The sequence below is a fragment of the Labrus bergylta genome, chromosome 23 (genome assembly GCF_963930695.1).
Source record: "Labrus bergylta chromosome 23, fLabBer1.1, whole genome shotgun sequence".
Lineage (NCBI taxonomy): Eukaryota > Metazoa > Chordata > Actinopteri > Labriformes > Labridae > Labrus > Labrus bergylta.
Genome location: NC_089217.1, coordinates 6,394,038 through 6,952,742, shown reverse-complemented (window position 1 = coordinate 6,952,742; position 558,705 = coordinate 6,394,038). Strand labels below are relative to the sequence as shown.

Here is a 558,705-nt window from a genome sequence, read left to right as displayed (position 1 = left end):
CAAACACAAATATTCATTAAATAGGGGGGGTCATTTTATAGTTCTAATGAATATCCACCAGAGGTCGCTGTAGTCTCACAGTCTTTGCAGACACCTTGTCAAAGCTCTTCTGAGGCCCGTGCTGAGGTCTGATTAAAAGCTGTTTCATCTTAACATGTTGTGACACTTGTACAGAACCGGCTTCCTCTCATAGTCAGACACAAGCTCCCTTATTCACAAACTCCTAAGTGTGTGTAGTGTGTGTAGTGTGTGTAGTGTGTGTAGTGTGTGTGTGTGCATGCAGTTCAGCTGAAGTGATTGGAGGACTGCAATCATGTTCCCTGCCCTCGAGTTTCACACAAATGTTATGAATCCGCTGCTCCTGTTACCATGGCAACTGTCCTTGGATGTAGCCTACTGTGTGTGTGTGTGTGTGTGTGTGTGTGTGTGTGTGTGTGTGTGTGTGTGTGTGTGTGTGTGTGTGTGTGTGTGTGTGTGTGTGTGTGTGTGTGTGTGTGTGTGTGTGTGTGTGTGTGTGTGTGTGTGTGTGTGTGTGTGTGCCTGAGTCTTGAAGTACACATTTTCAGCTGTTGAACGTGCTAGTCTTGGCCATTGTGTTGGAGGGTTTTTTATTGCTGTGTGCTTTGCTTCAGGGAGCTTCTTCGCTGTCTCGAGTCCCTTTTTTTTGTTGTACTGTGCTCTCTCATATCTGCTACTCAAAGCCTCATTTCTGCTGGGCACAACGTTTCAGTTTTACTGCAGAACCTTTTCAGCAAAAGCCTCCAACATGAGCTACTTCAGCATACATGTAGAGACGTTTACATTTTGTTAAGGAATAACAAAGGTCTAACTTTCAGGGCCATGTGACTTTTCATGGTGTAGATCAAGTGTACATTTTCCAAAATCCATCTATTTTTACTAGTACCTTTTGCTCTACTCCATTATAATGAAACTAAGTTAAATTCACTTTGTGTTCTTAGTGAGTAATCATTTCTTTCATCAAGTGAACTATAATTAACCTTGATTTCAAAAAGTCTACATTTCTGGATTAAAAATGCTGCAAACTTAAAAATATTCTTGCAATGAAAAAATTCTCACAAGATTGATATTCAAATTGATTCACATGTGTTCCCTAAAAAACGGCATACAGCTTCTGATTGGTTGAGTAATCATAGCATACTGAGCAGAGGACATGAGTTAACTATTTATATCTCAATGTTAGCAGCATCTCCCACTGTGATGGTGTAAAATATAGGACACTGGAGAGAAACTGAGATTAAACATATCTGTGCTGCCTCCAGCTGTACACACATGATATGACAGCATGTGTGTTGTGCGTCTGACTGTGTCACGTATGTGTGTGTGTTTACATATTCAGAGCTCCTCACGACTCTTGAAAGTCGGCTGAATGCAGAAACTCTGACTCATTGCTTCTTGCCCAGGAGGTAGCCCAAAGGATTGTGGGAAATAAAATCAGTGGGCAAGGAGAGAGGAGGAGATTTAGGTCACTGGCAGGACGACACACACCAGCACGCTGCTGCTGCTGAACTCACTCCCCCCCCCCCCCCCCCCCCCCCTCCACCCGCCCTCCCTTTACCACTGCACGGTTCATAAAATATACAGATTTTATCATTAATTGCTGAATCTCTCTCTTCTTATCTCTTTATCATCACTTTCCTCTCTTCTCACTTCCTTGTTTGCTTAGAGTAAACCTTCCCTCTTTCAACACCCAGCTGTAGCCTTTGTAAGTGAGCTTCACTGTATCATCAAGTGATCAGATAATTGTGAACTCTGCAGGTGAGTGGCAGCTGCCACGGATACCATGGCAACATGGGACGGGACCTGGAGCTCTCCTGGATGATGGGTGACATTTTCCATCAAGACTGAACCCTGACTGAGCTCTCCAAGTGAAACTTTCCTTGTTGACCTACTCATTGATTGCATTCACTGAATTACAAGGGAGTGTGAAAGCACGAGATATGAATGTTTACCTAGTCTGTAAAACAAGAATTTAATGGTGTGATTGCAATTTCTTTTTTCACACATGCGCACAAATTTATCATGAGGTGTTTTTCTAACTGTATGGCCTTGTAACTCATTGTTTGGAAAGGAACTACTTACTTCACAAGAGAACTGTCTGCATCGTCCAATCAAACGGCGATATTCTGACACCATTTTTTTCAACATGTTATATTTTAATGTGCGTCATGAAAAGCACAACTTCATCTGCAGACTTAGTGCCCCTTCAGAGCCACACACTGACATTCAACAGATGGAATAAGGGAGCGTATGAAAATCTGTTTGGATGACGGGATGTCAGAAAAGGGGAGGAGCTAAGTTAAGGAGGGGTGATGAACACAATTTAAAAATTAAATCGATCAAAAGAATTGTCAAATAATGTATCCTAATTGCCAATATTCCTTGTTGCCACTCTCTCATTTAAGAAATTGCTGCTTAAGTTAATCTTAAAGGACCAGTGTGTCAATCAAAGAGGCATGTTATACTCACAGTTGTTTTCAGTATTATTTATTTGTGTGTGTCATGTGGTTGTCGGCCAGTGTAGATTCTCTTACCGGCTTTAAAGGGGAGGGCGAGGGGGCAGCCTTCAGTCGGTTGCAATCTGCAATCTCACCACTAGATGTCATTAAATCCTCCACACTGGCCCTTCAGGTTATTTCATATTTTTATATCTCTAAACATTTGATGAGAACATATTGGGATGTTTGAAGTGGTGATGGACAGTTTAATCTATTAAATCAAATTTTACAGACCAAATGTTTTACGGCTTAATTAAAAACAAATGCATGGCTGATTAATCAGTAATGAAAATAATTATTAATCAAAGCCCTTTATGTAACACTGTGGAGAGCTACACATCACCCCAAATTCATATTTCTTTGCAGTCCTTGAATATAAAACAGCATTTATTTCCCAACCACAAGCATGGCAGTATTATAGATTTCATTTCAACAAATGCGTATTTGGACTAAAACAAAAGCTACACATCCATGTTTACCTTCCATATTTAATATTTATGACAGAATTAACTGCTGGCTTCTGTAAATAATGATTCCTCTATGACTCACTGTATATACAGTGTCCTCTGGGAGTGCTGTTTCTCCGCCTGTTATCAAGAAGCCATGATGATTTATGTCGGTGATCCCGCCTCTTCAACACAGAGCTACAAGGATGGAAGTCATAAATGCAGACGCCTCACAGACCCTGTCACGTGTGTGTGTGTGTGTGTGTGTGTGTGTGTGTGTGTGTGTGTAGACAGACAGAGTGTCTCACAGCCGTTTGACCTCATACTCTCTCCATTCACTGATTGCTTGGGATTGATGAGGTGATCAATGACCTATTCCTGTCCGTCTCTGGAGAGAATACTGATTCTCTCTGAGCTACAGGGTTACGTTCAAGGACTGCCAAAGCTTTCATGGTCCAGCTCCAAACATTACTTTTAGCCACATAACGAGCCAAGAAAAGAGATTTAATTAAAGCTGAAGCTAGTTTTGGATTGTTTCCCTGAAGCATAAAAAGACAGTTGGCTTTGGAGTATTTATATAACCCCCTTGTTAGCTCAGATTGTTTGTGCATGTGTATGTAGGTGTGCACATTAAAACTTGCCTTCTGTATGACTCATCTGTGTTAAGTCGACCTAAACTCGGGGGACAAAACCCCTTGTTACAAAGTGACGCCGTCCCTGCCGATGACGCACTGCCTTGACAACAGGTATGTGTTGCTTAATGATTGGCATTTAGCCCACATTACTTTGACATTATATCTGGATTGTATTCTGAATATAAAGACCTCTTTTCAGTCATCTCCAGCTATTGATGAATCAGCTCATTACATGCTGGAGCAGCTTTAGTGAAGATGTCAGCTGCTGATGTCAATTCAAAGAAAAAAGAAAGTGGAATGTGAGTGGGAGATGAAGAGGCAGCACAATGCTCTTGAAGGTTTTTCTTAAATGTCAGATTTCTGAACAGAAAATTACATGCAGTTAGATTTGTAGCTCATGCATCATGATGCAACTAAAGCACACAACCTTTAACAAAAATGCAACAGCTTCTTCCTTTTATTTAGAAATGAATATTTAAATCAGACATTCTCAATGTAAATCACATTTTTTTAAGCCTTAACATTGCTTGGTTGCTGTTCAATTGCTTCATCCAAGACTGAAATATAAAAATTATATTTTTTGGCAGTGCCATGGGTTAGCGACGTTGCATCAGACCAAGGAGGTTCCTGGTTTGATCCCAGGTCAGGCAGGAACCTTTATTGTGGAATTTACATCCTTCAGTTCTTCCTCTACATGCATGGGTTTCCAGCGACTCCAGTCTCCTCCCACAATTCAAAGACATGCTCTTGAGTTAATTGGTGACTAAATAGCCCGTAGGAGTGACCGTGAATGTGACTGCTTGTCTGTCTCTATATGTTAGCTCTGTGATTGAAGGGGGACTAAAAGCGGCTCGAGCCTCTAGCGACCTGCGAGAAGTGGTATCAAATTGGGGGAATACTTCAAAAAGGAGAATGGAAAACATGCCCCAAAATACTTTTGTGTCTGTAAAGGGTTTGTTTACATGAAGAAAGATAAACGGCCAGTGTCTTAAGCCAACAAGAAGAACAATTAGACTGTCTCTCGGTATCTTTAATTCACTGGATTTCTGTGCATTAAAAAAAAAAACTAACCTTTATTGAACAGTAGACAAAAGAAAAGTCAATCAATTACAGCTCTGTTTGATCCCCACTGTTGGACTAAAAGGTGTTTGTCTTTTTTAAAGATTTATTTTTGGGCTTTTTGTGCCTTTTAATGGAGAGATAGGACAGTGGATAGAGTCGGAAATCAGGGGAAGAGGGAGTGGGGAATGACGTGCGGGAAAGAAGCCACAGGACTAAAAGGTGTTTTTTATTCATTAGCTTTGTTATGCTAAGCCAGCTGCCCCTGCCCCATTTTCAAGTTTTTGTGCTAAGCTAAAGTCTGAAAGGAAAACACACATGACGTTGATCTTATCCAACAAACAACATATTTCCTAAAATATTGATGTATTCATACAATTCAATAATCTGTGTCCATTCAATGCGGCATTTTGCTGTTTTACAGAAGGTGAGTCTTTCTCCATAAATGTCCTCTAGCCACGGTGTGTGTTTTCCTTTCTGGCAGCTGCTTGTGCTGAGTGCATTGTGGAAAACCTTGCCAATTAGCAGGAGCAGCCTCCATTGAACACAAAGGAAAACAGTGGTATCCTCGCAGGAATTGAAACTTCAGAGGAACAAGACATCAGAGCGCTGTCACACTGTCTGAGAAGTGCTGAGAGGAAAAGTACCAACCGAGAAAAGTGGGAATAACTCAAATGAGGTGGCTTTTTTTGGATGTAGAATAATGATTTGTTGTATTTGTTCACCAATAGATCAGTATTGTTTTTATGTACTGTTAGACCTTTTGTTGGCTGGGAGGTCATGCTGCTGTTACATCAACCAGGCACTGTACATGTGGCTTTAGAGATCGGCTTCCAAACACTGACCGGTAAATCCTATTAAGTCATGTTACCTGTAAGAGCCTCCTTCCCACGCACTTCACCTATGCACCAGAACAACCTCCTTCAAGTAAGTCCTACAGTGATTTCAGATCTGTTTCACTGTGCAAAAATGATCACCTTTATACCCATGAAAGATCTAACTTCAGGCCTTCACAGGAGTCATTTAGACCCTTTGTGACTCGTTTTAAATACACACGAGGACAAGTGACCTGTAATCCTCCAAAAGAAACAGATGACATAATGCTTGATTTAGCTATTAGCACATGTTGGCTAATTTTGCAGCCTTAAAGGACCAGTATGTAAGACATCTCCTGAATTAAATCATAAAATGACCTTACTATATCGTCAGACTCTCTCATATTTTGAATATGGACTGCAGTACCCATTTTAAACACTATGTGTCAGAGTTACATATTGCTCCTTTAATCAACAAATGTCAGAAAAGTCTGAGCTTTCTGACTCCCACAAGCACGTCTCCCTGACTCTGCTTCTTCCTCACTTTGTATTTTCTGCTGTGTCTTCGTAAGAAACAAAAAGCGACTTGTATAACTCCGGCATTGTGTCAAGCCTCTGAATCAGACGCCTTTTGTGAGTCCTCGGGGAGCGAGGAGCATTACTCACACTTGGAGAAGGAAGCTGTGAGAAAGAAATCCAGCATGTTTTTCCACACTGCGGAGAATTCATATATGTTTTCTGTGACATTTTTCAGGCTTATCCAATTGTGTTGTTTGTGTTTGCTGCTTTTAACAGATGGGTGGTGATATGTGTCTTCTCTATGCAGCTTTGGTGACGAGTCTGAGGGTAAAACGCAGTTTGGCAAAGCATGAATAATTGATTTTGGAGACTTTTCCTGCTTGTTTGTTGAATCCTTTTTATTTGATTTCCAGACTTCACTGTGCAGTATTGCAGAGAGAGTTACGGCAGGACGTCATGCTCTGTTTGTAAAGAAAACAGCTTACAGTGTAGAGCAGTGTGTGATTGGCCTATCTGTCAGAAGAAAAGAGGATTAGAGGGACCTCCTATGTTTATGTGTGTGTCCCTGTCTGTGACAAACACACCTACCTGAGTTCACCCCGGCATGCAAATAGACACTAGATATTAAGATTGAGTGAGGAAAGAAAGCCGTGACTTCAAAGGTATTTTTAGTCCTGAGAGTCTCGCTGGTCAGGAAATTGCGGTTGGGGAGGGAATTAGACGCGTGCCAGGTTGCTAATAGGGATGAGACGAGCTCAGTCCTAATGGAAATTAAACTTCACTTGCAACTACAGCCTCACGTGGAAGCTCCCTCGCAAGGATACAGATGATACACATTCCTACCCATAACAACAAAAAAACAACTCCAATAAAGGTATGTAACTCTTTTTTCTTCTTCTTGTCTTTTAGAGTAGTCACCACCTCATTTCTACAAAGTAGATGGGATTATGGGTTAAAGCTCTCCTTCACGACGTGGGATAAAACAGCACATAAATGTCTCAGACGTATATTATGTCTTTGATGAATTGACTTTTTTTGAGTAATTGTGTAAACCTGCAACCCTTTATGTTAAGTAAGGTAATGTTAGTACTTAAAGAGATGAGTTTTTAAGTTCAACAGTTATTTCTCTCTGCAGCAAAATAAATGCCTTTTGTTAAGTGTCCTTGCCCTTTACCCTGCTGAGTATTCAAATTTAATGAACACAGAGCAGTGTGTGTTATCTGGTTACCAGACTCGAGTTACATTGGACGAGCTCCACGGCACAAAAGCCTCTCACACAAACTAAATGTACACGAGAGAAGCTAACCAACATATAGACTCAGTGATGGACAAAAACTAAGTATTACTTAACGCCAGTTTAAATGTGTTTTTCTAGAGTATTCCTCTTTACACTACGTTATACTTCTATATCATATTGTAATTTCTAATCCCACGACCTTTGACTGATCGCTGCTTAGAACTAGTGTTTCTAAATCGGGCTCCTCTTAATCTTTATATTTTGATCCATACCGGATTCTTCCCGTCTTACATTTCAGTTGTTTCATTTAAATAAATGTTCCAAACCAACATGATATCTCCTACCAGTTTTATCATCTCTGCCTTTTTAGTGTCTGAGTACTTTTTCTAGAATAAATTACTTTAATAGGTTACAAAAATCAGGTACTATAAGTCTATAACAGGAAAATGCTTGAAGCGCCCTGACAGCATTCTACTAGTGAAAGTGTTTTGGGTACATTGTAAGCAGGTGTGTGTGTGTGTGTGTGTGTGTGTGTGTGTGTGTGTGTGTGTGGGTATAAACTGCTCAGTTGGCACTTGCCTCAGAGAAAGCTTGTCCTCAGGCCTGTGTGTGATGTGTGTTTACACCCATCTCTGTGACTGTCTGTCTGTCTGTCTTGGTGTATGTGTTTGCATTGCATGACTGGATGTTGCAGTCAGTGTGTTAATGTGACTGTGTGGGTGAGATACAGAGAAAGAGAGAGAGAGAGAGAGAGAGCATGCATGTACGGCTGCTTCCGCTTCACAGCGTAGAGACAATCAGGCCATGCTTCAGCGCTCAGTGCGAAGAAGAGGAGGAGCAGAGCAATGGCTACACTACCCTCGTTTATCACTGTAGACAGAGACCAAAAGTCACCTCTTCTTACACGAACACGTACACTGAGGTGAAGGGAAGGAAGTGGAGGAGAGAGATCCTTGGGCTGAAAAGAAGGTCATACTGTACAACTCTTAAAAAAAAAAGGCAAATCTGTACTGTACATAAAAAAGGAGATAGGTAGGGATGAAAAAGATGGATTTTTAAACGAGCAGAGAAATAAAACTAATGTAGTTATGAAGCTAATACTAAGCTAACAGGCCGCTATGTTTAGATTAACTTACAGAGAGGAAGTAGGGAAAACCGCAAACCTGACTCGGCCAAGCACCCATTAGGTTAACCATTTAACCGAACATTTTATATTTTGATGGTTTAACTTTTCATGGTGTCTTTTTATGTTGTTTAGCTGCTGTCCTCTCTCTCCCTGCCCCATCCTCCCTAGAGTCGATGCTCAAGCAGGAACCTTGAAAACTTTCTGCGTTCTAACCTTTCAATTTTTTTTTAAAGCAAGCAAGTTCACCACGTTTCTGATTGTGCAGGTGGTTAGAAAAATGCAGAGGCTTTTTAGGCCTGGTAGAATCAGTTATGTCTGAAACAGTATGTTTGCTGCAGCACCTGTTGGTTTACTGTTTGTCTGGCAAACTGAGGGGCGTCTGAGTCAGCCGTGTGCATGGGATGTCTTAAAACTAAAAACAGACCATTCCAGACCGGAAATCGAACTTAGAAGGAGGACATACTGGCTGCTTCATTGTTGTCAGAGAAGCCAGTATTTCAACATAGCATGTTTCCTTAACGTCTGATCATATAGTAAGGTGACTTTATCATTTAATTGGTTAGATTTCCTAGACATTGGACCTATTATTTTCAGCATCTTGTTTACCATGTAGGCATAGAGTGGTACCAGATTATCTGATGTAACTCTTGGCAAGAAATGGATCATCTCCCTAAATGTCAGATCTTTTCTCTAAAAGATTACATTTACTTGTTGTGCATTCCATTATTTATTCATTGAAACCGTGCAATTTAGACTCACAAACACACATCAGCGAGGCACACAGGAAGCAGATTGGTATCTAACAGTCCCCTTGCAGGAGCTGTCATCACATATAATTGGGTTTAAATGATGACCTGTAGTGTCACGTGGTGCCTAATGCTTTTATTCAGAAGCTTTCATATGCAGTAAGGAATAAGAATGGGCTGTGTACTCCTTGATACAAATCCCCCAGTCCGCCTCTCCAGCCATACCAGTACTGAGAGAGCTGTGAACTGGGTGCATATAGGACACATCTGCCCCAAAGCTCCAAAGACAACACAGCAAATGAGCACACGCTGTCATATTGCAATACATCTGCTTGACATACAGCCGAGCAGACGTGTTTTAATATCCTACTCTCTTGGTCTGGTGACTGGTTGTGCATATGCAGAGTACAGTTTGTTTTGCATTTTCAGCATGTGGGCTGATGCAATGCAGCTTTAATGTTTCATTTTGTATTCAGGTTCATGTATTGGTGTGTGTGATGTTGTTTTGTTTAGAACATGCAGCATACTGCAGCCTCTGTCTTTTCATTATTGAGCTTTTATATTACTCTCATTTCATCCTGTGCAGTCAGTGTTAACAACGCACATCGATTCTTCACAAGAGGAGGGCAGATAAAGAATTCATTGTGATTTATCTGGCTGCAGCCAACCTGATTCTCCCGCGTATTCCGCCAACCCTCAGATTCACATTATTTTAGGATGATAAAGATGAAGTTTAGATATGAAATGGAACATCCAACAACTGCCAGAGAAAAGAAACAACGCATTTGAGATATTATTCATGTCATGAGTCATCATGACAATCCTTGCAGATGCTTATCTGTGTTTCTTCACATTCTATAGTTGCAATCTCCCCTAAAGTTAAATCAGTGGCAAGCTGATGTATATGTGTTGCTGTGTGAATTGAATGGTAAATCCTGGATTAATAAAGATGCAAAAAAAAGTTACCTTTAGTGGGCTACTTGGAAGATGAACATGATTTCTCTGATCCTGGATATCAAAGTACTGAGCAACTTTGTATGTAGGCTAGAGACAGAGAGGTGTGTTCATACAGTATAAATGAACTTCCAACAAGCCTAGCTGGAGCCCCAGATACTTGACCCACAAAAACAATATTTACAACTCTCTCCTTTGAATCACTCTTTTTTTTTAAATACCCCAAATAAAACTGTAAGCTAATAAAGGACTTTCAAGAAAGCAGCATCAAAACCCCTTCACCTGACACCGTTGTTCACCATCGACTCTTTAAACAATCGTTTCAAAGAAACATAGAGCTGAGTTAGTCCCCTTTAAAAACATATTTTCCTCTGCTGATGTCTTCTGATCACCTGTCAGAGACTGGGCATGCGCAGTGAGTAGGAGCACAGAGAGGCTGCTGGTGAATCTCCGTCAATTTCACAGAGTTTTACGCAGAAAACGGAAGTAATGCAAGTCTGGTTGAAAAAGGACGCCTGGACAATGTGATACTCTAGGCCTGTGTGATATTTCGCCCAGTTTTGTTCTGTTTTAGTTAAGCCTTTAACAATTATTTCCACTCGTTTTGTCTTGCAACCCACATGGATTAACCTATCAAATCAATAAATAACCTAGATAGTGTCGCAGGATAAGAGTATAGCAATGTCTGCTGTCTGGATTATATCCAATTTCTGCATCATTTGGGCTAATTACGGTGTATTTCTATGTATAAAAATAGAAACCTTATTATGTGCCAGTGTTTTATTTTTTTGACTGTACCGGAAACAGCCCTCTGTGACTGTGAGTAATAGTAAGACCGAGACCCCCTCACGGAAAACTGTGGTGTACAGCTGCAGAGATGCGCGACACAGAAAAACAAGAGGGACTAGGGAAATGGAGAGACAGCACCGGGAAGGGAAGTAACAACTGAACCTCCACCTTCTGAGATGCTCCGAGACACCGAGGGACACCGTGTTCGCTGCGCACTTCGGACGTAAAGCCGCAGAGGTCTCGGATCGTGCATTGATCCGAATACAAGGGGGGGACGGGGGACGGGAGGGGTCGATCATGGGGAACGAAGCGAGCCTGGAAGGAGGCGAAGGGCCGCCGTCTGGGCTGCCGGGGGGGCTGGCACCGGACGGGAAGGGCGGCTACGTGCGGGTCTCCGACGGGACTCCGGTCAACCTGGATGAACTCAGCGAGGAGCAGAAGAGGCAGCTCGCCGCCGCGATGTCAAGGGCGCAAGGCAGGCAGCCCGGAGGCGCAGCAGCTGCACGAAGGCAGGGCTATTTAACCAGCATTTTTTTTTTTTTTTTTTTAATGTTCTGGTGCACTTAAAATACCCACACTAACCAAGCAGTGATACGTGAGAGAGGACAGGCTGGATGTGTTGTGGTTGTGTGAAGCAGCATTTGGAAATATGCTGTCAGGGAGCTCGTTCACGCCCATTTTAAATCCTGCCAACCGCACCAAGACGCGGTTCCATTCTTAGAGCTCTCTAATGGATTATCATTAATAAAAATCTGATGATCTGCATGACAGAAAAGAGATCGCAATCTTTTTAACGCAGCTCTAATATTAGCTGGGCGCGTTCAATTGATAAGCTGGAGCTTTGGGTCTGGTGTATCTTCAGTTTTTCACTGAAGCCTTATTTAACTGATGATTTTAAAGATGAAAACGAGCTTGATTTAGACGAATTGTTGGCCTCACTGTCCGTGGTTTGTCACAGTGTGTGATCAGAGCGTAAGAGACACACCTCCAGTATTTGTGTGATATTCGAAATGCCTTCTGGGTAAGAAAATCTGTCGAGCCAAATGTTTTTTTTTTCCCCCTCTCTTTGAACGACGCCTTAACATCCAGTTTAATGTATGTGCCACCTTCATCACCTGTTTATCCATCTCTCTCTGTAATAAGGCTAATTCAACTTCAGAAATTCTCTTAAAAGAGGAACAGAGTCGGTGTGGGGAATAGGCTGTGTTATTGAGAGGGACGTAGAAGGCTGCCATTGGAAACAATATCTTACCCATTCAGTAATGCTTTAGTTTTTAAAATGTCATTAATCAAAACGTTCCTCTAAATCTGATAGAACGCATGATGTGCCATGCTGCTAATTGGCACCATTTAGGGCGAATTGTTATTTATATCAGAGCCAGGGGAGGGGGAGGGGTGCATCAATATTAATATGACTAAAAATAGAACAGTGGCGTTAATGTCATCATACATAGACTTCCCTTCCATCTGCTTTCATTTTTTTTTATGTTAAAGTCGGGTTCCATCGTCTGTTGCTGTCATTGTCAGTGTAGTCGCTGTCCGTGGTGCTGAAATCGAGCTGCAGTGAAATGGCATCACACCACTACTACTTATAGTGCTTGCTGGTCTGTTATTACCCAGAATCAAATGTAAAAAATAATCATATGGAGTATTCATCACTGCATATAACTTAATTGCACTGTAATTAAAATGTATCTTAGACCAATATATCTGCTAGCTGCAATAACAAAACATCTTCCAATCAGCCCATTAGTGCATTTCCCTAAGGATCCCTTTGACTTTTTCCTGTATGTGTAGGTTGTGTTTGTAGCCCAAGCTAACAAAGATGTCTCAGCTTACCCCCGCTGAGCCGAGCATTTCCCCCTCTATCTCAATGATCTACACTCCATCGTCATTCAATGGTATTCACTTTCCTGTCAGCTTCACCCGAGGGCTGCTGGCCACACATTTTGTGCTCACTGATGTGTTGAAAAGGGCCTGAGATTACAAAGCCTTAATGCCACGGTCTTTGCTTTTATTATTAGCTCAATGATGCTACAGTAGTGCCAGAGGAGTATGTAAATATCTTGAGCAATAGCCACAAGACTGGAAAATGGCAAATGGATTGTATAATCTGCTGTACATATAAGAAATGCACAGACAACGTCAAATCATACCCACTTAAACATATAGTTTAAATCTAGTCATCTTAAATTGATAAACCCAGTGTTTACCATGATCATATTGGGCACTATCAGTAAAGTGTCTTGTTTATTTTTTAGAAAACATTAGTTTTTTGTTTGACTAGAGTCACCAGATTATGTAAATCTATTTATAAATCTACTTGTGTGTCATGAATATGATTTCTGTTAATTTGATATCATTGCAACCAAAGAAATTACTTTGACAAATTAAGGGATATGGTAGATAAAGAAGCTGACATACAATACATAGATATTTGGTCTTCAGATCTCTTACAGTTATAGTACGTCTGTTGTCTTTATCTTGCTTTTGGTCAGCTGACATTTTCTTGCATTCCAAAGTAAATACAGTTGAAAAATATTGATAACACTGGGGCTAACAAAAAGTGTCTGTTTTCTTCTTTTTTTTCTTTTCCAGACCATCAGAATCTGATGCCCAGCGGAGTCCACAGCCGGTAGGGGCCTCCAGGGGCCCTTCAGGTCTCAGTAAGAGTCGCACTGTAGACGCCTTCAACCAGGGTCCAACCGGCAGGCCCACACCGGGCCGCAGCCCCTCCTCCCTTAGTCTCTTTGAATCCAGATTCCGGCAGGAGCCTAAAGACCAAGAGACCAAGTCCTCCGGCATGTTTGGGTCCAGCTTTCTAAGCGGGGCCAACCCCCTAAGTGCTGTTTCCTCGATGACCTCCTCAGTCTCCTCCTCCATTACCTCAATGGGAGACTCCGTCAACATGCCCAAATTTGGACTGTTTGGGGATGAAGAGGAGGGAGGAGCACCTGCAGCCCCAGAGTCCAAGCAGGGAGGTCCAGGCAAGGGCCCTCAGCAAGGTCCAGGACCAAAGGGACCACAACAAGGACCACCTCAGAAACAGGGTCAGGGACCTCCTGGACAAGGGCCAAAGCCAGGACAAGGGCCTCCTGGGCAGGGACCCAGGCAAGGGCAGGGTCCTCCTGGCCAAGGGCCCCCAGGACAAGGACCCAAGCAAGGTCAGGGTCCTCCTGGCCAAGGGCCCCCAGGACAAGGACCCAAGCAAGGTCAGGGTCCTCCTGGGAAAGGGCCCCCAGGACAAGGACCCAAGCAAGGTCAGGGTCCTCCTGGGCAAAGGCCACCTGGACAGGCACCTCGGCAAGGTCAGGGTCCACCAGGCCAGGGACCGCCTAGTCAAGGGCCTCCTGGGCAGGGACCCAGGCAAGGTCAGGGTCCTCCTGGCCAAGGGCCCCCAGGACAAGGACCCAAGCAAGGTCAGGGACCACCAGGCCAGGGTCCTCCTGGACAGGGGCCCAGGCAAGGTCCGCAGGGACCCCCAGGCCAAGGACCACCAGGTCAAGACAAACAGGGTGGACCTCCCCAGCAAAAAGGTGGACCCCCTCAACAAGGACCTGGACCTAAACAAGGGCCACCAGGGGCTCAACCTGGTGAGCCAGCTAAGAATGGAGGGCCTCCTGGGCCTGGAAAGCCTGGAGGTGGTCTCTGTCCGCTGTGTAAGACCACGCAGCTGAACACTGGGTCCAAGGATCCTCCAAATTACAGTAACTGCACGGAGTGTAAGAACCAGGTCTGCAGCCTGTGCGGGTTCAGCCCCCCAGACTCAGCGGTAAGATGATGATTCATTTTGTTATTTTTCACAAATTTAATCACACTTCATCATTGTTTCTACAAGGTTGTGTAATGAATCACAATCAAGTCAGAACTTTTTATAAAGCTGTCAGTTTTTAAGTAACAAATATCCAATGGTCAAATTGCAGTCCGTTACGGGGTATAGTCTCATTTATCCAATAACACACAAGGCAGTACATCTCCAAGTCAGATGTAACCAGAATGGTGGTTTGCTGAGATTACATTACACTGCAAGAAAGAATCCTTCAAGCACTTCAATTAAAAAAATGGGTTTTATAAAAGATAGATTAATCAAGATCACAACATAACTTTTTGATTCATGTGAATGGAAATGTTTATCTGAATATGAATGAAGATTGAAATGTTTCAATTTGTTTAAAAAAAAGTGATATCAGAAAAAAAATAAGAATAATTTGAGCATGAATTCATCATATCCTGCCAGCAGCATATTGCTGTTCCCTGTAGCTGGCAGAAGGGGTAGATCTCCTAAGATTGGCATATGATTTGAGGAACAGAGGGACCATATGGACCTGGGGAATGTGGTGATCAAGGTGACTCATGTCATGGCCACAGGAAGATACTGTGCCAGCCAGTGAGGACACCATGTCACACATGGACCATAAACGCTGGTGGGCCTCTACAGCACAGCAGAGTGACTGCTTCCTTCTGCTTGAGCTTCTTTTTGGGATTTGTAACTATGCCGATCAAAGTAAAGGGTCAGTTTTCACCAGATTGATACTTTCTAGGACTAAATATCCTTTAATTTTGTATTCATAATTACACCACTTCAACTTAAAAGCTGTTCCTGTATGAGTAACTACTATTCTAATGTTAGTTCTGGTTGAATGAATCAACCTTATCTCATCCAGTCTATGCAATGAGTCCCATTAGACACAAAAATACACTCATTGTTCTGCTCCAGATAGTGATCAAATTGTCAACATTGACCCTTTTAAACACTGTTGTTTGCACACATTGGAAACCAAGGCTATAACCAATACACAGAGACCACTGTTGTGTAGCTACGCATTATGGTAACAGCATTAAACAGCATTAACAGTCATATTATAGCTTTTCTTCTAACTGGCATGTTTAAAATATTCTTTTGGCTCACAGTGTCTGTGTAAATACTGTTATAAATTAAAATGTTATACATTTTTAATGCTAAAAATAACAAAAATGCTGTTGTAATCATCATACAGCTGTCCTGCTGCCTTTTTTGACTAATGAGGATTTTGCCAGATTTTAATTTCTTTAATGTTATAAGAGGCGATTTGGTTTGGTAGAACAGAATTCAGCTCATTTGAAACGCCCATTCATGTAGATGTCTGTAAATTTGTCTGTATTTACGCTAAACAAATAAACTATAGAGCTTATTGTAGGGGTTTGATTGGTTCTGGCTGGCTGTGTTTATACTGTAATTACACATCCCATTGATGTCTGCTCATAACAGTCTGGAAATGTGTCCCAGTCAAACCTAACCCATCTCCTGTTTCATGCACAGGGTAAAGAGTGGCTGTGTCTGAACTGCCAGATGCAGCGAGCGATGGGAGGTATGGATCCCCCCGGCATGACAAAACCCAAACAAGGCTCAGCCCCACCCTCCCCCCAGAGACAAGCACCCGGTAAGCCTGGCAAGCTCCTGATAAAGCAGCAAAGTACCACCGACCAAGGGTTGACACCGCCAACAACACCGAGGCAGAAATCTCCAGGTCCATCTTCTCCTGTACCTTCTTCCCCAGGCTCCTCAATGGGAGGATCCCCAAAGATCGACCCCAAGACCGGTCGCCCCATCCAGCAGAAGTCCACTCCCCAGCAGTCTCCAGCTAAAGCAAAACAGGAATCTAGTTTCTTTGGGGGGTTAGGGGGTATCAGTCTGGGAGGTTTAACAGACGTAGCCAAACCTCCTGCAGCTGCATCCCAAGCTGCCGGAGGGTTCTTTGGCGGATTTGGCGGTTTGATGGAATCGTCAAAACCTCAAGCACCGGCAGCATCAAAGCAGGAGGACTCAGTTGCTGGGAAGTTGTTTGGAGGTTTTGGAGGGTTAACAGAGTCCGCAAAACCTCCCGCTGCAGCTTCTCAAATGTTCAGCTTCGGATCATCGCTCTTGAGTTCAGCCACTAATATTGTCACCGGCGAGGATGACAAGGCAGCAGGGGCTCCTCCTGGGTCGCCCCCAGACTCCCCCGTTGACTCCGGACCAGGTTCCCCTCCGGATTCGCCGTTCTCTCCTCCGGGGTCTCCTCCTGATTCAGACTCTGCTCCTGACACCCCACCAGCCTGGTCCAAGAAACCTCCCAGAACTCTTTCTGTGGAGAAGAAAGACAAGGAACCAGCATCCAAACCTTCACCTGCTCCTGCACCAGCCTCAACCACCAAGGAAAGCTGCCCTCTCTGTAATGTGGATCTGAACGTCGGTTCAGCAGACACACCCAACTTCAGCCTTTGCACCGAGTGCAAGAAGAAGGTCTGCAACCTGTGTGGATTTAACCCAACTCCCCATTTAGGAGAGGTAAGACACTGTTACTGCAGTTATCTTTAGCTTCATAGCTTCCTGTGCTTTGGGTACACTGCACCTCCCAGTAATATATGCATTTCTGTCGCTTATAAATAGAGCCCAAACCTCCTCTAGATGTTTCATTGAAATAGGTCACAGTGAAGTGATACCATCAGCAGTGCCATTTCTTAGCTCTGTTTTCCCCACAAGCATCCAGCAGAGTACCATTAAACGAAGATTAACGTTCTGAGTTGTACTTAGTACATTACTCTGCATTACTCAAATAGACGCTGGAAAGACATCTGCACATGTTTGACCACTGAATGAATGGATGTGGTCAATTTAAGCTGTGTTTTAAAATGCCAGTCTCAGTACTATCAGGCTTTCTCTAGTAGAGAGGGCAGCCAGAAATGTCAAAATGAATAGGGGTTGTTTAAACTGGACGTCTCATCATTGAAGAGCACTTCAAACAATTGACACTTGACTCTGACACTTGATAGTCTGCATGGGGTTTGCTTGTGTGTGTACTTGTTGGGTTTATGTGAAGAATACACACATTTCTTTAGATTAACTATTCTTTTGTTGCATCATTGTATTTTGTGGAATGTGTGTTTGCTTGTGTGTTTGTATCAATGAGAGTTTCTCCATTCACAGTCTTATCTTGCCTACCAAAGGTTGTGGAAATCAAACACCTTTGGCCTGCTTTTCTCTTAAGTTGTGGCGACTAGTTTCTGGCGCTGCTGTGGTATCTCATTTAGTAGAATCCTCAGAGGACTGTGTTCAGATCCACAGAACAGACACTACACTATGGTGTAGAATCAGTATATTTAGGGGAGTGGGCCAAAAAGTTATTCTTAGCATGCAGGCAAATCATGTTGACATATACTTCCTCCACGTAATTTAACGGATCCTAGTTGTTGTTTATGTGCCTCTCTTTGTCAATTCAGTCTTGTAATTTCTTTGAAAATGAAATCCATGCGTGGTTAAATTGAATTGACACTCATAGTTTGATGTTTGATTCTATCCCCTAAGCACTCGGAGCACGTTTATCACCTTGTCGTCTGTATAGGCTTCACGTGTTAGCTACTTTGTTAGCTGCTGGTTTTAGTGTGTCTTAAGTTATTTGCTGTGTATTTCTGGCTCACTAAGGAGCCCTCTCTAACAGCTAGTGGAACTAAGCTGAGATCTATGCACAGGAAATGTAAAAGATCTCATGTGAAAATCCACTGTTATTTTGTAAAGTTTTTGTAGTTGCATTTTTGATAGCCAAAACTAGTTTTCAAGATGGCGGCCGTTTGTTTACAATTTTTTTTTTACAGTAGATTAACACTCAATTTATTTGACCATTTATGTCTCTATGCAGTGTTAATTGAAGAAAAGCATGGAAACAATGAAATTTGCTATAAAAGAAAGAAATTGAGGCCACAAATACCCGAACAGAATAGATGAGTCTCATAAACATCAGTTCGTCTTTACGCCAGAATAGTCAGCTCAGTTTTGACTTAAAGAATGATTCAGCTCAAATTGAGTACAAAAGAGGATGAATCATATTTGACTCATCGTGTACTGAATACAAATAAATGATGGATTTGCTCTTGAACATAAGTTACATCTTGCACATACCTTGTTGAATAAGGCTGTAGAAGAGACACATACACAACACCTCGGCTGAGTCATCTACCCCCCACTTACTGTGCCTCATGTCTGTGTCATTCGCTGTCAGAATGTCGACTGTCAGTGGGGGGTTCACTTGCTGACGTATGAGAGTGGGTCAGAGTGTGTGTACCTGGGGAATGTGTGTGTGAAGGGGCTGAACAGCATGTTTTATTTGCAAGACTACTGAATAAGTAAGACCACTGGTGTAAACTTTTATTCTGAAGGGCTGTTGCTTGTTTCAATAACTATAATGCCTTTGATCATACAGATAGATACAGTATAGATAGATAGATTGATATATTTTGTATTAAGCGTCAGTACTGCTTGTCTTTCCGTTTTAATACATGATGATGAGAGTGTTTGCACACTGTATCACCACGTGTGTGAAAGTAGACGTAATCTCTCCTTCCTAAAAGGATTAAAAGGCCAACAGGAAGCGTGTCATTTCATTCTAGACCTGATCCTGGATTCAGGTGTCTCAGGTGACTCAAATGCATACATTCATGGTTTTCTCTTTCTTTCTCCTGTCTGGCACAGCCCTTCATGTTTTGCCCCTTTTCCAGAATGTCCTCCATATCATTATTACCCCTCTGTTTTATGTCGCCTTCTTCTGTATCCTTTAATCTGTTTCCATCTTCATAAGGCCCAGAGGAGACTCACTTGATGCTGCTGTTTTTTTGGTGCTTATCCTGCTTTTAAACACAGTCTTTTCTCTGTGTCAGACTCTCCCTCAGTGGTGCCATCCCTTTGCTTTTCTCAGTGTCGTTCCCCCTTTGATGTAGGAAAAAGTCTGTAAATGTGTGTCTGTGTTTAGTGCTGCTCAGCGATGTTACTGAAGCTCAGGCTCCATGCCATGTTGGCCTTATCTGTAATGAGTGTGCTCATCGGAGAAGTCTTACGTAAAATGGGCGAAGCACCTCTTTCCTAACAAGCACGACTCACAGAATCCAAGTTAAGAGAGGAAGCTGCAATATACATCCTATACAACTTCTAGTGTCAAAACTAGCTAAATCGCATCTTTCTTTCAAAGACCTCTTTCAAAGAGTCACAGCAGAGGTTTTCATCCAACATGGTAACATTGTATGTCTTGAAATATGGATCAGCATAATATATCTCCTTTAGGTTGAGGTGTATATCCCTTCATAGTCCTTCCACCTGCCAAAGGCATACAGCTGCAAACGGTTATTTGTGCAGCCATGGTATCGTCGGTAGGCCCATGTTCTGCACACTCTCTCGTCTGTGAGCTCGATATGCTTACACATGCTCACTTCATGGTGTTTCCTGTGTCCTCCTCCCTCATTGTTATTCTGTGGTTGTGCCCACAGAATAACAATACCTACCAGCAGTCTGAACCCTCCAGAGTCTGCACTGGCAGATAAAGGCCTCCTCTGTGGTCATTTTTACATTACACACATGTACACATGCATGCAGAATACAGAAACAGCCTCTGGTATAATCTGCCTGGCAAGAGATTTAGCCTTATATTTCAAATATAAGGCTAGTAAATTTGTTAGTCAGATTTGAGTTGTTGTCTTTACATAACTGTTTGCATCTTGCACTCAGTTGTGTTTTTATCGTTGTTTGATGCTTGTTTGTGTATCTCAGGTTAGTCTGTTTTGGGCCCATGCAATCCTGTTGCCTCAAAGCTTCGCCGTCACTCGCCCAGGAGGCTGAAGTGTATAAAAATAGTCACATGCACAAAGAGGAGAGCACAAGCTACTGCAGGGCAGCTCTCACTCCCTCTCTCCCTCTCTCTCCCTCCCTTTCCAGTGCCTTTTGTCTTCTGTCTTTCATATTTCCTGCTTTTTTAAAAAAAGGGTCTTCCTAATGCATTAGGCAACCCACAGAGTCCCCCCCCCACCCCCCCACCCCCCACGGCCACCTTGGAAGGCTTGAAATGGATGCTATTTTTAGACATTTAGGTGTTGTTGAGTGGGTGCTTGGTCCCTCTGTTTGTGTATTGTTGTTGATTTAGCAGGGTAAATGCTTGAACATAAATAGGAACAAAGCGTTCCTTTAATACTCTTTATTTTCTTTGCCTTAGTAATTGTACACACAAGCTGAAGGATTACTATTTTGTTTGTAGGTCCTGGACCTTGCTCAAGCTTTGGCAAGCACTTTATCTTTGTTTAAGAAATTGTTAGGATTGAAATGAGCTGTCCTCAGGCTCTGTCTTGTCTCTTCCTTTTTACACAGCTCGCCCTCCGGCTCCACTCCAGAATGATTTCCAATTATCCCCTTTCTAATTTACTGGTGCTCACATGCTTAGCAAGGGCCACATTTTAGCCACAGAGCCAAGTCAGTGCCCAGAAGGGTTAGAGGGAGAAAGCCAAGAGCATTATGTGTGCCAGCTCTCAGGCCTGGTGAGACAGAGAGGCAAGGACACACAGACACTTGAGAACACACTCATTCTGGCACAGGCCTCATCTAGTTAACACAGGCTGTTGTATTTACATCCAGACTGTCGCTGCTGTCTCTCCTGTTTGAAACACGCTTTACTGCACTGACAGGAGAGTCAATGATGTGAGTTGAAAAAGCAAGTCTGAGTGTCTGACTCCTATTTCCTCTCCAAAAATTGATATCCGATAGGTGAGGCAAACAGTAGAGACAGGATTGGAAATCATTTCACCTCTAAAAATAATTTTTGTGCATTAAGAATCCTTAGAGGAAAGCAGATTGTTTTTTTTTAAGTAGTTCCTTTCATCTTTATGGGGAAATATAGAAAGTGATAAAGGGAGTGCAGCTGGAAGGCAGCTTCTGAAAACATGTAGAAAACATCATAATCACACATACCCCTTTTTATTCATACATTTACACAGAAAAAGGACACATATTTCTGTCCTATGACAATGTAGAAAAACAACTCTAAAGACCTGTGAATTGAGAAACAAACACACACACAGATCCCCTGTGAATGTGGCGTGCAGGAGGACAGGCTCATAACAGAAGAGAGAAAATCCTCTGACAGAAAAAACGGAGTCCAACAAGGGAGTCGAGAGGAGGGAGGGGGGGGGGGGGGGGGGGGTGTCACAAAGGATATGGGTGCCAGCCTGTGCTGCCCTAAGCAGCGCAGACTATGACAACCTGACTGTTGGGGTTTGTCTTAGCACTTGTGACTCACGCCTCTGAGTCACATTAACAGCACCTATAGGCACAGTTTATTTGTCAGGCGGAGACATCGGATGAAGCAACAATTTTAAACACATACACGATTTGGTGAGAGTGCATTTCAACTCAGCATATGGAGCTCTCCACTCCACACGACTGTGTTGGTTTTTGAAGCGTCTTTGAGGCTGAAATGTAACCGCTTATTTCACAGAGTAGTGATGCTCCTTGTTGATGCTAGACGAGTATTTCTCACTTTTCTCACCAAGAGTCTATATTTCACGACACTCAGAGAAACTTAAAGCTCCTGAGAGGAGTTTTTGGCTCGTTATGAAACACACTGAAATGAATACTGATGCTTCTATATAAGCTGCAAAAGCAAACCAGACCATCAGGAATAAGATGGATTATTCCTACTTAGATGTTTTTGATTTATGTTACCACTCATGCTGGGTAGGTGTCATAAACAGCAAGCTCTGAAACAGACCATTTTTTTCAGGCTGATGGTTAAAATAAGGCGTGATGAGTTTTTGGTACAGAGTGTTTCTTACACATAAATAGGACAAAATCAGCAAAGATAAGACGTTACCACTTTGTCCACAGGGGGAGCCAGAATCCTCACAATCTGAGAGTTCCCCACAGATGTTTCAAACTTGACAGTTTACTTTAATTGTCTAGTTATATTTATGATAAAAATCTGACTTAAAGAAGACGGTCAATGTCTGTTTGTTCATATATCAATAAATCACATTTAAGACATTGATCTTGCAGGTTCATGTTAGCGCAGCTGATGAACCAGCCTCAGTAGATTTGAACACAGTCCACCTATTCTCCACCTCTGAAGGCCATGTCTCTAAAACAAGTCTCCAAATATTGATGTAAACCAAAGGCCACAGCTTATTCGATATAACCTTTACACTGAATGGACAATGGGGTGGGAATTCTAACATGCTGGACAGTAGTCTACAAGAGATTTTTATGCTAAAAATAACCCGCGACAAAAGGTCAACTGGATAAAGCCGTAGCGACCTCTCAACATTTAAAGCAGTATTAACTGTTTTTGTTCCACAATCTGTAAAGCTGGTGAGAAAATGATAAACGCCCTCCAGTTGGTTAAGGCAAACAACCTTTAAGGTTTGACTCTCAGTCAGGCAAACCCAAGCTGAAAATGATTTCGTTTGTTTAGCTATGAGGGAATCAGATCCTTTTATTCCAAATATGCTTTAAGGTTATTTACAGAAGACAGACAAGCATCTTTGAATCCTTAAAACCCAACTTCCTCTATGGATGGGACACACAAAGACAGGCAGATTATGTAGTGGGCTTCAGATAAACATGGATGCGGTCAGAAAATGCCCTGAAACAAATGTCTCTCTCTTCCTAATCCTCTGGCTCAGCGCACTTATAGCTGCTGTCTCACACCTCTTCCTGTTGTCACATCCAATATAAAAACAGAGACAGACAGACACACACACACACACACACACCTTTTCTCTTCCCTCTGGCACTTTTTCACTCTATAGCTGAGGAATATCAATCCACAACAGAGCAGCTTGACACTGCTATCAAGGGAAAACATGAACATTTGGCTACACAATTGGATTATTAACTTCTATTTTATCAGGAGATGTGTTTTCCTGAAGCACTCTGATTCACTCATGTTTGGTTACACTCATCGCAGCCTACAATCTGACCAGTTTGACCACAGTCCTGTTGCTACTACCCGGCGGTTAAATGCACTTCTCCTCAGGAGGTTTTTGGAAAGCACATTCATTTTTATTCCACTTTCCAACTCCAATGTTGCTGCTTCTTTTGGGATAAAAGCCAACAATCTCCTGGTGCCGAGCCCAGCCTCTCCAACCTTAAGGCATCCAACACTCGCGTAACATTTAGTTTCATGATTCAAACGTGAATTACATCAACACATGAGCATGGATCACTTGAAAAGGGTGCGTGCAGCGCTTTGAACCCTGAGATGGGAACATCTATAACAGTGGGACATTTATTAGGACAAAGATCTTTTTTGGCTTCCAAACAAGCTGCTGCCGTTATGTTGTGCTTGCAGAATAGTGCATTATAATAAGCTGACCACTCAGCAGTCATCATCAATGTGAAAAGGGGAACGACTTTAAGACTTAACTCTTAGCGAGAGCTTTAGCACAGAAAGGTGACTCGATCAGTACTGCAAAGAACACTAACTCTTCTCATAGTTTTTCTATTAATATTCCTTTAATAATGATTCTAATGCGTTATCTTTGACTTTCTTTGTATCTGATGCAGAAGAGCACTTACTGACTACAGAAACATGCTGATTATAAATATCATTTGTGTCTTACAGGATAAAATGTCCCTTTCAGTCAGCAAGGACTGCCTGAAGTCGTCTCTTTTAAAAAACAAAAATTCTCATAGTCTGAAATAGTGTTGGACTACAATTGCATTGTTAACATTCAAGAACAAATCCATTTAGAAACCAAAGCCTTTTCAAAGCTCTCTGGGATTGTGGGTGTTGCATGGTAACACAATAATATGCCTTCTACCTTGGTTACATGAACGTCAATCAGTGTTTCTTGCCTGTACTGTACAGATGGAGACCTTAGAATAAGGATGGAAAAAATAATCGTGTTTAAAGGAATCGCTTGGTTAGGGTTTGTTTTAGAAAATATTCCTTCTTTTACCTGCTGACAGGTCTCAGTGTGAAATCCATCATTAGCTCCGGATGCTGTTGAAAGCTCAGTTCTGATCACCCTCCCAAGTCTTTGTGGACTTTCACGCAGAAACATGTTGTAAAGTGATGACATTTCATTGTGTATGTTTTTTTTAGGACTGTCAGCATTAACATGTTAATCATGATGAGAATAAGGTCTGAAATGAATGCATGCATTTTTGTAATTGCATTGACCGAATGCTATTTTGTCCCTTTAGTCGCACCGTAGTCAAGCTACATCCATTTCTTTTCTACAGGATACGGTCTTGCTGCTAATAAAAGAATGGCAGTAAACTCCTAATCCATTCGCATAATCATGACAATTTTGGACTGTTTCCTTTATTTTGAGATTGAACCCTCCTTGAGTAAACACCCTATGAGATAAAAGCCAGGTGTAGAAGTAAACCTGGATGTAGTGCTGCTATACAACTAAGATCTAAATTGTGCTGTAACGTCTTTCGGTCATTCTTGGCAGCCAAAAGGAACTGCAGCTTTTCCTGACTTCCTGGCAATTGATTAACAGATTTAAGGGGCGATAAAGTAAAGCTTGTTGGCAGAGGCAGGTGTTGAGTCACCTCCAATGACCAATAAGCTCTTTAACTTCTACTGCTTTACCTTTTCCCACAGTACATCACTCTCTTTTTTTTCCCCTCCTGCCTTTTGTTATGTCCCCTTTTCCCCAGCTTCCTGTTTTCTCTTGTTTCTCACACAACATTATCACTCTTACTCCCCCCCCCCCCCCCCCCCCTCCACCTGTCTCTTCTACATCCTCCCATGTGTTTTCATCCATCTGTCCCATCCTCTAGATCATGTTCTCCTCCCACTCTCGGTGCCAGACTCAAACTAAATTTAGTCAAGTAAACCTCATAGGATCCCATGTCTTAATCAAAGAGCTGAACCGACCTACACAACACTCCAACTCCCAGTTGGAAACAATAACCAACATGGGGTACAGTATCTGGTTGTCTGTGGATTTTTGTTTGTTTTTTTTCTTGGAGATGTTAATATGTCTTTAATCTGTCACGTTGAGTTTATACTTATAGAAATGTGACATGGGAGGAGAGAGCAAGTTGACATCTCGTTTCCGAGGTATTTCATGCCTTTCATCTGAGTGTGTGCATATCATCATCACCGTCAGAATCCAATCTCTGTGGGTGCTGATATGTGTCACCTGTTTGGTTTCCATGCACATGTGCTGGTAGAAGACACCCTTGTAAGATAGTGATGTGAGCGAGTGACTCCCCCCCTGCTTTTATGAATCATCCATGCTCCTGTTCCTAGAATTCATCATTACAGCGGCACATTGCAGTTATCTGAACGCTTGAAGCCGATAGATTGTTGTATAAAAATAGACCTGTCTTGTTAGTGTATGTTACAAGGAAATGTAGCAAGACAAGCGTTTCCCTTGTTAATAAAAGGGCTTTAAATGTTGATTTCCATTATCAATTAATTGGTTCATTATTTTTTAACCATGCTACTAGTGTGGCTTAACAATCTTGGTCTATTGGCAGGTCAATCAATCCCTGTTGTCAGACTGAGATTTCCTCAACATTTGTTTGATAAATTGTTGTGAAATGTAATACACATGTAAACACAACACAGAGCCTCATCAATAGCTGAAACCTTATGATGTGCTTAATATGGTGACATCTTCCAGTTTGTTTGTTGGGAGGAAATGGTTATGGCTTTCTGTTGAAACTTGTTTAATTTCACATTGTAGTCTGATCCAAGAAGCATTTCCTGTTTGTCATGAATGAACTGTCAACATAATTTGGCCCAGATATCAATAGAATGTCCAAACAACAAATCTTTTTGACTGTAAGGCCCACCGGCCCTTTAAGAGCTACAATAACTTAACTTTTATATTTCTACAAACTGTTCCCATCACAATCCCCCCCCCAAATAGATTCTGTTTATTTTTGATGAGGATTAAAGAAATGTTGGATTCAAGTTTTTTGAATACTGCCATCATGCTGATAAAAATAAGTTTGTTCTTTCCATGGTTTTATAATCAACTACTACGACAGCTTTGCTTGTACTGTTTAGGAAATCTTGGCATGCTAACACACAACACTATAAATATTACATGCTAAATATAAACATGCACACATTTGAGCATGTTAGCATACTTATGATAGCTTTTAGCTTAAGGCAATGTCTTGTGAAGAGCAGGAACAGAACTCCAAGCATGGCTGTGGACTCAGAATTGCGTTATTAATGTGTGTTATGTTGCGCAAAAGTCTAAAAATAAAGAGTACTAAATCTGCAGTGACAGAATCGGCAGAATTATTGTTTGATAATCTAAGAGATCACGTGTTTTAGAACCATTTTAAATAAATTCTTAACAACAAGGACAGAGAGAACACGCTTTTAATAACTGGCTGGACATCTTTGGCTCCAGCTTTTTGCTGAGGCATTAAGTGCTCCAGCCTACCTGGGGAGATAAACACACACTCATTGTGTACAGACTTCTGAAATGAGTTTCTGGCTGTTTATGTCGGAGCTGCCAAGCTTTAAATAAAGCCAGTAGGACTCTTAATGCCTTGATTGCCCTTCAGGGAGATTGCTGCAGGACATGTCAGTAGGATATACGTTGGAGATGGCAATTAAGCAAAAGTAGTGAATCAGATCACCATGTCTGCTTATACAAGGGGATTATTGCAAATTACTTAAAAGGGAGAATTTCTGCACCGTAGCTTTAAGAAACACACTGACCAAGTGATTTTGATAAGGTGATAAAAGCTCTAAGTGAGCCTGTTTTGATGTGTTGTTAACATGTCTGTCTCTGAAGCGGCTGAGGTTGACCGACTGTCTGATGGAGCGTGTTTGCAGCTCTTCTTATCGGCTGCCATCTCTCCGGCCCTCAGTGCCTGCTCTTTCTGGTTTAACTGATGGAGCCGTCGAGCCGGTGAAACTCCTATCTCAAGTCCTCTCATCCGTTCCTGCTGGGAGGGGTCATGTAGATAGCGCGTCCTTGTCCACGCACATATACACACACACCCAAAATGCACTGGCATCTGTGCTGTGTCCATCACCAGGTCTGAGGATTAACTGGATTTCTGTCAAGCTGGGAATGTTACTAACGTCAGCAAACCTTCATGATTGAAGGCAACCTGGCATCTTTTGTGGATACTATTTTTTCATCAGTTACCTTCACTCCTTCCAAACTCTAAAACTCCCTGTTTCATCACTATTCCTTTTGTTGTGAATCATGAATTTATAAACACTATAAATATTTATGCTATCAAAACATTTTTTCTGCCTTTTTATGGTTGGGTTCATGCCACTGGGATGTGGGTGCAGGCCTGTCATTCTTTCTAAAGTGAGTCTCCTTCTCTTTTGGCACAGATGGAAGCAGGTTAGCCTCATGCCTTATTTACCCTGACTTTGCTGCTGCGACATTCCCTCAGTCGTCTTTTACCTCCTCCTCCTGTCTCCTCCTTTCTTTTTGTGAAGAGAAGTGGCTTGTCTGCTGCATGGTTTATTATGCAGGCTGAGATCTTCACTGAAACCCGATTTTAGCATAAACCCTCCTGCTAAGCCAGGCGAAGACATGCACAATCGGAGGGGGGGCTGCACAGAGAATTGTGAGAGTGTTTTTTTTTTCTAGTCAGAGTAGAGGGTTCAAAACATGCTGACTCTCACCTCTTCTGACAGTCTCTGTATTTGTGTGTTTGCATGTGGTGTGTGTGGAAGATGAATGTGTGTGCTTTCTATATAAAATGTTCTGGCCTGTTCTCCCCTTGTGGATAGGTGGATGTATTTGTTTATAGTGATTATAGAGTTATTTATTTATCTTTAATTACAGCCTTTTTGTTTATTTTCACTTTTGTTTCCACTTAAAGCATGAAGTGCTGGCCACTTAACTCCAATATTAGCTGCAGCTCTTGAAATATCAACCGCTGCATGGCCTTCAGCCTACAGCATGTTCCTATTGAGCCCTGTGTTAAAATAATAACCTGAAAATATACAACAATAACAAAATAGAATGACAGGACAGATTCATCAGAGCATTTTATAGACAAATTAATGGAACTCAAAGAATAAACGGCCCTGAATTAAAAAAAAAGAAAAGAAAAAGGTCTTTGCTGGCTTTAATGTTTGATTTACGACAGGCTGAATGGTCGTGTTAAAACATGTTTCAGACATGTGTACATTCTACTGTCATGTTGAAAGCATGCATTCACATGTGCACACCAATAATAAAACCACAAATACACATTCAGACACAGTCTCTTGTTAAAGTCTGCTACATGCAATGTCTACAAAGGCCTTTCTGACATGCACTGGTAAACTCCTGTCCCATTACCATGCATTATTCATCATGGGTCTGTCTCTTAAGTCCGGCAAATGTAAAAGCTTCCCAGAAATGGAAGAATCTCAACTGGTGCCTTGTCAGAGTGACATTTTAACTCAGTACAAACATATTGCATCACATAACTGTGTTTGATTGAAGACATATTCTACTTTTTTGTGTGAATTTTCCTGCAGTTTAATCGAACAGTTATTAGATTGACGAGTAACAATTTGTTGTTATCCTTGTCTTACAGAAAGAATGGCTTTGCCTCCATTGTCAGACCCAAAGAGCCATGTCGGGTCAGCTAGGAGACGTGCCATCTCAAGCCATGGAATCCCCGAAGAAGCAACCACCTGCTCCTGTTCCCTCCTCCACCCCTGCCCCTACTGCTGTAGATAGCAAACCTGTAGTAGAAGCAGCAGACCCAACCCCACCTGCTCCTGAGACCAAGGTAGAGAGTGCAAGCACCCCCTCACTGGATAGTGCATCCATTTCACCTGATCATGATGCCCCTCTTTCTGCTAGTGCCCCTCCTCCACCTGATTGCACTCCTCAAGAAATACCACAGTCAGAAGAACCAGAACAGCCGCTTGCAGCTGAAACAGAGTCAGAGCCTGTAATTCTACCTGAACAGCAAATTCCAATTTCAGAGAGTGTAGCTGAGGATATCCCTGCAGCTCAGGCAGTCGAACAGCAGCAGGGCTCCGCTGAGAAAATTGGAGAGGATGGTCCTCAGCTTGAGACAGAGAAATCTGATGCTGATCAACAAACACAAATTGCAGCAGTCAGTGAAATCCCAGCTGCTGAGCAACAGCAGAGTTGCTCTGAGGAAGTAGCAGAGGAACATCCTCTCCCTGAGAAGGAGCCACCCAATGTTGAGCAAGAAGCCCAGAGTGCCCCTGTCACTGAAATCCCAGCAGTTCCAGAACAACAGAGTAGCTCTGAGAATGTAACAGAGGAGATTTCTCCCCCTGTTAATACTGAGGAGCAAGATCTATTGACAAATAAAGGTTCAGATGAGACAACAATCCCTGCTGAGGTAGAAACAGAGCCAGATCCACAGATTTCTCAGAGTGAAGCTGCAGCTTCCCAACCAGATAATGACAAAATAGAGACCATCCCAGAAAAGCTCTCAGATGAGACAACAATCCCTGCTGAGGTAGAAACAGAGCCAGGTCCACAGATTTCTCAGAGTGAATCTGCAGCTTCCCAACCAGATAATGACAAAATAGAGACCATCCCAGAAAAGCTCTCAGAAGTGACAACAAATTCAATTGAGCCAGAGCCTACAATGAGCCCAGAATCATTACCACACGAAGTTCCTGTCACACTTGATAAAATGTCAGATTCTACAGCTGCAAATGTAAAAGAGGAAAAAATAACAGAGGCGGAACGATGTGAGCAAATTGAGCAGCCAAAGATAGATGAAGCACAAGATACTCCACCAATTCAAACTCCATCACATACAGAGGGTACAGCTGTTGATGAGGAGCAAACAGATATCACTGAAAAACTTGAGGCAAACAGTGTAGAACCCAGTGTGAAAAATGAGGTCATTGAAGAATTAAAGGTTGAACCAGAACCAATAGCAGATAAGCCATTGGCAGGAGAAGACACTCCTCTTCCTCCAGTTGAAGCTGCAGAAAAGGTAGCTCCTGTAGCCCCTACTGACAACATTGAGGTCTCTAAACTTGATGAAAACAAGCAAGAATTAAAACCAGACAACAATAAATCGGAACAATTAGACGTTTCAGAAAACAAACCTCTTGTTTCAGCCTCAGAGGAGGACAGTCAGGCTAAAATAGTTGAGGAAAAAGAGAAAGGGCATACTCCTCTTGACTCAGCTGATAAATCACCTCCTGGTGCTCCGGTTGAAGAGGAAACAAAGGCACCTGAGAAAACAAATGAGAACGCTTTAGAGAATAAGGCTTCTGAAGAAGTTATTCTTAAAGGGGAAATGGCTAAGGAGGAAACACCTGAGAGAGTTGAAGACAAAATTTCTGATGAGGTGAAAACAATAAAGGACACTGCAGAAGAAAAAATAGTAGAGGAAGAAACTCTTAAAAAGGAAACAGTTGAGGAAACAGCAGAAATTGAGAATATATCATTGAATGGCAAAGCATTTAAAAAGGATGTAGTGAAGGGAAATGCAGATGCAGAGAGGTCTGTTGAGGTAAAACCTGAAAAGGGGAACGCTTTTGAAGAAGAAGCAACTGAAAAGAAAGCAGCTGAAAAGGCAAATGACCAGAAACCTCTAGAGGAGGAGGTTAATCAAGCAGAATCAGGTCCAGCCCTCTCCTCCACTGAGACAGAGGTTGTTCTCCCTGTAAGAGAGCAAAAACAATCACAAACAGCCAGAGAGCCAACAGCTGCTGAAGAAATCCCCAAAGAAGTGATACAGAAACAAAAAGAAGAAACAGAATCAGTCGCTCAGGAAAGCCTTGTAGAGACGGCATCATTTTCAGAGAAGTCAGAGGAGACAGAAAAGCCTATTGTAGCAGAAAGTGTAGCCAGGGAAGAGGAAAAGCAGACACAAATAGATACAATGTTAAAAGCAGTAAATGAATCTGAGAAAACAGCTACTCCTGATTGTGAAGAAAAAGACAAAGTCAACGCAGAGGAGTCCATGCAGTCTGGTATCATTAGTGAGACACAAGTTAAAGATAAAGCCTGTGATGGAGAGAACATGAAGGATGACACAGAAGCTAGTTCAAAAAAGACAAACAGGATTACTGAATATGAACCTGAAATAGAGAAAGAGACGTCAGGTCTGACAGACAGTGATTTGAAGCTCCATGAGAAAGTCACTGAGAACAAAGAAACTGAAGAACAACTTGAGCAAAAAGAGCTTGAGTCCCAACCTGTTGATGACAAAATCCAAAAACCTAATTTAGAATTAGAGACAAGTACTGTCTGTAACAAAGATGACACTGCACAAATTGATGCAGGAAAGGACCCAATAGAAGCAACTTTTAAAAATGAAGAAGGTGTGTCTGTATCAGTAGCTTCTGCTCCTGTAGAAAAACCTGAAACCCTAGTCTCTGTAGCAGGAGAGCAGGAACATAGCATAAAGGAGAAAACCCATAATGTGGAGGAGAAAGAGGAGGCTAAATCAAAGCCATCGGAAAAGCCCATTGATGATGATGATGCAGTCGCTGAGGTGACCATTGTATATAGTGTAGCACTAGTTGTGTTGGACTTTATGATTTTTTTGTGTTTATGATGTATTTTTATGCTATTTCTTTTGTAATGCACATCGGCATTTCAGGAGAGCAATTAAATGCAAATGGCTGAAAAGCATTGTTCAAACACTTTCAAGTTCAATTATTAGTTTACAGACAGCATTTAACTGTACACTCCAGTGATAGTTAAAATAATTCCTTAAAAGTACTTTATTTGCCTTGTTCCTTGAAATTAAAACAACAAAATGATACCCTCACAACACATTTTAGAAGATTTAACTGAACTCACTAGACTTTTTATGAACTTATTGTGTTTTTTTTTTTTTTTAACCCAACAGGTGAAAGTGGTGGAAACCTTGAAAGACACTGGAAAGAAAGTAATTGCTGGCACGGAGGGCAGCCCCACCAGCCCATCAGACCTAGCCAAGCTGGAAAGCATGGTCCTTCCAATCCTTGAGGCCCAAGCTATCATGAAACCAAAGGATGATGAGGAGAAACTAACAGACACTCTCAAGACCAGACGCAAATTAGAGGTGCTTCCTCTCTCACCTGATTCACCTAGCTCAGAGGATGACAGAGAACTCTCGGTGACCAAAGCTACCCCGAAGAAAAAGCTCCTCGTGCCCATGGAAGTCAGAGCAGATTCACTCGATGAAAGCAGTGAAAGCATTGGAAAAGAGAGCCCTATGTCAGGGGATGATGAGGACTTTATCCGAAAACAAATTATGGAAATGAGTGAGAATGAGGATGCTTCTCCGTCTGATGAGGAAAATCTAATCCGGAGAAAGATTAGAGAGGATGAGAGGAAACATATGGAACAGAAGAAATCAGAGGTTGTAGAAAGGAGCACATCTGGAAAAGCCAGGCGACTTACCAAGAAGAGCACCATAAGTCCAGATGATGAAGAAAATAAGATCCTTAGCAGCTCATTGGAAAAACCTGATGCCAACAAAGAGGAGGAACAAGATACAAAAGTAGAAGAAGAAAGGATTGGTACTGCAGTTCGCAATTTCCAAACTATGGAGCTGAATACTGTCAGCAGCCCAATTCGTATACCTAATAATGATGGAGACCCCGAAATGGAATGCCTTACAGACTCTCCAGATGATCGGTCAAAAGGTGAGGGGTCTTCCAGTCTGCATGCATCAAGCTTCACTCCTGGAACATCCCCAACATCCCTTTCATCACTTGATGAAGACAGTGACAGTAGTAGTCCAAGCCATAACCGTTCTGGTGAGGGTAAACAACATAGGAAAGCCAAACACAGACAGCCTGGTCAAATGCTACCAACTATTGAAGACTCTTCTGAGGAAGATGAGTTACGGGAAGAAGAAGAGCTTCTAAGGGAGCAAGAAAAACAGAAGGGCTCTGGAAAAAAATCAAAGAAAGACAAAGATGAAATTCGAGCCCAAAGAAGGCGAGAGCACTCAAGGACACCTCCAAGCAACTTGTCACCCATTGAAGACGCTTCACCAACTGAGGAACTGAGGCAAGAAGCTGAAATGGAGGAAATCAGACGATCATCCTGCTCTGATTTCTCTCCAAGTATTGAATCAGATCCTGAAGGGTTTGAAATCCATGCTGCAAAGATTGCGGCAGTTCAGAAAACTTATCAACTGCCTACATCAGTATCTCTCTACTCTCCAACAGATGATCAAAACATTGATAATCCACAGACAAAAACTCTTAAATCTGCAGATGAGGCTTATGAGGAAATAATGCTCAGGGCTACTTCTCCAACAGTTGAAAAAGTAGAGCTTCAACCTGGAAAGGAGTCACTTTATGGGGGCATGCTCATTGAAGACTATGCCTATACATCTCTTATTGACAATTCAACAGCTGATCTTGGGGAGCAAGAGAAAATTGTCATTCCTGCTGAACCCAAAAAGCTTAGATCCCCAGATGAAGTTTATGAAGACATGATAAAGAAAAGAAAAGAATTCATGAAGCTTGAGCAGGAATATCAAGATATGCAGCCCAAAAACGAAAACACAAACCCTCAAATAGTGTTGCAACCGTCTGAGAAAACCTTCTCAGATAGCGGTACAGTAACACTGGGGAAAGATGGGAAACCATTGTTGGATGCTGAAACCGCATATGAAGAGCTAATGAAAAGGGTCCTGACTCCTGGAACAAGTCCAACTCAGCAAGGGCCAGAAGTGGATTCAACTGTATCTAGAAAGGCACTCCAACCCATTCCGGACTTAAAGGTGACACAGTGCTCCTCAGGAGAGTTGTCTTCTGATGATGAGAGTATTGTTAGAAAAGAGGAGAGAACTGAATTATCAGACATCACGATGGCTTCAGAAACTGAGCCGGTGACAGTAATTTCTGAGTCTCCTCTGCCAAACACATCAGATCAACCACCTAATACCATAATTGAAGCATCCCAGGCTGAAATTGTAGACTTATCTGGTGAACTTCCAAGGACCAGAGCCCATGTGATTGCCAATGTATCACCCTTACCAACAGTTCCCCAGTACACACCCAGTATTCCCAGTGTAGTGTCAACTGCGCCACCTGTGCCCCCCAAGCCAAGTGTCCTGCGTAGGGCTAATTCTCAGGAAAAATCTGAAGAACCCCCACTGCCTCCTCCAACCCCACCAAAGCCCACTGTTTTTCCAAGGAAACCCCCAGTCCCACTTCCACCACAGGCTTCAGCAACTTCAGTCCGGCCAGAGACAGTGACTATGACTGCAGCCCAAGGACCAACAACAAGACAAGTAGTTTCACCAATGTACAAACCTCACGTTCCCCCACCTGTTCCCCCAAAGCCTACTGTTCCTGCTGGAATTGGGGACAGCCACAGACCAGGACAAGGTGTCAAACCACCAATTGCTCCAAAGCCTGGCTCACAGCCTTCATCGCCAGCCCATGTCTCGCATCCTACAAGGCCCACTGCACTTCCCACTGGCTCTTCCGACATAGCCCTAAATTTGAGCCCTTCTTCTGAGACCAAGCAGTTTCAACCCTCTCCAAAGTCTCCTTCTTCTCCAAGATTTTCCAGAAATCTTCGTGACACATATGTGGTCATCACACTGCCATCTCAGCCCAGCTCTCCAGTAGACACCATCTCAACTCAAGCTCCTTCCAGCCCCGGACCAGCGTCTCCTGCACACCATGCTCAGCCCCAAAGCTATCACCAACAACAGCCTCAAACTCAATCATATCCACAGCAGCATCCACAGCCAACTCCTCCTCAAACAACCAGGGTGCCTCTGGCATACACACGTGTCACAGAATCCATTGAAAGTCAAGAGATTTGTGGTCCAGAAAAACACGTATCCAGTTCTTGTCACATAATTGAAGCTATATCTGCCTCAGCACAGCCACCTGTGGTTATGCCTAACCTTATCTCTCAAGTGGTAACCACAGAAGTTCAAAGGACCACTGTCTCTGTTGTCCATGAAAGGGCAACACCACCAGTACCAGCTCCAAGGGCAACTGGTGTCCCAATCTCAATGGAGAAACCTAAGCCCCAATTGCCAGCACAGATTGGGCAGACCGTCCAACCTTCTGAGGTGGTAGATTTGAGGACTATGAAGGCGGACCCTGAGTCAGATAGGAAAGGTGTTGATCTGTCTGCTGGCGCAGACTCAAGACGTCAGTCCTTGGCTGCTGATGTCAGTCGTCAGAACAGTGCAGTGCAGTCATCTGTGGTCAACCTCAGTACAGAATCATCCACTGTCTCTATAGTGACTGATAGCATTACAATTGTGACCTGTTCCGCCACAATTCAGCAATGTGACAATGTAGACGCCTCTCAAATATCTTCAGTGCCCCTGCAGCTGACAAAAAACAAAGCTTTTGAGCCTGTTTCTCAAATTATCTATCGGCCAATTGATTTTCAGTCCTTATCTCATACTGGTACAGAGATCCCTATTAACCTCTCAGTTGGATCAGGTGGAGGGACTTTCCAGGTCACACCTGTGACTATTGCACCCACCTCCATTTCAAGTTGTGTTGCCAATGGATTAAATACAGGTACAGCTACAGTGGCAGGAGCTGTTGACCTTAGCACAACAAAACCATTCAACACTGTTGTATCAGTGGATGCTGCTTCTTCAGAAGTGGCCACAGCAGTTATCACAGATTATGATGGCAAACCAGTGGATCTAACTGCAGGAAAGAGAACTGTATGCTGTGATGTTGTGTACAAGCTGCCATTTGCAGGAAGCTGCACTACTCAACAACCAACCACACCCCTGCCGGAAGATCGTTTTGGATATCGCGATGATCATTATCAGTATGATCGATCACCATATGGCATGAGGGGTTTTAGTGGAATTAAACCATCAATGTCAGACACTAACCTAGCAGAAGCTGGCCTGTTCTTTTACAAGAGCAAGAACAGCTACAATTTCAGTGGCACCACAGAAGGTGCAGTAGATCTTACCTCTGCAAAGATTTCTGATGCAGGTCAGTGCAGTGACATTGCAGACCTTTCACTTAAATGTCACTTTGAAATGCCTCCACTCATTCATGGCTAACGTGTTGTGTTTTTTTTTTTGGTTGGTTTCGGCTTCTTTTTTTTTTGCATGGACAAATCACAAAAACAAATTGTTTTCTCGTCACAGTATTTTTGCATGTGCCTGCATGCTGTTACTGTATAACTTGTTTATGATTGTTGCACTTTTCAACATTTTCGAATTTTTTCCCTTTTCCACCTTTTTCATAATTTGGATAAGGCATGGCTTCTTCAACTTAAAGTCTGAATTACTTGGACTCAACTGATATTTTTGACTTTTGACAGGTGAAGCTGTTGACTACTCCAAGAAAGGGAATTACGCTGGAATGACAATCCCACCCTATTCCCAAGCCAGAGTCACAAGTACTGTGGGTACACTCTTTGGTACGAGCAGTGTATTGAGATCATCAAATGGGGTAGTCTATTCCTCTGTAGCAGCACCAATACCTTCTACGTATGCCATTACCACCCAACCTGGATCCATCTTTAGTACATCATACAACACACTGTCAGGAATGCATACCAGCGACACCATGCCATCTTTGTCAAATATCCAGAACTTGCCACTTACACGGTCCCACAGTTTCTTGTCCACTATCTCTACTACTGAAACTGAGGAGTTTAGAGATGTCCCACTCAATCTGGAGATATCTAGAGGGGGTACTACTCCTGCTCATCTTATCAACACAGCAGGAACATCTTTATCCCTTGACACTTACACTGATGCATCCCTAGAGGCTATAGCTGCTTCACTGGAGGCTCTGTCCTCTCCCATGGTTCCAGGGGATGGCCAGTATATGGTAGAGCGTGAGAGGCTAGAGATGGAGAAACTCAAACAACAGCGGCTTGCTGAGGAATTGGAATGGGAGCGTCAGGAAATTCAACGTTTCCGTGAGCAAGAACAGCTCTTAGTACAGAAGGAACTCGAGGAACTGCAGGTCATGAAGCAGCAGATTCTGACCCAACAAGAAGAGGAAAGACAGGCTCACCTTATGATGCAGAAAGAAACCTATGCTCAGCAACAGCAGCAGCTAGAGCAGATTCAGAGACTCCAAGAGCAACTTCGCCTGCAACTAGAAGAGCAAAAGCTTCGTCAGATGTTCCCAGGTGGTGACGCTATAGGGCATGGTGTGCAGGAGGCTATTGTATTAGGACCTGATGGCACAGTGTTATCCAGAAAGATCACAGATAGTGGATGCCAGACAGATGAAGAGGATGAAGCAGTCAGCAAAGCTTACACAGCTGGTAGAAAAAAGCGTAGTGCCAAAAAGAGTGTTGACAGTTGTGTGCAGACGGATGATGAGGATCAAGATGAATGGGAGGCTCAGACCAGGAGCCGGCAAAACCGGCCACGCACTGCAAGGGGTGATAGGGGAGGGCAGTCAGATATGTCACTTCAAGCCCGCACTGAAATTTCTATACAAACAGATTCAGAGGGGAACATTATAATGGACTCCAGGATGGAGCTATCTGACTCTGAAAGAACTTCACCAAAGAAACGACCTAACCCTCTAGAAATAGGCCAGTCTCCTAACCTTAAAGTTGATTCCTCCACACTACAAGCCCCTCCTAAGTCTCCCAAAGTGCTTTATTCCCCCATATCCCCCTGTATATCCCCTAGCAAATCCATGGAGTTTGTTTCATATGATAAATCCCTGGGAGATACAAGTCCACAAAAGCTAAGAGGAAGTATGGATCAATCTCATGCCTCTCCATCAAGCCCCAGAGGACCAAAAGCAATGCAAAGATCCATGTCGGATCCAAAGCCCATGAGTCCAACAGGGGAAGAAAGGGCAACATCTGGCACCCAATATGGTGATGTAAGTTCCCATTTTATTACTATCATTTAAATAAACATAGGAGAGAAAACAGACACTGACCAACAAAGGCCAAGAAGTTGTGTTATTTACATAGTTTTTGCCCAAGGAACACCAGCAAACAAGTGCATGTCATGTTATACTCATGCAGCCACAATGACATGTGGACTCATTAATTGGTTTTACCATTTCTTGCATGTGTCAGGAAGCTTTAATTTAATAGTTTATAACATGCATTTGATGCACTGGGGATAACTCTGCTATTTGAACAAAACAGAGCTGGTTTTAGAATTGCAGATTTGAATGTTCATGACAAGGCATACTATGTGTAACAGTTCAATTCTGTTGCATTTAACTTGAATAATTACAATATTAATTTTTGCCATAATATTGTTCTATGGAATATGAAACTGAGTAATTTGCAAATCTATATCTTCAATTTGGTCTGTTGACCTTAAAAGGAAACGTATAATTAAAGAGGAATGAGAAAAAAAAGACTATACAGGCATCCTGTGTGGCTCCTGGCCCTAATGGGGTATCGAATCAGTTATCTGCCCAGGCAACTAGCTTCTGAGAATTCCATAAATGCATTGAAGGATAGATAATAAGCTGATCTTTCAAAATATAATGAACTGTCCGAGATCCAAAAAGGCGCAATGTGAATACATTACATCGGTTTAAAAAATCACATAAGCGTGTGCAGTTTAGTTACTTGTGTCAGGTTTACTTACTCATGTAAACTAGGTGCATATAATTCTACTTATGACCCAAGAGAAATATTATAATTCATGCCCTTTATAATTTGACATTTTAACTGAATCATACAAAGTTTAGCAACTGTCTTATCTATTACTTATCTATTAGATTAGTATCGTACAGGGGAAATCATTTCTCTCAAATGTTCAAGACTAAATAACCAGCTGACTCATATTTTGGGGTTCAAGAAAACTGTTTGAAAATTATACAATCTTAATGGGTTTCAATTATTTTTCCCACAGGGCAAAGGCTCAGGTAGCACTCCAACAGGAACTCAAAAGAAGGTAAAGAGGACTTTACCCAATCCACCATCAGAGGATGAGTCAACAACCAGTGGCCAAACGGCATACACCACTGGCTCCGCCCGCCGAAGAATGTGCCGTAATTCTAACATGGCCCGTGCCAAGATCCTACAGGACATTGACCGCGAGCTAAATCTGGTGGAGCGTGAGTCTTCTAAGCTCCGTAAAAGACAAGCAGAGCTAGATGAGGAGGAGAAAGAGATTGATGCCAAACTTAGGTACTTGGAGATGGGTATAAATCGTAGAAAAGATGCACTACTGATAGAGCGAGAGAAGAGGGAAAGGGCCTACTTACAGAGTGTTGCTGAGGACAGAGACTACATGTCAGACAGTGAGGTTAGCAACATTCGAGAGACTAGAGGTGGGCTTGGAGATGGTGAAGATGAGGACATTGAAGGTCATGGTCTTGAACGTCCCAGGACAGCTCCTCAGTCAGAATTGGATGACTTTGTTCCACCTCAAACCAAGCATGAGTATGGAAAATACTCCCAATACCAATACCCTCAAAGCCAATACCAGCAGTCTCTCTACCAGACTCCCCAATCCTACCAATCTCATTCTCTCTACTCATCTGTCCCCTCGCTCACTACCTCCCAGCAACAGAGTTACCACCAGATGCTCCTGTTGCAGCAGAAGGCTGCCAGGCAGGCAGCCCTCCTCTCAGAACTTGATGCAACCAAATATGAAGTCATTAGCCGCCAGCCTGACCCCACATCATCAGCTTTTCTGGGAGTTAAGTATGACAAATATGGTAACCACCTTGATCTCAGAGCCTTGGACGTTGGAAGTATGGCACGTAGCCCTATGTCAGCTGTTTCTGATTCCTATTACCCAGATGTAGATCATCATACACCTCGGAGCTACATGTTACTGGAAGATGCTGCAGAGCTGGCTAAGGGCTCTACAGGTATGTCATCATCTTATAGTCTGGCTGAGAGGGAGCTGGCAAAGGCAGAGAAGCTGCTGCGCCGGAGTGCAGCAGATTTAGGGTCTACTGACTATCTGGGATCAACCTCAAGACTCCATCCTTATGGAAAGACCCCTGATGAAGAGGATCCAATGGAAGAGCCCTATGAATTGAAACTACTGAAGCAGCAGCTAAAGCAAGAGTTTAGGAGAAGTACAGGTGGGACGGAAAACTTAGAACAACTGGCAGGTCTCTCCCAGCATTATTATACCCCTAGCTCTGGCATTTCTAGTTACTCCCAAAGACAATATCCAAAGACAGACAAGTACAGCATCAGTCGACTTACTTTAGAGAAGCAGGCAGCTAAAAACCTCCCAGCCTCAATGTTGTACCAAAAACACAAGGCTCCATTAGTTGATCCTAAGATCTCCTCAAAGTATTCTACTACAGACAACAGAGGTCTGGAGACAGACTATACAAGCTACATTGGTTCCACAAGTGCATCCCCACGATCCAGTCGGCTCATGCAGGATGAAATTACCTTTGGCCTCCGTAAGAATATTGCAGAGCAGCAAAAATATCTGGGGTCCACCTTGGGTGCCAATTTAGCTGGGTCACTAAATATTGGCCAGAGTTTAGGTTTAGACTCTGCTTATCCTAGTGGTAGTCGCTCAAGACCCTCATCCAGGCCCACATCTTGCTACGGCCTGGACTTGTCTATCAAGAGAGACCCTTCCAGCTCTTCGCTTAGGCTTAAAGGGGATGGTGAAGCATCTGGAGACGGTCCAAGCTATCAAACCCCCTCTGGTCGAACCAAACCCACCAGCCTTCCCATTGTTCAAAGTGGTCGTGGCAGAATACCAATAGTGGCCCAGAACTCAGAAGAAGAGAGTCCATTGAGCCCTGTTGGGCAACCTATGGGCATGGCCCGTGCATCAGCTGGTCCTCTGCCGCCAATCTCGGCTGATTCAAGGGACCAGTTTGGTTCTTGCTTGTCCTTGCAGGACTCCCAGCAACAGCAACATATCAGGGAAGAACCAACCAGGGGTAGGGGTTATGTGCTGATGGATGACCTTCAAGGCACCATGTCAGACAGTGAAGGTAAAAAACAGGCTTGGCACATTGCCTCTCCTTTTCTATTTAATGTTTTATCCTTAAGAGTGTCTGGTTATGGGTTTTCTTGCCTGGATTTAGTACTACTGTCTAATATACTTTGCTATTGTGTCTTTGTTGAAAGTCTGCATGTATCTGTTGGCATGTCGTTCTTTAATTTAACTTCAACTTTCATGAATGTACCTAATTTTGTTTCTTGGTGACAGTACAATCAATTGAAATTTAGTGTGTAGGCATACCTTTGGACATTTTGGTCCTTGCTTACAAAGTGTGCTTCGATGTATCTTTATGCATGCACTCTGTGTCTGTCTGCATCCCAGATATTGTGTAACATTTTCTTTTATTAGCTCCCTGCATGACACCATACTGTCTTAGTCCTGTTACAGCTATAGTGTGTGGGAGGGTTCCCTACACAAATACCAATTTCTTTTTTGTGGCAGTCTGCATTTTATTTAGAGCATAGTTATTAAAGTTTATAGTCTTTCAGATCCTGTTTGTTACAACTTAGGTCACATTTAGAAAAAACAATGTTAACTATTATTATTAAACTCCAAAAGTGCCTCATCCACTTGCAAAATTCATAAAATTGGTCGAGAAATACATATCAGCTGAAGGAGTACTTCAGCTGACTCTTCAAATGACTCTTCAAAATGATAGTATGACAATACTTTTGAGATGCATAGTATTGTTATATTATTAATCATTTTACATTTGGATTCTACAAATTGTTGATGTGTAATGTAAACAATGATTGTTATGACACCAACTAATGGGAAAGTGTTAAATCATGATATAAAGTATAAGAAACACATTTAAAACAGGATACTGTTGTCATGTAGGAAACATTGACTGTATTAAAAAAATGCATGATATTTGGTTACAACAGTCATTTGTGTATAATAAATATAAAACTTCAACTTGCATGTCTTGTCATGAATACTTGCATGTATATATTGTGATGTATCCGTGACTTGGTGACTTGATGTTGCATGGAATAGATGTCTGCCTCTTTATCCTTCAACACGGTGTCTTTTTGCTGAATTTCCTAAAGCTATTTCTTCCCCACTTCAAACACAATGAACACACTCTATTAGCAAGGTCCGTCTTTAAAAGGATAATGCAAGAATATTCCTGAAAATGTGAAAATTTGTTTTGCTCAGTAAAAGCTATTTACCATTTATTCAACTTACAAGCAAATATGGTGAATGCATGTTTTTTTTCTGTCATGGCCAAAGTATATAATCACAGTACTGTATGTGTTTAATGGAACACTTCATTTTATCCACTGACAGAAGACAGCGTTTCATGAAAAGGGATTTTAAAGTGACAGTTTTAGCAGGTTCAGACTTTAATGAGAGGTATTATTGTTTATCTTTCTGGTTCAAACTTGTGAAGATCCCCACATAAATACGTGTTAATAACTTAATATGGAACCAACCATTTTGCAATGTAAAACCATTTGCCTTGATTCCAGCCCTAAGTGATTCCATGATGGCTTTGAACAGAGACGATGCAACCAATGGTAGAGTATTAGTTCAGTTTTACATATAACATATTAACATATTAACCTGCACCACTTGTGGAATAACCCTCACCATAAAATGAAGGCGAAATGTTGGGGAGGTTAAAGATTATCATAAATAGTAGATCATAAATTCCTTGAAATTTTATTTTGAACATGTCTTATGCAAAGACATGTTTTAATTGAATTCATGTTCTATAAGAAAATGTTAAAATCTCCCTATAATTTGACTTATTTACTAATTCAAAATGCATATACCCAACATTTACATTCATAAAAATTCTGGCACTATTGGCTTATATCCTGCTACTATACATATTGTGTTAATACTTATTTTACAATACCTGTAAAGAATATTTTGTGTTGCTCTGCATCCTTTCTGATTCTCACAACCAAGTATAAGAATGAATACTTTTTCTGGCATTTCCATTTCTCATGTTAACTACCAATCAAAATGTACATGGACTTCTCTTGAATATAATCTTTCTTTATTGGCATGCAACATGTGAGCTAACAACACTGCTTTATAGTAAGATAAAAAGTCCAGGTTTGGTATTGGTTCTGAAATAGTGCCTGTTGTATACTTGAAGCTTACCACCTACGACGAGAGGAAACAGATTGGTTTGACAAACCCAGAGATGGACGGTCAGAGAACGGACACGAGAAGAGACAGGTGAAACATGAGGAAACACACACACATACGTACTTTAAGACAGACACCTGTAATGTACGCACATGCACCATTAAGTAATGCAATGCATGCACCCACTCTCAATCACTTGGGACATTTATTTGGTATGTATGCTCATGTGTTAAAGCAATATACAGATGTCCTTGTCGCAAAGAACCCATACTGAACAGTTTTCCCATTTACCTTGAACATACATGACATCTCACCATTGTGCATGGGCCACAGGGAAAAGGCCCATATTACCCCTTCCCTCACCTCAGGGTCAAACTGCAGAGGGACCTCAAAGACCGCAGTGTCTCAGGTAAAGTACCACAGTTTACTACAGTTTTTCCGTTCAATAACCACCACAGCAGCAGCATGCTTTGGGAGAGGGAATGATATACTTTAAGGCACGTATTAGAAGCTAATGTCTTATTGACTGTGAGGCATGCATTAGATTTTAATGACCCCATTGCTTACTGACTGCATCTAATATGCGCTGTTTACAGCATTGACTTCCACAGACGTGCACTCAGCATGTTTTCCTTTTATGGAACGTGATGCATCTTAAAATAGCTTTAGAATTATTTTAAAAGACAAACTAAGTAAAAACGTACACACATATATGAATCAGAATGTGTCATTCGGTTTACAAAGCATGGCGTGTCTGCCTCATGCATGTTATTTACTTTATATTCATGCAAGATCTCAAGAAACTTAGAAGTCACTTCCTGTGCCATTACGTTCCATCACACCATTCCTCCAGGCTCAAAGCAGGCAGACATTTCATTTCCTGGCTCCCCTTTTGATTTGGCTCTTCTCCACGCTCATCACTCATAACCATGCTCGAAATGGCGTATCCCTCACACTCAGGATTATCTTACGTAATTAACAAACAGCCCACAAAGGAAGCGTCATGTTTATGAGGACCCAGTGCTGAACCGAATGCTTTAGGCTTTAGTTATTTTATTCTCAATTTTGAACCCTTGTTACGAGATTTAGACTTCAGAATTAGGGGTTCAGGTTTTTTTTTTTTAGATAAAGGTCTCTTTTATGTGTGACCTATGGAGCTAAAAAATAGATTAATGTGTGTTAAGTGAACTATTGGCTATAGGGTTAGCATTGATAATGTCAAAGCTCTAAAACAGAGACAGCTGTGGCTAAAGAACCAATTGAACGGACAACAAAATCGTTAGAGTTTTGTTGCCCTTTTCTTTATGATGGTTCAGGCAAAGTTCCTACCTAGATGCCATATAACATTCATTAAATGTCTTTGAACACACTTCTTAGAGGAGCTAGAGGAATTTGATATGTGCTAATTACAATTGTCTTTCTGTATTTTAATACTTTACTGAAATCAGTGGGAAACGTAGCCTACCTCTGAAAGTTAGTATTTAAGTAGCTTAAAATCACCAAGTATCAACAGTGAAAAGTTGAGATGACAATATGGCTACTCGGCTACATTAGTTACCTTAAGCAAGAGGTATTTTTCCATTATAAATGGATTTATCTATGACCCCATTGAGATGTAAATAATAGAAAATAAAAAATAACCAACATGCTGGTTCCAAAAGCGATTTTTTTTCTAAATAATAGGTTGAATTTAATGTCATATCTTCAGTAAAACATTTTAGATTTTAGCTACCACTGTTAGCATTTATCTCTCGTTCTTTAGCTTTGTACTGGTCTGTCTCATTTTGACAGCTTGACTGTCCTGCTGCCCTGAAATGAATTCAATGCCAAAATAATTTTGAAGTAAAGTAGATTTCATGTCTTTAGTCTGTTTCCAACATATAACTGAATTTTCCCTTCCATACATTCTCCCTTTTTGTTTTTGATTATACCTCTGTTAGTTAACATTGCAAAATAATAGATTAACAGTATGAGACTAGAGATTAACCACTCACTGGTCTGTATTTGTGGTCCTAAACAGGAAATGGTCTGGGTATCCGTGTAGTTGGAGGGAAAGAAGTCCCTGGTAGCAATGGAGACATCGGAGCATATGTTGCCAAAGTCCTGCCGGGTGGAGCTGCAGAACAAACTGGAAAGATTCTTGAAGGTAAACTCATCGTTAACCCTCGTTTTGTGAGAATAATGTTGTTGACAAGGTTTGTGAGTATGAAAAAACAAATTGACATCCTGAAGAATACTGTTTGTGTCAGAAGGTTTAGGTGGAGGTGTCACAATGTATATTATGGATACAAAAGGTTGAAACTGCCAGTTCTTTCACAACGCCTAGTTACCATTGTTCACCAGCCCACAGATATATGACCTGTGATTTTGCTCTTACACACCATTCACTGACACCTCCTCAGGACAAATTGCTGTGTGGTATATTAAGAGGAACATATTTCACAAGGTTATTGATTTCACATGGGCTAGTCTGTGAACTGTTAACCTTCTCACCCTCCCAGTCCATCTGCCTGCTCCTAGTCCCTGTTTAATCTCCGTGTTGAGCTACTTTGAGGGTGTTGGGCAATTGGTAAAGCTGTGGCCTGAGCTCCTTTGAGGCTGCCACTCTGGTGATGTATGGATAGTGAAATGGGAAGGGAAGAAATGCTGTCTAGTTTGGACCTGTGTAGTGTGCTATCCATCTGTCTGCGCCTTGTGGATGTGTGTAGGGTGAGCGTGGGCATTTCTTTGAGTACTTTCTGTTCTAGTTTGTGTCTCCTTTCTATTTTCCTTTTTTATCCATTGACATTGCTGCCAATTCTGTGATTTTCTCCTCCCACTGCTTGATGAAGCCATTCAGAAAGTGTCCACAATTGTGAACAAAATAAGTCTTCTGGTGACTTACAGAGATGGTTTTCAGATGAATAATCACATTTTCTTTACCAAACAAAAAAGATCTAACAGATTAAAAATATGACTTGACGGAATAATAAATTCATTAATATTGCAACAAGAATAATGTAGCGTTTGTAAAAACAAAACTATGTGCACAGCGGTGCTTTGAGCTAAAAGCTAACAGCAAATACATCAAATATGGAATTTTGGCAGAGAGAAATTGCAATAGTTTTGTACTTTGTGTCTCATACACGTAGCACATCTTGCAGCAATCCAAGCTCATTGGTCATTGCCATATACTGTAGCCAAATTGCTACTTTGTTTTAGAGATTCAAAACAAATATTTTAAGATAATTCAGATACCCTTAAAAGGAATATACAGGGGGACAATTTTGGGTCAGTCCAGTTTTTTTACTACTTCTCTGGATCCCATTTCAATAATCTTACTTTGCCTCAGACATTTCTGTGCAGCTACTTTCTTGCACAGAGGAGAATTCTGTGGTGTCGGCCGAAGCTGTTGATGATTGCTTCGGTCAGAGAGTCAAAATGCATCTGTGCTGTTGTTGGTTAGGCAGACAGCATGACCCATGATAATGCCCATTATCATTGACACTGAGCAGAACGGCTGCGGTGTTCTCAGTGGGAACATGCCGTCTCAGCCTCTGTGGTGCGAATACGTGGAAATGTTGTCAGATTCAACAGGCTTAGCGTCACAGATCGACAGAAAACTGTGTGTTGGTTGCTCACTGAGATGGAAGTGTCTTTGAATGTGTCCGAAATGCAACTAACTCTCAAGTCTTGCAGTGTGAGAAATGTGATGATTAATATCAGGGGGTAACTTCATTAGTTTCCCTGTTGCTCACACATGCAGCTCGAGAACATCGTCGCAAACAAAGGACCCTCCTGATGAGCTGTTTCAAACGTTGTAAGTCCTGCCAAAGTGCAGGGTGTGTTTTAGAGGATGCTGTGGGTTTGCTGTGTTGTGTGGACTTGTATTTTCTTCCCCATTGCTTGGAGATAAAGGCCCCTTTTTCAGATATTTCTCATTGGGTTTTTTATTATTTCAAATCCTTTCAATAATTAACCCTATTTAAATCACCCTAGAAAAACTTGTAGCTAAAATAAAATAATTAAATGTGCAAGTTTATTTCCCTGCCCACTATCAGCACGATCAGCTTTGTCACACAGCTGTTGTTTGGCCTGTCACAAACATTTATCTCTCCAGTTTTGGCTCCCTGTCTGATTCACTTTGAGCGCAAGAATCAAAGCTTGTTTTCTCTCAGAACAAAAGATGGCTGTTAGACCCTGAACCTGTCCCTTGTTCGGGTCATAATGAATTCCCTTTAATCCTTTAAATCAGAGCTCATACCTTCAAAACTTTGATTTGGTTTTGGTTTGATGTGAGAGGTCCGAACTCTAGTTTTGAAAAAAATGAATCAAGAGGGAATGCACTACGATTTGTTGTTGTTTTTTTAACATTCTTGTTCTTGCCTACAACTCACATTTGTAATTTTTTGTACAGGAATGCAAGTCCTGGAGTGGAATGGTATTCTTCTGACGGGTAAAACTTACGAAGAAGTACAAGGACTCGTGGGACAGCTATGTAATGAGGCAGAAGTGTGTGTCCGACTGTGAGTATAGCCTTTGTTAGTTTCTATATATATAATATACTTTTTTTATTTTCTGTCTCTTCATATTCCATATGTCCCCATATTTTAATTTACATGACTTTGAAAAACAAAATATTTCACTGAATCACAGATAAACCTTTAAAGGTCACATATCATACTCCTTTTCAACAAGTTTCAATAAATCTCAGAGCTCACCCAAAACATGACTGTGAAGTTTCTTGCCAAAAATCCTCTCTGATCCTGTATTTGATCATGCCTATAAGCCCCTCTATTTCAGGCCTGCTCAGAACAGGCTGTTTCTGTGTCTGTAGCTTTAAATGCAAATGAGTTGTCTTTGACCACGCCCCTTTCTGGAAGGTGCTTGGGCTTTCTCCATGCCCTATTGTTTACAGTTGAAAGGTCGACTCAGAGGGCAGAACAAACATCCACCTGGGGGAGAAATTACTGCCCTTTGTGATGTCACTAAGGGGAAATCTCCCAACAGCCTGTGTGAGCACACATTTTCTGAAAAGTAAAGCAGGCAAAAGACGGAGAGGATTGATTTTTTTCGTAATTTGTTTTTTTTTGACAGACTAGGAACACATTGTGTTCGATAACCATTGTGAAGTGTTTTTTGAATAATATGTGATCTTTAAAGTAGAACTTTTCCTCCTAAAGGTAATTTTTAAAGATGATTCCTGATTTGTAGCTTCCTGCTCCTGCATGAGTCATTTAGCACAAACGTATTGGTTCTTTCTTTATTTATTTCTTTACTTGAAATTGTTTTTTTTTTCATTCTTACTTATTTTTGTCTTCCGTCTCATTAAGTTTGAATTTCAGAAAACATAAAACAATATCTTCCTGTATTGCAGTGATCTCAACATGCTTTCTGAGTCTGGGGGCACAGAGCATCTGGATTTCCAGGATCACGGCAAAAGTGAGCTGCAGTATTTTTTATGTCTTCAAACCCGAACATTTTTCTCCCATCACCATCGTCTCTTCCTTCACAGTTTCCAAATTAATTCCTGTCTCTTGTAACTTTTTAGTCTTTCTTCCCTTTCATCTATAATTCTCTTTTCTCTCTCGTTCTGCCCGTGCATTACTGTTGGCCTATTTTCTCTTTCTGTCTGAATTACACTGAGAACATTCGATTGTTCTCCAAAGAAGTGCCACCCCTTAGAGTCTTGATAGAAGACCCACAAAAATGCAATCTTCTCTCTCCTCTTTCTCTGTATGTGTTTGTGCATCTTCATGTGTGGATGCTTTTGTGTCATTATGCTCCTCTTTTTAACAGAAATATAGAAATAAACCTACAACCAACAACAACGGAACAAAGCTGAACACAGAGAGTAATAGAGAAAGATTCTCAAAACTAACCCAACAGTTAGACACTTACAACAGCTTTAAGTGGAGTATATAAAACCAACAGTGACCATGCTGTGACTCTTCTGCTGTACTGAAGGTGACAGACCTCCCAGGTCTCCAGGTGTCGACCCCAAGCAGCTGGCGGCTGAGCTGCAGAAAGTGTCCCAGCAGCAGGCTCCCTCGTCCACCTCCTCCTCTGGCCTGCCCACCACCACCTCAGCCACCTCCAGCCCTGGTCAGCCGGGATCGCCCTCCGTCAGCAAAAAACGACACAGCAGTAAGGCAAGTCGAGAGCCATTCTATTTTTAAAATTTATTTTAAGGTTTAGCTTTGAAGTCACTGTCCAAGAATTATGAATTGATGCTGTTGATCCCGCAGCAAAATTGCAATATCAATCTGAGCCCTATCGTAAAAGATCCAGAACATTCCATTCTAAATATATGTTTTATAATTAAGAAAGAAATAAGGCCCTCGATACAGATTTCACTGCAAAAGTTAATATCTGCTTCACTACTTCTGGCTCTTCAGGGTGGAGCTTATGACATGAATGATGGTAACATGAACAGAAGTGAATTGGCCAAATAAGAAGTTGAAAGGGGGATGAAAATAAGACAAAGATAGTGGAATAAGAGAGCCTTGAAAAGAAGTCTCTTCAAACAAATCTATAGTTTATACTTCTGTTTATATTTCTGCACTTCAAATTTGAGGAGCATTTTTCATTTCATCCCAATGTTTTAAATCGATTCACGACTTTGAATTCTCTAAGCTTCATGTCCAAACAGAAGCACTGATGCATCATTTCCGAGAGTTTATATTTTATTTTAGCCCCGAGCTCTATATAAAGCGTGGCTCAGTACAGCTCATACTGTACAGCATGAACACCCACCGGTATCCACCCACAGATTTGTTCTGGCAGTAAGCGTGTTGCTTTTATCTCCTACAGACTGCAGAGGGAACCAAGACCCCGTCCCACCCCATCTCTGGAGAGATACAGGTCTGTGATTCCAAAGAATGACCTCTGTAAGGTTTAAATGTTCATATTTTAGATGTGGGAGTATAAAATGGGCTAACTCTTTTTCCTTTAGAATTTTAAAAATATGAAATTGAATAAATGAAAGAAAATATAAAGTGAATCCTGTAACTTTACCTCAGAAAGCTGTTACATTTTGCAAAATGTTTTTGTTTGAATGCAGAACCATTCTAATTAATTGTGTTTTTTTCTGCAGCTTCAAATCCACTACGACAAGCAGCTTGGCAACTTGATAGTTCACGTCCTGCAGGCCAGAAACCTTGCCCCGCGGGACAACAACGGCTACTCTGACCCGTTTGTTAAGGTGTATCTCCTACCTGGGAGAGGGTGAGTTTAAAGGGTGTGCAAACTGGGAGCACAACGTGCTCGGATTCAGAACCAGTACAGGATCAGTTTTTTTTTTTTTTTAAATAAATCAAAATGTGTTAATTTAGAGAGATTAAAGTGTTTCATATGTACAGCTTCATAGCAGTCTGTATTTTCTGCAAATTCTGGGAAAAAGATTTAGGCATAAACCTGTTAAGTGTTCTCTATAAAACCTTGGCTCCAAAGGCAGCCACTCCTCTAAGCTCAAACCATATTTTTTATTCATTTTGAAAGTGATTTACAATTGATTTTGGCTTGCCATAACATCTTTCAATGTGCAGCACATGGCCTTTCTTTGGTAGGAATTCAGCACCTATATCTACACAGCACATCAGGTTTTATGACATGTCTCAAGGTGCTCTCATCTGCTCATTATTGCTCCTGAATAACTTCAGCATTATGTAAATAATATGAAGTTGCTCATGTGCTTGGTGTGTTGCTGTTGTCCCTGTTGATGGGTGTTTTGCGGTACGTGTGAGTGCAGTCAGAATCAATAGCTCTCATATTTACTCGCAATACGATTCCACACTCCCTCGTAAGTCCAGGGTTCCTTTCTCACTGTGATTGCCCTGTAATGTAATCAACTCTCCCTCCCTTCACCGCTGTATGGCCTCCCGAGAGAGAAAGAGAGAGAGAGAGAGAGAGAGAGAGTTTTTTCCAGGGATGGTTTAAGATAAAAGCAATAATATAAGGCTTTCCAGCAGCCACTCTTTCAGGCCTTCAGTTTGACACATGTAAATGCAAACAGCAGGGCGGGTTTTTACAGAGGGTGAGGTTGGACTGATTGGAAAGAGAGGCACCCACAGGCCCTGTAGCCCCCTGAATGCAAAAAGAGACTCCCATGTGTGAAAATACTCGTGTACATGCTACATGTGTATTAAGGGCACATGCTAACAGCTATCAGAGCAAGGAGTGCACTCCATGCAGAGGCTTTCAGATGCATCACAGATCTCCTGGCAACCACATGGAGTCCCTGCAGTGAAGCAGACGTTTGGATCATATGAAGGGGTTAATGCATAATCAGGCAAGTTTAGGGGCCAGGTGAGCTCATTGTTTGCTGTTTGCCAGGGGGCTAAACTCCCGTCTCATCTCCAACTCTTTTCCTGTTAATAGATTGATTGTAGTAAGGACGAGTCGGCGTTTCCAATATAAAACTTTGGGCTTTGTAACACCTCTTCAGAAATCAACGGGTGATGTCACTGAGACTCAGTGTCTATGTTTCATACAGTCTTATGGCAATTAAGCGGCTCCTCAGTAGTATAATTCCAGCTTGTTCAAATATTCATAAATTGCTTTTAATATTAGTTGAAATTCAGGGTTTTGTTATGTCAGTAAGAGTACTACAACTTGTAGTTTAGGTTGTTTAGTATAACCTGCCAACAAGAAACACTGGTGCTCAGTAAAGTTACGATGCTATGCTCGCTAAAAATGATTTTTTAAATCAGATTTTGTGTATACACTGAAAAGGTTTGGAATCCCAGCATTTATAAATCTGTGTCCACTGAATGGATTTATAAATGTAACCTGGTCACTCACAGCTCCACTACGGTTGCCCACGGATGCGTTACATCACCTGAAAGCCCTCTCAGCACACATACATGCTGTTCATGTGACACTGAAGCACACGTTCAGTCCACTGCTGCAGCAAACCACAGTCCACTTCTCTTGCCCCTTCCCTAAACACACACTTACTCAATCCCCCTCCCCACATACACACTCACAGTCCACAGACTCTCTCATTGTTTCTGTATGTTGTTCTTTATATTTAATGCATGCTGGACCCCCTCAGTCAGGTCATGGTTGTCCAGAACGCCAGGTATGTGACTTGCCCACTTTGGCACTTTGTTTTGGTTGATATTTGGTTGTCAGTTTGGTGACGGTCACAAAAAACGTCTAGGCTGTGTTTTTCTTTTAACTGATTGTTGGCTTATTGTAAAGGTGGTTCCACTAACTCCCTTCTCTCTGGTCCCCATATTCTCATGTTGTTCCACTCACCCTGAGGCGTAGTTCTTGTTGCATTGCATTGTAGAAAAGTCGAACCCCTGACTATTAACATCCTCCATTAACTTCACATATAAAGTCCCCTGTGCTGACAGTTAACGTTCCCCGAGCTAACTGTTGTGTTTCCTTGGTAGATGGTCTGTTTTTCCTTCCAAATCATCCTTATTTGAAATCGTAACATTCAATCCGGCATCCTTTAGTTTGTCCCTGTTTTGTGATTAGAATCCCTCAGTGCTGTGCAATATCGTGCCCTGACATCTTAATGTACCCCTTGATTCCCCCGCCGCGTTCAAAAACACACAACCCATTCTCTGCTCCGATGTCCTTACTCATTCCATTACTTACCAGACTAACTCTTACTACTTTTTGTCCTACAATCTTACATTAATACCAATGCAAAAAAAGTGCATTTAATGTATTCAGTTGAGTCTGCCATGACATTTAACGTTATTCCTTCAAAACAAGTGTCAAAATAATAAGCCAGAACCTACATTATGCAAAGTTTCTACTTCAAATTTGCTTTTTTTTCATCGCTTTGTGACTTAATAACTTAAAGATGATTATGTTATTGGCAGTTTAAAAGACAAGATTTTGATCAGAACAGCATCGCCTTGTCTGTCATTACTGGCTTACATTTTCACTTGTTTTCAGACATCCAAATTTTCAGCTAAACGACTCAACGGCTACAGAAATTGACTTTTTTTCGCAGCACACCCTGACATCGCACTCCTGTTGCCCCATGCACGCAGGCCACTACATTGTTAACGCCAAACAATGTGCATCACTCACATCCTCTTTCCTTCATTGTGTCCTCTTTGCTCCACAATCTTGTGCTCATTGCATTGTGACGGTCCACTCATCAGGAGGGCTGCTGCGTTCCAGTAACCAAGTTTATGTTGTGATGTGTTCCCCGCAGTGCCGAAAACAAGAGGAGGTCCAAACACGCGGGCAAGAGTCTAAACCCGGAGTGGAACCAGACTGTCATCTATAAAAACATCCTCCTGGAGCAGGTATGTGGTGTTACAGTGCACACGTTTTTGTACCTTTTTGTGTGGTCAAAAGCATGAACAGAAGCAGCACTTAACCCAATGCACTATAACCCAGGTCATATATCAGCAAAATATGTTATAGTGCATTAAAATCTTGATCAAATCTCATTGAAATGAGGAACATAACTATAATTAATCCATTTATTTGAGGCAAAAAGAAAAAAAAACTCACATTGTGCCATGTAGAGAGTGGTACAATAAATCAGAATATAAAATATTGCCTCTTCTCTGCCGGCATGCTGAACAGCTTCCATCCGTTGGTCTTAGCAGAGCAGATGGGATAGGCCATGGGGATTTAATTATATCAATTTAGATCCCAATTTAGATTCATTGGCCCCGAATGAATCATAGCAAATTTCTGGACTTCTGTTGTCTGTTTTTTTTTTTTTTTAAAGCTGTCTGCTCCCATTTTAAACCCTTATCATATGTTTTTTCTTCAAGGTTTATATTTAACATTCAGACAAAATAGGGAACACACTGTACCTTAACTCTTTACCTGTGTGTTTGTATCAGCTGAGGAAGAAGACCCTGGAGGTAAGCGTGTGGGACTACGACAAGTGCTCCTCCAATGACTTCTTAGGAGAGGTAAACCTCCTTATGAACTTAAATTTATAAAATGTAAACCTATGTTTTTTTTAATTCGCATGTACATTAAACTGCTGCGTCTGCTCCTTAGGTCCTTATAGACCTGTCCAACACAGCCCAGCTGGACAATATCCCACGGTGGCTCCCGCTGAAGGAGCAGAGCGAGGGCGACCACCACCGACGCTCGCACTCAGGCCAGAGCAGACACAGCACCTCTAAACCCTCCTTGCAGCATTCCTCCCCTAAAACCACTGGCTCCTCCTCAAACGACAATCAGGACTCCCCCAAATCATCTGTCATCAAGAGCCGGAGCCACGGGATCTTTCCTGATCCAGCCAAGGGTAGGACAAGATGAAATAACTCCTCACATGCTTGACATTCATCCCCTAACAACTGTCTGCTGCTTCGGCTTTTCTGTTTCTCTTCTTCTTCTTCTCCTTCTCCTTCTTCTTCTTCTTCTTCTTCTCCTTCTCCTTCTCCTTCTTCTTCTTCTTCTTCTTCTTCTTCTTCTCGTCCTGTTTCTGCTTCTCTCTCCGGTTTCTTCCCTCTTTCTCTGTCTGTCCACCCAGTTCTCTCTCTCCACTGTCTTTTTCTCTAACCCCAGCACCTTCTTATGCCCATTTTTTTGCACAGCAATCACAGCTTAAGCTTCATGCTTTTTTGCTTTCCCATGATCTGTTTCCTTGGTTGCCATGTTGTCACCAAGCACAGAGGCCTAGCCTTAGCTACCCTCTTTCTTCCCCCCCCCCTAACAACAAGGGCAACATGGCCGTGGAAGGCTTTGAATTCTCCCCTACTCTAGAAAAATAACCATCAAATTTAATATGATAGATCTAATTAGGCACTTACCAGTGTGGCTGAGAGAATAAGCCACAGAAGATAACATAACCTTAAGTCAGCTAAATTAGCTTTTTTTTTAGTAATTTGGTGAATCTGGTTGTTTTAGACACGCAGGTCCCCTCTATCGAGAAATCTCACAGTAGTCCCGGCACATCGAAGCCTTCCCCGTCCGAGGGCCAGAGCCAAAGCCACGGACACAGCCAACACTCTCGCGCTTCACGCTCCAGCAAAAGCGCAGCACGGCAACATCACCATCAGGACGGCAGCCCGGGAAGCGGCCGAGGCACTGCATTAGCGGCAGGCGATGCCCCGCAGCAGGCGCAGCAGCCGCAGCCGCCGCAGCCACAGCCGCCGCAACGCCTCCAGCCAAGTAAACCAAGACGCAAATAAAGCCCACGCAGCATGGCCTCCTCACTCTCATCTGTTCTACCTTCTGTTCAGTGATTTTTCTTTTTTTTTTCTTTCACTTCCTTTGGTTTCCTTTTCTATTCTCGGTTCCCCTCGCCTGTTTCAACCCCTTATCCTCTCCCTCAATGTGCTCACTATTTGTCAACCTCTCACCGCTTCTCTTCTGTATGTAGTCAATATATGCGAAAAGCATCTCACCTGTACTGTAGCACACTGTCTGTGACACTCCTCACTTTGACTCTTCGTCAATCAACCCTAAGAGGCATAGTGGTTGCTTTTTAAAGGCCACTTCAAACTACTTAAAAAACCTTAAACATCTTTAAAAACATGCTTTTAATATGAAATGAAAAACAATATTTTAACTTTTAGTTAAGTTGAAGTGAGGTTTTGCTGTTTTCAGTTGTAATTTAAACACATTTACTTTACTTATCATGAATAGAAATATGACAGTATACAAGAAAGGTAGGTCTTCAGTTCTTATTCTGAATTGACAAATACGCACAATCAGCCAATCATTGTTGAAGAACCCTAACTTTTTCAGCTCTCTTGAAAAAAACAAAACTTGGATCTAAAAGTTCGCCTGGGAAAAAAAAGACACTTTTCTGCCTCCAGCTGGCACTTCAATATTTTATATTGTTTGATCCACACACAAAACAGAAGAAAGTTGCAATCCCAACCCCCTCCCTAAAATATCATGAACCTTTTTTTGGTATTTTAATTTGTATTTATCTTAATTTCCTTTTTTGTTGACAAACAACTCCCAGCTTTTCTGAAGCTCCTCCACTAAGATGGCTGTGCATGCAGTCCACTAACCCCCCCACCTTGTTGTCTGAAAAAACTACTGGACCCACAATGCACCTCAGGAGATGCTGCACACGAATGTGCACTGCACTCTGTGGCTGCATGTGATTGACAGTCAAGCTGGTTGCCATGGTGACAATAAACCGCTCTCTGAATCTCCATCTCGCTCCTCCTCCCTCCTCCTTCCATCTGTTTTAAAAACTTCGACTCCCATGACCTTTGTTCCCTGGCGTTGACCACCCCCCACCCACCCCCTCTGACATGTAACCTGCGCCTGCGCCTGAACAAACAAACACACCCACCCTCAGGCCAAAGAGGCCGCCTCTCTCTGAGGCACCAGAGACACAGCGTAGTGGGCGTGCTCACCATTCAGAGAGCGCAGTCTGATTGGCTGCCAGCCCTGCCATCATCGTTGGTCGCGTCGGCCAAAGGGAGCAGAGCAGACGGCAGACACATGACCCTCAGGAAAGCCGTGTCTGAAGAGAGGCCGCAGAGCATCGGAGGTGAGAGCATCTCCTCTCTGTCGTGTGACTGAAGCACAGATGGAGCGAGGAGAGAGAGAGAGAGTGAGAGAAAGAGAGGATGTAATACTACTAACGCACACCTGCAGTAAGAGAAACAAAGAGAGAGCAAGAGAGAGAGCGACAAGCTTACAAGCTTAAATTAATCAACAAATAAAGAGAAAGTTGCACCCACTTCATCAGAGATTCATGCAGCAACACACGCTTCTCTTTGACGGCCCAGCCAACACAGCTCACTAATACCAGGAAATGAATGTATCAGAGTGTCACTGCCACATCCTCTGTGTCACGACTCCCACATAGCTTCATCGGACTGGTGTCAGTGAGCTTTTTGCGATCCGACGGTGTGTTGGGAGGCCTGAAAAGAAAAAAAAAAAAAGAGCGTGGACATGGATTCTGTCTCTGCACCAACATTGCATCTCACATCATTCATGCTCGATCACACGTCCTGGTCAGCTGTTTGGAAATAAAGTGTTGAAATGTAAAACGTTTAAAAAGTGTAATTTAAAAAAAGAAAGAAAAACATCTCAAATGTGCCGCATATAAACCGCTTTTAAAAACATTCATGTAAAAAGTCGCACTCACAAGTAATCTTTTAAAACCGTCCAGACTATGTTCAACTAAATGAATGTTTTAACAAAACTAAAGCCTAGATTAAGATGTGATTTCAATGACTAGGTCATAACTAACGATGTCTTTGTGCCTCTTGTTTAGCTTGCATAAACATTTCAATGTTATATTTCTCTGTCTTTGTTTGTTTGTCTCATGTTAAAGCTCCGTCTGTCAGATATATTTGTCCCGTCTTTGTCTAAGAGAAAGTTTCCAAATGTGTCCACATGCGTCTTCTTGGTCCAGTGTGCTTCTGTTCTGTCTTTTGTGCTCTGAGTAACTTCTCCTTCTTACTGCGACATTATTTATTTTACGGACTAAGTTGATTATGATGGATTAGAGTAGCTGCAGATATTATCTAATGCTTCTTGGCTCGAGTTTTTTATCTTTTTTGGACCGGGCAGAGGTGCAGTGTTTCTTCCTGTCTCTTTGGCGTGATGGGTGTGGTTGTGTCTCTGCGCAGCACGGTCCAGCTACAGATCCAGCGATGCCCCGGTCACTGCGGCCTCGTTGGACAGCGGCTTGAGTGGCAGTGCTTACAGCCTATTGGACGAGGAAGGAGAGACAAACGAGGTGGACAGTGCCATCTTCCAGGTGCCCCGATTGTGAGTCAGCTTGTTTGCTTTTTGAGGTTTTTAAAAGTCTCAGTGTAACAGTTTGGATGTGTCGTGGATGTGAACTTTGATCATTAACAGGATTTTCTTCCCCCTCTTTTTAGCGGAAAGATTCCAAACGGTACAGATGCGATGAAAACATCGATGGGACACGGTGAAATGGAAGGTTAGACAAACAGTACATTTAAAGTTATGTGTTTTATCCCACCAGATATTAAAATGTAAATGTTGTCTGTTTATCCCTTACATGTTTGATTGACTTTTCATATTGCAGGAATTCAAATGTTTATATTCGTCATTCTCATTATAAAAAAACTAACAGGTTATTTTTGATCAGCCTTGCTGACTTTTTCTCCTGCCTTCATGATGCGCTAAGTTATGAGTCAAGGGTTGATGACTCATCCAGGGTGCAAAGATGGTCATAAAAGGCTAGAAGGACCTTCAGTATGTTACCTCACACACTCATGATAACATGTGAGACTGAAGTATAGACACACACGATAGAACAAATCAACACATTTATTCTTATCCACGTCTTTTCTTTCATCTCTTTATGATCTCCCCACTTTTGCCTCAGTCTTTTTGTGTTGTTCTAAGTCTCTCACTATTCACAGACACACACACACACACACACACACACACACACTGTTGTTGACACAGCTTTCAAAACTTTCTGCTTTATTCAGTTGCTATGGAAACCATCGACCAGACTTTTTCTTACTTCCTTCTTCCCTCCTTATTGAACAAATGAATTTGATAACATGCCAGCCCAATTTGAAATGAGTCATCATGGGAGTGAGATGATACTCATAGGGGTGAGCGGGTTGTCCCCTTGAATACAGGGTTCAAAACCCCTCCTCTTCCCATCTCTAGACACTGAACCCCACATGTTTCTCTATGCTCAGGCCACCACCCTGCTTGATAAATTTAGCTGTTACTTTTTTATCTTTGGTGTCCAGCAGAGGGCAGTCATACATTAAAAAAAATACTTGTAGGCAATGACAGAGAAAGCTTCCACTTGTAGTAGCTGTGTAATGAACTAAAAACCAGGATTCTACTATGTTATACTGATTGAATGTGCATGTTTTTGTGTGTTCAGGTAAGTCCCAGGTAATGGGGGAGATAAAGATCGCTCTGAAGAAGGAGATGAAGACAGAGGGTGAGCACCTGGTCCTTGAGATTCTTCAATGTCGCAACATCACCTACAAATTCAAGACTCCAGACCACCTGCCAGGTAACGGATAACAACTCTGTTACATTATATTCAACTTAAATGACACATTTAATTCCTATTGTTTGACAGCTTGGATGAGGCCCACACAGAAACTGGCATCTGACATTCTGCAAAATCCCTTCCAGAAATGTCTAGATGCAGAACCAAAAGATGTCATGATCATTGTTTCATCCAACAATCCATTGGATAGCAGCAGAATTAATGAATATACTTGGTTTCAAATATTTTACAAGTCCAACAAAGATATAAGCCTCCTACAAGAGTTGGCTCACACGCCCCATGTATGGAGGCTATTGTCCTCATTGCAGCGACCGTGGGTTCGAATCCGACCTCTGCCCTTTGCTGCGTGTCATCCCCCTCTCTCTTCCTATCCATTAAAGGCAAAAATGTCCCAATAATATCTTTGTAAGATAGATTATATTTACACCTTACAGTCGTGTCTCCATGTAGACAGCAAAACCCGACTTCTCTTCCCCTCCATAAAACGCAGATTGTCGCCCACCTCACCTCCTTTTCTAACATCCACCCCCCTTATACACAAGCTGCCTGCCACTTGTGTGATTTGCATTCGCCTCCAGATGGGCTCTGCACACAAAGCTTGATTTCTAAGGACGGTATGTAGCTGCTCTCAAGCGTGCATTGTTTAGCAGGTTATCATTGCATTACCACACGATCATTGGCTTTTTGCATCCGGGACTATTTTTTAAGCTGCTTTTGGTGATGTATCTTTGGAGCGTCTCAATATTTAAAGGCCCTGGTTTTTCCAAACACAATATTGCAGTTGCAGCTCGGCTGTCTCCCTCTAGTGGTCAGCTGTAGAAAGACATACTCCACTCATCTCCAATATGGATGCTTGATATTTGTTTATATTTCTTCTCTAAGTGCTTTTTAATTGATCAGTCTCAACAATGCTTCAGTTTTATTCTTGTGTTTTTATTTAACTATTGAAAATGAGTTTAATGACACATTCATAGTGGTTTGATGTCTGCTTACACCTCTAAACGTGTTTGTGTGTGTGTGTTTGTTTTCTTAGATCTCTATGTGAAGCTGTATGTGGTGAACATCGCCACCCAGAAAAGGATCATCAAAAAGAAGACCAGAGTTTGTCGTCATGACCGGGAGCCATCTTTTAACGAAACGTTTCGCTTCTGTATGAACCCCGCCGGACACGCTCTACAGGTACAGCTACCTTTTTTTTCCTCTTTAATCTGTAAAAAGATGTTTAGCTCAGTGCTCAAAGCATGCGTCCCATGTACAGAGGCTACACTGTAGTCCTCGTCGCAGCGGCTGAGGGTTTGATTCCAACCTCAGCTCTTTTCTGTCTCTCTTCCGCTGTCCTAGCCAATGTGGGGAAAAATTGCCCTTAAAGAAAACCACTTTAAAAAATATCTGTACACTAACAGCTACAGTAGTTGTTGTTTTTTCATTATGCTTCTATGCTTTTCTTGAGTTAAAAAGAGATATTAAGCCTAGCTCAACATAAAGACTAGGAAAAGGATAAAACAGCAGGCTGAAAAAGTAAAACTATTCCATTACGCATTGATCAATCATTTGTATACCTGGTTGATTCTTTTAAAAACTCAATCAAATAACGTTCTGCTCCCTGTCCTTCTTACACCAGCTCTTCCTGGTGTCTAATGGTGGCAAATTTATGAAGAAGACGCTGATCGGGGAGGCCTACGTGTGGCTGGACAAAGTCGACTTACGCAAGCGGGTGGTGAGTTGGCACAAGCTGCTCGCCAGCACCGCCCAGATCCACTCGTAGAAGGAGAGACTCGATGTTAAAGGCAAGAAGAGTTCTGTGACACCTGGGACACTTTGGTTCAACATGTGTAACTTAGATCCACTCGCACTGAGTTGGGGAAAGGAGAAATTTGACAAAAAATATCTCATTCTTCAGTCTTTATTTCAGGGCTTGGATAGATTGAGTGTTCGGCGGATGCTTTTATTTTGTAGGGGCATTTCTGATGCTAATTTCTGTCATGCAGGAGTTATGGCGGAAGTAGTTCTGTGTTTACAGAGCCAAAAAAAAACAACACAAGTTTACTGGAAGTACAGTGTACAATAGTGTGGCCAAGGCTGGGGGGGAACACAGGTGCTGAGTTAGGAGGTGGCGCACGGAAACAACCAGGTATTACACACTTTATTCACACGCAAACACACAGACACACACACATGTATCCACACAGAGCAGACATTTAGACTCTACAGGGAATGGACACACTTGGAAGATTCTTATTTATTTTATTTAGATGTTTTATCCATGAACACGTTTGACTCATTGCTTTATTACGACCGCAGAGTTTTTATTCATTTACAAAGCATTTTGGGAAAGAAATAATGAAGACTCCGGTACGGAGACCTCGTATTTATTTTTGTATTAAGAAAAAACATAGAAGTCTATCATTTGTCCTTTCCTTAATTATTGCAGTACTTAAAAAAAACTCAATCCTAAGCGAGCATAGTATATTTTATAACACGCTACTTAGCATTCCAGAAGGAAAAAATCAACGTCAGCATGCATGACTTCATTCACTTTAGACTCCTTGTTTTTCTCCCTAAGTGTAAACTGATGATGAAGATCTATATTGATATATATATTAAATTGGACACTATATATTGTGCGCATGAGTCTACCTATTTGGAATGCGATGCCACATGATCTGTACAATGATTAATCACCTCTAAGGTTCACTTTGTATATAGTGAAGTGTGATAGCTGGATATTAAATATAATATATAGATAAATACATAGATATCTTTATCACTGACAATCCAGTCTCCATGATTGTGACATAGAGGTTTTATTTTACCCACAAAGCCCTTTTGGAATGTTTCCCCATATGAGATTGAAGTATTCCTATGATTTATTGTTGTTGTTTGTCATGAGAAGCATCATCCTGTACGTCCGTGCTATTTTGTCCCGACAACCCTTTTGTGTTATTTTGCACTTTTTCTGCTAAGAATGTAAAACTGGCCTCAACATCTGTTTGAGAAAATAAGCACCACAGAATTTCTTTCTCTTTTCACCCCCTAAGCGGTGGAAAGTGAAAAAGAAAAGGTGACGCTATCAGGAAATATTATAATTGAACAAAAATCACGATGTGTCTGAAGCTATCCATCAGAGTTCAAAGATACAACAGTGCTACTAAGTGAGCATGCTGATGTTTTATCCCAGCTGTTTTCCTTTCTTCATGCCCGTCTTGTCTTAAAAAAACATATACCACCTTGAATTTGAAATTTGTTCGTCTTTGAAAATCTACTGTGTCAGAGAGAGAGAGGTCATTCTGTGGTCGAGAGGCAGGAGAGCAGATTTACTGAAACTACACATAAAATATCGGAGGGATTTCTATGCAACATCTACTGTCTGAAGGTGGTAACTCTATCCTGACCTGCCAGAAGTGTGACCCTGTGTGGAAGAGGAAACATTCAATCTTACATTTGTTTTGCACTGCTGTGTTTTCATGAGATGTTTTTACTTTTATTTCAAGTGTTATTTTGTACCGCTGAATCACTCTTTATTTATTATTGCCTGTGGTACTATTTCATATGTTGTATTATATTTGTTTACAGTACATATCAGTTGTACATAAAAAGATGAGAAATTTTGTTTTTATACACGATGTAGTGCTTGTTTACAACGTTTAGAGGGCCTGAAACTCAGAGAACCAACTTTTTTTGCCCTTGCACGAACACACACAAAAGAAAATGACACGCACACATCCTGAATCTCAACGTTTTCAATGACAAAAAAAAAAAAATCACTTTCATATTCAAGTAATTTCCATCTTTTTATGCACCCCCTTTTTTGATTCAGTGTATGACAAAATGACCAAAATAGACGACATTGTAATCAATGGATGTTACCAGAACTGGTCGTAGTTTTAAGCTCAGTGTGTGTGTTTTTTTTTTTTTATTATTGATCCCATGTGCTTGTGTGTGTTGTATCCTCATACAAATCCCATGCATGTCATTGGCTCTAAAGCATATCTCTTCTTTGAAGTGTTGTCTGTCTAAAGATAACAGGTTTTAAAATCTCTCAAAGAGTAACACACTCACACACACACAAACACACACAAACACTCACACAGCTGACATCTCTACCCTCTATTCCCAACCTTGTACATATATAGCTTTTTATACTGGGGTTTGGGGAGCAATATGTCTTTTAGCAGACAAAAAAAGGTGTGTCATAGAGGTAAAGGGACTTTTTTTCTCTCACGATCAATGTACAGAGGACAGGCTGGGGGAAAGCAGCGAGCGTCTGTCTATAGGGACCCACATTTACCCCGACCCTTTACACCAAACACTAAAGGTTTACCAGAGTCTACCTACACAGAAGTCTATCTTAAAAACTCAAGCAGTTGCAGGAGAATTTAAATGTGCTCACACTGGATGTTGCATGTTTCGTTGGTGGTTCATACTATTTTTGTGTCCAGATATTATTAAAGAAAAAAATATGATCGAGGTAGAGAAAGATATAGAACAAAGTGTTTTAGAGAGAGGACAAAATACAATTATTCAAGATGTATGCTGACTGTACAAAGATTATGCTTGTAAAACCTGTCTGGTTTTTCATTTGTAAGTAAACAGAAAAAAAATCTAATGTCTTGGTTTTGTGATTGTATACAGGAGGTATTGATAAATTATGCAAATTGTGCTGTAAAATTGGCTGTTGCCCCATGTCTAAATATTAAATATCAGTACAAATGAAGTGTTGTTGTGTGTTGATTTACTCCTCAGTGAACACTTGATTACATCACTGGTACATTTGGGGAAAGGTGACTCAATTTGGGCTTTTTCTTTTTTTGTTTCTTCACCTGTCAAAATCAAACTTACTATACTTTTTACTACATGAAACTGATATTTTATTACTTGACCAATTACTGCAATTACGACTTTTTCCCATAATGTGCTAACCAAGATGTAAAGTAACAGTATATAACCACAAGATGGCGCCATGTGCTTTGATTTCAGCCTTTCTGACATCACTGTCAGAGCGTCCACAGCTGTGGAACACCTTTGGCATGTTTTTTTTTCTAAAGTAAAGTACGATTGTTCTGAACAAATGTAGATGGTTTGTTTGTTTGTTTGTTTGTTTGTTTGTTTGTTTGGCTCTGTGAGTTTCCCTGGTCTACTTCCTCCTTCTGCCCGCTGCACACATGAGTGCAATTTAGAAGGGCAGGGATTGTACAGAGGAAGAATGACACACACACACACACTAAAGCATCAGGAGTTTTTATTCTTTCTAATTCTCTCTTTCTCCCCAAGCAGGTTTGTATTTTTTAAGATTGCAGTGTTTCTTTTGTTTTAGTTTGTCGTTTTAATTTTGGCTGGTCAGTTTTCAGTTTCTGTGTGTTTTGTTTCGGGTAGTTTACTGTAAGCTGGTGGTATAAGGTCCATTGTGTGATTACCCAAGCATCTTCATATCTTTTATTTAGGCTATTTTAACCAGATTCATCCGCTTCTTTTTTTCAGTAGTTTACTTGCTTTTTATTGTTGAATAAATCTTGTAGGTAAAATTTCTAAAACTGTGGGTTGTGTTCCCTGTTTTTGGATCTTACAGTGCCCACTTTGTTGTGGTTATTGCAACTGTGCTGGGTAAACCTGGGGTGTGGTGGTGGGGCCCAGCATGGTCACAGCCCTTATTGTCATCCATTTGAATGTTACCTACTTAGAATATTGAAGATAATCAGGTTACAAACAAACAAACAACATTTCCATCTCTATGCACACCTAGAGATGTGTGAAGTTACATACACCAGCAAAGTACAAGTACCCACATTAAATAATCCTGCCTGCAGGGGGAGTAAGAGAGCCAATTTGCAGAGTCAACCAATGATCTCTTTTTGATGATTTTGTTGGACCTAGAATAAAATAATTCACCTTCTGTCAAAAACATGTGAGCAAAGTTCACAAGGAAAAAGGTAGAGTGGCGAAATGTAATTTATTTGTTGATGCAGCTTTATTATCAGAGGCTGATTTAAGAGACTCGCTCCATACACAGGCTGTGTGTAGACAGGTTAGACATGTAAGTGTCCTGCAGGGCGATGACTCACCACCTGATACTGCCTGCTTGGTCACGGTAAAAAGAAATGGCCGAGAAAGATTTCACGGAGACACACCAGCTCACCTACCCACTTAGTTATCGGGTAAAATGAATCTAAAGTGAAACAAATGAATGGAATCCTATTTTGATGACTAACATTGGGTCTCTTCATAACTGCTGATTTAACATAGGTTCTGAAAAAAATGAGAAATTAGAGGGACATAAAGGTCAGCTGGAGTTAAAGTTCATTATTTGACGCTGTTTCGTCCCACAGTACCAAGCTAAGCTCACTATCTGCTGATTTGAGCTCCATTACATATTCAGCAGACAGATGTGACAGATATGATGATAACCGTTTCTGCTAGGAGCTAAATTAAACTAATCGAAACCCCTCCAATGTCTGTGAGCTAATTACCAGCTAGCCTGGCTAAGGGACTTGAAAAAGAGGTACATTGGCGCCTCTCTGCCAGATACAACTGTGTTATCTCCATTACACCCGTTCTCCCTCTTCTCATTTCTATGTGTCCCCTTGTTGTCTTTCATGTCCACCCTCTCCACCACTCTTCAATACACCCGCCTCTCCCCTTCTCTTTCTGATGCATCCCTCAGATCCTTCACTTCTAAAGATGTGTTTGTTCCTCTCTTTTGCCTTTCAAAGATGTGGCCTGCGTCAGACAGGGGCCTGAAATATGCCCTGCGTCTCTGAATCACTGAACAGTGAGGCTGATCAAACCGACAGAAATCTGGCGAGGCCACATCAGGCGACATTGCCGGGCGCGTCAGCTTATCCACGGTCAAACAGAGTTCACACACTGATCAAACATGGCTCTTCTCTGAGGGTACATTTTCAACATTCTGTTTATTGGCTATATTCATTCTCTGAGGCTTTGTTTCTTGTTGGAAGATGATTACACTGCATGAGAAATGTGCCTTTTTTAAATACAATGAAAATTAATGTAAGGTTTCTTTTATTTCCAATAGTTTACAGACATGCCAGCCATTTGGCTAAATATATGGCGCCATTTTTCTGTCTGATGGCTCGTTCACTTTGAAATCTTAGCAGCTTTAAGATGTTTTTGCATGACAGTAATTACCCTACAGATGATTGTGGAAGATGAAGACTACTGACTTTGGTGATCCCTTTACTTTTTCTCTAGAGCCAAAGCCCTGTAAGGCACTACAAGGCAGCACGCTAGTGTTGTGATTATTGTGTTAATAGCAATGCTGCCTAACAGCGCGCCGATTTTGGGTGGGAATCCCAGCTGTGGCCTTTCTGTGTGGAGCTCGAATGTTCTGACTTTCTACCACTGAAGCATGAGTGGACCTTGATTTTGACCTACTGAGACAGTGGATAGAACATAAACTCTTACAGGTAGAAGCAGAAGTCGGCACAATATTGTTGTGGACAGAATTGCATGCTCTCTCCCACTGGAGCGTGAGCTGAGACATTGAACTTCCATGACTTAGTTTCGGTACATTAACTCTAACAGGCAAACCCTAGGGAGATACGTGAGTGTGAGGTTCCGGGTTCGGGAGAGAGCTGAGATAATGCACGGTAGAGGGGGTAGAGATCACAGAAACTATGGCTTTCATACATGGCTGCCATCACATCATCCCAATAACTGGATTAATGCATTTGTTTTTAATTAGAACACAAGATTTACAATAGCTGTTTTCAAGTCAATAGGCTATAAAGCAAATACATGTATGTCTTATTTAGAATAAGTTTTTATCATTTCCCCTAACTCTGCGATCAAGTCACATTTCTGTTGGCTTGATTTTTTTTTTTTTAAATTTATAACCAAATAAATTTTTTTTTCACAGTGATTATGATTACATGCTACAAAATGTCTACAAAATTGATGTTTCTGTCTAATTTATGTTAATTTGTTGCCGCCTGCTGGTTTAATAGCGCAACTGTAGGGTCCCTAGCTGGCCACCGTACACATATCAGAGGAAATCTCTCGTGAGCTGAAGGTGGGTGTGTGTGTGTGTAGTGCTTCAACAAGCATGTTTTAAAACTGTTCCAAAAACTTAAGGTAACACGTATTTTAGAATTCACTGTGAAAGTTTAAAACACCTACGTGTTGATATTTTTCGTAGCCGTAATGCTGACGTTAATGCTCTTCTGTTTTTTGTGAATCCCCCCCCCCCCCCCCCATTTGCTAAAAATGATACTCTTAAGAAAAAGGAAATCTCTCCTGAGCTGAAGATGTAAATCGTTCAGTTGCGTGATTGTGATAACTGTGCTTTTGATTTATACACCAGAATAAAATAAAAGAGAGTGAGAGCAACTCCTGCGCTGTTGTGGCGTCCTTCCTGCACCATAAACAGTAGTGGTAGACGCACACCCTCCATAATCCAGAAGCAAAACACAACTGGTTACACGAACATCAGCAATTACATTCAAGCAGGTGCTTTGCCTGCTGCCAAACACAGCTGTTATACAGTTGGTAATATTAAACTTGTAAAACTGGTAGAAAAATCTCTCTGGTCTTTGAGGGGATGCTGACCTTCAAAACCTGTTGATGTTGATAAACTACATATCCCAAATCATTTGACATCCCAACTGTTACCGAGAGACCTGTTCAACAGTAGGAGAGAAACCATCTGGACTGTGATTTAATGACCACAAGCCTTTTTCCTGTTGGGCTAAATGAGTTCTGCTCCAATGTGGACATCTGGAAAAGTCCAGGCACAGACAGGGATGTGCTGTCTTTGCAGTGAATTATGTTGGCGTCTTGATATTGGATAAGTTCAGAATCTTGAAATATAAATGTGTATTGAGCTTAGGCCTACAGGGCAGCATGGTAAATGTCCGAAGATAAAGCTGTAGATCATGAAGTCTGGGTAGAGTTGACACTTTTGAGTCAGAAAGTACATGCATTTGGTAACATTAAAGGGTAAAACATTCATCAGAGCCATCTGTTGGAATAAACTGCTGCACATGGTGCTTCAGCGAAGGGCGGCCATATTTTGTTTCATGTCACTGTTGACCATATCGTCGGCTATTTTCCTCCATCATTGTCAGGGTGGAGGCTCAAATGCTGTACAAAAAAACACGTAAAAAAAAAACCTGCTAAAGTTACCATTCATCCACTGTCTATGTAACGTAACATACCGGCATCATTCCATAGTTTAATAAAAACCTTTTTTTTTTGTCGCTTTTTGTAAGACACATTTCAGGTACAGGTAACCTTCCTAAATCCTTATACAATCCTATAACAATATCATTAATTTGTTCACAACACAGTCTACTCTCTAAATAGCTTGTCCAACCAAGATGTTCATTAAAAAGTGTCATTTCAGTTGCTCATTGATCTAATCATGACATTAGATCAGCCAATCAGTTAACTATTACTACCTTTTAAGGGCATTTGAGCTGCCCCCCCCCCCATCCCCCCAAGTGTGATGTCAGAGAAAGAATTGCTGCCATGTAAATATGGCTGAACTAAAGTATCTACATAATAAAAACACTGACAATAGAAACATCCTAATTTTCTTAAACGGAAACAAGATTGTGCAAAAGCATTGAACAGTTAAAGCCTTCATTTCCAATCACCTTGGATACCCCTCCGGAAGCCTTCATCCTGTCATTGGATGCCCGTTTCACCCCGAGGCCCCCTTCGCTGGGCTATAACTTCTCCTCCTGACAGAAAAGCTTTCACTAATAGTAATGTGATAAGTCAGTGCACAGAGAGGACTCAGGCTGCCCCTGTCCAGAGTGAGACATCATATCACACACATTCGACATCACTCTCTCACTAAGTCAACGAGGCACGACCACGCCGACTGTCACCAAGGAGGAGACTGTGGCGCAAGAGAACAGATTGGGTTTTATGTGGCGACCTACAAAACTTGTAGGTGTCATTGCTGATGATGATAAGTAAAAGACAAAGGTGACCAAGAGGGACTGAGAATTTAAAAAGGCATGTAGTAAAAACACGTCTTCACATAGTGTGAGAGGTCAACATTTTGTAATGTAAGTTACGTAAGAATGCAGAAACTACTTTTACGTCAGTAGGTTAGCTAACAGGTGCTGAAATTAGCTTAATAAACCAGAAACCAGGGAAATGATTGCCTTAGCTTACAATTTTGTCAAAGTAGCATGCATCATCCTTTTCTTATTTCATTCCAAAGCTAAAGTGTAAAAATTGAGTATTCTGCCATTTAACCAGACTATTATTCTACAATTCACTTAGCAGACGCTTTTATCCAAAGCGACGTACATCAGAGAGTAAGTACAACACAAGCAAGGATCTAGAATAAAGGGAACAATGTCAGTAAGAGCAAACGATCAGCTTTGAGTCTGATTGGACACACAGGTGCTGACAGGAAGTGACCAGAGGCAAAGCACAACATCGACGGCAGTTCTTGAGAGCTCTAATCAGTATAGAAACCATCTTATAAGTCGTCGTTATCAAACAAAAACCATCGTCATCATCAATAATATCGAAACCATCATCATTAAGTTAGTAGGTATTCATGAAAGAGCTGGGTCTTTAGCTTTTTCTTAAAGGTTATTCAATTAAATTGTTCTTTTTAAGGTCGATTAAGAGAACTGGCTGATGACTTTGGTGTTTTTAAAGTAATGTCCCAACCATACCTGTACTACATAAAATGTGAAAAATAACTTTAACATATCAGTTAACATGTTACATTTCCTGTACGGACTGTAGGCTATAAAACATGGACGTAGAGTCAGTGACGTCACTCATTGTTGCTAATTAAACTTAAGATTCTAATTAAACTTAAAACTTGGAAATTGTTTGTTGCCAGGGGTAACAAACTTGCCCAGAGGAATTAAAACGAGTTGTGTTCCAGCAGCCTGTGAGGGCAGGGGAGCGGAATGGAAGATTTCAGGATAATGCAAGATTTTTGCATTCAGGCAGCTTTCAGAGTCTTCTACTTAAGGGCTCACTCTAATATACATTAATGTGTTTGTCTTGCAAGTTAGTGAAAAAATATGAGAGGATGTGACAGTGACATTTAAACTCTGCAGACACGAGACAGATTTGACAGATGCCTCATCATATTGTATCACGTCATGTGGCTCTGGCTGCCCGCCAAATGCTTACAACCTCCGTTTTCCCGTTTTGTCAGCATCAAGAAGAGCGAGCATAAAAATCAAAGATGATCAGAAATGTGGAGTTGGCTGAAAATAAGTAAACCCTCTATGTATTACTTTCTTGACTTTGAAGTCAATTTTGATGTAAAAACCTATGGGTAGTTTTCAAATTCCATTAACGTAGAATGTACAGGCCTTAGCCCTCAAAATTTATTTCAGCAAGCTGCTAAATTTTTTAGAAATTTAAACATATTGTTAGGCTTGTTTTTCAGTAATCTTTTATCTTTAGGAGAGCTAGTTGAAATCATTGGCCGTATATAAAATACCACCCACGACAGGCACTGACATATTGCACATTAGCAGCCAATGTCTGACTTGTAGGAATCTGCTGGTATAGAGCCTGAATAGTGATGTCCTCCTGTTTATTCCACCAACCACATTTAACTCCCCTGATAAAATGTCAAAGATCCCTCAGGTCGGTAGAGGCCACAGCAGAACAGGTTCTTCCGTCATTTTGAAGCGGACACTCAAAGTTATAGAAAGTTTAATGACATAAATCACCATTATAAGAAACCATGACTTAGTCGAGTTGTTTAATGTGCATTTTGATTTTCTACCTTGACTCATCTCCCATCTGTAAGCATTGAGGAGGCGGAGCTTATGACCTATTCTGCAGCCAATCAGTAGGGGGAGCTCCAAATGTTTTGGCTTCACTTTTGTTTGGCTATCATGCCGTCCATCTTTTATATAGTCTATGGCTTAAAGGATAACGTTACATGTAAAGAGGATGATTTCAAGTTTTTTTAAATACTTTTTTTCTCTGTTGGTGCATAATAAAAAGCTAAGACTGAATATATTATATACGTTATAAAATTAGATGTTTTAAATTGAAAATGTTCACTTATAAGCTCCTCTTAACTTGTGTAGAAGCTTTTCAGAGATACTCATTACACTGAGTATTCATCTCTCTTGTTCTGCCCTCTCTGTGCTGCTCCCATTGTGAACACACACTCCTAACATGTTCACTCACTGGTTGGGAAAACAACAGCCTCGCGGCTCGGTCATGAGGAGTCTGTGTGGAGACAGCGAGGGGGTTGCTAGGCGACGGCAGCCGGGCAATTCCCTCGACAGGTGGGTGGGGTCTGGAGCTGGTGATAGAGGCCACACCTGCTGCCTGCCAGGCACACACACACACACACACATTCTTAATTCACTCAGAATCACAACCTTTACTTCAGCCCCCCTGTCTCTCTATATTACACACACACACTTGCACTCCTGATTTTGCCTCTTTTGTTGCTCTTTTCTGGAAACATGACCTGAAGCTAACTCTGCCTTCATGGTCAACAGGTTCAAATTAAAGAGCAGTCATCCACAATATCAACAACCAGACGACCTTTACAAAAGTTGAATTTGACATGCCAAACAAAAACAACTCTTCTGATTTTGTGTCCAACTGTTGCCAAATTTAATTGTCAATTCTCACACTTGCTCAATACGCTGCGCTCCATACGATCAGTAGTCATTTTGATACATTCACAAAAAGTGACATTAAATTGCAAATCCTGCTTATTTTATGTGGTCACTCTTAATCCTGCATTGCATGAGCTTTTTACCACTTCACATTTTGCTCATCAAATACATATATTGGAATTAATAGTTTAAAATAAATTGGCTACATTTCACTTGCGTCCAAGTGGTTAAAAGTACACATATCATCTAAGTTTTAAAAGTGAAGTTAATGAACAAGTGCTTGAAGCCTTAATTATTTATAATGGCCACTAGGGGGAGACTCAAAAAAGATAAGAAGTTTAAAAGCATGAGAAAACGGCCCTTCTTCTAAACTGATTCATCACAGATTAGTCAATATTTTCAAAATAAATGTACAAGCTTAATTGCTAATTAAAGTCCTCCTCAATACAGCTTGGTATTCTGAAATGATGTTCCAGTTTAGTGTCAAAAATGTTTGCGCTTTTAAGCACTAATAAGTCAAGATATCTATTGTGGAAAATGATCAGTGGACTGTGATACATTTCCTTTTTGCACCTCCAGTAAATACAGAGCAACATCAGCATCAACATAACGTTAATTATTCTGCAGCAAGTAAAAGTGTAGGTCTAAATTTTAATCTCCTTTTAGCTCTGATTTATTCTCCACTAACTTCTGATAACTTCTGACACAAAAAAAATTATGCCAAATTATTAGCCACATAAAGCCACACTGGTGAGTAATCCAATCATGTATGAGAAGTGGATATGTTTAGTTAAACAAACTAATCCTTGTTAAAATCCCATAATCCTGTTTAAGAGTGTTTTATTTGCTCGTTGTGTACAAAAAGACTAGCAGCACGAAAGATTTGCGTTGGAGTTTTCTTTTTTCTTTTGCTCCATATTTTTGGACCCTTTTGCATTTTTCAATTTAGCAAATGAATGTCATCGATTTTTTCAGAACAGGTTTCATCTAATCAGCTCTTCCTGCTTCTCTGCAGACACACTCCTCTTCTTCACCTCAGAGCCCTGCCCGACAAGAGGTCCCGGAGGAGCCGCTCGTGTAAGAGTTATAGTGAAACCTGAGTGATGGGAAGCACATTAGCTCTATTTGTGTGATTCATATAGTAGCAGGTGAGCAACACTTTGCCTCGTTGGCCTGCTGTGACCCTCCATGGAGTAAAAGTGAACCCTAAACACATGCACACATCCTTATCCAAACTGCACACAAACAAGGAGACACAAATTTAAGTCAGCAATAATAACTTTAGGGTTCCATAATAAGTGAAGAGCTCAGAGGAAATTAGTCAGAGATTAGTTTAGTATCAGACAAGACTCTTTAGAGATAAAACTCATTAGAAAGTACAGTATATTCTTCTGGTATTTACTCTGATGATTGTCCCAGCAAAGGGAAATGTCACTTTATATTACGTTTGCCTCAGCCCCTTGGAGCAAGAGGAATTTTATTATCACATTTCTGCATAAGCGGATGCACTGACTGCACTGTTGCAAATTAAATGAAGGCTTATAATGATATAAATAAATAAAAACCAGAGAGGCTTTATTAGATGGCAATGTTCCTTGAGTTAAGTCATGTTTGTTTGAATCCGACTAAGAAAGCAGTCAGGATGAGGGCCTGAAAACACTTGCAGAGCTTCACATGTGACCTGACACAGCTATCCTTATTTGCACCCGGCTCACTCACACCTGTGGTTTGAGTTGTAGCCTTGTTATCAAGATTTCCGAGTAAGGTCAACAAAGCCTATCGTTCTTTGAAAATGCAGACTTAATTCATACGTGAAAGTCGACTCCAGGGCCTGTATTCACAAACAGTGTGAGAATAATCTCAGAGAGCTCCACATTTAGTTTGAAAGATTGTCCTGGAGTGACGTCGGTACATAATCAGAGCAACTCCGAGCGAGGAATCGACAGAAACTTTAATATTAATGAGGAAGCACGTTGCTAGGTATGACACATTTTTTCAAAAGCTGCAAGTGGTTGATAAAAAAACAGAGATGAATGCTTTCTCATAGAATCTAGTTAGACATTGTGTATTACTATTTTATGTTATGAATGTCTCGGTTGAATAAATGAAAAAAAAAAGAAAAAAAAAAAGTACTTTAAATTTAAAGTTTATTGCTTACAGAAAGTTTGAGAAAAAGTGCCAACTTATGCAGCAGCCTCGTCTGCATTTAAATATTTTTTGTACGTTCAGCCCAACTGTGATTTAATAAGGACATTTTCAATCCAGACTTTTTCACTTGGAGCAACTCTTTGTACTCTGGAGGCCTTGTGAATACAGCCCCTGGTTTGGAAACTGAGGCCAATGCAATTGCAATTTCCTCTAAAGACCAGCAGGAGGTGATTTCACTTTGATTGTATCCATTGCTCCTTTCATGCTCAAACCTCCCGGGCTTATATGGTCACTTAAAGCATAGTCATCTGTTTGAGTGGTCATATTTACGCTTTACAGTCAGAATGAATAATGTATGGTTGCAGAGTTTTGTAAGCTAAAGATATAGGCCTAACAAAGTTAAACACAACATACTCTGCATTGTATTATCTTTTTGTTTGTCATGTGGGGAAAAAAATCTGGAGGCAGTTAAAGGTAGACCTGTTTGAAAAGATTAGACAGCAGACACAGAGAGGTGGCTGCGTGGTGATGTGAGGCATGGTGTTTGTGTCCAGTGTTTGAAAGGACTCCAACAGGGACAAAGCCATGTTCAATTGTTGCAAGTGGTTGTGGGTAGAGAGGGCGCCCTGAAACCCATTTAAGCGTCCAGAACACAAACAGAAAAACACACTGTAAAAAATGTCTCGCACTAAAGGCATCAAAATTATACCAAATAGTTTCATAGTATTTATTTTTTATTATGTGACAATGGAAAACAGATCAGCGGAGTTAGGCAGTTTTACTTTTTCCCCAAGATTTTCACTACAAATACTTGTTTCAATCTCTGGTAAGATAATACACAATGACAACTTTATTCAACTTTATCCATTGAATGAGCCTCTTCCAATAAAGTAGTTGGAAGTAATGGTTAGAATACGTTACAAAATAAGAGAAATCACACTTAATACCACTTCCTCACAGGGTTTAACCATAACAATCTCGCTGCTTTGTGACCGTTTAGATATTTTTTACAGTGCGCGGAGTGGCACCGCTCTGCCGGCCAGCCTGAAGATCTAAATGCGCCCTCCCCCTTTTCTCCTTTTATTTTTGACACACGCCGTAGATGTGCCCGAATATCCCATCGCAGTTTGAGAGACACACACACAAACACACAAACACACACACACACACACACACACACACAAACACACACACACGCACGACTGAAGTGCAAAGAAAGCACACACTCCTCAACTCCACCGATGGGGGGGACATAGATACCAGATGAGATTTGTTTCCAAACGCGCACCGATGGCGGTGTGAGGCGTTTGGCTGAGAAGTACGCGCGGCTCTGTGGATTAGTGAACCTTTTGTGGTTTTTTTTGACGGTTTTCTTCCTCTGGTCCGGATCCTGTTTTAGGGGACATAAACAAAGCTATGGATTACTCAGTCTTCTTACTTTTACTCTTGGCAACCATTTCATCTGTGTCGACCGGACAATTCCCATCAGAGCAGATGTGAGTACAGCTCCACAACAGCCTGTTGGCTTCTCAAAGTCTTGGATAATGTGCTGTGTAACTGAAATAACAGCGCAGACTCTTTTTGAAGTCAGGGTGTATTTTATGATAGTGTGAGGTGCGATTGAAGTAGGGATGAATGATGTGATTTTAATGTGTGTACATTATCTTCAAAGCAGCAGAAACAGAAAGCCCTCCCTCTGTCTTTCATAGTGATGAGGAGTGCACATTACTTCTCATACAACTTAACCTCGTGTATATTTAAAGCTACTGTCTAATGCTGCTGGCTTGAAGCAGTGTGACATGTGACTGGCTGTCAAATAAATCCTCCCAGGAGGTAGTCAGAGGTCTGCATGTGGAAGCGGAGGATCCCAAACTTTTCCTGTAGCATCTCCAAACACGCACATATAGACCACTGTTTAGATTTCTGTTGGAAGATTCAAATGTAGGAAGACTTTTGTAGAGGAATCCCATTTTATTTAACAGTACAGCACAGTTTATACAGAGATCATTAGAGTAAAATGAGAACAGCTGCTCTGCCGATCAGAACACTTTGGTCAAAGTGAAACAATAATTTCACTGAAGCAAAAGAAAGCCAACATACACTGGTCCCAACTAATGAAATGTAATTGAGAGATTTTAGATTTTAGAGTCTTTATCATTCAAACAAGCAATAAAAAGAGGCTTGTGTGAGACATTTTCACTTATTCCACCTTATTCAATCAAAAAGACGAGTTGATTGATCCAGACAGTGATCAGTATCACAGGTTTAATTGATTACTGATTGAAAAAGCTACTTGTTGCTGTTCTAAACTCAAATGAAAGTGCACCCAGCCTGTTTATAGAAATGCTTCAACCCCCCACCCCCAACATATAGATGCATTAGTAGACATTTGTTGCATGTAGACCAGCAGTACTTCCGCGTTACCATCTGCCAAAGTCTCAGTCTGTCTGCTGAAAGCTGTCTTCATGCCCTGCAGGATGGGATCATGGTCTTGATATAAAGCAGGGCTATCGCTCAGGCTGTCTAAATGTGGCTCCTAACCTCCACACAGCGCCACATAAATAGAAGCAACAGATGATATATCATCAGTCCCAGGAATACAGCTCCTAAATTAAGCAAACATGTAGGTTGATGATGCCGCACCCTCGCACTTCATCAACAGGTTGAAGGTATTCCAGATGGTTGTGCTAACGCAGGCCGGACTTCTGCTTTGGTTTGATATGCAGCCTGAGTGCGGTCCCCCTCTGGAGAGATGGCGAGGCGTGATGGCTCTCAGCCTAATGGCAGCGTACAGTGATGTCAGACTAGCAGAGTGGCCTGCCCACTCCCTATATTTCATGGGCACTAAGTGGATTGATCTGTGGGCTGCGTACATGATATTCACACAGGCTTGGCTGGCTGCAGACCCACTCTGCTTGATACAGTTGACTTAACTGAGTGGAACTGGCAAATTGGGCTGGAAGAAAAACACAACATTAAAATCCAGAACTAGATTGGCAGGAGCTGTTGGTTTCAATTAGGGAAAGTTAATGTAGTAGAACGCCAGAATAAAAACTTTTTGCAGTTCGACTCGTGCTACTTATCCATCAGTGTGAATATTTCTTGTTTTGGAGGGTGCAAAAAAAAAGCTTGCAAACCTCTTCTTATCCACAGGCATTTTTGGTTTCCTCTTGTGGTGATGATGATTTTGAGTGACAAGCTTTGCATTGACTCCTCAAGGTGAAAGTTCTAGAGAGAAGAAGAGAGACTGTGATGGAGAGACACTGATGGAGAGTGTGTGTTTCTCCAGGATAAGTGAGGTCCTCAGTAGCTCAGTGTTTGTATCTAAAACCCAACATTTCCACTCAGGATGTGCACACTGGCATATCCATGTTCTTCTTGTCTTTCATTCAGTCTATCTCTCTCTTTCTCACCTCGCCGTCTTGTGCCTTGAAGTGTGACTGTATCTGTGGGCTTCTTCTCTAACCTCACATGCCAGCATCTGTCTGCTTCAGATCTTCATGTCCCCTCTCTCGTTTCCTTCCCTCTCTTCTCACTCTCCTTTTCATAGCTCCCACTTTCCGCCTCCTTCACTCCCTGTCCATCTTCTTCTTCTTCCGTTCAAGCTCCCTGTGTATCTTTTTCTCTCTCTCTCTCTCTCTTCTCTCCTCTTTTCTTGGTCGCCTGAGGGCCGATGATGAACATCATTGAATCTGAAATGTAAAAAGTCTGATGTCATAGACTTCGCCCCGCCAGCTAGCACATCGAGAGATCATGGGAGATAAAAAAAGAAGAGATGTAGCAGTAGAAAAAAAGAAACAACAAGAAATATTTAGACTGTTTTTGTCCCTCTTGATCCCAAATGTCTATTGTAGATGGACAATCGCATTCACATATATGCATATATTCTGAATAATAACCCTCATAGCCAAGAACACAAGAAATGCCCAGATGTTTGCTCTGAATTAAGACTTCCAGTCCTGATCATATAATTCTTCCTGATTTGTCACCTTAGTCACCAAAAAGACATATTTTGTCTCCGCCCCCCCTCTGTTTCTGCCACACTCTGCCTCATTTCTTCCACTCGCACTTGCTTTATTTTAAAAGGCTAACTAGATTTCATGCTCGACCAGCTAAAGAAACATGCTTCTCTGTTACGCTGCCTTGTCTCTGCAGATCAGCGGGCATAATGTGAGGAGGAATTGCATCTTAATAGAGAGAGAGAGAGAAACATGGGCAGTTGTGAACAAAAAAAGGAGATAGATATAAAAAAAATATGTAATGTTTGTGTCACTTTTAAATAGAGTCTGTAGTGAGGAGGAAGATTGACAACTGCTGAAGTGTAAAAATGTCACTGGGGGGGCCGCCCCCCTAATATAAAATGGTAGGGGAAACACTGGAGTGCTTCTACAATCTATGTAAATTACCAACCAAAAGAAATGCGCCCCACCTTGCATAAGTCGGGGCCTCAGTTGGGCAGCCCCAGTCAAAAGAGTCCTGCTTGAGAAACTAATGAGAGTACACATATTTAATACATCTCATAAGTAAAGTATTTTGTGCCATTCTCTTGAAGTGGTGGGCCTCTACCCAAATACCCCATAAATGGTAGAGGGAAACAAATAAAAACAACAAGATGATTTTAATCCAAAATGCTGCGATAAACACAAATGCTGAAGTCCTGATCTCAAAGTTGGCTTGCAGCACACAAAACTTGTGCGTGCTTTAACATACACACTAGCTTCATCATAATTGTCGTGAAAGAAGATTTGAACCAGAAAATGTGCCTATATCCCCGGAAAATCATGCTGGCTACAGTCACAGTGTTCAACGCAATGGTCTTTCATTGTGTTTAAAAAAAAAAAAATGTTTTACTCTGTTTATTTTTGTCAATGGAAACTGCTCTGGGCTTTGGTCTTGATTGGATCATAACGCTTTTCTTGCTTTGGGAGAAACGGAGAGAATTAAAATGTCTCCCCTAATTCAATTGAGGGATGAAAAAAGTAGCAACAAAATAATTGGAATTATTCAATTTTTTTTCCTCGACCTTTTATTATATTGTCTAATCTCACTTGGAGTTATGACACCGATAATACGTGGAGATTTGAAGAGGATGAATCAGATGTAATGAGCAGATGGAAATGATCCGTCTTAGGTTTCCCTGCAGTGATTTACACCTTTATAGCCATGAGGGAGTTGTTGCTCGCAGGTATATTTCAGGACCTGCTCCTGCTTTGAGTTGAGCAGCTGGTAGCCTATATCTGTTACACACACACACATACAAGGGTGTGAGATCTGTGCCCGTGGATACTGTTTGTTCTGTGGTCTCCCTGTAATTCCATAAACCTTCCCCTAAATGTTTTTTGTTTTGCTCTTTTAGTACACGTTTCCTGTTTTTTCATGCATGTTTTTCTACGTTCTCTTGCTCTTTTTCGGCATCCCATTTCTCTTCGCCCTCCTCTCACCCCGGGCTAAATTTAGGAAAGCTGAGGGAAGGGGCTTTGGTAGCCAGTTTCAGTTCCCAGGGTCACTGGTTCCTGGGTTCCCATGTACTCAGGGTTCCACACTGCAATGTTCAGTGTGGGTCAGATGATAACTTGTTTTGCTTTAATGTCTCGTTTATGTTTCAAATCTCTGTTTCTCCTCATGACAAAAGTAGTCTCCCCCTGCCCGATGTGTGAAAAGAAAACGTGGAACCCAGCACTGTATAACTTAACTTACCCACAATCCTTTGCCACATGGAATTTCTAAAGTATTTTCCATTGCACTGTTCCCCGGGCAATCCCAGGAATCGCTAACAGCTGTTTGGTTTGGAGGCCTGTCCGGTACAGGAAGGAAACATGTGTGTACTGCGTTGTAAAGCAAGAGGAGTATGGTTTTTAAGGCTGTCTTGTAAATCAGCCAAGTGTCCCCGACTCCTTTCATGGTTTATTTATTTATAGGTTTATGTGTCTCAAGAGTCTTTTATTTTTAAATAGATGCTTTCTTGTAGATATTTCGAGGTACATGTGCAAAATACTTAATAAGCCACTTCATCTTAATTGCTCAATGGAGGCTTGGAGTCCTTAAATATCTCCAGTGAGACTCCATGAGCCCATCTGATGTGTCATTTTTTTGAGAAAGACACAGGGAAAAGTGGACCCGTTATGGCCTGTGATGGCTTCTCTCGAGCCTCTTAATGGAGCTGTATTGGCACGTAAGAGCTGTTATTGCTTGACTACACCACACTACAGCACTACACTTCACTGGATAGTGTGTGTAGCAACCAGGGAGACTAATTCCAGCACTAACAGTCGTCTGGCTGTGTAGGCGTCTGAATTGATGTTAATTGGGCATTTTTGGCCAAAGGGGTCTCTTTAATCTCTCTACTTACACACATTGTCTGATACTGTGTTGGTGCGTATTTACAGTCAGCCGTTTAGGGTTTATGTGGATGGGTTGAGAGTCTGCTCAGAAAGCGTGAAGGTGACAGAGACTTGGAGGTTTAGTCATGGAGCAGAGTCGAACATGACATGGAGGAGAGGATAAGACTGCTGGAGGGATGAAGATGAGCAACAGGAAGAACAAATATAATAGGATATGTTTATTACTGTGTGAGAAAATGGGCTGTGTTTATGGGCGTAAAAATGCTTGAAAAGTCAAATTTGCACACCTATTGGAAGTGTGAAATGTTGAAATTGTAGTGGTTTGGTAGAAAAGCAAATGCAATATCCCAAGACTTAAAAAAAATTGCAGGACTTCCAATTTTTTGGTAGAGGTTTGTGAAAATGTGTACATATCCCTATTTCCACCAGTCATAGTTTGATTAAGTAATAATAGGTTATTAAGAAGGGCTTTAAAAAAATAGATATACCCGAGTGTAAGGAAAAGGCATTTTAATATTTGTCATTTTTTTTGAACTGCTTATACAACCTGAATTTATTCTCTGAAATTCAGAAAATCAATCACTGCATTGTAAAACATTTCTTTGAGCAAATAATGCACGTTTTACGCAATTTGACCCATAATTCTTGCACCACACCCTGTTGCGAAATTGTATACTTGCATAATGAAAATATTGCACTAATGAAGTAGATGTTATTGTGTCAAAGTCTAGCTTCGTGCTGGACTCTCTCCAGCAGGTGTGAGTGCTGCAAACACTTGCCGATGTCACAACAGTTCTGTTCCCTGTAATTTTAATGTGTCTGGACACCTGCTGCTAGAGGTGATATAATGGGAGCTGTTAGTTCTGTCACGACGTATATGCCTCCTGACATGGAGGGTGTGGATGAGGCAGACTGGGAAGAGAGGGGACGGCGAGTCAGTCCCGGCTAGTTTTGGACCAGAGTGTGAGGTCAAACGTGGTCAAGGGGAGGAAGACAGTCGGAACCCCCCCCTCTGTGACAGGCTCATTTTGCCAGTGGGCAGACTGTAGAAAGCCACCAAATGGCCTGGTTGATTTGTTAACAGACATTTCTTGACATGGAATTTTAGTGTGACTGACTATGCAAATAAATTGATATTTTGATTTCATGTGATTTATTTATGGATCAACAAAACAAAAAAATAACAATACAAAAAAAAGTCTTAATTATCCTGAGTCTTTTTTATTCTTTTTTTATTGACTTTAAAAGATGGAAATAACTGTATGTCCTGTTAATTCCTAATATAAGGCTCTAGGTGCGTACCTAAAGTTTCTAGCTCCTTAAGGTTAACATACTGTCAAATTTGTTGGACGAACAAACCAGCTTTCCTGTGAAGTTTACTTCAATAAAGCAAGGCAACAGATGATTAAATTGGATCATTGAATATATACTATAGTCCCTAACTATGGTGGTGAACTTATAACGCAAGTATTGATGATTGACTCTCTAACTGCTGTTTTTATGCAGTAAACTGGGCGTATAGCTCTGAATCTGAGCATAAGGAGTCAATCCAAACGTTTGTTTTGGCCAAAAGTCCATCTGTTAAATCAGTCCCATTGGAATCAGCATCGTGTAATCCACACCTGCTCCACCAGTGCGTTATAGCCCATCAGCACCACCCTATCATTAGATAATGATCCCGAAGTCTTGTCAGCTCTTCCACAGCTGAAACACACCCTAAGTGCTTGATAGGGCGCACAAAATACCGTTGTCAAGGCTTCACTTAAACACGGCTCTTCATATCGAGGCAGGGGGGCCGCTGTAAAACGCTTCGACTGACTCGCTGAGAGGAAAAATTGTAGAAGAGAGGCAGAAACATCAAGAACGTCTTATCATCGGCGATAATGAGGCCATGAGACATTTACAAAGCCTGCAATTACAGTGTTATTGACCTCAATAAAAAGGGCCATATCATCACTTGTCTCCTTTTGTGTTGCATGGTTAGAAGGGGAGGATAACGTGGAGACATTTACAGGCTTCATGAGTTCATTTGAAAGGAAAATAGGAAGCATTGGGAAGTACAAAGGAGTTTGGAAGATGAGAGCAAAAGTTTTCAGAAATATAAAGCAAAAGAGACAATAGTCCAGATTCAGAAGAAAAGAAAAGCGGAAATACTGAAGAAATGAAGGCTACAGAAATGGAAAGAAGGACCAAAGCAATGAATGGAAAGATAAAATGTAACATATTGACAAATGAAGGATAAATGGAGTGATAAGAGAAAGAAAGGCGTAGAGAAAAAGACATGAATTTGGTAGAAAGCTCTGACAGGATCATTACTTGTTAGACGCTTTGCTTCCTAGTCAAAGCTCTTATTAGCTATCCCCCAGTGGTTCAATTACATCCACACTCCCATCCTCAAACATCCCTTTCTGTTTTTTTTCTCTACTCCCTGTAATGATATAAGACTTGTCTCTCTCCAATAACACATTGGAAGCCCAAATTACTAAAATCAGAGGAGGATTTCAGCTTTCAGCCTGTCTAGGAGTCAGGAGGAAAATTAAGATATAAAAAAAGCTAAGAGCTGCCGGCTGCTTCTTCCTTGACGGATTTGATAATTTTGACAGATCAAATCTGGATGGGCAGACATGTCTGTGAGTAAAAAACATGGAGATGTTTACAAGACAAGAGGGCACTCGAGTGGAAACTCTGAGATTGGATATTGAGCCTGAAATTGTTGGGGCTGCAGAACCACAAGAGGCCAAGTCATCTGTGATTCAGTCAGAATGATGTAGCGACCAACAGTGCCTGATCAATTTTTTAGACTTTCAATTGGTGGTCACGAGCTGTCAGATTTATCGTATAATCTACATGAGTTCTAAATCTTTAGACAAATATATAAACATTTGCTGCTGAATGAAAAGTAAAGTCATTGTGTGAGAAAAATGGACATGCTTCTTCTTAGTTGCACTCCTGATGATCAAGGATATTTCTTTTAAAGGCATCGTAATATGAGTCTCAGTTGAAATAAGATAAGTATTTTATGAGAAACTTTTCAGATTCTTTGACAGCCCAAAGTGTTCTGTCTACTGGGTATCAAAGTTCCCTTGCTGCTTTCAAACAATGAAAGTAAAGACAGGACTCCACAGAAGGTACTATCTTCCCAATCTTCTCCTGATGAACTCCATCTGGGATCCACCTTTTGAAAGTGGGAACCTCTTATGACAGCCTCACTCTGAGCTTTTCATCCAAACTTTGACTGGAGGTAAAGGTAGAAACAAAGAATTAGTCAAGGACACATTTCGGTCAGAATCTAAAATAAGCAAGTCATTGCAGTTTCAAAACTTTGGTTAAGTAGTGTTGCTGTACTTTCTTATCCAAGGCATTAGTTTAACAAAAAAACATGTCAGACGTTTAATTGGGCAAGACACTAACAGCCAGAGGCGTAGGCAGGTTGTGAACAGGCCAACAGTTGGATAGATATTAACAACACTACTGATTCATTCTTGGCTAGGTTCACAAGCTAGTCCACAACCTTGTCTGTCAGCTGTATGTTGCTAGATATTGTAAGTTGTAAGTTAAACCATTGGGCTAAAAAATGCTCAAATGAAAAGCAGAACAGCGGAGTCGTATTCCTTTTTCAAGAATGGTGACCATATTTCTGTGTTCACCTCTGCTTCTAAATTCTATTAAAGGTGAATGAGCTATAGTTCTAACTTTGTTTGTTAGACATATGTTGCTGTGCAGGTACGTTGTTAGTGGTAAAGAGCAAATAGTGTTAAAGGAGGTTAAAATAAAAGGATGTGCTGAGTCATCTCTGTATTCTAGGATGGCCAGTGACCATTGTCTGTGCTCAGGCCTCCTGCTAAATATGTTAGATAAGAGCTAGATGTTAACATCTGATGTCTGTTTTTGGTTGCTGGGTAGATATCAAAACAATAAGTTGTAGGCCTTGAAACCTAATAAATGGATGCCTAGCAGAACTGTCGAGTCATGTTTGGTTTCCCAGTGCTTTGTCTTGCTTTGGTCCATCTATCTTAATTGGTGTGTTGTATAACACACTTGCACAAATGGGTCACACCCACTTCATTACATTAAAAGCTTCTGCAATGCGCTGCACCTGTCCTTGTGACCTCTGACCCCAGCTACCCCCTACTGCCCTTTGAAAGACCTGCTGCTCTGGTTACATACAGACATAGACACGTAGAAAAAGTAGCCAAACACACATACACATGACAGCTGTTCTAACAGAAGCTGTTCTGTTCCAGTCATTACAGTGATGGCGGTTAATGGCTGTGGGGTATTTTCCAGCCCATAGTCAGCCACACATGGGTAATGCACAAATTAAGACACTTGCTTGTTGGTTGAGGAACTAATTTAGCCGTGAGAAAGCCTCACTTGCCCTCTGACATAGCACATTCTGTCTAGTGTGGCTGCTTTTTTAAGCAGATTTAGTTTGGTAGCACCTCCTCTTCACGCCATTTAGCTATCTGGCACATTTGTGCTTATAACGGAAGATTGAGAGAATTTGATGACATTTTAATGTTATCTTTTTAGCATTTAAGCCTTCATCTTAGACAGTCTCCTACTGTAAACTCCAGGCAAGTGTCTTTCAACTCTCTACGGTCAGCTTACTTTTGATATTTGGTGCTGCATGCATGCTTAGTCGGATTTCAATATCTGAACAAACATCGAATACGCATTTTAAAGCTGTGGATGAAACCCCCTAGTTTAAAACCAGGCCAGCTTAGGTAGAAGATGTTGAGGGAATTGAGTCTATATTTAGCTCAAGACAGAAAAAGACTTGTTTTATTAGATTATTGCTTCCTGTTTTGAAGGCCAGTTGTGTTCCTGTAAATCTGACTCCGTGTGTGCCTAGGGTTGTCTTATAAGAAAGTCCCCGAGAGATGCAAGAATGAATAGGGGATTTGAGGAGGCACCCATGGAAAATGCCTTTTCATGGGCCCAGAGTTTTATTCAAGGTCCCTGTTTGTATCCATTTGATGACTGTGGCTAATGAAATGTTCATTTAATTAAAACAAGATTTATGGTCAAGAACTTCCTTCCCCATCTAACAACTGAAGGCAGAAAGAGCGATTGAGAGTCGGGAAGCAGTTAATCTTTTTTATTGGCTTTTTATGCCTTTCTTATAGAGTACAGTTGAACGAGTAGGAACCTTGGGTGAGGTGGGGAGGGGGGTGACATGTGGCAAAGGTCGGAGTCAACACAGCCCCTGCCCCTTGGGTCAAAATTCCCTTACATGCGTGATATAACCAAGGCTATCCTGCGCCCTAAAAACAATGAATCAATACATCTTGTGCCAACAAAGTGCAATACTTAAGGAACATTTATTCATAACCAAATGGAATATTTATCAAAAGATAGACAAGGGACATCAAGCACTCCAATGAATAAAGACTAAATAATGTGACTTTGATGGTTGACCAGGTGTGCCACTTGGAAGATATTTTTTGTTAATAGATTTTTTTTGTAGCAGAAGTTATAAATGATGATGATGTAAGAACCAGAGATCAATACTTAAACAGTAACATAAAGCCAAAAAGGTGTGTCACTTTCTTCTCTAATGTTTGAGCCAGTCTTGAAATAACAGGATGACAAAGCTCCAACAGTCTCCAGGCTGGTCTAAACTTAATTCTTACAGATTGTCATTCATATCAGAGGACATGCGCCTTTAGACGAGAATAAAAGAGGGAATAAACAACTGGATAGAACGATACAGTTAAGCTATACAAATGGGGGGCTTTTACAATTTGCCTGTCAGAAAAAAACAGTCTGCTTTATAAGTGTGTGATATTAATGACTCACAGACACAAGTTTAAATAAAAAGGCTTGTAGTGCCGGCAGGTCTCACACTTGGCTGAGTTTCACATTCTCTCATTGACGGCCCCGCAGTGTAACTGTTGTGTAGCCGAGTGGCTCTGCATGGCTCACCAGCCATTTTGAAGGATTCCTTCATCTCCAAAACCTCCCTCCTCGATTCCCCTGAGGAGAGGGTGAGAGAGGGGGGGGTAGGAGCTAAGCGTGGAATGACATAATGATGCTATCATCTTTTTTTCCATGTCCTGCTCCAAGTTTCCATCGTTCCTTTTTTTGTCTTTTAATTAAGGAACTGTTCATTTGTTGTCTTCTGGCCTTCAAGACTCAAACAGCAAACTCTTTAATCCCTTGTGAGGAAGCAACACTTCCTGGTGTCATGTAGGGAATACATGTCTAGGATGGTGAGGATTATTTGGGGAATTGGCCAATCAGAACACAGCCTAACTCCCCCCCCCAAGAGATGTTATTAAACCAAGATCAGAGAGATCGTAAAACCTGTGCACAAAATAAGTCAAACAATGTAATAAAACTGTTTTTTGAAGCTGCAGACAAGTGAGGGAACAAAGTCCTTTTGACCCCGACAAGAATAGTTTGGGACTTTCCCTGAATCGTGTTTGACTGGAGCTGTCCTCTCCTCATTAGAGAAGTCTGCAAACACAGGAGTAGCGAGTTCATGACCAGAGCTGTCTCTATCTAGAAATGCAATACTAGCAGCAGCAACTACGCATGGGTATTTTGCAACTCTGAATACCTCACAGTCGATGTGATTTGTCCTCTGTCAGTCACCTTTTTAAATCTCAAGTTGACTTTTATCTCATCATTTTTTACTTCCTCATTATTAAGACTTTTTACCTCACAATGCTGACTCCTTTGCCCAGTAAGTTTGACTCTCAAAATTTTGACATTTGAATCTTACAATTTGTTACTTAAATTTCTAAATCGTGACTTTTCTCATATCTCATATATATATTCTTTTATCTTTAATTAAACAGATTAGTTAATGATGTCATTATTATGACTTTCCATCTCATAATCTTCACATTCTATCTCATATTGTGACTTTTTTCCTGTAAATATGATTTTCTGTTGGAGGTTTTCCTTCTTAAGAGGATCATAACTGTACAGTACAAACACACACACACACACACACACACACACACACACACACTAACAGTTTTCACGCTGGACACCTGTTGTACTGGCCCACCGTTCTGCTTAAAGCCAACTGGGGTTATATGAAAAAGTCACGTGCATTAGAGATCTAATACACACCTGTTGCTATGGTTGGTGGACCTTATCTTGACCCTGGAGTTGGCTCCATGTATCATACAGTCGTCAGCATACATTACAACTCTGACCCAGAGGCATAAATCCACTTTGAAGCCATTTATTTGAGATTATTTCATGTGAAAATGATAGTATGAGTGGTAGAAAGAGCAATGTGCTGACAGCAGGGCCATCCTATATCTGCCCTCAGCTGTCTCTAAGAAGGCTAAATATACCAAGTGGCTGCTATTCTTAACATCTCCAGCGTGAGCCAGCCCAGCTCACATTACACTGTATTTTTTAAATAAGATAACACAGGCAAGGTTCATATGTCAAAGGCCCCTCGGCATTGTGGGAGGTGAAGGGGTTAATTCACACTGTGGAGTAATTTTCTTTATGGATTCTGTCATGTATTTTTTATTGGCTTTGGTAAAGGAGCTGGGGGAGAGTTTGTATGTGTAGTTACAGTGTGGAGCGTTTTCGGTGGTAGGTAAAGCATCACCGAGGGAGGAGGCCTTTTTTCCTGAAAGACATGATTGGCTGATCTATGATTGATTGATGATTTTGATCAGTTAAAAAGTTTGACATTGTTTGAAATAAGCTTTTTTGACTTAACTTGCCGAGAGTGAGATGAGAAGTTTATACCACTCTTCTGTCAGTGGGCTGCGTTGAAGCTAGGCTACTAATAACAGCCTGTTAGCTTGGCCTATAACTAGCATAAAAAAAGTCCAAGTCTTCAGGTGGGACAAATAATGCACAAAAGCGTTGAATAGCACCACATTCAGATATCTTTACCCTTTGGTTTGTGCTCTGCATTTAAAAGACAATGTGCTAATCAGTGAGTTTTTTCAACTGCTGGTACAGTATGGGTATTTGGTTAACGTAAGAAACCAAGGCAGCTAGCTTTTTCTGCCATTTTGTTTGTGCTATATTAAGTAAAGAGGCTCCAGGCTGTAGTTTGATATTTACTGTACAAATATAATCCTTTTAATTCAAGTTTAGGCTAAAGAAAAAAACACATATAATGTTGTTTCAACAATGTGAGAGAGAAAAAAGGATATGTATATCTGGTCAATAAAAACAAGTTGATTACATGCTAATCACAGTAGATGTTGGTACATTCTGGACAGAAACTCATTTTGTGCATGTTGGGGTTTGAAGCCATGTCAGGCCATACATGCCAAGTGAAGAGATTCATTGGTGTTTTGAGAGAGAGGGGGGTATGGTGGCTGGGGTCTCCCATATACCCACACACTCATACACACATAACCTGAACTGTCAGACGGTTCCATATAAGGAACTGGTGTCCTTAAATTCCTTATGGCTAAGTTACAGGGCTTAAAGTTTATTTATAACAGTTTTGACGTTCTGGTAATTACTGTTTGGATATGTTTATGGATACATTACAGACACACAGGGGTCATACTGGTTCGAAGCTACTCGTGAAAAACTTTTGAAATGCAACAACAATGCAATATATATCTACTTAGGAAAAGGCATTTGATAGATATTAGAATCATAATTAAGCACATGCAAGTGAAGTAAAAGTTCAAACTCTGAAATCAAATGTTTTTCTTTTTTCTTTATATTCTGTGGCCTTCTCTTTCCCTTTCTGTCCTCTTTCTCATCAGTAGAATACATTAACCAACATCTGACCCCTGAGCAAGTGACACTCATGCTGACGATCTATGAATAGCTCTCGCTTCAATGCACAGCTCATATTGAGCAGAGAAATGTATTCACTTGGTTAAATATTTCTTATTCCATGCCTTCTCTCTGTTATCTGTTCAGCAATCTCTGTTTTCAAATATTGTGATCAGTAAAGCTCAGTTTAGGTCATATGATCTCCAGGGCTAAAATCGTACCAAAAGATCAAATCGGCGCAACAAATTGAATTAGTCTGATCAGTAGAAAATGAAGATGGGTGAGGTAACTGATTGATTATTTTGTGTTTTCCTAGGATAAAGGAATGGGTGGACCAGATGCAAAAAGAGATGATCACATTAACAGACACAGCCAGTGGAATGGAGGACTTAGTACAGGTAAGCGTTACTTTCTGTAAAGCATGTACAACGCAATTGTTGCTCTAGTTTAAAAATACATTTTTGACCAAGTGGGCTAAAGTTAGTAACCACACAGACATAATGCTACAGAAGATTTTTTTTTATTTTAGAACAAAAATCAAAAAAATATGTGTAAAAAAATGTCCAAGCTTCAGGCCTTGTCATCTCTGTTTTCCATCACAACGGTTGATTGACATTTGAATGTTTATATAACTCACCAGATATAATTATATTTTGGTTGAAAGTTTAGCATGATTAAGGGCACTGCAGATTTGAGTGACGGGTGTATGCCCTGGCTGTCACCTCTGATAATTCAAGTCACTGAACTTAACCTCTCGACCATGGAAGTGGCATTTGTGTCTTTTACATTCAAGTATCAGAACGATGATAGAGCTTACTGTGCTGCTTATTGTTCTAACAGAGCCTCGATAAATTCTGTGCTACTACCTAGCTTGTTAGCTCGTTAACTAGCTACATAGATCGCCTATAAGATAACCCTTTTGAATAGACAACTGTCGGCTTTATCTAGAGTGAACTAGTAACTAACTCCTTGCTAGCCTAGCGTTCACAGATCTCACTAATACTAACTTTTTTTTAAAAAGCCTGTTGTTAAGAATAAATATTTCACACAGAAAGATCAGGCTAGCAAGCTGGGCTTTGTAACCATTCTAACAGGAAGTGAATGAAGCTAATGTTAGCCATCTTATTCATGACCAAATTGTTAAACATATAGTTAAAATGACAGTGGAAAGTAAGTAGCCTAAGTAGAATCAGAGAGTGATATAAAGAAAGAAATGTTCATATAAACATAGTTGGAACTAAGTGTGGCTTATTTATTCTTACATGTCCAAATAATATTTTTTTTCATTTTGTACCACGCAAATTAATATCAATATTGTCAAGACTAATTTATGGGACAGAACCACTGCATTAAAAATAATTAAACTGAAATGTCTTCGGTTTGTTACTGTAACTACAATTAAACCCAAACTGACTTTTACTATTTTCATTGTGCCATTTGTCACCTACTTCCTCCATCATCTTCATCGTCATCATCATCATCGTCATCATCATCATCATCATCATCATCCTCATCATCATCATCATCAACCCTCTTTGAACAACCTTTACTGTCAAAATAAATCACCGCTCTGTAGCATCTTCTCATTAGCCATAACGCCGCATTATTCCTTTCTGCCTTTCCAGTGTATATGCTCAGATAAGATCAGCGTCACGGTTATACTGTGATAGCACACCCACACACAAAGTTACATCTGACAAAGCACGAGAAGCTTTTTAGATCCACATTGATTGACTTAATGCATCCTGCACTCATGATCTTTCTTACCTTGGAGAATAAAATCAGTCGGCTTTGAGGCGTTGTTGGTATAATTACAAAACATGTTGTTGTTTGATGTGAAGACTCGACTTTCCACAAGAATGTAAATGCATTACTACTTACTGAATAAAACTTACTGTACTTACTGTGAATCAGTCGGTTTTTGGGGTTGCCCTTGTTTTAATGTTATCAATACTGATGCAAAAAGAACTGTTTAACATCAATGATGGCAGATACAATTTGAAGACATTCATGTACACGATTAAGTCTTTTTCAACATTGATTGATAATGAGTTTACAATAAAGGAACCTAACATTCGAAGCATTTTGTGTATTTTCAGGTCCAATAAACACATTTAATATGGAATTTCCAAGAAAATCATCCTAGAGCATTTTCAACAACATATTCCAAATCTTGAACTCCTTACTTTTGCAGCAAAGCATAATCCACTGGATCCTGGATGCCCTCAGGTCGAAGACAAACACATGCACGCACCTCCGTTCTTTGCTTTGAATGTCGGACAGTGAAATCCCTCCAGGCTGCTAAATAATTGGCTGTTTGGCATTTGTGTTTCTTACTTCTTTTGCTTGAGCATATTCTTTAGCACAGTAAATGGTCCTGTTACATAAGCTGACACTGCAATTTAATCAGTTGACATGTAGTTTCCTTTGATAAATCACCGGGCTTTAGTCAGCGAGGTTTCGATGAATAATGCAAGACGGTCACTCACACAGATGTCAGATACAGTAAGTCTTTCGGAAGAAAATATCGGAGAATGGGAAATCTATAAGGTGGATCCAGTTGAAAACTGATCACATCTATATAACATGTTTGTATCTTATGACACATAATTCAATTAAATCTTAATGTTGTCTACATTTGAAACTTTATTTTTTCTTGCCAATTTGGTTTTACTTTTTTCTGATTATCAATGTGAACTCATTATTATGAAACTTTATCCTGACCTTATTTATACAATAGGTATTATTTATTTAGTTTTAAGTGGTTAAGTATTTTAAGATGCATTTCTTTTTTTATGAAAGGCGAAATGCAAGAAAAGCTGAAATCGTTCTTTTTGGGAATGTAAATCTGTGAGCATCAGGCATGTTGCCACATCACTGGAGACCTTAAGAGTCTAAATGCCTGCTTCTGAATAAGACCATCTCCTTTCTTTTTCTCCAGATATATCAGGACCACAGACCTGAATTCACCGTGGGATCCAACAATGCGAGGGAACTGGTGGCAACTGCTGCTGGGAATATAGAGAAACTGCTGGCTAACCGCTCCCGAGCTCTAACGGTGAGTTTGATCTAACAAAGTACACCCGTGGTGACTCTGCTTCCTAGAGTTACAGAATGACTCATTTTCTGCTTCCTCTTTGTTATCATCTTCACCAGTGAAAGCTGTTTGTTTTTTTAGATAGGAACATAAAATGCAGATTTTTGTGTGTTTGCGAGATCAGGTCCAGAGTCTCTCCAATCACAATGCCAAGTGCCCACACAGAAACAGTCTGCTTCTCCTCATTTCACATCACTGGAGCACAGCCACCGCTTCAGGCAATCCACTGATCCAACATAAGCAGACATCCTCCAGCTAGATTACTTAATTCAAATTTACTAGTCTGGGTTGATACATGCCAAATAATTCACAAATTTACATTGTGTATGTATGTGTTGAATCACCCTGCTGTTTTGATTTGTTCAGTTTTAACTTTTAGGAATCCTTCCTCTTGTTACCACTAGAACCAAGCCTGCCCTCATAACTAATCCGTAATGGCTGTTGTCATGGGTTATTTATCCCAACCAAACAGTAGGATAATGCTTTGAAGCCGACACAAACTGAATGCTTTCAGTTTGTAGCAGAGTGCTCCTGACAGGGTTAATCACATGTAGCTGAACTCCTTCTTGTTGAATGGCTGACTAGACAATTGAAAGACCTTGGAAGAGCTGTGAGGTTGTGTCAGAGTTGGTTCCTCTGTTTGTGTAAACCACACAGAACACATAGGATAAAATTTCCATGCATCACACAACATTATGTAGCCATGCTAGCTGCAGAGCCCTAGCGATAACCGTTGCGATTATATTGGCCTACCACTTCGGTCCAAACTGAAATATCTCAACAAATGCGACGAAGATTGGAAAGGAACTACGTTAGAATATTCATTTTTAGTTTCAAGTAAAATGCTCCCAATAACAGTGGTGATGGCTGACAAGGAAATTTGGTGAAAACAATCATATCTGCTTCTCCTCACGCCATCATCAGGTCAAAATGTGTCTGTTTTTTATACATTACCTTATTTACCGTACATTGGAGGGTCAGCATTGCTATTGTAAGCATGTTAGCATGCTGATGTTAGGGGCCTACATTGTAAAGCATTCAAATGCCTGCCAATGATGCTTTGGACTCTTATTACGATTGACAACAACATTGGTTGATCTTTACAACCTTTCACTGCTCCTTATTGGAAACACAACAGGACCTGGCCAATTGAATTAGGATCAAGCGCTCCCAGTCTCCATCAATCAATCCCAGAGAGCTCCAAATATCCAATTAAAGGCTGACAAGCCTGTTGCCTTAGTTACAGTATGTTCTCATTGATTACCCCGTCATTCCATCCAAGCCTTTTGTTTTTCTTACTACCCAATAACTGCCAGGAGATGAGGGATGATTCGTTTTAGATGTTGTTATATAACACCTTGGTAGAGAAACACGACTGCAGAATAAAGATGTGAAACTACAGACTATGTTCTTCCATTTGATCAACACCATCTGCTGTGTTTTTTCACCTGTGCCGGTGAGTGACAGTTGTTTCGCTTGTTGCTGAAAGTGTGGAAACAACAAGGTAGTCAGAGGGTGTTGTATATACAGTTTTCTTAGCTCAACACCCCAAGCTGATGCTTTTATTCTTCTCCAAAACCATTCTTTCCCGTCACTGCATTAGCATTGAGAAGAAGGCGACCTGTGGTTGCGTGTTAGCGACTGTAAATGGCTTTCTGTATAATGAGGTGGAGTCGAGCCAGCTTTATGACAATCCATTTATGTAAGGGACCATAAATGGTGGCAGTGTCCACTTAGGCAAGACATAAATTGAAATGAAAGTGGGGAAAGGATGAATGCGGCATTTGTATTCTTGACCTGGCCCACACATGTAATATTTTCATGCTCTTTGTAAATATATGCAGTAATTAATCCATTCAAGATACCTTTTCTTTGTTTACTATTATCATCATATCTTGCTTTTTTGTGTTCATCTGAAATGGCCGATTACACAGAGTGATCATGTAACAGAACGATTGAGTGAGTGAGAGGTTATATCATTCTGTCTGATGGAGAAAGAACGCTTGAATGATATAATGTTTATATTAGAGAGTAATGATGCTGTGCAGAGGGAAAGAGGAAGGAAGTTCATAAGTGCACTAAGCCACACCTCCCATGAGACAGCGTACAAACGAGAAGAAGCCTATTACAGATCTCTCATCCATTAGGACCTTGGCTTTTTGGCACACATTTCAACAAGCACATGCTCTTCTTGTTCACACTGCATTTCTGAATGCGTTTGTTATGAAAAGAATACACCTCTAGATAATGTTCAATTATGAACAACTTTCTCTGTGATAGGTTTCATAAAATCCTGTCGGAATAAGCATTTGTATAGCAGTGAAGCCGATTTGTCATGGAGACCATAGAAACAGGATTTTGCTGTGCTCTTCATACTTTGACAAGTCAAAATATAACTTTTCAAAGGGTGCTGTTTGGGGAAGTGCATGTTTAGACAACTGAACAATTCAACTTTGTCAGCCTCGCTAGACAACACCAGAATAGTCTGGTAAATGAATTATTCATATTTCTCTCAATGTAGGTCTACATTGCCTAATGAATGTTGTGTCTAAGCTGTAATGCAGCCGCCTGCCACTAGCTGGGGCTGTAGCTACACTTAATGGGCCTGCGTTCCCCCTCTAGTGCCTGGATGTGGAACAGCACATTGTTACTGATGACATCTCATATTTAGTCAGGTTAAATTGGCATATCACCACTCAACAAGAGCAATGTGTACCCACATCCAGCACAGGCGTGTGAACATTAACCTTCAAAAGGGAGGATAGAAGGCTGCAAGTGCTAGCTGTGCTCTGCTTACCATTTGGACATTGTCTGACAGTGTAATGCATGTTGCCAAGCATTTTAAATATCGTCATTTTTAAATAGCCTTTTTTTATAGCAATCCAAAAGCTACTCACAATACGGTTTTGGATGGTGTTTAGCGATGTTAAATACAACGTGTTTTCTGAGCATCGCTTAGCTTTATACTCCTTGTTGTTGAAATGTGCTATATAAATAAACTTGTCTTGCCTTGCCTTATACTCGTCGACTAATCTGAATTCACATCAGTCGTTGAATCCGTCGTTCTGAACGTCCCTAGTTCTGTTATATTGCAGTGTTACATAACAGTATCATTCCCTGTTCCTGCACTCGTCATGGTGTCACATTAACCGTCCATCAAAAGAGACACGAAAGTCTCCCGCCCAAAGTCAAATTGTAATTGGTTTAATTCAAATGTATATTGAAGGACATCTTGACCTCGCCCTTTAAACCCCCTGAAATCCTCTGTATTTCCAGCCCCAGAAGATTTACGGTTCAGTCGTTGTTGTGCATGAAATAAGCCGGATAGACATTGCCTCTTGGACTGGTGGCATCTCTCTACACACTGGAGCAACTTGTCTCCCCTGGCGATTGCTTTGCAAGTGTTTATTTGTTTTTGTGCTTGAGTGTGGTTGGCTTTAATTGTCAAAGAACACAATCCCATTAGAATGATGGCTGATGTCATCAACTTAATCAGGGTCCCTCTTGGTTTTGCTGTCCATCAATCTGACATCTGCCCACCCTGTCGCTTTGATTCCACCGCAGCGTTTGACGGCCGTGTTCCCTTGACAAGTAATCTTGGAAAAGTTGGCAGCTGTGGCTACTTGGAGGGAGACAAGTTTTTCATCACAGAACAGACATATTGTGTCTATTATTATACTTGCAGTAGGTCTTACTCTGTCTGTCTATTCAATGCAACATTTGTGGTGACTGTAACTATAGAAAGAACATACCTGCATCTATTCCATAGCCCTGGAAAAGAAACCCAAATCATCTCATATTAGGCAGAGAAATAGAAAAAACTTAGAAATAGCTTTGTCACTACTGATTTCTTTTGTTGAGACTCATGAATTTGAATTTCTATGTTTAGGAATCTACTATTTTCGATGCACTCTCACTCACTCTGACTTTACTGCTACTAACGGGACATCAGCGTTTAATAAAAGAAATATTGAATATACAGCATTATCATATGTACTCATGGACCTGAAGCAACTGTCCAAGAACCCAACAACAACAACTGCACTGTAAATTAGAGGTGGTGAAAAAATTGATCAATGGAAAAAAAACGAGATTCTTGTCTTCTGAGATTTTAAATAGAAAGAAAGAAACAACAGCAGAGTGCAGACAACTGAAAAACTTTTTACCTCAGACATAAACCCTGAAAGTCTTATCTGCGTATCTGATTGTTGTAGTGTTTTCAGAGGGATGTATCAATCAGTGTGTGTGTGTGTGGGGGGGTTTGAGCATCCTCAGAAACTGCTGTTGAAACTTCGGTTCCCTGTTGATACACTACTGGAGATTACAGTTGCTAACGCCCACCTTTTTCTTCTAGCTTCAGCCACATCCCTAAAATCCCTTCTCTCTTTGCTTCCCCATTCTTGTCACATATTGTGTTTTATTTCTCCTGTGTACTTCTCTTTCCTCCAACCCCATCCTTCCATTCTCATTGCTCACAGCTCCCCTCATAACTTCCTCTCCCATAACTTCACCCTGATTCTCTGTCACTCTTCATTACCATTTTCCCATTTTTGCCTTGCCCCCTATTCCTCTTTCCTCCCCCTCTGTCCCCTCATATTTCTTTCCATTTGAATCGATGTGTCTATGTGTGTGTGTGTGTTTGTGTTTGTGTGTGTGGCATGGTTTGAATATAGCTGATAAATCCATTCTGAAAGTAAGGAAACATTACATTTTAAAATGTGATGGTCCCTCTGTTTTTTTCTGTCATCCCCATTTCAAACTTCTTCTTCTTTAGGCCATCCTATTCACTTTATTCCATTCTACCCACAAAGCTTTGGCAAATTTAAAAACACAAACCAGCGTCTAATAATAGCTGTTTGCAAATCTTACCACCCACCATACATGTAAACCAGAAATCTGCTTTATATCATGTACAAGGGATATTATGGCTTATATATCCAAAGCACATCTAGAAATATTAATCTCATGGTAATACCAGGTGTAAAAGAGGATGTACTGATTATATTTTACTGTGAGAAAGGATGACTACGTTATGAGTTGTCTAGAAATGTTCCTGCTTTTTTGATTGAGAGCTCCCACATACATCCCTGTGTTATATTCTACAGCTGCTCTGCCAGAGTCTGTTTTTATATCCAAGATGTCAAATACAGCAGATGGCTATCGGTGGTGATGAGTAAGTCATTAGAGCCAATTCAGACTGCCGCTTCAAGCCGTGATATTTACGCTCCTGTGACTTTTCGCCTTTTCAATTTGAATGTTGTAGAGCCGTAATGCGGGGACAAAGTGATCCCATTGACGATACAGTTGTAACTCCAGTAAATCTTCATATTTTGAAGCTTAGGGCCATAGGTAAGGCTGCCATGTCTGATATGTTGGAAGTGAGAACGTGGTGGCTTCCAGCAATTCCACATGTCCCACTGAGCATGTTAAAATATGGTTTCATCGTACAACAGAAGGACCCAGCTGCCAACAGCTGCCCTGCATGCTTCCCTCCTGTTTGTCAGTTTCTGTCTGTGTGTGTTGATGACTCAGATCCTCTTCCACTGTACTACGCTTCACCGGCATCCATTACTACATCCATCTTGAGTTTACAGTACGTTTGAGTGACAGTGTAACTGACCTACAGTCAAACTCACACTTACACACACATACACACTCAGACACCTTTGCTCTATGTGCTCGTTCCATTCACCCGATCTTCTTTTTTTAACCTGCCTTGACAGTACACTAGATGGCCTCTCTGATATCCAGGCCTCTTGTGACTCCTCTGACTCTGTTCTCATCAATTATTAAATCTTTCCTCTTAACCAATACTCTTTGATGGGGTCTGTGGTTAACGTCCCTGTGTGGAATAGGTCATTTGTCTTCCACAGTGACGCCAGCAGAGGTCTCAAGATGGGTTCATGACTCATAAAAGGAGACGTATTATGTGGAGGTTACACAGCAGTAAGCCGCAAATGTCTGCAAGTGAGAATTCACCAAGCCAAGTTGTTTTGAAATATTTAAATTAGGAAAGCTCACGTAACCTGTTGAAGGATCGTTGCCAATCAACTTAAGTGATTGTACTTGTTTTTAGTACAAACAGGTGTCAGTGTCAGGCAACTCTTTGAACAGGATAGGAAAAATTACGTGTCTTTCATTTCTTTTTATGCCGTTTTTTTGGAAAGGACAGTGGAAATAGAAAGAAACCAGGGAGTGAGAGAGTGAGGAAGCACAAGCAGGAAAGTAATCGCTGGTCGTTCTCAAACCCAGGCTGCCTGCTTGGAGCCTCTGAACATGGGGCGCATATCCGCAACGCCATCGGCACCCAAGGAAATAACATTTCTGATACGATTACTGACTCATTTTGAAACAATTCTGCATTCATTGAATGCCAGTTAAAGTTTTTGTGCTGCTGCCATGCATTTGAGTGTTTAAACATATTTAAATATATATGTATTATTTTTATTTTTAAAAGCTAACTTTAATGTTGTTCAACTTTCAAACCATAGAGGAGGCTGACAGTTTGTCAAAAACGCTTCTACAAAACAGCTCAAACAGGAGCTATTTTTTTCTACAGCGATGCTTGGAGCTGTACTCGAGTGGAGAATTACTCCCACTCTGTGCAGCAGAAAATCAAAATTGTGGATGCAATTATAAGTATAACTGACCTCTTTGGTTAGTTGTAGTGTGAGTTCGGGAGGTACCCTCCAAACAGAAACATCTGTTGTTTGTCTGTTACACACGTGTTTAATCAATTAGCTGCTCAACATCACTTGCTGTTACCAAGGCAACAGTGGGTATCAATTCTGGGGATGTATGCGGTGCTCTAAACAGATTTCCCTGGCAATTCGACTCAATACTTCATGAGTTCCACGATGGCACTTGACATCAATCAGGGTAATTTGAACTGAAGCCGATTGGCCAGATACATGAAGGAAAAGAAGATGTTGTGATAATGTCAGACAGCGATGTAAAGACAGAAAAGGAGGAGGCACGATAACAGGTTAAACTGACACCGAATTACACTGAGTAAATAAATGACTCCTGCAGCTTTTACTTATTCAAGGGCCTTTTAGAGACTGTGATGTTTCATCAAATGGATGGGATGCAATATATACATGACCTGGGACTTGAAATCTGGATTTATTGTAATAGTGGGCCATGTATCTTATGATTAAAGTATCGTATAGTATTAGAGTTACCTTGTGCTTTCCAGCCCTATTAGAAATGTTACTGCAGTTGTTTGAATATAGAATGACTACTGAATTTATTCTAACGCTAAAACGTTTATAAATGCAAAATCCTCTCAGTCTTACTTTGAACATTAATACAAGCCAAAGAGTGTTTCATGTGATGATGATGGCCTAAGACTAAAGGGCAGGACTCTCTTATTGGAACATTAGGGGGAAGGTTATATATATCTCTATGGCTACAAGGACCCTTCCTGATGCTCTGCACCCACCTTAAGGGATCCTTGTTGACAAAAGCAGCCGCTTTAAGGAACATGGCTACCTCCTAAGGGCTCCCCAATACGCACTGTCTGAACAGAAGTAATCTAGAGAGAGGGCGTCGTGATCAGAATCAAAGACAGGAAGAGAATACAAGGAGAAAAAGGAATAAAAGAGAGAGTAGACTGTTGTTTCAAAGACATTCTCTCTAGGGACATAAACGATGTGAAGACCACCAATGAGAAAAAGCAGAGCATAAGAGTAAGAGATACGGGAGGACTACAGATCAGACAGCTCAGGCAATTTGAATATTGATCGCTGAGGGTTATTTTAGGCCTGATACTGAATAAGTGCGTTGGCAGAAGATCCAAAACAAAGTTCTGGCTGCCCACCAGAGTCTGAGCAACAATTGGTGGCCATATTGGACTCAAAATCAACAGTTGCTCTCCAACCTTGGCTTCTTGCGTTCATTTAAATCTCCTCCGCCAACCTGAATCCTCTTAATTGTGAGTGGGCTGTTGGCGTCTGCATAGAAAGACAAGAACGAAGTGCATCTTAATTGCCCAGGGAAAAAGAAGGCTTGCACTCCAAACTAAAAGATAATGAACAAAATGTTTTGGGTCTCTTGTGTTACGGTCACAGGGGAGCACGGATGCTGCAGAATCCTTAGTTTTTCTTTTTCATCTGGGACTCTTAACTCAAGTACCCACATTCAGCGTAATCCCACATATGCATGCATTAAACTCAAAACTCCTGCTCTAGTAGCGATCAAATCATTAAATTGTCGGTCCAAAGACGGTTAAGAGTGAGAACGCCAGCACTTGAAAATAGCTCCTTTAAGTGTTTTGTTATGTAGTGGAGCGTAATTACAGAGGACTCTGTGATCTCAAGTGTCTTGAAGTGCGTTATTAAACTGACACTGGATGACATGCTGTGAGTCATTAGGCAGTGTTGTTAAAGCCCTAATCACAGAGTAGGCACACACACACACACACTCGTGCTCATTATCCGCCTCACTCACACGGTATTTTATGAAGCTGTACAATAAAGTGAAAACGAGTGCAGATGCTTCCAAATATTCCGTTTCAAAAGCCAATTATGTGACCGGTCATTTGCACAATGATGTAGATTCCAAGAATATGTCTTGCTGAGATCCTCATGAAATTTACCATCTCCAAATTGCTGAATAAACAACATAAATGTTCAGCATGTCACATGCCAGGGAGTTATTATTGCCAGGTAATTTATGCTGATGGCCTCCGAGACTGCACGAGGCCTCTCCGAGTTACCGGCCTGCTGCAAATTGGGGATGATTCATAACGAGAGAGAGAGAGAGAGAGAGAGAGAGAGAGAGAGAGAGAGAGAGAGAGAGAGAGAGAGAGAGAGAGAGAGAGAGAGAGGTCTTTTAGAAATATTACCTCCTTCAGTCACAGGCAAATGAAGTGATGGAGAGACTGCAAAGCACTGCAAAGTAGGTTACTATGGGAGCTCATAAACAATCATAGGATGTGAATATATTGAATATGCAGAGAATGATAAAATACTCTGAACATGTTTAAAAAGCCATCAGACTACATGACTGAACACACAAAAGTGCTTCCACGTCACTGTTAATTACCACTCAGTTGTTCCTTAAAGGTTTACTGTGCAGTTTTCTGGAAGGTTTGCAGATCAAAACAGTTGCTCCCTTCAGACGCACCTCCTTCATCCTTCATCCTTCAGCTCCCCTCTTCCCTCCTGTCTCCAAACTTTTTCCCCAGCAGGGTTCTACATGGTTTTAGAAAACTTAAAATATCAGTGTAGGGAATTTATATTGAGACGTGCTTACTTAAATATAGGTCACACACATCTCATCTGCATGCTGCCTATATCACACAGCCATACTTTGAGCCAAAATGGCTGCTTTTCTGCACGTAACATAGTTTTTGACAGAGGGTGCAGTGCATGGAAGCTAAAAAGAGACAGTTGATTTGTTAAGCCATACTAGCTATCTTTAAACGTCTCTTACATAGATTAGATGGATTGCAAGAATGAGGTCTTTTGGAAATATTTTGTTTCGTGAGATGCGATGTTATGCAAACACATCTGTCTGTCTAACCAACAACTGTTGCTAATTGATATCTATATTGTTGCAGAAAGTGTTGAAGCAGTGAGATGGTGTGTCTGATTTTGGCCACCAGTGACTCATTATTCAACGTGTGTGTGTGTGTGTGTGTGTGTGTGTGTGTGTGTGTGTGTGTGTGTGTGTGTGTGTGTGTGTGTGTGTGTGTGTGTGTGTGTGTGTGTGTGTGTGTGTGTGTGTGTGTGTGTGTGTGTGTGTGTGTGTGTGTACTGTATGTGTGTGTAAGTGTTTGTGTTCTGTTTGTGTGTGTTGTCTGGCCCAGCTGTCGCACTCTGTGTGTGTGTGTGTGTGTGTGTGTGAGTGTGTGTGTGTGTGTGTGTGTGTGTGTGTGTGTGTGTCTGCTGCTCCAGTTTTGTGTTTGTCAGTTTTGTTTTGAAACTTCTCAGACCTACAGTATACAGTATAGGCATATAGCAGGGATTGTTCACTCTCTCTCTCTCTCTCTCTCCCTCTCTCTCTCTCTCTCTCTCTCTCTCTCTCTCTCTCGCTCTCTCCCTCTCTCTCTCTCTCTCTCTCTCTGCCTCTCCCTCTCTCTCTCTCTCTCTCTCTCTCTCTCTCTCTCTCTCTCTCTCTCTCTCTCTCTCTCTCTCTCCCTCACTCTGTAGACAGCAGCAGCTGTGCTACAGAATAAATGTGTCATCTTGCAAGTTGTAAAATTATAGTTGACATTGTTTTGTTGGCTGTTATTTTGTCGCTAAAAGTCCCAAATTCCATTTTTTTTTCTTCACAACTTGATATATAAACAACAGCTCAGTGTGAGGAGCACTGAAACTGAAACAAATCATGGCTGTAAAACCAGTGCTGACAATAAATCCAGCTCACTAAACTGTTGCCAAAACACTGCCTCAGCCTTATCACAATTACCAAAGGAGCTAAAGGCGCTGAAAAGCAAAATAAGAGGTGGGAGATATCGTGACATAACTTCTGAATAAGGTGGCACACATTTACTTTGTGTATGTGTAGGTGTCTCCACATTGCATCCGGATGCAGCTGTAATTGGGAGTTGTCTGCAGCCAGCTGGCGCGCACACATCGCGCTCGGCTGGAGGAGTTTGCTGCAGGAGAGATGAGCTGTCAGAGCAGCACAGCAGTGGATACTTTGGCCCATGCCAGTCTCTAACAAGTTTCTCCCCGCCAAGTTGGCATGTTGGCAAGGGCTACTACCTGTCTTGTAAATAGGGTTAACTTGTTAGCTTATGTGCTCTTACTGTACTGTACAGTTGTTTACTTTCTTATGCCAGTGTGTGTCAGTGTGCCTCTTTCGCCTCCTTTTTTTTTTTTTCTACCTCCTGTCTCCCTGCAGGATAGATCTGACTAAAGTGCTGCCAGTCACAACAGCAGATGCTCATGTTTCCTCCGCTCTCCCGTGCCTCCCTGCACATCAGTGAGATTGCGGGTGTGTGTGTGTGTGTGTGTGTGTGTGTGTGTGTGTGTGTGTGTGTGTGTGTGTGTCGTCCGTCCTGGCAGGGCTTGATGATCTACTCAGACTGCCAGGAACATGTGTCAGAAGAGCATCACAGTAATTCTTGGAGTTACAGAGCACCATGTTTTTAATAAAATCTTGCATTAATCAATTATATTTCTGATTGATTTCCTCACTTTCACTTTCTCCATCTCTTCAAATATGTCTGATGTATCTATGAAGACTTGTCTAAATAACACAGGGCTGTTCTTATTATAACTGAGTGAGGAAGAAAGAAGTGACTTTTGACAGGATAAACACCTCGCTGTGGAAGTGTCTAGCCTCGTTTTAAAATGCGTGTTGCAGTGGGAATAAAAGAGTTTCTGTAAGTTTTCTTTTTAGCTCATGGTACTCTGACACGCCTGCCTGAGGGGAGCAGCTGAAGTGAATGGTGAAGAGGATGTGCAGGGTCCTCAATAGATGCAGACGGCTTTCCTTTCTGCTGCTCGCATGTGAAGTTCTGACAGTCGGATTTGGGTGGTGCAGGTGATTTTAGCTGCATGTTTAAGGACACCACTGAGTTTTTTTTATTGCGATGAGAAAGTTGTACCAGGATATGATGTTAAATGTGAGGACTGACTCGATGAGTGACCGGTGTACTGTTGTTAAGATGTCCAGTCTGACATTCTGACTTTTCAGCCTCCTCAGGAGAAACATGCGCTGTTGTGCTTTTTTCATAGATGCAATTCACATGCTGTGTGAAGGAGAGGTGGTGGTCGGATGTCGTATTATACTACATAATATGGTACGGTATGTTATGATACATTAAGGTACCGCAGCAGACTGTATCATTTTTGTATTGTATCATATCACATTGTGAGTAACTCCATTCCCACCCTGATATTAGACAATTCAAATAGGTGTTTTCATGCAGCCGTTGATGCTGACAATAGAAATGTATTAGTCTCCACTTGTTCTTGATTACTTTGTATCATAGATAAAAACACAATGAATCATTCATTGTTCATTTCACATTGAATTTGACTGAAATGCTCCCCAGAATTCAATTCATTTGTGGCTAAATTGTTTGCTAGACTCTTACGCAGTGACATCAGTCGGAGATTTGAGGGATTACGGTGGGCATGATTCATTTTTTCAAACAAAACACGAACACACTCATTCTTATACTGTGCACACAGTGGATTGATGCAGGATGAGCTACAAACAGCCCCTTACTAAAGTGAATGTGAAGTCCTCTAAATATTCAGTTATAGCTCAGTTCTTCCTCAATGACTTTACGACCATAACGAAATCAAACGCCTACAAGTAACTTTAAACGAGTTGATGGCACCAGATTGAAATGCCTCTCCGCTCATTATGTGTTCTGTAACTCAGCAATATTCTCTCATTAGTCTAAAGCAGCTTGCTGATATGGTAGAATTGTTATGCCAGCTCATTAGCAAGTCTTTCTTTTCCTGTGCTTATTTATTCTCTTTAATTACAGCACTAACAGTTCTGAAGTTTGGTATACATCACAAGTTTGTGAATTCGTGCTGCATCCCTGACTTAATGTCAGACATGTGTTGTTGAAGCACGACGCGCTGTAAAAGGTGTGAAACAAAGGAAAGCCGACACCACTTAAAGGTGTGACAGGAGCATGCTGGGAGATAGGGGTTTTCACATAAAAGAGCTGCAGCAGCTGCTGACCTTTGACACTCTGACTTGATCTGAGATTCTCATTAATGTGTGTGTGTGTGTGGGGAAAGCTTTTCTCTGATTATGTGAGTAGTAAAGTATCATTATACTCTTAAATTATTCACCTCTTTCCTTAAAGAGCCCATAGTATGCCCTTTTTGGGGTTTGTATATTTAATCTATGTACCTACTTTTGTACGTTCACAATAGCTAAAGTCTGAAAAAAGTGTCTGTTTTCATGTACTGCTCCTCCTTGCTCCCTCTGCGCTCTGAGTCCGTCAGCTACACTCTGCTGAGCCCACACTGTTAGACCCCACGTGGGCCAAGTCTGCTCTGATTGGTCTGCCGATCCGCTCTGTCGTTATTGGTCAGTTGCTCAGCACGCGTCTTGGAAATTTCAACATGCAGGGCTTGTCACAACGAGCCAATGGGCTTAGATCAGTCATATCACTCTGACAATGACGCCGGACTGACAAATTTTTATCGAGGGGGGGCTAGAACCGAGCGTTACATGCAGCTAATGCTACAGCTAACAGGAGGACGTAGGAGAAGACGCGTTTCCACGGACTTTGAATTTTTGCACATAGATGTGTCTAAACATGCACAGGACACTTGGAAAACACACTAAAGAGCATATAAAACCAGAAAAAGCAGAATATGGAACCTTTAAAACCTTAAAGCCTAGTTACTGAACAAAACACAAAACTAACAGATTAAAAACAACTTATTTCGCCTAATGAACATGCAGTAGCCGCAGTAGTGGGGGGGGTTCTCTTAAATGCTACAGGGCTAACTGTCCAGCCTTCCCGAGGTGTTGTGGGACTAACTTGACGTCACACTGGTAAAGGGAGGGTCCCGCTTTATAAACGTGGTGATGCCCTGGCTCTTGCTGCCCATCGGTCTACAGAGTTAGGTTGGGGAGGGGGCTCTTTTATTGATTGTTGTCCTCTCACGATGCTCTTGAATCGAAGTTTCCAGAGTAAACCACCATCGACAGGTTGGTGACCACAGCATCAGATTAGAAGTTTATTTGATTGATTGAAACACACACCCTAATCTGTTTTTCAGCCAATAATGAGCTGACTGGAAACAGACTGTATATTCCCTAAGGTCAGAGCAGCTATGGAACCATTGGCACCTGGCAACATTAATTGCAAAGGCGTTGTTGGTTTGTGCAATTGCATTATAAGGAGCACGCTATCTCGTGTTGACAGCAATATTCTTCAAAACCCTAGAAATGCTAACATTCAAGCTAACCTTTCTACAAGATAGACATGTTACCAGGATGTAGAGTAGTCCAACTATTTTTTTTTTCCTCTTAAGTGAAATAAACATTCTTGCTGGCGTATCCAAACACATTCAAACATGTTTATTATTCAACTTCAAGTGAAGCCTTTCCCCTCTTTTAAACCACTCAGACACACACAAAGCTCCAATTCACCTTTACTCCTCTGCCCGTCACAAGGTCCCTCCGTCTCTGACAGCTGCTGCTAAATTCTCCGCCCTAATGAGACCCAACTGAGAGGCTGTGAGGTAACTGTGATAGGGACTGCAGGAGTGTCATGCATCATGGGTTGGCATGGTGTAGGGACATAACGAGTGATCTGAAGCCAGACCTGCGGGAGGGGGGGGTTTTCATAATCAAAATGAGGCCTCAGTGCTGATAGAATATGCAGGAAAGGGAACTTTCGTCAAGAAAAAAATAAGAAGAAGGAGCAGCGTCGGAGCACCAGGCCAAAAAAATGTTGGCAAAGTTGCTTTGGAAATGTAGATTCAAAGGCCTTATCATGTTTGAAGGCCTTTTCCTTTTTATATGATCTCTTGACGTCTGTCTCCTTATTGATTTTTTTCTGAAAAAAAAACCAAACATCTTACTCTTTATCTTAATTTACAGCTATAAGGAAATATCCATGTGATTCAAGTACGAAAGTAAGAAAATGCAAAGTTAGTGTCATGTTTAGGCTCTGATTTCTGTTGCCAATTTCCTATCATATGAATGACAATTAGCCTTTGTTCTACTCCTCTGATTCTTTTGAATGTCTTCTTGAATTCCACGGCATGATTAATTCAATAATTCATCGTTTCAAGCCCCCCCGTCTCCTCTCCTCTCATGTCATAAATTAATTTACTCCCTTGCCCCCATCAGTTCCCCGCTGCTCCTGTGTGACTTGAAAACCCTTTGTGCTGTACACATAAGCAGGAAAAGCTGGATGTGACATTTCCCTGGGGAAATTAATAGTACAGTGTGTTTCTGGACCAGGTACAGATTAAAAGTGGGGCCCATTATAAGCCCATTAACCTAGTCATTAGGACCAGATCTGAGAAAAGATGGAATAGCAGAGTGTCTAATTTTAGCATGACATAGTGTCATAGCTAGTGCTCGTTAATATCTGCAGGCGCCGAGAGGAAATGAGGTGTTTTCCCTAGAACGCAGTGTTTCTTCGTCAGCAGCACCTTCTTAAGCTGCCATTAAGTTAAGTGTTAAGACTTGACTTTTAACTTTGACATTTATCTTTTCTTTGAAATGCTTTTATCTAAAATACCGCCCGGTAAAGAGCTTTCTTTTGTTGTCCTGCGTATGGATTATCAAACATTGAAATCATCGAAGCAAAAACAGCGATCCTTGGACAAAATGAGAATCAGGACCAAAGCTTTTATCGTGATGGTTACAGTAATGTTGACTAAGCAGGGAAGATATTAAAATCTGAGCTTTCACAAGAATGTGACATGTGCATGGATAGACCCCTAAGGGGACCTGAGTGTGTGCCTCACCAGTTTATCCCTGGTTTTTCTAGTCTTTTCATTTCATTTGTATTTCAGTAACATTATGATTAACATTTCAGTTATGCATTTTGCAGTGCAATGTGCCTAGTGAAAAAAGCAGAGAAAAAAGGAAAGGGGATAAAGATGTGAGCATATTTGTTGTCCTTTACAAGAATCTACTGGACAGAGAATGTGTTGAAGTCGGGCTTCAAAGTGATTAAAAAAAAAAAATTGCAATTCATTGCTCAATTTCAATTGTTAATAATGATGAATCACATTCATGTTAGGAAATCCATTATTTTGCATTTTTTGTTATGCTTTTATTTAGAATTTGTGTACTGTCTGAAGCTAAAGGTACTTTATTTCCTGTTTGGATGCAAACCCGCTTTTATTTTTATATAAAATAAGGAACTTCTTGTAGCTTGTCAGTTACAACATTAAAATAACTGCGGATAAAGAGACTCATTAGGGATCAAAGATGGAAGGAAAACAGCTAACGGGGACAGGAAAAAGTTAAATGTTTGACATGACAAGGTGGATTTTACTTTTAACCTGTGGGCTGTCCGGAAGTTGTTTTTTTTAAGTTAAGTGAGCCATTCAGAGCCTCAGTTGGGTCGTTCTTTTCCATCAATGTGATCTAACAAATTTAGATTGTGTGTGGTATATTATATCTGTAGGGTGGGTAGGGTGCCCTTTTTTTCACTTGAGCCCCCAGCCACCCAGATGTGTTTACGCCCCTGTTCAAAAAGTAAACATGGCCTAACACCCTGTATTTCTCTCTCTCCTCTCAGCGTCTGGCGTCAGTGGCAGAGAAGCTTCAGACGGAACACGTGTGGAGGGACGACAGCGAGGTGAGTGAGGGGCTGGAGCGTGATCTGATATGTTCATTAACACGGGGCTGCGTTACAAAGGGAACAAGTAGTGTCACGATCTCTACAAGACAAGCGCCGGAGGGAGCGTGTTAGTCATGATCCAATATGATTCTAATAATTGGATGGCAAATCTCATTCCATTGACAACAGTGCTGTAATGACTTTATACCAGATTCCATTATTTTTCATAATAGGCAGAAATACCCAGGTGTGATTTTGAGGAACAGACACACACCACAAATACATTCACACTCTGTTGCTCATAATCACAGTATTAAGAACACATGTAATACTGTGACACACGTGAATTCCCCTAGGGGCCATAAAGGTTGCATCCATTAACTTCAAGAAGGTTTGTATAGCAAAAATGGTAAACAAGTCTTTTAATTACTTTGCCTTATAAAAAGATGCAGTGCCCTGTACAACAACAGCAGCCCCTCGGAGAGTTAAAGCAGCTTTCTCCAGTGCCATGTTGTACCTCACATCCTTTCCATAATATATGAAAAATTGCACATTTCTGCTTCTGTCTTTGAAAGCGAAAAAGCCTCAAGCCTCGAGGTGTTTTACAAATGACAAATGATATTGTGTACTTACTGTAGTGAAGGAACTTCAACTTTGCCATTAAGACTATTAACTTAAAAAACTCTGTAGTGTTGTTTGCCAAACCTTAATGATCCTTTTCCATTAACATTTTCCCTTTATATAACTTCTTGCGCAGAGGAAAAAGGGGAAAGAAATGAGAGTATTTTCATTCGTCAGCTGTATTAATTTATTCCTTTGGCCTGTGATACTTGGCTAGCAAACGTGATTAATTTTTTTTGGTTAATGAAATGGGGATTTCTACAGGACTTTTACCCCACTTTTACACCAATTTAATACCCCACCCCATTGTTAATGGGAATCGTTGGCTGATTTGTGTGAATATGAGACTGAATAATAAAGGCCCAAAGTAGTTTAGCTAACTTGCATGGGTTCTGTTGTTATTCAGTCAATTGACTCAACTCTCCTGTCAATCAAATCTCAACCCAACACACAAACAAACAAGTCAAGTATCTTATTTGACCCAGAACTCAGAGGCAAAAAGTACTGCCTGAAAACAATAACTAAGGGTGGTTTCACACTCGGGACCCGGGCCCAGATCCGAGTATGCTTGACCCACAAAGTCTGGTTCATTTGATCAGTGTGAACACAAACGTACTGTACTCGTATCGTACTTGGGTACTGTGCCCGATTCCACTTGAAGAGGTGGCCTCAGGCGTGATTCATATGTTCTCGAGTCCGCTGTATGACGTAATTGTTAACAGCTCGCGTCGCTTCAAAAACCGTTGTATCTGTGCATCACGGGCCAGTTTCACCCTCTGAGCTGCGCGGTAGCTGTGTGTGTACAGAAAGAGGATCGTTGTAGGCATTTCAGAAATAACAACAGAAACATCCACAGTTAGCAGGGTGGACTCAGCCTGCGGGTGGTTGCCATGGTTGCTTTTTTGAAACAATGGTTCCTAATATGAAAACGCCCTAACTCAATTTGCATAATTCCTTGCTTATGTATTCTATTTTAAAAGAGACTTGCAGATATCTGCTGAAGTGCTACAGAGTGGGGTATTATTATGATATTGACCGAGGATTTGCAGGGTTTGTAGCCTCTACTAATCTCGTTTCTGCATAGCTCTAGCATGGTTATGTCAGAAAGCGAGTGTCCTTGTTTGTGTAACCACAGCTGTAGTGTCAAAATCAAATCACATCAGATCAGAGAAGACTCTTGCCCTCAGCTTAGTCCACACAAACCTGAATGTGTCCTTCTGGGTGCTGTAAATCACTTTTGAGCATGGTGAATAAAAAGACAAGTGCATGATCAGCATGTTTGTGCGCAGTATGTATCATTTTTAAAAACCATGCTCAGTGCCTTAATTGTAATAATAGTAGATTAACTCCAATCAAACATTTTAACCCAGGATGTAAGGATCCTATGTGGGGGTGTGATATTTTATGTACACATACATGTTTTTGCACACCGTAATAGAATGACACCTGTTACAATACAAACCGTGTCTAGTTTCTCTAGACAGATTTACAAAGTTTGAGTGGGTTTGTAGCTAACAACATTTAAAGAAGACATTTCAGGTCATTATATTTGATATTTTTCAGCCTGTATTAACTTTTATTTTCGGAATTCTATTGACTTTCTTGCATTTGATTGTGCAGTGAGTCCAAAGTGAATCTGCTGGGAGCAGATCTTGTTGGAGTTTTTATTGCCCTTAGTTCATATTGACAGAGTCGTTGGCAAATGAAGACAAACTGAAGGCACACCTAGCAAAAACATCTCCTTTTTTCAAACAAAATACACACACAGACTCTTTGATTAAGCAGTACACATAACACCCAGTACAACATGCTATAGAAGCAGTAGTGTGTTTCTCATTTCGTTAGCATTCACTCCCCAACATGCCTTTCTGCACCCTCACACACAAAGTGTTCTTGCAGAGTAGCCTTCCCTGAGAGGTGCGACGGTGTGATCTTAGTGTTATCTTCACCTCTGCAGGTACACATCTGTCTGCAGTAACATGCCCTGACAGAGAGCATCATGGGAGAGTCTCCTCGCATCATCTCATTGTTTGTGTTTGTGTTGCATGTGCTTATTAACATACGTGCTGTACCCCTCCTCTTTGCACACTAACTTGCACGCCTCCTGCTATAACTGATTAACAGTCAAAACAGCACAACAGAGAGCAGATGCTAGCGTTTGGCTCAGCCTTAACACTTATTGTGAGCTAATTACAGGGAAGGTAGCAGAAGCAGTGGCAGGAGGAGTCACAGATTCTTTTTGAGTTTGCCATCATGTTAGTTTGCACCTGCAGAAGTGGTGGGCAGGTGGTGGGAGTCAGCGAACCAGCGCTGTAGCCCTGGGGCGCTCTTATGTCAGCAGCATGGCTAGCTCGTTATAGCCCTGGTAGCCTGTGTATTGACAGCGAACCCAGGAGTGTGAGAGCACAGCAACACCACTTACTTCAGTGATCCTCAGTGTCAAAAAACAAGCCGCTGCCCTGCAGGAAAATAAAGCAAGATTTTAATTCCATCTGCAGTTGAACATGTCTGCACCAGATTTCAATGACCTATGTTGGAGTACTTCTTAGACACCCATGACCTTAACTACAGTGTCACATTTAGACTACAAAACATACTGAAGCGCCTCAATATGTTCATCCTTCTCTGATGTTAAATCCTTTATCTTCAACCTTCAATAAAACTTTTTTTTTTTGTGCAAACTACACTCTCTAAAAGTTGTCTTGAAGTGCATTCATCCAACACATCCACTTGATTTAAATAGTATAATGGGCTTTTCACTAAAGTTATCTTTGTGCAAATGTGGCTTTTAAGGGGACCTGAGACTGTTTGTCTTTTTAATTCTTAAGGTGGGAGATTAAAAAAGATGTAACAAGGTATAGAGAAAACAATAGATATGTTAGATTTGGTCCTTGACACAGGGCACAATTCACTTGAAGACTTGAACACAAATAATAAGTTCTGCGTTTAAAGATCAATGTAACAGCAGTTAGAAATCTTATTACGTATGTGTCAGTTCACTGTGACATCACAGCTTAGAGCCAGGGAGGGACTGACAACACTCTGTGGCAGAAGATTAATTTCAAGCCTTTCTTTTCCTCTTTCTCTTCCATCTCTTTGCAGGCTGACAAATTCGTTTACTACTATGCCAAAGAGAAGGTGAGTACAACTTGAGCCAGGGTTCTGATATTCTCTCTGGGTAATTAGAAATGGAGATTCTTAAATTTAAAACATCTATTCCCTCGGTCATCACAAAGGCGGCATATTTTATTGTAGATTGTCTTGAAACTCTGACATGGCATGCTCAGACCAGGTAGCTTTCAGTGTAGCTACAGGCAGTAAACGTACTCGCTAAAGTCCTGCAGTGGGCGTGGGATTCTAGTTGCGATAAGACCAGGAGGAAGGGCCCAGGGAGAGTAGCAGAGAGAATCACTCCCGTGATTCCCCGCCAGCCTCTGTGTCATCTTTTGTTGTTGTTTTGATTGAGAGCCCCCTGGCAGCGGATTTTACATACTGGGCTTTTTAAGGACTCAGAAAAGTCAGTGTCTGTATCCTGATGTGTGTGTCGCAGTAAAACAAATAGGACATACCCATACTTTGCTTAGGTATGCACTTTTTTTGTACATGAGCACCAGTGTATGTTTTGAGGCAAACATTCAGAAACACATGAGTTCTGCGTGAGACATTAGACACCCCCCCCCCAGTGTTAGATGTCATCTGTCTGCTCTTATAAACAGGGATCAGCTTCTAATTCCCCTCCAATGTCCCAGTGGGAGAAAACGACGCACCCAAAGCACACTAATGTCACTCTGTATTTGACTGACAGACCCTCTCCCCTCTTTCTCTTCTTCTCTCTCGATGCCTGGGTTTATGTTTCATGCATCACATTTTGATTAAATTCCCCTAGCTTTATTGTGACAGCGGTGACATTTATTTAAGTGATCGCCAACATTGACTCCTCGTCATTCAAATATAAGAGAAAATGCATATAGGGGGTATACATACATGCAGAAAAAAACACGGTTTGTAGGATGTTTTTCAAATCCTGGATCAGTTTTTTTTCTCTCCCTTTTTTGCAGCTTTATGAAACAGATGACGTAAAAAGAAGAAAGAATGCATACATCCCAGATGATCTACAGATCGATCCTGACTTCAGACGACTCGTCTCTTACAACACATCGGCCGTTCACATCCCTACGGATATATACGAAGGCTGTAAGTTGAAACACACATGCACTGACTGAAAAAAAAACATATACATATCCCTCTTTATAAATAGTAAAAGAAGGCAACCAGCACCTCCTGCCCTGCTGTTTGTCTCGCTTTATTCCTGTCATCACTATGTCCAGTATCTACAGTAAGTTCCCATGATGAGGAGCTCAGCCTCCCAGCGCTCTCTGCAGTGTACTCTGTTCCACCCCAAGGCCAGGCCATTCCAGTCTAAATATAACACAGATGCCAACAACCCAATGGGCAGCACACTATAGCCCTCTCTTTGCCCTGGTCAGCAGCTGCTCCTTTCCTTCTCGTTCATTGTTAACCTCGCTGAAGTCGATGCCTCTGTCAAGGAGAGCTCTTATTGTACCTTCTAAGAGATGTGAGCATTTCAATGCTCATATTATATTTACATTATATTTTGGGTCTTTGTTTTTGATCATACATACAGTGTTTGTGTGTGTATTTTAATTTTCGATTTTAAGCCATCTTAGTGGCATTGCTATCAGGATTCTAGCCTTTGTCTGTTTTCAGATCCCATTTGGTTAAGACCAATAGATTTAAAAAAAAAAAAAAACACATGGTACCTTCATGATCCCCAGAGAATATTTGTTTATACTGTAAAAACGGCTTTTTTTGTCCGGCAATGTGTATGTGACTTCCGGTGTTCCTGGAGCCAGCCTCCAACGGACACTCGAGGAACTGCAGGATTTTGCACTTCCGGATTTGTTTCATTTTTTCCAGACCGGAGCTTGCCGCTTGGTTTAGCCCTGATTAGAAAGTGCTACAGCAATTCTAACATTCTTAACTTTATCGAGGCACAATGTAAACACCGACTGAACACCAGCATGTGAGCAAAGTTTTTGCATGGATCAAAACCCTTGACCTTTATGATGAATTTTCTTGCCACCTTGACATATTTTTTTTTGTTGTTGAAAAATGATGACTTGAATGAGACTTTTACGGCTTGAAGCCTGGACTAGTTTTTTGTCCCCCAGGGGTTGTACTCCCCTGGGGGAGAAATGGGGTTCAAGTGCACTAGGGCAGAATTTCATAAATTGTTGAGGGCGATATGATCTGCCTGTTATCATGATCATTTCTAGCTAATTACTTGTTTTTTGCTAAACTATACTCCCCTTGTTTGCAGTCTGTGGTATGATAACACTTCTGTCACATCAGGCTAGCCTCAAATTAATCTCACAGAGGACTATGACATGGTTGGGGACCAAATCTGTCCAAATCTTTCCTTTGGATCCTCTCCCAGCATGCACTGGACATGAGGCAGGAGGACACACTGAACAGGCCAACCATCTAGCTAGATTTGGCTAACAGTGATACAATCTGGTATACACTTCTTTTACTATAATACAATCTTACAATTATGCTACTTCTCAGCAGTGTGTGTTTGAGTGTTGAACGTGTTCTTCTCCAGGGCGAGTACAGAGACCCACCCATACATTAGTCATTTATCTTTCCCAGGAAGCGTGTGCTTGTTTAATAAATGGTTGTCTATTCACTGGCAGAAGGACAAATCAATGTGTGTGAAGAAATACTGAGCCAACACACACTAATACATCCAAACCCTTCAGGGGTTATTAGCCTCTTATTCTAGGACGCTAATGAGTTTAATGCAAGGGCAGTTGGACACACACACACACACACACACACACACACACACACACACACACACATGAGGATGCAGACATGTCTTGATACACACAGAAACACTCAATAGAGGTCGTGTTCTTCCGTGAAGAAACACTCATGCTATTAACACAATAAAAAAAACGAGAAAGAAGGTTCAGCAATAACTTAAAGAAATTAGAATCGACATGTAATCTTATAAGAGTGACCTCATCTAGGCTGATGTAAAGCATCAAAATGTCCGCAGAAGGTGAAAGGAACACGGCCACGCTAGACTATCAGCCTCTCACGCCGCTTATCGTGACAATTTATGACTGAAAGGTGACAATATGGCATTTAACACACTACATTTAACAACACACGAATGCAGGCAGTCCACAACACAGTTAAATGATTTCCTTATAGCCACGCATGAGCTAATTGCCTTCCTGGCATTGATTGAGCATTCAATTTCAATTTGGGGTAATGATCGTCACTCGGCGCTTGCTAAATGCTGTGGACTCAGTCATATGACTGTAATGCCCTTACACGGCGAGTCACTCCACATACTATAAATGTGCAGAGTGACACGCCTCTGAGGCCTCTGACTGTGCAGACGTTTTTGTCATTGGCAAATGGACAAATGTACTCGGTTATTTTTGCATGCAGTAGTTATAAGGATGAAGGGGGAAGGGGGGGGTTGTGACTTGCATGATTCATCTGTCTGTCTTTGGCCTCCTTCTGCAGCTATATATGACCTCTGTCTTTTTTTTCCTTTCATTTGTTTATGTTTCCTTATTTTTAGTCCTCTTGTTACATCGGTTTCTTGTTAAATTCTCAACTGGAGGTCGGTCAGAGTTTTCACAATTTATCTACATGTACGTTGTCATCAAATTCTCTTTTCTTTTTCTGCCATACGGTCATCATTCATACCAAGGAACGGCCCATTTTCACTTGTGTGAGGCATACTAGCTAAGATGAAGGCGACAAGATGAGCACACCTCTTCTTTGTAATAAATATTAGCTCGCTGGTACAAAGGCTGGAAAGAGCTAGCGTGTGTCTGTTGGACGGGGCCGACCACACAGGCGGTGGCGGTGAAGGTTGCAATCTTGGCGGAGCACTTGTTAGCCATGTGGCTAACCGAACTATTAGTGTTAGTGCTCCCTCTCTCTTTCCCTCTCTCCGTCTCCAAGGACGGGCTCCCACATCGATGCCACTCCGGCTGGCAAGCAGTGTCAGCGTTGCCATGGCGATGTTACTCAAGTGTTGTGTGTGTGTGTGTGTGTGTGTGTGTGTGTGTGCGTATCGAAGAGGCCACACAAACTTAGACACGCCCTGGTGTTTTATCTTGTTGTGCGGAGGGAGACTTGTAACTTGATTAGGTGACTTTGTCTAGACAATGCTGGCGTCCTTGTGGCTTTTATTGATGCTGAAGGAGATTTGTGTCATCCATCTCTTCTTCTTTGATTGTGCTGGACTTGTCGCTGCCACTCCCATCCCTCTTTTTCTCCCTGCGTCCTTTCCCTACATTTCAGTTACTCTTTAATTCCCTTCTTTCTTCTCGACCTGTTTTCACAGAACTGCTGTCTTGTTCTTACGTTTAACCCTCCTCTCTTCTTCTTTTCCATCTTTTCCTCATCTTTACCCCTTTTACTCCATCTCCCCATCGTCCCTCGCTCCACTTTTATCAAGCATGTTAATAGTGGGGTGTGTGGAGACAAATGTGCCACTGTCTCTCTCCCCCGCATTAGTCCTGCTGATCAGAATCTATTCTCCCTGCTGATCCAGTGTGGGTGGTCAGACTGGGATTCATTATTGTGTTTATGTGTGCACGCTCACTGGAGATGAATCAGAGTTTGTCTGTGTGTGTGTGTGATTGTGTTTGAAAAAAGAGAGGAGGAGGAGATGGGGAGAAACACTTTTGGTGTGAGAGCCAGCATGTGCGTCACATCTCATGCACCTACTGTCCTGTATATGCTTCTCATGGCTGCGTATGCGTGTCTTCTCGCTCATTAGGCAGATTGGCGTGGATGCGATGAGAGGAGAGCGTCGTGGCCGAGGCTCATCTGATGCCCGTTTGCATCAACCCTGTGTGGCACCTGTCAGCCTGAGACACACACACACACTGTGACGCGCTGAGATACTTTGACAACGTGTATGCGACCGTGTTTGTGTCGAAGTCACGGTCCCTGTGGCAAAGCTCACAGCGACATTTTTTACATCTTATACATGAGTCCTGTTTCGTTTAGGAAGCTGGCTGCCAAACTCTGATGCATCTTCACGTCCATCTTTCTGCCCTCCTCCTTATCCGAGCCCTCTGTCCTTACCACAAGTTGGAAGCTTTCCCAGGATGTTCTAATCAGCTGATTTGAATTCACTCTCGGATTCTCCCTCATACAAAATACCCATCTATTAAACCTCCAAGAATAGAACTTAAAATATTTCAGACTGCATTCTTTTTTTTATCAAGATAATAAAGTAATATCACACGGCAGGAATGTCATGTGATGTATAGAGCAAGATCTCAATACCAAGGTTATTCTGGCTTAACGTTTGTACAAGAGGAGGAGATACATACTGGTCGTCCATCTTTATATACTGTCAATTGTTTCATAACTTAATTGAAACTGAACCAAACACTTAATCGCCTTCTACAGTTTTTATTATTTTTTTTTTTTTTACTGGCGACACCTACTTGTGGGCGGCAGTAGCTCAGTCTGTCGGGACTTGGGTTGGGAACCAGAGGGTTGCCGGTTCAAGTCCCGGTGCGGACCAAGTATGGAAGTTGGTCTGGTAGCTGGAGAGGTGCCAGATCACCTCCTGAGCACTGCTGGAAGCCCTTCTGCAAGGCACCAAACCCCCTCCCCACCACCGGCTCAGGAGTGCTCACTGTGGGCCGCTCTGTCACTCTGACATCTCTCCATTAGTGCATGACCATAGGACCCTGTTTGTGTGCATGTGTGTATATACTTCAGCCTATGTGTGTGTTGCATGACTACAGAGTGTGAAAACTGAAATTCTCCCCTTGCGGGGATCAATAAAAGTAAATCTTAATCTTACTTCATATTTATTAAATGTAATGATATCTTTATCTCAAGTAAGGCGCAAAAAAGACCCAGCAGTCCTTAAAGAGGACAGTCATGTTGTGAGTAACTGTTCTTGATCTTGAGGCATGCAGTGTTACCTTCAGGGCTTTTCTCACCTTCTCTCACCTCACCATCTGGAGCAGTAGTAGATAAAGTAATCAGAGACAGGGGCTTGCTTGTGTGAATCCTAAGTGTGAATGACATAAGGTTAAATGTGCTCCTCTCTGACTGTCAATGTTGTGTAATTTCTGCAGGATTTATAATCTAAAGCTGTGCTAAAAACTAATGTCGGTGCTGCTGTGTGAATGCTCACGTCACAATCAGTAGTAAGAGGTAAAGCGTCATCGAGTAGAGGGCTCCGTCTGATCCCATGATTGCAGGTTCTCACCACTCAAGCTTCCCCCGTGTAATTACTTTCCAAAGCACAAGTTCATTTCAGCCACCAGCTAGCTGTTGACAGGGAACACCACAGGGCATCACTCGGCATGGCACCGTGCAGCTTCCCCACCCTCCTCTCCCTCGCTTCCTCCCACCGCCATCACCCTTATCAGTCACTGCCAAAACCCAGTTTGATTTGTTTTTGAAAGCATCTACATGCCTCACAGGGAATATTTAGTAGGCTGTCTTCTTTTACATATTCAGTTCCCATGCTTTCTCGCCTCATGAATCATTCATTTTTGTTTCTTATCTCACATGTCTACACTTGTTAACCATGTGATATTTGGAAAGTGTGATTTATGAGGCTGGCATGAGGCTGGGCATCTCTGCTGAATTATAATCAACTGAAACTCTTATATTTTAGTTCTCATTCTGAGTTATTCTAAATGGTGACCATCCCTTTTTAACACCAATAACAATGGGACAAGCTGAACAGTGTCTTGATTTAGGGACGGACTTTGATCTTTGAGGGTTTACTTATTGTCTCGTTCGCTGTCAAGCTTTCTAACCTGCTTGTAAAGCTCAACCAACGTTAGCAAAGCGTAAAAAAAAAGAGATGAGGGAGGGTTAAAAGTTTGAGTAACAGCAAGGTGCATTGATTCGCTGAGCTAGCTTGTTCGCACCTTGCTAACATGTGCTTGACAATAATAGTGTTCAACAGCTAACCCTACTCGATGCTCCTTTGTATCTTGCTAGCTTACGACTTTGCTAGCTAAACTGACATTAGCAAGTTTGTTAATGTAGAGAGTTATTCCTTGAAATTCTGTTAGACTTTAAAAATGTAAGAGTTTACCATTTTGTGTTAGTTAAGTAAGAAACAAGTAAGTAGATAATAGAGAATTAACGTATTTACACTCCTGAAAACAGGATGTCATGAGAGAGTAAACATTATAGTACAGTGATTTATTCCATTAGCATATTCCAGAAATGCTAGCTTATTGCTGCTAGCTTTAAAGTTACACATTTCCCCTCACAAGCCTTGCCCTTAGTTCCCTTTTATTATATGTAACACATGATCATAGAAAAAACGATTTTACTTGTTGGGCTTTATAGCTCTCCTTCAAAATTTAATTCATGGCAGTTAATTAAATTTTTCCAATCTCAACAAAATTAATAACATGATTTTTATTCTACCTGTCAAAGAGAAGTGCTGGCAGTAGCTTCCTTTGCTCCACTCTTTTCAGTTTCTTCTTTTCAACCCCTTCTTTTTTTCTGTTTACACGTTACAGTCATTTTTGGTTTCTCATTAACATGAAAACCAAATTTCTCTTCAGGAATTTCAGGGACGTTGCTTTTTAATTTAATATTACTTTTTTTTTGTTCAACTGCTGAAGAAAGACCTTCCATGGAAATGCAGATTTTAGTTTAAGCTCTCGTAATAATCAACAATTTGTAGGTATACAGCCATACTGAAACCTGCATCCTGCCCTCCAAAATGCCCCCCAGGCCAAAACGCAGACAGGAGCTGACCAGATCTTGTGTTGCTCCGCTAATACCTCTCATTTCTTTCTCTCATCATTGTGACCTCGAGCAAGTTACAGACCCAGAGATGGATCTGTTTACTCTGAAGCTGCCATTTGTTCCAGTATTTGGTGGAGATTAGAGGACACTGCATTGGATTTAGTTGTTAAGGGCTCATCAGTGGGGCCTGAACTGCCCATCTGGGGGTGTTTGATGTATGTTTACGTCCAAAATTCATGTGGGAGACTATAATGGCTTTCAATGGAAACACAAACACAAGGAAGAAGGATACACATCTTTCCATCTAAGTCATTATTTTGTCCTCCCTCCTCATCATGTTTCAAACCCACAAATCACCCAAACATTGACTTCCTGTTGTGGCAGCTGGTGGGCAGAAGACATAATAAATGGCCTTTCTTGTTAGTTTACAGTGCAGTTATAGCAACATGGGGTTGGAAGGAAAAATGGATACCAATGCTTCCTGTTTGAGGGCTTGTTACCCTGAGACTTCTTGTTACTGATGTCAAGGAAACCAGCAGGACAAATCCATTAATGGCCATCCTCGGGGAGAAGAGAGATCAGGCCTGAACAAATTGTCGCCACTTATCATTGGGACACGCTTTCGTCTCCAATACCAGAGGGAGACATTTGAGAGCTGGCCTAAACTCTCTTTTTATCCAACAATGCATGGAAACAGAGCCTTAGCAAAGAAGGTGGAGGGGAAATGTGAAGGCCACAAGACAGTGAGTGCAGAAAGACTCAGGAAGAAGTGGGAGGTAGAGGGGTAAAAACACAATAAATTCCTGGCCTCTTTCAAGGCATTCAAGAAATGAAAAAGATTTATGGGCTGTTTTCTAACTGTTTTCAAATGCTTTCATAACATAAAACTGTTGTTTTTTTCCCTATTATATATAATATATTGCCATAAATATAAATTTAGCTCCCATTTAAAATAAACCTAGCTTCAACCTTATATAGCTGTAAGATAAATACATCCTTGTTGAGTCCTTTTTTTCCTGAACATAATACTTGCTTAGCAAATAAGCATGTTGTCTTTTAAGCATGCTAACATAAGCACCTGCTCCAAGTCTCTGCTGTAGATTAGCACAACAGGGCTGCAGCCTTTGTTTGTAATTGCATTCTACAAACTAGAACACCTGCACCGATGAATGTTAGCTGGATGTATGGATCATAGTTATGGATCATGAGTCGAGATCTGAGTTGCTCTGACTCTAGCAGTAGCCAGTTCCTGCCTACAGAACAATGAAGTTTCTGTTAGAGGAAAGAGTCTAGAGAAAATACATCATCAAGTGTTGGGTTGAATTTAATTTCTCTCCTCTCACTTTGCCATACTTCTCTTTTTGCCATCTTTTCCTGCTATAATTCTCTTACTGAGTTAAGAGTACAGATGCTTCACACTCTAATCGGTACTAATTCTGTTTAAACACCCAGCTTCTAGTTGTCTGTCAAGTCCCCAGTCTTACCCTTAAATCACCCTTACATGTATTTATTTGTTCCTGTTCTTTGTGGTTTCCTTTATCTATTTGCTTTAACAAAAGACCCACACACACACATGCAAGTATGAGTCATGCTCAGCATCACTTTGACATGCTGCCCACTTTCCCCAGCAGAGCTTTGCTTTTTTTCCCCGGTCAAACTAGATTGTTGGAGCATTAAGCCAGTAAGAGCTCCTGCAGACTAACAGGTAAACAAAACGTTTACTGTATGTCTGCCCCCCCCCCCCCCCCCCCCCCCCCGAGTACCAGGAAGAGGATTTTGTCTTGAACCCGAAATATCAAATTGAATCATTTTGTTTTTGCCTCCCGCTCTCTTCCCCATCTCCCCTCTTTTGCTCACTTGCTACTGCTGCAGATTTCAGTGTGTGTTTTGAGAGCAAAAAAGTAGGGGGAAAAATGGAAATATCGCATGATAGCAGATTGACGTCAGATTCAATATCTGTGAGGAGGCTTCTTCTCAGCCATCAATGTCAGGGGCCTAATACAAGCAAATGTGTGTGTGTGTGGTTGCCTGTTTGTGTGTTTTGTAAGACTTTCAAGTGTAGTCTCTCCTGCCTATCCTTCCTCTGAAAGCCTTGACATTTTGTCATTTTGTGCTCGTGTGCTTTTTATGATTTTGTACTTGACTCATTCCATTTTTTTTTTCTGTCTGTGTGTTCCAGCTAATATTATTTTGAATGAGCTAAATTGGACAGAGGCCTTGGAGGAAGTTTTCCGGAAAAACAAAGAGGAAGATCCGTCGCTTCTCTGGCAGGTGTTCGGCTCTGCGACTGGATTGGCTCGATACTTCCCAGGTGAGCAGTCCAGCAGCCGGTGAGGTTACTGTGGTTAGTAATAAGGATAGAAATGACCACCATAGGGGCAATTCATATTCTTGCAGGTAGATGCATGCTAACACAATTATACCTTTCTTTTTTTAAATCATATAGTGTAGTTCAACATTTTGGCCCAATAGCTTTCTAGACTAAATTAAAATAAAAGATAGATAACGCTCTTACGGTTTAGTGTTCCATGTTAGCACAATGAGCTAATGACTTAGCTTTGTAGAAAGGCTAAAGTAAAAATCTCACCGGCTTAACATCTTGAGTTCCCAGCATTACTTAAAAAGTTTGAAAGAGATGCATTTTAATTTTTGTATTTTTGCTGCAGGCTAGCGGTCTCCTACTGCTTTTAGTCTTTATGCTAGGCTAGGCTAAGTTTATCAGTTGGAAATGTAGACCAAGTACAAACATTTTCAGACAGGGAGAAAATGGTACACCTTTTTGAGGTATAGTATAGGGTATACTGCATATACAGTCATAAAAATGAACTGCACATATAGACAGTAAAATCATTTGGCCTTGGCGTACATGTTTGAGTGTTATAAACCAAAGCTTTCTGTCATATAAAAACAACTTTCCTTACCCAGTTTTTCTTCTTCTTTTGAATCCCAGCATCTCCTTGGGTCAATGCAAACAGTTCAGACGATAAAATCGATCTCTACGATGTGCGCAGGAGACCATGGTGAGTTTGAATTTGTCCTGTTTTCAGTTCACAGTCTATCAAGTCTCATGGCTCTCTTAGCTCTACTGTTTTTCATTACGAATAAATAACTTGTTAAAAATACTAAATGTGCATATTGCATACACCGAGTGATCACTCATAAGAATATCTATCCACACACACACACACACACACACACACACACACACACACACACACACACACACACAAAGTTTAAAACAATCCAATCAGTGGTATGATCAAAGCCAAACCCACTCAAACAAATACATCAGAGCATCAAGCTCCTGCATATCAAAGGCCACCAATACAAAAGCTGTATTACTCTCCTAAACCTGATTGAAATCTGCCTTGTCACCATGACAACCTTTTAAACCACATTATGACATTTCATTATCCACAATGTCCCATTTACTGTTGAATACCCCAAACTCTGTATGAAAACACTCAGAGAAGAGAGTTGATGAGAAGTAAAGGTTTAGTGAGCTTAAGATGCTAATTTAAAAAATAAGAAAAAACGTGAATCCACAAAATATACAGTCTCACTATTGTAAGGGTTTTAGATTTTCATTAGAAATTGGTTTCATGAATTGCTATTCTGCAGGATAGTTGCCTTTTTGTGTTTGTGTTTTTTCAGTTCTGTGCACATATACTTCTGTTTAATGCTCAATAACCACAATGTTTTTTTGTGTCTGTGTGTGTGTGTGTGTGCTTGTGTACGTGTGTGCATTGTTATTACTCACCAGGTACATTCAGGGGGCGGCGTCACCCAAGGACATGCTGATCCTGGTGGATGCGTGAGTGATGACCTTATGATTCATCCATTAGCCTACAGTCGGATTTTCTTTTCTTTTTGCGCGCCTGAAGGCTGTGATGCTAACTCTCTGACTAGCTTCACCCCCCGCTGGGAGCGACTGCGCTGTGCTCACAGCTGCCTCAGCGCTAGTGTGACACTGACAAACAAACAAAAAAAAGAGGAGGCAGTCGGAGTATCGGACGACTTTCTCATTTACAGTCCGGTTGTTTATTCCAGTTTCTTGTGCCCTTAAAGTTGAGGTTTAAAATATGTTCTGAGAGGACTTTTAATGGAGTTGTATCAATCGTGACAGCATGAGTCTTTGATCAGATTCCATAACTTCTGATCATTTACAAGGTAAATAAAAATGTAGGGGTGCCGGTGGCCTAGTGGTTGTTGCGCACACCCTATGTGCAAAGGCTTGGGTCCTATGGAGCGGATGTCCTAAGGTCCTAAGGTGTGTCGTTCCTCACTCCCTTACTCCCTGATTCCTTGTCTTTCTTTTCATGTGATTCTAAATGATGCTTGTGTATCTAACACCTGATTATCTATATAATTCACTGTCATTTATTTAAAGTCAGTCCTCCCCCTCCTCCTTCTTTTTTTCTGCTATGTAATAAATGTAGTTGTAGAAATATTGAACCAATTCTTCCTCCCATCCTGCAGGAGTGGCAGCGTTTCAGGCTTTACCCTCAAGCTCATACGAACGTCGGTCAGCAAGATGCTGGAGACCCTCTCTGACGACGACTATGTGAACGTGGTTTATGTGAGTATTAAAACACAGCAAATACTCAAATTGTAATACCAGTAGAAATAAATACAACGTAAACTTAAACAGACTCTCTGTCACTTTATGTTACATGTATTTCTTTTTATAAAACTCTGCTCTGAAAGTTGGTTTTTGATTCAGAATTTGTTTTATATTATGTTATATGTTCCAGATACACATTTTGCTGAATGTTAATGTGGATGTATTTGAGGCGTGGCTGTTTGAGTAGCTTTACTCTGTACTGTTTGAGTCATTGGTTGAAACATGGCAGTGACCTTTTTCAGTGACTTAATGTGCCGCACATGGATGGATCGTTACTGTGGCTTCATACGTGCATGGATGCGTGCATGCTCATGTGCTCATTCTTTTCACTCATCCCTTATACAGAATATATGTTTGAGTGTGCGTGTGTGTTGATGTAAGGCTGTGTATGAGAGAAATGTCTAAAGAGCATCAGAGCTGAATCCAAGAGGTTGTGCCTTTCTATACAGCGAACAAATTTCACAGCTCGAGCAAACCTTGGGGATGTGACAAGATAAGTTAGACAAAAGATGTTTTTATTTATGAGCCACACTTTTAATGAGGTTCTTAGAAATGAAGCTTAATTGAAATTCTTCAGGAATCTCAATCATCAAGCATTCTGGAGATTGCAGAATATTCATCCATCATTAAGGATAAGCGGGCTTCTTCATTTAAGGCAAATGTAAGAACGATGGCAACATGTGCTTTGATATAAAGATATATTTTCATTTCAGGGTCCTTCTTCCTGCTCTTGGTGGGAATATTGAGTCGGGATAAACCCGATTTGAGAAAATCCCATATGACTTGATTGGCAGGATTGAAATTCAAAATGTACCATCCTGACTTTATTTTGAGCCTTTAGAGGCACTGCTTTAATCAACCTCTTTATACTGTTGAGCCACGACCAACAAACTGCTGCTGCCACTGCCAAGTATGTCATATTGAATGTCTCGAGTTAAAATAAGGGACTAAAAAAGTAACTTCAAGACCTTTTTGTGCACTCCCAGTTGCCTGAAAAACCTCTCGGTTGGGTTACTGTGCTCTCGACAACTTATACTCTACGAGTTGTAGTTAATATAAGCGATGATAGTTTGCTTTTTTTGCTTTTTTTCAGAGTTATTTTGGGCTTTTTGTGCCTTTTAATGGAGAGATATGACAGTGGATAGATATGGAAATCAGGGAGAGAGAGAGAGTAGGAAATGACATGCGGAAAAGGAGCCACAGGTGGGTTTCGAACCATAGCCTCCATACATGGGGCGTGCGCACTAACCACTGCCCCACCGGCGCCCCTGCACTGTCTACTTTTGATAGAAATAAAGCGACATAAGGAAAATCTTACCGTTAAGGAGCTCTAACCAGAAAATGTTACATTAAGTTTATTAGCTGATTATTGCACCTAATAAAAGAAGTTTATTAGCTGATGAGGAAACCAGTTGGCAGTCCCTGAATGGTAAATATTTGTTTTACAGAGATGTTGTCATAATGAATAATGGTCAGAAAGTCTTTGGGGCTTGAACTCTACAGGGAGAGAGTGTGATCGAAGGACGTCTGCCCTGAGCAGCAGCAACATCATCGATCCACCCCGTGGAGTCCGGACGCTGGTGGTGGTGGTGGTGGTGGTGGAGGTTGTGGCTGATGATGTCATTTGAGGCGGAGGAGATGATGAAGATGAGGAAACTAGGATGACTGCAGTGTTGATGGGGTGGTGGTGGAGGGTTGCACGAACGATGACATGAACAAACGGAAGGAGGAGAAAGCCATATTTAAAACGACAGCAGCAACATGACAGACTAACAGTGAGGGAGAGGGGCAGTGCTATTGGATGGATGTGACCAGGTGATGCAAACAGCTGATGAGTATGTGAGAATATGAGTGAGCATGCGTAGTGAGAGAATAAACTACTGAACCAGCACACAGAATAAAGTCTTGCTGACTGAACTTATGCAAGAGCTTAATTTTCCTTGAATCTTTCGCTCCAGTGACTTCCATCTTTCGCACAGAATCTATTATTCACTCAGATTTTGCAGACGCTTTATTTGAATTTCCCTCTAATGCTTATTTGTCTCCTCTTTCTGCTTCTTCTTGATGGTCGGGGACCTTTTTTCGATTTAGTTTCCAAATGAACCATAAATAACATTTTCTTTCAATTCCCTTAATAGAGCAGTGGTTTCTGTTTTTGTTTGGAGCTTTCAAATCAGCAAAGTGAACGGCCTTTTGAAGTTAATCAAATCAGGCAGCAGCGTAATAGGAATATTGATGGCGTCCCACTCCGCTTGTAGAGGTTTGAAAATAAATTTTAAAGCCCTTTTGAAGGCATGATCTAGTACAACCTTTCAAATTCAAACAGTGAAGCAAAAGCGACAAGGTCGTCTTTTAACCCTGTCCGTGTGTGCGTGTTTGTGTGTTTTTAGTACACACATATATGTTTATATAAAGGATCTTTTATGCTTCCGAGCATCAAAAGGGTTTTCTTGTTACACATTTTCCTTTTGGAAATCTTTTTAAAAAAAAAATCTTTTTAACACATATGATTTCTTTAAGATAATGTCAGAGAATTATTCAAACTATGCCTCTGCAATCTTTGAGTCTGAATATGTTTGTGTGTCTATGCTAAAAGGCTAGCGCTAACAGGATAGGACCTCAGAAGTGACTGAGGTACTTTTTGAAAACATCAACTTGAACCATGTATGAAGAAGATGCCTACAAACAGAAAGCTGTGTGTTATACAGAAAGATGTGTGTTATAAGTAAGAAAAACATTCTTGTATACTTAACTTTGTTTCTCTGTGCGAGTGTGCATGTGTTTCTGTGTGTGTGTGTTTGTGTGTGTGTAGGCGTGCGTCTGTTTAGAGGACGAATGTCTTGGCAGTATTTACCCTGAAACTTCCAACAGCATGTTGAACTTTTGGAAACCGTCTTCAGGAGCCACAGCATCCTCCTGCGTTGAAAAGCATCAATCCATGTGATAGAGTACACAGCTTACACTTACTTTGTGTACTCTGGGGGCACTCATGATGTCATTATTTAACCGCTCTGATATCTTTTCTTCCTTTATGACTCAAGTGAATAGTTTTGCTGTTCGTCATTGTAGGATATAGAAGTCACTTAAAGGTGTATGTCGAATTTTACATTCAAATATCTTAATGAATAAAAAATTGACTAAACCTATGTTTTAGTTATTTTTTTGTTGAGTACTTATGTTACCTCAAATATTCCCAACACTTAACAAAGCCAGAGAAATCCTTAACTTTATAGTTTTAACGCACCGCCATGACAGACACGTCATGTTGACCGTTGTTAGGGTGCGTAGCTGCAGAGATTTGGAATCAAGCACAAAACCAATATTTGTGCATGTGATGTGCGTGTGTGCACATGTTTGGTAATGCATATGTAGAAAAAGGTGTGTGTGCGTGTGTGTGTATGCGTGTGTGTGTGTGTGTGTGTGTGTGTGCGTGTGTGTGTGTGTGTGTGGACCATGTTTGCAGTCAAAGCCAGAACAGATGTTGGGTATTAATGAGCCATGTCTCAGCCCTCCATGGATGCTGTGTGTGTTAGTAAAGCCTACTATTTGTGTGTGTCTGTGTGTGTTTGTGTGTTTGCATGAATTGAAAGACATCCATCTGTTCCTCCACATTAACTATTCACCAATACTAATCTAATTTGTCTTTACATGCAGGGCTGTGTACATGTAATTTAACTTGTTACTGTAGTGTTTTTTTTCTCTACAGCATGACCATTCCATAATCAAGCTCTTTGTTTTTGTTTGTTTTTGTTTACCTCCTTATGCCACTGTTTTCGCATCCCTTCCTGCTCTCCTGCTCAATCCTTTCCTTCTGCTCCTTTAGCTCCCTTCGGTCTGTGCAGATTTGATAAAGCCTGATTTCTATTTAAACAAATTTAAGGATAATTGAAGGAGTGTTTTTTTTTAAAAACGTGATCTCTTTTGTAATGTTTGAAGTCCAAACCTGAATGTTTAGGGACACCGCATGCCTCCGTATCAAATGGGAAAACCACATATTTAACAGAAAATATGTGCAAGTGCCTTCCCTCCACTTCCCGTCATCCCTCCTTCCCTCTCCCCCCTCCAGTTCAATGACAAGGCCATGTACGCGTCTTGCTTCGAGAACCTGGTACAGGCCAACACGCGGAACAAGAGGAAGCTCCAAGACGCCGTGCTGAGCATCTCCGCCAAGGGCACCACCAACTACAGAGGCGGCTTCGAGCTGGCCTTCGAGCAGCTCGCACAGGTGAACTGTCCGTGGGGACATTTTAGTGTCCTCTCTGTCCTGTAAGTGTAACAGAGTATGATTTATGTGTTCCATAGTTATTATATCAACAATGTCCCATGAGATATGCACGATCACAGAGGCTCGATGAAGTGTTCTAATCAATCTAATACAACTTATTCAATTTCACATTTTAATTAAAATGTAAAAAAATAACGATTAAACCTACTGGAAGACAAACTGCCAACTCCCTGTCAGTGGTGTTAGACTGAAGAGTGAGTATATGTCGCCCTCCTCTGGTGGATTCATACATTACAGCTTGTTATAAGTGCTCCCTTCAGATGGAGAAAGAGGTGTTAGATCTTAATTCACCTCCTTAGCAGCTCCTGTAACAACACAAATGTGATGTAAATAATTGTTTTTGATAAGGTAGTGGTTGAATGACCTTTGTACCTGACAGATGAATGTGTCCCGAGCAAACTGTAACAAGATCATCATGCTCTTCACTGACGGAGGAGAGGAGAGGGCAGAGGAGATCTTTGAAAAATACAACCCCACGCAATCGGTAGGACTTCAAACTCTAAATGTTCAGATAGTAGTAGAACACAGAAGGCATTTTTTTTAATCCACCATGTTCACCTTTCTTTACTTTTCGTCCTCACAGGTGCGCATCTTTACATTTTCAGTGGGTCAACACAACTACGACAAAGGACCAATCCAGTGGATGGCCTGTAAGAATAAAGGTATGAAGTCACAAAAATAAAATGAAGAAAGTATCTTAAAGGTCCCTCATTTGGTTGAAATAATATTTAATAATATATTTAAATTGCATGAATGCTGAAAAAAGTCCCTTTTCTACATTTTGACAATATTTGTGAGCACATGTTGCCACAGTTTGGCCCTTTAAAAACATTTTTGAAATTTGTTGTAGTCAACCTGAAGTGAGAAATGGATGATTTTTAATTCAACTCTGCTTTTGGTTTTATAGGTTATAGATCTTAAAATAGTTTTTTTTTTTTTCAGCTTGAAAATATCAAAAGACTTTAAGATTGGTGTGGAAATTAGAAAAAGACACAATATGCCCTCCACATATCCCGACATTGAAACTATATTTTATTTATTACTCAGTGTGAAATCTAAAATTGAAGCTTTAAAATAAAAAAGTTTAAATAACGTTTGTTTTTCTATGGATGTAGAATAAAATCTTGTATTTGTCTCAGGCTACTATTACGAGATCCCATCAATAGGAGCCATCAGGATCAACACTCAGGTAAACGCCTCAGTTCACTTCTCTTCACTTCTTTGTGAGTGGCGCCCTCTTGTGGTCAAATGTTGGATGTTCATGTTGCAAATCCAAGCGTCCCCTTTCTCGCCCCTCTTTGCAGGAGTACCTGGATGTTTTGGGCAGACCCATGGTGAAGGCTGACAGGAAGGCCAAACAGGTTCAGTGGACCAACGTGTACCTGGACGCGCTGGTAGGTTGTACGATACAACAAAACACACAGTGCATGATCGCATTGACAAGTGAATGCAAGGAAGAGGGGATACTTTAAGATGGGTGGGAAAACAAAGTTGTGACCGCCGCTTTTGTAGAGCTCTGTGAGAATGAGACCAAATCTGTTTTCTGTCAGATAAAGAACTTCAGATAAGTCTTCTAAAAATGATGCTAAACATTTGCCGTTTGTCGTCTTGGTAAACTCGACCTCAACCCCTGCTCCAGTCGTGTTTGTATAAAGACAGATACATTTTGATGAGAAAAATGCTTCTTTTATCACTTATTTGTGGTGTTTAAGCTTCTGTTTTAGGCGACAGCGTAGATAAGAGAGCAGTCTGGTAAACTCCGCCAAATGGTTTTGGATGTTCACTGATAACAAGCCGTCTATTCTGGGACTTTTATCGACCCTGTCATCACCAGAAATGTCTCTGCCTTTTGTTACAGGAAAACACTCTTTATTTATTTTTTTTAGAAGATTTCGGTTTCAGTTTTCCCGGGGCACGTCTGGTGTTGGTGCAGGACAACTCTTTGAAGGGATATTTAACAGTTATGGCGTTGGACCTTCATTAAGGCGCTGGCGTGGACTCGCAGTGTAATTAGGGGTATCATGTCATGTCTGTTGTCCCTGATTTGCCCTGACTTTGTGTTGTTGAATCCATTTAGGTTGAAATCAGTCAGAATGGAAATGCCGTAATGATGCCAAACAAAATCAATCGATGATTTCTTTAGATGTTTTAAAGCTGAAGTTACTAGCTTGTTTTCAAAACATTAAGCGATCTGTTATTTGTGTTAACTTTGGGGGGGTTAAAGTGAAAAGTTTTCAGAAGGAGTACTCAAGTCCTCCACTTAGATACAGATACCAGAGAGCTCCTGTGAGGAACTATCTGTTTGTGTTGATTTTGGCGCCCCCCTTTGGTCAGTACATCTTATCTTTTTGCAGATCATGCTAATAGAGTTTTCTGAAAGTCTCGTCCAGCTGTCCTCTAACAGTCAAACATGTTACTTTAATACATGTGAAGTGTAAAAGGCGTCTTTGTCTGACAGCAGCGTTTACAAGCATTCAATATTACGACATAGAAATAATCAATCTTTTCACTGACTGTCTTGTTTGCATTTGAAGGTCGTATAGACGCATCAATAATCATTTCAGTCTTTTTCATTAACAGTGAAAACCTCCCGGAAGTAGCTTTGAATAGAAAGTATATGTGCCTCATAGATTCCCACCTCTGTAAAAAAAAAAAAAAAAAAAGTCAATGTTAGCCTACATACAAAGTTTTAATACAATATATGACATGTTTCATGTTTAGGAGCTGGGCCTGGTGATCACTGGAACTCTACCTGTGTTTAACAAGACCAAGATAAAGGTAGGAGAAAAAACACTTTGGTTTCTCATTTTGTCGTCTTTGCATCCTTTGGTTAACAATGACTAGATTTATGGTAAGTGTGACACTTTGACCCCATGAAGGATTTTAAGTCTGCGGTTACGTGACACAACCTAATGTTTACCAGACTAAAATAATAGACATACAACATGATTACTCTCAGTGATCCTCTTCTTCTTTCCTTTTATGCTCCTCTTTCTTGTGGCTCTTCCTTGTGTCCTTTGTTGACGTTCCGGTCCCTTAAAGCTCTCCCACATGCCTCCACAGGAAGATGTCATAGAGCAGATATCAAAAAGCAGATCAAACCTGTGGATCAGAGAGACAAATGATCCGGTAGCTAAGTGCTTCAAGATGAGTTTACATGTCTACCTCGAAGGACTCGAGGTTACCTCCTCTGTGACTACAGACTAAAGGCTGGAAATGCCTTGTCAGTGACTCATGGCGGCATGTAAAGCTGTTGGGAATGAGACTGTCCAGATTTTTGTTGCACCCCATTTACTTGATATCCTTCAGACTGCGCAGAGGGACTTGACTCATCCAGAAAGCACAACAGGAATCAAACTTGTGTCTCCCACTGACTCTTTTCACCCCTAATTTACTCTGTTTTTTTCTCCCTGGTTTGTTTTTCTCTCTCAGAAAACTGAAAACCAGCTCATCTTGGGTGTTATGGCTATTGATGTCTCCCTTGATGATATCAAGAGACTGACGCCTCGGTTTACTGTAAGAGAGCATCTTTTTTTAAACAGCCTTGTTTTCAGTTATATCTCATTTTTAGCATGTTCCAGTGCCTTCTCTGACACAGATATCTTCACCTTGATTTCATTCTTCTCCTAGTTTGGACCCAATGGCTACTACTTTGCCATTGATCCAAATGGATATGTGCTGCTCCATCCTAATCTTCAGCCGCTGGTAGGAGAAATCACTGGACTAATCATTTTCACCTGACATGTTGATCCAAAGATATGGGTAATGTGCCAAAGCCCATTAGTTTGTCATTAACAATGGCCGAACTGGCAAGAGAATCATAACATTCCTGATTGGGAATATAACAAGTGTTCGAGACACCGAGCCTGTTTACACTCGGTAGTTATTTACATGTGTACTCGATGATCCCATCACAAGTGGACAGCTCAAAGTACAGCCATTCAGAAAACGACACTATTCCCATGTGTGATCGGATCTCTCTTTCCTGCTGTTTCATTATGACAACCTTTAAATTATATGTATTTTTAAAACTGTGATGCAGACTTCCAGCAGGGAGAGAGAGCAAGAGACACACAGAGAGAGAGAGAGAGAGAGAGAGAGAGAGAGAAAAAGCTCATGTGGATGAGCGAGGCAGAGGAAGCTGGTGAATATTGACTGATGTGTTAATGTGATATAAAAACTTTCTTTCCCAGACGCCAGATGTTACTCTACAGTTGTGCTGTTTATCAGTGACTTGTATGAGCTAAAAATAAATAATGATGATAATACATTTTATGTATAAAGCATTTTGAGAGTTAAACCGCATTACAGAAGCATGTAAGATGAAACGTGTTTGAAAAGCATGCACAATGTGGTTGAATAATTGGAATGAAATGAAAAACCTTCAAACTCAAATTATTAAATTAGGCAAGCGCTCTGTCACTCAGCACGGTCTTGGCCCTGAATACAGATACTAGACAGCCCTTCAATGGGGCCAAGAACATATTAGCATACACACTCCTGGAAGAATGTGGACATATGCAGCCCAGACCAAGTCCCGATGTGGTCTGAGTGACTCAATGTCAGAGTGATTCAGGTGTGTTTACACCTGTACTCAGAGCTGTCCACTTGTGATCAGACCACTGAGGATGCATGTTGATACCAGGTGTAAAACAGGGCTGTTTAGTATGTAAAGTGTTTTCTCTATTGTAGAAAGATTGTGTATATATTCTGTCCTGTTAGCATTAAACTAGTATTAAACAGTATCTCTGCAGCAGCTACAATGTTTGTCTGAGTTACCGCACTCACTTTCTTTGTGTCGTTTGGCTGGCTTTTGAATTCTTTATGTAAAATGTTCCGATTGGTTCCGAGTGTTGTCTGTTGAAACATGGCAAGATGTTTTTCATTGGCCTTTGAGAATTGCACTCTTCTTGTAAATTATGCGTGCACACATTGGTCACAGATGATTACAACACTCAAACGTCAGCGTTGACAGACAAATTAGACCATAATATGTTCCCTATTGGACGCTGCAAAAAAAAACATGTATGCATCGCGATCTCTTTTGGAAGCACCAGATCAACAACTGATGTTTTATGTTTTCTGCATTGTACTCAAAGCCCCCGAGTCATAAATACAGTATGTACGACGGACTGATTGCTCGCATTTCTCTGCAGACTGCCAAGTTTAATGAACCTGTAACGCTGGACTTCCTGGATGCAGAGCTGGAGAACGAGATCAAAGTGGAGGTTTGGAAAATAGATTACTCCACCTGTATGGCTCCATGAACTCTTGTCAGAATCAATGGTGTTGCGTAGTTTCTAAATGTTCTACGAGGGATTCATCGTTTCCTTTTTTTTATTTTCTGATTAATTTGTTTTTGATTATTTGGTCCACAGATAAGAAGGAGAATGATCGACGGTCTGACGGGGAATTACACCATTTCTACTTTAGTCAAATCACAAGACGAGGTAATTTCATTCAGGGATGTTGGAAGTCCATGACAATTCTAAACACATTTACTTTGCAGTGAAATGTACTGATGTTCCGACCCAACTTTTGCCTTCAAAGCGCTACATTGATTTAGGTCAGAGGACGTACAGCTTTGCACCGGTGAAGGGGACAGATTACAGGTAAATACGAGCGACGTCTCATGAATAATTGAATACGCAGTCCTGAAATAGAGGTAATCCAGATGTTTCTCCACAGACACAGTTTGCAAAATGTTCCTCATAATTGCATAAAAGTATTTTGTTCTCATTTGTACTGGAGCTGGACGGGGGTCTTGAGTTCAGGATGAAGTCCAGGCACGATTTAAAGTGTTGTGGGTGGAGCACTGAGGGGGCCTGCCTGATGCTAAAAAACACTTAGCAGGAGTTACTGAAAGATCTTCTACGGCGCTTCAATTCTCAAAATATGTGTTTTCGCATGTGAATTGGGTCTGTTGAGGAAGATTGTGGGAAAGCATAGTGGATATATTTCTTAAAGAGTTTCAAAAAATGCACAATTTTCCAATTACAATTTAAAAAAAGAAGCTTAGTGTGATAGAAAGGTTACAGCAACACTACACACTGTTCTGCTTTTTTGCAATGAGATGTTGTGTGCATATCCTCTTCAGCCTGGCCCTGGTGCTTCCAGACTACAGTATGCATTACATCCGGACCACTATCAGCGACACAATCACCCAGGCAAAATGTAAGTGCCAATAAATCACCTCAGACATTTGTGCCCTTCTTACTTTTTCCATTCGGTCAAATTTACCTTTTATTTACACCGTTTGGTAAATGTTGGGATATGTCTGCTAACATTCTTTGGTCACATTATTTTTTCTCCATTTAAGGCAGAGACAGCCTGAGTTACTGTAATGGTTCCTATCCATCACCTACAGTGCCCCAAGCACACCTAAACTGCAAGCCCTCGCTTCTTGTATAACTATGGCAACGCACACACTCGGTTGTGGTGATGTTTAAAGATTTTGCTGCCAGACAGCAGGACGAGTGGCTCCAGTGTCGTCTTTCACACTTAGAGTGCTCGTGAACTAATTTACAACTAAATACATCATTTTATGTGCATGTGTGTGTCTTTAAGTGGATGAATGTGTGGTTATGTGTTTTTGTCGGTGGGTCAGAGGTTCCACATGCAGCATTGTCGTCTCATATCTCTTTGGAGCAATGTCTGTTTCCACTAGTAAAACATTGACTCATAGTATTCAAAAGTATTCCTCAGAGGACAGTTTTATAGTTTATATATGTGTGTGTGTGTGTGTGTATGTGTGTGTCTACAGTATGTGTCTGTGTTCACTAAATTTAAAAAACATGAAAAGATAATATTCAATCTGTTACTTTTAGAAGTTGTTGTTTTGCGGCTGAAATCTTATCTCACCTGTGAACAAAAAGAAAAGAATGACTTTATGACAATTTGAAGGAAGCAAAATAGTTCAAGCAAGTCCAAAGTCTGATTGGCATCAATGGATGCTTGTATTAAAAGAATATGTAAAAGTAGAAAAGAATAAAGTCTACATTTGTAATGAATGCTTTTCTGACTGCACACATGGTTACTACATCAGTGCACTCATAAATCTTAATGTGTTTGTTTGGTTAAACCTGAGCCTACACTTAGAATCATTTTGTCATTTCAGAATACACATTACATTGACTTGCATTTAGTCTTTGGAGCTTTATTCTCACTGTAGCCATTGCAAATAACATGCTGAAGCCCAGCTGTTAACCAAAGTAACTAATTGACCTTAACAGGTCATTTAACAAATACTCTAATAAGACAGTTTTTGCTTGTATTAGGAGGAAGTAGAGCAAGTATTTCCTCCCGTGCTTCACCTTACACACTAACACTAACACTTTGCTGCACTCTTACACACACAGGAGCATGTTGTTTTCATTATCTGTTTTTTCTTCCCCTAATAGCTCGTGATTAATAATGACAATTCTGCAACACTGAATCAAGCCGGCGTCTGCACTCACAAGTAGTGCTTTGCATGCAACGCGTGCCCACACAGTGTGCCGCACATGGCGTGTATGTGTGTGTCTGCACGCGCGCGTATGTACTCGACCCCCACCTGTTGCACTAGCCCTCAGATGTGGTTTTGGCACTGTAGTCCAAAGAACAGACAGCAGGATGTTTGTGATAATTTAAGGTGATCCCATAAAGGAGAAAGCTGTGAGTCTGAGCCCAAAACATTGTTTGGCGCTTTTCTTTTTCTTTTTTTGTTTTCTTTACTTTTCTCCTCTTTGACTCACTTTGCCTTTTTACAACCTTGTTTAAATAACTTCTAATGAAAGACAGGAACGCTCTTGACACACATGGCTGCGTCCCTCCAGTGTGTCCTTCTGTGTGCTTTGTCATCAGTTTTGTTGTTTTAGGACACTGCATCAAAAAACCAACACAGAACACGTCAAGCTCTGGATTATCTGAAACTGAAGCCTGCTTTGTGTGTGTTATACTTCTTTTATCCCATGTAACCAATTCCAACATCTATTTGTCATGCATTTGTTAAGTCGAGGCTGCTTTTTGTCTCACATGTTTGAATGTGTGATATTGATTCATGTTGAAATCCACACAGACATGCCTCAGACACCGTATTTATTCAGTTCTAGAACAAAATATTCACAAAACCGGCAGAAATGTCATCATGAGTGTGAAAAGGCAAGCAAAAGTGCATAAAAAATAAGCAGTTGTCACTCCCCAAATCTCCCTGCTATCCATCATTACGAGATACTTTGTTGGATTAGTAAGTGCTGACCGAATATCAAAGAAAAAGCACATGGGTGCAATTATTTCCCAATCATAACCACCGAAACAGGACAAGGAGAAGCCCATGTCGTCATGAGAAATTTAGCAGTATAGAATAATCTACTGTCGACACGACACGCTTTGGAGAACGTCAAAGGGACGTGAAGGTTATAAGCTGTGGTTCATTTTCAGTTTAACGTGCAGTATTGTAGTGCAAATATGCCCATAAAGCTCAGATTAACTGTATCACCAGAAGAATGCTAATACTAATGCTAAAAGCACATCATCAAAAGTTCTGACCACATTATACGCCTCTGGTTGTGTTCTCCATCAGCATCATCTCCATTTCCATCCAAAGGCCTTAAACCTTTTGTTGGGAATGCAATATTTCTATTCAGGGCTTGCTCTGTGAATAAAATATTGTGTCACCTTTGACCCCTGTGGTTTTACCCTGTCCTTTTTTTCCCCTTTCTTTTCCCTCTCGTCTTTTCCTCCCCGGGGGACGAATCTCTCATTCGCTCACTTTCTCTCTGCTGGGATTTTTTTCCACTCCAGGGGAAAATGGCAAGTATTTCTTTACTTTTTTACTTTCATCTCTCTCCTCCTGTTCTGGAACCCTGTCGATCCTTCGCCCGGCATGTCTCGCAAAGTCTATCGTGATACTTCTACTGTGAATATTTGATTTTCTCCGTTTAGTTGAAGATTTTATTCTTTGGAGTTTTTCATTGTTTGTGCAGAGTAAAGTTCACAACTTTTGTTGTGTGTTAAATTGTGCCTCAATTTCCTTATTTTCATTGTGAGTACGAACTCCTACTGTCCTAAATGTATTTCCTTTTTTTTTTTTTTTTTCTAAGGATTTAACTGTTTTTTTCCAGAAGGTGTTTTTATGTTAAGTCTATCAAGAGATCAAATCTCATTGTTGATTTTTTTCTTACCTCTCTTATTAATGCATTGTTCAATATTTATAAAGGGGTTACATTGTGCCCATTAAACCACCAACTCATCTGTGTTCAATGATTACTTCTGTTTAAGTTGAACTGCAAAAGAGGAAAACAAATATTACTTTTTTTACCTTTCAGTTTCTGAAAGCCTGCTGGTGGACAAATTCGATGAATACGGCTATACATATATTGCACCAAGGTAAGACCAAACAGAGTTTATTTGGACTGCAAATTGGCAGCGATGTAAATTTCAACCTTGGGATTCATTTTTATCCTCTTATATTTATTTTCTTTAAACCTCTGTTGTTTCCCACAGGGTGTACTGTAAGGATCTTAAACCACCTGATAAGAACTCAAACAACACAGAGTTCCTCATGGAGTTCAACGATTATATTGACATAAAGACTCCAAACAACCCCATGTGTGAGTATCACAACATGGAGAAATGTTCTCAGAAATACCTCTCCGTATCTTGGTGCCATCAACTATTATATTTTCCTTGAGAATCAAAGCTTTGTTTATTGGCTCCTACTGTACGGTCTGTAGCACACGTTGGCGTCGTTCTCCATACAGACCCTATTTACATCTCAAAGTGCTGCAATGCTTCACAGTGTTTGTGAATGAATCTTAGCCATCTGGCTTGGCATTAAGGTGTGCATTGAACATTTAATGGAAGTGCGCCAATGGAAACCGATTCCCAGAGGTTTCTCTTTCTAGTGAAATGCAGGTCTTGCTGGATGGTTTCGGTGTGCATGACCAGGCAAAGCTTTGTGATGTGGAACCCCTGTGTTCGTGTTACCCATGTGATGCTAACTCTAAAAGTCTGACCATCACACGCCTGGGTGCACATGTGTGAGGCACGGCGGCTTAGATGTGACACACGCGCTCGCACACACACACAGTATTCACCAATAATGTGCCTTCCACACCCCACCTATACCCGCTCGACCTCATCCAATTACTGTGTGTTTGTGAGAAAGAGCAGGACACGTCAAGCCAGGAGCACGAGCGGAGCAATAAAACACAAATCAGGGGCCACTGGACCTTCTCCCAAACATCTGACCAATGCATTAACATCACTGCCATTGGTTCAGACATTCATAGATATGCATTTATACCCACTGAGTAAAACAAGAGCTCCCCAGGTGTTTATAAAAAATCTCCTTTATGTGTAGTTAAACGATTTGAGTTTGGGAACTTAGTTCAAACATCTCAACAAAATCAATCCAATAAAACTTTTCACTCAATTGAATTATTACTAGCTCCATTATTAGCTGCTACTTTAATGTAGTCCACAGGGAGTTTAGAGGGAGAAGGAAAGTAAGGCCCATGTGGACTGTTGGCGGCTTGAGTATCGTTACACGCTTTCCAAGGGTAAGCCACTGCAGTGGCGCAAGAGTTGAAGTACATTAGGAATTCCTGGGCTGCCTTCAATAAAGTATCCTTAATGAAAACCATTGCCCAAAGAGAGAAGGTGGAGTTGGCTGGGAGGGTGGGGGGGGGGGGGGGATAAAGTGTTGCACCAGCTGTTTTCTCTGATGTGTGTGGTGTGTCATAAAGGTAGGGAAGAGGTGGTGGGGGTGTATCGACGAGTCTTGATGTTAATGGTGTGAAGCAGGTTGTTGGAGAGTTCAAAGTGGTGGGCACTGCCAATGATTCGGCCAGCAGCTTTTTTTCTCACTAGTTATATTCGTCAGGTGGTTTTGTCAGATGTTTTGGAAAAAAGGGAAAGTAACACCTTAACCAACCAATTTGGCCAGCTGGTTCAATTTTCAGATGAAACCAGTGTGTTTCTGTCTTACATCCACAAGACCTTCCTCTTGTCTAGAAATCATCAATCAGACCTTTTATCTGCTCGTAAGTTTAGTTATATATCCACTCAAGCTTCTTCACATGTTGCAAACAAATTGAAAATTCATTTTGGAAGCCCCCATGCGATGAACACTCTGTGAAACATGTGTTGTCATTTGCTCACCTTTTCTTCCATCTCTCTTTTCGCGCCGATATTATGCATTCCGTTTTGGCTATTGATGCTCTTCGGGAATTTATCCCACATATTCCAGCTGATTCCTGTTACACAGGCTTTCCAAGCCAAGTCTGAAACAATAAATAGGGTATCCCCATTTTTTTTAAGATGAAAACTTCAAAGCTGATCAAAAACTGAATAGTTAATCATATACTTGACAATGTCTGGTTAATCAACATACACACAAAATTATATTAAAGGATAACATGTTGGGTCTCGTGATGTTTTGTCTCTTTAGGTAATGTGGAACTGGTGAACAGATTGCTCCTGGATGCTGGCATCACATCAGAACTGGTCAAGAATTGGAAAGATAATGAATGGCTGTGAGTGAACCCTACATCTTAAACTCTACCATCAATGGGTTTTTTTTCTTGAGATACAACAAACAAACTGAAATGTTGTATCAGTTATTCTATACTTGGTATTTGGTAATGCATGTCTATGCAGAAGAATTCAATACAGATGGTTCAGGTATTTCAGCATCACCAATAAATGTCTTGCAGACATAAAGCACATTCCAAATTTTTGTAACTGTATGTTTTATAGATTTATCTCCTCTGCTTGTCAGGCATGGTGTCCTTGCCAGATTTGTTGCCACCGATGGAGGGATCACACGGGTCTACCCTAAGAGGTACTTATCAAGTTCATATGGAAGTGTAATGGATTTAAAGCATTGGAACAAGCAAATATGTTCAGGATTATCTGACAAAAGGTAAAAACATGGTCTGCCAAGCAAACTGCAGTTAATCCACTGATGCTTTAAATTCTACAAATAAAAGGATTTTGAACATTCACCCATCCATTCGCTGCCACTTGTCAGAGTTTGACTTATGGTTGTATCGGGCCAACAAAAAGTGGCAATGAGCCATTCTCTTCATAGTCCTTGTCCTAGTGTGTGGGTCTATCATGGAGTATCCTCCTGGTGGAAGGGGGGCATAAAGAAGCCTCCCTGATTTGAACAGTGGTTCGAAACCATTTAAATGTACAAACTTATTCTTAAAGTTGAGCCAACAATCTTAAAGTAAACTTTCAAGTCACCATCCAAACTGCATGACCATAGGTGTTGGTTGAAATATAGGCTGAGCAGTAACCTAAAAGCTTTCTCTTTCCAAGAACAGTCCAGTACAATGACAAGTGGTGTAGCTGTTTTTAGAAAAGGACACCGCAATCTCATCTGAATACGGTTTCCATATGGCATTGTTTCAAACTGGGACAAACTTTATATCCGGAAGGTTTTTTTAAAGTATAGGAGTCATCAACGTTTCGAGGTTTTAGAAGCATTTTTTTCAGATGTAGAAGGCAGAATTCTACAATGTAGACGTATGTGACTTAAGAGCTACCATATGATCTTGTTATTAGAGCGCAGGAATTACAGTAAGATATGGATTATTAGCATACAAGAAGTGCTAAGCTCAGAATGAAACAGAATGAACTTGAGAGCCAGGTATGTAAATCAGTGTATCGTCTGCATAAAATTGTATTCTACCGTATTACAAAGGTTCATTCTATGTGGTAGCCTTTATGTGGGGGAGGGGGAATTTATTAGGGGGCTGGCAGGAGAAAAGTCTGGGTGGAAAATGTGTCTGTTTTCGTTCACACTTGCAGCTCACCAGGAAAAATTCAGATACATTTCTGGAGTTTTCTGTATGCGTGAAAACTGCTTATGTCTTGCTAACAGTATTTTAAAGGCAATTAAAAAAATCAGAAGACTGGTATGACCTCAGTGTAAAGTACCTTAAAAACAAATTGCCAACTCCAGACAGAGCAGGTTTATAATGTATGAAAAAGTTCTGAATTATTAGGTGAAAAAGATTGCTGATGGCGATATTTTTGTCTCTTGTGTGTTTTTGCCAATTGTATTTAACAGTGCTGGGCTGGAATGGACAGAAGAAGCAGAGACATATGAGTCAAGTTTCTATAAGCGAAGTTTGGACAACGACGCTTACATCTTTACACCTTATGCTAGAAAAGACAACAGTGAGTAAATCAGAAACACAGAAAAGGTGTGTTTTGTGTCTCAATGTGTCGGCTCATGTTTATACAGTGTTTCATTTTCTTGCAGCAAGTGAATCCCTTCTGGTGAGCAGAGCAGTAAACCTCAACATTGATGGTGTCATACTCAAACCAGCTGGTGAGGTCAAAAAATAGAGAAGGACCATTTTACACCTTTCTACTTTTTATTTCTTAAGTGGTCTTTCCCAGTCTACCACATACATATAAACAAAGTCACACTTACCGCTATTAGTCTGATTTAGACACCTACATTTGCAACCTTAGAGCCTTAACCCATTTCATTTCTTAATATCTTCAGACTTACACAGGCTATATTTAATAGACTGCTACACTTAATTTGTCTGTTTCTCCTTCTCTCTCTTTGACATATACACACAAACACACGTACACACACACACACATACACACACAAGCCACACATCAAGTTGTCTGCTCTCCTGTGATCCTTGGCCAAGTTTGGATTTTCTAAGTTCAGAGAGTAAAGTTTATGCAGAGGTCCAACATGATCTAGGATGTCTGGCTTTTATGTTTGATCGCAGTGGTTGGTGTGAAGTTGGACATTAGTGCCTGGATGGAGAGCTTCATTAATACCACACAGAAGTTGAATGTAAGTGGATTCTATCTGCTTTATGTCGACATGACACATATATGATACAGACTAAAACTTTTTATTAATTCTGTTCGTCTGTTTTCTTTTTAGTGCAATGATGAGATCTGTGGCTGTCTTCGAAACGATAAGGTAAAAGCTTTGATTGCATGCTTAGTATTTATGGATAAGAGTCAGTAAGACGCAACCCTGGTTATAATCTTGATGTGATTACAGAATGTAGATTGTGTCATTCTGGATGACGGCGGCTTTCTGGTGATGACCAATCAAGAGGACGATATTGATAAGGTGGGTCCGCAATTTACTCACACTTATAAAACTAAAGACGGAGGCAGGTGAACTGTGATTCAGAAAACAGCATGCAAGTTTGAAAGGCTTTAACTAATGGCTTGAATAATTACTTTTATTCACTTTCTTTTGTCAGTCAGGCTGACCGAGTAGGAATTTGGAACAAATGTTTGCAGGGGGTCAGTGGTTTTCTCGCTCACTTTTCTTTTTTTAAGCTTTATTGTACTTCACTTTGACTTGCCCAACTTGTTTGAAAGTTTAATCAGTGTAGCCATGTCCCAAAACCTCAAGTAAGTTAGAGTCTTGAGTTTGCCGTGCTCAAGTCACAGTACGAGTCATCGGAGATTAATCTGAGTCCCAGCTGTTGCTCTTCTCCATGTTTCATTTGCTGTAAGATCTCTCAAAGCGAAACAAAAGATGTGTGGCGCGTCTTTAGGCATCCTAACAGGAACTGTTGCTTTACAACACTGCATGTGAATTTGCATTTTCAAGTCCAAGTCCACGTCCAGTCACAAATCCTGAAAATGGGGACTTGGGTCAGACTGCCTCCAATAAGTCTCAATTTTCATTTTACTGCTCAAACAATTAAAACCGTTTTAAACACAATTTGACCCATCTCTTCCTATCACTGTATCAGATACAAAAACACACTTCAGTTGTGTTTTCCCTGCAGCCCTGAGCTAAGTGCAGGCACCCCTGCCACTGTCTGAGTAAACGTTTTTTCATGCAGCCTCGGCTCCTCGCTAATCAGTGCTGGGTGTGCGTTGGATAAATCAGTCGCCCTCTGAAGTTTGGCAGCAGCACTAAAACCAGGGGGCCCGAGGCTTTGTTTAGAGAAGGCTGTGTGCCCTCAATCATATTTCCTACAGGAGCGAAGTTTCTCTCTCTCTGCGTAAGCTTTTGCTCTCTCTCCCGCTTTATGTCTTCCTCTCTTGAGCTCGTTCCTTTTCTTTCTCCACAACCCTCGGGGAGTCTGCAGCCAACAGGGCTGTGACTGTTAATTCATTATTTGTGTTATTGCACAGGGGAAGGAGAGAAGGCTCGTTTTACCTTATAGATTGGAAGATTTATATATCCTTTGGCTGTTAGACTAAAGAGGAATGGATGTGTGGAGGACGGCTTGTTAACACCCACCTCACAAAGTGGAAGGAAAGGGATAGTTTGCCTTTCCTCCAGCACGTACACATGTCCATCTTTTGGTACACACACACACACACACAGAGAGAGAGATGAATACTGTACATGTGTACATACTCCCTCCTGAATACACAGGCACTTAAACACTCCCATGCACACGGTCGTGTCACACCTCTAAAATGCTGAGACAAACTGCTTCCTCTTAGTGGAAATTGATGGCTGCTTGGTGGACTGTGTTAATCAGATTATACCGAAATCCATCATCCTGGCTTGACCGTGATTTACTGTGTGTGTGTGTGTGTGTGTGTGTGTGTGTGTGTGTGTGTGTGTTTGTGTGTATGAGCACATTTTTTAAATCCAGGCACAGACATAAGGGTTTCTTGACTCATCTTTCGCACATAAACAATAACTTAAACTGCAACCTTTGCATATTTTTCAGATGAATATTACAGTGCTCTTATTTAAGGAATGGAACAACGTTTGTCCAATTGTTGTCTTTTAAAAAGAGTCAAATGAGAAGATGTATACCACTCTTACATCTGTGTAGTTAATGTCACATGCTTTGTTTAGCTCGTACTGTTAAACAGGGAGACACCTAACAAGGCTCTGTCCAAAGGTAGACAACTGGCCTACCAGCACCTTAAACTCTCATTCACCCAAAGTAATTTAAATGGCGCCACTGCTGCTTTTAACTAGTGACCGTAATCATGTTATGCTAAGCTAAGTTAAGCTAACTAGCAGAAAACTCCAGCTGCATATCCAAGATGCAATTCTATGAGCAGTGTTGATCTGCTTTAACTAACTCTGGGCACGAAAACTAAGACAAAAATCAGTTGCTGGATTGCAAATCAGCCACAGTGGACCCCGGACACTTAGCCGTCCCAAACCCCAACATCTCTGTGGTCTTTTTATTGTCACTGTGTTTTGGAGGGGTCGCCTCAAAAGCACATAATGACACAGTATTCATCCAAATCTGTAGACTCTGTTTCTAAATCTAATTCTAAAACCTTCATTCTCATTTGAGGTCATGTACATATGCTCTTGATAACAGATTTTTGTATGACCTTAGAGTTTCTCCTTAAACACAAAATGTTGACATGTATTTATTTGAACATTGTTGTGTTCTTTTAAAAGGTTTCCATTTTCATCTCCTTGTTCTCAGATTGGCAAGTTCTTCGGTGCCATTGACCCGATCCTCATGAGAAACCTCGTTAACTCATCCCTGTTCACCTATAAGAAGACCTTCGATTACCAGTCGCTCTGTGACCCCAAGAAGAAGAGCACGACGGATGCAGGCCTGCGATCCGTCTACGTGGTGAGTTACATAAGCCAGAGACCTTTTACACCCAACTTATAATTCCTAAACACACACACACACACACACACACACACAAAGCCACCCACATGTGCACACCCACACTTACATGTTCACACTTTTTGTTATCCATATAAATAGATGTATTTCCATGCATTAGCTCACAGACAGATGCAAGGACACACGCATGGCTCTGTAGCCAAACCTGCTTGCTTGCACACTTTCAAATGGTCAGACACTTGCACGTACACGCAAACCTGCACACACCAGGGAGCCATAAATCTGGAAGGAGCAGATGAGAAGGGAAGCAGAGGGTATGGTGAAAGCGTTAGAGTGGGAGTTGCAGCTACAGTAACAGGATTAGGTGGTCTAGCTTGCTTGGCTAACACGGCGAGGGATGTAGAAAGAGGCACTGTTTTTCATCACTTACAACACATACAAGTTTGAGTGATAAGAAGCAAACACGGCTGCAGACATTTCACTGATTCTGATGGATTTCTATTAGATGCTAAGATCTCCCTACAGGCAGAGGAAGTTTGAGGTTTGTTTGACCAAGATGTTGTGTTATCTGTAGGTATTTATAAATGCAAAAAAATTCCACTCACTGCTAGAAAATTAGAGCCATACAATTTCCTGACTTGGACTTTGTGTGTTTACAACTCGCCAGTGACCAAGGTGAGATGAAAGGTGCAGATATTGTCTGATCAAAGGCGCTGTCTACAGCCAGTGATGCCTCTAACACGGTTAGTTAAGACTCCTCGATGACTCAACACACCGGCAACTGAAGAGAAAGGATACAACAGTGATTCACCAAAACAAGGCCCTCGCATGCTAACCCTAATCAGAGCAGCATGTCGGGCCTTTGATTCAAACCGTGTGCTGCTTTGTTTTCTCACTGGTTCCCTGTTTACATATTTATGCTTGCGTCTGTTGAGACGGATTGTCTCCTAATTTCCTCTGAAAACGGGAAGAAAATAAAATCTCCTCCTTGGACCTTTCACCTGGCCAAACTGGAGAGTCTGCGGGCCACTGTAAACACAAGCAGGATGTTCAGCGTTGTTTTATTCTAGGGTTAATTTGTATTTTTTGTTTGTCCCTCGCAGCCCACAATCGCAGATATTTTGAGTCTAGGATGGTGGGCGACATCTGCGGCCTGGTGAGTCCCTTTTTTTCCCCAGATCTTTTAGGTTAGCTTTGTGTTCAAATGATTAATAACAAAAATAAATACTATAAAGCTCTGCAATATAAGTCCTTAAACCCAGACTGTAATGGAAAGCAGGCCGGGATTTGTTCCTACAAAATGGACACATAGCATCTGTTTAACAGCTGAATTGTTCCCAGGACAGTACGCATTCCGAAAAATCTTCTCTTGATTTATCGTTGCATTAGCATTTACACAGAATATTTATTGTACATTATGTTCCAATGAATCCAGATTTTTTTTTCATCCTGGGGTGGGGGTGGGTTTTGCTTTCGCTCTTAGGTCAATACTGCAACAGTTACTGGTCAGCATCACATTCCCCAATTTCCTGGACGCAGGTGAGTTCCTGTCAATTTGATACAAAGAACAGAATATTTCTTTTAGGTTTTAATAAAAGGTTTTGCAATGTTGAGCGAGCTCTTGACATCCCACACGGCCTCATTATGGAAGTCAAATGATAAATTTGAACTACTTTGACAAGGTCTTAAAAGATACTGAACACACCGTTTTCAGATTGTGTCTTTATCTTACAATGTGAACACAATACTCCGCACATGCCAAGAATATGTCGTTAGTGAGGATATTTTTCAAATCAACAATTAAACACTCATTTGTCTGTAGAGATCGCATGTCTGCCTGACCCAGATTATACAATTTTGGAGTTGGGTTTGCATGTGTGTTATTAGATTATACAGATAACCAACAGATCCAGAACAAAACAGCACAACAGGACTGTCTCTGATTATAGTTTAACCTTATTCAGATGATACTTGTGAAAGAATCAGCTCATCCAAATCATGAAAAATAACATTTGCTGACTTAAAGGTGCTGGGAACAAGCCACGCAGATTAAATCTTTATTTAATTTGCCAACTCTTTTAAAATTTTTCTCTCTGAAGTGTGTGTTGTTATCTGTGTTTCTGACCCAACAGTCAAAGCATCAGGACTCTTCTCATTCTCAACAGAATGTATCTCTAATGAAAAGCATAGATTCCCGTCCATGTTGTCAGGGTGATGGCACAATCTGAAGGACATGTATCTTTCAACGCTGACAAACACGATCAAAAGAATGTGAATAGTTTAGAGTGAGTGGGAAAATGTTCTTTGTGAACTTGGGTTAACAAGCATGAGACATGACTTGTTTGTTTACCACTTCCCTCATCCACTCGAACTTTGTCTGTTTATGTTGTTTGAGCATTGGGCTTTTTTTGTTTTCATTTGTAAAAAGGGGATTTATGGTATGTGATTTTTAAGAACCAAAGGTCTCAGGAGCCTCCAAAAGAGAAATTCAGTGTGCTCTCTTGCACCTGGCTGTACAGAAAGAGTCCGGCATTTCCATTTACAATTAGATAGCATGGTTTTCTCCTTGCAGATGCTCACACTAAATATTTAGACCCGTTAATCTTAGCCACTTGAGATCCATGGTTTGACCTTGGGAAGATTTTAGCACCCCATGCGGAAAGTAAATCAGAAAAAAAACGATTCCACCCGACCTAAAAAAGCCACGACCAGAAACGGGGAAAAACGAGGTAAAATATTGGAGGTGCTTTGGAAAAATGGAGTGAGGTTAGAATGCAGAAAGCATTCAAGACTGATGTAGAGCTGGCTAAACACTGAAATGGTAAATGGTAAATGGACTCGAGCTTGTATAGCACTTAACTAGTCTTCTGACTACTCAAAGCGCTTTATACACCACAGGTCACACCTACACATTCACACACTGATGGTAGAGGCTGCTATGTAAAGTGACAATCAGTATTAGCTATTACCATTCATACACATTCATACGCTGTCCAGGCAATGCAGCGGGAGCACCTTAGGGTTAAGTGTCTTGCCCAAGGACACATCGGGCATGTGGCGGCAGGAGCTGGGGATCGAACCCCCGACCAACTGAGCCACAGCCGCTGAAGTTTCCAACTTCAGATCAAACACTCTGCAGAGAAATATATAAACATATATATATATATAGAGAGAGAGATGTTCTGTGGTATTATGTGTCTCCTGTAAATAATTGTGGAATGACCTCCCTGGTTAAATGAACGTCTACTCGTGCTGTGGCTTGGTTTTCAGGGAAACATTTTCTGCAAATATTTTTAATTTACAAACACAAATCCCTCCCCATGCCCAAGCCACAGCAACACTGTCACCCTGTGAGAAACAATGATTGATGTAAACTGAGACCTGACGAGTTGACAGAGGAATCAAACAACAAAGGTGGTAACTCCAGTTAAATCCTCCATAAATCTGCTCTAGTCATTGTTTTCAAATAAACAACGGATCAAATGTCTTTAAATGTGAAAACAGTTGATGTAGTGACAATCCCACTGAGAATGATCACACGCCTCCTGCAGTTCCTCTCTGCTTCATTAAGGGCGTCTTGTTGTCTTTCGGCACGTCGTTTTGGCTTTCACACTCCATCACTAAACATTTTTTGTTGACACTTTGTGTATGTCTTTAGCAGAATAAGGAAAATGTTTTCAGCATGAAAAGTTCTGAGAAGCCTTTTTTTTATGCCAACTGCCCTGCTCTTAATAAGGGACAAAGTCAGAAACCAGCTGGAGAAAAAACCGGAGAATATGTTATATGACAGCTTCTTTTAGGCGTTGGTGGAGACCAAAAACAGAGCTAAAATAAAATAATTAAAGAAGATATTGGACGGATACTGATTGGGAGTCTGGAAACACAACTCATCAACACAAAAGAGTACTGAAAAGGCAATGATTTTGTATGGTTGGTTCCATCACCCTCACCTTTATCATGTTCCCTGTTGACTTAAAAACTGCACACACAAATTCCCACTATTTCCACTAACATGTAGGGAGACTAGCTTGCTTAAGAAAATATATTAGGACGCTAAGCTTTTCTTTCTGAATGTAACATTTTAACTTCTGAAGGATGATTGAGAAATATGTGTATTCTGACTCCATTATTATCTTTTAGCATCTTTAAACAATGTTACACCTTAACATTTTGGTCTTTGAGTCCTGTGTAAAATGAGGTACAATGAAGCCTTCTTACTTGGATGTTCTTGTAAATGTTCGTGTGTGTCACTCCACAGCTGAGCTGGAAGACGAACAGTCAGACGCCTTGTCCAAAGAGGTCTGCATCACCGAGCAGATTCAGTACTACTTTGAATCGGCGAGCATATCTTTCAGAGGCGAAATTGACTGTGTGAACTGCAGCAGGTAAGAAGAATTGCCTCCGTCTCAGCTACACACCAGTCGTAGTATGTAGCATGTACAGATGCAGACCCTGCAATGATCCATTCGCATCCATGACACACAAATGAAGTCCCCAGAGGTTGCGCTAAGAGCAGGCTGTAAAAACTCACATGCCATAAAGGTGAAGTCAAGTCACTCGCGGGGACCACCGTCTTGGCATGTTCGTGTGTGTCATGGTGAACTCTTGTGTGTACGCTAGCCCTTTTTTTTTTTTTTTTAAGGCCCCCTCGTGCCGGCTAATGGAGTGCCTGCCTGCATGCCGCGGCGCGTTTCTGCACATTAGTTGCACACACGTTTCTTTTTAACGACCCCCATAAAAAGAAAGCAGAGAAAATCATTTGTGCACCAGCGACATGTGGGTTTCTGTAAAGGTCTTAGAGGTGGGGGTGGCACAGCAGGTTCGTGTCCCCTTAGGAGTAAAAGCAGTTTGGAGGCTTGATTGAGTGATCCATAGTGTGCTTTTCATTGTGTTAAAGATTCCAAGGTTTCTGGAGTTTTGCTTAGTCATGCTTGAGGAGTAATCAAACTCTTCCACAAAGCGGAAGAGAAAAATCCTTTACCTGCTTTCTGGTCAAATACTAATGTCTCCCAATGAAATATTATCTCCCCTTTTTCCTGGACTCAACAAGTTGCCTTGTGTCTCTTGTGTGTCTTCTCTTCTTCAGGATGTACCATGCGGAAAAGCTCCCCAAGACGAACCTGGTTTTTATCATCGCTGATAGAAAACTCACCTGCTTGTCCTGTGACAACAAGCCGTTAATACAGGAGGAGCAGCAGTGTATCCTCTACGCTAGCACAGCTTTTATCTGGCAGAGAAAATGACAATTTGATTTAGTGAACAGATGTTGAAAAATTGTGTATTTTACGGGGTAACTGTGATAATTGCTTGTTTTGACATGCAGCTATTAGCAGATATTTTCACCACTGACTGTAAAAATTGCAAGAAATAACATAATATTTTCTCTTCAAGCTTTTGGTAAAGGGACTGTTTCCATTACCCACAATACTCATAACTCCTTCTTTTTAAGCATTTACATCCTCGTAATTCCGCACTGGTAATAACCAGTCGTTATTTCCGCACTTATTGATATTGCACTGGGTTTCACCGTGTGTCTGGAAAGCAGATGGTAGTGTGGGATAAGTCTGTTGAACAGTTTACAAACAAATCTGTGAGGTTCTCTGAAACACAGGGCTGTGGTCAATTACAGATCTAGCCTCTTGGAAAAACACGATGCTGGAAAGAGACTCATTGAAGTATTGAGCAATGTGCATGAAATCTGAAAAGAGACAAGTTGCTTTAAGACTTAATTGTCCCTTCATTATTGTACTCAAAGTGCTGGATATGGACAGTAATACAAGACATCCTATTGATTTTGTTTCCTTTAATCATGGGGGACATTTTACATTTTTTATGGGTTGATCAATTTTACAAATGTCTACTGAAGAACAACTATTTGTTGCTGCTGTTACTGAGTCCCTCAGAAAGTGTGTCATGTTCCTGAATGTCCTAATCCAGCTGATGGTCCTAATACCTGTGAGCTGGCCCAGAATCCTCGGTACAGGAAAGGGCCTGCGGTCTGTTTTGACAACACTGAACATGTAAGTTGCCTCCTCAGATCTCTGCCACTTTTTCTTGAGAACAGTTGTAACGTTTCACTTTTAAAGGTGCTCTGTTTAGGGCATTGTGTATATATAACACTGCAGTAGTGATGTTGGCATTCAGTTACATCTTAGCCTGCGGAAATCTTAGCTAAGAAATGGCTGAATACTAATGCTTATAGGTTATCAAAAATAATGATTTACTTTGATTGTCTGCTGGGTTTTTCTCTATCCCATATGGTTTTAAGTGATGATCAATAAAGAAGTCTTGAAATAAAGATATTTATCAGATTTTCAATATGTATAAGAATTAAAACATAACTTTAGATTTGAGAAAATGTTGACCTTCCAACTCTGAATGTATGGTCAATGCTGCCTGTTGTTGGGAGTGTGTTTTTCTTTATATTTTTTATTACTTATCCTTCTAAATGTTTTCTCCAGATGACATAATCCGGTCTGTTTAAATTCTTCACCTGGAAATGAAGCGCTAGGAAGCTGAACACAATAGAGACAAGTAAAAAATAAGGAAGGATTGCAGCTCCATTGGCCAGAGCCCAATATCTAGAATCTTTGCTCCCAATATGAAAGACAATATGTCAGTGAGGAAATCCTACCCATGGCACCTTTCCATCACTAATATCTGTACACGGTGCATGTCACTTCTTTTTGTTTTCTTGCAATGCTTCAAACGGTTTATACACACAGATTTCACACGCAAAGGCAAACAGTCGGTCGCTCATCAACTTTGAATAACTAAGCTAAACAAACAGTTTTATGAGCCGCACAGAATCTCTGCGTGTGAAACCTCTGTGCTCGAATGCTCTGTTTGTTTTCACTCTATAGTCTTTTTTCCAGTGTCAGAGTTTGTGGGTCTTATGAATGAAATCTTATGCCTGTTCTGTTTTTCTCACACACACACACACACACACACACACACACACACACACACACACACACACACACACACACACACTTTCTCTGACACCCAAATGAAAATGCATCCATCTTGTACGACTGTTTTCTAATCCACTTTCTCTATTCGCTGCTCGTATTTGCTTTCTTGTTTCTTGCTAACTGTGTGGACATTCTGCTGCATGACTCTCTCTCTCTCTGTTTTCTCTATTTCCTGCTCTGTGATTGGCTGTTGATGGTTAGGATGAGGCCATGTGCCGAAGGAGCTCAGGCTCCCCATTGGCTTCCTCTCTGCTCATGTTACTGCTGCCACTGTTCATGTGCTGTCTCGGGTCAGTCCCATAACGCTTTCAATAGCATTTTATCATTATGTCATACTCCGTTCACTTATTTTCTGTTTGTTTTCTTACTTAATCTTCACCTTATTTTGCGTCTAAGACTGTTTCTGCTTGGTTCCACTTCTTTGTGTCTTTCTCCATTGTTTTACTGCCCTTATTATTCTCACCCGCCACTCTTCATGTTCTCCCACCGTCTGTTTTCACCTCCTCTAAACGAAACTCTCTTTCTGTCTTTCACCAACAGTTCTCCATCTCACCTGACTTTGAACTTTAAGCCATGCACTTTGTATCTATCCCACATCTATCATTATCCATCTCACACCATAGTGTGGCGTCTATCACTGCTGACTTCTGATTATGGAAGTAGAGGCTAGTTAAAACAAAAAACAGCTTTTTATGATTCTCAACTTTTTCTCTCTCTAAAAATCAAACATCACATCACTTTCCATTTATTCCTTCAGATGCTGGACGTAAAAAAAAGGTTTCAATCAGTTTTGGTCCAACAACGGCGCTTTAAGTATCGCAGTCAGGTATAGAAGAAGCGGTTTAAAACTTGTTTCTATTATCAGACCTGTGGTTTGATCAAGAGGATAGATACAAATACAAACTGCTCAACCAATTTTTTACACGTGTAGACCACTGCAAAGACTTACAAGTCTTATATGCTAAGCTATGATTGGAGGCTGGTTTTGATGACAATCAAATGGAGAGTGTTGAATTTGTCTGATTTCATCGGTAATTTCACTTCTTTTTCTCCCTGCTCGGCACCAGGAGGAGGACCCTGACTGTGGAGGGGCGTCCGGACTGAGCCCCTCACTTTGGCTTATGGTGGCCCTCCAGCTGGTTCTGCTTTGGGTTTTGTCTGGCTCCAGACACCAGGCCATCCCATCTTGACCACTGAACATCTCAGTCTCACCATCTCTCTCATTTCCTCCGTTATCTCCAGAATGGCAACCAGCGTGCCAACCAAAATGTTGAATGCCTAATGAGAAGCGCTTGTTGCTAACAATCAAAAACCTGTGAGCCCTACATCCTGCCCGTTCATTCTTTTGATACCTTCTCTCATGGGATTCTCAAAGGGAATTGACCGGATGCAAAGGAAAATTTGGAAAAGAAATGGATATTTGAAGACATCGGTCTGAAAGATAAGAAAGAACTAAACCCTGCCTGTCCTTCATCATCACTGGTACCTGCCAGCTAAGAGTAGAGGAATCAAGAGATTCATTTGGAATGGCGACTTCTGAACTTTTCTGGCTCAATGTCATTGATGAAAGAGATAAGGCTGCCTTATAGAATAAGAGGGGTTTGAATCACATTGGGGGGGGGGGCCTATACTTTTACTGAAGATGCTGAGCAGTTTTTCTTCACCACTGCCAGAACAAGCGCTATCATTTGCAAGGGCACACTTTCGTTTGAGTTGATTTGCCGTGGGTAGATATTAGATATTTATTGTTTTGGTTTTTTTCGGGGTTGAGAATTCCGCTCAGATTGCTGTAACAGATGCTAAATTGTTGCACCACAAGCTCCTGGCCCTTGTGTGCCTCTGTTGGGTGGCTGATGAAATTGTGGGTTTTAGTCTACTATTTAAGAGCACACTACCTAAACCATTTTCACAGCGCCTCAGAGGAGTCTCAAGATGCATCGTCTTTCTTTTCGGCACAGTGTTCTTTCAAGTAGATACAGTATGAAATCATGAAGTCATGCTCATTGCTATTTTAATGCACAGAAACCAACTCTCCAATTGCCACAGAGCGCCTGCTTCGAAGAGTACAGTTCTGAATTTCTTGCTGATCATACAACCATCAGCCATGATCCAGCGACTGGTAAACAATGTGGATTTTTCTGCCTTTGTGTTGGATTGCTCCAATGAAAACTTTGTTGTAATAGTGCGCATCAACCAATCAGGGTGAGCCTGGCTGGTGTCCTATGCATGCTCACTGGACAAAATCTCTAGTGCCATGTGGACTGTGCTACTCAGATGAACCTTTTAGCTATTTAAACTGTCGCTGAGGAGTGGAAAGAAGTTTAGTATTTGTTTTACTACTTATTGGTTATTTAAATGAAACATAAGGATGGTGTGCTACTGTTTTTTGTTGCCACAGTTACAGGAAATGAACATGGGTTGTGAGAATACTGCTGTCACTGTGTTAAATCACTTTTATCTTTACAGTGTAGCTCCTGACTGAAAAACCTTCTATACCTGTCTATTAGTGAGGTTCCCTCTTGCAGTACTGTGGTATAATACCATCTATTAGAAATGACTGCAGTCAGTCTTTGCTTCTCATCCTATCTATCGCAGTACTTAATTTGATCGAATATATATGTTCATCTCCTTTCATTTTGTGTGCCTTCTTTTCCCTAATCTACATATCTAAAACAACCTGACTTGTATGAAAATTTAAAGACTATCTGTAGATGTTTTTATTCAAACTGCGTTATCATGTTTGCCAGAGTGCACAGCAGTGAAATCGTTTTTGGTTCACCTATCAGTCAAAAAATAACCTGGCAAAATTAAAAAAATTAGAAACTATTCCAGGAGAATAAAAAACTTTGAGATGAAATTTTAATCCAAGTACTGAAGATACAATATATAGAGAAAGAAGTGATGTGTTCTTGACGTCTGTAAATATTTACAAAAGTAAGGATTCAAAAATGATCAACTAGTTAGGTCAGCAACTTAACATCAGGCAGAAAACTTGAGTGTTGTGATTGTTATAACTATAGCTGCACTTTCACAGTTTTGTTCAGCACTGCTGTGGAGAGATATCCCACTATTTGATTTGTATTTATGTGTGTCGGTTCTGGGAGAGAATTGACAATAACAGGTTAAAATGATTCATATGTAGGTTATGTGCTGTACCTAATTGGTTCACTGAAAAGGCAAAAACTGCTTTATGATACCAGATATGTAAAGATAAGATCCTTAGTTAAACAGCCAATAACATCATCAGAATCACCAAATTCCCTCTAAATTCACTGATCAACAGTTTCTTATTCAAATGTTTCCATTTCAAAACATCTACAGAGAACGTTAGTTTCTTTAACACGCTAACACTTAAAAAAACAGGGAATGCATATTTTTATGTGTGTATAATGTTTAAACACTAACACATGTTTGCAGGAAACATTCTTTATGCTGTCGGGAAGTGAAAACCACTTAAGAAAAGCATCATAATCTCTGTGCGTCACAATACCACTGCCATTTATTTCTCACAATTTTTAGGTATTTGTTTTTATGTTTTTGTCCCATCATACTGTACTGACAAAAACTTCGATTTTATGATGTCAAGGGGATTTAAGGTGCACTTTGTACTCTCAACGTTTCACACAATTTTACCAATCCAACAAATACAATTTGCTGAAACTAACAATGATGCATATGCTCCACATTTACTAACTCAAGAATATTAAGTGCCATATAGGACTCTCTTATTTTCTTGTGGAGAAACCTATTATTGTAATATTACATTTATGCAATTTATCAAGGCTCTTAAATGGCTTTCTTGTGCTGCATGGAAGTGGCTGACTATCTGATTTGAAAAAAAAAAAAAAAAAACTCTCCCTTTGTGCTCCTGCTTTATTATGTAATATTGGGAAGCATTACATTGTGGGTGTCAGGCATTTTTTCATGATGAGATATGATATGATCAGCTTTTACTGCCTGTCTCTTGGGGGGACAGCATTTGGCTCCAGCCTGGTCTCAGTCAGCAGCAGAAGAGAGGGAATCTGATTTTCGAGTTTACTGTTTGAATTCACTCCTCAATCTGTCTGATTTGTCCAAGCCATGTATGATTCAGTTATTTAAGCGTCATACCAGTGATTTGGCATGTTTTAAGCTACTTAATACAAATCATAAATATTTGACATGACTGCCAGTATTCTGGAAAACCATGCTCCAGTGGTTCATGTTTAAAGCTATACCAGCAATGTGGCTCAAGAAGTCCCATTGTTGGAGGGTCAGTCGGTCAAACACAAAGGTTGGGACCGAAATACCTTTAAACATTTAGGAAGGATAAATGGAAATTGTCTTATGTGCCCTTCAGGATGAATAGTAATATTTTAAGTAATACATTGACCTTTCATTTAGCCTCACTTACTGCTCAATATGTTCCAATAGTTTGGAATTTAACTATGCAAGACGTTACCCCATTAGCCACAAATGTACTTATATATATGGTACAGTAGACTAGCATTGTTTTTCACATTTAGCTCAAAGCAGCAGTGTGTCTTAAACTGTCTTAGTACCAATAGGCACTTATTAAATCTTTTCAGTTGCAGACAGTCTAAGAATAAAATGGCTGTTTCCAGAAGCTTCTCATGTAAGTTTGATTATTAAAGTTGTACAGAAATGAATGGGAATCAATGGATGTCCAAAAAGTAAGAAAACGGAATCTAGCTTATCAGCTAAATCTGGTGCGATGCATCGTTGTTGTACATGGTCCCTAACAAACTAAACAAATATCAAATGTATTCAACAGCTTTGGCCAGGAATTATTTGTTAAGGAGCTAAATTTGCAAAAACACTGGTATGGCCCCTAGGTCACTTTGGACACTGAGATAACAAGCAGACATGATTTGAGGTCAAATACGAACCATCTAAAATGCTGCTACTTGATAATTAATTTACAGATATCATTGGCGAATTAAGGTGAGCTCCATACTTATCACAAGGCTCCATTCTACTCCAAAGTGCTAAACTCAGATGCTGTCACCTCAGGAACAATATACTCTCCATGTGATATGAGGTGTTTTTGATTATGTTGGTGCTCTCTGTATGGATCGTGTGGGTCGGCCTTTTTATTTCTGGAATCTTGAGAATTGCTTAATGTGGTTTTTTTTGTGTGTTTTACCTTGCTGCCACTCTTTGGCAGACATTTGGCGGGTCTGTCAGTCAACCTGGCTCTGCCTTCAAGATTTTAAGGCAAGCTCTTGATGGAGGAGTCCACCTAGTTATCGCTCACCAGACTCCACTTTGGGAGGGTCTTAGTGGGCCTTTCTGTCCGTCTCCTTCGATTGTGCTTTAGTGAATTTGATTCTCCAGAATCAGTCATGTAAAAATTTGTACAAAACTGATGTTGTTCTCAACAGTAAGAAAATAGAATATTTATAATCCTGGAGAGAAATAATCAGTTTATTCATGTGAAAATGAGGTATATTAAGAATAAAAAATGATGATTAATATCTGTTGCATTTCGTTCAGAGTTGTGCCTCTTGCAAAATGTCTCTTTTTTTATTTTTATTCAGTGGATCATATTTCTTTTACTAGGTTCTGTCACACTGCCAACACTCATTTCCCATCCAAATGTGTGTGAGAATGAGAAGGAAGCACCCTGAGTCTGCTCTCCCTGTGTCTAGCCAAGATCAGAAACTGACATCCAGCCAAAGTCAATAATGTCCAGGAAAAGAAAGCGCGCAGGCGTGGGTCCAGCCACATCTCTCTACAACATTGAATTTGGCTCAAGGACGTGTCCATTAACAGCGACCCGTAATGTTCTCTGGTCATAAATTCACAGTAAATCCAGTTTTCCCCATTGCATGTTGATCAAATGGTAAGTGACTTTCTCGTTAGCGTTTCGCTTCACACTTGAACCTGAAACCAGCTGTGCTCAAGCCCAGATTCTTGGAGCAACCATTTCTTACTACCCCCCAAAGACAAACTACAGGCTCATTTTACTCTTTATTATAGATGTTTAAAACATACTCTTGTTCTGTTTGGTATACTGTGTGTTACACCAAGAAAACCTAAAATTCTTTATATGCTTAGGGACGTTTTAAAAGAGACCAATTAAAACATCTTAAGTATTTAGTTTTAATCAAAAATGCACTTTATTGTTGGTAGCTTAGCTGTTGAATGACCATACTGAGACCAATAATGTGCACTCATACTTTTCAGACCAGACCTTTAAACAAGAAACTGCCATTATGGCAAGTATGACTTCATAGGCTCAGTGAGGAAACTGAATAATTACAAATTAAAAATGACCCTCTTTTATTTGTTTAGAGTTTGTTAAAACAAATTGGGGACTTTTATGAACACACATTTACTGGTTTTCCTATCATTTGGGGACTATATCTAATTGTATCACTGTTAGGACCTACAAACACTTTTGTTCTCATCTATCATAACTGGGTCTTGTAGTGATTTGGACTCTTAAAGCCTACTAGATTTTAACTTGTACGCCAATTTGTAGCAATAAGATATGTGTCACTCCTTTATAACTTATCTTAATGCATTTCCTCTCCTGAAATGAATATTGTGTAAGATTTATTAGCATGCTAAAAAACAGTTTTCCTGTGACAGCACCCTGTCTTTTTGGATTTCTATTCTCCAGACACTTCCCTTCCGAAAGTGTTATTCCTTGTCTGCCACGGATGAGTTGCGATGTCAACAGCACTTGGTGGATTTCCTGCCTGGGTCTCTGGATTTTGCGTCTGGCAACAAGCTGACCCAGGCGGTTTACACTGAGGGGTTACTCCTGTTGTGTTTTGGATTGTTATCCTTAGCCTGTGGGCTTGTGTCCCTCTTATCACCGGTCGATATCTAGCCTGAAGTCCAGTAAGTAAACAGCTTCTAGGGGAAATCTGAAAAGTTTATGATGTAAGTAATTACATTTGTATGTATTTACAGTCCTCTCATTACACCACAGCTTTGTTTATCCAGAGGGTCCTTTCCAAAGAGTACAAAGATGGTGTCCAACGTCCTTTGAGCATGGTGCCCATATACTTTACTAGTAGAGGTCACATACCGTAGTTCACCACTTCATTTATATGCATGTACTCAAAACCCTCCCTCTTCTCAGCAAATGCTTACTCTTGCATTCCTGTCTGTGCAAGATGAAGAAGATATGGTTTTCAAATTCTCCTGTCTATTTCATAGAAGCAATGTTATAGCACGACTGGTTTTGGATTACTAAAGTGTACATCGCCCCCACACAAAACCTGTTTCGGCCAACTACTGCTGAGAAAATGTCATCTTTTCACAGATGCGGCCCACAAACAATCCAGTAGCCACATGCTTGTTGGGAAGAAAGGACAACTTTGAGGGACGCGGTCAGCAGAAAAAAATAGCATTCACAACTTCAACAGGCAACAAAGTACAGCAAGGATAAGCCCACCAAGGGATTGTTGTGGTATTTGTTTTTCTCCACATCTCCTGTCTTTGAGCCCTTCTGTATAATTTTAAGCCTGTACTTTGAATTTGTGCTCAGGAACAACATCTGTAACCACCCACATCCCAAAAGAAGTTCATACCCCTTCATTTAAATTTCAAACACCTCATAAAGGCATTTGTTTGGCTCAGGCCCAAAACCCAATCACAGCTGCTATAATGGACATATTGTGATACTTATAAGGCACAGGGGGATATCATTTGAAGGAAGTTGAGATTGATATGTTTAGAATAGAATGTTCTTACTATGGAATGCTTCATTGCGTTGTGCCTCTTTACTGTGTAGACTTTGCATGTTCTACCTATGACTGGATTTTCTGTAGGTGCACCAGGTTCCTGCGGACACTATACATTTCCCAAGGGTGTAAATGTGCATAAATTGTTCTCCATCAGTATCAAAACTTGATTGGCTAGCAACCTGTCCAGCGGGGCTCTGGCACTATGTCAACAGGGATTGGTTTGAACTTCAGAACTTTGTCTTATTCAGAAGTTAACTCAGAGGTTGCCACTACATGTAAATCCTTACATTCTTTTTTCAATACTAGCTTTAAGAATATCGCAGTAAAAGTGGGGCATTCTTTCATCATCCAGACCATTACAGACTTTTAGCAGCTACAGGTAGCATGTAGCTAAAGTATGGGACATGCAAAATGATTCTGCATGTTTGTCCCTGCAATGATGCACTTCTTCTGAAAATTAGCTAAAGTAATCGTTTACATAGTTTGTGTAAGTTGTGCAACATGAAAGCTTGGAAAAACGCTTTAAACAATTGGCTCAGATACGTCAAAAGATTTCTCTATCTTTCCAAAACAGCTTGGATCCAAATTCCCTCACCTGCTGCCCAGTCTCTGCACCACTTTGGATCCCTGTTGGGAGCTCAGTTTCTTTGTGACTCATCTGCTGCTCATTTATGCACTCACTTTGTTGTAATTGCTGCAGTCTGGTAGCTTTGGTTTTTCATGTTCCTCCCATGTTTTTTGGCCGCAGAGAAAGTGCAGCTTAAGTGGAGCCTGTATTGGGGAAACAGAAAAAATATTCAGGGCAGATGTGGGACTCCGTCCCTCATTGGGCTGTGTAGTAACCAGCACCGGAGATTTGATGTGGTTATTTGATCACCAGCGTCATCTACGATTTTGTATCAGCTGTCCTTGACTGGAAATATGATTGGTCCTTATCTCAGGGGAAGGGGGAGCAGAGGAGGAGAGAGAACACAGGAGCTCCAGTAGAGATTTTCAGACAGATCCAATGTGGAAAAGAAACAAGCTGTCCAAACTTTTGTCTTAAATGGTGGTGCCTGAATGGGAAATGGGGGGGGGGGGGGGGGGGGGATAGGGGGATAGGGGGATAGGGTTATTCATGAAACTGATGAAGAGTCTCTGCTCAAGTCATATGAGAGACATTAAATTATTCACTAAAAATGTGTATTTCTAAAGGAATAGTTCAACATTTTGGGTGTATTTTCTTATTGCATACCAACAAATGAAAAGCTTTCTAAAAAAATGTATATAAAGGCATAACAAAGCAATAAAATAGCAACTTTAAGCTTTCTAAAAAAATGTATATAAAGGCATAACAAAGCAATAAAATAGCAACTTTAAATGACCAATAAGGTCTCAATAAAACAAATATCAGCACATGACAAAATATGTCATTTATTGGGGCAAGGGAGACGGGCAACATCAAAACATAATATCTAGCTGGATAACAACATAGGAAAAGTAAGAAAAGATGTCCTTTTGTAATTTATATAATGACTCTGTAAAGGAAATGATTGTACTATTGATAAGAATAATCCTAACAAATCACATATGTAACATAGATCAGTCATTCAACCAGAGTTATATTGTATTGCATTCAATTCATCAGGATGCTGTGACTATATTTCCTCAGATTTTAACTGACCAACTGAGTAATTGTCTGAATGCCTTACTTAACTTCAGAGCATACACACACACTCATCTCCAGAGTCATGACTAACACAGACGGACAAACAGCTAAGATGACTCTCAGGGAGTCTCTTGTTTCACAGGCAGACTCATATCTAAGCGATCAGATACAAGTCAATTACATAACAAAGACATTTACTCACACATCTTTTACTTTGGTTGAGTGTGTGTTGACTTATTTCCCTTGCTGCGAGCTCCAGGTGTTTGATTAACAATGCCAGTCAGCATTTCATCCCTGTGTGATGATAATGTGTGTGATTAAGCGCTCGGGTCTGGCACACACAGAGAACCCACTCTCTTCATAAAGACCCTGTGACACGCAAAGCCCTGTCTACTGTGGCTATATTCCACTAAAGCTGGAACTTACGACTCTAGCTCTTTAAGCAGATGTTCTGAGAAGCCAACGCACTCTCATGTACTCGTACAGCAAAACATGACAGATCAATCCTCACACCTACAACTACATTATATTAATTATATATTTGAAAACTCATACTACATACAATTGTTTCCTGAGCATAAGTGACTCATTTACAAACCTCACCTCTGGCCAAACCAACACAACCACCCACATACACACATCACACAAGCACATATGGTAGGTAGGAGAAATTACAAGCACGCAAACAAGCATCTCTACAACCACAAGAGTAGGTAAGGGGTACTTAGATGGGAAGTGAGCGCAAGTGTGTCTAATTAATTGTGAGTAATTATCGCAGCTGAAGTCGATGAGAGGGTTAAAGGAAGAATGTGCGACTTTTTGATCCAGTAGATGTCGCCCTTGAGCGCCAGCGTTAAACCAAAAACAAATGATGTTTGGCGACACTTCCGCTCCCAAGTTATTTTAGCTCGGCTTAGCCTAATATAAAGAATGAAGAAGAAGAAATTGTTATACATGACTCCGTCAAAGGTCAACAAAACACACTTTACAACATAATCCCCGTCATAAAATTATTTTTTCTAGTTTGTCAAAATTTTTCAGAAAACTTCAGTTTTAAAATTAGCTCTTTCCAAAGTGAATGCTAAGCTAGCATTAGCTTTAGGGGAAAAAGTACCCCATTAGATGTATGCCTAAAGCATACCAATATGGGTTAGTGAGGGTATTTCACTACTGATGATTTATGTTAGTGCTTTGTAGCTGTGGGTGTGTGCATACATCTGTCCCACTTGGTAAGTGTGTGTCGCAGGCGTGTGTCTGGGGTGTGTGTTGAAGGGAGGTCAATCTTCGGTCCGGGTAATTTGCCACAGATGAAACCCGACTCCATTCCAGGGGACCTGTGCTAGCAAACGTTTCAAAGCTGCAGGAAATCTATTAGCACCTGGTGGGGCTCCCCTCACCCCCCTTATTCTGTCCTCTTTCTCCCCCCTCCCATTCTTCAATCCCTCGCTCTACCATCTCACCTCTCCCTGCCCCACCCCAGGTTAATAAAGCCACACAAGACCACCGCACTCCCGCTGTGCCACTAAAGCCAGGGGATTGGCAAGTGTGTGTGTTTGCAAGTGTGTCCGTCTGTGGCGTGTGGCGAGGTGTGCCTTTCCGCCCTGAATGTGTGGACCTCCATAGATTGTGTGTTTGCAATGTACATGGACCCATCCTTTTACACACGTGGAGCCAGTTAGCAGTGAATGAGGTGCCAGACAAGCATGCAGCAGCTGCCACACTAGAAACAATAGCTCATGATCCAGACACAGTAGGCTGCTGAGCGCTGATTCCAGGTCAGAGCCTTTGTATGGCTGTAATTGCTGATGATAAAAGATGATATTGGTGTCAGTGTCATGTGAACTGTAGTCAGTTTTCTGATGTTTGCATGTATACGTTGTAGGGTGTACTCACACCTGAATGTGGGCAGATTTGATCATCTTTCTTTTATGACCTTGCCTCCACTATGTTTGTAAAACAATCAGAGTGCTCATAATGTGTCCTGTGGAGTATGAGTTAAAAGCTATATTAGCCAAGCTCATTATGTCAAACACAACATTTGCAACTGATTCACTTTGATTAACCTGATTCGATTGTTATCCTGCTGTCTTATGTTAAAGTTTTGAAGGACAGTGACGATGAAAAGATGTGAAAAGAAGATTACGTAAACACTCACAGCCCAAAGCATTCAAGTGAAACAATTTATTAGGAAACAAAAATAGTTTATTATCGGATTCTATTCTGGAGAGACCATTGAGGCTGACAGCTGGAGGCCAGATGCAATATACCGCTGGTGATTACTTCACCTGCTTTCCTTCGTAACGTTTAGGTTTTCAAAAAGTGTTTTTGCAAAATTATAATCAATGTCCTCCTTGGATTTAATAAGTAATGGGGTTTTTCTCCATAATTCAGCCTGAGGATATGATGTTTCCATAGCAACAACACTATGTTTTTCAATGTTTCGAAATCCTGAAAATTTAGAACACCAATCAGCCAAATTGCATAGCTAAGCAATGTTCACTAAGCAGAGCTAACAAGTCAGATTTTAATTCCTCTACATGTTGAAGCGTAGTATGGCTTCAACATGCAATATTGCAAATGTAAGCACGCACAGCTAACTAGTTTACAATATATACAATTAACCTAGCATCATTTCCAGAACCATTGATTATGAAGTTACTGATTAAACAAACAAAAAAATGTTTCAGGGCCAATCTCAGCTGTATGCTTCTGTGTATCCATTGAGGGTAATGTTAGCAGCTGTGTTTCTACCCTTTTCTTTATATGGTTTAGGGAAGTGTACATTCCAGCAACTCAAGCCAAAATATGGCAAGATTCAACCTCACCTGTTTGTTGTTGTGAGTTGTACCGCGCAGTCGCCGCAGCAGATAAAATCCACTGTAGTTGCAGGGAGAAACGTGTCTGCTGTTGTTTACTTAAGAAGCATATCCAGCTCTTGTTCACTTACCTTTAAGTCCCTATAGTTGAAAAATAACTTAGTTGAAAATGTGTTGCTTAATTGTGAACCTTTGCAGGTGAAGCATCAGCAACTGGGGAGCAGGGCTTAGCAAAGAAGAAGTCAAGTTTAATCGGGTTAAATCAGCCTACAGGAAGTGTTCAATCTATGGCTGACTGATAATCCTAAATGATGCATGTTATCTGTAAATGACCTATTCACGCTTGCCAGACCACAGAGGAGAAACATTTATGAGCCTGCTTTGTAATTGAAAGGCTTAATGATGGACATAAAGCATTTACTGCTTTCATTACTTGTTGAATATTGATGCTTAAAGACCAATAACCTCAGCCCGTAAAACATTATCCTTATTGGAATCACATAAGCGAGAGATCATCTGGTTTCCGGTCTTTTTCCAAACAAGCTTTAATTATTGTACTACAGGAATAAAAAACTGAATTTAGGAGGGTGACGTTAGTAGAAAGACTGCCAGAGTGAAAATGTCCACGTTGTGTTGCCTCTGTGTTTATTAGCTTGGCACAGAGTTCATGCATTGTTATTTGATCTGAATGATTAGATCCAAATCCCTGGCAACGTTGGGAGAAAGCATTCCTATTGATGATGCAACCTTGGCCTGATGTTTAATCCAAGACTCGAAGTCAGCTTTCAGATGCAATCTGTGGCGTTGTCTCAAGGAACCGTTCACTCCAGTATATTTCAAGCACCTGTGTAAAGAAAACCTGACAGCAAACACTGAGCTGTCAAAGCTGATTACCCACCACAACATCCAACCCAGACAAACCCAAATAGCCAAAACTCTGAATTAGAACATCGGTTTACTCAAGCTTAGAAAGTCTTTAACCATTACTGAGTCTACATCTTCCTCTAGCTGCATAAAGAAATCTGATTATTTAAGTCAACTGTGTCTGTGGAGTGTTTGGGCGGTCGACAGTGCGTTCGTCTGCTCTTAAGCTAGCTCGTGTGCAGGGTCCGGCCTAATTGGATTTATGTGCGGGAATGTTTTCCAAAGCCACACTTGTGAAATACCTCCACATCTGCTGGCCATTAGCACTGGACATAACACACAACAGAGAGAGCAAAGCCCCCCAACGCCTTGATTCATTGGACTGCAGCTCTGCTTTTATTGCAGCGGAGAAAAAAAGGCTTGCTGCAGAGTTTCAGCACAGCAAGAGCTGCCTTATCTCTGTCTGTCTTTTTTCTCTAATGTTCCCTATTCTATTTGTTTTTGCTTTGGTCAGTCAATCCTCCAGTCTGCTTTCTATAGCTTTGATTCTCTGCCCTTTATGTAAAGGTTTTTCAGTTTTTCAATCGGCCTTTTAAGTATCGTTTTTTTGCTCTGCCCCAGCTTTCGCTTGAATTGCTCCTTCCTCTTGAGTCTATCCAATCGGTCTAATTCCCCATCTGCTTCCTACCCGGCTGCTCCGCGCTTTGTGCTCCTGTACCCAATTCTCCGACAGTCATTTATCCACGTCAATGCAACTTCCCTTTCTAAACCTTTTTTTCTTGTCACTCCCCAAGGCAAGGACATCCTCCTGTTTCATCCCTTGGTGAGCACGACGAGAAACTTGCAAGGGGGTCTGACAACCTGCTTGACCCCTCATCTGTCATCTGCGAGGGGACAAGCACCCTCCTAATTGGGGAGGGGGGAGCGTCGAGACGTTTTGTGGCTGGTATTAAGGTTGTTATTCTAATGTTGGGGGTCAGAGGTGAAAAGAAGGAGATCACACCGGTGATTAGCCTTCTTAATGTGCAGGGATGGGGGGAGGCTAGGATAGGGGGTGTTTGACAAGCGACCAGGTTGTAAAGTAATAAAATAGAGAGAGTTCAAATCTTAGATGTTTCAGCGCTGATGATCAGGTAAGCTGTAAACACTTTTGATCACTTAAGATAGCCAGTGCTTTTAATCCTGTAGGATGATCAGAGCAGTTGATCGTGTAAGATACTCAGTGTAGTTGATTTCACAGTTGATTACTCTTTTGATTGTGTAAGATGGTCGGCACATTGATCCTAAGATGGTCATAGCTGTTGATTGTGCAAGATGATCAGCGCAGTCTAATGTGCAGTTGAGTCCGGCATTGATCATATAAATTGTCAGCATGTTCATCCAAAGATGGTCAGTGCTGTTTATTAGATAATACAATCAGCACTGTTGATTGTGTACAATGGTCAGCACCATTGATCGTAAAAGACGGTCGTTACCACAAATCTTGTAAGATGATCGTTGCCATTGGCGGCACAAAATTATCAGCACCATCAACTGTGGAAGAAATGTAGCCCTGTTTCTAATGTTGACCACGTAAAATGATCAGCGCTGGTAAAACTGTAAGCTGCCAGCACTGTTTACCATGTAAGATGGTCAGTGCTGTAGATTGCAAAATATGATCTGCGCTGTTCATTGTGTGATATTGTCAGCACTCTGATCATGTAACATAGCCAGGGCAATGGATAGTGTACGAAACTATCAGCACTGTTGGTCACATAAGATGGTCAGGATTCATTGCATAAGACGGTCAGCGCTGTTGGTCTTGGCATGGACACATGGATTCAAGTTCAGTTCAAATCCAAGACAAGTATCACAATTACACAAATAATAGATTGAGTAATAAGCACTGGGCATTGCAAAAATGTATTGCATGTGTTTGGGCCCATGGAGAAACACATTTTACCAACTGCTCTCAATGTCGGAAAATCCGACCTGAACCTGCCAGCTGGAAAACGGCATCAGCTGTGTGTTAAAGCAGATTTATTTTAGAGGCCCTCATGCTTGGCAAAGTGCTGTAAACAGCCGGTCAGGAAAAAAATCAAATGAGTCTGGATTACATGGATGCTGACAGGTAATGGCCCTGGGAGCTGATGGTGTCAAAAACCTAGCTGCCCTCCTTGATGAGGAACATTACCAGTCTCTGTCCTCCTCCACCTTCTCACTTCTCCTTTCCACACCTCTTTACGTGGCTCAGCAGGCCATGAAATAGGTTTTTGTTTATGTGGGCATGCAGAGAAAGCAGAGGAAGAAGGAGCAAAGACACAGACTGACTTAAAACCATTATGAATCATTGTGAGCTTAATTCTTTACAGTTGGCCAAAGTAGCTTTAATGTGTTGGTATTCAGCAACTTGAACAAAATGGGGCAGAAAATGCCAAAAAGAAGACATAACACAGTTGGATCATGTTTTCAACACATTGTGTTTATTTTCTGTGGTTAAGAAGCCAACTTTTCCAACTTTCTAGTGTTTTAGGGCCAATCATCCCCCTAATCTACAAATGATAAAAGCAGAAGCAACTAAAAGAAATGAGGCAAGGACATGACCATGAAAAGTTTCTTAAAGTCTGACTTAGATGACTTCTGAACTTTGGTAAGGATCACAAATTAAGTGGAAATCATCTGGGAATTGCTTTATCTGATCGAAAGCAGCTTTTGATTGTGCTGTCCAAGAAATGGACAAGAACTTGACACTGTTGTTATTGGCAATTGTAAAAATATGTGTCAGTAATGCTGATTACTTCTTCAGCTAGTTTTTAGTTTTTTTTAAAATGCTCATCAGCCTTTTACATCGTTTTGCTTCCAAACTTCCCATGCTCAAAATAACAGTACCGAAGAATGAGTGACATTTTGGAATCCTTCGCGATATGCCCAAGGCTTTGAGTGAAAAGAATCAATCATGAAAGTTTATACTCCCACTGCTTTGGTCTGTTATGAAAGAACACTCCCACTGCCAACATCTGCCCCCTTGATGCATAATCAGCTGTCAAACTTAACTTATTTACCTGGAGTGTATGAGGCACATGGGACAAGGCAAGCTTAAGGTTCAAAAAGGAACCAATCTGCGGAAATGTGCTCCAATACAGATTTTCCGAGTGTCTGGAATTCCTCTTTGCACTGACACTGATTGACGTTGTGGGTGCGATGTGTGCACGGCGCACAGAGTATACCTCCATGCCTGCAGCCAAAGCCTATAGAGCCGCTTAGTTGCAGCATCCTGAGCTCACTCGCACACACACACCTCTACACCTGCTGGTACTTACACACACAAAGACCAAAGGGAGGAGAAGGGACCAAAGAAGAATGAAATTACCTGCACGCGCCTTAATGAGCGAGGGCCGGGCGTCTGGCATTTACCTCAAACCATTCCTGCTCTCTCTGGAGGGCTTTAAGCCCGCCGCCCGTTAACGGCTGAAGTGTGGATTTCCTGTCAAGTGAGGGTTAGGGCCTAACAAAAGTCCTGTAGGCTGGTACCTAAATAGGATCACTTCCAGCTGCCCCCCTTAACATACCCAGTGCTCATGTTGTCTTTATAGCGTCTTTATAGCACTTCAGACTCCAATAATCAATGTAATTATCCTATAATAAAGATATAGGATATTATAAAGTTGCATGATTAAGTGTAGACCTTCTAATAGTGTCCATACACTGTGTTTCTTTATGGGGGCTGTATGAGGTCAGTCTCTAAAGTGCCATTGGAATAAACTACAAATAGACTCTTGGAACTCTGTTTTCCCCCATACCTCGTCCTCTCTGGGGGGATTATTCAAACAGCAGGACAAATATTCCCTCAGTCCCTGACAGATATTTTTTTATCACTGTCATGCTGTGACTTTCACTAGAACAGCTGACCCTGTGTGCAAATAAAGATGCTGTGTCATGATATGGCATGGAAGTGCATCTCTAAATCAGGTTTATGCAGTTTAGTCCCAGTTTGTCACTTTATTGACGACATAAATCAAAGAAAATGGCAGTTTACAAGTTGTGACAGACTGAGAACATTCCAGAGAAGCATTAACCTTAAAGTCAACATGTTTGATTTAAAAAAAAGAACCGGTCAACTTGACATCAATGGATTCAATTAAACAGAGTTCATGATTAACAGGTTTTCAGTGACGTGCACAGACATGTCAGTGGCTCTTTATTGCTTCTTTTGTTTGTTTTATGCTAATGTTCTTTTTCTGGTTCTGTGTTAGGCATTTTGCAACTGGCTAATCCTTTGAGGATGCAATCACTCCTGTGGGCCAAGTGCTCTTTGGCGCAGCATGTAAAGAATCCCATCTGCCTTTTCAGTTGAGCCAAAGTGAGGCAAGTGAGGAGAGACAGAAAGATCATCCTGTCAAGAAGATCCTGTTTGATGACCTCTTTGAAAATCCGGCTGGTTGGTGAGTGAAGAGAAGTCATTCATAAAGTCATTAAAGATAGGATAGGAAATCTTTTTCAGAAGATGTTTTTTGTCAATTTGGGTGAATTTCTCTTTAAATCCTAACAGTTTTCAATAAAACAAATGCACTCAATAAAGTCATTTAATATAATTGATTAAATGGGCACAGCCACAGTTGCTGGATTTTTCTTATTTCCTCATTAAGCATTAATTAAACCATTTATTGTAACGTATTAACATTTTAAAATGTTTCTTCTTAGAAAATAGTATCGTGTGTGGCCATTTCTATTACATTTGGTTCTTGCAATACCTGATATATACTTTACTTTACTTTATACTTTATTTCAGTCCCATAGGTCCATATCTCACTTGAGTTTCATCAAAGCTGTACAAACGGGGGCCTGTTCCAAACAATCAATATAGTACTCTATCACTCTTGGCTTATTCTGGCAAAGTAGTTTGATCTATCTTAGCCTGTATGCTATTTTGCTCTGTTTGCTCTTTTTCGGTGAAAACCAAGTGGCAGTTGCTCGTGTTGAAAAATGAAGCCATTCTGAAGTGCAACAGAACAGCAGTTCTTGGAGTGTCCACCTGAGGCTTCTTGAGAGCCCGTACTAAAATGCCCAAATATAGTATATAGTATATATTTTTTTATTCTCTTTTATACCTCATTGATAAAAGCTCTATAGAGGTTATTTTAATTTGCATAGTTAGGTTTGGGCTGAGTTGACTGACAAGTGGATGTTGTAGCTGTTTGCTAGGAGTCTAAAGGCTCGCCTCAATGACACTTTTATACATGCTTCAAGGTTGAGAGAAATTAGGTGGAGAAGGCATTTCTAATACTGCTACCCCCATCATTTGTCTAAAAAATGCCTCTTCAGAAACCTATAGGGGAAGTCACTGAGCCTCATGTTTTATAAAGTGGAAACTCAAACTTTTTGCCCTTGGGATATTTTGTGCAATTCTCTTTCTGCAGCCCAGAGAAAGCTGGGCATGATTAATTCACATCTTTTTGTTAATCTGCTGGCATTAGGGAAACTATAAGAACTCACCAGGCTTTGATCTTTTGAGTGTTATAACCTAGTGACTCACGTTTCGTTTTATTTTGTAGGTAATAACCGGAAGCTGCACTATTTAAAGCAGCGTACTTGACGGTGCTGAAGGTGAGACGCTGTTTGAGAGGAGCACAAACTGAAGTTAAGTTAAGTGGGGGGGGTTGAACCGAGGACGTGTGGCTTGCTGGCAAAGTGGCATCTGAGTGAGGAAGTCTTCTGCTGGTCTCCAGACTCTCTGGACTTCATACAAGGACCGAGTCAGTCTCACTTAATCCGGATTCTATCCTGCTTATAACCATGAGGACAAACGTATGGATATACCAAGCTTTGGTGTGTGTAGTGGTCACTATATTGGATACAGGTAAGACATATGCAGGTTTGCTTCTAGATGATGAATATCAGTATGACATGTTTATGTTGTCCTAACTGTGAACTTTGGAGACAATGTTTTTATTTTAACTTTTCTTCTGGAAGAAAAAGTCAGAAATGAAGCAAGTCAGAAAAGCAGGGGAACAATATTTCGACATAGTTTTCTATGTTTTTAACTGGGATTTTGACATCCAGGACTTGTTTTAAATGAAACAGTTTAGAAAAGAGACTTTCTTGTTCATTTAAAGTAGGTTACATGACGCAGATGGGCATTGAATGAACTTGATCACAAGCTTCACCTTGTTCCTTCATTTGGCTCACTCTCTGAGTGAAATACACTAATAACTAAAGATTATGAAAGAACTTCCTTCAGGCTATTTGTTTTTAAAGAAAGTCTGTTAACAAACGAGTAGAAATTACTTAATTTAATTGAGTGTATATTTGGCTCTGATAATCGGCGAGCAGTCAGAACATAATAATTAATCAATTCAAACTGTTTTGTGCTCACATTTAATTAAAAACGTCAACAAGAATAGATTGGCACACCGGTGTGTGCTTCAACATCTGCTTAAAGGTGCAGACCAGTAGCAAAGCGCACGTTTAGTGGTGCATCTGTTAGAACTCCTTTTTCATTACACCTTATTTAGGTCATACTGATAGCAGTCACTCTTACATCTGTCGGTAGCTGGTGCATGTCTGCTTGTAACGTTGCAGAGCATAAACACTTCCATCAGTCATTTAAGCGCATCCAAAACGAGCTGTGCGCGTCTTCTTTAAGCGCAGATTATTTGGTGGTTATAGGGTGTCCCGGTTTACATCCGCTGCCCGCTGCCATGTCACAGAGTAAAGCACTGAATCCATAGTTACCACCTCCAGAGGTGCCGACCCTGACCTTTGGCCCGCCCTGGAGTTGGGGAAAGTAAAATGTGCTTGTGTCCCGGTAGAGAGATATAAAGGGAGTGCGTGTGTGTCTGTGTAAGGGGGACTATGGGGGTAAAAAGGATGGGGTTGGAGGCTAACATCTGGTTGAGCCCAACACCACACTTTGCTCTCTGAAGCAGATGTGATGTCTGCTTAATTCCCAGACAGAGGCACACCTTTAACCTGCTACCTTCCTGTTGTTTGTTTAATTCAACCTTCTCCAAAACACTGCCTCAAAATGTATTAAAAAGTAGTATTATTGCATTTCCACAAGGGAGAGATAGCCTAAAACACTTATCCAGCTGAAACTGAAGTCCTTTGCTCAAGGGCACCCAAGTGGGAGTTTCTGAGTAAGGTGAGAGTCTTGGTCATTCACCTTTCCCCTCTACATTTTCTTAAGCCAAATCAAGGTCTCAAACCTGTTCCTGTTAGCTGATCCTGTCTCTTCCCATTAAATCTCATCTCTCTCAAACCCACCGATTGAGCACATTTTATTATAATCTCCAACTTCAGCAAAATGCTCGGGATCTGGAGATAGCGGGAGTCGGACTTCGAGGAAAGGAAGAGACTTAAGTGAAATCTAATTGAGCAAGCTGGCCAGACATCAGGGCTAGAACAACACCATGATGAGTGCCAGATGTGGTCCAACGGAGTTCAAACATTAATAACATGTTATCCCCGAAAAACCGTTCTCAACCACGAGGACCCTCTTCAAGCTGCATGGTTTACAATATCCTACGTACACACACAACGTCCTGTGTCGGATCTTGGCACAGGAGCATGTAGCTGTAACTCAGAAGCATGAGATTTCCATTTGTGATTTATATCGCATTTGCCGCTAATTCTAAACGGAAAACTATTGTAACTAAACACATATTGCGCCTTAAGATGTTTTTGTAGACCTCCAAACCAACATTTACAGTATGGAGCTCCATTCCGTTAAAGGATGGCCTCTTAACTTTTTCCACAAGGTAAAAATGAATGATTTGTCTGGCAGAGGATTCTGACTTAAAAAGTATGGTTTTGTCTTGCTTTTGAACCCACTCTGAACACATATACATTATGCCATGTCTTTTCAGTGACACGTCTCTTTTGATGTTCTGATACCAAAGAACTGTCTCTCAACATATGCCTCTGAATAGAACAAGAATTTCTTAGAATTCTTCCAACTCTGACACCTATACATGTTTTCTACACATACCGTATGTTTGTGTTGGATGCAATAGCTGAGAAACTGCTCTAAAAGTGCGATCTATTGTTCCCTAAATATATATATCCCCCCATGTTGCTTAGATTAAATGAATAAACTCGCTGTCTCTGCAATGAAACAGAATGCGTTTGAATGAGACTTTCATGACCTTTAAGGCCTCATGGATGCAAAAGTGTCTGTGGGAATAACATGTAAGAACAAAACTATAGCATTACAAATGTAATAAAGTAATAAAATATGTTGATAAAAGCTGTTCACTCTGAATGCAGTGAAATATGAGATATGCTTTCGTGAGCATCAAACCTCCAAAGGAGGCAGTTGAGTGCATTCAGCCTGTTGGATGGACATCTTTCATCTTGGCTGTCTTCACAGCTCAGCATCCACTCTTCATTTGTCAGGCAGCATTTTGGACTAAACTTTTATCCTTGACATCGCTCATACTTGTTTTCTGACACATCAACTCGTCTGCTACTTATGTTCATCTAGCACAGCCAAAGCACAATCGCACAAAAATATTCTCAAATTTCTCCATTTTGACGCAGTGGCCATTAGCCCGCTGACAAGGGGCTCCGAATGGGAAACTCAAACCCTGTCACTGTGTTTCAGGTCAATCATTTAAATGTAGGAAATCTGACCAAATGTAATCATTTCACCACTTCCCAATAGACCAGCAGATGACAAATCGATGCTTAGAGAAAATCTCAAGGAATATTGTGTTGTGTTTGAAGATTAGACAATCTGAGATATCGGATTAGCTCCAGTTTAACAACAGCTAATTTTAAGGTTCAACCACTTCCAAGTTAACTTCTCTGGTATATCTCAATATTACGGGAAAAGCCTGGGATCCTTCCGTCTTTTTTCTCTCCCTCTGCTTACTCAAATAAACCCAAAAGGACAATACAGTCACATGTAAACAGTGATGAGAAAACAATTCCGCCTCTGTATGACTTTAAAATAAATGATCTGCTGTAGTCTGTAAATATACTTTGATATCATTACTATAATTAATATAATCAGGGTTTAAGTCATCCCAGGGCTGTGACTCCACACTTCATCCACATTTGTGTAGGAGGAATTTTCCTATGCCTAATTTTTAAAACTCCTCATGCAGCATCACAACATTATTACAGACTTGTAGCTTCCTACCGACTTCTGTGATATGGAAAACGTCTGCTTTGTGCATATGGTGAATATGTGCATGGTTGATTCAGGGTTAAAGACTTGTCAAATGATGTCTGAGTATGATTCATTATTGCTGATGCGTTAAGGGAAATGTAGTAAAAAAAGATATTATTCGCTGCTGGCCACCCAGGGCAACATATGACAGTGAAAGAACTTAATCTTTGTTCTACTTCAACCATGCCAAGACTCTGAAACCAGTTTAATGCCTCCTGCTGTTCTAATATTCAAACCACCAGGTGAAAACTCTGGGAAACACGCTAATGGGTTTGACAACTTCTTCATCCTCAGCGGCTTGACAGCAGCGGTGAAATGTTTGGCCATGTCTCCTAGAATTTGAGTAGTGTTTGATGCTTTGTGAAAAGGTGGCAAAGAAATCCACATGTTTGTTAGATATTATTATTTCTGCAACTTGACAGCTGACAGTTTAGATACATTCAGGACACGAGAGATTCAGACAAACCAAACCAAGAATTCCCACAGAAAACAGGTTGCGCCCAACCACCTGTCCGCTGGGACAAACCTTAATGTGTAATGTGAGTGTCACTCAAAGAAAAATCAAAACTGTCTCTTAAAACTCAAGCATCAACATCCCTTCCAACAGACAATCGTCAAAGAACTGGCAAAGGATACAGTCCTGTATAAACACTTATGCAGCATTCACATCATACAAGACGGAGGGTTGAGACAGGAGGAAACAAACGTTAAAGCTCTTTCATCACCTAACATCTTAAGACAGTTATATGATTGAAAGTTTGGTCAAGTGAAAGGCTAAAAATACTGAACATTTACAATAATTAGCACTATATCAATTAAAAAAAATGTGGTTATAGTGCTATATATTTGATCATTTGCCTGACATGCTGTTGCCTATTTGTATCATCAAGCACCAAGTCTGATAACTTTCAGGAAAATTGAATCCGAGCTCGTGATTTTCATGCTGTGCCCTCATGTTCTTGCAGGGTTTTGCAGAAGGACTCATCAGTCATTACAGAAGTATGAAAAGACCGAGCATCACATGCTGGTTTGCCTGGATTGTCCTCAGCGGACGATGGTGCGAAACAGTCGATCACAGGAGCACTGCGCCCGCAAGTGCAAGAAGGTCAAGAAAAACTTCAGCTGCAGGTGACTAACATTTTCTTTTTCTGTTTACCCTCCAAAAAAAAAAAAAAAAAAGTTCCCTTCACTCCTCCTCTTCTCCTGGGAAGATGAAATATTTACATATTTTGGGTGTTTATCATTTTGTCATCGCTCAACTACTTCCCGTGTGTTTCCACAGGGCTTTCAACTTTCAACGACACAACAGGAAATGCCACTTGCTTCCCTTTGACCGTTTCACCCATGGTGCACAGAAGCAGGCCAATGTCAATTTTACTTTGTATGAAAAAAAAGGTAAATGTGGCTATTTTTAGGCTCTTGAAGCTGACCTTATGCAACCAGGTGTTTTTTCTAACAAGAATACTCAGGTTCAGCCGGGGTTTTTGTGAGAGCAAACTGTTTTTTGGGGGCATTGCGGGTTATTTCGTCTAGCGCCCGAGTTTTTTAAGGTCCTTGGTTTTTCTGTCGTCACAATATAAAAACCAACCTCCCTCACCCCCTGCTGTTTAATCACCCCAGTGTGGAGAGACGCGTGCATAAACACGGAGCAGACTTAAGTGGAGTGTACACAAAAAAAACTCATTGTTTACAGCCGGAGCGCAACAACTTTTCTCCACTGCAGGCTGTGGAATCTTGCACTTTAGAGTTTACTGCAAAATTTACAGAAACTCCCCCCGGTGACATTTAATGAACTTCAGGGAGTTGTCTGTTTTGGGAATAACACACAAGCTTGGACAAAATAACAGGCGCGCTGTAAAAACCACTTATTGACCATAGATGGGAAACTATATTCCAGGTGGTCAAGGCAGGGGACACAAATCAACTTTTAACTGACCTAATGCTTTATAAACTGTCACACGGGGAGTACACAGGGACAACTTGTATCAAAAAGTGCAAATAAATATTTTCAAATGCTTTTTTTTTATGACTTTGTTTTTACTTAGATTATATAAGGGAGTGCATCATCGGCACCAAGGACAACTACAGAGGCAGGAGGTCATGGACAAAGTCAAACATCACTTGCCAAGCGTGGTCAGATAACATCATTAATGAGCACACGTAAGTCCTTCCTTTTATAACAAAGAGAGTTTTAAAAGAAAGTGGATTTCTGAGACAACAGCGCCTTGCTTGCGTGACACAGGGAGTCAAATGTGTTTTCATTCACTTCCTCTCATCAGATTCCTGTAGATTTGAAGCTGCAGCCTTCAAACGCTATGTTTTTTTTATTTTAAGTCTGCACCACCTTCCTGGATACTCCTTAGCTTCTTTCTCTGGGTCTGATATTGAACAGGCCTCAGCAGTTGATTTATTGATGTTCACATCATCCTGTTGCTCCTCTGGGGTTAAGGGATGGTGGAGGCAGGGAGGTGCGTGAACGTTTAGCCAGAGTTAAGTCAGATTTCTTTCAACACATGCAGGGATGTCCTCTCCATTGGGGTTGGGTTTTTTTTTCACTGCACTGTAGGCCATCAGGTGTATCCCAAAGATTTTTTTTTTTTTCCAGAGGCCCCACGTTAGGAAAGATCAGTGAATTTGTGATTATGGTTCTGTGCCAGGGTCTCATTAGTGGGGATCATTAGTCACAAGATATTTTAACTGCAGCATGGAGGGGGGTTGAGAGAATGAGTTATAAAAGTCAGAGGAAGTGCAGAGTGAAAAGATAGTCACAAGGGAGGTGGCATAAAACAAAGACATTGCAAAAATGTAAAGACTGAAGGCCTTTACTATCTGTTGTCCAGCTGAGCTCAAAGACATTCTGATAAAATAATTCCAGTGATCCGCCACAATTAAATCTCTTCACAGTGCTGGTCTTCATCCTCTCTTCTCCTTTTCTTTCTTCTTCCCTTCTTCCTTCAAGAATCAGCTTCACATTACGAATACTTTGTCATTGTTTATTTGACACACGGTTCTAGTTTCCTTCCCACATGGCAAATGTAGCGTCCATCCACATCGCCCTGGCTTGTCAGCAACTTTTAACTTAAAAAGGGTCAAAGGGAGCTTTACTTAAGGGAGATTTAGTGCCACTGTGAGGTTACCTAACATGGGACTGTCCCGCTGTGTGAGAATTACCACCGTAATGAACCACGCACCGTTTGAGTCTCAGGTAACTATTATTTTCATGCTTGACCGATCACCGTGGGGCAGGGGTGATTTCTCAGGAGGTTCCCTTCCAGGAATGGGACTTCCACCTGTTGTCTATATTTAGTGTTTGAACCGTGGGGAAAGAGCTGTGGACTGATGCCCAGCCAAGCGTGGAGAATGGAATGGAATGGAACATTTCTGTTCATATTAATAATAACAACTGATAACATTGAAGTCATTCATTGATCCCTATGGGACCATCGCTCATGTTTTAACACATGTACACCACAAAGTCAGTTCACACTGCCATAAAAAAAAAAAAAACTCTCTCTGCAGCTTCTTTAGAAAGATTGATACCATTCTCATGCCTGCATGGTAATATGAGGCTTCCCCAACAGCCAGCTAGCTTAGCTTAGCTTAGCTTAGCTTAGCTTAGCAGAATGACAGAAAACAGGTAGAAAAGCTAGCATGGCTTGCATGTTGGTTAGCTGAATGGTTTGTTGTTTTTCGTTACCTTGGGGGGGAAACATGCTGGCTGTTTCTTGTCTTTTCACCGAGCGTAGCTAAGCTAGGCTAACCATTTCCTGACTGTAGCTTCATATTTGGCTATCTCTAAGCGTCCTACATCACCCTTGGCAAGAAAGTAAACAAGTGCATGTCAAAATTCTAAACAATTGTTTTTAATTCAGCATCCTGCTTCCAAAAATTATTAATGTCTTCAGACTCATTAATTCCCTGCGTGCTTGCTTTAATCTGTTAATAATTTTACGTTTGGATGCGCAGCATTGATGCATGATCATGTTTTTTCCATAATCTCCAGCTGCATGTTGCTTGACATTTTACAGCAGTTACTTCAGCTCTAGGTTTCAACTTTAGTTATGTACAAAATAAAGCCAATCTGTTCTCTTGCCGGCCCAGAGAGCGAAGCATGTGTGCACACAGTCTCTGCCTGCGGTCCCGATGGGAACAGACCTTGGCAAGGAGATGAATAACTGGCCAACATCTGTTAGCGCAACATCATTATTGCTAACTTGCTCCCATGCGACGGCCTTTTTTACGGACTCTGACCAGATGCACCCCCTTTTTTTTCTAAGTGAAGAACCTTGTAATTCCATTTATAATTTAAGTATACTCTTCTATGATAGAAGTATTGTATGTTGAGCTGAGAGTTACACAAAGCCGATGCGAAGTTTGGTACTTCACAGGCTGTCTCATTGAAGGGGAACAAGTGTTTTTTCTCTGTTTTGTTATAGTGAAATGTTGCTGTTTGTCTTGACCCAGTCCTATTTTTCCAAAGGTGGGACTATGATCTCTAGCACCCCATTTGTTTGTTCATTTTGGCCTAGTTAGATGCCTGAGATTTTTTCTCCTTTGGAGTGAATGATGTTGTGCATTAGTGAACAAGCCTTGGGTAAGCCCAAGTGCACAGAGGGGAGAGCAGAGCAGACTCCCCCAGGAAAAGAGTCATTGTCTGGGTTAGAGTTTTTAGACAAGCTGTGGAAGGGAGGGTGGGCTCTGGTTCTTTTTGCTATTCCTTTTTTTATCTTTATATAATCAGTACACACTAAGCTATTGCCTTTTTCTCACTCCAGTATGCCAATGTTATCTGAGTTCAAGGGGACCCTTCATTTGTTTCTTTCATCCTTCCATGCCCACAACTTTTTCTTCTGTCTTCTATCTCTGACTCCTTGGGTGGGAGGGGGAATGCGGTCAGCATGGATCATGAGGTGCTGACATGTCAGCTTTTCATCATCCCTTCCTGACAGAAGATGAATTTCACACACTGTCCATTTAGTACGGGGCTCCCATGGCGACTCCCATTGTTACATTCCATATGTTTGGACAAGCTTGGTTCTTTTTCTTACATTCTTACATTCAACCATCTACAGAGAGGTATTTGGTTTAAAAGTGTTTAAAGGCTGCCAGCAAAAGACCTGCTTGGGTTGCTCCAAGTGGCTCGTTGCATTGTTCTGTGCTGTTGGTGATTACTGTGCTGTGACAGAGTCTGGCTGTTTCACACATGAGGGAGCAGGAATATGGTAGGAATCAGTAAGGCGATCATGCAAGAGGTGCAAAGCTAGAGAGCAGAAGTGTATTAATGTCATACTTTACATACGGTTTCTTTGAAAAGTCATTCTGCGATTTAAAATGTTTCCTGGTCACATAACATTTTCTCAGAATGAAGCTTACATCTGAATGTCAATGCCTTTTGAATTTATTTTGCTTGTTACTGAGAGCACTGGCAGGTACTGTATACACCACTGGAGCAGCCAAGTGTGCAAGTACTCCCTAAAATTTATTTATACAGCTTACAGTATCAGTTAACACTTTCAATAATGTGTGTCTACTCCCCTGTAGGTTTTATCCTGATAGGTACCCAACGCAAGACCTGAGGGAGAACTTCTGTCGGAATCCTAACAACGATCCTGGTGGTCCTTGGTGCTACACCACTGACCCAAATGTACGAGCCGAAGAGTGTGGCATACCCAAATGCTCAGAAGGTGAGAGCATACAAAAAAAAAAACATACCTTAGCAATCAAATTAAGCTCATATAAATGAGAAAGGAGTGACTTTTTAAGAAAGGTTCTAGTATTTGTTTTTGAAGTCTCATTTTTTTATCTGTATCATGCAAAACCATAAATCTGGTTTTACTTCTATATGCAGACAACACACACCTCTACCTGCCTGTTGAACTTACTTAAAACCATTCATATCTGCTTGATGTTTATCAGCTGAATGACAGCAAATCCTTGGTCAGTGTCTTTGCCCCTATGTGATAGAGCTTGATGATAGTGACCGCCTTTTAGTCCCTGGTTTTCCAATTTAAAGCCATTTGCGTATCGGTGTAATATTTTACTCTAAATTTATACTACTTCTCAAAGAATGTGCTCCAGGCCGGTTTTAGCCAAGAATGTCCCCCAAATCAAATTATGTACATCATTCACTGGTTTGGAGAAGGTTTTTTAATTGAGTATATCTTATCACTATAGACTTTTGCATTCTTTTTCTTTTGTAACATATTTTTCTTTCCATCTTTTATGCATGTAAAGCAATTTATTACTTTGTTTTTGAAAACTCTGTGGACCTTAACCTGGGATACACAGAGTTTACCCTATAATTGTTATTATTTCTTCACTGGAAGTCATGTTTACATTCATTACTTGAGGAAAGAAAGCTCTAATAGATTTTGTTTTCTTTGTTTGACAGAAACCTGTATGACATGTAATGGGGAAGATTACCGGGGCAAAATGGATCATACAGAGAGTGGCAAAGAGTGCCAGAGATGGGACTCCACAAGACCTCACAAACACCACTTCCAGCCCAAAAAGTAAGCTGCAAAGCTTATAATCACATAGTATCTTTTCTCACGGACAATGCTGAACACACCCATGACAGATGCTTAAAGAAATGACGCTAATACTCAGGAGACATAGACCTCACCAGTTGATATGACTTACAGCCCTCCCTCCTATTTTCTTTCCTCCCTGTATCCCCTCTGCCTTCTCTCTCAGGTATCGAGACAAAGATTTAAAGGACAACTACTGTCGTAACCCAGATAATCGTCTTCGCCCCTGGTGCTTCACCATGGATCCCAAAACTCCGTGGGAGTACTGTAACATCACTGTGTGTGGTAATGGTAAGAGCCCATTTGTTGATGTGCTCCAAATCTGAGGTTGGGTTTTGTGGAGAATCCTCAACAAATCTTTTGATCCAGCCAATCCCTGTTTAGATAGATGAATGACTCAGTTGCTATTTTTTCTCTACATCTACTACCCTTACAAGCCTAAAACATAATGCATCACACAGTTATGAATCCATGCAAAGTTTCAAAAGTGGATTCAGTGTTAAAGATCGGTTGCTTGGTTTTTGAAAAAGACTTTGGTTGGATGCTACCAGCTAGCTAGCGGTTTGAGGGCGCCATGGGCTTTGCTACATACAGGACTTTGGTGGTTTGGGGTTAGTTGGAGTGAGCTGAGTAAAAAAAAAAGCCCCTTTTCTCCCCTGCAGAGTTTCATAAATCTTTTGTTTACCCGGCTGGGTGTTTCATGTGGTGCTCGGCTTCAAATCCTTCTACCTCAACAAGGAAGAATAAATAGGTTGTTTATAAAGGGGAGGGGTTCTGACTGGAGAGCCTGAAGTGTTTAACAGAGACCACTGACAGATGACAAGGGACGGTAAAAAGGAGTGTTACAATAGAGGCTACTATATAGAGATTATGATAGCTATTTCAGTGGTATAAAGAAAATCCTTACACAAACAAGCAATTTAAAGGACAAAAGAGAGGAGAAAACATCATGGACACAGATGCTGCCACACACAGCAGGAAGGGTGACTGAGTGGTTTGATGAGTTGGGAAATAATGTGAATCATATGTTTTTGCCTTTTCAGTCACAAGATCTCAATCAAATTGAAAACCAAAGTCAGGCCTTGAGGACTGACAACATTCCCGACAACCATCATGAAAACAATGGTGTTCGTCGCTTAATTACGGCTCCAGACTTACCAAGAAACTTCATATTGATGTTTCTTTATTATGTCACCAATCTGTTTAGAAGTATTACAAGAAAATTGTCAAAGAATGAATCTACTGTTTAGAGTAATCAGGTTTTTGTTCAGTTTTATTTTACTGCAAAACTGTATTTTAGTGCTGATGGTATCAACCTGCATCTTGCCATAGCTGACCACTTTGTCATAGATTATTACACATAGAGAGATCACACTAATGTAACAGTAACTCAGAGAACCAAGGTTACGTTAGTGACCTATGTATTCCCAATTCTATGTATTTGTTTGAATCATGGACAAACAAAAAAGCAGTGTGAACACCTTGAGCTTGTGAACATCGTCTATTACTTTACAATGTTTTTCTGACTTTTATGGATTAAACTTTTATTGTTTTAAAGATGAAGCAAAGGATTGCCTTATCTTTAAAACAATCTTAAGATGCATCAGTATTTAAATAGTCACTGTGACAGAGACAAAGACAGATGATCTGTGTATTTGTGTTACATTAGAAAGCCAAAAGTTACCTAAACTCCAGCTCTGTCAGACCCAGAGTATTTGTTTGGTATGTTTTTAACATCTTTGAGAGATTTGCAGAATAATTTCACTTGAGTAGTTACACATTTGGCAGGATCTGACAGAGTTGTAGTTTATGTAGCGTTTGGCCTTCTAATGTAAAACAAAAAATAACAACGGGCGCCAAAAAATGGTTACCCCAAAGGTGAATTTGTTCTTTACTTTTCTTTGAAAGCACAATGAAATATTTCCACATGTGCGGCAACAAACACACAGATCATCTTTCTTTGTCTTGGTCAGACACATACACACATGTAGTGACGAGTACATGTTATGATTTACAGCAAGGGCGGAGGATCTGCATTTGTCCAGATGTGTGCATCCCTCAATGCCTGCCCTCAGAAAGATAAAAACCACTGACCTGTACAACACAGTGCACACAGACACTGGCATGCATTACATCAAGCCAAAGAATCCCTCTTTTCTATCCGCCTTCTCATTTCTGCTTTAAAACATTCCCTTTCCTCCTCCATCTTCTCCCATATCATTTGTCAAAGGCTAAAGTAACAGAGACAGAAATCTGGAGGGGAGAAGTCGCTCCCTAAGTATTGCAATTCCTGCACTGTTGAAAAGCAGAATTCCTTCTCAAGATGTTTGGAATAGTTTTCCGGTGGATAAAGTTGCCCCAGCCAGATTGGGTTGGATTTGATATATTTGGTTTAGCTAGAACAAACAAACTTACCAAAAAACATGTCTAAATGTTGAAATGAAGATGTATTCATAAACAGGGTCAGATTCCATTTTTTTTAATTACAACCTGTGGCATTGTGCGGTGTCAGCAAGTTAAATAACTGCATGTTGTTTTGTTGTGGATGTCCCTGCGTGCAGGAATGTGGGGCACCAGTGTTATGAATACACAGAAAGTTTCCTATCACAGTTGAGACATGGAGGGAGTGCTACTGTTTTTGATCATCTGTCTCTAGGTTAAATATGACACATTCTTCTAGGGATTAATATAGCCCTCCTTCTCTCCCTCCCCTCTGCCGGCCTTTGATTTCTACATCTCAGTCTCTTTACATAGCTTTATCTGTGATTTAAATTTCCTGATTATGCTCAGACATACAATTTCTATCTTTTTTTTTTTCTTTGCAAGACTCTGACTCAAGTGAGGAGACATATGTCAACGTAACTACGTCCTGTGTCCAGGGAAAGGGCACCGATTACCGCGGCACAATGAATGTGACTCCAGAGGGTGTGACATGTCAGCGCTGGGACTCCCAGTTTCCCCATAACCACTCGTTTCTTCCTCAGAACTTCAAATGCAAGTGAGTCATCCTTCTTTTGTGGCCCCTGACAGCTTGGATTCGATTCTATCTGCTGTGTCAGGGAGGTGATTTGCTCATTTTGTGCATTTGACTGTTGAAGTGCCAAAAGGCAAGAGATGAAAGTAAAACCCAAGTCATCCTGCTTTTGCTTTAAAAAAAAATGCCTTCTTCAGCACCATCATTTAAATTGTAGTACGTGTATGTGTCACAGGGACCTCAGAGAGAACTACTGCCGCAACCCTGATGGTGCAGATTACCCTTGGTGCTTCACTACAGATCCTAATCAGAGGATAGCCAACTGTACACATGTCCCCAGGTGTGATGCTGACGCCACACAAAAAATAGGTAAAATACTTTATATTTTAAGATTATAGAAACCGTCTTGCCTTTGTTATCAATTTTCTCTCTGACTTTTAGCATGGAAGCAAAAAAGCATTTCTCCCGAAAAGTTAAACTTTAATTTTAACATCCCAAAGCACACAACTAATATTTTGTATATTACTATAGCTTTAAATTTTTTCTCTTTTATAATTTATTTGAAAAGGAGAAACACTTGTGGTCCTAAAGCCATGCCATGTTTTTGGAAAGTGGATTTACACAGACACTTTCTATAATGCTCCCATCAGAGTCATGCTGCCCAATGAATTCCATTTCATGAAAGAACAAAACACCACACAAAACAAATGCTTGCTGTCATTTCCCATGATTCTCTGCTTTACATTTGCTGTAAGACCACACATGTCAAACTGCAGCCAGACCGATGTCTACTATAGCCCCTGTTCAGAGTCTGTTTTAGAACAGACATAGCAAGGTTTCATTTTTCTATTACATTTGAGAACCACCAGTAACACAGAAGCCCTTGACACTAAATTGATCCAAACCACATAGGAAGCAGGAACACTTAATTGTGTTATGTTTGCATCAATGAGAAAAACAGCCACAACCAAATCAGGTACAGTTCTTTTAGTATACCCACTTAATGATGCATTAAGGTATTTTAAAAATGGCTTGGCTCAATATTCCATACAACCTTCTGTCTATTTTACAAGTTAGCCTTAAATGACTTTATCCTGTTCTTCCTCAGACTGTTATGAAGACAATGGAGAGGCATACCGGGGCACTTTATCCATAACCCGATCAGGAATTCCATGTGCAGAATGGTCACATCACATAAACAGGTAAGAAAGAAATTCATTATGCATGTACAGTACATTTGTCCTTTTTCCCTTTTTATTACCACCCAGTCAGGCGTACGCTATGTGAAGAAACACTGAAGGTATTTCCTGCTTCATCCGCCATCTTGGATTTCCACAGTATCTCTTCTTACGTCATGCTCCCTGCAGGGAGGAGCATGACATGACTTCCTTAGGAGTACATGTGTGAAAAGCTACAGAGACTGACATTCTTTTCAGCTCAGTTGATGTTTGTTGACAACCTAGCTCCCATTGCCCTGTGAAAATCCTTTTCAAATGAATGAAGCTAAGAAGTGAAAACAAACAGCAAGAGGAAATCAGGGGTTCCTCAGGGGTCAATACCAGGCCCAATTATTATTCATTTAACTGACGAAAGGAAACCCTGGGGTGCACTCCAAGTGACCCAACCTGACGGAAAGGTTGGGCTGTTGCTCCATGCTTAAGTCAGGCTGTTGGAATAACTTAATTTACAGGAATTTTAAAAGCCAAAATGGCACAGACAGATGGACATGTTCCAGAGCCGACCCCTGACCCCAGGAAGTGCTTTCTGAGGAAAGTAGATCAAAGCCAATCAGCTCCCTTGCGTAGACTGCAGCCAGCGAGTCTGCCCCTGCTCAGGATCAAGGGTCATCCCAGGAAAAACTGCTGAGAGCTACAGCTTGTTTAGCATTCTCCTGGGAAGTGGAATTATCCTCACCCACTGACAAATTGTTGCCAATTGCTTCGCATTACTTTTCAGTGTGTCTGTCCAAACTTCTATATAGTAATTTCTAGACTGTGATATTATGGATATATGAGAAGATTACATTTAAATGTCTCGAAGTCGTTAGGAATGTTACAGAAAGGAACACAATTAGTTGAATTCCCAAATATCTAGAGCAAAGTCAAATCTTTCCGTGGAGGATGTGACTCCTGCTGGTCTGAGCCCTTATAAATGCTTGGAGTGCATACTTTAATACTCCCATGAGCACTCTCCACAAAACTCTGTTTCCTTCTACGGGCTCTGTGGGGCAAAAACAGATGATTCTTTGCACTATAGGAAAGCCAGAGTTAGACTTTCCAGGCATACCGTGGTTCCTTACAGTGTTTATGTACTGTATGTGCAAAGAAGTGGGTGTATGCGCATGCTTGTGTGTTTATGAAACGTGGCCCAGTGTTAGTTCTGAAGCACTGTGGGCCAAATAACAAATGGAATATGAGAATCTGTATTTGTGTGTTTTACAGTGGGGATTCTCACTCTACAGAATCCCACGTAGGGCTGGAGAGCAACTACTGCCGGAACCCAGACCGGGACAAACATGGCCCCTGGTGTTACACCAATCCAAATAATCGTTTGGTCTGGGACTACTGCAAGCTGAAGCACTGTGAGTGGATTATGTTGTATTATCTTGCCTCATCTTTTGTCTATCACTGTTTAACTGTGTTACGTCATCCATAGCTAAACCTAGGTTAACCAAAGTAGTAGAGACATGCTTCTCACACATATAGGCCCGAATCACACACATGCACAAACAGGACCTGTGGACATGCATTAGTGGAGAGAAGTAAGAGTGGTGCTGCTTCAGTACACACTGCTACGCAGGGAGCACAACACAGCGGTTGGGGGTTCTGTGCCTTGCTCAAGGGTACCTCGGTGGTACTCGGGAAGTGCCTTGGCAACTCTCCAGCTACCAGACCAACTTACATATTATGGTCTGCATCAGGACTTGAGCCGACGACCCTTTGGCTCCCTATGGACTGAGCTACTGCTATCCCTAGCTAGCGGCTTGGCAACGTGAGAAGTGTTGGTCTTGATAAAGTGATTATTGTAGACAAGTGAACAAACTACACAAGTTAAATATTGCTTTTACAAGTTGCTAACAGGTACCACATGTTTTCTCCTGAGTATTCCACTGCAACAGTGACAGCTTGATTCACATACACAAGTTTTGCTGTCATGTTTTTTATGAGGCTTTCTTGAAGCATAATGAGGCACCATAATGGCTGCCAAAACGGCTGCAGTTGTTACAAACATGTGTACAGATACAAGCTGCTTTGAAAAGTAGGAGCATGAGGGTAATGGCTATTATCATGTCTGTAGGGCTCTGGCTAAATGCAGCAAAATGCAGGTGTGGATTGATAGTTTTGGAAAATATCAGAAAACTGGCACCATTAAAAAATGTCAAAGCAGCCCTGCATTACTACTACCTTGTGTGCTTCTATGGAGAACAAGCACTGCTTGTGGTTTAAGAATAATAGGCTGTGAAATGGTCAGTGGCAGACTCTGAACCCACAACAACAAACAGCTGAACATTTTGAGAAGAAACCAAGGTGGTTTGTTGGGTCTAATAGCTAATAAACTTTCACGTCGTTGAGTTAAATTTACAATGTGCAAAAGTGCTGGAAGACGATATTTCAGGGTCAAACAGGGACAATTTGGTGGTGATCATTATAGATCAGAGAACCCCTAATGGTTTTGGGTGCAGTAAAATGAAATAATACAAGTGATAAAGTTTGGAAGTCTTGGTTAACTTAAACAAAAAAGCGATGTGTTAGCCATGCTTTTGTCCAATGTTCAAACAGCAAACAGATGCAGGTCTCCGCTGACATCCTTCCATTTGAGAAAACACACACAAGCGGCTGGACCCAACATTTTCTTTGGCTGGTTTCAATCTGGCTGCATTTAAGAGCCGCTCTCAAATGGCCACATAATAATTTTCTAAATATAAAACATGTCTTCCATGAAGTTTTTGAGGTCTACAGCAAATTTATTTCCTGTGGTCGCTGGCTGTTATAGCCTAGAACAATGATTTCAATTGAGAGTCTTTATGAAGTGAGGAAGGGTTTCTTTTTCGATTAGGTTTAATACCTCGTGTGTCAAGGGTTTGAATTATTACATACTGCTGTGGGGTCTCATTTCACTGTTGCACTTTTCTTTACTTCTATCAGGTGAATCAGCTACAGTGGCTCCTCAAGCAAACCAAAGTGAGTATCGGTTTTACTTATCAGGCTTTTATCTCTTATCTATAATCTGGCTCCTTTTCCTTTATGACTAAACACATTTCATTGCTTTTTGAAGTTTACTGAAACTTTTTTCCTCTTGAAATGTAAATTATACATACGTTGAACATGTCCCTAAAAAAAACGTCTCCTTGTTTAGCTCTTACAAGGCCCAAGATATCGTGCTTTGTGCATATAAACACCAGGATTGTTGGAGGACACCAGGTGAGAGGAACAGACGGCAGCTGGGTCGTAAGCATCCAAAGAGAGTAAGTGTCATTTTACAACTGTTTTTAAAGCATGTAAATACTCATGTAATGCTTTTATACATACACTCTGCTTTTGTTGCCGACAGTAGTTGTGATACTGTCTTCTTAAATGTTCCTAGGAAGGTTCATTTGTGTGGTGGCTCGCTGATCAGAGAAAACTGGGTTTTAACGGACCAACAGTGCTTCACCTCCTGGTATGACAGCGACTTTTGATTGTTCTGATACTTTTCCTTTTTATACCCATGAGACAAACTTTCACCAAATCCTTTCTCCCTTTACTCCATCCCCTTGACATTTTGTTGTCCACTTGCTTCCCCTTTTTCTTTAGTACTGTTTGAAATTACGATGCAGGATGTATCCTGTTTACTGACAGGTCCCTTCCCCTGCCTGACCGGAGATATGGAACAGAAAGGTTCGGCCTGCAGATCTGTTGAGCCTCTGCAGGTTTATCTGAGTCAAAGCTAATCATATACACACATATCTCTATATCTGATGTTTTGGCTTCAAAGAAAAAGGCCCTATCTCTGAATGTACTGTATGTATTACATATGGTGTGCATCAGTAGCCATTAGCCTGTTATTTTTAGGCCCATAAAAACAGGGTTTCCTTTGAAACTCTGCTTTTAGTCTTTGTTACATTTGTGTGTCGTCTCCATATGTTGCATATTTGCAAAAAGTATCAATATAGATGATATATAAGTGTCAAATTTAAATTGCTGGCATCATTTATGTGTAGACCTTGCTCAAGGGTGCAGCAGTGAATGTCAAAATGCACCTGGAATTTTATGCTATGTATGTTACAAATGTCATAAATGATTTTACTTTTCTCCTGGCCTTTCCACTGAACACATGCAAAAACATGATATTTTTATCATTTTTGCCAGGCCCCACCCTTTACTTGTGTTCTACTGACTCTCTATGAGCTGGACCGCTGCCTGAGATTCTCCTGCAGGGTGGTTTCTAAAACCTGAATGGTCATAAAAGGTGAACGAGCTTTTGCAGTTCGGGCCCCACAGCTTTAGAACGCCTTGCTGGGAGAAGTCAAGGCGGCAAACTCAGTGTCCCCTTTAAATCTCTTAGAACTCTCTTATCTCATGGGTCGGGGTAGAGCATGCAGCCTAACCGGGCGGGCGTGAGCTTTGCACTGTCTCTGCCATCCCTGCAGACTCTTCTTTTTGTTTTCCCTTTTCTATTTTGTGGTTGGGATTGGGGGTTTCTTCACTTTTTGTCCTTTGATTGGACATGTGTGTTTATTTCAAATACCTGTTTATTTGCCTAATTACTTATCTTAGCAATGACTTAAGTGTAGACCTCTCTTGATCTGAGAAAACTTCTCTTTCTTTTCCACTTTACTTGCACAACTTAGTGACATAGTGTTGCTGTCCCATCAATGTGTGGGACTCAATGAAATGGATTTCATGTTTAAATGTTGCTTGTTGCTCACAGGTACCACATGTTTTTTTCCATTGCAACAGTGACAGCTTGATTCAAATACACGAGTTTTGCTGACATGTTTGTTATGAGGCTTTCTTGAAGCATAATGAGGCACCATTATGGCTTCCAACACGGCTGCAGTTGTTACAAACATGTGTACAGATACAAGCTGCTGTGAAAAGTAGGAGCATGAGGGTATAATGGCTATTATCATGTCTGTAGGGCTCTGGCTAAATGCTGCAAAATGCAGGTGTGGATTGATAGTTTTGGAAAATTCTGAAATCTGGCACCATTAAAAAATGTCAAAGCAGCTCTGCATTACTACTACCTTGTGTGCTTCTATGGAGAACAAGCACTGCTCATGGTTTAAGAATAATAGGCTGTGAAATGGTCAGTGGCAGACTCTGAACAAAAAGAGTCTCATAGAGTCTCTCCTCATAATGTTTCACCATGTTGAGTTAAATTTACAACGTGCAAAAGTGCTGAAAGATGAGATTTCAGGGTCAAATAGGGACGATTTGGTGGTGATCATTACAGAATCTAGAACATCTAGCATCTGGGAGAAAACCCTTCCTGTCCCCTAAATCCCCACTTCTTCCTAATCCAAGTCTCCAGTTTGTAACACAGTCTTTCTTTTAAACAGTTAAATAAGTATCAAGCTGAAGTGAAGATAACCCTACATTATCACTCATCATCATGACTAGTTCAAGATACTGCATGATTACAACTTACATGTTGGTGCTTGTTATTATCAGTGTTCCAGATCTCAGAGATTACAGTGTGCAGGTTGGTCTGCGTCACCTTAATGAATCCTCAAACCACCCGAGGCTGCGGATCTCTCGCCTGATCTGTGGCCCTGAAGGATCCAACCTGGTTATGCTGAAACTAGCAGAGTAAGTCCACAAAGACTCAGTAAGCTTCCAATGACTATCATTTCATATTTTGTATTGTGATAACCATTATAACTCTCATCTGAATGCATAATAATCCTTTAAATTCCCCAAAAAGAGCACATTTTGATTATTTCTACAATTTTTCAAAAGCAGCTTTCAGTTTGAAACCAAATCCCTCTAATTTGCATTGCTTGTGTTTATCTCGTATGTTTATTTTGATAGTCATTTTTTGATTGTTTGTTGCAGTCCTGCCCCTGTGTCTGAAGGTGCCTCCACCATTCACCTCCCAGTCAAAGAGTGTCACATCCCTGAAGGCACCAACTGCACCATGTATGGATGGGGGGAAACCAAAAGTACTGCCTTCTTTCACCCACATTTGTATCAAAATTATTTTCACACCAAACAATGTTGGTAATGTTTTACAATAACGCTGTATATGCCTTTTATTTTCAGATTCTGGACACGATGAGGTGCTAAACTCTGTGACCATGCCTATGGTGGATAATGACATGTGCTCACAAATCAAAGGGGATGCTGGGGAGAGCAGAATATGTGCCGGCGGCAGGAGGGGGGAAGGCATTTGTGACGTAAGGAACCAAAAGATTTCAACACAAGGAACACTTTAAACACTTACACAAATTCTAAATAACAAGGCAACATATCAATTCATTGTTTTCACAAGAGACATCTCATAAGGAATATTCATAGACAATTTGTCCTTGGTTTAGTTTGGTCATTTAGAAAGCAGTATTTGCGTTTGTTAGTGTGCTGTCTCTCTGATTTTTGATTCTACTTTTCTCTTGCAGAAAGACAACGGTGGTCCTTTAGTTTGCCAGGAACATGAGCGCAAAGTCATCGTCGGCGTGAGCATCCAAAGAGCAAAATGCGCCTCATCGCAGCCGGCACTTTTCGTTAACGTTGCCTTCTACTCTGAGTGGATATACAAAGTGTTCAGACTCTACCCCAACTTCGAGAGGAACTGATGCATGGCTTAAGCACAAACTGCAAGAAGGAACTGGCAGCAAATTCCTAGACTATTCCAACATGGGGAGGAAATGAGGAAAATCACCTAATGCGATTTTCTGGCTGTTTTTTCCGAGAGGACAGAGATTAGAGATCGAAGACTGGATAAATGAAATGGAATATCATCCAGTTTTTTACTTTGCAAATGAAGACATCATTTATTAAACCAAAGTCTTTGGCACATGCATACAGTACTAATAGTATTTTGACATGTTCAGAATTTCTGAAGCCACTCAAACAAAGACAATGAAAGAGAAGGACTCTTGTGACTCAGTATTATCTCCTGGAATTTACTTGAATATGGACAGAACCTGGTTCTCTGGGGGTCGCTTCATGGGTTACCCTTTTTGCGACTGGGATTTCTCCTTTCTATGCATTGAGCTGGACTGCAAATAATCTCTTTACCCCCAACACAAAGACACTTATGTGATCATACATCTTTGGTAAACCCTACAAATATGATAAATAGTGTTCTGCTACTCAAGAATCTTTAAAGCCACCTGTATGCAGTACAGACACTATGGAAAAATATAGCATTTAGCTTAAAACCCATAATTGCAGCGACATTTAAAATATGGCTTCCAAATGTCCAGCATTAAAGTGTATGAATTACATTATTGCTGTTTAAAAAGCTAACTGCAAAGCCGTGCCATGCTAATTGTGTGCAGTAGCTGGACTACCTTTTCCCTCAGTTAGCTGTAATTGTTAGTATCCCCGTGAGAGGGTCTAAGTAGGACTGAGTGGACTGCTCCACATCTTATGCTAATATTTGTAGCATGAGAGAGAGAAGAGTCATGCCAAATATAACATGGCTATTTGGCCTCCAGTTTGGAGGGAACTTTGGCCCCTGATGGGCTGTGTGTGGTCAGTAGGAGATTTTATACTTTACTTTTGTTTCATGGAAAGTGACTCCTTATGTACAGAACTGCAGATTTATAGAGTGTGTTTCCTGCAGAGTTGTAAGGTTTTATGGGTCTTATAGATCTGGATTATTGTTGGTTGTCTCATGTCGGATTGGTTTTCTTTGTGTCTTTGATTGTCTTAAATATTTAAAGAGACTAGTCGCATTGTCAGAAGAAGTTAGATATATTTATTTTTGTTAAATGAGCACAATACATCATTCAAAAGGATCCAGATTCTGATGTGATATTTAGCGTTTTTTTTCTTCCTTCTGAGAGTAATTGTGACCCCAGAATAAGTGGTCTGGATGTTTGACTTACAGGTTGACTTACAGGTAACCGCTAACACAAACACGATCTACAATGAAAGCGTACAAAAACCCTCTTCAGTAAGGACTACGTGTTGCTGAGCAATAATATTTATCCAGAGAGTTTAACCTTTACCAGCTGTGCATTTTAAACAAACGCACATAACTGAATGCCAGAAATCAAAGGTTATTCAAACATTTAAAGCAAAATAAGTACAAAAGCACTCATTCAATAGTAATATACCAATCTGATTCAAATGAGATTACAAAACACAACAGAAGTATATATTAAAGCTCTTGATTTGTGTTGATTTTGGCGCCCCATGTGGATAAAGTGGTAAATAAAGATGTGCCCTTTTGATCTCTTCATCCGACACCTACCCCTTCCTAGCAGTAACAGGCATAAGAAATTACTTTATGAAAAACATGAATCTTGTTGTTAATGGTCTCTTATCCTTTTGTAGGTTATAAAAAAGGCTTCAGAATAAATCTCAGTGTGTTTTAACCAGTTAGGAACTCCTCACATGAGCTTTATTTTGTTAGCAAAATAAGATCCTTTAAAGACCATTTGTCTTTGACCCTTGTGCTATTTTGGGTGGAGGTAATTTAGCTAGTTAGCCAGAGAGTTTAAATAGAAAATGCTACTATTTCTTTTCAATTTCCCCTTTTTTGTGTTGCTCCTATCTGAGTGTTAAACCATGCACCCTGCTCTTAGCTCTAAGATGACTGTTCTAAATATCACATGTAAATAGTTCAAAACAATGGAAGCTGAGAGTGGCCGTGCTTACAACGTTTTGAAAATCTGCTCTGAAAGTTGCATATTAAGCCTTTAAGAAAACTGTATTTTAAAAACGATCATAAACCAGGCTTATCTTGGCTGCCATACAATCTTATCATGGAACAAAAACACACCAATGTTAGTCGCTTTCCATCCGTCATTTTCCCTTTGATTCAAGTGTGACCACACGTGAATGAAGTTGCAATTGAACAAAAGAAAAAGCTTAATAAAAGCAGTTTACATAATCAAGTGAAACCAAATATCACATAATGTAAGTGTATTGTAAATGTATCCGTTTCCTTGACGGCTGTTTTACTTGTTATTTAATTTTACTTTTATGTAAATATGCATTCTGTAAATTCCCATCTGTAATTTTTGTAAATATCATACTAAACTATTTTTACCTTATATGTTCGTATACTGTAAACTTTAATTATAACAGCTGCTATTTTGTTTTCTAGTACGTTGTTTCATATCTATGACCTTTTCTGAATTCAGCAGCCTTTGTATCATTCCTATTTTAATAAACAACTTGAAGTGACATTTAGCTTGATCCCGTGCCTCTGCTCCTTTCTTCTGGCTTTTCTTCCACACACTTAGAATCTGTTTACTCTTTTTTTTGGCAGTTTACGCCTCATATCAGTCAGAGCAGCGGATTCTAACGTGTGATAAATAGTGCTAAGTGGCTAAAAGAACAAGAGTCATCCATCCAGCCACTGAGGGAGAGAAATAATAACATGTCTTAGGAAACATTTGCTGACAAATGTGGACACTCTAAGCTTCAGTCAGATCCTATTGAGCTTTTCAGCGGCTCCAAAAGTTTGGGTTGCTCAATATGAGATTAGATATGCTTAATGCTCCAAATGTATGATTGATTTTTCTGTCAAAATATTATAAGGGAAAAAAGAGAGAGAGTTTCTGGAAACCAGTAGCTAAATACAATTAGTACTATACTCATAAAGACTACTTTCAGCAAAATGAGGTCACAAGGTATGAGAAGTACTTCTGAAGAACATTTTGTGAAACAGGTTAAAGTAGAATTCTACTTTTGTAACGGAACAAGTTTCAGCTTTTTTTTGGGGGGGGGGGGGGTATTTTTGCCTTTATTGGACAGCTGAAGAAAGACAGAAAGGAGGAGAGAGTAGGAGATAAGATGCAGCAAAGGGCCGAGGTCGGACTCGAACCCACAGCCGCTGCAACGAGGACTATAGCCTCCAAACGCGCGCCACAACCGCCAGGCCCACAGCGCTCAATTTATTGTTTTTTTTTTATATAGTCTGTAGATTTTTTACTCAGGGTCTAAAGTCTTATCGAAGCATGGCTGAACTTTCTATCCTTGCTTCCTTTCTATCCAGCTCCTGAGTAACTATGTCATTCTCTTTAATGATAAAAAAATGACGTATGAAATTCTTGTATCCATTTGTGTATTTTTTTTGTTCTGTGTGATCGTTCCTGAGGGTCAGGCCCCTCTGACGATACATTCTGTGAGACCCAGGATGATTAATGTGCTCAAAAGAGCTCTGCTACACATATCTGTGTTCATTTTTTTTTATCTGCAATCCCTTTATTCCAAATCTTTGCCTGTGCAGGAAATAGATCATTCCACATTTTAGTTGTGAAACCTTGGGGAGGCTAATGAGGGGCCCCTAAGACATTTCTCACAGGGTCACCATGTAACGAGGAGGTGAGGAGGTGTATGTTATTTTAAAGCTGGTTTTTAGAATGTAAAATGTTAATTTGTAAAGAAACAGCTGTCAAACATGTGTAAAAATGACTATATTTACCTTTAAAATGTGTAGGACTAGAAGTAAAGACTAGTTAAAAATGGGAATAACAGAGTACAAGCACCTGAAAAATTGTATTTTACATGACTTTCCTCTCAAGCTGTTAGCCCCTGTGACTTAATATCGGTTACACTAAAACTGGCCCCAACTTAAAAGGCATTATGTTCCCTTTTCAAGAGCTGAACCAAAGCTATATAAAAAGTTTACACATGATTTATAGTTGCAGCAGAAAGCACAACACAAACGTTTATTCTGTCATGTGGAGATGTCATTTACCTATTTGGCTTTGCAGCATGAAATTCCGTCTGGTCATTTTTTGCCAGTAGGCTGATTCCACGGCTGCTGGCCGAGCTGTTTGCCTTCTGATCCCGACGCCGTCGCCCCCGGTGACCAATTATCGACAAACTCCCGAGCCTTACCGTCTCCTCACTGCAGTAAAGGGACATGGAGGAACTCAATGCCTCTGCCCTGTCGCACTCATAAAAACTGATACCAAGCAGAGCAGATATCAGGTCATGTTTAGACTTTTTGAAGCTATACTTTTATAGATTTTCCCACCGGCCTACCCGTGGAAAGAAATGTTGGAAGAGCGCCCTCAACTACTCTTGCTCTTAGACAAACAGCAATCCTGAGACTATAAAAGAGATAACATCCATATTACCCAGTGGTAACCTTAAATGATCTGTGGAGCTATGATTTATGTCACTATCATACTTTATCACTGACCAGGTACATGGAGAATCCAGAGGAATTTAGGAACACATATCTTTTCCACTCTCTATTAACACCCCTTAAAATCGACACTATTTCAAGCAGAACCTGTATTTATCACACATTGGCTTACTTTACTATCATTCCTGGAAACCCATATCCATAGAACTGATCTAAACCTCTAAAAAAAGTTGTAAACCATGATCACTGTTCAGATTTATATCGCACTTTTTGTCTTGTAAAGATGCACAAACGTTGTCTTCCTTTCGGGTCAGTTTTGTTGCTAGATTTGAGATTCATCAAAAGAGCACTTGAATATATATTTATATCTGTGGTCTTGATTTGTGTTACTCCTTTTTAATTGTTACTCATGGTAGGGGTTTGGGGGAAAGTGATGAGTAAAACTGCACTGCATTTTAGAAAAAAAAAAGATAATGAGCATATGAGAGGAAATTGCAACTCCTGATCTCTGTCGCCCTCTGCTGGTCAAAAAGTGTCACTCCAGTCAGGAGATTGAGTTGCATTCAAAATACAGCCTTTGCTTGTGCTCCAATAAGAAATGCAATTCAATCCTGTACATAAAACATTTTTTTTTTAGAGGGACAGTAAACATAAATTAACAAAAGACATGTTAACATAGCTGAGTTTGCAAGAATGCTACTTTATGTCTTGGACTCTTTGAAGGCAATGTGACGTAAACATTACAGGTGACAATATACAGATAAAAAATCTACAATATTTCTTGTTTTTCTGTTTACTAATGATAGAAATAGGGTGATCATTTACTCCAGATAGGTACGTGGATTAAGGGTCCAGGGCGGCTGGTTGAACTGGTTCCATGTGAAAGAAGCTCCCTTCTGGTTCCAGCACTGCATCACAGGATGTTCTATTCTTATTGTCTCAGTGGGTAAAGGCAGGGATGTCCTTGAAGCTGTGTGATGGTGAACCAATGGGAAATTGTATCTATCACTGTGGAGGTACAATGGAGTCTTTTCTGGCATTGGGGGGACCATCATGTTGTTCGACTGGTGGAGGGACGCAGGTGGGACTGACACTAGATGTTCACACTGTCCTATATCTGTACAAGAGATAGAAAGGAGGAAATAAACAGTTTACGTTTCTAAACTGTGTTGAAGGAAATGTGCAGTCAAGAGACAAATAAGGACTCCTAAGTGTAGGAACAACATGTTGAAGCAACTCTCCTGTGAGCACAACATCAATCACACTTATCTAGCTGATCACAACTATTTAATCATCATCCAAAACCAAAGAATCTCAAAATGTGTCATTCACATGCATGCCTTCCAAGCAGCTGCAGGCGTTTACATTTAATATATATTTTTTACAACATTCAAAACATCTGCGCTAGCAATTACAATGTTAGATCAACGTCAATGTAATACTTTTATATTGTTCACAAGTGCAAAAATAGTCATGAAATAATAAGTTATTGGCTGAAATGAAAGAGAGGCTGACGGGGTAGTTCAATCATCTAAGAAATCCCATATAGTAATAACAGGAATTGTGTTTCATGGAAAGACATATGGAAAGTAATTACTGACCACATCAATGAAAGGCTTTTTTTTCTTGTTGTGTAGGAACGCAGATGCCAAAAAATGTTGTAACTCTAGATCATGTTGAAAAGTTTTAAACAGAATCGCCTACTTTGACTTCTTTAACTAAATGAAAGTAAAGCCAGAAACTATATAGCTTAACTCATATTTACACCTATAACAAGCAGGGAAAAGACAATAGTTAAGCATTTAAGAATTTCGGAAAATCAAACACTACAAAGACAATGAAATGCACTGTTTTTCCAAAAGAGATTTTTGCATAGTCTTACCTGTGTGTGTCTTAAAGGAGAAACTATTCATGCGCCTCCCGGCAGCTGTGTTGTATGAAGAGGAGGCCGCTGAGTTTTCACCGTAGAGTCTCGACACTCCTGTTGCCTTGAAATGATCATTAAAAATCAAACACCATTAAGTATTTTTCTTTTCCTTCTATCGGTAGTGTCAGACTAGGAAATCTACAGCACGCAGTCAAAACGGTTGTCTGTCTGTTGTAAGAAAGAAGGAAGAGATTTTTTTGTCAGAAAAACGACAAAGAGATGTGATGTACAACTTTGTCCACAAGGGGGCACCAAAATCAACATAAACCATAAGTTCCTCATAGGAGCTTTACATACTTGTTTATTACTTATAACATGTCAAAGACCTCCAAAGAAGTTTGCTTACAGTATTATCCCGTGACACGAAATGTGCATGGCAGATCAAACTAAAAAATGAGTCCAAAAAGCATCCGTAGGTGTCATATACTTAGAGTTTTATGGTAGAAAAACGTGCTTGATCTGTCTCCCAAAGATGAGGCGAGGTGAGGCCAATCAGTGCTCCAGCTTTTGTCAGATTTTATTCAAACTGTTGGCTTATTCTGATTAGTATAGGAAATATATACCAGTCTTTAACTAGACAGAAGAGGAAGGGGGGGAGACATGGAGAAATCTCTCATGCTGAACAAGCAAAGTAGTTTTAAAGGAAGAATGTGCAACATTTTACCCATAAATACAACAGAAATTAAGTATGTCCTCTGTACAATGAGTGAGACGGTGAGTTCCCCCAGCTGTACTGTTGTTGGAGTTGTGTTTACATGGGCGGGGTGGCCTTGCGTATAAAGCTGTCTTAGTCAGGTACTAGAGAGAAGGAGAATAACATAGCCTAGAGGGGTACGAGGTGTGTCGCTGGAGCAGAGCGGGGGGGCTTCAGAACAGCCGAGGTGTCGCCAAACATTTGTTTTGCTTTTGTGCTGCAGCTAAAGGACGACATCTACTGGCTCAAAAAGTCGCAGACCCTTCCTTTAAAATTTGGGTGAAAATAGTTTGGCTCTTACATGAACTCATTGAGCCAAGCGAGTAGCCTATAAGAAAGTAATCAAGGTTCTCTCACAAAGAGTTCATTCAAACTGTACCTGTTGAGATGTGACGCTGTGTTGCGTTGATGGAGTCACAGGAGCAAAAACTTTTTGTTTCTGAAGATCTGAAGCTGTTGTGGAGAAATACACTTGATCAGGTAATTGTTAGACGTGAATGCAAATGTGCTGAAAGGCTTCCCATTGCTATTCAGGTGGTTTTTTGTTATTATTTCTATAGGCCTTGACTTTAACATTAAAATGGACACACTTACTCTGCGTGCTGCTCCTGTGTTTGGCCTCCCTCCTCCATTTAGCCCGTCTGTTTGAAAACCAGACCTTCAAGAGACACAAAGGCATCTTGTTAGCAGAACAACTTTTTTCTTCTTAGTCTTTTTGGACATTTTGTTTTTAATGGTTTAACTCGATGATTCTACCTTGATGGTGTCCTCAGGAACTCTGATCTCAACTGATAGTTTCTCTCTCATGTACAGATCTGCATACTGGCTGTGAGAGAATTCTGATTTGGAGGAGAGAAACAAGAGTTTTAAGTCTATGCATAAACAGCATGGCAGCATTGTGTTGCTTTGAGACTTGTATGAGCATATAAAGATTTGAAGTAACCTTGCTCGAGTGCAGTACTCTGCTCAGGGGTAAAGGTGGTGCGGTTGCGATGGTGGACAGATTTAGGGTTTTGGTCATTGCTGCAAATTGTCTGAAACATCTGTATCTCATTCAGTTCTTCCTGGATGAAAGAATCAAAATCTGCAGATACGCACATGATGAACACATCACATGGTAAGTCCAAGGAAATGAAGGGGGATAGACCCAACTAAACTCACCTCTGTTTTTGTTTACTTATCCAAATAAACAATATATTTATTTCTACAATTCTAGCATTCATTTTAAAAATCACGTATAGAAAATCAGAATTAGAAATGTATTCATGAAAAAAAAAACTGATTCATTTATGTTTTTTTGGATCATGCATTTGTCCTTGCACACTTGTGACTGTGTTTCTTATAATGGTCATCATTGTAAGGTTACAGATCGTCCATTCTTTCACATATTACAGGTGACTCACCCTGCCCAGTCCTGTTCTGCGCGTTGATCTCCATGCACATCGGTCCGTGATCCAAGTGGATCTTTCTCAAAATCCGATTAATAGACGACACCTGGGAGAACAGGGTGTGCAAAATGCCTCATTAAATACTGGAAAATGTTTCGCTTCAGACGAGCGAAATTGAAAGTCTCACTCACGCTGGGGACTTTGGAGGCCTTGCATATCCGGGCTTCTGCGAGACGTTTTCGGATCTCCCAAGCGAAAATGGTTGGATTTTCCCTTTTGCACTGGATGATTGTGGAGATGACACCCGGGGTGAGAAGCCGAGGCCTGCTCCCACCGATGGTCTTTGGCTCCAGGAGACCCGTGCGTCTGTACCGGCTCAGGATCTTACTGACGCAGCCATTGGACACCTGTAATACGCAAGATGTTCTACTTTTTAAACTTACTGAGATGTTTTTGTGAATCAAAAGTAACCTGTCTACGAGAAAAACAAACCTTTTAGGCAACTTTTGAAAAAGAAATCTGAGCAAATTGGTTTGATACTTTGCCTAAAAAGTTGTATTTTTGCGTACTCGCAGTATCCTGGAGATCTGACTCGGACGGACTCCCTCTGAGGCCAGTTCAATCATCTTCCTCCTCTTGGATTCTGGGAGAGGTCTGCCGTTGAGAAACATCCCTCCAAGCTGGTTTACAGTTCCACAACCTTTTCGAAACATCGTTTACGCTATTGTAAGATGTACATTCAAAATACGTTTAAATTGCGTATCCAAACATACAACATGTAACATAGTTCCCCTGACGGTGCGTAAAAGATGGTTTAACTACGTTTAAAGATCTAATACAAATGTAAAAGTGCAGTGTAATAAAGTTATACATTTACCTTGATTTGGCAGATCAACGTTTGCTCCACACATAGCTTCTTGCTCCAAGTCTTGATGATGAAAAAAACCCCGAAAATGATGTATCTTGAAAATGCACCTTGTGGTTTTAAAATTGTCCAGGTAACTGCGTATCCGTGGGGAGTGACAATGAAGGGAATCACGCCCCTCAGCACAAATTTATAGATCTGCAGACCTCAACATGACGAGGTGGAGTGTTACCTGTAATGTCAATACTGCTTGGTTCAGAAAAAAAAAAACGCATGGGGGAGTTGCAGATTTAAAATAGGCTTCAGATGGACGGTCAATTCTAAAGAACACGTTAATCTTGTATTGTGATTCGATTTTCCAAAGAGTTGTTTGCAATTAATAAATAAAACATGATAAAGATTATATCAAATGACTCTCTCCAGGAGGTAACTGTAACTTTTATTTATTGGGATATGGATAAATATGACTAGTAATTATTAATCATGCATGCGTAATTCGTATTTAAGTCTATTAGAAGCAGTCTAGACTTTATAAAACACATAACACAATACACGTACTGCCTGAGTTGCACATGCTCGTCATAATCTTTGTAACGTCTTGTTGTAAATATGTATAAAAAAATATATTTAGACGTTGCTTTGCTGCACCAGAAAGCTGAAATGAAGGCATCGAAAAACATTTCTTGAGTATATACCACATGTTCTCTGTGACACAACAAATATTTCCACCTCTAAATTTTCAAAAGTAGTGTTCTCGTTCCAAAAAAATATGCTGTAATCAGCCAGTGCACGTACTCAAGTTGGAGTGTCATACAAGGTTCCCTTTTACGCATTGGCTGCTTTCAGTCTCATTCAGACCCCTCTTATTTCAGTGCAACACAATTTACTCCTTAGTCTTTCAGCTTTGATCCTTAAAAAATAAAAGGTACAACTTCCACCTTTCAGAGAAACTAAAATGATCAACACTGGTATGCTTTCAAACCGTGAGGGGAGACTTGTGTCACGTGACTGGAGCATCCTTTCCTAGGTTAAGTGGCTCAGATTAAAAGGCTCTCTGGCCTCCTTTCATAAAACAAACATTTGGAAATCTGCGCCAATGACGACTGCCATATGGTAAAGTGCTTTTGATCAATCATAAATCCATCACCCAGACTCTCTTTATTACATTTTCTTTCAAAACGTGAACAAATAGACTCGTGCATGGGCGCAAGGAAAGAGCCAATTGGGGGACCTCGTTTATCCAGAAGAGGGAGGCTAAAATAACCCTCACAGATGTTCTTTGGGCAGCCAGCAGATAAAAATGCGCTGTAAACGTTTCAAAGGGAAATATTTGACGAGCAAATATTAGCCTATGTGAAAATCCACACAAGGCTCGTCTTTTCACCTGTTTAATGACTAATTGAATATCATTAGTTGGATCCACAAAGATCGAAGTGGCACCGAAATAAAGGCTGAGATTTTAAAATGCCATATGGCCCAAATTATATATTAACCACGAGTTAGTGGACGATAATCCTCTCTGTGTACAATCAGCCAGGGTGCATAGAGGATAGCCATTTTTGGACACCATTATCTCCTTGCCAACCGAGACACAGGACAAATAAGGCAAGCTTTTTTTTTATTTATTACGGGGGAGCTGATGTGGTCGTTTATTTATGGTACTTTATTACACGTACAGTGTGTGCCAGACGAGGTTAATCAAGGTACTTAGGTTGTTGTGTTAAGATAGTATCACATATTCGCTGTGCGTAAATGTTGATCTGAGCTCGCCAAAGGACGGAGCTGGAGTATAAGTTGGAAAATGGGGCCAAAAAATAAGTACAGAGCTTACTAAAACGTTCCATGAGTTTGTCCTGCGCTTAAAACACATTTATTTGCGCATTATTATGTGTCTAAGTGTTGAGAAATGTGGGGACTTCATCCGCGTAAAAAGGTTTCCAAACCTCTCCAAAACGCATCGAGGTGCATTGTGCGCAACGGAGGTGTCTCCATGGAAACAATCTGGCCCATTTCTACACTATGTTATGAGTTTTTTAATCGTCCTTTTTTTGTATTTTTCTTATACTGAATTAACTTTTCTGTAATTTTGGTTATTGGACAATATTCTTTCACTTGAGACTCGAAGACTCAAACTGGAAGTCATTCAACATTGTATGCATCCTAAAGAACCTGTGGATACAAAACCAAATATTCCACATGTCCAAATCTTCCACCGTCGTGTTTATGTAATTACGCCATGTATGAAAATAAGTTCATCTTTTATACACCTTCCCTTTCTTTATTTAAAAAAAATATCTATCCCATATTATATTCTGATAACCCCTATGCACGTGGTCAAGAAGACTCCTCTTGATTCTGATTCAAACCTACCTTGAATGCGTTTTGTAAAAATATGACTGACATCTATGGATTTAAACTGAAACTCAAAACACAGAAAAACAATGCTAAACAATTTTTTTATTTCATCTTTTCTATTTTTTTACACTTGTGATTCCTCCCATCTGAAATACACGAGTGGCTAAAAACAGTAAAAGAAATAGCTAATGTTGTTTTTCAAATGATAGATAGAAATAACTAATAATTTATCAGCTGGAAAATGACAAATAACAATGGAAGATGTTTTGTTATAGATCTGGAACTGAATTTTGCAGGCTCAGTGCAGTCATATCAATATTTTAAAGTCAGATCAAACATAATGGAAAGCAATATATAAGCAAAATCCCAAATACTATCTTACAAATGTGTCAGAGTTGACATTTACGATGACGTGATGCTTAGGGCGAAGTTTCCACATTTACTTTTATTTTTGTATATATGTTTAACTTGATTTGTTGTATACACACAGATACATGGATAGAAGTGATGTAGTGGTCACATATGGTTATTTGTTCAATAAAACTTATATTTACAGGAAAGATCTAAAGGTAATGACACTTGCACTATCATTAAAAATAACTTCTTTTAAAGCTCCTGTGAGGAACTTTCCATTTGTGTTACATTTGGTGACCCCCTGTGGATGAAGTGATATGTCTTATCTCTTTAAAGTTAAAGATAAAGATAAACTTTATTGATCCCCCATGGGGGACATTTTTTTGTCACAACAGCACAAGACATAAGAATATAATTATCAAAAATAACAAGATGTTAAAAATCAAACATATGTACATCAGTTAAATAAAGGGAGAAAAAATACAATAATAGAATAATACAAGGTAGTCTATGTACACTTCCACTTGTGGAAGGAGTTATTGGCTGATCATATTTGCTGATCATGTCTTGTGTAAGAAGTGTTATAACAAGAAAACTCATCCTACTGTCACTCACCCATCTTTGCACCCTGTACTCTAAAGTAGGCTGGCTCCCTGTCAGCTCGTAGGCTTCTTCACTGGTACACCTTCATTTATAAAGCAATTACTGGACTACTCCCTTCATACCTCTGCACCTACCTCACTTTTAAATCAAATCCATCATACAGTTTGCGCTCTCTGGACTTTCTATCTATGAAAGTCCCCAGAACTCGTACTGAGTTTGGGAAGAGGGCCTTCATGTACTCTGCTCCCTCTGCATGGAACAGTCTTCAAAAAACACTCAAATTGCAGGAACTCATCACTATTAATGATTTTAAAACTCGGCTCACAAGTTTTTTAAAAGCTAATTTTGGAGTGTGTAACTGTTTCACTGCATAGTATTTTATCATCATCACATAATTGTTCTTTTAGTGTGTATTGTGGTGTTTTGTTTTTGTTTAACATGATCTTGTCCTCCTCCTCCTCCTCCTTCTTCTTCACCTTCTGGACTGTATTTGTCTCTTTTTCTCATGTCTGTGCTTTCTTTTTAGATTTGTCTTATATTTCTTTTTTTACTGCTGCCATATTGGCCAGACCTTGCTCAAAAAAGAGGTCATTTGATCTCAAGCAATTCTTGCCTGGTAAAATAAAGGTTAAATAAAAAAAATAAAAAAAATTGCAGTCAAACATATCACTCATTGAAAATGAAAAATGTATCAAAAAAGGGTTGTGTGTGCAGCAAACCAACACATTTTCGGATTCTTGGTATAAACATAAATGTGTAATATTTGTAATATATGTGTAATAAAAGAGTGGAAAGTTGTAATACAGTTCATTACAAATAGGCTACTAAAAATAAGATGTTAATTAAAATGTACAGAATTCAAATATCCTTGAATTTTTTTTTCTGTGAAATAAGGTTTTTATTTCACAGCTGGGGAATTTTTTACTTTTTTTAAATTTGTCATTTTGTTGTGACGTTTCTGTGGTTCCTGAACGAAAATGAAACTTTCCGACCCCCCTTGAGTGCAGCATAAAAGGGTTGTGTGTGTGCAAGCAAACAGCAAACCAACACATTTTCTGATTCTTGGTATAAACATATTGAGTAATAAATGTGTGTGTTCATTAAGAGTGGAAAGTTGTCAATACAGTTCATTACAAATAGGCTACTAAAAAAAAAAAAATAATAATAATAATAATAATTAAAATTTACAGAATTACAACAAATATCCTTGAATTATTAGTAATTTTTTTTCTGTGAAATAAGGTTTTTATTTCACAGCTGGGGAATTTTTTTTTTTTTTTTTTTTTTTTTACAAAATTTGTCATTTTGTTGTGACGTTTCCGTGGCTCCTGAACAAAAAAAAACTTTCCGACCGTCCCTTGAACGCAGCATTAGCTGGGTTAACTCTATGCTGACGTGTCGCAGCTCTTGCTCCGGAAGGCTTTATTTCAACTCGTCTAGGCGGGTCCAGACGCTGCTCCATTCGCTCCCATTCATTCTTGCTCCCACAGCCCCGGAACGGTTTTGACGTGTGTGTGTGTATGCATGGCACAGTGTGTTTCCGGTATAACGTGTGTGTTGATCGGTGTTCAGCCTTTTTCTCTTGGCTCTCAGTAGAACAGTCACTCACTTCAGGGTCCCTGCTCCCTCACCTGGTTACGGCGTTTATCTCTCACCGGTGGACATGGCATCAGTTTCAGCACCCGCACAGTCAGCCACCGCTCCGGCTGCTCCTCTGCAAAGAGGAATCGTGAAAATGGTAGGAAAACTAAAACATGTGAATACGTGAGTGTGTGAATGCGGCTAGTTAGCTGCGTGAACCCCTACGGCTAATAAAGACTGTTCTCCGTTATCATTGCAAAGTGCAGTTGAACGCTTTTGACGACTTTGTAGAATTACCTGCTGTTTGCACGAGTTGGCATAAAGGTGCTGTCACCTGTCACACACATTAAGCTCACCTGGCTGCGACAGCATGTCAGCTAACTTAAGTTGCTAACCTGCTATAAAGCTGACGTTAGCTTTGTTAGCTGTGAAATCAGTGGGCATTTTAAAAGTGTTTTAAATGCATTCGCCTCTGCAGAATACGCTCTTAAGAGGTTTATTATGTTTACGCGAACTGTTATCTGTGTTGGTTTGAAACGAATTTGATTTACATTTAGTGACTTGGGAGGTTTTAATGTTAACAGATGTTTAGTTTCCCCCAGCTAAAGGCTAGTTAGCTCAAGTGGCGTTTTAAGTGTTGACTCTGGGAGCAAAGTTCATGATCTGTTGTGTCGCTAAACATGGGTTGAAAGGAGAACTTTAACTTAGTCATTTAGTGTTTATAGATAAAAGGTTTTACAACTTTGTAAAAAAAAACAAAAAACAACTAACGTCTTTAGTTTCTGCTTGTGTCATTTCATTTTTTTTCTTCCCCCTTTCTTAGAGTTTCTTAGAAATGCTCTTGAGTCATATTGGAGTATATATGATTCAAGACTCTGAAGAGGTCATGCTGGTTAATGTGTTCAGATATTCCCAAGTCAGACAGTCGGGGCATTTCCTCAGTGTGCTGGTTTAAACCGACCACGGGAAACTGACACGTAGCTGAAGCTTTCTTGCCCCGTATAATCTCCCATTCATCTCGTGTGTGTGTGTGTGTGTGTGTGTGTGTGTGTGTGTGTGTGTGTGTGTGTGTGTGTGTGTGTGTGTGTGTGTGTGTGTGTGTGTGTGTGTGTGTGTGTGTGTGTGTGTGTGTGTGTGTGTGTGTGTGTGTGTGTGTGTGTGTGTGTGTGTGTGTGTGTGTGTGTGTGTGTGTGTGTGTGTGTGTGTGTGTGTGTGTGTGTGTGTGTGTGTGTGTGTGTGTGTGTGTGTGTGTGTGTGTGTGTGTGTGTGTGTGTGTGTGTGTGTGTGTGTGTGTGTGTCCACATGCTGTTTCACCTTCTTTTAATTCTTCATTTTGACTCGCACTTTAGAAATTATTTTAGATTTTATTTGTTGTTAGACTGTTTTAGATGTAAGGGGTGAGAGTGTAACTTTTGCTGCTTTGCTAAAGTGCTCATGATGGATAGGCCCGGATCTTTGTAATATAGCAATAAGTAAAGTCTTTTACCTGCTTTTTGTAAAGTGTCTTGAGATAACACTTGTTATGAGTTGACGCTATACAAATAAAATTGAATTGAATTTTTCTTTTTTTTTTAATCAACATATCTTTATTAAAGCAAGTTCAAAACATACAGGGCAATTGGGATGCAGTCAACATTTTTCTTTTTTTTTTCCCCTCAGAAACATTCAAAAAGCCAGTATCACTTCGCCCTATAAACAACCCTCCCAGACCAACAAATAGACCTCTTAGTTTAAAGACAAGAATAAAAGTGCAAGATTGGGAAAACTCACAGAAAAAAATGAAATAAAATACAATCACCAAATAAAAATAAATAAATAAGCGTGAAAAAATAAAAGTACATTTGAGAGTAGTATCCAAAAAAAAAAAAATATTACTTATAATAATAATAATAATAATGCAAATTGATGAGACAAACATAAATAAAAAATGAATAAATAAATGAACAAACAACATTAACAGGAATGAAAGTCGTTATGTGTATACAACATAAGTAAATAGGAAAAACAGTGTAACCTGTAAAAGAGACAAAATCACTCTCACACACTGCTCCCAGCATGCACGCTTCTTGTTCATAGGTTCTTGCTTTAAATTACACATATATTTGTATTTTAATCCCTGCACGGGTTATGTACATTGCTTGTATAAATCTATTTTTAATTGCACAGTTTAAGTTTGATTCATCTCGGGGTATTCTTTAAATCTTTCTTCAGGTTAATATATATGTATGGGAGGAGGAGGGGGGGGGGGGGCGTCTGTTTTGCGGTTTAATTTTTTAACAAATGTTTCATGTCATGTACGTCTTTGTAACCTGCTACTGGATGCTTTGAATTTCCCTCGGGATCAATAAAGTACCTATCTATCTATCTATCTTCTTATGTAGCTACTTTATCAAGAGACCACACTCGACATATAATAACCCTAGTCTCCAGGTGTTTGCAGAAGGTTTGTTTTTAGAAATGTGGTAAACAGGTTAGCATATGTGTCCTCCCTTGAGAAGAAGATATGTGAATACGTAATCCTCTTGTGGGTTTATTATCAAAGGATTTGAGGGTTTTGTGAAGGCTTAATTACAGAATTTCTTAATGTGATTAGTTACATTGATGTAATTTTGTTGGAATGATTTTCAAATGCCTTACCTGTGTTACACTACAATTGAATTTCTTTTGCTGGGGAAAAAAAAAAAAAATCTTTTCCAGTTTGTAAACAGAGATGGTGGTTCAGTGTCTCTTTTTCCCCTGCCTGGTCAGTGTATAAAAATTACAACTTTCTGTCTGGCCTATGCTGTGCGGGACTGAGTCAGAGAGAAGGGAATGGTGGTGATTTGATGAAAGACTTTATCTAGCTCACATCTTAGATCAACAGCCCCTGGTGATGCTCCCAACAGACACTCTGGAGAGTCCACAGATAAAAGGTGTTTACTCAGATTCGTGTAAATGCCATGGTTGTCAAACCCAAGAGTAGGTTATCTATTTTTTTCCCCTGTATTTAGCTACGTTATCAGATGGGTGATCTCACCTTACGTTTGAATGACACGTGTCCCCATGGCAACATGTGGTGTGTACTTGCTTTTAAATGTGTGATAGTTTTTCCAGCTTTTTTGTAATTTGACTATTAATATTTTTAACTTTCAATTATTTATAATTACTGTACTGTCATTCAGGACATTGGCAAGTTATTTACTTCTGAACAACAACCTACACATAAACTTAAATGTGATCTCCTTCCTTGGTGTTTTCCTTAATGTTTTTACAACCGTTTTCAATTAGTCCTGAATGACTCGCCAGTCGTGCTTAGCAGGTTGACAGTTTACCGAGTGTACCAGAGTGCATGTTTTGTCGGAGAAAAGAAACTGAAAGCTACCACTCATTTCTTCCCCATAGGTGTCTGAAGTGTGGTTTAATATTTAGATAATACTGTTTGAAGATCTGTCTGCATAACCAAAGTTGCCAGTACTTGTACTGTTTTGTAATCGTCTTCACCCATTGACAGTCATTATCGTCATGCCTCCAGGTCTTGTCAGGCTGCGCCATCATTGTTCGGGGTCAGCCTCGAGGTGGACCACCCCCGGAGCGTCAGATCAATCTCAGTAATATCCGAGCTGGGGCCATGGCCCGCAGAGCCGCTCAGGCCCAGCCTGACACCAAGGACACCCCCGACGAGGTGAGCGGGTCTATCCCATTGTGTGTGTTTGTTTGTTTGTGTTTATCTGTGTTAGGCAAAGGCAGAACAAGGTCTTACTTAGCAGCCTTTCAGCACACACTGTGATATCCCTATGTGTTGGTGAATGTTGATGTTTGATTTTTTTTTTTATCATTGAAACTAGGTTTTCTTGTGAACTTCTAAAGTTGTAACACAAATTCTGATTTAATTGTTATTTTAGGGCTTTTGTTTGATAACAATATGGAGGGAATGGCCTCAAGAAAACTTTTTGAAATGTCAATTCCAACTAACTATGATCATACTGTCATTTTATCAGATAATAATACACCTAAATAAGGGTTTAGTTTTGGGAAAATGCACCTTGTAAGTTTTCTGATTGGACACCCTATTGAAGTGAACATTTCTGTTTTTGTTTTTTGCAGCCATACGCATTTCAAGCCAGAGAGTTCCTGCGGAAGAAGCTGATTGGCAAAGAAATTTGCTTCACTGTGGAAATCAAGACTGCTTTGGGTAGAGAGTATGGCATGGTCTACCTGGGACGAGGTAAGTGGACTCACTCCTTAATCACAAACTGGATTAAACAATTTCATCATGGATGGGAAGGAATACACATTTAATAAATGTTGCTTTTATTCTTTTTTGCCAGTCTAAGAGTTTAAATTTGAATCATCAGTTGAATTAACCTCAAGTAAACTTGTGTTTTATCAGTGAATTTCTGCAATATCTTGTACACAGAGCAGCAGTTCAGAAGGGTACATCAGGTTGTAGTGTTAAAGTGTTGTTGTTGTTGTTTTGTGACTTGTCCAGAATTAGTTAAATACTCTGTTTACTCTGATGGTTTGGTGGTGGTACACGTCAGAGTTTGTGTCAGGAGGGTTGACCCCACTGCCAGGTTATCTTCTGCTATTTTAACAAAGATTGCACGTAGTCGATCGTAAAATCAACACACCTGCAAAAAACAATTTTGTATGGTTAAATGTTCATCCAATCCAAAGTAGCAGCACTCATTGTTTCCTGTTGTGTAATCAACCTACCTGAACTAACTGCTGTGTGATTGTAATCAACAACAATATAAAAGCCCTATTTTTTTTTTTTTGTCTCCTGTCATTTTAGACACAACAGGCGAGAACATTGCGGAGGCTTTGGTGAACGAAGGCCTTGCCACAGTCCGCAGGGAAGGAATCAGAGGGAACAAGTGAGAAACTTTGCTTCTATTACCTGTAACGTACTGCTGTTAGTTTAGATGAATAGTTTCAATGCAGGGGAACGGCACTGCTCTTGTACAGTTACAAATGCAATACTACCTTTATAGAGATGCACTGATTGTGAAAATCACAGCCGATATTGATGTTTTATTATACAGATCTGTAAAATAAAACACGGCATGCACAGATGTCGTGTGTGACGGTGTTCCTACAGTTGCTCACAATGCTTGAATGTTGTGTTTTCAAGGTTTGAAAAGTGATTGGATTTCAGATAAAATGCCTAAAAGTGATTTTATAAAGGTGAACATTTTATTCATTATATAAATATACACACACGCGGAGTTGCAATATAAATGAAATTTCTATATGAAAACAAATGACATGTCAATGAGGGGATATAGATAATATTTTATCTTAGAAAAAATACTCCTTTATAAGAGCTGATAAAACATAATATATTTTTTTATATGATAAGGAGGTAAGTTTGAGTATATATGTATTTGTTTTTATAAATATTTATTAACCACAGCTCTAAGGTACTGGAAAAGCTTGAAAGTGCTTGCTTTAAGTTGACCTTGGAAAAGCTGAATGAACCCTGAAATGATGCTTTCCCTCCATAACTGTTTGCTCAGGCAGTGTGGTTGAAGTAATCTTTACCCCGTCGGAGTCGGTTTTAGTTTGAAACTGCACTCTTTGTTTCACACAAAGAGGCAGGAATCACTTTTGGCAACATGATGTAATCATCTGCTTGCTTAAGCTTATAGCAGCACATCACTGGTAAATCTGCAGGGAGATATGCATAAGTCCTTAACTGGTTGACTGCAGAGAATTGAGATGGAGCCATAGAGTCCCAGATGGTGGCAGCATTACCCTGCTGCTACAACAATGTCCCTCTGTAGCCCTTTTCTGCCACATTGCCCTCAGGCAGTAATCCCCTAAATACACTTACACACCTTACTCTATAAGACAAAGTGCTGTATATCCCCCCAGTGGCAGTATTTGCACATCACACACATTACAGGCAATTTGACTCATGCTGCTACATTTGTATCTTCCAACATGAACAGAGATGATGATGTGAATATTTTGCCTCTAATGACCCATTTCAAGCATTCTGTGAAACGGCCCAGAACAGGCGCTAATGTAAATGATGCTTTAAGTGTAAGCAGGCATCATTTGGCCAAAGGGGAGGGCCATTACTCAGAGAGGACTTCAGGCCATGGTTTTCCCGCTCGCTACGCTAGCCTCCAATATCATTGCCCCCTCTTCACTACACTAACAATGATATGATCATAATTATGGGGGTTATTATAATGATGATGGCTTTGGACTGTGCAGTTAAATGTGAAGAAGAAGTGCACTGCAGCTCGGGAAAACTCACAGATTTAAGTGTCGGGGCTGTGTTGAGCAGTGCACCAGAGCAGGCTGGGGGGCACAGTTGTTAGGGGCTGGTTTTCATTGGTTTATTAGAGCAAGAATGAACACACAGGCAGTGAGGCACGATTCTTTGTCTCAAACACAACATGACTCATCACAAGTTGGATTTAAGGCTCACTTCTGTCTATTGATGTTTCCAGGCTTTGAATATCTTTAGAAGCAAAATGTTGCCTTCCTTGGTTTGTGTGTATATGTTAATTATCTTTATTGACCAATTTATTTTAGTGTATATATTTTAATCTGCTCACTGTACTTCCCTCCATTCTACAATCAACACTTGAACGACACTCAAACCTGCACCTCTCCTCTGTTACACAACGTGGGTGTCTGATTTAACCCCTGGTTATATTAATAATACAATACTATATTACTTTATTGTCCCCTTGGGGAAATTTGTCTTGGATTCTAAGTGCTACCAAACATTCAGCTGCTTCCAATAGAATCAAAACAATAGAAAAACACATTCACATGTGAACAGAAAGGCACATAACAATGCAAAACAACATAACATATATTGCACATTACTCATATTGCACAAGATCTGCAGAAACACCAAATTAGAGATAAGAAAAACAAGTAACGAAAGTATAATAACATATATGAACACCATGGTTGCGTGGTGTAGTACTATGTTTAATAGTAATGTCAAAGTCATATTTACAGACTTGATATAATGATACTTTATTTTAAGTCAAAAAATTATAAATTAATATTTTGAGTCAAGTCAAACAGGTATCACTTATGTGTGGGAAAAACTGCTGTTTGAGGCTTCATTATGCGACTGACTTTCACTTTAACTTGATCAGGCCTTACCAGTTCTGTCCTTGGTGCTGAGCTGTTCAGTGATTGATACAGACACATTCATCAATCTCTCCTACTCAGTGTTGCATCTCCAACTCCATCACTCAGACTGATTATCTTAACAATGTCTGTCCTGACTGAGATGGCTGGAGTGTACTGGCCAGGTCAGATTTCATGGCATTCAGAATTAAAAACTCCAGGAAGGGGTTTGACTTGATATAATAATATAACTCTCACTCACTGAAGCAGAGGGGAGCTCCATTTACATAGAGTCCAACTTTAGAGCCCCTCACTCCTTCCTAGAGGAGTGCTGGCAAAAGGATGTTAATGTCTAGGGGATGAACTGCGATTATTCTAGCACTCACTAAGAGAAGCCTTCTTGTTCCTATTCCAATTCCTATGGGGTACCAACACCCTCTTCAAACTGTACACCACTGAGCTCTAAAAGGCATGCTAAGGTTCAACATTTTGTGCCTTTTTGAAAGTATTTTTGGTTGCACAAGGGAGCCACATGGAGATGAAAGATGTAGCCTAGAGCTTGTTCAAATATGAGGGAATTGGAAAGTTTTTCTTTCCCTTGGCCCTTTTGTTTCTTGCTCAGTATTGCACTTTCTACCCATCGATATCTGTTTTGATTTAAAGCAATGTGTTGGTTGGAAGGAGTTGCTGACCTAAAAAGAAACTTGTCTATTTGAGGATATGGTTCACTATCATCTTCCTCCACACATGAAGCTGTTTCTGTATCTTTACTACTCGCTGCTTGGGAGTTGCTTTCCATTTATTCCTGTGGCTCTACAGTGTCTGCTCTCCTTGATTGCATTGTTGGTTTCCCCTCACTCTTTATCTTCGAAGCTTTCTCTTCCTGTTTAGCGCTTTAAAATCTAAGTAGCTTAAACACAATTGACTTCTTACAGAAAGTTCCTCTGTTGTTGCTCAGTAAGCAAGAAACTGTTTCGATTCAATCTGAAGTTAGCGACTAAATCAGAGCGGAAAGCAAACTCGACGTCTTTTGGGCGCCGGTCCAAAAGCCCAATTAGGAACACACAGCTCGAGGAAAAGCTACATGTGTGTGTATATATGTGTGTAGCATTTTAATTGAGACCTACTTTGTTGCCTCTCTAGTCACTATCGCCACTTCACTATCAATTGAGCAGCGTTTGCTTCTTGGAGAAACAAAGCCTGTTGGCCATTTGAAGTTATAAATAATTAAACTTGTACAAGGGCCCTCAGAAAGCATTAAGGCTGGGCAATTTAGAGAGGCAGCATGGAATTAATTGTGGCGTTTGTAGCCGACTGCGTGGTTGCTTTTAAAGGAGCTGTCAAACCCAGTCTTTGTCTCTTCACAAAACGCTCTGATACTTTATTTTTTAGGCTGTTATAATCTTGTGGTCAGCTTGTTGCCACTCAAAATGAGAGTGCATTTTGTCAGGAACAGCTCTTAAATAAGCACTTAATATAACCAAGCTGGAGCCCTACCAAAGCCATAGTTGAACGCTCCTGTACTTTTAATAAACGTTTGTTTGAAGCGCCGAAGTTAACAACCTGTGACGGTTTTGCTGAACCGAGAAGCTACAACTGTTGCTTGATGAATTGTGACGAACCTCTCATGATGGGAGTTAAAAGACCTTTCATATCAGCTACATCTTGTTGTTATTCTTGTTCAGCTGATTTCTGCCTGTTGAGAAAAGGCTTTGGGTGGCTCATCTTTTCACACACCCTGGAGAAGAGCAATTAGAACATGTTGAAGCTAACAAGGGTTTACGGTTCTACAATCAAAAGCTTTCCTGCTCGTTAGGTGCACTCGCTGAGCATCTCTCTCTGACTCGTCTAGAATTAATTGCAACTTGTTAACAAGCAGAGCTAACAGTGCTATTATATTTAAACATTCTATCTCTATTAGCTTGTCACTGGAGTTTTAAAGCACTCAAAGAACATCTGATAGTTGTAGATGTATTTGTAACCTAGTTTAACAGGTTCAAAGCAGCTGAGTTTTACAACAATTACATTTTTAGATACCTGAGAAAGTTCAATCGATGCTTCTCTCAGCTGAAGGTTTCATGCTGCTAAACCAATTAATAGAAGTACATTGAATGAAGGTTGCTGTGGAGATTACATTTTTGGTTTCTTATTTTAAGCTTTAAAATTAAATTAGAAATGTCCCCCAAATCGAATGAAATAAAATGAATTGCCCATCTTAAGGTTTTCAGCCGTAACGATGTGGCTGAATTGAAGTTCCTGTTAAGGAGATGGCCGTTACAGGTGCATGAAAGCTGGGGGGTGCCATGTACAAAGATTTTTACATCTGTTACATCTTGTGAAAGACAGGACCAATAAGTTAACAGATGCTAAAAAATAACAAATGAGTCAATATCTGATTCTGAAAACTGTTTTTTTCTTTCATCACTTCAAGTACTGCAAAGTTTATTATCTCCTCTTGTTTTATTGTGTCATAAACTTTGCCTTTTTGTGTGTGTGTGTGTGTTAACAGTCCAGACCAGGCCAGACTCTGTGATTTGGAGGACCAGTCCAAGGCTTCAAAGAAGGGCATGTGGAGCGAGGGCAGCGGCACACACACCATCCGTGACCTCAAGTACACTATAGAGAATCCACGCAACTTTGTTGACTCCTTGCACCAGAAACCTATCAACGGTAATGATAAAGCTTTGCCTAGGATAGATGCATGAGATTGAAAACACACTGTATATTTATGTAAGCCTATATTTATTCATTAAAAACAATACAAGTTGTTTGCTTTATCTATGGTTGAAGATGCTTAGTTCTAAACATCTTCTTCAGGGCATGTAATACCACTCCACTGGCTCATTTCTCTGGCCTCTCATCTCTGACCCTACACGAGGTGTAATGGTGCCACTCAATTCATTTCCAGGCGACTGCTGCCAGCAGTGGCTCAGCTCATTTCACTTCTCTTTAATTGAATGGGAAAATGAAGAGGGGGAGGCTTTTTTTTCCCATTCTTTTATTTCTTGTTCTTACCCTTCACGAGCCGCAGTAACGGTTGTTTTAAAATTGGAGGCAGCAATCCAACTGAAGAGCTTTAAATGTGCATCGGGTTGCTGTAGCTGAAAACCGAAATACCAATTTCTCTGTCCTCGGCTCATGCTGGAACACATTCAACAGCTGTATACATTCACACAGGTTGGCAACAGAAAGAAGGCGTGTAGAGTCTGAGAGAGCACATCAAAATACCTTTTAGGCGTGAAATGCCTCTTGCACAGGAGACTCAAAACTTCAATTTCCTGAAGCACTTGAGAGGCCATGAGCATGAGTATTACTTTGGAGTGAACACTTAATGTTGTAACTTCAAAGCTTTCCAAATAAATTGACCTCCTCTCAGGCCTACGTTATACTGTATGTTTCACAAAGTCACAACTTTTAAGAGATACTCAAATATCTGTCTTTGGAGTATCGAGTACTTGCCTTGAAAGGTGCTTATCAGATTGAGTTTATGCTGTTTGAAATGGTTTGAAACATAAGGGGTGAGACAGATGTCAGTACAGCAATATATCGTAGCTCTAGCTCCAGTCATACAATTATCAAACGGAAGATATTTCCCATGAAATTCAACTCGTAGTGTCACCACTTCATGACTCCTCACTGTGAAGCTTATGGCAGGTAAACGGAAGTTAAACAGCCAAAGAGGTTGACAGCGGGATGAAAGAAGAAGAAGAAGACAGCAATATAAGATAAGATAGTGTTCAGAAGAAGTTAAGAGTTGACAAAAGGTGTTATAAGAGATAAACCTGAACTTAACCTTTTTATAGACAGTTTAAGTTAATCAGAAGTTGTGGTTTATTATTATTTAATTGTCTTGCACTATATTGATTATTGCAGAATCACTGTATTTTGGTATAATCGTGGGCAACACATCATATATCATATTGTATCTTATCGTGTGTTACCATGGGATTTTCCAGCCCTTTTAAACGGGAAGAAGTCTGAAAACATACTCTTAATTTTCTCATTGCACTTCTCCAATGTCCATCCATCGGCTCACTATGTTTGAGAAGTAAATCTTTTGGCAAGATGCTTCAAAGGTTCTTTTTACATTTAGTGTTTAAATGTTATGAAATCTCAAATATCAACCTTCATTTATTTAAGCAGACATGTTCCCCCCCCCAGCCACTTAATAAGCCTTCAGTGTGTTGAATAAATCTTTTGGGTGGAGAATCACTTAAAGTGAATTGCACACTCCATGATTTCCTCCTCTTTGAATGGCACTAGAGAGCAATCCTTAAAGGAGACATTTCAATCCCACAGCTCAGTGAAACACTTTGGTCGTGATTTGGCAGATCATAGTTGTTATTGTTTTGAACTTGCTGGGTGTATTGCAGGTCATTGCTAAAAAGGTACATGTCCCAACTATCCTCCCAGGATGAAGAGAGGTGATTATGATAAAAAACATTCAGATATTCATTGGCTTGCGCTCATGAGAGATTCAGATAATGTGTTTACTAAACACACATCTTTGAGGAAATATAGCACTTGTAAGGTAGATGTACGCTTTTTCTTGCCCCCGAATAATTAAGTCTAATCCGAGAGCTCGATGTTGGTATGAATATAGTTTTCTTTGAACTCTCTGTCCTCTCATGCATTTCTAAATTCTCTTCCTTTTCTCCCCTGCAGCCATCATAGAGCATGTGCGTGACGGCAGTGTTGTTCGTGCCTTGCTGCTCCCAGACTACTACCTGGTCACTGTCATGCTGTCAGGAGTTAAGGTAACTGCCAATCTCTTGTTGCACTACCAGATGTGTGAACATTTTGGACAATCGGTTCTTTTATTTGACAAATTGTCGCTTTAAGTTGGAAGCACAGAAACGCAAAAATAGCCAATAAATGCAGAAACGTCCAACTGTATATCAATAAAAGGGCTTTGTTCTGATAGTTTCTTCTAAACTCCTTGTTGCTCTACACTTTATTTTTATAATAACAAAGTATTCTAATGTTGACAGCCCATTCTTGTGATAACTTTCAGAAAAGAAGACTTGAAACAAGCAACGGCTCATTTTTGTCTCTCCTCGAAGTCTGTGTTTGTTCTACCAGTGTCATTTCCGCTCCGCTAAATTTTCCCATCAATCCCTTTCACCAAGCCCGGCTTTGCCAACGGCCCACTCAAGATAACTAATCTGTTTCATCTCCCACTTGAAGATATTACTTCCATTTCAAGGTGTTCTTTGTCTCGTCGTTCAAAGGCTTGTCGTCTGTGCCTTTGTGTATCCGTCTGGTGTTGCGCTACACTCGAGGGAGAATACAGATAGCAGGAGGCAGAGGTGACATCGGTTAAAAGAGGACAACAGCTGTAAACAAAAACAAAAAAACAGTTTAGGGATATTTAAAAAGAGTGAAGAAAAAGATTATGAAGGTAGACAACTGGGAATCAAAGAAGACAAAATGTGTGTTTTACTTTGAAGTGTGATGTAAAAGTATTTAAATCCGACACATTTGTGTTTTCTTCTCCTCAGTGTCCCACGTTCAAGCGGGAGGCGGATGGCACAGAATCACCAGAGCCCTTCGCAGCAGAGGCCAAGTTCTTTACTGAATCCCGTCTTCTGCAGAGAGATGTTCAGATCATCCTGGAGAGCTGCCCCAACCAGATCATACTGGGCACCATCATGCACCCGGTATGGTTCAGGAGACAGAACCTGCTCTGTTGTGGAATGTCTTCTTAATTCAGCTTTTTTTGTCTCAGTTTTGATCTCATTGTCCCTGTTTCTGTGTGTTTTTTCAGAATGGTAACATTACAGAACTGCTGCTGAAGGAAGGCTTTGCCCGCTGCGTGGACTGGTCCATGGCTGTGTACACACAGGGAGCCGAGAAACTCAGAGCTGCTGAACGGTATGGAACTGTAGTTACACAGAAAACATTTTGTTTCAAGGGAATTCTCTCTATTACTTTGATCCAAGTATCTACTTAACATCAAACTTTTAAAAATACTAAGAATTACATTCAGCAATTTGGGCCAGGCCGATTCTTGATAAACTGATAAAGCATTTAATCTAGATTATTTAAAGTTATACTTGATTCAACTCTGCTAATAGAGAAAAGTTTCACAACGAATTTACAATTCTGTTTCATAAAAGTGTCTGATTTCATACAAGATCTTATTGATAGAGAAAGTGTGTTAAGATTCTTTCAGCATGGAAGATAATAGTGCAAATCAAACGTGTTCTTCTCGTGTTCTTCTTGGTTTTTTTTTACCACCAAATGAATCATTTTTATTCACTCAGTTCAGCTTTTTGTGTCCTAATATCTCTGATTCTGAGCACCACCACTCACGATGATGTGTTTTTTGTCTTGTCCAGATCTGCTAAAGAGCGCAAGGTCCGCATCTGGAAGGACTACGTGGCACCCACCGCCAATTTGGACCAGAAGGACAGGCAATTTGTCGCTAAGGTGAGGCCTTGAAATGGCTTTTATAAGCTGTGAACCAGTGGCAAAGGGGTCTAAAAATGGCACTTTTTCTTTGGGCTCTAACATAATGTCTTTCAATTTGGACCATCTTGCTTCCTTTGAAAGTCCTCGCTTCTCTTTATCCAAAAAAAAGGAGAATGTATAAATCCAGCAGCACGACATGCAGACATTATCCAGCATGAATACAACCCTGGCTTCAGCGCTTAGGGAAGTTGGTCATTTCTTTTTGCGTTCACCACTTCATGTCTTTTCAGAGTTTTCCAATTTGCTCCTTGCACTGCAGCAGAAGCAGAGCCACTTTTAGGTGTCTAACAAATAATATCTTCTTGACACCTTTTTTTTTTTTTTTTTTTTACATTTGCACCTTCCACTTGATAGATATATATATATATATATATATATATATATATATATATATATATATATATATATATATAAAAAAAAAAAAAAAAAAACCCTTCCCCTAAAGTAACTTGGAGGAATGCTTTACGGCAACCGTGAAGGACTCCCCAGTCAAATTAAGACTAAATCGCTGGTGTATGCTGTAGCATCAGCGAAGAACGACCCCCAAAAGCCCAGAACCAGAGATATTAGCTTTAGAGGTTATTTGCTGTGGCCTCAGGGGAAGAGAAGTGTCCTTAAAATCAAGTACAAGGAAGTGCACTCCCTCCTGGTTGTCGACACACATTAGTTTAAATCTAGTGTCTTACAGTCTTACTATGGGATGAAATATTACAGAGCCCATGTTTTTTTTAGCTTTAACGTAGTAAAGCAACTCTAATGTCAACACAACAACTTTAAATCTGGTCATCTATGTGTGCATTTTGTTGTGTTGCACACAAGCCTTCTTTGCCTTTCAGTAGATATATTCTTCTCTGAAGTTAATGTTTTGTGTGCGTTTTGCTTCCTTTGCATGCCAAACTTTAAAGACCTTTTTAAAAAAACAGCCAGCTCAGGGGTTGCATAAAAAGTGTTTGCTTACTGCATGAATTTGATAAACTGCATTTGATAAAGAAGGTGCAAAAAGGAAACTGTGAATGTATACATTTTTTCTTGAGCAAGAGGCTGGAGAAACATAGAACATTTTATTATCACTTTGGGCTACTTTCACATCTCTCTGAAACCCCTTCAATAAAAGAGGGTAGGGTGTGGAAAGAGAGGGAGTGAGGAGACATTTGATGGTGAGCTCAGAATGGCGGTGTCAAAAAAGAGAGGTAGAAATAGGATATGTGACTTTTCCTGGAGACTTTGGGGAATGAGGATGAAAAAACATGAGGAGCAAAAGCCAAAGAAAAACGATATTATCAAGATCCCTCGGACTTTGTGCATCCTCTCTGGTATCCTTGAACTTTTGTAATGCTCCGATGCTGCATTGCTGATGCTTCCAGTTAAACCTCAGTGCAATTTTTGATCTCTATGACTCCTGTCTCCGTCCTCTTTTCATGGAACCGCTAGGTTTAGAAATAGGAATTTCTTTTTCTTACACATGCACTCCTGACAATTTCTAGATAACTCCAAGATGATCAGGCCCTGAGTTTTTCAGGAATTCACACATGCACCTCACGGCAGGATTGTCTTTGTCTGATGCGCTCTAACAACTCAAAATACTCTGATTGATTTAGTTGAGAAGGAGTCTTCTGTAATAGTGGCAATGTCTGTTAATATCGATGACAACTGTGGCCAGCTGTAAAGAATATAAAGCAGCAAAAGTCAGATAAACTTCCATAATGTACATGCCTACTCGCTTGAGGTGAATGTTACAGACTACTGCCTGCCATGTTCACACATCGGCTCACAGCGATTTCTTGCAGACGTTGTAATCAGAGGCTGGCAGGAAAAGTTTGCATAAAGCTGCGGTGTAAAATATGGCAGTTTGCATTCACACATGCAGCTCACCCCAAACTTTTCAGCAGTGTAGTACATGTGTGAATGGGGCTTTAGCTTGAGAAGTCGTTCATAATAACGTCAAAGGTCTCTAAAAACAGCATCAGCACCATGTGACTCAAAAAGGCTTCCATCAGCAGTGGAAATGTCACGCTGACCCTGCCATGGTTTGAACCGTTTCAAAGCTAAGTACATATTGGACAGCCTGAGGTTGCTCAGGGCTGCCATTGCCCCTTCAGTCTTCCCGGTGACATTTCTCAGTCCCCTAATAACTGCAATGCACCGACTCTCCCAGGGACACATCAATCCATCAATCCCATCATCATCATCATGATCATACACTCCTTTTCTCGTCCACTCCACTATTCACTTCTTATTTTCTGAGTGATGGATAAAGTGGAGAGGCAGAGCAGGTCCAATCCCCACAAGTCAATCCCGCTGACGCATCTTCCCTCTTCGAATGTCTCGCCTCTTTCTTCTCACTCCTGCTGGGGCCGTGGAAGTGGATATAGGCCATGTCCCAATAGTCTTCTTCTCCCTGCCTTCTTTTACCCGTCCCCTCCTCTCCCCTGGTCAACCACCGACTTGTGAGGTGATGGATAAAAGGTGTTGTGGTGTACAGTAAGCCCCTTTACAAGCCCCTCACCCCGAGCTGCTCAGAAGCTCTGCCAGTTGTAAAGTACTTGTATGAATGTGTTTTGTTCATCTGTCTGCAGAGTTCTGGTGTCTGGTGCTAAATATTGCTAAAAAAGTGTCTTATACTGCTCTGTAATCATATTTTCCAAATATGGCAAACACGTTTTTTTAGGTGCTTCTTAAAATTAGCCAAGTTCTGTGTTAAAATTGGCCACGTCTGCAGCGATGTATAACCTGGTGTCTGTGTCAGTACTCCAACCGGCTTCTAAATAATGGGGCCATGCAGACCGGCATCTCCTGTGGCTAATTCCCTTACTATTGAATAGTACCTCATACAACACTATTCCAAAGTACAAAATGATTTAAGAGAGGATTTTAAAAAAAGACAGGAGCTTGTGGTGCTGTATTAAAATATATAACTGGCAGTTCATGGCGCTGTGGTGTCTGAAGGGTTAATGATCTGGTGCATAAGGTGTAATGTAAGCTACAGTGAGAATGGTACATTTCAACCCTGTTAAAGAGGAGAAACAAGCCTCTTTTGGTTCTGACTGTGTTCTATGTCCCCGTTGAAATATGTCAGAGTGGTTACAAGGTCAGGCACCTACTTTAAGAAATGAAAAAGTCTCTTTTCTGGTAGATGATGAAGAAAGAGTATAATGGTTCGTACCCCAGTTAAAACAAGCGGAGCAATCAGGTCACAGAAGTCTCTCTAAATTCTTGCTAGCACTCCCAGGATAGTGTCTTACACACTCATCAGCCTGTTTTCAGCAGCACCCTGAGGCGACACGCCAGCTTAATGTGTTTATCATTCATAGCATCTAAAACACCAGTAGTTTAAATGAAACCATGTAATTTGGGTGACAAACTATCTCCACTGGCAGCCTAACCCAAACATTGCCATAGGTGTCTCCTTTGAGGGAGATCATCTGACATGAGTAATGAGCTAAGTCCTGGCTAAGCCCTCGCTCGGCCCCGTGGTTAAAACAAACTTTATGGATTCGACTGACAAATCCAACACGGTCCATGACAGCAGCCAAGATCCCTCCTTTTCTCCATGACTGATCCAGGACACTGCAGATGTCATGTCAGACACAGACAGAGGGTGGCAGTAGATCCCCACCTCTTAGTGTCACATTAGACCAGTGAGTCATGCTACCCACCTATTCGTCTCCTCTGCCTGCTCACTTGACCCCTCATGGCAGCTACTTTGCAAAGACTTTCAGCTTCATTTTTTTCTATCCATTCTCCATCTTCTTTTCTGGTGATATTTGCCCAGAGATTACAGTCTGTCTCCCTGTCTCGTCTGTCTTTGGCGCGTGTTGATCTTTCCTCCTTCGCCTCTGTCGTCTCGCCTCCCCCGGCATATAATTAGCCAGTAAATGCTGAGCCATTCTCTTCTGCTTCCGCCACATTCTCTCCCTTTGCACTTTATTTACTGGGGCAGGGCCTCAAAATGACCTTGTTACTGTGTGCATGCTGGTGCTCTTGCATGTGTGCATGTGTGTCCCCCTCCTCTCTTACCTCTCTCTCCTGCTCTCCCACTCATCTCACTGATTAGTATATGATGTATTTTGGCTGCTGTTGTAGGCAGCCTGTTGAGCATGTGGGCCCGGGCTAATTTCTGCTCTCTGGTGGCGATTACAATGGCTGACTCTTTACAGAATAATGAGCCTAAAACACCTGGATGTGTGCCTGCCATACACTCAAAATGGTTTAACTCGACCATAAGAATTCAAGAGAATGTTTTTTGTTCTTCTACCATCCACACAAACACCTCCTACATGGTCCAAATTGTACTCCAAACATGTACGAGACCTGCATCTCTTACTTTTGAGTTCAGAGTTAAGCCTACATACAAAGAGCAGTTTGAGTGATGATGAGGCCATTTTAATGCACGATTGGGATTCAACATGTTTAGGGCGATTGATTTCTCTGTGTCTTGCAAGCGGCCTACTTAAAGGCTCCGGGCTTGGATGACTCCTCCATCTCAGACCCCAATCTGTCTTCTTATTTAAGAGGGCACATACACAGGCTGGGTTTAGTCCAACCTGAAACCTGCAGAGTTGAAAAATGAAGCCAATGCAACAGTGCAAAACATTTTTTAGTACCTTGAATGTGCACTTGAAGCTGGCTTCAAAAGCCAAAGAAATCCACATAAGCCAATTTTTACAGCAGAAATAAACATCCTAGTACAAATAATGCTCAAGTAGCAGGATAATCTGCAGAAATCTCTACTTTTTTATAACATAGAACTATTTATTTAATTGGAATACCTAAAAGATTCACAAAGTAAACATATTGTGTGACTGATGCACATCAATTGCGCCCACTATCTGCTCCGTCTCGAGGTCCAGTTCACAAAGCATACTGGTTAATGATATGAAAGCACAAACACACCTATTAAGTTGATCTGCTCCGTGCGGTTTGTTCTTGTTTTGCGTCTTATTGTGGAGACATAGCTGCGCTCTCGTCCTGGCAGAGCACAGTTCATTCCACATATAGGGAATGAGTTGCGTGGGGAGGGGACACTTCTTATTTGTTTATTGTGAGTCCAGACTCGAAAAAAGGTGATTTGAGATGCACAGTTTATAACAAAGCCTCATCCCTGATTCAAGCCAGCAAGGATGTCTTGACATACGTAATGGATCCACCATCTTCACACATGAGGAGAGAGTGTGCCTGTTAATATCACATTAAAACCTTGGATAGCCATCAATTGAGCCAACTCCCAATTATAATAACAAAAGTCAATCTCAGGGTAATATTAACAGACTTAATTTACAGATCATGTAATGTTTATGTTATCCACAGGCGAAACTGTTGCCATGATCACTTGAAAGTTTACCACCTAATTCAACCATTGGTATTTTTTTTTCACTCTTGGCTGTTTTTTGTTTTTCTTTGTGAATTAGACGTGTTTTGCAGTGAAGCTTACTGGCAAGGAAAGAGGCCAATCCTGCCCCAAATGCATGATGGCTCATTGGAACAAATGCACACAGCACCGGAGCGCAGGGACACTTTTTGCACTGCAGTGCAGTTTGACTCATTTGCACAGGGTTAGCAGTGTCTATGAACAAGCCTCCAAGGCTCATCTCTGTAGGAACACTTGGGTCTTTATCTGCTTTCAGGGTTCGATGGTTCGTGTTAGTTTTGTTTCTGTGGTGGTTCAAATTCTTGGATTCCTGGATCAAACCGCCTCTTTTTTAGGCATTAGTTTTCTTCTGTTTTTTGTGAAACCATGACTATACCTTGTAGTTCAAACTCCGCAAATGGTTAAGCAGTCAATGGTTCTGTCACTATTATATCTACTGTGGTTGCTATCTTTTGAAAACAGAAAAAACATTCAAATGCCAAACATAAATAAGTCTGAGTCTTTAGTTCCACTTGTAAAGGTCTCCAGAACAAAGTGCTGCCAGCCTGTTGTTTGACAGAGAACTGTGTAATGCTCCAGCAGTCTATCTCTAACAGGATGTTTGTGCCCTCCGTCTCCCTCCTCTCCCCCCTCTGGTGCCAATCCCCCAGGTAGCACAACGTCCTCGCTCTGTCCTCCAAACCTCGCCGGGCCCTGCTGGGACAACCCGGCTCGCTTACTTACTCAGTCACTCAAGGATCACTCTTTCTTAGCCCGCTCTCAGTGCCTCATGCTCGTGACAGCACACGATCTGCACTGTCACTCTCCCCACTACTTTTGAATAGATCTCTTCCTCTCCATTTATCCTTTACCTGCTCCTTCACTGCCCATCGTTCTTTCAGTCTGTCTGAGCACCGAAGTACAATTCCATTCTTTATGCTCTGACACTCCTCCATCCTGCAGGAGTGTTTTATTTTCCTTTTTTTCAGTTTTCCATAAGGATTTACATGTGTTCTGGACCCTTAAATTACTATATCGAGTTTCTTTTTGTTAAACTTTTTGTTTGCCCAGCGATTTCTTTCTCTATCACTCAACTCACCTCCTCTTTTCTTCTTCTGTTCCCCCAGGTGATGCAGGTTGTCAACGCAGATGCCATGGTGGTTAAGCTCAACTCTGGAGAATACAAGACCATCCACCTGTCCAGCATTCGGCCCCCCAGAATCGAGGGAGAGGTACAAACAAACCCGCGTCTGTCTTCCTGAATATGTGTCCGCAGCCTTGCTCAGTGTGAGTGGCTACTTGCGCATGAATAAGTGGATGTATGTGGGGGAGCTTGTGGTCAGCCAATTATTCAGAAGCTCCTCAGAGTTGGCTTCTGTCACTGCTGTCAGTATAGTCGGTTTATATTTATTTAAAGTCAAACACAAGATGCTTTCGTGTCCTTCCACCAACCTCGTTATTTATCCGTCTCTGACGCCCTCTCACATGAGTCTCCTCTCTCTTTAAATAACCACAGGGATACATTTCACCACTTGGTGGCGCCCCTGCAGCTGGGGCACATACAAACACAGCGAGACACTTGCACACACCCACTGCAGAGAGGGAGGCAGATCGATTTTTCTCTCTCTCTCTTTTTTTTTTTGGCTTTCCCCTCCTTTACTCATCCATTCCCCTCAGAGTGGCTTCATGACTGTTAAATACCTAAAACCTTCACATGAACATGCATGCACACACGAGTCAAAATGATGGTAACACATTTTATCCACACAACATGCACTGTTAATGCAGTGACACCAATTCTTTCTCACCAATAACATCAATGCTTTTTTATAAACTCGCACAAGTTTTATTCTAATTTCATTTTTTTACCTTGAGAAAATTAATAATCAATTTGTATTTCTCACTTATCCTTGTTGTCTGGGCCTCACAAATGCCATCATTTTTTATAAATAACAGTCTTTAGATGTCTGAAAATGTCACTCCCAATAATTACAACGTTTTATTTTGACAGCAGAAGTGATGATTTCCTCTTGTCACTGACAACAGACTCCTATTATTCCAATTCAAACCCTTCATTGCCTTCTTTTTTTAACATGTCTGCAGGTGTTTGATAACCATTTCACCAGTCCACGCACTGTTTACAATAAAATGCATTTATGAGAAAGTCATGTCTCACAGTGGCGGCTTCTCTAAGTCTCGGAAACGGTTGTAAAAGTCCTGTCGCAAAATGTCTGCAACAGCCCTTTAAATGTTCCGTTTTGATTGTTTTTGTTTTTATTGACTGCCCCTCTCTGTTTGTTTTTCAGTTTACGGGTTACTTTTTTGCGTCTTTTTTTTCTTTTTATTGTCATCTTGTTTTGATTTGTTCGCCTCTACCGCCATATCTTCTTCTCCCTCTCTCCCCTGGTGTTGTTGGTGTCTCGCATCATTAAGAGACAGCTTTGTCTCCCTCTCTCTTTGCCTCCCTCCTTTTCTTCTGGCCTCTCTGCTCCTCTCCCTAACTTTCGCCTGCCATGCTCCCCCTCCGGGTGTGCACGCTGTGGTCAGATTGCTGACCTGCAACGCTGCCCTGTGTGTGTGTTTATTCTCTGTGGCTCTTTTTGGTTGTTACAAGCTTTTGGGGAAAAACATTTTTCTATATTGCTTTTACTTTTCTCTGTGTCTCCAAATCCTCACCATCCTAATATTTCTCTCTTCTTTTCTGCCTTTTCTCCCTTCTCTCTTTTCTTTATCTCTCTACTTCTAATTTCTTTCTTCTTCTTTTTCCTTCTGCTTTATTTCCGTCTTGTCTCTTTCGGTCTTTTACCGCCTATCTGTCTTCTGTTCCTCGCTCTGACTTTGCCTGCACCAGATGCCTCAACAGTATGTGTTTTGTGCTTCATTACGCTGTCGTATGTTGCAGGGAGCCTGAGAGAGTGGTCCCAGATGTGTGTGTTCTGTTGGTGTTGTATTGGCACAGTGGTGTGTGTCCATTTCCAACACTTCATACATGCGTATTAATCATGAGTGGGTGTGTGCCTGATTTGAATAAATATGCAGGTTATTTACATGAAAAAAACAGTAATCTCAGTACCAGCTCACTGCATTAGTGGAGTGAAAAATAATACCATATCCATCCTGAATGAGGAATTTCACATTTCCTTTTTCAGCCAAATTGACAGCTGGTTTTCTCTCCAATTATGATTCACTGCATTAGTATTGTACATGGGATTGTCGACATGGTGAAAAATAAAAACCTTTCCCAATCAGACATTTTCCAGAAAGAATGGCATGATTAATTACATAAACACCCTCTAAAGGTGACTTTAAATGTATGCACGGTACTGTAGGTGGCGCTATCATTAAAATTCAAACTTGTAACACAAAGTCACTCCAGAGTCGATGCTCTCTGTAGACAAGAGTGGGCCTTTTTGGGACTGTTTGAGGACACTCTTTTGGAGTTGTTGCATAAGATGTGTTGCTTCAGTGTGTGTTTAGTGTTTTTGTCAAGGGTTGTTCATGGTGCCGCTGCTGGTTTTGTTTGTAAGCTAGTTATTTCTGTCTGCGAGCTAAAGAGCTGCCTGCCTTCCTGCCTGTCTGTATCGCCGTTGGCTCAGCTTTGAGTGCTGTCGCTATGGCAGCGATGCAGAGTTGTGATGAGGCTGTGATGAGCTCTCGGACTGTGAGGTAGAATAAAGGCAACTGACAAAGGAGCATTGGTATTCGTTTTTCTGACATCTTAACTAAATGTTCTTTTTTTTTTTTTAATCTGTGGAATTTAGAATTTTTATGTCCAGTTCTTATTTACCCTGAGCAAGTTAGCTGAAACCTCAGGTGAGCTGGGGAACTTAAACCATTTTAAAATGCAATTCATTAAACGCTTTAGCACCTTTTTTAGGTATTAGTGTACACCTGTCTGAGTATTTTTTTTAAAGACGAAACATGTGCTGGACAAGACTAGCAGCTGTGAGAAAGATTTTCTTTCTTTCAAAAAGCACATGCAGTTTTGTCATGCACAAACTGACTTTTCAAAGGTTGTAAGCAGCAGGAGCCATTCCTACCTTAAAGCTTCAGGGGCGAGAGGTCACGGCAGGTATCTCCCTAAGCCGGAAATCAACTCACACCGACATCATGTTGGCTAACACTGTCACAGCTGAGCCGGCTTCTTGCTTACAGTGCATGCAGACAGACAGCGCAGACGCCGTCACGGTTTGCAGCACACACATGCTCAAACACGCATACAGACAGAACCATGCTTGGTTAAGCTGCATTAGCTTATGTCAGGAAACATCTTGGAAATTGGTGTCAGCATGTGCATAAACATGGATGAAACAGACGTGCTGTTCATAAGTATGCAGAAACACTCTAGATGTGTGCGTGCTCGTTCAGCAGCCTGTCTGTGAACCTTCTGAAAAAACCTCAAGAGAAAACAAACCCCGAAATTTTGCATTGTGGCATTTGTGTGGATGTTTGTGTTTGTGAGTGTGAGTGTGTTGTATTCTCTAGAGGTCTGTAGGGATTTTCTCGTGCCAGTTGTCATTATTATCTCTGTCTGTGTAGATGTGCCTGTGTGCTGTTTGACCGTGCATTCTGCAAGCAAGGCCGTTTATGTGTTTGTGTATGAGTGCTTACTTTTTGTGTATGTGTGTGTACAGTTTGGGGGCAGGGGAGGCCAGATGCAATGTACCAGTGCTCTGATCAACAGTGACTGTTCCTGCCAAACCCCTCTCCTCCTCTATGTCCTCCTCCTCCCTTCTCCTCTGTTTCCTTTTAGTACCATAACAACACACAGCCCCCCTCCTCTCTTTTGAACATACTAAATGTGTTCAGATTGACAGATTTGTGAACCAATGGTGTGTTTCTGCAGAAAAACATAGGACACAAATCCTCCCTTTCCTCTTTTTTAGGTTTCTTTTCTCCCCAGAGTTACTGATGTTGCGCATCTTCAGATGTGAGTTATTTTGAGCTTGGGAGTTGGAGTCAGCTTTTTCTCCTCTCCCCTCCCTCTTTTCTTTTTTTTTTTTTTCTTCTGGTCTCTTCTTCATTTTCTCTCGTGTGCGGCAGGACAAGCCCAGCGTAAACACGAGTGCAGAGAGATGTCTATGCTACTCAGTGACTCACTCTTACACCCACATGCTCGCTCACCATGTTCAGTTGTGTTTTGTGTGTGTATCAATGCTTTGACGATGCACATGCGTCGAATCTCGAGTATTTGTGTGTGTGTCCTCATGCATTGTAATGTATCTGTGTGCTTATCTGGTTTAAGTAGGGTTAAGGACACTGCTGATGGAGCACATAGAGAGGTCAACTCACTGTCCTTTATATAAGGCATCACAATGACTGTGGCTCGTCCCTGCGCTGCTCCATGCAGCGTCTAAACTCTCTATGTTCAACCACTGTGTTATCTTTAGTTGATATTTTTTATGTTGCCTAACTAAAGATCAATTCTGCTGCCTCCCATAAACCATCCGTCTACTCCCTCCCCCCCCTCCACCCCTCTCTGTTTTCAAATCCATCATTATTTTTACTTTACATCATTGTGTTTATTTTAATACAAGAACAACACACATTGATTACCATTTCTGTAAATAGGGCAGTGTCAGCACAGGTCAAATTAAGGCAGTGTGATGTAAGTTTTCACATCTTTTATAACTATGTGAATTACATAAAAGAGTGCAGATAGCAGACACGTCTCGGAGGCTTGTAACAAAGATTGTTGTTGTTGCACATCTATTAATTCACATTGTTATTTCCAACAATAACAGTACAATAGGAGGTTTCATTGGGAGTGTTCTGCACACAATAATGAATTCGATTTCGCATCTACAACTGCAGTCAAGGCATCAAGGTCTTAGGAACAGTGGTAAATATGGAAAAAGTGTTGGAAAGATGTTTCTGCTAGTAAGCTCATTATCAGCAAGATGCTCCATGCTCAAACACAATGGGGAAGAAAAAAAAAAAGATGATAGTTCAACTGCTGTCAAACTGAAAAATGTCACCATACTGAGGAGAAAAATACAACAACACTTGGACATGTTGGACAAAAAGACAGACAGACGGGTAAAAAGATGACAGCTAACAAACAAGTAACAAGACACCAAAGTGAAAGACTTTATTTGAAGAAGGATTTGGCTTTGTTTAAATGGAATCTCGCTTCTGAACTTAGCATTATGTTGTGATATTTGCTTGAATTTGCATGACTTTTCAGCAGTCATTTCATTGTGCAAATGTCACTTCTGGAATGTCATTCTTTAAGATTGTATACTCATGCTTGCTTTCCCCCAAAATATAATGTGCTGTAGCCACTATTGCTCAGACGAGCCCATCTGCTCTCTGCTTTCTTGTTGCAACTGTGGCTTTCTCCCCCTTTATTCCTACCCTCTTTGTTTTAGTCCCTTCCTCTCCCCTCCTCCTCCTCCTCCTCCACACTTCCTCCAAATCTTCTGTCTGGCCATGTGTGTGCCCTCAGCATGCCCTCAGCCTGCTATGACACGCTTCGACCTCAAGTTTTGGAGGAGGGTCGCCCACCTCGTGATTCAATCGTGCACTTTTGGCCTGGTGAGGCAGATTGGAAGCCAGTATGTGTCCTCACTACTGGATGAATATATCTGACCCCATTGTACTGTTTGGCTGAGACTTTTAAAAAGCAAGGACAGGCTTTCTTGTATCTGTCTTAGTAAAATGAAGGGCTATTATGTTAGAAGAGAAAAGAGTGACTGTGCTCCTTACAATCCGGCCACGTGTATCTCTCAAGTTACAAAACACACACCAATGGAACCAAACACAAATTGTCATCAAATAGGCCATTTATATAAAAAGGGATTTGTGTTCAGGTGGAGGCAATATGTTCAATATTATTTAGCGTAAGCTGCACAAATTTGCTCTGTGCTTTCAGTAGCTGAATGCATGAATACAAATAAATGTCAGCAATATTGAAGCTTTCCTAGCAGGCAGACTCTAACACTGCATCGTTGTGCCCTGTCTGCAGGGCCAGTCCGACCGTCTGTCTTGTCCCTAAAAATAAATAAATAAATAAAAACAGCTTACGTGCTCTGGCTCAATTCGTTTTCATATGACATACTTATTAATGAGTTCACAATGAGAGCATGAGCTGCAACCTGTCACAGCTGTCCCAGTAAATTTACCTGCGCCAGTCTGCGAGCAGCTAATCATGAATTGAGTGGCTGTTTTGTTGTTATGGCGCTGCAGGTAATTTCATTCTGAAATCCAGGTCGTCTCTGGAGTCTATCAGTTCAAGTCAGATTAGTAATGACTGATTTGTATCCCTGGCAATAATGCTGTGAATGTAATATTATTGTATTAGATAGATTAGATTTTGTATTGTTGTATGATAACCAGTGATGTCCTTCTTGCTCTAGCTTCAGTAGGTGTATGTCTTTCTCTTTCTCTCTTTTTTTGTCTGGCAACCTTCTGCAGCCTGTTTCTGTATGCATTATTTAGTAATGTTTTTATGAATACAATAGTAAATGTTGGTTTGTGAAAGGCTACAAGTTCACTGCCGAATCAGAAAATGAGGTCCACCTATCCACAGCGTTCCAAAACTTTAAGGCACGCAGACAATAAAAACCCCACTCTTCTCAATCTGCTAAACTGCTAAACTACAGTACACTCCCTGCAACACCACGGCCAAACATCCAAAAGCATGACGTGCTCCTGAGTCATGATTTCACCCTTGAAGTTCCAGAAGCTGCTCCCAGCTGTAGCATCCTCACATTTGCAGTCCAGCCCCTGCAGCCCTGCGACACTGTACCATCCAGCTAGCGTCATGCCTCTGCAATAGTCAAAGATGATTCCTGAGCTTTGGTTGGTAATTTGGAACGAAGGGAATTTACCCCAAATAGCACAGAACTCCCCCCAAGCAGAGTGTAGAGCAAGCTGTTGTTATTGGGTCACGAATGAAACATGACTCTCTTATTTCTGTAACCTTCCTGCAACTGCATTAGCTTTAGGATGGGTTACATACTGTGTCTTGTCGGAGGATTTTAATGACGCTAATGGTATCACAGTGTCTAGGGAGTGAAGTTTAAATGAGCTCTGAAGTCCAATGATTAGGCTTGACATGGCCTTCATTTACACATATTCACATTTTAAGGATTTGAAAAGAACAAATACCCCTTTTTTGGAGTTTCAATGCAAAGCAAACCAGGTCGTTGTTTCAATCAGTCGACAACACTTATCCACATGTCTGCATATGTTTTCAGACGTAACATTTCCTTCACCTTGCCCTGTTCCAATCAGTCTTGCTGCGTTCCCCATACACCTTCTAAAAGATAGGGGTACCTTTTGTCCTCCTGGTGTTCTTCTCCACTTCTTCTGCCTAATTGGCATAGAGTGCTGACATTTACATTCTTTGCCCTCAGTGGCACGGCTCTGTTTCCACTGTGAATCAGCTTATTAGTGAGTAATAATTTTTCATTTCTCTTTCCCTCTGCTTATCCAGGGTTCATTCTTGACTTTTCTCTGTTGAATTCATCCTGTTGTTTTTACCTGGGTCTATCAGAAACCTATTGGCCTCCTTAATGTTGTACTACCCCTTGATAGGCGGTGTATGAAAACTCATTCAAGATGGAAACGTCTTGTTTTTTTCTTCAAGTCTTCAACGTGTTGAGATTGTTTTATAAACTAATATGTAACCGAAAGAACACTTAATCACATCATTTTCCCTGCCAACTTTTGGTTCTCTTCTGGTACCATAAAGTTTTAGTTTTAAGGAGGAATCAATGGCATCTACTGTGGTTGAAAAATCAGTTAACCTCTGCCAGTTCAGGAACATTTCAGCTTTCAATTGAATGCAAATGAATCGCCGACCAATTTAGACAATAACATGAGCAACAACTGGATCAGAGAGGTCACGCTGAAAAGGGGGAACAGTCATGAAAGTAGTGGTAATGGTAAAGCTGGAATTGAACTAATATGCTAAATAAAAACATGTCTTATTCTTACTCATGGTAAGTCATATTCCTTCAAGGAACAACCCTATTGAGAACGCTGCATAATACAGCATCTGGGAATCGTCACATTGTATCACTTAACAAGAATATTTTCCAAAGAAAGATGTCATTCAAGCAACATGAGCTTAGTAGAAACTATCCTCACTATCCCCCCCCCCCCCCAAACCGACTTTGTAGGGATGAGAGACCCTGACAATAAGCCCCGGCTGACACAAAATGGAGGACATCGGCTCTCGGCTGAGCGGTGGGGGATTTCCACTGGCCATGTGTGAGATTAACTCACCTCCGAGGTTCCATGCTGTGCTGACTCTGCTGGCAGAAGTGGAGAGAGATGGGAGCGAGGGAGTAAGAAAGGAACGATGGAAAGCTATTAAAATCAAAGGTTATTACATTGCTGCCAAGGTTAAAGGATCTTGGTTGGCTGGTAGATTTGGCAGCTTCAACTGAGCTTCAAATCCAGCAGGCCTTCTGTGCAGTCATGTTGAGGGACTAAAATATTAGCATTATTTTGTAAGGAAAAGTTATTGTTGCTTTGTGTTGGATTTTTCAGTTTCACACCAGCAGAATTTTTTTTTTTTGTAGAGACTAGGAGGGGAACAAAAAGTAGCAGTTAAGTTGTCCTGAGACCTTTTTAGGGGCATTTTATGTTCTTCAGTTAATCAGATATCTTGATGCATCATTGTGAATGTTTCACAATGTATCAATCATCGCAGAATTTCATTGTGATAGAATCATTTTTGTGTCAGTTATCGTATCGTTTCCATTTGTGTCGTTTCAATTTGTTCGTTAGCGTGCAATTCCCACCTCTATTGGAGACCTTAATGGAGCCAGAAGCGCATACTTCCCCACAGAGCGGAATACCAAGGCACCCTTTACCAGCCACGTGTTCTCCTGACATCCATCTGCCCAGCTGTGAGCAACACCTGGCAGCGCCCAACAACTGTAGACACATTAAAAATGAATGAACCATTCAAGAGGAGAGGAAATGAGGAATTAATCTAACCCTGTGTGTTCATTTTGAAGAGTGTAACTTCTGTTTGTATGACAGATAATGACGGCGGTCATAGAAATGTGGGGGGGAGGGGCAGGGGTGGTGCACACGCTGGAATTGTCATTCATGGCCTCATTCCTCCCGTTAGCGCCTGTCGTTTATTTCCCCACTGCGTCATTGTCATTTGCCATATTATTTTTTTTCCCATCCCGCCCCTACAAAAACGGCACCTGTCACTGTGTGTGTGTTTGTGTGTGTGTGTGTGTGTGTGTCTGCATCTATGGGTGTGTATGTGTGTTTGTCTCCTCACACAGGGAGCAACACAAAACCTCAGCCTCCTTTTTGAAAATGCAAATAGGTTCTATTTGTGGCCTGTTCCTGTCAGAGAGTGGGTGAGCGTATTGAAAGAAGTTTTTGTGTGCGACTGTGTGTAGCGTGTGGCTACATCTGCGTGTGTGCACGTAGTGTCAGCTCGCCTTTGTGCATCTGTTTAACACTAAGTGTCTTTGCCTTGGCTGTTTGTATCTGTGTCCTTGGCAACTGTGTACTTTGATTTTTTATTTTTATTTTATTTTGGTGCAATGTGTCAGTTTTGACAGCAAAAGATGTTTGTGTTTATTTGAGGAAGGAGTGTTTGTAAAATGCTTCTGTTCACACTAAAATATTTCACAGGGAGTTCAGACTCCAGATCCTCCACATCGCGGGAGTGAAGCACAGGGGAGAGGGAAACAAACAAACTGACTGTGTGTGAATATGTTTACCGTGTTTGTGTGTGTGTGTATGGGTAAGGTTGGAGGTTGTTTGTGTGTGTGTTTCTTATACCTCTGCAGCAAATATGTTAATCCAAGCAGCTTTGGAAATGCAATGTGAATAATGGTCTTCTTTCTCTCTCTTATTTCCCCCCTTCTCCCTCCCTACATCTTCTTCCTGACCCTTGTCCATGATTCCTCCTCCATCCTGCTTCCGTCTCTTTTCAGGAGAAGAACAAAGACAAAGACAAACGTTTCCGTCCACTGTACGACATCCCCTACATGTTTGAGGCCCGCGAGTTCCTGAGGAAGAAGCTCATCGGCAAAAAGGTGAAGGCCCGCTAAGTTTATTTCACATCTAAAACTACAAAGTACATCTAGAAAATATAAAAGCACCCGTTTGGGTGTTGTGGCAACCTGTCCATTGCATATATGAAACCCACATTAGAATGACATACAAGGTAATAATACACAAATTCACAATCATGGCGCACCGGTTTAGCAGGTGTATGAGGCTGCAGTCTGCACTAGTTGCAGGTTCGACTCTCAATCCCGACACTGTTTGATGCATGTCTCCCTCTTCATATTTACTCTCTCTATATCTGTCCTGTTATGGCCCAAAGCCCCCTGACCCCCAACTCCCACCCCAAATTCAAGCAAGCATTGAAAACAAGTTCAAGTTTCCTAAAAACTTGATAAGCTTTTTTAAAAACTTACCAAATTGAATATGTAATTTATTAAATTCAGCAAGAGAATTTGCAGAAGCAATATTATGACCAATCATTTCTTAAGGTGTAGGTTATTATTTCAAACTAAATGTTTTTGACACAGAGGAGGAACAAATGACTTTTTGAACATGCAGTGACACTTTTCAACAAGCCAATCACTCCTTGGCTCATTGTGTTCCTTTGCAAGTGAGTAAATCAACTTTATTACCTCTAATTAGCTTTTATTGAATTAAACACTTAACTCGGAAAAAAGGGACTCCTCCAGTGACTTTACATATCTTCCAACACGCCCAAGTAACCCAGACTCATATTTCTGAAGCCTAAAGCGAGGTATCTAGAATAACTTTTCTCACCCTCCCTCAGTTTGAATACCAAGTACTCCCCCCAGATGCCCAGAGGCTTGATATTGGCCGGGGCTCACCCTTTAAACAAGCAGTGTTCATTTCCCCACTCTCGTGTCTATTGATCTACTGGGTCTGTGCACCTTAGGGGCTGCTATGATTTACGCACATCTGACCCAGCAGAATCAGACACTGAGCTAGGCTCCCTCGCTCAGTAGGGCACACATTACCGCTTGAACATCTCTCTTTTTGTGCGTTAAATTTGTATAAAACATTACACACTACACAACAACCTTAATAAAACGTTAACAAGTCAGCACTGATATTGTAAGACTTCTACAACTCAGCACTGACTTTCATAAGCTTTCAGCACACACAGTAGGTTGTTTATACACCGGTTGTCTCTCATCTATAGATCAGTATAAACAACGCCTACGTTGTTGTTATTGTGGCAATTTCGCCGCCTCCAGTGGCAGTAATGGCAAAGAGAGAGAAGGCAGCTGTTGCTTACAGGCACGCCCAGGGCTATTGTCCACTGCCTGAGTGGAAGATGGTTGGTGTTTTTCCAAATAGAAAACTCTTAACTCTGTGGGGATGCTTAATAATGGGAAACATGCTGAAAAAGTTTGCAATCTATTTCTTCCTGTTAAACTCTTCATGGAAAGGCTGTAAAAGACCAGATTGCTGGGAAACTCTAACAGAGAAGCGAATAACTGCACCATCACACTAGCAAAAAGACTTCCTGATGCAGAAATCATCTCACAAATTGAATGCTGACTTCCAAATAGCAGATTTGGGAGCTTAGACATCCAAAAATGAATTCTCAGTCAGCTTCTTTTTATTTTTTATTTTTTATAAATCCCTCCCTGTTTTTCTGCTGGGCTGACAATATACCAAACAAATGCACAAGTTTCAGGAGTGCAAACCACAGCAGCAAAACAAAAGACAGAAAAAAAACATTAACATCTAACACTCTGATAAGTAAACAGACAATACAACAACATTTGCTACACAGCTTGATAAACACAAAACATGCACCCACTCAAAGCCAAAAAGCCAAGAGAGTTCCTTTTGGCATTCAGCACCGGAGTGAGATTCATATCCCTGTCCCAGCCTCTTATCACAGTCATTTTAATCATCCTCATTAATGCTTTTTTAATGACAGAAAACACAGCCGTAAGCTGGCTTTTGACGAGTGAAGCGAGTATAATGATTTGGCTGTTTATTTGTGGTGTTTGTGTTTGGGGATAATGACCGTGTGTGAGATGGAAATAGGGCGGCTTCAGCCTTCGTCAAGGTGCAAAAATGCTGTGCACACTGTGCCATTAGCATGAAGAGGAGATGTGAAGCACCAAGCCTCATTTTAAGCCATATAATGGAGGTAGAGACGCAGTTTGGGGCGTGTTGTAGAATATTAACACGTAGAGATGTATGTACAGTATGTGTAGCTGCATCTAGATGAGGTCGTAATGGACATGTATGGACTGTTAGTCAGACACATACACACAACCATCTGCTGTGGCCATTATCTCTTCACTCATGCAGAAGTCTCTTGCAACAGAGGAAAGGTAATATTAATAGTGTAATAAAATAATTCAATGCTCTTCTGCGACACAACTCCTTACCTTCATTTTAATATTCCCAGCATGCACCTCATAACATCCAAACAATCTTGCTTGATTAGACTGTAGACTGTTTCCGAAGTCACACCAATCGTAAAATTGTTTATATGTAGTGTTTACCGTGGAGGAAATAAAGTATGCATGATTTTGTATGTGTCATGAGAAGTTAGTGTCTAAAGCGTGATAAGTGTGCATGTTTTTGCTCGGGTGAATCAGTTGCCCCGTTGACAGTCTGCATTAAAATGTATCCAGCATGATCCATCACTGCTAGACAGCTCTACATGCAGGTGGGAGAGCCCTGTGAGGGGTGTCAAGATCTCTTTTTCCACATGGACTGTATGTGCATGCAAGTTGGAACATTGACCACCTAATCAGGGTTGCAAACTGTGGGAAAAGCTGTGCTTTCTCTGCCTCCATTATTACCAAGTTACTGTCTGTCTTTAGCATTTCTATGAAAGTTTACCTAAATCTGGCCTCAAACGTCCCGTATGTGTATGTATATTGGTGTGCATGTTTTATATCCTTCTGCCTCTCTCTACTTTTGATTAGTATTGAAGTTTTGTCTCCCAGGTGTGTGCGTGTTATGGGCTCGTAAAAATGAGTTACATATAAGTGGAGCGCTCTTGCCCATTTGCCAACAGTACAGCCTCCTTCTTCCTCCTCAGTGTGCAAAATCAATAACGGAAGAGCTCTGGAACGTTGCTTTGCTCCCATCCCTTCATTGTTGCTAAGACACCAGGCTGAAGCTGTGAATGAATCCCTCTGTCGCCATGCATCAAGATTTCTTTTAAATGATTATTAGCCAGGTTTTTGTGATGTAGGAGCATCGTAGCTTCAGCAGCCTTAGCGGCAATAAATACTTAGTTTGGATGAAATCATAACAGACTCTATGTGGTTCAGTAGTTATATGCCAGCACAATACTTAACCTTCATGGGTGTAATGTTAATCTGTGCTACCTTGGCCCACTTCAGCTGTCAAGTTGGATGCAGGTAGGTGCACAGGCGCACAGATGCATGTTGCACTCCCAACAAGGAGTGGAGTTTAGTCGACCCACTTACTGTCATCCTGTCTCCGAACACTAAGCTCTGCAGAGACAGATTTGGAGCAGTAAGCATTAGGAGACTCTAAGACCAACGCTTTTCCTGAAATTCTGTTCCAGAGAGATCCACTTTGATCTTTTCTTTTTCCCTCTCCCTGACACAAACAGAAACAAAAGATATTACCCCGGCAGTAGTGGGGTAATTGGGCCCTGTCCAGGATTTAGAAGGGACTACCTTGTTTGGTCTGGGTCTTCCCTGAAAAGGGGGGGGAAAAAAAGTAAAAGGACTGTCTGCAGATCTTTTGTCATATCAAAGACGGCGTATCTTTACATAATCGAGCTCAAACTGGACTTGACCAAAGCTTATCATCCCCACAAAGTCACAGAGTCTGGGTGTCAGATTGACCTACAGGTATTCCCCTTCACAGCATTCCCTTTTCAAAGCTCAGAGTCTGCCTCGGTGTGCAATACATTACATGAATTGGAAAACAAGCAGATTTTCCCCTGACTAAACCGTCCAGGACGTGACTAAGCATTAACTATGAGCCTGAGCGTGCTGAGCAAAAGCTCAAAGCCCTAATGCCACCGCTCCGCTTTGGGAGAATAAAGCAACATTAAATGCTTTTTTCCCCCTATTGAACCTCCTATTCCTCATCTCTATAAGGAGAGCTGGATGCTTTTGATCTTCTATAAAGCATATCTAATATCCATATTCAAAAGACTGCATGGCGGTATAAAGAAAAAAAGGCCAGAGTCGGAAGGTGCAATACTTGGTCAGGGAGCGATTGTCACTTTCATGTAGTGATGCAATGAACTCAAAAAAACAACATTCACTGTCAATTTTATGTTGTCAGCATTTTTTTTGACTGGCCGAGAAGATTTGTGAGACGTAAGACTTCAATTAAATCATCCCTCCGTGTTATGTAATAATGGCTTAAACTGCAAATTATAAGTATGTGATTCTTGAAACAACTTCTCAACTATCCCTTTAAGGTTCGCCGAATGTGCACAGAGGCAGTTTTCCTTCTCTCTTCTCTCTCTCTCTTGTCACTCTACGTCGGCCAGTCTGTCTTCATCGCTTTCATATACGTATATTCCCACCCGCATTGAAATGGCAGCGCTTGCATGGTGACATAATCCTAAAAAGCTCGATTTGGCTAACTTTATAAGTAGTGCTTCTTGTGCGCCTCGGTCTCAGCCTCAGCAGAAAAAAAAAAAGTCCAGTGGAAATGTTGAATTAAGCCACTTATCAGGGTTGAGCACATTCGGATTATCCTGCGTGCTCAAAGTGGCTCCTGTTATGCAGCTGCCTGTGTAGTACTGTTTGTGCCAGAGTTCCCCCCTTTCTCATTTGCGTGCATGTGAGTTAGGTGCTTGCACTGAGAATGCCGTGTGTGCAGTAAGGGTATTTGATGCGGTGTGTATTTCTTAGTGATTTTGGTGGGTGGGGGGGGGGGAAATCTGGAGGTGTGTGTGTGTTTTTAAACAGATGCTTAGAGTTCAAACAGCAGCGTCACCAAGTCCCCTGGTTAAAAATCCGGATGGGGCTTCCTCCTCTTTCCTCCTATTTTTCTTTCCTAGAGTTGTGCCTGTCCCAGCCTGGGGATATTTCCTTCCAGCACGGCTCACTTCATTAATTGATAGCCAGCTGCGATTTTCACAAACACAAACAGAGCAGCAACTTAGGCACCTCTCTTGCACACACAATCCCTCGCACACACTCTTTTCCTTTCTTTCTCTTACAATGAACTTTAATTTGCTCTGTCTTTCTCTCTTACTCTCCTTCTTGGCTGTTTTGTTGTTTGTCCTCTCCAAGGCTTGAAAATGAAGAATTCCCCTTTTGATCAAACCTGCTGCGATTGGTTAGTTTCCATTTGCAGTGTAAGACTGCTTCAACACCTGGGTGTAGGCTTACATTGTCTTGAATTTGCTGGTTCAATAAAGCACTGTTAAGTTGCATTAGCTGAACTTGTATCACAAGTATTAATCTTTAAGGGTTTTAATGTGTTCTTGATTAGAAAGTATCTGCATCAATATCTCTTTGAGTTGTTTTCATAGATGTATTTGTTGACAGAACGGTTAAACATAAAGAAGCTGCCTGTGGGTTTGATGAAAAGGTGCAGGTGACAGTTGTTTCTTTTGGTTGAGCAAACATAAACCCTCCTACGCTTTATCAGGGATAGCAGGCCTTTCCTTTGTCCTGGCTGTCCCAGGTATCCAATTCCTTACCATATAATAGTACTGCATAACAACTGTTTTGTCCCATATAGGGCATAATTGCACATAAATAATAAAAAACAAGTGATTTTATACTTTTGTTTCCATTCTAAAAGACTAGCAGATGCTGCACATAAAAGGATTTTAAATTATTTAAACTGCAAACATGCATATAAACACGTCAGCAACGTGATTCATTGGTTAAAGTGAACTAAATGTCCCACAGTGTTCGTCAACTCGGCTGAAAAAAGAAACATTTTGTCTCCGACTTCCCCTCCTGTCCTTGTCCTTATCACTCCCCCATTGTCTAAATCCATCCACTCCCTCCCTCCACCTCACTCTCCTCTGGGGGTTCTTACAGATAGCTTTTGCCTTATCAGGAGATCGGTTAGATGGCCCGTGGAGAATGGGCCTGGAAACTCCTCTAATCTAACATCGCATGGTCAGAGTTTATAATCTGTCATCATCTCGCTTAATGGGGAGCTACTGGTGTTGTGGTTTCACAGCTTATAGCATCCAGCATTATATTCCGCTCCTGTGTTTTCAATCTCCTCCTCAACTCTTCCTTTCTCCAGTCTCTGCTTTCCCATTTTCATTTTCATCTCATTTTTTTCTTCTCACGCTTCTCAAACTTCAAACTCTTCCTCTTTGTCATTACTTTGTGTGTCTTTTTTCCCCACCAGTCAGGCCTGGGAGTGTTTGGCTATTTAACACAAATGTGTCCAAAAACAAAACAAAAGCTTTTTTTGTTTAATTTGAATTGCATCAGTTTTCAGGAAAAACTCTGTCACGATTGAGCTATGAGGAAATGAAGAGCTTTGACGTGGGAGTGGGTAAAAATAATTTCCTTCTAAAACAATAAAAATATCTGCGTATGACTACACATTTGATGGAAAAGGGGGTGTTATAGTAAAAGATTTTCACTTGAGAGGATCCCACTCTAATTCTGTTGCTCGTAATGTGACCGGATATTATTACTATTACTGAATCTTGTGGTGTATGGGGCTGTGTTTATTTTTGAACGAATGAAACAACCGAGATAAAAAATGTTAGCACATAAAAGATGGAGCCAATTTGTGGGGTTTGTGTAGGTGTGCTACCAACGCTAGAGAATAACTCATACCATTTTCCCTTCCTGATACTGATTCAAATACAAATACGAGTTAATAGATTGCTAATACTGAGTACCTTTCATACTTTTGTCAAAGTATGAAAGTAATAGTATCGTTTTTGACAGTATACATATCAAACAGCTCATATCCCAGCCTTATGTTATGGGGTTTTAATTTTTCCAGCTTTTAGTTCTTTTTCTAAATAATCCCCAAAACATTAAACTTTAACACAATAATTAACTCTCCAACACCTTTTCCTTTCTGTGCTTTCCTCCTTTTCCTAGCACACTCATTTGTATTGAATGGTGCTCCCAGCTATTGCCTCCAAAAACCATAATCCATTTCCCAGTATCCTTTTCATATTCCGTCTGCTCTTGATATGCAGACAGTACTTCCAGCAGAACAATACGCTAAACCACATCCATTCAGCAGTGACAGAAGCTCTTCTGTTCCTCACGTCACCATGTCCCCATCCCGTCCATCTAATGACAAGCCCACGTCTCTGCGTGTCCTGGTTGGCGTCTCTTTCATGTTCTTGTAATAGGCCTGTCTGCATTGTCTCTATTTGACTTGTGTCTAAGCTATGACACTGTGATGCAGAGCCAGATTCCCACAAAAATTATTATTTATTTTTTTTGCTTTCTTCCTTTTCCATCATCACATCACACATCTAACATGGCTGACACGTAGCTCTTAAACTGCCGATCATGCGTATCGGTAAGGCTGCAGCCCTGCGGTCGGCGCTGTCTGCCTGCGTCTGGGCCCACAAAGCGGGCTTTCCCTTTAACAAGCCTCTAGATAAACACAAGCACACACATGAAGACACACACAAACACAACACACACAGCTGAGTGACAAAATTGTATCTTCAGGGTGGAAAGAGCGGAGTGTGTCCCTAGGGAGCCGTTTTGAGAACACACAGTGTAGGGTTATGTGGGTTCTGTCACAGTCCCCTCCATTTGTGTGTCTGCGTGTGTGCACGTGTGTGTGCATGTGCGTGTGTTTGTATTGTCCCAAACACCCACAGTGTGTTAATCCTCCTCCTCTGGGGAGATCTACAATGCCGCCTGACGTGATGCACACTGACTGGGGGTGACCTTGAGAAGTGGGACAAACACACAGACTCACACACATACAGATCTGACCCCCCCCCCCTACACTTCTTATTACAATAACTGGTGTTGCTTTCTGTTTTTGTCACTTCTGGTGGCCTGTTTGACCTCCTCTCCTGGTTATTTGCCCCTTCAGGTCAACGTGACAGTCGACTACATCAGAGCAGCCACAGGTCCAGGAGAAAGCACCCCCGCCTTCGCAGAACGCACCTGTGCTACAGTTACAATCGGCGGCATGTAAGTAACATTTTTACCACATTGGAAGTCAATAACTGCACTGAGCCGGTGTTTTTTAAACCTGAGGTTCGACCAAGTATAAACTCAAAAGGGTAGAAAAATGAATAAATGTTAAAATAATACTGAAGAAAAATTACAAGTGAAGCAAAACAGACGATGAGATAGGTAAGTAAAACTTACAAAAAAGGAAAGGGAAAAAAAAGAGTCTATCTTCATTAAAATAATAATAAAATGCATACAGTATTTACAGGTCAACCAGATCACAAATGACAGTCCTTGAATACCTAAAGGCTTTACACCAGTTGTTGTTGACTGGTCTAGCCTCAGGACTCACAACCTTCTCCTTACTGACACATCGCTACCGGAATCTCTGAAAATGTTCCACTACTCAAATTTATTTAATGCATTTATTTGTTACTGAGACAGATACAAAATCACAGTATGTTGGCATCAAAAAACACAATCCATACGACAACAGCGTTTGAAAGTAGTAAACAGCTTTATCTTTATAGCAGATTGTTACGTTTCTAAATGCTGTTTCCACTTCATGCTTCCACTTTGGTCCTCAATGTGAAAAGAACATATATAGTCATTTTTGTATGTTCCTTTCACCATTTTAAACTGGCAGCATTAAAATATGCCTTATAATTCTTCTTTACTGTTGTAGAGTTGTGGATCTAAATGAGCTATAAGGTGCATTATGGCCACCTGGCGTTTTGCATCACTGGGCTCTTGCTGATCATTTTTTACTCTTAAAAACAAAACAGCCTTTTTTTCCTGGCGGTTCACAACACCTAATTCTTCCCGTTGGAGTTGATCAGGACTGGCAGATCATAAAGCCATAGATTTCTCAGTATAAGGAACATCAGTAAAACATTTCACTGTTCATTTTATATTGAGCTTCAAAACAAAATAAGGTTCATCTGATGCAAGATGTCACACAATAATAATTTGTAAACGCTTAGAAGTCCTAATCTCACCATGAATCCCAAAGTAACCTGAAAAGGCTGCTTTGTATTTTAATTTTTCATGAGAAGGGTCGCCTCAGTGCAAGCAATTATTTTCTATCTACAAACAGGCCTTTGAAGAAATCTGGTTTTATCTGTTTGGAACATGTACTTTATTCAGGGCCACAGATAGAAGTGTTATTAAACTACACAGAGGTTTGAATTTAATCAAAACCGGAGAGAAGAGCTGTGATGCCACATGACTTGAAATGAAGTCCGTTCTCACACACACACACACAAAAAAAAGTTGAAAGGCTGGCTTATCTTCTGGCTCTCTCTATCAGTCTAATTCTCAGCTCTTTGGCACAAAGCACAGTTTCATACCCACATGGAAACTTGGAACTCTTTGTCACAGAAAGGTCTTGTGTCTGATAGGACGTGTCGACAGGTCACGACCTGACCTCCTGACCTGCCGATTTAGAACCCAGCATTAGTCAGCTTCGCCAGCCGTTTGGCTCCACGGTAAACAGTTTGTCGAGGGCACGGGGTGAGGCTGGTCTGGGCGTTAGATATTTATGGAACTTGTCTGATGGGGTATTGTGTTCACAATTTCCCTGATTGTGGTCAGAGAGAAGAAGAAGAAGAGTCTGATTGAGCATTGATTAGGTGAAGAACAGGAAGTCCTTCTTCTATGATAATATGACAAAGTTGTATTATAGAAAGTACAAAACGATTATCTGTATTTTTCTTGTAGTTTTTCACCAAGTTTTGATCAAATTAAGATGTGCTGATATCGATTTAGAAAAAACGACCTGAAACACTAATAATGACTACCGGTGCTGTAATATTGTGTCAGGTCCATCCTTGCAGCATGGAGACAGATTCATGCACTGGATGACACAAGCTGAACTTTTCTCCCTCCCTGCATTTCATTCTTCAACATTTCAACTAGAACACTGATGTCCGAGGGCTATCCGCTAAGTGCTGTATAAAGTACAACAATACTCTCCTCTCTCTGCCCTTCATCTTCCTCTTCTGTACATCAGTAACACAGCGAGGAAGCGCTTAGTCAAGTGTGCAATGTCAACATTTAGGTGCCCTTTGTTCCTTAGCGAAGCCACCTTTGGGATTTCTCGTGTCCTTATTTTCTTTTTGTCGAGCTAGCTGACTTTTAATTCTGCGTGAAGCCGGGGGGGGGGGTTCAGCTTGTTTTTTCTTCTTCTTCTTCTTCTAATAAAGTGATCTCTCTCTCTCTTCCTTCAGTAACATAGCGGAGGCTCTGGTCAGCAAAGGCCTAGCCACAGTCATCAGATACAGACAGGATGACGACCAACGCTCCTCCCACTACGACGAGCTGCTTGCCGCAGAGGCACGGTGAGGAACACTCACACATATACACGTTCTCTTTCACACATTCACTCTTTCCATCTCCCTTCTTTTTTTTTTTTCCTTTACATGAACCTGCACTGCTACACACAATGGCTTTCACATGTACACACACCGTGCTAATCACACAACACTCGCGCTCCACCATCCACGAGCTGTGAGTGACCTTGACAAATTTCTTGCTCTTGGGGAGAAGAAGCAAATTGAAAATGACCTTGAGGCAAATTGCTTTTGCATTCTCTGCTACATTCAACACGGAACAGGTGAAGCAACTCACTTTTTATTTTCCGAGTTCTTTGTAGCATAACTACATCATAAGTCCAAGCCCATCGCAGCTGTTGCTACATTTTCCCTAGAAACATGTCATTGCTCTCACATTATCACTCCTACATTTTTTTTAAACAAGAAAACATGCCTGGAAACACATGCACATTCTTAAGCTTGGATGCTAAATCAGAGGCTCTCTTCCCACTGGCCCTATGAATATAATTATGTGGAGGTGCAGTAGAGAGATTTAGTACAAGCTTTATTACTCCGCCATAGATTAAGATCTGCTTGCTATAGGTAGAGCAGATGCAGCCACAACCTCTTTTTATAGGACTTTCTCCCCTTTCTCCTGTGCAGTGTCATCGGCCAGCTAACCTCCTTTTTCCCCTGTTCTCTCCCTCCTCCTTCCTCTTTTTCACATGTTGTCCTTCTTTCTCCACCTTTTTTTTTTTTTTTTTCCATTTTTGTCCTTCTGTGGCCTTGCTCTTCTCCCATTTCTCTCGTCCTCTCCCCTCTTTCTCTCTCTCTCTCTCCCGTTGTCCCTGGTGGGGTCTTATTAGAGTTGATGAGAGGTTTCTGTCTATAGCCTCGGTTGTATTTTTAGTTCCCACTGCACGTGACCAGTAGCCTACAGCCTTCAAGAAACCTCCTCCTGGCTATTAAACTCACATATATATATACATGCTTGTAGAAATGCACACGGTTAAAAATCAGCGGCCTGCTTCCCAGAGACCCATAGGTGGCATGATTCCACTCTGCAGCAGCATCTCATTCGGCCCTTGAGGCTAAAGCAGCGATGACCAAAGCCAGTCATCATCACTAAACCCCCTGACTGTGAAGAAGCAACCCCTGTCTCTACATTTCTCATCATCTTTCTGTTCTTACAAAAATATCTCTTCCATTATTTTTCCTCGACCACCATTTTCCTCTTTTCATCTCCAGCATATAGATTGCATTGTAAGGGATAAAAAAAACAAAAACCCTCCCCTTACTGCTTCCAGTTGAGCCGTAATGGCAGTTCAGGGAAAGAGAAACCGGTATGAATTCACATCCTACTTTACAAAGCCACAATTGGTCCCACTTTGTATCTACGGTGATTACTCAAAGAGCTCCCATTTCTACAGGTCTGTTTAGCCTGCAGGCTTGTGCTTTCTTGATGTATTATGCTGAGCTATAATGATGACATGTGTATCTGTGTGTGTTTAATGTTTGACTGACTGCAGGGCCATCAAGAACGGGAAAGGGCTGCACAGCAAGAAGGAGGTTCCCATCCACAGAGTGGCGGATATCTCAGGGGTAGGTATCATTATTTTAGTTCTTTAAAGAAAGATCATCAAAATCAACCAGAGAAGGCAATTGGTGCATCTCTGGTATGATATGATATCAAATCAAATCTTCTGTATCAATGCCCAAGAGGTACAAACTTGTTCTTTATCACACATTATTCCCTATCCCTTTTCCTCAGAGCTGGTTTCCTCATCTTAAAGCAACTGAAGCTGCCTCTAAAAATAATCAGCGCCATTAATAAACCCATCAGTGGTGCTTGGTCCTAGCTTGTTTACGTGTGCCCAGGGGCTTGATAGAGGCATCATTTGGCTAATGAAGCCTGATTGGGAGTGCTCACCAAATGAACATTAGCACGGGAAAGCCATAAAATCTTTCAGTAACAAGTAATGGGCGATTCTTACACATTCTTTTTAAGTGTTTTTTTTTTTTTTTTTACCCTTGGAGCTGGTTTTTAAATGTGATCCCTTTTAATGTCTATTCCTTCTTGTGTTCAATCAATGCCCCCCCCCTTCGTATACCACAGTGCAGTCTTTATTAACCCAGTGTGTTGTAGCTGTCCAACAATGTCAAAGTGAGTGGCTTTGGCCTAACTCACATGGAGAGGAAAGCAGTGCAATCAACTGAAATGTGAACTGATGCAAAGATTGAATGCAGGCACTGTGTTGGTCATTGTCGCCTGCTAGGTGCTGTTCTTGCCGGTTGCCTATTTTTATCGTTGTGTTATCCTCAAAGCACCCAGGAGGGAAATTGAGGTCAGTCAGTCAGGTGGTGGATAAGTCACCCTTTTGTTCCTGGGTGTTGTAAAATGTAACTTTCTATCACTAAGATCCATTCTGTTTTTACTTTATATATATATATTCTCGATATGTTTTTTTTTTTTTCCCCCTGCAGTTTGAAATGGTCAATTTTCATTTTATTGTGACCTTTGTCGTTACTAACAGCCTCTGTGAGCTTGGGGAAAGCGTGGGCTTGCAATTTTGTTTTCCCAAATAGTTATTCCAGAAGCTTTTGCCCCATACCAAGGTTCACTAGGCAGACATGTGGACTTGGTTACCACATAAATAACTCACATCGAGTGCCTTTGTGTGTCGACACTCTCGTCGATTAGCCATCTTTTAAACATGTTGACGAGCCACTAGATGTTCCAAATTTGAACTCCAAAACATTAGTGCCTCATTGTCTCTCACTTGAGCTCTCTTGTAGCACTTGCACTTGCCGGCTCTTGAGACACATTTGGTTGAATTAATCAGGCCTTTTTTCTCTGTATTAGTCCTTTTTTTTTAATTTTTAATTTAAGCTCAGAGTGGTCCACCAGATTCAATGGATGCGTACAAGCTCTGTAAGTTGCTGTCACCCTGCATTGGAACAGAAGCATCCAGCCAAGTTATTAAAGCAGTTTAACACCAACAAGATTTTAGAGTGTGCCTAATAAGTCAGACATTGCTCTGCGTAACTTCTCTGATGTTGTGCTGGTCCACATTATCATCATCATAACCTCCCTGTGTCTTATTATGTCAGCACGACAGCTAAATTATTGGGCCCTGTAAAAATAATTATGACAGGGAATTGTTGTGCTGACTGAGCAGCCCTGTGCTATTTCAGCAGGGCTTTGAGTGCATTTTATACCTAGACACCCCCAGAACTCAAACGGCTAAATTGACAAGTTTTTTTTTTTTTGTGCAGGAATGACTTGGGAGTTGGGTAATTAATTTACTTTAATAACGACGAGAGAGCAATATGTGACACACCCAACATCCAGCTGGAGATTTCACACGTCTTGCAAATTAAAAATTGTCCCAGTGACCCAGCAAAGCATCTGATGGTCTTAACAGTTTTAATCAAATGTGCTGTGTCATGCATTAAAGTGTGACATCAGCGCTGTGAAAAACTCTTCCAAACAGTCCCTTATTAGTGGTTTAGGTTGTTGCTGTTGTATGCAGCTGCAAACTCCTTCCCTCCATCAGCAAATCTGCTAGTTTCCAATAGGACACACACACACACACACACACACACACACACACACACACACACACACACACACACACACACACAGGAAGTGCAGCACAGTTCAGGATCGTTGCCAGTCAGTGCCGGTAGGCATGTGTGTGTGTGCATGCGCATGCACCAGTTGTTTGGCTAGGCTAATGTAATGAGCATTCTTAAGACCAAAATAGCAACACCCCCCTCCCCATCACTTCCCTCCTTTCCCTCCTTTTTCTTTTCTCCTCTGTGAAACACACCCACACGCAGCTGCACACGTGCACAGGCGCAGCCCCCCCAACCTACTTACCTATAGAAAATACACGCTCCTAAACGTCAGCATCATTTATCTTGGTGGTAAAGGTTCACTGAAAGGGATTATGTACGATGAGTGGGATGCAGTCACAAATAGTGCACAGATAGGTTTATAAACATAGTGTAGGAGAAGAACAGAGGGGGTGGGAGCAGAGTGGATAAAACACTTGACTCACCTCGTACCTCTAAAGGTTGCATAATGAGGTCCTCTCTTCCCTCATGTCTCTCCTTTTTTTTCTAACCGAGTTAGACTGCTCAGCCCACTCACTGCAGGTGCTCTGAATCTGTTTGTGTGAGCGACAGAATGTTTGGCTCCGTTGTCTCCCACTCAAGGGGCTATTTTGGACTGCAGTGGGTGGAGTTCAGGTGGTTGCATCTTTATGGCTAAAGCACGTACCCTTTTTCTTACAACATCATGTTATTGAATCCCACTGGTGACTTGTTTTGCATGATTTTTCTAGTCTCTCGTATCTGTTACTGATGTACATATCCAGTGAAAAAAGGGAAGAAAGTATATGATGGAAAATATGTCCTTCAGAGTTTTCTTTTGTTCTTTTTTTTTTTTAAGCTCTAACATCCACTGGTATTAGAAAGAGAATGGCTTTGTTCTGACTTTCCTTGTTTGAACTCTGTCCTTCGCTCCAAGCCTTTGCTCCAACTCCAGTGGCCAAATACACACAAGCACACACACACACACACACACACACACACACACACACACACTCTTCACTGGTCCATGACTGGCCGCTCTATTGTGCCTGCCTGCGTCGTCCTGCCTGCAGTAGGCACATATTAAATAATGTTTTATCGTTTCTGAATCCCTCTCCTGCCACTGCATCACCAGCCCTGCTTGAATACACTTGATTTAACTCTACTTGTAATTTTGGCCCCGGCACAACAATAACCCAGTGAGTCACCCTTGCAGACAGAAATGGAGGAAGGAGGGGGGAGAATTAGTTTTGATTGCATGAGGTTCAAGGCGTGTCACGGAGAATCAGAGCAGACGTCATTAGTCTGTAGAACAATTTAACGATGTCTAAAAAGAGCCCACTGATTCTGTCTTCAATAAACCTACTTAGTCTGTCTGGTCTGTGTTAGTTACTTGCTCTATGCTTTATTCAGGTGAACGAATCTTAAGGTTTTTCATCAAATCATGTAATCTGTAGAGCTTTACCTGACTCTCTTTCCTTTTGTTTTTTAGGAGACACAGAAAGCCAAGCAGTTCTTGCCCTTCCTGCAGAGGGCAGGCCGGTCAGAAGCCGTGGTAGAATATGTCTTCAGCGGCTCCCGCCTCAAGCTGTACATGCCCAAAGAAACCTGCCTCATCACATTCCTCCTCGCCGGTATGTAAAGCTTTTTTCTTTTTTTTTTCTTCCCCAGTTCCAAAAGTGACCTCCAACAACTCAATTCTTTATCTTTAAATGCATAAGCTGTTGCAGTTTCAAATTGAACAGGCATATAGTTTGGAGGAAAAAACAGTGTGTATATTAGAGGAATACATATTTTTTTCGGAATAGAAATGCCTGGCCGCTAAGAGATCCTAACACCTCTCAGCTGGCAGGCTACCACTGACAGGGCAAAAGGCAAAGCAGGGTATGCTGTACCAACCGCAGCCCACCCTCATTCAAAATGCTAGGGTTGACGTGAAGCATGTGTCCCCTTTGACCTCACCTTCTCCCGTCTGGCTCTTTGCCAATCTTGAAATGCACTCATGCCCTCCAGTTCCTAGCTTAAAAAACGGTCATGTACCACACACAAGCTCTCGACGTGGTTGGGTTGAGAGTAAGGAAGAAGGCGGGGCAAAGTTGACGCCATCGGCTCTCCCCCAATAGCCAACCGTCACCTGCAACACATCACAGAGAAAGAAACACAACTACACTCACCGTAGGGAGGGAGACATGATCACATACATTACCTTACGATAACTAGACTTCTAATATTCACATGCATGACCTTTTAAGTATTAAACGGCTGTCTGTCATTGTAATTTTCCGATCTGATTTTATTTTTCTCATCTCCTACATGATAAGCAGAGAAATGCCAAATAAAATGGATCAGGATTTGGAAGAATAATTATTAATCGATGAGTCACTTGAAGGGAATGTGTTAGCAGCTGTTTTGATGAACAATCTCTGAGGTGAAACTGTTTAATTTTCATCTGTCTTGGCTTCACAGATGTCGAGATTTTTTTACAATTTTTTTGTTGATATATGGTTTAGAAGATGGGTCCATTATGTTTTAGGATTTTCAGCATGAGAAAATAACAGTAGTTTAGGGCAACATGCAGATGGAATGAAATACAGACTGTTTGATGGCAGGTCTGGCCATTCATTTCAACTCCTCGCCCGTCTTGACAGTTTGCGCTCGTAATAAAAACACTTAGACTGTATCTTTGGCAGCCAACAATGATTTGCACATCCACCCAGATCACAGGAATGGTGCGAATGCTGATCCCTTATTCCACCGCGGATGATACTCTGTTATAGTTAGCAATAAAAAATCTGTTTCAATCCATCTCCATTTCAGTCAGCCATACATTTCCTCTCCACTTCCATTCGGACAAACATCATATAGTTCTGACAAACACTCAGATTCAGTTTAATTACCCGTGGCTAAACCGTTGATGCATTCATTAATTTTGCAATTTGCTTCTGATTGTCTCTGCAGTCCACTGATGGCTTTTGTAATTGCATTTTTTTCTTCTCCACTGTCTGCCACAAGATGTGTTGACATGATCTGTGCCAAAAAGAATTCAACACATAGGACCATATATGACTATTTATTTTTATAGCCCTTAAAGATTCTCGCTTAATGAAAGTGCTTTGAGTAACCGCACTCAAACCTCGTCCTGAATGAGAAGTCATCTGTGTTTGTGTGAAATGGTGTTTACATAGACTGTCTTCTTTGTGAATGATTTGATTCAATCGCAGGTTATTAGCAGTGCATTAGCGCTGATAGCCAATGAGCGTGTTTGATAAAGGTCGTCCCCACAAGAAAAGATTCATCTGGTGGAAATGAGATGACAAATATTGTCTTTAATACACAAATTAGGCTGGATTAGCCCTGATTGATACAAATGATCTTTTTTCCTATTTTGCCCTCTCTTTTTTTAAAACTTCGATTCCAATTAGAGAAAGAGCTCCCTCATGAGTTTCCTTCTGTGGTGTTTTCCTTGTCGCCACATTTTCCTTGTCTCATTAGGAATACGTTTTTCTGAAGGAAATGATGTGGCTGCTGGGTCACGGCCTCAGTGTGTCCCTGCATGTATGTTGACGTACGCATGCTTTCCTTTATGTGATAACTGTGTTAAACCTTTAACCGGACGTGAAATGAAGCCCTTAGGCACCAACATCCTTTTTTTTTTATTATCTCTTTACGGCTAATCTCACAGCGCCTCCTATCTCCTTCCTGTTTCTCCTTCCCGTCAAAGTTATCTTTCCATGTTTTATTCACCCATCTGCAACATGGGCTGTGTATGAAATGACACATACATGATAAACTGGTCACCTAAAGCCTCTCATTGCTGCGTATAAAACAGAGGGGAGCTTTTGGACGTTTTCTCTTTAAACTACTATTTAAGTTAATGGATAACGAGGAGAGGCGAGTGCAGATCTGTATTCGGCATCTTTCAGTAGTGTCATGTTAAATAGGCCTCTTTTGGTCAAATCAGCAGCATTGCAGCAGCGCTGGGATTATATTATTCCATGTGACTGAATCACATCCATGCAGATTATCAGAACAACAGCTCTCCCTGTTGTGTGGTGTCATATAACGCTTGTTTAAATAAAAATCTTTAGCAGTAATGCAGCCTGTTAACTCATCAAGTCATAATAATACACAATTGTCACAAGGTTTGATCTTGTTATTTAAAGGTATATGATCACGGTTGCTTAAATCATCTTGTATAAAACATTAAACCTTTTTTTCCCCCCAAATGCTGAGCCCCTCAATGCTCATTAGTCGTAAGCTGCCCTGGGTAAATATTGACTGCATACAGATAAATAGAGAGTATATTCAATTGCTGCTGCTGCTGTTAAAACAGATCTTTATTAGTCATCCCTTTCATTAGCTGTGCACTCTTCACACTGTGTTCATTGCTGCAAATTTTTATTCTGTAACAATATCGTGGGAGGCCATTGATGAGCAAACTGTTTACAGTAGAGCTGCAAATGAAAAGATCCCAAGGCAGTAAGTGATGTAACACAGAAAGACAAAATTATAATACTAGAAAATAAACAGTACACGCTGTTTGAATATGAGCTACTAGCTTTCCTAGCCGCCAGCGTTCCATCCTGATTTTAATACTGGCCCTCACTCATTGCTTCTCTGGTGAGGCACCTAAAAGAGAGGCACGGAGTCTTCTTCCCTTTCCAGAGCTTTCCTTGATGGATAAAGACAGTGCTTTAAGAAAGGAAAAAAAAAAAAACACAGGGTGAGGAAACAAGGTGCAGCAAGTGAAAGTCCTCGCTTCAAAGAGGGCCGGAGGTGTACTTCAGGAGTTGAGGGAAAGTTCCCCTTTCTCCTCCTCCCACATCACCTCTCCTTTCTTCTCCTCTCACTCTCTGTCCTGCACAGTGTCACTTCCGTATGCAAGTTTGATAAAGGGTAAAGAAGTCATCCTGTTTCTGAAAGGGAAAAGGAGGACTTCTACACAGGAAAGGGATTTGGGAGTGCAGTGGAGGGGGGTAAAGAGGAGGATGAAAGGAGGTGAAGCGAGAGCTGAGGAGGCAGAAAGGACAGGGGAAGGTAAAGAGAAAGCTGCATGTGGTAAAGAGAAGACAAAAGTACAATTGATGTGAAGTACGTGGGTATAAAGGCCCGCTGAAGCTAAGGGAGACCAAGCAGTGATAGGCTGTAAAAGTTTACTAGCTTCAGTAGCTTTCTCCGAGTTTCAGATGGAGGCCACAGCAGGTGAAGTGCACTTTCAAAGTTACTCAGAAAGGTATGGTGAGCAGCAGTCTGTCAAAAAGATGAAACACCCATCACTCGGACACAAAGATTTACTGCGTCAGCAAGAGGCATTAGCCATCGCAGTGTGTGGCTTAGTGCCATTTGTCTGATTTTTTTTTTTTGGATAACTGAGTGTGTATTTGTGTGTTCACCTGTGTGCTGGAAGGAGGTGAAGTGGTGCAGAAAATTTGTAGACTTGTTCCCTATAAAAATATGTCTGTGCCAAAAAAACGTTTTCGCATAATAGCGAGGGAGTCTGTCAGGAGAAGAGCTGCAAGTAAAATGTTATGTGCTCTGCTACGACCTCTACATATTTGTGTCCTTGTCTGTGACTGCAGCGCTGCCTCTCATTGAGATTCACACATTTATCAGAAACCTGGGGCCAGGATGTTTTTGAGATCTTGAGACACATTTTAAAGCGCCGCCAAAAAAAGATAAACCAGCTAGAAATTAGGAAATCATTCCTTATTCCAGTATAAGTACTGGATTAACTACAGCCGAAGCTATAATCATAAAACCTAAACAAGGGCTTTATCAGCAAATCAATCATCCACTGTAGCTGGTGCAATCAGAGAGGGGAAAAAAGTTCCCTGAAACACCGGATATATAATCACATCCTCCCTGCAGCCGATTCTTAACAAATTGAGTTTGCTGCGTGAGGAATAATCACATGTGAATTTCATTTAAGATGCTGTCTACTCAAAGTGGCATCAAATAATATGCTTCAGTGAACATAAGCTGCAAGACAACAGTAAGTTGTACAGACCTTCTTTTGGCCTGTACCTCATTATGTGGGTTGAATTATACAACCAGCTTTTCAGACAACAGACCATGCCCAAGGCTAGCTTTTTTAGACAGGGAACTATTTCCCTAAAACAACATTGATTATTTTAACAAGTCAAATATAACAAATGTAATGTTTGGGCTGCCCATACAACAAGTAGAGTTGAGTAGACACAACTTTTGGCTTTTTCCGTTATGATAAAATGCATGTGTAGAGAAATACGTTTGTATTAAACTTAAAAATGTCAGAGACAGAAGCAAGCTCTCTTTGTCTGCCTTCAACTAACCTCCATCAACCCTGTGTGACCTATGTGTCTCGTCCGCTGCTGAACAGAGAGATTCCAACTGGCGACAGGCACTTGATTGCTATGAGACGGAAGGAGAGGAAAAAGCTAATATGATGGCGACAAAGCCAGTGGACTAATAGTAGAGTTGAAATGACAGAAATGTGCGAACGTCCACACCAGCTTTTAGGTCTCTGTTTGTTTGCCCGTTGCAGTGCTAATTAGGTCCTGTCAACAGCCTGTCAAAAATCAAGAATTAGTCACGTAGCAACATTAAAAAGATGGACTCTAATGGCTTCCATACTGAGCTGACTGCATCCTGCAAGTATTCATTAATACCTGCAGACATGCCAAGAGTGAGAGCACAGAGCGTCTGGCGGGTTATGAGCAAAAAGTCAGAGGCAAATCAATATGCATATTATTAGAATAGGATTCTGCGACATGATGTATGTTTGTATAAATTGCAGTGATGGCATTAATGCACAGCAGCCGCACGTCTCCGCATTCCTCCCTCCAGACCCACTTCTACAAAATGAAGCTCATTATCTCGGCTTGGTTAGCAGAGGAAGAAAGGTCGACTCAATCCTGTTCCTGCTATATGTCGGGGGCGACTGAAAACCCATTCTGTTACAAAGCATAAAAAATATATTAGGAAAGAAACTGGCTCGCAAGAAATCTACGCATATAGATTCATCCAATTAGTTTTGGTTCCTGAGAAGAATAACAACTAGACTGGAGATCATTCTTGGCTGAAAAGATCCATTTCTGAATTTGCATGCCAATTACTTGAATTGTTTCTGTAAGTGCATCTTAAAGGCCGGAGCTATTACATTACCCATACTTAAATTGAAATTCATGGCAGTTAGATTATTGACAATTAAAGCCTATAGAAAACCACAATAGCCTCCTCTCTATTTAACTAATGGAGTTTTTACACAAAGGTTAGCATCTCAAAATGATGAATAATCTTCATATTTGAAAACGCCATTCAAATCTTTCTGATATTGAGTTTGTATTTGGTGGCTTATTCCTAAATATTTGCAATATGAAGTCGGTGACCAATTCTGCATACCAATCATAGGATAAGTAACGTTGCAGCTGTTAATAATGCCCAGTTATATACTGTATGTACCTAGTGTATCGAAAGTTCCCTAAACATTTAGCATTAGCATCTTAACTAAAGGGCATCTTTGCGTAGTTTGTGTATGTTAACTTGCCGACAGTCATGTTGCTAACCATTGAGTGATCTGTAAACAGACAAAGAGGTGAAGCTAAGGCTGGCCTAGTCAGTTTAGCCACTCCCATAATTATGCAAATCATGGCTAACTCTTAGCCTCTATTTGGTCAAAACTGTGTGTTACAAAAAATATCTTGTTTTTTTTCAGCCAGGCTGTTAACATCTCTATTGCTGCTATAAACAAAGGCATTTTAATAAAGGCTATGACGAGGATTCCTCAAGTGGACACTCATGGAACTGCTGTTTTTTTTTTTTTTTTCAACTGCTGTATTGCCTTCATTTTCAACACTGGAGGTTGCCGCTTGGTAAAAACAGTAGAAGCAGTAACAAAGAGCTTATCAGAGGCCAAAACTATCAACCGACCAATACCTCATCTCATCCCATTTGTTAAATCCTTACATAAGCTGAAGCACAAAAGTGACATGCCACAATTGTCACAGATACAATATCTTCTTAACTTGCAACACAGGGTGAGAAATGACAGAGGGGCACGAGTCTCTTTGTGCGCAGGGAGAGAAACAGTAGGTGCTTGGGAAAAAAAAGGAGAAATTTAATCAGGCGCATGGCTCACCCTGGATCACAGATTAAAATGTTAGCCACCCCTCTGTGTGCCTGCGCTCTTCAGAAGGGAACAGGAAGGAAGCAGCATTATTAAATGAAACGGTTGATAGCATTTTGTCTTTTAGGAGTGCGGTTGCAGACTTTGGAAACAGCATAAATTGGTTCTTTAATCTGTTCATTCAGTTGTGCTTCCTCTCTGGTAAACAAACAAACAAAAAAAATCAATCTTATATCCTACACACCAAACACAATGATTGATGTGCTGTTTTGTGCAATAACAGTGTTAGAGACACAACAGCGCCCTTTGTATGTGTGTGTGTGTGCGTGTGTGTGTGTGTGTGCGTAGTTTGGTGTCAGTAGTGATCAGTGTATGTCTTGTTTGCCTCTGCGATCAGATAAGATGGATATCCTGCAGTGTGACCCAGATGTTTATCTTTGTGTCAGGCGTGACTTATGTATTGTGATGCAGGGTTAAAATTGGCTGTGCTAATTGACTCCTTGGCTTTAAATGCTGCAGGGAGGAGACTACAGTTCAGTACAGTACACTACAGTAAGGAGTGTGTGTGTGTGTGTGTTCCAGGACGTGCAGTGCAGTAACAGAAAAGTTGTAGGTCATTTAAGGAGAGCATGTCCATTTGCATTAAACTGCATATATGAACCCACATCTTTCCCTCATTATATTGGGCTTCTTTCTTAGGATTATAACACTAATATTTAACCTATAATAACCTCTTTTTTTGGATTGTAATCCTATTACTTTTTTCTTTGTGAATTAAGGTTTTTTTTTTTTGGGAGGTCTTTTTAAGAGAGCTCGGGCTGAGTTAGGAATTGTTGCAGAAAAGCCCTTCGGGACATTGCATTGTATGAGCAACACAATTAAACTTCAGATATCGCATTCCAGTGTCGTTTCTTTCCTGTGGATTATGGGAGAAAAACACAGTTCCAGCCCTTATTATAAAACTGGCAGACCCAAGCAGCCGGCCAACTCAACTCCCTCACTGCAATTACATTTTACACTGATTTTTGCAGTTTGTCATCTTAACTCCTTTTCCTCGCTTTCTTTTCCCTTCTCGTCACTTCTCTTTATCCTGAAACTGTTGTAGCCACCATGTCCCGCATGGAAGCCCTGGCCTGGTCCACTTCTATTTATACTTTCAGATGATCTTGGCCATCAGCATTTCCTCCTCCTCTCCTCTCCTCTCCTCTCCTCTCCTCTCCTCTCCTCTCCTCTCCTCTCCTCTCCTCTCCTCTCCTCTCCTCTCCTCTCCTCTTTATTGAATTTAATTAAATATCAAAGGAAACCCAGTAGAGTAGTACTTTAAAGGAATATCAAAACTTCACATTTTGTTAGTGTTTGTTGGTTATTTAAGAACATTTCTGAGGCAATTTTATATGAAATCAGTTTGTTACTGTAAGGTTTGCACATTCTCTCCTATTTACTGGGTGCACAAATCTTTTTTTATTGCTCCATGGCATTTTAAACCAATTTTATCACAGCTTATATATGGTGGAAAATATCACAGCTAGAGGGAAAAGATGCAAACAGTTTAGTCCAATATGCAGATTTTCATGTCTAATTGGTTTTAACGCTCCCTGCTGTACACTGAAGACCTTTAAAATATATATATATATATATATATATATATATATATATATATATATATTCATATTTTTCTACAGATGTTTGACTCAACAGTTCTGCATAACTCTGAAGATGCTGACTGTCCTCTGGCCTCGTTTTGCCTTCCTTGGGTCATTTTCAGTCCTCTGCCAGTGTGAATACGCTGATGTCTCTTGTTCTCATAAATGAGAGAGAGACGTGTGCAGAAGTTTCTGCTGGGAACACAGTGTGCTGAACAAAAATGTGTTAAAGAGATGGTATGTTTTTTTTTTATTTCTGGTTATGAAGCCATGCTGGAAGCTACAAATTGCCTGTTAGGGTATTTACACCAATACCAGTCAGGCTCTGTGTTGGTTCTGTGGTAATCTTTTAGTGAAGGATACACCTATTGGCCGATATGTACAGTAGGACTGGCAGTTACTGGAACACTGGATTGCTTTCCTTACCACAAACAAACTGAATAATGTAGTGCAAAGATAAAAAATAAAAAGTCACACCAGTCTACCCCTCTGTCACGTTTCAGTTTTCATTTGGATTTTCAGCTGTTGAGTCCAGTCTGAAAATCCAGATATTTAAAGGAGCCTGAGATATAAAAGCCTTCAAAACATGTCTACAGTTACAAAATAATTAAACACTTTTCAGTAGAACGGATCTAGAAATGAAAACACAGAACTCTGCTGGCCTATTGTTCATCCAGAACTAGAAATGTATTGACAACTAAGGAGTGCGTCATACATGTTCTTAATTTGATAAATATCCTAAAGCACTGTGCAGTTTTTAATGCCACACCACATTGTTTGATCATTTTACATTTCTTCTACTTTCTTTCAAAACAATTTAAAGGGACAGCTGCATACCTGACCTGCCACAGAAGTTGGACATTTAGAGTTAGCTTTTTTTTTTTTTTTTTAATTAAGAATTGGGGTGTTGTCTACTGTAATGGAACAAGTTCAACCAGGCACTTTCATTTCCCCCCCATAACATTTTGTTAATTAAAAAATATATATACATTCCTTTTTTGTGTATTGTCAATAAGCAAACACATTTATTTTGACCACTTCATTTCTTCTTTCCCTCTGTCGTATTGGAGCAACAGCTCAGGTGTTTTTCCTTTGGGGAAACATCTGGGAACACTCCTTGCATGAATACAGATACTAGTCAAAGAAATCCCAGGGGAACATGCCGAACGAGGGCTAGAAAAAAGTACAATTTCTGCCAGGATTGTCTTTGTGTGAGTCAACAGGTTGTCTTATCAAATCAAAGGTAACTTCCGTCGGAATCTAACTAAAAGCCAAATTCATGCTTCCGACATGCTGGTGAAGCTCATCACAACCCATAAAGACTATAGGGCTTGACTTATTATTCCAATCCTGGTGGATATAACGTCCAGCTGAAATGTCATTGAGACACTCAATGCATAAATGAATGCATGATCAACCAGAACAAGAGCTACTTGAACAAGTAAATTACTGTCGACATGTTTGTCATATTCTTGATTTCCTCTGGGCATGCCTTTGTGTATTCCTTAGCTCACATAGTACACTATAGAAAATCCTGAGGGGCAGCCGAAACAAAAGAAGTGGGTCTCAATTGAAGCTAGCGATAGTCCTCTAGAATTGGACTTTATTTAAGCTCAACACATGTCACATTACAGAGCATGTCTGTATTTGAAGGGGAATGTATGTACATTTCTTGCACACAGCTTTTTTATTATTATTATTATTATGGTATTTTGCTTTAAACAGCCGTAAAATGTAGAAATGATAAAAAAAAAATCTCCCAGCGCCTTTATTCCCACTCAATCCCCCTCCCCCCTTCACCACCTCCGCCCTGAAGCTTATCCATTCCTATCTGAACTCAGCAAGAAAGCCTCTGAAAGTCTGCTAAAGTCGACACCAAAGGCTCCCAAAGACACAAATTTCAACAAAGTGGGTTATACTGAAGCAATTTGTGCTCTCAGGATCGACCCCTTGATGACCAATTATCCATTAAGTGCTGATGATAGTGTTGTCGGTTAATCTGTCTTGTGCCACTGATGTGTTTTTTTTTGTGAAATTGTGTGGCAGTGAGGTTTTGACCTTGAACTATTAAGAGGGATGAGAGGATACTTGTTGAGGCATCGGTTGTTTGGTGCAACAGAGGTCTTAAACATTGCTCATACAGTTTTATTCACTGACTTGTGGATATTTATATTATTGTCAGATCATTTTCTCGCAGAGGGGTTCCTGGTGTTTTTTTTTTGTTTTTTTAAACTAGAAAAGCCTTGTAGTGTAAAAACCATTCTAGACATCTTGCTGTTCTTTTGATTTTCTGCTGTGATAATTTTTAAATAACTGCAAATCTCTCTTGTCCAGGTATTGAATGTCCACGCAGTTCCAGGAATATGCCTGGAGGCATGCAGGTGGCCGAGCCCTTCAGCGATGAGGCCATGCTGTTCACCAAAGAGCTGGTGCTGCAAAGAGAGGTAGGTGGGACTTTCTGGCCCTAGTTTCATTATTTGTTAGTGTTTAAATGTCCATTTCTGTGCTGGTAACACTTAGTGTTCTCCTCTGTTGGCATCTACATTGCTGCATTTGATTTTCACACTTACAGTACAAGTTAAGTGTGCTTTGAGCAAAAGATCATGTTGGTGCTCTTGGAATGTGTGAAGAGGAATGTTTAATGTTCTCGTAACGACAGTTGCTGGTAACTGAAAGAGATAGGTTGGCTTGAAAACAAATCTAAAACATGGATTCTGGCTTTGCTTTTGGGTTATTGCAACATTGGGAAGATTCGAAAGCAATATATTTGAGCAACAGATATTTCACCTTACATTACAATTACAATATTCATCCATTCATGCATCCATCCATTGTTTTGAGGTTATGGTGAACACTGTCATTGGACAATAAAAAGCAGGTTGCCAGTCACAACCGCTATATGACTCTATGTATTATACCTATATATAATAATTGTTTAATGACATATACCATTCATTACCCCCACAAAGTATTAAGAAGACAATATTTTACTTTGGACCATACAGAGCTTGTTCTTCCTCCATTTTCCACCAGAGAAAACTTTTTTCCCTTAACATTTTACAATTTGTCTCTCTCTGATGTCTCATTACACCAAATATTTGTCTGTTAATTTGCTAAAATTGTTTGTTTAAAGGTGAGGTCACTTACTTTAATAAGCTGATTAAATTGTTTACTCCCACATGAGCTGAATTATAACATAAAATGCTGTATTTGTACCTTGAGTGCTGTGAAATCTCAACTAATGTCCAAATAAAAGTGGCCACCATCAGGTTGACTAACCCCAAAACACACACACACACACACACACACACACACACACACCATCCTACCCCGCTTACTCCTAGTTTATGGAAAGCTCACCTGATAGTGGATCAGTGCTCCTGGGCTTTAGAAAACCTCCATCCACTGTGTGCCTGTTCATTCACATGCTAATAGGTTTTTATAAGGAGCAGTGAACGGACCAAAGCCATGATGGAACCAGCTATAATCCCGCCACCACTTATCCAGGCCTCACACTCCCTACCTCCCTCCCTCCTGCTCTCTTTTACTCCCCCTCTCCGTTCCTATCTCTACATTAAAGGGCTTTTTTCCTGCGTAGGGTGGCTGACTCCTCTGTCCTCTGGTATTTCATTGTCATGGAAATGTTGCCTTGGAGGTGGACGAGTGTTGGAGTGTGTGTGTATGTGTGTGTGTATGCGCCGTTGCGATGTGTGGCAAGCCAGCAGCATAGGTAAAGAGAAAGACTTGGCTGTGTAATAATTGATGCACTCAGAAGAGGAATTTGATTGACAGAGATGAACACCTCCTCCCATGAGTCAGAGCAGACGATTATGAGTTACCATGCATATATTCTTAATCCATACACACCCTGGCGCACACACACCATCTCACACATTTTTTGCCTTGCCGGCCACTGGTGGTGTCAGCAGCTTTTTTTTTTTTTTTTTCCCACGGGTAGGTGTGGTAGGTGAGACTTATAATGAGTCCTGAGCCCAGTGCAAGGGGCTACTTGGCCGGCTGCACTGACCTGCTGTTATAGGCTAATGTGAACACAATCGGACACATTGAAGCCGATAACGACACAATCAAGAATTCGCACGACAGCGGTCACTTCTCCAGAACGAATAAAAGGCTACTTTGTTGTTTAAAAGAAAGTCACTTCAGTGGTTGAAAATCTCTTTTCGTTTAAAGAAGTCACTTTTGAGTATCATCCGTGTGGTTCACTGGCTTTGTTAAGTCGTCCACTAAGCAAATTGAAGAGTGGAAGGGGGGGGGGGGGGGAAGCAGCTCAGAAACAAACACACTATCTATCTGGAACAGAGTCAAAAGGGTCAAAAGAGAGTGTAACGTTATACAACGCCTGACACCGAAGACGGATCGAGTTGCATGAGAGAGAAAGCCGGAGTGAAGAGGTGAGGGGAAAGCGCGAAGGCTCTAACGAGACACGAGTTAGAAGCAGAATAAAAGACATGATGACGGATGGAGAGAAAAGAAAAACTGCTCAGTGCCCTTGAATCCAAGCTTTTCTCTCTCTCTCTCTCACTCCTCCCTGTACAGCTCTGAGCGTGCCACAGAAACAGGTTCTTAAGGTGTGTCACACTCAAACATCAAAATGAATCATTTGATTTCATTAGCATACGATTCTGCTGTTGATGCTAGCGCTGAATAGCATCTGATTGCTGAGAATTTTCCGAGATGTTCAGAAAAAAAAAAATCTTCACGTGAATGACGTTTGATTTCGGTTTCGGCTGCATATTCATCGGCATTCAGAAAATATTTTTTCTCTGCTTGACAGTCATTTTGAGCTTTGTAGAGCTTTGTTGATCTAATTATCTGTATTTTTGTCACCCCAGACTTCCATATTTTTGTACACTGTAATTAACTGTGCTTTCTCCTTTTTTTGAAACGGAGTTGTGGTGCAGGCGTTGGCACACTTTTCTGTGTTTTACAATTGCGCCCCTCCATTTGTCTTTCACTAAAAAAACCTTTTCTCTCTTTTTTTTTTCACACTCATTTGGGTCTCCCTCTCCCGTCCTTCGTCCGGTATCAAAATCGCCGACTGACATTTGCTCTTAGCTCCCTCCCTTAGCGTCTGCCATTTTTCTCTATCCCCTCGTCTTCCAGTTGCTCTCTCTAAACTGACACTCAGACATGTCTTAATTTCTCCTGATGCAGACTAGCATAATTAATGTGGCATCCATCAAGAGCAGAGGTCTTGCTTTCTGTGTCCTCTATTTATAACCCCCCTACACCCACTCGCCACCGCTCATTCTCTGTTTTTCTCTCCTCTTTTGCTCCTGGTTTGCTGCATTTTTCTGAGACTTTCAGCCTCCCTCCTTTCCAAAAAAATCATATTTGTGTTTACATCCTCTGTCTCCCTTCAAACCCCCCACCCCCCCACCCCCACCCACCACCACACTCTCTGTGTAGTGTTAATCTCTGACAGACACTGCTCCTGTTCCCAGCATGCATCGAAACAGCGGTGCAAAAAAAATTCTTGGGCAAAAAAATAAAATAAAAGTAAAACATATCGGTAAACATGGCTCCCCAGACATTTCCCTTTTTTTCTGTTTTGATGTTTTACCGTTTAATTTATCTCACCTCCCATTGACAAAAAAAGAAGAAAAGAAATCATTGAAAGTCTCTGTCACCAAGTCTCTCAGTTGATTCTTCTTTGTACTTTAGCGTGTAAACTTCAAAAGCTCCTGCTCACCAGGAGGAAAGACGACAGAGGGATTTAACCGCACTGATGTGTTTTTATCTAGGATGAGTCAGCTGGAGATGCAACATAATTAGTGGATAAGTTTGAGTTACTAAAAGACACAAATCAATGAAGTAACTGAGAAGCCTGCAATGTGAAAATTAGGACATCTACGACATGCATCAGAGTCTAACTTTAAAGTGATTTCTTAAAACAGAAGCTGATGTTCTAGGGATAGAAATGTTTTTTTGTCTTAAAGTGGATTTGTAACTTCTGTTGTTTACCTGGGTTAACACTAGTGACATTTTGCAAATGCCATTAAAATTCCAGCTAATGGTAGCTCTTTTTTTTTCTTATAGAAAATGGTGCCGATCCACTCTGAAACAATCTATAGATTAACAAAGAGAAGGCCACTGCTTGGAGTTACACATGTGTATATTTCATGTTTTATAACTGATCATCAGGCGAGCGAGAGGAAGCAGGAATAAGGAAAAAAAAAAAAGGATGAAGCGGAGATGGAGTGTATGATTGAGCAGGGACGAGAGCAGGCTAAGTGGCCTGTAATATGTGGTGTGCTGATCCACCTACGTACACTGTCAGTCCTATTGACCTCATTCAGTCTGGGTGGTCCCTCATCCATCGCATTGCCCTCTCTGCCTACTCACTAACTATTTCTCTCTATATATCTCATAAACGGATGCTTACATTTGTTAACATGTGAGGCAAAGATGCAAACTATAGAGAGGTGAAGAAAGAGATGATTTCTGAGAGTCATTTTTGATTTAATCGAAAACAAATACAACAGCTTGATTATATTTGTGTTGGCGTATCTAACATTGGATGTTACCTTTAAAAGTCCTGTAAGGAATATTAAGCTGGTAAGGAAACAGACAGATAATACTCGGAATGAGATCATCAGAGAGACTTTTTTTTTAGTTAGGTATTTTAATAGGTATTTTATGTGCCCGTCACCCCTGCTGCAGGGTCGGTGTCAGACATGGTGACTAACAGCATGCTGCCCAAACTGTACTAAGTAAAGCTTCATCATGGGTTGCATGTTAGACATTAAAAATTAAAGAGATTTTTTTATCTACACAACCTAAAAGTAGCATACAGTAACTTGTAGCAAGTTTTTTATTCCCTGGAAAGTTGTCTGAAGTCTTTGCAGGAGGAAACAATGTTTTCAAACAAAGCGTGAAGAACCTCAGCTCAGCGATTATTTTGAAGTTTGAGTGACAGTTTGTAATGTTTGTCATCTTTTGAAACAATAATTAAGAAACTCGTAAGAACTCCAGCTGCACTGGAGTAGAAATGGGATTGCAAGGAGGAAATGTTTTTAATTGCGGTAATCAGGCAAAAAAAAAAAAAAAAAAAATGGGATTAGCATTTTAGCATAATTACCCTAAACACACACAAACACACACACACACACATATGTATGCACTTACCTCTGTCTCCAGGCAGTGTGTTTATTTTTTCTTTATCTGACGTGCATGTTGCTTTCCTTGAACCCTGCCTAGACAGGATTAAAGCGGGTCCCCTGCACCCACCTTGTCACATGAACACTGTGTGCACCGGGCTCCCATAGGTGAGGGTTGGCACAGGCTCCTTATCAGATCCGCAGGAGGTTGTGTTGTGCTGCGCTGATGAGTCACTGTGCCGGCGTGGCACCACAGATGCACCCGCTCTCTGCTTTAATAACTGTTCTTGGTGAGCGTTTTAATTAAATGCTAACACATTCAACACCTTTGAAATATCAAGAGGATTGTGCCTTCTATTCTGTGCGTGCTAATCCATTGTATCTTCACCAAAACTATAAATGTGCACGCTGTGGCAATTGGATAATTGAAGTGTTTTCTCGTTGTCTGTCTTTTTTTTTTTCCCTCCTCCATCTGCCTCTGTGCACATCTGTGGTCAGCGCGACTCAGATTGATTCATTTAGCATTCTTCACACACACATAGGGGCATGCAGAATGCATCCTTCATGCATTTGAGCCTCTTTTCTACATCTTATTTTGCCTTTTCAGGGCTGGGGGAAAGCATCGGATTTCTCAACAGCTTCCATGCTCTCGCATTGATTTCCGATCACGCTTGAATTATTTTGGCATGCGGCCGATTACATGAGTGCTGCATCTTACCGTGTTTGACCACGTCTCTTCCTTCCTCCTTCCACTCTCTTACAAACCTCCTTTTCTCTTCTGTTATTCATTTTGGCCTGTTTTGTCCACATGCATCTTTTGTATTATGCACTTGTTTTTCTTTCCTGTACTTTGGAATGCACGACGTGAGCGTATGTGAGAAAGAGATGGAGAGAGAGAGAGGCAGAGAACGAGTACACATAATGAATAATTCATGGTGTGGTTTCCTGGTCAGCCAGACAGACAGACGGTAGGGACGGTGAACTGCCCCTCGGGTCCTTTTTCTCCACCACATACTGTAGTTAAACAAACCACGAGTGCAGGAGGCAGCCCCATATCTGGATTACTGCTGCTTTATAGCCACAGACAGGATCTGTCCCATTCCATTTAGAATTCTTACACCAGCTGAACCACATGACCAGTTTAGGCTACATCCATACCACATCATTATTATCATTATACTTCATGCCATCATATGCTCATTCTTGTGATGGTGTTACAGGTGTACATGTACAATAAAATACTTTAATTCAAGCAACAACATTGAAAATGAATCATTATTGGCTCATATGAAATGTCAACCCTGTTCCTCAGTTGTCAGTTAAACCGTCCCAAAACACACAATCGCAGATAATCCATGACTTTATACGAATGTTGGCAAAAACCTGAGTGGACCTACCAGGAATCTTTCCAATCTCTTTAGAGCTTCAACATTTCTCCACTAACCCCGTTGGTTGATATAAAATTGATCACAGACTATTGAGGGAAGCAGAAATGTCAAACATTTGATGCATCCAGCTCCTTGAATGTAAAAATAAGCTGCTTTTTAATAAATGTGTGAGTAGATTCTGGAGGGTTTGGACTTAGGTTTGAGGAAAAAAAGGAAAATGTGAAGATGATATTCTGGGCTGTAGAAACCTGTGAAGAACACGTTTTACAGTGTTTGACTTTTACAGGCAATTAGTCACCGAAAGAATCAGCAAATTAATCAATTGGGAAAATGATGGTTTATTGCTTCCCTTCAATCCATATTCTCACCAATCCTGTTTAGAGCATTATCCTGGCTGTGAGTTATCATTGATCTTTGGTTTTTTACCATGCTAGTTTTCTAATTTGATTTGGATTAAATTAGTATTTTTATCGTTTGACCTTGAAACTCTCTTTTGTGAGCAGAATTCCATTCATGGTTTTCTATTGAGTCCTCACCATTCAGCCTGATAATCTCAACACTAAATATTGTTACTTTCAACTAATCATTGTCAAAAATGGAGTTCAGGATTTGTTTTTTTCCCCATTGTGTCTGTGAACCACAGCTCCAGTTTTGCATCTTTGTTCTTTTCAAAACATGAATTACAGCCTGAAGGTGAACACAGCCTCCCACAAGAACACATCACACCATCGCACAGAAGGGGAGATAGATGGGTCTGAATAGAGATGGAGCGATGAGAGGACGGGTGAAACCTGCTCGCCGCTTTTATCGCCGCAACCAGTTTACGAGCGCGACCTTGTGCTAAACGTGTGTGTTTAGGTGCGTGTGTTTGATGGTGTTGCAAGTTTACCTTCCACCCTGATGATAAGCATACGCTGGAAACAGTGCAGCTGGGTCCTTTTTAGCCTTTTCCTCTACGTGAAGGGCACTGCAGCACTCTTCCACATCAACGAGGACTACAGTGTGACGCTCTCTTGCACTTTCACTGTGAGACAGTCACTGTCTCGCAGTATATCACTCACTCACTGTAATCATCCTGATTTCTTTCTTATTGCCTCTTTACCTTTCTCTTGCTCCTAACTTTGTCCTCCATATTAGCTGCATTTCTGCTTCATTTTAAGTCTAAAACATGCTCTCAAAGGTCGAGCATAATGAAGGTTACGTTCAGGAGACATATTTGTGCCCACATTCCTCGACAAGCACATTTCTGAGTTTATTGCTGAACCCGAGGCGAGAGGATGGAAATATTTTCTAAAAGTTGATAGAAGCAGCAGGAAAAAGGAGGAACACGTCTCTTCTGTGCCTTTTTTAGTTGTTTGACTTCCCCCCGGTTATACTCGGCTCCCTCTCACTCAAAAACAAAATAGCCAAACTACATATTGAATTTGGGTCTGCCTGAGAATACAGGAGGCAGCCAGCCAGATAGCCAGTGGCTCTGTCAATAGACACTTCATTACCTACGTTATCATTTGGCTTCTTTTCTCCTTTTCTACTTTAGCCTCTAATTTTTCATTTCTTAACGAGACTGTTGTTTAAGTGTCTTACTTTATGTCATCAGTTAGCCTGCGATTGTGAAAATAAAGTGAAGACTTATAATGAGCGTAAAAGTGAGTGTTGGGAGTTACTGTGGAGTATTGATTATGTTACTGAATGAAACAAATCTAAAGGCCTCTCAATAGCTGCATTCTCCCCAAGCAGTTCATTGTTTAAATGCCTCTGCGTGCTACTTATAGGGACTACTTTATCTGTTGGTGTTTAATTTAATTTGAACATGTCAATGATCATTTTTTAACTGTATAGGAATAATAAAGTACATTTTTCAGATCTAGAGATAAGTCAAGAAAGCCTCACTTTAGGTCAGCTGATTCTCCTTCCAAGACACAGCTTGATTCATTTTTAAATGAGCTTTATACCATTCTTCTCACTTCGTTAGAATTGTATGTTCCTAGATGAATGAATTTTAGCATTAGCTTGCTCATTTTCACATTTTGTGTTGTCACGGTTGTCTTTCATTACCCCCCTACATGCGCCCCCTTTGTGAACCTGCTAAGCATACTACTTTCAGTAACACTTTTTTATCGTCTGCCAAAGAAAGAAAACACTACTTGCCCTCACGATGGCATGCATGCACACCGTCACACACATTTACCCTCCTGCTGTGTTGCCCCTGTGAGCTGCTGGCTATGTGTTTTTTTAATCTTAACATGAAGACTGTTTGAGACTGTGTAAAGTCACGTGAGACTTATTAAGTCTGTTCTGATCCATCTGCAGCAAATACATATGTAACGTTTTATCCATAGACATTTAAATAAATTAAAGTAATGTAGTTTAGCCACGAGTAATGCTACAATTATAATGGCTTACCGCTGAGTTCTCCCTCTTGCAGTTTGACCTTGATAGTGGACAGTACTACAAACAGTACAAGGTCTATATTCTTTACTATTTGTCATTTGAATCTCCAGTGAGCCGCCCTGAGGACATGACTGAAGGCCCCTGTGCTTTATTGACGCTCAGATTGATCCTATTCTGTTCATAACTGCAACACCACAGTGTTACATATTGACAATTTTGACGGACAGATACTCATTTATCTCTCTTTGAGTTTCCACCATGCATACATCAAATACAAACTGATAAGATGGGCTGAAGTATATTGATGTTTTTTGCATGCCTTTGCATGCCAGCACCAATTGTAGCTCTTCCCGCAGTTCCTTACATCCTTGGAATCTATATGTTGGACGTATGCAGACGACTTTCTCTCCTGTCATCACTAACAAACGTGCAGGAGGATCGACTTTGTGTGTGCGTGTGAGTTTACAGAGCAGATACTGCTGCTAACGGTTCCCTTGACAACACAGCAGTTGCTACACTTCAATGTTGTCTTAGCTGTAGGGTTAAATCACACACCACAAAGACACACGCGCACAATTAGGCCTGCACATGCACACACAAAAGTCAGCTGTCATGACAAGAAGAGGCAGTTTGTCTCGGTGCCCCCCCCACCCCACCCCACCGCTGTCTCCTTTTTATGCCTACAATGGCTGAATATAGTACATGTTGAACCTGCAAAGCAGCAACCTGTTGTTTACACTGAGCATCTTCTGTGTGCGTCTCCACGTATCATGTCAGTCTGCCGTCACTTGCTCACTTATTGAGTCGTCAATGTCTGGCCCCGGCTACGTAGAGGGCAAACCTACCTAGATCTCCAATCAGGTCTTGTCTTGTCCTTTTCCTCTCTCCTTTAATTCAAGTTTTTCAAGCCGCTCCTTTTATCTGTGTGCATGCGTGCGTGTACCTGGCGTGAGCACTTAAACAGCCTCAAAGATTTGAATAAATAAGCGCCAAGTAAAGGGAGGGAGGTGGGGGGGGGGGGAGGAGAGAATTGAAGCGGTAATCCTTCGCCAGCTTACCCTAGCATAACGTCCCCGCGCCTGCACCCTTATCCCCATCTCAGCATCTCCTCCCGTCTACCTCTCCCCTCGTTCCATTTCTTTATATCCCTCACCAACAACAGAGAGGCTATCTCAGCAGCTGTGTCAGCGATCGGCATCTCGTCCTCTCCCCTCCCCTTCTCCATCTCCTTCCTTATTCTGTGTTTTCCCAGAAGAGAGTCGGGGGCATAAAGGGAAGAACAAGCCCGGCAAAATCTTTAAAAAGTAAATAAAAAGACCCAACAGGGATTGGGCTCTCAGCTTTGAATTCAGACTGATAAAGCTAATGGCAGAAGTGGGCGACAGGCAGAAAGCCTGTGTGTGTGTATATATATGTGTGTGAGAGCTTCAATTGAGGCCAGCTATAGAAATGTAGTTTCTTTAAACCCCTTTGCTGGCTGAAGCTCTCTCTCTGAATGTGCAGGGGTGTATGCAGGGGAAGTTCCAAGAGAGGCTGGCCAGGGCACTGCAGTTTCTTAAAATGCTTTCATTGCCAGCTGAATCTCTCTTAAAGTGAGAGTGTTTGCTGCTGTGTAAGTGTACTCCGCTAGGCTGTACCTCCAAAGCCTGCAGTCAATTTGAATATAGTTGGTGTGGTTGGTTTGTCAGATCGGCTTTGACTACCCATTTATTTTAAAGCTTCCAGGTGAGCTATCCTGAAAACTCCTCCCACAGAGGATTTGTTTCAGCAGCTGCTCTTCACAGCTTCAGCATGATATACTTGAGGTGTGTCTATATTTTGCATATTAAGGTGGCCACAATGCATTATTAGTGTGGTACTTATTCAATATACTAAGTATTGTGATGACTTGTTGTTCCATGTATTGTGATTTTGTACCCATCTCAATCCTAAAATGTTGTTTGTGACAAAAAGAGCTTGAATTAAAATCTTCATGATCCAATTCCAGAAAACAACCTAAATTAACTCTTTTCTATTTGTTTAGTTAAAAAATATATGTCTTTGCTACATTTTCCTTTATTTTCAATATAATGAAAGATCCTGCAATTGATCCATTACTGACAGAATTCCCACTGATCTGTTTTAATAGCCTATACTCCATAGCACACCATCCTCTGCATCTTCCACATACATTTTACACGCCTCTCCATATTGTGAGTCTGCCACCTTCTAGCTACACGTTTGCCACTTTTGGGTGAGAATTGCCCCGAACACACATGCACATCCGCACACACTCTCACACTCACACAGAGTTATTATCTCCTGGAACAATACTAATAGATGCATGTACTGCTGTGAGCAAACAGTTTGTGCCTCTGCTGCCAACAGAGTGGGAGGGTGAGTGCCTGCCAAGTCTCCTCTCCTCTCCTCTCCTCTCCTCTCCTCTCCTCTAACAACTTTCTTTTCTTCCTCTCTCAGTGCGTTTTCTTCTCTTTTGTATTTTCCCTCTACTTCCTCGTGGTACTTATCCCATGAGCTGAGGCACATCCTCCTCCTCATCTTCTCATAGTATTAAACTCCCTTTAGAGTACTACCTCTATAGGCCTTCTGCCTCTCATATCACTGATGCATAACAACACCTACTTATTTTATTATTTCCCTGACTTGTGCCACTAATCCCTCATGTTTACACTCTTATAGTACATCCCCAACCGACTTAGTTTGAAGTAATTTTCTGCAACAACAACAGAACTGTAATTGAGGAACAAACACAAGGCTGCTTGCACACACACACACATCTTTGATGTGTCTGGTCGTGTTTAATTAGCAGGAGTGAGGGACACGAGAGGGGCGAGGGGAGGGGTGCAGTATAACTGGCTGTCTAATTATTGGCTCCCCCGTCGGGCAGGTACTCTTATATCATCCGGGCCGACGAGGTCGCGCTCAGCTTGGGGCCACACAGCATCTATGATTCAACCCCTTGTTGAAAAGTTCCTGATTGGAGCCATGCTAACGGAGCCATGAAAACAATAATTGTTCGAGGAAGACGTTCTTATTTCTCATAAAGATAAGCACTAAAATTAAATCCTCCCTTCTGCACACATCATTAAACATCATATGATGCTGTGGACCTATTGGCACCTAGATGATGGCAGAGCTGTCTGACAGCTTTTGTGTGTTTGTGTTGTCAGAAAATTCAATTAGCTTCTTTTTTATAGTCTCACTCCCTTTATTTATGTGTAAATAGGCATTCTTTAAAACTTCCAATTTTCAATTAACAACATCCCTTCATATTTATCATTTCTTTCCTCTGTTTTCAAAGGCTTAGTTTTTTGAGGTTATGCCAGAGCAGCTCCAGAGGATCTCACAAAGTTAAAGTTTAAGTGTTGTCTCCTCGTCTGACATAAATATGCAGCTACTGGATATAAATGCTCTTTGCTGTCGGGTTTCGGGGGGGGGGGCATGCGCTTTGATCATTTTCTTCTGTGGAGGCGGTATCGTTAGACTGGCACTGGTTCACCTGCAGTAACTCCTACACAAGCTCTTTCACATAGATGGCATGCAAGCACACATCTGTTTTTCACATGTTCTTAAATGGCTGAATCCCATCTAAAGACATGACAGAAAAAAACGCTGGACATTCAACAAAAAAACAACAACCATTATATCTGCTTGAGGGATGCAAATTAACAGGATTTTACCCTACTTGTGCGACACAAACTCCAACAGCTAAATCTACAGCAAGCAAACACCCAAACAGACCACTTCAAAGCACCTCAAAAACTGAAACCCAAATAAATGTATTTGTAGTCAGAATTAAAGAGAAAAGGGAATGAGCCAACTTTTTTTCTAACAGTCAAATTGTTACATTGCCTCCTTAGATCTGCCTTTAAATGAAAATCCTTTTCTTTTAAGTAAGTGCTGTATTTTAAAGAGGCACTTTACCAAACAACTTTTTTTCAGGATCCATTAGAACTTAAGGTTCTGATCAGCGCCTGGTCAATGAGACTTCATAAAAACAGCCTTTAAAGCTTTATCTCCCCCATTTCATCTACATATCATTCCACTTAGCTTCCATAATAAGTGCCCTCAATAGGATAAAACCTCAAGCACGGCGAAATGGACTTCCCTTCCGACACTGCAGTGAGGCTTTACTGTACTTGTCTACTGCAAACAGAGGTTGCCTATTGATTTGTTTGATCTTAAAAGATCGCTGCTGACCCAACTTTACACAAACACACGCAGCAGTTTGCTGCGGCAGCTGAATAATCCTGCCACCCCGTGAAAACCGAGTTTCAACCCGCGGAAGCTCGACGCAGCTCATCACAGCTTTCATCTTGACGTTGCCTTCATGTGCCGTTCTGTGCTCGACAGTGCACGTTTTCTCAGCAAGTCTTTGACATTAGCACACTACATGTCATGTTGATGTCCACATCAGTGTGAATTCTCGATGCTGCGGTTACAACAGAGCATTGCAGCACCCACCCCCCTCCCTTAATGTGTCTGATGGGGTCTTCTTATCTATTGCAATCTCCTCTTCAGTTCTCCTTTTCGTTCCCATTTTTTGTTCCTCATCCATACCCTTCGTCTCCCTTTCTTCACCATCCTTTTCTCCCTCTTTGTGTCCTTCTTCAATTTGGCACAGCGACCCCCTGAATCACTAAATCAGGGTGTCATAGATAATGTGTTGCCCTCACTCCCACACTCTCCTGCCCTTCCTTGCTTTAGTGTCTTGTACAATGCAGGAGGCCATTTTGTCACCCCTATCCCACCCCTCCACAATCACCAAAATGTCTACACCCAGATGAGCTCATTCTCATCCTAGAAAAGATAAATTGCAGAACACTCAAAAAGTAATCCCAATGCCTCCTCTGGTCTTTCTTAGGCTCTGAATTTGCATGGTTACATGCTGGAGCGCCATGGAAACTAAAGTACAAAAATAGTCCAGAAAATCACATCTGCTCACCTTTTCAGAAAGGGAATCTTAACATAACAACATGGATGTACATTTCTGAATGTCTCAGGGAAATTACATGAAGGGAGGGGAGGTTCCTCACACTTCACTACTCTCAGATTACGACAGCATACATTTACTGCTTTTTCTTCAGCGAGGTGATAAGACATGCATGATAAAGTAGCAGAGAATCCAGGAGAAGTGAGGATTGGTTTATTGTATATTGCATTATATTACTTTTTCAATATTTAGAGTTACGCATAACTGAACCTGCCTTCAGTTGCAGCAGCATGGAATGTGTACGCAGTACAAATTGATATTTTCAAAATAATATTATCAGACCTTTTTTTTTGATGTGAGTGGATACCTATGAAGATTAGGTTTGCAGCGCGTCAAGCTGACATGTAAGCTTGTCATAAGTTTCATTTTTCAGGAGCACATCTGCAAAGCCGGTGCTTATTACAGATATAAATACAATCATTTGAATGCAGTCTGAATGAAACAGTCTGCAACAAGAGCCTATATGTGGCTTTGGACATTTATTCTTTGTGTTTCTGTTTGTCTGAGTGAAAAATATCTACCCAGAGCACAGTAACCTTGGTGATGCTGTGCCTGTGATCATGATTTCTCCCCAAGCTGTAAATCTCAACTAAAGCAGTGAAATTAATGGTCAATGGGTTAATTTTTTCCCCTCTGTGTATGCCCTCGCCTGTGTCTTTGTGTAACATGTCCTTATATGTGTTTGTGCGCACACAAAAACCTCGACACTCCACCTCCTCACATATGTCTCAGTCCCCCCCCCCCCCCCCCCCCCCCGTTTGCTGCTCTCAGTGGACATGATTTACTACACACACACCTCAGCCTCAACTACTGGACGGGGTCATAAAAGAAAGGCTTCATCGTCGGTGGCTGCTAAGAAAATACAGGGATGTTTTTCACCCACCGAAAGGGCAATAAAGTCTGTCTCACAGGGCGTAACACACTCGAGTGGTCCTCTGCGCGGTAAAAATAGCTCACACAGCCCACCTGCCACTCAGTTTTAGCAACAGAATCTAGTGTTGGTTTGACTGCAGTGTATATCCAATAAAATCTGTTGGCATGCACCTTTTCAACACTACAGGCTTGACAGCACTGGGCTCATTGCCAACGGTATACTGTGATGAAATTTTTTCTTCTGCCGCTGTTGACCTGAGTAACAACAAATCAAACCACCAGCTGGTCACTGAATATGGATATTTGCATTAGTTTTCACACAGTCAAAGTCAGCAAACGTCAACCTTCCTTCACCGTTTTCTCCAGTCCATTAACACCTAAGAGACCTTTATCTCCTTGCTTTAGGTTTCTTTATATTTATTCCTTTTATATTGACAGCGTCAACAAACCTTGTCACAACGAGCATGTCCTTGCTCTGTGTATAGATGATATACAGTGTGCCCCTTCGACTCCATATCCCGTTTCTCTATTTGACATTAGGACCAAACAACTCTCTTGCACTGACTCATGTTGACTCACATGGCAGCACGCTCCTAGGCCTGCTTAGAATAGCCTCCTGTCTGCTCCACTAGCACACTGGCTAGTGCTCACACAAAAAAGAAACCCACATACACCACACATACACTGGGAAGCACATAGACCTAGCTAGCTTAAACCAGGGGTAACAGTTTCGGGGGAATTCAAAGTACTCTTACATTTGCATCACTATGTTAATAATGTTATGAACAACTTACAGACTTCTCTTAAATCATCAAAACTTGTGACTCTTAACGTTGAAGGCGTGATGAACCGCTAACCCTTACAGATTTTTAGTACAAAAGATGCTATAAGGCTTTGAAACACCTTTAACTTTACTGTTTTTTTGTACAGTATATAGACCAGCCCTGAACTAAGGCTCTGATCAAAGGTTGTGTAGTAATCTTAGTATTTACTTCAGCTCCTTAGATCAGCTGCAATCAACTTCCAAGGAACGCAAAAATGTTGAAACAAATGTTTTAGATTCGTAAAGAGTCTCGATTATTATTATTATTATTTTTTTTTTACCAGAAGTGTAAGTTGTCTAAATCATTATAAATTCCGACACACATTTCTACAAATGTTTAGCAGATAATGATATGAGCTTTTTAAAGTGTTGCCTCAAAAGTAACCAACCCTCTGAAAATCCTCTTGGTCATTTGAATTAAATAACATTTTAATACAGTCGTCTGTGCTCCTTATTTGCGTCTTAATTTCCAACTAATTACATCTAATTAAGAGAAAAGACTTTAGTTTCAAAATGTCCTATGACACCTTTTTAGTCGAGAATGAGCTCTTGTCTGAAATTGATGGGAGAGAAAATAAATTGTTTGCTTTTGCTGCTGGATTAAAGGCTTTGACCTGTTCAATTCAGTGTCCTCCTGCTCACACTTGGGAACACGTACGCATTCACATGGCTGCACTGTTATCGTCCCTACTGTTTCATTTGCACTGACCCCTTGATCCCCCCCCCCCATCCTCTCTTTCCTCATATTCACCGGTCTCCCTTCCTCAAGTACCCCCAGTGGTCCAGTCCATTACTGGTATCAGCACTTCTTATCTGCTGCACAGTGCTATAAAATCACACTCCATCCTCCCCCCCCCCCCCCCCCATCACCACCACACCCTCATGGTGCATTCCAGGCCGTTCACCAATCATGCTGGAGCCATGATGGCCAGGATATATATCCCCCATTCCATCTGTAGCTGGCACTCTTGCATCACATTTGCTCTGCTTACGCCTCTCCTAAGAGCCTTTGCTCTCTTTTACTTGCTCTCAGTGCTTTTCTCCTCTCTTCTTCTTTTTCTCTCGTTTTCAGTTTATTTTAATCACTTTCTACATCTCGGTTTCTTCGTGTGTTTTACCATTTTCTCTTTTGCCACTTCCTTCAGCCTTCCTGCTTTTCCTTGTGGTGTGATCTGCCTTTCTCTTTTACTTTTTGCTTTTCCTCTTCCGTTTTTCTTTGAATCCCTCAGGAACGCTTCTATGTACTATCAGCCACTTTATTCAGCACTGCCACATTTTCTTTGCATGTCTTGTATTTCATTGGTGTCTGCTGTTTGCATCTTAGATCCTTTTACTTTTCTTAACTTCTGGCCGAATTTCCCTCTTTTTCTTGCAACCCAATACATGCGCTCCAGCGAATCTGTCTTGCTTTCCTACATCTTGATTTCCGTATCACTTTATCATCTTCCTCCTCTCACTCAAACCTCCATTTGCTCTCTTTCCCCCTCCATCCCCAGGCTCTGTGAGCTGTGTGTAAGTAGGTGCATCTTGCCTTGCTTCCTCTTTCAAATGGCTCCATGATTGCTAATGAAGCACACAGACAGAAAAGACGACATGATGTGGAGGAGGAAGAAGGGACAGAGGGGAAGGAGTGTTTCCCATGGAGACAGGCCCTTTAGTCGCTGGCTAGCTGATTGGCTGATTGATGACCCTCTAGCCATGTTGACTGGATAGTATGACAGAGCCTTTTTATAGCACAGAGCAGCCTAATATATGACCTCATGGCACAACACAGAGGTAGAATGAGTGTCATCCTTCTATAACATACTGATGCAAGAAACTGGTAAGAATGGCCAAGCTTGCAATTGGATGTCACAACACAGCTCCTTATCAATACTGTATGTACACCTAGTCAAGCAGCTGCTTACAATCCATCAAACCAATTTACACACACCATTTACACTAACCATTTCGATCAAACACGATGCTATCAGTATGTTCGGAATATTCTCCTCACCTGTTTCACTTTAGAGACAGGAAATCAAGCCTTGCATAGCTATGATAGCAAAACAATTAGAAGTAAACAACAAGAGTGGAAGACAAAGCGATGATTTGAGCAGTATGAGTCAGCATTGTGACAAATATTCAGTACAGTATGAAATGGTTGCTTTCTTTCTTTTCTTAAAAATAAGGACTCCAGTGTTGGCAATTTGCCTTCAGGGGAAAGCGGATAGTGGAGGTGGAGACAGGATATATGAGAGAGAGGTGAATGGCATGCCACAAACATCCACAACTTAATTTGTACAGTGGATGTTGCAGTATTATGGCTTACCCCTTAACAATTTGGCCCCTGGCACCAAAATTGACATGCTAAATTTGTAGTATAGTTATATAATTCTGCTCTCACTCCCTTTTCCATGTTAAACATCTACTGCCCCTGTACAAAGCTGGCACAAAAGACAAACACACATTGGCTCTTACACACAGACTTGCATGCTTTGATACATTTAGCTCATTTGTTGCCGTAAATGCTCCATATTTGATGTGCAGGCTGAGTGATAAACAGGGGACACATCGTGAAAACTGTTGTTGATTTAACATGTCTGATGTTTTCCCAAGTGACCAGTTGAGAGGCCCCTTGTTAAACTGCAGTAGGTTGATTTCAGTTCATTTGATGACACTTTTTATTAAATGGAGGGACTTGCGTTAACAGGCAATTAATACAATTGGGACACCTTGGTATGTAACCATTTGTAATATGTCTCTCTGGCTCTATCAGTCTGTATGTCCAATATTTCCTTTGTCACTAATATTGGCTCATAATAAAGCAATGATGTAAGGGCTTTAAATTACACATTTAAAAGAAAAGTGCTGATACAAATAACAATTTATCCTTTTAAAAACAGCTCAAGGGCAAAAAATCTAGACACCGTGCAAAATATGCTCACTCTCCTTCCTCAGCATCCCCATAATCTGCATTTCTTATCCCACTTTCCCCTTTGATTTGTCTCTCCCTAATTTTTCATAGCTTGGCTTTAAGGTACTAATCCAAGCATCTTACCATGTGTAGCACTTCTTACTGGTTATGTAAAACAAAGCCAAAGCTTTGATTGCCTGTATACATCTGAGAGCAAAATGATGGTACTCATATGCATCTTTGGAAGTAGTTATTTGCATTTTTTTAAATTCTGTATTTGATGATAGTTTTCTTTAACCTTTAGAAAGCAGCAAAATATTAATGAGATTATCTGTGTTGGCTGTGATGATTATGGATCGGAAAGCTTTCAATCAATCCCCTGGAGTCATTCTGTAGTATTCTCTTTGTCATCTTTCACCCACATGTTGCTCATTCCAAACATGTTATTCAGTTTTTTGCTTTTGGTGCTCCGATGCTTGTTCACATTACTTGTCTTTGTCTTTTTTTCTTTCTGTTTTTCTTTCTGTTTTTCTCTTCTCCCAGTGAGCTTGTACTATCTGCAATTATCTTAATAAGTAGGAGAGGGAAATAATTCAACAAACTTTCTTGGTCTTCAGTCGTACATACTGTGATTTCAGACAAACTGGCTCACGTGTCTTATACATGTATACTAACCACTATGTATGTTGTTATGTTATCTTTCTTTGTTAGGCAGAGAACTGAGGCTATATAATGTCTGAGAGGGGTGATATTGTCAAAGATGAAAAATGCACAGTTAACAGCAAGACCTGAATGTATTTGTCACCATAAAAAGCCCCCCGTACTGATTGATGGAGGCACAACAGCTGGGAATGCAATGAAAAGTGAAATGAGGATCTATATTTTTGGCAAAGTGCAAGACAGTCTAAACATCCAAACATTATTTCACCTTAATTTATCACCCTCTTCACTCATTAGGTACGTGATTAATAATACCAGTTTATAATGTATAAAATGGGCTAAGTAACACAACCACCTGGCATCACAGAAAATAATTACGGAATGAGCATTTCAATGAACATAGATTGTATAAACGTTTTCTAGGTCTCCTAGCGGAACTAATATAGTTTCATCTTATAACATATTAATGCATTCGTAGAACTTAGTAATGCAGAGAAGTCATTCATTTTTATCAGCCACACCTTTATGAAGCACCACAAAGCTCACTGGCGGTGTAAAATAAAATCTGAACATATTCTCATATATAGACACACAATATAATTGCAGGCTTTGATCAAATTCAGAAAGCACTATCCACTTTTGCACCGTGATTCATTCTGCCTGAGTCATTCAGCACACGTAGGGTTAAAGTATAGCTGCAGCGTCTTACTGCAGTGTCTAAAGCATTTGGCTGATCGTTACAGTACACGCTAGGACAAGAAGCAAAGGGGAAAAAACATCTTTCTAATACTTACTTTTTCTTCCAAAAATCCTTTTTATTGCATTTTATAACATTTGGCACAGTACAAATTCTTGGTGCTTTTACAAGATAAACCTGTAAAGATCAACACTGATCTTTTTTAGGTTTTTGTTAAAGAAAGTCTTCTCAGTATAAATATTTTTTTTTTTCTTATCACTGCATTCTCTGTAGCATGGTGTAAAAATCACACAGAATGCCCCTTTTTAAAACAACACTACCCTCATTTGTCAAAGTCAAGACAGCATCTTAAACAACTCATTGTTTTAAATAGAAGTTACAAGTTAGAAAATAGTTTCAATTTCTTTTTAATATATGTTTCTCTATCACCAGCCCATGGTAGTTTCAATTTGTCCATATATATATTTATTTATAAGCATGTACAACAAGAAATTGTCAGTCTTTAAGTTTGCACTCTGTACAAAAAAAGTAGTTCCTGTCCTTTTTTCTTTGTGCATTCTATTGCATGATTTTATGAAGAAATGACGCAGTGGGGCATAGGACTAGGGTGGGTTGGAGCTAGGGACCTAGGGAAAGTATGGGGAGCCTTGGGGGGCCTTTTTTAAATCTGAGTCTCCTGTACCTTCTCCTTAGTGTGAGTTTTTATGACATAGGGCTCAGCCATTGCTGTAATGGTGCTGGGCAAGGTTCGAGGCAAAGAGTTCCCAACATTGTTGTCTGTCCATTTAGCCCCATGACCAGTCGGTTTATAGGTGTTGTATTTGGGCTTTAGAGTGCTGTAGTCCACTTTATGGGGGCTGTAGTCCATTTTGTGTGGACTGTAATCCATTTTAGGTCTCTGAGCATGTGGACTAAAGTCAGACTTGAAGGCGCTGTAATCCGCTTTGTGGGGGCTGAAGTCAGTCTTGAAGGCGCTATAATCAGCTGCAGTCTTGTGGGGGGTGTAAGGGTCCTTAGGTTTGTAGGTACTGTCAGTTTTAGATCTCTGGGCACTGTAGTCTGTTTTGGGTTTAGGCTGAGTGCTATAATCAGGCTTAAATGGGCTGTAATCAGGTTTAGGTCTTGGGTGGGTGCCAAAGTCAGGCTTGAATGGACTGTATTCAGCCTTAGGTTTATGCTGTGTGTTATAGTCAGATTTTAATGGGCTGTAGTCATGTTTAGGTTTTGGTTGGGTGCTGTAATCTCGTTTGAATGGGCTGAAGTCTGTTTTCTGCCTAGGATGAGTGCTGTAATCTGGTTTGAAGGGGCTGTAGTCTGGTTTAGTTTTTGGGTGAGTTCCAAAGTCTTGTTTGAATGGACTGTATTCTGCTTTAGGTTTGTGAGTGCTGTAGTCCTGTCTAAATGAGCTATAGTCAGGCTTTGGTCTATGAAGGCTAAAATCTGGTGTAGATTTGTGAGTGCTGTAATCTGGGATAAATTTGTGGCTACTAAAGTCCTTGTATGTGGTATACTCAGCCTTTGGCTTGTGTAGGGTAAAATCTGGCTGTGTTTTGTATTCGGCCTTAGGTTTGTGAAAGCTGTAGTCAGTCTTGTGGCTAATAAAGTCCAGTTTGTGTATGTTGTTGTGGTCCCGGATTTCAGGCAATGTGAGAGCTGTCTCTTGAGAAGCAGACGCCGGTGGTGGAAGGTCCTCCTCATCCACCTGGATAATCTCAACAGTGCGTGCAGCTGCCACTGTGCTCCTCTGCTGGTGGCGCTTTCTCAATTTGTAAAAGGCAATGAGCATGACAGCAGCCAGTAGTGTTACTGCAACAAAGCAACCAATGATGATCTTTGTCGTTTTCATCACTTCATCGAGGCTTGGCCCAGGCTTGCCAGGCTTGCTAGTGGCACCTTTGACACCTGGTGCCACAGACGGCTTAGCGGCACCTGGTGGGCTGTCAGTGCTTTGCAGTAAAACAGTTGGTGTGGAGATAAACACTGGCTGAAAGACTGAAGGGGAGGCAGTTGTTGTTGTCCCCAGGCCTACACCTCCTCCTCCAGGTACCCCAGCCCCTGCAGCTGAAGCTGTGGTTGTGGTGGTTTTAGGTTTGGGCATCTCAGTTGTTGGCCCCAAGACCTCCACTGTCACTGTTGTAAAGTAACTTAAGTTGGATGTATTAAGCTCAGCTGCACTCACATTGAGGTAGGCTGAGGCGTTGGAATTTCCAGCTGCATTGGACACCATGCAAGTGTAGGTTCCTGTGTCTAGTGCCAAGACATTTGAGAAGTTCAGGGTACCATCATTGAGGACAGATATTCTCAGATGACTTGAGGCATGTGTCAGTATAGTTCCATTGGGTAGAAGCCATCGCACTGAAGACATTGGAGCAGTGCGACAACGAAGATCAGCCACTCGCCCTGCTGAGATGTTTAAGTCCCTTGGTGCATCAGCGATGAAAGGTGCAGAACACTGGACTGCAGCACCCTCTCCTCTGTCCACCTCAACCAGCTGTCGACCTCTCATGCTGGCAGGTGAGTGACAGCGTCCACAACAAGTTGAGTTAGTAGGGATGGACTCCCTTAGCCAGCGTGCTAACCACACAGCCTCACAGCCACAGTTCCAAGGGTTATGGTGGAGATGGAGCTCCACCAGATACCTGAGCGGGGAGAACAGATCATGTGGCACAGCGCTCAGATTGTTATGGGCAAGGTTGAGCTCCACCAATGAAGAAAGGTCGTCAAAAGCATTTCGTTCTATAACTGTAACTTGCGAGTTCATAACCCAAAGTTTTTTCAGGGAGCGCAGGCCTTTGAAGGAGCCTGGCTTTATCTCAGAGAAGAGATTTTCAGAGATCTCTAGCTCCTCCAGACCCTTGAGGGGACTCAGGTTTGGCATATCTCCCTTAATGTTGCACATGCCCAGGTTGAGGTACTTGAGGTTTTGGAGGCCCTCAAAAGCTCCTTCCGAGATGTACTCCAGTTTCCTTAACTCTCCAAGGTCCAGTCGCATTAGTGAGGGCACCCGGTTGAAGGCGTAGGAGGGAATACTTTCAATGGGATTGTTCCTCAGCCACAGTTCCCTTAGTTTAGACAAGTACTCAAAGGCCCCACTGGGCACTACTGTCAACCTGTTGTCAAACAGCTCCAGTGTGTTGAGGCTGGTAAGTCCATTGAACGCGCCCACCTCAATCTGCCGTATGGCATTTCGCCCAAGCTGGAGCACCTCAAGGTGGTGCAGGTGGCGGAAGGAGTCAGCCTGCACCGCCTCGATGGCGTTTTCCATTAGATTGAGGTGTCGCGTGTTGGCAGGAATGCCAGGGGGCACACGGGTGAGGCCACGACGGGTGCACACCACCTTCCCCTGCTGATTACTGCAGGAACACTGGGGTGGACAGCCCTGGGGTCCCTGAGACACCGCCGCCCCCGCCAAGGCCAGGGAGGCGCTGCTCCACGCTCGCGCCATCAGGAAGACTACACAAAGCAGGGCGGCTTTCCTGGCACGATGCACAGCTACCCGCCCCAGGAGACTCATGATGTGGCACGTTCATAATTCAGCATCATCTGGGGGGGAGGTTGGGGGTGTTTGGGGGTGGTGTGTAGGGGCTTTGGGGATAGGGCAAGTAGCTTGTTGGTTGGTAGTAGTGTCAAGGGGTTCAGAGATAATAGGTTAAGGGAACTAAAAAGGACGGGTTGGTTGGGGATGGGGGAAGGGGGGGGGGGGTGCAAAGGGCCAAGGGAGCTTGACCTTTTCTCAGTCAAGTAATGCTTTATTTCCCATGAACTATTCTCAGGGGCATAAAGAAAAAGAGGGTGAGGGAGGGCTGACCTGTCTTAAATGTATGTATGAGATAGACATTATGGAAAATTGAGCAACAAAAACCTAAGTAGAAGACAGAAGGAAGGGTAGGTGTTACAAATTGATGCAAAGAGGGGTTGAAACACTAGACACCTACCTCAAGTTATTATAACAGGTCCATCAATTGAGTTTAATAGCTTCGCTCCTCTTTGCAACCAGAAAGAGCTGTGGTATTCACACCAGTTGTATGTATATCCCAAGAGCAGCAAAGAAAGGTTTTTATATTTGCTCACAAAACAGGTATCAATGCCATAGAACTTAAGCAGAGCTATTTTGTAAATCCATAAATCCAAAGAGAAAGGTTTGGAGGCCCTTTGTGACTGTTTTTTGTTCTCCCTTTCCTTGTTGATGAGGAAAAAAAAGAAAAAGAAAAAAAGATTTCAGATAGGAATCCAGTCAAGCTCCCAAAGCAGCAGTGCTCCCTGGCTCGCTTCTTGCTGTCGGCTCCTCTTCTCTCGCTTGTCCTTGGAATCCGACAGTTGATCCCCCTGCTAGACACCTTACCCAGGTCTCCATAGCACAGGCGACCACACGATCACACAAGAGCAGTTTTTTTTTTGTGCACAAAAGCCCAGGTGGAAAGGACAAATAGAGGGAAGTCAAAGCAGGTGGGATTCAGAGAGGTTTAATGAAAATTCCTCAGTCCTTCCCAATGTTCTTTGCCTTTTGTAAGCGATGGTTTACAACAGAGGTTTACAAGGCAGGAAAAAGCAGACCCCCCCCTTCGCTATGTATTCCTCTGTTCACTTTTTAGTAGTCAATCAGTTGGTCGGTTGGTCAGTTTGACAGCCCTTTTACCTTTTTCTCACTCTTTCCCCTTGCGTCCCTCTTTCCGTGACGTCGTGTCCACTTGATTTGTCCTAATTTTTCTTTTCCCCCCAGGAGTCCTCTGTGGGGGGTTGAAAGGGCTAGGCGACACACACTTCCCTCATTTGGTTCTTCTTTCCCTTAACGAGCCACACGTTCCATCCTCAGCAACCTCGGTGGCGACAGCAGCATTTGCAAACGCACACACACCATCCCTGCGCAGCACACAGCAGCAGTAGCGAAGCACACTCCGAAGCAGCTGCAGCCTGCCTCCCTTGCACTTCCCAATAATCCGTCAATTTCTTCAGAGAGGGAGCGGGGTGGGGGATGGAAGGGGGTGCTGGGAGGAGTGGGGGTGTTGTAGCTGGGTTGATCGAGGTGGGTTTGGAGGAAGGAGGGGTGGCAAAGCAGTCTTTTCTTCCTCTCTCCGGCTTCTTTCTTATTTTCTTCGTGTTTTCCAGTTCTTTTTTTCCCCCTCCTCTTGGTGAGCAGCACCCCCTTGCTAATACAGCGTCCGATTGGGGAGAGGAGCAAGATAGGGAAGGCGAGTGCCGGGCAAAAGCACGGCTTACAGGCGTGACGTTAACAGTAGCGTCGATGTGGAAAGGATCTGTTGTAGCAGCAAAAGAGAGAGCGTGCACCGGGTTGGATCTCTCTCTGGCTCTCACTCTCTGACACTCTCTCTCTCTTTGACTCTCTCTCTCTCTCTCTCTCTCTCTCTCTCTCTCTCTCTCTCTCTCTCTCTCTCTCTCTCTCTCTCTCTCTCTCTCTCTCTCTCTCTCTCTCTCTCTCTCTCTCTCTGCCTGCCTCCTGCTCTCTCTGCAGTGTCCTAAGGTAGTTGGGTAGGCTCAAAGCACTCAGACCTTTTTAGAGATCTACCTCTTCAAAAACCAGTTTTCTCCTGCTCTCCTTTGCTCTCTTTTTTTTTTTAATGCTCACAGTCTCTTGTTCTGTGGCTTTCTGAATTTTTGTGTGGCTTAGGGTAATAGACAGGCTGTGCAAGCGAGAGGCAGAGATGGACAGTGGCATCCCCACAGCAACCAGATTTTAACCCCATCCTCACCGGCAATAATCCAGCCTTTCCGACGAGTCTGGCAAAGATTTCCAGCATTGCTTTGGTGGAAAAGGCAGGCAGATGGGACAACCGTTTCTCTCACTCTATCGCTTCCTCGCTTCATCTCATGATGCCCACTCTCTTTTTCTTCTTTGCTCTCTCTTTCATTATCTTAGATTCTCTTTTACTTTTATGTCCCTTTGCTGGCTCACTCTTTTCGTTTAGTCTTTTAGAAGAAAATAGAGGAACATGAATGGACTGCTGACGCATCCTGCTCGGAGCAGTGCTTTGGTTTGATGCAGTGTGTTTTGTGCATTAACTTCCCCCACCCACCCACTACACCCTCACCCTCCTCGCTGTCTCTCCTTCTCCGCTCACTCTTCACCTGTCAATGTGTCACTCTACCTCATCTCTGGCTGCCTATCTCTTTATATGTAATCTCCTGTAAGCACACAACTCCGTTTATTTCTGTTGGATTTTGACCCTGGACATCAACAAATCCCCCCCTTTTTTTTTCTTTTTTTTTTTGAGTTGCTGAAATATTTATAGAGATTTGAGTTTATCTTGAGGTCTTTCTTCAATGCAAGGAAACCTAGATGTAAGGAGGTTGCTTAAATAATGCTGCATATTAAAACAAAGCAGAGAAGAGGAATACATTAGTGAGTGAGAGTAAAGCATCTGTTTACTTTGTGAAGGTGTCCATATAAATATAAATATAATATTGTAAAATAAGGTGCTTGTAAATGATATGCAATCAAAAGCCAGAAGGATATCTCTGCTCTTTGGCTACACCTTTAGTCCCTTTTCCACACTCCGCCCCCTCCCCTGTCATGTATGCCTGTGCAGATAGTTAGAACACTCTAAACAGGCAGGCCTTAACCCTCAATTTGAGCACAAACTGTCGCTTCAAGAAGCAAACAGCCATAAAGGTCATGTTGAGGAAGGCGAAAAAGAGAAAACAAGACATCCTTTAACTTCCTGCCGCAGGAGAAGAGGCAGAACAAGCGCACCCTACTGTCCCATCACCCCTCTATCTCCCATGATTGTACAAGCTTCATGTCCATTAAACTAGGAAGCAGTGGGTAATTGATGGGAGGTAAAGCTAGCTGTGACAGTGCTGCTAGGTGTGTGTGTTTGTGTCTGAGCTTAGAGAGTAAGCGTGTGAAACAGAGAGAGAGAGAGAGAGAGAGGACGAGAGAGGAAGGAGAAAAGCACGCCAGCTAGTAAAGGTCACACTGCCTGTAGCGCAGTAGGTTATTCCCACCGGCTCAGGAGTATAGAGCCAACTCCTATATTATATACACACACATACACACACACACACATACACACAGACTTTCTCCTTGACTTCCCTGCAGTTGAATACGAATGGGCTTCAATGAAGCACGTTGTAACAGTGAGGTGGCAGCCTCAGGAGTATAGGGGGGATTTTCCTTGTTAAGAAAGAGGTTATTTCCTCTCCCTTTCCACAGGGATTCCCCAGCACTGCGGCCATGCAGCGGATGATATCAAAGGTGTGCTGCACCACCGAATTCTCCTCACCGCATACTTGAAGCGAGAGGAAACATAATATTGCACATGCATTTATTCATGCAAAGGGGTTGTTTTACAAATGCAAGATGTGCTGCAAATATGCTGCTCAAAAAACACCATTACATTGATCTGTTACTGAGCTGAATGCACATGTAGGCATGCGGTCATCTGTGTGACTATTGACGAGAAAAATCAGATTTTTTTGCATAATGGAGCTCCTTTATTCTTTTGTCGGATGGTGGCTGTTCACTCTCTTGTCGGTGTGTTGCGCCACAGTTCTATGAGTGAGTGACCCAAAAGGAGTTCAGGAGTTCAGGTTGTGTTTTAGCCACCAAGCATCGTACATCCCAAACTTTCTAACCAAAATCACCCACTGACCCATAACATGGTCATCGCTGCCAGGACGGTGCTCTCTCTCTCTCTCTCTCTCTCTCTCTCTCTCTCTCTCTCTCTCTCTCTCTCTCTCTCTCTCTCTCTCTCTCTCTCTCTCTCTCTCTCTCTCTCTCCCTCCTCTGGCCCCTACCTTGTCAAATTTCTCCTCCTTCCTGTCTTTTCTATTCCCACTCTATTTTTGTCTCTCAGTGGACACTCCTTTCTCACCACTGAGGGAGCCTGGGTCATGGCCTGCCAAACTCTGCGATGCTCCACTGACCAAATGTGGTCAACACCTTGCGATGTACTTTGATCTCGGCCTGGAATGGCTAACATGGCTTGATTGTCAGCCAAAGTCTGATCACGGCAAGGTTTTCCAAGGTCCTGAATGTGGTTCTAGTGGTATGTGGCATCCGTGACATTGGCAAGGAGGTGAGCCAGAAAAGCCTCTAACCTAGTTGACCTTTTTGGGGTATTACCTTTATTTTGTGTCACTGCATTAGCAACCTGTCTAAACTGTTAACTCTGGAGTTATACTTTTAAGGATTTGGTTATGTATCCATATGCTATCGTTTAAAGTAGAGTGTTGTCTGGCCCTTCCTCCTGGACTTGCCACCCGTTGATGGCTTGATGAGTTGTCACATACATACATGAGACCTTCATACTTTCATGCAAGCCCCATGCCCCTGCTGTGGGACCCCTGCCCTCCCTTTTCCTACCCACAGGCGCAATAGAGCCTCCGCCTGCACCAGGCCAAGAGGGCACTGGGTGTAGTTAGTGGCAACCACACGACCTACTTTGGTGTGGCCTGTCCGCCGGTCAGCCAGCATGTTCGAGGGCTATATGCAAACACTACAGAACCCATCCCCGGAGGTGGATGCTGGCGAATCTGGGCTGTGGCCAGTCACATGTAGGTCAGCAGCATGTGTGTGCGTTTGCATGTGTGTGCGTGTCAGTGATTCCATTTAGGGGGAGGGATTGCCTGCAGAATTGTATAGCAGCAATGACAATTGGAGTTGAGGGATGCACAGTTGAATGATAGATCTAATGATAATGTCATTGCCTCTGCTATTGCCAGGATCAAGGATTTACAGCAGCCCCTTAGGCAGTCCACATATGGTTTTCTGTGTGTTTGTGTGTGTGCGTAGGAGAGACAGGGAGAGCAATTTTCTAAAGGAGACAAGAAGCACACTATTTTTGGGCTTGTGTTGTGCTCTGAGAGCTGTTACAAATTTTATGTATTTGTGTTTTTTTTAGTGTGCGTGCATGTCCTCCAAGTATCCGGAAATGTCCGATTCGATGCATCCCACACTGGCACGATGTTATCTTTGCCTTCTTTTCAAGGCCACCTTACCTTGACATGTGCACAACACCAACACACACAGACACCCCAAACACTAGCGCTGACCTTGAGTTAAAGGACCTAATACGAGACACTGTGTTTCCCATTTTCATTTCAATTTCCAGGAATTAATTCCGGGAGATTATGATTTACACCCACACACTGACACGCTGCTATCACTGTCCCAATAACGGCTTATACTGCTTGGTAGGTTTTTTTTTTTTTTTTAACGGTTTATCATTTTCCCCATCACTCAAACACACATAATGACACACACACATGCACACACACACACACTTATCATGTGCCAGCGTGTAAACAGATCATAACAGGCAATAGGGTATATTAGTGGCTTCTGTATAGCTAGTTGGTTTAGTTAGTTAGTCAGAAGAATTACCATAATATTTTCTAACATTTAATCTATGTCTATAAACTAATCTCTGTCTGGGAGGCTGTATCAATACTCCTTAAGTTCCTATATTTTGTTTGAAGAGTTTGTTTGAAGTGTTTACCCCTTTTTTGTACTTTGTTCTTCCTAATCTTTCCCTTCTCTTGCATGCCCAATGCTTTCTTATTTGTTTCCCTGTCTTTGTTCTTGTCCTTCTTCTTTTTCACTCTACATTATGTTGTCTCTCTTTCTTTTCCCACTTTACTGTGCTGTTCACTTCTTTCTTTCCCTTCATTCGCCTTCTCTGTCCTGCCCCCTCCCCTGTCTCTCTCCTCCTCTTAATTGCTACTTTCTACAGTGTTCCTCTGGTCTCAAGTTAATTGTGTTTGCCCATTCAGCATATGTTTCTGTGTGACAGAGTTTGCACTCACCATATGAAGGCATGGTCAGGTCATGGCGACTGAAGGTTTACAGTAGAAGATGAACATTTTTTACTTCCGTTTGAGCTTTGCTAGCAGCAATTGTCTCCAGACTAATGGGCTTCATTATGTTGAGCTGTGTTCATACTGGCTGCCAGAGCAGGGATTAGCCCTAGCTCTGTGTTAGTTGGAAGCAGAAGAAAGATACAAGTAGGTTAGCACTGTTAACCCAATCAGCTTGAGCCAAGATAGCTAGATGGGAGGAGATGTTTCATGCATATTTTGTAATGAGAGTGCTTTTACTTTGACTTCTTAAATTTGCAGTTTTTAACCAATTAGAATAAGATTAAGAGCTGGCTTTTTACCAAGGTATAAAATGCTACAGTAAATCATCGTGTTAAACCTTTGATGTAACGCCCTTATAAATGCTTCCTCTTGTTAAAATGTCTTACCATATGCAAATGCTCCCCATGTTTTGCCCTGGCCACTTCATTGGTCAGCTCGTCTCATTAGGATTCATGGAGCACCCCTCTATGTGCGTTCATCACAATGTTGCCTTGCCAACTGCCAGGCCATAGGAAATGGATGTCTCATTCTCTGAGCAATGTGAAGGTAGAAACATAGTAATTCACAGCAGAGAGAGAAGCTAAATCTTCTCAACTTTAAGCTCCTCAGGAGCAAAGATGCTGTCTTCATTCAGATTCAGCCCTCCTTCTCTCTTTCTTCCTTTACGTCCTTGGCTTGGTCAAAACAAAATTCCTGACTAGTAAGTTGTTTACTCTGCTGCTTTATATTGCATGTGACATAAATCCCACGTTGGGATGTTGTATTACTTGGGCCTGTCTCAGTTCACTTAATTGTTTTTGTGTAATTAAAAAGGGAGTTGAAACAATGATAAATTGTGCATACAAGCGTTCACTTAATTGTTTTTGTGTAATTAAAAAGGGAGTTGAAACAATGATAAATTGTGCATACAAGCAATTGATACTGTTGTCTAGCTTTTGTGCAGCCTGTATACAAATAGATATTGAAAGTCTGCTGCTAGAAGAAATTGGATGAAACATTTAAGTAAACAAAAAGCTTTAAAGTTTGCTTCTTAAACTTTGAATATTCTGAGATTTTGATGGAAATCCCCACTAATACAGCATCTTAAACCACTATTAACCAGTAGCCATTTTTCTGAGGCCTCCTGTCTTTTCTCTCCAATGATGCCCTGACCTCCAAATACTCTCACCTCCTTAACATCGCAGCCACCATAACCATCTTTACAGTGTTATTCCCATGAAGCTGTTAATCCCAGAATCTCTATCAAGCTTCATGTAGGGGAGGATTAGCCCTACCGAGGCCTGTTATAGCACAGACTCGGGGACAGAAGAAAAGAATGAAACAGCTTTTCATCTTTCAAATCCACCTGGCCACACCCATTTACAGACTTTGCATGCAAGCAAAAGGAGATTGTGTGTGCCTGCATGCCAGTAATCTTTGTTTCTCAGCCTATTTTCCTTGCGCCAGATATATTTGTACAGGCAACACAATATTAAAATCTGCTAAGTATTTTTCTAAAATGCTTCTAGTTTGGATGTCATGATGTCTAACAGCTGTCTATGTTACTTATCATCTTAAGTAAACTATCACAATTCCGATGTGAGCAAAATAACAAGAAACTATTTCACATTTAAGGAGGTTTATCCAATGTCTATGTGTGTGCTCACTGGAGCTCCTTTTTGTGTGTCTGTTCTCAAATAGGACTACTCACCTCCCCGCCAGTTATTTTTTCCTGTGTAATATCCGCCTCCTCTCTGTCTCCATATTTTTTTTCCATGCTGAGGATTTGAGAAGCCAAGCTAAGTGTGTCTAATCTTTGAGCGCAGCCAGCATGCCGTCAAACGTTCGGTGCTGGTGTTCCTACAGCTCCAACAATACAACACTTCAGCAGCTGTCCAACCAAGCAGGTAACAGACAATGCAGGGTAGGGAGGGCTGCAGGTTGAGACGCAGACAACTAAGCGGAAGGTGACATTATTGCTGACAACTATAGTAAGACTGTAGAAGGGGAAGAAGTAATGCAAGAAAAATGTAGAATTTTGATAAAGGGGGGAAAAAAAGAAAAGAAATGGAAAATGGGTCAAAAGAAAAAGTACCCCCCAATCCACCCTCCCCTAACTCCAGACCCTGCGACCTTGCTTAAATGTGTTTTCTGTAGCAGTGTAATCAGGGATATCCCCCGGAGGTTGGCTGCGGCTAAGGGCCAGCAGGGTCCTGACTATGAAAGGGAAAGGGGGGAAAAAGCAGCAGGCAGCACTTTCTAAATTGAAGTCAATAACACAGCAGTCCATTCTATCAGAGCCAGTCCTCCCACACAGTCCGCTTACAGTCACTAAGGAGAGCTGAGGGCTCGGATGTCGATTGAGTTCTCCAAAGCACCACCACGCATAGCAACATGTGTTTGTGTGGGTGCAACAAACATGTGGCGGAAAATGTCAGTTCAGGGAGGCGTGGCAACAGCACTGTACACCTTGCGTACTACATCTTGATTAGAAAAACTGACAGTGATTGTTATTGTGTGTTATGTGTTTGAGTGTTGGGCAAGTCTACTGTAATCTAAAATTAAGAACACATTCAACTTGGAAACATTGGGAACAGAAAGTATTAAACAAACCTGACCAAATGCCCTGAGCCTGCTGCACAGAAGTGCTTTTATTGTACATCTAGCTGTTGTATGAAATCTTGCTAATGCAGGCACATCTGAGACACACATGCAGACACAGCCTTATTTTGCCTTTAATCCCTTTTCGCATGTTAGCACTTCTACATAGCTTTGGGGATTTAAACGGGTTCGCTTGGCCTGCCCTGAGCAGTGGTAGCAAAGGAAATTAGGGACTGGTAGAGGGTCGACATCCGGCATGTGTGTGTGTTGATGCATGCGCAGTAAGCATGCAAACCTTGTTTTTGAATCTGATGACAAGTATGTTACTGGCACATCTGCACAGCATGGAACAGGCATGATTTGTCTGGGCTCTTGCACTTTTTGCTTACTTTTGCTGAGTTAAGCCCAGAAAAAAAGTCAACTGGCTGCAGTTTTCACACCGTTTTCCCAGTAGTGCGCAAACATGCTTGTGTGTGTGTGTTGTTGATCTCACAGGCAATTCGTTTTTTTTTTTGTTTTTTTTTAACGATCAAACTCATTTACTTTTTAGTCTCTAGATGGTTTGATTTTAAGTGCCCGTGTAATGCAGGGATATGTTTAACACGATAACAAGGGAAGAGGCTAAATGAAGCGTGATGCTATTCTTCAGCCACTTTTTTTAAACATACACAAAAATAATTTCTTTTGCATCACCACAACACATGAAAAGCTCTCGTCTATACATTGTGTCGATTGGTGCTTCTCAAATGTTTGATTTCAGTTAGCTCTTTAATGCTGTTGTACCTTGTTCTTCTGACGTTGTTCGATGGGAGAGAGAGCGAGAGAGCACCAGGATGATTAATAGGCAGTGGCCTGTTTAAAAGCATGGATCTATAAAATATCTCTCACTTCCCTCTCTGATGGCATCAGTCTAGGTCACTTGCACCCTAGTTGTGTTTATCGGTGTGTGGCCGGGTTATTTTTTCCATAATAACCCCTCACCCCACACACATAATAGTGGCTTGACACATGAATGAACAGTGGTAATTTCCCAAGGCAGACATTGATTTCACTTTCACTTTCCTGCCACTCACATCCTGCTGAAAATTATAGTTTTGACCTCATGCTGTATATCCGTCTCCATCGCTTACTTTTTCCTCTTTTTTGGTGATTCACAATATTTATAAGTTCTTATTATTCTCAGAGGGGATATTTCCAACCAAAGAATGCCATTGCTGCAATAGTGCTTACATAAAAGAGAGTACTTAATATTTGATTAGCAGCAAATCTAACTTTTTAAATTCTTAGGCTGTTAGTGAGTACACTGCCTGATTCTAAGCCATTCCTCTAGATATTGTTTGTTTTTTGTCAGCTCCCTATTGTCCCTGAAGTGTTCACTCAGATGTGCTTTCACAAGTTTCTTCAATTTGTTTTGTTGTTACATTGTGCTAGCAAAATTTCCAACTGCCTGCATATGCATTTTAATAAGCACATTTTGCCTGGAGATGGCTTTGCTGACTTAATGTCTAGACACTCTCTTCTTCAAGGGCTGCCATTTGTTTTTCACGTTGTCCATCACTGTTCTGCCAACAGTTTGTTACGGACTCCGCTTTGCACAGCAATAAAAATGACTGAGAATTGATGAAACCACTGAGACACATTGGTTCAAATTTTCTGTCGAGGAACCAACTGCGTTATCCACTTATTCATCTGACGAAAAATACCGCAACACAAACAGCCTGTGGGCATAGGGTTTCCAGTTCTTTAAAGGTGCCCCGTTGGGTATTCTGGCAGTAAGCTTGGGCAACATGAGTGTTTAGCTGGCCGCAAGATTGTTGTAGCTTGTAACTCCATGATACAGTGGAGTGTCTGCTTTCGCCTGTGGCCACATTGGTGAAATTGAGTTTGTAGAGACTTTGTGTGTGAGCGGCTGCCTGTTTTAAAGTGTTCCATCCTATTTGGAAGCACAATTGTCACTTATCACACCTGGTGGAGTTAAAGCACTCCTGCTGGAAATACTGCGTTCTAAGCCAAATGAATCAAAATATGATCACATACAGTTTGCAATGTGCTGCAAGATATTTTCTCTGCTAAAGCTAAATGTAATACATTTTCTTGTTTTGCGTTGTCTTTATGTGCAGAATGGCTTGACAATCTCCACACTACATTTCCGAACATCAGTTTAAAAAAGAAAAAAGCCAGTTATTACTCTAAGAGATACATGAAAACACCCGTAAAACCAAAGTGACCAAACTGATCCAAACATGGCCGCTGCAGGAGCCTTAAAAAGTTTTTTACCAGACTCTCAACTAAAGTTAGTATGCTGTTGGTGCAGGGTAATTATAGCTCAGTCCTGTGACGTCACTTGGCCTAAAGACGTGCTTGATGCCCTTTTGTTCATGTACCCTAATGACTGACTCAACCATCCTACCTATTGTTCTGGGCTGTGTTATTATGGACTTGTTTTAAGATCTAATCATCCATTATCTGGCATTGGTTGTCCATGGGGACAGAAGAAACCGTTAAGAATGTGCTACAAACCTGACACAAGCCCCTTCACTGAAGATGCCATGTAAAGAAACACAGACATCTCTGACTATCTCATGACTGACTCATACATTCTTTTATGCTAAGAGAACTCAGTTATGAAAGAACTGCATTGGCTTTAATATATGTAATTTAAAAGCTTTTACTTGAAATATTCGAATCATGTTCTGACATTTGTTTTCTCTATTGCCGTTTCAGTCCTGGAATTCCGTAATGCATTTCATTCATGTCTGTTCTGGGAAAATCGAAGCACCAATTTACATGTTGTTACCGTCTGAAATTTGAAATATACCTTGATAAAGATTTGAAGTCATAACTGCCAATTGTTTTTGTGTAATTATGGTGTCCTGCATCTTCCATGTCTCTCTCTGAGGATTGTCTAGTCTGAGCATGTCGTCTCTGAGGTAAAGCTGATTAGCAGCATCTGCGTTATCATTGTCTTATGGGGCAGAAACGAGGAAGTAAATACATAAAAAGCAACTTGTGCCTTCAGTACTCTCTCATCATTATTTTCATCCTCTTCTGAGTTTCCTTTTTTTTCCTCCTTCTACCATCCATCAACTCTCTACTTTCACTTCTCTCTCACTTATCAGCTCTAAATGTCATTCCATAAATGTTAGCCCCATCCTCCTCCCTTGTCTCCTCATTAGGGTGTTTGGAGCCCCAGTCTTGTTTTTACACTTTATTTTGGTTCCAATCTGGGAAAAACAGAGGACATGGATTATTGAAGAAGTCATAGATACAACTGAAAAGAAGCTGAATGTGTTTGAAGCGGTCGTGGGTTGGCAGAATCCTTAACATGTTTACAATGAAGAAGGATAAAATCAAGCTGCCTTTGTAATGGACATCATCAAATAAATGCAACACAGGCAAGCTCGTGGTACAACTGGAATAAGTTCAGGAGTTCATCAGTAATGTACGTTATTAATGCTTCAGCATGTCATTTGAAGAAGAGGTTAAAGATAAAGCAAAAGAAAGGAAAAGAAAAAAAAAAAAACCTTTTAACTTTAAAGGTCAGCACTCCATTTAGCAGTGCCCTAATGTTCAAAGAGCGCTCTATGACTTGAATGGCTCGAATATTCATCTCATGCTTTTAGAAATTGTTAGCAAGAGATGATAACACCTACCTAATTTTCCATTCTTCAAACCTGTAATAGAGCTCTTTTTTCACTTCAACATGCTCCTAAAGGTCGGCCAGCTAACAAAAAACTGTATATTTGGCTGCAATTCCAATAATTTGATGCCACGCTGATTATAATAACTATTATGTCTGGGTACTATTTTAGTCAGACAGGCCAAAGGTAATGTGGTTGATGAAAGAAAATACATGCCGAATCACATTTGCCCATGAATCGTCATTTGCAGTCCGGCAAAGAGACTAACGGCCTTCTAAGTAGGCATGACTTGATTCAATCAGTCTGCCCTCTGCTATCTTTCCCACACACCACTCATCTCAATTCCCCATCTCATTTGTTGATCGTCAGTTGCCATTTATTTGATTGAACGTGCCGAGAGGTTGAATTGGATCGCCAAAATTGGAAGAATGATTATATAGGATGATTTGTCTCGAGGTTTTTTTTTTTTTATCTTGCATGCCTCTGACTGGGATCAGATCATCATTTCCTACTAAATAATACATCTTGACATGAAAGATTCATTTTGGTTGGGTACAATATACCTTCAGAGTGTCCTTCATAACTGGAAATGTGTATGTACAAAATTTCCACTGAAAACAAGGGGCATATTTTCCAAAATACAGGTTTTACCAGAGTAAATTTGATAAAATGGAGATGGTATATGTTATTGTCTATCCGACATGCAGCTCTAGCCTTTGATGTAAACTACTATAGTTTCTAGAAACATTGATTATCTCTCTATCTCAGTTACTCGTCTCCCCCACTCCAACAACTCACAAACTTCAACCCCTGTCTAACAACTTTCCAACCAGCCTAGCAACCGGGCACTGCCTCCCTTTTTGACAAGCACACAGAAGTTGACAAAAAGCCATGTTGAAAAATGCCTCAGTCGACTCTCTCTCTCTCTTCCCCCCCCCCCCCCCCACCCCCCCTTTTTTTTCTCCCCCCTCGTTCTCCCACTCTGTCAGCCCAGGCACAGTCTGGGAGGACAGAAATGGCTTTTTGAGTGACACAGGCTGGCTATGCCATTTGCCGTGTCAACTGGTGAAAGAGGAGAGAAAAGGAGGTAGAGACAAATGATGATGGCCCCCGCCATGATTGTCCTGCTCCCCTTCTCGCTTTAAGCCGCCATCTTTCCCCCCTGAGGTCATGGAAGTCCAAATAACATTGCCTCAATGCCAAAATGCCAGTTGGTTTAAAAATATTTTTCACTGTGCAATTGAAATTGTTTTCCTCATCTGTGATACAGCTCGGCCTCATTTTGTTTTCTTTTAATATTGTCATATACTTTAAATGGATTTCTCCACACACGGAATATCTTGTGGGAATGTTAAACATGTCAATAACATTTATTTTGGAGTATGCAAAAATTCAAGTAAATAATGTAAGCTAGTGGTGAATAATGAACTGAGTTACATAACTATTCCTCTCTGGGTCTGGTTTCCCTTTGAAGGGGAAGGATACATGTTTTTAATAGTTTAGCTGTGCATTTTTACTCTTCATACTCCTCTTTTTTTTTAGTAGGCTTCAGTTGAGTTCATCTGCTACAGTCAGTGCTCTGAAATTTCCTGGAAGAAATCATGTAACCGCACTGGTTTCCCAACATAGGGCTATCGATAGCTGACAACTGCAGCGTGGTCATTCCAGCCACAGCATCATACATATTTAAAATTCTATTATAAAATCTTAAAGCGATTCATAAAGCTGTAGCAAATGGTGCATAAGTAATGAAACAGCAACACCAGAGGTGGTTAAAAGTATGGAGTTGAGAGGTTTGACAAACTAGAAAGGGAAAAATTAACAGGAATACTTTAAAGTAGTGTTGGTATTGAGTCATCCCTTTAAACTGCAACATGCTAATAATTGTAGACATTGGTGACGACTGACAATGTATTTGTCGTTTAATTTTCCTTCCAATATGGCTGCTGTACTATTGTTAACCAAATTTTAAAAAGATACTCCCATAGTTTGGATTTAAAAAATAAAAAATTAATCCTCTCCTGATGTTTGTACTGTCGGCTTTTCAATGGAAGCAGGGATAAAAAAAAAAAAAGATGTTCTACAAGCATGTCATTGTTATTTTCTCCATGTCTTTGTTGCTGCTGTACTGCTCAGTGATTGCAAAATAATGGCAAGGCTTTATTGGTTATGTACTCCAAGGTATGTAAATGGATCTGCAGGAAAGCAACGCTGTCATTTTCAGAGGTAATGTGGCTTAATGTCCTCTCCAATCATTTTGACCACCCCCTAAGTGTGTTCAATGTGGCTTGACTGCTCCCACCAAGCTTTCGTTGCTTGGAGCTGCGATTTGGACTCTTACCTCTCATTGCTTTCCAATACCCCAGGGCGCTGCGAGGCGGCGAGTCTCAATCAGTTACTTTGTGTACCTCTGGGAACTAAGTGAAAAATGCTTAAAAATCAAATTTCAGAATCTTTCCCAATGTGTCCTCGAGCTGATTGAGTTTGGATTTTCCACTTTTTTTGTTTCCGTTTGAATCTCTAGTTGCTCAGCTGTGTGCTTGTGTTGACAGAAATGGAAACTGTTCCAAACTAATAACTTTCAGAGGGCTATGTGACATTTGTTTTTAACAGCCATTCAGTAACTTACAGTCCTGTTCAATTTGTGTTTCCCACCCACAGTTTCTCACCACCCAGTTAAGGGGAATTATATGATATTAGTAATATTACAAATGTAGCTCAATATTCATCGACCGGCATGCCATGTCGCCCCTCTCTTAAAAATGAGATGGACTGTAGTTATTGCTGTTATTGATTTTAATAACCAGGCTGTTAAGGTCCAAATGCAGAGTCTTTCTCCTGCTCAGCTTCCTCTTGTAATGTGTGAGGGCTGTGCTGTTCCTTCATCTGGATAACAAAGGATCTATAAAGTAATTTAAGTAAAGGTTTGGCATGATTAGGCTTGCTGACTCTTGCAGTTTGTCTTCTTTGCCAAACCTTCCTTGACATTATGTTTTATGATATGAAGGCCTACTTTGTACCACTTTTGTTTTTCAAACCAAAGCATGGATCTATGTTTTAATGCGAGATACCAGGAGTATAAGGTTAAAACTGGAGGCAGTGGTAATGCCAACAACGTTCCTTGAATGATCAAACTTCCTGAAAACAGCATTGACCTATTAGATCGAGGGATCGAGGGAGTGTGACTGATGTTAAATCTAGTCAGCCATCAGCCATTACATTGCTGCAGGTCTTGCATTACTCCATGTCACTGACCCTTTCACTGTGTAGGGACTTGTCAACTCCCCTGTGGTGTTCAGTTGTTGTACATGTTATGGCTTTCGGTGGAAATGACAGGAAAGTTAGGTCACGAAGGTCAGCGAGCATCACAAAGGCTTCCAGGTTCAAACAAGAGTCCAATTCCCTTTCACAGCACGACCTTCTTCTGTGTGTTCCTTTACAGCTATGTCTTATGAACATTAGCTTATAAACAAGTAACAACTAATAACAACAGCTTGGTTCTTGAGAGTTTTATGGTTAAGGCTCTTTGTTCATCCATTGTACATGCCTCAGCAAACCGCTACAGGAAGAAAATGTATTCAAAGTCACTAGCTTGCTCCAGATTGTTTGTCACAAGCAAAGCCACAGATATGTTTTGACAATACTCCACTCTAAATGTCTGCCCTAAACTTTTAACCAGCCCCAGCAGGAGATCTCTCCATAATTTATCACTTTAGTTTGGTGAGTCTACTGTAGGTCATTTGCAGAGGACTAAACAAACTCCGGATCTGATCGACTCACTATTGACCTCTGCTTTTTCTCTCTTCCTTTCTTTGCTCTGACTCATTTTTCTGTGAAGGCTTTATAAGTCTTTCAAAGTCCTCTTTTCAAAGGCTTTACATCCTGTGTTCAACTCTTTCTCTCATGCTCTTTTTCTTAGAACTGGCAGAAGCTCAGACTACAGATCTAAATGATTGTTGCATGATGTGTTTCCTTTTCTCTTTCTTTCTATTTCTCTTGCTTTATTTTATTCTGATGTATGTCTTTCTTTCTGAATTTCGTTATTACTTTTGTTTAATTTTTGTATTTTTCATTATTATCTATTTCTCTCTCACACCCTTTCTCTTTATCTCTTCCCATTTGATTTATTTTATCTCATTTGTATGTTCTTTTCCTTTTATCTTTTTACTGTTTTTTTTTCTATATTTCTTTCCCAATAACGCAAGATAATGACTCCCAAACAATAATCTATCCTGCATCTTAAATGCGCTTATTAATTGACAAATCCCATAAAGTCTGAATCAGAATAACAAGTGTTGTGATGGCTCATTGTCGTTGTTCGTACTATTACAAGCTTATGGTTGTGCCTAGGACTGTAGGACTATGTACTGAGTTTGAGAAATTCTTGCTTGGCGTTGACAAACTTGATATGTCTATACTCAGTCTATCAAAAATATCAGTGAAATCCTTATCTTAAAAAAACAAAAATGACAACTCCATCTTCAAATGCTGCACATTTTGCCAACTACTTTTTTGGTATGAAAGTGTTTTCATCACCAACAAAGCAATGCCTGCTGCACACAACAGTACATTTTGCAGCTTCAGTAACCCTCTTCCCTCTCTTTTACCATAACACTTTCTACCAGCTTCCCTACATGCACCTGTTCTGTCAGAACACTGATGCAGGCCAAACATCAATTATCTATTGATAAAAGAAAAACTCATTAATGGGCATCAGGCAGGTTTAATGGTGGGGATCATGCTTGTTTGCCTGACCGTTAATGGCCCTGGCCATTAGAGCAGCCATTTGACTTTTCCCCACCCTGCCACCGACAGACAGCAGCCTGCCACTGACAGTGATGCATGGGACCCCCTGAGTCACATTGATCACCCTGGGATAGTCTATGCACATAGGCACCCATACAAAGACATTCTTGTCCTATTGTTCCAAGCAAGCATGTCAACCATTGCTGAATTTGGTCCAAACTGTTGCAAAACCACTGTTAAATGCGTTGCATGTTGCGGTTTTTCCAAATCAAAGCAAACAGCAGAAGCACCACAACTGGTGTAAAGGTAATTCAGCCCCTCCCCCTTTTACAATGATAAACCTAGAAGTCAAAGTCAAGATTATTATCCTAGAAGATTTTTGTCAAATCTTCTCAAGAAGGACGGTGACAGCCAGTGGCAAAGCACTAAAATCTGCAGGTCTCGAAGGTACTGTAGTTATTTTGTGTTAATCCATTCAATATTTTTAGACATTTGATGGTGAGGGAATGGAGGTTGGGCACACATGTTTCCTATAGTCTTAGGATAGCCACAGGGGAAGCTACACCACCAAATATAAAAGAAAACAAATGGTGCGTACCAAAGTTTCTATCTCAAAGAGTATTTGTTTTCAAACAAAAGAATAACGCATCCATCGTGACATTTCATCAATACCTGTCATCAGCAGAATTTCTAAATTAGGTCAATGACTTTAGCTGATGTTAATAAAAACAGGATCAGTCTCACTGCCCACATATTACCCCTGTCCGATGACTGGTGACCTCGTTCCCCCCTCCAGCCCTCATTCCAATATATTTGTAATGGTGACTACTCCGGTCATCACTTTGTTGTGTCACTTCTCTTTAACCCTGGCTGCGGCTGCTCCTACCATGTGAAGATTTCTTTTTTTAAATTACAGGCCCCATTAACACCGTATTTACATCCCTGCCTGATCTATGCCATTAAGGGATCAATAGCGGTTTGTTTAATTCATTCATTTATTCTTCCATGTCTCCCTCTCTCTCGTTTTTTTAAAGGTGATCTATATTTATAGATTTCTCCTGGAACTCACTGGCCTTTTCCTCTTGATCCAACCACAGTGACATGCTAACACATTTAGCCTTTTGATACCCAGGCATGCTTTTTGTGAGGGAAGGGGAGACAAGTGAAGCACTTAGGAAAGCTGGGTGTTTAGTTAGATTAAGTTCTCTATTTGTCAGATGTCCGGTTAACACCTGGAAGAACTGCTTGTTACCATAATCAAAGAGCTAATTCTTGTTTTGCAGGATTTAGCATATGACCTTGATTTCCAGCCCAGCTGTGCGACTGTGTTCCATTAACAGCAGTTTATGGACCTAAGTAATGGCCATGCACTATTGACTATGGGAAGATTTTTAGAGGGTGGAACCCAGTCGTTCATGTGGCCTGTTTTAAACCTTGTGACAACACTTTTGACATCTACGTAAACGTGCTCCAGGGTGCTGTAGCGTTTCCTTTCAGCAGCTTGTCATTTCTTCTCTCCTTTTTGTGAGCAAAGATTACAAATCATACGCATTACAATGGAGTCTCTGTTTTCGGGTTTAGCATGGTCCATACTGTCAGTGCAACCAACAAAAAAAGCAAAGAAACAAAATGTTTACCCGTCCATCTGGCAAGCAAATAACTACACACAGTAAAAACCTGTAATTAAAGTCACACAGCATAAAAGATTCCTTCTGTTTTTGTTGGTCGCGTGCAGTGGGCGATGGTGGCGGCGGCTGATGCAGCCCTATTTTTAAGATGTTAAAAAGCTATTAAAAGTCCAATCAGCACACATAAAAAAGATCTTACACATAATTCTACTCTTTTTCAAGCTCTATCTTGTATACTAACACACATTACAGGATCACTCAAGGGACTTTCTCAAAGCTGTCATGGCTCTTAGCAACTCTGTCACACTATTACTGTATTTATTACCTGGTAGTAGGTGTCCCTTTATTTATTTTGCTCCGCGGCCATCTGCCATCCGGCACAGTTTGATTCACTTTTCTATTTACCTTTGATTAATTATCTCTGCCCGGGAGGAGCATCTTCAACAGATATAGATTTTCGGGTTGAAATCGGATCAAAGTTGTGGATGTACATCTGGCTGGAGGCTACAGATGTATCATTTAAAGCAACTCTGTGTGTCCTCTAAGAAAAATGAGCCGTATAAACTAAGCTAGCGTGATAGGCTAGTGTTGAAAGATGATGGACTTCAGTTGGATGGAGCCGTTCTTCCACCTAAATGGAGTTTTCACACAAGACTGAGCTCGGAGCGTGGAGGCTGACCCGCGAGCGCTCAGCTTTTTCGCCTAAATCTACACGTGCCTATTGAAAATGGACAAACTGTCTTTTTAACGTGACATTCATGACTCTGAATTAAGTGCCCACAGCTATTGATTTTTTTTTTCTTTTAGTGAATGGGGAAGCTTGGGAATATGAATTAAGGTATAGAAATTATCTGATTGCTCCAGCCATTTTCGCCTTTCTCCCCGCTTTGCACCTCAACCCAGGGCTTAGGATCACTCATTGCTTAGAGGAGGTTTGATCTCTTTGCCACTGCACATAAAGGAACACACACACACACACACACACACATACATACACACATACATACACACATACATACCTCCACATCACTCCTTCAATCTTCTCCAAGGCTCAGTTTGATAAATGGCTTATTCTACTAGATGAGCAAAGGACTGTAGGTGGGAGAGACTTGCGTCTGTCCTTTTTTTTCTTCCCGTTTCTGAATTCAAATTCTTTCAAAGTGACTGTCTTGTTTGTTTCTCTGAGTCAAGGCAATGACGTCGGACATGATCAGACAGTATTATGCTGTTACTCTTGGTTAAGTTACCTTGTCATATCAGCCGTGCGTGTACTGTCATACAATACTAACACACCCAAATTCATTAATGTGATGAGAACTTAATCCCTTAACACTCCAGTATGCACTAACGCTCCGACATAAATAATAATTAAAACCATAGATATTTTCAGATTTTCTTTTTTTGCACACACACACTTGGAGAGGGCTTAGCTAAGTGTTAGAGTACAGTTGCCGTTAATGCACCCACTTCCGTGTTACTTAATGAGAATGAATGAAGACGTGCCAAACCATCTCCTCCTGTCAGTGTGTTTTCTCTCTCTCTCTCTCTCTCTCTCTCTCTCTCTCTCTCTCTCTCTCTCTCTCTCTCTCTCTCTCTCTCTCTCTCTCTCTCTCTCTTTTTTTCTTACGCACACACACACGTCAGCAGCAAGGCTTACACTCTGAAGAAATACAATGTCTGCCGCCGTCCGTGCCCCTGCCTTTAAACTTTTACGACCCACACTGGTAATTTTACTCAGGCAAACTTAAATCTCTGCGGTGATGACTGTGATCGCAGTTATCGGAATATGCAGTAAAAAAGAAAAGTGACAGTTTTGCCTCCAGAGATGATTGAAAGCGCTGACTGACAGATTCATTTCCTCAGTGCCTTGCTTTATGTATATGGCCTGCTCTCTTTTCCCAAGGAGAGAATGCATAGCGCATAATATGTGCATAAGGCAATATTTGAATGGATCCGTAACCTGTATGCCTGTTGGCCTGATCACATAAGTAGACACACCCAGTACTCCATAACCTTGGGTTATTTATCCATTTCTGCTTTTCCCTCCAGGTTTTCCGACTTTGTTTTGTTTAGATGTGGTGATAAAAGGAAATCCCATTGCTTGCCAATTTTTAAATTGCCAGCCCCCACTGTGTTCTTTCATTTTCTTTTAGTGCCCGCTTTGGCTCAGACATGACGTGTCACCTACCGCAGTCTTTTTTGATTTTTTTTTTTTTTTTTTGTTCACTTTCAAACAGCTAAGTGAATTAAATCTGCTGCCGATTTGAAACATGCCCCGGGGCCAGGTTTCACTTCAATGGCACCAAATGGCTTTGTCTTTTGTGCCTGCATGCACATGCGCGTAGCATGTGTATTTTGCCTTTCTTCTCTTTTTTTCCCGTCCACTGTGTCGACACAATCCCGGCATTTATGAGATTATCGAGCCCATTTGTGTTCCGGCGGGAGCCATCTTGGCTCGGAGGAGGCCTCCGCTGGGAACCATCTGGGCTCTACTCAAAGCAGTTTCCACTCCGCCTCCCCTGTCCTCTCTACATTGTGACCAAAGCTATTTACTTTGAAGGAAGGAGGAACTCAATTCAATGTGCGTGTGTATATGTAAAGATCTAAAATAGTCGTAAAATCGAGATACTGCACTCTCATGTGGGACTTTATTCATGTAAGAAGAAAAACAGAGAGGGAAGTGATGTCAGAAGACTTCCTCTAAGGTTGCAAAAACTCTGAAGTGAAGATTTTTCTTAAAATAAGATGAAACTTTAGATTATTCTGTAGAGAAATGACTTTGTCTCTGTCAATCAAAAATATGATTGAACTGATAATACCTCATCGGCTCAGAGTATAACTTAGAAATACTTAACTCCATATGTTTGCGAGACCAGAGCTTCATCAGATAAGGTAATACTTTATTGATCCCCCAATGGGGGAAATTTAGTTGTTAGAGCAGCTCAAAAAAACAGGAATAGAATCAACAAAAATAGCACAAAGCAAAAATTACACCCCAACAGTAACAGAATAAGAGACATAAATATTGAAAATATGTATTGGCGAAAAAAAATGGCTGACAACAACCCAGAAGCAGACTAGAAGTTGCCAACACTGAACAAAAGAGATTATTACTGGCAATAAAAGCTCACAGTATAAACAAGCTGTTTTCAGTCCATTTTTCATATTGACTGCAGCATATTGTACCAGCACTAGAAGTACACTTCAATCCTGCCATGGATTTAAAGCCTCTCCAAACTGATCTTATTCTGCCAGTAGAAAACTGGGCTTCCGCTATTGCGTCTATAAATTAATTTGTCCTACTTAATTTCACATTTGACCTCCCGATTAGCCGCTTTCATCTCCTCCCGCTGCCCAGTGAAATGCCAGATTCTTTTTATTTAATGATGCTTTTCAAGGTCTTGATCACCAAAGGTTAATAACATATAGTAAAGTGTTTTCTTTACTTTGGGCTGCGTATTACACTCTCCTATAAAAACACAATACCGCTGAAGACATATTTTCTTTAGTACGACTTTGCTTGATAAAGGAGTATTTGACAGTTTTGGTCATGCTTCTGAAAATCAATCGTTAAGTATATAACAAGTGTCGACAATCAGTTTCCTTAAAATAGACACATATAAAGTCACTTCAGTGTGTAGTTAAGTGTATGCGTTCAGCCCGTTGACTTTGCTGCTATTTGTCAATCAGGTCATGTAGTTTCTATGTCCTCTCGCCAGCCCTCCAGTCGCCTCCATTAGCGGGCTAATTTTCTCTCTAAGCTTGGCAGGATGTGGTAAATGACATTTCCTATATAAGTTGTTTCTGGGAAAAAAACACAGACTAATATTTGCCGTTATGGACATAAAGAGTGCATGACAATCCTGCTGACAATTTCACATAAACATTTCATACACTAGATCGATCTCAAGTGTTCTGCCTGGTTGTAAAATTCCTCACATGTACAGTATCGAGTTAATATAGAGAGAGCATGAGAACTATATTGTCTTCAAGCAGATGAATCTGTGTGCAGGAATCCCCAAACTGAAACCTCAGTGGAGATTAGCGGAGTTGTGAGATGTGTGGCGATTACTTCTTTTCTTTGACTTTGTTGCGTTGACAGTTGTATTGTTTAACTGAGGAGTGATAGTGTGATCAGCCTTTTGCAAAGCAACAGAGATCTAACAAAGTATTCAGCGCCTTCTGCGAACACATTTGTCTTTGGCTGTCCTCTCTTTGTGTGTTTTTTTTTTCTTTTCTTGTGATAACAGTTTATGGCTCAGGAGGTCTTTTATTGTGCTGACTTTGTAATGTTTGCATGTCATTTTGTCACACTGTGTTGGAAAGATGTACTGGTAGTCCAAAGTGGAGCTTTCAATTTTGTTCATCTAAAAACATTGTTTTATGTTGTCAGTGTTTTATTTTTGTTTTGCCTTTGCTGCCTTAGTGGTTGATGTGACAGTGAAGTTGGTTCGAGCCATTCTATCATTTTTTTTTTCCACAGCACTCGCCCACTTCCCCATTTGACATTTGGGTGCTGGAAGGACCGGTGGCGCTCTTAATAGCCCGGTTATGTAAGACTTTCTGCACTTAGAGACAAAGAGAGATAAAACGGAGAGAGTAGCTGAGATAGCAGAGATGGAGGAAGCAGATGAGGTGTAAGTGTACTTAGATTGTGTCACAGTCAGGACCTGAGATGGTTGACAAATGTCCAAACTGCTTTTTTGTCTTTTGGGAAGCTTTTTGAAGTGCACCAATTGTAAACATAATAAAAACAAAATCAGGGCAGATACCAATACTGATGTTCACAATGAAATGTAGCTGATTCGGATGTTTTATCATCAATATGTCCCTGATCTCTTCCAGAGATGGTGTAAGACTCCCACACTGCCAACATCTTTAACATTTGACCGTAAAAACAAATCGGAAAACAGATGACATCGTCGGTCCAATTAAAACAATTAATTAAAAAAAGTTCTCTGAATCGTCAGTTAGGATCTATTAGCTTGCCAGCATTAAATTGATGCAACACAGCAGATTTAAATTGGCTAGTGACATCAGTGCATGTGCCATTGTTTGTCTGTACAGGGCCGATATAAGCTGATACTGATTTGCAACTTATGCATCCACAATTCATGTGTGGTAGTGATGTGAACAGTTACATATTGAAAAGAGAAAAAACAACTTTTATGCTACACTTCTGTTTTTCTTGGAGTCATTGTTGGATTGGTGTGGCATGCTAACAAGTTTTGCTACTACAGAGGGTAATACATCTTTTAGTCACTTTCCATTTTCATCCAAGTGGAAACCCAATACAGAAAGTTGAAATATGTATGTCGCTACTGAATGCCTACGTTTGTGCATAGAACAGATTATGCGTTCATTAATAAAACCCTTTTACTTGAGTTGGGAACAAGGCAGAGCAGTTTACAAACTTAATTCCCCTCAGATTTCCCTTGTGGCTGCAGGGCTAAGCAGCGTGAGTCTTAATCGCTTGACTTCTCCCTATCTCCTCAGCACACCTGCCCTCTCACTTTCTCGCTGACTGAGGCGTTAGAGTAAGGAAAAAAATCGATTGATTTCTTTTTTCTTTTTTCTTTTTTTCCTTGCACTTCTTTTCCCGGTCGTCCATCACTTATGAAACAAAATGTAATGAATAGATAATTAGCCTGAATAGGCAGAATTTGGTTGGAGTCCATCATGGGAAATGTTGTGAGATCTTTCCTACTTTGTCAGCAGGGTCAGCTTTTTCAGTGCCCTCATTTGTTCACTTAAGAGAATTGCAACTTGGCGGTCGCTAATTGCGAATGATTTACATTACAAAAAGGAGGATGACAATATTTAGAGTCTTAATTGAGGTTGAAGTGTATAGGAGACACTTAGTTAAAGCCACACATACTTTTTTGTGCCGGATTTCTGTTTTACAAATGAACACTTTGTTTTTTAAAGCAGGCAGTAGAGCTTAATTCTTTGAGTTTAAGTTCAAGACCCTCAAATTTACACTGAGACAAGGACACTACTATGTTTTTGTGTTAACCAAAAGTGTGCCATGCTGAAATACAGCAGATAGTCCTGATTGACAAATCAACAACCGGCGAATGAAACAGGATGTGTGTGTGTGCTCTACCAAATCAATATAGAGCTCAAGGGCCTCAATTGATGTGTCTATTTAAGAACAGTGGTGTCTCTTCAAAGGTGCCCCTCCCCACCCACCCACACTCACCCACTTTCTCTTCATTGCTGTAATGGAATCTCAGATATAATCCTGGATAGTGAAAATTAACTGTCTCTTCTTCCCCTCCCCTCCATTTTTCTATCACAGGTGGAAGTCGAAGTTGAGAGCATGGACAAAGCGGGCAACTTCATTGGCTGGCTGCACATCGAGGGTCTGAATCTGTCAGTGGCCCTGGTAGAAAATGCTCTTTCCAAGGTCCACTTTACAGCCGAGCGCAGCACTTACTACAAAACCTTGGTCTCAGCAGAAGAGGGCTGTCGAGAGAGGAAAGAGAAGGTAGGTGTCATTTAAGCGGCTACAAGAGCCACAACTACTCTACATCCTCTTAAACTTTCAGCGTAATGACTTTACTCCCAACTGAGAAAAAACTGTCCTCATAAAGCCTCCACATTCACATTCATTAAAGTTAGTCTAGGATATGCAGCATGACATCTAGTGATGTATTATTTAGAAAGAGTTACTTTTCTGTCTTAGCATTGTCTCCCCTGAAAGAGACATGATGTCATGTTTCTCAGGAATTGTCAGAGCAAGCAGCCTTGGTTAGACATCAGGAATGTTTTTCTTCTGACATTTGCATCCTTTACCAAGGTGTCCTTGGCCTTGCCCCGTCTGACCATATTTTAGTCGTTTCTACATAGAACCTCATCCCCCTACCACACCAGTACTTGTTAGTGGGTCATTAGTAGAGTTGAAAATACAGGCAACAACATGATGACCCTTGAGAACTGAGGGGGGAGACATAAAAAGCTGTTTCATTCCACAGAGGTTCTATATCCAGACAGAAAGTGTGCATCATAAAGACAGATGAAGACACATCAATTCATCTAACATGACACTCTGTTCGATCATTAAAAAAGCAAGTCCTGTCTTTATTTGTTAATTAGCATGCAGGCAGTGCTGTTAGTCATAACTACATAAATGTAGAAATGCTCCATCTGGGGTTGAGAATAGCTACATCTTTCTATAATCACCGAAGCTTCCTTTCCTCAATGGGAGCCCTTTGATGGATGGAGGCCTCTCTCACACTGATCCTGATCTCGCCCTGCATTTTCATTATGGCTCCAGGAGTCACCCCTGCCAGATGCATGAAGTGCCCGGCCAGCTGTCATCCTCGCCCTCTTCCTCTCTATCTCCATAACTCATCTCTTTTACCCTCTCCCCCACTCTCCTACCCTTCAGTTCTCTCTCTTTTTCACTTACTTCTGCCTATTTGGGTCCTTTAGGAGACACAAATGCCTGTTCTCGCCACATAAACGTGATGTATTGCTGCAGCCAAGAAGGGGCTGTGTTCCTTTTTCATTTCTCAGAATCTATCATGTTCATGGTCGTTGGATTCTTACTCCTCTTTCTTGTTCCTGGCGCCCCTCTTCTTCTCACAGATATTCTTCATACTGTGTGTGTCTTCATCTTTTCCTGGAGGATGAAATAGAAGGGTAAGGCTCTAAGACTTGGTGTGCAGGTGAACCATTATCCAAAAGAAAATCCTGCCAGCCATGTGAGCACACTGACCCTGCCATGTTGAATTTAACCGTAGCGAGATGGCACCTTCCTGACACCTCTGGTGACAATTTCACTACCGGTTTCTGACCCCCTTTTGCAGTGTGAGGACAGATTGACTTCCACCGCAAGGTTTTGACTTTAGCCAACCTGAACACGGACAGGGTTGAAGAGGAAAGAAGACAGAATGGGGCCTGAGTGGACCAGACAGACAGTGATTATGTTTGATGTTCGTTTGCTACAGGCACCAGTATACAGATCAACCACAACTGGATTTTTTTTGTGTGTGTAGTAAGAGTATGTTGTATTAATGAAAGCACATGGCAGTTGGCTGCATGTGTGTGAATGCATAGTATGCAAGTTGAAGGCGGAAGAGGTGGGACTTGGTGTTCTAATTAGTCCATAGAGACCAACTCATGAAAAGATGAGAGCTTGGCGTTTACTTCTTCTTCTTCTTCTTCTTGTCCTTCCCTTTTGAAGTCTTTGTTGGTCTTTCTCTGTGTGTAGGCTGAGGCTAGGTGGGTTAGATTTCAACTCCTCCCATCACATCTTTTTTTCCCCCTTTCATTGCCCTCCCTTTATTGTCCCTACGGCTGTTGATATGGAAGACACCACTGGTACTGCTGTGTCAGGAATCCCTGAAAGAAAACAACGTTGTCGTAATGAAGTGGACTCTAGGAGGGTGTGTGTCGATACGCGAACACACACATACACACTCATTAAAGTAAGACTTTGCGTTGGTGGTCCAGCAGGGACTCAGGAAAACTAGGGGGATAGAGGCTTTTTGCAGTCGCATCCTGAACCAAAACTGCTTAGTTCGAGTGACTTAAGTGAATATGAGTTTTCATTACAATGAGACCAGTGGGACAAAGCGATTGTGTTCTAAATGAAACCGTCCAGAGGGTTTGAAGAAGAGCCTTTTCTAGAGCTCAGCATTATTTGATTTTGCAAATCAGCACCTCTTGGAGAAACATTTGGAACAGTAAACCCATTCCTGCAAACATAAAAAAAGCTCAAATTGCTAATTCTCTTCGCCATTATTTCTTGCAAAGCTATTGTTTACATAAATCTCATTCAAAGCATGTCTCTCTGTCAGAACCCATTGTCATGCTTTCGGAGCAACCATTTTTGTGATTCATTAACTTGTTTTATCAACTTATTTCATGTTGTTAAAGCAATGAGTCATCTGTTGCAAAGATGTTTTTTGCAGATTTGGATTCACAAATTCCTGCTCACCAGGCATCTCTGTAAACAAGACATGTAGCAAAAACACTACATTTTGTCACTGTAATATGAGATGGCTCATTGCAGCGATTCATGTGATGTTCCAGTATTCCCAATGCTGCAGAAGAGAGAAATACATTCGACGTGATAGCAGCAGTTATGTTGAAAATGGATCTGGGGCAGAGATTTTGACTAAGGAGACACTGGCTGTAGTTTTCATTTAAGTTCCCCTAAGACTAAGCAGGCAAGGTGATATTTGTTTGATGCCTGAAGGGACTTACTTTTTCTTTTCCTTCTAAATCCAGAAACAAGATCAACAGTTGTAAGTCCAGTTGACTTGACTGTGATATTGGACAAAGGCTTTTTAGAGGTGACAAATGGATCAAACATATATATATATATATATATATATGTATATGTATGTATATGTATGTGTGTGTGTGTGTGTGTGTGTGTGTGTATATATATATATATATATATATATATGTGTGTGTGTATATATATATATATATATATATATATGTATGTGTGTGTGTATATATGTGTATATGTTTTACTGCAGAGCAACTAATAGCCTCTGGATTTGCTCTGATTGACTGACAAGCTGACTAGCATATCTGATCCGTACATTGCCATTTTTGAACCTTTTTATTACACTTCAATTGCCTCTTGTTAGCTCTCCCAGGGGACAAGTAGCCTGCCTCACAATTGAAGTATGTCAACATACGACCAGGATTCAAACCACATGCTGTTAATCTATGATGTCATGCTGTTTTCAAAGGTTCTGCAAAAAGGCAACGTCTCCCTGTCCTCCCATCTAAACTGTGTCTTCTCAGCACTCAGCAAACTACACACCTGGCTACAACACGCTGTGGATGAATCACAATAATTGGGCTTTTAGTAAAGCTGAAAGGCTTGTGTTTCTGTGTTCAGGCTGAGGGAAGTTTTCCTCTAGTGGACAGATTTCACACACAATTATGAGTAATGGTTTGCGAGCTGTCCTCTTCCAATAATTGCACATTAAAGAAAATGTACATGGTTCTGTTTTACCTGGAGCATAAATTAAGAGAAAATGCTCTTTTTGTACAGTGAAGTAGTCTTTTGTTAAAAATGCGGAATTGTGATTCCCAGTCTAATGCAAAATAGTCTTCGTAGAAAACATACCAGCAGCCTTGTTTGGTTTCATGGATGAAAGTCCCTTTTCTATTAATACCATTCTGGAGCTTTGCTAAACCCCTGAAGCTACTGAAATGCTTTCAGGGTTGCAATCTTTTTCTCTCTCTTCACATTTTCTTGGCCTCTCATAGTGAAATAACCTGTGGCAGTCACCAGGCAATATCATGAAAATATACAGGGGATTAATATTATAGTATGAAATCTGTGGAATCTTCAACTGAAAAAGAAAAGTACATTTGGCTCATTGTGTTGCTCACTCTACTCATTGTTTCTCCAATTTGCGTCCCTTTTAGCCAAATCCCATGGCTGCTCCTGCAAATTCAGTCCTCTATACTTAAGCCAATTCACTGGCCATTTTCTGCAGAGAGATTTTTGGCAAAAAAGGACAAATCATTATTCTTGTTTTTTTTGTTTTTTATCACAAAATTTGCATTAGGCCCTGTGAAGAATTGCTACTTAATGGCGTTTTGAGGCAACCAGGATGATTGCACCTGTATTACCATTCCATTCGACCCTCTCTCTTTTAACTCTGCTATCTGCTGTCATTGTTGCCATGTGATTTAACAAATGGAGGTTCTATGGTGTTTAGACAGGAGCAATGTTCATGATATAGCCAATCACAGAAAGTGATATCCAATTAATTGAGCGGGTGAGATACACGTCCAGTCCATTTGAGAGGGAACAGGAATGACGGCTGAGAAAACTGCTCCTCATGTTTGAATGAAAATAAAAGGCCCCGGCTGAGTAGTGAAAGGATCCGGGAGGAAGTTTTTCTTGAAAAGAAAAGTGCTGATGTTTTTAGATTTATTGGATACTTTGGAGATTTCTTGGGCACTGCATTCTTACTTCTCCCCACTTCCAGTCATCACATAAAGTCTTGTACCACTCCCTGCCACATCACTCTTATTATGTTTAGATCCTTCTTAACTACAGCTTTGGTCACTTTCGAAGATTGAGATCAAATGGCCTATGGGTTGATTCAAGCTTTTTTCTTTTATATTTGCCAGGCAATACTAAAGACAAATTCTACCTAGAACCCATTCCTTGCGTTTTGGTAATTTTCACAACAGTTAGGGTTTAAATGGTTGAACTTAGATAATTATGCCTTTTGAGAGACCTTAATCTATAATATTTCCTGCAAAGTGATACTTCTCGCATCAGGTCTTTTTAATAACGCTCTCATACACAGAGGTTTTGTCATTTTATCCCTCCGTAACCAAATAATATTGCAGGTGTTTTAATTAGATAATGTTTTGCAAGTGTAAGATAGAGAGAGAGGGTAGAGCAGACGTGCAGGTCCGCCATGGGTAGAGAGGTACTTAAAGGCAACATTAGCAAGTGCAGGGAAACGGTGTGTGTTTATCCTCCTGTATGTCAAACCTTTTTCTCCTCCTACTGATTGGCACCTCATGTCAACACTGCCGACATGTTGGCTGGCTATGTGTGTGGCCGTCCGTTTGTGTCACTGTGTGCACAGCAGGAAACTGCTCGAGTGCGAGCCTGCGATCGGCATAAAGTCAACTATATCTGTGAGGGTCCGTCAGTTCTCTGGTCAAGACATTTACTGCCAATAACAAGCTGGTTATAGACATCGTCTCTCCATCCAACCTTTACTCTTGCATCTCAAATTACCAGTTGGATCAAACAATAACTAGAGCACGATGAAGGAATTCTTGATCGCTGTATCTTTATGGCTAATCCAAGTAAACTTTGGTGATACCAGAAGCCCACCAATTGGCAACCAGAGGCTCTATCCTTGTCCTTTAAATAGTAAAATTGTTCCAGCATTGTTTAAACCCCCTCATGTTACTTTGATAGAACTTGACTTTTGCTGAAGAATTTCTGCCAGTAAATCAAATATAACAGTTTTTTTCTTTAAACAAAATATGAGTATTGTTTCTATGGTGAACTGGTTCCTTTATGTCATAGTTTTAAAATAATATTCATTAAGGCACTACTCAGTGCCGAGGTGCTTTCAAATACCAGAAAACTAATGGGAGAATTAAATGGTGCCTGTTGCAGCGTTTTGCCCAGCCATCTAAGATGGAGCACCACGGAGAATCATTATGTCACTGGTGATTTGCATTTTTTTGCCCTTTAGGTGATGGGTTGCTAAAACTGTGCCAAAAGTCACAGTACATCACCTCACCCATGGGCAATCTATTTACGCTCGTCTTGCTTGTGTTTCGAATATATCCTCGGCAGTCTTGCATAGTGCAGCATCACATCAGTAACTAGTCACAGAAACACTGAAGTCCAAGGACTTGGCTTCTTCTTGGGCCAGCATTATGTGTTCGGCTGGAGCTGGAACACAGTGTTTCAGCTGTGAGTAGCAATGAACAGGTTAGCGCAGTTTGATGACTCATGGTGCTGCAGTCCTTGGCCTAGTGTGGCCAAATGAAATTTTATGGTACCAGCTTTGAATGAGCTCTTTTTAAAAAGAACGTTTCCTGTGAATTTTTAATAGATTTTTTTAAAGTTTTTTTCTAGAATAGCATTTTTTTCCCCAAGAGCGTTTTCGTTTAGTAAAATCCTCGCAGTTGCCAGAAAACCAGAACATCTTCAGCACAAGTAAACTCAGTGTGTCAGAAATAAATGTTGCTATGAGAACAACATGGCTCTAGCTTGACCTTTTTTGCTATGCAGTCTTAACAGATCATGGTTGTTACTTTGCATTGGTTTAATACCACTCAGTGGAATATCTTAATAGGTTTATTTTAATGTAAAAGAAAATACCATATTGTATATCATTACAAAAAAATAACATTGGTAATATTTTAATGAAGTTAGATAACAGTGCCATAAAATAAAAAGATTAAAGCTGGCAGGCACATAGAGACTAAAAAAACTTTAGTGATAACCTACTACCTCTGAGTTAAGTAGCTCAGGCGACCCTATCCATTACTGGAAATCTTTTAACAAATTCAGTTAGAAAAAGTTTGTCCCGTTTGCCGTCGTGTCAATAAACCTGCAATACAAAGGCTGTAAGGTTTGTTGGTAAGTGTGAAAGGACAGCAGGATCACAGCAAGAGGACATTATTGCCTGCAGGGCAGCCACAATGGGAGAGATGACCCATGTGAGACCTCACATCACTGGAAAAGATGGAGAGTTCTCACTGTGCAATCTGTTATATTCCACAAGTTCCCAGGCTTCGGTTTGTGTTTGCATTCGTATCGGTGCACATATGTGAGTGACTGTATGCCGTTTGCTTCCTCTTTTACTATACAATCAGATTTTATGGATGTTTGTGTGTGTGCAAGTTTACTCCTGCCTTCATCTTTCTTCTGTGTGCACAAAGTGAACCACCTACTACACAAAGCAAAGAGCTGACGGAGGCTTTTTCATATGGCTAAAGGATTACATAATATGATTCTCAGTGCGCTGTGTACACATCCACACACAAAACTTGGTTGCAGATAGAGGGAGGCGCCACACGTGCACACACACACCATACTCTCACTGTCTCTCTCCTACTTACTCAAATACTGTTTAAGCATGTGCAGACCATCAGCGCAAACACAGACGTACATACAGACATACACTCCTGTGTTAACCCCCCAATGGAGAAGGCAAGCTGGACACTATGGGCCCGAGGCAGAGAGACAGAAAGACAGAGAACTAGATCAGTGGACCCAGTGATGTGTGTGTTATTTACACCCCAACCAACCCCCATTCTCTCTTTCTCTCGAAGTCTTCATCCTACTTTTCCCCAGTTCCAAGTTGCAAATTCAGCAGTCTGTCAGCTCCACTTGCTGTCTTGTGAATTCACATACAAACATTCTTTTCATCTTAATCTGCTTCACATTTTCACCAACACACAGGCTGTGCATTCATGCACATGCATTCACCTGCAGAATGACACATGCAAACTGGTTTTGATGAGCAAGTACCTAAAATCTAAGATACAAGCTCAACGAAGCGAGTCCGCCTCAGCAGTCTCACCTTCTGCGCACTAAATTATACAGTGACATGAGTTGCAGGATTACGCGCTGACTTTGAAAATGTCATCTGAAAAATGCATCTAGCCAAAAGGACATGAGGGCAATCCTTAGGAACACACTCTCTCAGTTGAGATATTCTACTTGACGAAGCATAAAAACAGGATGTAGAACCTTTTTGTTTAGATCAACATTTGGTCTGTGTTCTCTCCGTGTACTTTTGCTGCTTATTTTGTATTTTTGTTACAGCATTGTGCATATTGTCCCTACTGTTTAAGTTTCATTGTATTGCTTGTGCAATTCGTTTAACTTGCACTTCTGTGCCTGTTCATTGTCATGAATATGATTTTGCACTTGTGTTTGTAGGCATTTGTCTGCATGTCCTTGGCCTTGTGCTTCTCCTTCTCCAGTCATGCACAGGAATCTTGCAGGCTCTTAGCAGAGGTCCTAAGGGGCAGGTTTCCGGCTGCCTCTGGTTAATCAGTGCAGAAAAACTCAGGCAGGCAACAGCACCCAACCACCCCATCCCTTTGCTCCCAGAATGAAGGGCTGAAAAAAGGGAACGGAGGTGAAGCACTTGCAGAGAGCATAATGTTTTCTGACATTGTGCATTGCATTATAGCTGATTAACACATGCTCAGCTCTGCCACAAGGCGTAGGAAACACAAACCCAAGGTCTGCCTATTTTTCTCCAGCCCCCCTGCTCCCCACCTCTTATACAGTATCTGTGGACATCCCTCTTTTTTTCTCTCTCTCTCTCCTCCTCTGCCCCAATTTCCCCCCGTTTCTGCTGATGAAAGTGAGTGTGAAGGACGTGCACTGACTGGAGTTGGGCTAGCGGATTATTTGCTCTTTTTTTTTTTTTCTCTCCTGGTTTGTCCCTCCTGGGAAACTGTAAGGAGACACTTTTCCACTTGGTTTGCTGAGGACTGGTTTTGGCTGACTGCTTCCTTCCTCCATTAGAATGGGTGCATGGAATACAGGCAGCGAGCCTTGAATTTTAACAGCGGCATATATGACCTCAGACTGCAGAGCTTTGATTAGTCAGTTGCTGCAAAGATTATCACCTTGTGAAATGGCTGATAATGATGCAGTATTTTTTGAGTTTACCCAAATACCATACATATTTATCTGAAACTACTTAACCATGAAAATATTCTCTTTGCAATCGCCTTTTTAGATATCCATGTTTTCTCTTCATGCTTAAAAGTGATTTAGTGACTTTCACTTTAACAATACTTTAAAGGTTTCAAGAATAAGATAGGGTAGATGATAACTGGAATGAGCTTGTATCGATGACATTCATGTAACCTTGCAGCGGTTTGCACAGACAACCATGCCTTGATGTATTAGCCACGCCATTCATGTGAACATCCATTATGGGAAGAAGCAGTGATGACATTTCCCCCCCCCGCAGATAACTGACATTTATACACTTTTGGAGTCATCAGGCAGATGCTGTGAAAACATCAAGCCTGTACATTTTCCTAGCTGCTGCAGGTGTCCTCTCCAATCGTCCTTGTTTAATCAGAAAAAGAAAGGAAAAAAGTGCGGGCTATCTGTGTTTGCACTCAAAATAGGACGCACACAACTTAGTCATTTACACGCACTCTGACATTTTTTAGGGCCCGTGCTCGGAGCAACACTTAACTCCATTTAATATGGGTCGGCAGTGAAATACCCCTCCCCTTACTTGTTCCCTCTCTCCTTTCCTGCTTCACTTGCTTCTCTCTGCTGTCTAATGAAATGCTAAATATTTGTTTCTTGGAGGCACCATTTAAATGCTCTCTCTGCTGGTCGTTGGCTGAAACCATGTCCCGTTTAATGAGTTGCGGTTTTACGAGTTTCAAGGCATTATGAAAAGACCTTCACAGGCCTGTTGTCACCTAAAAGGGATACAACACCTTTGACCTTGCTGAGTGTATATATATATTTTATTCCTGATGATGATATTGCAGCTGTTAATACAATAAAGGTTTTTGAAGCCTGGTCCATGCTGAGGCAAAACAAGTCAGTCCACACTGAGCCAGAATGGAGAGAAGAAGCTCCAGTTTGGATGCTAACACCTCATCAGTTCTCTTCATTACCTGCTCTCACACAGACTTCTCCATACTCTGCCAAAGCGGTCTTGCTCGAGCAGCCAGTTCCACTCCTAAATTCATTTGCTAGTTATTTTCCTATGTTCCCTTCGTGACGGCTTCCCTACTCCCTCTTATTCCCACACTTTTCGTACTTCTTTTTCTTCCTCCTGTCATTTATTTGCTCTTGCCTCAGTACCCAAATCCTATCATCTTGCTGTTTTTCTCATCATTCCGTCCTTAATTCAACCTCTTTCTCTTTCTATCTCTACCTCCCTTACTCCCCTTCTCCTTTTTACACTTAACCAATCTAAGCCCTGAATTAGGTATCCTGTTTATTATTCTCCCCTTACCTCACATGCTCTCTAATGCTTTCCTTCTGTGAGGGGAATGCCAAGTGCATTGATTCATTGATGCATCTTTTTTTTTTTCTTCTACTGTCCTCTGGTCTTTCTAAAGGCTTCTTTTCCGAAGTGCGACATTCCGCAAGGGCACCCCCAGAAAGAAGTTTAGATGCCTGCTGTCTCTTTGAATGACACACTTGAGGAAAGTTTGCTTGCTTATATCTCTTACAGTTGATATTTGATAAAGGAGACCCTGGATCTGTTACTACTTTTCTGCATTTTATTCAAAATTATTGCATTTGAGTGTTTCTGTATTGTTTGTGAGTCATGCATCACCAGCGCATGGTTGATATGAGGCACATTTTTTGCCAACTGCAGAGCTGTCAGCTCCTGTTTGATCTTCTAGACTCATATTTTAGTGTCTTTAGTGGCCTCTCGGGAAACGTCACAGCATCCAGCAAAATAAAAGATGTTCTTGTGACCACAATAAAGTTAGGAAATGCCAGTGCACAGCAGATTGCTGCTGCTCGTTTGTGGAAAAGCATTCAACATGTTTGTTAAACCTTCAAAAAAAATGCTGGCCCCTAATGGAAAATGGATGGGTCCTTTTTCATGGGCTGTCAACCTTGAAGTGTGGTGACATGCGGAAAGAAGAATAGATGGATGAATACAAGCAAGCAGTGGGCGATGTACTGTATGACGGGTTACTGGCCTGGTTAGTTGGCTTATGATTCAGTATTTGTCTGTGATTTTAATGGTTTAAAAATCATTGCATTTGAGTTCTACGTCTACAGTTTTTTTTACTTTTCAAACACTTACTTACAATTATATTTTGAATCTTCTGTACAATCTAGGTAAAAGGTAAGTAAAGCACTTTACTGTGGCTGTTTGCTTTAATGTAACTTACTGACTGAGGAGACTTGATTCCTACAACAAACCACAGAATGTGTTACCCACAAGGCCGCGTCCTTAAAGGGGAAGGCTTGGCTTGTTGCAAAACAGACAGGTCAAACAGACACTAACACATGGGGTGTGGCATGTGGATGGATTTGGACATTTTCTTTCCTTGCAACTTTAAACTAATGAAAACTCAGCCAGTGTAGACTGTTTTCATTGACTATGTTAATTACTGTATCCTCTACAATGCGTGTGTCTTTGAATTTCCTTTCATAGTGTGGGTGTCCTCTTCCGTCTCATCACTCAAACTATCAGGAGTTGGGATTTTGAATTGACCGGCCAGTAAACTGTAACAACAATATGCACAATCACGAGACATAATCTTTTGCAAAGATCCCTGTTTGAGGTGCTTAATGTCAAATCCTTAAGCGACCTTTTTGTAATTTAGGTCAGCCCTCTGTGTTCAGTCTCCTGGCTGGCTAGCCTGCAGAAAACACTCTAAATCTAGAGAATGGGTCCACTCTCCTAGTGTGTTTTTGTGCATTTTACAGAGACGCTCTCTCTCTCATGCCTTGGGGAGAGACACAGAGTTACATAAAGAGGCTCTCGTCATCACTGCGCTTCAAATTCCTCCCTGTTGTACCAGTCTCCCTCTTTGCCCTCTTCTCTCTTTTCTCTGCTACTTTCTGTCTTTTCCCCACATTACTTTCCCTTCATATTTATTTCTGCTGCTTCCTCTGTGTGTCAGTAGAAGTCTTGCCAGAGCATTTTGCAGGGTAGTTCTTTGATGTGCAGCATTTGAGGTATACAGTTTACAATTGATACTTGATACAGTCAAAGAACAGTCATGATGCCTTGATCAAAGCAGTCAGTGGGTTGTTTATCACTAGTTCCATCACTATACGATATCATAGTGATGCTATTGACAACAAGAGGATCTATGCACACTATGGTGCAGTCTAAATATTGAATTCATGTGAGAAAATAGCATCAGGACATTTAATTCAGAAAGTCTTAAACATTATTACTTGAAAATATTAATTCTAAGTCTTAAACTTTAAAAGAGGAATACTATAATCTGCAGTATAAAAATCAAAAATACATCAGTCTGGGTATCTTAAAGATGAGGAAATTGATTCATACTGTGGCATTGCATCACTTTTGGAGAATCAAGAAGTGATATCAGGTCAGTATCAATCTATCTTTACAAGTATCCAAATCTTAACTGCGACTGAGACAATTATGACACTGATTATACTTTATTTCTCCACATTTCTAAGTTTAATTTAAGATTGAATCCTTCTCTCACATTTAAAAGCTTAATTTGTCAAGGGACATATTAGCAAAAATATTCTAGTGAAATTCCTTCAGTGTTCTGTTCTCTAAATTTCAGGGCTGCTAGAGCTTTTGACATTGCTTGCTGTTGTCCCCACATTAGATTGGATTTTTACTCTGGCAGACTTGGAAGATGATCCCAGCCTTAGTCCACCTACAAGGATGCCGATTATCTCAGTTGTTTCCTCAAACTGGGAAAGCATCCACTCACAAGAGCTGCACCAGACCTCTGAATCTCTCTACAAATTGTGAGATCTAGGAAGCATTTCAGAGACTTCAAGAGGCTTTACCTCTGATGTGGTAATATTGCCATATTTTTCTCCCCTGACTCCCCCCCCCCCCCTTCTCCTTTCTGTTTCCCCTCTCTTCCTCTGTAGTTCTCCCTCCTGCTTTCCATCGGTGCTCCTTCACCACTGCCAGATCCATATTAACCTCTCTGTCACTCTCTCTGCTATCCTGCATCTCTCCCGTTCCCCTTAATCCCCACCAGCTCTGCTCGCCTCCCTCTGCGGCGCCCTGTTTTTTCATTCCGCTATTATTTTCTTTGCTTCTCCTTCAATGGAGAGAGCATAGAAAGTGGAAGAACAATGGTATGGAAGAGGTGTGATCAGAGAGAAAAATGATCAGGAGTCTTCCACTGAGGAAGGAAGAGAGGAGAAAAGAAGAGAAGAGATAAGGACGCCCTGGAAAACCAGTCGTCATGGCAACACTGTGGCAACTCGGGACAGACTAGCCTGTTAATTAAAAAGTTGATTAATTGTCTTTTAATTGCATACTTATACATTGTAACATTTAGGTAGTCCTATTTCTTAATCACTCTGCTTTACACACGCCTTTTCTTTTCTCTTCCTCTCCTTGTTTCTTTAAGCTCGCCTTTAATTTCTAGTGATCAGACAAGGAGCGTGCTCTCGTGGACAATGAGCCGCTCGAGTTGATAAACATATCTTACCAAGGAAGGAAGAAAAGAACAACAGAGGGCGGGAAGGGACGGGGAGGGCTTAAATGCTGCATTCATTGTTAATTTCCACCCACTTTTATCCTGCATGCTGTTTAGCAAATGTGGGCGTATTTATACAAAGAAACAGACTTCACCCATTTTGCAACAAGGTCACAAGAATGGCTGTTGGAGGAAGAAACACAAGAAACATGACGGAAAAGCAAGGCAAGTGTGTGGAATAAAACCTGGCTGATCACACCTACACATGAGGAATCTGTGCACGAGAACAAAACATAATCAAACACAAATCAGGAAAAACTCTAAATGAGTCCTGCAAAACTATCCATCTCTCTGTGAAGCAGCACCTCTTTTTTTTTCCCCAAGGTTATCATGATATACAATCAAACAAAGGGTTATTCTGCTTTCCTCTTGCGTCATTATTTTGTCATTACCCCTCGTCCCTTCTCCATTTTTCTGCCTCTTTGTCTGCACAGTCTGAAGATTGAGCGTCTGCATCATGTGCCCTCACGCTTGCAGCTGGTCAGCTTTAATTGGGTGCTTACTCCCCCAGCGCTACTTTTGTTTTCCTCTGGTGACATCTTGCTTGGCTTGATCATCTTTAAACTTCAATGACCGTGGATAGACACTCTCACTGCTCCAGTTGAGAAAATAGCAGCCTACTTGACATAAGGCTCCATATGCTGCAGTGACTGCCTCCAGGGACGATGTGTGTGGCTCTGTGTGTGTGTGTGTTTGATCTGTTGTTTATGCTCTAAACCTTCTGTACCTGCCGAATGGTGTGGAAGCAATGATGAGCATCACACAGGTTTGTATGTGCACACTTTGCCTTGATTGCCGATGCACCAGCATATCCTGTTTCCATGGAAACACCTTGCCCCCTTCAGTTGATTTGCACATACCACCAATCTCTGCAGGTTCAAGTTAAAACTACATATTACCTGTTTTTGTATTTGTTTTACTTTGGAGCACCCTATGATGTCTTCTCTTTTAAAGGGCTACAGATGAATGTTTCTGCTGCCAATAGTACTTTTTCAGCAGGCCAACATACCTTATGCTCATCCCCCATCCTAACACACACATCGTTGTGGATCAATTTGTGCCAGTTTAAAAAGTGTAACACAAGTAACCACTACGATAGCCTAAGGTCGTTTCAAAACCCCGACTGCTGTGCGTACTGTATGTATGTTTATGTGTCACATTAGCCGTGTAAGCCGGGGTTGAGTATCCCCGCTGCCTGCCTGCCTCCTCTGTGATGGGAGAACATCTGTTGGCTGTGATATGAAGCTTGGAATGTATCTCTTTCTCTCTTTTTCTCCCCCTCTCTTGCTCACCCTCCCATTTCTGTTATGAATTCCCCAGCTGCTCGGCTCCCTCCCTGCACCTAAAAAAAACCCTGTCCCACGCCACCTGTGCAGTTTTAATGCATAATTTATCTGCTAAGTAACCACATCCAAGAGACTCATCCCTCCATCCCTGTGCTGCATTCCCTCTTTTCCCTCTCAATGTTTGACTTGGAACCTGGAAGTTGTTGGCTCTCAGCGGTAGTAGATGTTACTGGTGTTACACGGTGAAAAACATACACTAATTACATTTCTGACACATAGCACCCATGTATCACTTTGTCTTAAACCATGTCTTAAATGGTCTATAGGCGGTACAATTATAGCTCAGGGCAGCATCAGAGAGCATCTGAGCGGGTGTCAGTGTTTTATAATGAAACTGAACTGTGGCAAAGCAATTTGGTAAACTTGTATTCTCAAGTTTCAGCAGATAACAGCAACATTAAGTGGGTTTGCTCGCCTGCAGCGCGTCTCTTTTGGTCTGGCTGTGGCTGTGACTCATAACTCATGAGTGGCTCTAAATACTAAAACTCCTGACAATGTTATTGAAAAGCTCCACTAATTGTAGACCCGCTGAAGCTTTTACATTTAAATGATAAACACATTTTATTTCCATTAAAAAACTTCAAAATAAAGGGCATACTTATTATGTCGTTGAACACTTTTATTATGAAAGAACCATATCAAGAAATGTGGTGTTTCAAGCAGCAGCGTAACACCACCATGCATCAGAGAAATAAAACTTAAAACAAACAGATTCAGAACCAGCTACTTGGACCTGAACACAATGTGACATATGAATACATCTTTCTCTAGTCTCGTTCACAAAAATAGATTGAGTATTTCATCAAACAGGCTTCTTTGAAGGGGAAAAGGGAGGTTATAGTGCAGTGTGTGAACATGCATTCTTAAGCACAATCCCCTTTTAAGACTGAAAAACTGTTTCCTTTTCCCCCAATTAAAACTCAATAGATGTCCCCATTTTCCCCCTTACTACTTTATACTGATTTCCAAGTGTTCTTCTATTCTCAGGGCTCAAATTTGATAGATTAGATAGATAAAGAAACATTTACCTCTGGAGTTCTTTGTGCAATACCAATTGCCTCCTCTAACATGATATACTGGTGTCAAATAGGCTCATTATGCAGCTGACATGTTTTGTTACAGTGCCAATGTGTGTGGCCTTGCAGGCCTGTAAGCGGTCATACTGTATTAGCCCACTGTGGCAGGAACGATGCAGCTACCACATCGTATCTCAACCTGGACCAATTCTTCCCAAGGCCACATCCGTGCCTCAGAGCTCATACATGTTTGTGTGTGCTTAGACCAGTCAATATGTTTTACGATGCAAGGCCACCATGCATTATATCTGAATATGAGGACAGCTGGAAACTCGCACACGGCCAAGCCCCAGTCTTCCTGTAAATCAAGTCCTCCTTCTGCCAGCACAGCCGCCCCTCTTACTTATCCCACCACTACAAGGAGAACACCCAGGGTTAATGTACCATCAACAACCCTCTTAACCTTGGAGGCAGTTCTCTTAGAGCTCCTCACATTGGGTTAATGCCTTTTCTCTTTACTGTACAAGAGAGATTGTGCTACCCTGACACCTGTCACAAAAGTCACTGTCCAATAAATATCAATAAAGATAACTTCTTTCCCCTCTACATGGAAGTTCCACAGTTTCAATCCAGGGTTGTCAAGAAAACTGAAGTGGTCTGTCGTGTCACATACAGTCAATAAAGCCAAGTGTGGGAACTTGGAAGGCTAACTGTCTTGTCAGCCAGTCAAGCTGTGTCTGACAACCTCTCATCACTTCACTTATTGACAGGTAGTCATACTGGTTTGAGAAGACAGGCATTGGAAAGTGAACACATCACAAAGCTGCAATAAGAAGGAGAATTGTTCTTCCCTGTTTTTTTTTAATCTTTTAAAGGTTGTTGTCTCATAGAAGGCCCCTAATTTAGTGAACAAACACTAACTGCATTCAATTCAAACCATTCATCAGCCATCAACCCTTGGCTTGTTTATCGAGGACCGCATGAAAATATTAATTATTAGTATTACCAAAAAAAGCTGATCATATTATCATGCTCTTCCTTCTGTGTAAGATCTATTTGTTGAGTTTTGTGTCTCCTGGCCTTTTACAAGATAATATTATTCAGTGTTTTCAAAGCTTGTTTGGCTGTGATAACAGGATTGAAAATTACATTGAAAGGGAAAGACACTCTCCTTCTGACCAACAAATGTCTGAGTTTTGTTTACAAGATCTCACAAAACAGTTCATAGGTAAATCCTTGGGAAATGTAACCCCTAGTCATTGCTTTTACAGACTGGAACCTTTCCCTCTTGGACAAATGCATCCTATAATACGGTGATTTTGCAAGGATAGAAAAAACATCAACACCACATTTTATTTAACAAAACAACTGTACGTCAGGTGTAATTTTAGATGAGTCTTCTGTAACTTTAAGAGAAGGGAGGATAATCATAGAGGCTTTGATTTCCAAGATCGCCCCTGAGTGAAGCAATTGTCCGTCTTGTTGATCATTCTCCGCCTCTAATGGTTTAGTCAATACTGACAACATCATCGAGCAACAGGAAATCCAGGTCGCCCACCTCTCTGCCACACAAACCCCACCTTCTCAGTAACGTGACTACAATGCAGATCTCTTAAATATTTCTCTCTCACTTTGTACTTTGTGAGACGCACATTCTTTGCATGTCAAAATTCATTTCTGGAACGTCTTGTAAATTATGGAGAGAACCTTTGTGCAACATATCAGAGAAAATACTAACACTGTTGATACATTTTTGGGTCGAGTTTAAGACTCAAAGCGAGTGTTGTTCTACATTAAGTACCAAAGAGAATGGATTTACAGCAAAAAATAGTTCAAGCTGCATTTGACTTTCCATTTAAATATGCATCCTTTTTCTGCCTCTCTTTGATTCCATCGCTTGTTGTATCTTTGTTCGGCTGAATGTAGCCCACCTAGCATCTAAACAGGATGGAATAAAACACGCTCTCTTTCTATTCTTAAATGTAGCTTTAAGTCTTTTGATTTGTGCCTCTAAAAAAAGGCTAGACGTGAACAAGGAAAGGCGAGTAGAGAACATGATGCCCACGATTGAATTAACCATTTTCTGTAAAGGGGATTCATCAGGAATATAATAAGTGTTAAATTGATTTACAAAGTGCACTCTTATGAATAACATGCTCCTATTGATTTCAATTGTACTCCAAGCGTGATTGGGTAATGAATTAACAATGGAACTATGCAAGTTCCCATGTAAGTAGAAAGACCACTTCATGTTACACAGCTCATTTTACTCCATACTTCAGCTAGATTGCGACAGCTGCAGATTCAGCAGTTAACAAGTTTGTCACGAGATGGAAGGGCTGAGCAACTTTGCGCGCTCTGCATTTGTGAGTGCATATGGAGACAGGTTAACGAGAGATTGTGAGATCAGACTGTGTTTAAAGGAGTGCTCATTATGTTCTTTTCAAGGACCGCTCGCCATTTTGCACATCAGATTAATCAGGAAAGGGGTTTAACAAGTTCTTAATTACATCAGTGTAAAAATAAAGTATGGCAAAATATTCTATACAGTTTCTCTTATTGTAAACCAGAAAAAAGTTAGAGTTTAAGACTTTTATGTACATTTGTTATGTGCAGGTCAGAGCATTGATCTCTTTGTATTAACAGACCAATCACACATACTGCCACATTTGATCAGCGTTCAAAGCAGCCCTCACCCCCTCGTCCTGGCATTATGTGTGTTCAGTCATCCATCTGTCCGTGTATTCCTCCACCTGTGCTTGTATGTGGGAATCTATAAATGTGGGACCATCTCTCACTCTCGAGTCTTCATCAAACCAGAAATATTCAGACAAATCAGCTGTTAGCAGCACATTGCTATCTTTTAAACAGTAACTGAGAAATTAAGTGTTCACAACCAGTGAATGTCTGAGTTCCGAACAGGTATGTACTTGTTCAGTAAACTGATGTGGCTGATTGAAGTTACAGTGGTTGGTGTTTTAGATATGTTTGTCTCCATTTCTGTTAAATATTTCTGTTGTTCAAAAGAAAATCTGATAAAAGAGAAACATTATGAGAACAAATGTAGGGGGGCTGGAAACATACACTGGAACACTTGTCTGAGCCGTTCCAATGTTGCTCTTGGAGTAACCGTCTACAGTTAAGAAACATGGCACCATCGCATTACCCCAATGGCCTCCCTTGGTATAAGTGTGTTTTGTCATTCAGGAGTATTGAAGGTCAGCCTGACCTGTTATCTCTCCAGACTTGCCCTCCATTATTAGGACTTGTTGTCCTTTCAGCCTCAGGTTAATGGCCTGCTGCTTTTTTCCTTTTTCCTATTTTTCTTTTTCTCCTGTCTCTTCTCTCTGCCTCTATGTCTCTCTCCCCTCTCCCTCTCTCTCTTATTGTCTCTGGCAGCTTGGTGGCTCTAGCGTCTGGCTGCAGTTGCAGAGCAGCAGCAAAAGCTGCAGTCACATACCTGCATTCAAGTGGAACAAACAGGATGGTTGGCTGCTCATGGAAGGTCATCAGCCCTGGGCACAGTGTGTGTGTGTGTGCGTGTATCTGTGCATTTATTTTTTGTTTTAAAAAAAGATGAAGCCATGTAGTGTTTCTAGTAGTGCACCAAGAACCAATGCAAAGCAAATACAATCACACTGACCTGGAGTCTTTTAAGGAGTCTCTCCCACTTTGCTTATTTAAGATTATGGCTGTATACAGCGTGTGTCTGTGTGTGTGTGTAAGTGATAGCTTTACCTTTGTCATTAATTGCATTGATCATTTTAAATACTAGAACTTCAGCTGGAACTTCAGAAGAAATTCAACCTACCAGAATCCGTCCCAGGTTTTTGTTGTGTGTTACGAACACACAGCTATTTTGCTCAAAATGATTGCTGAAACATTTTGACCTCGTACACAGCTTTAGCTAAATTTGCACCTCCTATTGCAAAGCGTCGTTTTTCATTTGTCACGCATGGTTACGGAACTGATTAGCTTCTATTTTGATCGATACAGGCGATGTGTTGGCTCACACTTTAATTGCGCTACAAACACCTAAACGTCACCTACGGCAGAAACGATATGCTTTAAGTCTATTTTTTTCATCAATGATTATGTGTTGGAATCTGCCAAAATGTAGGTTATCTATACTCATCCTGAATGCATCCTGTTTAGACACCGTCATACAACTGAAGCTGCTCTCCTGTATACAAACCCAATTTTAGTTACAAATCACAGCAACAAATATAGAGCAAGAAACTGGTTGTCATTTTCTGCAGCAGTGTCACACTTGCAAAGATTCAAAATGTCTAAAAAGCTTGAACTGTATTGCAACTCTGATGGTGCACAAGAGGAGAGCCTTTATTTTGGCTGCAGTAGAGTAACAAAACACATCAGGTTGATTCTGCACACCCACAGAGTCAGAACTGAACATGTAAATTTCACGCCGAGAGAAAAATGGATGTTTATACCGACCCCAAAAATCCAAACTGATTGAGGCCAGAGACCGCTTGCTTCTGTTTATCAGAATTTGTTAACCGCACTGTTGGTGTAAGTCTGCACCTGCTCGTCTTTTTCTTCTCTTCTCTGGTTGCTGTGATATCCACACTCAACACAAAGTCAAAGGTCAACAGGATTCCCTGTGGCTGTGCCGAGTGTCCAAGCCCACCCACTCAACGCCACCCTAAAGGTGCGCCAGTGAAGCCCACCGAGCTAATGAATGGTGACACTTTAATCTTTGTAATCCCAAATTGGTGCTGGGGGTTTGATTAGAAGCCAAGCGATGTCAGCTCAATTGCAATGAGGGAAGCATGTTTATTACCACACACCGTGTATGCCAACATTTGTGACTGTGCATATAATGTTGCATGGCTGTATATGTGTGTGTGTGTGTGCTCATGATGCACCCGCCTGTCGAACACCCTAAGAAAAAAAAATCCCTGTTGATCTCGGGGTTTATGAAGCGAGGCTGCATTTTCTCTCTTCATTAACCTTTCTCGCCCTCAATCCCCTGAATTTCTACCTGCTTTATTTCCTTCTTCCCTTCACTTGCTCTTTTTCTTTTCTCATTTCTTTTTGCTATGTTAGCAGGATGAATAATTGAATTTAATTAGGTAGTTTGACCCTGTCTTTTGTTAGTGTGTAAGCAGGGCATCAACACTCATATCTCTGGTCGATTGCATCATGGGTCAAAGTTAAAAATGTTTCTTCCAAAATGACTATTATTGGGATTTTTCCAACAAATTATGCTCCACATTATCTCAATGGGCTCCTGCCACTATTCATCTACATCAATGGTAAAGGGTAATCTGAAGAGGCAGCATATATATATATATATAAAAAAGTCCCTGGTATGGTTAACTAAGCCTACTGAAAGCTCTACAGATGAGCTATGGCAGAGTGAAAAAAATTACAACACTAAAGCTAGCTAATCTAATTAGTACGATGAAACCATGCAGTAAAATCATTTGCCAGAACCTAATTTGCTAATATCGCTGCACTGTTAAAAAATCTCATTGCCTCTCTTCCCTCTCTTCCTGTAACCTTTGAAAGTAAACACTTCCTAAATAGCCTGCAGAAACGAGCAGTAACAAGCTGTGCTGCTGCTGCTGCTGCTGCACAAGAAGTTGTAGCAATGTGGTGCACTTTTTGACTCTTGAGTTCCTCTCCCTGTCTCCTCTTGTGGATCTCCTTCCCTCCCCTTCTTTTCCTGCGATTCATCTGCGGGGAGTTGATTAGCCGGCTTTCATCCTGACCCTCCTGTCGGTGCATGTGCTCAATACTATCACTGTACTTGAAGCTGTGTACAAACATGCCTTATGCAGTCTTGACAACCACCCACTCTTTGTTCTGCATCTCTCTTTAAATACACACACGCACACACACACACCACTCATGACACCCATGCAGTTTGATATGTGGCCCAAGGCGAAGCACTTCTTCCTAATGAGCCTCCTGCCCTCTGTTTCTCCTGGGGAGCTGAAAGGGATCTAACCTTGATGCAGCAGAGAAAGGATGTAACCTGCTTACACAAGCACGCACACACACACACACAAACACATTCCTATGCTTGTGAGGAAGCTCATTGACTACCATTTTCCCACACACACACCTGTGTTATTATAAACACCATATAACCTTAATCTTAACCTTGTTCTAACCCTCGACCCAGAACTGAACCCTTAAAAAGCACTTAAAGAAATCAAGACTTGCCAACATGTTGTCACTTTTCAATCTCTCCTCTGTTACCATGGGAATTATTCAGCTCCTATTATTTCATGGGGGAATGTTAAACCAGTGGATCGATATATTACTTCTATTATTTTCAAATCCTCCGTTGATAAGAAGGTCAAAAAAGATCTCCCATAATGAGTTAAAATAATAATTATTGGAATTGAATGCCTCATATGTTGTATGGTAGTTTCTTTAATTATTCTAATGTTCTCATGATGATGTAACAGAAGCAGTATACAGAATAAAATGTTTCCCCCCCAACACAGACACAATTTATTGCTCTTATGATTCTTTTTCTCCTCTTATACTGTAGTGAAAAAAAATGTCCAAAGCCCTTGAGCACCATTTTTGTTTTTTATGTGTTTGGCATCTGTTGCCCTATTGACCTGTCTTTGTATTTTTCATATCTAGGTCTGGGCCAACTATGAGGAGAAACCAGTGGAGGAGGTTGTGCACGTGACAGAGGAGAAGGAACGGGTGCCGAACTACAGAGCAGTATACGTCACTGAAATCAGCGACACCCTGCACTTCTACACCCAGGACGTAGAAACAGGTACCTTGAGATTGTGTTGAATGTGTGTGTAAAGAGGAAACAAATGCAAAATCAGAGCAAAAACTTACATACTGAATGTTTTTGTCAGGTAAAAACACAATTTGACATGGCATACACAGATAGATCAAATATGAATTAGTCAAAGATAAAATGGCAGCAAAAACATGCTACATTTCTTCATGCTACAGCGAGTATTTCATCATCTTGTACAATCCTACAGAAACAATCTCTGCGCTCAGATGTTAGCAATGGCTCTTACTTTCTATTCTCTTTTAACACCACACTGACTTTATGAATGTCAATTAACTGTAGCACTATGACATTCACCTCACCCCCCCTTGCTGCAGCACCCCTCCCACCAGCAGAGACAAAGCAAAGGACGGCCCTCTTGTTATTACGACTGAATGACAGGAATAAATCACAGCACCCCCTCTTGTCACCAGTGACATGGGGAGGAAAGGAGAGAAAAGTTCAGTGATGGGAAAACTAACAATCCCTGTTGTTCCTGCACGGCTGCTCCCTCTGACAGGCTCTATTTGCACCATGCGTGTGTGTGTGTACGTGTTTGTATGCTGTTTTGTGCTGGGTAATGGTCCATATTTTAGGTAGTATACTTAATGGGCCATCCTCTGTAATATCAAAATCAAGGTGTGAGTTTTCATGTATACATTTGTATCTGTGTTTAATTGCAAGTACATACAGCTGACTGTGATCCAAGGTAGAAACCGTTACTAAAAGCTGCTTAAGGTTCAAGTAATACTTAAGTTTTCTTCCATGAAATATTCCACTTACAGGTAACTATTACAAGTTCATATTATGGCCAAAAAGGGTTTCGGCATTTTCTCCAGTTTGCATGATCAGTCGAGAGATCCAGGATGACAAACACAAACTTGTTTTTGGGCTGCATCATTTGACAGAGGGAAACTTAGGAGCTTTACGAACTGAGTCTAAGTTTATCAACGTTGTTATGCAGTTCTGCTGTTAGTGGTGAAACGCACACTTGATCCTTAATCTGATCAGATCCCCCCCCTTACGTATTCGATGGAGAATTTTTAAACATGTTGTTAAATAAATCTACGGTCAACTAAATCCCTGTGTAGAGTCTCAGTGAATAGTTGGTAGCATTTAAGTGGCGCCATAGAGATCTGCTGGACAGAGAGAAAGACATTTCAGTCTTTTTATCATATAATATTTTTTGTAGTGTCTCGCACACAAACAGGTCATTAATCATTGGTATTTCATTGTGTATAGTTAATTTGTTGCTTCGACTTGTCTCTGTTTCATCTCACCGTGTCTCACCTATCATGCAGGTATCAGCTGGCGGCTGCGTGCGACAACAATCAGTAGCTTCATGGTAGTTTTTGTTAGATTGAATCTCATCTTATTTCTACGTTAACATAACATCCAGATGTCCATGACTTCAAGTGCTTCTGGTTAAATGATAAAATTAAAATCCCTACAGTGGCTTGAATTAAAACAAAGGGTGCTGGAAACTTTAAATGCATTCACAACAGCAGGGTTTATAACTCTGATAAACAAGCTTTCACAGATCATACAAGACACTCATAGAGGCTGAAGAAAATGGGTGTTGGTCTCGAATGAGAGACATTGGGGAGGAGAAGTAAAGGCCAAATCTGAGTGGCAGTATTCTGCTTCAATCGTAGCTTTTATTGAAGGATTAGAAGTTGAACCGAGCCATCCTGGGCCCCTTTTGATTTCGTGGCTTGTTTATTGTCTCGCATAGTTGCACATTTAGAATCACACACAGTTGCACTCAAACCTGTATTCCCAAACTAGCTGGAACAGATCTGAACTCTCCATGCCAATCACTGTCCCTTCATCATCTGCCAGTTTGTGTGAGAGCAGAACAGGATGCAGAGATCTTCCTCTCACAGCCGCCCCTCAAATCTGGCTTCACTGGCACGCCACTGTCAGAGGCCATGACATCGACTTTGGCCACATCTTAATTTGCCTCACTGCCGTTATTCATTAATTTCCCTTTATTTACTGCCAATCTGAGTTGCAGCTTCACTCAGACCATAATAATCCAATATAACATGAGTGTGGAAAGCATTTGCTTGTTCTTTCAAAGCCCTTCACTTTTTTTCCTCAGCGGTTTCTTGATATCAGGTGTCCTGAAGTGTGTGCTAACCATCACCTTTTCATCTTCTTGCCGTGGGCTGTAGATTCAAATCTAAAGCTCTTCCACTCCTCTGGCTGCCTCAGCTTCAATCCCCCTGCAGGTCAAGAGGGCTGTAAAGGTTATGTGCAAGGTTTTATCATTGATCAAAATCACATGTCACTTGGAGGAGGCTAAAATGTGTAGTGCACGTCACATGTTAACCCGGAGGCAGGGTTAATGCCTCCAGCATCACATACTGCTGGCAGGTATGATTCAAAAGAGTAATGTGTTTATTCCCTGCGTTATAAATATCAAAGACAGATCTGCAGGCTCTTTCTAGATAACATGCAGAGCTTGACATACTCATTAAAGGGATTTCAGAGCGTTGTCTTAATTGATATTAAGCACATTTATCTTTTATTTTATAAAGCTAAACGGCACCCACAAAATATGCGAAATATGTAAAGCTTTTTTTCTCCGTCGAAACTCAAGTGTTGCATTTAAAGAAATTGTACACAAAGTGCATTTTTTATATTGCTGCTCTCAGTGTATTTTGACAGCAGAGCTGTGAGTTATTTAATCTTTTCTCATATAAAGGCTTGATTTTAGATGATCCAGCAGTGCTGGGCCCTCTTTATTTATTTATTTTCCCCTCTAATTGGCTTGTACTCTTCCACCAAGAGGCTTACACACAATTTTTTTTTTTTTAAAGTGTTATTCTCAGCAGGGAGGTAAAACCTGACCGGTCCTCACCTCCTGCCTCCCTCTCCTCATCTCCCTCACTATCACGTTGTTTGCTCCTCCCTTCGTCTCCTTTTCTCCCTCGGTCTCTTTCATTTTCGCTGACGCTTCCTCAAAGCTACATTAAGTCATACCAGCCCCTTGAAGAGCACATCAAAGTGTTAGGGCCTGTAAAATCATACAGGCTGAGTGCTTTGCAATATCATTACATGTTACACACACCCCCCTTCTCTCCCCCTCCCCCTCTGCCCCGCTTCCCTTAAATTCTGAAGTGAAGGAATTCATACACTTGGATAAGCTTAGAAGCAGAAGCTGACTTTCATAAATATGCCTGTGATTGCAACTTATGACAACATAACACTTCACATAAACGTTAGAGTGATTATAATGGGTGCCACAGTTTATGTTCCAAACCATGTAAAAAAGATTTGTATGTGTTTAATTGCTCTTATCCCATGTGTGCAGCAGTTTGGCTTTACCAATTACCCTCAAACAAATCTTGTCTGTCAAGATCCAAAGTAAAAGTCAAACATGCAAGAGACTGATGCATCACTGTGAACATCACTGCAATCCAACATAATATACTGGCACCATGTGACATGGCTTTAGGATGCTTTTGGAGTATTTGTGAAGTACCACATTTTGCACTTGCCCTTATTCATTTATATAAGCATTCACAAAACCACCACACCTGAAACAGCAGTTTGTAATTCATCATCTGACCTTCCAATTCCTAAATTATGCTACCAGTTGGATTGTCTCTATCCTAACACACATCCACTTTTCCTCTCCTGTTGCCATTAGACAGGCTAACATCAGAGACAAGATTTAGTCTGGGTTTTTGGCAGCCAACACCAGAACTCCATTTGCCAGATGGAGCAAACACTTTCATGTAGTACTCCTTAACCGTCCTAGCACGCTTGCAACATGGAGTTTAATCCTTACCGGCTTCCCTCTGGCTCATCTCTTGTTTAATGTTCAGTGTGGAAGCAAGGAAAAGGCCTCACTTAAAGTTACCTGAGCAAGATAATAAAACTATACTGCTTCTGTCATCATAATGATGATAGGTGCAAGCCCATTTACTTAACTTCAATAATCCACAGCTTTTATTGTGGGCGTAAAAAGGAATTATAAAAGGTGGGTGTATTTTTAGCAACAAAAAAAGATTAAAACACAGCAGGGACTGGCACAGAGTCATTTTTCTATCTGCAGTTAAGCACCATTTGTTCAAAGCGTCTCTTCAGTAAGATAAGTTGAACTTAATTGATTGGATGTAGGAAAATTAAAGAGTCTCAGTAGCAGGACAGGAAGAAAGAAAAGTAAGTGAAATACTCCAGGTAGCAGGATGACACTAAAAAGAAGGAACATGAAGTGGAAGCAATTGTGTTTTTAGAATGCCATTGTTTTGTAATAAAAAAGGAACAAGTTGTACCCTTGTGAGACTAAGACATGGTAGATTGGGTCAGACGTCTGTAAAAACACATATTTAGATGTCAACATAAAGAAAAGATATCCTTACATCCTAATAGAATAAACAGATTGATTTCAGTTATGCGAGCAACATAACAGTGTTGGAAAGTCCTGTAGAGCCAGATGTAAAAAAAACAAAAAAAACATGCAGTTTAGGGGACTGTGCGTCCCTTATTGTAAAATATAGAGAGGAAAAAGTAAAAAAAAAAAAAAAAACATTATACACAGTAGGGTTACAGTCATTAATATTTAGATGCTGTTTCCAAACCATTAGCCCTGTGGTAGTTAAGGCCATCCAGTAGGCTTGGGTCTTTTTATTATTTATTGTGGTCCGCTGAGGGCAGTACTGATTGAAAAGGCTATCCTGCTGTTGTTGCACTTAAATAAACACACATAGGCCCATGAAATAATCTTCATGCTGTTATCTTCTAAGTGATTCTCATATTTTATGGAGAGAATGCACTTTGTGATATCTTTTATTCTCTGGGGGTCTTGTGCGCTCTGTAGTTAACCCCCTTTTCCCATTTTAATTATTCACATTTAATTATTCTTAAGTGTGGGTATTTTGCTTATATATGGATATCTTAACACAGGCTTGATAAGCGATTAATTCCACGTTAGGAATGGGCTTTTCCAAGTCACTGAGAAGCTTGAGGGATTGCACTCCTTAATCCTCCGTTTATTTTAAGGCTCTCTATCTGTTGCTGTGTGCGTTTATCTCTCATTGTCTCATTTTTCTCCCCACATGCATTGTCTCTTCCTCGTACTGCTTTCTCTCTTTTCCCCTCGCCGTTTTTTTCCTTGTGTGTGTTGCTCTCTCCGGAGGCTATATGTAATTACTGTCAGAGGGGGACCTGCATAGATCTGTGTGACCTTGGACACTAAAAGACAGAGGCCACTTCAGGCACAGGGGGAGGAAGTGACTCTGTGCTGTACTCTGTTGTTGCTTTGCCACTATACTGGAGAGTTGACATAATTAAAATCCTGCTAAATATAGCCCTCAAGTCTTTATGGATATGCAGCTGTAATGACAGCAACCCAAGTCTTGGTGTGCTTTGCGGTCTTCTCTTTAATAAGATATTAGGTTTTTTACTGAACAAGTGAATAACCCTTATGTAGCGGGTTAAAGAACATTCAGGAGCCTTCAAAAAGACGTAGTAACAGGTTAAATGTGGACTGAGTTACCACTGGGCCTTTTCTGTGTCCCAAATGTAATGTTTTTTAGTTTGTGTATTTGGTTTATATCCCATTCTCTATGTTGCATAATCACCTTGATTCCTTTGAATGAGTAACCTACAACACTCAAGCATATTGGATCCAGCCTTCATGGGCTGTCCTGGCCTACAAACTGGATCCTTGGCTAACAGTTCACGAGTTGTTGTTTTTGTGCCTTTGCCTTGCTAGCAGCCTCAACATAATTTGGACCTAGTTCAGTTGTCCTCTCTGTAGGCCTGGATTTCTAGGCCCAATCCTGACTGAAAAAAATCTGCCCGACCTAAGCCTCAGCTGTAGCTCGGTTGGCGGTACATCCTGTCTAGTGGTTGTAACCTGGCACCCACGTAGCCTCATAATGAGAAGAGTCGTTCCCCCCAACCAGGTGCCACTCCGTCCACATTATTCACACTTCTTCCTTTTACACACAGCAGCTGTTCATCACCTAATGATGCTGGACCCAGCCAGTGATGGAGCAAGGCATGCAGGGAGCTGCTCTGCCTCTGGCTTCACTTCAAACCAGGCCTTTTTTTTTTTTTTCCTTCTGTCTTTTGAAATTGAATTCCAACACTGTGGAATGTTATGTTTCAATCTTACTCTTTCACAGAGCTTGTATTTCTTTACTGCCAATGGCATGTTTTCATTTTGGTTTATTTACTTCTTCCCTCTTTAATGTGTGCTTTCCCACATATTGGCGACTTCAGCCAACATGGCCTCTACACAGTGATCCAACACAGTCATTGCATCAAAATATCTCTTTGCTGTCCAACTCTGTAAGTGGAGGCAGCCTGCCACATTTGCACTTGTATCAAGGTGCTGACTTCAATAAGAAGACATGAGTATTACTGTAGCATTAAATATTGATCAGGATGAGTGGCTTGCTAATTTGATGTCCTGTGAAGACAGTCAAGTGATTACAACATCATACAAAAGAGCAGTATTAAAACATAGAAAAAATGTCTGCAGTGTTCAGTTTATTATTTATTTTTTAACCATTCTCTATGACATTGTAGGCATTGAGCCAAAATCAGTCAGAGGTAGAGATAGTTAACTTCTATCTTCTTCAAATGCAGCTATGAAACGCCTTCTCTTTTCTTTTGTGAAGTGAAAAAGAAAGTCATCTTTTGTTAATCATGTCTCTTCTTCGTTGAACAGTCTAAAAACAATAAATTAAAAAGCTAATTGTAAAAAAGAAAATGCATTCACTTGGATTTCATTGTGGAGACAAATAAATATAACAAAGTGTTTAATGTGACAATTGTTTAAATGATTATACTGAGGAGGGTAATGACCTCATCATACTAGAGGAGAATGGCTGTAATTGCTGTACGGTTCCCGCGGTTGGAGATGCAATCATTCTAAAGGTTAAGCTGCTTTTCTGCATCACTTTGTTTATTTTATCTTTATCAAGTTTGTTGCTTTCACATGTAAAAGGCTGAAAAAAGTGTATTTTTCCCAGATGAATCTTTAGCCATCTGGCTTTCATGTTGTGTTTAAGTTAATTGGCACAAGTGTGATAATTAAGCAAAGAGGTGACCAAAAGTTCCACCAGAAGTAGCTTCACCCACTGATACTTTTTTTTCCTTTCCAGCTCCTTTCTACTGCAGCAGATGCAATATTTAGAGGTCAGACCCGTCCTGCATGATCTCCCCCCTCCCTGGGCATTCATTATTAAATCAGATACGCACCTTTAGCTTCTAAAAGGTCAGCTCACCTGTCGCTTTGGGGCGGGTTGCTTTTGATTTTCCGGCAGAAAATAAGCTTCTCCGTCCGCATTCTACACCTTTTCAGCGAGCATAATTTGCACTGATGTCAACTTGTGGGTCTATTACCTAAAGCTGAGTGGCTGAATGACACTTTTCGCAGCGGTGAGCCACTTATGGGTCCAAATGGGGTTCTCTTCTTCAGAATTGGCCCCGGCTCTGCCCCGGCTCGTCTTCCCTCTAATGTTGCCCGAGGCCATCTTCTGAATATATCTGGAGTCCTTACAATCAAAGCAGGACATTAGCTGAAGTCAATGAGGCTCGACAGGTGGCAGAGAGAGGAGCAAGGGAGAAGGATGCTAAAAGAGAGCCCCAGATGCTGCCTCTGTTTAGATCTTTTCAGTGATGGCTTTTTCAATTACAGAAACAGTAATTTGCTGTATAAGGCTCCAGACTGCCGGGAAGGGGCGAATGGAACAGGGTAATTGCTGGTGGAAGTGAGGAGGGGGTATCGCACAAGATGTAATCCATATCACTCTCCAGTGGGAGGAGAGCAGCATTAGTCAAGCAAAGGGGGTCATTTGTTTTTTATAGTGGCCTCCCTCAGAGCTGGGCAGATGCTGACACCACTTTAAACATCACTCAGGAATGCGAGGGAAATGGCCCTTCTCTTGTCTTAGCTCCCTGATTGTCACACTCTGTCTTCAGTAAGAAAGTGTACAACTATCCCCAGGGTGAGTGCTGCTTCTTAGTTGACCAACCACAGGGGGCATTCGACTCAGAACAGCTGTGTTTGTGTGTGTGTTTCCTCCACACGCACACAATTCATGCCTCCCTAGCCAGTGCGTACTGTGCCCAGGCTGTGTGATGTTGTTTGTCATTGCAGACTTTTTTTTTTCCTTTGAAGTGCTGCTTGCATGTCCTGAAACGCAGCCATTCCTCTACCCCAGAGGATAAAGCCCCTGTCCACAGCTCATGCATATTTAACACTGCGAACAAACAGGTGAGCAGAAGCACAAAGCTCTGTTCAGATGGTAGATGATGCACCATCCATGTGTATCAAACAGTCTTTGACCAGGCAGCCCGGCCGCAAACTAAAGGCTCTGCAGTATTTCTAAGACAAGGAAGGAAGCGTGCTGCAAAAACTGTCTTACTCCTCTAGATGTTGCTTACTTTTCCTTCCCAAATGAAAGTGGATTAAAGCCAGGTCTACGTTTCCGGATCTCTTGTTTCCCCGGCAGGTGTCCTTTTCATAGACACGCTCCACTTTGACTCTTAATTCCTTCATTCTTATAAGACGGGAAATTAGCACACTTTCATAAGCAACCATTGCTCTCTTGGCCTCTAGTTCCGTCATTTTGTGATTATTTACCCTTCTGTGGTTTAATGGCTTTCGTAAACGGCTTAATAGAATTCAGCACGGCGTTGGGATGCGTAGCGAAAAGGGCACATGATTCGCTGTTTTCATTGGCTTTTTGTTCCCCCCTCTTGTCTCTGCTCACACACCATGTTCCACAATATAATCAAATACAATCATAAACAACCTGTAAAGATGTTGACAGTCTCTCTACCCTCTCTCTCTCTCCTTCTCTATTCTTTCCTTGTTTTAAGCCTAACTGCTCCCCCACTCTGCACTGGGCATTCAGAATGTAATTATATATGATTTACAAACAGCTGCAGCCATAATGGTGTATAAACAAATTACAGGACGAGGGAGAAAAAAAAACATCAGTGGAATAAAGAGATGAAGACAGAGAAATTGGCCAGCATCAGACACAGTCAGTGGTTTGGCTGTTTTTTGGATCATCGCTTTGGCTCTCCCCTCCACACAAAATGAGCACTCACGCTCGACATGGTTTAGCCCTTCTGCACGCAGATATTTAGTTGTCTTTATGCCAGCATTAAATAGGAATTTGCCTTTCTAATGCAGAGTCTCCTGGCTGCACTTCTTTCCTAATGTTCACATTCACTCAGAATTTCACTGGGATGCTGCATAAGACTATTCAATTGACCCCAGAGGGCCTAGATTCTCTCTCTGTGCTCGCCTGCAGCATGTAAAGCTCATTCCAGTTTTCTGCCATAGTGATTGCTGTCGGAGTAATATCTTCTTTTACAGTTGTCGCCTTTGTGTAATTCTAAATGCCTGCCTCTTCTGTTGTGATATGTATATTTATACAAATCATTTTCTGACCATGCCTCTGTAGATGAGCACTCACCTGGACATAAACCTGCACCGCTACTGATAAAACGCTAACCCCAAATCCAGTTCACCTTTGTCCAAGAAGCAGACACAGCAAATTGGACTTGTAAATCCCAACAGCGGTTAATGATAATGCAGACAGCACACTCAGAATACTAAACCAAACACTATTTGAAAAAGTGGAGACATTATAAACTGCTCAGGAAAGCATCAAGGTGACAGTGTGTTGCTGAAAATGAAGCTGTAAAATAAAGATAACTTTTAACCTATTGTACTGATCAATCTGGTAAATTATCTGAATTTAATGATGGACAAACCTTTTATTTTTAATTTTTGTCTGCGCAGAAGAACAACAGGAGACATTTTAAGGGGAAAAAGGCCAGTTTTCATGTCAGTCATAGATGGACATATATTTATTGTTAAAGTGTGACTGGACTTGACTTGGAAGTAATTGGAGTGAGTCTCTGGGTCACAGCAGATCATAAATCAGCTTGTTAAAATTGGTGATCCATAACACTGCACTGTCAGTGCCCTGTGACTGCATAACCCCAAACAGAGCCCTCGCTGAGTCAAGTGTGTGTTTCCCAACCAGGATAGAAAACGTATAAAGAGTTCTTCTAGAGAACACATCGAGTCTTTTTAATTAAATCAGCCTGCAGCTATAGGACACAACAGAACCAAATGTAGTTATCTGTTTCATGTTTTAAAGTGACCAAGTAGAGAAGAAAAGAAAGCCTTCAGACTGTTCAAGTGAAACTGTTTCCATAGATCCATATTTGGTTATACTTTGTTCTTCTGCTAGATGTAGTATGTAAGAACATTAAGGAGCTGGTCCAGGTCAGATACAGAGTATAGTTATCAGTCCCTGATATTTGCTGAAATCTAGTACCAGCTAGTTCACACATTTAGGCTTTCATCTGGTATCAAAATTTCTTCAGCCCCCCAAAAATCCACTAGGTTCAGTTTTTTTTTATCACAGGTGTTAAAGCTCGCAGATCGTCACCACTTATTGCTTTTTTTTTTTTTTTTGCCAATGACGGTGATATTATTTATTTCACTGGCATCAGAGGGATATTTGTAGTGGCCAATACTCAAGTCTAGGTAGCTGAAATCTACATCCAAAAAGAAAAAGAGAACATAAAAACATCTTAAGCTAGTAATTACAGTGATGTTTTTAGCAGAGCTTTTGAAGCATGCAGAAGAAAAACAAAACAAGAGTGCTGTGTTCTAAAGTGATCAGTCTCTCTTCTTACAGGATGAAATGAAGCAAAATGCGGATCCTCTGTAAATTACTGTATAATCCATGGAACAGCACTTTACATTGTGCTTTCTCAGTGTAGTTTATGTTTGTAAAACCATGGGATATGATGGGGAGCAATTGTCTGCTTTTTCTTCTTGCAGAGGTTTGATACTCATACCGGTTCATCGTCAAATATTCAGGGACCCATTCACGATGTTGCGTGTTAAGATTTTTTTTCTTGTTTAATGTATTCAGATAAAATCCTACTTTACCATTAACATGAATACAGCATTTTTAATTAGGTTAAGATAAGAGGCTCCATCCATTAAGGCTTCATGTATGTGAATGTATATTTAACAGGTAGGAGCCTCTTAAAGCTCATGTGTCATTTATTCTTCTCTCTCTGGACCCAAAGTGGAACATGGCCCAGGAAATAGAAGTGTGTGTGTGTGTGTGTGTGTGTGTGTGTGTGTGTGTGTGTGTGTGTGTGTGTGTGTGTAGTGTAAAAGTACACACAGAAACACACACTGGTACACTGTGAGAGGGAAGGAAAAAACACACTAACTTTTTTTAATTAGATTAATAAATCAAAGAGGTGGCTGCCTGTGACGGCTGTAGCCCAACGTTATTCCAGTAAGTCTGCATCAAGCCGCTGTAGCAAGCGGGAGTGTAATGATGTAACCACACTGCTCCTGTGTGTGCGTGTGTGTGTGCGTGTTTTAGGAGAGAGGTTTGGGAAGCAATTCATCTGACATATTTTCCAAAAACTGCTTCCTCTACAAAACTCTGAAGAAGCGTCTGAATGTGTGTGTACTTATACTGCTATTCCCCTCCCTGCATTCATCAGCATTTGGCGTAGCAGTGGGTGGCCAACGATTTGTTTGGACACGCCGCCGTTCCCCCCTCCGCCCTGACCCCCTCCTCAATCAAACTGAGCTCCAAGCTTTTCCTGCACCCTCTAAATCCCTTCATACCCGTCGCTGCTGTTTTTAAAGTTTGACATCATGCTAATGAAGGTTTGCTGTCTGCTGTTGGTTGGCAGCTTCTCGGCTGTCTATGCACAGATAACCCTCTGAAAGCAGCATCTTTATTTATATTTACTCTTTCTCCACTAGAATAAATAAAATGACGTGTTAATGACAACTTACCACAGCAGTACAGGGGAGAGAAGAGGTGTAGTACTGCACTGCCTGCCTGCAAAATGTGTGTTTGATCGTCCAGAAACGTGCATAGTAAGCAGAACTTAATCACATCACACACGGTCTGCAGTAGTGTGCAGATAAGAAACCAGGTCAGTGGGAGAAATCAGAGAATGTGTTCACCTGGTTTGTGAAATCTAAGTTTGCATACATACAGTCAATAATGAGGTATCTCCTGAGGCAGACTTTTTTTTTTAAACTAAAGGCTAGCATATTTAAAGTTGCTCAGTGAAATGTGAAGCTGCAGCTTCAAGTTTTTTTCCTGGTCAGTGCATTTGGGCTGATAGCATATGCAGAGTGAGAGGACTCAGCGTTTCACTTCTTTTTGCACAGACTCAAATTTTAGAAATAGTCTAGCTTTCAGCTGTGACAAGCCGCTTATTTATTTAGACCTATTCATCTCGGAGTCAAATGTCAAAATGTCCACCCAGTTTGTAGTAAAAACCATTCTGCAGGAACCTTTGAAGTCTTTTCAACCCTCTCCTCTGCAGATGCTTTCCTTCCCTCAAAAAGTTTCCCTTAAAATAAATGCAAAACATATATTCAAATCCTGAATGAGAAACGATTCACGATCTCAAGATCAAGATTTTGACTTTCCCACTGTATGCATTTGTATGGCTAAAGATCCTCCACTACTCGGGACATTGGTGTTCCCACAAAGCCTCTTCCAGGTGGTAGATCAGTGAAAATGGCCTCTAAAAAACAGCATGGGATTTCATGTGTGCCACTTTACTAAACTGGCTGCTGTAATTGCTTCCGCACACTTCACACACGCAGACTTAGACACACACAAGTAAACACACTTGGCCATACACAAACAAACACACCGTATACGTTACACAAACATGTGGAAGTGGCTCTCTTGGAGATGCACATACTTTACGGCACTCATAATCAGCTACCCAAATGCATGTGATGGGTGCAAATCAGCCTGCCACTTACTGCAGTCATTAAATCCATGGAGCACTGACTCACTATCTGATTTCTGCAACTCCCACCATATTGACAGCCAGACTCTCGCCTTGAATTTACCATAATAGGTTTGCTGCACATGATATAATGGCTTGATAGGCCATGAAGGCCCACTGGAAGAGCTGGCTCATTTCACTCGAAGCTCTGTTTCTCCAACAGGGTCAACCAGCATTAGCTGCGTGGTGCTAATGGGCTAACAGCTAGAAAAACAGATGATCATTCCTTTGTGTGCTTGTGGTCTCATTCTCTGAAGGGCAGCAGGGGTCAATATGGAGCTCATATGTTGTTAAATGGAATTTGTGCTGAAGTATAGAAGACCTCCGACCCAGTACAGTGTTCCTCGTCCTAAAATACATTTTCGATTGATTTTGGAGCTTTGTGCTCCACCAGGAAGGAATCAAGTTTTGGCTTGTTGATTTAAATGAAGTTGTAAAGTATTTTGCCACAGTGATGCAATGTATCCGAAGGTTCATATCTAATCCCAGCTGCAGCATCAATAAAGTAATCTCATTTCTCATGACAAAAAGAAGGGAAATAATTATGAGGGGCAGTTCAGACGCACAAAGTACCTTTAGAGAAATCCTCAGTCTGTGACTTTGCATAAGTTGCATCAGACATATTTCAGTTATTATCTTACTTATTTAAAAGCTTCACAGTGGTGTCTTTGAACCTGTCCTCTGTCAATCACACACAGTCAAAAAACATCCAAATCAAAGCACCATCTTGTTTGTGATTAAATGTATGACATTTGAGATCTATTTTATTCGACACTCTTAAATGTCCAACTGCTTTACTGGAAGGCAAAACTTTTGTTTGGCAAATTGGTAATAAGAGTGAAAACACCAAAGGCATCAGGAAAAGGAAAATAGCTTAAAGTGATGCAATGACACGCAACCAAAACTCTAATTGCACTGTTACGTCTTCGTCTCACTCATGTGTCTGTGTGTTTGTCAGGAGGCCAGTTGGAGACCCTGATGGAGACCATGAGAGCAGAGATCGCTGCCCAGCCGCCAGTGGAAGGATCCTACGCTCCACGGCGAGGGGACTACTGCATAGCCAAGTTTGCTGATGGAGAATGGTGAGCAGACCTAAACCCTGTAACATGTTTTAATGCTTTTAAGCAGCTTTTCTTAAATAGCTTTTGCAAAAGATAATTTTAATTTCCTGAACAAATCAAAACAACTGAGACATTTAATTTCCAGATTAATATGCTGCAGTTCTATAAGACGTATAGGATGGTGTTTTTTCCCTATTCAAATTCCCTGACATTTAATTTTTATCTTGTCTCTATTTAAACCTGTGATGCATTAACTGCAGACACCCACAGGCTGTAATTAGCTCTCTGCCACTGCTTTTGCCCCTTAGAATCAGCAGTAGCTTGACAGTAACACACACATACACACACACACAACACACACACACTCTTCATCCAGTCTTCTCTCCGGATGTTGGAAGTTTACAGATGGTCATGGGGACAGATAAAAGTCACAGTGACAGAGGGAGGGAGAGAGAGTGTGTGAGTGTGTGTGTGTGTGTGTGTGTGTGTCAAGAAGGTGACGGTGAAAAAAAGGATTAGGAAACTGATTAAAAAACCAAATGTTCCCCGACAGGTGCTCGTCTTTCTTCCCTCAATCCTTCTCTAGTTTTTGAGTGCCAAAACCAAAGTTTGTCTCCTGTAAATCAATGAGCATTTTAAACAGTCCATCTGTTTTTTTTAACCCACACTGTCTTTCTTTTTTTTTCTGGAAAACTCAGAAAAAGTTCACTTCAACAACCAAACAGTTCTCCATGACGCAAATGTTTTAGGTTTTTGTATTCATCTCTAATACTCAGCTAATAACGTTCATGTCCACATTGTTCTGTGTCCATAACTTTGTACTCTGTGATGCATGTGAAATGTCGGCTTGCTTCATTAGGGGGCTAATTAGAAATGTGTCTCCTTTCAAGGCCTCTACGAGTGAGAGTAAACAGAAAAGCGAAACCTTTGTTCATCAATCACCCACACTTTCTCTCTCTCTCTCTCTTCTCCTTTGCTTTGAGTGCTGTTCTTTTTGTCTTCCTGTTAATCACTTATTTTGGTTTCAACTTTGTTCCAGTGTCTCTCTGTGCCCGTGCGCCTGTAATTATTTGGCCTCCTCCTGCCGTCCTTGGTTCTCAGCCAATCTGTCGTTCCCTGCTCTCAGAGCTGAGAGTCACACAAGCAATGGTCAGATGAGCAGACACTTACTGAGGGAAACATGCTATGAAGACTTTATGATTTAGCAAGCAGGATTTGTCTCGTAAATTGACATTTTTTGTAGTCTTTCATTAATTTGTCACTGATCTGTTATGTCCTTGTAATATGAAGTTGATTTTCAGTCAAATTCTGTCGCCAAGTGTGCTGGAAAATCAAACCTTACAGAGTAAAACTGCTGCGTTTTCTGATTAGCACTAATGTGCTAAAGTTGTTTGCTACAAGGCAAAAATTGGTTTAAATTTCTATCCTTTATTGCAAAGAGGCCTCAGTGCAATTTTCCCAGCTCTGCCATGTCCTGATAGATCCCCTCTGTCCCCCACTGTCCCCCACTCTCTCCCCCCATCCCCCCCAGCCTGCTCATTCTCTCCTCTCTCCTCTCCCCCGATCACAACAGACAGATCCTCCAACACCTTCTCCCCAGGGAAATAAGCACGGAATCATTTACTCATCTCCTTTTCCTCTTGTGCCCTCTGTCTTCATCTCTCTTTTCCCTCTGCTCTCTCTCTCTCTCTCCTTCTCTCTGCCTATGTCTCTCTCTCAATTATCCCTTTGCTGCTGCAGGTACAGAGCCAGAGTGGAGAAAGTTGAGTCGCCAGCAAAGGTTCATGTCTTCTACATCGACTATGGCAATGTGAGTAACTTTTTGACCCTGAGTTTGTGCTGAATGTTGCATTGTCATCATTAAAACATAATGCAATTGTTTGCAGGCTCAGGAAGCACAAACATTAGTCATGTTTTGTTTTGGCCAAACCCAGAGCCGGAGGGAAAGTATAGCCTGAAAAGGGATTTCTTTTCTATCTCTTGCATTTATTCAGACACCAGTTGTTTGCCTATTTCTGCATTCGAAGCAGATTTACAGCCTTTATGTATCCTTCAAGCTGCAGATTTTAGAACAAATATGTTGCAGGCTTGTTTGTTTTCTCTTTTTTTGTTCACGACTTAAGCAAAGAGTGCATCTGAGTTTATCTTTTTATTCCTTTTTATAACAAAGACAAAAGCAGAACTCCCCCTCTGTCTTGATTTTTTTTTATCCTGCGATGACGAAGGCACTACATCCTTGTGAGTGTGTTGTAGTGTTGTTTCCTGCCCACGTGCATACACACACTTGCATCACCGAGTGGCTCATGCAGCAATGTCCTGGCCTGCAGGAGTTTTCCCATGATGCAGTGTAGCGGCACAGTGTGTGACTGACCTCAGAGCAGGGGGACAACTCGAGGTTTGGCTGGCAGACACGATGCGCCCTGGCATGTTGCTGAAAGTGTGATTCTCCGAGGCCAACCTGGCTTACAAAAAAAAAAGAATTCAAGCTGATATCCACCTCATACTCTTCAGTTTTGCGTCATCTCAGGTTGAGTCATTCTGGCCTTGATTTCATGCCGCTGTGTCATGAGCTGTTAGGCGATAATAAAGCCACCTGTCTCAGGTACATGTCTCTCTGAGTTATTATGTGATCATTAGCAAACACAGCAGAGCACTTTTGTCTTTCATTTTTTAAAGCCCACATTTACAGTGCTGTCAAAATCTAATATGGGGTTGATAAATCTCAACCATAACCTTATCCATAATAAATGTTCAAGGTATTCTCTGTCTAGACTGAACAGTCCAATGAACACATTAACCTAAGATATGGAGGTCATTAAATTAACTCCCCACTCCTAACGGCTGTATATGTCTGACGTTCCATCAGCAGGTTCTCACTTCAGGCAGCCTGTTCTGATCACTGATTGGTCACATTGGCTTATACCTGCGGGTATTTATCAAGTTTATCACTCCATTGCTTCTCATCAGAGAATGTAGTACATACTGAATAGCATAGCAACAGGATTTTTGTTCTAATTTAGGAACCACGAGTGCTGAAGTCATATTCAGCAAAGAGGATCTAAGGTTGTCAGAATGTTTTGATAACACACATTTAAGGATACACTTTGTTATTCAAATGATTGTTGGGATCAAAAAGTACTGAAACTTTAAGAAAGGACATTTATTTCATAAAACAGGTGCACAGGAGAGGAATGATTCCATCATAAATGTCAAGCCAACATCTGCATACTGTCTAAATTTAAAAAAAATGTAGGCAATGTCTCAGTGCCAGTGTAGTTGTGTTATTGAGATAGTATGCAGGTCCTATTGGATAATCATTGAAAAAGAAAAGTTATCTAATCGTACTTCTGTTTTTGACACTGGTTTCACGACTGGTATCGATTAGTCAGATTTTTACTATTATTGTATAGAAGTTCAAATTCTGATATCATGACAACCTGAACAAGATCCCAGAGAAAGAGAGAGAGAGACGGATAGAGACAAACAGAGCAACAGTAACAACAATGATTAAGATAGATTTAAAGCTACAATGCCAGTAATAATGTTAAAAGTATGTGTAGTATTTTATATATAGTGTAGGGACAGCAATGTATGAAAATAAACTGATCATATACGTTTTATAGCTATAATGATAATCACCAACAATCCAAAGAAACCAGGAGACAAAGGCAGCTCAGGAGCTCCCAGGAAGATATATGGTCAGTAACTTCAATGTTACTTGAAGATTTACAGTTAGTGACATGCAGTAATGTCATGAATGCATACAGTGAGAGAGAGGAAAGGAGCCCAGTGTGACAGGTCCTCCGGCAGACTCAGCCTATAGCAGCACAACTAGGAGCTGGTCCATACTTGAGCCAGCCCCAACTACTTATCAAAAATAAAAGTTTTAAGCCTACCCATTCATAAAAATCATCAAATGTGATGTCTTTAATCATCACACAATTAAATGTTTTCTTTAAATGGATATCTCGCACTGTTATAATCAGAATCAAGAACACACTGTCAAGCTGTGTTGTAGTTTTTACATTCTTCTGATTTAGTATTATTTTCTAATCCGACAAGTCTGCTGACTTTCAACTCAGCGTCTATTGTCGCCTCTCCTCTTAGCTCGTAGCAGAGCTGCAGAGCAGATGGAGCTGAGTGAAAGTGACTCAGTGCTGCTGCAGAAACAGCTGTGAAACAATCGGGAAGGTGACATACACACACATGCAACCCTTAAGTTACAAAATGGCATCTGTCCGTCTTTCACAGTTGTAAACTATCATCGTTAAAGTGACAGAAGGATTTCAGAATTGAATCAGAATCCAGGGAAGATAGAAAAACCGTGAGAGGGTGCGGGATGAATTTAGAGTCTGAGTACCTGCTGTGTCTTGTTTGAGAATGTCCTTCACATAAAGACGTGTTTGATTTAAGAGGTGCACTCTGTCATGTTGGATATTCAGAAAGAAAACCTTCATGACAAGATTTCCACCACCTTGTCACATGTTTGCATCTGTGTTGTCTCAGAACAAGGCAGACGTTTTTCCTCAAATCTCTGATGGCCCCTTTAAGGTGTTTGTAGCTGGAGATGGATGTCTGCCATGAGGAAAACACACTCAGCTTGTTCTTGAGTTTCTCTTTTAAAACTAATCTAATCATATCCCATGAGTAAATATATCTAAGTTTTAGGACTTAGTGTTGATAAAACAGAAAGAAAATACTGCTATGTGTGTGTGTTTGATTACATTTATCAGAATCATCAAGACGGCCTTAAAAAAATGCTCCATATTTGATTTCTATCCTCGGTTATCCTCCCTCAGAGAGAAGTCGTGTCGTCCACTCGTCTGGCTGTCATCCCCCCTGCCTTCAGCATCCGGACCCTGCCAGCACAGGCCACCGAGTACGCCTTCGCCTTCATCCAGATCCCACAGGACGTAAGTGCAGAGCTGAGATATGTGTCGCAACCGAGACCTTCTAAATTAACTTTGAGATATCAACTTCTTCACTCTGACTTTTCTGCCAGCTTCTGAGAGTTGACTTTTCTGGCAAGACATGAAAAGTGTTGGGGTGTCACTTGTGGTACGAGGTGATAAAGTCTCTAACTGAGAGACAGGGTCGTCGAGTTTTCAACACATGCAAGTGTTGGATAAGCGCTGCTCATACATAATTCATGTGTGCAGAGCATTGACCAACATGAAGCTATTGGTTTCCAACCCAGACCTACACACACCCTACATTTAGTACAAACTGTCCAGGTGCTTAATGTGTTTCTGTCTTTGCTTGTAAATGCCCATCTGACAGCTGAGCAGCAGTTACTTTTTTTCTGCAACAGCCCTAATCTTTTGTTTACATCCTAGTGTGTTTACTCAACCTGCAGTGACTATTAGTATGTTTGTGTGTGTGTGTGTGTGTGTGTGTATCTGTCAGGGTCGACACTGTTTTGTGTATATCAGGGGGGTCGATTTGGGAGTCTTTAGAGCTGGCAGCATCCTGAGGAGATTGGGCGGATAGAACATGTGTTGCTATGTGCTTAATTCAGTGCTAAGCCTGGTCTTAATTGGACGTGTGTTTGTTTAAAGGGTATTTGCTCTGTTAGCATAGAAACAGATGGACTTCCATAAATAGACAAAGAAACATGGAGCGATAAATATATACGTTTACGCTAGATCAATAAAGACATATAAATTAGATCTAGATTTTCACATTTTTTGAGCTTAATTTTGATTGTTAAAGGTCCCATATTCTGCTTTTTCTGGTTTTAAATGCCCTTTAGTGTGTTTTCCAAGTGTCCTGTGCATGTTTAGACACATCTATGTGCAGAAATTCAAAGACCGCGGAAGCGCGTCTTCTCCTACGTCCTCCTGTTAGCTGTAGCATTAGCTGCATGTAACACTCGGTTCTAGCCCCCCTCGATAAATATTTGTCAGTGCGACTTCTTGTCAGTGTGAGATCACTGATCTAAGTCCATTGGCTCATTGTGACAAGCCCTGCAGCTCATGTTGAAATTTCCAAGACGCGTGCTGAGCAACTGACCAATAACAACAGAGCGGATCGGCAGACCAATCAGAGCAGACTTGGCCCACGTGGGGTCTAACAGTGTGGGCTCAACAGAGTGTAGCTGACAGAATCAGTACATGAAAACAGACACTTTTTTCGGACTTTAGCTATTGTGAACGTACAAAAGTAGGCACATAGATTAAATATACAAACCCCAAAAAGGGCAGAATATGAGCTCTTTAATGTTGGCGCGCCCTGTTGACAAACAGTACTTTTGATATCTTTCTTGATTATTTCCTGTACATGCGAGAGGTGTTTTGTAATGAAAAATCTTCTTCTACATAATTTTAACAGGTCAGTTGTATCACTCATCAAGAATCTGTGCTGTGGATAATACTTTAAAAAGGCAGCTTCTGTAACATTTTTTCAATCATTTTGTCTGGCATCTACCCCGCAGGAACAGTTAAAAACATTCAAAATAACTTAACAGCAATAATCCAGTCTTATGATGATGGTCTTGTTTGTGTTTGAAATTCATACAGAGACATTAGTATTCATTTTATTCTGATTCCAAAGTGTTACCACCAAAGTGCACCGAACCAAAATCATACATATTGTTGCCTTAAACGTGTGTGTGTGGTGCCTGAATGCATGCTGTCACCTGTCTGATGAGTCAGTGTCTCCTGAAGGATGAAGTGGCCCATCTGTTGATCCAACCTGGGGGACAAAGGCATCACCTACACTTTAGCCCCCCCCCCCCGACACACACACACACACACACACACACAGCTTTACGTTGGAAGCTGACATGCACCCCCCCCCCACCTCTCCTTCTCTGTCACTCTGCATCTGTCTCATCCCTTTAACTCCTCTCTCGGTTTTCTCGTGGTTTTTCCTTTCATGTGTTTCCCATCTGCTTTATCTGGAGCTTTTTTCCTGCATCTCTTACGCTGACAGCACGATGCCCCACTTGTTCTGTGCCTTTTGCTGCAGCACACAGGAAAGGTTGTTGCCTTTGTCTCAGTCTGTCACCTGATGCCCTGCACAAAAAGGTCTACCTTCACAAAACCGCTTCATTCTTAACTCTTTTTTTCCCACCAAAATCCTGCCAGTGGGACGTGATGATGTTTTCCACAGTAGTTTCCCTAAATGTAACATAAAGCGCAATCTCCAAAAAGACAACAAGATGTAGTTTCACTCTCACTGTTTTGTAGAAAAACTCTTCTCCTCCATGAAAAGTAGGTGACACAATGCAAATGTTACCTCCATGACACCTGCAGCAGTTGCCTCCATTTTTGGCACAATTTAATCCAATTTTATTATAGATGAATTGAACTCTCTGCCACCTTTACTCAGTACACACTGCCACTTCTGTATTCTACCTGCTCAGCCAATTAAAGAGACAGGTGTATGCCAAGAGTGCACTCTGAGATGAACGACAAATAAAATCTAAAAGATAATACGCATAACCATTCCCCAATGGATGTGTTTTGCAAAGAAGTGACAATGGAAAGGTTGCTCAAATTACCTAATAATATTTTTACATCATATTTAAAACAAAGTACTACAGCAAAAGGTTGCTTGTTAATTGTTGAAGTAAAGGTCACTGAATAAAGCTGACAAGAACCTGTTGACACTGAAACATTTACTATACTGTCGTGCTTAAATAATCAACCCAATTTCATCACCCAATTTTTTTCATGAATTCTCTTCAGCCTAGACTATCATAAACTGTCAAAGTCTAGATTTTCCCATTCTCATTGTATTTTATTGTTTGGCAGTTTGTCTGGTGTTTAATAAAAACGTTGCCTCGTATGTTTGCTATATTATTGGACATAATTTCCACTTGTGTAAATAAGATGTTCAATAGAAAAGGTGCTTATGAATAAAAGGTTTCTGGTCTGGTAGTTCACAAGGTTTAAAAGACAGTTTTAGAAAAGCAGCGCTAAAATTAAGCTTTTGTAGTTACTCCCTCTAAAAACCCAACGACACCCAGCTGCACACCTAATGATATTGATTTATAAGAGGTAAAATGCATTTTCTTCAGCCTGTTAACACATTGAAGGAGGTCTGTTCTGCACATATGGTGGACAAGAGGGGGTCACTAGTAAACTCTCATTAATCTTGCTTTCCCCCCTCACAAGTGTAATTATGAAAGTTAAAGTATTCTTGTTCGGTAATTCTCTCTTCCAGCATTTCTTTCTTTCTCTCCTCCTTTGTCAGATGTCTCTTTTTTTCTTCCTCCCTCTCTCTCTCTCTCTCCCGCCCTAAGCTCCCTTGCAGCGCCTGTGACAAGCTGACCAGGGGGAGAGCGGGGGACAAAAAAGGCCCTTAGTTTTGTATCTTGAACAAGCTTTCCCTGCCCACACACACGCACACAACAGACATGCACATACCCAAGGGCGGCTAGCTCGAAGGGGGTTGCCATGGAGACAAGACCAGGGCGAGAAAGAAGGGAAGAGGAGAGATGGATGGTGTAGGGGAGGAATGGATGATGGCCAGGGACTGATTTTTTTGTTTTTAAGTGTCTTCCTGTCTCTGAAGATGCAGCTCCTTGTTTGTCTCGGAGGTCAGGATTACATGCAGCCTCCACCATGTGTTCAATCAAACCCCGGCCTTTCACATTCAGGGAGTACAGGAAGAAGAGGGAGAGAGGTAACCAAGTGAAGAAACGAAAAAAAAGTGAAGGAGGAGGAGGCTGGGTGAGAGGCTGACCATTAGATAGTTCAGCCTCATAGAAATCTGTAGAACAGGAGTAGATAATTGCTGTGTGACACAGCAGATGGATTATAGTGTGAGTGATCATGTAACAGTAATCAACTGGCTTGTGTGCATCTGTGTGTAAGACTACTGAGTTCCCCCCCCACTTTCTTAACTTGATTTCCTATCGCAAATCACTTTGAGCTTTTATTTTAAGTAGGCTGTTTTTAAACACATCTGCATTTCATGTAATTAAGTGTGTGCGTCAGGGTCCCTTAAAGTTTATCGAAGTTAAATGAAAGACTTTAAAACCACTTAAAATGCATGGATCTTTTTCCTTGGCATAAATATAATTAAAGCTCCTGTGGGGAGTTTTAAGATGGTTATTAAACAGATTGAAATGACTACGTCTGCTGTCTATAAGACAAAGCAACAAAGACCATAAGCAACACGTTTGACTATATATAGAGTTATTTTTAGTGCCCTGTCCCACTGCTGCAGGGAAGGTATCAGACAAATTGACTAACTGCTTTTTGTTTTTCATTTACGTTTTCAATCTCTTTCGATGAGTGATACATTTGACTGTTAAAAGAAAGCAGAATGAGATTTGGCATTGAATAAAAACGCTTCTTACACATGTATAGGACATTATTAACGAAGAGACGAGATGTACTGCTTTGTCCACAGGGGGCGCCAGAGTCAACATGAAAGTTCCTCACAGGAGCTTTAGGGAAGTTACAAATTAAAGCAATAAATTGACTTCATCTTATCTTTACTGACTCCTTTTCTTCCCCTCTCTTGCCTTTTCAATCCTATCCCTTTCTTCTTCAGGATGATGCCCGTGGTGACGTGGTGGACTGCATCGTGCGGGATATTCAGAACACCCAGTGCCTGTTGAATGTGGAGTACTCGGGCGCCACCTGCCCACTCGTCACAATACAGTTCGGGGACACCAAGGATGACGTGGGCCTGGGCTTGGTCAAGGAGGGATTGGTCATGGTGGATGTCCGCAAGGAGAAGCACCTGCAGAAGATGGTAAGTGAAGAGAGGGGATGAACAACTGGTGCTGGGGGGGAAATGTCTTTAACTGAACTTGGCTTGAATCTGAATGTTGAGGCCTCTCGTAGTGCTTCTGAAAGTATTGGTTCTCGTGACCAGTCTCTGTCTACATGTATTAGATTTTCTGGCAGGAATGGTTCATTTTATGACCTAAAACTGGACTGAAATTCTCCTTCAGCAGTGTTAAAGGAAGGTTTGGGGTCCTGCGGTAGAGATGTTTTTATAAAGTTATTCATCAGGTCAGTTTGAGTCATTTAAAGCATATTTTTAATAGATTTTCCAGCCCACTCTAGATGTTTGTGTTTAAGCCAAACAAATCAGTATTTGCCTTTCAACCATTACTTATTCCTAGCGACATATTTATGCTTCAGAGGTGTATGTGGTCCACTGTGGATCAATATTTTTGCCAACTGTTATAAATAGACAATAGCATCAATTGATCAGATGAAAGCAGGTGCTACTTAGCTTTGAGTGCCCAGTAAATGTTGAGGATTGTCATTGGCAAAAAAAAGATCCCTTGTGTATTATTGAATGTTAAAAGGTCCATGCTGCCTTTGGCTCTCTGACAGTCCAATAATTACCACGTTTCCACACAATCATGCATCTACCCACTCATTTCTTCCCCAGAGCTCGTGACGTATAGATTATTTAAACGACAGCCACTATCGCCTGTAGGTTTGTTAATATGAACATTGGTGAGACATAAAACCTCTCCTCACTTGTCAATCCGCAGCCATACTTACACACCTCTGCAATTTGCCTCAGATGGCGGCCATTTTGTCAAACCGTGAAGCGTTGCTCATTTACTTTCCCCTCATTATGCTAATTCTCCCCGCAGACTCAAAGCCGCTCTGTACATGAAAGATAAAGAAAAATGGAGGATATTTATCCCTGCTGCAATTACTGCTTCCTCACCACCCCGACATTATTCACTCTGCCATTTATTTAAAACTTCAAACACACAAAGGAATGGAGCAATATGACCACCAGCTTGTAGCTGTTCATAAACATGATGGAAATGTACATTTATTTATACTAGAGGCTATGGGAGAGCACATGTTTGTATTGACAATCTTTTACACAATTTATTCACACATGTAGAGGCTCATTTTTGTACACAGTAAGGAGCTGCAATAAAAGCACTTCCCACCTCCCAGTAAGTCAATAAAGCTCTGTGCATCATTGTAAGAGTGCTTTGACCTCTGACCACCAAAGAGTAGCCAAAGACCATAATGCAGTCTATGGGTAATGGACCCTATAGACCACGGACAGTGATTAAACCCTCCAAGCTGTACGCCTAATAGCCTTATAGACTGCACGCATTTGGGTTTTGTTGGATCAAATGGTTTCTCTTCAGTATTCAACAGCTGGGTCTCTAACATTTGCTTTTTCAAAGCCGGCTACAGACTTTCTCTATTTTGATCTACAGGAGGCTTAACACGCCACAAGTGTTGCCAATGTGCTTACAAGTGTGTTAAAGTAAGCTGTACAGCGTTTCTGGCTGATAATTCCTCACATCAAGTCTGTTTCTGCGCTCAGAGCAGAACGACATGAAGACACTTTTCAGACCTCTAATGGAGCGAGTGTGCTTCTGATTGATAGAAAGTGCTCGACTATTTCATTTTGCTGTACAGACACTTGGATGTACACATTAGTTGCATTGGCCAGATAGAAGTGAAAGAGTACACTTCTGATATGATTTCTGCATATACCCTTAAATATGTCTTAAATGGTTCAGCGCTTCAAAAGACAATATGAAGAACTTTATGGACTTAATGAACTAGAACTGAAGTGATTAGTCGATTAACACCTCAATAACAATTTGATGATATTCAGAAATGTATCCTGTCACTGAGCTGACATGCAATTAAATGTCCCAGACATTCTCAAGCTGAATAATTATTCTCTCATTATAGCTTTTCAAATGTAAGGATTTGCTGCTGTTCATTGTCTACATAATTGAATCTTTTATGTTCTGGTCGTACAAAATGAAACATGTTCTAAAGTCACCTTGGACACTGGGACATAACAATGAGTGATTTAATGTATTTGACTAACGCATGTACAGACAGCCAAACTAGGAAAAGAAATAGGAAGCTTAATTAAATACATTGTAGCCCTTTAATTGACTTAAATGAAACGCTGCCTTCTTACCTATCAAAACTAATTTGATTGGTTCATTCTTTCACTTCTGTTCATCCATATTTGATGTGATTTGGACTTGTATGATGCTTTGGATGAAGAATTTTACAGTTCCATCTGATCTTTTTTATTACCTTTATTTGTTGACCTCAAGTCATTTGTTTGCGAGGCACATTTCTGGCTCAAAGATTCATGAGTAGCCATGCAGCTGCTGCTGGTGTGACAACAGAAAATGTTATCTCGCAGGGGCAGCAGAGTCAAAAACTCTTCTAAGATACAACCTTTTGTTGACCTCTGGATCTGTGCCATCCGCACCAAAGAACTTGACAGTGCCCCTATTCTTCTCCTCTTTTATAGAATGTTCCCCTTGAGCTTTTGATAGCGTAGTATCCAGACCGACTCTTTCTCTCCTCTCACTCCCGCGGACTATCAGCCTTCTTGTAAAAGTGACTTTTGTCCCTCCTATCTGCTCCATTTTAGCTCAATTCTTTATTCATTATACATTCCAGGGGATTGGAACATGCTCATTGTAATCTGTACTCTACTGCTAAGCATTGCATAACAGATGGGCTGTAATGTTCACTGGCACTTGAGTGCCTATCAATAGTGAGTCATAAGTGCACTGAAGGTTAACACCAGTCTTTGAGGATGGCATTGTCCCAAGAGACGGAGAGAAGCGAGGGATATTCATCCATTTGGGGTTTTATCTCTTCTGTCAAGAGCATCTCTGCCCTAAGCCCTACATTCACAGATTCCCACTATGCACGCCATATGGACACCCATTGCTGCAGCTATACAACAGTATGGAGAAGGATAAACAGCCATTGTGAATGTGTAGGCGAAATAGATGGTCATATGGATGCCAACTGCTGCTTTGTGATTGGTGGGAAATTGGTTATTAAAGATGGGCAGAAAGAGAGGGAGTAGGATGAGGGTAGATGTACAGTAAGCCACATAATGATTGAAATGATGTGCTTAGTGAGGGGGGACGGCAGAGTGACCCAAAGGGGTGAACGGATGATAAATCACAGGATTAAAGTACAACTGATCTTTTGTCCTACATTATGGAGTGACCCAAAAAGCCTAAATCACAGTGCCTGTATACATTTCACACTCTTCATACCATTACACGGTATACAGTGATAATCAAGCAGATGTAATGTCATAGTATGAAGTTTAATCGGTCATACATCTGGCAGTTGATGTGCACATGTGTTGTTTATGAGGATTTTGTATTGAGATTATCATCAGAGAGCGATAAAAATTTCTTTAGAACCTGCACAGCTCAGGAAACAGAATGGGCTCAATGTACTTTATGGTACTGTTTTTTTAGTATTCCAGGATTCATAACTGTGCCACTGTTTTTTTCTCCCTACACTATTTTTGCTCTTAAAGATACATCTCCATTGTCTTTCAGCATCACTTTACCCATCTTTCTGGTTCTCTGCCTGCTCTTCCTCTTTATTTGTCACCACTCAGACATTTTAAATTCAGATATAGAGCTTGAGAGTCCTGCAGAAATCAATTTGTAACAAAGAAGAGTGTGTTGGCGTGTTCCCTAAGGCACAGGCCTGCTGTACTCTGTAGACTGTCAGGTACAATTGGCTTCCAGCAAAGTGGCAGCCAGTGTAAATGTTATCATCATGTAAGGATCATAAATTAGCTGTTTGCAGAGCTCAACAATTATGTGTGCTGAAGATAGCAAGATTATAGCGGTGTCAACCATGTCATTAGGTCTGATTGCTCCTGTGCCTGATGCTATTCTTGAGTTGGAAGAGAAAAATAGTTTCTCCACTTCATTATGTAATCTAGCAAATGCGTGAATAAAGGAGCATTGATTTTCTCCATCACAAAAAATGGGAATGAGAGTAAGTGTAGAGTTAAATCGATAGACATCAGCAAGCAGAGAGAATAACTGATATTAACAGAGGCAGAAACTTTATTTAAGCCTCAAGGATCACTTATAATTTAAGGGTATCTATACTGAAGTGTCATCACTCCAAACAACTCTAAAGCACCTTTATATCCCTCTTAGAGTGCAGTTTTTATAGACTTGCTTTTATACCTATATTCACATTCTATTAAATCTATTTGATTTCTTTTACCGTCCTCAACTTTCATCACGTTTCTGTCTTCTTCCCTTCACTGTGTTTCAACATCTTATGTCTATCTTAATTACAACTTGATATTTTGGAGCTTTGTTTCGGCTTATTTTCTTGAATATTGAATCCTTCCTCTTGAGCCCCCTGTCAGAGGATTTTGTCACACTTTTAAGTTGTCAGCTCCAGTACAAATAAAAGGTGTTGGAGTTTAACTAAACCATTAGAAATTGCAAATCTGTCATCTTTGGTGCTTACAGGAGCTTTAGGTGCTTCTTTTCTTCAATTATATTTTGAGTTCTCCTCTCCTGCTCTGACCTGAGACTCACACACTGACTTCATGCCTTCTCCACCTCAGGCACAGCACTAAACCACCCTTAAACTGTCCTGGCACCATCAACTATCCACTGCTAGTGTGGCATGTTGCCACACTGGCACACACTGGCTCACTAAAACCCACAGTCTCTTACATCCTTCACATCACTCTGAATCTCTCTCTCTCTCATTTTTAGAATCGGATTTCTTCATTTCCTCCCCCACTTCCCACATCACTCATTTTACATCCTCTTCTCCCCCCCATTTATCTCTTTCATGTGCTCTCCTCTCCATCACTCCTTTCTTGTTTACTCACCCCTGTACTCTCCATTCCTCTTCCTCCTCCATCTCTCCGCCTTCTGCACATCCCTCCCTTTACTTCTCCACCGTACTTGTCATTATTACTTTTTCTCCACTTAGGTATTCACTCACTCAAACATCCTTGTTTAACCTTTGCTGTTTCTGTTATCCACACTGAGCTTGAACACTTCATTTTGACAGCTATGGGAGGCGACTCATTTGACTTTTGCGTTTGCTAATTTGCATTTTCTCTTTCATTGATATGTCACGATGAACAATAATCCCCAGGAATTAAAGAGGAGAGGCACTCAGATGATCAGACCTGGTGTTGGCCTCATAATGAGCTGTGATTTAAGATGCTGTTATCTGCAATTATTTAGAACTTGCATCAGGCGATTCTGCCCTCTGAACCCACACTGGGTTGACAGTAACGTCTGTCTTTTATAATTTCAAGGGAAGGCACAGAGAAGAGACCCACTGGCTGAGTAAATGTGAGTTTTAAGGGTGATATTTAAAAGAGAGCAATAAAAGAAGTCTGCTTGACAGATAATTCAATACACTAGAAATGTTTCTTTCTACCTGATTGGTTACACAAGTTCTAAGCGCCTGTAGCAGCTACCTTTGACCAGAATCTCTCGTGCTATTTTGTGGCAGATGTAGCTGAAATGAGTCTGTCATGACAGCTCAATTGGAAGATGGCTGTGTGGTTAGAAGCACTATCTTTTGTGCTCTGCTGCTTCTAAACAGTGTTTTCTGTCAGCAGCGGCTCAACGACATGACGGATTCGAGCTCTGGCAGGCCACCGGGCGCTCAGCGTCTCGCCCAGTCACCTCCGCTAACTGACATCAGTGCTAACCCCCCAAAGTACATTAGCGTTACAAGCTAATAATCTCCTGTTTGCTAATTACAAGTCAATTACAAACGCGGAAGAGTCTGTCACTCCCTCGCCTGCACAATTATTATCAAGCACCAACAAGGACAAGTCCTGCTGTATCGACCAAAGTCATGTTTCCATCCTGCTCCCTCTTAAGAGACACAGATACAGAAGAACACCTGAGACACATTTTTGTAAAGACATGCCCACGATCTTTATCCAAAAGTTTCAGTGCTGAGTGTCAGCAGAAGACAGGCTATGGGGAAAACAGCTGTGAGGGGGCTCCCTAAGAGCTGCAGAGGAGATTTCTGGAATCTTTAATTACCCAGCAGTCCCCTGGGAAATGTGGTTTTATATATTTTGTCCTTTCATCTTCCTCAGTATTGTTGTGCTATTAATTCTGAGGCCTCACTTTTTCATGCATGAATGTTGAAAAGAGGACTTTCTAGTAGCTTCAAGGGGCAGTTGAAGTGTTGCCTCACATAAGATGCAGGTTTTGTTTTTTTTCATCCATGTCTTTATTCGCTTACGCTGCCTCATGGGTAGTGTAGTTTTCTTCCAGCTTGCAAATTAGAGTCCCCAGTGTGGTTGCACTGCTCTGTAATTGTGTTAATGGGGGTTGCAGCTGAAAATGAAGATGAAATGGTGTGCTTAGAAGTGTAGTCACACCTTGAGCTGCATGTAAGAATACATACAGGAAATCAGGAAGGAGGCTCACACATGCACACACCGCCTCTAGGGATGGTGTGTTCCATTTATCAAAGTGCAATTGTGCCGTTTGCTACACACACACACTCTATAGGAAGGTGGATCATGTGATTGAGTCTGCTGCTGCTGCCCCATTGCAAAGGTTCTGCTTTTGACACTGATGATATGCCTCATGGGAATGTTGGTGTTTCCAAACAGTAGGTTCTCTGTAACACAATGAGGCCTCATGGGCAAACAATGTTTGATGTTGTAGCAGCAATGTTGTCGCTGATGAGCTGTCCCCGAGCAGAGGGGACGGACAGAGAACATGTCGGGGGAGTCCCATTTGTGCTCCAATACACCCTTACTTTTTGCCTTTTTATTCAAAAGTGGGGAAAGAAAATAATGTAGAAGTTAGGGATGTGAAGACAATGCATGAAGTTCGACTAACTAATTATGTAACTAATTAGACGTCAAAAAAGGGAATACAGATTCAACACGTATAGTTGAAAAAGATGACATGGAGAAAGAAACGGAACAAGGCGGGGCCTAGTGTGTGAGTGTGTGTACAAGAGAATTGATGGAAGGCCAATTCAAGTATGTTGTGAATAATAAGAGTATAAAGTACAATAACAACATATGAAAAGAAATAACATTTAAAAAGTGTAAGGCAGACTGCACTGGTCTGCATGTGGTGCAATGCATCTGACAAAAAAAATTAGATTAAATTCTGTATCAGAGTATGTCGTAAAGAATTACATTTCAAATACCAAACTTGAGAAAGACACATACAACAAAAATATAAGAGAACAAAACATTACAACAAAGGTAGGGCGTATATGCGTCAGAGCGCAGTAAGTTAGCACCCTATGGTTCATGACACGGTGGATCAGGTTTCCATCGTGTCCTCCCCAAACCCCTAAAACTTCTTCACCGTGTCTTCTATAAATGGCTTTTAGCCGAATCCAGACCACCACTAGACTGACTCTTAGGTCGCTGCCCTCCCTGTTCAAGCGCAACGTCTGTCACGGCCCATCAAGAACCCTCCACCTCATCCTGAGAAAAACACCACAGGGCACTTATATACAGACACACACACACACACACACACACACACACACACACACACACACACACACCGTTACTGAGCTTCATGGCTGTGTGGCAGCATGACCGCTCCCCACCAATGGCTCAATACCTAATTTACAAGAGGAGTTAGAGATGGGGCATTTTAATGGACATTTTCTGCTCTCCTGTTATTAACGGCAAACACCACACACACACACACACACACACACACACACACACACACACACACACACACACACACACACACACACACACACACACACACACACTTGCCTCCCCTGCAGCCACCGCTCTGAGGGCCCTTTTGACATGTCCTAGCTGTCATGCGCCACTTCCCAAATGCCATTCATTCTTCGGCAAATGTATACAACACACACACACACACACACAGTTGAACACATTATCGTCCCTCACACACACATCCTGGAGGTTAGAAGAGAACGGTCAGGAAGGGGGTGGAGGCTTCACATTGTTCAAACTTCGATTATTTTGACTTGTGCGACCTCATGAGATAAAGAAAAGAGATACTGCCGAAAAACATTCCTCATCCTCAGTGTGTGTGCGCGTGTGACGTAATTCTATGATAAAATTGCGGAAACAAGAGACTTGTTTTCTTTCTGGTGCCTCTGGGAGAGCAGTGGAGAATGTTCTCTGTGATATCTGTTTTTTAGTCCTTGCGTTTGTTGTTTGTGTGTATGTTTTTCATGTGAGTGTCCTTCTTAACTCTATGAACCCATGCTGGTGGGCTTGTCAGGCCACGTTCCCGCCAAGCTCCTGATCTCCTCCGACAGCCATGCTGGGGGGTGCAGCATGCAACATGGCAGTTTACCTCAGTTAGGGACAATGACAACATGTAACATTTTTTTAACAGATGTCCACAGATTTCTTTTTTCCTCTGAAGGAGAAGTGGATTGCTAAGCGATTTAAACTCCGATTGATGTCCGCGTTGAAAGCTGAGAGTAATTGCAGCAGTGAAGAAGGTTGTGTTGTGTCATTGACAGCTGAGAAAATGTTAAGAGCTCTAAAAAAATAGAACAGTGGGGAGCTGAGCTTCTGATTACACGAGAAACGAAAAGAAGAATTTTCATAAAAATATAAGTACCTTTAATTCCTTTTTTTCATTGACTGATTTCTCAAAAAAATCAATAAATTAAGTAATGTTAATAGAAATCTATTCGTCCTATATCTAATCAGACACACTGACGGTCCCTCGTCTCTCTCTTACACACATACACTCAAAAGCCTTCAAGGGTTCTCTGTGGTTAGCTTTAGATCTTGTGGGACCAGCCTCCCCATACACATGTGCAGTTCAAACCCAGACGTTCTCTCTGCTTTCATGCAGTATTCATGCACTGGCATGTTGAATGAGACACATCTCTTATGCCTCTACTTAGCTTACCCAGGAGCACTTTAAAACAGGGCAAGTTACAGACATAAGAGCCTTTATGTTTCACCAAATGCTCCGACAATGACCTGAGTGCAGAAATTCTGCTTCTGATGGAGTCAGGAGACCGACAGAGTCTGAGGCTGAGGGAGGAGACTGAAACTAGATGTTCAGAGGATTCAGAGAGCAGCACACAAAAACAACAATGCACAAACAAAGACACAATGACAAAAGAAAGTCAGTGGCAGTTTTTTCTTTGCAGTTTGACTGCTCATGTCTGGGAGGCTGTGCGTCTGATAGTCATTGCTGTTAATGAGAAAAGCTCAACATGCGTGGAGGACAAGCCTCATTGTTCCCTTTCCACTCGACTGGTTTTAACGTTGCCTGACATTCCCTATTGGACCAAGAGAGCACACACCCGGCACTGAAACTTTGATTAGTCACTTGCTTTTTTATGTGTCCATCTAAAATGTGGTTTCACTGAGCATTTTTGATTTTTTTCAAGTGCAGTGAAATAAAAAAATGGCACCTCACCTACGCACCAGACATGCACAACCTGTCAGAAAGCTGCCCTGTTAGCTCTCGCTCAGATCTGTCACTTTCACACCACGCTAACCAGAACACCACCTGGGCACGGCTCGCAGGCCAGCGCAGGGAAACACACTGTCCCCGCTCTCACTCTCAGGCAGACAGATTCACAGCCAGCCAGACACACTGACGGGTGCCAGAACACCAGACCCACACCACCTGTCCTTCATAGTACAGAGCGATACACATTTACACAAAGCCTCCCACTGAGTCTGCAACATGAAAGTTACCTGCATGAATTAAAACAAACTCAGACAGCAGCGGTGAATACATTTTGTATGTGTGAGGAGTATCAGACAATCCTTTTCTTTTCTCAGAATGCTGCGATGAATGAAGTCATTTTTAGTGTGAAAGTGTACTAAATTGACTTCTGTAATCAGTTAAAGTCTCTGATAGTTGTTTTGTTGCGGACTTTAAGCAGAGTTAAACGCATTTTAAGAATTAATCACAACACATTCAGGGACTCGCCAAAACAAACAGCATCCTCCTCCCTTACTCTCTGCTTCACTCAGCGTCCTCGACCACTGTTCACCCAACATGGCATCTGTCTGGCATATGGGAGCTCTGTAGGGTCATCCAGACAAGCACCCAGTCACCCGTCTCCTTCTGCCCACCCAAAGCCCCCTCCAAACACGGCATTTTCTATTCCTTGTGCCTTCATTCATTATCCTTTTTTTGTTGTTGTTTTATATTCTCCTCCTCCTCAACATAATCGGCTTTAAGCTGCTTCCTTGTTGGCCTCTCGCCTTTGCTCTGCTTGAACATCATTTCATTCCCTGACAATCCTCCATCATCCCCCCTCTTCCATCCTCCCTGAGTATTTAACATTGCTCTTGTTTCCCATCCTTTCCTACTCAAAGTTGTCTCTAGATGACTTCATGCCTCTGTTTGTGTGCTAAATGAGCCATTATGCTTCCCCACTGGAGCCAATAGAGATGCTGTGAAAGAAAGATCCGGGGACCGGATACGTTGTTCTGTTCACAGCCCTGAAGGCAGTCATCATCAGTGCTCAGCTGCTCACTGATTGGCTGTTTTGTTACAGTGCGTACAAGTGAGCAGAACAGTGAAAGATGAGGCACCCTCCCAACAGTAGCACAAAGAGGCTCACCGTGATCATTTCAATACGCCAGCATACAATCTGTGCCAACTGTGCTTTAGTGCTCTTGACTTCTTTCACTGGCTGCTTTACATTTGGATGCAGACTCAGCTGGGTAGAGTTTGGCTAAGTGAATATTGGATTTATTTTTATATTTTCTTTAAAGTTGGGCTGGGGTTTTGATTCCTAGTTTGTCATTTTTCTTACAAATGTAATTTTTCCTTTTCTGCTCATATGAGTAGATTCACTTTAGCAGATATGAATCCCTCTCCCACATCATTTTAGCTCTCAAAGTGCATCACTACTGAAGGAGAGCCAGCTGAAACTGCTACAGGCCCTCATAGCTCACATCCAAAGCCCAAATGGCATCAGTGGCCTTTTGTGCCCAGAAAATATCATTGGCTGGCTCCTCCATATGGTGACATCTGCCTGATGGGACCAAGACGCCATATCCCAACTCCTTCCCAAAAATCACTCCTTCAGTTGGCTTTGATGGATGAGTGCTGCAGCCACTGCACTTTTTCCTCCAGCCAAACACTCACATGTGCACTATCTCAGACAGAGTGGCCGCACCGTTCAGCTGCAGGTCTGTTATCTTGGCGTTGCCATGTGCAAGCGTAGCTATCAAATCAAGCTATGAGCACTAGCTGGCTAAGCAATTAAACTCCAGAGCCCCATCCACACTCGACAGTTTTTAACATCTGGCTTCCTTGTTCGTGTGTGTGTGTGTGTGCGCGTGTGCGTCTGAGTGTGAAAGCCAGCTCATCTGCTGCTATAATAAGCTACAAAACATGGTGCACAATTGAATCCATTACAAGAACACAATGACTCTTCTTTACCCACTGCTTCTCTCAAGTGACTTCTGCTTCAATTTGTTTCTTCTTTCATAAGCATGCACATAATTCCTGCTTACTCAGCTAACTGTACCGGTTTAAATATTGATAATTGAAGTCCTTTCTATACCACGTCCAACCCACAGAAGGGTTGGAGTGTGGTGGGTGAGCAGAGAGTGAGAGTTTGATCACTCTGAATCAAGTCTCTGACAGCGTAAAGATGGAGGACAGCTCCACTCAGAGCTTTCCAAGGTCCAAACATCAACTTTTGCTCTAACCATCGAACAAAACACTGCCTCTCTCTCTCTCTTTTTCTCTCTGCACCCCCACCTCCTCCTCCTCCTCCTCCTCCACCCACCTCCTGCCCTATGACTCATCAGTGGTTCATTCAATGAGGCTAAATGGCTGTTCTAGCAGAAGCAGTCAATATGCTCAACTCTGCACATTGGCTTCCTCCTGTCTCTTCCTCCGACTCTTTAATAACCTCTGTGCACTCTCAGTAAATTCTTATTACGTGTGTCCAATTCTTTGTGTGGAGCAAATCCAAAAAACTGCTTCTCTGATAAAAATGTTTTTTGACTATTTAATGCATCTAAAGTGGAGGCAAAGCTGTTGATAATGAAACATGTGCAGATGTGTATCACATTTCTATACATTTGACTTTTTAAAAATTAAATCCGTTATTAGTAACATGTCACTCATCTTGTCACTCAGAGAATGCATGCTTGCTTAATTATATCCTGTTTTCAGACAGTTTAATGAAGAAGCCTAATGAGAAGAGAAAAACACCTGTCTTAACTTTTCACACATCAAAAATATCAGTTTTCAAACTTCAAATGTAACTTTTTTATCAGTTCTTTCAAACATGATAAGAGCCTTGCTTATAGACAGGCAGGTTTTGGATAATAACAATTATTAACAGCACTAATTACTTTGTTATTAATGTCAAAAATGTCCAACATACCTGTTTGTTGATGTAGAATACAGCTCTGCTTTTACTACATGAAACATACATGGAAATTGGGTCTTATTAGCTAGTAGCTCCCTGAAGGCGTCCTGTGAATGCACTAGATCATAAATTGCAGCTTCAAACGGGCTAGGTGTTAGCCTTAGGCTAGCAGGCATGAGAGGGTATGAGAGCCTCTTATCTTCATTGGCTCTACTAGTGTGAGTTGTAGCATGAAGCGCAAAGTGATTCCCTGCACACGCTGGATAAAGCACTGACCCCAAATGACGGACAGTAATGTGGCGTTCTGAGCTCCGTATGCTTCTTTCACATATTTGTGCATTCCCAGTCCACTTCAGTGACACAGCCGCTCCGAGTCTATTTGGGATATCTTGATCCTGTTGATCTTCACAGAACACTGACTTCTTTACATCCAGTGCTGCTGAGGGGGTGAGCACGCACCCTTAAAACAAGTGAACTTGTTTAAAAAAAAAAAAAAAATCCATGTAAGCTCTTAAAAGAAAAGTCTTGAGGGGCAGAGCAGGTTGAAAGGATGCATTGATTCACCTTAATCTGGAGTGTGACGCTCTGATGTGGTATGCTAATGACTCTTCTCTTTCTGCCCTAGGTTACAGAGTACCTGAACAGTCAAGAATCTGCCAAGAGTGCCCGGGTAAGTCCCTTCAGTCTCTGAATCTCTTTGTCTTTCCATCAGCATCTTTTATAACTGTGCTTTGTCTGTCTCTCAATGACAATCTAATATTGCCAAAACAAGAATACATTAAAACACTAATTACTTTTCTACACCGACTAACAGGGAGAAAGTGTCTTTTCTCTTTACTGCTTTTCTCTCTTTCTCTTCTGAAGAAGCGACACATTACATTGGCAGTCACCATTGTCCCATATGGATTGCTGCCCACAGTCTGTGCAGGTCCATACTGTGAAAAAGGGGGAGCAGGGAAGTGTGCAAAACTGTACGGCCGGGATAGAAAGAGAGAGAGGGAAAAGATGGAGAAGGAATAGAAGGGAGCACAGTCCTTTTGATGAATCGAGTCAGAGAGCTTTGACTCACCTAAATGAAGCCGTGTAAACTATCTGGACGGTCAGACATTATAGAAGGGAAAATCCAAACATTTAAACCCAATTTAATAAAAGAATCTTCTCATGGAGGATGTTTAAAAGAGGCCTCTTGTATTATTCAGTATATTTATTTATTGTAAACATAGGCCATGAAGGAAGTGAACCCACATATTATTGATTTCATTAACCAGTATTGACTGTCAACAGAGCCTCCTCAACCCATTCCCTGTTCCTTGAGGCTCAATTGTTGTTCCAAAACTATTTAAAAAAAAGTCAATATTCCTAAATTAGGTGAATTTTTAATTGATCAGTATTGTGTGGACATAAATATTCATAGGAGCACTAAAAATGCCAATCAAAATCATCCTCAGGGTATCACGTTGACTCCTATTCAAGTGACATTTGTTGTAGGAAATGATTTAGCTTTAAAACCAAACTGTGAGTTAATGTAAAGAATTTATTGATGTTTGTTTTGGCATTTGAAGATATATATATATATATATATATATATATATATATATATATATATACACACACACACACACACACACACACACACACACACACACACACACACACACACACACACACACACACACACACACACACACACACACATTGAATACCCACAGCAACATCATGTTATCCATGTGATTATAGCAGAACTCTATCAGCCTGGTTTCTTCAGGTCTTCTAAACCAATTTGTCAGATTTGTTTTTGCAAAGGCACTTTGAGTTTTAATCATTTGACTTTGACAAGAAATGTGTTTGTAAACATAAAGACATCCCAGGAGCCTGAATCGAGGCTTGGATCCTACTTTCTATTAACTTTAGTAAATGTTAAGTACGATGGCTTCAAATCCTTGAGGAAGTGGCCCCTCCTTTGCTCTGTTAGTCACCATGTTGTTTAACAGCATGCTCAGACAATGAGCCTGTCAGAGGTGAAAGTGACTCCATCACAATGACTATTAGTGCCATGTTTTCAGGGTGTCAGGCAGGAGGAGGAAAAGACAGCCAAGTGAGAGACGACAATACATACAAATGCCTTCATTCACTCCTTCATACTAAGAACTAGTGCTAATTAGTGCGGCTGCTAATTACCTATGAATCACAGCATTAACAGCTGAGCATGCATGCTTCTGAGAGCCAAAAAAGAACCGTTCCACACACACACACACACACACACACACACACACACACACACACACACACACACACACACACACACACACACACCCCCCTGAGAATGCACAGTTTCTATCACATTTAAATAACCAATACGGTTCTGAAGCTGCTCCAAACTACGCACACTCTTTGCCAAAAGCATTGTAATAAAGGCGGCATTTAGCTGGGAAACGCATGTGCTGGTTTATGAGGCGACGCGGGAATGTGAACGTAATGGAATAGGAGAAGTAATAGACTGGGTGGTATTTGAGGCGCTCGGGGCCTCCAGCTTGGATGGGCGAGCACAAAGAGTTGGATTAAATGGTGATGATGAGGAGGATGATGCAGTCGCCTTCACACCGGGCTATAAAAGCACTGATCTCTCTCTCTCTCTCTCTCTCTCTCTCGCTCTCTCTCTCTGCATGGCAGCATTCAGTCTTCCTCTATTTTTTCCCCTCTTGACCATTCGACTTGTGATGTGATACAGAGGTTACCAAAGTCCCGTTCAAAGCTATCGGAAACATAACAGCATTTTATGGTTCCTTGTTTCATTATGGTCAATAAAATGTGTCTTTGCCTTCCCATCAGCTCAACATTTGGCGCTACGGAGACTTCCGTGCGGATGATGCCGATGAGTTTGGTTACCGCCGTTAGAAAGAGAAAAAAAGATAAATGAAAAAGGCAAAACCAACCAACCCACCAACACCATTCCAAAGACCGAGACGGACAGCAAGTGATGCATTGGACAGAAGACGAAAACAAACTAAACGACAAGCATTGACTCACTCTTCTTTTTTTGATTGACATTTCATCCCTGCAGTCCTAATTCTCTTTTTCCCTCCAGCTAGCCCCTGTTGCTCCAAATAGAGCATGCTAGCTAACATAAAATAAATAAAAAATATAAAATAATCACTTCCTAGTCATCATTTTCTTCCCTATTGGGCTACTGCCAGCTCAAGCAGCCTGCACTATTGCCAATCTGTGTTAATGCCATGTTACCTTCTCAGCAGACTTCCAGTGTGAATGATAAAGTAATGATACCTGAGTATGTGTTTAAATCATGTTCCTCGCTCTCTGATGCTCTAGCCCAATCCCTGCTTTCCTCTGTACAGGGAGGGACCGCGTGTTTCGGGGGAGACACTTGATGTCCTTTTGCAAACAAATGCTTCCCTAATACACTTAATGTAAATGTGCGGATAAGTTTAAAAGTGTAAATGGATTTATTTAGAGAAAAACTGTAGGTGGAGCCACACAGACAAAAAAAAAAGGAGTTTATTTTTGTCTTCAGTGTATATCTGTGTGATTATGACATTTGCAGATGTTTTTTTGAGGATTGTTTTGTCGTTTATCCACTATATCACACTTTGATGACCAGTAAAAATGCCATTATGTGGCATTTTCTCATCTCTTTCTCTCCTGTAAAGTTTACACCCTATAATGGTTATGATCCAGTCTTTGGCAGTCTCTTCTCTTTCTGTCTCTGTATGCCATGGCAGGAACAGTGTTTGAATTTGTTTCCACTTAATGGACCTTTGCATTCTATTAAAAATCTGCTTAATAAAATATAAGCAAACTAAAAGTCTCGTATCTTTTTTTTCCCCATGGGGTGTGGATTTTTCTCTAAACTTTCTCTGAACTGATATTCCTTGTTTTTTCAGGGACTGCCAAAGATTTCTAAAAAAAAAAAAGCAGAATTTCAAATGTGGATGTTTGATTAAAAAAAATGATATTTTCTTGCAAAAGCAAATGAATACTCTTCGCAGATCAAAAGGTTTTGATAGTTAATTTGATAGTTTGTTAGTATTCAGGGTCGGTGTATTGTGGGCTTAATGAAACAGTTTATACTGCAGGAGTTTTAAGTTTGTTTATCATGAAGGTCACCTTGATTATACACTGACATATACTATACTTTTATGGTATCAAACAAAAAACACCAAGAAGAGGTTGCAGATGCTTCATTTACATTGGAGACGTAAGGCAGATGTTTTAAACCTCGGTTTATGTCTACTAGTTCAAAAGTATGTTGAGTGACAGCTCAGAGTGTGAAAGATCCACAGTGACTGTCTCCAAAAACTACAAACAGTTCTCACAGCAGACAGCGGAGTTACCGCCTTACAATCAGCTATTTCACTACGTTTGTGTCGTTATAAAAAATCTTAGAAATTATTAACAATTCAAATTTACCCAACAAATCAGATCAGCTCATTTAGTACCATATGGACAGGCATCAGCTCCTAATTAAAGCTCAATTAAGAGGCTCACGCTGCAAAATACAGTTTTCCCATGACAGTCCATTTCAAGTCTGACTGAGATCTCATCACATTTGTTCTTACGGAAAAGACTTTCTCATTCTTTTTATAACAATTTTCATCATTCAATATGTTTTATTCTGAGCCCGGTAAGGGATGTGTCTGTGTCCGTGTGTGATTGACAGGTTGAGCTTCAGCATGGGGAATAGAGAGATGAACATTTGCACTTCAAACTAGCTTAAAGCTTAAGGCAGTCAGTGTCTAACTAACGACTAACAGCTGTTTGAAGTAGGAAGTAGTAGTTAGCATTACGGTCCAACAAAGTGCACTCCATTAAACTATGAAAACATCTTCAGTCTGAAGGACATGTTTTTTTCCCAATCTGGTATGTCAGGTATGCATCTTTTGATATGACTTCCTGTGTGTTTGATAGATCGCAGAGTGAGTTTTGCACGATCAAAGTAAAGACTAACGGTGATATTGCTATTCATGATTTTCTTTCTTATTTCATTTGTTTTAAAGCTTTTTCAGATTCCAAAAACTGAATGTGTGGAAGTAAGAGTCTGACAGATGAAGAAAGTATATATATATATCCTCACCAACATCAGTCCTAGCTGGATGCCAGTCTTAATTCCAGGTGCCATGCAGCAGTCAGCAGCCACCAAATCAAAGAAGGCCAGTGCAATTTATCAGATGTGTTCATGTCCAATTACCGGCCGCTGGGCTGAGAAATATGCTTTAAGGGCAATTAAGAATCCTGTCTGCGCTGCCGGTTGACTCATGGACTAGTAGAGACGACTCTCTCTCTCATAGATCCATGTCCTTTCTCTGTCTTTCTTTGTCACAAACTATCCATCGTCTCACCGCCCCATGTTCTATCTCTCTCTCTTTGCCTCATTGCTTTCTCTCTCTGAGCTGATGAGATAGTGCCTGAGCCGACTAACTAGAGACAAAAAAAAACAGGACAGGAATGAAAGCGATAATGGGGAGAAATGACAAGTCCTTGTCTGTGTGAGTTGTAAGCTGAGCCTTCTGGTTTCATCTCCTCTCTGTTTGTAAAGCTGTCATAGTTGAAACAACGCCCAGCAGACGTAACACACAGATTACAGAGAGCTGTTGTCAGCAAATTGTTTGCTTAGAAATGTCAATTTTTTCGGTGCTTTTGCACAGCCAAATTAAAACTGTGTCAACAACAGTTAAACCATGAAATGTTGCCTTGTTGTGAAGGATTTGTGAGAAAATCAGAGGTCCTCTTTTTATTCAAATAGGCAAAAATGTTTTTCTGCGATCTAAAGGACAATTTGCATGTGAAGCATCAAGGCTGCAAAAACAAAGATTTGATTTGAACAAAAGGCGTTATGAGAGAAAATATCTTTTATACATGAACGCTGGGCATGATTCCCTCCGAGGGGTTTGAGGAGCACAGGAAAGCCAGGTCAATAATTCACAATCCTAAGAAAAATGAAAATGCTTTCAAACACATTTGGGGGTTGATGCAGTTGAAAGTAGGATGGGAATCACTGACGCGGTTTGTGTGCATCAGTTTATGCTCCACCAGGCACTGATTGTCAAACTATACTTCTCTCTTGATCAACTCTGCTTGGAGTCACTCTTGAATTTAAATAATTTATTTTAAGAAAAGCGACAGCCAAACTTATCTAAAACATTCTCATTTCATATGATTATCTTTTGTAAATGTTGCTGTCCTTCAAAAGCTTTAAAATGTGCTTTTATTTGTTGAACTGTCACATTAACGGACTGAGATCAGGGGCTAAAATGTGGTTTTGGCAGACAAAGTTAATTTTATTCCGTTTATAATGTCAATCTGCTTTTCTGAATTGTTAATTTAGCGTTCATGCCACTTAATTTCATGCCTCCCCCTTCCCAAAAATACTGCATTGCTCCCCTGCCTTTCCTTATCTCTCAGTAACACCCGCTCATGTCCTAACCCTCTGTCCTCCTGTGAGGCATTTTGGGACCAGATTTTTACCTGCCTCAGTCCCAACAGTATCCCAGAGGACTCCACGTGTCTGCTCCACTCATACAATCAAATACTCAAATACTGGAATCATGCTGAGAATGAGTATGAACTGAGGACACAGATAGTTCCTCTTTTGGATGTAGGAATACAACTTGACTTGTTACACCACTAAGCAGCACATTAGATTGTTTTTGACTGCCAGTCATGTTATCTGATGTTACTTTGCCTCTGACATAAAGGAAGAAGTCCAATAGAAGCCCTGAGACGTAGTGTCATTTAATTGTTAGCAATATCTTCATCAATTTCAAATGTACAATCTTTAATGCTTTTAAGACAGAATAGAAAACTTGTTACACTTTGATCCCAGGTCATAATTTAACTAAATCTGTGCTTTCAACCTTTAGCTCTAAATATAGGTTTTGTTTGGACCATCTATAGTCTATTCTGTGTGATCCTTTTCCAATAGTGCTAACTCTAGACTAACCTTCTACCTTTATTTAACAGTCTGAGGGATGTTGTTGCCAAAGCAGCCGGTTTATTCCAGCTTGTTAAAATCATCGTTGGACTCTTGACACTGACTATGACGCGAAGCTTCCAATGTAACCAACTGATATGTATATTTATCGACCTGTCACTGGCCCTGTTTTATCTCTCTCTGCCTTTTCTATGGTCAGTCTGGCTGAACCATTTTGTCCAACATAGACAAAAACCTTTTCTTCCTCGTTTTCTTCATCTTCCTTTTTGCAAACCCTTCATACAAAATAATCTGTTTTTGTAAAGAGAACCTCATAAAAGACCACTCCTAAATAGTGTGGTCCTTTCAGCCTCTCTGACTGGATTGGATCAAGCCTTTATGGGAGCCAATAATTCATTTACTTAAATCTAAGTGGGAGCCTAAATGAGCCCTGCAGGTCCAGTGGCCTGCCCTGTTATGCTGATATCACATAATGGTTTGAATCAAGACATTTGTTGAAGAAGACAAACCTGGCTTCTCTTTTTGGCCTTTGGCTGAATCAGTTGAGGCTCCACAGAAAGTTTTAATACACATGATCAGATGGTGTTATAAGAGGAGGTGTTATAATCTGCCATGTATATATGTTTCTTTGGGTTATCCAGTTCATCATAAATTAGCTGTGGATCAAAAGGGGGCATTTCAATCTTGTTTTTGTGAACATTTTGTTAAAAGTCCGCAATGGATTGTATTTTACAAAATCTCATTTCTTTTTGGGCCTTTAATGTAGAGATAGGACAGTGGATAGAGGCAGAAATCAGGGAGAGAGAGCGGGGAATGACATGCGGGAAAGGAGCCACAGGCTGGATTTGAACCTGGGCCACCCGCTTGGAAGACTATAGTCTCCATACATGGGGCACGCACACTGACCACTGCGCCACCAGCGCCCCCAAAATGTCATGTCTTACACTAAATATCAGATTTAGATTTTTTTTGTGTGTGTGGTCATGTGGCCCAAGAAATAATCTTCAACCAAGCCTCCCAAATGTTAACAGATCCTTGGTTTAGTATATTTGACATCAAGAGGAAGAGAGAAGATCACGCTCAGCATCAGTTTGTCAAGATAAGCCGCAACACAAAGTTCAGGGAGTTTTATATAAGATTGTGATTTTTTTTTTCCAGTGAAAGCTCTGGCATGTGAAGAATGGCAAAAAAAAACAACCTCAGAGACCAAGGTCAGAATTGGAATGGAGTCTCTCAGGTAAGAGAGACTGAAAGCCAGGCAGCATTCAGTATTCGAAATACTGCAATATAAAAGACAAAGCAAAGCTGCCTGACAACTAAGAACACAAAAAAATGTGGTTTTCTGTTCACGAAAGGAAGTTCATAATAAAGGTAATGAGCCTAAAGATAGTATTTTCCTAATGGGCTTCTGTATGGGGATGCTGTTGTACTATATTTGCAGCATTTGTTTCTGTTTTTAAAGCAGCACAGTAAAACATAATGTGCCATATTGTTGACTTGCTTGATGTTTTTATCAACACAACTTTTCCACCATCAGGGATGAAATCTACCCTGAAAAAGCTTTTTACAGGGGATAGCAGCCGCTTCATCCCTGAGCGCTTTAAAGAGCATTAGATCTGCTCTGCACATCATCATTTTTACACCGCAGACGACGATAACACACAGCTGTACAAATCGGAGGAGATTCAAACCACTTCCCTCGTGTATAACAAGCACAACAGCATGTCACCGAGCCACCTTCAAGTGCCTCTTTGTTTTTGTTTTCCACAACCTGCATCAGTATCTTTAGATTGAACAAATTCAGTGAAGGTTGAATCTATAAAAAAAAACAAAAAGGATTTTAAAAAATCTGAGTATACAGTGCGTCTCTCTTTAGCTCTAATGACAACATCCACAACAACAGCATTGTTTTCTGTCCTCATTGTCTGCCTACACATCCCCCATATGTCACTGCCATAAATCTTACGCTAAGATTCATCAGTAAATAGGACATTGTTGCGGTCATCCAATATGAAATGTTGGTTTTTCTTGGCTCACCCAAAGCGTTTGGCCTTGTTTCCCCTCCTGAGGAGTGGTATAGAAACTGCAGCTCGTCCTCTGAGACCATTGAAAACAGCCTTCTTTGGACAGTACTTTGGTTGATTGGAGTCCGGCATTATTTATTTATAGAAATGTATTTTTCTCTATTGGAGTTGCTTTCTATATCTTGGAGATGTAAGCTTAATGTATCAATGTTATGATCACTTCTGGTATCCCTCATGTTGGTGTTTCATTCAGCTGTGATCTTGTTGCTTGCCATGTTAAGGACAGCAACAAGTTTTTTTGTTTTTTGGCTTTCTGTGACTAACAAGTTATTACCATGGTGACCTAACAACCAGGAAAGAGACTTTGTAATATGTATCCTCCCTATTCTCCAAATATGGTCACTTATATCTCCCAAGACAAGGTGGTAAAGGTGGAGGCTTTAAAGCAGTAAATCACTAACTAATCAGTTTGGTTTGTCCAAAGATCCCCATTAGAGATGAACACAAGTAATGCATGGTTATAATAAAATAACTGCTATCTTAACCCGTTGATAAGAGCTCTCCTGCTGTCCAGCTGCAACATGGCAGAGAAATGATTTATTCTCAGCTCTAGAAATGTTGTTGACCAACAGGCTCACTGTGTCGCTCTTAATGATAAAAACCAGTCTTCACATTTTTGATATCAGAATAATGCACAGCAACAAAGCTCTAAGTATAGAGACACAAAGTTTGCATCCAACTCTTAAACGCTGTATTTTGCCATTCCAAAACAAATGGGGTACAACTCTGACAGTCTAAGATACAGAGGCTTCATCACAGATATGTTCCTGCCTCTGATCAAATGTGGGGCAGTTGTATAAATTGACATGTTTTCCTGTTTTGTCACAGCGCTTTGCTGCTCTAATCCACTGAGCTAACCTATAAACTCATTCTGAGGACTTTATCTAATTCGTCATTTGTCATGGAGCACTTTTTTTGCATATATTTGAATATTAAGTAAGAGAAATGTATTCCTGAAAGTGATAATAGCAGCTCGTAATACTTCAGACATGCAGGCTCTCATGACTGTTGATAATCTATATCAATTAAAAATACTTAATTAATGCACACACGGGATTTACATCCATGGCACTCACGAGAGGTGTTTGTATTTTCAATCTCATCAGTATCATTCCAGCAAGCCATCTGTGAACTTTTCCATCCTGGCCATTATATCTCAACATCCTCACACCCATAATGTTAATACAGTACGAGCTATTGGACTTAGCTTTTGGGATCCGGGTCCGCGATTAATGTTCCCGCTGGGCCGGCACGGTCCACATTGGGCTGTAGAGATCTACGGCTCGTCTCATGTCTTATCATTCATCATATTTAAATAAATTCACACCCACAGAAGTCTTTATGGCTGCTTACAGAGAGGATTTATTAATGCCCTACCTTTTCTTTTTCTTACAGGCTTCTCCACTGAACGTATTATTCCATTATAAAGTGAATATGCTGTTTTGGAATACACATGGGAAGAAGTGCAGGAAGCAGGTTAAGCCTTAAAATAATCTTTAAAATACTGCTTAATAACTCACTTAAAGAATGAACACTTTGTGGAAGACCCCTGTGAGCCAGAAATCAGCTCTCATTAGGTACACAGTGTCCAGAATATATAGATTTACATGTAATTCCTTTTCAAATTCCAGTGTAATCCTGCTTCTTAACATTTCCACACCCCAGAGTGTTTTTTCTTCTTCGTGTAAGCTTCTATTACAACTGAGGGTCCTTACCATTGTAGGTCCCTGATAGTGATGAACGTATTGTTAGTGGACACAGAAACGGGGATTTGGGCTGCAGTCTAATTTAATTAGGTCTGTGGAGCTATCACAGGCTTGCTTTTTTTTGCATAAAACGAAATGTGGTCACAGAGTAAAGATCAGGATTTGTACATAGATTTATGAAAACTAGAGGAAACCAGTCAAGCGCTCAATGTAAAACCAAATGTGATGTAATCCTTTCCTTAAAGGTCACATATTACCCTCCTTTTCAACAACTTTAAATAAGTCTCAGAGCTCCCCAAAACATGAAGTTTCTTGTTCTAAATCCTCTCTGATCCTGTATTTTGTCATGCTTATAAACCCCTCTATTTCAGCCCTGCTCAGAACAGGCTGTTTCTGTGTCTGTACCTTTAAATGTAAATGCACTGTGTCTGACCACGCCCCCTTTGGAAGGGCTTGGTGGGGCTTTCACACTCCGTACCCTCTTGTTTACAGTGAGAAAACATTAAGATACAACTGCAGCAATCTAGCTTATTTAAGTTTTGAGCAAGAGTCAAACGAGTATAAAACATATTTATTGTCTTGTATCAACAAATCACCAGGACCTGGTGAGTGACAGGTTAGGAAAGATAAAACAGTGATTTAGAAAGCCTCGCCGTCAGTGTCATTTCTACACACTTCACCATTAAGTAACTACACTGTCTCCACCAAGCAATAAGGTGTTGATCCACACACACTGATCCACTCAGATGTACAGTATCTGTCACTGACTGAATGTGACACTATGTCACTTGCCTATAGTGACTTCAACATTATATATTCCACTTTGTACCATTAGCTGTCAGAGCGGGATGATTGAGACTGGTGTGGCTTCTTTTTATGCTGGACATTTTGAAGGTCTTCAGTTGGAATCTGCCTCATTTCTATAAATGATGTGCCTGAAGGTGTGTTATCTGATTAGGGACACTGAATTGCATTGTATAAAGAAGCCTCTGAGGGTGCAGAGCTGTAATTTGCTCACAGATTAATCAAGTATCCGACAGGGCAAAGATTCCTCTCCTCTAAAGCCCTGATAAACAACAATAATCCTGATCATAATTATCAGATTGAACTTGTCAGACATCTATCAGACACCTTTGTTAAGCTCCTTTATGTGATTGTAGGTGTGTGTATACAATATGTTCTTTTTTTGTGTGTGTGTGTGTGTGTGTGTGTGTGTGTGTGTGTGTGTACATTTGTATAGGAATGGTTGTTTTCCAAAGATGCAGCTCTATTATTGGACCAACTTGTGCTGTAATGTATCTGCAATCAGAAGAAAGTGTTATTTGTTTTTTATCTGCCACACGACAGTATAACATTTTTCCATTTATTCTGATTGGTATCAGTTTGAACACTTGTACACTCTATTGTGAACACAAAGAAAAAAGTAATTTCTTTATTTTTGTCCTGTGTGGTGAAAAAGCAGACCTCCATCTCAACTCATATAATGTTCATATAAAGCTGAAAGATAACTTTTGAAAACGATGTCCTTCAACTCACTGAATGACTGTGAATGTTGATGATTATTAAAAAGATTGTTGACTTTGTTTTTTTTTAAAGGAATGGCATTGGAAGAATGATATACTGGCTGTTTTTAAAGAGCCTCTAGTTACACTTAACATGGATAGATTGATATCCAAACAAAGTATGCTGAAAGCTTGACTGAATACGTATTAGTCTATACTAAGACTTTCAAGTGCTTCAGTGTTTCTCTAAATACAGGTAAGAAAAAAACACTAACTGGTTTTGGATCAACTCATCAAGTCTGAAAAGTACTGTATAGCAAGTCAAGTTTGGCGATAAGAAGTATGTCTGCTGAAGCTGGCGGTTCAAAATAAATCTTGCTCAAATGGTGGACTACAGACCGACAGCCCAGGCATTGGCTGAAAACTTCTTGAAGTTTAGTATTAATTAAAAAACATTACATTTACGCTAACCAAAAACACTCTCACTAAAAACGTATTAAATGATAATGAACTTTATTCAATGCTCATTTCTCTGTGATTGATATGCAGCCTGTTGAATGAGAGAGGTTTTCATGACATCCTTTGTGTCAGATGTAATTATCTGACTCGTGTATTATTTAAAACAGAGTATCTGCAGTCACTTAAACAGCTGCAGCTGTACAGAAAACAGGCTTGAGAACACAAATTAACCTGTGTTTGAATAGAGAGCTGTACACGCTCTGTGCTGAATACTAAAACACATGAGGAGGGAGGGAGGACTTGGAGGAAGTAGGCATGATTGAAGCACAGAGGAGGCCAACCAAACACACACAAAATACACATAAACAAGCACACATAGAGAAACAGTGCCAACTCTCCTCTGCTGTCTTCTCCTTTAGCACCTAGTTGGAGGAACCCCCTTCTGCTGAAGTGACAGCACACACCAGAGGGTGCAACCTCTCCGCCAGAGCATGCCGCCCGCCTCTTTCCGCAGGGCTCGGGTGACTTCCGGTACAAAGGCAAGTGAAGCGTACATCATGCAAGTACAGGAGTAACATACATGACACGCATGCATACACACAAGAAAAGCATATCGGTCATTGTAGCACAAGGACAAGTACACTCTCTCTTGTCCCTGCAGCTAACACACACATCCAGTGACATGTACTGTACCGTATGTACCACTTCCTGTTATCTTCCCCCTACACATCTATCTTAAAGAATGAGCTAACTCTTCCTCAGGCTTGCATGCGCTTGCCAATTCCGCAGGCTCCCCGAGGGATACAGCTTCATCAAGTGGCATGCTGGTCCTCCTCGGCTCCTGCTGTGGTTTGCAAGTTTCCTGTTGTGCATCGTACTGCTCTGGGGGTGCCCACTGCCCAGGAACAAATCAAACCTCCTCCAAGAAAGCAGGGAATACACCTTCCTCTGGAGGGTCTGAAAGTGACTTCTCACTATGCTGTACCAGCTTCATGCCAAGCTGATACCCTGCAAGAGGGCGCATGCTGCGACAGGTGGTGGCTGGGGACATCACAGGCCTTCAAGTGAGGCTGTTGGTTACAAGTGTGCATGTTGAGATGTAGCACGCCCAAATGGTACGATTGCATAACAAGTTCTGCGCAAGAGTTGTCAGCAGAAACGCTCTGATTCACACTCCACAGAGAAGTGTGACCTGTACATGGCAGATTTGTAGCTTCAAGTGAGTTTTTTGGCATGTTGTCTGGTCTTTAAAACTTAAAGATTTCTCACCAATTCCCATATGGCCGTGTTGCAATCCTCAGCCTTCATATTACTTGGACACAAACCTGCAACTATCTTTAACTTTTCCCATCTGAGCTATCACTCACCGCGTCTTGGCAGTTACGCAACGACAAAAAGTTTTAATGGTTTGAAATGAAAAGTGATGTTTACTGTTAAAGCCTCTAAAACTCTTTAGCCAAGGATTTGACAAAGAGTGTAGTCGATTTATTTTAGTCATCCTGTCTTCGTTGAAATTTTCCCATCTTCAAAAATGACGTAATATCAAATACTCAGGGCTCTAATCAGAAAACAGAGAGAGGGACCCCGGTAGCAGGATTACTCTGAGGATGTGAATCAAGTTGTTTGTAAATCAGTTCAAAATGTAAAAAGATTTCCTCTTTATCCGTCACTCTTCAAAGAAGCAGCCAACAGCAGCTGGTCATATTATCTGTTTTGTTATCCTGCTCGTCTGAAATAATCCCCCTTTTTCATCCACTTTGCATTCTCAGTCACCATAGCAACAGGCTCTGTTGTCAGGTATGTGTTGACATGCAAACCCCAACCATGGCCATCACCATTTTACATAAATAGCTATTTTAGCGGCTTGTCTGTTTCTACGGTAACGCCAGGTGATTCTCCAAGGCAACCTCGGCCCACGGAGCAGGTCCGCTGCGTTTCTCTGCTCTTCGCTGATTTATATTCACACAGACGGACTTGATTTTGAGTAAATTATACTGTATATCCCAGCTGTCACAGAACTCACACAGAGAGTCACACAACCAATCATGCTCACACTCAAAACAACGAACACACAAACCAGCAGGTCTTTGGACTGTGGGAGAAATCTGGAGTCCCCACAGAGAACCCACACATGCATCAGGAGAACATTGAAAATTCACACAGTAAGACCAGGGATTCGAACCAGGCACTTTTTTTCTATGTTGCAGCGCAAAGGTCCACCATCCTAGATCAAATGTAATATAAAGTGCATTAACTCGGAAAAGCAAACTCATCTGGTGGTGGGTCTGATGTATAGAAGCATTTTTGGATATGACAAATATATGGAAACAATATTTAACGGTGGTATTTTTGCCATCTTATAAAAAGTGTTGTGGCAGGAGTCTTTAACTAGGAATGGTATGAAAGAGTAGCAACCATTTCTCCTCCTTCTTAGAGACATTTGAGGCTATTTAGTCTGGACCATAAAAACAGGAGGCCCACAATCACACCTGAGACGTCATTTGACCACCTGGGATTAGTGGTAGTATTTTGTAGTTTTAAAATACATTATTACTCACTCATCCTTGTTACACATACACACACATACATCCTTCCTAGACACCATCTTATAGTCAAATCATCCAAACAAAAGTAAAGCTACCAGAGAAGGACATGTCTCCACTAAAAGCAGGTACTTTCAGAGGGGACACAGTTGCCAGGTGGTAAATTGATGAGAAAAATGATTTGCATTTCCAATCTGCTGCACATAATCTCTTTAATAAATCTTTCCATTGACTGTTTTATGACTGACAACTGCCTCTCGTGCAAATACACCCTCTTTTAGAAGGACTTCCTAAAACTTTAACTAAAAATCATTAGCATTCCTCCAGTTCTCCTAATAGTGATGGTGTTTGTTTGTGAGGGTGAAATATCTCCTGCCCTCTGTGTGGCCTCGGCTCTGATGGGAATAAATACATTGCTGGCTGTCTTGATAACCCTGCACAGTCTGAGCTAATAGGACAAGAGAGATGGGCAGAGGTGCTGTGTGCTTGCCTCTCAGCTAACCATCTCCGAGTACATCATGCCTTTGGAAGCCTCAGAAGATATAAAATTAGGAGTGCAAACACACATTAAAGGTAAATTAGATCAGCGTCTTGTCACTACTTCGAAGCCATGTCTGCCTGCAGGGCCCATCAGGTTTACCTTGATTTTAGAAGCACATAAAAGCCATTTGGTTCTTCTTCTATCGTCGACAGGTTCGTGTGGGCAAGTGATTACACAGAAAGGAAGTGCCTGTCTTGTCATTCTCTGCAAAGTGTTACAACCAGCAGCCCACAATGTGCAAAACAAGGCTATTGTTTCGCTTTAAGTTGTCAGAGAAACAACAATTAAGTCTACCTCAGTGGCGACTCCGTCTTTCATGCCTTACAGTATCCTTGAATCTTTGCCTCTTGATTTCTGACATTAAAGCCGCCCCCTTGCCATTTGTAACGCATATATTAGCCTTTACATGATTGATTGAATTTATTCATTATTTTGCCTGTTTTTAATCTTCAGAAGAAGAAAAAACGCCTGTAGGTTGAGGATGAATAGGAATTACCCTGTGGAGCATAGCTAATTACCCAGCATTAACATATGCAAATGAGAGCTGCTATCTTGTGTACAAAAATGTTGCTTATGGTAAACACTGGCTAATCACTAGAACAAGTTTAGCTGTTTAAATGAAGCTAATTGCGTATTGTTTAAACAGATGGGCTTTATTCACTGAAAATGAAGGTTGGTGAAGGAATGTAAGATATTCCTCATTAATGTCCGCTCTCCGTTTCACCTTGGCAGCTCTGTTCGGTTCTGCAGCTCCTTTGATGAGAAGACTGAAAAGGGAATAAAAGATGTGCCGTCTTTAGTATAAGATATCAGTTTTAGCTATTAAAGTGGTGTAATGGAAGTAAGATTATCATTATGTGACCCACGTCATCATGACGAACATTGTGAAGCTTATGAAAGCTTTTTGAAAGTGGAGGAAGAATATTTTAAAGCAATGGAAATAGTGAGTCCAAATCTGTGGAGGCCAAATTTTACACAACAACAACAACATGACATGTTTCTATATGAAAATGGGAAGGCAATTCAGAGGTAGTGTCACAGAAAGTGAGGTTTCACTTTCTTCCTTTGTCTTATTTTAAAGCATGTCCAAACAAACTATATGCTTAGTTACTACAAAGGTCAATCCAAACACTGTGTCTTCAAGCAGCCAAGACATCTGTACAGAAGTGATACAAGAAATATACAATCAACAAACCCTCAGCCATGCCCCGGGTGCACCTCATTCAGACCCAGAAAAACACTGGAGCAACTTGGATCATTTTAACTACACAGCAAACAAGAAGTATTTTCATTGCTAAGTGCATAGGTCTAAATGTAGAAAAATGGTGGCTAATGCTGTAGAAATATTGGATTTCAGAAGTCCAATGTATAATTGCGCAGCTGTCGGAAGACTAATTTGAGAAACCAGCAGCTATTTTTTTTCCCCCTGAAAACCAAAGTATTTAAGTCTGAATCTGACAGAAACAGGAGCAGAAGCAGAAATTTATAATTCAAAAGAGAGGGGTTATTTAACACCAAAAACAGTGATCACGTGGAAAATCTAACTAGTGAGCATCAAAGTCTTCAAGCGCTTTTACATCGCAGGTCACACCTACACATTCACATCCATTCACACACGCATGGCAGTGTAAAGTCGATCTAAGTGTATTCATTAATCCATTCATACACAGTCACATGCCAACGACGAAGCAGCGGGAGAAACTTGGGTTAAGTGTACACATCGGACATAAGGCTGCAGGGGCTGGGGATTGAACCCCCCCCCCCCCCTACCACTGATCCAGAGCCTAATGAACTGCATGAGTGTGAAAGATGTGGCGTAGTTCTCATTGTTTCATTTAACACGGGCAGAAGAATGAAGCAATTTTCCGCATTCAATGACTGAAAAAGGGCTTTAGAAAGAAGATGTTTTGTTACGCAATGAACAGAAAGAGAAAATGTTGTAGAAATGAAAGAATGCTGTTGTCCTCTGTGTCAGCTTTGTGGCTTCAGAGAAAGTGCTCAGAAAGGAAGCAGTCATAGCTATCAGCTGAGGATCGGGTAGTGAATGGGAGCCCGTGGCAAAAGAATCTCTGTCCTGAGGGCTTTAGGCTCAGTGAATAACAGCGGACAGAGAGATACCCAGGGGGGAAACTTTTCAGTCTGGAGAAGGCCAAAGTCTTTTTAGACAGAAATCACAAAGAAAGACAGGTTGGACAATAAATACTCATATGTATCTCTCTGAGTCACCATAGGGACCTCTTACAGAGAAGATACAATCATTTCATCATGTCACACTGAACACCCACCTTATCTCCTGCTGTTGGGAACAGGGTGTGAGTCAACCTCACCAAAGAAGTCCTTTGCTTTTACCGTCATCTGATGATACAGAAAGTTCATGGGCATAAGTCAGGCCTCAGTGTGGGACTTTAACAATCATTTTGAGCAAGAGGCTGATACATTTGTGGAGTGGAGGGTGGTTAAATCTGCACCTTTCATATGCTCTTGTTGCTGGATCATATAAGAAGAAGGGCAGACTTTTCCTGCACACCTACTACACACCCTGGACGTGATTCAACAGAGCACGTTCAGTCACAGGCCGATCACCCTGAGGTGCAGAACTGAACGTTACAGGAAGTCCTTTCTCTAAACTGCCATCGGACTGTTTAATGGACAATAACGCACAATGAATACATGTACTTACATTTATTTATTAATGCACTTTAACAGATATTGCACACTAAAGGTTCATTACATTTCTAGGGTGTATTTTATTTATAAATTCCAAAATTTTAGTCTAGTTTTGAAAACTTTTTTTATCTGATTTTATGTGCCTAGATGATATTTTTTCAGTTTTTATGCCGTGTCTTGAATGTGATTGCAGTTGCTGCTGTGATGGTGTAATTTCCATCTCTCTTGAGGAATACGTGAAGCTGAATTAACATTTTAAAATTTCTATATTAATCATTTTAAACTTAGAATTGTTGATGGTGCCATCCCCATACACATCACTTTGTACACGAAAGGCTTATCTTTAGGTGTTTCAGTGCTCAAATGGTCCCATTTTCCTGCAGCCAAAACCAGAGGCACTTGACATAATCATGATTTTTGAAAGTGGTTGCAATGGTTCACTGAAAATTCACCCTCAAACAATAAGTAGCTATCATCATATTACTGCAGTCTGTTGTTGGAAATTGTTGAAATTGGTTTGTAAATTTGGCCCGTGTTCTCTCTAATCATACATAAAAAGCTTCTCCGATTCGAAACATTAGGCTAATCGCCTGCTTGCTGTGTTTTCAACCCAAGGTGAAGGTCAGTCCAGGTGTGTGGGCCGTCCAGTTTTCAGTGCCAGGCTCTGCGGACACTTTTGAGCCACCGTCAGACATGAAGTAACCAGCCATGTCGGATATTTCCATGTTTCCAATGTTCACTGTTCCAGTCTGGATATCACCTGCTCCTGGGAAACATCCATCTTCCATGATGATGGGCCTTGCCGTATTCCTCCTATCTATAATTCTTTTACCTCGAAACCTTCCCCTCTTCCCCTTTACCCTCACTTTGCTCTCTCTCTCTCTATCTCTCTCTCTCTCCACAGTCGCTGAGGGATAGAGAGCTGTTAGCAGGTAATGAATGCAGCGGATGTGTGATTTCAGAAAGTGTCTGTAGGGCTAACAGAATGGGGAACAAGAGGACATTTTTTCTCTTCACTCCTTGTCCGTGCTCAGGGGAAGATGGGAGAATTTTGGTTATTTTTGCCAGGCTCTGAAGGAGAAACGTAGTAATTGGCTCCCCTCGGAGACTGGCTAGCGTCAGAGCAAAAATGTGCCCAATTTGTTGCAGCCGGTTCATTCGGCACAGCCACATATACCATGTATAATAGATGTGCGTCTCTCTCTCTCTCTGTCTTCAGGGCAGATGAAGCAGCTCTGATTTTCACCCCGTAGTGCGTGAGCAGGAGGGGAGTGAAAACCCAGCTTCATGATTGGATGACATGCTGGGTGATACATTGTTGAACTCCTTTGACCGCTGTGCTGAGAAAGTTAGCATCAAGTAGCTCTCAGTGCTGAAATATACATAAGTATCTCAGCTGCTTATATATAGATGAAGTGTAGAGTATGTGCGCTGTGTGTCGACAGCTGTGCTCTGTTTCCCCTTAGTGTCACTGTACCCTGTCGGGAAATGTCTGACATCCACCCCGCTTTGTCAGAACAGATCTTTCTTTTCCAAAGAAAAGAAAAACATCTTTTCTTTTACATTTGGCCAATACATCTTTTACCTTGTTTACATCGTAACCAAAACTTCTTCACAGGTAAGACCTTTTCATCAACTTACAACCACACTCTCTTTCCTTAGATTTTAGAAAAGGGGATAAAAATAATAAAGAAAAAGAAAAACATTGTGCAAATTAGAGAAAATGATCAGATTTTTTTTTCCACCTTCAAAAGAACAGGTTGTACAAACCATGGGTGAAGCTGAAGAGGATGTTGGATGTTTTTTTGACAGCCATTCACAAGCCCTCCATCATCCATTATCTTTTTGAATGGAAAGAATATTACAAGATGGTTGTTTCCCATTACTCTATGAGTGTGCTTTCCTAAATATAGACAAAAACTAGAGGCACCATCTCAATGTTTGGACAACCTGCTGCTATAACGCCACAATTTCCCAGTTTGGGATCAATAAAGTAATTATATTCTATTCTATTCAATGCCCTGGTGATTCCACAATAAAAGCGATGAGCCTCGCTCATATCTGCAACGGGATAAAAATTGTGTTGCTAGCGCTGCGAGGCTGACTGTGACATGTGTATGCAGTAAGATAGCAAGCCAGGAGGCCAAGGAAATCTCATTCCCCTATATTTTCAAACTGGCTTGGGCCAACCTCAAATGAAGGCTAAATGAGCTGTTATACACGAGGTCATGTGTGCAATCCTCACCCACATCATCAATGTCAGTGCAGTTGCTGTTATAGGATTGTTACGACTCAAAAGGAGAGAACAATACAACTCATGAACCATATACAAAGAGCGTGACTTTAAGATCTACTAATCTCTTCCTTTGCCAAAGATTTTTTACAATTACAGCAATAGCAATTAATGTAATTACATCCTTCAGCAGATGAATCACTCACTTCTCTCTTACCAAGACACAATGTCTGCAGCAGACACCGTTCAGTGTTTCATAGAAAGTCATTGCCATGGTTACACAAGAAATATGAGATACATTCCACCTTTTAGCTCTTGAGTCAGTATAATACTGGTGTGAAAGATGTTGAAACCTGATCACACAACTCAATGACTCTAAGGTAATTCAGTTTTTTTTTAAATCTTCAAACTGAGATTTGACGAGTGGCCAAAACAGCTAACTATAATCTTATGGCCAGTGTGACGATTTTAGATTAACCACACACCCTTATTTAACACAAATCCTTCTATGTAGGTGCCCAAGCCAATTGTAAAATGGGAAATATTTCTGCCATAAGCAACAAGGTCATGTTTTATATTTAAAAGAAGGATGTCCATCATGGCCATGTGCAGCCAAAGACATTCAGCCTTTTGTGCTCCTACACGCTTTCTTATTGCACAAAAATCTCAATTCTCCTTCAAGGACACTCCCCGCTCTCCAATTGTTCATCTGCAGCGGCGGCGATGGGGAATGTGAACGTTAAATGACCCTGAACTTGATGGATTCTGTTTTTGTGAGATTCCCTCAGGGCTAAGTAGCCGTTTGACACATGTCGTTGCCATGGTAAATGGAAGCTACGCTGGAAAGGCGGGAGAGTCCGTCTGAGGTTGAAGTATTGCACGATTGGCTGGATGGACACTAAACAAAGAAGGGGTATTTTAGCTGAGGGACGCTGATTGGGCAGAGGGGGAACAGCGTGTTCCTGGTTGGTTGAGCAGTGTGTCTCTGGATCCTGGACACACACTCACCATGTTCTCATCTGCTCCTGCTAATTAGCTGTTTGCCTGAGAGAGCACTGTGCTGCCCGCCAACCCCATTAGCCAAACAAACTGTCCCCATGAATCCCTGCTTCATAAACAAACAGACACACAAGCACAATCATACCCATCTCTCCATCCCAGCTCCTACAAGTCTGTGTCCATGGGAATGACAGATTGTATTTATCTAATACTCCAGACCTTTTGAGTGATGTGTTGATGCTGAAATTGCAGGGTGGGCTCAGTTTAAAGATGCCCAAAATGGAATGTGTGAGGGGGCGAGCTCGTCTCTCATCCTCCTTCTACACTGCTCAAGAAGCATAATGAGCCATCAGCTACTGCTGACAACCTAACATCAGCTGGCCAATTAATGCCCATACTTCTTTTTTAATCAGGCGCCTGTGCAGACGCCTCAATCCAACAATATCTGGGCCTGGCTATTTGGAGGCTGCTTCTCTGTGAGGCTCTATAATGATTTCCCCCAGAAAAACAGACTTCACATTCTGCCACATGATTAGTACTCAATGGGAGCGTGTTGGACAGAAGCCTGGAGGTAAAGTGTTATATCCAGTGGAGAGTCAAAAAGCATGCATACTATACCACACAATAAATACCATTAGGGAGCGTTTGCATGAAGGACCACTGAAAGAGGGCTTCAAGAGTTAAACAGCTTGGATGCTTCAACAGTAACTGCACGCATATGTTTCAAAGAGAGAACCTACTTGGTTAAGATGCTAATTGGTGTTAAAGAGCTGAAATGACATAAACAGTCCTTTGAGAGGCCAAAAAAAAAAGATGGAAACAGATGTTGGATGAGGCAACAAAGGGGAGCTGCTTCAAATGAAGTGGAAGCTTAAGAAGAATGTGACAAAGAGACACATCTTACCATTACCAAGTCAACAGAAGTAGCCCGTTTGCACTGCCAAGAGGAAAGGGGCGGGGTGATGGGACTGAAAGGAAGGAGAAAAAGAAACATATTGAAAAGTAAGAGTGCTCCAAATGGTTCTGTCAGAAGATAAGGAGAGCTATTTGGTTGTGGCTGATGCTGTAGAAACAGGTCACGCATCGCTACTTTTGACAACTGCTCAGGCTGCTGTCATTCAGTGGACTCCTTATCAGGCTTAGCCCAGCAATGGAAACCCACCACATTTCCCAGAGATGCTTCGGTGAAACATGCATGATTTCTGATCACATTTTCCATGTCCTGCAGTGCGTTATTAGAGCGGGGATATGAACTAGAGCTAGACACCCTGAATGCATCATTCCTTTCCATCCTCCCACTGGAATAAAGCTGCTCTCCACTGTACCATGCCTGGTTTATGAACCAGCATCGATTTATATGTTAATTATATCCTGGGACTGATTTAACAAGCTCTAATGCAAGTCTGAGGACTCCTAAGCTGGCTGGATCTCCTTTATCTCTCTTCTCTTTCCTCCATTTCCTTGCACTCTTCGGCCCTGCATCTGCAGTCTTGTCACGGAGCTGACACAGGTTATCCTGATGATAGCAGATGTCATTTAATGTGATCTCCAGGGGGGAGAGTGAAGGGGCTAAGGCTAATGGAGAGTGGAGCAAATCTGATTTCTGTTTGACAATATTGTGCTCTTTCCCAACTCCACCTGCCAGATTGCTTTGAACGTAGAGCTGAATACAGCAGCTATAGAGGCTGGAGGCAAAACAAAGGGGTGAGGTTGTTTGTTCTATGGCTGCAATCAACAGTTTTTTTTCTGTTCCTGTACATTATGTTTCCACCTCAAAGTACAGACAGGGAACTTGTTTGTTGTAATAGTGCCAACAGCGATGTTTGCGCCACACTCTATACAGTGTTTGTGGACTTTCAGCATCTAAACTCTCATCTGGTTTTAAATCGAACACAATAAGAAACTAAATATTTGGATGCATACATTAAGCTATCACGACAATATATAAAAACAACATAACAGGCCACAGTCAGTTGCAGTCGGTTCAGAAAACCATTGCATCAATCCTTAAAACGTTTATTATCGCCATTGTTCATTCATGTATTCCTAGAAAGGAAACAAATAGTGTCACTGACATTTCTAAATCCCCATAGGACGTTTTTTTTTTTGCAGTGTACATGCATGATATTATTGATGTATCTTGGGGGCAGAAAAAAGATGGACATTATTGGTAAGCAAATAAATCATGCAAAATGTTAGCATGCTGTCATGAGAAATGTTACCATCATGCAGGCCCGATAAAGGTCAGTGGTAACATATGCACTGAGATGTGGAGAGATGGCTCATGACTCAAGTCTCAGAGTTGAAGTCATGGTGACAGGTTGGGCAGGCCAAGGGCTCACAGGGCAGACATCTCAAATCTCACATTTAAATCTGCAGCTGCAGAGACGTACGGTGCCACGGCCGTATGACAGATCAGTCTCTGTCACTGGCAGTAAAGCGGAATGTCAGCTTGGGATGCCGGACCCTGATTAACAACTTCTTCTTCTGCCCGTCTGCCAGGTCCAACACAGCACTTTATTGTCAGAGGATCTAAACTAGATAGAAGTTCATCAATAAGATGATAATGGCCTGCCTGTTGCTAAACATAGCAATGACTGGAAATGTAGACGTCGATGTCTTCATCATTAAGAATTTTTATAGACTGAGAGCTCTCATTTAAAAAAAAACAATGTCTCGATCTCACAAAATAAAAGATATTGATGAATACAACATAACAACACATAATCTGTTTCATTTCCTTAAAATAAAACAATTTAAATGAAAATTGTTATCATGCAAAACTATCAAAATGTATTTAAATTGGATCCAACCCATGTTTTGTTTTCCTAATAAGGAGTCTGACAACAAAACAGATCCTTCGCTTGGTAACACAAAATAAATGAGGCATGTTCCAAAATGATAACCCACACAGTTTATATAACATACAACAATAATGTCTTAGTACAAAGTGTCTTGGGCAACTTGCATGCCAAAAAGAATTGGCAAAATTTAAATGCGGAAAAAAAGTTGCCTTGAATCTCCGGCTGTGACCGACAACTAGGTCGTGCTGTTTATTGTTGGTGATTATGTCAACGGACTGCAGGCAAGAAAATAAATACAATAGAATACACAATGCCATGCTAAATTTCAATAAAGCATTTTGAGACATAAATGTCCTCGCAGTACTTTTTATGCTGCAATTGTATCAAAATGATACAGATACTCAGCCAGCAGAGCCGTTTCTGCTGGGTTTTTTGTAGAGATTCTGTGGAAACCAGAGAAAAGATCTTATATCTTGATGTACATATCTGTATATGTTAATTGAAAACAACCTATCTGCAGTATCTACCGTACAAAGCTCATCATATTTTATGTGTTTTGTTACACTGAATTTAAATTGAGGGTTAAAAGTTCATTCTAAATATCCCATGTCAGAGGCATATTGCTGCACACACTGGGTCCCTCTTTAGCATCTGATTGGGCACCCTGCTGTTTGTACAGGGTGGATGCACAGCTGTGGGGCTCTGGAATTATTTACAAACCTGAAATGCACAACACATATTGAGGCAGGTATACAAACAGATAATGCAAACACACGCATGATGGCACGCTTTGCATGAACGCACAGGCATGCACAGACGCACCTTCAGACAGCGTAGAGTAATAGAAATGAACGCTGATGAACAAAAACTCACAGTGTGCTTGGCAGAGCAGCCAAATGGTCAGATGTACTTTTGAATATGGAGGAGAACAGACTCTGCTCATTCTGTATGCATCATGCGTTCCCAACATACCCCCTCATCTCTTCAGATGACACAAGAACCCCGTAATTAAATGTGACTTCTGTCATCTTTCCGACTCAAACAAATGAAATGCCAACAAACAGTCCAAGGGCACTTTATCAAGTCTAACCTCCCTGCCAACAGACTTTAGGGTGGGCCAAAGAAGGGGAGTGGAGGGGGAAAAACATCAGATGGATGCCTTTTACATCAAAGTTGGCCAGATGCAGAATGAATATGCCGTTGTGGAATAACAAAAAATCTTACGGCCATCAAAGGACTCTTTTCACCCTAAAGAGAAGTGCTGAGGAACATTTCCAGCGGAGCCTGTGTTCTTACCATCAAAGTAAATGACTCCTCTCACTATGGGCCTTCACTGCAAGTGGCTCCTGTCAATAATGAGTAAGCAGCTCTTAATCTAATTTGACAGAGGGCTTCAGCTCTGCTGAAAAGTTGCCCTCTCCGTAAAGAGTAATGGAGATATCACTGGGCATCCTTGAATCCTTCACAGTGTGAAATGAGAAAAGTGAGATAGATATGGAGGGTCTTCTTGTTTGTGTTTACACATGCACACATGTTTCTTAAAGACGGTACAGGTCGCTGTAGTTTATCGCAGTCAAAGCTTAATTTCTGTCTTTGGTGCGAGTTCACTGGTCTTATGTTGGGATCAAAGTGCTCAAGCAGTCATGCCAAAATATATTGACTGTGACTGATTTGATTATTGACGGGTGGCTGCTTGGTTTCACTGGCTGACCCCCCTAACACTGTCCTATGTAATGCCCCCAGCATGGTAGCCCCTCTGCCCCCTTCGACTCCTCGGCACTGCCTTAACCACCACCACAGGACTATGGTCAGACTGCCCTGTCAGCCAGTCACGCCAGGCCCGATGCTAATGCGATATGACCACTCTCAGGCCTCCACCTCTCTTTGTCATGTCAAGGGCATATATATTCAGCACTATCAGAGTGCAGCGGCTGTACTCACTCCAGTGCCCATCACGCTGGCTCTCTAGCCGAGGTTAGAAGCCCTCTTAGGCACTAAAGGTCATTGAGGATTTATTTCTGTGATGGCTTTGCTGGAGACTCAAGATACTTTTGGCAAACTTCAGCAGTCAACCATTAAACAAGGACAAATAAAGTTCTCCACATTTGAAACTCTCATTAGAGGTAAGATGAGTTAAGATTGCTAAAATAGTTGTTAAAAATGTTTCTTTAACAGAATAAAATCTGTCCTGCTGTGTATTATTTTTCAAAATAAGGGTTACATTTTGTTATCTCTTATGCTTAATCACGCCAATATTTTCTTTCAAACCATTAGAATAGTATAGTTTCACATCACAAAGTTGAAGTTTTTAAAGTGTATTAGAAAAAAAAGATTTATTTTGTGCAAGATTAGCATTCTGCAAAGTCAAGATGCTACCCGGCAGGCGGGAGTGACAGGTCGGAGATGGCTAGAGTTTTCCCAAAATCATCAAAAGTTTAACAAGCGTCTGTCAAACAATATGAAGTCTCTCTATGCAGCGTTATTCAATACTGATCAAAAGGTGACTCATTCTCCGAGAAAGCCTTCAAGCATTCCAACACAAATCTCCCCCTGCTACACTTTAGTTAGAGCTAACATCAGGCCCGCCTCCAGGGTCATTGTTGGCAGACCATTTGTCTTTCACACCTGTCTGTACTCACATATGCAAATCTGATTAAATATTGAATAATCACTTTAAATCCATACCAATCAGCGCTGTGACACTCAAGTAAAATGACAAGTGGGTCACAACATCTGTCATGCAGCTGCTGTTACATAATCTTGGATAATTCTCTGAGTTTCACACAGATTCTAATGTGTGATGAGAAATGCATTTAAAATGTAATAAATTATTCTTGCAGCTTGAAAACAGGAGTAAGAGACGATTTTTCCTCTCAATTTAACAGAAATTTTAATTCAGATTAGTCGACTGGACTAAAGTTAAGAATACACACACAATCAAAATTTAGCACAATCTATTTAACATGGCTAAACACCATCTAATAGCACATTGTATACAGTCTATTTTATTGTTATTTCAGTCAGAAGAAGAAAAGATTGGCTTTATTTCCATTTTGAGGCTTGATTAAAGGCTTATTTCACTCTACTTCCACAAGGTGCTTACCCTTATTCCACATCTGATAAGAAAACCGATCTGATTCTCACAACAGTAGGCCAGGTTTGTGTAAGTTACAGTTAAGAGTATCCTAATATTATTCCTGAGTTTGTACAAGTGTGTGAGCCGATACCGATGCTGAGTACAGAGTAGAAGGAGAAAAGAACGAGACAAACATGTTATTCTTCGCTACACTGCTGGCATAGCGGGTCTCACAGCGTCATCATCAGTCTGAGTCATCTCATTTTAATATGCTTCTTTGATGAGCTGGTGGTGGGGGGAATGTCCCCTGAGACTACACGCACACACTTACACACACTCACACACACATAAACCGTCTCCACTCAGCTTTCTTATACACTCAGACATGTGGTTAGCAGTCGCTTCTACACTGCAGATCTGCACATTAGCAGCATCACGCATGCCTCATTTTGGAGCTCTGAGATTGTCCCTCCTCTGGTACGCACCTTCATGTCTGTCACACAAGCACACACACACACACACACACACACACACACACACACACTCTTTCGCATTATTTGCATGGGTAAAGAAATCAAACTGACATATGCACGTGTGCTTTCACACATCTTTGACCCACACATGTGACCACGCGCCACCAGCTAGCATGAGAGTTTAGCCGACGGCATGTGTATGTGTGTCCATGCGTATTTAAGCAATATGTGTGTGCATATAGAAGACTGCGCTCGTGTTACAGTGTAACACTGTAGGTGGGATGGTCGCATGTGCAAGTTAAGCACTTGTGGCCTCCAGGGCAAGATGTACTGAGAAGGAAAAAGGTTAGGGGGGGGGAGTCACGCAAGCATTTTTCTCAATAGCTGAGACCCTCCTGAGTATTCTCCCACCATCTGCCTGTCCATGCAAACAGATGTCTGAGCTGCAACTGCAAGGAAGAAGCATTGCACCATCATATATTGAGAAAACAATATTGGTAAGAAATCAAATGAGTTGTTGCCTGAGGGCTGTTTGGGATGTGCGGGCAGTTTGAGGCAAATGAAAGAAAAACACTGTGTGTATATTTCTGTTTATTTCCTTCTCTTCTGGTTCAGAAGCTGCACCCTTACCGAGGGAATGTAGATACACAGTTAGGGCAATTTACCATTTATTTTCTCATCTCTTTTCAGCTACCTCCTCCTCTTTCCAAGAACGAAACATTAACTGTGCTTGACTACATTTGTCGGGGCTTCTTTGAGTCTCCTGCTAACGACCTTTCTGTTTAAATAAGTAAGCGTCTCTCTCCCTGCTCTGCGTCTCATTGGAAAGTGACCTTGCATGATGTCTGCAGCCCTGTGTCTCCACACATTAGGTCACTGAGCCTCAGACTGCGAGAGCGAGGTATGGGGTGGCAGCGGGGACACCCCAGCTTGCTTCGAGTGATCCAACGGGAGGCTTTGGTTTGAATCTCAGCGCTACATTCTGCGCGGCTGCTCCAAGCATGAACTGGCAGCGCAGTAGGCAATTACCGCCACTCAGCTCGCCATTTACCAGAGGAACTGAGGCTGCAGAATGGGCCAGCACTGCTCGCTTTGGATTGAGCTCAAACGGGGTCTAAGCACGAGAGACACGCTGCTGAGGAGGCAAGGGGTTCTCGTTTCAACATGTACAAACATCAAGACACTCAAATGTGTGCATATGTGTACCTCCATGCCGAGAAAAATAGGAACTTTGAAAACCCGAGCTGACAGAGGAAATAAGTGTGAAGGAAATAGAATGTTCAGCTCGAGAAGAAGACACACAAAAAAAATTGTGTGAAAAAACACAAACACACACATTCATGCATCCTCCATTTGTGCTCTAAAACACATGAGCAAAAATGAGCTTAATAAAAGATACTATTTGTAAGTATGCAAGCCCATTACGTTCTGTCCTGTATCTTTGAAAAAACACATTTGTTCTTTTTTTCTCCTTTGAAATACAGTGGTCACGAGTGCAATCCATTCCAGTTTCAGGTGTCATTAAGAATCATTTCAACAACACTGGATAATAAAAGCTTTCTACAAGGCAACACGTCAAAGGTATGACTCATGAAAATTAAAACCAGGGCACTTTAGCTGTCTGATGTGCTGCCACAAACATCATTTAACATTACCACTTGTTAATCAAGGCAATTTAGGCAATTTAGTCCATGTATTAATTAAATCACATTTCTACGTCATACTACAAATAAAGAACAGTAATATAGATGCATATAAAAGTATGAAGGACTTGTTTGGGATAACACTTCTTTTTTTTTTTTTTAGATTTGACTGTTCAGCTCAACATAAAAAAACAAAAAGCATTTTTCCTTGAAAGAAAACACTGCATTCACTATTTCAGTACACTCAAAAATCCTCACTGTCCTCCTGTGAGAGGAAACTGGCCTGACATCAAAAAGTGTTGCCAGCGCTGTTGTTTTGTGCTCTACTATTGAAAAAGTGTTACCGTCCCTGAGCAGTGATCTGTTTTTACAGACACAGCCCTGTAATGCCCTCTAACTCTCCACTCCACTCCACTTTTCAACATCTTTCAAATCAGCTACTTGCTAAACGCTGGCAGGCAACACTGTGTGTTTATGCTCTCTTTAAGCGAAAAAAAGGTCTGCAGCAATAGAGAGGAGATTGATTAAAGCATTTATGTTGGGAACTTGGGGACATGCATACTGCTGGTACACACGAGAGAAATGTGAGCAACCAAGCACACATTCCATCACAACTGATGCTGAAAACAAGTAGCCAGAGCAAAAGCCCCGGGCAACTTTCATAAAAATAAAGCGATAGTTTATTGACCTCCTTCCACTTTCTCCCAGCAGGAGGGTTTTAGAGACTGGCCTCAGTTAGAGAAAAGTGGCCCTTGGTTGAGATTCAGTGTCCTGCTCAAGGACACATAAGCAGGTCGTACAGTATGCATGCTAATATGGGTTGAACTATAAATCCCTGCTGCAATGGAGGCATGTGAATAATTCAAACTATCACCAACAATTGCAAGTTTGCAGAGACATGTGGTTGAGTATCATCTCCACTTGCATGCCAACACTTACACGATATATGACTCTATAAATGATTAAACGTATGCCATGTGTACTTTTGGAGCCCCACATGCTCTGTATTACATGTGAAGTGCAGAAGTTTGACGTTGTTCATTTGTGTCATGTGTGGTGAAGCTATCAGGATAAATCTGGTAAATTAACATCTTTAAGATGTCAGTTAATGTGAAGTAGTCAATGCTATAACTCAGAATATTAATTAAAAAGGTTATCTTACGTTGATGTTTAAAGTGGCTACTGACAATAACACAATCAAACTGACCAATCATGGTGGTGGTTATCAAGCAAATCTCTTGTTCTGCATATGTTGAAATGTCTGTTTTTGTCAATACAGACTGGTGGCCTTCAATGAGCGTTAAAACAGCTGTTTTTGATTAAAGAATTTAAAAAGTTATTTTACAGATTGCTATTAATGAATACCAATGCCTTATTTTTCACTGATGACGTGATGAAAGAAAGTAAAGAAAAGTAATGGGAAGCAAAGTAAAAACTGCAGATTTAACTTCATAAAGTTGTCATAATCTGGGCTGTGTCTCCTCCTCTTTCCTAGTGTTCCAGTGTTTTACCCCTCCCTAGTGTGTGATGTAGTTTCCTTTTTTTGTTTCTCTGTATCTGGTTGTGTCACTCAATCACACTCCTGCTGCCATTCCCGCAGCACTCTCAGGACCCATCCACTCAATAAGCCCCTGCCGAATATAAACCCGGCTCTAACACCACTCTTTGCCTGAATGTTCAGTTCACTTTGTGTGACGGCAAGGCTAAGTCTGAAGTTTTGGACTTCATGTTTGTTGACCTGCGAAACTAACCTTTGCTCTCCCTGTCTCAGGATCATCCTTTGTATGAGGCAAAGACTGGCTTGTTTTTCTTCTTGGTTTTCTGAGTTTTATAATATATAACTTTGAACTATAACTATATGTTTCCCCTTTTGGGTCCCAGAATCACTTCACCTGACAACAGTACCTTCTGTTTACTCATATTGTTGTTGGAAGATTTTTAATATTTGAAAGTTTTTTGGAGCCTCTGCATGTTGCCTTCAGCAGTGTTTTGATTTACTTATATCTAGAGGCTTAGCCCTTTCTGAAAACAAACTCCCTTTATCTCATGAAGCCTTTGCATTTTATCCCCTGGAACCACATAAGTCATTCTGTTCTCCCGTTCCTCGTTTATTCGCCCACAGATGCATTCATTTTCATTGTTTGCTGTCTTTTCTCATTTGAAAAAGTTTTTGAGTTCTTATTTCCAATGTTTAGTAATACATTACAGCCATACACCTGTGTCCAAGAAAGAAAAAACAAACGAACATGTGATGCCTGTCACTTAGCCTGACAAAGCTGTTTTAAAATGTTATCTTGCAGCACATAATGAATCTTCAGGTGTAAACTTACAGAGGCTTCGATAACATGCAGCACTGTTATCCAACTGAGGGTAGAGTAATCAAACATTCAGGGAATAACAAAGATCCATCAGACATGTCAAGAGGACCTCATATCGTCTTCCTGAATACTAGTCTGCACGTTATGTTCTGACAGGGGCGCTGACCTGTTCACGCAGCTGCATGAGGAAACAGCTCTTTAGCAATCTCACAGCATACTATGTTTGTTCGCCTCCTAAATTTTACAGGCTCGTCTTGCTTGTCTGGAATAATGAGGTCAGGTTAGAGGAGCCTTAATCTCTCTGGCCCTTTGATTATCCTCCAAATCTGTAACGAACTGCCTCTCGTGTTGCCAACTTCTTACTGGAGTAATAAGTGTTGTGCTGAAACTTCATCGGGGCAGGCCCTTTCGCTCGAGAAGTACACACACCCTTTACATCTAAATATATCATGGGCGCTCAACAGGAATACATGAAGAGATTTAAACACATATTTGATTGCTACGACAACAAATTAAAGCGCTGCACAATCTGTCTTTCTGCAACCATGCTTTCTTTGGTCTAGAGAAAACACTGAATACTAAATATGTTTTGCATTTTGTGATAGAAAAAGTTTGTTTCACGCATTATTACAAAGTAATCAGACAGATTAAGAGATAATTCACTTTATTATCCAAATTAGTTTTTTCCTACCTATTTGTAATCATTGCAGTGTAATCCTTTTGGATGAAGTAAACCCTCTCCTGCTGTTTTATTTATTACTATGACGCATGTATTTCCAGATTAATTGGAAGATGTGCTCACTGTCAGGACCAAAACAGAAATATTTGAGCTATAATTCATTCTTATTATACAAAGGTTAAATTTTCCTGGTGATGCTCGGTCAGGTGGGGGTTAATTAAGATGTATAACTAAGAGATTGCAATTAATACCTCCTACCTCTCAGGTCATTTAGCTGCTGGTTAAGCCAAGCAGCGTCGCGTTAGCTTGGATTATAAGGAACATGCTAAAATCAGACTAATTAGCAAATGTGATCCCTTGATTCCTCCTTCAATTAGATGCCAAAGGGACTGCTGAGTGAAGAAAAAAAAAAAGGAGAGGAACCCCTGGAGCTCATGACACAGAGAAGATTTCAGGATAAACGGCAGAACAGCAGGGGCTTCTCTCACCAGAGGGCACATGAATCAAGCGCGCCCCTGTGATTTGTCCTTCGCGTCGGGCAGATGGAATTGCGTCTGTTGGCGCCTGTTTGATGGCCGTGGAATGATCGTATGCAAGGAGTGATGGGGACACAGAGCGAGCTGCGGGGTGGCTCGACTACAAAGTCACTGATGTCATTTCAAATTTTTCTAACAGAAATGATCCGTCTTTGAAGAGTCAAAATCTAGACAGTTTCAATTCTTTGTCATTATTTCAAGTTAAAACACACTGGGACCAGGATAACCCAGTCAGTGAGGCGACCTGCAATCACACAAAACAAATCTAATAATTAAGCTCAATTGCTATTCAATCAAACATGCAGAGGTTCCTACTTCACAGAGAGAATACTGATGGGTTTGGGGATGTTGGTCAGAGGTCAGAGCTGCAACAATTTATCAGCAAATATTTTTATGTTCCATTAACTGTTTTTTCAAGATGTATTTTCGGGGCTTTTATACCTTTACTCGGCTAGGACAGTGGATGGAGTAGGACATTGGGGAGAGAGAGAGTGGAGAATGGCATACGGGAAAGAAGCTCCATGTCTGATTTGCACCTGGCTGACCCACTTGGAGGACTATTACCTCCATTCATGGGGCATGAGCTAGGCCACCTGTGCTAAAATGAACCCTTCATGTTTTCATGTTCCTTGCTTTAATTCAATTCGATTCCAATGTGGTTTTAACTGTTGGTTTGAAGAAAGTAGCAATTTGAAGACATTACTTTTGGCCCTTGGTATTTGTGATGACCAATTTTCACAATTCTTTTAAATTAATTTCGCAATTAAACGTAAATATCTAGTAGGGATTATCCCATAAGGAAGACAATATCTGCATTAAATAAGACATTTTTATGTAGTCCAAATGTCTGTTAAATACGTCTGTTTCAGGCAAATACGTGGCTGATTGATCACTCTCCAGCAATCGGTATGACACAGGGCTAACACAGAGCAATAGTATGAGCACCCTGTGATCTATTCTAATTTATTCCCTGTAACAGTGGGACTGCACATTTATCATGCCATTGCCATAGAAGACATGTTCCTCCTGGAGGTCATCCTCACTGAGATTACATTTCATTTCATGTTTTTTTTTTTCCCACAAATCCTAACTGCGTTCTCCCTCTGAATTTAGCTTGATGTCATCTACTCTTCTCCTTCAGTTGTTTTACTGTGAAATGGACCTATTAGCGCTTGTCCCCAAGAGGAACAGACTAATGATATTCCGGTGTGAATCAACGTCCCAGGTGTGGTCACGGTGTCTGCCTTTTTTTTTTTTTTTTTTTTTCCTGAGCTTGTCTTCTGGGTGAACCAATCTATCAGGTGTATTCTGTCGAGTCCTGGCGGTAAAGCTCTCTGGTCCTCCAAGGTCTTCTTAGACATGACTGACTGACCGCATCCCCATTCTTTCCGTCTCACTTTCATGGAGAGAAGCGCTGAGTGATGAGAGGGGACACGGAGGCTGGGTAATATCACCATAAAAAGATAAAAACATGCTGTTTGAGGGAGTGACACTAGACTCATTAGACTGTTTTTTTAATCTTGTACAGCCATTTGCCCGTACAAGATGGGATCTATTTAAAGTGTGTGACCTTTACCAGCCAACTCATCGGCAGTGACTGGAAACCACGGTTATGCTGCAAAATATAGGTTACTTGTATGCTTTTTGAACAATTGTGAATGTATTTTATGTGCTACAGTCTGTGAAATATGCATGTTTTTTCAACACACACACACGTATTCATAATGTAAATGAAATTATGTTAAAGAAGGATTATCTGTATAAATGTAAATCCTTACATTAAAAAGGTTTTTTTTCTCTGTGATACTATTTCATCAACATCTCATTTTAAAAAGCTGACGCAGCTCGGTTAATTGTTGGCTTTTTTGATTCCCAGGGGGTATTTTTCTTAGATTATAAAAGAAGAGTAGAAACGGTGTAAGCCCTGCCTGCCACTGTTACTATGACAACAAGCTTATAGACATAAGCACACCTTTCACCCCACAGGAAACCGCAATTATATAATATATACATGTTCTCTTTAAGACACAAAATACAGCTCCTGAAGCGGAAGCAGTAGCATCCATCATGCTGGGTTGAGACACACAGCTGTTGACTGGTGGGCTTGCCAAAAGTGCCCCACCGCCTTTTTCCTTGGACCTAAATCAAATCCCCAATTTGTTTATGTTATTATGTTAATAAAGGGTAGCATTTCCATATGAATATCAATATTTCTGGAGCAAGCCAGGCATTGCAGTGAGCACAGTGGATGGCTGGCAAGAAGCACGGGGCATTATGAATGGGCTTCCATTTGGAGTGTAATTTCACTCATCTGATTTTCTCTTCCTCACATAATCTGAAAAGGAGGTATTTTTGGAAGCCCAGGTGCTTATCCTCTTTGTGGCTGCTGGAGGCTAATGTTAAATGAACACATCAATCTTATGTTTCAGAGTGAGAGAGCGGGCCCAGTCATAGTGGTAGAGGGTACGCTGCCAACTGTGTGATTCTAAAGCTCTCGGTTTTCTATTGCTATAGTTTGCTGCTGCAGGGCATTGTTGGCTTCTCAGTGTGATGCATTCAAGGCACTTGAGTGATGGCAATTTGGATTAAACTCTGGAAGCATATACTCAACTACTTGGAGAACAAAAATACACACCAAAACAGCAGTAAGAGGCAGAAAAAGGTACCAGTTTTGTACCATGACTATGCTAAACTACATGGATGAGTAATCTGTGATGAGTTAAAAAATAATTCTATACTCTTTTGCCAATATCCTACTTACATCACAATTTATCCTACTTAATCATATACCATTTAATATATCAACATAAAGTGTATGTTTTAGTGCCAAACAATGTACTGATCTCAACTACTTAATCAATCATACATCCGTATGATGAGTCATCAGTCTTCGAGATATCTTAATCACCGTAGGTCAGTAATCATTAATGGTTGTCTAATGCATCATAAGCATGCATATCCCCTATTTATGCAGTGTGTGTGTGTGAGTGATTTCTGAGTTATGTGCTGTTGTAAAAGCCTGATGGGTGGATGGGAAAGTCGATCAGTCATCTTCTCGCTGCTGTAGATTATTCTATTAGTACTGGGGTGTGTGTGTGTGTGTGTGTGTGTGTGTGTGTGTGTGTGTGTGTGTGTGTGTGTGTGTGTGTGTGTGTGCTGGTATGATTAAAAGGTCTCATGAGGATCCTAAAAGCGAACTTCAGCGCACCTCTGCAATCATCTCTGATCCATTTTTGAAGAATTACAGGACTGCGTGCATAAGTAGCCATTTTAATTGTCCCCTATTCAGTTATTTACGCTGTCTTAACCCTGCATTAGTTCTGGAAACCGTTCTAACAGCTCACAGTTGAGACTAATTAATGAAATTAAACACCTAATAAATGCCTGTTAATTATCTAGCTACCAAAAGAATAATTTCCGCCGCTGATGGATGTCAGTCAGCCATTCATTTTAAAAAAAAATCTTGTTAAGTGAAAAATACCAAAGAGTAGGATACCGAAAACAATGTCAAATGTAATCGACTAGAGGGGTGAAAGTTTTTCAGATTACATTTTTAAGCATGTTAAGGTGTTTGGGAGACCAACATGTCTTTAACTAGAATGTACTATAGAGGGTTAGTAATGCCACTGAGACAATAACACTTCAAAGGGCAAATGGTGAATGATTTCTTTGATGGTGATAAAGAAGTAACAGTATTTAAATATACTGTATATGCTGGAGATAATGTATATGTTTATCTCACAGATTACTGTATAGTCTTCAGTTGAGTGGATCTACTCCTGTAAGTGACGAGGTATGTGGAAATGCGTTGGTTTAACTTGTTTGCTTGATGTGTGGGTTAAAAGGGCAAAGCTTTTCATCTTGATTCATCTTTCTGTTCGGGCTCCCTTTTGAGATATCTCAGTCTTTTCTTATGTTGTTTTTCATGAGAGATTGGTGTTTTTTTTTTATATTGAGAAATTAAAAATAATTATGCTGAAGACCGTCTGAGTGTCTGTGCAGAACAGCTAAATCCGATCACATTCATTATAATCTTTGGCACAGAAATAGGAGTACCAGTATTTTTTTTCACACTGGGATACAAGTGATCTCGGTTGTCATCCGTAGGTGTTCACATTTAACAAGCTGCAGCACATGAAACTGATCAATACAGCCGCAGCAGACCTGTATGATGCTGGATGGTGTGAAATCGTAGCCTCTGGCCCGGTTGTCAGCTGGACGTCGATAGTTTGGAATAATGCATTTTTGAGCCTGTCGACTCAATTCCTCTAATGCGGTTTGGTTGGGGCAACAAACGGCGGCACCTCAATGGTCATTGCTTCCAATTGCAAAAATCTGATTGATTATAAAGTTGACTGGGGATTGTTATACATTGGAAGCTCTGTGTAGTGGCCTTTATAGGCCATCAATTGATTTTAAGTGGGACAGCATTCTGATGTGTTCAACTGCTTATTGATTCACCACCGGCCATATCTGCTCATGTTGTAGGAGATTTTGCAGTGCTTCTGCAGTACAGTGAACAATAAAACAGGGATCATTTATCTCTTAAGTATATTCTTAATCTCTATCTGTATCTTTGGAGTGTTTTTTCAAAGCTGCAGAAACACTAATGGTTCAGTAATTTCCAGATGACGTAAATGACTATTTCCATCTTTTACAAAATACATGAGGAATTCAATGGAAGAATTATAGTGTGAAAAAATACTTGATCCAATTTTGCCTGGCAACACTAGCACAGACTAGAGTAATACATGAATAACACCAAGCTTTGCAGCTTGCCAGGAGGACTATTTCACCAACCTGAAAGGCTGCAAATGTTCAAGTGTCTCCTTATGATCATATGAGGCAGAATGAGCATAAATCATGTTCAGAAATCAATGAATACAGCTACGGTACAGCGCGTTTGTGCAACACCATATCATCTAAGTCACGACCAATATAGACGCCGGCGCTGCAGCTGAACAATGAACAGAAAAACACCTCAATCATCCGCACAGCGATGGGATAAAGACCCCACACTGGGTCTCACACCACAAATATGGACAATTCTCCTAGAACAAAACAGTCAATAATGAAAGTATATGATGTATAGGTGCCTCTGCAATCAATATTTCTCAGCAGTGTCATATAGCATTTTTGTTGGCTTAAGTGCAGGAACAACACTTTGCAGTCATAAAAAATGACACAACGAGGGATAATAGGAGCATTCTTTACTCTCCTATGCAACATTTCACAGGGTAGCATTTGGAAATGCACTCTCTTGTTATCATAGGTGTCTTTGAAATCCCATTTATCCCCCTCCTGGTTGACAAATAAAGGCCTAATTGAGGAATATCTCAATTTCAAAGCAAACTAATTGAGGTTAGAAAGAAGTGTTCATTTATTGGCTTATTGTTTTCTGTCAATAGGCTCATTGTGTGATCTATGAGTGAATATGAGCTGCATGATTAGGAAAATAATAAATAAAAAGGCAGAATCACAGGGAACAGAGGCCTGGACATGAGCTATCAGTCTGAGGGAGGTAGAAACATATTCACAACGAGTGTCAGCTTAAATTAAATAAACAGTGTCGATGTAAATTTAATGAAAAGATAAAATCCTCCCTCTTCTTCTTTCACGTTGCTGCTTTAAGGCTTAAAATCGGGACCATATGCCCACTGAAATCCATGCCCACGGTCACCTTGAAAGTATTAGGATTTAATATGATTGACCATGCAGTCTTAGCGAAGGATTACCGTGCTGTTGTCCGTATGCTCCCTGAAACAGGAGGAGTCAACATCATGCTGATAGGTGGGAAATGGAGGTGAAATAGTAGCCGCTGGAGGAAGGGAGGGAGGGAGGGAGGGGAGGGAGGTGAGAGCTCAGAGATCTGATCGACAAGAAGTTTAGGGCCGGACATGTTGGAATTGTGGCTGTAATGAGTTAGCATGGACGACGGGGTCATGCTATCAAACCAGAGGATGAGAATCCCGCTTGAAAAGGTGAATGTGATGAGCTGTGAGATTCAATAATGCCCCAGCACCCCCCCTCTTCCCTAACTTCCCTGTCCTCTCTCCCTTCATCTTCCACGTTCAGGGTCAAGCATGGCTTTATAAATGTTATCTGATTGCTTAGAGCTTTCCGATGCCCAGATTCGGGGGTGAAATTAATCTCTGACTAAAAATATTGACGTACACAGAAGCTATCAAGTGAGGCAAAGCAATCAGGCAATAAAGGAGGAGGTGTTGGGAGTGAGGGCAGAAAACAAAAAAAAGATAAGCACAATCAATTGGACGGCGTCACCACGGGTTTAGGGCGCCGTGCAGAGGCGTTGGATTGGAGTTGAGTTTGATCAACTACAGCACAGGTAAAACACGGATATAAGAGTGGAATTAATCAAAATTAGTTTGACCTTGAAGGTTGACCTTTCATTAAGGTAATCCTAGACATCTGGATAGGTTTTAAGTTATTACCGTGCCTGATGATAAAACTGTTTTTAAATCAGTTTTCAATTCCCTTGATTGAAATGCCATTAAGAATTAACTCTCTGAAAAGCTTCAATGGAGCTTTTATCACTTTCACTATATGAAAATATCACGAAGACTGACTAGCTTATTCTGTTAACCTTATGGCTATGGTCTCTGTGTTTGAGACATCAAATAGTATATTCAACTATGGCTGCTAATATAATTCCATGGGACAGGCCTTAATCCTCGACAATGGCAAGCATGTTTTATATTATTCAGTACACAACTGTGACCTTCTGCCTTCACCTTCCAGGGTTTAGAGGCATTATACAAAACATGCAAGCGTTAATCTTCTCTGCTATGCTTGATTCCTCCGCACCACCCTGGGGGAATGTCACATGTCAAAATGCCTCCCGTGTACACCTGACGGAAACTATGGGAACAGGAAATAATTAAATAAAACATTCATCATTCATTTTGTAATGCTGAGGTTGAAGAAAAAAAGAAATAAGAGGGAGCGGGAGGGAGTAAAGGAGCGCGGGAAAATCAGGTGCACACGTGTATAAAGAAAGTGACAGGGCCTTTTCATGTGGAAAAATAGCACTAATTCATTTCCCGCACTTGTTTGCAATATTTATGTCACCTAGCACAATGAAAGGAGGACAACCCCTGTTACTGGTGTAGCGCCAGGAATAGACGTAGCCCCCTTTTTGTTTTGGGTGGAAATAAAATAAAGGAAAGAAAGAAAACAAGAGGAGAAAACTCCTCTCACAAACTGACCCAGATAAGAACAACAAAAAAGCTGAAGTCTGGAGGGGCAAACAAAACAGTCCACACAGAAGACAGAGAGAGAGAGAGAGAGAGAGAGAGAGAGAGAGAGACACTAGAAAAAGAAGGCTCTGAAAATTGTTCTCTTGACAAAAAGTTAGTTTAAAAGTAAGAGGGGATGAATATTTTAAGAAGCAGGCTCTCTCAAGGAGGAGAACGATGAGTTAGTGTACGAATAAAAAACAAGCAGCTCTAGCAGCGACAGTTTGAACTGTTGACTTGCAAAAAGGGGAGTTTTATTGGAGTGCATGAGCAGGCAGCATATGTTGAAGCATGCATGTGAATATTTCCCCCCTCTGCATGGTGGATTGCACCCTCAGCTTATTGGTGCAATCATCTGAAGAAGAGAATACACAAATATGGCATCCGGGGGCCGTTTTCTCGACATTGTTAGAACATCTGCGGTTGTTGCATTTCTATTTCTAGAATGGTTGCGCTGAGCTAAGTGTTAAACTAAGCTGTGTTACGGTAGCTGTTTCAATGCCAACCTAAGCAGTGGTTTAACAATCACAATAGGCACACCTAATATTTAGTATAGCAGGAGTTTACTGATTCTTCTTAATACTTAAAAAGTGCCTGTCACCATGCTTAGTTAGCCGTCATGGCCTTATAGAAAATCTTCCCTCAAGCACACAATGCTATTAATTCTAACATAATTCTGAGGCACCAATCACATGCCTGTGGGGAGATTGCTATCATTTTTAAGTCTAAAATACTATGCTGGAGTAAAAATGCTAATGTGTGCTGCAATATGTCATTTGTCCTTGTGCCTGCATGGCCTGCAGCTCCACTGAGCCTGGCCTATGGTGTCCAGACTGTCAGCTCCGCTCCGCTCTCCTCTTTCCTCCGTGCCGGGGAGAGGGGACTCTGACCCCGCCATGATGACACTGCTCCAGAAGAGATTATAGACCCTGATACTCAGCCGCGCCAGCATTATGCACAGGCTGCCCTTTAACTAAGACACACAGGCTAGCTGCCAGCTCAGTCCGGCCCCGTCAGATCTGCCTACTCACGTTTGTGCAGGAGAAGTAACAGAAAACAGCAGAGTAATGGAGTTGGACAAACATCCTGATATCTATGTATACAGAGACTTTACATAAATGCCCATCTAAAATGCTGAGTGGTGTAATAAACACAATGTAAAAATCAATTAGCAGTAGTGTTCGATTCTTGTGGGTTTTAAAGTCAATACACTGATGTTTCAAACTTTTTTCCCTCCAAACATATTAGGGGGAACCCACATAAAAGAATGCATTATGTCCCACCAAGGGAAATATGATCAGCAAAGAAATATAGATTATGATGTGACCAATGTGTAAAATCAAATTCGTAACATCAGGAACACTGCTGTTGTACTTCTCTCGCTTTGCTCCACAATGAAATTAGAGATGTTACAACATGTTTTTCACCATGTGTCAAAGGTTCAAGAAGCCCTACAACATCAGTTTGAGGGCTTCAGAGAGAAAAGTGTTCCATAAAAGCATCACAGAAGGGGCAGCAGTATTATTCTATTTGTGTGTTCCTGTTAAATTACCCTTTAAGGAAGACTTGAAAGTGTAAAAGTGGTACAACGTTAACTTGTGGGTTTTATCTATTTCCTCATGTTGTGTGCTTTCATGTACTTTAAACGGAAAATAAAAAAAGAGCCCTTTTACAGAAGTGGTGCAATACCACACTTTATTCCGAAACCGGCAATTTTAAGATGTTTTTGCCGAAGCATGAAAAACCTTTTGCTACCCTGAGAAATGTGCAGGTGTGCTGTTATGTCGAGGTCAACACTATTTGTTCTGCTTGCTTAAAAGAAACTGACAGGTCAAGTAAAGAAAATAAAGGAAAGAAGTACTTTGGAGACTTTTACAGCATGATGAAAATCGAATGAGTTTTACACGTTAAAAGCCCTGCTTGCGGGGGTTGTTGTTGTTGTTGTTTTTGCTACGAGAATACACTAAATTACATTTATGAAATAAATGAAATATGATAATTTAAAATGAATGAAAGCTCAAGAGAATACACTTTGTATATTAATGACAGCTTTTTAATTTGCTCTTAATAAACGGCGATTCATGTGGACAATTCCCCAGGCACTTTGCATTTCCATCTCAAATCTCATTTTAAATTCAGACCAGTATGAACCTGCGTCTGGTTCTGGACCGAACTCATCCGTCACATTACATCCAGTTCTGCTTACATCTACATTTAATTGCTAATTTAAAATGCTCTTGATTGAATCTTCATGTTGACTTCAGGAAGCCATTACTGTCATTCCCCTTGGTTTAATGAGGCTCAAGATGTCAATGTCAGCTTGACTTCCTCTCACCCTCCTCACCCTTCAAACCCAACAGGTGACCTCAGTGCTCTTGCTTCTTGTCAGGATTTTATTGCACGGTTACAAACTTTGACCCTCTGTGCCTCACTGCCGGTGATATGGCTTGACACCTGAGAAAAGGTGGAGTAAAAAAGCCTCTAGTCTTGGAAAAAAATATAGACATATTCTCAGTGACATCACATTGGTTTTTGAAGTGCTTTTTTAAAACCGAGCGATGGCAGTCACATTATTGGAAATGCTGTTTAAACCTGACCTAGACCAGAGCTGATGCAGACCTTAAGCCTCCTTTCAAACAGCTACAGCGTGTCCTTTTTGCAGTCAGTCAATAATACAACTATGAATAACTCTTATCCTTCATAATATTAAAAAAAGTGAGTTAAAAAAAAATTATTCCACATATGCATGCAAGTTGGGACATGAGTTATTCAAAATGAAATGTTTTTTGTACCAGGCTGTAAACATGTTTGTTTCTGCTGTCAAAATTTACATTTTCAGGTCTTTTGGAGCCAGCCTCAAGTGGACACTTGTTTTTTCAACACCCGAGTTTGTCACTTCTGAATCAATAATGTTTTTTACAGAAGTAGTAGGATTAGTATTTGAATATATCAAGACTGTAATTTTTTATGCTAAAAGGAAAATAAAAAAATGGCACAGGCTTGGTTTTAAAATTGAGTCCTAAAGTCTTGAAAGTCCTTTTTTTTAAAACTTGGCAGAAGTTCACAAATCATTTTTGTTCAGCCCCTGTTCCTGATTCTTGCCAACTTGTAAGCAAAAATTCAGAGAGATTTTGGGAGAATCAAAAGAAAAGAATAGCTTGAAATTAAAGGGAGATAATTCTCTTAATAATCCCAAAAAGACATTACATTTTTATCTGGGACTAAAAGAAAAAATAAGTTGAGTTTTGTACAAAAGTTGTTTGGATAAAATACTTTTTTGTTGGGGAAGAGAACTCTTTTTTTCTATGAATAAAGCATTACAACACAGACAGTATTTTAATGGTTTCTTTTGAAGTGGCACTTTCTGACAGTGACTGTGCTCCTTTTCCCATTGTTTCATTTATTCAGCTTGGCATTGTGATTTCTTAATGGGACTAGAAGCATAATTTTACTTTGTACAATCCTAAACAATAGATGGTAAGTGGATTCTGCCACTGTGTTTTTGATTGAACACAGAATGGGACTTAGTGGTTAACATTTACAGTTAAATCAAAGAATTAAATCATTTTAAGAGTTGTTAACTCAAGTGAGACTACAGCAAGTACTCGTTCAGGTGTGACAATCCAATTTCCCTTTCCTGTTAAAAATGTTCTATCTCTTTTTTTCATGGATGGTTGTTTTGTTGATGTACAAGGCTTAATATCAAAATCAGTGTGTATGGGATAACCAATATCTAGATATGGAACAACTTTAAGTTAGTTGAGCTTCTCTGAAGTTAAGATTGCTGGCCTTTTTACCTTTTAAACTCCTTATCACATTATTTTTATCATGACTGATGTCAGTGAAATGTAGCCAATGAGAAAGACCAAAAAACAGCAGTTCCTTAAGTGTCCACAACAACAACGGGTAAAGCTGATTTCTTTATTCTTACACACTGTAGAGGGGTAACAACTATTTGTATTTATCAGTTTAGATTTTAGAAAGCCTAAAAGTTATTTATATATTTGAGAAATTGGAGGGACGGTGAAGTTGACTGACAGGTGGATGAGTTGTAGCTGTTTGCCAGGAGGCCTTAAGGCCCGCCTTAACTCAACCTCTTTGCCTGGGTGAAATCAAAAGTAAGGTAGAATTTGCATTTCCAATATTGTGACCGTAATTGTTTTGGCTTCAGAAGCCTCTTCAGAAACAAATGGATGACGTCACTAGGACTATACCCATCCTTTATACAGTCTATGGTTACTATGTGAGCCTGAACCCTGATACAACTACCAACCTTCCTAAAATAATGCTAGAAATCTTCAAACACAATGTTTGATATTGCCCAGTTGAATTCATTAAAAATGGAAGCACTGTGGGTGAATGCAACTGATCTGTTCTATTTCTGGCACTTTGCTCTGTGCGTCATTGCAAAAGCAAAGGAGCTGAGCAAGACAGAGTGAAGAGAGTGTTTGAGTGTAAATGACTGTGTACGAGTGTGTATGTATGTTTTCATCCAAAGAGACTCCGCCCTGAAGGCAAAGAGCTCAAACCTGCTGCTGTCACACAGAAACAATGAGACCTGATTTGACAAAGTGACAATGACGGAGGGCTTGTGAAATTGTTTTCAAAATAAACATGACTACTTTATTACTTTTTTTAGGACGGGGGGGGGGGGGGGTGGGGGGGATAGGAGGTGACACATAAGAGGAAGGAAACAAAGACAATGATTCCAAAAGAATAGAAGAGGAAGCTTGTATAAGGGCTTAAGAAAATGGTCTGTATTTGGTAGATACACATGTGCTCGCCAGTCACTCTTGCCTGCTGTGCTAATCTGTCGCCAGTGTCCTTGGCCCTCCCTGCAAGGCAGCAGTCTCATGAGATGGCACTGATCAGTGATGGAACAACACGCAAAGTGATTCCACCATCTTGGCAGGCGGGTAATTAAATATCAGCTCTTGGCACATGAGTATGTAAATGCTGCTTCCCTGCCCGTGCTTGTGGCCGCTTCAACCCGCCCCAGCCCTGCCCCCCACAAAGCACTGATCAGAAGGAGGGACTGTGCCAGGTCCTGTTGCTAGCGACTGCTCTCAAAGATATTATTAACCTCCTCTCTAAAGCAGATCCAGATCAGAGGCATCCCACTCAGCGGCCCTTGCCGTAACTGGCTGAGGGGCTAATGCTTACATTTGGCCCTTTCAGAATAGGAGGAGGGGAAAAAAGGGTTCTGAAAATCTGAAGCAATATGTCAGGATGTGCGCTTGGCTGGTGGCAGGGGGAAAAGAATAGGGACAGGCTCGTAAATAGCAAGCGCTCATAATTCTGAAGATGTCAGAGGCCAAATGGATATTTTTCTATTGGCAGCGATAAGGCATGTGGGCAATACACGGATAGGGGCTTATTAAATTTCTCATAAAGCCTATCATTGTGTGGCGGAGCAGAGAGCTTTCTGTTAACATGCCAGTTTATGGATACGTAGCAATTGTTCTGATAAAGGATCACTATGGAAAGCTTCTTTGAGTTGCAGCGGCCTTATTAATGATGCTCCATCAAACATATTGCGCTATGATTGCACCCTTATCAACAGTCAGCCCACGACTCAAGCAGGCAGTTTCCGTGAGCGGCATTTGAATAGACAGCTAAGTGTTACATTTTTATCCTTTGACATTAATGCTTGATGTTTTCAATGTTTTCCTTCATTCAAAACTTTTGACTTTTTCTGCTTTTTGCAGCAATCTAACTGTGCCTGTGCATAAACACCAGCAGGAATTTTGGCCAATCAATACTGTGATTGAAGCTGAGGAGCCCTCTGTCACTGGCATGGAGGGATTTATCAATCACATAACCTCTGGCTGCAGGTTTCTGCTCACTGCCTGCACTTTCCTTAAAATTGATGTGATGAAGAAAAAAAGGAGAGTATGGCGATGTAAATATCTGGGAACTATCTGGAGATGGGAGGTAGAGGGATGATGAAAGTAGGCATAGGAAAGACGGACAGGATTGCAGAGGAAGGAACACGTTTGTAGAGAAGAATGAGAAGAACAAAAGGGAGAAATAGCCTGAGAGAAAAATCATTAAAAGGAGCAATTTGTAAATGTATTTCATACAACAGGGGTGCTCCAACTGCTGTCATTTTGAGACATATCCAATTAAGGTGGGGTAGATGTAGACATTATGCAATAATGCATGCATGATCCTGCTACAGATGTAAAACATCACATTACTAATGCCGAGCATAACTGTGTCAATGTCAACTACAACTGAGATCCAATTAATTATCAGCACATCTTCCTCTCTGTCTGTCTCACCTCGTATGTATGCTAACTGATTAATACAGAAAAACATTCAACACATATGGAGCACAAGCCAAGAAACCATGCATGACTGATCTGCAATACCTTGTGCACAAGCAGGAAGTGAAGGCTTGTTATGGTACCAATCAATCGTCTGTCTTAGAAGTACGGTTTGCAAAAAGTCACAATGTATGAGAGGGATTACATCCTCTGCTGATAAGACGAACAAAGAGCCTTCCTCTGTTCCATCCTGACTTAATAAAAGCATTTCATTGACTTTCAATAGCTCAACCTGCTCAAGATCTATACGGCAGGAATGCACTTTTGAATGATAATACATTTTGATCACACGAGGCGTAAATTCTTCAACCTTGCCAGGTCCAACTAATCGAATGCCTCCTCAGATAAGTCTGTGTGTAAGATAAAAGGAAAATGTTCAGGCGCATTAATGATTAGTGGCTAATGACTGATCAAACAAAACATGCTGCCACAAGTAAGGACTGCACTAATGGAGTCTGCTGAATGCAGAGAGATCAATAAGCAGGAGCACAGTAGGATACGAGATACGAGTAAAAAGCAGCCACTTTGAAAGAAAAGATGGATGCTATATGATCCCTGAAAAAAAAAAAAAAAAAAGTTTTCCTGTCATGTCTGTAAATGAATTGGAATGCCCTTTCACAGTCTTACACTTCGGACAAGAGATACACCATATAATGTCACAAACCACCTTATATAATGAATCAATGCACTTCTCTGTATTTTTGTCTCCTCTGCCTGCTGCTCTCTCTCTAACCAATGTTGACATTTGGCTCAAAGTATATTGATTCATGCTGGGAATTGGAGCGCACATACGCCACCACTTCAAGTGTGAGGTAGAGGGTGTAAAATGGGAACAAACTACAGTCAGTGGATCTTTTTTTTTTTTTTTAAGGTGGGGACTTTTCATTTAAAGTGCACTGCAGTCTCGTCCGTCATGAAAAAGAGGACCCATAACTGACAATTCATTGGCTTCGGGAACATGTTGGGCCTTTTCAGTCAGTTCACATTGTACTGTGTGTTGTACACAGCAGTGAATGTTCTGCCAAAGAAAAGAATGTACCAGAAGATGAATGCATTCAAGGATAATAATGAATGCCCTTGGAAACTTCATAACTGAATCTTTAACAGCTTTGAAAAGTGGAAATATTTCACGGCTAGGAGTTTAAGGAAAGCAACAAAGAAGAAAAAACATCTTCTGAATACAATTTCACGCAACAGATTCATCGAATTTTTATCACTGTTTGAATGTCCTCGGCTGCTTGTCTCTTATGGCCTGTATTTCTTTCTTTTGCTCGACTGAGAACATCTCTGCAATTGTACGGGCTTGCAGCTCAATTGACTCCAGATTGGTGAATATGTATAGGAGCGAGTGTTGAATAATGTATTGGATCAGATATATTCTCTGTGGTTGCGGAGCTCCTATTGTAGTGCACAGCGGCATTGTTTGATGTGAATCCAGAGCATCAGATATGTTAGAAAAACACTGATATGGGAGCTGTGGGAGTGCTGTAGTGTCACCTGGATGCATGTAATTAAAATAAAGTATAATAGAGATGAGGAATGAAGTATGATACGGCTTTACTGTACCTCAGAGTGGAGTTTAACGGGAGGTTGGGTCACAACTGGCGAAATCGTCCCATTGAGAAAATGTTTTATTTCTTTCAACCGGGATCTAAAATGAGAACAGAGGGGAAGTAAATGTAACTGATGACACATAAATCAGACCCCAGCGTGTTAATCAATGTGCCTGAGTTGGCTTTAATGTAACATTTTGGACTTGACAGATGTCTGAGGAAATTTGTTCAGATAGATACTAAAATGAAAGGTAACACTGTGTCACCACCATCACTCTGTAATCACTAGACATGTTGGGCTTCAAATGTGACCACTTTAATGAACATGTTCTCTATCAAAGAAACTCCAAGCCCCCTGGTTATAGAACTATATTACTTTTTGAAAGTGATAAGTTGGGAGGGGGGGGTGAATTCTGTCAGTCCTTTGTGATAAAACAAACACAGAGAGGAATAGGGAGAGAGTAGATAAAGAGAGATCATTGGGAAATATGCAAATGAGGGTATGAATACAGATCAAGCTTCTCCTGGTATGAGATGAATACATTTACCTCTCATCTACATGCTGATGAACAACAATAAAGTGCTTTATTTGGGCTTTGGCGTGGTCTAGTATAGAACGCTTTGATAAAGCTTTCATGGTCAGTTGTTTGAAACCAAAACAAAAAAATATCACAGGAGGCACAAAGGTTTACAACTTGTCCATTCATATATTCATGTTTACATCTTTGACGATTGATCTTTCTTCGAGGTAACAGTGTAGCTTGTTGGGTAGCCTCCAAACTGATGGTGTTTTTCTGCACATTTACAGAAGCGGAGGCTATTTGCAATTTATTCTCAGTAGAAAAAGAGTAACATTGATTTTGCCTGACTTTGTCTGATGAGAAGAGATACAGTATGAATGAATTTTGTAGAAAAACACTTGCATATCGAACCAACAGGTGTTGTGATGAGAAGCTTTAATTCAAAGCCACACATGTTCACTTTTGAAGTGCGGTTGTGTGTACAGTACGTCCAAGGACATAGGTGTGCTTTTTTGACTTTCTTTTTCTGTGTCTTTCATTGAATTTCAGCGATTTCCTTATGAATAATTTTTTCTTTGAACTCTGCTTGCTTTGTCCAGCCCGATTGATCACAAACACATTCATTTCCTTTCATTTCATTTAGCCTCCTTTTAACATCTTGTAGATGTTTTTAACTCATAGTTTCACACAAACTCTCATCTGTGTATTCTGGTGTTTCATAACATAACCAAGGACAAAACCTGGCACAAGCGTCCCTGGGCTACCTTCAAGCATCAGCCGAGTGGTCACAGGGAAGAGCAGGAGGTTTATAGTCCTAAAGTGGAGCGAGTGCTCCCTGAACCCCTGTGGCATGAACCCACTATATCTTATTAATGAAACTCAGAGTGTTACAGGCCTCCAGGCTGGTGGCTGGAGGGGATGGAGTTTTTCCAGGGACTGGCTTGGCACACGCACATTGACACAAGCCACAAGGTATCAAAAGCAGACCTTTGTATGAACACAGAATGGGTTTTTATTCATTTCAACCTGGCAAAGGTGTTTCAGTAAATGTATTCCCGACTTGCTCCAGGGATTTTATGCAATCAGTTGCATATATTATATCAACATATAGCACAGTGCGTCCTATTCTCGATTGTGCAAACTAAATTTCCATCGGTGACAGTGTCGATCTATAGGGGTAATTGTACTGGAGTTTTTTTTTCAGGATTCTTTATCTCGGCTGTAGCTCTAGGTGTAACCTCAATCTGTCAGGTGTGTCTCAAATCCATATTCATTGCAAACATATGGGTTAAACCCCGAGGTGGTACAGCGATTTTATATATCATGGAGCTATTAAATCACTGAGTGTGTGAATAATTTAGAAACTTTCATATGTGTGGGGGGAAGAACGTTGTGTGAGACCAGGCTGAAAATGTCTCTTGAAGCAAGACTTTGACATATTCATTTTCGAAAAAATATCATATTCATTCTCCTAAAAATGAATAGTTCAATTCATGAGTAATTATGTCGTTTTTTCAAGTCAATACACGCAGCGGTTATGCTGTAGTATTTGGATTGGCCGCATCATCATGTTGTGGTCTGTTTAATTGGTACTAAAGGGAACTATGTCGTTGACTTTTTAACAGTCCTTTGGTTTTGCTACTATTTATTGATGCTTGAAACACATTCATGTTTTAGTAAAAAGGGTATTTTATATTCTTACAGTAACACAGCAATAGCCAAACAAAGCCTCTGCTCATACCAGACCAGTTAAACCTATTTTTTTGTTCTTTATCCTTTCTACCTTGCAAGTTCTTGACACGTAACAGAACATTATTAGTTACCATACCCAATTATAGCTACAAGTGTCAGTCACTTAGAAGAGAAATAAAGGCTGCTTGGCGAATATTACATGACATTTCTGTGCAACACGCTCGTTTTCTCTACCACGTCTGTGTATAAGAAGACATCTCACAGGTGGATATCTAAGTAATTATCAAGCAAATCACCGAACAAAACTATGAGTCACACATCATCTACAAAGCTGAGTGCTTGTTGTTTGCCGCCTCCTATGACTCATGAGGCTGAGAAAAAGAAAAGAGAGAAAATAAACTTTTGAAATGTTATCTGTTTTGAGTGTCGGAATTTAAAAGGTTAGCCCTAATGGACCTGGAATTACTTTCAAAGTAGTAAAATGACTTTTCAGCACTCACTTTGAAGGCTGTGTGACAAGAGGTGCCCCTTAAGAGCCGATTCAGGGTTGATTTGTTGTCATCTCTGAGCGCAGTTTTAGGCGGAGTGCTATGCCAAGCAGCTGGGAGAGCGGAAACACATCACTCTTGAGGAAAGATGGCTGTTGCTCGGGTCGGCCATATGCCTCTGCATCTGTGAGTGAGGATGAATGCTTCTGTGTAAGACTAAATAAATCCAAATGACCAATTATGTTTTTTATACACACTTCAAAATCAGTCTTTTCCACCTTAGGTCGCCCCCTCTTTTACAAATTATTTGATGTCTGTTTACCTACGTTATCCACAGATTTTCATTAGAATTATTTAAGGATGCTAGTAAAACTTTCCTCCAATAGTTTGTGCCCTGAATATTTAATGCTGTTTTGAAATAAATATTACACCAGCGGGGTTGGATGTGTCGTATAAATTCAAGGTACACCGTGCATTCTGTTCAATACTGCTGCCAGAGTTGGGGCCAGAGACTTAATTTAAAAGCTGTCCTGTCATGCTCCCCTTTGGCTTTCCACTGAGTCATCACTTGCATTTATAGTTTGTTCAGAGGCTTTGTGATCCAAGTGGGGAATTGGGGTGTTTTCAAAGTTGTTAAGCAAGGAAATAATTGATGAAAACCGAGGTAAAAATGAACATTTATTTAACAAGAATGAACTAAAACCTCTCAGAAACGTTAAATGTTAACGGCTGTGCATCAGCAAGTCGCAATTTTTGTGTGCTGTTTTGTGATGGACAGATAGTGACCAATGACTATTAAAGCATTTTGAAAACAGCTATCTGGTATGGGGAAAAAAAACAAAGTTTGGAGAAATATGATAATATACTCAAACAGTAGAGCTGCAGGCTGAAAAACCAAAACAAACAACACTAAAATAGTTCTTAAAACTGAGATGAATTATGGAGCTGGGTGACAAGTCTTTGCTAGAGCAAGTTAACTTACACATATGATATTAATTTGAATAATTATGTTTAGGGCTGTGGGTGTTAACATGTTAATCACGTTGCAGTTAAGGTCCGAAATGAATGCGTTCATATTTTCTAATCGCATGAATCGCTTTTTTGTCCATTTCAACGCACCGTTTTTAGCGTCTCCCTGCGCTTGCAGTCATGGAGTGAATTCACCTTTAAATGACTCAATTCACTTTCAAAAGCTTCTAGACCTGACCAGTTGACAAATAATAAGTAATAACCACCTTGGGGCACAGATGGCCTAGCAGTTAGGTCATGTACGTAGGCTATAGTCATCCCAACGTGCGGCCTTGGTTGGAGTCAGGCCTTTGGCATCTTTCCTGCATGTCATTCCACAGTCTTACTTCATGGTTACCTTCTCTATCCACTGTCCTATCCAACAAAGAGTAGCACTATTGATCAGTGAGCCAGTGGCTTTACATTTCATAACTATAAAAACACATTCTCCGAGGTGGGATGCAGCCACAGCGTGAGTTTTCAACCCAACATGGTCAAATGTAATAATACCCTTTGTGTCCAGTGATTGAATCTGTTTAGTGTGAGGGGAGCACATCAGGTCTAAAATTAGTTCTGCTTTGAATATGTGCTGGCCAGAGAGCAGAAAGGCCGAACAACAAACGAGATTACACGGTCTGGAGCCACTGCAAACACATTAGGACTTGATCCCGCTGTTGTTAAACATACCATAATGAATCCCAACAGGAGGTGGGAATCATTCACCGAGATGAAGAGATGCTAAAGAGATCGTCTAAAATAATCTGTCATCCAAGACATTGATGAAAAATTCTGTTCAGATTAGATAAAAACAAGACCCGATCTCTGGGCACAGCTTCTAATATTATGCGTTAAAGAAAATCACATAAATAAAATATAAAATGAATGGGGTTCATATTAATACATCTTTAAGCTAATATATGAAGCAGATGGAAGCTTTCATTACGAGCAAGTTCAATAATTTAAAGTTGCAAGAAGATTTATCGTTTTATAATGTACATTCATCAAGGCGCTCGTATAAGAGTCTATTTTCCTTCATCTTTCATTTCATTTTATTCTAACTTAATGTAACTTTATTTCAAATCTTGTGGCACCATATTTCATTATTCCATATGCTCCGTTTGAGGGGAAGGAAGAGAGAGTGCAGAGAAAAATAGGGTACACTATTGGCCCACTGAATCAAATTATAAATAAATAACCCAGCATGCTGTTAGCCTGGGGATAAAACACACACTATTAGCTTTCACCCAAAAAAGTAAACTGTTATTCACTTTCCCTGAAACAGATGGCTGCAACGTCCTCTATATGTCAGATCTGTCCAACTCTCACAACCTTTGGCTGCGCCCGAACCTTTCACGATTGTTTGCACATGTAACACAGACGCGCACACACACACACTAAGTATCTTTTTCTCTAACACATGTTCTTTCTCTCCTTTTCTGCCTGGTATCTTCTCTCTCCAAAAAGCCTTCCTAATAAATATTAATGTCAGCTCCCATGTGGCGGGGCAGGGCTTACTCACAGCCAAATGATCCTCACACAGAATAATGAAGCCGCTGGGATCCAGGTGAGAGGACGGAGGGAGGCTTATGTAACTCGGTGCCTTGTCAGGTAAGTTACATCCATAATTTAACACCCGGGGAAGAAGATTGGAGATATAGGAGGAGACGTGAGGAATTAGCCTCATAACCTGGAAGAGACGTGGAAATGGGGGGAAGCAAATGTAATGAGAGAGTAAGCCCACAAGAGATTTTGAGCAACAAAAAAACTGCAGAGTTTTTGGTGATGGATTTGATAAAGTTGCAAATACATCACACATATTCGTGCTGAGAGAATTATACCTTCTCTGAAAGTAAACTGCAGGACTTCTGTTATTTGTTGATTTGGTTATATCACTCAAATACAATGTTCTTTTTTTTACAGCACAGGGATGATCAATACAAAGACATCCAAAAACAACTGTCCACCACGGGAGATCCCAGAACCCAGACATTCAAAAATCAGTGGGTTTACCTCGTCTACAAGTGTTCCCTGTTGACACATATAAACAAGACAAATGGTTCCAACAGGCTATTTGATGGACAACTTCATATTTTCTGGAGATCAATCTGCCACACACACTCAGCTGCTGTACATGCCAAACAAGCATGGTTATTGATCCAGGTGACCTTTGGAACTGTGCAGTTTGAACTTGCTATGATCACACAGGGCAGCGTGACAAATATGGAGTCAAAACAACTGCTTTGTCGCAAATTTAAATTTCAAATTAGAATGCATGTTCACATTTATTCAGATAGGACAGTAGATAGAGTCAGAAACCAGTTAGAGAGAGAGAGAGAGTGGGAAATGTCATGCAGGAAAGGAGCCACTACATAGAATTGACCCCAGACAGAAGGGTTTTCCAAAAAAAATTTCCAGTCAGTGCTGGAATGTAGATGGGTATATTACTCCAATACACTTAATTGGTTCACTGGCTGCTGATAACAATAAAGTTATACTTACAGACTTTTACTTAAATAACATGTGCAATTACTTAGTTGTGTTCAAATTATTTGTTCCTTGGTTTAAACTATTAGAGCCATAAACAAAGACTGGATGGATGGATAACTGCAGGAAACTGCACCTGATGATTACTAAACTATAAAAACAGAGATATGTTTGATGAGTTTCCTCTAACAGCAGCCCTGTAAGTGAATCATCTAGGATAAAAATGATTCTACAATTTATTTGTGAGTGTCTTATATTGACAGATCTAAAAGGTGTTTGTGTTCGAGAGAATGTGAAGGAGTGTGAATAACCTTCTGACATGCCAGCTCAGGAAGGTGGGAATGCTTTATTTGTTTGTGTACGTATCCATGTGTGCAGATGTCTGTGAGGGTATTTGTGTGCACCTAAAGGCCTGTATTAGTACTGTCCATGATGATTACTTTGGGTATGTGTATGTGCATATTCATAACACCTGTCATGGCTGCATGCATACACTATAGGTGTCTTTAAAATGTCTTTGCCGGATTAATGTATCTGTATCCTTGTACATATGTTTGCCCTTGTATCAGTAATGCTTGCCAATAGATTGGTGTGCGCAGCGTGAGTTGAGGGCCACAGGTACAGTAAGGCCAAGGGCCAAGCAGGGGCCAGATTGATCAGATGGCCCCTATAGAGCCCCAGGAGGGCCACTAATGGAGCTGTCATTATGCAACGTCCTTGCTGTCCAACAGCCTCCTCTGCTGTCACATACACATCACTTATAATTCATATACACACACACACACACACACACACACACACACTGCTTACAGGTCTGGACGACTCAGCAGTTCATCCTCATCTGGAGTGAGTATCAGAGAGAGTTCAAAGGCACAACTGTGTCGGACAAGAGAAATATTGTCATCTCAGCGGGATGCAAAGACAGATGAATGTTCAAAGGCAAAAACAGACGTTTCAATTTCACATCATGTGTTCAATGATTTGACTACAGGAGGCGTCTGAAAAAGTAAAGAAAGGAAGACCAACAAAGAGGCTCTCTCATTACTAAAACATTTATAAGGGTTACAATGCTTTTGCAAGTATTACACAATTCACAACCAGTATTTTGTTGAGCCTTTGTTTCAGGAGGACTATTAGAATTGTTCTTTTATAACAATTATTGTTTCCACTGAAGAAGGACTGGAGGTTTGCAATCAATTGCAGAGATCAGAAGGTGATAGCAAGAAGAATGGTTTCAACTCTTTAACCCTTTTCATTCTTAACTCTGTTTTTTTCTACGCCGGAAGTTGAGAAATCAAAGGAGAATCTTGTATGGTTTAGCCCACAGCCTTGGTGCTGTACAGTAAGTCCCGACATCCTCTCAATACTAGGTCAAAGCCTGGGGATTTTATGTAAGATAGTTTTCACCACTTCAGCAGCTTGTTTTCCTTTCCATCCCTTACTGTGCATGTGCACTTGTTCTTGTATGTGTATGCATTTTGTCCTTCAGAGTTTAGAAGTCCAGTTATCAAACTTGATCCAGATAAATGATGTGAAAACATTTTCTTTCCTTTTCCTCTCCTTTGTCTCGTTCTATCTATCTCACAAATATATGATTTGTACAGGGGGAGTTCAGCATCATTACAAAATACTCATTACAAAGGTTCAATAGAGAGGAGTAAGCGATAGGATAAATCTGTTCTGTAATGTCATCTCTTCTCCCCTGAACTCAAACAGCAAGAATTAGCATTAGCCTATCCTGGGGAAGGGATCTGCTTTTTCTCAATTAGCCTGTCTCCATTCGGCTCCTTCCTTTAGGTGTCTTTAACCAGGCTCAGTGTGTCACTGACTCTAATCTTAGATTAGGAAAGAACATTTAGCTGTATTTTGAACTGGAAGGAAGTTGGTGAGAAGTTAGTAGCCCATTGATTAAGTAGCCCAGATTAGTAATACATTGAGTAAAGTGTTCAAAGTCTATATGATAGTAAAAATAATCTGGTATTATCAGAGACTTTAAACCTTTGCAAAATCATTATACAAGGTATAAGCTTTTTCCATACTTTTGATAACATTTTTTATAAAGGTTTATAATATGCTGGTGCACTTTCATAATGATCCTAGTAGGGGAATTACATTAAACGTATAAAGGGAAAAGTTTCATAAAAACAAGTATGAAAAGGTTTTAGTCAGGAAATAAAGAAGATGTTAGATGACTACAATACCTGTCTTTAACTACAAAAGTAGCATGAAGGTTAAATGTAGAACTACGCCAACCTATTAGAGTTAACAGGATTCACTGAAAGTATGCTGGCGAGCACAAGCTATGATGTAGTGAATTGTAAAAATTGCATCTTCAAGAGAGCCAGCCTGCACACTGATGAATTTTCTTGCTTTGAGCTTTATTTGAAGAGGTATCATGTAAAGTTATGTCAGTGGACTTGGAAAGACAATATGGTCCGTACTAGCTGGGTGGAAGCTTATGCTAGCGATCAACTGTCAGATCTCAGGTTGATATAAATGAACTAAAACACCAGAAGCATGTGGTACTGACAGTTCAAAGCTATGTGGGATAACCTTTGTTCATTAAATATGCCCAACAGTGAAAGCCTTTGCAGTGACACATGTCTTTTATCTTTTTTTAGCAACTCTCTTGAGCATTAAGTCCGAAACTCTTCTCAATTTTTTTTGGGGGCCAGCGAGGGCTCGGGTACACAGAGATTATTATATCTAGCCTTTGATGCTGTGATAATCCATTTTGGATCAATGACCTTTCATCAATCTAGTCTTATCGAATGTTGTATGTAAAGGTCACTAAATGGCAACACCTTTAAAAACTGACAGAACTAAAAAGAAATAGATTGTTTGGAGCCACAGTAATCCACAGTCTATTAAATGTGCTATCCATGATCTGAGGAGAGGTGTGAACAGGAGTAGTATCTCCTAAAAGAAAACATCCTGCCTGCAAAACAAAATCTAATAGACCATGAGCACATCTAAAATACATAACAAAGTGAGTCAGCACAGTGCAGAAATGAAGGAAATTGGTATCCTGCGGATACACTCCAAATGTCAGGTCTGGTAAGAAGAAGTCAAGGCTTCCTTGACAGAGCAATATAATTTGAACCCCATTTTGTGACTCAACTAGATATATCTGCTCCTTTTCCTTCCGAGCGAGTGGAAATATCTGCCACTGTCATTTTTAGAGGAGAAGAGGGAGGAAATGAGCCGTGGAAAAGACGGATTTGGAAGATGGGATAGTGTTTGTGAGTGTGTGTCTGTCTATGATTGTGTGCGCAAGTGTACGAGAGAGAGAGATAAGTTGAGCATCAGAGACTGTTAAATTGAAAGAAATGGGCTGTGCGTGTGCTGTGTGTGGCATGTGCTTGACACATATGATATATTCTCTTTGAAAAATGTACATTTGTGCCTGTGACATAGCGTGTAAAGAAAGTCTTTGAGAGTGTGTTGTCATCCATGAGGCGCTGTCATCTCTGGCGTGAGACTTGGGTGTCAGAGTGTCACCCGTCACTTGTCTATGTCAAGTCAGCCATCATACTGCCAGTGCGTCAATCAGAGATTTTCCGGCCGTGTCTGTGTGCTACAGCAACAGGAGGACATGACACTGGAGGTAATGCATCGCTTACAATCTTGGTGGACTTTTGAGCAAGTGTCATGAATGACACACACAAAACTGTGTGTTAGGAGTAAATTGGAGAGGGAGAGGGTGAACGGACTTTGACATTAGACCGACAATCGACTCTGAGGGTTCATGAAACATTCAGGTGGATACAGCGCACTAACAGGTTTCAATCCCGGGAATGGAGGTACATCATGCTGTGCGAGCTGTGACACCTTTTACAGATACCCGCGACACGTTCAACTCTTCACCCGAATCAAAACAACCGCCAGCTATTGTTTGTCTTCCTGGTGTCTGACTGCCTGCTGCTTCCTCCATTCTGCAGTCGTGTCAAGGCAGCAGAAGACACATGAGGTATTGATCACAGGGTAGCCGTGTGTCTTTGGTGAAACCAAAACAGTGAGGGGAGAGGATGTCAGTGGTAAGACGGGAGAGGGAGTCAAGGGAAATGCAAGATCTGATAAATGCAGCCAGTGTCAGCTTGTGCTCTCCTCCCACCAAGTCTGAAAGAATAGATCCACGGACTCCCACCTGCCTCCATCTAACGTCAATAGGGAATTCCTATTACAGTTGATGCATGCTGGCTCTGGATATGGACTTTACACAGTGCACCTGAGGGAGGTTATTGGCTGCACTCTCCTTCAATAACCGCTACCCATCTCCCTGTAGCCCGTCTCCATCCGTCAGCTCTGTCAGCCGGCTTTGGGTTTGTTTTATGTCTTTGTTTGTTTTGGCCTTTCCATCTTGACTTTGCCTTTTTCTTCCCCTCTCTCTCGCATGCTCTCTACATCATCTGTTACACATTTCAGATGCCTGCACCTGATTTTCACCATCTTAAGAAAGCTTCTTTTCATCTCCCCTTGCTGCCTGCCTTTCACACACGTATTCAATCTCTTCCTCTCCTGCTCTCCCTCCTCCTCTTCTTTTCATCTCTCCTTCGCTGCTGCCCGGGTCCAATCTGCAGCAAGAGATTGTATAAAGCTCAGTTTGTTGCAAGAGAGACGGCAGCCCACGCAAAAACGATCTGTTCATTCATGCCTTATCTTGAGATGAATATCATATTGTGATTTCTACTCCAAAAGTTCTAATCATTTATAGACCAACATGCATGAATTACTAGAACTGTCAGTGCTGTTACAAGCTAGCTAGCTAACACAAACACTGGCTTGGCTTTTACATGCCGGATGTCGCTCAGTTCCCACTGGCATACTGTAGCTCTGTTAAAAATAGCATAGATCTGTCTAGCCCTGAAACAATCATGGGATTGACAATTCTCATAATCAACCAATCGCTTAAAGGATAACCCTGGCAATATTCAATGCTTTTTATTGTCTACAAATCCCGTCAAAAGATCAGGAAGAACAGGGTTTCAGTCCGAATCAACACGCTGTCCCAGTTCCCTATCCTGTAGGCCGATTTCAGCTTAAAGCTAAAATATTCCTGTTTCCTTTGAAATGTTATTTGAACTTCCCTTACCAGTGCACGCTAAGCATTTTTTTTCAGCCAAGGATTACAATGCTAGCAAGTATCTGGGGCAGCAGGACAATGTGTGTGGGATTGACTCAAAATAAATTACAATGCCCATGTTCATTGTGAAAATACAGAAACATGTCAGTCAGGGAAATGCTGATGTTTTTTGTTTTTTATAAAACAATAGGGCTTTGTGGTACAGAGGAATACCCTACATCAGGCTTTGCATACACAGGCAATAATTGTAAGTAAGATTGATTCATTGTTATTTTGGTCTTCATATTGGGATTTGTGGATAAATAATGTGATGACTCGCTGCTTTCTCTGTTTTATAAAACGGTTAATAATTTGGAGGTTTTGATCTGCTCTGCCTGCAAGCAAAATTAAGCTATTTTGATCTTGAATTTTTTTGATGGGCATTATGTACTTTGCTCCCCCATTTCTATAAAAAAAAAAAAAACAATTGTATTGATTTATTAAAGGACCCAGTGAGACAGTAGGCATGCAAACATAGTGCTATAAACTCCAGTACCTCAAGTGGCCACTTGAGGCAGACTCCAAAAGTGAGTTTCTCTATTCTGGTATAACATATACTTTAATAATGTGTTGGTCAGTATCATGTGCCTTGTGTTGTAGTTTAGTTTAGTTTATTCAGTGCTGTGCTTTTATGTTGAATTTTGGGCTTTTTATGCTTTTACTACAGAGACAGGAGAGTGGAAAGAGTCGGAAATCAGGGAGAGAGAGTGGGGAATGATATGCGGTGAAGAAGCCACAGGTCAGAATCAAACCTGGGCTGCTTCCATTGAGGACTGTTAGATGAAAAAAAGTTAAGATAAACCTTTATTTATCCCACGACCGAAAAATGTACAGTGTTACAGCAGCAAAGAGCAAGGACAGACAAAAAAGAGCACACAGTGCAGAATTAAATAATTGAAGAGGAGGAAGAGCTGCAGTTGTTAAAAATGTAGTCTGAACACTCACAGTTGTATAGAAAACACTTTCCTGCATACACTGCACAGAAGAGTTAAGTTCTGTATATTTTTGTACATACACATCAGCATATATTGTAATAATATGACAGATATTGTCATATGATAATATTGCACAAGTAGTTGAATTGATTTGTGTCCAGCGTGTGTTTTGTGAGATCAGGGAGCAGGCTTGGTTAAACAGTTTGACTGCAGTATGAAGGTCGGACCTGCACATCTCTCCTTCACACACAGTGGGTGGGGCAGCCTGTCGCTGAAGGAGCTGCCTAGTGCTATTACAGAACCATGCAGAGGGTGGGAAACGTTCTCCATCAGAGATGATAGCTTTGCCATCATCTTCCTATCTCTCACCACCTCCACAGGGTCGAGGGGGCATCCCAGAACAGAGCTGGCATTGTTCAACAGTTTGTTCAGTATGTTTCTGTCTGCAGCCGTGATGCTGCTGCTCCAGTAGACCACTCAGTACAGGATGGCTGATGGCTGGCCACCACAAGAGTTTAAAAAAAAGTCCTTAGAAGAGCTCTCTGAACTCCAAAGGACCTAAGTCTGCTCTGGCCTCTCTTAAAGAGTCAGCCAGTCCAGCATATTGATCAGGTGAACACCCAGGTACTATCCACTATCTCAATGTTCATCCCCTAGATGTTCCCTGTATGATGTGAGAGGTAAAGGTCTGTGCCCGGGAAAATCCACCACCAGTTTTTAGGTTTAACCCGCGTTGATCAGGTAATCCAAAGAGCCAAGATACTGTTGGCTGTTGGTGGGGGTGGTGAGGTGAGCAGCGGGGACAGACAGTGGAATGGGTAGAAGAAGAGGTGGATGGCTGTTTAAATCTGTGAAATAAAATGTTCAGGTCATTCACCCTCTCCTGGTCCCTAACTAGTTCAGCGTTGGAGTCCCTGTGAGTAGAAATGGTTTTCAGACCCCTCCAGAGTCAACTGACAATTCTTCTGCTGCAGCTTTTCCTCCATCTTCATGTCCCTGACCTGATCGTCCTCCTCAGCTCTGTCTGCACTGCCTTCATCTCCTCCCTGTCTCCTGACCTTAAAGCCCTGTTTTTGTCCTTGAGGCGAGCCTTGATGTCAGGGGTAGTTCACGGTTTACTAGTGGCAAAACAGAGTCCAGTCCTGCAGGGTACGGTGTATTCAACACAAGTTAATGAATTCCATTACGCAGTGTGTGAGACTGTCAATGTCCTCCTTGTAATCCTCACAGAACACTTCCAACACACTTTTTTAAAACACTCATTGAGTTCCTCTCCAGCCTCATTGGTCCATCTTTTAACAGTGTGTGTGGCAGCTGGTTGTCTGTGTAACAGAGGTTTGTACACAGACAGGAGGTGTTATTACATGCTCTCATGTTGCCTCTGTACATGTCGCGCGTGAATTTACCACAAGGCCCCGCCCCCCTGAAGAAATACATTTTTAATAGGAATAAGAATAATAAGGCTTAGAGTTATGAATTGCGAGGTGCATGGTTGCTTTAAGAAACAAATCTATTCTAGTTCATTGGACAGCTAAGAAGAATCCAGACTGTATGTATAATATAATATATAGTTATGTATAACTATAATAAAGAAGTCAAAGAAGGTTAGTTCAAATGTTGTGCTATTACAGTGAGAAGTCTGATTCCTTACAAAAGAAGGTTGATTTGTCACTTAGCTGTTGACTGCAGTTTGCCACTAATTGACATAATAATATAGGAGCATACTTAGTCAGACACACTTCTCTCTTTCCAAGAAGCACACACCGTTACACAACTCAAAGTTTTCTTGTCTTACTCAACAGCATAGTGACCCCTCCTTTTCCCCCCACATAATCACGTTTCAAACCAGCCTCAGGCAGTCAATATCAATATTCCGATACAAACCATACTCAACACTGTATTGAATTCAGTGGTAAGAAAACGATATAAGTAAATGAAACAGTGTGCTCGACCAAATCATGCTTTCAATGAAGAGAAACTAGGACAGATAGACACCCCCCCCCCACACACACACTTTTATTTATTTATATTTTTCCTGCAGTTTAATATATTCTACTGCGCCTGGCATAAAACTGCCGAGCTCCCCTCCATCACTGGCAAATACGAGATTGAGTTTTGGGGGAGAGAGGGTGGGGAGGGTAGAGAGAGATAGATAGAGAGATTGAGAGACACAGAGCGAGAGCTGGCAGTGGGTGTTGAGGGGTGGGGGGATCATGAAACTAGTAAATCTGTTCATGTAAGCGTACTGGCACACGGGATGTTTGATTTCTTTTCATGTGCCCCCCCCCACTCCTACCCTCCCTCTTCTGCACATTTCTTAAGTGAATTGATAAGTGAGGAAAGAAAGACTGAGAAAAGAGACAGTAAATTAAATAATGAGGATATATTCAATCTGGCAAAATGAAGCCGGTGCTGCTGATATTTGAGATTTCTTTAATGCTTTTAAAGTATTATCTTCTTTTCCTATTTCAAAGGGCTGCTACAGAGTCACAGAGGGGCTGCTTTTCCTCAGTCATATCTCCCTTCAACTCTTCCCTCGCCTCCCTCTGTGCCCATCTTCCCCTCGTCGTTCAAGGATTATACAGTACTGCATGTGATGTAATGAATCAGTGGGTACAGTAAATAGGGGATTGAGAGTGTGCCTGTGACCTGGCGAACCCACCCCCCTCCTCCTCCCCCCCGAATCCTCCCCACACTGCTCGCTCTGCCAAGAAATAGAAATGAGATCTTATCCTCCCATTCCCATCATACACCCCGTAACACACACACAGAAACACACACACACACACACACACACACGTTTTTGCTCCCTATCACTGCATGGTGTCCTCCATTATGGCGCCATGTCTAAGTTGCACACAATTGTGCACATCTTTGCTGTTGTATATGCTTTTTCTGCCTCCCAACATGCACTATGTACAGACACCGATATTCATTCCATATTGTACACCTATGACAGAATCATTGCATCTATTACAAGGACAGCAGATAGCAATACATCTCTCAAATAGCATCCGTCACAAATAACTATAAAACTGACGACGTAATCTCAATATTCCACGTAAAGGGGAAAAATATGTACAGTACAACGGATCATTGGTCTGGTATCGATATTGAGAGAGAAAAAATCCGATTGGCTCATGTCTTAGATATTTGCGTTAAGGAGCAGTTGAACGACTGTACCTAAAAAAGTGGCCGGTGAGTGTATGTTGCACTGTACAAGTCTGGACATGGTCGACAAAAAGGAGTAAATCTGCTATCTAAGTTTTGGGGAGTACAATTCCAGGCATTCTGAATCTAGTCGACATTCATTTGACACAATGGACTTCAATTTAAAGTACATTCCAATAAATGCAGCATGTACAAAGTCACAACAGGGATCACAGAGGTGGAGATTGTGTGAAAGAAGGTGTGTGTGTGTGTGTGTGTGTGTGTGTCTGACTTCAGCATCTGAAGAATCCGCACCAGATCTCATCAGTATTCTGAACGAGCTTGTCCTGTTTCCATCAGACGCCTCATGCCCACCCCTAGCTCACATCACCATGATGCAGAGCACGTGTGAGTTCATGCGCAGAAGATGTGTTTAAAAGTCAAGCAGAAAACTGCAATATGATGAAGGCAGCATGGAAGGACGAGCAGTAGTTGAATTCATATTTGTATGTGCCTATTTTTTTTTGCAAATACAAAACAGAAGAAACCGTGTGCTTAATTGTTTTACCTAAAATGCCTCAGATGTGAAACCTGGGCAAGATAGCATTAAAAAATGTGTTTCAGGTTCAGTGTGTGGATGTTACACAAACCTGGAGGTAGGTAGAGCAGTGTACAGCAGTGTGTTAGGGAACTTTTTGAAAGGCTCTGCATGCAAATATGTTCCATACATATGCTAATAATCTATGCAGAGCAGCCAAAGCTGAGCTCAGCTACAAAACTCCCAACAGTGATACTCAAACCCACTCTACAACTTTAGCCAGTTATTTGCAGAGATACAGAATTTCATGATAAAGAAGAAATTGTACTGTACCAACACTTGTTACTGGGATGCTTACTGACAATGTGGCAGGGGAAAATTTAAGGACTGTTCTTGCAAGTTAACCCTTAAAACCATGACCCATCATGCAACTCAAACACTAACCAAATAATCAATGTTAACAACTTCAGTCACTTAACAACTCCAATCAGTGCACAATGTTAATGTCCCAGCCTTTCCCATAAACAGGGTCTACAATGACAGATCTGAAAAGAGGCCTGTCACACAGAGAGCAGGGAATCGCGGGCCTGTGTAATTAGAATCGATAATTCATTTTCTCCTATTCTGCCAGTGCTCCATTCAAACGAGCACTCGCACGATATCCAGAGAGCTCCAAAATCTCTTCAGGTTCACAGTAATTGGACTGGGATTATTTTTTCTTTCCCCTCCACTTCTTCTCTTTGCACCTCACCAAAATCTCATCAGATAAATGCGGAGGAGAGCATTCTTCTCTGGGTAATTGTCTTTGACTGCCAGGTGACGTTTTTGCTGCCCTTTCCCCGGGTGCTGGTATTGTTGTTTCGGGCCGGTTAATTTGGGAAGAAGAAAGAGCTTGTGGTCGTTGATCGTATGGGTGCCAGACAACAAGCATGTCATGCTATTTATCCCCTTTGCTATAATGAACCCTATTAAAGGTCTGAATCCTAATGCTTGCAGCCAGTAAGTGTTTGAACAATAGGACTTTGGATATCCATGTGCACTGGCTGGAATAATTACAGGAGTTCTTCAGTTTCTTCCCATGAATGGTGGTTTTAATCACTGTCAACTAAAGAGCTAGCCATTATTTGGCTTGGTACCTCCTCAATCTGCATTTGAGCAAAGGTAATTACATCATGCTGTTAATGAAATGGTCTTAGATTGCCCATGTTTGAATTCATTTCATAGTTGAGGCAATTGTTCTTGGCAAATCCATCACGATAAACTCATACATACATAATTGTTAGCCCAACATTGATCATCGCTTTTACTGCCTGACCGTCAAACTCATCATCATAATAATTTGGACGTTATCATCATGATCATTGATCAGAATTGGTATGACCAGCATAATCACTGTCATCATCACTGCTGTCACCATGGCTGCGGCTGTCAAGTGGGAGACACACATCACTTTAAACTTGTGAAGCGAATCACAGCCAGTGTCAGGCAGGAGATTGCTCTGGGACATTGTAAAGATCATGGCTACCTAAACATGCCTTTGCTTCTGCGGGGGGCGCACTACAGCTGCACATTTCTATCTGTGGGTGTCACCCACAGAGACATAGATAATGGCGGTTGTGAATGGCTTCTCTGTCACACTGCCATTCCCATCTCCCTGGCTGGGATTTAATGTGACACTTATAGCTATTGCATGGCTTAGCCCCTAGCTAGCAGGGAAGCACGCCTGAATGGAAATGAGATTGTCATCTGTCAGCTACGGCCATCAAGCCACCGCAAGACTGACTAAGAGAGTGGGAGAAAGATTGAGAGAGATACGGGGTGATAGAGAGGAAGAGGAGGAACCCAGTGGTTGTCTCTTATATACCCCCCCCCCACCACATCATAGATGCCTTTATCGCAAAACGGCAATGCTAGCATGGCTCAGATGGAGCGGAATACAAATGTGGACAGATATGAATAATATCATGCAGGTCTATCACCCAGTTGGATTTTTATTGGAGCTCCATGATGTTACAAAGTGGTTGTTCAAGGAGGGCAAAGAGGCAGACAGTTTTCAAAGCAGGATGGCTTGTTTATCAATTGTTACATTTCAACTCTCTCAAAATACAAGAGCAACTGCCACAAAGTGCTTTTGCTGCCCACAACAACACAATCTACTTTTTGTTATTTGCTGATGGGTTCCTCAGATACACAGTGCAGTCAGTAAGTATTTGGAGAGAGTCACATTTTTCTCCCTTTCATTGCTTCCTGGCTTGACTCCAGCTCACCGTATTTGAAATGAAACAATGTGAGATTTAACTGCAGACTTTCAGCTCTGAGAGGGTTTGAGGGTCTTCATGTCGACATTGGATTAAGAGTTAAGGATTTGCCGCATTTTATGCATCCTCTCCTATTGTACAGGTAATGCAGTAAGTCTGATCCTAAGGAAATACCAAAGTAAGTATGTAGGGTCAATCAGCACAGAAACTTTGCCGACCTCATTACGACTTAGAATGTTTCACTCACTTAAGACCTCACATTAGATTACTCTTGTTTTTTCCAGGGAATGTAGAAACAAGAGCCTGTATTCATGAAGCTTCCTAGAGCTGAGTGGTAAAATACTAAGAAAATCCTTTGATTCATGTCATTTTCTAAGAATTTCCCATTGAAGTTAAGACCAGATCCTGGTAAAGATAAAAACTATTCACATAGCATCTTATCCCACAAAAAGGTGAAACACTTTGGAGTGGTGGTGAGGACTTTTAAGAGGGTAAAGTGTTTCTCAAGCAGAGGGGAAAATGGAGGAAAGATGGAGAGGAGAAAATTTCCTCAAGACACTGAATGACAGAGAGTTCATTAAACGCTAAAGATTGGATCATGCAGGGATCATGTTGGCGGTAGATCTTGTTAGATAGGCGTGCACATCTCCCTACCAACACAAGTACGCAACATTGCTGGAAATGAAAGTAATCACAACATCAAGATATTTGCCAGCTGAAAAAATGAAACATTGCAGCAGTGATGATTTGGGTCTGTTGCAATCGTCAATTAGCAAACAATACAAGTGCTGTCACAGCCTCATGTTAATACCATTAAGATTGAATACTAAAATTGTCAGCATGGTAAATAAACATGAGTCAGTTAATCTAAATATCAGCAGTTGAAGAAGAAATCGTTTTAGAAGGGTGCATCCTACCTGTCAACAAGGACAATCATACCTCCCCACTAAGATAAAAGTTGATGTCCTCTCCTTGTTTAGAGAATGTTTCTACATCACTCCTAAGCTAGGACTCCTTGATAGAATATTTTTAAGTTCTGAGCTTTCAGAAAGTGTTCTCAGGATGTTTATGAACACGGGTCAGCAAAGGATATGCAACAAAATATCATACATCAGTACTTTGAGGGGCCTTGGTTGCCTTGGGGTTAAGGTACATGCTATCAACTCCAACTAGTTGGTATCCAACTCGTGACCTTTATTGTCTGTCACTCCCAATATCTCTCAACTTGATTCCTGTCATCTCTCTACTTTTACCTCTCCAGTGCAATCATAAAATGTCCCAAAAAATCTGACTTTCTTTAGCTTTGTGTGTAAAGTTTTCTCTGATACTCATTACTTTAAATGCAGTATAGGCTACCAGCAGGTCCAATACCATGCACTTATCAACTGGTTTCAGGTAAATTATCAAACAACATACATCACCATCGTTGTGCTATCTACCTGCAAAACTAGACAAATGTCAGCATTCAGAGTTTTTCCACCAATATTATGTATACCTAAACTTGATTATATTGTGAAAAGGGGACAGTTTTGCAAAAAAAAAATATATCTATAAAAAGAACATGTAGTCCAATGTATTCAAGTATAGAAGCAACTTTCCAAGATCTGTAAGGCTGCCCATAACAAGTATTATACCTAGATCAGCCAAATAAGTCTTCTCCCCCTGAAGGTGATAGCAGAAACGAGTGGGAGGCAAGGGAGCCTAAATCAAATTAGCATCACAATAAATCAGCGGTGGAGAGACAGCAATCAGAGTAAAGGTGAGGGTAGGAGGCCATGGATTTTCTGCCAGGGAGGCGACACCCTGTCAATCAGCCGCCTGGAGGAGTGCTGTATCCGAAGAGCAAAACTACAGAGGAACAAATACTGTACACATTTGCAGGCAACACACGCATGCACTACAACTAAACTTGCATGTTGCAAAGGCATACTGTCATGCATAAACATTCCTCCTCGCATTGATTCATCAAAAACTAGAATCATTGACTGCAGCCAAGTGTACTGACAGCGTTGACAGGAAAGTGATCGATATTGACGTCCTGAGTGACTAAGAGCAGTAGTAGTAATACAGAGTAGGTGCCTTGAATAGCATTATTGCACAAATGCAGAGAAACACCCACATACACACATGTAAGGATAGGTAATTAGTCAGCCTGATGGAACATCCCATGGCAAGTGAGGACAACTACAGCTGAATTAAAAACAGAGAAGCTTCTGCTGCAAACATACACACAGTTGCAGACGTACACACTGTCACAAGGGAGCGTCTCTGCACAGTACGAGGCCCTAATTAAGACACAGAGATAATTGGGAAATGGGGTGGGGGGGGGGCAGTGCATATGTGTGTGTGGCTATGTTTATTTCGAAGAGATGTTCATTTACTCAGAACGACAAAACATGCGCACAAACCTGAACAATAGTTTTGCACAGGGGGTCAGACTTAAATGGAGAACGTTACATTAGGGGAAGGCAAAGGGATAGCAGTTCAGAGAAAAACACATACACAGTGACACAAAAGCATGCACAAAGGGGTTATGTGCCACATTTAGCAGGAGAGAGGCAGGCAGATAGGTCATTGTGAGAGAGAAAGAGTGAGAGGGATGCAGGGTGGAGAGAGAGAGAGAGAGAGAGAGAGAGAGAGAGAGAGAGAGAGAGAGAGAGAGAGAGAGAGAGAGAGCGAACACGGGATGAAAAATGAGGCTTCCTATCAGACAGACCTCAGACTCCGCCGCACACTCCCAGCGCAGCAGAGCCTTGGGGATACACAAGGAATTTTGGGTAATGCTGTCCGACATGCCACAGCTCAGCAGCCCCCTGACTGGCCTCCCTGATTGGGCCGACAACCTCTCGGAGGGGGGGTGGGTCATGACAAAAAGGTTCTCATTGGCTTCCGTGATTCTACAAGCATCCTGTGAGATCTTAGCTTTATCCTCAGACTAAAAGTCTGAAAGAGGCTGAAACTAAGCTACGCAGCATTTATTAACAGCAGGCAATGGCATGGTTATATTCCCACACCATAATTGGACAGGGCTTGTCTAGCACTACAAAACAGACAAAATGTTGGTTTTATCTCATCGCAAAACCAGATTTCCCTTTAGGGCATCCTATTATCCAAAAGTTAGTTCCAGGAATATAGAGTCAACAGGTTAAGGTAAACAAAATGTACATCTGGGTTAGAAAAAAACATTTATTACAACACCCTCAATGATGACATCACATAAAGGCATCAATACAGTTTTTATCCACCATCAAGCTGATGCTGTTTCTAAAATATGATCGCCCATGAAAATGAAAACATATCTATGCATACATCCATCCGTCCATCGATAATTATCAGTAACAGCTAAGTATGATAATAGACTGATCAGTGTAATATCATTCTAATATTGACATTAACCACTGTTATGATGAAAACATGGAGGACTGATTATGTTAAATATTCAGGTTGAATTCGAGCAGCTCTAAGATTCAATTTAATATTTATATTATTGATCTCCAAAGGGAGGCAACCAGGAGGCATTCTAATCAGATGCCCGAGGCGCCTAAACTGGCTCCTTTCAATGCAAAAAGGAGAAGCGGCTCTACTCCGAGCTCCCTCCGTATGTCCGGGGTCCTAACCCTATGTCTATGGTTGAGCCCAGCCACCCGTTGGAAGAAACTCATTTCAGCCGCTTGCATCCGTGATCTCCTTCTTCCGGTCACTACCCACAGCTGATGACCATAGGTGAGAGCTAGAACATAGATTGACTGGTAAATTTAAAGCTTTGCCTTCAAGCTCAGCTCCTTCTTCACCACGACGCCAATATGTCTGTCAATCTAGCGACCCATTTTACCCTCAGTCACACCAACAAGACCCTGAGATACTTGAACTCCTGCACTCCCAAAACTTGAGGCAGGGACAGACTCCCCACCCAGAGAGAGCAATCCACTGATACATTTACCTACATTCATTCCTGTCCATGTCATCCTTCTCACTCAATGACAATATCTTGCAAGCATGCATACATTCATAACCTCGGGCTCCTTGCAGATTTCTGCAAAAGCCTCAGAAATGCTTACCAGCAGAACTATCAAGCACATGGAGTGATATTAGTTTAATGCAAGGCATGATTAATTGAGAACCGAGGAGACTCTGTGGCCCATTCTTGGTTGGATTTAGATGCTGAGACTCATCTCTTCAGTGCAAACTGGCTGTCCTTTAGTTGCAATGTCATGTATCATGCATTAGCTAACATATTAATCACTATAAAGATGACTCAAATATAATTAGATTTTTCCCCTGGTGCATGCATGATTTGGTGTTTCACTCCCTCAGTGTGAATTTGAGGTCATCTCTCTCTCTCTTATGATCACCCAGCAGGAATGAGCGCTCTGGGAAGTGTTCGGGGCTATCCCTCAACTCTTCTTATATTGGGAGGTCTCACACTCTCTCTCTCTCTCTCTGTGCTTCCATTTCTGTCTACTCCACGGATATGAATGGTGCTTTTATGGATGAGCCAACTAATGAAGGATCCATCTTCTGTGATTAACATTTTCCCAGACCCAGGGAATCATCTGTGGGTTCAATTATCACTCAGAAGCCCACCTATTGTTCAGGTGGCATGCGCCTGCTAAGTGGAGGTTTATACCTTCAACATTGTGCATTAGTGCACATCAATTATGCAGGTGGCGGCAATTACATATTTATGTATTCTGATAATTACATTTTTAATACAGCAGATGTCAGCCTCATTTATAGCAGTTAATGAAAATGAATGACAACCATTTTACACTGGGAAGTTCTTGGAGTGCTGAAATTTGTGAAAAGAGTCTGTTTCGCATGGGTGACTGCGGCTGTGCCTTGAATGAAAATGATGTCTCCTTTCTTGATCAGGAGAGCTTAAAAAAACACGAAATTGTAATTGTATTGTGGGCATCATAATTAATTTGCATAATTATGCACTAAGTAGCTTGCTGCAAAATTGATGCTCTACATACAACCGTCATATGTGCTTAAAGTTCATTAAACTGGCAAGCAGGGCTGATACCAATGCAATACGGTAAATACTCTATAATGCAGTACATCATTATTTCTCAAAACCAAAGAACATGCCAATCAGCTCTGGTAGCTGCCGACAAATTGTGCAGCATGCTTGCATAACTGGAGTTATGCCATGAAAGGAACAAACTAGGGCAAAAGTTTGCAGCAGCATGAGGGGTGACACTCCCAAAGAGTAAAAGCAGACTGCACCCAAACTCATGATGGCATTTTGTCCCGCCACTGACATCCTGAAAGTGAGTCACCAGCTGTGAGTGACAGCCCCACAAAAGAAGCCCAGGAGAGATTGAGAGCAATTCAACAGCAATTTGTTCACATTTTTTTGGGAAAATGTTGAATATACTGTCCATTCATTCGAAACCGATGTAAGATTCATCGTCACATGCCCGTAGGAGAATGACTCCTCACGCTCATGTTGTGGTTACATTTCCAGAAATATCTCTGTTTCAGTCACCCACCAGGAGGACTAAAAATAAAATCAACTTACATGGACAACGTCATCCAAGCAATACCCTCTGTAAACACAATTTTGAACTTTGCATTTGTGCTGGATCACTGCAAACACCCTTGTATAACCTGCACTTACTGTACCCCAAGGTGTGTGAATTATTTGGTGGCCATTAGAAGGACTCATGTGTTCTTGGAATAAGGATTGTTGTCATTGGTGAAGACACTTCTCAGATCCACTCTAAATGCAGATTTCATAAACCTCTGACAGGTGCAAGGAGACTAGCCAGTGGGAAATAACCACAGATATAATCAAATAAGAACACAAGAGGCCTTCACTTCCACTTAGTTTTTTGACAGGTGAGATAGGCACGATTATGAGGACTCCATATTAACCCTGTGTCTACTTTCAAAGGGAAAATAGGGAAACGCCATGAGTTTAAATAGTTCAGATTTTTATCAAGTTTAGAATCAACAGGGGTCAGCAACTCCCCTGTTTGGAGAAACAAGTCAGTGTATCTACATCGAAAGCTAAGCTATGTACAGCTGTTAATGGGTTTTGCAATAAAATATAACTGTAGCCACTTAAAAAGTCTGAGCAACATAAATCTTTATCAGTGTGCACCGCGTGTTGAATATTTTCAAAGCTTTTGCTTTCCTTTCCTTTGACATCTTCCTTTCATCTTCTGACTTGCTTGTTAGGATATTTTGCATCCCTCTCTCTATTTAAAAAGGTTTTCTTAGTGTATAAAAAATGCTATGAATAAAATGGTTAAAAAAAAGTCAGACAGTAACTGTTCCATTAAAATAAACAGACTGAGCTCCATAGAAATTTGTCAATTGTTTCTCAAACTATTGCCATATTTCTTTGGATTGCACCATCTTGTATTCATCTTGATTTTGCATGCTTTTCTTATTACAGCTTGTTGTTTTCATTAAGAACAAAGTCAATTCTTGACAGACGATTAGATATTCTGTATGCAGCCTTATCTCTGAAGCTTAATGGCTATGAAGTGCAAAATTGGACATGACTCTCCTGGGTGCAGGCCAACACTTCTGTCTGGGCTTAGTAAAGTTTATAGAGCTTGTGCATCAAATCCACTTGGCAGTGACGGTCTCACACAGACTTGAGAAAACTGTGAAAAGAAGTGGGATGTTAATGGGACATGCATATGGCATCGTGACATCCGCAGATTTTTGTGGGAGTTTTTTTGTACTGTGGCTGGCTGGCAAAGGTAAGGCCACAAGTAAATAAAACCAATTGATTGTTGCCAGTATTTGGAGCGAAAGCGGTCTTTGGCCTGAGATGCTATGCATTCATGTCTATCAAACACGGACTTCTGCCCAAAATTGAAAGTCAATTCTCATTTCAGGGGATCTAGCGATTGTGATTAATTAATTTTACGTCATGCCGTCAATTCTTTTACTTCTCTTCTCTGCTAGTGATTCATGGGGTGGAAAAGCAGAGTCCATCTTCCTTACTGTCTCTCATTCGCTCTTTCTCCTCCCCCAGCTTTCTTGCTGGAGGAAAGATTCCAGAATGAAAGAGATGTCAAAAAGAAACCAAAAAAAAACAGCCCGAAAAATGACAGGCTGGTGTCAAAACAATTCACCCGCGGTAATATTTGCGCAAAGGAGCTTTAGCATGGTGACAGAAATGCACATACAATATTCATGAGATAGATCTCAGGAGCTTCTCAGATGGGTTTCATGTGCTAGCGCGTGATTGACTGGCTTATAATTGTCTTGGTCATCAATCGAGCAGCGCTGACAAGGACAAAAAGGACATTCAACAAAAGGCGTGAAATGTGAGAGAATGCCAAGACTCATATTGAGCTAACAAACCCTGCCAGTAAACAATGTTGTCCAAGTATCTGCATTATTTGATGAGGAAATTAATACTCCAGAAGGACAAGCGTTGAATAAATTAGGTAAACAAGTATCCAATCAAAAATGAAAATACTTTGAATTAGAAAATAAATGAAAATCTGCAAATGATTTCCGTTGATCTTCCACAAACATGACGGCTTTAGAGTGCAGTTTATTCATCAGTTATCACTCCCATGTGTTCTTCCCATAGACTGTAAATATTGCTGGACAAACCCTGACCCATCTGTTACATAGGCAGCAAATGAGTCCAATCGAGGGCCGCATCCATATTGGATTTGCAGTGTCAACCTAACTTCGGATCAACCTAGCAACAGCAGTAAGGCGGGACCGGCGGGACTTAACTCCGCCCATTCAGCTCGATGTTAGCAGTCCACTTCACAGCATCGTTAACGGCTAGGCTGCTATCATCCCCTATTCCTGCTCGTCCTGAGAAAACTCTATAAACAGTAAGTTAACATTTAACTTTTCTACAACACAGTTAAAACGAATTATATTCAACACAAATATTTAATTAAAGTCTTAAAACTACACTTTTTTAAATATACAACTATGGTTATTAGTTATTTGTCAGAGCAGTTAGACTTTGTCAGTGTTAGCAGAGAAATACATTAGCAAAGTTTTATCCATAGACTGTAAATAAATATGTGAGACATCCAGAAGAAATCAATATTACAAAGCATACAGTTCATGTTACTGTTCTGACAAAAAGAGGAATGTCTGTGTCTTATATTTACTGATGTCAACAGCGATGTGGGTGAACATGACAATTGAAAAATAATGATTTAGTATTTATTATAAGATATTTGTTTTCTATAAAACCCTGTGAAGTCATGGAGTCTGTGGACAGTGTCAGCTTCACACCAAAAACTTTAAATATTAGAAAAAATAGTGTTTAAGACTGGCATCTATTATTAGGAGTTGCAGCTACCTTGTTCAATATTATTCTGCAGATGCGGCTAATAACAAAAAAACACCCTGAGCTGTCACATGTAGTTAACTGTACATTTTGTCTTGTCTGAGGCATTAATTGAACACCTTTGTATTTGTCCTATAGACACAATGTGGATTATTGGTGACTGGTCCGTCGAGGTGCCCAGAGAGCTGCAGAGACAGAGGAAGAAACCTGAGCCTCAACAACATCTGCATTTGTTGGTTCTTCTGGGGTGGACTTCGGTTGCTTCTCTTCAACAGCTCGCTGTGAGGGAGGTCTCCCCCGGATGGCCTGAGTGATGACACCCACAGACTGAAAGCTGAGGCTGAGGCGTGTTTTAAGCCTCTTGACAAACCGTTACACCGCACCCGCCTGTCAAGCTGGTCAGCTACACGCCTTATTGTGAATAACCTATCCTTCATCAAATCAAAAGACCCCCGTACAGTGTGTGTCGATCGAGACATGAGCTAATCACACCTATTTGTTTGTTTTGTACCAAGCTGTAAACATGTTAATCTCTGCTGTAAAAGCAGACTTTTTTAATGTTGTTTTTCAGATTAAATAAATATTTCTATATAAATGCACTCCTTTGTCTCTACTTATGAGTATACATTTCAGATTTGAAATGACAAGACTAAAATGTGCATTAATGCTCAACTCAATAGCTTAGGGAAGGAAGTCTACTTTTCCACAACTTCTTATTCTTTCGACATTTTTTTTTACCAAATACTAATTTAGTTAATTTCTGAAAATGGGATGGAACAGAGTCATTGCAAAATTTGCCCTTAAACACAGCCCCACTCTTAAATCAAGATACATGGAGAGTAAATAAGATCAATAACTTGTGAATAAAAACACAATTAAAAATGATTTAGAAATGTAGTCTTCCCAGATCAATATCACATAATATCAACTTGACTAAACTGGACAAAGGGTTTAAAATGGGAAGAAAATGGTTTGATTGCAAGTTGTTTGGAGGAGATCTATTTTTATTTGAACAGCATGAATACAGTCTTCCAAGGTGCAAACCCTCCTCCTCCTCCTGAAGCCTGTGGAGCTCCTTGATGTACTGCTGTCTTATCTGCTGACCATCTTCTCTCACCAGAACTTTGACTGTTGAAAAGCCATTCAGAAGAAGCTCGAGCATGTGACATGGATCCAAGAGAACATGGACTGTTAGTGAGGGGTCTTCAGGATGGCAAAGAAAGAGAGAAAATATCAGTTATTCATTAAATCTTTTTTTTTTGTTCTCATCTATTTTTCTGTATTCATCTGTGTGTAAGAGCACATTTATAAATCCAACAGTGTACTACCCAGACAACAAAGGTCCAGTATTCAGGTAATCAACATCTATTCAAAGTTAAGAAGATAAACATTATTGTAATCATGCTGTTTTCAGCTCTCTCACTCACACAATGATATTCCACATCAAATTGTCTCAGATTTTGTGTGAGGAAAAATTAAGCAGTTTATTGTGGATAGTACTTCATCTTAACATGAAACAAATATAACCTGAATTACTTAAATCATTAACAGGTCCCAACTCTCTGTGCTTCAGTACAGAACATACAGTAGCTCATTTATTAGCTCAGTACATGGCTGTAGTCTTCAAACTATTTCTTATACTTTATATCTTATTTTCATTCCATATGTTATTTATATTTTATATTTCTACTGCTATATTCTGTGAAAATTAATTAAAAATTAAAAAAAAAAATAGATTTTAAAAAATTAGAACAGTTTGCACAAATCTTAAGACACTACATCAACCATGTAACGTTAATGTCATCCTCTATAACCTACACAGCACATTAGGTTCAGTTCAGTTTATGTTACTGACGGATAATTACTACAGTTTGTTTTTTAATGTCCACATTTACGTGGAGTATAACATTCATCATATCACCATATTTACAGTCTGTGGTTAACTACCGAGGTGGACCTTTAGCTTCTAACCAGCCGACTGGTTTACAAGCTAACGCTAAACAAGCTGGGTCTGTAAATATAAATACCGACACTGAGTAAGCAGTAAATATAACACTACGATATCACTTACCGAAAATAACTGAAGCATCAATTTCTTGGATGGTCTGTTAACCGCACAGCAAGCCATGTATGCTGTCAGATATGTGTTAAACAAACTCTCCAAACGAAGTAAGAAAGAGGAGAAATCAGACAGATCAAGCTGTTAGCCTCCTGACCTCCTGACCTGCTGACCTGACAGACAGATGCAGCGCGCAGAGCTGTCAATCAAATCTGCCACATCCCTAATATGGGCATAGCCGTTTTCCTTAATAGAATAAAATCCGACGAGTTATAAAAAAATTGGTTCTTCCAGGCTCCATTGTGTGAGACTCCAAGGTAACCTGTTGCCTTGGAGATGGTGGCGCTATGTTACAGTAGTGTTGAGGCAGCAGTAAGCACGTGGACATTGTTTCATCTGCTTTCTGTTAATTGGAAACTGTGCCAAAGTAGTGTTTGTTGCCTGACTCACTGAGACTTGATTGTTTTTCACATGAACGCTTTGACAGGTATGAGGCTTATCTTGTCGAACAGGTTGTCAAACGTTACCTTAACACTGGCCATTGCTTTACATCTCAACGTCTCGGCCTGTTAACAGCCCAGTTATTGCTTAAAGGCAGAACCTTGGACACTATTTCAATTAGGACTAACTGGAAGGCTGTCAACTTGGGCAAAATCCACTTATGAGAGACTGAGGAATCCATTATCATGATACTGTATGGCTAGTAATTAAGTAAAGCAAATTGCAACTGGTTATTATGTTCTAATTAAGTCTAAGACAGTATCCGCCTCCCCCTCTCCTCTTGTACAATCATCACCATTATCATCATCACCACCACCAGCCTATTTTTCTTCATTCTCTGTACTGTTACTGTCCCCATACTGTGACCTAAATCCTTCAGAGAGGCACAGTTTACCACAAAGCATCAGCCTTTTCTCTCCTACTTCTCACATTTTAACCATTTCCTCCACTTCACACAGAGCCACTTTGCACAGCGTCTTCTAGGGGAGGGATATGATGGTTCTCTCCGCTGGGGAAACAAGCAGGAAATTGATGGATGAGTGGGCTGGAGCTTGCCATTTCCCAAATCACGTCCTGAGGATCTTAAAAGCAAGGGGGAAGAAAACAGGATGGGGCTCTGCTGGTATCAATCTGCCCACTGCCTGGCCCTGACGAATGGCCTGAACCACTATCCATAATTACCTGCTTGTTAACAGGAGACAGAACACACGGGACCAAGGTAAGAAGTCCCTCTGCTCAAGGATGCTTTTCAGTTTTTGTTGTGGCCTTCTCCTGCTCTGGATGCAGTTGTGGGTAGCTGGAGACCATTTCCCTCATTGTGTCTACTTCAGCAAGATACACATCAGTCATCAAACTTTGGCTTAGGGACAACCTTGCTACGGTCAATGTAATGGAGTGCTGGCCGGCAGCTCTGGACCCACAGATTGATGCTGGTGCGTTGATTAATGCTAGGGCACAACCGCCCAGGTTAGTGGAGGCCTGACAGCTTTATTGATAAATTAAACAGATGGCCACATGAAAAGCATAAATCTCCCCACTCTTCTCCTGGCTTTTTTATATCCTTGAGCATTCCTCAGAGCTAATCTGAAGGACTGGTTTGAAGTACTGTCAGGTGGGAAGTTTCTCAATATTATTATTTTTTTTACAAGCATCTAAAAATATTGGAGTTATAGTCAATAAAGTTTTCAAAGGTCCTCTCTTAAATATATGAATTAAATAAATACAAGTTATGAAATTTTGTAGTAATGTGTAGATTGATGAGTTCTGCAAAATAGCATACAATATTAGGGCCATACCCTGCAGTAGATGTATCATTTTGAATCTTTTAGTGAAACATTGTGTATTTTAGGCCATTTCCAGGGGTAATATTTGAACAATATCCTTCTAGTTCTTTCACACCATCCACCTGAAATTTGATGTGCAAGAGACTGATGGAGGTCTACAGATGAAAGCTCCTGTACAATCCTCTAGTAGTGAGGCAGTACAAAGTCCTCAAAGCTGCATATTCCCTACATACCATTGTTTTTTTTTGTTTTTTACTCAGTACATTCTGTAATCTGATCCACACTTTTCATGCATAATAATCAACTGAAGGTTAAAAATTAACCTTTCAAAGTTCATTTATTCCACTTAACTGGAACTTGTAGCATTCAGATGTTTAGTTGCTTTCGATGTAATCATTGCAATCAAACATAAACCAGTGGGTGTTAGTGATTAGTGCAAAAGAACTTCCTTATAAAGTCAAACTTCTGACGGTAAAAACTGGTCCGATCTACCGAGGCAAATGAGTCATGGAACTGCCTATGTAGGTCATGGACACCCTTTAAACACCCACAATCATTTTGATCAGAGTTAACAAAGCTGATCAAATAATGAGCCAACTCACTCGAAACAAATCTTAAACCATGGACCTAAAACATTCTTGAAGTTGGCAGAACCATCAGGGAACCTCAGAACCAAAAGAGGAGCGTCAAAGGAAATTAAATGAAAGAGAACAACACAAGTAATCAGATAGAAAGATAATGTCCACATCCCCTCTTCCAGTCTCATCCCTCTTTGCTTTACCCTCCAACGTCTCTCCTACCAGACAGATGGATGCACTTTTGAAGAGAAGTCGGAGGAAACTTTTAATGAACAAGAAGCTGGCTGAGGGGCTTTTGAATTATCACATGGTCGATAAGCACCCAACAGCGCAAATGGAACGGCGAAGGGCTTTGGTCAGATAAACAGCATCTTTTCAGAAGGAGAACAGAGGAGGGAGCTGACACTTGGAGAGAGATTAGCTGGGTCTCTTTTCAGAGCTTGTCAGGCCCATTGGACAGGAATCAGATCTGTGAAAAGGAGCTCTAAGAAGACTGGGAGGAGCCATTACGAGATATGTCCCATTTCAAAGAGTTTGTTCACCTTATCTTAAGAACGAGATACATTCAATGGCTAATTAAGAAACCAAGATGCTAAATGGATTTGAAAAAAACACTTAAAAAGTCCATATCAACCTTTACAATATTTAAGAGAGTGTTTTAGTGGACTAAGTCTAACAAATTCCAAGGCTTGGTTTATCTGCCATGGTAACTTCCTTTCATTTATCTAAACCATGGACCGTAAAACATAGACAAAGTCTTAGTGACATCAACCACTGGTTTCTGTTAAGACATTTTAAGCCCATCAGTGGTGGTCCCTGTATCGGAATTGCTATCTCTACCTAACTTTTGATCAATCAAGCAAATAGGTGGAGTTGAGGTGGGCCTTAAGCCTCCTGAAAAACAGCTACAGCATTCCCCCTGGCAGTCAACTAAACCCACCTCTAATTATGCAATTTCTGCAATGTTCTTAGCCATCATAAAATCCCAACACTTGAGTTATAAAAACGTTTTAACCCCCCATACAGTGTATACCAACAAAGAAATCAGCAATTCAGACCAATTGGTAAACAGATTTTAGCTTATGTAGCGCTTTTCTAGTCTTCAGACTACTCAAATCATGCTACTTACCGTCCATGTCACAACTACCCATTCACACACATTCACACACTAATGGCAGAGGTTGCTATGTATAGTGACCATCAGAAGTAACTAATCCAAGCCATACACATTCATAAGGTGCCGACAAAGCAGCAGGAGCAATTTGGTGTTAAGTGTCTTGCCCAAGGACAAATCAGACATGTTGCTGCAGGAGCTGGGGATCAAACCCCCAATCTTCCAACTGACAGACAACCGACTCTACCAACTGAGCCACAGCCACCCCACACATGATTTCGCCTATATAAAAGGGCATTTCAACACGGTCATTGATTAAGCTTAATGAGCTATTGGAGCCACCCTCGATTGGACACCCTAAGAACTGCGCTTTTTTCTATTCAACTGGCTTCATTTTTCAACGCCAGAGATTGCCACTTGATCTTCACTTAACTACAGCTGCCGCACCTTCCATGTGTCTGTCCATAAGTTTGTGTGTCTTTTACATTGAGCAGAGCAGCTAGCATGTTATTTATTACGTCAGGTTGCAGTAAGTTTGTTCAGTAATCATTACAAATGTAAGAGAAAAAAAGAGCATTGCTGTGTTTTTATGGTAATAGTCACATAGTCGATTCAACACCCTGCATGATCTGCATTTGTTACCGTGGATCAAAACTTTTGGCCTTAGACCTTTTGGGGTGCTGTCACAATCTCTCTTTGATATCTTCAGATCAATTAAAGGCTCTCATGGGGAGTGTAACAATTGCACCAAGGTTAGACAACAGAGGTAGGGGGTGATTGATTAGCCTGCGCCGGGCCACGCAAGACAAACAAAGAACAATGATGGATCCCCCGGTGCCACAACCTAGCAAGACTGAAAACACTTGTGCAAACAAACAATCTTATGCAAGCCAGCTGGGTTTATATATGAAAGAAATGAAGAAGAAAGACAGAAACACATTCTGGTTTTCAACCTACCTGTAAGTATACCTCTTCTAATAAGATATCAGTAGGCAGATATAATGACAGAAGGTATAAATGTGATTAAACACCGAGTCCTGTGCCCACATGCACATACACCTGCAGTCCAACATCCTGCCAATATTAAGAATTTTAATGTCACACTAAGAAGACTTGTAAAGCCGCTTATTATCCTGTAATGGTTATTATTTGGCTTTGTGGAAAAAGATGAAAAACACACGCCTGCTCTACTGTTGAGAAAAGAGCCGGCTACTGTAAGTCATGAAAAAAATGGATATATCCCATAATTTTCTCATAAGCTTAAATATGTTTAGCGGGGGCCATTCATCAGCTTTAGCAATTATTAAAAAATGCAATAAAAAATACAATGTGACACAGTGTTTGAGTAAATTATGGAGGGGATGTTTTTGAAGGCGAGGTAGCTCTCTTGCATTTTTCATTGTGTCAGTTTGAAGGGAAGTCAATCTACATTTTCTGCAGCCTGTGCCTTTAAATCAGATCCACCATCATTTACTGCATTGCAGATGAGAACTCAAGTCATTAGAGCCACCAGTCGTATACTTTATTGATCCCAGCAGTATTAATGAGATCAACCTGGTCGCCTAATGGTCAGCCTCCCATTGGGAGCTGGAATGGTTGAGTTTGATCCTAGGAAGCCTAGCATAATTGTCTAAGTGTGTCTGTTGTTTGGGTAAGATTGTATGTTTGTGGAATCCAGGGTGGAGTGACTTGTGAAGCTGCAGAGACCAGCCTTTACATTCCTATGGGGCTTTAAAATCTTTATTATTGACCTGTGAAGGTGAATGTTTTAATGACCTCTCATAAGCAGGGAGGTGTACTATGTGGTTAATGTGGTAAATGAGATGCACCCTTAAATGAGCTGAGCTCTGCACATTCAAGTCAGGTCAGGTGATATGCACTGATCATTTTGAGGGAAGAAGCATTTTTATCTCAGTAGGTTGAATTATGCCTATCTAAATGTTTTATCACAAGACGCCTAAATGGTGTGGAGTATAATTTAAGGACAGAATCAGAAAATCTTTGAGATGTTTGAGTGTTTAGTGAAGTCAAAATGACGAAGATGACTGAGAAAATTACACTCTCCGTGATTTCTTCTTGTTTTCATTTCCCCTCTTCGATCTCTCCCTCAGCGAGCGGTAAACACAAACTGTCAGCCTGGATTTGCAATTTTACCAAACAAACTTCTATCTCGACGTAAAGCCCGTTAGGCCCAATCAATGCCAACAAGCTGACACCCGCAGATGAATCTGTTAGAAAAATCCCTTAGCCCAGAGAATCGGCGGGCAGAGAGCGCCTTGGCATTCCTAAGGAGCCATCCGTCATTATGATCTGAGCACACGCCAGAAACAGATGATATACAAACATAATATCATTTACTGGAGCTCATCATGCATGAAATATAATTTTTCAGGATGGCGGGAGGAGAGAAAAGAGCAAAGGATGCTCTTCTTTGGAACATTTGTATTTTCTTCTTTATCTAGTGATTCCTTTTCTTATTTCCTTTTCTTAACTTGACAGAGAGTAATGACATGTAGGGGATGTTTGCTGAAGTCATGTAAAAGTGAATGAACTTATGGGTTATGGTTGAGTATTTGAGAAGAACACAAATACTGTATAAACATGGATCAATCAGGGGACAACATGTATAATCACATGAGATGTGTATTGGATATTCTAGATAATCTCAGATGAATAATATTCTATTCAACTATGCAAGCAAGGAGGCTGATTCCATCTGTTGTCGAAAATCATTTTCTCCAGAGGTAGAGTGTCAATTGGATGCAATCAGGTCAGCTTAGCCCAGCCAAACAGTGTGAAAGACATCCAAGAGTCCTTCAGATGTGTGTTAGTGTTGCCTCCGTGGATTTAGTGGGTCAAGGGGAGCTGGGCACAGCAGGGTGGTATGAGCACTGTGGGAAAAGTGCAAGGTACCAGACAAGGTCTTAGGAAGGGCAGCTTTTGATTAAGACCTTTTCTACTTCACTGCTTATTTGGAATTTCCACCTGCGCTGATGCCTTAATACAGCAAGGTTAGAAGTATTGGCAACCTTGTTAGGTTTTATCTCTGGGTCAGAGGAAGGGAGCAGTAGAAGATGAATTGTAACATGCTCTGTTGGTAGTTTTTTTCTTCTTCTTTAAATCAAAGCAAAGCAAACCAAAACTGAGCTGGTTGTGTCTGTTAGCATATTTGCGGGGTCACCTAGATGAAAAGTTGTTTGCTTCTGTGTTTGAGTGGGAAGGGTGGCATGGTTTATCATGAAACTGGGCCATTGCACTCAAGAATAGGAAAAACATCACTTCACATAAAATAAATTATAAATAATGGGTAAGTTTTGCCCTAATAAGAGCCATTTCTTTTCAGCATGCTTGCATAATATTATTCAATTTCCTCAACAGTGGTAAAGGTGCAAACATAAAATATTCAAAACCACAAAGAGGAAAAGAACATACCCTTTGCATATTGAATACTTAATTAGTTAAAAAAAAATAAGCACAGCACAGTATTTTAGCCATGCAAATCCAATTGCAAAATTCTGTCCAATCAGTTTGGTGTTGGTGTGAGCGCCTACACTGTGTAAAACAGATCGAGGACACTGTCTCCATGTTGATTCAGTGGGTCTGTGGCTGTGGGACTGAGGGGGCGACTCTGGCTCTAAAGTGCTAACAGATGATACCTGAACTCTACTGTTGAGGAATCCAGGCACTGATGCCCAGTCAGGGCTCAGCATGCAGGCTGATGGACCACCCCATGGGGACGCAAGGAGCTACCCAAGCATGGCAGGCAGCAGAGAGAGAGAGAGAGAGAGAGAGAGAGAGAGAGAGAGAGAGAGAGAGAGAGAGAGAGAGAGAGAGAACGGAGTAAGAGTGGAGAGGAGGTGTGGAAGTTTAGCTTCGAGGGAGAGAATGAAAGACAGGAGAGCAGAGCGACCAGATGAGACGAGAGGGAGAGGAGGTACTGTAGAGTGAGACTGCACACATGTAAGACGGGATGGTTAGTTACCCCTCTGTGTTACAGTATCACTGGATGGTGGAAGGTAAAGGATAAGAAGGTTCAGTGGCAGAATACTGGGAGTGTAGTGTTACTGAATATGAAAGAAGCTCAGGATTAAATGAAGAAATTGGGGTTTCAGAGTGTCCTATGGGCTAAGACGCATTTCATAGTAAACCACAATATCCTGGATTTTAAATCCCCGTTTCTATCCCTATATTTATTGTCTCCAATGACTCTAAAATGTTTAACATCCATCACAGGAATAATATGCTGCCAAAACGTTGCAGCAATATCAATGGGGTTGATTAATAATACCATTATCAATATTTAGTATCTGTGTCTAACTAGACTAGACTAATAACTGAGTTTATTTTTCTGACTGCATATTTGCTGCTTAAGAGTCGCAGGTGCCAACTCTGGATTTCTTGACCCAGAAAATAAGTTACATGACATCAGTAAACTGCTCACAGCATGTTCATCAAACTCAGCCTTTGATTTTTTTTTTTTTTTTTATATATTTTTTTTTAATCAAAGGAAACCACAGGGATGAGGGAGGGAGAAAAAGACGAGAGCCCAGCTTTCTCTGAATGGACTGCTCACTCCCTGCTGTCTTAAGAGTTTGTGTTTGGTTCTTTGATTTTTGTGACATCAGTCTGATGAAAAGTTCAAACCAGTTCAATAAATAGAAGTTACGGGAATATAATACATGTGGGCCGGATGTATAAACTTTGATATCTACAGGAGGAGGGAGTATATGATGAGGCATAATCAGCACCCTACTGGCCGCGCTCCCAGGTTTTCAATCAGAGGCTCTGTGCACTAGACAGACAACTAGTTTCACCTCAGAACACGTTGTGTTGATTGGAAAACTGTGAAGATCATGGCTGAAACAAGAGCTGAAATAGAGACATGGGCAGGTTGTATTCAGGGGATTTCCTGCTTAGAGCATTTGTTTCTGTTATTATGTCATTTACAGCTAAGGCAAAGCTTATCGTCTATGCACCTGTCAGAACCTTTACATCGATTTACTGTACCGACTGAAACTGGATTTTGAATTGCATGTAAACATGTTAGTCCAACTGAAAAGTGAAATTTCTCAAAGTTGGACAAACACACCTGGAAAATGGGGTTCGGGAATCGTTTAACTCAATCGGACCCAAAGTCGCTTAACCATTCTGTGTGTGCTACACAGTTCCAGCACTGGAAAGAAGTCTAGAAGTCATACAGCATAAATGTGAAGCATATGTTGTTTACGTGAGGATGCAAGTTTTGTTTTGTCAGTTACAACTGTTTGCTCTATCCAGGTAGGAAAACTTTCTTTTAAACAGTTAAACTCATATTTTTTCCAGTCTTGCATCAAAGATTCCCGTCACAGCTCATCATGTGGATATAATTTGGCTAGGTCTACTGTACATGAGAGTGCAATGCTGCGCAGGGTAAAGGTGCAGAAGGTTTTTATTTTCCGCATCTTAAAGCAAAATAACAATTACTGAGGCACATAATATCATCAAACTGTCATGCATGATAAGGGATTTCTGTTTTCATTCAAGGAAAACCTCTACTTGGATGCTTTACAGTACAATAACTGTACCATCAAGCAGACAGCTCTACCTGTCAGTGTAGAAAAACTTCTGGATATTTTCCAGAATATTCCCTTATTTGCAATGATACAAAAAAAAACAAAGGCACACATGCATTTACATACGAGAGAGCCTACAAAGCCAGTCTGTGTGTTTGGGCTCTAGTTTGAGGTATTGCTTTCTTCATGAGTTTGGAAGCTGCTAGAAGCGCTGCTGCAAATCCCCTAACTTGCTGGTCCACCTGATAAACTTTACTTTTGAACAGCGCTAACAAAGGATGGAGGCGTACAAACCCTTTGTGTTTCAAAAGGAATTATGCCACAGGGGAAAACGCCACAGGAGGACTGAGGTAAGAAATTTCAATGGCCTAGTTATTTTTACCTGCCTCTTCAACTATGAATCAACACAGAGATTTTTTTTTGTGCTTTGGGTGTATTATTTTCTCAAGGTTGGAACTGTATATTTGACGTTGAAACACTGCTTCACAACTGATAACCTGACACATACTGTAAGGATATATCTGCCCAAGAGGGCGGCATGTTCTTTACTTTCAAAGTCTGCAAAAGAACCAACAGGTAGGTTTAATGTCACTTAGTAGTACATTCTTGTAACTTAAAAATAGATCATTTTGCTTACACTTGTGTTCAACTCTCTAATGTACATCACTTACAGCATGCAAAACTTTACTGCAGGGAATTTTATTGCAGAGGTTTTATAGCAGAGAATTAAAGTGAGGGATAGAAGGACACAGAGACAGACAAAGAGAGTACGAGCTGACATTTTGATTAAGGTGCCAACAAATTTTATTTGCTGTTTCAAAATGTCTCCCCCGTATTTCCCATCGGATGTTCGAGGTTAGACAGTACAGGTTTTTACGTCCCAACTTTTCGGCTGTCAGGCATCGATCCTCCCTAGATTACACATCAGATGCTGCCACAGTTCACTGCGAGACAAGTGTTATAAATTATGGAGCAGCCAACAGATGAAGACTGCATCTCTGGGGAAGATTTGCAATGTAGCTAATGGTAGAACTCAATGTAAAATTTAAACGGATTTAAAGGTCAAAAGTATCTGAAGAATGGAGCTGGAAGGTATTGTGAAGTTGTGTAAATATCAGCTTGAATTAAATTATTTAGAAATGGGGATATTTGTGTGTTTCTAGGACACTACAGCAATGTGGAAATTTTTCCTAGAACAACATCTTTAGCTTTCCATTTTATACAGCTCCCTTAAGGACAGTGTTTAATGTCATGAGAGCCCGATTCAGAGCCAACTGAATGTGTTTATAGCCATTTTCTCTGGACTAACTATAGACACTCTCCTAAATAAAGCAACCAATCATGATTGTAGAGATCGGAATTGGAAAGTCAGCCCTTGCAAGTGCTCCAACTCAGAACTCTGAGAACTCTAAATGTTACATATAAGACTGTTATCTTTTGTCGTATTTATCTTCTGCCAATCGTTCTGCTATAATCAGAATCATTTTCCCTTTTGTACTTGTTCCCATCTCCTATCATACAAGCGTGTTCCCATTCTTTCCCAGGTGCCTACTCAACTTGAACGACAGCAATTAGGACAGTAGGAGCCAAGTAATCATCTTATTTAGAAGGTGCAAAAACCCAGCTGGAATTTGTGTTTGTGATGTATCCGACAGTTGGAAAATCAGGGCACATTGAACCTTCTTTCACCACATGCGCTACAATAACGACTTCATATTCTTCCAGTGGAGCCACACACGAATAGATAAACATGTTTTGTCAGCAATGTGAGCAAGTTGGAGAAAACGTCGGTTGAGGGGGGAAATGTTAACAGTCAGATTCATATACATGCACTGGTGTCTGAATTGCAGCATATTGGATTTGCAAGGATGTTTGTGCGTTTGAAAGAGTATCATGGTGTACTTTAAGATTATTTATGAGGAAGAGCAGTTCTTCATGGGTTACACATTTTGATATTAAATTCGCCTGCAAGTCAGGAAATTAAAAGTTTCTTGGGTTGCTGTGACAAAGGGACACTTCCTGTTTACCCATAATCCTGCCAAAGACTTAACCTGATGTACTGGGTGTCTTTCTTATAATTCCATAACCGTGGGCTGCCTGCTCCCCTAAGCTGTGCCCTCTAGTATGAGCCTGAGAGGATGAGAAAGCCCATCTCGTCACTGTTCAGTCTAAATCTGACAGTCTCTTTTTGCCTTACAGGGTGAGGAGGGGGCATCTTTTTCACTCTCCCCCCAGAGGGAGATGGGTGAGTGCCATGCTCACAGCACATAAGAAGATCACACGGCGATGCTGAGGAGTTGGCCATTTCATGGCAACTCTCTGCCGTGACAGATGGGCAGTGTGCTTTTGCCATAGCCTAGAGTTTAAAAACCCAAGCTGCTTACCGAGTGAGTGAGAGGAGTGAGGAGAGGGATGGTGGGCGGAGCTACTGCAGGCCAGGAAAATTAAGACGCAAAGATGAAGAGAGACATAAAGAAGGAACAAGATGAGTGAAGTAAGAAGTAAACCCTGTTTGACAAAGAGAAGAAAGGAGCGCTGATGACTGTAGCTTTGAGAATACTTATTCTCCGAAGATTAAGAGACTGCAACATTCCATGACGAGAACTGTTGCAAAACAGGACAAAAGGGAACGAGGAATGACTGAGACACATTGGATTCTGGTGAAGCACGCAAGAGAGAGGAGAATGAGTGAGCAAGAGGAAATACACTCAATATAGTATAGACAGCCTTGTGGGGGGCCGTCTACGTACAGTGTGAACACTAAATTGGTTTCCCACAGGGAGCTCATCTGCTGCTGAGGAGAACCACAGAGAAAAAAAAAAACATTCTGGCCACAATCCAAAGGGAGACAATGAGAGGACATATTTTCTTATAAACAAATGATTTGCTGTGTCAGGACAGGGGGAAGCCATTGCTGCTAATGGGAAAAAATTGCAAAAATATTTGCTGTTATTGCTAACATACTTCATCTGAGGACTGTTTTATAATATTAGTATTCAGCAGTGCTGCTTCTTAGAATGTTAATGGGAAAAAGAGGACAGCTTGTTCTTTGTGATCTACCACTGAAGTGACTTACAGCCATATTACAGCAGGGCCAATAAATAACGTGACTTTAAGAATCCCAGATGAAAAGTTTCATCAGTGAAAGGCACATTCAGGTCCTTTACTCAAACTTAGAGAGCCAATGCATTCAATGAAATAATTGTCAATTGTCAATCCATTGCAAGCCCTGATTTGGTAAGAGCAAGATAACCATAAATAAATGAACCTTAGGGTCCTCAGTGGAACTTTTTGTTGATCTTGGAGCCCCTAATCGCTGTTTCTCTGCTCTACCCAGCACAGGCATGTGGATGTTAACCTGCAAGGAGCACCAAAGACTGACGGTACTTGCACTGCTTACGTAAGCCACAATCAGGAAACTAATTTAATATGGTGTACCCTCAGACTCTGGTATCGTTCTTTAACCACGTTAAATTACCTGTGGTCGATAAGGACTGTTTTCTAAGTGTTTTTTTGTAACTTTAGACTAGTCTGAATTAAATTTGCATTTAATTGAAAGGGCAATTAATAGCTATAAACAACCCTAGTTTGAAGAATTATAACATGTGTATTGATATTTGTTTGTGTGCATTTAACAGGGAGCTTCACAGTAGCTGTTGCCACCAAGTCAAAGCTGCAGATACAGGCGATTATTTTTTAAAGACTAGGTGTGATCCTTGCAAGCCTCTGAATGCCTCTGGAGCTCTGACAGAATCGATACATCTAAAGTAGAAATCAAACCCCAGCAAACTGAGACACTCACACACACTTCCAGCCCAGCGTGCATCCGCTCTGGCTTGATTGAGCACCGATGAGGCTCTTTCCTGGAGCACCACTGGGGACTATTGGTCAGCGCTATAGAAACACAGTTACTTGCATACATACATTCCTGGTGTACACATGCTTTCCCATTCACCCTACACACACACACACACACACACATTGTTCCATCCCCTGCAGGCCCTTGGCATTACCCAGCCTCCAATTTATTGTGCTATACCAGCTGTCCAACCATGGCCCTCATGGACACTGCAAAGGATCCTCTCCAGTTCTCTTTATTTATAAACTACATCCTTATAGATTTGTTCAAAGAGAATAAAAACACACCCTACTCCTAAGACTAGCCAGGACAGAGTTAAAAATGTAACAAAACAATACATTCAAAGACTAAATCTCTTGTCCAGTACTATCATGTAATAGAGAGGGGGGTGAGCAACATGGAAGAGAAAGGCAGAATGTAAGAGACTGAGAGAGTGCGGTTGAGTGCACTGAGGAGAGGAGAGATGTAGCACACAACCTTCATATGCTCTCTATGCATTGCAAATCATGCTTGCGTTACGCAGCCATCATCTTTTATGCAAATTGTTTGAGTGCCGCAACAGTGTCTTATACATATTCATGCAGATGGGGGAGCATGGCACCTGTCTGCAGGCCGGCGGGTTACGTTAAATCTATGCTTTAATGTAGAGCATATGCAGAGAGGACATGGTGATTATGCACCAGAAGATGAGATGCTTTTTCCAAAAGGGATAAAGAGAAATGTACGTAACAGCGTTCTTATGCCTGATTTCGTATTACTGTTGTAAATATTTCCATGGGGGTGATGCAATATTTGTTTAATAGTTCTGGAAAGTAACTACGCCCTGTTTTCATTTAATCCAATGTAGAAAATAAATAGAAAAACAACAGTGCCTAGACACTAAATGTTAGCATGGACGGGCCCATTCTTAGCATTCTGCTCACCGTGCTCTTCAATGTGGGAGTGGACTGATGCAAATACATGAAAGTTAAAGTAAGTTTCACTGAGTGCAGTGGGCGGAGCAATAGCTACAGACTGCATCTGGCTGCCAGATTGACTCCAGAGGTCTGTCCCTGCAGTTACAGTGTGCAATTAAAAGACGGCCGTTTCCATAAGGTTGGCAGAAGCTGATCTCATAATGATAAGGTAAATTATGTACTTTATGGTCACACAAAATATCTATACTAAATCAATAAGTAGAAATAGATTAATGTCTATAAAAGAATCTTGGACCTTTTTGGTAAAATGCATTTGGTAGATGCTCAAAGTGACCGTTGACACCTTAAGTCTGGTAGCATCAATGGCAAATCCAAGAGTAAGTTTGTACCAAATTAGAAGAAATTCCCTCCAGTCAGTCCTGAAATATGGTGTTGACAAGAATGGGTCAGAGAACCTGAAAACATAATGCCTTTGGTCACGGCTGTCGCCAACATGGAGGAACAACAAACTAGAGCATGAGGGTCTGTGTGAGTTTCTCTACTAGAATTTAGGTTATCACTTGAGGGGAACAAAGTAAGGGGCCGTGGTAGATCCGCGATAGCACAGCGGCCCTAAAACAGCACAATCACAAACAAACAAACAAACAATCAATAATAGACTAATTCCATTGAAATCCAAAAGCACTCAGACAAAAGAACCATTCAGTGGTGACATGACTTAGCTGATTAAAAGCTATTCTCAGCAAATTAGACAATGCAAATTCAGGGGACAATAAAGAGCACTGCTCCTCTCTTCTTGAATTTAAAAGCATCCCTGTGAACGTCAGGCTGTGTAATTATCCCTCCATTCTAAAGTAGACATTAGTGAAGACATCCCGCCACTCTTACAGGGATCCTATTAAGACAGGTAATTAAAGGCGGCGCAGAGGAAAATTGGCTGAGGAATGCATATTGAAAAGAGCGTCAAATATGGAGAATGAGTCTCCTGCCTGCCTGTCTTTAGGGTGCTTTGTTTGAGTGTATTATTCAGGAGCCTCTTGTTGGCGCGAGGTCTGAGAGAAACATATGCTGACGGGAAGGGGGACAGCAAGGGTGTCCAAGTGGCGGCCATTTTGTAGGTGACCTACTTCTGTTTTAATGAATAGAGCAATGGGAGGATGCGAGGAGAGCCGTGCCAAAGAGACCCATTTGTCCTTGCTGTGTGTTCACTTTATCATGTGGTACAAATACTTTAGAGCCCTCACTATTCTCAGGTGAAAGCAATGCTTTTAAATTACGTTGATGGTGATTTATTCAATTGGCACGTCAGCTACGGTAACAAAGGCATTTATCATAAGCGGCTGATTTACATTTGGCGCAGTGAAACGAGGCATGTTCGCTTCCCTGTCACACCAAACCATGTTTATAACCCTAATCATATTACCTGATTCCGATCAACATTTTCATCACCTAACACCTTCTGAAAGCTCCATCGGTGAACTGCTGATGAGAGCAGCCATCATCAATTGATTGAACATTCAAGTGGAAAAATGCTCAGCGTGAAATCAAGGGGCTCGGCACAGCGTAAATATTGACCATTTAGAGTCAACGTGGTAGAGAGACAATGGAAGGCAAGGGCATCGATACGATTGCAAATGGAAAAAATCGATATCATGGAGTGTCAAGGAGTGTTCTGGAGAGAAGGGGTCAAGAGAGGGAGCACGTCGCTGCGCAATCTAACTCAGATTTCTATTGAGGTGTTCGTCATTCTGAAATCTGCAGCTGCCTATTAGAAAGAGAGGAGGAGCAGCGCTGAATTGGAGTCTGGATTGGATTCTTATTTGGAGTGGAGAACTTCTCTGCATCACCTTTAATATGGACAAATGGCTCTCATTATCTTCCTCTCTATTCAATACCAGTAACTGGAGTGGGCCTTTAAGTAAGGAAATCTGATTCAAGAGGGCTCTCCATCTCTCGCCTCCTTCACTCTCTCTCTCTCTCTCTCTCGCTGTCTGTTATACACAAGAGAGCGCAGCCTGGAGAATACAGGGATGCACACTTCAATTTAGAAAGCATGAATAAACAATGGGGTTTCCATGTGCTGGAGAAATTTCCCCTGGCGGCGTTCACTCACACACTCTATATAGGATGCACTCGCACATGTCTGGGTCTCTGGCTTGCTCAGTGGGACACACACAGGCTCTGTGCAACTGATATGATACAGATATTTGGTCCCATGAACACTGATGTGATGTGCGATATCTGTGCACACAGAATATCTCAAATGTTCAACTTCACCTTGCAGAGATACAGGGACACATGTGTAGGCAAAAATTGCTGTCTGGATATCATTCACACACACTCACACACACACACACACACACACGCTGTCTTACACACTCTGTGCAACAACAACAAAAAAAGGCGGTGAAAGGGAGCACAAAATTACTCGCTCACAGCAGAGTGTCACAGTGGAAACTGCTTTGAACACAAATTTGGTTAATGGTCTTACACTCAGATACACACACACATATACACAGAGAGAGTAACACAAACAGCCTGAGAGTACAACACTGCATAAATCTTTGTTTCAATCTAGTCGAAGCAGACTTTCCTTAAGAGAGCAGTGAGATGGAAAGAAACTCGTGCCGCAGTAAAACGCCTCCCTCAGCGCACAAATTAGGATAAGAGTCTCCGCATGAGTTAGGCGCCCCCGTTCAGAGCATGTTTGTGTGTATACTGTACTTCTGTGTGCGTGTGCGTGTTTTGTGTGTGCATGTGTGCCCCCTTCGGTCCTGGTCCCTTTAATTCTGTGAGCTAAGATAATGAGAATTTTATCTTTGGCTCCTCTGAGGCGTGCGGCTCTGATTGAATGGGAGCAGAGTGTAACGGATGAGACGAGTGATAGCGGGCCGGCTAGGTTACACTCAGGCGAGCTAACGCAGCGGCGGCTCGCTCTGCTGGGAGACGCGGATGGTGTGTTTGAGATGCCGCCGAGGGAGGTAAAGGAATGTGCTGTGTACCTGTGACAAAATGGGAGCCCCTTGGGTTGTGAAGGATGCCGTGGCTGTGATAATAATAATACTCAGTGTGTGTCTGAAAATAGAACATGGTGCAACACTGCACCACGAGACTCCCAACAATAGCAGACCTTGACTTTTTTTTTTCAATTACCGGTATTTATTCATTCACAAACTACCCGATACGTATTCAGCGTGCTCTTTCACACATTATATCTTCATCTGACCCTTTTTCTTGTCATTTCTGTGATTAATCATGTCCTTCCACAATGATCTCCTTAATGGCAAACCTGATAAGTCTGATGTCAAACTCAGTGTTGCAGCAAGCAGATAGAGAGCCTTCAGGTAAAAATTAATGAGATTAATCAAATTAATTAAACTGCATCACTTCTCCTAAATGTGAAACATCGAAGCAGCCAGACCTGAAACAGTCTCCACTGCTCCATTTCTCCTGTGAAATCTTTTTATGGTCACATTCAACAGTTTTATGCCGAAGAAGCAGTAATCCTAAAAGTCATGTCTGGTTTAATTGGCCATCATCACTTTTTTTTTTTTTGCTGTGTCCCAGAAAAAGAGATGCTTCTGGAGTAAATACGTTGAATTGTCTCATCTAATGATGAAAAGGAGGAAGGGAGGAGATGCTTTGGCTAAAAATAAGCCAGTGTCTGTTACAATATGTAAATCATATGATTATGTAAATCAGGATTGTCAAATGGTATGCTGGTTAAAAGTGAGAAGAGCAACCTGTCAGTTCAAGCGGAAACACACCTATAACTCTCATATTTAGATACATGAATGTTTTAGTATGATTTGACTTCTTTCAGCAGCGGTTGAGTGCCTGGTTAGGATGAGTTTCACTCACTACAAAGAGGAGACAAAAGATTTCTAAGTTTAAATTACCACGACTGTGAAGCTAAAACTGCCCATTAATGGAAATGTAAGTGTTAGTGTCAAGCTGATAAATGGAAGGAAATATATCAATAATTGTATCTTCATTTTCTATGGCACTAGTAATGGGAAGGGGGTCTACCAATAGTCTGGTTTAATCAATATGGCACATCCTTTGCTTGAAAGGGAAAACCATGAGTCATTTCTTAATCTTTCACTTTCTTTTGACATTGTCCTCTGAGTGTTAAACAAGTAACATGACCCTAAAGTCCATGATACCCATGCTAAGTCCATTATAGAACCACTAATCTTGTTCAATTTCCTCCCTGTCCTCCTTCCCCACTTTACTTCCCTTGTCGTCCTACAGCATGATAAGGATGCCAAGGAGGCAAAAAGAAAAGTTGTGGAATGACTTTCTTGGCGCTTCATGGCTCACTATCAAACAAGGCCCCATCTGTATCAAACTCCTCTCTTTCACAGCAGTTCAGAAAATCACTCTTTCATAATGAAGCAGAAAATGAGAAAATAGGTGCTTAAAGCTTCTCGGCCGACTCGTCTGGATAAAAACCCAATACATCTTTGCCTTCATCTTTGTCAGCTCTTGCACTGCGGGATGCTTGCTAATCATCAAATCCTCTAAAGTTATTATCAACAGAAAAAAAAAAAACCACACATCTTAGATTCATTACCTTTCTTGCAAGGCTTTCACAACAGTTTTTCTTTCACATTACCAGGCGTTTTTCTGCAAATAATACATCAGACAGAGACAGCAAAATATCTAAAATGCTGATGGAGAAACAACAAAAACCATGCTGTGAGATATCAACTAATGAGGCTAATGGGAAAAGGGGGAGTTTGACACTTTGATGATAGAGCAAATGTTTGGCAGTTAATAAACAATGGCTATGGGGGAAAATCACCATTGTACAAAAAATAAACATTTGTCTTCAGATAATGTTTAAAGAGATGTGTGTGACTGTGCAATAGGTGATGCTTTAAAGGATTTATTCATTCATGTCAACAGTCATCATTCTCCGGGTGAGCTATGAGCATGGCTAACATTAGTGGGCATAAACACAGATCATGTATGCATTAACTACAGGCTGCATAAAAGCTTTTCAGTGTTCCTTTGATTATGTCAGTAATACTAAACGCTGTGTACCTAAGGCAGGGCTGTAGCTTTTCCATTAAAGGCTGGTATAGCAGAACAAGAACAAGCCTATTTTCACCTTCGTAATATCTCCAAGATCAGGAATATCCCGTCGCAAAATGATGCAGAAAAACTAGTTCATGCATTTGTTACCTCCAGATTTGATTATTGTAATTCTCTTTTGTCGGGGTGCTATGGTGGGCCTCTAAAGACTCTTCAACTAGTCCAGAACGCTGCAGCTCGTGTACTGACTAGAACTAGGAAAAGGGACCAGAATACAGGCCTACTAGTGGTCCCTACAGTCTCTAAGTGTACTATGGGAGGTAAAGTCTTAAGTTATTGGGCTCCTCTCCTCTGGAATCGTCTTCCAGCCGGGGTCCGGGAGGCAGACACAGTCTGTATTTTTAACAATAGACTTAAAACTTTCCTTTTTGATAAATCTTATAGTTAGGGCTGGCTGGTGCTGGTGTAGACCAGCTCCTAGTTATTCTCTCTATGTGATATGTTATGTATCTATCTGTAAATCTCAGTCACTAACCACCTACTTTCCTGGGAGCTCTTGAGCTCTCTTAGGCTCCTCGAGATTGTTGGTTGACGGCCTGCCAGGCCTGCTTTTTGTAAAGTGTCTCGAGATAACACTTGTTATGAGTTGACGCTATACAAATAAAAATTGAATCGTCTGTTCCCTGTTGGTTTCACACCAATTCCCACCTTCATTCGTGTGACTCTGATGACTCTCACATGAACTGGCATGTGACAACAAGCCGCTTGCTAACTCCAACAACATGTCTTGGACTTCACTAGAATCACCAGAACTGATGAAGCCTCTTTGAGTGGCTTGATGTTTGCAGAATCAAACAGCAAGTTCAGATGCTTTTTGACTTAGTACTTCTGAATTTAAAACTTGAGTGATAGAACTTTTTCCACAGCATCTTAAAAGTTCAGCATATTAAGACAAAATCTGTCAAAATGTCATTCCACTCAAGAGTTTGTCTGTGTCAGCAATTTGAAGATGTCAAAAGTGCAGCGATAGACCGACAAAAACAATTACTTCAGCTAAAAACCTCAAGCACTTACAGAAGCAGTGTGATGCTTGAGCACACACCCCAAGCCCACTTTTTATTATCACTCTGAACTGATTGACTGGATGAGAACTGCCTGAGGTCCTTTGGTGCAATGGGTTTCGTTCTGCAGAAGTTCGAAACAGAAGAAAGCAGACACTCTTAAAGTTAGATACAGTCACCAAAAGGGTCAATAACAGAACTAACTGTCCTATGCAGAAGTCACCAGTTATTAAAGAAAGAGATTAAAACGACACATGGTTAAGTTCAAATATCGAAGTTCTTTAGCAAAAGTCCTAATTAATTTGACTACAGATGCTCTTGTGCCATTTTACTTCAGTCCAAGATGATTTCATGAAACAGGATGTGGCTCTGAATTCTGGTCAAAAAGAGAAGGCTGTTTTGATACTGTAACTCCCCACAGTGTGATGGAAAAGCTTTGGCAATTGTAGCTTTATTCTTTTATCAGGGGAAAGTGCGCAGTAACAGGGAAGACCATTTACTGGGCAGTCATCCTTAGGAAACCATTTCTTTGCCACAGCTGGAAATGTTGCCTTTTGTGTTTGTCCATATATTCAGAAACCTCGTATTGCTCTTTCTTAAAGCAGACTTAAGCCTCAGCAGTGGATTGGTGGTGAGGAGTTCTAAACCTTTTTTCATGCTTTTTGTCACATCTAGCAGCTCCACTATATCTCCATCATAATGGAAATGTTGGAAAGTCCCTTTCCATGTTTTTCTACCGCAGTCTGACTTCCTAAAAAAGTTCTTTTTCGGGTCAGGATTGTGATATAGCTATGTTGTAAGAATTGATATTAAAGATAGAACCTTAACCCCAGCCTGAACCCTTTTTTTTTAACAAATTCCTAATTGCTTCTTTGGTAATACTTAAAGACATAGAGCTTTATAAGTGGGCCCTTGAGGATGTTACTCAATGAGATGTGCTTTTAATAATGCATGACGTAGAGGCAGGAAAAGCCCTTCAACATGCTGCCTAGATTTTGGCAACGCAGACAATGAAAAAGTCTCTTTTCTACAGTCTCGTACATCGCTCAAATACTAATACAAACACTAAATCTAGAGAGAGCAGTGCTTGCATCACTAACAACTTTTAAGAGGTAATTCCTGTTTTTTACCAACACTTTTCTTTTTCAGTTGAAATAATGGTTTTGTTCCAATACTGATTAAAGTACTGGGAAAAATGTGTATGATAGCCTATCAGTCATCAATATTTTAAAAGATTTGTAGGCCAAATGCAAATTACCATGTGTCCCGATGTGTAAATCACAGATTGTAAAACATGAATCACACACAGCTACAAATCATTAGCAGCAACTTGTTAATGCAATCTCTGGTTGTTAATTGTGTTAAATCATTATTAAGAAGACAATGGAGGTGCAAATTTAGTGTCGGCTCCATTGTAGTGAGAAGACTGTTATTTTTCACTGGAGAATCTGTATAATGAGCACTGCTGAGCAATAAATAATATTCAGACAGCGCTATTGTTCTGGCCTTCTGAAATCAAAGAAATCGAAATACCAAGCTTCATCTCTGACTGTGAACACTTAATTGGAGATTCATTAATTCTCCTGTATATACACACACACACACATATACGGATGGATAGATGGGGTGTGTAATTAGGTAGGTAGGTAGGTATTTTTTAGGGAAGTTTTTGGCATAAATAGGACTAGAAAAATGCTTGTGCTATACGTGAACTATGCCTGTAGAGCAGCTGTGCTTGCGTCTGCACATGTGTTGATTGCCTTTCCAGCAGTACTTGGACAACGTTTCCGCCCAGATGCCAGACTTTCTCAGAAGTGGATCGATGCAAATGGCCCGCTGTTGCAATCACAGATGCCACAAGCGAGGACAGACAGGAAGCCAACATCTCTCTCTCTCTCTCTCTCTCTCTCTCTCTCTCTCTCTCTCTTCCTCTCCGAGACTCTCTCTGTGGCACAAAATGATCTGCCACTCCGAACAAGAGTACGCGCTACAGGGCGGCCGCTGGTGTCAATTTATCAGCACTGGGCTCGTCCAGAATATTGTCTCTCCTTCTGGCAGGAAGCAAATCAAACAAACAAGAGGAGAAATAGAGAGCAAGAAGGGGAGAAAGGGAAAAAAAGAGAACAAAGAGAATAACATCTTCAATCAGGTCAAAAGATACACTGAACTATGGTGTAAAGAAAAAAAACTAGAGAACCATCACTTGTGAAATCTCAGCTTCAGAGTTCGGTGATGTCCTTTCTCTGTCTCTAACTTCACTCCCTCTACCCGCTGCATTCATCTCTGAGCAACCTTTTCAACTTGTCGTGACTCCTCCTCCCGACTCTGATTATCTGATTCACCTCCAATTTCTCTCTCGCTCTCCCTTGCTCCTCCCTCTAAAGCGCCATTCTTCAAAGTGGTTCCCTCTCTCCTCAGCAATTTGCCTTTATCACCTCTCACCTTCCAGCTGTTTCCTCCTCACTGCACAACACAGGATTTATATACATATCCCTATACGTTTAATCATCTGTGACTAGCGATATACTGCATTTGTAAGCATTTTGGTTTGAAAACAATCTTTAAAAAAGTATCTCATGGGATTTTATTGTCTTCTTTTTCATTTGGCTCTCGTTCCTCCTCCCTTCTCCTTGATATGCAGCCGTCTCGCCTGGCTGCGTTTGTGCCTGTGGCCTTGCAGACAACTAGCTGTGCCCATTACCTTAAGCACGTCTGGCTGGTGTGAGCCAGATTAGGGGAGGAATGAATAAGGCTTCTTGACTGTAAGCGCCCGGCCACCTACCTATAAATCACCTGCTTAGTCCCCACAGCCAACACCCCCCCCTCCGCGTGTCAAAAGTCTCTGACCCAATCAGAATTTCCCTGTTCGTTGCTCCCTCTCGCCCCTCTCGCCCCTCCCTTCCTCCTACCCACCTTACCTCCATTTTTCCCCTCCCTCCCCACGTCTCTGTCTGCTCCTTTTCTTATCTTTGGTACACTCTGCTAGCTCTATATTTTTCCATCACTGTCTCTGTCTGTCTCTAGCACTCTTTCGAGTTGTCTTTATCTAACAGTTATCTTCCTCTTGCTCTTTCTCTCATGGAGTCGTGCACTTTAACTGGCTGTCATTGGTGTTATTCCTTGTCTCTCTCCCACTCTACCTCCTACATTCTGGTCCTCCTGCTGCTTCCAGTCGAGCGTGTAAAACACACAAAAAAAGAAGGCAGTCTGGGAGGTAGAATCAGATGTATTTTGGGTGTGAGCAAGAGCACCTGAATTGGTCCTAAATTTAAGGAGAAGTATGCAGCCCTGTTTGCAAACCATGACATTCTGGAAAAAAATGGAAAAAAAATAAGCATTGTTTTTTGAATGGCAATTCATTCTCTGTTTATTCCACAGTGCCTGTTACAATTGAGAAACATGTGATGAGTCTGAAAGGCTTCAGGACTAAATACCTTGGTTCTAAATGGCGGTGTTTGATGAGATTAGATTAACTCTAATGAGCCCTGTGGGGAGAATGTCCTTACAGCAGAAAAGAATAGATACGGCGTAAAAATAAATAAGCACAGAGCTAATAGAGGGCATAAAATATCTGGCTGACAACTGTAACCAATGGAGAGCATTGTCAAGTACCAGCAGTAAAAAAGGGTTGACAATAAACTACAGAATAAATAAAAATAAAAAGCATCATAATTACCACAATACTTACAACAATGACAATTTGCCTGATTTTGTATTTGCAACTCTATCATGTACTTATTAGGACTATTAACTCTCTTGCCAAGTTTTCAGTCAAATTGACAGCGAGTTAGTGAGTAAATCACAAACATTTGTGAAACATTTACTTTTCTCTTTTGAGATAAACTTGGATGAAAACTAGGGATGCTCTTGGCGACCGATTTCCCTTTCGACTAAAAACTAATTTAAATTCAGACTAGTTGACTGATCAAGAGTAAAAAAAACACTTAAAAAACAGTCAGAATCGAGCTAAACTTATTTAACACAGATTAACATTGATAGCACTGCTAGCCTTAGACCACATTTAGACGCACAACACCTTTACCGACATTGTGGGCCTTCATTGAATAATCATAATAATAATATTTAGACAAGTAATTTTGGTATCGACATGCGAAGATGACAACTTTATTTGTTTAGTCGTCATATTGAGCACGCCCCTAACAGAAACAGAGCTGTTGACAGTTTCAGTGGCAGAAAGTAACAACACTATTTAACTCTGCATATTGAGTTGTAGCGTGTCTGGACTAAGACCTTGTTAGGAGCCTGTCTTCTTCTTTCCTGCAAGTATCAAATGTCAGTGCATCTTGAAGCACAACAGGAATGTGAACTCATCCAACAGGCCAGAGTTCAGTGGTTCAGATCTGACTGTCGGCCGCTGTGATGAGAATCCGCAGAGTGATTTGTAGTCTGAGTCAGGGCCTTAGTTCCATTTCCAAATGGAATACTTGCTGCAGTTCATCCGCACACTCAGAGAACCCCAGAGTTTTGTAATGAGGCGATAATGGAAAAGGAACCGTGTGAATCTTCCTCTCTTTTAACTTCCCCCATCTGCTCACACACGCGCGCACACATGGACATACACACACACACATGCACACACACACACACACACACACGCGCACACTCACGCACAAAGAACCAAACCAGATGCATGTGCGGGCGCATACACCCCTTTTCAAAATGTAATTTGCCAAAGTTAGAAAGTACTTTTTCATCTCAGCAACACAGGGGTGCTGGACTTAGTGCATGCTGGCAGAGAAAGGAAAATGACAGAGTAGATGACGGCTAGGAGGGAAGTCAAAGATGGATGGATGGGTTGGTGGTGAAGGGAGATATAAATGGAAAGGCAGACAGAAGGAGAAAGAAAGACCCATCATCCAGAGCCGCTACAGCCCACACATTGACAGCACAGTTTGTGTGTGTTATTTGTGTTTGGGTGCATGTTTGTGCTTCTACATACTCCATCTGCGTGCTTCATCACTATCATCGAGGTGGCCACAGCTAATTGCAATATGTCAGACATAACGGATGTTTAGGTAACGCCTTATTTAAAGAGGTCTGACATCTGCATAACTAGAGTGAATGGACACTGCCACTGCCTTGGGAGCAATGGAGATGTGCTGTAATTATGTCTAGGGCTTAGTGATGAGGCGCTATTGGTCTTCCTACACGCCTTTTTTAATTAGATACATCGCCCCCTGCTGATGCAGATGACGGTTATTTGCATGCTATTCAGGTCAGAATCATAACAGATCGTTGGTTGTTGTGTTTCTAAATTTACATAGGAAGAGCGCAACATTTCTTATTGAGTTTGGATGTACATTAAACTAGAAACATTTCAAGATTTATATTACTTTATGGCGGAAAAGTGGTACCACATTCCAATGATAAAAAGTCCTGTGAAGGTCTTTGGAAATGACTCATTAAACTTACTGATAGAATATTCATTATGTCTTTTTTTCCTCATGATGAGGTCAAAATAACAACTGAAAAATTGTCCTGTTAGGTTAAGTGAAATAACTTCATATTGGAAAGAAAGTAGCCATAAGCAATGTATTCCAAAGGCTTGATAAAATCACAAAGATGTTAAGGTTTTTATACCAGTTGAAAAATAGTTTCATCTTTGATCAATCTAATGAATATTTTTTAAATGATCCTTCTTGTAAAATGCCAGAACAGAGACAAAAATTGTGGGGTACAAGGACATGTTATCAAATTTGAAAGTATGCCGATCAAGGACATTCAGGTAGCAGTCACAAACAGAGCAACGCCACACATCCTGATGCTTGGGAAACTGGATGTGTTGGATATTTAGAATTATCACATGAACGATTTGATTAATGACTGGAGCAATTTATTTGTAATCAAAAATTTCCAATTAACTTACTATCAATCCACAACTCGATTAGCCTGTTTGAAAACTCTGCACGTGCACAGGTGCATTAGTTTTGTCTGTGACAGGAACACAGATGTAAGGAACAGATGTTTTCCGAACCTACAACCCAAACTCTACATGTGATGTATATTTCTTCAGACAAGAAAATCAAGATGGAGAAGTGTGGAGATAAAATGTTATGGTCTCGATCAAGCATTCCCCACACGGATATCTCCTTCATCCCTCTGAGTGGAATGAAGCTAAACTCGCCCAATCACGATGATGTGGACTTAATGAGATGCTTTAAATTCGTCTGCCAATCACACCCCCTTAAGACCCTGAATCCCCCCCGCCTGAAGGACTCTACCTGCGCACATCTGGGGGCAGCTCCATCAAAAGTTGATGGTGGATGGGTCTGCGGTGGCTCATTGGTATGAGTATAGGGGTCTGTTCAGCGGCATTAAGCCCCAGCAAGTTCATTAAGCAGCATGAGAGGGGAAGGATGAACAGTGGTGCAGATAGACTGCCTTGATCAATGTAGATGAATGTTCTGCACTGCTGCATGAGAGGCTCAAAGGAGAGGGTCTGCAGTGAATTAATATATGTGTATTAAGGGCCGTATTGAAGAACATGTATGTGTCGAGAAGGAGCTAGGGCTCAAAAGAAGGAGTCAAGAATGTACTAGGGTGTGGAGTCAGAAGAGACTCCACAAACACAAATATACAAACAGAGGAAATATGAATCTATGAAAACCCATCCAAAGTAAAAGTGCTGCACTTCTGATGATGGCTAGCAAATTGCTGTCGAGGTGTTGGCCCAGTACTGTTCTCATATCTGATGAGCAAAGTTCCACAAACAGCCCGAAACACAATAGAGATGGCAAACTGCAGACACAAGCCAACGCCTCTTCATCATCCAGACGACAGTGACAGGCTGTGTGATGATGTATGGAGAAGAACTTCACTCGTTTTAGTAGAAAGTAAGAGACAGAAAGAAAAAGAGAGGAGAGAAAAACACCTGTTCTGTGTGTGTGTGTGTGTGTGTGTGTGTGTGTGTGTGTGTGTGTGTGTGTGTGTGTCAGTCTGTCTGTCTTTCAGTCTGGCAGCCTGCCTGCCTGCCTGTCTGTGTCCCAAGGCGCTATCGTCTCGCTATATCAGAACATCTTGGAAAATGAAGGAGGGGGGAGGCTGCTGGGAGAAAAGAAAGATATCTAAAAGAGTCTGTTGTTTCAGAGAAAGAGCTGCTCCGCCAAATTGAAATACGTACACAAAAAACAGCAGAGAGGGAGAGTGTGTGTTTTCAGAGAGAGGAAGTGAAGGAGGCCTCTCCCGTCGTATATGTATTTGATTTTTGCTGGAAATTGCAAAGACAGATGCTTGAATATCACTTATATTCATCCCGGTGATGGCTGGCCTGGCAGGCGAGCAGGCAAGCTGGCACTTGTTGCTGGCCGAGCACAGAGTCCCCATCCTTATCGTTATGTTTCATTCCACTGTGTCGGCTCACTCCAATGACAATCTGTTCTGTTTCTGTTGTTATTGTATTTGCTTTCTTAGTTGACACTTTGTTTTTTTGTTTGTCTGTTAGCGGTCTTTCTCTCCCCCCTCCAGGAGGTTAAATGTGCTTATGAAAGCAGTATTGGGACGTTGAGATTAATATATGTGTAGCCGCCTGAGTCGACCAGTTGTCTTTGCGAGAGTAATTGAGCGATTCTGCAAGGACAAAGACAAAATGACAGTGTGTGTGAGTGAAAACATCTTCAGAGGGATTGATGGATAACAATGCATATGAATAATGAAACACTAAGGATAGTCCAGACTCCAGTTCAATTAAATAACTGTGTCCTTCTTAGTTTTAAGGAAAGACATGCTGAGCAGCTTTGTTAAGAAGCAAGCGCACAACTGTGAGTAAAACTTACCAAAAAAACAAAAGTAACTAAAAGATGCTCAAAATATGTATAGTTTAACAAAAACAGACTCTGCAGGATAGAGATAGGAAATGATGTGCAGTATGGACTTGCAGAATGTTTGAAGTCTGTCCCACAAGGCTTCAATTCTGTATTATGCCTATGAATGAGTTTAATTTAGCAGAGAATTAATTAATGCATATTGGATTTTCAAATCAATAAACAATGGGGGGGGTTATTAGTGAGCATACTGATAATACGTCTTGGTGAGACATTTGCAAGTCCAGTAACAGCAGACTGAGCATTTGACTGCAGGGGAGAAAGAACAAACAAAAACATCTGCTATTATTCAATTCCCTGTTGTGGCATATCTTGACCTGATGAAAGAGAAATGAATAAATCATGCTCCATTAAATGCCATTAGGCCTGTTAGCAAAATCTAATTCTGCTAAAGTTCAGCACCGGTTTTACAAATTGAATGTAATTGCGCAGAATGCAAATGGGCTGAGCTGTTGTTTGTGTGAATATGAGAAGAAGAGTGTAGGAAAAGAAGAGAGAGAGGAGAGTAAACAAATAGTGTGAGTGAAGAGAAAGCTTTAAGCGCCGGCATAATGGGTTACACTTGCTCCTCACAGTTTTCATTCAGAAGTCAGAGGGACTACAACGCCAGGGAATAGTCGATTGTCAGGGCTTTAAAACTGATGGTTTCATTTCCAGGAAAAAGAGAGGAGAGATGGGGGAAATGTAATTACCCAGCAAGGGCTGCGTGGGCGTTTTACTGTTTGATAATTATCCCTTAAAGGCACGCTAAACTTTTCCTTAGCTATCTGCTTTAAACTCCACAGAGATGCAGCAGTGGGAGAGAGGTCACCCGGCTGCAGGAGGAAGAGACAGATGAGATAAATGTGAAGGAGAGAAAGGATCAGATAAGTGCAGACCTGTTAGGCATCTGCGATTACAATGGCTGGAGAGAGGTACAATAGGAAATAAAACGATACATCAAACAGCAGAACATCTTGGAGGATGAGGTATTGCCTTGCTAAGTCACAAAAATGTATTGCTTTGTTGTGGGTTCCATAAAAGTAAATGTTGGTTTTTGTGGAAATTGCCTGTTTTATTTGGTAAAGAGGCATTGAAGCATGCAACATTTCTGGAAATGGATGAGTGGGACATTTGATAGTCCACTTATCATCTCCACGGCTCTTTTTACCCTGCCATCTGTCTCTTTCATAGATGTACAACTGCACATGCACACACATGCATGCCATTCACAGATACTGTATTTCCACACCCAAAAACATGAAATCACTCACATGCACACTCTCTAGCACAAAATAGTTTGAAAAGCCATACTTTGTGGGAAAGCTGAGGATAAAAAAATATATATGACAAAAGGACAAACATTTAAATTGGAATGAATATATATATGAAAACATTTCCCAATATATCTGAATATATTTCAGCTAAAACTCAAATCCAATGACTGTGTGCAAACTTCAATAATTTTTTCTTTGCCTCAAAGAAATGTCACATTAACCTGAAGCAACTGATTCATGTCAAACCAAAGCTTTTCATCACATTGGAGCTATAAGCCCCGCAAAATCACCAAAATGAGAATGACTTGATTTGTTACAGATTGCATCCTGAGATCTTAGCGCTCATTTACCTCTGGGGTGCAGTTCAAGTCTTGTGTAAACCTCCATTGCCTCCCTTGTTCAGAGTCATCAGCTTAACTTCTTTATCAGCCGCATTAATCTTGGTGATACACTCTTTCTAATTAATGGAGGATTGCCCGGTGCTGTTAATATGTGTGGAGGCGGGAGAGGAGGACTCCCTGAACTCAAGCACACAAATGCATGAACCCAAAGGCTAAGAAGTAGAAACATGTGCATTCAAACTGTACACAAAACTACACACATAATTAATTTGACCATTCTTTAAATCCTTTGAAACAGAATGACAGGAGACCCAGTTTAGATTTAGTGATGACTCAACGATCTAAAAGGTCTGATATGTAAAATATACTGAATTAAACGATAAAATGACCTCACTATATCATCAGACATTAAGGAAATATGCTATGTTAAAGGGCTGGCTTCTCTGTCAACAACGCAGCAACAGTGCAGAATGGTTTGTTTTGATTTTGACCAGAGAAGTCATATGTGTATGTGCTATTGTCACCCTTTGTGTGGTCCTTGAATCACTTTCTGGATCCTGTTCTATTACACAAGAGAGCCAATTAAAGTCCCTCAGTTTGACACCCGTCTCGTCAGGACCAGCATGCTCATACATGTTAATTGTGGTCTTTAATGGTCAGTTTCAATGGTCTCAGCCAACTCATTACAGCAAAAACATGCAACTAACAACCATGGGGCTTATTTGGAAACATTTAAAAGCCACCCACTCCAGTGTCAGAGCCTCACACTCACATTTTTTTTTCTCCTTCTTACACAGAGTTCTTGCCAGGAGTAATTGACCCTATAAGGAATGACCTTCAAGTAAGAGTTTTACTTTAATAAAATGCTGCGTTTAGGTCATCTGGGAGGACTCTTATATGAGGCTTGATTAGTCACAGCAAGAGATTATAGGTGTTTGTCAGCATTCTCTAAAAAGTATTTCTGCATATGATCTGTAACATGGCCACATTTTGGACATCTCAGTAAGAAAAGAACAGATGAGTACAATCAAGCTGTGCTGATAGCTCTGCCCCATGTTGGCAGAAAACACATGCAACATCAGCAAAACACTACAAGAGAACCGAAGGGCACTGGGGAGAAAATATGTTGGAGAAGCAAACAAACAATGACAGAGTTTGATAAAAGGAAGAACAAATAAAAGCAACATCTGCGGAAGTTGGCAGGAAGACAAGTGATAAAAAGGAGGCGAGTTTGAGAAATGAGCGATGAGGTCAAAGGAGCGGACCAAAAAAAGGCTGCAAATGGATGTTAATCTCGAGTTCAGAGCCGAAGATAAAGATTTGAAGCAGGGAGGTTTTAAACCGGAAGTTCAAATGAAATCTAATTTAGAAAAAAAAAGGGTAAATTTGAGTCAGTCTCAGACAAATTCAGAACAAAAAAAGTACAATTTGGAGTGCAAAAGCTTGTTGTCTTGCATATTGTATGAGCTACAAAAAAGGCTTGATTGTCTTTGTTTGGTGTGGATATTTGAGAAGAGTGTTGAAGAGTGTGTTCACAGTCACTGAACAAAAAATGTGCAAATCGCAACTTGCTTTCTGCACTAAATGTAAGGTTATATCCCTGATGACTTGAGAAAAAAAAATGAAAAAGTTGCAGGGTAATAAGGCAGAAGTAATCAATTTGAGGAGGGTTCAACAATGACAGAAAAACCAACAAAGGCACAGAAAGCATCCAGATTTCTGAATCCAATGTTGAAGCCCTTTGATAAGACTAGTTCTCTTCCTGCCTGCATTGCACTCAAGCTGTAAACAACTCCAGCGCACATTGGAGGTGACAATCTGACAAAGCCAGAAGGACAACATCATCAGTGTAACAACTGAGATGCCACTTAAATGTCATCCAACTGGACACTATCCAGACCTCTGACACATTTTGATATCCTGCACATAAACGTTGTAAACATAAAAGGTGATATTGGGTACATCCTTGATGGAGTGAAGTGTCCACGTTTGACGTGACTTCATTACATGGCCCACACAGTTTCAGTTTCAGTGAAAGGCAAGAAAAAGCAGTCCAAGGTACAAAACTCATGTTTGATCTCTCATCCAAGGATGATAGGATGAAAGTTTGGTAAAAGAATCAGATTTTTCCACTTTTACTTCTAATGTTTGGGAAAAACAACATGATTTGAAGAATATATTGAATGGTAAACTCATCTTTAAATTGATTTGGACAGGATAACTGATGGAACATGTGCAAAATTATGGCAAGAAAGTAGTAAAAAAAAACAGTAAGTTTTAAGTAGGACAGTAATATGTGGAATCAGAGAGAAAGTCCTGGAGCACTGAGGGGAAGGTCAGAGAAATGCAGGCAGATGTTAGAAGTTGTCCCAGAAGCATTCTCCTTGCTGCAGTGTGTAAATCTCTAACACCAAGTAGAAAGAGAAAGAGAGAGAGAGAAAGAGAGAGAGAGAGAGAGAGAGAGAGCACAAAACAGACAGACGCAGACAGGATATGCTCTGACGAAGGCAGAAGGGCTCAGCTATCAATGAAACGCACACATTTATGTTAATGTGGCTTGCAGTTGTAAACACATTTGCATACATGTTTATAATATGCGGACGCAAAAGATGGCTTATTCACACACAAACACAAACGAAAAAGAGCATCTCTTTTGCATTAAGTTATTTGCTGTCATCGCTGAACTTGCTATACGTCTGGCCAAGTCAGGGGACAGGGCAAGACATTTGTTGCTGTATCCTTTCACTGGGCTGCTTATTATTTCAGAATGTGTTTCACCACCCATCAGACTGCACTGAAACCTACACACACACACACACACACACACACACACACACACACACACACACACACACACACACACACACACACACACACACACACACACACACACACACACACACACACACACACACACACACACACACACACACACACACACACACACACACACACACACACACACACACACACACACACACACAAACACCTATGTCAGTCCACTCAAGGACACTCCATGTGTCAGCTCTGATTAAGCCTGCACTCAGCCAGTAGAATAGAGTCCCTGGGAGGGGGAAAAGAAGCAACTTGTGTCCAGTAATAAATCGCTGCAGGCAGCGGCTCTCTTCAGAGCCGCGGCCCAGCCGACCCCCAACAGATGCCGGGTGGTTTGGCCTGCCAGTTCCGTCCCGGCCTGTGGGCCAGCACCATCATGAGCGATGGCGGTGGTCCAAAGCAGGGGTCTGCCGCCACAGGCGCAGGTGTAGACATCGTTAACATCCAATAAGAAAAGAGCGGAGCCCTGCGGGTGGGGCAAAGTGATATTGATGGGGGCTCGTCTGCAGCTGCCCGGTTGAGTGAGCAAATATGAGGATAAATATGGCTTTTTGCATAGTGTTCAGCTTTCATTAATATTAACCAACAGCTTCAATGGGGCACAAGAGGGTCCCTTAACAGCGGTTGCTACAGGTTGACAACTGCCGTCTGTTGGTGGTTTTATTTGTGGCTGTTGTTGACTATTTTACTACTCTCCTTGTCCTCTTTCAATTGACATAGCCATATAATCCAAACATGATCCAGTATATGCTTCCCCTGCCAAGTCAGCAAAGTCAATTAGGTTTGTTGTTTGGAAGTTGGAAGATTATGTGACCATTTGCCAAGCTGGAGACATGATCAGCTGCAAATTAATCCTGTGAGGATTCATATTGCGTTGGCACACACTTTTTCCCTCCTCATTGTGCTGGAAGTGCCAGGAAATTGATAGTCGTGTGAAAAAACAAGACCATCTGAGACAAAACAGCAAAGGATAAACAAGGTTGGATATGAACGAAATGATTTGGTGGTAGGCCAGCTATCCACTCGTGAATTAGCTCCTCTAAGCGTCTAACCTTGTCCAATATCAACCCAATTCTCCAAATGCAGTCTATTGCTCCTGTTTAAATAATCCTCGTGTCAACTGTTCCAGTCCGACACAAAGCCTCCCAATGGGTGCTGCCCAGTTCTCCAACAGGGCCAAACCTCCTTATTGTAGTCGCTTGCAGGCCACTGACAGACAAGCTGTGTGTCTCATAGGTTAAAGCTTCAATTTCTGCAGTTTCCTAGAAGTCTTTTGAGTACTAAGAAATCCTATTCAGGGGTTTCAGGCTCTTAGGTCAGTAATGACATGTTCTGAGGCAGAACACCCCCTGATGCGCAGTGTCTGAGGGAGATCAAGGCACAAGTCAGGCAAGCAGAAGTGGTAATATTCTCCTCACAGCAGAACATTCCCTTCCCTGCAGATTGTCCTGAATCACCATGATGATCCACACTGGCTGTGTGTCTGTGCTTCAACAGGAGCCTCCTGTGTTGCTCAGGTCTCTCTCCCATGAGTTGTTCAAGTCCATTGAGGGGATTTCCCGTAATCTGCTGTGTTGGAAGATAGCATTGTCACAGCTGCTGACTTCAGTTCAGTGGGGTGAGTTATTTAGGTGCCCTGTTGGTCTGTTCGCTTGTCTGCTCCTTTTAGGACCAAAGCCGGAGAGGGGATATGCTTCAGCTAAACCCCTTGTTGGTACACTTTTATAAGAACATTCCGTTTCCTTTTCTTTCTTGTGTGTCACAATCTTGGAGTTGTTCCCTCTCTTTTTCAAACAGCTTGGCCAGGGTTCAGAATTGTAGTTAATCTGCCCTTGTAAAGTGCAAAGTCACCTTGCACTGTAGGAAAAAAATAACACAATTTACCTGCATTTTTTTTGGCTCAGGGTGTTGAAGCTCAATGTTATTTTAAATCATCCCTCATTTATGCTACATGGAGGGGGGTCGGGATTGTTCGTGCTTTTGTGTGCCCTACCATGACGCATGCACAATCTCTTTTAGACGCTCACAGCAGGTGTTTGTTTTGGTTATCAGGGCTCAGAGCTACAACAAAACAATCCCAGTCATTTTATGCATCTGTGCGTCTGCAGGCTTGCATCATCCTGGTGTCATTGAACTACAGTCCAACAACAGAAGCAGTGTAGAGTCAGGCTACATGATGCTACACCCACCTGGGGATCTGCTGGTAGGATGCTGTCGCTGAAGGACAAATTCACCACTGCAAAGTCCATTCTATCAACATGTCACGATACCACCCTTTGACTTGTCACAAGTTTCATGGATAATGGCATTATTCTGGATGTTTGTGGTGAGGCTAGTCCTTGTATCTGACTAGGATATTTGAGCCTGAAAAAAAACTAATTTAGTGTAATTTAAAGGGAAAAAAAATACAAATGTATTGATTTATAAAATCTTGGTTTAAAAATGTGGCAACAATTTATAACAATACAAAATATGATCAGGTCCGATCATGGTGAGTCAAGGTAACTGATATCGCAAAATAATTAATATACCTTTACTACACTGACTAATGATGTGTCAGTATGCGTCAGGTGACTATGCAACACATATATACTCTATCTAACTGTAGGTGCTGTTATCCTCCTCATTGTGTCACTTTATTTTTCTTGTCATTAGGATGAATGCACAAACAGACTCGGCTGCCATCTTTGCTCTCACTGCAGATGCTTTCATGACTCCCCCGCCGGTGAATGGCAGCATGCTAAGCGTAGGTGCGTATGGCGGTAACTTGTTAAATTAGCTACAAGGTTCCAACCCAGACCTCATCAGCCATCCATGATCACCTCGTGTCCTCACTTCACCGTGCACATTGATGCTACATGAATCAGGTCGCGGCTTTCTTTGTCAGCTTGCTATATTGAATGCACTAATAAGCAAGTATTAGCAGCCATATCTCAGCTCTATAACCTGTACATATTGAGATAAAAGCCCAGAGAACAGTGTGTAACACATCAAGTGTTCTGAAAAGTATTGATTAGTTTGTGAGGGAAACATGATTTAAGAATGCATCACGCACAGTCACATGAATTTACTAGATTTGAGAGGGGCATGTGTTGACAATGGCCTCAATCTCCATGTATACAAGTGATGAATGTCACTGATTTGTATGCTGGTTCATGTAACATATGCATTAATTATTTTTGAGGAGCTAATCTGGGATGTTTTTTTTTTCTCCCCATGATATAAGACATGCAGAAGTGTCACAAATGTGATTTATGTGTGATTAATCAATATTCAGTTTTTCTGGCAAGCAGCCACTGCACACATCAGTGTATGTTGAACCTGATTGCCCTCTGTAGGACTTATTCAAGATGTTTACAGTCTGGAGTCCGCTCAAGTGTTATGGAGACATTTCGCTGATGGATTAAACATTGCCTCTTCATAGAATGAAAATGTTTACATCTTCCATATCTGCACTAACACATGAGTATGTCCTTCATACATCCTGCTAAATGTGTCTCATTCTGCAGCAGCAGTGTATAGATGTTTCTGGAGGGTGAGATAAATCACTGGATGAAATTTCATGTGCATCTGCATTTTTTTGTGAGTTTGGAGGTGGTGAAGCTGGCAGGCACACGCTGAGAAGGATGAGTAATGACGCCAAATTGAGAGGCTGAGAAGTAAACACACTGGGCTGTTGTTACGATTGGACATTTTACCCTGGGGCTGTCGTCACAGCAACCCTAAAATTTATTATGGTCTGCCTGTACCTCCTACTGAAAGAACAAAGTAATTCTAAACCACAGGGCCACCGAAACTGCTCTCTGCATTCCTTAACTCGATTTTCCTTTCCTCGCAATCTTTGTCTCTCATTTGTTTCTCCCTCCTGTCCGTGCAGGTATGGACTAAGTGGTTGCTGTCAATTGAAATAGATTGTTATGTGCTGCACACAGAACCCCGGGACACCACAGCCCAGACAAAGGCCAGCAGAGATGAACACACAGTCTCATCTTTACTAGTCGGCCTTAATGCGAATGATGTATGTGCTTAACACTACACTGTGAAAGCCTAAAAACAGAGTCCAGCCCCTTTTGTACTGCATGGTCGAGCTAGAGGGCTGGCCGATGGCCCATATCTTCGGGATGAAGCTAAGCCTGGGCATATCCCCAGCCTGGCTGCATGCCAGCAGGCCCTACAATCCCTTGCAGTGGATGGACAGCTTTCTCCTTCCTACTCTGTCCCTAGCATCATTTTTTTTTTGGCTTTAAAGGTTATCTGCAGCCGTCCCGTCTGGGGCCTCTGGCAAGAGTTGGAGAGAGCAGCCGGCTCACCACAGGTGTGAGCAATGCCGATAAGCGAAGGGAGGCTAGGGGGAGGAGGCTATGGGTGAGGGGCGCGGCAAAGAGGGCAAAGAGATATGGTGGTCCACCGTGGCCCGAGACTGACCTTCATTCGCAATATTGTACTCAGATGGAGTGCTCCTTGGATGACAAACAAAAGGGACTGCTCTGCATAGCTAAATCATAAAAGCTCTAAACTCCCCTACTCAGCAGGGCTGCTTTTTTTTCTAACAGAGACGGAGAATGAGAGAGAGAGTGCAGTTCAAGTGCTGTTTGAATGAGCTAGAGGCTGTACATGTAGCGAGTAAAGTATCCATCATGTAGCATCTGAGAGAAAGGAAAACATGAACTTTGCCTTGAAATGTTGTTTCAAAGACCGTACTAATGTGAGGGATTAGGTTCAGGGATATCATCTGTTCTTCCTGCTCTAAAAGTGAAAACACAGCTGGGGCAGCCAATCCCAGGGCTCACTAGTTCACTTTCAGCATATGTAGCTCCTCCATTAATAACTAATAGGTGGAACATTAGGGGGAAATGGTGAGTATATCTTGAGGGCTTACATTAGCCCGGTGTACAGCATCTCCTGTGTAGGACATGTGTGTAGGACATGAGAGGGAGCGAGAGACAGGATGCCTCGTCCTCTCTTTGACTTTCTTCCTCTATTAACCGCCCTGGGAGGATAACTCGAGCGCTACTAAGAGTTCACAGAAACGGCACAGATGTATGCAGTCTGCTGAATATAAGCACATGTTCAGGCAGTCAACAACGCTAGAGTGTACCCACGTGTACCCATTTATGTTCTCCATATACTGGTGATCATATATATGCTGGTACTGTATTAATATGTATGCCAATAATGCACGTGGCTAACTACGTCCATGTGGTAAAAATACATGGTAGAAACTGGAGGACGAGTACCTATTTTGAACAAGTATAAATTAGTCCCACCTGTGTAAATTAACTGCATACATGCAAACTATTTAGATTGTGCTCTGCCATGTGATATTAATTCTCATTCCAACCAGCAGCAGTAGTTTAATGAGCGACTCATTTCCAATTTGAGTGCTAATTCATTGTACTCAATGGGTAAATATCAAAAGGAGCTGCAAGATAATATGCAGGCTACATTATTGCTCATTATCCAGGCAATGAAATATGCTACCACTCAATAGAACCGTCCTCTGAATTGAAACTAGAAATAACAGCAATTGCACTGGATAAAGTCCTTATGAAATGAAAAACAAATAGCTTTGCTACCTAAATGATGTGATAGATATAAAATCAATTGTTCTAGAGCCAGGCTTTGCCAAGGTTAATTTTTAAACCAAATTGATTTCCAATAGTGAGGGTTGATGAAATATTTGCAGCAAAACAAGAAATTAATGGAATAAGAATCATATCATGGATGATGAGTAATCAAATGAAGAGTTTTGATTTGCATATAGAAATTCTTTCCAAATCACCAAACAGGGGCTGCAGCATGAGTGGTGAGAATGCTAAGTGACAGAAAAATGAAACCATTCTTAAATCAACACTTTTGTAACACTGAGTAGAGGAATTTTTTTGCAGCATTGAGAGTGATACTACTGCTGTTTGGAAGGGACTGTGCATAATTATCATAATAACTAATGATGATTCATGGATTGTTTTGCAGAGATCGGTGATGCACAGAGAGAGTGTGATAGGGGAGGAGAATGCACTCATCCACTGTGCACCCATTTTTTTAATACGTGTACACTGCAAGTAAACCAAACATGTAATTTAACACACACACACACACACACACACACACACACACACACACACACACACACACACACACACACACACACACACACACACACACACACACACACACACACACACACACACACACACACACACACACAGAGAAAAGTAGAAAACCACTCTTCTATATCTCTGGCTAATTTCAGACTCTGGTTACACAAACATCATTAATCAAGCTGACTAAGATTAGTCACTGGCAAGCTCTCTTACCTGTTTATTATAATTAAATCAAATTACGAGTCATAGCAGGCGTGGACCAGAACCATGGCAGAGGCGGTTACAGTCACAACAAAAATGGGCAGAAAAACAAAACAAAGGAAATCATGAGAAAAAGAAAAACGAAAAGGTGATGGAGGTAAAGTTATGGCTGGGCAGCGGCAGCACATGAGCAGAATTTAATTTGAGTTAAGCCTCTCAGATCGGACACAGGGGTGAGAGGTGCCTTTTGTTGTTCTTTACTTTAAAGATATCCTCTGCTACCTCTGCAAGATGGGTCCACGTGGAAAGGTTCTATTCAGTGCAGTTCACCTTCCCATTCACTGACTCACAGCAAACAAGAAAACATCTCACAAAAGAAAGCAGACATGATGGAAAAGCAGGCTGGAGGCCCAAACAAAGGAAATAAAACTCCTTTCAGGAGCTAAGCTAGGGAAAATGCAGACAGACACATTTAAGCAAACAATCCCCTGTGTGAGTTCTACACAATGACTTAAATCTTAGTGTTGTGCTTTTCTTTTCCTGTGTTTTCCTTCCTACGTAGTGTCTAGGGTCCTCACTGTGATTGTCAGGAAATAAAATTGCACACAACAATGGCTTAGTGTTATATGAGGAGATAGAGATCGAGTACGTACCTTTGTTAACATATCGGAAAGAGTTGCAGAACAGGAGAGGTATGAAAAGCCGCATGATTGGGGCAGGCATGCAGGAGGGGCAGACATTTGATTTGTGCAAGACACTGGGGAAAAACACACATAGGTAAAGGGAGTGAGCCAATAAAATGTCTTAAACTTTGTTTCAGGATAATGTGACAAGGTAATGGCTCGTAAAAAAGAAGGTAAATTGGGAGCTGGGAAGTTTATTATCATTTGGCCAAGGCAAGCAGGACACACGGGTAACAGGATTGCCATAAAGCCTGAATTTTTTCAGCATTTTCTGTCAGAGATTTAGATAACCCCTACTGAATGTTTTATTTGTAGGTAAATGTGATATTCTCTAAAGCCTGCTGTAATAAACAGTGATTACAGACTCCACACAGATGTGACAATTCAGCCTCCATTTGGCCATTTTAATGCAAATTTTAATCACCTTTCAGGAGTGAACTATCTATGTCAATTTAACGATGAGGATCTGAATATTCCTGTCTCAATTACTGTTTCAACAAGAATAGAGCACATGTACTGAAATGAGGTATAGAGCAAAATTGGACTGCAGATAAGGTGGCTGAAATGACTGGCATCTGAATAGAGGAAAGTGAGGGGTGAATAAAACATGAGGAGACCGCTCGGGCTGCAGCGACTAAAATGAGACAGCTTTGTCTTTGTACTGCATCAACCCTTGACCTGGCGGCCAAATTGGTTGACATCACACACTCCACACACACACCTGAGTGCAGCATTAAAGCCTAGTGAGGCTTGTGATTAGATGCACTCCCGTTAACATAGCTGGTGGCAAGTGTAGCACTTTATTTGTGGAAATGAATACCACATTTTCCCCTCAACTCTATTGTGGCAAAGATGATGAGGCTCTCTCACTGGAGTTGTTTCGTGTGCAGTTCCTTTTCAGAATAAATAAAAAAGTCAGAAGCATATAAATGTGTGAAAGTCTTTTGTCCTGTACTGTCAAGCAATCATTTTTTTTTTCTATGGAATAAAAAAATATCGAGTGGCAACAATACCCTGACTTCTTACCGATGTTCTGTTACTGCATTCTGCAAATTTCAAAAAAATTAAGTGGAAATCATTTATTGAATTTAAAACGGTACATGTAAGTATTTGAAAATAATTGATTTATTGTCATTTCTAAATGGATATCCAAGTAAAGCAGACAAAATACCCATGACCGCGCTGACATAGAATCAAATTTGAGCCTGTCTTGCCAGGCAACAAGTGATAAAATGCATAAGAGAGAGACTCATAGTTGGCTTAACTCTCCGAAGTCCAATTGGAGACTATAACAGGAGCCTTGGCAGCAGAAATTAATGAAAATATACAGAACAGCTCACAGATAAGAAGTCCACTTTTTTATTGTGGGCTAAAGTGATTGTGTTTCAGCCAGAGGACATCATCAGTGCAATCAAAGCAGCAGAAATTGCAATTCATATAAGCAGGTGAGGCTCCAACACCAATCAGGAAAGAGAACACATAATTACATGATAACATCTGACTGGGAATTAACTGCATAGAAACAGCTTCACTAATGAAGGGGGTGTGACCGGGACAATCAGAGACAACAATGACGAGTGTCCCAAGCTGCGACTGCCGCTGATTTGAATCTGCACTCACTGCCACTTTTCTCTGAGGAATCACATTTACCAAATTTTGAAGAAAATAATTGACAGCAGATTGGCCTGTGGTTTATTTCACACTCTTACTCAAAGGTATTCAGGTTTCAGTCTACAGGTTGAGCACAAATTCAGTCTGCAGAGAGAAACAGAGAGTGTCCTGAGGTAAGGGACCCCCTGCGGTTAGCTGCGAGGGCTCACAGGAGAATATGCTTTCTGCTTTCAATTAAATAGTGCCAAGTGGAGCTTCATGTGCAGATTCCAGGCTCTGGGCGTTGCATGCGAGCCCTTCGTTGGCAGAGTGCTCAGCTGTGCACAGCCCATGATCTAGATTCCAAGCTCTGCCGTAAAACACCACAGAAGCAGGCTTGGCTACTTCTCCAGAATCTAACTCCAAGAAGCATAAAGCCTGCCCAGAACTGTTAGAGTTTCAGGCCCTTCTCTCTGCCAGCATCCATACACACACGGACGCAGTACTGGAGTTAATTAGATGCTGCTTTGGAGGGGATGATGAGTCATGTGCTTTGTGGGTGTTTGAAGAGTGATGTTCTCAGGTCAAAGTAGGTCACAGGGTAAATGGCTGTGTATTGTATCTTATGGGTGCTGGATCCCTTATGTAGCTGCATGCTCATGGGTTGCTGATGTCAGCTCATTAGAGGCGCTACCTTTGCAAAGTCATCAGTGCATGTAGGCGCAGCAGTGCTCAATGGTTTTACAGGGCACTGAAAGGAACAGAGGTATGTGATAATAGAGGGGTCAAGTTTACCTATAAATCAACAGATGCATTGTATGCAGTCAAGAGTTTAACGTCACAATTACATTTAAGGAAAAGACAAATAATAAATATGTCATTGCTTTGTTTAAGCCTTAACTGTAAAGGTAGGTAAAGAAATAAAAGGAAAAAGCTAATGAAATAAGTGAGAGAGAAAAACAGGAATACATTTGCTTCTTTTCATGGTTTGAAGGGATGAAAATAATGAGAATCATTTACCGTAAATACTTTAATATTCACCAGGGCTTTTATTTGCTAAACTGCAGGAAGTACAAGGCCTTTATATGAAGGAGGCTTTTTATTAGAAGCAGGGTAATATATCAAATTCTCTCTGTCTGAGAAGTTTAATTATTAATATTTTAGTACAAAGTGAATCGTTTTGAATATATGTCCTTTGCCTTATTAAATTTACTGAAAATGTACCGTCACTGCTGCTATCTTACTTGTAATTGTGGATGTGTACTGAGGAGGACAACTGTGGTCTTTCTGGAGTGCTACAGTGAAACGCAGCATCTTTTTACGACAATGTCTCATTACCAACTGAGAACTTCACTTTTTCTTTATTTAGCTGTGCAAAACACTGTAACCAAATAAATCCAAGTGGACAAGAAGTGACCTGGCACGCTGAATAAGAGCCCGTGGTGTATTTCTGCATGGAACACAGTCTGCTTTATTTTCCTAAGTTTAAACTTGTTAATTGGATTGCAATTCCAAGCATGCATACTGAGTCAACCTTTTAGTCGTGACAAGGTTAAGATAATGTTGGTCTTTGGAAACGAGGGCTTAAATAAGCATGAGTTGTGCTGCCAGGTTTGAAGTCGAGGAGGTGGGGGCTACCGAGTGAAAATCATGACACACTTTCACAAGAGCGATACAGAGAGGGAGAGAGTCAGAGCGAGAGAGAAACTGAGAGAGTGCAAAAGCAGCAGCTCTCATTCTGTAATGGAACGCTGTGGCGGGTGGCTTACCACACGTTGTACTGGTTGCCTGGAGCACCATGGCAACAGGGAGAGAGGAGGATTGAGAGAGGCGGAGGTTCAAGGACTTCACTTGTTCCAGCAACATTTTAATTACTTTGGGCACCGGCGTTTAGGGAAACAGATGCATTGTGGGTCTCCAGCAACAACTGGAAGAAAACCCCTAGAGATTCTGGTTCTCAGGGTTTTTTTTCTTCAAACCTTTACCCCACATCATATCGGTGAAATTACAGAAACAATTGGATATAGACGAAAAATTTAAGTATTCTGATAATGAGAGGGAGAGTGAGAAGAGGGGAGGGGGGGGGGGAGGGGGAGAAAAGACAACAGCACTAGAAAGACAAACGAGGAGAGAGATGAAGCAAAGTGAGCACAGATAGAGATCGACAGTAAATGGGAGATACAAGCTGGAGGAGGAGGTTGGTATGAGATATAAGTAGAAAAGGGCCATGGGAAAAAGGATTGGGGGGATTTGTAGGGATATAAAAGCTTCACTATTCCCCTTTTAGATACACGCACCTCAAACGAGGCACAAAAAATAATCATTTGAAGGATTCAGGGATCGAAAACAGTTATGATGGTTTTGGCAGCCAACAGAGATGTGAGCACATACGTGGTGGGTGTTACAACATGCTTAAATGCAATGATCTGCATGTGTAGCTTGTGCCTCTGTTAGCACATGGAGGTCTGTGTATGAGGATATAGCAACGAAAGCGCCTTTTTCTCCTGATGCCATGCCTAACACGATCAGCACTCATTAAGAGCTCTCCAGAGCCCAGGCACCTCACAGACGGAAACCCTCTCCAAAAGACAACCCCCGAACCCAGTAAACACACACGGTTTCCTGCCTGTAAGCCTCTTCTCCAGTGTAAACAAACTGGCATCCACTTGAAGCGCTGGCAAGGTTATTTATGTAAAATGTAATCCAAAAAAATGCATCACATGACTCTGCCTGCCTTATTAAAAACACCGGTGAAAGTCTGATTAGTTGAAGTTTTATTTTCTCCTCATCAAACCAGATTAGACTGAGTTTGTCACAAAATAAAATTTGTGTTCAAGTATGTAAGTAATCCTTTTAACATAAATTAAAGTCTCCGACCTGAAGAAGAAGAATTCCACCATCACCTATCAATCTCCGGTTCTCTACTTACTTGATGCGACACTGTAGCCTCTATAGGATCTTGTGGATTGGAGGAAGAAGCAGCAGGGGGACACAATGTCAGGAGAGGGGCCATTTAGCTTAGTTTAAGTGGGGGGTGGGTGCCATTTTTCATCCTAATGCTTATGTATGATCATATGAGGTCATAAGTGCACACCTCATGTGCATAGACAGGCCTGATAATGCAGTAGGACAAGCTAATCCATTACACCTATGGACGTTACAACCAAAGCGGTGCAGTAATCTGCATGAAACAAGGCGACGAAGCAAGTCGGGGGGTATACAAGTGTCCTTGTCGGGGACATGTTTCTGTCTCGAGATCCTCAGGAATACACTCGAGGAGGAGAGCTGTCCTGTGGCGTTCCTCTTTGTTGCCGGTAATGGATTATTTCATACAAACATGCAATTGGGCTGTGTTACTGATGGATAGCAGCCATTGTTATGGTAAAGTCACTCTATTGCCTTCCATGGGTCCTCTATTAATCTCAGTCATGTCAATGGTGCCATTGTGCAAAATTCCCCATTAAACCATTCCACCTGAACTACAATGGAAGTGTCCACAAGGAAGGCTTTCAGACTCTTCCCAGGAAGGAAAGAAAATGGAATGTCTTTCTGGCAGATTAAATGGATTAACGGGTGTATTTTGTGCAAGAAAGAAAGGTAGCTCATCTGTAATTGCAGGGATGGTGTTTATTTGGACGGTGGACTGTCTGCAGGAGTAGGTTAAAGGTAACTAACCCCATTTCCTCAGTCAGAGTGAACCTGCTGACCTGCTGTGTTAAACAACATCAGCCTGTGACCCTGAATTGAAAGATGAGGGGATGGATGGTGATAGAGGAGTGAAAGATTGATTGACAGGAGGGGCAAAAAAAACAGCCTGAGGCAAAACGGAAGAAGAAAGACAGAGAAAGACAAGTATTCTACAGAACCCCAGTCTGCTATTGTCCACTGTTGCTTCACTGTTTGACAGTTTTTTTCTCCTCTCAGGCTCTGATGCTCTCATTTTCCTCTTGCCTTGTGTCCCATTCTTGTTCTCATTCTCTCCTTTCCCGTCTGTCAATTTGTGAGGGCCCCACATCATTACTGTCAGAAATCACACTGCAATGCCAATACAAAAGCCTCACTAACAGTATCACAGAAAGGCACACACACAGAAACACACACACACTTGTACTCGCCGCCCACTCATGTCTTGAAAGGTTTTTTGTTTTTTTCCCTGCGACTGGGTTCTGACACTCAGCGGCAAGTTTGTCCCACTGGAATCCTGAGAGAGACAGACAAGGAGTGTGAAGTCAGAAGAACTGAAGGCTTTGATTTTTCTGTCAGACACTTTAAGCCCGCCCCAAACACATAGTTTGTCTCCATCTTCGTCCGGCTGTGTCACTGGCTTCTAGCTGTTTTGCTACAGATGCAATTGCACTCACAATCTGTGCATGTTGAGACGTTAGCATCCCAGATCATGGCATTATCTCTGTGACCTTTGGCTCGCATCATTGCATCGACATTTGTTCAATAAGCCCAAATCTGTGTTTGAAGGAGAGACGAGAGAGAATATTCAAGACCATTTAACTGCAGGGTTCGATGAGAAGCTAAAAACCCAGAGCCTCTCAGTGTCGAGGAAGCCAGTGATTAAACCCTGTCATCAGATCTCACACCTCCTTTTCAAGGCACAGGAAGCGGCTGGGGAGAGTTGATTACCATCGATGACACTCCACCCCATCCATCTGATCCCCTGTAAGAGGCTGTTAAACCCAAATGGGATCCCTCGTTAAAACTGATGTCAAGTAAATAATAGATCTTTTTATCTATAGGTAGGGGGACTGGATAAACATAAAAAGAGAGCTTATCAAATGTGAAAGGTGAACAGTTAAAGATGACTCTAATCAGATTATCTCAGGAAGTGATGGCGTTTCTCTGGTGCAACAGAGATGGGTAATTTCACACACTGACTCAATGTGTATGAACAATCAACGCAAAGAAAAAGATCTTCATAATTGGAGAGCAATGATGGGTTGTTTTTTTGGCACTTTTGATTTTAGTTTTCTTTTTATTTCATGTGTCCAGTGGTCCCATTTAGGTATGAATCCTAGCTGTTGCCATTGCAAGAAAGGTAAGATAAATTCAATAAAATAATGACATCAGTGACGTCTTTTAAAGCCGCAAGCCTTTTTGGAAACCTGGTTTAGATCTTTCATGATTCTTCAAAGAAGACTCTTCAAAGAAGATCAGTGATTTGTATTCCTCAAGTGCAGAAAATTATAATAACGTTAATAATAACCTATTTTCATAGCACTTTCCAACACAGGCGCTACCTGTAAGGTGGTGGATTGATTTTTTACTGAGATGGGTGTATAGTGAATGACAGTAATCAGGGCAGGAGGAAATAAAAGTGGGGATTGGGTTTCTCCAGATCTTTTGACGACATGAGAGATTTGACCTTGGCTATAATTCTGAGCTGGTAAAAACATGAGCGGACAACCTTCTTCAATTGAGGCTAAAAACAGTCCTGATTAAAAATAACCCCAAGGTTTCTTGCAGAGGGTTTCACATAATTTGCTAGTTCTCCTAGGTGTGCAAAAAAATTGAGGGGCCGATGACAATCACTTAGCGTCATTAAGTTGTAGAAAGTTTGGACAGCCATGATTTTATTTCTGAAAGGCACTTGAGGAGAGTAGTTGTATTTTAGGTGTAAACGGGAGGTAAAGTTGAAAATCATCATGTGCCTGTACAATGATGCCCAGAAACACTTTCTAGTGTTGTATCAAGTCAGAGGCTGATAAAAGAGCTTCGCCTAATGTTGTTTAGTGATACACATACACAGAGCAGGGACACTTTTGCACCACTGCAGAGGATGACGACATCCAGAGACACCCGCTGCAGTCATGTGTTGCCCTCGGGGCGCCTGCTCTAAGTGTCTCAGGCATCTACAAACACAGCCCATAACTCTGCCTCGCTGATAGCAGGCCTGGGGATTGTCTCTTCTACCACCACAGCTCAACCCTTCTTCCCTCCCCCACTTTTTCTCCCCCACTCCCCTCGGTCCCGCGCCAATACCTTGTCCCACAGGAGTCGTAAATCGCTCGAGTAGCGTCCGCCAAGTGCAATGAAGCTGACACGTGAGGTCTGACACACACATGCATGTAGACACACTTGTTCACACGCAGTCAAACATGCTAAGACGCATCAGAAAGAATGCTCACATGCAGAGGGCCAAACTGGAATACACAAATAGCATCAAAAATGCCTAAGTAGGAAAAGCAGTAAAGCAAGGGATGAGATTTGTCAGGACTAATGTTATTAGGCTGGCTGCTAATGTACTAGCAGGCCTAGTTATTAGTGCTTTTAAAGAGCAGCCCGTTGAGATCGGGGAGAAAGATGGGAATGGAAGGTGGGGGATGAGACAGACACAGTGACAAATGAGGAAAGTGAGGGAGAAGCTCATTAAGCTGCCGTGGTTGAGGGAATAGCAAATAAAAAAGCAAAAAGGATGATCACGAGAGAGTGGGGGGGGGAGAAAGAGAAAAATAGATGAGAGTGGAGACTGAGGAAGAAAAGGAGATAAGCGAGGGGGGATGAGGATAGGGGAGAAGGGAATTGGAGATGTTTGGAGATGAGGAAAGAGAGTTGCAGTACAGCTATTGCAATCCTTTCCTTTCACATAAAACTGTCTTGATGTCAGAATACCACTGAGTGCAGAAATTTTACTCATTCATGCTCATTTGGATGAAGCATCTGGATGCGGCTTGTTTTTATTCTGTCAGACTGCGTTCACAGGAGCAGCTCCTCTCTCTCGCTCTCTTTTTGAACTGCTGCTGTCTGTGCCACTGCGGTGCGACTCTCACGGGCTGGCTGGCGCTCAGCTGTGGAGTCATGTTAGCGTTGGACTAGGGGAAAACAGCCGTATCCTACAACAGGTATTACTTTGCACATCACTCTTGCTTCAGGGCCAATGAGTGGAAAATAAACCACTCCGCTGAGCCGCACATAAAGCTTGTCATCTACTTGCTAGCAGGCACCAAACACAGTTCAAGTGGCATGGAGGTAAAGGTAAATAAGCTCGTCTGGAGTCAGAAGTGATACAAGGACACAAAGTGAGAAAGTCATTCTAGCAGATGTTTTAGAGGTCCTTGCGTATTACCATTTACGTTGAATTTTAATGTTGTGCTTTTTGACCCTGTAATGGAAGCTACAGGCCATCACCAAGGACAAAAATGTGTCTCGGTACATGATGTTCTTAATCATCTCTCTGCTCACTGCCCTAAGAGGCTTGTGACTTTCCTCTTTCCAAAATGTCTGACAGAAGCCCATAACAATTAGGAAATATGTTTCACAGCACCTCCAATGGCAGAGAAAGAACCATCTTATCACACACTGTAGGTGTTAAACAAGCAGCAGATTTAGACATCATCATTTTTGTTTAAGAATACCAATTTATTATTTAACAATGAAAGATTTTGTGTATATAGTATTTGTAAGCCTACATATATCTGTTACATCATTTACACATACAGTAACATATTTATATAGTCATAATGATGTCTGACATAATCGTAAATAAAATGAGTCATGACACATTGCAGCACACTCAAAGTCTAGTGGCTTTTATTTTTATTTTACTTCAATAAACTATTTGATGCATTATAGTTTTAGTGTTGTCACAGCTGAGATATTTGCAGTTAAATTAAATTAAATAAGTGTATTTTAAACAACCTGAAACCCATAAAGCTCAGTGGAGATTTAAATCTACCTTGATGAAATATTGCTCATGGCAGTGTGAGCAGCGTCCTTTCCTGTCCAATATGTTTATTGGTGATACCTGACTGCCTGCAGCATTTTTGTAATTGATCATGCCACGATTGAGCTTGCCAGAAAATATTAAAATCTCAATTACTTTATTAGCTTTCACTGAGTGTGCAAACTGAAGAATTACTGATCAAAGTCTTATAATGTTAGTTATTCAGGGTTTTAACCACCATATATATTGGACCATATATATGGTAGACAGTTTGACTTCAGATGTAGTCATGCATCATGTCATAAATTTCATCTTCAGCAGTTATGAGATCCAATTGAGTTCCTTCTCTTATTCTTTATTTTTATGTACCTTTTGTCTACTTGAATACTTTATTTTAGCCTCTTTTTCTTGCTCTTAAATATGTAACCTGAAAATTCTTCAGGAAAAAAGAAACTCTTCTTCAGTTGGGATAAAGAACGAAAGTGAGAAGGTTTATTGTTGTGAAGAGGGCTGAAGAGATATTTATGTGGCTCATATTCTACCTGAGTCTTGGATAAATAATACAGCAGTAACCTTGAGCCCAGCGACTTTTGCTGACAGAAGCCAACTTGTCTAAATGATCCTCACTGCCTTCAGCAAATATTTACAGAGCAGGAACCAAAAAACATTTTACTTCTGCAGTGAAATCCCTTCAAATTGTAGATAACATACCATACAGAATGCCTGACATGTAGAAGATTAAAAACTTAAGAATTTCTTCAACAAAGATTGGACAACGAAAAGTATCAAGAGCAGCTGCTTTAGAATACTGTGTATGGTTAAGATGTTGAAATCATATGTGCATAGTGCGTGCATAGCATAAAGGAAATTACAATTTATAAAGGAATCATTCTATATACGCAGTAAATTGGAAATCGCATACGGTAAATTGGAGTTTTGCATTAGAAACCTTTAGACAAGACCTTTCCCCTTGTTTTTGCAGATAATTTTGGTTATATTTTGAGGTTATCTGCTTGTTGGGAGTCCTCAAAATACAAAGCGCTCATGCAGCCACACAAATCCTAATATCATTAGCATGCTGCGACTTCCTGCCAAGTACCAGGGATAGAAAACACCGCGGCAGGATAAAACCTGTTAACCCATGTTTGTTTGCCAATTCATTCTCAGATTCCCTACATGACTCAACTCCCATTTTCCTCTTCTGTACAACAATTCCTCTCTGAAGCAATGAACTCGATTAGGATACCACCGGGAGAGACGCTTTTTGAGCTCGCTGAGACATCTGTTATTGAAAACAATATCCGCGGCAGCAGTGGCCATTGATCCAAATGACGCTGTTATTTATGAGCAGCTGGAATTTAAATCTGCCAGGGAAGAGTCACAAAGACGGAACATTTTATGCAGGCTGGAGTTTAAAGTTCCCTCGTCGGTGCTAACTGGGCTAAACGTTTTCTCTGCTGGAACCGTGTTTAACATTTGCATTTCTAGCTCATCCATGCATGTGTTGGCTTTTTAAGTAAGAAAATGATGTTTCCCTAAACACAAAAGATGGACGCCTTTAGGCAATGCTAAAAACGGTAAGGTACAGAATCGGTTGTATCACATTTGATAGCATTTTTTCACAGATGATTCATACCAGAAGCAATGAATGGGAATAAAATCTTAACTGTCTTTAAGATTTACTTGGTCATGGTTGGGGTGGGGTATAAAAAGAGTCTTAAAAGAAGGTTCAGGAAAAGTGTCAGTATTTCATTTTAGATTTTTCAACTGAATCCACTGTCCCCTCCACTTTATGCTTCATCCCACCACTCTCACTGTTCTCTCTTTTCATTATGCAAACTCACTCTTTGATCTCAAACAGTGAAAGGTGGCTTTATCTTAGAACAACACAGAGACAGACGATCAGAGACTGAGTAGACCTCAGAGAAATACGGATAAAAATAGAGAGATAAATGAAGAGGAGTGGAAAGAGAGAGGTGGGGGTGTATACTGTAACAAAAAATAGTCCGGTCTTGAAGGAGGGAGGAAACAGAATGTGATTAACAACACCTGGATGAAAACACCTCACCTCACCTCACCTCTTTTCTTATATGAAAGAAAATGTCTTAATCATGAAAAGTCACAGTCTTTAGCAACATGTTCATGTCTAAGGCTGCTATCATAGCCTTCTCCTGCCCATCTGCTCACTCTCTCAGAACTCTGTCTTTGGAGGTCTCAGCAGCCTTGTTGTGATGAATCACACAGTTGGCGATAACAGTGTGCACTTTTGGACAACTCTCAGAGGTGTTTGTGGGTTCAGAAAGTGACTCAACTAAAAAGGTGACAAATTAAAAAAAGAGGAGCTTGAAAGCAGTTGAATGCACTTCAAGCATTTCCCACACCTGGACAATTGTGGTCTAAAGTGGGCTTGACTATTTGCCAATTTGCCTAATTTGGATGTTTATAAAACTCTCTGCTGCAGACAACAGATTCAAAAGTCTGAAGGAAGGTTTCAGGCTCTGTTTGATGTTCTTTAAATAAACAGTAATGGATTTTCTGATTACTTAAGGGCAACGGAAACAAGCTGCAAAAACACAGCAATATTTCATCACCTCCTTAGATGATACGGCCAACATTAACATTTATTTCCGAGTGTTTCCAGAAGGTAATCTTTTTGTCAAGATTGTTTTACTGCTTTTTTTCCCCCTTTTTTATGACAGCTGAAAAAAGATCGGATATGTAGTTAGGAGAGAGTGGGGTAGACATGCATCAAACGGCTGAGGATCTGCGGCCGATGCCTCAAGGACTGTGGGCTCTATATGGGCTCGCCTGCTTTAAAAACTTCTAAAAGAACATATTTTTTATCAAATCAATTGCACTGCGTTTACACACCAGTTGCTCATTTGTTGCTTTAAAAACTTTTCATTACAGAATCAGTCAACTGTGGCTGACAACAAAACCTGTCGAGATGTAAAAGTGAAAATAATCAGTACATGTATAGGCCAGAAAACTAAACTAGCTGAAAGACACTAAAACGCACCAAAGAGATCAGGGAACGCCATAGACAGGCAAACATGATCTTTAAGTCCATCAATTCCACTCATCCCTTCTAGACCCCATGAGTTTTTAATATATAGATATGATTGCAGCTGCTTTAAGAAAAGCCTTTAGAATAGGAATATATCTCCATATACTACTTTAAATCCCAATATGAATGTATGCATTTTTGCAAAGACGTGTATGAAAGTGTATTTATATTTTATTTATTGCTTTATTTCATTTAATCCATTTTCAGGGAATATTTATTTGGCAGTATATGTTATTATTATTTGCAATCCCATTGTTTTAGCATTGAAAGCCACTAGCATGAATTTAATTCAAACGTAATTGAATTGCATCAAACCAAAATTGAATTGAAGTGACTCGCAGAGAGAGATTATAGAGAGAGAGGAGAGATAGAGAAACTAAAGGCTAAGGATTTTCAAAGCAGAGGACAGCCAGATTGCCCTTGCAGTGGGACCACCTTATCAATTTGATTAGAGTGTGAAAGGACACTTAAGATCTCAATTGGCAGCACATTAGTAGTCAACTCAGCCCCCCGCCTTAGAATCCAATGGCTAATGTTTGGGCTAGTGGTGGAGCTTAAAAAGATTATTTGATTTCACTTAGATATGCCCCTGCATGTGAAATCAAATAGCGATTAGATAATATGTGTGCTAAATATGAAAGGGCCTGCTTCATTTGAAACACTGATTTGCATTTCAAATGTTTTTGCAGGGCCAGAAACACTCAGCTGTACAATATATGTAAAAACATTCACATGTCAAGACCTATTAGATGACAAAGATTAAATATTTCTGCTTTGCCAATGATGTAGATTAAACTTTCGAGAGCCCTTAAAAAAAAACCTTTCAAAAGGCGAGTTTGAATGTAGATGGATGAGATAAAGTTTTCTTATTCTTACCCCTGCTCTTGGTCAAAGAATGCAGCAGTAGGCAGAACGTAATAATAATTCAGTCTGGGAAAAAATAATTCTGAAAGGATGAAGGGGCTGAGCAGATTTCCTATTAGAGCTACTTTATGTTGGGCTTGAAAGCAAAGCAATGAAGAGAGGGAGAAGAGAAGAGGGTGGGCGTCAAAGGCAAGTTATTTTCACTTTGTTTCCTTATCCTTTGTTGTTGTTCTGGGTGTCTGGCTTTGCTGTGCAACTTCAGTTTTTTTCTAAGACAAAGACAATCCTATTTGGGGGTAGCTGGCTGACAGTAAGCTTCTAGTCGGACAAAGATGTGGAGGAAAGACCAGCGCGTTGTTTACCAGAGACAAATACTGCTGAGAATCAGATCACAGGCCTCACATTCATAGGCACCATACATAATACAACTCCTATTTGAAGGCATGAGAGAGTCAACACACCTTTCAGTAAGCAACAAATCACAGAAAAAGTGTTTATTTTTTATCTTACTTTGTGTTGCTCGGAATCATGGGCTTTTCTCTTTCAGTGCGAGCGTGTTCATGCTGTACTCACACAAAATCATCCTTGCCGCACTCTTGAGTCGCACACCGCAGTTGCCTCTACGTTCTGTAAGTCATTCATCCGCGAAAAACTCATCCGGCAGTCAAAACCTCATTAAACTCCTACCTCTTTGACGTGAATAAGGCAGTGTCTAACATCAGAGAAGAGGCAATTGGATTTGATCTGTCACTTTCCTGTAAATACGTTCTTTCAGGGCCTGCGGATTGCTTCGTCTGTGCTGCTCATCACATTCAATTCTTTATTCCTGGATCCAATTTTCTGAAAAGTTATTGGTGAACCAAAATAGCAACGGGAGCTTTTGACTGCAGATACCCTGGTTAAAGGTAAGAAAGGGTTTTATAACTGAGGATAAGCACATGATGAACATGCGTGCACACACACCGGTCTTATGTAAGTTTTCACCTGGAAAAAAGGAGGATGTATGCAACAGCTCCCAGGGTAAATTGGAAGTTTTTTATACATCTAATATTAGTTTCCTGCTACATCAAACACATTTCATAGTCTTGCAGCGAGACTAATCAAGACAAACATAGCAGAAAATCCAGCCGATGACTCAGATCACCAGGGGAACCAAGCAGATCTCCTTCCTGCTTTTTTTTTTTTTTTTTCTTTTTTTTTTTTTGAGAGGGGGGTGGTTTACACAGTCTGTCTCAACTGTAGTCTGTATAAAGCATGGAGGTAGTCTCAGAAACTTCACCCATTGGTTTCTTAGAGCTTTGTGAAGCTTGATATATATATTGTAAAACGGCTTATTAGAAATGATTCACCTGAATTCCAGTCAATCGAGAAACAAGGCGGGAGGTTGAGATAAAATGGGACATAAGCCTCCTGGCAAACACTCCAACAAATCAGCCCTGAGCCAAATTATGCAAGTTATGCATGTATCAATGTATCTACTTAAACGAGATGGGTTAAAATATCCCCCCAATACAAATTTTAGCAATTGGAAAATGAGCTACAGGGACCAAAACTTGCACAATTTTGTACCAGGCTGTAAACATGTTTGTTTCTGTATGCGAAATAAATGGACAATATCATTGGTGTTAGGGGGTTATCTTGTCTTTTGCAGCCAGACTCAAGTGGACACCCAAGCAAAGGCATGTTATGTCTCTTTCACATTGGTTTCATTTTTCAACGCCAGAGGAAGCCACATCATCTTTTCTCAGGTCTGTCTTACCATTTCCTCTTGTCCCCACCTCCGTTTCCTCCTCTTTTTATTACCTCTGCCTGCCTCTCAACCATCATTCTCCCCTCTCCTTCTACCTCTATCTCAGACCATCGAGCTCAGATTCATTCTCCTTATCAAAGTAAACTGATTGGAATCCTCTCAGAAGGGGTGATTGAGCATTCACGACAATCACAGACAGGATGCCAGCAAATGCTGAGGTGCTTGGGTAATACAAACATGCACCCATACATTGAAAAACATATATGCACAGGCGCTTGGGTTAATATGTTGATGGCTGGCCTGGGGCAAGGGTGAGACTGGGCGCCGCATACACAGCTCTCAGTTTGTATTGGTGTTTGTGATGGGCTGCACTGTTTGTGTTTAGAAAGTCAAACATGTCTTTACCTCAGCCATTACCGCAGCAAACCGCCAAGGACACACATGCATGACCCAGGGCAAGAAAAGTGAAGGTGTTTAAAAGATGAATATATCAACAACTGTATGCATTTGCAAGGTGTATTCCAATCTATTTGGGCTGCTGGTGGTCATTTATATAGATAGGATAAACATATTCACACAGAAATCGATTTAAAGATATGAATTTGTAGTTTTTATGGGGCAAGAGTATAAAGTAATTCATATGGAATGTCCCCACAGGACGGAAGAAGGCATAAAAGTGGGTTTGTAATTTGTATGTTGATGTTTTTTTACTTGTGTTTGTGTGTCCATTTCTGCATTTGAATGTGTATGAGTGTAAATGCGCCTTTTCTGCTCACACACATGTGGGTGTGTGGCTGGCTTGTGGTTATGTAAGGTGCTAATTGTCATGCAGTGCGCAGGGCACAGACGCTTAGCACAGACATGAAGCCTTGTATGAGCCCACAGCCATGGATATTAAAATAATTAAGAATTACGTCTCCAAGGATCCAAGAAGGAGCATGTAAACATCAAAACACTTGTTCTTACTCTGCCTGCAAAGATATGGTAATGTCTATGTATGTATGTGCATTTATATTACGCCAATGCACCCTTGTATGTCAGACTATGTCTTAATGTGTCTGTTTTTATGAGTGCATGTGTATTTATCAGATTTTCTATCTATATGTGTTATAGGAGTGTATGTTGATCATCAGAGGGATATTCACTAAAATCCTACAATTGATCATCGCAATGAGACCTTGACAAGCATGTTTGAATTAATCAGCTAAACAGGATTTCATATGGATTCTCTAACTTGTGCTTTTAAAAAGCTCTGAATCAAATCTATTTGATGTTAAATTGGCTAGAATCCCAAAAATAAATGGTTGGTGTTGCTCTCACAGGAGTGAAGTGACCTGGGCAAAGGTTGTTCTACCATTTATAAGATGAAGAAACTTGGCTGAAATCTAAAGATTATGACTCCTTTTTGAATTTTAGTTCTTGAATTATGCTCTGATATCATGACAGCAAACGATTAAGACTGGAGAGATTTAAATATGGATGAAATTATATCAAAGGGCATAAGAAATCAGATTCTGAATTAGTCAGAAAGAGATGTGATCAATTTTGCATGAGACGTTTCTTAAGCAATTTGCCGCCCATATTAGCTAAGACTTCTAAGACCCACCACAATGACGAGCATTCATCTGCTTCACTTTTATATTTGTTGCCCTCTATTGAACTCTCTAGATTACATCTATTTAATATTTTAATTGGTTTTAAAAGTATTTGCTTCTGCTTGGTTGCAACAATAATGAAAGGGATGTACGGTGTGGTGCGGTACGGTACGGTACGGTGCGGTAATGTAATCAAATGGAGCACCAACCAATAAAAGTCTGAGCAGCTCCAGTCAGACTTTTTTGCCCTCTTTCTTCTGATTGTCCTTCTGGACAAATTATGACCTTTTTATTGTTGTTGTACCGACTCTTTCAGGGACAGAATTTAAGAAGATCTTTTTTCTTAATTCTCTGTGTGAACTTTGCACATGATCTAAGATGTTTTTCAAGGTGATTTAAACAGTAGTTTAGTAGGTGCACATATATCCAAGAAACATGTTATATGACCATTTTGTTCCTAATTGGTTTATTAATGGGTTTCATTCCTCATCACTGCTTTATTGACTTACTGTGTCTAATGCTTTCAAGGAAACAGTTGAACTACCATAGTAAAACATGTAGAAACATGTCCTAGTTATATGAATTACATGTTTCAGGATGTCACACTGCTGTTGAACACAAGAGGAAGCTTTAGTGTTTACATTTTTGATGTGTTGCCCTCCAGACAACCATTAACTTTTAAACTCTAGGGGCACTGTTGAAGAAAATGTACCAAACAACTCTTTGATAGCGTGACACTGTTGAGAAGGGGACAGACAGAGTCTATTTTTAAAAGATACAAGTGAAGAATTGTCTCTGTGTCTTGTTCTGTGTCCGTTACTCACCAGGATTTAGGTCTTGATTGTGAGAATAGCACGCCAGAGTGGTGTGAAGTTTGAGCCCTGCAGGAGAGAGGAGACAGTTGGTGATTGGAGCTTCATTCAGGCAATTACTAATGCCCGAGGCTCCCTGACATTGGAGTGGTTCTGAACAAATTTGAGCCGTATTAGGAGGCGAGCTTGCCGAGGAAGAGTGACTGGACTTCTCCTTGGCTTCTTAGCTGGCTGTTTTGGTTAATGTGCCTCAGGTATGGTGAAATACTACACTCCATTGCATCAACAGAGATCTCATGGGGTTCCCAAAGTTCATGTTTTAATATCCAAGGCAAAAAATGTGAACATGTCAGCAGACATCGGCACATAATAGCGCTGGAAGATCTACACAGGTAAAAAAAGAACAGGAAGATGGGATTTTTGTGTGTGTTTTTTTTTCTCATGCAGCCCTGCAGGAATCAAATGTCTTGCATGTCAAATTCACAAAGGCCATTATTTTTTCTCTTTTCTGTCACACTCGTTCATGTTCAATTCATTCAAAAGGTGAGACAGCATTCACTCAAAGTCAATCACAGCACAGTGGCTCACAACAGCTCGTTTTCTATAACCACACAATTACAATATTTATGAGAACTCCTGCTGATGGAAAGACTCTTTCACTGTCTCCCCCGCCTCCTCCCTCCCTCCCTCCCTCCCCGCCTCTCCATATCTCCCCTTTCCTTTTGTGCTCTTCATTCTTTTCTGTGGGCTTATTTTAATGAAAAGTGTGGCGGTGAATCGCTCGGGCATTTGGCAGGCTTGTAATTTTCACAACACGATGATGTGAATAACTATGAGCTTATGGTCCTAAAGACAGTGACAGCAGTCGGAATAAATACGTTAACAAAGCACAGGAGAATAAAAGGGCACTATCCCTCTTAATGTAGCCCCACTTTGCCCCAGAGAGCTTTTAACAATAAATCACATGAAATGATTGAAAAATGAAATGTTCATTACAGTGACCTCAGACAGTGAGAGACAAACCAGGCACACTGAGTGTACCTGAGAAAGGAAGGAAGAGAAGGGAACACAAATGTTCCCATCAGGGTGAATATCTTCCAATACAACTCCGCCGGGGGAAGATTATTGATAGTGAGTGTATGATTGTGGGTTGGGGGGTGGCATTAAAAACACTCCCACCACCACTGCTTCTCCTTCATCCCATTAAACCTCGCTGCTATAATATGCATCGGAATTGCTACTGTGGTAGTCGTTCCTGTGCTGCAGCGGGCAAGTGAAATCTCAATCATTTGAACTTGAGGGCTGTGTTCTGGTGAGAGATGACTTATTCATGGCATAATGTGCTTACCAGGGGAACATTATCAACCCACTGAGCCCACCCTCCTACCAAGGGCATTCTAAAGGAATGTAAAGCTGAGATATACAGGAGTACCTTATGTGCTGCCTGGAGCTTCTGTTCATCCAAATAAGAAAAAGAGGTGTTTCAGGAAAAGGTATAAAGAATACATAAAAGCTAGTTCTGTCACTATTAGCTTCACATAGTACAAGAGTGTTTGTGTATATCATAATGTTAAGATATTGCAGTCTGCACAAACAGCCCCACATACTTAGAGACCACATTCTCCTTCAATAGAGCCTCATAATAAAAGAGAGTAATTAAGACCTAACTGGAGTCCCTAGATTAGCCAGATGTAAGAAAGACAAAAGTTGGATCATTCTTTTCCCTATTGCAACCAACAGTATCTTTTTGTTTGGCCTGTCTGCTCTTTAATTGCTCTATCAAAAATAAATCCTCGTAATTTGTAATGAAAGCCGTCCGTTTTATTTACTCAGATATTGTAACCATTTTAATCTCACAGGCTCAGTAGCACTACAAAACTGATTCTAAAGGAAACTAAAGGGAAATTCATATGGGATTGCACCATGTAAATGAAATGCAGAGAATATTAATTAAATCATATCTTTTCAGGCCTTCAGTTGACCTACTCCATAATTTCAGGTAGGCAAATTGAATGTCAGTAAATGTGCCGACTCAAAGATGATCCCAGTACCAAAACCAACCAAACAACCCAAGTGGGTCAGACTGATCAGTGTGTGGATAACATGAGATTTAGTCCATTGTCAAGCTCTGAAAAGCAGACACAAAGCTTCTCCACAATGGCTACTTAATGTCAGATCAACACATGTAAGATTTTAACAAAAAAAAGACTGAAAGTACAACTAAAAAGACTTACAGACTTAGGCTTAAAGACATTAGTGCAGCTCAAGTATTCATTTCAAAAGGCAGTTTGGATACTCGTGACAAACTTGTTTCCCTTCTGAAGGCAATCACATTTGCAGTCACAACTAGGGAGACAAATATGCAGTATCATTCATGTGACAGCTATGAGGTGACACAGTTAGTTGCACTTAATTGCATTGATGTGGAACCCCAGGTGTAAAACAAATCCTGATTGGATTAGATTTCATCCTGCTTAAATTAAAAACCAGCAGGGCTGCTGGTCCTGAGGCTAGACAAAGAAACACACCGACAGGCACATGTGGGTTTTCTTGTGAAGTGAGGAGACCATGTATACACATAAACTGTTTATCATGACCAATTGATCGCCAATATGTATCGCATGTATATCAGTATCTGCGTTAATAACCAGCCAAGCCAAGGCAAAGGAACTGTGGGTAATGGTGGCACCAACTCAGGGGACGGTAGCCATTTCACGGCCGGTAACTCTGGCCTCTCCAAGCACTGTGGTGCCATCGATCCACACACACACCTCCTCTCCCTCTCTCTCGTCCTGCTTCCCTCCCGCTCTCCCAGGACATTTTATGCTGCCTTACGCAGTGATGCATTTGATTGCACAGCACCTCACCAGGGCCAACTCATCAAAAACTTGATCCAGTGAGAGGCATGCAGGGGAATAAGTTTGGTGAAGCTATCTCTAGTGGGGTAACAGTGGATAAGATAAACTCTGTTTAAAACTTGAGAAACTACTGAGCAGAACATTTTCACAAATGGTAAAAATGTAGTGTCATACTATCAGGGTGGTGTAAAATATGAACAGGAGATTACAGGGCAAGGTCTGAAGGCATGAAATGGGCATACATTCCCACTAGTCTTTTGCTCCATGAATAATCTGAAAGAAACGTTTGAATTATTAAAAATCGAGATTCAAACAATCAAGAGTCTGCAGCGTATTACAGCTATCACACATTTCCATTTCAACAGCAGCACTCTGGTTCATGTTGCAGAAACATCCACACCAACCGCTGCTTCCCCATACTCTCACTGTCCTTCAGTTAGCCGTGTCACTGCTTCACAGCAGACGTTAAATGATTCAGTGGGCTGTCCCTGCTCTTTACTTAAACTTCTCACAGTGTTGGTCTTTATTATTGATGAGACGCTGAGTGCAGAGGACTCACGTATGCAGGATTTGCAAACTTCTGTCAGAATGAGCGTTATTCTGTACCTGCACCGTCATCTGCAGCTGTCATGAGAAAGAGACACTACGGGGCATTTTCAATGTGAGTGTGTCATTGTCTTTAACACTGTGCTTGGCAAAAAAAATGACACCTCATTAGAGTTTGGGATTCACCTTGGCTCAGTCATTGGCCTCCACACGTTGTCAGTAGGCCTCTTCAGACTCCTCAGGGACTGTGACATGTCTTCTCAAGTTTACGTCACAGAAGAAAGACAGACAGAAAAGCAATTAGTTGTCCACTTGTTAACTTTTTGAGGTTAGATAAGTTCATGATCATAACAGCAGGTAAATGTAAGAAACCAGCATGTTATAAATCAGTCTATTCACACAAGGAAAGCAGGGAGTTCGCTCTAAGCTGGATTTGGTTGAGCAAACAAGCTGTGTGAAATAAAAATCTGTTTGCACGAATGCAAGACATTATGCTCCAGTGTGTGCAGCTCCCGGTAAGAAAGCCTAAGGAAACTGCAAAATTACTTGTTCAATCCCTTTTGTAAATGGACGGACTATCCTTCTGTGTTCATGCTTCAGACTTTTTGCATCTTCAATTTCCCTTTATCTTCTGCTCCAGGTGAATGTGTCCCATGCCTTCTCTCTGTATCTGAGCTCTTGTGTGTTATCTTGGTATCAAAACACACACACACCGCACGCATGTATACACACACAGCGTCTTTCTCCCTGGAACAAAAGTGTGTCTTGGTTGAGGGAGCAGCCAGGGGAGATAAAGGCAGGGACTTGATCTCATCTCCGAGAGACACTTCTCTCACAGAGCTCAGTTGTAATTACAGCCTCTGTCCAGGGTGACCGTAAGCTCCTGAGCTTCTCCAGTGGGGCAGTCGTGCCTCTCTATGTGTGTGTTTCTTGTCCCCTGTTGTAGTCATTACTGTGTCAGTATGTATTCTTTGTATTTGAATTGATCCAAGCCAGTGTAAGTTTTGTAACACACATGGACATGCTGACAGAAAAAAAAATCTTCTTGTCATGCCAGAGAAAACTGAGCAAGAGATGAATAAGGCTAACAGCTATTCTAATTTCTAATAATCAATCCAAACAAATCAGAAAAGAAGAGATGATGATAAAGTGAAGCACAAGAGTTCAATGATTTCTCAGGGTTGTGATGATTAGAGTGCTGAAAGTCAATATCAGAACGTCCTTGATGCTTTCTTTGTTACATTAATGCAAACCTAGCAGAGACTGTGCATCCTTTGGTAGCATTCAGCTCTGCAGATACAACAGCTGATGTCTTTTTTATTGAGATTAAAAGTAAGCTTTCAACAGGCAACATAGGGTCAGAATCAATGTGTTTTTAATCTCTACTTTTTCGGTACTGACAGTGAATAGGCTGCACAATGAAAAAGAAAAAACAAACTGCTATAACGTGTTTCAAATTGAATCAGACAACCAAAAAAAGGGGTAATTGGCTCAAGAAGCTTAGGTGGACTGCCAAGCAGAGATGCTCAGATGATCTTTGACCAAGATGTTTGGTGAGATACAGATTGGACCGAAGGCATCAAATTAAATTGTCATTAGTACTTAAGAGCTCAGAGAGCAGAGACCCACTCATAGTGTCTCAAATCCATAAACTGCTCAATTTGGTGCCTGCTGATGCTGACAGAAGAAATCCTGGTGTATAGCCAAAGTCAGTTGGCATATCTTCTGAGAACCATGAATTTGGACACAACCAGTCTAGTGGATGATAGAGATTTTTCACAAAAATGTGGCAACTTTAACCTGATGGTTGTGAACAAAGAAATATAAGAGGATCACCAATGCCAGTAGGATTCATCCTCTGGGAATCATGAATAAAACACGATTTAAAAGTGACCCAGTAAGAGTTTTTCTTGAAATACTTGAAGCTGGAATGCACAATCAGAGTCAAATTAAAGATGATGTTACAGGTGTCCTGGACAAACCTGAACACACACATATGAAGAAACACAAAAACTGACTATATACACAAACAATAAAAAAAAACTGTCATTCCCATTTTTTACTGCATCCCCTTTTTCCCCCTCCTTTTTCCCTGTTCAATTATTCCACATCCTTTCCGCCAAGGCTGAGAAAATGGATGGTGTTGGCCAGAAAATGCGTCTTTGTTTGCAGGAGATTCAACAACACAGTTTCATTTGCACAAACTCATTTGTCTTTGTGTGTATATAAATTAGTTGCATACAACCTTTTGTAAGTAATGCAATTGGATTACAGTGGTTTAGACCTGCTGTTTTCAGTCCAAGAATCCAACCTTTCCAAAGCCACAAGCTTGTGATTGAATTACATTTTGTTCCGACTAACTGACTTACATGGTGTACCAGGACGACATGTAGGCGCCCCTCCTTACTGTATGCATATTCAAACACACCAGCAGACTCCTTGGTGGGCCTGCCCGGGTGTGTGCAGTATGCGTAGTGTGACCAAGCATGTAATTCCCTGCTCAGGATAGGCCACTGAAGGTTTAGCACGCTACCTAGGCTCCTGCAGAGGTGTAGTGTCACAATGCAGCATTTATGATGATATGCCATGTCTGACACTGCAGTGTAACATTAATAGGGCCTCAGAAAATAGTCTTCCATTTCAGATTCTTTAAGAAAAATGGTGTAGATTAAGGCATAAATTGTTGCATATATAGTTTATATATGTATCTTTTCAATGTCAGGTTATAAATAAACATATAAATGACCACTTAAAGGGAAGCATTTCAGACTGTAAAGGAAAACACACTATATGTTAAGGATGCCTTCTGATATCATTGCCAACATAGCATCGTACAGAAGCTCTTACGATGAGGGTTGAATGTCTAACACATGCTTCCCTACCGAGCTGTAAAAGTGAAATATTGCCTTACAGCCTCAACTGCTGTAGGTATACTTATCAGTCTGTGTTGAACTGCTATCACCCCACTAAAGATTTTTGTGTTTTAAATCAATACATTTTTCCTCCCTCACAATGATTGACTGGTTTGCTTCTTCAAGTGCAGACCGCATATCGCAGCGAAGAAAGGAGTGTGCTTTCATTTCTAAGCGAGATGGTAAAACAAGTAAAACACACTTCAGTGGAGTTATTATAGTCAATGTTTTTAAAATATTCAAAGAAGTAAAAGAGCCAGAACGGTAAATAAAAAATGGCCTGACATCTGAAACGGACTGTGTTTCATGCTCTTCCATACGTCCCCCTCAGGAAAAATAATTTATTTGCAAAGGAATTCATGAAGATTCCTCTTCCTTCTCCTGCATTTATTTATCTCACACATATTTCTTCAGGCACATTTTATCCCTCACAGCTTAGTATTCTGACAGCATAACAGGTTCTGGTAGATGTTATGTTTCTCATGTGTATTTATAAAAAATGGACATCATATTTTTTGCATTGATGGCATTCTCAAAGGAGGGATGACTGCTGCTGGCCCATTTGTATGTGCGCTGTGTGTGTCCACTCAGATACGGCAGAGCCACTGCGGCTGTCCTTCAGTGATGCTGACGGAGGATATAAATTCATTACTCCTTGAGGCAGACAACCCATCATTCTCAGCACAGTGGTTTTGCATTCACATACAGTGCACATTTGTGTGTGCATGTGTGTAACACCCCGGTGTGAGAAAATGTGTGCCTATCTGTTTGCACTCCCCAGTTCAGTGTGTGGGTGTCAAAACTGGTGAAGGTCAAGCAGATAGGTGGGGTCAGTTGACTCTTATTCAACAGCTGCCATTATTGAGGCTGCCAGAAATATTGATTGACAGCATTTACAGCAGACAGCTCCACTCGGCATGTCATTGACATAAAATGCAAGACTCCCACCAGCACTCACAGACCCCATGATCATCTGCCTGCACTTATCACATTTCCGGTATTTCCGGTATTTCGGCCATGATCTTACAACAGAACATGTCACTATTGACCTGAAGGGGCTACGCTGTGTTTGTGTGTTGGGCTTGGCGTGCATGTACTGTGTTTTCCCTCGTTCACATTGCACCTGATGGTCCATGCCAGGAAAATGTATTGAATGTGGACACCGTTATCCGTAAAGAAAGAATGAAAAGAGCGGAGAAAAAGACTACAAAAGTCCTTGGACATGCTAGCTGTACAGTGTGGATGTTCTTAGGCACTGCTGTGTTTTCAGCTTAACCCTAAAATCAGTTAATTAAACTGCTCATAACGGCTTACTTAACCATAAATGATTGCAATCATAAAATGGAAAAACATGTTCAAAACAAGTTCTTCTTGAAATATTTCACTCAAGACCAACACAAGATAGAGTCACCAACCAACTGACCATCCAAGTTACACTGCTATACCTAGAATCACACCTGGAGACTAGAGACACAAGTACTAAATGCACATTCTTAAACACACACACTCACAGATTCAAAGATTATTTTGAAATGGATTTGTATTTGTACATTCTTTACCTGTTCTCATTTTCTCTCTTTTCCCCTGGTGATTTATGACTGGCACTGGTATCACATTAAATGCAACAAAAATGGCCCTTACTCATCCACCCAACGGATTTATTCAATTGCCACCCAATATGGCAGCGACAAATGGCAGCCATTACGGTGCAAAGCTTCTAGTTACACTTTGGCCTGAGCTTCTCACCCATTGATTATACTGGGCATACATCAGAAGTCTCTGATCGTCCACCAGAATCTCAAAAGATATTATTTTCTCATTACAGATACTAGAGCAATATCCTTTCATCTGGAATTTCACTTGAGCTTCTGTTTTTTTTTGTTTTTTTTTTGGCAAGACACAGATTTAGAAAAATACATAAAAAAAAAGATGTCATACTGGTAAGTTGATTTTGTAAAGACAGTACAAGATGACCTGAGCTGCTTAAGGTTTTAAATGGTTCAAAAAAACTTGTTGAGGTCAAAGAGCGCAGACGGATCAGAAACAAAGACATTGTGGTATTTCCTTCAAATGTCATCGTCTTTGATGCCACCCACAGTCAGAAAATAGAAAAAGTAAAGTGTATGATGACCGGACAAAGATGAGGAGGACTTTCAAATTCTCTCTACCCATTGATGTGCGAAAGTAAAAGAGGAAATAGATAGACGAGGAAATTGGTTTGAACGTCTGAGTTGAACAATGGAATAGAGAGAAGAGCAGACGGTGGGAAATTGTGAAGAAATAAGGGGTATAAAGAGCAGATGAAGAGAGGTAGGAGGAAAAGTAAAACTCTATCACAAAGTCATCAAAGCCAAAAGTCTGAGAAAAGGAAGTGAAAGGCTAGACAGGGAGACACACGGCTCTATTTTGTTGACAATGTATTGTACATGATGGGGGCCATTTTCAGATCTATCTGGCATTTGTGGTGCATGGTACAATTTCTGTGTCAAGAATGAGGAGTATTTGTGCATTGTCTGCCCACCGGAAGAGTGGCATATCATGCATTAAAATCCTTTCGATGACACCACTTTGGCTGAAATCTACCAACTGAGATATTTTTTATAATGTGGTGGTTTGCTTATTATTCTTTGTGTTTGGGTTTATTTTCATTTTAAGTATAAAGCTGGTGAAGACTTGAAATCCCAGTACTTCTAAACATTTGCCATGCAGACATCTTGCAGCCCAACAAAAAAGAATGAACTGGGATTCAATTTACGTCGTTGTCTACAACAAATCGCTCTGTAAGCCTTTGTTACTCTTGTTTACCCAACACTGTGGCCGGTAGGTTGAACAAATGAACTAATTAACTTGTGCTGCACAAAACACCCGCATCTGGCATCATCGATTATGTCCTGTCCCTGCATCAATGCAGAATCGTCCAAATCTGCATCGCGATGCATCATAGAAATGATTTATTTCAGCACCACTAGTAAGATCCATGAGCATTTGTGCATCTGCCCATGTATCTTCCCACCCAGCACTATGCTTCAGTCTTAATTAGTTGGAAAAGGGATGAGGGCTGCAGCCGGCAAGGCAGACAAAGAAGAGAATTAAGATTTAAGAAGGCTTTAAAGAACATCTGTTTTGTCTGCCAAGTTGTGCCTGAGCTGGTGGGTTCGTTTGTCTGAATCGTATGCAAATATAGAAAAATCACAGGAGGGTTATCTTTTATTTTAAAAGAAAGGAAGAAAACCTACAAGTTCAAAAGTTCCTTCGACTTTTTGTCAAAATAATGGGTTAACAGCAAGAAAGCAGTTTATTTTTAACTCCAGCTGGTGGAAATATATGTAGAATGATTTACAACAAAGGACTCACCTCATGACACTACAAATGAGGAGGAACACATTTCCACATCAGATTCTCTTTATATAAAAAAAAGTTTGGAAATGTTGGGGGAGGCATCAAAGAAGTCACCTCAGGGTCTATAAAAACAGAAATGTGGGAGATGCACCAAATGATTGCAAAGAGGAAAGGTTGATTAGGGTTTATCAGACAGTGGGGCTGTAGCCAAACTCAGCAGCTTGGCTATATGTGGTGTAACAACCATCGATCCTCTGGGATCTGAATCCAGGGGCAGGTTGGATGACGTGCTCAGCCGGGCATGGTTTCCACATATGCCAGAGAAAACTGAAAAACTGATTTCAAAACCAGCAGATATTTGAAACAGAATGAAATTTTTTTTTAAAAGCCAGATGGAGAACAGTTTATCGTGCTCATGCAGATCTCAAATAAATAGGAGCAAAGGGAAGATTTGTGCTTGAGATAGATGTTTGAGGTTAAATCTAACTAAATACAAGTTGGATGTTTAAACAACTTTAAAAACTGTTTTTTACCCTTGTTTCTTTCTCTTTGATGCATGTTTCATTGCCCCTTAATGGCCTTTGTATCAAATGTCATTCATAAATTGTGTTTCTTTATGCTACATTGGGTCATAGTCTCATAAAAGAAAATTAAATCTGAGGAAGAACACAGTCTCTTGGAGTGATACCAGCATGCTACATTACTTGAGTGTGAATATATTTAGCCCAATCAAGGCAATAAAACTGACAAACTGTGAGTATGTAAATTAAAAAATCTACAAATGAATGGAGACAAGGAACTGAGACGCTGTACTGATGAAGAATTAAAATTCGTATGTCTTTGTGTGATGCCAGGCTTCTTCTATTTTTAGTGTTTCGCTATCTTACTCATTTAATTCACACTTTTTGTCTGCTGGCTTCTCTCTCTCCGGTTGGCCTTTTTTATCAAGTCTCCTCATCTCCAGTTTTCTTGGAGAAGTTTTATCACACTCTCCGCTCCCTGACTATTCCCTTTTCCTTTCATACCTCCTCGCTCCCATAATACTCCCTTTTTTTGGTAGAGCTAAGCCAGCACATTAACAGGAAAACATTTTACAGCATTTTGGGGCAATGTAAAGAGGAGTCATTTCACCTCAGTCCTAAAATCTTTTTATAATAACATCCATGAGTCAGAGCAGGTACACCTCCTCCTGCTGCCGCACTGAATGAGGTGTGCTGGCAGAGGCCAGTTTACAGAGTGGGAACACTTGATCGCATTTAAGGGTGAAATGTTGAGAGTTTGTCAAGTGTGAGCGTGTTTATATTTGTGTGCCATTGTGAATTTATGTATTTGTATTATACATACTATTTAGCTTTTTTATAGTTATAGTATATAATAATAAATGCATCGATTGAAGAATTTATATGAGGGTTAAAATGTCACTTTTTCTATTGACCTCTTAGAAAATAAACGAATATTATCTCAAACAGGGCCTGAAACAACACAGGAAAATCAGTCTTCTTGTTTTAAAACCAAGACGTTTTGGGTTTATATGTTGTTTATTTTGCAATTTGAAATATATCAAAGTAACAAATTTGATTGACTGAACCTCAGTTACTAACCACATTTTTTCCCGGGAGCTCCTGAGCTCCCCTGAGCTCTCCTGCCTGAACGATCATCGAATTAAACCAAATACAATTTTAATTTTCATTAATGGGAGTATTTCTGTTGTACTTTCCTTGGAGAATTAAAGACAAATTAACACACACCTCAGCATCGTGTGATTTTGTTGCCCTGACTGACAATATGCCCTAAGGAGAGGAAACCAAGTTAATTTGAGTTTTAAAGGTCAGAGGCGGATGCTGTAATAAATTACTACTGTCAGCACATAATGAAATCAGTGAAGAATAATGATTAACAGATTTTATATTAATGAGACCACCAATAGAGGCTCCACAAGTGCATTCCACACATCACACTGAGAAATCTAATTGCTAATATCCACAAATGAAAACTCATTTTCAGAATAGAGAGTCATATTGTATGCATAGATACACCCTCTTACACAAACAAGACATGTGCACTGTATGGTGTATTATATCATCATAAAGTACGTTTCCCCAGACTGCTGACCCTCAGCGTCTGTTTGTAGTTTTCTCCATCAACACTAATGAAACATCTGTCTGCTGTTTCTCCAGCAGAGGCGGCACAGCTAATTGCAAATAGATTACCCTACTAATTATGTCACTTTTCAATGTCCGTGTTTGTTTTTCCAGAGCTTTTCAATGAAAAAGGGAAGTGCTGTCTTTAGTCCTCTCTTATCTACAACTACAAACAAGCTTTTGAAAATGGGCCTTTGAAAACACACTTATCTTCTTACAGAAGGGGTAGTGTTTCTGTTTGTAATTGCAGTGCATGATCGTCTGTGCGCTCGGGAGCTTGCTTTGGATGTCAGCTTGCATCCCTGCCCTGTCAGCTCAGCTCCTCTGTCTGCATTACTAACTCGCAACCTTGCTAAAGAAGGAATGACCTCTAGAAGTTATACGTGACCCCTGTCTTTTTCTTTTTTTACATTTTTTCTGGTGGTAATCCGCTCCTCCCTGGGGCGCTTTCTGTCAAGAAACGTTTGATTGCCTGTCTCACGCTCCTGCACACGTCCTGGGTTCAGAGGGCAGCGCTTTGCACTAATTGAGGAATCTACAGTAAAGCAATAGAGAAAGTCTTTTTCTTTGTATGAGAGTTTGTGTGTTTGTTGCTGCAGAGGGATCCCCCTAAGGCAGTCGGGGCAAGGGTCTGGGCAGGACATAGAGGAGACGTCGTTCAGTGGTTTCACCTTTCACTCCTCCCGTCGGCAAAAACAGACGAAGAAGAAAAGTGAAGCATAAAAAGGTGGTTTTGAAATACCTGTTTTTCTCCGTGTGAAAGGGGCAAAGGTGGACATGCAACACAGTGGTGAAAAGTGAAGTAAGAAAAAGCAAACAGGCAGAGGTTAGGAGGTCACCACAGACAAGCTGAGAAAATGAGTGAGGAGTAGTTTTTAATGAAACATGCAGTGCTTAACAGATTCAGACTTTCCCTTGGTGGAGAACAACAATTAGAGATGGAGGATCCAAAATGATGGACAGAGATGCTAATCTTAACTTCAAACATTCCTCCATAGCTGCCAGCTGAGCGCAAGCTGCTACAAACAAGGTGAATAAGTTCAAATGAATAAAAATATTGGATGAAGAAGGCAGGCGAAGGAGGGAATTGGAATAAAAGGGAAAGTGAGAAGGAGTGGGAGGCGGAGCGAGAGAAATGCCAAACTTGACATAATGAGAAGGGAAAATGGTTAGTAATTCCATAGTATGCTATATGGTTAGGTGACCTGGCTGCTCTTGCGGGTATGTAAGTAGGCATTCATGTGGCAGCCCAGAGGCACTCACGGGATGTAAAGCTGTTCCGAGGTCAGCTCCAAAGGCGCAGGCATGGGGCCTGTGCATTGAAAAGGCTGCCAAATCCCCGGGCTCCATATCAAATGAAATTAAAAATGCACAAGCAGGGACTATACGTTTACGCCCAAGGCTCAGCTTTAGCATACATTGAACAGTTGGAGGAAGGTACAAAGCAACTCTGCAATAAAGAAGGGAAAAGAAAGAGGGGAGAAGGCGGGAGAAGTTGGAAGGAAGATACCACAGGCGATTGGAAATATGCTGAGGCATAATAATCTCTATTCATGTAAACTAATATATCAAAATGCGGGAAAATTACACTGTTGAAGCATGTAATAAAATGCATGCATTAAATTATTTTCATTTAGTCCTGGGATCTGTCTAATGGACACTGCAATGCTGATGCGGAGTGATTCTATAAAAAGATCCTTATCATCAAATATTATCACCACCACCATGGGTAGAGCTGTGAGCATATTTCACTCTTCTCGTAAAGAGAGACAAGGTGAGGCACTGATTATAAATGTTAGCTGTAAAAACAGCTTTTTCTTTACAATCCTTTATTAGCATATTCTCTGTCTAGCACTTGTATTCTTACCACATTTTAATCAAACGGCCCGTTCAGCAGTTGAAAAACAAAGCGAATGAGGATGTACAAAAGAAGTGCAGTTCATCCATTGTCCACTTGAGGCTGACTTCTAAAATGTCCATTTTAATGTTCACATCCTGGTTAAAAAAAAAACTATTGGTTGTCAAAAACTCTCTCTTTCTGTATCGGCTCAAACTTTAGGGGTTAATTTATTATAGCTCATCCACTTTGGTTTCATTAAGCCTAAAAGTTATTCATAAATTTGACTGACAGGTTGGGGTTTGCCAGTGTGACCAAGAGACATCAAGACTCCACCTCTTTGACTGTTGATCATAAGTTAGTTTGAGATGGCATTTCCAATATGTCAACGACCATCGTTGGGCTTCATAACGTGTTTTCACTCATTTGTCTTCAAACTAAAAGATAAATAGACAATGGGATTGTGAAAATACATACATAGTTTGTGTGTTATAGGCCTAAAAACAAATCCAGTAGGAAGCACAAAATCTTTGAGAATCTTATGATTATTGAGTTAAAAAAAAAATTCATCATACCCAGGTCTCCACAGTATAAATTCAATATTACAGAAAAATCTAGCAATTTGTCTAATGTGGGACTGGGAGTTAGAAGTTTTGCATCAAAAACACACACGCTGATCTAAAATCCAAACTAACATTACAAACACAAATATAAGTTCAAACTTAGAAGACATGAAAGGCTGTTATCCATTATTAATTTAATCCGAAAACTACATCCTGACACTTCTCGCCTTGATTCATGACTCCAAAATTGCCCGGAGGCTCGACCACGGGAAGGTTCAAATGATCCAAATTCATCCTGTTTTGATACCCTTATTAGAGAAAATCCAGTTGTTTTCCACCACAACTCAACTACATAAAAGTAAAAAAAAACGGAGGACACGATGATGATGCCATTACTTTAAGACAATATATTTTAACTTGCATAAGCTACTTGGACTTTAACTTGAAAAAAAAAACATAGCAACAAAATTGAACTTTTTCTCTATGTAAATGTCATGCATGATGCAAAGCATGCTTCCTGCAACGTTCAGGCTCATAAGCGAGCTTGCCAATTCAGTTTGTATGTATGCACAGCTCAAAGGTGGTTGACACAGATATCAAATCAAAGTTCAAGTCGTATAAGAGAAATGTTTTTTAAAGACACAGAAATCATATATAGTTTTTTTCCTACTAGCAGGTTGTATAGTGGTAGCTTCATGAGGTACCACTGACTAGTATAGAAAATGGGATGAAATGTGGTGACTGCCTTTACACATGGAAAAGAAAATAATTCACAGGCTCCGCTTTGAGGCAGAACAGACACCTGTGAAATTCCCCGCATGATGTTACCAGGGTTTGAGTCAGATAGGAGAATCACAGAAACCCACATGGAAGAAAGTATTCACAGAGGCTCTGACTCACAAAGTACCTGTATATATAGAGAGTGACAGTAAAACTCTGCGTCCGGCACACTGTAAGCCTGCAACAAGACACGCGGTAAGCTGCTTAATGTCACTGCAGAACAGAGGAAAGCAGGGCTGAGAAAAGAGAGCAGGATGGATGGATGGAGGAAGAAAAAGAGGAAAAACAGGCATTTGGGCCTGAGATAAAAGTCACAGGCTGGGTGAGGAGGGTGACAGTGACAGGGGTAGAAAAGGATGGGTGTGCGTTCGTGGGAGAGAGAAAGAGTGGGTGAAGTAGACAGACAGTGAAATGAGAAAGCCTTTGCAGACAGCTTGGTGACAGGACTAAGTAACCCCCCCCTCCCCCCCCCCAAAAAAAAACATCAGTCGGCACATAATCCAGGTAACGTGGCACGAATAATGGATGAAACATCAAACGCTGAAGCCCACCCCATCCTCCTCGCCAGCCTCCCACCTTCAGCTAACCAACTATTTGCACCCCTGCCTGCCAGCCTGCCCATCCCATCCAAAATCCCCTTTCATGTTAGCGCCGAGCAGCATGCTCCAAAAGCTTATCACCTTTGACAAATCCTCTTTTAACCAATACGCCGGGAAAAATAGAACACAAGAATTTATATTGCATACATATTTTCGATGAAGGGGGTGACAAAAAAAAGAAACTGCTGATATGTTCATTATTTATTTTGTTTGAGTGGGAGGTTGTTTTACATTTGTTTCCTCAGGTTGCTAACGTGCGGTGAAAGATGTGTGGAGTCCCAACGCGTGGCAGGAAGACAGAGTGTAAGTGCTCCCATGGTGGGAATTTGAGGGGATCGTTACATAAACATAGGGGCCATTAGGTATGGGGAATGCAATTTGTGGAAGTGACAGATCATTCTTTCTGTGTTGTGAGGTAATTGCAGATACTGCATCATTGGGGCCGTGAGTGAGACAAATACAAGGAGGAGTGCTCAAAAAGTAGATGTGGTCAACGGTCGGATGTAAGGTGTGATGAGCTTTTGTGCGTCTACCTAGTTTGTCATGAATGGAATCAAACTTTTGTCTTACGGTGCATTGCAGCTTCTGGGCCAAAGTAAGTGGAAGCTGCTAACAAATAATTGAAAGTGGCAGAGCACTCCGTGGGCAGCGCTGGAGGCTGAGAGAAGGAAGGGTTTGATCTGGGCTTGGGGTTCACAAGAGGGTAGGAAAAAGAGAAAGCAACAGAGGCAGGGTTGATGTCTTATCCCTGAAGTTACAGTACATGCTGAGGTGTGTCGGATGGAGAATGAGTGGAGTTTTCTTCCCTGATTGCAGCACATAAAGTAGCAGCACACACACACACACACACACAAAAGGAAGTACACACACTGTCTTGGGCAGGCTTTATTTACCTCATCAAAACAGACTCCTCAGTTCCTAAGGGGGGGTCTATTCTGCCCTGATTTCCCTCTTTTTCCCCTCCTTCTCTTACTTTCCCCCTCTCACACTTTCTCTTCACAGAGCCCTAGAGCCGAGACCTTAATGAAGACGAATGCGAGGAATCAATTTGCGGCATCTTCCCTCCATCTGGCTGGGGCTCGTCTCTGTACCTCAATTAGCACGGCAGCTGGGGGAGAGCTCCTCCAAAGCAGCCCTATTACACACACCAGCGTCTCAAGGAGCAGCCACAGGCTACGGGCATCGCTGAGAGAGGAATGTTTTAAAATGGGAGGAATGTGCTACTTAAAGATATGCAGCAAAAGTCTGTTTTTGTTCTGAACCAAGGCATGAAATGATGGCTTTGGCAAACTCCACTCGACACCATTAAACGATCTCTAACAACCCGGTTGATGAACAATAAAGTGAACAAGATGTTCAGTTATTAAGTTGTATCACAATTTCTGATTTGTTGTGGGTTTGTTTAAAGACTGATACATGGACTCGCAATTCCTTGAGACATTTGTTTGCACTACAAAATAACATGCAAATTGTTTGGAAAACTTAAAAAATCTTCAACCTGTTGCATCTACAGAAATCACTTAACCAAAAATTCTAACCCATACAAAACCATGAATATGTACGAGCGACTAAAAAATACTAAAGATTAAAGTACCTTTGCCCAGAACTGACAAAGCTTTGTAGAACTTGGTAGTGAGTTTCTAGGATTCACACTCTTTCCTTAGCATGGAGGGAGAATCCACAGGGGTCTAAGCTAACAACAGTGAGGATAAAGTTCCTTTAGCTACCAAAAAATAGTGTTGTCTCTGAAGGTCATGACTGGATGCTGCCCGGTAAACAACATAAATACCAGCGTTTACTGCTGCTCCAATCTGCAGGGTTTTTTTTGGGCAAGCATCAGTAGCAGTAGACACTGACCACGCTTACCAAATATTGATAAGTTGTATTCCAACTATCCCAGCTAAAGCTCTTGGCATAAAGAATCCGATTCAAGTAAGCATGCAAATACACTGCCAGATATCTAGCTTAATCTTGGGCATTTACACTGCACGCTTGTTGTGATTACAAGCCTGGCAGTAGATGACAGGGGAAGATCTAAACGTCAGGCTAAAGATCTCAGACCAACACTAACTATGGCCCGCACAGGCTTATCCAGTGGGTCTAGTACAGGAGACAATTTAGGGGACTCCATTTGGCAAGTGGAGGCCTAATTAAGTGATAAAGAAAGCGAGTAAACTCACTATTTGCTCATTTATTTGGCAGCTCCGGGCTAGATTAATTGCCCTTAAGGTAAAGGAAAATTGAGACGAACAGGGAAACAGGATGAAGTCGAGCCTTTACTTTACCCTCCAGACCAATAACCTTGTGGTGTGTGCCAAAATCAAGGTTGCTTCTAAAAACCAAGCAACTGACAAATTTGATTTCTTCAATTTAACACACCCTGTTGACAGAGGAAGAACTATCAGTAAGTCTTCACTAAAAGACAGGTGCTCTGCCAGTAATTGAACTGCTTTGTCATCATCTTTCACGCTAAATGGTCCCTTATCAAACAGCGTAGGTGTTCACACTCACTTAATTGTGCTCCCCATGTAGGTCATGCGTGTGATTCACAACATGCCTTCACGTTGCTCTTTTTCTGTCAACCTCTCTACTCCTACTCTCTCAGCCTCCCACTCGGCTTCCTTAATGCCAAGATCTAACAGTTTGCGGGTATGGTTAAGCAGAAAAAAATGGCAGGTGGTTTCAGTGTGTGACTTTGATCCTGCGCAGCTACAAAAATATACATTGAGTTGGTGTTGAAGAAGAAACAGGGAAGAAGGCAGGTGAAGAGGCACAATATTCACACTCATACCCAGACTCAAACATAGAGTCGGTGTAAAGATAGCCATGCATCTGCGCACAGTGTCGCTTTAAAAACTGCCTCCCCTGCAGCTTGTGACTCACACATATAGTTCCTCTAACAGCGAGCCCTGCAGCGATGGATACAGACGCCGCTGGATGAGCTGCACTAAGCTCTACAGGGATGAGAGATGGGGAAGACCCCCCCTAACGCTTACATAGAGGAGCCACTGTTGTCCGGGGCTGTGTGTGTCTATGTGTGAGTGTGTTTGTGTGTGGATACACATGCTGATGAGTCAGAGTGAACACTGGGTCCTACCTCTGGGGCATCGCTCCTCCCTGGCTGTGTCAGCATCAAAGGCATTTCAGCCAAATGTCAAGCACACTTGTACTACTTCATATCTGTATTTATATCTCTTTTAATATACATTTTCCTATCCATGTATTTATTGATGTTAAAACCTGCAGTGGAGTTGATAGTTATGTAACAGATTTAAATTGACACTGATATCTCTATATAGCAGATAAGACCTTTAGCTAGAAAACTGACTTTTTCTGTATAGTTATTTTTTTATTTCTGCTACCTCTGCCACAGGGTGGATGAAAGATGAAGAGCCCAAAGTGGAAGTGTCTTATTAACAATTTCAATAGAGAAGATTTACAATGTGTGGTATATTAGCCAGGTCAGAGGAAGAAGGATGAGAAACTTAAACATTTACAGGACTAGTTGAGCAAAGGGATAAGACTTTCTCAACATTGGTAAAAAAAACTCGACACAATCAAAAGGTTCCTCACAGTAGCTTTAAGTATACATGTCATCTTTAATTTTTTACAGCTACTGTGTGCTTGCGATAACCTTTTTCTTTTTCTTTACTTAATTTCTAGCATGCCTACCTTTTCTTTACACACGGCCCTAAATCAGAACAAAATAAAGGCACTACTTTAGTTTACATGGCTTTTATAAAATTATTTAACCATCACTTCTAGTTGTTGTGTAACATCCAAGCTGTGAATAAAGATCACATGTAAGAAAGGCCTTGAGCCATGTTGGATGTTCAATCTAACAAGTACATGTCTCATTTTGTGCATTGAACCATCAGGGCACCCATGATAATGATTAAAAAGGCCCATGAGGGAGAAAACGCTCTCTCTCTCTGTCTCTCTCCCACCCTGTATGATCTTTCCACTGTATGTCCTACCATGCTCTCTGGCATTGCCACCTCCCCCAACCACTCAACAACAGCCACACTCTCTCAGAAGTCAGTCCACACCAATTAGCCTTTGCTACAAGCTGCACTATCACACTGTCAGTGCAGATCACCTGCTAGTTCAACACTGCCTATTAAAGACAGAGATGACTGAGCGTGCAGGTGCTGGAGTAGATCGGTGCTCAGGAGTGGGGCTTGTTGCCTGTGTTTGACTTGACAATTGAGAAACATCTGCACAAATGTAAGGTATCCAATCTACCTCAGCCCTTCTGCAATTTTCCACAAAATTCAAACTGGGATGGGGGGGTTGTGTTAACTGACAAAGAAAAGAAAAGAAGGATGATTAGTCTTTGTTCGTCTGTGTAGATAGGAGCATAGAAAGTAGCCATAGGAAAGGCTGCATCTCTGCCGCCCCTCTCAGGTAATTAGATGCAACTGCAGCCATTCTGCTGGGACTTTGAAAGACACTCTCTGATCTTCCTTTTTCTCCTCCTCCTCCTTCCAATAATCTTTATTGCTTTTTCCTTCATCATCATCTGATTCCTATCTTTTCCTTTATTCTCGTGTTGAATCTTTTACAGCTCGGTGTCTCCTTTGGTCCCCCTGTCCATCTCTCTGTACACCTCCTTCTCTCTCTGCTGCAGTACTGTGTAAAGGATACCCACGAGTAAAGTGTACCTTCTGCATACAGTAAGCTCATTTATTAAACTGCAGAAAGAGAGATTAGAACAAAAACCAGACATCTTGGGGAGAAAACCCCTACACAAACGCTCTTTTTATGATGATCTATGAACAGTGAATGAATATGTTCCCTTTCACAGCTTTGTCTCAACCATTTCATATAATAAAGTTGATTGGAGTCCCATTACTGTGCTAGGCCAAGGAAGACCACTGGAGATTAATAACTAGAACCACTGGTAATAACAAAATTAATTAAATGCAAAAAGCCATTTGGGAATCGGAATGTTTGCACTGTAATTAAAGAAATCTCTGGAAATGCACGATTACAATTCTATTAGAATAAAACCACATTTTACAGTGATCGAGTTTAAGACAAGCATTCAACCAAGTCCTGAACAATACAGCACTAAAATCTGCAAGTGATTCAGATGAACCACCCCTTTAAAAGACCCTTTATGGTCCACCACTAATCGAGAGGTTCGCCCTTATTGTGTCTGTTTTATTCTCCAACGTTACTGCAGCACCTTTTTGGAAGATAGAGGCTTCAACTCATTAGATTTGTTTTAAGTTGCCTGTTGCAATGCAAGCAAGCTCCAGCATATTGTCCAACTGCCCTGGTATCTTAAGACTTAGCATGAGGTTTTTGTAACTCTTCTTTCTTTGTAGAAACAATGCCTATCATCTCTGGGCAGCAAAAAACAAGCTTACCAGGAAAGCATTTAAACCGCCCAATGCCTTAAAAAACAATCCCCAACTTCATGAAACATAAGGATACAGTAACTTTTATCCCCTTAAAAATCACAACAGCCACCATGCTGACTGACTGAGCCTAGAGCTGTCCATGGTGCTGAAACCCAACACAAAGCGTTTTTAGCAAGTGATACCTCTCACTATGTGAACCTAAAATACTCAGTCCACCGAAGTCATTGAAGCTGACTAAATGGTGAGTGTGACACATTCACAATCACATGGTTTTAATCTCTAAAATTTACAAGTTATATTTGCTCAAGATGGTAAAATTTGCTTTTTACTTCCAAACTATTTGTGCTGGAGGCAGACGGCTTGGAAAACGTCTGTGTGTGTGCTGCTGCTGTGCTCTGTTTGGGTAGCAAGAGCTTTACAGCAATGCAGTGACAGCAGCACAGTTAAGTACAGAGTCTTGGGAAGACGTACTTAGAGCTTTAGTGGCGTATGCTAGACAGCAAAAGCTGACTGCGGAGTACTGAGCACCACAGGGATGCCAAAGGGAGACACGAGAGGGAGCAAGACAGAGGGGAGAGCGAGAGTAAAGGGAAGGAGAGAAGGGGGGTGACAGAGGAGCTTCCATTACTAAACAGAGGGAACATTAAGAAGATTTAATTTGCCTAATGACAAAGCAGTTCCCTAAATGGCAGCACAGTATATTGTAGTGAGGCATATTTCATTAATGCAATACATTTCTGAATATTTAGGTCCGGCTCCTTCAGCTTTTTTTTCTCTCTTTAGCTTTTCCCTCCTTCCTTTTAGCTTTTTGCTTACACCCCTCAGTGCCAGTTCTTTTTATTACATAATATTGCGGACAAAAAGTACAGAGAAGCTTGTGCATCTGTAACCATGCTCTCTTTATGTCTCTCTCTCTTCCCCTTCTACACATCTGCCTATTTCTTCGACCCCCTTACTCCAACATCATCCCAAACACACACACAAAACACACATACAGCCATTACTCCTGAACAGATGCACACTTGAAAGCACACATAACCAAATACCAATAACTACAACACAGGCAAATCCAAACCCTTGTCTTGTTTTACACACATTCAAGTCAATGAAGTATGGGATTAAGATCAAAGCAAAGTTTACATACCAGGCTTGTGGGTGTGTGTAAAGCTTGTGCATTCACACACAATCAAGTGTCCACCTTCACACTGCCAAGCTGCCTTTAATCAAACAGAGCTAGAGGGGGGAACCAAAAAAAAGTTAATCAAAATGTAGTTTTGGATCAAAAGAAATTGATGATTCCATACCTTCTGATTCATGCAGAGCACTCTTTATAACCCTTAAATAATACATGCTTTCCACAGAAAACGTGCACATTTCGCTATGTGCTTATTAGAGACGGATAGCCATGTATGTTAGAAGTTTGTTGGCAAGGTTTGTGTTTTTGTGAGGCTTCATTTGTTTGGGGTGGTGCTCCAATTTGTTGCACGTAAGCAGCTCATTTCTCTTTGTTAGCGGTCTAATAATGTCAGAAGTCAGATGACTTTGTTTTGCTCGGACGTGTCTCTCTCTTTCTCTCTCTCTCTCTCCTCATATTCTTCTTTCAAGTTATCCCGTATGACCTTGCTTTCTGCGGCTGAGTTGGAGATTAGAGATTAGACGGGGGAGAATACAACTGGGGGGATTTAGATTGTTAAAGAGAATCTACGGTTTTTAAGCAGGGATGCCAAAGAGAGAAAGAACAGTCTTAAAAGATACATTAAAGCTGAGCCGCAGCAGAACTGGGAGATGAGAAAAAAGGAAGAGGGAAGGGCCTGGTGTCTGTGTGCTTTTCTTTTTGTAAGCCTTGGGCTAAAAGTAGTGGGAGGTCTTTGGTTTTTATTCCAACATAGTTGTTAATCCCCTAATTGTGCTTAATTACCTGATGGCTCTAATTAGGGCCCTTGATAGTAAGAGAGGAGCGACCCTCCTGAACGCCCTGACAGAGCCATAAAAAGGCTGGCTCTTCTATATGTGTTTTTCTATATGTGTGTTTATTTGAATATATATAAAAGGCAGAGTAGATGAGGGAAAATGTTGCCAAGAATGTGGGAGGCGGGATTCATGTGTGTGTGAGAAAAAGAGACAGAGAATGAGTTAAAGTAAGTGAGCATATGTTCACTTCACATTTGTCCCTTCTACTCTTCCCTTTTACCCTCTTCTTCATCTTCTCCTCTCGTTTTTCCTCCTAATAATGATAAGGAGTTGACATGGCAGTGGGCCTGCTCTGTTAAACAGCTTATGTAACCGTGCCCTGGCGGCTTGGAGGATGTGCTGACAGCATGCTTTCTCAGCGTCATTAGCAGAGTTACACAGCTGGCTCTGAAACAGGGGGAGGAGCAAGGGAGTTGGAGAGATAAAAAAGAGGAAGGAAAGGAAAAGGAGGAAGACAGTGTGACCAGGGAAGTTGGGAGCAGAGCAAACGCATCAGCAGGGATGAGGAGGGATGGCTGATGAGAGAAGAGACGGATGTGGGAAGAAAAGGTAGGATGCAAGGTTGCCAGGAGGTCTATCCCAAGTCTCAAAGCTGAGCATCTCAAACGATATCATCCTTTTTACCCCGTTTCTACACTTCATCATTTTTTACTGCAGCGATGCAGCAGGAGCCCCTCCGTTCCACCTATTTTTATTTTGTGCCTCAAACAAGACAGACAGGAAAGACGTAAAAAAAGAAGAAATTCTTTACTCCCATCGGGCGCTCGTACAGCATCCTATCAAGCCCCACATCAGAGGCAACAGAAAAGCAATTCACATGCAAATACCAATCTCCTTGTGTACCGAGCACAGATTAGAAAAACAGCAACCTTGCATCACAGAACCCGAACAATGTTGGGTAAGACGTGCCAGATAACACAGATGTAACGCGTCTCAGACATCAAACGGACCCAGAAACTGCATGACGGAGGTAGCTGTCAATCAAAATGTCTGAACTCCAGCACCCTGTCAGGATCAAACAGTATACGTCAAGAGAATATAACACATGGGCCAACTTTTTGTATTCCTTATTCACAAACTGCAGTCAGGACAACTTGAGCAGTGAGTAGTTAGTGCAGTCAACAAACCCTGCTTGATTTAGCTGTACAGCTGCTGTACATAAAATGAAATGTTGCGACAGGAGTTGAATCAGCAGCTAAAATAGCTCTGAGGCAGTTATGAGCAATTTAAATTAAGCTATAGCAAGCAGCCATCATGTCTTGGCTACAGGGCATGAAAGCTATAAGAGGCACAGGCAGCATAATCTGATGATGGAGAAAACTGACAAAATGTTGATGCTTTGATTCTGAAACACGTACAGAACTGTATATTTCACAGTTTTTCTCAAACATACATAACCCATAACTCTCAAAAACACACACATGCACACCCACGCTCATTCTGTCTCTCTCCCCTGCGTGGTTTCGCACAATCTGCTTGCTTCAAGCTGAGTATGACTGGTGGAAGGCCCAGTCCACTGAGAGCTGTAAGCTCAGGGCCTGGATAAACATCCGCTGGGCACGGCACAGACACAGAGAGTAGAGGAAAGCCTGTACATCTCCAATACCCTCGCCACCAGCAACAGCAGCAGCTGCCGTGGCATTCTGAGGCCCCCTCGTCTTCTTGTGTTGACAAGACAGAGCTGAGTCTGGAGGAAGAGTTGAGTAAAGCATGTTTAAGGGAGTGGGAACAGTTGGGGACTTGGGGAAGGTTTAAGAAGTGGAGGAGTAAGAGAGAAGGAGAGTGTTTCATGGCTCCCAGAGGTAAAGGAGTGGACGGACAGTATGTGAAGTATTGCTATGTGGGATAAAAAAGGCGAGAGATTTTCAGGCCTACTTATGCACTTGTTTGTGTCTTTGGTGCTGCTGTGTATATGGCTTTAGATCCTTCATCAGTCAGTCAATACCTCCAACTCTGACAGTTGCAGTCTCCCACCTTAAATCTTTTCTCTTTTTTTACTCCTTCTCACGCCCTCTGTACCAGGTAGGCACACAAAAAAAAACAAATACTGTTGTATTCTAATTCTGCTTTCCTCCATCTCTAATTCTGAACCTGTTTCCCACAGACTCTGCCTTCACTTCTTTTTACTAATGCGTCCATCTCTGCGTCTTTGTCTCCAGAGGGGGGCTTCTGTTGGACAAGTGCCATGTCATGGTTATATAACGGCTGCTTTTTTTTTTTTTTTTTTTTTTGTCTGGTTGTGTGCGTGTCTTTGTGTCTGTTCTGCCTCAGACAATGACGTCACAGACTGATAACAGGCTTAACTTTGACAAGCCCCCCAAAAGCCTTGGGGCAGTACGCTGACACGGTTTCACCTCCAAACCACAGAAACATCCCACAGCAGCGCTTAACACTAAGAGCAAGTGCTCTGGGCTGATGGTGAATCTGACATCTCTCACACACACGCACACACACACAGAGGTGTGCCTACAGAGGCAAAAACAACAACTATAAACAGGGGAGATGACACTAGCTAGCAGGGTACAAGCTCATTTGATTATTCATTTAGTCCCTACTAGAGCGTGAACGATGTGTCAGGAGGTGGGTGATATCAGCCAGGATTTGCTCTATGGTTTTGAATAGATATACAAAGACAAACTGGTGTGCAAAAACATGTGGTGTGCAGCAATAAACATAGTTTTGTACATGAATCAGAGAAGTGGGTCATTTCAGTTAAAGAAGTGTAACTTTAACAATGTCACTTCCTAACAGTGTACACCTGTAAATCAGATCATCCTTTTTTATATTTTATACATTAAAGCTGGTAAAGCTTTAATAGATACACATGTCTTTCAAATATTTGTCTCTCTTTCCTGGGTATCTTATAGCTAACTTAAGTTGGATGTTGCTTTGTACCTAATGAAGCTGACCTAAACATGCATTTCTACACAACGTGTGTATAGTGTGTACATTTAATTAGTGCTGAAGTGGTTGATCAGTAAAATATTTTCATGAGGATTTTTTGGTTTGATCTATGAAATATATGGGGAGGGCGGGGCTGGAGGGCATGTTCTGGCTGGCTTTTTAAATTGCTTGTTTTGTATTACTAAAATCCAAAGGATTCCAAAGCCACTGATATTTTATTTATCATCATATAATACAAAATACTAATATTTAGGAAGGTGGAACCAGTGTTCATAATTTCCCTTTTACCCAAATCCGTGGAAATTAATTTTCTATTGATAAAGCATTCTACAAAGCAAATGCAAAATAGGAATATAATTTGGGTGACATCAATTTTATAATATCCCTTTTTTTCTCCTGGCATATGATAATTATTTTGGAAACATAAATGGGCCACGAGCCTCCAGGTGGGGAGCCACAGGTTAAGTTTCAGGTCCAGTCTGTGTTTTGTGATGCCAACAACCATCACAACCAGGCCAAGACAAACATTTGACCCTCTCTCAGTCGTGTCAGAAGCTGAGCCCTCCGATTTTAACTTGATCTCTCAAAGTGAGTTGAAAAGTGGACAATGCAGTGATACAGCATTGCCTCAGGGCCACATTGATGCCAAACTGGCACTAAGTCTGCTCCTAAGTCGCTGGGTACTCGCTGTGCTTTGGCTTGCTGCGAGAACATCCCTTGAAGGGGGAGACAGAGAGGGAGAGTGATAGATGTGAGAAATGCTACTGATTTTCTATTCTGTGTGAGGTACGCCGCCTGCGTGCGCGTGTCTATTGCACATTTCTTGTGTTTTTCCAGGGCTCCTTTTTAAGTAACACACTGCAGGCAAACACAAATATCCCTGAGGCAGGGGTGGAGGGAGGGCTTGAAGATCGCACAGAGAGAATTGATTAGGGCACACACATAAGCACACATCAAGCCCCCAGACTCTTCCTGGTTGGCATCCACATGCGCCCACATTCCCAAACACACATGCATGAATGAATAAATGTTACACAACACCCACTTGTATCCCCTGCCCTCCAGGACTCGCCCTCTCTCCATTTATCATTCACAGTTTTCTCATTTTGCACCATTTCCCCTGGTCTCTGTTCTCTTCCTCCCGTCTTCTCTTTTTGCATTCCAAACCCCCTGTCTCACCATTATTTCTTACAACTCTTCCCAATGCTTTGACTCATCTGAGGATGGATCCTTTCCCTTTTTTCTGACTTTGATGAATCATTCTCTCTCCCAGAAGAGTCCAATTATATCCGACAGAATAGCTTCTGATGTTTACTAAGCTAACTATGCATTGCCAGGATTGTGCTGCTGGTTACAACGTGGCTGTCACTCACTTGGCTGAACCAAAAGTACAAAAAGCTAAAGTGGAGTTCTAGCTGCCAATGGCAAAGCGTAAACACACCGCAGTGAGCAAAAATGGTTTTAAAATGTCAGTGCTCACTGAATGGAACTGTGACAATGTCCTTTTGCCAAAACTTCAATGATTCTCCTCAGATTTAGTCTGTCAGCCAACTTCTTCTGATCTTTTCTGACATTTCAAAGCAAATTGTAAAAACAGATTTTTTTTGTATTTAAAAGAAAAAAATGAATTTCTCTTTTCTAACTTATCTATACACCCCCAGCAGAAAAAAAGGTTTAATGTTTAATGTAAAGATTAATGTTTGAGTTATAGTAATTTATAACAACAATAATTTGAAAATGATTATCCATTTTATTTTTTATTTTATTTTTTTGGGGGGGGCTCTTACGGAGTCAAATCTATTGACGTTGCAACAAGCTGATGTTTTTGCCTTTTTTTTATTTAACCAGTTACCTTTAATGTTTACTTCAGTCAATTATTAACAGAATGATCTGATATTGAAGTTACCATCTTTGTTGACAAATTAAAGGTTAACAAAGATCAACTGTGCCCACCTCTGGCTATGGGACTGTGTGGCTGTGTTGTTTGAAAAACATCTGACTCTGTTGCCAAATTGCACTTGCAGTGTTTGCGAGGCCGCTTCTCAGTCCACTCTCTGTTTTGTTAATCACTTCGGATAAGAGGGGCTGTTGATTTCTTTTTCATTTTAAGAGACGCTGGAATTGCAAGTGGCTGGCTAATAACTGGGTGCAGGTGGTCATTTCTCAGCAGTGTGCATAAAGAGTCACACAAACAGAAAAGTTGTGTATCGTTGTGGATACACATACATGTCTCAACCTTATCAGAGTGATGTGCTCGGCTGTGGTTCAGTGGTAGAGTCGGTCGTCTCATAACAGGAAAGTCGGGGGTTCAATCCCAGGCTCCTGCAGCCGTGTTGCTGTGTCCTTTGAAATGTGTATGAATGGGATTAGGTAATAATGATGGTCCCTTTACAAAGCAGCATCTGCCATCAGTTTGTGAATGGGTGTGAATGTGTAGGTGTGACCTGTGGTGTATAAAGCACTTTGAGTAGTCAGAAGACTAGAAAAGCGCTATACAAGCTCAAGTCCATTAACCAATTAACTTCAACCCAGTATAAAGAATATTTGTTTCCAAAATAAAAAATAGAAAGCCTATAAATAATTGAATCCAGTAAAGCCATACATACTGTAATTTTCCATACATACTGTAATTTGCATATACACATCTATTGGTATTCAAGACATAGTGCAGTCTGGCTTTGATCTTTGTCCCACTCGTGTTCTCCCCATGCACCCGCTCTCTGCCTCTGATCACTCTGTTTACCTCAAAGACGCTCCATATTTTAGTCTGATTTGCGTGACAGCCTTGGTAAAGCTGTCCTCTAAGTCAAGGTGGAAGAGAAACTGTTTGACAACTTCATCATGCAAATGAATGCTGGGAGCAGCCAATGAAAATCTATATAAGACAGAGCCGGTGACAACAGTCAAAATCATGTCAGTCTGGTGCTTGTTGGGTAAGACGACAATGAGGCAAAAAAAAAAGGAACAACATTGTTGCATGGAGCTTGTCATATTTCAAACAATATTGTTTCGTTCAGGTTTTCAGATTAAAGTGTATCAACAGCTGAAGCCGTCTCCAAGAGTGAGGCAATCCCTAACAGGCTCTATTTTAAAATTCAAACTTGACATTGCACATGATGATTATAGCCTTGGTCTCCATAGCTTATTTTTGGGATTTATAACTCAACATTGTAAAAATGCCATGGTTAATTGATATGCATAATCAGGGATTTGACAGCTTTGAGTAACAGGTGAGATTTAAAAACTGCATGTGAGTTGTCAGGTCTTGTCTCAAGTCATTAGTAAAGACTGCATATAGATTACACCACATATAGATTCTCAATCTTTCTCTACTCCCGTTTTTGTTGTTTTAAGTGTTAAGATAACAGGGAAGAGTGCACTTCATCAACATATGCGTAACTTTAGATTTTGGCCATCTATTATGTAACAATAAACTGTAATTGGTAGAGAAATATCACACTCAGGCTGAGCCAATCAAACTTTGGGAAGTCATGAGGCGCATGTATGGATGAAGGGAAAAATCTAAACCTCATAGCCCCCACTTGCAGTATCAAACCACCCAATAAAACTGGGATTATGTGAGTAAAATTGGCAGGTAAAGTGATTTTCCCTCTCTTTAGCTTCAGCATTACAGTGTGGAACTCAGGCAATCTTTTGGCAGTGAACTCATGCAAACTCTGACAGCCTTGCCCCTGAGTTGCCCATGCCTGGGGAAATGTGCTGAGTTAAGAGTGCTTCATTAAACCCTCACACATATATAGACACACTCATATAAACACAACCCCTTCCCTCAGCCAATATAAACGTGCAGGTGCACACACACACACATACAGCACAAATGCAAACACAAGCACAAAACATACACACAGAGATAGGACCCTTGTCGCCTGCAGTGGGCTTGCTGGCACGCTTCGTCCACCTAACTGTTATTGCATTAGCTGTTTAATGTAATGATGGGCAAGGTTTTGACTGTTTGCCATGCTTGAGGGCCTAAAGACACTGTAGGCTGTCACACACAGCAGAGAGGGACACACCAAGGTCAGGAAGTATCGAGGCTGACACACGAGTGTGTAAACTAAATTAAAATGAAGTGGTGAAGCAGGGCAAATGGGAAAAGGGACATGAAAGCCAGGGAGAGGAGGTTTAGTGCTCAAGAAAGTCAATGACAGAAAATCTTCTGTGTTGATTTAATTCTGCAAGTGTTTACACCAGCTCAGTATGAGATAACAATTTATAGGCAGGGATGAGCCCTTACAGTCATGTCGGATTTTTATCTACAAAAGAAACAGTTTTCTAAAGGCTACCATATGTTAATAGAAAACTCTAATTGATGATAAACTCACAAAGAATATGCTACATGGCTTTAACACGGGTGTTCCAAATAAAAGCCTGACTTTACAAAGAAGGCTGTCATAACTCTTATATTCAAAAAGGAAAGTGTTTCCTTCATGCCAGTCTCACCAGAAATGAAATCTCCATTGATCTCAAAAACAGCATAATGGCCAAAACACAATAATAAAGAGGAAACCATTCAAAGAGAGAAATAATAAACAGAATTGGTCAGTATTATTTTGTTGGATTGTCCTGGATAACCCTATTATAGTGTTTATAATTCTGAATGGCTAACAGCTCTCAAACAGACAGCCAACAGCTCATTTACTATTCACCACTCAGAGCAGTTTTTCATTGGTCAAACTTCTTCTCAAACACACAAAACTTTAAGGAATCTTTTTTCTCTTTTTTATACAGATTTTGACAAGGTATTCACTTCTCTGACACTCTCCAAATATTTTCTTCCAACTCTATGCAATGTGCTGTTTTGGCCGCAGGTGGCTATTGAATCTAGTTTAGTCTTCTGTTGTGCAAGAAAATGATGATAATGTTAGTATAAGCAACATGGACACTATGTTTTGGAGGATTGTACATAACACTAACAAATCATGAAACAACCTAAATGATGCAACTGGCTGTATAGGCCAGGAAAAAAAATACATTATATTAAAATGTTAAAAAGTATGATATTGTGATTTAAAATGCTTTTCACGAAAGCAACACAACTCCCTGTTGGGGGCGAAAAATCTCTTTTCCTCTTGATTCTGCAGAGAATGAAGAAAACAATCTGCCAGTGTCATAAATAATTGAAAAAGCGATGATGTTTATTGGTTACAACAGAGGCTGTAATCAGATGGTAAGTGATGCTGACACATTACTGCTGTATATTACTCTCCTTATCTTCGGTCCTCGAGGGACCATATTGATCTTTTGAGCACTGAAGTAGAAACAAAGAGCTCCTCCGCTCCCCCCTACCTGTCCTTTACAGGGTTTCTCTGTGTCAGAGAGGGGTTGCAAGTCAACTTTTATTGCTCTCTGTTTCACCTTTCTCTCTTCTCCTGCTGGAATTGATGAAGAAAGTTAAAAGAAGAAGAGATGAGAAAAGTTGGAAACAAAGAGAAAACAGGATCCTGCCTTGTTTCAGTGAAGTATAATGAGATGGGGTGACCTCTAAAAGCATCTTCTGATAGAATATAAATCAAACTATAAATCATGTCAAAAAAGTCTGTTGTTGTATTGCATTGTAACAAATTCTTGGCATAAACTGATGCCATTCTCAGGTATAATTGTATTGGCTTTTAGGGCCAAGACATTCTTTAAAATGATGGTTTGTATAACAATGAGTATATAAATCTGTGTTCAACCAACTCAAGTATATGAGGAGGAAAATGACTTCATAAAGTAATAAACTATGACTGTTCAGGGACCCTTCCATCTCAAGATATGAGAATTATGTTAATAATGGTAAAAAGACCTTGGAACATGCCATTAGCATAAAACTGCATGATGAATCGGCCGTTCCTGAGGCTGAATGCATCGAAGGCTGATGGTCTAGCACTAGTGTGGTCTGCTGGCACCCTCCCAGAGCACTCAAGGGTCAATTAGGCCACATCAGCTGGGATTTCAACCAGGACAGAGCGAAACAGTCTGCTGGAATCTCAGGAGTCCACACCGTTGATCATTTGGGGTCCAGACAGGCAATTACAACACCTAAGGTAAGGGATGGGTTTTCTGCAGCCGTAGTGGAAGCTGCTTCAGTCATTAGAGACAATCGAATGGTAGCTGTTTAAGGTAATAACAGGAACAGATTAAAAAAGTAAAGAGGTAAGAGCTTGTATTATGTGCGTTTAGACAAAAATCAAGGAGTCCTACAGTTACAAACCTAAAAATGATCTCAACTTCTTCTCGTCTTATCTACCTTGACAATAATTCTTCTTTGAAACCTACAATGTCTGAACCAGTTGCACATATGGGACTTAAGAAATACATACTGTGTGTTTATCCATGTCTTCTGTACAGAAGAACCCCCCCCGAGGGAGTCGTGAGACACCAAGAGGGTCGTCACAAGAAAAAAACAATACAAATACTGTACAATTTAAAATGATTCAAAATTGAATATTTTACCTATTAATGTAAAAATACATACAAGTTTGAACATGACAGCAACAATGTAGCTGTCTGCTGCTATTTACACACAAATATAAACACATCTGTGTGTTTATTCAATTTTGTATGTGAACTCATTGCTAAAGTTCATACTGTACATGGAAGTAACTTGTATTCTGCTCCTAGCCTTTCTTACAATAAATAACTACATAAAATACAATTTTCAGGGTAGTTTTCCCCTAAAGTGCCACATTTTGCATGTAAATGTAGTCAGTTCATATTACAGACAGGCTATATTTTTTTGAGGAGATGTGCAGATTTTAAGATAAAAAGTATGCCTGGAGCCTGTCTGCAGGATAGGGTTTGTGGGGAAGATTTAATGGAACTTACTAATGGAACAAAGTCTCTCCAGAGAGTCCTAGTTGTTCCTTAGATGTGTCTTGTTAGATTTGTGTCCACTCATAAACTGTCTTGGGTCCTCTTAATGCATGCAGGTGAAAGTAAGGTAGCGTGAGAGGTGAAAAGGACAAAGTTCTGTGCTCCAGGAGTAAGGGTGAAAAGTTGGCCTTGAGAGCGACTCATCAAACTTTTGTGTACTTGTGTGTCAAAGTAGTTTGTTTGTGCATACACCCATTCAAACAACCTAATGACAATGCGTGGCATTGAAAGCCTGCAGCCACATTGCTGCTAGAGCAGCATCCTGAATCATCCTGCTTTCTACATGGAGAGCACAGTTAGAGGACAAAGCCACACAAACACACACATACACACGCTGTACAAACACCGTCACAGGAACTTGTGCTAAAAGTGTAGAGGACAGATGCACACTCAGCTGGGGAGAGTAGAGAGAAGCTAAAAGCATTGAAGGGCACACCTAACACTACAGTCAGAGAGAAAGTGTGAGAGATAAACAAGAAAGAAGGTACACTAATGGCCAAAAAAATCACAGAACAAAATTCAAACAGAGTAAAAACATTTATTTTAACCTTGAAGCTTTGCTACTGAAGTTTTATTTGAAGCCAATCATGCTGGCAAAAAATGAAGACAACAAAAAAAAAGCCCAGACCAAAGCAGGGTCAACGTCGGATCATCGTCAATGCTTTACTTGCTAAGGAAAGTAATCCAAAGTGATGTGTTATTGCTTTGGGTTTATTCAGAAATTAAAGCAAGAAAGGGGGGAAACAATTGTAGAAGGGGGGACCTGATTTGAAATGACCTTGGATGAGGTCAGGGCAGGTATTTGGTGGTGGGTGGACCTTTGTGCTTGGAATGCGCATCAGTAAGAATCAGTTGGGTTTTTTTAGCACTGGTATACCTCACTGGTTAGTTTCAAAGGTACAGATAGGCTCATGGAGAAATGGTTATCCTTTCTGTATTTTATGTTAACATTATTTCTTATTTTGGCCAGGGGGCAGTATCAGGGGGTAGGGGGAGGTGCCATCTCATATACTACATCAACTATTTGGGCTGTGTATACCAGTGTTGGGCAAGCTACTGAATATTAGTAACTACTTACAGTTAAAAGTTAAGAGTTACAAACGGAGTCACTGCTTTATACAAGTAACTCCCAGGGTGCTGCCGTTGCCTGCCTATTGTCGGCTGTTTCACATAAAGTAATGAGTAACGTGTGCTTTTGAATGTCATGGACTTGACAGGGACTCAACTTAAATCAGGTGAAAGTCAGACAACTTCTCAAGGGTTACAATCTTTCATTCATCAATCTCATCCACAGTGACTCACACTGCTTTTGCTGAGAGAGTCACGTCTTATTTCATAGCTATAGAAACATTTCCTGTTGGGACTGATAAATCCTAACAAACACAGAAAAAACAGTAGGAAGTGCTGAATGTGTCGGTCTACTCTGATCGCCCATATATTGTATGAAAGCACAAACAGATTGTTTATTTTGAGAAACCCTAACAGACCACTCAGTAAGCCACTTTCTCGGTCAACACCATCCAAGGATCAAAAATAAGTCGTTCAGAGACGTGTATTTAAAGAAGACAATAGAATTTGCCAGAGGAAAAAGAAAAAGTTGTAATTTCTTAAAGCTCAGCCAAAATTCATATCCTGGCGCTGCTTCTAAGACAAACCATATGTAAAGGAGATGTGTCCTTCAGTCTGATTAGGTCAAACAAAAAAAACTTGCCCAGGGTAGTCGTTGATCAGAATAGAGACGCACATACAGAAGCTCCTGTCCTGCTGAAATAAAATGGCCGCACAAGCGTAATTTACAAATTTAACTAGAAAGCAGATAAATACACAACGGTATATTAAATCATTCAATAATTTGTAGAAATGTAGGGACTCTATTCATTCTAGGAAACGTTTCAGCCCTAAGTTCACAGAGCCAAACCATGGCAACATTACTGGGTACATTGTCTGCAGCCAGGGACTACACAGTCTGTTCTCTTCTTATCACAGCTACATGAAGTACATATTGACTGTGTGGCCTTCATGCCCATTGTACACACACTTTTTATTTTGCTCATCTCACCTATAGATGCTTTCAAAGACATCGATTATTTCCTCTGTAGTCTGCCCTTTTCACTCTTTGTTTATAAGTCTTGTTCTTGCTTTCACCTTTTCTGACTAAATGTTTTTGCTCATAAACGCTCTCATTCACACTCTGTGAAAAGGGACAGGCGAGGGGGAGGGCTCATGGATTTCTCTGAGGGGCAGTGAGGTTTTTGGTGGGTTGAGGATGATGTAATCTGGTTTGGGTGAGTAGTTGTCCTGTTATATGAGCCCAGGCACACTGTTCTCTGTTGCTAGCAGCTTAGATTTAGGAAGTAGAGCTTCCCTCACTGTTGCACAAACAGTATCCTAAATTAACAAACTGCAGACAGTCACAGCAAGAATAATAGTGAGTTAAAGCCAGGGAAATAAACCAAACACTGCAGTCTTTACTTGTGAGTACACTTCCACTGACAAGTGAACCTGATTAAGCACATTGTTCGCACAGTTGCACTTTTGAGTGAATAAATACTGTATGAATTTATAAAGAACACTGACACAAGCCTCCCAGTATGTGATGATTTACTGTCGCTACAGGAGTCCTGCTGTCGCAGCACCTGGAACAGCACTCTTGTAAATACTGTGCAGAAGCAGTTCTACTTTATTGATGCACTTCCGTTGACTGCACACATTATGTGGGTCCTAATCTTCATCTCCTAAAACTTCAAGCGTCACCATAACATTTTTAACCAGGGTTTTTCATGCATAAAAAATGACGAGGCGAACGCCTTCACCATATTTTGTATTGCCCTGGGTCCGAGTCAAAGTTTAACAAATGTTTTCATGAAAATCACCGTTTCCAATGACAGGACTTTGTGAATTTGTCTTTACTAAGTAGAATTACTCCATTATGTTGCTGTGGTGGTGGAGCTGTAATCAGTCTATTCCAAAATGGCTAAAGAGGATGGACTAGAAGAGGTGGAAGAAGAAGAAAAAACAAAAACTTTTTCACCTCAGTGTCTTCACTATGCGGTGAAAATGTCACAGTAACCATGTGATGTTAACACATTCAATTAATTATTTATGAGATGAAACCTGATAAAGTGGCACTCTCATTGTTGCTGGAACCGAACAAAACAAAAATGTTATAAAAACTGTGAATTATCTTCATAACTGAGTTACTCTGCCCTGCTCTGCACGAAATGCATGCTGTGTCAAACATGTCAAGCCGAACAGATCAGATCGACCAGCACAGGAAGTTAGACAAAGAAACGAAAAGATAATCTATTCCATTTCAAAATTGAAAAACACGAACAGACTGCTAATCTGTCCCATCAATATAAAGGTCAGAAGAGGCACAAATTACCAGCAAATCAACATCAGTAATGCAGAGTAACCTGTTGTTTGTACATATGTGGTTCCCTGTGATTCCTCAAGCTACGAACATGCCTTAAAATATAACTGATCTCAGGTTCAAGTACTTTATCAAAAAGTGTCCAAGAAAAATATCCACAGCCCTGAATAAAGCTCACTCTCAATTCATGCATAGTGTAATCCACAGTGAACAACGTAGACACATGCTCACCAAAGAACCAACATCATTGATTTGTGTACAAGTACACATTCTGGCACTCACACACACGCGCACAGGTCTGATAGTCACACATTCCCAATTCTATGTGGCATGGTAGGGAGGATCAATGTGTCAACACAACAAAGCCAGGGTGGTGGCCTCCTCGCGGCATGACAAGGTGGGAGATATTGAGTGCCTGGCCTGTGATCCCAGTGGTGGAGACAGCCCCTCGGGCGAGAAAAGAAAAAAAGGAAACAAGGAGATAGTGAGACAAGAGAAGTAAAAAATGATGGCAAGAAGTGTAGAGAGGGAGAGTAATGATGGAAAAAGAATGAGACAGGGTAGACAAAGGTCTCAGAGGCATAGTGTAAGAGGCAGGAAGGAAGGAGAGACAGAGGGAAAGGTAGACAAACACTGTACCAAAGGAAACTGTGTGTGTGTGTGTGTGTGTGTGTGTGTCTGTGCGTGTGTGTGCTTGCTGAAGCTGAGAGGAAAAGAGAGCTTGTGTGTGTGTAATGCACATGTGTGTATTCCAACTGAATGTGCACGCCTGAAGCGAAGTTGTGTTGTGTTCCTAGACATCATATTGTTTTTGTGTGTGCATGTGTGTGTTTGTTTCCACTCTCGTTGTTCCTTCAGGTGTCAACTCAATTTCATTCCAAGTTGATGGCTGTGGTAATGACAATGAACAATATATTTTGATCAAATGGTTGAGGCTTAGAGGAAGAGGATGATGACAGATGACGCTATGAAGAGAAAAAGATGGAGTGACAGAGCAAGTAGCAGAGTGTACATCCCTGCAGATATTACTCTTAACAGATTTTGAAGAAACAATATGCTGTATGGTTATCATAAGATTCATTTATAGGTATTTAATTCTTCGAACAGTGCTTCAAACTTACATCCATTCAAGCACTTCTCTGGTGTTTTCCCATGCCTTGCTGGTGCATGTTATCGACAGCGTTCACAAGTGGATGAGCACTGAAAGGAGTTGGTCGATGCATGACAGAGAACCATGATAAAGCATATGTTATAGAATTTGTACATAAAGAGGTTTTTGGTTTGATTCTACTTGTTCATGCAAGAGCATGTGTTGTCAGTGCTGACGCCGGTAAATGAAGGCAGCAGATTTTGATTTACATACTGATAGGTACTGAATAGGGCCTATTAATATGTAAAATAACTATATAATGTACATGTTGCTGACTAAGTGTCTCACAAACTCTTTAATTTTCCTTTTCTTCATGACTGGGAGTGTTTCCAATCATAAGATGAGTGGATCACTGTCATGTGCATGTGCCCTGCATTGCCGCGGCAGCAGGAATACATAACCGTGTTGTATTTGAATATCTATGCTTGCAACTGATGGCTACAGGGGCTCACTCCCCACAACAATGCTGCAATGCGGAGGATTCCCCAGAAATCCCTCCACTCTGTAGTGAGCACAGAGACATTAAAGATGCTCTCTGTCAAACATCTTTTGTCTTTGGTGTTCACATGAAGCCTTTGTCTATGTTCTGTGAGCATAGAAATATGGACTTTCAGGTGCGCACAAAAGGGTTGTGTTTGTCTGAATGAATCATTCTATCGTCAGTCTTCAATCTGCATGACCTTGCTCTCATGAAAAGGTGTTTTTAAGTAAAGAAGTATTCACAATGAATATAAATAGAGGTGACTTCTACTGGAACATAACAAAACACCAACTGACTATTAAAATATGCATACATGTGTGCAACCTCCTGCAGAGTATGGATGTTTGTGCATGTGTGTTTGTTCTGTACATCTGCAGCAATGTTTATGTTCATGTTCCGATTTGTGTGTGTATGCTACAGTTTTGTTGCACAGTTTTGTTTTGTGTACAGTGTATGCTGTGTTTTGTATGCATACACACTGTTTGCATGTTTGCACTGCTGAGAGTAAATACGTTTTTGTGTACACGTGTCTGTGTGTGTTTATTGAATGCGGCTGGCTTCAGATCCTGAAGTCCCAGCTCTGGGAAAAGAGAGAGAGAGGAAGTCAGGGAGGCAAAGGATAAAAAATGAACGGGTCCAATTCTCTGAAGCTGATGACTGTGTGTTTGTCGGAGTGAATTTATTTATCACAGATGCCAGGGAAATTAGCATTGAAATGATTCTGGTGACAGACTCGGCCTGGATATCTCCGATGGCAGACATCCAAAATGTTTATGTTTACACAACTCGAGGGGAGAGCAGAAAGGGACGGTGGCATGAGAAAGAGCGAGGGAGGGATAGAGTGAAGAGAGAGAGACTGTGAGTCCATGCAGTTGTGAGAGATAATAAGGGAGGTAAGATTAGGTAGAGTAAAAAGCCAGGGCAAGAAAATTGGAGGAAAAGCTGAAGAGATAAAATATGTAAGAAGACAGAGAAAAAGAGCAAGACTCCAGAGGACGAGTTTCGTCGTAGAAATAGTTGAATTGTGAGTCACGCTTGATAAGGACCTTAGCTGAAAAAGAGTGTGCTCCTCCTACACAGAGGGAGTTAGAAAAGAGGAGCATACAACAAAGAAAAACAGGGAAAGATACTTCTCTATATATTGGGGAGATACTGCCCATACTGTAAAAAAAATGATGCTGGGAGAGCAAAAAAATGAAAGGGGGATTTGGAAAAAAAAAAGAGTGGAAAAAGTTTGGAGAAGAGAATGAAAGAAGGGAGGTCACTGCAGAGAAAGACATCAAGATGAAAGCTACTAAGAAGAAGTGACGGAGCGGAGAGAGAAAGCTAGAGAAAAGGGCACAAAGGAAGAGGAGAATTAGCCAGAAAAAGTGTGAAAATGGAGTGCAGCAACAATGCAGTTGGACACACAGCCAGGTAAAGAGAAAATATTCACCTTATTCTTATGTGGATAATATTTTAATCCCACCTATCAGGCCATTTATTATTACCAGCATGTCATAGTAAGGCTGTCTGCTGAACTGCTGAACTGCTGGCTAAAGAAGAATTGACTAAGAGACTTAGGGGAGAAATGTCAAATAATAACAGCATCAGAGGAAGAAATGGATGATAACATGAAGACAAGGGATGAGAAATGGGAGGGGACGTGTGCAAATTACATCTAGAAAATGCAGAGAGTAACACAGAGTTGCCATGGTAATAGATACACTAGTGGATAAGTGTGACGGTGTGCAAAAAGATGTATCTTAATTCCCCAAAAACTCAAATGAATTCTCTTACTATTTTTTTTTATATATTTTGAGGGTCCATCATCATGAGCCACACCTATGAACCACTTGTCATGATTTTGTCTGTGCATGCTGCTGTCTCATCGAGGCAATCTTATTGCTAAATGGAATGTGAGCTTTCATGGAAAATGAATCAAGTTTCTCTTAAGAGTCATAAATCTTTGGTTAGAATCCATTTATCAGAAGTGGAATACCATTCTGCAGATATTACTCTCATAGAAATGAATTTCTTATGATATCTTAGTGTGACTAACGAGGGAAAGATTGCAAAGCATTATTTATTATAGAATCATACTGTAAGCAAATCCATTGTGAACCAATGAAAACTTAAATCATCAAAAAAGCTTCAAATTAACCACTTAGCCTCCTCCTTTATAATGATTATTCAAGGATTTAAAAGCTTTAGCTAATGTTGTTTTGGGCCAGTCAATCATGCAAGTAATTGCTCTCTGTATACCATTATCATCTGAATGCGCACTAATGATATAATCAGTGAACATTTGCTGCAGAATTACACCAAATACAGAATAAAAAATGAAGGAAAGACCAAAAAAATGAATGCATGCTCAATATCAAATTAAGTGTGCCTTTCAAATAAGCAACCTTTGGCTTAGGTGGAGTTTTAATTAGATGAATCAGAAGGAGCAAAGTAAACAATCCTGGTGTATAATATTGTAATGCTGGGATGAGACGACATTAATCCCTTACAGGCTCACAGACGTATAAATTATCCTTTTGTTTACTTCTCTATTTGCAATTAAGCAGTCTATTTAAAGGGAAAAAAGTCCATCTTTTTATGCAAAAACACATGCATTAATAAAGTTGAACAATAAATAAACAACTCCAGGCACATCATTGAACATGTGCCTTGACTACCACATTTCTCTTTTCTTACTTGGTGTAGGATTCTGTGGATGCTGATATCAAAGACAGGAGTTGCATAAGCAAAGTGTGAGTTTAACTCTATGACCGCTTTTTCTGTTTGTTATCAAGAGTTTCATTATGGTAATTAACCGCTCTATTATGAGCTACGGCTGAATGCATAGTGTCTCTCTCCCTCTCTCACTGCAGTGATTGCTGTGATGTTCAATGTTGGGAAGAGTAGAGGATATTTCTGGGTCACCAGCTGCCTACGTTTTCTGCAAACACAGCACTGCTAGACCTCACCAGCTGTTTTCTCTTACCATCTCTTCCCCTTCGAAACCTCCTCTCGTTTGCTCTTCTTTCTTCATCTTTCTCGATACATGTTTCTTTACGCTGTTTCCAGATGCTTGCCTGCAGCTAGAGGAAAATTAACTGCCTCCTCTCTCTTACTACGGCCCTGCTCCTGTGTGTAATTGTGTTTGCATATTAAAAGAGAAGAGATAAGTGGGACTTAGGCAAGTCTGAAGCATCAGGACATATTGATCATTAGTGAGGGGGTTATACGGAGAAGGACAAACAGAGGGGACAGCGCTAGTACAAATGTTTCCTTTGATTTTGGCTGTGCTGTCCTCAGAAGGGAGAGTTGATCGTACAGAGAAGATGCGATTATTCTCTAACCGATAATTTATTTAAATGCTACTTTATAACCCTGCAAATGAGGAAGAGGACAAAGGGAGGTCAGGGAAAAGAAGAGACAGCAAGAATGTAAGTTGAGGTGGGTAAAAAGGGATTGAACAACGGAAACCGCAGGGTAACTCACAATATTCAATACATGGTCCACAAGAGCAGGATGTCATGCACTAACTTATTTGAATTTATGCTGAATAAAGATATACGTAAGAAACCAGCCTTTCATTACTCTTGCACAGTCATATTAGTTCAAAACATAAACCAAATAAATAATCCATGTAGTACTGTTTGTTTTTTCGTTTGCGTTCCTATATTGACAATTACATCCAAAATGAAATGCAAAAGCACAGTGTGTTTGTTTTCTCCTGGGCCATAGCTGTGTTTCAATTTTATCACCTAACACACCTGTGTATGCCTTTCTCCAGGAAGGACATCCAAATGTAATAAAAATGCAACTTAATCTTCAAAGACTCGTGCAGATTTGAGTGCTGTAGTAGGAGTTGACATTGTAGAGTAATTACAATTTAAATTTGTGTCCCGTCTCACAACTAATGAACGTGCTTTGGCAGATCTGGCAGTTCTGCTCTCCAAATATAATCTTGATCAATATGTTCTGAGCTCCCGCCTAATCTTTTCGTAGTCGGCACATACTGTATTATTCAATCTTTGTGATTTGGAGATCAAACGAAGTCAAGCAGGGGATTTATGCGGGTCACGTGCACTCACACATACATGAGAAGTTAGACCTCTACCAAATCCTCTCATGGACTCAGACACTTCAACGACACATACAGCACATACACATGACGTAAACTTGAGCTGTTTTCTTGCTGAACACGGACACATCGGTACGCACATGGAGAGAAGACACAATAACACTCAAAAGCAACACGGGGGGGGGGCAAAAACAAGAGATCAATCACTTCAATCAGAGATTACCATATCACACACGTGCTTTGAACCAAGGCTGGTATAGAAAATGTTAAGCACTCTGGTGGCAGTTTGCCCTTGAACACACTTCAGACCGTTCCACAGTTCAGTGAGTCTACTGGGAACAGTTACAGTGAAGTTACAGCTAGAGCACCTGAACCAACACACGCATCAGCTCTTCTCTACAGAAAAGAACTTTGGTCTTTAATGAATCAATATCTTCTGAACCTCTACAACATCAAGGCGCTCTGATCCTGTGTGACCCTGAATATAGATATATTCTCAATAATGCTTGCACTTTGTGAACCATATTTTCAGTTGGGCTTGCAAAGCCTGTACATTGTGACAATCGGTTTCTGTTTCTATTACAGCTTTCTGAGAATGTTTCAATTTACTGAAAATTCTGTGAACTAAAAGGTGGAATTTATTTTACTGCACTCTGAGTGCAGGTTTAAAATTTCCTTTTTAACCATCCAGCTGCACGGCCAATTTGAAGAAACTCTAATAAATTCTGAAAAGGGGGAAGTTTTCTAAGGTGCATACTGTTGAATTGTACTTCTAAGAAGCACAGCATGTCTTTGACCATAACCTAATCATAACTATGAAGTACTGCAGCAAAATCGTAATGAAAAAGATAATGTCAACCATGACTTTGCAAATAAATTAAGTCTTCAATGGGATAAACCAGGACCTTCTAGTTCTATCACATTTGTAATTCAAAAATAAATGAGACAGCAAAAAGGCTAGTAAGAATCAATGCATGTGATAACAGTGTGATGTGACGAGGAAACCAAACAAACACAGAGATGAAGAATAGGCTCTAACATGAAAGGGGTCTGTTCTAACAGGAGGGATGAGGGAAGGTTGGATTTAGGGAGAGACATGGAGGATGAACTGTCAAAACGAAATAAGCTCTGTCACCATGAAATCCACACTTTCACCAGCTCACTTTACCGCTTAATCAAAGTCTAGCCTGAGTGATTACATGGCCCTTTTTTCATAAAAGTGCCACTATTTAAAAAAAAAAAAACCCTAATGCTGCGCTCTAGGAATCATTTCTAATTTATTCTCACCAGTGCTGATCTGCCAACCAAAGCTATTATAGGAAAGTCAGGATGATGTGCTGTCAGAAACCAGAGAAATAGATGTCATCCGCAGCAATAAGCCTGTAATAACTAACGTCAAATTATTTTCAGGACCAAAGTAACTTTTCCCTCATCTCCCCGTTTGGCCCCTGGCGCCTCATTGCAGCTTGTAAAATGCTTATTATCATAATTGCATAACTACACATATAGCGTTTGAGATGTTTAAATGAGGCAATATATGCCTCATCTCATCATTAACATACAAGGCGATTACTGAGCTCCAGTCGTGCACAAAAATCATCCCTTGAAGTGGACATATTTCTGTAACAGTGGTGACTAATACATCTGAATACATGTGCTTCTGCAGCGTGTCTAGTCTGTATGAGCAGGTAATTACATTACATCAGAGTTTGCTTGGCATTTACATTTTCCTCAGGAAGACGATACAGGTGTGTTTGAGGGGAAGGGAGCGAGAATTAGTGAAAGAGGACAAACGAGAGAGGAGAGTGGGAAAGAGTGTTTAGGGGTGCTCACTTTAGTTAAAGTGACATTTTGGTGAGATGTGCACTTTTCAAACCCCTGTGGGGGAATAGAGGGCATGCCCAGCCATGCCAGCCATCTCTACACAGTTACACTGTATCCTGACACTAAGCACAGCAGGCGGGCCAGGCCATGCGCCCAAACACATTATACTCTTCCCTATCTAACGCTTAAAAAAAAAAAAAAAACATGATTATAATCTCATACCTGACATAAGTACAATATCCTAAAATGAAAACATGCTGACACCTTCATCTGCTGCACTGTGAAATTACACTAATGTATCCCTTCATGCCCTTAGGTAGTACATGTGGGTACTCAAAGTATAAACTCAACTTGTTTCACATTGGCACTATGGTAGCTCCAATACCAATATCACTATGATTAAATAAACAAAGAAAACAACAACAACTGGGATGTCTGATATAACCTTAAGTGGTCACAGAACTGACTGTTGCACATGCATAGTCTCAGTCTGTTTCCCCGCATGTTAAAATGTAGACGTACAGGAGACAGGAGTGTAGCTACATAAGTGCACAAAGTCAAATTAGTACCAGGCAGCCTGAGACAGTGAGCTTTCCTTCCATCAGAAGTTACTATTACTGGGCTGATAATGTAGATAATTATAACTTTGGAAACTGTTCAAAATAACTGATAAAAAATGTAATCCCAATATATATTGCAGGAAAAAAACGTTTTTCAATAGTGTTCAGACCTAGTAGGCTGCTAATCTCTAATATCTCTAATTAGCATTATCTAATGAAACTTAATGCACAGTTAGTATCTTGTGTTGTGCATATCACCGGCTAGGTTTCAGTCCATTGTCCGGCACGTGAATAAGCACTGGTCTGAGGCTGAGTGACAGTGAATGACTGCAAAGTGATGTGATTAAACAGGACAGTGGTTCTACAGAGGGATTGAGTGAGAATATTGTATATTTTGAACTTTGACACTCCCTTATAGAATCATCTCGTGTGGATTTAGAGGGGCTGAAAGGCTACGAGGTACTTCTATTTCTCACTGATGCACAGCCAGCTGCAGTATTGACTGAAAAACAGAATCACTTGCTGCAGAGACTGCACAAAACACTCATACCAATCAGAGAGTGTGCTATCACAGAGCGCTTCAGAGGGGATGGTACAAGCTGAACCTTTCACACTCACACAGAGGCACTAATGCTAAAATGTCAGCACACTGTTGGAGGAGCAAGCAAAGGACAAACTGCCAGGGAGGGGCTTGGGGGTGCTGAAGTTACTCCTAGGATAGCTAAAGCACCACACTAGCACCCTCAAGAACTTTACATGGTGTAATTATATATTCTTATACATTCACTATACATTTTAGCTTTAATGAAGACATAAAAAAAACAAAGCAAGTGGCTTTAAAAATGAAAAGCCAAAGTAGGTGATTAAATCAGGGCAATGCTGTAGCAAGCAGTAAACCTTCACCTTAATACAATTCTTCTTGGCAAGAGTGCAACTTTTCAAGTATTCACCAGTTTAGCATCAGTGACAAGGGTGTTTTGCAGTTGATCATTTTGAATTCCAAACATACAATAAGGAGTACAAAAACAGCTTTGTCTCAGCAGCCATCAGTGTGCATATTATCAGAGAATAAAGCAACTTTTATGCTACTGCGTATCAGTATTCAAAGCTGATCTAATAAATTAGCCAACGTGACATTAGTGTTTGAAACAGTAGCATTAGTGTCAGTCATTTGGTGCCAATCAAAGAACATTAGCATTTGTGCTGCTAGAGCTGCACTTTCAATGCTTAAACACACAAGGAAGGCATCAGGTGAGCTGTAAAACACGACAAGAAGCAGCAAGGCGGGCTCATCCATCACAGGAATGTGAAATAACAGAAGCCATGGGACCTGGTGTGGAGCCAGACGTACGTGTTGTGCTGTCAAAAACAACTTTTATCTTCCAGTGATAAGAATTGGAGCTAAGATCATTGGAAGGAGGATAATGTACATCGTGAATTGATCTCTAAGATGATGAATGGGGATACCCTCAGACCCACCTTGCTGTGAATTCATGAAAACAAAGGTTTGATATTACACACGTTCAGGCCTTTTATTGGACTCTCTGGCATTGTACTGAGGCAACCTGTCTAGTTTCCTTGGTGATCTGAGAAATGAGCATGTGCATACCCATCAGTGCGAGCCCAATCATACTAATATTGCTCTTGGGTCCCATCAGCTGCTCAATATGGGAAATGTAGGGTTTTCCTCTCTTCAGCAGCTCTGATTAAAAAGGTACAAAAATATGTTTTATGCAAATTGAGGACTTTGCCAACAGGTATTATATTTAGAAGTGCAGATTAACTCTTCAAAACTTCTTCAAAAAGACAGCTTCTATGACAGTAGTTCCAGAGTTCCCCAAGACAGCAGGGCTGTTTTTAATGGCATGCACTGGTGTCACCTGCCAGAACATGTGTCTACTTGTCCAAGATCTACTCTTTTTAAAGGAATACTTTCACATTTTGGGAAGCTAGCTAACTTACTTGTCACAGAATGTTTGGAGGACCACCTCAAGGTCTGAAACGTATTTATGGAGTTCAACGGTTGGCTCTACCGAAATAAAATGTGGCCAACAGCTTCTATAATTCACTTTACTGCAGACCTTATTCTTTTTACTTCTAAATCTGCTATGTCTTGTACTTTTATAAAGATATGGCTATAAAGAAGGTATGCATATTACTATTAAGGTCACAGTTCGTATGTCTTTTTTTGCTACTTTTATACACTACTTGTATTAATCATCATGTCTTCCACAAAGCATAATGGCTATTCTTTTTCATTGCACCACTGTCAACCACATTTTCCTCCCTTTTCTTTCCATCCTCCGTCAGAGTGAACACATGCAGAGTCGTAGTGCATGGCGAATGTAAATCCAATGTTAAAATGTCATCAATGTTTTTGTAATTTATAGCTTTTTTCTTTTGAGTCTGTGCATGTGTTAATTTGCATGTTCATACTGCAATGATGATGAAAAGAGAATTTATCAGCTTGCACTAAATCACTAATTGACAAGTGGCTTTCATTAGCATAAACTTTGAAACAACAACAGTGCAAAGACTGTTGGTTGGCCGGTCTGATCTGAGATGAAAAGGTTAAGCTGTGGTTTCAAATCTGGAGATAAAACCTGATAATTGGCATCACAATTGCACACAGTATGACTTTGGCCATGATGTAAATTCTCCCGGTCCTCCATCTTATTACTTCACAGCTGGCAAGACCAATGTCTAATGACAGCGATGTGGTCAACAAAGAATTGATTAATGTATTTGCAGCAAAGCCCAGAAGCTTCCTCTGTACTGGAAAGCACTGTGGCTGGCAAGTGGAGCTACAGGCACAATGCCCACAGTCTGGTCCAGAGGTTTTTTCTTTGGTGAAGGACAAAATGATTGTTCTGAGATCATTCGTAAATGTGGTGCAGAATATCAAACATGCACGGGTGCAATCTATGATTTCAAACTGTGTATGTGAAAAGGAGCTGTTGATCCATTACACTGATGAGCTTCAATCACAGGCATTCAGAAATCCTATCCTTTTTTTTTTTTTTTTTTTAGATGAAACTTGGAAGAGTTGTTTCCTGGAGTGCTGTTTGCTTTCAGTTTGGCAGAGTGTTTGATATGTGAGCCATTTTGGACAACAGCTTTCCTATGGGATTTGATATCCAGAGAGTTCATCAAAATGCATCAAAATATGTTCGTCCTGCCCAGCTCATTAGGCAGACGACGATTAAGCTAAATTATTTTCTTATTCTGTCCACATAAAGAAACATAGCAAAGCCTTTACGTCCGGTATTCTCACAAACAGTATAACGCTGGTATAGGTATAACGTTTTTTTAAGTCAGCGAAGCCATCTATAAAACGTGCTACTTTTCAAGATATTTTTTGTTTGTTTGTGTTTCTGTGTTTGGTTTTCCCAAAAACTATATCTTGAAAATGCCAGGCTGTTCATCATTAAATAAAAATGTCTTGAATTTTAGAGCCTTGTTTGCTTGCTTAGACAAGAGCCTGAAGCAGCCTTTTCAAATAAGTCTGCACCTATAAAAGCATAATTGATAAGGTTCCTTTGACAAAAATAAAACATGACAACACTGTAATGGATCACCAAGCCAAGGGAAGTTTAAAGTCTCTGTTAGTTAGTTTTAAAGCCACACTGAAATGATAGGAGGAAATGGCTGTCTCAAGGGTTTAAAAACACATCAATCAGCACTCTACAACAAAAGTAGCTCTTTGAGAATGTATGGCATTTCATTAAATGTAATATTTCATAAAAGAGCGCAGCGATACTTATATTTGTAATAAACTGGTGTTTTTTTTCTAATCAGTTGAGAAAGAGTTTTTCTTCATTGACAATATCTCTCTACCAAACTTCAGCAATATGATACAATATGATACTTTTTCAATCATATTAAAGCAGTAAACTCAAACAATGTCACAAGTAACCTAAAATAACACTTCTTTCAAACAATCTTTGGCTTTACCAAGTTAGAATACTTTAACACAAAAGGCAAGAGGGAAAAAATCAAATCCATTCACCCCCAGTGTTAACCGCTGTACAAGGACGTTGCTCGGCTATGACCATCTTCTTAAACTTAATGGAAATAGCTGTATGGTTCAACAAGCACAATCAACTGCAGAGTGCTAACAACCTTGCTGACCAAGAATGTTCAATTTGTGCCTCTTCCCCTTGTTCTTTTCTCCATATACGGGGCAGGAGTGTATGTGTACGCAATTTCACACACACACACACACACACACACACTGGTCTAAGACTCCAGAGACCCAGAGCGCCCTTTCTTTCCCCCTCTTTTTCTAATCCTGGCAATTAGTGAGAAATAATTAATGATAAAAAATGAAAAAGTTGAGGGCAGAGAGCCTTGAAGATAGAGTTCTGCACCGTAAGCATTCAATTCCTTCTCTCAAGGTCCTCAAGGTCCACTGCTCTCTGGCTCTGATCCTCACACGGCTACTGGAGGAGACTTGAACAAAGGCCCCTTTGATATCAGCCTGCCCTCTACACTCGCCTTCCCACTCTCCTCTCCCTTTACGCTTATCTTCCCCCTGTTTTTCTAAGTATTTTTGCATACAACTTTCTTCTTCTATTCTCTTTTCCCCTTCTTGTACGCCCACTATCCTTGTTTTATCCTCCCAAAACCAAGGTTGTGGCCTGCCAACCAAAGGGCCATCTAAAAAAAACGTGCAGCAGACATCTGCTGCTACCCCCCAGAGTAGCTTTGTTTGATTGCCTCCCTGTGAAATTAATAAAATTAGCCATTAACAATCTGGTATAAATAGGGAGTCAGTGGATGTGCAGCTATGAAGGGATGTGTGATGCAACTGAAACTTGATCATGCAGTGCAGCGGTGCAGCGATGGAGAATTGCGTGATGCGGGGGGGAGTGGGGGGTGGGGGGTGGTTGTGACCTTGCAAAGTCACTTCGGGGCTACATGCAAGCATAATGTGGTCTTGTGATCAGAGAGAAACTGCAATGTCATCCTAGGCACAGGAAGAACTGTGACGTGATATCTGTTTAGGCTTTATTTTTTTCATATTTACAACTGTGTAAAAATCTAGATTCCCCAAGGATTTCAATATCCACAAATAATATGTAGTTTAGTGTATGTATGCATGCATGTGTGTAACTACATTCCCTGTGAGCAGACAGACAAACAACTGAAAAGAAGGCAAGAGGGAGGGAGAGAGGGAGAAAAAAAACACTCCTGAGCACTCTTGCCCCCTGGTGGCAGTTTGCGGCAGCACCTCTGACTGACTGTTGGAGGCTGCGACTGAGTTACAGTGGAAGAGGGACCACTGTGTGAACAGTGGTGGAGCTTTCTGCTTATTGCACCACCTCTTCCTCCTGAAGGGGGGCTTTGATCTTTGCATTCATTTAAATTCCAAAGAGGCCAAAAAATACCGAGGGGTGGTAAAGCTCATTCATTCATAAATGCAGCGACTGGGATTTTAGATCTTGAATTACACAGAGAGCAGACATCATTTCATAATGCTCTTCAAGCTAATTGTGTTTCATTTGCAAGACATTTCACATGCTTGATGTCTGTCTGTGAATACTGCCATCACAGAGATGTTTGATTTGCCTGTGGCAAGGATAATTTGGCACAAATCTGAAGCATGCAGATAGACCAGCGCTACAATAAGACTGTTAGATTTCCTCCCTTTGCTTATCCTTGTGGACCCTTTTGTTTGTTTCTTCCAATCCAAACACCTGTATACTTTAAAATCACAGAAATAGAGTGCAGGAAAACTGATGTGTTAATGAAAAAAAAGAGCAGATGCATGAAAGGCTTATGAAAGTGTTAAAGCTGCTTGTAAAGCCTAAAGAAAGGTATTCGATTTAGTTTATCTAAGATATCACTGGCTGCAGTCTTTGCTTTTGGCCAGCAGATGGCATAAGCAGTTAGCACAGTGTGCTGTGGTGCAGCTGTGGTGCAAGCACCCTGAAAGTTGCTTGTCCCCTACATCAGCATCAACAGTTAAGCAATTACACATCACAACCTGCTTGTGGTACAAAGATCAAGTCTGATTCTGATTAGGCAACTTAGATATTAGGAAAACAGCAAAAATCCATGCACAACAAGAGTCATTTCACTCCATCTCCATCAGTCTCTTCTTGGTATTTCAATCCTTGCAACAGCTAACCCTCCCACACACTCACACACACACACTCACTCGCACACACAAATCCCTGTCAAAGTGTTTTCGACCTAGCAGCAAACCAGTTGCTTGTGTGTCTGTGTGTGTGTGTGTGAGAGAGAGAGAGAGAGAGAGAACGGCAGAGAAAGCGAGAGATCATTAATACACATGCTAAGAGCATGGTAAAAACTTGTCTGGGGAATCAATAGAAACATGAGAAGAAGAACGCAGAAGATTAGATATCGACTGAGGCAGTGGGGTGAGGGGAGAAAAAATGCGTGTTGCTAACTGGTGTTGTATCTATCTGGAATAAAATGGCCTTCATGGAGAATATTTTTGCTCTTAACTATAGAGAGCATCATCATGAATATTAGGAGTCTGAGAAGTAGTTAAATAGTCTAACTGCACAATCCAAGACAGAAGATGGATAGAAAGTTGTAAACATGCAATTTAGATGGATTTAAAACAACAGCACAAGACTGTAGCCCAACCCACCACATACATTTTATATATTCAGTACTTTAAAGGGCCACAAACCTACTTCTGCATTTGCTTACTGTTAAGGCACAATTATAAGCCAAGACATTCACTGTGACGAATTGATCATTGGATTGCTTTTGCATTTCCATCTGAATGTCCATCTAGCCTTAATGCATCACAGAAGTCACAGGAACACTCACACATACAGTAGATCATTGAGTCCTCTAGTTGACAGTCATCACATTGAACGTCGCTTTCACGAAACACAATGCCTCGAACTCTCCCAATAGCCGGGAATACACAATTTGACCAGTAGCAACAAAGGAAAGCGGAAAAGGAAATTCACTTAATGATGGAAGTTTCCACAATTTTTCCAAAACATTTTGACAAAATATGCATCATGCAATACTTTGCCAAGTCTTATCACAAGCAGACAAGAAGAGCTATGTAATAAAAACACTAATGTGCCCCATCCAACTTCAGTTTTCAAATCTATTTGGATCTCTTTTGCAACATATAAACATGTGCTTTTTTGGTCTCTTCATGTCGTGAATAGATGGAAAACACAATAGGCTTAATTGTTTTCTGTAAAATAAAACCTACAACAAGATGAGAACTGCAGTATGATTATATGTTCATAAGTCATCAACCAACGAGGTCACATGAACATGTCCATAGCAAATGTTGTCACAATGACATGTAGGCAAGGTCTGGCAGGAATAAGATGTCCTGCAGCCTAATATGACTGCAAACGTTTGCAAAATGTAATAGTGTCAATATGTGTATAGATCATTTACACACGGGAAATGTCTTCATGTTGGGAGGGCAGGTTCTCCATGTCCTCAGCTTCTGCAAAGTGGCTCTGGATGGGTGTTCAGTCGTCTTGTGGAATCCATCCACTTCCCCTCAATGATGGCACATCACCTAAAATTACAAAAATGTAAATAAAACAATTTAGTTGCACAATAGGCTACTGTATATGGGCGAGCATTGCATTGTTAATACGTGACGTAGTTATTTTAAACCAGCAAAGAAATTGTATTTGCGTTTAATTTACTTTAATTTACTACAACACTGCGTCATAACTCCAGTACATTTTAGCAAGCAGTTAGCTGGCGGCTAGCAATTATCAATAAGGCTTTTTTTTACGTTTTGAGCTGCAAAGTAGAAGGTCGTATTTAAATTTTAAACAACATAAAAGCTTGGGCTAGCTTGGCTAACAGTTCTAGTCAGAGTAAGGTAGGCAAACAATAATAATACAAAATATTTGGACCTCCCAAAATGTGGTTTAAATGGTTACCATGCCTGAATAAAAACGAAAACTTACTTCCTTCTGTAATATCCGTTTATAATGTCATGTAGATGCAGAAAGTAAACTAAATAAACTAAATAAACTAAATTAGTAAGAGACTGGAGAGACCGCACACACCCGGAAGCTTCTACACAGCTGTAATGCATTAACAATTAAGCAATTACCACCCTAACACGCACTATCATTATTCACCTTTACACTCACCTTGACTGCCTTAAAGCTATATATATATATATTTCAACAAAGGCTACTGACTTTTTTTTAAATGTAAGTTTTCATTTTCAATATTCTGTTTAAAAAAATGTGAATTAAGGCATGTGTCCCATTGCCTTTAAAGCATGAGAAAAGTATGAAAACTTTGATATTTGATATCGTTAAAAGCAATTGGTCATCAGGAAGTAGCAACAATTGTTGTTTTTAGTAGAAAGTCCCTCATCACTTATCTGCTCTTGTCCAACTGGCCAATGATTTTTCTGTCTTCAGTCTATCTTGTGTAGCTTAAGAAATATCTGAAATAAATAGTGCTTACCCTCTCAAATAAATAAAAAAGGCTATCTTAAGAAAACTTGTAGCTGAATTGAAATCATTAAGCCATGTTTTTTCATTTTCTTACTACTTGTTGATGGCATTGGCCTAAATCTTTATTTAAATAAGACAAATAAAATATCCTATAGCCTATCAATAGTAATATCATTATGTTTTGTTTCATACTATTAGTACTTGGCAGTGATGATAAAGTAAGAGGATCAGTTGTTGTGTGGCAGAGCTCATTGGCAGCTCCATAGGGGAAGCAACATTTAACAACTGTTGCACTGTGATTTCTTTTTTGGCAACAATGAGTAATAATGTAAGACAACAACAACCAAAATATCCAAAGTGAACAGTCACACAATACTGTTTGTGGGCGGTTGGATTATTTGTTCAGGGGAATCACCTTGGCAACAATTGGCAGATTGCCATTGTTGTTCATTATCATCTCGCGATGCTGATGGTGCCAGAGTTTCCCATTCTTTCTTTCTTTTCTATTTTTTTTCTTCCTTTCTTTAAGGCCACAGCGTGAACGCAGCATCACCACTCGTGTGCCAGTGCGCGTGCCTCCAGCTCTGTGTCACGAGGCGGCAGCGTGTGCACGTGATTGTGTTTGAGTGACGGTGCACGGTCACGGTGGTGGGTGCATCGCGGCGCCGTATGTCGCTTGATGTGGAACATCAGAACAGATAGATGAAGCTAAAGCGATTAAATAGGAGGAGGGCTTTGCGTCACTGAAAAGGTGGCTGCCCCGGATATGTGAATGGATTAAGAAGAGAAGTAGGCCTACATGAATGAAAGAACAATGAATGAATGAGACGATTTCCTACGTTTTGGGTATTCTTTTTACCAAAAGAAAAGTTATGTTCTACATTTCACAAAGTTGTTTGAACTGATGTTATCGTGTCTGAAGTATAGGCTATATTTACATCACAGTGCAAGCTTTAAGACATTATAGAAATTAAAGATTAGAAAGGCTGTATTTAATCTTAATATACTTGTTTTCTGTTGGCATAATGATTTGACTTTAGAGTTTAGAGTTAAGTAATTTTGAATGTTAATTTATAGGCCTACAATCAAATCTAATCTCTCTCAAACCTTGCTTTTATAATAATTGATGATGTAGAAGTATGACGTAAGTATGTAGAAAGAACTTTAACAGGAACATAATAAGATTGTCTTTTATGAGCTTTTCTGCAATCACTACTTTTCAGTTCTGACATTATTAACTTAAATTTCACATAGCTTGGAGTTAATGTAATAGTTATACAGATAAAACAAGAGTAACAGTCAATATTTCTTTTGGTTTGAATTCAGAGCGTGGAGTTTTGGGGCAGCTGTGGCTCGGTTGTCGACCGTCTCTCAACCAGAAGGTCTGAGGTTCGATCACTCAGCTCCTGCAGCCACATGACCAATGTGTCCCTGGGCAAGACACTTTACCCCAAGTTGCTCCCGCTGCTCTATTGGTGGCGTATGAATGTGAATGAATGGGATTAGTTAATCCTGATGGACACAACCTTTGCCATCAGTGTGTGGATGGGTAGGTGTGCTTTCATATTCCAAAAATTAAACTATATTTTTGTTTCAATTATCACAAAACAAGGGTGCAGGTGTTATTGAACACAGCACAGACACTGGGAGACTCATGGGTTATTTGTGAGCTTCCTCTTTTGCCCCTGGACCCTGTCGCGGGTAAATCTGGCCAAGACTCTCTGAAAGAAACTCTAAAGGATTTTTTTAGTCAATGATTTGATAAATGTTCGCAAAATGCTATCATGAAAGAATAAACTATAATGATTTTTAACAGAAATACATGACGTGAAAATCTAGAAGAAACAAGGGTTGATGTAAATTAACTAAATGCTTGATTTAGACAAGATTTAAGGATTTGTTATTTATACCATTTATTGGAAAGGTAGGGGGTAATACATTTAGAATATACAAGGATATTAGTGTGTAAGGTACAAAATATCCCTAAATTGCACATAAGACATAATAAACCACTAATTTATTTAACTTTTTGTATGTTGATACTTAAACAACCAAAAGGCTAAATAGGGTTAGGGTTAACTTAAAATAACAAGTAGAATTCTCTGTTAGATAATTGCTAATACACTATGACATAGGGACATTTCTTAATGGTTGGTGTGTGTGTGTGTGTGTGTGTGTGTTTAGATGAAAACGGGAAACCAATGAGAGAAGGGTGTGTGTGTGTGTGTGTGTGTGTATGTTTTGTGCCCAGGGAGTGGGGTTGAGGATTGGGAGGGAGGGGGGGGGGGGGTCCAGAATATTATGGATTGAAAGAAAGTAATAGTCTCCAAAAAACAGCCCCCAAACTACCCCTCTACCACAGCCCCCACTTTCCTCGCCCCAGCCTGGGGTTTGAATTAATGTGTTTCTATTTTTGGCTCTCCCGTGTTTCCAGGGGAAACCTAATGACGCAATGACGTCAATGCAGGTCACCAGCAAGAAGCAGACTGGAGGAATTGAGTGGCTTCCATTAGAGGTTTTGCAGCATTTTCCGGAGAGGAGGGGAGGAGGACAAAATGGATTAAGATTAAGAAAATGCACGGGAAATAAAATAAATATAGACGCGGAATAAATGGGAGGCAATGCGACTGACGTCTGGGATGAAGCGAGAGGATGGAGGGAGGGTGAGAGGGTGGAGGTGGAGGGGTGGTGGTGATGGTGGATGAGGGGGGGTGAGGTGGCGGTGGTGGTGGTGGTGGTGGGGGGGGGGGACCCTACTGCTGCATATCAATGGGTGCCGTTCAAATTCCCAGGGATTATTGGAGGGAAAAAGGGGGGAAGAGAAAAATGATGCACGCTTCCTCGGATACGTGATGACTGGGTGAGCCCATTCTATTTTTATTATTTCCTCTTTGCGTATTGTTGAAGTGAGTGAAACAACAACCTGCCGTTCCGTTCTGTTTTTGTGCTTGTATAGACTGTGTGTTGCTATATAGAGAGCCATTGAGAAATTCATCCCCGAGTTTTGACTTGACGGTGAAGCGTGAGAGTGGCCGGTGTTTTTCTTTCTCTCCGGAGAGACGTGTTGATGTGGGGGAAAACAGGAATTAAAACTAAAAGTGTTTCGTGTTCGACTTCCACTCAGTTGATTGCAATTCTTTATCATTAACTGCAGCGGTGGACGTGCTCCGTGCCTCCGTCTGCAGCCCCGTTACACCGAGGCAATACAAATTCTGCATCCATCGATATATATTAACCAGACAGATTGTGCGCTCAATAAACATCTTCTATAGAAAATTTGCAGCACTGGCTGTAATTTTGAAAAATTACAAGCAACAGAAGAGGATTGGGGTGATATCAGTGCCGTCTGATTGTGATGCCAATCACTCATTAGCTTACAATTACGTTTGTCATTGAAACATAAAATATTTAGAGTTTCTTGAACGGCTAGAGAAAGAGCTGGCTGATTATAATTTTCCATGAAGCTACTTTTCATGGCTGGAAGGTGTGTGTTTGCGCGTGTGAAGACTGTATTTGTGTGTGTGTGTGTGTGGGGGGGGGGGGGGGGGGGGGGGCAGTCGTGCGCGTGGCACCCAGGAGAAGTAACGTTACTTTTTCAAGCGCATTATAGCGAAGATTTAACCAGGAGCACGCGTGCACACGCACGAGCACCTATTGCCCACTCGGCAGGTTTTCAATGGCAACAAGTGCCAATTCATGCAAGATCTATTCAACAGAAACTCTTGGTTGTGTACGCTGTTTCATTGTATTTTTTTTTTTTCTATTTCTCTTGTTTTGTTTTAATCGTGTTTGCTCTTTGTTTTATTTAATCAATGCACATT

At 41.0% G+C, this 558,705-nt stretch overlaps 6 protein-coding genes and 2 long non-coding RNA genes across 9 annotated transcripts in view; 5 read left to right on the top strand and 3 right to left on the bottom strand.

Annotated features, from left to right (window-relative positions):
• Positions 1-11,124: 11,124 nt before the first annotated feature.
• pcloa (piccolo presynaptic cytomatrix protein a) lies at positions 11,125-64,167 on the top strand. Its single transcript, XM_065951181.1, has 26 exons — positions 11,125-11,351; positions 13,441-14,614; positions 16,142-17,149; positions 29,150-29,347; positions 32,417-36,497; positions 36,832-38,366; positions 39,362-41,429; positions 42,916-42,963; positions 43,554-43,636; positions 43,880-43,955; positions 45,567-45,692; positions 47,943-48,051; positions 48,903-48,967; positions 49,493-49,677; positions 50,339-50,389; positions 50,622-50,752; positions 52,581-52,607; positions 53,709-53,802; positions 54,355-54,426; positions 54,518-54,767; positions 56,784-56,978; positions 58,069-58,210; positions 58,324-58,385; positions 59,319-59,453; positions 60,487-60,632; positions 61,075-64,167. Exons 1-26 carry the CDS (start codon positions 11,140-11,142, stop codon positions 61,216-61,218), a joined length of 12,417 nt encoding a protein of 4,138 aa, XP_065807253.1. The 5' UTR covers positions 11,125-11,139; the 3' UTR covers positions 61,219-64,167.
• Positions 64,168-75,270: 11,103 nt separating this feature from the next.
• cacna2d1a (calcium channel, voltage-dependent, alpha 2/delta subunit 1a) lies at positions 75,271-157,931 on the top strand. The gene is made up of 38 exons (XM_065951284.1): positions 75,271-75,687; positions 89,573-89,654; positions 92,198-92,314; positions 108,555-108,614; positions 112,320-112,355; positions 113,276-113,411; positions 122,200-122,331; positions 122,971-123,040; positions 123,784-123,834; positions 124,500-124,599; positions 128,711-128,869; positions 129,309-129,413; positions 129,513-129,591; positions 130,069-130,118; positions 130,234-130,323; positions 131,651-131,707; positions 132,362-132,445; positions 132,560-132,634; positions 134,086-134,157; positions 134,308-134,379; positions 134,480-134,541; positions 135,027-135,103; positions 138,235-138,295; positions 138,413-138,519; positions 140,361-140,445; positions 140,691-140,753; positions 141,990-142,099; positions 142,185-142,253; positions 142,675-142,742; positions 142,836-142,874; positions 142,959-143,030; positions 145,330-145,482; positions 146,586-146,638; positions 146,966-147,021; positions 149,741-149,867; positions 150,569-150,681; positions 151,420-151,502; positions 153,524-157,931. Exons 1-38 carry the CDS (start codon positions 75,608-75,610, stop codon positions 153,644-153,646), a joined length of 3,228 nt encoding a protein of 1,075 aa, XP_065807356.1. The 5' UTR covers positions 75,271-75,607; the 3' UTR covers positions 153,647-157,931.
• Positions 157,932-171,064: 13,133 nt separating this feature from the next.
• On the top strand, positions 171,065-194,494 carry hgfa (hepatocyte growth factor a). Of its 2 annotated transcripts, none has more exons than XM_029280811.2 (18): positions 171,065-171,323; positions 175,604-175,766; positions 175,921-176,033; positions 176,684-176,798; positions 180,180-180,322; positions 181,030-181,150; positions 181,335-181,459; positions 183,995-184,166; positions 184,360-184,511; positions 185,251-185,344; positions 186,584-186,723; positions 188,288-188,323; positions 188,499-188,607; positions 188,727-188,801; positions 190,796-190,933; positions 191,180-191,286; positions 191,387-191,520; positions 191,740-194,494. In XM_029280811.2, exons 1-18 carry the CDS (start codon positions 171,260-171,262, stop codon positions 191,914-191,916), a joined length of 2,178 nt encoding a protein of 725 aa, XP_029136644.1. In that variant the 5' UTR covers positions 171,065-171,259; the 3' UTR covers positions 191,917-194,494. The 2 variants fall into 2 exon arrangements, with proteins under 2 accessions (XP_029136644.1, XP_020508269.1); XM_020652613.3 differs by having other exon boundaries at positions 171,067-171,323; positions 184,378-184,511.
• A 2,251-nt stretch (positions 194,495-196,745) lies between these two features.
• On the bottom strand, positions 196,746-201,482 carry pax4 (paired box 4). Its single transcript, XM_020652385.3, has 10 exons — positions 201,284-201,482; positions 200,976-201,106; positions 200,598-200,813; positions 200,422-200,512; positions 199,962-200,102; positions 199,775-199,857; positions 199,613-199,676; positions 199,398-199,471; positions 198,280-198,385; positions 196,746-197,514 (listed from the first exon to the last, which is right to left on the bottom strand). Exons 1-10 carry the CDS (start codon positions 201,315-201,317, stop codon positions 197,219-197,221), a joined length of 1,236 nt encoding a protein of 411 aa, XP_020508041.2. The 5' UTR covers positions 201,318-201,482; the 3' UTR covers positions 196,746-197,218.
• Positions 201,483-206,022: 4,540 nt separating this feature from the next.
• Positions 206,023-372,051, top strand: snd1 (staphylococcal nuclease and tudor domain containing 1). Its single transcript, XM_020653121.3, has 24 exons — positions 206,023-206,321; positions 209,676-209,825; positions 210,248-210,368; positions 210,939-211,020; positions 215,757-215,917; positions 217,913-218,004; positions 218,749-218,907; positions 219,015-219,121; positions 219,589-219,679; positions 226,196-226,300; positions 235,988-236,089; positions 244,068-244,168; positions 246,379-246,489; positions 247,992-248,064; positions 251,552-251,693; positions 262,141-262,250; positions 310,364-310,552; positions 332,750-332,891; positions 346,705-346,828; positions 348,548-348,617; positions 351,607-351,720; positions 356,315-356,518; positions 369,524-369,568; positions 371,728-372,051. Exons 1-24 carry the CDS (start codon positions 206,247-206,249, stop codon positions 371,791-371,793), a joined length of 2,736 nt encoding a protein of 911 aa, XP_020508777.1. The 5' UTR covers positions 206,023-206,246; the 3' UTR covers positions 371,794-372,051.
• On the bottom strand, positions 280,702-286,266 carry lrrc4.1 (leucine rich repeat containing 4.1). The gene has a single exon (XM_020653110.3). It carries the CDS (start codon positions 285,160-285,162, stop codon positions 282,310-282,312), a length of 2,853 nt encoding a protein of 950 aa, XP_020508766.1. The 5' UTR covers positions 285,163-286,266; the 3' UTR covers positions 280,702-282,309.
• A 13,260-nt stretch (positions 372,052-385,311) lies between the features above and the next one.
• Positions 385,312-554,507, bottom strand: LOC136177624 (uncharacterized). Its single transcript, XR_010665115.1, has 6 exons — positions 554,381-554,507; positions 553,855-553,977; positions 502,319-502,375; positions 484,927-485,030; positions 417,259-417,343; positions 385,312-385,446 (listed from the first exon to the last, which is right to left on the bottom strand). It is a non-coding gene; the product is annotated as an uncharacterized lncRNA (long non-coding RNA).
• A 3,941-nt stretch (positions 554,508-558,448) lies between these two features.
• LOC136177675 (uncharacterized) overlaps positions 558,449-558,705 on the top strand; it is a 5,580-nt gene continuing 5,323 nt past the window's right edge. The window contains exon 1 of the long non-coding RNA XR_010665182.1: positions 558,449-558,705. This exon is cut by the window's right edge and continues 3,438 nt beyond it. This is a non-coding gene — a long non-coding RNA (uncharacterized lncRNA).

Excerpts from the sequence above, each read along its gene's own strand:
- cacna2d1a (XM_065951284.1), top strand. The coding sequence starts at position 75,608 with ATGGATTACTCAGTCTTCTTACTTTTACTCTTGGCAACCATTTCATCT. Across the intron at positions 142,254-142,674 it reads TGTCATACTCAAACCAGCTG|TGGTTGGTGTGAAGTTGGAC; the intron begins GTGAGGTCAAAA and ends GTTTGATCGCAG. Across the intron at positions 142,875-142,958 it reads GCTGTCTTCGAAACGATAAG|AATGTAGATTGTGTCATTCT; the intron begins GTAAAAGCTTTG and ends ATGTGATTACAG.
- pcloa (XM_065951181.1), top strand. The coding sequence starts at position 11,140 with ATGGGGAACGAAGCGAGCCTGGAAGGAGGCGAAGGGCCGCCGTCTGGG. Across the intron at positions 29,348-32,416 it reads CACCTGCTCCTGAGACCAAG|GTGAAAGTGGTGGAAACCTT; the intron begins GTAGAGAGTGCA and ends TTAACCCAACAG. Across the intron at positions 50,390-50,621 it reads CCATCTCTGGAGAGATACAG|CTTCAAATCCACTACGACAA; the intron begins GTCTGTGATTCC and ends TTTTTTCTGCAG.
- lrrc4.1 (XM_020653110.3), bottom strand. The coding sequence starts at position 285,162 with ATGAGTCTCCTGGGGCGGGTAGCTGTGCATCGTGCCAGGAAAGCCGCC.
- snd1 (XM_020653121.3), top strand. The coding sequence starts at position 206,247 with ATGGCATCAGTTTCAGCACCCGCACAGTCAGCCACCGCTCCGGCTGCT. Across the intron at positions 244,169-246,378 it reads ACAGTTACAATCGGCGGCAT|TAACATAGCGGAGGCTCTGG; the intron begins GTAAGTAACATT and ends CTCTTCCTTCAG. Across the intron at positions 351,721-356,314 it reads TCATCCAGATCCCACAGGAC|GATGATGCCCGTGGTGACGT; the intron begins GTAAGTGCAGAG and ends TTTCTTCTTCAG.
- hgfa (XM_029280811.2), top strand. The coding sequence starts at position 171,260 with ATGAGGACAAACGTATGGATATACCAAGCTTTGGTGTGTGTAGTGGTC. Across the intron at positions 176,034-176,683 it reads TACTTTGTATGAAAAAAAAG|ATTATATAAGGGAGTGCATC; the intron begins GTAAATGTGGCT and ends GTTTTTACTTAG. Across the intron at positions 186,724-188,287 it reads CTACTGCAAGCTGAAGCACT|GTGAATCAGCTACAGTGGCT; the intron begins GTGAGTGGATTA and ends TACTTCTATCAG.
- pax4 (XM_020652385.3), bottom strand. The coding sequence starts at position 201,317 with ATGTGTGGAGCAAACGTTGATCTGCCAAATCAAG. Across the intron at positions 200,103-200,421 it reads GCAGAACAGGACTGGGCAGG|ATTTTGATTCTTTCATCCAG; the intron begins GTGAGTCACCTG and ends GCGTATCTGCAG. Across the intron at positions 198,386-199,397 it reads ACAGCGTCACATCTCAACAG|GCAACAGGAGTGTCGAGACT; the intron begins GTACAGTTTGAA and ends GATCATTTCAAG.